Source organism: Staurois parvus, unplaced genomic scaffold (assembly GCF_062004578.1).
Source record: "Staurois parvus isolate SC_StPar_1 unplaced genomic scaffold, SC_StPar_1.0 ptg000104l, whole genome shotgun sequence".
Classification (NCBI taxonomy): domain Eukaryota; kingdom Metazoa; phylum Chordata; class Amphibia; order Anura; family Ranidae; genus Staurois; species Staurois parvus.
In genome coordinates, this window is record NW_028317900.1 from 10,682,104 (window position 1) to 11,232,384 (window position 550,281).

Genomic DNA, 550,281 nt, shown 5'->3' on the forward strand with positions numbered 1-550,281 from the left:
AGAGGAATTAAAATATCCCCTCCCTTGCCTCACGGACACCAGTGCAGCAAGAATGGTCTTGAGAAAACAGGACATCCAAGGCAAGGTACCCCTCTCAGGGGAAAGCCCTCCTAACCCCTACTAACCTCACTATCAAATGATGCACTATTCTTAACCCAGCTTCTCTTCTTCCTGTGTTGGAAGATGAGAAGGGGGGGGAGGACAGCAATGACAGTGCTGAATTTTGCAACACGACTAACAATACTAACACCTCTTCTGCTAACATGTCTTCTTTGTCCACTACTAACCTCTCTTCCAAAGGACACGACTGCATTTCTTTGGTGGAACTGGAGTCAGCGACGACACACCCCATATCATCCCGAGAGTAACGGTAAGGTTGAACGTCTTAACGGAATCCTTAAAAACAGGATCTCCAACATCATGGCCGATACCCAAAAACTTTGGCCTGAGTGTCTCCCCATTGCCCCCTATTCCATCCGGAATGCCCCTCGGCAACCACATGGGCTGTCACCCTACGAGGTGTTGTTTGGGGGACCTCCCAAAAACAGGGTTGTACTTTCCTCAACAGTTGTCATCTTTGCATTCACAGCTTACAAGTTATGTGCAATCTCTGCAACGGGAGCTGCAGAAGATACACCATCGGGTTCGCGAATCGCTCCCCGATCCAAATGCAATAACAGGTGTTCTTTCTATTGAGCCAGGTGATTGGGTCGTCCTAAAGAAACATCAAAGAACCAGACTCGAGCCACGGTTCACCGGACCATACCAAGTCCAGCTGATGACACCTACCTCACTCAAGCTCGAGGGACGAGACAACTGGGTGCACGCAAGCCACTGCAAGAAGCTTTTCAGCTACACCAGAGAATGAGGGGTGTCATTTTCCTTTTTCTTTTTGTTTGTATGTCATACATGTGTGTGAACGGAGGAAAAGACGGCAGATACCCCAACCTTTTATTTAAAATGCACCTGCGTTTAGCCAGAACCGCCAACAAAACCAACTGTTGGGTATGCTCTAAGCCCCCACCCAGTCATCACATGTCCGCAATGGCCGCTGTTCATGCCCTATATGACATCCGCGTCGGCATGAAAAAGCAAGGGACCCCTGGTCAGCCCCCACGTAGACATTTGTCGGTAGAACTTAATGACACATTTTTAGCAGGTAACATCAGTTTTAGCACCAATATTAGCTCTAGCTCCTGTAGGACCCTCGTCAGTCCATTATGGGTAACTGGACAGCTAGGCAGCCCTCAAGTGTGCTTTAACATCAGCTTTGGCACAGGTAACAAGTTTGTTGGGACTACCACCTGTGAGGGAGGTATAACTGTCAATCTGACTAACCAGACTTCCCTTCTGAGTAACCACACTGACCGACCAGACCACGTGTGTTGGAAGGACGGATGTGATGTGCAGACTGAGGGAGCAATCCCCCAGTCTGTGCAACTGTTGCTCAGTGCCAGAGGCCGAACGAGGAACTCTTCCTGCTCTGCTCTGACAGGTCCATACTATTTTCTGTGTGGTTCGGCAGCCTATAGAACATTTCCCCAGAACGCGAAAGGTTCGTGTGCCCTCATAAAGCTAGTCCCAGCATCCTATGTAGTGATGGATCATGAAGAGTTGATGGTCCACAAGAAGGTAAGGATGGCAGGGAGAGTTCACAGGGAGCTGTTCTCTGAGGGCGACCAGGCATTGGCTTGGTTCCCCTCATGGACAGGTTGGGGAATAGAACTTATGAAGCGCCTGAACAATTTTTCTGTCATCGTGGATAGTATGTTTAACAAGACCGTAGAGGCTGTCAGAGAAATTGCCCAAGAACAACGGCAGATGGGAATTTTAGTGCTTCAGGAGAAGATGGCCCTTGATTACCTTTTAGCTGCCAAAGGGGGGTTCTGTGAGTTCATCGGAGAGGATTGTTGTACTTGGATAGAAGACACCGATGACAAGGTCCAGGCCCATATGGACAAAGTTAGTGAACTACAGGGAAAAGCTAGAGCTATAGCTAGAGAGGGTTGGAATCCGTTCAAGGGTTTGGGAGGATTGGGAGATTTCCTGTTCTCCATCGGATCTTGGTTGAAGGAAGTGGGAGTGTATGTCCTGATGCTTCTCTTTTTCCTCTGCCTCTTATATGCCGCGGTGAGATGTTCCTGTTGCCTCATCGACCGTGTAAGCCAAGCTCGGGCAGACGACCACATCTCCATGCCCGCTCCTGGGATCCCACTCCAACCACTGATCGGAGGAAGACCTCACCAACCAACCACCTTCTCTACAGATTACGTCCTGGCTTCCCTCTAATTTATCTCTCTGAAGACCACATTCTCCAAGACCTTCAAGCAAGCTTCAAGCCTCATCATGGTTTGTGTCTGCGATTTGGAAAACTGTCTGGGTCGAGACCAACCTTGTGTGGCCCCGTCTGCAGGGGCAATTTGAGAATCTGTTGCTGGATCTCCCCAGACCACCGTGGGATCACAAACCTTATTCATACCACAAGTCTGTTAGTGGTTTTTGCAAGAGCCTTCCTGTAGTGAAGGTTCCAACGCTCTTGAGGATCATCGCTTCAATCAAGCCTGTTTGCGTCGAGTTTGCGTCGGGTCTTGTTGTTTCAGGTACCCCGTGGAGCTTTATTCTCAGGGACAACTACAGGAACTCTTTGAGGTTTTGAGACTACACCCATCAAGCTGAAGAAGATCAAGAAGGGACACGAGGAGAATATGATAAAACAGGAGGGAATGTCATGGAAATTTTGTATTGTTGGTCGAACTTTAAATGTGTCATATATTCGTGTTATTCATATGTCTCTCGTGTGGCTTAATTAAAGCTCTGAAGGCTGCAATTGGGCCATGCGCATGTACAATGTATGTATTACAGTACTCAGCTCGGTAATGGATGAGATGGCGGATCTGCGCTTATAGACCGGCGTGTATACCACCACGGCATTCGATGCGAATGCCGCTGGCAGTAGACCGCGGACCTGTATCCACATATCAGCAGCATAGTACCACATGGGCTTCATAACGCAAGGCGCCAAGCGGTGTGAACTCCGCGTGTAGGCTTATGCATATCTTACAACCCATTACTGACCTGAACTGTATCTTGGATGGATGTGTTTTAATAAAGATCGTATCGGGCCCATCCAGGTACAGACTGATATTTCTAGGGGATGCTTTTACAGAGAATGGACATACTGCTAGGAGCTGGGAAATATGACCTCAGATGGCTCATGGGGGGAAGGGGAGGAAGTCTGCTGACCTCAGAAGGCTCATGAGAGGAAGGGGAGGAAGTCTGCTGACCTCAGAAGGCTCATGGGGGAGGACCAGTGATAGATAATAGGAAAGGCTATGCTCCAATCGGAATGTACATCCTGTGTATAGGCACTCCCCATTGCATTGTTCGGTGGGAGGGGATTGACTTTATTCATGTGGGGGGCATGTGTGTATTTGTAATAAAACCAAAGGCTGAGTCTGAAACCGGCCCTTATGTGAATTGCAACACCATCCTGAGAGTGTCGTTTGATCATTCTAGGGTAACGGAGCTCCATCACCTACATCTCAACAGAAGCTAAAAGTAGTTGGATGGGCAGGATTTCGCGTAGTTTAGCTGCAGTCGTGGTAAGCGAGATTCGCACAGCTTTATGGGGGATTTCTGTGCATCCAACTGCGAGTACTCACGGTAAGGAGAAATTCGTTAAAGCGAATTTCCAAGACACAAAGTAGGTGGTACTAACAAGGAAGAGGTAGAAAAACATTTTGATGAATTAGGTTAACTGACAACAGGTTAGTAACATGACAGGCTATAAAAAGGGTATCTTAGAGAGTTAGCGTTTCTCAGAAGTAAAGATGAGTAGAAGTTCACCAATCTGTGAAAAGATGCATCTAAAAATTATCAGACGGGTTCAGAAAAATGTTCTGCAACATAAAACTACAAACATTTAAATATATCATCATCTACAGTACACAATATCATCAATAGATTCCAAAAGTTTGGAGAAATCTTTGTGGACAAGGGACAAGGCTAAAGTGATCTTCAAGGCCTGTGATGAACATCATTGTGTGGGCTCAGAAATAATTCCAAAAATCACTGTCTGTGAATACAGTTCACTATGCCATCCAAAAATGCACATTAACCTCCCTGGCAGTATGATTATTTCAGATTTTTGGTGCTGAAAGCGGTACCATTTTTTTGCATGGAAATATGTATTTTTTTTATTGTAGGCTGTAATTTTTAGGAAAAACTCACTGAAATCTGTCCGAACAAGAGTCTAGTAAACATCCCGGGTAGGATGAAATTTGAAACACAAAATCATAAATTATAATTTAATAAATAATCATAAAAATAATATAAAAATAATAAAAAATTTAATTCAATAATATAATCAAACCAAAAACACTGAAATGTGAAATAGAGCGCCAAGTTCGCACATTGCTGAGCTCAGTCGCAAAATCGTTTTCAGTTTCTGATGACGAATTTCCCCCACGAATCATTATCACTCAATTCTGTAAGTGGTTCTGATTTACTATCGCTGTTCTCTAGCTGATCTAAACCGCTTTTGACCTAAAGGGACACTTTTTGGACGCCATGGACATTTCTCAGTTTCCAGGCAGAAAGAACAGACAAAATGCAGGCAGGGCGCAGGACAAAGCACTAGGGACAATATGTATGTGAAATAGGTTGAAACAGCAATGTTTTACTGTGTAAAATGAAAAAAAAAAAAATGACATTTTTTAAAATTTTTAAATTTCCCGCCGCCGGCTGCGGCGGCGCCCGTACGTCCCGACGTCACAGGGACAGGACACAGAAGCCGGATGCCGGCATCGGCCGGAGGAGATGGCCGGGGACGCTGCAGGGGACACATCGTGGGAGCGCAGGGTAAGGTAAGTGAAGAACACATGCCGGAGCAGCGCCGCATGGTATTCCCGAGTGTAGCTCGGGGTTACCGCTTTTGGTACTGAAATGTTACCCCGAGCTACACTCAGGAATACCGCCAGGGAGGTTAAAGCTCTACCATGCAAAGAAGAAGCCATATCTAAACATGATCCATAAACGACGCCGTCTTCTCTGGGCCAAAGCTCATTTAAAATGGTCTGTTGCAAAGTGAAAAACTGTTCTGTGTTTAGACAAATTAAAATTTGACATTCTTTTTGGAAACCATGAGTGACACGTTCTCAAGTCTAAAGTGGAGAGGGATCCTCTGGCTTGCTATAAGAGCTCATTTCAACATCCTGCATCTCTGATGGCATGGGGGTGCATTAGTATATATGGAATGGGCAGCTTGCACATCTGGAAGAGCACCATCGATGCTGAAAGATATATCTGAGTTTTTGAGCAGCATATGCTCCCATCTGGATGACATTTTTTTCAGGGAAGACCTTGCATTATTCAGCAGGACAATGCTAAACAGCAAACTGCATCTCTTACAATAGCATGGCTTTGTAGTAGAAGAGACTGGGTGCTTAAATGGCCTGCCTGCAGTCCAGACCTTTCACCAATGAAAAATAATTGGCACATTGTGAAACGAAAAATACAACAATAAAGACCCTGGTGTTGAGCAGTAGAATCCTATATCAGGAAGGAATGGGACAACATTCCTCTCCCAAAACTCCAGCAACTGGTCTCCTCAGTCCCCAGACATTTACAGAATGTTGTTAAAAGAAGAGGGAGCTTCCCAACTTTTTTGAGATGTGTTTGCAGTCATCAATTTCAAAATGACCTTTTTTTCTTAAAATGGTGCATTTTCTCTGTTAAAACATTTGATACATTTTCTATTGTGAATGAAATACAGGTTTATAAAAATTGCAAACCATTGCATTGTGTTTTATGTAGATTTTACACAGTGTCCCAACTTGTTTGAAACTGAGGTTGTAAATAGTTACACAGACATATTATGATATATATACATGTCAAGAATTGCCTTTGTCATTGGCTGCAGATTACATTTCTAATAATTCCATTTCCTATCATCAGCTGCAAAATACAGCTGCCAGCCTAAATCAATCAATACACAGCTAGGCAGCACTATGAAAATGTCTCCTCTGGGCTTCATACCAGGTGAGATTATAGTCACATGAACAGTTCTTTCCAAGTGGCACGATCTCTAAAGTGCCTTATTTTTGTACGAAACGCTTTTGTGTTGATTTACAAAGTATGCTCTAACACATATTTGCTCGTTGCTCATGACAAGGTTATGTATATAATGCTACAGGTAATTCATTTGTGAAATTCTGGCCTGCCAATGAATGGTACCACAATAACAATAAAACTGTGATAAAAAGTGTAATGTTTATGTGGTGTAAGCAAATTTTGGGTTTCTGCCATTAAAGGGAAGTAAACAATAACAATGAGCATTGTAACATGCAGACTGCTGAAAGCTTTGGTATAAAAAACAGTGAAAATAAATGTTCCTAAAAGAAATGTGTAGCTTTCCAATGCTGAAAATACTAGGTGACTGGCTGTCATGCTTAACATTCGTCTTCGGTACTTTCTGACTCAATGTTGAAGCTAATTTATCAAAATGATGGCAGGACAACCAGCATTTTCAAATGAAAGTTGGCAATAGCATCCTATATATCTTGCCATTTCAACTGCAAAAAGAACTGTACAGATAAAGCAAAAAACACAGTCATCTCAGCCAAAAGGATAGAAATATATGAACTGTTAGAGGTCAATTTTCTTATTCTTTTCAAAATTGCTGTAAAATACGTTGAAATACTGTGCTCCCTTTAGCTTCTGGCTTGCAGATCTCTTCTGCTGAACTCGATAAGAGCACTTGATGAAGTGCAACACCAGTGACAATGGAATTAATTTCATAAATTGACAAATGATGCCTGTACATTCATGCCAATAACAGGTGCTACAAAATTAGATTCATATTTGTTCTAGAGCACAGTACACTATGGTGGGGGAATCCACTAACACTGGAGCATGCTTAATAACCAATCAACTTCTAACTTCAGCTTGTTCATTGAAGCTTTAACAATAAGCCTGAGTTCACACTGATGCAGTCCAGAATTTGCAGCGTTTTCTGTGCGAATTCCGTTCCAAATCAGAATTGCACCCTGTTCAAGCAAACCGCTGCGGGTGTGTATTATGTTAAGTATGTTGAGTATGTTAAGTTAACAAGACCCTGAAATCGGTCCAGTGCGATGTGCAGAATTAGATCATATAGGTGTGAATACCCATGCGATCCGATTCTAGTGCGGACCAAAAAAAGGATCCTGCACCTTTTTGGTGCGGGTGCGGTGCGAATAGAGACATACAAAATGTATGGCTCCAATCGCACCACACACAATTCGCATGTGATTTGCACAGGAATGCGGTGCGGTTCCTGTGCAAATCACATGCAATGTACCGCAGCACATATATGTGAACCTGGACTGAAACCTGGAAGCTGATTGGTGGTTATGCACAGCTGTACCATATTCTGTGTGCTCCAGTTTTAGTAAATCTCCTCCTACGTATTCAAGATCAAGGCAAGAAAAGCCCAAGGCTTCACCAAGCCACTTTTCTTTTTACAAAAAAATGCTTATGGAGCCTTCTCTAACGTTTTAACTGTAAGCGTAACTTAAACCACCTGGTGGCCTAAAATGACAGACAGCCTGGCAGCCAAAAATACATTATGTATGTATAATAAACAGTTCCAACCAACCCTTCTGTCTGCCAGTGCCACCTCATTGGGGCATCACCCTGCATTGTCTGTGCATTTCCACTGGTGGAATAGTAAATTGCATAAATGCTGTGTGCACAAAGTGGTGAAAAATGTACAAAGCTCCATTCATTGAAGCACAATTTCAGACACAGTGGGGGGGGATTTACTAAAACTGGAGCGTGCAAAATTTGGTGCAGCTCTGCATAGTTTTATTGCCAAAGCTTAACTGAACAAGTTGAATTTAGAAGCGGATTAGCTACCATGCACAGCTGCAACAGATTCTGAGTGCTCCAGGTTTAGCACAATATGTCAGCAGTAAGGGGAAAATGACTTGTATGGCAATGCAGCGTAATATATTTATGATCACATAAACTGAAAAAGCACTGTTCATCTCACCTGTACTGTGAAATATATTTTACGTCATTCCTGAAAGATACAATCATGTAAAAAAGATTGTTGTGCACAGTGACTCATACATAAGAATTCAATCATTTCATGTGAGCATATATGGGGTTATGCATTGATTAGACAGCTGGCTTTGCAGTTGCCCTAAGGGGTTAGAACATTTAATTTCAGTCTGGCTAACTGGTCCTAGACTAGACTAATGGGTGAAGGATGACAGTGTGAATACAATAGGGGGAATTCAATAAAGCCGCTGCAGTCTTTATGAATTCCAGGGTATATATATAACAACATAAAATCATAGGTTTTCAGACTCATAAAGCTTTCTAACTGTGCATGTTTTGTGGATTTCATTTTGAGAGTAAAGGTAGATGAAATAATCGTTCGGCCATGTAGACATACTTTATCTACTTTGGCTCCTTTTGGGGGATGTGAATAAAACACCAGCCTATATACATGTCTGACCATAGGTTTAGGAACCATATTTAATATGACATTTGATCCAACCATGTTCTGTCCTTGCTACATGTTTCCCTGTGTGCAGCTCGACATACATCTAAACCCTCCTATTCTACAATATGCCAGTCTTTGTCCCATTGCTAATTGAGTTAATTGAGTCACCCTTTGTTTCTGTCTGTTGGCTAGTCCTCCTGGAGGTTCCTATATGATGGGATTAGTCTTGTGCTAACTTGCCCTCGTTATCTAATCAGTGTGGGATGTTTATCCCAATGTGTAATATTTGTTTGTATTGTTCATGTGGAGACTGCCTCTATTTCTGAAGTGTATAAAAACCCGTATTTCTGTTTCATAAAGAGTTCCAGGTTGCACCTAAGCTAGTTTTTGAGTGCAATGCCCAGCTTGTTCCTTTGTTCCTTGTTCTCTGACGGAAGCAGTCAGGTGGGGTTTCAGGCGGTCCATAACATTACCCAAATGTGGGTGGTGGTAAAAGACTCCATTGAGATCTGGGGATGCTACCCTTCTGGTATGGCAATAGGGCTATTTCAGCAAAAGGGGAGCACCCAGCGTCCAAAAAAAGTCTCGCTTGATGGTTTGTTAAAATTCCTTTTTCTGGAAATACTACAGGACAGGACGTGGAAGGAAATCTCCCCAATGGGACACAGATAGCAAAAAAAAAAAAACCTGACAGGTGTTATAACCCTCTCCTACTCTATCCAAAATGAAAAATAAATTGCCTTTAGTGACATTTTAATATCTATTTAATAAGATTATTATTATTTCTTACACATAGTATGTATTAATTAATTCAGGCTAAATTATATGGATTCCAGTTCGAAGATCATAGGTAGGTATTATAAATGATCCAAGATGTAAAACATTACATAATATGTCACACTTAGAAAGTGATTAAAGGCAGACCTATCAAATATCTGTGTTTGAAAAACTTCAGCTACATGAACTATTAAAAAAATGTGACCATTCATATGATATCCGAGCCAATCAACTCCATTAGTAGATTAGTAAGGTATAAATGTTGTGTGTGTCCAATGAGTTTCTTCTGTAATTGGTCATTTAGCAACATAATGGGGTTTATTTACTAAAGCTGGAGAGTCCAAAATCAGACTCCCTTCTGCATAGAAACCAATCAGCTTCCAGGTTTCATTGCCAAAGCTCCATTGAACAAGCTGAGGTTAGAAGCTGATTGGTTTCTATGCAGAAGGGAGTCTGATTTTGGACTCTCCAGCTTTAGTAAATAAACCCCAATGTGTCAAAACCAAAATTACTGCACCATCCTGAAACTGATAAAGATCTCCTCATCTGAAGTGTCATAAATGTTGCAGTTAATGCTATTTTAAATCTAACGTGCCAAAAAATATGCATTATTGTAATGTTATTGTGTGTGTATCCTTTTCAAACTTTAGCTAAAATAATGGGAAATAAATTCTTCTCAAAGTAGATAAGAGTGTAGATAACAATGAGGATGCATTATTTACAAGAAAAGCATATGGACACAATTAAAACCATTGAATTATTTAGTTTCAGTTCTTTTTCAAAACAAAAACAAATCTCTCTTGCTACACATTTACAGTGTGTTCAGTCATTTCTAAATACCTGGTCAGTTGCGAGAACAGAAGTTGTGCAAAAGTTCAACTTTCAAACAGCCCAGCGGGAAGGCATCTCTCTGGGAGCACTTTCAGGATGTAGCAGCAAGCTCCAACATGCTATATCCTAATGGGAGGATTGCAGGAAGGGTGGCATTTCCCTATCCTGTCCCTACACATCCCTATTCACTTTACGTGACAGACGGGTGACCTGTCCCTACACTACCCATGTGCAAAATGGGCACTAAACCTGGGAGACAGGATCCTAAATGGGCTCTGCCCTACCAAAGATGGCCACCAGAGTCACATGGGGCGGCAGCATCCAACCGCATAGCTTCCTCAGTGACCACGAAACCATAGAGGAGCATTGTTTTTCTTGACTTCCTGTCCCTCTGCTATGCCGCTGTGGTTGAGCGCCACCTGCAGTGGAGAAAGCAGACTATACCTGCCTACATGCAGATTATGAAAGTCAGAGAAGAGTCAGCACTTGCATGCTTATGTCTATAGCTTCTATGAATGAAAAAGATCTATGAATAGAAGAGATGGACCTTTCATTCATCTGCCTGTCCTCCATTCATAGATCATTTGTTATTCATAGAAATTACAGTACAGCTTCTTTGAATGGAGGAGGTGAACAGAAAGGGTGGGCATAGTCAGCACTCTTGAGGAGTACATATACAGGCCCTTCAGCTCTTTTAACCACTGCTACACCAGAAGATTGAGGTCATGGTGGTGGGGGTGAGAGGTAAAATGTAGACTTATGCAGGAGTTAGCAGCACAAGGGACTTGTTGTGTTGAGAGCAAGTAATGTTCCTTGTGCTATTCCTTTTTTTATTTTGGACTAAACCTAGACTTTAAATAAGAATGAGAATAACTAGTATTACTAAGTGTCATAATATGGGGTTGATTTACAAAACCTGGAGAGTACAAAATCTAGTGCAGATCTGCATAGAAACCAATCAGCTTCCAGGTTTTTTGCCAAAGCTTAACTGAACAAGCTGATGTTAGAAGCTGATTGGCTACCATGCACAGCTGCACCAGATTTTGCACTCTCCATATTTAGGCTAGGTTCACAGCTATTCAGTTTGCGTCATTTCTGCATTGCGTATTTGCACCTACGTTTTGCCGCATTTTGCTTTTTTTTTTCATTTTTTTTTTCTTGTTGTTAGGCAGATTTAAAATGCATCAAAACACAACAAAAATGCAGCATTAACACACTACATTCTTTTCTGTAGCATTTCCATTGAAGTCTATAGAACCAAAATGCAACTTTTTTGCGTTCAAAAAACTCCCTGACCCTTTCCAAAAAAACACACCGGGTGAAATGCGGAGATGTGAACGCGTCCCATAGCAAATCATGTTAAAAGGACTGTAGTTTGTTTCTGTAAAACTCAAAACGCTGCGAAAAACGCTTAGGTGTGAACCTAGGGTTAGTAAATCGACACCTATATATCTTATAAATAAAGAAGCGTGATTGCTGAAGAGGAGGCACCTGGCAGCCCTGTCATCCTAGGCCCCATCCTAGGTTGGCTATGCAGAAATCTGGCCCTGATTATATGACTGTATGCAAACTGAGACATCTGTTTTCACTGAAATATAAGAAGCAAGTTATACAGCTAATGGCCCGTTCAAATCCACCTTTCCAGTTCATTACAAACTCAGTGCACAGCCCATTTATACCTATAAATTGATTGGAACTGACTTCAAAGGATCCGTATGATTCAGCTACGAACTGCCTTATATTTACAACTGCAAACCATCACCATTTGTTGATATTGTGTATATAGATATAAGGTTAACACTTAGACAGGCAGCTTTATGGGGGTAGGTGTGAATTTAATTATGTGTCAGTCCTTGCATGAATGTTATGAGATCGATAAGTGTTTTCATTGTGTGACAAGCTTGATGAATATGTAGTGGTGGGGGAGGACAGCTAAAGCCCTTCCAGTAGGACATGGAGGTGCAAGAGAAGCAATTAGCTGAAAGACAAACACGCGAGTCAATGGTTTAACAATATTCAAGTAGTTTTGGTCAGGATGTGTTAATTTGTGCTTTATTAAGTCGCTCATTTCTAAGGGCTCATTTATTAGTTAGATTTATTGGTGTCATGGGCATGCTTTTTTAGTGTTGTTTAAGTAATGTGGTATCTTCCCCCCTTCAATTAATAGGGTCTCTTTAGTTGAATACCATTGCAGTAATAATCGCAGACGTTTCATCTGCTGCAGAGGATTCATAAAGTCTTTTTTATGCATTTTATCACTTGAGATTTTATGTTCAGGGGCTCAGTCAGGTGAACCTTAAATTTTCCATTGCACCTGCATTATTGTGCAGTGTATTAAAATAAATGTAATGTTAAGAATTGGTGTGCGCTCTCAGTTTGTCACATTATAATGTGTTTTTAATACACGTCTCTATAAATACTTGGTAATTGTATATGTGAATTGGGGAAGCTATATTTGCTTATTACATAAACAGATGTTGGGGTTGATTTACTAAAACTGCAGCACTCAGAATCTGGTGCAGCTGTGCGTGGTAGCCAATCAGCTTCTAACTTCAGCTTTGACAAAAAACCTGGAAGCTGATTTGGTTTCTCTGCAGAGCTGCACCAGATTTTTCACCCTCCAGTTTTAGTAAATCAACCCCGTTGTCTCCTGGCTAGTAGTTCTGAACCATGATTGTGCTTTGCCCTCTCTCTCCAAATGTATTTCTGTCTCGTCAGAATGAATAAACTGAACATCCAGTCAAGAAGCTAGAGTTATTGGAAAATAATAATATGGTTACAGTTTTACCTCCCAAAAGATGTGTATTTTATATGAATAAAGAAGCATGATTGCTGAGGAGAAGGCAGCCCTGCCATCCAGAAGTCGTGGTTAAACAAATTGTCTACACTGCACAGAGAATATACAATCAGTACAAGTAATAACAATGATGAAAACATGGAACGGCAAGCATGTGTATATGTGAAAGTCCTAACAGAAATGACTTTTGAATTAACACAATAATACGTCAAATTTACTCAGATGTGATAAACTGTTCACACTTCATGGATGAATGATTTGATGAATGATGAATGATACTTGTTACCTAGATTTGCCCCATAAACTTACTAAATTGTTTATTTAATGGGGAACTTCAGTCCCCTCTTACTGATTCCTGCCACCATGGCGCAGGTGCAGATATGGTGAAGAGCTCTATCTGGCCTATGGGTCTAGGCAGAGTCCTTCATCACATCTGCGCACGCGCCAGTGGCGGACTGACCATTCGAGCACTAGGGCACTGCCCGAGGGCCCGGGATCAGTAGGGAGCCCCTGAAATGCCCCTGGTACCTTTTTATAGGCTTTTTTGGGTGTGCCTTGAGTGTGGGCAAGGACACAGGGGCCCCATGATCCCCTATTGCCCAGGGGCCCCATGAGTTGTTAATCCACCACTGGCACGTTTAATTGATTTCCTGTCCATGTGAAAAGAATGCATAGTCTGGAAATTTTTATGATAGCTGTCTTTGCACATGTGTGAAGCAAACCCACACATGTACAGATGGCCAGGCAGTGTGTGACATGCAAGAAGTGTCACTTGTATGAGAGCTCTGAGTCTCCTAGAGCCGCTGACCTCACATTTAAGATGGAGTGCCCAGCAACAGTCTCAGGGCTTTTGGATGTCTGCACATGGTACAAAAATATGCTTAGAATACGGTAAAATATGAACTTATGGAAAGAATGGTCTGGTGACAGGGTCTCTTTAAGCCACTACTAATATAATGAACCCAGAATAATAGAGATGACACAGAAAAGGATTTTCAAGATAACAACATAATCACAGACACTGAGATTTTCAAAATATAAAAAGACCCTTGGATTATCTGTAAGGGATGGCTCAGACCTTCCCATGCATATTCGCTGCAATACAGACAGCAGTAGTTTGCCAAATATGCAGGCATTAGAATTAAAGATATAACAAGCACACACTGTAATTTACATTGTCCCTTCTCTTTCTGTATGTGGATAATGGCACTTTCATTAAAAAAACCACCTAAGCACTCTTTTTCTAATTGATATACAGCTGTCACATGACCGAGATCTTTCCCAGCCTGCCTGCAGGGAAATGTAAAGAGGAGGAGCCTCTAGTCCTCTGCTGCTGGTCACATGTTCAAAAAAAAACAGCCTTTGGAATACAGAATAAGAATAAATAAATAATATCAATAAACGGTTTTAAATTGGCATACAAATATATATTTGAAATTAAATCTTTAATATTTTGTGGAAATAACATGGTGTGGGTGAATTTCTGCCAGTCACAGGCTGTGTCACACCCCTCCAGCCTGTGCCTTAGAATAAGAGGCAGGTGATTGCTTCAATAACATGTATTATCCCACTCCATTGTGTTTAGCTGGTTAGTGGGCATGGAGGAGGAGGGAGGGATTGGGCTGTCTTTTACCACTGTGTATATGCCCACATGTGTGACTCTGTAGTCACATAGGCTGCTCAGATGTGATAGGATGGAAACGCTCAGCTAAGAAACTCACTGAAAACTGAGCATGTGCAGAGTTGCCACCACAGCTGCAAAATCCGTAGCTGAACTGGGGACATGAACAGAAGGTGGAGATAGAGAACAGCAGGATGAACCAGGTTTTTTGCAGAATACAGATAACGAATCCCATAGTGACTGAATGAGTATGAACAGCATGTACTATAGCATTTATTGATAGTCTTTTATAATGTGGGTTTAGTTACGCTTTAAGCTACCAAACAAATGCTTAGAAATAGCGGTGCGGGAGCCATGAAAAGAATTAAAGTGGTTCTAATGTCAAAGCATTTTTTACCTTAATGCATTCATATTCTACCTGTCCTAGCCCCCTCCCCTAAACACTTACCTGGCTCCTCTCTCCTAACCAGCGATGTCTCAGCTGCAGCACCACTCTTCCACTTCCTGGCTCTCTAGAAAACACAGGCAGCAGTGGAAGCCATAGGCGTCTGCTGCTGTCAGTCAAACTCCTGAGGGGACAAGGGGGAAAGTGGTGCTCAGTGGGGGGGCAAGGGGGGCAGTGGTACTCTGTCAACAGATGAAGGGTTAATGCTGCTCAGTGAGGGGACAAAAGGAAGCACTATTGCTCAGTGGGTGAACAAGCAGAGCACTAGCATTAAGTGGGGGGAGAGGGGGGCACTAGTGCTCAGTGGGGGGAGAGGGGGGCACTGGTGCTCAGTGGGGGTGGGAACAAGGGGGGCTGTGGTGCTCAGTGAGGAGACAATGGGGGCAGTAATGCTCATGGGGAGACAAGGGGGGCATTGGTGCTTAATGGGGGACAAAACGGAGCACTGTTGCTCAGTGGGGTAACAAGGGGGACACTAGTGCTCAGTGGGGGGAACAGGGGCACTGGTGCTCAGTGGGGAGAAAAGGGGGGGCAGTGGTGCTCAGTGGGGAGATGAGGGGTACTTATTCTCAGTGGGGGACAAAACAGGGTACTGTTGCTCATTGGGGGAACAAGGGGTCACTAGTGCTCAGTGGGGGGAAGAGGGGGGCACTGGTGTTTAGTGGGGAGACAAGAGGGGCACTGGTGCTCAGTGAAGGGACAAGGGGAGCAGTGGTGCTCATTGGAAGACAATGGGGGCAGTGTTGCTCAGTGGGGATACAAGGAGGGCATTGGTGCTTAGTAGGGACCAAAGGAGGGCACTGTTCCTCAGTGGGGTAACAGGGGGGGGGCACTAGTGCTCAGTGTGGGGAGAGGGGGAACTGGTGCTCAGTTGGGAGACAAGGGGGGCACTGGTGCTCAGTGAAGAGACAAGGGGCCAATGGTGCTCAGTGGGGAGACAAGGGGGGCACTGGTGCTCAGCGGAGGAAATGAGGGGGCACTGTTGCTCATTGGGGGGAGATGGGGGACCTGGTACTCAGTGGGGGGACAAGGGGGCATTGGTGTTCAGTTGGGGGAAATGGGGGTACTGGAGCTTGGTGGGGACAGATTGGGAGCACTGCCAGTCATTGGGGGAAGGGGGCACTGGTGCTCAATACCTGACTGCTTGATACCATATAGAAACATGTAGAAGAATCATCCCCTCTCTGACTGTCCTTGTCTGCTGATCTTTCTCCAGACAGATTCAGTTACAGCTCAGACAATTACTGCTGCCATGGACAAGCCAGGCCCGGATTGGTCTGGAGAGATGCCTGGGATGCCAGTGCAGTGACAGCTCAGACAGCAGCAAAAGAAGACTTCCTCTACTCACTTATCTTCCTGGCTCTGACTGATGACTCTTCTAATACAGAGCCCAGCAGAAGAAGCCAGTGGTGGAAGTCTTCCTTTCCTGCTGGCATTTTGTTTACTTGGCTGAGCTATCAGTGCACTGGAATCCCCAGCATCTCTCCAGATGTGTTGCCACATGAATATGGATACCACTGTCTTTACTCCTGTCAATGGTGGTGTCCCTCTCAATGTGGGGCCCGGAGGACATGCTCCCCCTGCCCACCCCCACCTTCCCCCCCAGGTTTGGCCCTGGGTAAGTATAACATCTTTTTTAATTCAAAGATGGTTAACAACGCAGGTAACCACATGGCTTTTACAAAATTGGATACATTAAAGTATGTATAGCCAAAAGTTTTAGTTTTGGACAGTTAGGAAAAATTAGAACTCTCTTGCCTAACTCAGTCTCCCATTTGACTCCTTCACTTCCTGTCTGGTAAAAACATTGTTCAAGGAAGTAGAGATCTCTTACAGCAACACGGACAATAGTAAATATTATTTTAGTTGGGGAATACTAGAATCTCTGTCAGCCTTTTATTATTGCCTGTTTCCCTCTCTTCCTGTCTGGTAAAAGGTTGTCCCAGGTACATAAAGTGAGAGGAGCCTTGGATAGGAGTAAAACCTGAAGGGTTCTAACCTTACCTCATTCTATCTAAAAACTAAACAAAAAGTTTTCGATATAAAAACACATTAAGGCTATTCTCCATCAATGCAGAATGATATAACAGTGTACCATCCCCACATACTCATTTACATAGTTCAGGACTAAAGAGTTAGAGCTACTGGCTCAGAATGCAAAATTACTTGAAGCAGCTGTGGTGCACTCCTACGACTAGGATGATACCAGACGTGTCAACCTCAAGAGTTGCCAAGAGTCTGGAATTCCTGGCACTTTTTGTTTCAGATATGTCTGGAAACATGACTTATTTGAAAACTGTCTTATAAAATCACCCCAAACAAATATAAGGAAAGCAACAGAGCTGCTAGCAGGTGCAATAAGACCTCTGAATAGCAACCACTAACAAATGCCAGACAGCGCTGAACAGGTTATACAGCTCCACTAAGCAAAATAAAATAGAATTTAGTAAAGGCTCCAGCATGCATTCGATTATCATTTCATAAGCATCATGCAAACTGCTTTAATGAAACCATTTAAGATATGTTAACGCTACAATTAAATTGTAAGCTCTTTTAGAGTAACCATACGGGTTCTTGCACTTGGGTGGCTAAGCCCTTTCAATGTAAATGCTTGGGTCTTTCTCCTAGCTGAGAAGCCCATGTGTAGTGCACTCCTGTACTTGTGTTCATGATAGCATAGGTATATACCCCAACACCACAGCTTTCTTTTTTTTTTCATAAGCCCATAAGCTATACCCATGTTTACAATAGTACTGCAAGAGGCCCAAATGATAAGTACAATATCAACAGAAAACTAATACTGACAATATAGTATGTCAATTTGGCAAGCAGTGCAGAAGATAATTAGGTAGTGTAAGAATTAGGCCTTGTTCAAGGCTATGGAGCCACAGGTGCAAAACGTGGCTATGGCAGTTGCAGTGTGGTATGTCAATGTAATATATATATAAATATATACATATATATATACACAGTATCTCACAGAAGTGAATACACCCCTCACATTTTTGTAAATATTTTATTATATCTTTTCATGTGACAACACTGAAGAAATGACACTTTGCTACAATGTAAAGTAGCGAGTGTACAGCTTGTGTAACAGTGTAAATTTGCTGTCCCCTCAAAATAACTCAACACACAGCCATTAATGTCTAAACCGCTGGCAACAAAAGTGAGTACAGCCCTAAGTGAAAATATCCAAATTGGGCCCAAAGTGTCAATATTTTGTGTGGCCACCATTATTTTCCAGCACTGCCTTAACCTTCTTGGGCATGGAGTTTACCAGCTCTTCACAGGTTGCCACTGGAGTACTCTTCCACTCCTTCATGACGACATCACGGAGCTGGTGGATGTTAGAGACCTTGCGCTCCTCCACCTTCCATCTGAGGATGTCCAACAGATGCTCAATCTTTGTATAGATGCTCAATAGGGTTAGGTCTGGAGACATGCTTGGCCAGTCCATCACCTTTATCCTCAGCTTCTTCAGCAAGGCAGTCTTGGAGTTGTGTTTGGGGTCGTTATGTTGGAATACTGCCCTGTGGCCCAGTCTCCGAAGGGAGGATTGCTTCAGTATGCCACAGTACATGTTGGCATTCATGGTTCCCTCAATGAACTGTAGCTCCCCAGTGCCGGCAGCACTCATGCAGCCCCCGACCATGACACTCCCACCACCATGCTTGACTGTAGGCAAGACACACTTGTCTTTGTACTCCTCATCTGGTTGCCGCCACACACAGTTTACACATCTGAACCAAAAAAGTTTATCTTGGTCTCATCAGACCACAGGACATGGTTCCAGTAATCCATGTCCTTAGTCTGTTTGTCTTCAGCAAACTGTTTGCAGGCTTTCTTGTGCATAATCTTTAGAAGAGGCTGCTTTCTGGGTCAACAGCCATGCAGACCAATTGGATGCAGTGTACGGCGTATCATCTGAGCACTGACAGGTTGACCCCCCCACCCCTTCAACCTCTGCAGCAATGATGGCAGCACTCATACGTCTATTTCCCAAAGACAAACTCTGGATATGACGCTGAGCACATGCACTCAATTTCTATGGTCGACCATGGCGAGGCCTGTTCTGAGTGGAACCTGTCCTGTTAAACCACTGTGTGGTCTTGGCCACGGTGCTGCAGCTCAGTTTCAGGGTCTTGGCAATCTTCTTATAGCCTAGCCCATCTTCATATAGAGGAACAATTCTTTTTTTCAGATCCTCAGAGAGTTCTTTGCAGTGAGGTGCCATGTTGAACTTCCATTGACCAGTATGAGAGAGTGAGAGCGATAACACCAAATTTAACACACCAGCACCACATTCACACCTGAGACCTTGTAACACTAAATAGTCACATGACACCGGGGAGGGAAAATGGCTAATTGGGCCCAATTTGGACATTTTCACTTAGGGGTGTACTCACGGTTTAGACATTAATGGCTGTGTGTTGAGTTATTTTGAGGGGACAGCAAATGTACACTGTTATACAAGCTGTACACTCACTACTTTACATTGTAGCAAAGTGTCATTTCTTCTGTGTTGTCACATGAAAAGATATAATAAAATATTTACAAAAATGTGAGAGGTGTACTCACTTCTGTGAGATACTGTATATATATCAATAGATATTCACACACACACACACAGTATATACAGGTGAAACTCAAAAAATTAGAATATCGTTAAAAAGTTCATTTATTTCAGTAATGCAACTTAAAAGGTGAAACTAATATATGAGATAGACTCATTACATGCAAAGCAAGATAGTTCAAGCCGTGATTTGTCATAATTGTGATGATTATGGCTTACAGCTCATGAAAACCCCAAATCCACAATCTCAGAAAATTAGAATATTATGAAAAGGTGCAATATTCTAGGCTCAAAGTGTCCCACTCTAATTAGCTAATTAAGCCATAACACCAAAGGGTTCCTGAGCCTTTAAATAGTCTCTCAATCTGGTTCAGTAGGAATCACAATCATGGGAAAGACTGCGGACCTGACAGTTGTGCAGAAAACCATCATTGACACCCTCCATAAGGAGGGAAAACCTCAAAAGGTAATTGCAAAATAAGTTGGATGTTCCCAAAGTGCTGTATCAAAGCACATTAATAGAAAGTTATGTTGAAGGGAAAAGTGTGGAAGAAAAAGGTGCACAAGCAGCAGGGATGGCCGCAGCCTGGAGAGGATTGTCAGGAAAAGGCCATTCAAAAGCGTTGGGGACTTTCCCAAGGAGTGGACTGAGGCTGGGGTCAGTGCGTCAAGAGCCACCACACACAGACGGATCCTGGACATGGGCTTCAAATGTCGTAATCCTCTTGTCAAGCCGCTCCTAAACAACAAACAACGTCAGAAGCGTCTTACCTGGAAAAACAGACCTGGTCTGTTGCTCAATGGTTCAAAGACCTCTTTTCTGATGAGAGCAACTTTTGCATCTCATTTGGAAACAAAGGACCCAGAGTATGGAGGAAGAATGGAGAGGCACATACTGCAAGATGCTTGAAGTCCAGTGTGAAGTTTCCACAGTCTGTGTTGATTTGGGGAGCCATGTCATCTGCTGGTGTTGGTCCACTGTGCTTCATTAAGTCCAGGGTCAACGCAGCCGTCTACCAGGAGATTTTGGAGCACTTCATGCTTCCTTCCGCAGACGAGCTTTATGGGGATGCTGACTTCATTTTCCAGCAGGACTTGGCACCTGCCCACACTGCCAAAAGCACCAAAACCTAGTTCAATGACCGTGGGATTACTGTGCTTGATTGGCCAGCAAACTCGACTGACTTGAACCCCATAGAGAATCTATGGGGCATTGCCAAGAGAAAGATGAGAGACATGAGACCGAACAATGGAGGAGAGCTGAAGGGCACTATTGAAGCATCCTGGTCTTCCATAACACCTCATCAGTGCCACAGGCTGATAGCTTCCATGCCACGCCACATTGAGACAGTAATTGCTGCAAAAGGGGCCCAAACCAAGTACTGAGTACATATACATACTTATACTTTTCAGAGGTCCGATATTGTTCTATGTACAATCCTTGTTTTATTGATTGCATGTAATATTCTAATTTTCTGAGATGGTGGATTTGGGGTTTTCATGAGCTGTAAACCATAAACATCACAATTATGACAAATCATGGCTTGAACTATCTTGCTTTGCATGTAATGAGTCTATCTCATGTATTAGTTTCACCTTTTAAGTTGCATTACTGAAATAAATGAACTTTTGCACGATATTCAAATTTTTCGAGTTTCACCTGTACTGTATATCCCAGCTCTACACCACAATCCACCATGGATCACTTTCAGACCTTGTCATCCATGTAAAAGAAGCCTTAACATTGAACTTCGGGCCTATATAAAAAAACACAAATTAATGCGGCTCTGTAATCATTAATACATCTGTATTTTTTTTAAAACTGAAGTACCTGAATTTAATATGGATGTTCATGCATTTCCTATTCTCAGAGTGACAGAGAGATAAAATCATGTTTGATGCTTCTTCTTTTGCTGTCCAGTCTCATTGTTGCAGTGAGGAGGAGACCTGTAAGAGAATGTGAAACTGTAGCAGAGAAAGGTCCCCTCCCCTGTCACACAGGACTGTACTGTATGACAGAGCTGTGTAAATCTCAACATTGTATAAAGAGAAATACAAATCTCCCTCTTTGGTAAAACAATTCTCAAATATGTATTTCATCCGTGTATTTAGCTGTTTGGCTGGCTGTGGAAATCGTTCCATGAGATGGGAATTTTCAGCTGTACATGTAGCACCCTCCTAGGTAGGTACTAGGTTTAAATGGAAAGATTTAGCTTGTGTTTTGATAGGTATATTTATTTGTCACATTGTAGACAGAGTGGTTGTAATTGTCAGGTAAAAGCATAACTTGCACACTGTAATCAGTGTTGCTGCATTCTGCTAGTTACTGTAGGTCTACTCAGTATATTCAGCTGCTGCCAGCCTGATAGCTCCCTCTGCATCCAGAAAGCTTGAGAAGCTTCTGGATCAGAGGTGTGGAGCTATGCAGATGGTAGCATGAATATTGATACAGCTCTGGCCTATCCCAGAAAGGCAGCCTATAATAGCAAGCTTGGTAACTATATATATATATATATACAGTGTACACACTGAGTTCTGGGTCTTTTCCTATATAGGATTGGTCCAACCTGGAGAGGGCATTCTGCCCTCCCAGGCAATGCTGCTGCATCTACTGTTGTAGACCTCTGGTGGGCAACCCAAGGGCCTCAATGCTAAGACCAGATTTCAGGGGCTGTCTACTGAAGATCCGCTCTGGTATCATGGAGGAAGGAAACCAGATGTCCTTGGACCTTGTGAGTACAGACATCCCTGAAAGGATCTTAGAGACTTTGTGCTACTAAAACCCCTCTGGGGCTAGGGAGTCAGCTGCGGGTCTAGCTAAAGGGGACAGGGTTCCAAAGAGCTCTGTCCACTTACTCTCCTACCAGTGCTAAACTATTTTGCACCCTAGGCAAGACCAGCTACTTGTGCCCCCCCTCCCCCCCCAAAAAAAGAATAAAAATTTTTAAAACAGTAGAAAATATTAAATCATCAAAACACAAAACTGCTAAATTTCTTTTAATTTGCAAAAATAAGTACCATAAGATGCCGTCAGCACCAATAATAACCACTAGCCCTCCAGAAGATTTACCCCCCTTCATGTCTAGTGCTAGAATTACTGCCCTCGATCTGGCGTTCGCGGTGATACTTCACTTGCATGGTGCAGCCGCTGTTTACATACCGTCACGGGGTCAACGTTTTCCCGCGCAGTTGCATCACGGGTGCTTTTTTTTTCGGTATTTTGATTTTTTTTTATTATTTTTACACTGTCCCTTTTTTTTTTATTTTTAAATCACTTTTATTGCTATCACAGGGAATGTAAATATCCCTGCAATAGGCATTGACAGGTATTATTTTTTTTAGAAATCAGACTCTAGATCTCTCCTCTGCCCTTACATCATCTGATCTCACCAAGATCGGTGTAATCAGATACTTTCCCAATTTACAAATGGCGCTGTTTATATCCTGCGAAACTGAAGTGATGAAATGCTCGTAGCTTCTGATTTCTAAGACTATAGAGATGATTGAAGTCATTCTGGTCATCCTGCTAACACTGCACTTTTGGAGACACTATACAAAGGAGGCACTAGTATAGTTCTGTTTGTGATCATTATATTGATCTGTACAAATACTTTACTAGCAATGGCGGTGACCAGCGACCTATAGTGTGAGTGCGATAGTGTGCGGGCAATCTAACGCTAGCTGACCCTGGCTGTTATCTGATGTTGCTAGTGGCAGTAATACAGTGATCAGTGAAAATTTCTATATACTGGCACTGTACTAATGGCACTGGCCTGGTGATGGGGTGATCAAAGGGTTAACAGGGGCGATCAAAGGGTTAAATGTGTGTAAAATGTAGTGCTTTTACTTGGTGCCGTGTTCTATCTTCTCTCCATGGATGACTGGGGGGGGGGGGCAGCAGGGGGTGTAGGTGCATTCACACCCCAAAACAGGAAGCGATGCGAGATTACGTCACTTTGCCAAGAGCTGCTATTTGCCCGAAAAATGCAGGTAAGCGGTCGGCAAGTAAAAACATTTTTTTTAAAATTCTCAATATGGGATTATTTTAAAACATCTTTTAAATATTTATATCAAAATAGTACAATGTTACCATAGTTACATTGTACTACTATGGTGGTGGTGGGGGGGGGGGTGATCAGGGATTTTTAGTTTTTTGTTTTACACTTTGCTTTGCAGGAGAAATAAAGATCATTTCTCCTGCAATGCAAAGCTTGCTGTCATGAACCTAACACATTCATGAACTGTTATCAATGAGTTAGGTTTTTGACAGCTCAAGATAGTGATCTGATATTGGCTGGAGTTTGTCACATGGTACAGGGTGCTGTGAATGGCCCCATGTATCATTTGACAGCTGTGGGTCAATCACAGCTCACAAGGAAGAGAAGCAGAGCTGTTATGAATGAAATTGAATCATAACAGCTTTGCTTACATTGTGATCATGTGATCGCATAGCGATCGCATGATCACCCGGTCCCGTTCAATGGGATCTTCATTCTGCTGTGTCCGCCAGACACAGCAGTCGTGGAGGGGCAGTGCTGCGTGCTCGCTCGGGCATGCAGCACCCTCTTGTGTTAGTACAGCCAGAGCAACATACGGGGACGTCACTTTGCCTGTAGCTGCTCTACATTGCGGTAGGGCAGTCAGGAAATGGCTAAAGACAAAATCAGTGTCACGGATGGACTGTATCTGTGGCTGGCAGTGGCATGGTGACATTTGAAGCCAGTGGAGGATGATGGATCCACACTATGATAGATCCCAGGCTGGAATTCCCCAGGCAATGGGGGAGATAAAATTCTGTGACAGCAGACAGCTGAACTGAGCGATCCCACACAGTGACAGATCCGACAAAACACACCACCACCAACACTGGCACAGATCAGCAGGCCCAGCAGGCACTAGAAGAGCAGACTGTGGGATCGTGATGATGTCATCACTCACTGACACATTGCACATGTGATGGATGTCTGGCTGGTAGGCCGGGTCACACTCACACAGACATCAAAGTCAGACATTACCTTCCTCCATAGGTGCAGCTCCGCCTCCACTGATGAATGGGAAGAGAAGTGCTGGAACTCCACAGTGATCAGCAGCTGCCAGCCGGCTTGCAGTAAGGGACTGAGTCTGAGAGGAACACTGGAAGGAGTAGCAGCTCAGCTGCTGCACTGGCCCCAGACACCCGGCATCTTCCTCTGTCCTTTCTTCCTCCCTTTACTGCCCCTTCTCTCAGCTTAACCACTTGCCAACAGCGCTATAGCCAAATGACGGCTACAGCGTGGTTGTCCAGTTCTGGAAGGACCTCATATGATGTCATCTCAGAATGTGCCCCCAGCGACGCTCTCAGTGATTGTTGTGTCCTACGGACACAGCCTGTCATATGATGAGGTAAAAGGCCAATCACAGCGGCCTTTTATCACGTGATCAGCTGTGTCCAATGACACAGCAGATCACGTGATCAGCTGTGTCTAATGACACATCAGATCGCAATGTAAATACAGTTGCCGATTATCGGCAGCACTTTCCTCGTGCTGTCACAGCGTGAGGAAAGTACTGCCGATAACACTGTTCAACAGGTAAAAAGTTTTGGGCATAAAATTAGCTAATCTTACATAATTTTGGGGTGCTGAAAATGAAAATGACCCTAAAAAATGTTGATTGGCTCTAGTTTCCATGATATATTCACCCATCTAATGATGTAAGCAATTCAAAATTATGATGCAACTTCAGCTGCATATTGCGCAATTGATACTGGTGACCAATAGAAAATTGCATGTATACTGAGATGATGCAATATTAGCCTTTAATTGCATCACTTCACTGCATAAAAGCTGCAGTATCTGTAGCTGATTGTAGTTGGACAGCGTCTTTACATTTCGTTTTATGCTTATATAGGCTACTCAGTAATGCCTCGAACTTGTGTGAATAAAGCAGATAATTTCTGCTATATCTGCGGTGAAATAACTTTTATCTCACAAAAAAGGAGGATAACAGGAATGATTAAGAAAGCCTACAACTTGTATTTTGGCTGCAAGATAGGAGACCAGGACAAGAGCTGGGCACCACATATATGCTGCAATTCTTGTGGGACGGCACTGGAGCAATGGTTGAATGGAAAAAAGGCATCTATGCCTTTCGCTGTGCCAATGATTTGGAGAGAGCCAACAGATCATGTTAGTAATTGTTACTTTTGTATGGTGCCTCCAATTGTAAAAAGGCTAAATAAGAAGAAAAAGTTATCTGTGCACTATCTAAATATTCCATCGGCAATACGTCCAGTTCCTCATGGAGAGGGGCTACCAATTCCTAAAGCACCAGAATCCTTTGTGGTTGAGTCAAGTGAGGAAGAACCTGAAGCGTGTAGTCACGTGCAGTTGTAAGAGATAGCCCTTTCCTCGAATACAAGAGAAAAGCCAAGAGAAGCAAAACCGACACAAACTGAAGACAAAACGAGTGAGAATCCTAAGTATTAAAATGATTCAACTTAGCTGGCTATAATTATTATGGCTATAATTTTTATAATTATATGGCTATAATTTTTCTTGGTAATCCTATGCAATATATTATGCCATTTAGGCTTTGTTATGTAGTCAATATCACTTGCTTTATATTTGTGGAAAGACATCTATCTATATAATTATTGTGCATTATGTAGTCATTACGCCTATAGTAGAAAACTTTCTGTTTACAGAAAAACTAGAGCCAATTGACAAATTTCATTGTTATATTTGAACTCAGAATGTGAAATTCATTAAGAAATGGATCCTTTTGTTTCCAAAACTGGCAAAAATTAAAAATTTGTTGAACAGTGTAACCGGCAAATAACACAGAGGACATCTGCACTGATGATCACTGCCCTGATAATCAGTGCCCAGCAGTTGCACCCAACAGTGCCTCCTACCAGTGCCCAGCAGTGCCTCCCACCAGTGCCTATCAGTGCCCAACAGTGCCACCCATCAATGCCTAGCAGTGCCACCCATCAGTGCTGCTCAGCAGTTGCGCCCATCAGTGCTGCTAGTCAGTGCTGCCCTTCAGTGCCACCTATCAGTGCCCATCAGTGCCACCATCATTGCTGCACATTAGTGCAGCATCATCAGTGGCTCCTCAGCAATCAGCGCCTCCTCATCACCAGTGCCATCTCATCAGTGCAGCCTATCAGTGCTCATCAGTGCTGCCTATCCGTGCCACCTCTTCAGTGCTCATCAGTGCTGCCTATCAGTGCAGCCTCATCAACATAGAAAACTTTTTTATCAAAGTTGTTGCTCTTTTTTTGTTTACAGTGCAAATAATAAAACACCCAGTGGCAATTAAATACCACCAAAAGAAAACACTATGTGTGTGAAAAAAAGGATAAAAATTTCATATGGGTACAATGTTGCATGACAGCACAATTTCAGTGCAACAGCACTGAAAGCTGAAAGTTGGCCTGTGCACGAAGGGGGTAAAAATGCCCGGTAGGCAAGTGGTTAAGGATCATTCATGACATGGTGATGTAACACATAGAGAGAGTGCTGGCCTGAGCTGCGCCCAGGCGCCCCTAGGTGGCAGTGCACCCTAGCTGATCGCCTAGTTTGCCTAGTGGAATCTCTGGCCCTGCTCCTACTTAAAAGGACTATGCTCTAGTTTGCTACTACTACCTACTACCACTGTCATAAAGCTACTGCTTGTTTCAAGCACGGACTTCATCATAGCTTATCTGAAAGAGTACCTAAAGTCCTCAACTGTACATAGTTCTTGTTTTTGGAGTATCCCACCCAATTCCCTCAACCCTATCCAAGTTCTCAAAAAATAAAAACAGTCCTAGACTGGTCATTGAAGAAACATGTGAATGAGCCTATGTGCCTGGCTCTGGGGCAAAGCTTTTGGGGAAGACTTGGACAGTATTCCTGTGGCTCCTACAGGAGTAGTGCTACATACACAAAAAGGGAAAGGTGAATATACAGTATTGTGTAGAAGGATCATAAGTTTAAAGCCTAGTATCATTGTCCTTTGTCAGCCTATACATTTTCCCAGTTTATACACTCTTTTCCCATAGCAATGCATCCTTTTGCATCAACCAGCGCACAGCAGTGAAAAGTATGCGGGTCTTACTAGAAGTAGTTAGGGCTTCTCACTTTACAATGCAATGCTAGCCAATTTTTCATCTGTACTTGAGAGTTCAACTAAGACAGCCAGGGGCTGCCACAGAGGAGCTGTACATTGGCACCGACAGGAATGAAATGTATCTGGGACACTCCAGTCATGTCTGTGCCTGCAGCAACCTGTTGTATTGGATGTCTGTGAGAGGATCTTCATCATACCAGAAGGTAACATCTGCCAGTGTATGGTCAGCATATATGGAAACTGGCAGGATTTGACCCTTGCAGATCTTCAGAGCTCAAGAGTTATGCACCACATCTCTCATTTAGCAGTTCATTTCCCAATGTTTTCTTCTGTTATACGTTAGAATCACTTACCATTTACCATCTTCCATGCTATTAACTGGTAGTATTAAACCACCAGTGCATGTAAAGCATTGTGACTTCCTTTCAGAATGAGGAGCACAACTAATAATCCTCCCCACCATTGCCTCCAGTATAGCTCCTGAAGGTAGAATAAGAAGGAATTATCTAGTAAAGCACTACAAGGAACAATTTTGGTATGCAAAGCTCAAAAACACACAACTACCATCTGTATTTCAATTTTCTAAAGGCACATCAATATAAAATGTTTGCTGATTGTTTGCTAAAGATTACAGAATGTCAAATGTTGATCTGTGTGTAGCGCTACCCTTGCAGGGGTTGCTTGATAATGCTTGTCCCTGGTGGTTGCCCTAACCTTGCAAGCCTCCCGACACCTCTGTATTAGTTATTATTTGTTCAAGAGTAGACTACAAAAATATTGGGTTCAGGATATGCAACCCCAGTTAACACATAAAAATAGAACACTGATAAAATATGAATAACCAATTAGCAACGGTTAACAAATTATTCAGTCATGAGTAGTAAGCTTCAGCTACTAAACTGCAACACCAGCAGTTAGGAGGGGAAGAAAAGGTTTGTTGATTTATAAGCTCCCTCAAGGCCACCATCGCTGCAATGGTGGATGCACAGAATTATGTAAATGTATACTCCAACATAAATAGATATAAGTATCCTAATTTGAATAACAATGGGCTTACAAGGGGGGGGGGGGGGGTTCCCTTTAACTAGAGATTACAACTTGAGTCCTGTGATGTTTAAAGTTCCTGATATGGTGGTATCCATTGTCTCCTGCTAGCAATGGTGGGGGTCTGGCGGCCTATCAGCGCAGGGAGCAGAAATGTCTGTGTGAAGACCGAATAGTTACAGTCCCAATGCAGAGAAGCTGATGAGATCCCGGAGTGACGATCAGCATCACTGCTATGCTGAACTGATCTGCAGAGTCCCACATCAGTAAGTCAACAATCTGTCTCTGGAGGAGAATAGCAGTCCACCTCTGAATCCCCTGCCAAGAGAGCGAGCTAGTATCCTGCTGTAGAATATATCTGCTCTCCCAGCATCCTTTTGGTTCACCAGCTCTCTGGTAGTCATAGTTCATTCAGCACTCAGAAATACAGTATGTATTGGCTATAGGAGTACAGGTAAAAAGATTCTCTGCCGACAGAAGAACTCGATCCACTCTGCTAACAGGAGGTGATGTAGAAGTCCCAGTACTGGGCACTAGGAGGAAAAGGATTAAGCATAGTCACATCTGTAAATGTCCCTGAAAGGCATGATAATATAGCCGACACCTGGCTACATGTGTCTAATTTAAAGTATAGCAGTATTTTTACTTTTATCCTTAAAGTATTGTCTACCTTGCCTGCAGCAACTCCTCCAGGTCTGCCATTTACCTCTCCATGACCAATGGAGACCTTTGCTTTGGGGCCACTGGGAGCCACACAGCCACTCCAAAGAGAGGATCTTGACTTATCTGTGCATGCACAGTAGATTCTGCATTAATTTCAAAGACAGACCCTTAATTTCAAAGACAGACCCTTGATAGTTGAAGCCAACAACAATGGCCTACCCATAGAAATTAGTTGGAATGTACTAGCCATACTCAACCTCGCCATGGCCATGTAGCTCTCGGTGTCCCCACAGCAAAGCTCTCTTTGGCTCATATACAGGTAACTGGAAAACCTAGAGGGACTGCTGGGAGTGGGGGGACTACATTTTAATGTTAACTGTTTTAAAACAGACATGCCCAGAGTTTTGAAAGAAGAGAATAAGCAAAGGGCGTACATGAAAGGGTGGAAGGAAAACCTGGAAAGATAGCTGTTATGATATGAAATAAGAGTACACTTACCACATTGGAGGAGTAGACAGAGTGATGGGAGGGGCTGAAGAGAGATTAGTTGGTGGGGAGGAGTGAAGGGTTGTCACTTGCAAGCTGAAATTGTCAGTGGAACATCCCTCTCACCTTGGTTAATTGGGTTTGTAGGAGATTGGGTGCAGTTGGGGTCCTTGAGGGGGGTCTAAAATTTGGTATATTAGTAAAATAGTGGGACCCATCTCAGGTATAGAGTCCTCCGGTTGGTCTGGTTTAGTTTAGACTGACCGGGGAGGTAAGGTGGTAGGGGTCTGTGGTCAGTTAGGATAGTCCCTGAGGTGGTGTTTGGCGGCTTGGGATAGAACCTAGCTTAATGGTACTACGGACTCCAAAATTGGTGGGAGGAGGTGTCGTCAAGGATCTGCAACCGTTCTTGGAGCTGGATTGTTTATAACTGTGAATGTTTTTTTTGTTATTTATGGTTTTGGTTTAACCGCTTCCCGTCCACCCTATAGCAGATATATTGCTACAGGGCGGCACGGGTGCGCAAAATCACATATACAGTTAGGTCCATATATATTTGGCCACAGACACAATTTTAGATTTTTTCAAGGTATTTACCAAAATATATTAAAGCTATGGTTATATAATTGATATGGGATGAAAGTGCACACTCTCAGGTTTAATTTGAGGGTATGTACATCCAAATTGGAGGAAGGGTTTAGGAATTACAGCTCTTAAGAGTAGCCATCCCCCCTTTTTCAAGGGACCAAAAGTAATTGGACAATTAAATCAAAGGTCATTTCATGGCCAGGTGTGGGCTATTTCTTCATTGTTTCTTCATTAGTTAAGCAGGTAAAAGGTCTGGAGTTGATTCTAAGTGTGGTATGTGCATTTGGAATCTATTGAGGTGAATCTACATCATGCGTTCAAAGGAGTTGTCCATGCAAGGGAAACCGGCCACTGTAAGGCTTCAAATACTAAACAAATCCATCAGAGAGATAGCAGCAACATTAGGAGTGGCCACATCAACAATTTGGTACATTCTGATGAAAGAAGACCGCACCGGTGAGCGCAGCAACATAAAAAAGCATGGACGTCAACGGAAAACAACAGTGGTGGATGATCGCAGGATCCTCTCTGTGGTAAAGAAAAACCCATTCACAACATCCAGACAAGTGAAGGACACTCTCCAGGAGGTGGGCGTATCATTGTCAAAGTCTACAATCAAGAGAAGACTTCACAAGAGCAAATACAGAGGGTTCACCACAACATGCAAACCATTCATAAGCCTGAAGAATAGAAAAGCCAGATTAGACTTTGCCAAAAAACATCTAAAAAAGCCAGACCAGTTCTGGAAAAGCATTCTTTGGTCAGATGAAACTAAAATTAATCTGTACCAGAATGACGGGAAGAAAAGTGTGGAGAAGGCTTGGAAGAGCTCATGATCCAAAGCACACAACGTCATCTGTAAAACATGGTGGAGGCAGTGTGATGGCATGGGCATGCATGGCTTCCAGTGGCACTGGGTCATTGGTGTTTAATGGTGATGTGACAGAAGACAGAAGCAGCAGGATGAATTCCCAGGAGCTTTTGAAGGAAAATAAGTGGAATATTCTGCAATGGCTGAGTCAGTCACCTGATCTCAACCCAATTGAGCATGCATTTCACTTGCTGAAGGCAAAACTAAAGGCAAGATTTCCTGAATTTTTTTTTTTAAATTCTGTCTCTCAGAGTGGGAATGCACCTACAATGTGAATTTCAGACCCCTCCATAATTTCTAAGAGGGAGAACTTGCAAAATCGCAGGGTGTTCAAATACTTCTGTTCCTCACTGTATATGTGATTTTTGCACTTTCGGGTAGGGGGCACCTACCCGCACCGCGACTCACAGCCACAGTTCTCAATCACCGTGTCCGGATCGGTGATTACTCGCCAGGGCCCGGTGATTGCTGAGGATCTCCGATGAGGGGGAGAACTGTTAATTAATAAAACAGTCCTCCTCCCTGTCAGCTCAGGCACACTGCTTTGCATGGCTGTGCACAGCACAGCCATGCAAAGCAGTGTGCTTACAGTGAAGCACACAGACACAGCCCCATAGTAAAACACACCCAGCACACATCATCCCAGATGTTAACCCTTTCCTGCCCAGTGCCATTAGTACAGTGTGAGTGCTTTTTATTAGCACTGATCGCTGTACTGGTGTCACTGGGGATGTCAGTGATACAAAGTCCGTTCCCCCCAGTGTCAGAATGCCTTCTGCAGTCCCACTATAAGTCCCTGATCGCTGCCATTACTAGTAAAAATTTTAAAAAAAACACAATATATACCGCCATTTGTAAACGCTATAACTTTCACGTAAACCAATTAATTTACACGTATTGGGACTTTTTTTTAGCAAAGACATGTAGCAGAATACATTTTGAGTTTTAAAAATTTTTTACTGGACATGTTTAATAGCAAAAAGTAAAAAACATTGTTTTTTTCTCAAAATTGTCGGCCTTTTTTTTTTATAGCGCAAAAAATAAAAAATGCACAGGCGATGAAATACAACTGAAAGAAAGCTCAATTTGTGGGGAAAAAAGTACATAAATTTCATGACCGCGCAATTGTCAATTAAAATAACTCGTAATGCCAAAAAATGGCCTGATAAGGAAGGGGGTAAATCCTCAGGAGGGCAAGTGGATAATAAAAGGTTGATTTGGCCATTTATACCATTCGGGTTTTGGTGTCATTATTTAAGGAAAATATGCCCTAAATACGTCCTGATGTGAAACCTTTCACCTCCCTCAATTGACCAGTACTCCGCTCACCCTCCTAATATGCCACCTGTACTCCTCCTCTTCGTACTCCTCTCCTCCCTTCCCAAAATCTCCTCCCTCTACCCCCCTACTCCCCCAAAACAACTATACATCGGACCCTCACTACTTCCATCTCCCCACTACGGCTCTCACCACCTCCTCCTGATACTCCACTCTTCCACCTACCCACATGCCACCACTAACAGACCCACACGCTCTTGCACATCCTGCTCCCATGCCACCTTTCTCACCCTTCTTCTTCTCCTAACCGCCGGGGATATCTCCCCGAACCCTGGCCCCTCACTACCTCACTCACCCACTAGGCACTCTCCTAGTCCCACAAACTGCCGCAACCCCCTCAACCTTATACCTGTCCCCCTCCTCCCCGCATCCACCCCTCCACTCTCGGTTGCACTCCTGCACTCTGTTTGCAACAAGCTCACCGCTATCCATGACCTCTTTATCTCCCACTACCTCAACCTCCTAGCGGTCGCCGAAACCTGGATCCAGGCCACTGACTCCACCTCCCCTGCGGCACTCTCATATGGAGGTCTCGTCTGGTCCCATTCACCCAGACTGAGCGGTCGTAGAGGTGGTGGGGCTGGCATGCTCTTGTCACCGCTGAGCACCTTCCAGGTCCTTCCAAACCCCCCCTCTCTATCCTTCTCCTCCTTCGAGGCCCACTGCATCCGGCTCTTCTCTCCCACCCCTCTGAGGATTGCAGTAATCTATCGGCCTCCTGGACCCGTATCTCGCTTCCTCGATGATTTTTCCGCCTGGCTACCCTTCTTCCTCTCCTCTGAGCTACCCACCATCATCCTTGGAGACTTCGATATCGCCATCAACGTCAACAACCCGGCTACATCCCAACTCCTCCACTTAACCTCCTCTTTTGCACTCACACAGTGCACACAGTCCTCCACCCACACCGAAAGGAACACCCTGGACCTCGTTTTCTCTCATCTCTTCCCCCTCCACAACCTCACAAACACCCCTTTCCCTCTCTCTTACCACAACCTCATTACGTTCTCCGTCTCCCCCCACCTCCCCCCCCAAACGTCAAACCATCACCAGCCGCAACCTCCGCAACTTGAACCTGGCCCTTATCCACTCTGCAGCTGACCGTCTGTACGACAGTATCCTTCCACTGTCATGCCCTGACCTGGCCACTACTGCGTATAACGACTCGCTGTCAGCTGCCTTAGACTCCTTAGCACCCCTAACCACACGCAACATTGGACCCCAACCACTTCAACCCTGGCAGAACGACCACACTAAAAATCTTAAATGACGCAGTCGCGCGCTGGAGCGATTATGGCGCAAAACCAGATCACCTTGAGCGTTCTCACTCTACAAATCCGCCTTCCTCACCTACACCTCCTCCCTCCACATTGCCATAAAAGCCTACTTCGTAACCCTCATCAACACCCTCTCCACCTGTCCTCGTCGGCTCTTCTCCACTTTCAACTCCCTACTCTCTCCCCCCCCCCACCTCCACCAAGTACCTCACTCAACGCCCACGAGATTGCCAATCACTTCCAAAACAAAATCCGTAAGGACATCGCCAATGCTCAATCTACCTCCCCACCTAGCCTCTCTCCCACTCTAACCCCATCAACTCACCCCTCCTCTGACCTCGCAACCTCCCTGCTCCCCCCACACCTAACATCCCACACACTATAACCTCCCCAACACTCCATTCCTTCAGCCTTGCTACCACTGAGGAGGCCACTAAGGTCTTGTCAGAAGCCCACCTCACCACTTGCCCCCTTGACCCTTTCTCCACACAACTCCTCTGGTCACCCTCCTCCTCCATCCTACACTCCCTCACCCACATCTTCAATCTCTCCCTCTCTATTGGTGCATTCCCCTCCTCCCTAAACCACGCACACGTGACCCCCATACTCAAAAAACCCTCCCTGCACGCCACCGACCTGAACAACCTTAGACCCATCTCTCTACTGCCATTTACACCCAAGCTCCTTGAGTGCTTAGTCTACAATCGTCTAAGCTCCCACCTCACTGACAACAACCTCCTCGATCCACTACAGTCTGGCTTCTGTCCCCTACACTCCACCGAAACCACCCTACTCAAAATCACTAATGACCTGCTAACCGCCAAAGCTAATGGCCACTACTCAGTCCTCCTACTCCTTGACCTTTCCGTGGCCTTCAACACAGTTGACCACCCCCTCCTCCTTAATAAACTACACTCCCTTGGCATCAGAGACTCTGCTGTCTCCTGGCTCACCTCCTATCTATTCCAATGCTCCTTTAGCGTTACCTATAACGCTACCACCTCCCCCTCTCTCCCCCTCTCTGTTGGGGTCCCCCAAGGCTCTGTCCTCGGGCCCTTTCTCTTCTCCATCTACACCTCCTCCCTCGGCAAACTGATACACTCCCACGGCTTCAACTATCACCTCTACGCCGATGACGCAAATTTACCTCTCCACCCCTCACCCCTTCAGTCTCCGCCCGTATCACCCACCTACTGAACGACATATCAGACTGGATGTCGCTCCATTTCCTCAAATTGAACCTTTCCAAAACCGAGCTCCTAATTTTCCCCCCAGCCCGGGCCCCCCCCCCCCATCCTCTCCATCACAACCAACAACGCCACCATCAGTCCCACCATGCAAGCCAAAGTCCTAGGTGTCACTCTAGACTCAAACCTGCCCTTCCAACCCCATGTCCAATCGCTGGCAAACTCATGCAGGCTCCACCTCCGCAACATCTCCAAAATACGTACGTTCCTAACCCCAGATACTACTAAACAACTCGTTCACTCCCTTATTATCTCACGTCTGGACTACTGCAACTCCCTTCTCACCGGCCTACCGCAACACAGGCTATCCCCGCTTCAGTCTATCCTGAACTCAGCGGCCAGACTCATCCACCTTACCAACCGCTCCGCTTCTGCCACCCCCCTCTGTCATTCCCTCCACTGGCTTCCGATTGCCCAACGCATTAAATTCAAACTACTAACACAGACTTATAAAGCCATTAATAACGCTGCCCCAAACTACCTCACCGACCTGATACCCAAATACCACCCAACCCATACTTTTCGCTCCTCACAAGACCTCCTACTTTCTAGCTCCCTGGTCTCCTCCTCCCACGCCCGACTACAGGACTTCTCCAGGACTTCCCCCATCCTCTGGAAGTCACTACCCCAATCCATCAGACTGTCACCTACCCTCCTCACCTTTAGGCGCACCCTGAAAACCCATCTCTTCAGGGAAGCCTACCCCACCCTCACCTAACAACCGATCTCCTCCACTCCTCCCACCACTCCATCCCCCACAGCCACTTCCTCCTGTACCACTATCCCCTCCCTCCTAGATTGTAAGCTCGAAAGAGTAGGGCCCTCGAACCCCTCATGTATTGTTTTGTTACTGTATTGTCTCATGTAATGTCCCCCACTATAATGTACAGTGCTGAGCAAACCTTTTGGGGGTATATAAATACTGTATAATAATAATAATAAGGAAAAGAGGGGTGAAAATGGTGGGCAGTTTTGGTGGGCAGAGGTAACAGGTGAATCTGAACTACCCTAGTCATGTAGTAAAAGAATTTATTTGCACAAAGTAGTGGTATAGTTGAAAATACAGGACCAATTTTAATGTATTTGCCACATCATAAAATAACTGCTGACCATAAAAAAACAGACTAGAGATGTGCATGAAGAAAACGTGTTTTATTTCAGATTCATTTGTTAAGTTAATCATTTTGTTTCATCATATTCGTTATGTTAGAATTATTCTTTTTCAGAATTTGTTTTGTATATTAATTTTGTGTAATCATTGTTCCAAATCAATTTGTATTTTTGGAAGTTATTTCGGAAAATTTTATTAATTTGCTGTTTCCAGTGCAACTTCGCATTGTGACTTGCTTGTGACTTCGATGCAACTTTGATGCCTTGTGACTTGCTTGCAATTTCGATGTGACTTTGATGCGACTTGGATGTCCTGCAACTTGCTTGCGATTTCAATGCGACTTGCTTGCAACTTTCATGCTTTGCAACTTTGGCTTTGGCCAATCATAGCAATACAGAGTGTGACACAAATGATTGAACTTACAAAAATCCTCTGAAGTCACAAACGAATGAAAAAAATGAATATGAATGAATTTGATGTTTTCGCTATAATTTATTTTGCATTTCTTGTTTTACTTTGTTCTCTAAGGGTTTGCATCCAATTGAAATGTCAGAGGTGCACCAAGCACCAGAAGTCTAACTTCTAAACAAAGGAATTCCAAAAAAGACAAACCACAACTTTTACCAACATGAAGAGGAACATAAAATGAAGCTAGATGCCAACGAAAAAGATAAGTATGAACTCTGGAGTAACTTTCCATTAAGACACATGGGGGTTTATTTACTAAAGCTGGAGAGTCTAAAATCAGACTCCCTTCTGCATAGAAACCAATCAGCTTCCAGGTTTCATTGCCAAAGCTTCATTGAACAAGCTGAGGTTAGAAGCTGATTGGTTTCTATGCAGAAGGGAGTCTGATTTTGGACTCTCCAGCTTTAGTAAATAAACCCCATGATGTCAATATACACTTACTTACAGGCGTGCTTAAAAGTTTGCATACCCTGGCAGAAATCATTAAATTTTGGCATTGATATTGAAAAGATGAGTGATCGTCTCAAAAAACCTTAATGTAAGGATAGCAATCATATGAAGCCATTTATTGACACATAGTTGTTTGGCTCCTTTTTAAATCACAATGATAACAGAAATCACCCAAATGGCCCTGATGAAAAGCTTACATACCCTGGAATGTCTGGCTTGGTTCAGACACACAGAGACACGCACAGGTTAAAATGGCAAGTAAAGGTTAATTTCCCACATAAGTGGCTTTTTAAATTACATTTAGTGTATGTGTATAAATAGTCAATGAGTTTGTTAGCTCTCACATGGATGCACTGAGCAGGCTAGACACTGAGCCATGGGGAGCAGAAAAGAACTAATAAAAGATCCAAGTAACAAGGTAACTGAACTTTATAAAGATGGAAAATTATTTAAAAAGATATTCAAAGCCTTGAATATGCCAATCACTTTTTAAGAAGTGGAAAATTTGGGGATCTAATGATACCAAGCCAAGGTCAGGTAGACCAAGAAAGATTGCAGCCACAGCTGCCAGAAAGAATTGTTCAGGGTGCAAGGAAAACTCACAGGTAACTTCAGGAGAAATACAGGCTGCTCTGAAAATAGATGGTGTCGTTGTTTCAAGGAGCACAATACAACAACTTGGAAAAAAATGAGCTGCACAGTCAAGTTGCCAGAAAGAAGCCTTTACTGCACCAATGCCACAAAGAAGCCCAGTTACACTATGCACGACAACACCTTGATGTACCTCACAGCTTCTGGCACACCGTAATCTAGAGTGACGAGACCAAAATAGAGCTTTATGGTAATAACCATAAGCACTATGTTTGGAGAGGAATCAACAAGGTCTATAGTGAGAATACCACCCCAACTGTGAAGCATGGTGGTGGCTCACTGAAGTTTGGGGGAAGGGGGACAGTGAGCTCTAAAGGCACTGGGGATTTTGTGAATCAAGATGTTATCACAAAATACTAGAAGAGAATTTGCATTCTTCTGCACATGGGATGCTCTTTGACTTTCCAGCATGAAAATGACCCTAAGAACAAGGCCAAGTTGACTCTCCATTGGTTACAGCAGAAAAGGTGAAGGTTCTGCAGTGGCCATCACAGTCTCCTGACCTTAATATCTTTGAGCCACTCTGCAGAAATCTCAAATGAGCGGTTCATGCAAGACGACCAAAGACTTTGCATGATGTGGAGGCATTTTGCCGAGACTAATGGGCAGCTATACCACCTGCAAGCATTTGGGGCCTCATAGACAACTATTACAAAAGACTGCATGCTGTCACTGATACCAAAAAGGGCAATACACAGTATTAAGAACTAAGTGTATGTAGACATTTTAACGGGTCATTTCATTTGTTTATTTTTGTTACCATGTTTTATTTTATGATTGTGCCATACTGTTATGACCTACAGTTGAATATGAATCCCATAAGAAATAAAAGAAATGTGTTTTGCCTGCTCACTTATGTTTTCGTTAACCACTTCAAGTCCGGACACTTTCACCCCCTTCCTGTCCAGACCAATTTTCAGCTTTCAGCGCTATCACACTTTCAATGACAATTACGCGGTCATGCAACACTGTACCCATATGACTTTTTTAGCATTTTTTTGAGACAGATAAAACTTTATTTTTGTGGTATTTATTCACCACAGGGATTTTTATTTGTTTGCTCTATAAATGAAAAAGTCCAAACATTTGAAAAAAAAGTGTTTTTCTTATAAAATTTTGCAAATAAATAATCTTTCTTCATAAATCTTGGTCAAAATGAATTCATCTATCTTTTTAGTAAAAAAAACAATGTCCAAATTAGTTTATAACCAAAAATTATAATTTTTCAAAACATTTGTTTACATTTTTATTTTATTTGTTTATATTATTATTTATGGTTTTCTTTTTTTTTACATACCGTCACTCTAGCTGTACAGTGTCACCATAGTGATTTTTTTTCTTTTTTTACACTGATTGCTTTTACACCCATAAAGGCTGTAAAAGCAATAATTTCTCCTTCTCTCTGGCTGCATTTTTGCAGCCATTGAGAAATACTGTGAGAGCTGTGATTGGGCACAGCCTGTCACATGGTACAATGCTGTTGTGAATAGCCTTGTACCGTGTGACCTCTGTGATTATTCATAGATTTCACACGTAGTAAGCAATGATGTCAGGAAGTGACATCTTGTTTACTACTGTTCCTGTGATCAATGATTGGCCAATCAGTGATCACATGAATCGGGACCTCACACAGAGGTCCCATACAGCGATCGGTGTTCTCCTGACACAGCGGGCTCCGGATTGCAGTGCCGCGCGCTCCCAGGAAGCGCACACATTCAGTGAGTGTGGAGGCCGTTTATAAATGGCCATCCAATCCTGCACTGCTCCCGTCCGGCCATTTATGTACATGGGCTGGACGGGAAGTGGTTAAATATGGTACATACTGTATATTACCAATTCCCTAAGGGTATGCAAACTTTTGCACCCCACTGTATATAATAATACAATATATTAGCAATGTCTCATAGAACAAAAAGACACACAAAAAAGGGAGAACAAAAACTTAAAATGTAATTAAATAAATAAAATGAAATATAGAAGCAGCTAATCTTCTTTCATGAAGAGCTTAAGATCTAATTACAAGGCATTTTATGCAAGCTTTTGGAGTATAAGTCCACAAAAAAAAAAAAATCAAAAGAATGCATGCTGCAGGCAAGTTACACTGACAGCGCAGTCACCAGCTGAATATCAGTTTATGGGAAAAAACAAAGCAATATTAAAATATCGCTAGACATTTTTGAGCCCTAACTGGCATATTTTGAGTCAGTTGACTGTAAGTGTTAAAATGTGTAAAGAGCTAAGTTTTTTTAATAATCAATTGGAACCAATATCTTTATTGTCTGTATGACAGAAGGAAACTGAATTGTTTTATTAGTGGAGAACTGCAGTGTATTTTCAGTGAACACATATTTTATAACTAAATTTATGACTAACTTGAAAGAAATTATTTTTCGTCAATTTTTTTTTTCATGATTTCATTTATAGAAGGTGCTTCCCAGTATATAACAAAAAAAAAAAGCCAAGCAGCTTCTGCTTGCTTTCTGGCTAACTCTGTCTAACTAAATTGTCTTCCGGTATTATATGAGCCAGAAGTGGAGGGCTGAGTGTGTGTGAATTGTGACTCATTCAGCTGTATGCGTGTTATGAATAGCAGATAGAATTACAGCTTATTAATAGCAAAGTGGTAAATGACTGAGCAGAAACAACTTGAAACAACAAACCTCCAATATCCAACACTGAGCATTCATAGGGAATGGACTCCTGATTCCAATAATGAGTAAGTGTGAGGAAAGCACAATGCCTAGTACACACGATGAGAAAATCGCACACAAAAAAAATGAATTTGGAGCAATATTCTGATAATCTATTAATCTGATAAGTCAAAAATATTGTTTTTTTCTCAAAATTGTCGTTTTTTTTTTTAGCACAAAAAATAAAAAACGCACAGACGATCAAAAAAAGAGAGCTCAAATCGTGGGGAAAAAAGGACGTAAATTGTATTTGATTGCAGCGTTGCATGACTGCGCAGTTGTCAGTTAAAGTAATGCAGTGCCGAAAAATGGCCTGGTCAGGAAAGGGGGTAAATCCTCAGGAGGACAAGCGGTTAAAAAGAAAAAAAAATATTTTGAATTTGGTTCGTTTTTAGTCTTGAATATGATTAAGAAGTGATATACAAAAACACTATGCTGCCTTTTAGATAATTATTTTGTAAAGCCGGCCATAGATAGAGTGATTTGCTTTCCTGCAACCATGGGTCGCAGGAAAGAAAATTGCTCAATTCCCCCATCAACACAGTCACAGACATCCCTCCTGCTGAGCCATTGTATTCTCCTGGTGAGGGGGTGGAGGGAGCTATCCCTGCTGGGAGAACACAGTGATTACTGCTAGCTGCTATAATAGCTACTAGCAATAATTGCTTGTAAAATCCAACAGACTGGTTGTACCCAAGTTGATCGACTAATCAAGTTGGGTACATTCAGCCTGCCCATATATGGTTTGAATCTCGGCAAGTCCCTGCTGAACCGGCTGAGATTCGAACCATCTATGGCCAGCTTTAAGCCTAGTATACACAGGTTGAATGTTGGGCGACATAGGGTCAATAGGAACTAGACAACATTCGTTCCATGTCTAGGGCAGCTGGTCTGATAGAAGAAGTTGTTCTGCCAGCTTCTGTCGAGGGGCATGACTGGAAAAGGTCTGCCGATCAGCTCCCAATCAGCGCTCTCAGCCAATGGCCGAGAGCGCTGACCAGAGTGTTCAGGCAGGGTGCCAGAACACAATAGCACAGCAGGGTAGATCGCTGTACTAACATCAGGCAGGTCCCTGCTGAACTGGCTGAGATTCAAACCGTCTATGGCCAGCTTTAAGCCTAGTGCACACAGGTTGAATGTTGAGCGACATCAGCAGGTTCAATAAAAACTGGCCAACATTCGGCCCGTGTGTAGGGCAGCTGGTCTGATAGAAGAAGTTGTTCTGCCAGCTTCTGTCAAAGGGGCATGACTGGAAAAGGTCTGCCGATCAGCTCCCAATGGCCGAGAGCGCTGACCAGAGTGTTCTGGCAGGGTGCCAGAACACAGTAGCACAGCAGGGGAGATCGCTGTACTAACATCAGGCAGGTCCCTGCTAAACTGGCTGAGATTCGAACCATCTATGGCCAGCTTTAAGCCTAGTACACACAGGTTGAATGTTGAGCGTCATTGGCAGGTTGAATGTTGAGCGGCATCGGCTGGTTCAATAAAAAACGGCCAACATTCGGCCCGTGTGTAGGGCAGCTGGTCTGATAGAAGAAGTTGTTCTGCCAGCTTCTGTCGAAGGGGCATGACTGGAAAATGTCTGCCAATCAGCTCCCAATCGGCCAATGGCCGAGAGCGCTGACCAGAGTGTTCTGGCAGGGTGCCAGAACACAATAGCACAGCAGGGGAGATCGCTGTACTAACATCAGATAGTACAGCAGCTCCTCCTGAGCTGTCAGGTTTTTTTCACTCAGCCCACTTGGTTGAACAAAGAAAAAAACTTGTAGTGCATACTAGGCTTTCAGTCACAATTTTACATGCTAGCTATAATATCTTAGCCACTGTATTAAAGTGCTCAGATGATAAAAGGAGCTCAGCCCATGGAATTCAATCGATCAACTCCATCAAGTGTAATGTTTATGCCTAGAGAAAGGCAGGAGCACACACACCTCCAGCAGCAGCTTTTCTTGAGGAGACAATAGAGATTGAACAAAGTTCTCTAACCTGATTAAGGTCTGATAGCTCGCTTGGTTCTAAATCAAAAAGGTTTTTTTTTACCTTAACGCTTTCTCAGCTTTAAAATAAAAAAAACTCCCTACTGCTAGCTCTCCCCCCATCCCTAAACACCTACCTGACTCCTCTCACAGATTCAGTGCTGTCCTGGCTGCAGCCCCACTCTCCTCACTTCCTGGTCTTTCCAGGAAGTGCTGGTACCCCCTTATCACTGCACTTGCTGAGGGGGCACCTGGAGGAAGGAAAAGAAGACAGCGCAGGCAGGGGACTGCAGAAGAGAAGGTAAGGAACAGCTCTGTGCAATACCATTTCACAGAGCAGGTAAGTACACCATCTTTTCTATTTTAATTAAAAAAAATCACTTTAATCTGCTAAAAATATTTGAACCCAAGTTTGTGGGTATGATATTGATGTAATATTTGCTTGATCCAATCGAAAAAGGCTAGATAAGGTGACTGTCATATCATGATTATGGATAACTTAACATACAGTATACAGATCTTGAAGTGTACTTCCACTTTTGAAGCCACGTTGGGATAACACAGACTTTATATTTGTTACTTATTCTCCTTCACATAGTATAACTCTAAAGTGTTACTAAACCCACAGCAGTAAAATCAGTCTGTACATGCAGGAAAGCATGCTTGTTATACTCACTGTGGAACCTAAGGTGTTAATCCTCCACATTGTGTAAAAAGGCTGTTTTATCCTTTCTTCTCTACCCCTCCTCTTGTTGAAATGACCGACTGAATCTGTAGTCACATGCACATGCTCAGGTTGGTGTGTATGGCTAGAGAGGGTTTTTTTTCTTGCATGTGATCAGCACAGGGCCAATCAGCACTGTCCAGACAGAGGTCAGGGGTTTCACATCCTCCTAGAGCAGATAGAAAACTCCTCCTACAAGCTTTAACCAGTGCTCTTCTGAAGTCACAAGACTGCTCTAACTGCTGATGAGAAAAGGTATTTAGCAGTTTATATCTACTAAAATAATTGCATTTCCATGTTCTGTGTACTGTGGGGGACCAAAAGCAGTTTACCTTTTTTTAGCTGTCCTATTTTGGAAATTCCAGTATTGTAAATCCTACCAGTTCTATTTGTTTATGAAGGGACTGGGCAGCTGTGTTTGCCATAATTAACCCCGTCTATACTGTGCAGACATGTAGGCAGATAGAAACCAGGGTAAGTCTCCTTTAAAGTTTGCCCAGGAGGATTCTGAGTGCTCTTAAATGCTTTGGAGCAGAGCAGGACTTTCTGTGGGTGCCCTTTCTGGACACTTAGGACAAGGTGAAGCACAACTGTAGAGGTACTGAGAAAAAGGGGAACGGGATAGAAAGGACATGGTTCTTTCTTGGACCTTCAGGGAGAAGGAGGTCAGTAGAGGAAGCAGATTAATCCTATCCCACAACAGAGGCACAATCGTCTCTTAAGCTGGCCATAGATGGCTTGTATCTCAGATGGTCTAGTTGGGACTGGCCAAGATTCAAACCATCTATAGACAGGATGGTTGTAACCAATTCGATTGTTGTATGACTTGGGTACAACCAGCCTGTCAGATTTTTCATGTGAATATTGCCAGAGCTGCTAGCAATAATCACTATGTTCTCCTGGAGGGGATTGGTCTTCCTTGACCTCTCTCCCTGCCAGGAGAACACAACAACTCCATGGTAGGGTTTCCCACATCAACACAGTCAGAACAGAGCAAATTTCTTTCCTGCAACCTGAAAAATCGCATCATCTGGGCTGGGTTAACTCTGACATTGTTCAAAGATCGTTGCATTCAAGCACAATACCTTCTCCTCAGAATCATCTAAAAGGTAAGAAATTATTTTTATATATATATATATATATATATATATATATCATTATTATTTTTATTTTATTTTTAATTCTAATTTTTTTTTTTGGGGGGGGGGGGTAATTTTGGTATGCTGTGTGAAAGGGAAAACATACCAAACATATAGTAGGGTTGCAGTCAAATTTGACTTAAAAAATGTAGCAATAGGCTTTAAGATTCTCCTGACTTGCAATGGGCCCGATTTCCTATTCATAGTGAGCCCATGCTGATAGGCTTTCATTAACAGAGGAGCGGTAAAGCATAATTGCTCTGTTGCATTACTAGGAAGATGATAAAACCAGTGTATGTAATATGAACATATGACCACAACCATATACTGTAAAAGAAAGGGAAGATGCCTCTAAGTGCAGTAGATACAGTATATATTTATTAAGAAGACAAAAGTAAAAACACTCATGACAGAATGTGTACAACAAGCTCATCCATCCCACAAGACGTGCACCTAGTCTCCTGAACCACATACACCATTCAGCAACTTGTGGAGAAGGTAGGAAGCACCAGGAAGATGGTCACCGCACTCCGGGTCCCGGCTAAAACATAGGCTCCTGCTGCTGCCTATGTCTCCTGGGGGACCAGGATGAAAGGAGTATGGGGCTACAGCCAGGACTTCCCTGGATCAGTTAGAGGAGGTAGGTAAGTGTTCAGGCATGGGGGCAGAACTAGAAGTGGGGAGTTTTTTTTACCTTCAGCCCTCATACACACTTGATGTCCTAAACACATGTTTTACAGTTGTTTGGCTTTTTTTCTGCCCCTGATTGCCCCTCTATGTTAGCCTAGTCTTGCTTCTGCTTCTATGAAGTGCTACCTAAGTGTTCTCTAGGCTTTTCTCAGCTGTACTTTGTCCTTGGACTGGTAGGGCTTGAAAACACCACAGGAGGCCCACTTCACCAAGAGTTCCTTATACATCTCCTTATTTTCACATGTTCTCACCTTCCCTTCTCTCTCATTGCTGTTCCATCCAATCACCAACAGTATGATGAACAGGGACGGACTGACCATTTGGAAACTCGGGCACTGCCCGAGGGCCCAGGGTCAGTAGGGGGCCCCATGAGATGCCCCTGGTACCTTTTTCATAGGCTTTTTTGAGTTTGGGCAAGGACACAGGGGCCCCATGATCCCCTATTGCCTGGGGGCCCCATGAGTTGTCAGTCCACCCCTGATGATGAAGCTACACATCACAATTGTGAGCTTGCACTGGGCTGAGTGCCCTCTCCTCTTCCCAAAGCTGGGTGCCCAAGTAGCCAATGGCTAGGTGCTGGTGCTGTCATATGGGAGGAAGGAGCACTAAGTGCTGCTCCATTATATTTGAATATATTTTCTTTCTGCTGGAGGCAGAATGGAGTACTAAAGGAAGAAAGGGACAGGAAATTGTGCTGCTTGTGGAGCCAGCAGAAGCCTGTTGTGTTGCCTTGCCTGGACAAAGCACACGTTTGCATCACGCTTAATCATTTACAAGCATAAAGAGACTATACATTTCCTTTAAACCAACCCATGTCTCAAAATGAGATTATGGACAGGAAAGCAAATCATTTCCATATCTGTATGTATAATGTGAATGTGTTTTTCTGACAGTTTGCCTTTCATACGCATTTACTTAACACAGGCTGTAAATAATACATATGATTAGTGAATTAATAGGTTTTTACCTTGGAATGAAAACATTTTTTTTTTTGTGCACAATCATAGCAGAGTAAATCTAGGGGGCTTTGTATCACATATAGGAGCATCATCCAGCAATTACAGTCAGCTGCTACCCTGAGGCAAACAAGACAAGAGCTTAGAAGGGCAGAAGCTGCGGAATTAAACAGAAGTCAAGTAAGCTCCACGCCTCCTTAACTCTTTAATGCTGAAGAGGATAGCAAACCAATGCAGAGTCCTAATCTGGCAGTGGCAGAGTACATGTATCTGTGTTGGGGTCCGAGAATGAGGTTATAGACCACAACTGCACTAAATAGGGATAAATGTGGCTTTTCACTTTCAAGTGAAAGTCCAGGTAAAACATATTGGAGGGGGGGATTTACTAAAGCTGGAGCACTCAGACTCTGGCGTAGCTGTGCATGGTAGCCAATCAGCTTCTAACTTCAGCTTGTTCAAGTAAGCTTAAGGCTGGCCATACATTATACAATTTTCTTTAGAAAATCGCTTTAGATTTACCAAAAACCATATAATATGAGGTCAAACCTAAACAACACTTTCAATTGTATCCAATTATGCAGGCCCTTGTACTACATAGTTTAAGATAAATCTAAAGGAAATTGGACAGAAAATTGTATAGTGTATGGCCAGCGTAAGGCCTTAGGCTGGCCATACATTATACAATTATCTTGAGATTTTTGCTTTAGATTTACCAAAAACCATACAATAGGAGGTCAAACCTAACAACACTTTCAATTGTATCCAGTTAGGCAGGTCCTTGCGCTACATAGTTGAAGGTAAATCTAAAGGAAATTGGGCAGAAATTGGACAGAAAATTGTATGGCCAGCCTTGGGCTCCATGCACACTTTTAATAATGCTGGTAGTGGTAGCTGTGTAAAGTGACGTTAAAAACATGAGTTTTTCTGCATTTTTGCATTAGCGTTTAGCAGTGTTTTCTTGTGTTTGTAGTTTTTAGTGTTTTTGCATTATCTTTTAGCGGTGTTTTGCCGTTTTTTTGTATTTGCGTTTTTTACCCCCCTAATGTTTTTTTGTTCAAAAAAGGTCCAACAATGCCGGTTTGATGCATTTTACCATGTTTTGCCACGTTTTTCAGTGTTAGAGCATTTTTACAGCTAAAAAACTCCACTACAAACCCAGTAGTTCTGGGGGGTTTTTCCAGCCAAAAAATGCCCCTGGCAATAAACGCTGATTACATTTTATGTGTGCATGGACACATAGGAGGGAGTTTACTGGCTGTAGAAAATAACGCCAAAAGCCAAAAACAGCCGCTGTAAAAATGTCCAGTGTGCCTGAGGACTTAAGGCTAGGTTCACACCTATGCAGGTTGCTGTTGAGCCGTTTCTGCATTGCGTTTTGCATTGCGTTTTGTGTTTTTGATGCAGTTTTAGGTTTTTTTCTTGTTGCTAGGCAGATTTAAATTGCAGAACGAATCAAAAACACGCTAAAAACGCAATACATGGTTTTCTGCAGCGTTTCCATTGAAGTCTATAGAAACAAAAACGCAACTTTTTGCATTCAAAAAAGTCCCTGATCCTTTCCAAAAAATGCACTGGGTGAAAACGTGTCCCACAGGAAATCATGTTAAATGGACTGTACTGCATTTCTGCAAAACGCTGCAAAAAACGCTTAGGTGTAAACCTAGGGTTAAGAATAAGTTCACCTTTTGGAAAAAAATAATAAATGCACATATTTTGCAGGTAAACAAATGTGCATTTATTATTTTTGTCTGCAGGAGCCATGCTGGTGCCATGCAGATCTCCTTCAGATCAATATATCTGCTTGCCGGACATGACGTATCTTAAAAGGTAAATAACATCAGCTAGCGCTAGCTATGATAGCAGCAAATGCACAGAAAAAGGAACTAACAAATCCTCTCTAGAAAATCATAAACAAAAAACTGTAGTGCAGCGCATAAATGAGAATTCATCAGCAAATAACATAGACATGATCATGTAGACCGATAAAAAAGTCTTAGTGGTATCAATGTCACTTCAAATGGGTAGATAAAATTCCAGGGAGTAATTACATCTGGGAGTGGATAATTAGCCAGGAAGATGTAAGACATCCAGTTGTGTGCGAGAAAATAGCGAGAATGAAAACTCACCAGAAGCGCTAAAATTGGATGATGTAATCCGGCTTAAGGGACTCCCATCGGATGGAAATTGGTCTGGTCTAGAAGTTGTCCATCTCTGATCTCATGCACATTAAGGAAGGTGTCAATCAGAGGTCCCTCTTCGGGGTCTTTATTAGAGGTCTGGTCATGTAGTATATCCCATCCTCCAATTTGGATAAACCAGGATCCTGGGGGTTAAGTGCTCATAATGGAGCATGTAGCAAAAAGTACTGATCAAATGAAGATGAAGCACTATATCAATTAAGAGTAACCTGTGCCTGCAATGTTACTGACCAGTGTGATGGTTGTAATGGCCGCCGGACCTCTGTGATCCGGCGGCTTGGCGTCTCTGGGTAGTGGGGCTCCTCCTTAATGCGTTTCATATAATCATATGTCCTCAGAAGGGGTGATGCCTAATCCCTTAAGCTGCATTACATCATCCAATGCGCATTATTTTAGCGCTTCTGGTGAGTTTGCATTCTCGCTATTTTCTCTCACACCTCCGGATGTCTTACATCTTCCTGGCTAATTATCCACTCCCAGATGTAATTATTCCCTGGAATTTTATCTACTCATTTGAAGTGACATTTATACCACTAAGACTTTTTTATCGGTCTACATGATCATGTCTATTTTATTTGCTGATGAATTCTCATCTTTGCGCTGCACTACAGTTTTTTGTTTATGTTGTTTGTTTAGGAAGTGACGTATCGCTCGCGAGTAGCGAGGAGGATCAGGTGAGATGGTCGCTCCATATGATATACAGATACCCTTTACGGTTATTGTGAATATTTTGGCATGCTTTCATTTATTTTATTTGAGTACAATACTTTCTATCCAATAATTTTTTTTTAATGGATTCATGCTATGAGTTTCCTTTCACATCTTTCCCTGATTACAGAGTGTAATAGTTTGGAGGATGTCCCTCCATCATAGCAGTCTCTAATTGATGAAGGGCTTGTTGATTGATGATCTGTACTACGCTGACACTCACCATAAGCGCTAGGTTTGGGTGGGCCACGATCTCTGGTGAGTGCCACTGAATTGGGGGAGGTTTTACTCTGGAGCACGTGGTGATATTTGAGTGCATTTTATTGTTCTTCACGTGGTGATCTCGGTGGATCAATAATGACTTTGTACTTCATCACAATTTTCATTTTTTCAGTAGGTGGATTATGTCAAATTATTTAAATATTTGTGTATATTTATTGAAGTGTTATATTTTGGGTCATATTTTCACTTTGCTATTGTGTTTTATATATATTTTTTTGGTTCTGCTTTTATTTGTCATTATGTTGAGTAAATACATACAAAATATGCCAAGTGTACTTGCATATATACACACCTATATAACCCAAAACTGTCCATAGGCAATAATTCAAAAAACGTAACAGCGCATCAGTTTGGGGGTAAACCAAAAGTGAAGGGCCTAGATTTATACTTCTAACTTTGGTGTACTTGCCAATACCTAATATGCAGTGAACAATTGTCATTTACGCATGTGCGTGGCCTAAACACATTTACATTTTTATATGGTTGTGTTTGGCAATAGTAAGGGGTATGACCTTTACAGTTTTTAAATTTTGTCATTTTAATATTAACATTTTCTTAAACTTTTGCTTTTTTTTGTTTTGTTAAAATTTTACTTGATTGTTGTCACCCGGGAGTTGCAATAGCATTGGCCCAATGACAGGTCTTCTTAAAGGAGACATCAGGGGTCCATTAGACCCCAAACTTTTGCCCTGCAAAGAGCTGTGAGCTTGTTTTAACCCTTTCATTGACACATCATGTCATTGGCAGCAAAGAAGGTTAAACATGCATGTGGCATTCAGCCCACGCTAGCAAAGTTGCCTCCTTGCAATTAGCTCTTTTCAACATTTTTGCCATTTTGTTTTACTGCCTGTAAACAATTTGGTTTTGCACAAGTGGTCAAAAGTAAATTGAAATAGTAAAAGAAATGATAAGAAACAAGTTAGCAAAATGTTTGAAACCTAGAAGGAAAAAAAGCTGCTGAGAATTTCCAGCACACTATGTGATCTCTGCGTACCCATTGAGTAACGTACCATACTGGAAGAGAATTTGCTGGGCAAGATCTAAACTCAATAAATCAGCCACCGTAACAGACTATTACTGTATCTTTTTCCTCATCTGACAGAACTACCCATGTATAGCCAGCATATTTCTACCAATTAGTTACATTTTTAATGCTTTCTTTCTGCCTATGGCTTTCCTAAGCATATCCGTGTGAGCCATCCTTCTGTAACACAACCTGGACCCCTGTGCATTTGTTATGGATTAGTGATTGTAAGTCCGTGTGGCAAAATAGACCTCTACCTGCTATGTCATGTTGCAGACAAAATAGCAGCAAAGCCTTTGGGAACTTTTTGCTCAACAACATAATCTCCCCTAACAGGTACAGCACACAACTCTAGCTGAGAGTATATCTGTGAGTGCCTGGATATAGTTGTGTCAGCTACTGTTTGTATTGACCTCGTTTAACCACTTGCCGACCACCCTATAGCAGAAATACTGCTACAGGGTGGCAGCGGTGCATAAAAATCACATATATATACATGACTTTGCATTTCCAGGTGGGGCACCTGCACAAGCCACGTGCACGCCCTACCTACGCCGCCATTTGCAGTTGTAAATCACCGGGCCCCGACTGGTAATTACTCGCCGGCGCCCAGTGATTTCCAAGGATCTTCTACGGGGAGGAGGACTCTTTTGTTTACTAACAATCCTACTCCCTGTCAGCTCGGGCACACTGCTGTGGATGGCTGTGCACAGCACAGCCATCCACAGCAGTGTGATTACAGTGAATCACACACACCGCCCCCCAGTAAAACACTCCCAGAACACAGTTAACCCTTTGATCTCCCCTCATGTTAACCCCTCCCTGCCCAGTGCCATTAGTACAGTGTGCTTTTTTTTTTAGCACTGATCACTGTATTGGTGTCGCTGAAGATGTCAGTGACACCAAGTCAGTTCCCCCCCAGTGTCAGAATGTCTGCCGCAGTCCCGCTATAAGTGGCTGATCACAGCCATTACCAGTAAAAATAAAAAATAAAAATTCCAGTATATATACCGTGTTTTGTTAACGCTATAACTTTCACATAAACCAATTAATTTACACATATTGGGATTTTTTTAGCAAAGACATGTAGCAGAATACGTTTTGGCCTAAATTTATGATGAAATGTGATTTTTTAAAATTTCTTGCTGGATATGTTTAATGTCAAAAAGTCAAAAATATTATTCTTTTCTCAAAATTTTCGGTCTTTTTTTTTTATAGCGCAAAAAATTAAAAACGCACAGGTGATCAATTACCATTGAAAGAAAGTGAAATTTGTGGAGGAAAGAAAGGACGTAAATTTAATTTGGGTGCAGCATTGCATGACTGCGCAATTGTCAGTTAAAGTAACGCAGCACCGTAACGCAAAAAATGGCCTGGTCAGGAAGGGGGTAAATCCTCAGGAGGGCAAGTGGTTAAAAAGCAAAGGGAGGGCAGGGAAATGAAAAAGCCAATCACACTAATGCCTTGTTGGCAGTATTAGGCAAATTAGGATATACTGCAACCAGCAAGTGGATGAGATTCAGCTGTATTAGGGAGTATGTCCACAGGACGTCTTATTAATTCAAGACAGGAGGTAGGCTGGGTTCCCACATTATTGGGTCCAGAGACCAGGGCTACCTGGAGAGACATTTTGTAATGTGATGAAGGTGGGGCTTGAATGTGTGACCAAGGCAGAATATACATTAACCAATTTTCTCGTTCTTTTAACCAAGTGTTGAAGGAAAGAAAATTGCTTGATTTCCCCCATCAACACTGAAGCTGTGCTGCGGAGTTATTGTAGTGGGAAATTTCCCAGCCATCAAAATACAATGATCATTTATTTTGCCTATAGCTGGTAGATAAGAGCATGTCGCAAATTTTCGTTTTGTATTGTCACATTCGTTATGTTGAACTGATTAGTTTTCAGAATTAATTTTGTATCTTCAGCATTCATTTTATATATTCATTGGTCCGGGTGGATTTGAAAAATTTTGCAGTTCTTTTGAAAGATAAGCCTGAAGCAAAAAAAAAATAGGCGAAGGACTACATGACAAGGGAGACAGAGGATACAGGGCAAGATAGGGTTAAAGATACAGTTGGTCAAAAAAGGCAGTCACTTAACAGATTGGGTGTTGCAGAGGGTAGGTAGAGCTGCTGGGGGAGAGTTTGAGGAGGAGACCAAGAGCGTCAAATCCTTGGGAGCAGCGGACAAGTATTTATTATAGGTACTTATATAGCGCCGTCAATTTACGCAGCTCTTTACATATATATTGTACATTCACATCAGTTCCTAATCCTCAAGGAGCGTACAATCTAAGGTAGGAATCTTCCCTCCCTCCCTCCCGCCCTGTTGTTGTCCTTTGGCGGTTGGGGTCTTTCGAGGCGTTAACATTTTGGAGCAGTTATAGCAGTGACCCATCTAAGGTATGGCATCCTCTGTTGGATCCCAGTTAATGGGGTATTATCTGGGAAGTGGTAACAAGTTGGTATCTGCAGAAAAGTGGGTTTGACCCGGAGCTGGTGTTTTTCGGCTGGGGATTGTGAAGTAATAATGCAGATACACAACCTGATGTTGGTTCTCAAGTGCCTTCCAAGACCGGCAACCTGTATGTTATGGCAATTGGTTTATGTGTATGTTTTCCTGTTTTAAGGAATGTTATTTTGGTTTATGTGTTAATAAACGGCCAAATTGGCCAATTTTCTCCAAATTGGGTCTTTGGTCATTTCTTACTTAGTATAAGTTGGGAAGGGTAGCTATGGTGTGATGTAGAAGGACTTGGAGACATATGGGTTACCCTAGTCATGCTATATATTACTTTTTGGTTTCAATATTTCCGGTGGATTCGTTATTCATACATCAAAACTATTCAATCATTTCGGATGCAGCGGAATGAATAATGCAAAATTTGACAGCCCTGAATTTTTCAAACCTAAGAATTGCATTAAACTGTGGAACTGAACTTTCTGACTGTGACAATTAAACATTGAATTTAAATCACAAATTTTCTTGAATCTGAATGATCAAACCAATTCCAAAATTTAGTTTATTTCCCCGTTGGCCTGAACTACTATTCCATCATTTGACGTCATCCCAATGAAACAAATGCATTGGTTAATTTAGTTACTTTTTTTCGGGATTTGTTGACATTTGTTACTATGTCCATTTGGCAATTCGTATACATCTGAATCTCAAAAAATAAAATCTTCATCCGCAAATTGATTTGCAATGAAACGCACATGTCTAATAGCCACAGTGATAAAAACTAAAAAGACAACAGGCTGGTTTTACTGAAGTCAATAGATAGATCAACTTCAAGTGAAATTCTCGGATCAATCTAATGCCTGTCTGGTACTGATAGAAAGGACAGACCTTTTAGACTGTGAGTTTGTTTTATGGATGTTAATAGTATAACTGTGACTGGCATTGTTTTTTAGTACCTTTGGAAAGTTGTAACATTTTCAAAGTTCAATAAAGCTGTGACCTTGTCCTATTTCCAACTTAATCAGCTTCCATGTCTTTTTGGGGGACAAGGTATTGGTTTATTAGTTGGTTATAAATGAGCCTATGCTGCTCAGCAGTCATGCATTCTTACCCTTAAAAAAATACCTTCTATAGCTCTCAGCCTCTAAAAAATTCCTTTTCTTTTCTGCTATGATCTGATTTCTGGAGGATAAGAGAATGGATTAGTTTCACTTTAAACTATTGCAATAATCAAAAAGGTCGAGTATCTGGCTGCTCGTCCCTATATGAATGCATGTACCCAAAGAACCCCCAGTGGGACTTTAATGCAGCAATAGGATCATACACATATTGAAATAGACATTTGGTTAAAAAAGATTTTTATCAACTTTATTACATACACATTTCCATTGTAGTATTAAATACTTGATTTCTAAAAAGAATATTGCTCTGACAGTATTCTTACAAGAGAACTCTTAATACAAGAATATGAAGCCACACAGAAAAGAAAAAAAAAACCCTATGCGTTTCGATCATTCCACCTTCTAGATCTTCCTCAGGGAGGATGAGAGACAAAAGACTTTCTAGTAGATATATAAGCAATCATAAATGACAATACCAAAAAATAATTAAACAGATAATCAAAAAAATGTTTTCATCACATAACCAAATAATTTTTTACTTGCAAAAACATATATCAGAGCAAAAGAGAGGATGACTTCCAGGATGAGAGGCTGGACACCATGCATCATCCAAGAGTGGTCAGATGTAAGTCACCAGACAAGGACTGACAGAGGGGCACCAAAACATCCCCCCAATGGGACTAAAGATGGTATGAAAAACAAAATATATTACATTCCAAATAATCAGACCAAAGGGATATACCTAGTAAAAGAATATGCATTCAACAATAGTCCATAAAGGATATATCAAGAGATGAAACTGACCGTGTCTTGAGCTGGCCAATGTATGGAACAAATAGAATTTCCCTCGGTAATGGATGTAACAACTCAAGGAAATAGATTGGTAAATTTGAGATATTAATTCCTCCAAGGAATGGAAGTATGTCAAATCCCATGGAACAAAGACCGTGGCACAAAAGACTGTGAAAGATGCAAATATTATGCAGACAATTAATGGTAATAGGCTAGCCAATGGTAGTGTAAAAAAAACTATACATTAACAATATCATATGAAAGAAAGAATAGAAAAATATATCCCAATCACAAATTGATGGGGTATAAATAAATAATTTATTGTACTGCAACAAGAATTATTATCAATGCTGGTCAAAATAGAAAAGAAAAGCCACCTGATTATGAGATATATGATAATATACTCTGCAAGAAACAACAAAAATTGTTGCTCACCAAGTCTCCAAGGAAGCACAAAAAAAAAGGTGCTGTAGGGAACAAATCCACCAAATCCCTAATAGGCAAAAGAGATGGTGAGCCACCATTAGTATAAATTACATCCAAGTAATTGGCTATAGATAAGGCAAGTCAAACCATGCGGCCATGGAGAGATGTAACCAGTATATCAAAGTAGTAAACTGAGAATGAAATCAGAACAAGCCATATACTGTATGCATTACAGTAATCATCCATGGCAATTCTGTTAGTGTGGCTATGTTTGTTCTCCATGGTCCCACTGTAGTATGAACATAGGAACCCTGTCTGGCTCGCTCTTGAGATGGACTAGGGATGATGGGATTTGTAGTGTTCATAGAGCAGAGTACATGACTAACACGTGCTGCTCATTCCAAACAAAGTGAGCTGGAAAAGGAAATGTTCGGGAGCTAATGAAGGACAATACAAGGAGGAAGAAAAACAGAGGAAGAAATGTTTTAATAAAAAATAGATTGCAGGGCCATTAATTAGTGGATGTGTATGGATTATTTCTGGAGAATAAGAGAATTGATTAGTTTCATTTTAAACTATTGCAATTACCTCTTCAGAACTCTGAAGGTGAGGTCTGTGTACTTCACACATTTCAAATATAGTTGGGTTGGGGCAGACAAAAAAACATGTACCAAACTCAAATATACCGAATTAAAAAAAAAATATAAACTTGCTACAGATGGTTATCAGCTATTACCTTGTAAAATTTGTGAACCATTAACTTCAGTGCAATGTGTGACGCAAAATCTAAAAAATAGTGAAAACCTTTCTAGCGCTATTCACATACCATTATTAATCTGATGTTACCAGCTATTACCTTGTAAAACTCAAATTTCAACAAACCATAAATGTACTGTACGTTAGCTTTAAATGACAATATACAGTATATATGAATCAATGCAGTGTACATACACCAATTGCAAATCCACATCCATCAGTCCTTGTTATATAGTGCTCATGTTGTGTATAACTTCTCAACGTCCTAGTATAACCATTCCAAGTACATTGGATAAAGAGAAAACAGGTGGCGCACACACCTAGTGCATTATCCAAGGTTTATTGTAAAGAGTAAAAAATAATAAAAACATACTCACAACGAAGCATGTATCTAAAAAGCATAGAAAAATGACGATGGCCACAACAGCAGGCAAGGTGTCCTCACTGTCAGTGCGGTCAAATGGCTGACGCGTTTTGGGGATGAATCCCTTTCCTCTGAGCTAATGACCAGCCTCTGATGCAGATGTGTAATGGATGAAAAGTGGGAGCCTTGCTGGTGATGCCTATTCCAAGTACATTGCTTCAAATTAACAGTGCTCTTTCACCATGCCAAAAAGTGCTCTCCACCTCTCTATATAAACAGGTCTACAGCACTTTATTAAAGTGGTTGTAAACCCTTACATATACTCAGTGAAGTGACTGGCCTCAGGTTATACACAGAGAGGAAACAAATCCTCCAATAAAAGCTATACCTGTTTATCTGCAATCTTCTCTTCTCTACATTAATTTAAAGTGCTGAATTTTAAAGCTTGTCTGTGAGTTTCAAAAAAGGGGATGGAGAGCTGAAATGACATATTGCAGAGCTCAGTGAGAGGAGCTCTGAAAGCTGATTGGACGGAAGAGACATGCCACACCCCCTCCCCTCCACACAGCACACAGGAACAGAGCTGAGACTGATAATCTGCTGGAAGTCCCTCCCCTGTCACCATTTTTCTCTTGGTGTCAGGAAAACTTGGCAGAAGTGAGTCTAAAAGCTGAAGAAAGAAGCAGCAGACAGAAATGACACGTAGTGCTCTTAATTGAGACACGTACACAGTATAGAGGGATATGATTTGTTCATATTGAATGTCTGAGGTTTACAACCATTTTACACCTTTTACTTCCTCCAGTTTGGCTCCATATGGCGCCTTTTCCAGCTCTTCCCCACTCTGCCCCCAGATATATGAAAAGGAATATGAAAAGGAATGAAACCAATAACCCTGGGAAACATGAATGAAACTACATTGTTTACCACATAGCTGTAGTATGTCCTACCTTATTCATAGGTGATAAATATATATGTGCAAGAAATATGTGCTTCCCTGACACCATACATGACTTCAAAGAGCAGACTAAAGCCTCATTCACACAGGCATACTTAAACAGATACAGTATTAAAAGTTCAGCTTTTAAAATACAAAAAAATAAACGTCACACCTACTTACTCTGTACAGTGGTTTTGCACAGAGCAGCCCTGATCCTCCTCTTCTTGGGTCCCCACTAGCGCTTCTGGCTCCACCCCCTTGATCAGAGCCCCCAATAGCAAGCCGCTTGCTATAGGGGCACTGGTGTGTGCTTGCTCTCCAGCCCTGCTCTAGGCATCCATAAGACACATAGAGGCATGACTTGGCCATGCTCTCTCCTTATTGGATCACTGTCTGTGATTGACAGCAATGGGAGTCAGTCGTTCCCGCTGCTGTCTTAGCCAATGAAGAGAGGGAGCCCCGGAACAGCCGAGACTCTGGTGCACAACACTGGATCGAGAGGGGGCTCAGGTGACTATAAGGGAGAGGGGCTGTTGGGGGAAAAGCACACAGAAGTTTTTTTACCTTCATGTAAAGAAGGCATGAAGGTAAAAAAAACCTTCAGCCTTTACAATCCCTTTAAACACTCATGAGAGGGCTGTGTTTTCCCACATGGAGATGCACAGGTGTTCCATGTATCCCCCTACAGGCAGCCCAATGTATGTCAAGTGGGACACAGCGGCTGCATGAACACACACTCTCTGAGTTTGAGGCCACACACCCACATGGCTGCCAAATTGGGATCAGCAGCTGAGTGTGTGAAGCCCCTGTGTCCCACTTGACATGAATGGAACTGCCTGCAGGGGGATGCATGGAACAACTGTGCATCCCCATGTGGAAAAACGTAAGTGTACGCTCATGCGAGGTCCATGTTTGCCCACATGGGGATACACAGGTGTTCCATGCATCTCCATGCAGGCAGTCCCATTCATGTCAAGGTGGGATACAGGGGCAGCACAGACACAGCTGCTGCTCCCAATTTGGCAGCCCTTGTGTTCCACCTTGACATGAATGGGACTGCCTGCATGGAGATGCATGGAACACCTGTGTATCCCCATGTGGGCAAACATGGACCTTGCACGAGCATACGCTTAGGCTAGGTTCACATCTGTGCGGGTGGTGCCGCTGCGGATCCGCACAAAAATCCATGCAGCCGCACCACCCGCACAGAAGAATGCGGACCCGCGGGCAGGCCCCATACATTCTAATGTTGCTACTGATCCCTGCTATCTCTATGGACTGCAAAGCTCATTCTTCTGTTATAGAGAAAGGAGGGAGTCAGTGTTGCCAACCCCCTGCAGCACTTTTTACTGACAAAACTTGGAAAATTTACTGACAGAGCACTTTTTTTACTGACATCCTGAAAAATGACATTAAAAAGTAAGACAATCAATATTTAAACAATATAAACACAATGGGGAACCAGTGACAATACCCATAACAAGTTATTTGACTAGTTTACACTTACAAATGTAATGACAGCATGACAAATGGTCTGCCCATAATATTTACATTGATTTTTACAAACTGTCTATAAATTTACCGATTGGCAACAATGGAGGGAGTTGTTATATTGTCCTAGCACACTCTCTGTCCTAGGGTAACAATGCTTCTCAGTGTGGTTGTCACCCTAGGATAGGAAGTGAGTTAATGGAAGGATCACCAGGTTAAAATAAAGGGAAAAAGCATGAAAAAGAAACAAATGCAGCTTCCACATCTAAGGACAGCTTCCACCACTTTGCGCTTGGGTTTAGATATTCGTTAAGGGCTAGTTCACACTAGATGCAGTTCAGTACACTTTTTTTCTGCATCAAAAATGCATGCACAGTATTTTTCATGTATTCCAATGGCCCTGGTTCACACCAGTGCAGTCAGTTCCAGTCAGTGTCCGGTGCAAAAAAAAAAGTAGAGCATGGTGCATTTTTTCTGCACTGAAACATAGCAAACTGCACCAAAACTGAGTGTGGTGTGAACTGTAAGCAAAAACATATCCAGAATGCATTTTTGTAGTGTGAACTGGCCCTAAGAGTTTTGCATAAACTGGAAATCTAGAAAAGCACATAAAATATTGCCCATGTACTCTAAGGGGGTGATTTACTAAAATTTGAGTGTACAAAAATTGGTGCAGCTCTGCATAGAAACCAATCAGCTTCCAAGTTTTATTGACAAAGTTTAATTGAATGTTAGAAGCTGATTGGCTACCATCCACAGCTGCACCAGATGATTGCTCCAGTTTTAGTAAATCAACCCCTAAGTGTATGACTACACCTATTAGTTATAGTGGAGCGTCAAATAGGTGTCCAAGTATGATTGAACTCCCAAAGGCATCATCCCATAGTGGCTAAAATCAAACATTAAACAAAAGAAGCAGGACTAATTATGCTGTCAAGAGTAAATGCATAGAGGGAGTATATAGGTCCACTCTGGCCCATGTCCCCCTTTCCATTTATACCATCTTACATCCGCCTGATCTCATCCTGATTGTTTGCACATCGAGCGATTGTCCTGATCCGCCCATGGCATGGAATGGCCCCTGGTGGACCACAGGCATCATATTTAAAAACTAATCATTCTTGTGTGTTGCATGCTTGTTATCTGGACACTTTGGTGATATGCTCTGTCTTTGAGGAGGCTGGTATATATTTCATATTTTTGTACCCCTCCACAACGTTAGATATCTCCCTTTCCTTTCTAATTTCTAGACTTTAAGGTGTTACTAAACCCAGGACCCTGTATACACTATATCTGGCCTCCTACAGTACACAGAACATAGAAATGCAATTATTTTAGTAAATAGAAACTGCTAAACACCTTTTCTCATCACCGTTCTTGTGACTTCTGTCAGTGTCCGAACGAACACTGGTTAAAGCTTGTAGGAAGAGTTTTCATTCTTCCCTGACTGTCCTATGAGGCTGCATGACCCTCTGTCTGGACAGTGCTGATTGACCCTGTGCTGATCACATGCACCCCCCTGACCCCCCCCCCAAAAAAAAAGAAAAACCTGTCTAGCAATACACACCAAACTGAGCACATGCAGAGTGCCTCCTAGGGCTCTGTACTATCAGCAGATGGATTGGGGACTGTGGAAGACGGTGAGGATTAGAGGAGACAGGATCAAACAGCCTTTTTACACAATGTGGAGGATTTACCCCTTAGGTTCCATAATGAGTATAACAAGCATGTTTTACTGCATATACAGACTGATTTTACTGTTGTGGGTTTAGTAACATTTTAAAGCTCATGCTGTGAATGTCTAATACTTTATTACCTTTTTACAATTTTGGTACTTTTTTTCTTAGTTTTTCTTAGATATACCTTCAGCCCATTGCGACCTCCTTCAGTTACCACCATAGTGCATCCATTTTTGTTTCTTGGGTAAGACCTGGCTTCACCCTTAAAAATTTGGGATACTTTGAGATACTATCTTTAGGAGATTATTATATGGCACCTTTTGATTTGGGTTAATTCCAGCTTTTGGGTGCTCTGCAAGGTAAACTTATGGGCCAGTGGGCAGTTTTTGTTTTCCCCATGTTCGCCCGCCATATCCATACCATAGTAGGGGTAAGTGTTGGGATTTTGGAACCTTTTTTCTATTCATACACCTCCCTCTTTTTTTTTTTCTTTCCTGCTGTCATTGACAGTATTGCATAATTTATTATTTCCCTGTTGTATTGGTCTATGTTGGATTATTGCTTCTTCTTTTGCTGTTATAAGTTTATCTGCTTTGTTTATATTGCAGCACAAGTTTATTGTCTCTGGTCAAGCACATACAAGGCGACTGAGGTCCTGATGGACCAGAAACTTCCATGATACGCATAGACCACTCTCGTCATTGTGATTGTCTATTGTTATGCCTTTGTAACTATATCTGAAATTCTATTATGTTCTGTATCTGCCTTTTGGTGATTTTATGTATGAACTTTGTTAGATTTTCTATAATAAAAACTATTGTTTATAAAACTTTTTTTCCTCAATAAATTTACTCCCAAAGGCATAATTAAAGTCCCGCTTTGTTTGTTTCCCTTTTGTTTTAAGTGTAGCACTAACCTCAATGACAGTAGAATGGCTAAAATCAAAAAAGAACACGTGGGAAAAAAAAAGTTAGCACTTCCATTTTTAATAAGGCACCAACTTGAGGAAACCAATCATACAACAAAGTTGTCAAGACAGGCATTAGACACTAGAACACAATCCAGCACCTGGTTTGAGTGTCATTCCTCCCATGCTTCAAGCACTGTAACCAACTGAATTCAGCTCAGTTTACACTTGGACATCTAGCATTTGGTGGTATGCTATGTTAGGCAGGCCATAGATGATTCTTGTAGATGGATTAAACAAAAAAAATTACTTGGTTTCCCTTCCACACATTCTAAGTGGATAGGTGAATATGATAAAAAAAAATATTTCTAAAGCAGCGACTCTGACATCCACCAAACATTCACTCCTGGTGAATCTTTCAGGTGTGTGTAATTTAAATGCAAGTGATTGATTCACCACCAGTGAATATTTGGTGAAAGTCAGGCACTGTTTTATAAAAATACAAATTTTAAATTTAATAAATCATAGATGTTTATGTATACAATATATTGCCAAAAGTATTGGGACACCCTTCCAAATTATTGGATTGATCCATAGCCACAGGTGTATAAAATCAAGCTCCTGGCATGCAGACTGCTTCTACGAACATTTGTGAAGAAAGCTCAGTGATTTCAACAGTGGCACAGTGATAGGTTGCCACCTGTGCAATAAGTCCATCTGTGACATTTCTTTGCTACTAAATATTCCACAGTCAACTGTTAGCGGTAATATAACAGAGTGGAAGCAACTGGGAACAACAGCAACTCAGCCATGAAGTGGCAGACCAATGTAAAATGACAGAGCGGGGTCAGCACATGCTGAAGCGCACAGTGAGCAGAAGTCGCCAACTGTCTGCAGAGTCAATAGGTAAAGAGCTCTAAACTTCATGTGTTCTTCAGATTAGCACAACAATAGTGTGTAGAGAGCTTCATGGAATGGGTTTCCATGGCAGGGCAGCTGCATCCAAGTCTTACATCAGCAAGTGCAATGCAAAGAGTCAGATGTAGTGGCGTAAAGCACGCTATCAGTGGACTCTAGAGCAGTGAAGACGTGTTCTCTGGAGTGATGAATCACAATTCTCTGGTAATCCAATGGACGTGTCTGGGTTTGGCAGTTGCCAAGAGAACGGTACTTGCCTGACTGGTTTGTGCCAAATGTAAAGTTTGGTGGAGGGATTATAGTGTGGGGTTGTTTTTCAGGGTTGGGCTTGGCCCCTTAGTTCCAGTAAGGGGAACTCCTAAGGCGTCAGCATACCAAGACATTTTGTACAATTTCATGCTCCTAACTTTGTGGGAACAGTTTGGGGATGGCCCCTTCCTGTTCCAACATGACTGCACACCAGTATACAAAGCAAGGTCCATAAAGACATGAATGAGCAAGTTTGGGGTGGAGGAATTTGACTGGCCTGCACAGAGTCCTGACCTCAACTCTATAGAACACCTTAGGTAGGAATTAGAGCGGAGACTGCGACCCAGGCCTTCTCATCTGACATCAGTGCCTAACCTCACAAATGCATTTCTGGAAGAATGGTCAAACATTCCGATAGACACTCCTAAACCTTGTGGACAGCCTTCCCAGAAGAGTTGAAGCTGCTATAGCTGCAAATGGTGGGCAAACTCAATATTGAATACTACAGACTAAGACTGGGATGCCAATAAAGTTTATGTGCGTGTAAAGGCAGGCGTCCCAATACTTTTGGCAATACAGTGTGTGTGTGTGTCTGTATGTGTGTATATATATATATATATATATATATATCTCAGAGTGAAAGTAAGTTATAATGATTTAGTAGTGGTAAGCTGTTCATGCATGGGCAACATTTACTTATTTACTTAATGTATTTGTGTTGGCTGCTGGAGTGTGAATATTAAATAGTAGACATGTTAAAGTTTTAATTACAGATAGTATAATGTACGCCTTTCTATACAGGCATTAATTAAGTGAGAAGCAGACAGAGTTTCCTGATAATTTCCGCGATTCACAATTTCCTCCTCTATTGTCTGATGTTATGATTATTGTATTACAGTGGAGCATGCAGCCTGCTGTCACACTTCTGGACATATGTGCCAGAATGAATGAATACACACCCTCAGCTCCATACAACTTACCGCAAGCAGAGAAGAAGGAATCATTTCTGCTTCCAAATCTGCCCCCCTCTCCTATAAACTGTATAACCTGATTTCCCTCCTCCTGTCACTCGCTGACTGATATATTTTCAATTGGGCGTATAAAAAGCACACTTTGTGACATTTTCTGCACTGGAAAAGTGGAAATTAGAGAAGACACCATCAATTTACAGTTGTCTCAACTGGGTCAGACTTTATTAGACATTGGCAAAGGAAATAACATCAATAAAGTACGGAAAAACATCTTCAATCCTCCCTTTAAACAGGCTGCAAATAAAAGGGACAGCTTTGTTATACTGTTAACGTGGAGCGTCGTTCTCTTCCATTATTAATGTTATCTCGACTGGGAAGGAATTGTTGCTGTGTGTTAATATTTCACATTATATGATAACGTGTTTTGTAGTCAAGCTCTTTATACGAAGAACAGCTTGTAAAATTAAAGAACCCAAAGCAGGAGAAATGCTGTAAAAATGGTTCAGTGTGATACAAGCCTACATGTGACCCTTCCTCCACCTCGCAGACAACAAAACCCCTGGAGTGGGTGTCAGGATGACTTGTGCACAGTCTACCTGGTGGCATGGGAGAGTTCCAGCCTCCTGCTGCGTGCACGTCTCCATGGAAAGGCTGCTCGATCATACAACACCTAACAGACCTCGTATCAGCTGCTCGTTCCTGCAACGTTCGTAAGCTGCTGTCCATCAGGAAAAGTAATTAGTGGGTTTATTATGTATGGAAGCGGCAGCCTATCACCGAATCCTCACGTTGAATAGCTTCTGTAATGCACTTGTCTGTGCCTTCCGCCTGGTGCTGTCCACGCTGCTGCTGCTGCTGCTTTTCAGGGATTTGCCCATGTACACTCTGCACTTCCAAGAAAGAAAGGAAAAAAGAGGAAGCACATCATCTGTGCCTGAGAGCTACCTCCAGCGCCAGGGTAGGCAACCTTAAAGAATGTGGGAAAAGTTCAAGAAGAACTGTGCTCACCCCTCTGACAATGACATCAATCTTGTGACAAATGCATTTTCTCCTTATAACCAATTTCGTGCTAGAACTGCTGGCTCCACATTTTATCCACATTGACCGGCTATTTAGTTGGGAAGCCAGAAATAAGGAAAATCAGGGGAGGGAAGCAGCACATTCCAGGAGCATTATGTGTTTGATGAAATTTTAATGTGTCCTGAACGTGATAATGTGGGGTCAATGCTTATTCTTTTTATCATAATAAAACATACAGGTCTGGATTTTTCAATGGATTTAGGACTCTGCTAACAGCAGGAAAACCTTTTACACAGGATTCTTGACAGGCAACTCTGGAAGCAAAAAAAAAAAAGACAATTAACAAAACCCTAAACCAGGCAGAGAGAATGTGCAACTACAAGGAGTGGGATGCTGAGAAACAAGAAAGAGAGTGAATGTGCAGGAGCCATTGTGAGAACTCACCGCTTACCTGCGACATCGCTGCACCGGCTGTCAGGAACAAGACAAATGAACTGCAATCCGCATCCTTTAGGGTAAGTTGGATTTTCATACTTTGATGTGTTCGTTTTTGGAGAAGCCTGGGGCCGTGGAAACTGAAAATCTGCACTTACAACCAGAGCGTGCTTTCAAAGCAATGTACTATATATACGATGCTAACTTATTCAGCTCATTTAGACATGTGAATAGCTTCCAGCTTATTGGATTTACTAAACTGCACAAAGTAAGCACAGACTGTTCCCTAAACAATTGTGTCTCACTGAGACAGCAGCAGCATCTCCTCCTTACACACACAAAATCAAATTGTGTGATGTAATAAAAACTTGGAACGCAGACTCTGCTAGTGTTCTGTGCCTAGGACTTTATTACTACTTTTATGGGCTTTATGTATTAACTGATGTCTGCATAATCCTGACAACTAAAGAGATCTAACAACAACAAGAATTCTAGTATTTTCGTATTTTTAAGGCTACTTTCACACTGCTACATTGCAAAAACACGCTAAAAACACATATGCATTTTTGCTGCGTTTCCAGTGCATTTTTCACCTATGTGTCTCCAAAAATGCAACCATGGGTACATTTTTGATGCGTTTTTGCTGTGTTTTCCATTGTGGGCTCACACTTCTGCGGTACGGCATATCACGTGATTCACACAGGAACCACATGCGAATTCTGTGCATGTACGACTTCAGCTATACATGTTGTATGGCTCAAACTGCACCGCATCCACACCAAAAAGGTGCAGGACTCTTTTTTTTGTCCGCACTAGAATCGGATCACATGGGTATTCACACCTATGCGATCCGACTCTGCACATCGCACTAGGTTTTGCGAACTAATTTTGGGGTGTTGTTGACATAACATACACACCCACAGCAGTTCAAATGAATGGGGTGGAATAATGATGCGGTACGGCATATCGCATGGGATTCACACAGGAACCACATGCGAATTCTGTGCGGTACGATTTCAGCTATACATGTTGTATGGCTCAAACTGCACCGCATCCACACCAAAAAGGTGCAGGACCCTTTTTTTTGTCCGCACTACAATCGGATCGCATGAGTATTCACACCTATGCGATCCGACTCTGCACATCGCACCGCGTTTTGCGAACCGATTTTGGGGTGTTGTTGACATAACATACACACCCACAGCAGTTTGCATGAATGGGGTGGAATAATGATGCGGTACGGCATATCGCATGTGATTCACACAGGAACCGCATGCGAATTCTGTGCGGTACGATTTCAGCTATACATGTTGTATGGCTCAAATTGCACCGCATCCACACCAAAAAGGTGCAGGACCCTTTTTTTGTCCGCACTAGAATCGGATCGCATGGGTATTCACACCTATGCGATCCGATTCTGCACATCGCACCGCATTTTGCGAACCGATTTTGGGGTGTTGTTGACATAACATACACACCCACAGCGGTTCGCATGAACGGGGTGGAATTATGATGCGGTGTGGAATTCGCACAGAAACCGGTGCAAATTCCGCACCGTATCACTGTGAACCCATTTTTGGTGTTTTTTTTTTTTTACAGCACCAAAATTTCAGCAAGCAGGAGTTTGAAAAACACAATGGACCCGCAACTAACCAGTGTGAAAAGTTCCATAGGATTTAACAGTCATGTTTTTCTTCTGCTTTTTTTAACGCAGAAACAGAAGAAAAATAGATCAGTCTGAAAGCAGCCTAACAGATGAGGAAGAAAAACAGATCGGTGTGAAAGCAGCCTTACAAATGAGGAAGGGACATCGAATGTTGTGTAGCTTGTACCCAGCATTATTTGTTTGCCCATGGGGCTTTAAACAAGGCACATCACCAACATACAGATGAATTACATAATTACTGAATAGTCCAAGGGGCAAACAAATATTATAGGGTACCTGTTCAACAGGGATAATGGCACATCACTATGTGCATCAGATCTCAACAAAATTTGTCGTAGTGTATTGATAGCTTGTCCTAGAAAAAAAGAAGTGATGTTTGGAGGTTCAGGTGTAATGGATGAATACACAATGCATTTTGAAAAACTGGAGTTTTATGATGCACCATTCTAATGATGGAGCGTATAATTACCTTAAAATAAAATGAGTAAAACACTAAAACTTAGTGACATGCTCCCAGAGGAATGAGTTAAATGCAACGTCTTTCATTTAGAAGCAGGGGTAGCTGTGAGCTGGGGGAAGAACACAAGCAGCAGACAGAAAGCCGGTGAGCGGTGTGCTTTACTCAATCTGAAAGCCAGGTTTTATGCTTTTGGCGTGACAACCAGAGACTTTCCTTCCCCCATTTAAAATTTTAATGAAGATGTTAAAAGCATCCAAGCAGAGGCTGCCAGGTCTCGAGTGATGTCATTCATACAGATGTGTGACACTGCACCCAGGCAAAGCTTAGAATCTGACCCCAGTGGAACATCCCAGGGGAACATGCTTGTGACGTTACAATGATCCAAATGCCACAGAGCTCCGTGTGCAGCTACCGTGTGCATATCCTATGTGCACTTAAACATAAGGAATGAATCAAGTCCCCTCACAAGGGGCATTATAATAACATGAACATTGATTGTTTTGCTGCAGGATAACTAAACATACCCAATTTATTTATGGAAACATACCAGCACTCTATTGTCCTAGATAGATATCAGCAAGGGATTTATAATTGTTTTTAATGAATTTCACGTTAAATAAAATCTGCTTTTGAATGTATAAATGAAGGATGTAATTATGTAAAAATAGTTTTGCTGGGGTATGCAAAGATGTTCTTTGTTTAATATTGACAAATGCATTATGCCAATCAGATAAATAGGTGGAAGTGTTGTTACAATAACATCACAGATATTGATGTACACTAGGGTAAGGCTGGGAAAAGGAGGAGATGTCACTACTGACAGCTTGTAGGTAGTGCCACCACTGACACTTTTGGTGTGAGGAGGGATATGATGCTCTATTCTAATGGAAATCCCTGCTATTTCTGTCTAGAGGATCAAATAGGTCAATGGTTTTTAATATAGGTCAAAGTAGCCATCTGTGCTTGAGGTGTTAACAGGAGGACAATGAAGTTCTGATTTGAACACTGATTTTAAAGAAGGGGTCAAGTTTAGTATAAGGTGGAAATTCTAGGTACTTGTATTCAGCAATTAATTTGAAGGATCAGTACATGAGACCTGCACTATGCCCCGGAGGATTATACTACAATACCTTGTGGCACTTAAACTTTTTTTAGCTGGACTTTAATCATCATTGCAATCTTTCTGATTCTCCAAGAATAAGCTATCTGTATTATGAAGGGCTTCCAGGTATTCTAGCAGGTCTGGTTTCTGATGTGTATGAATGCAATTTTTGAGGTGAGGTCATTATATCAGACTGGCCCCACAAGCCTTTAAGGGTGGGTTGATGTTACACATTCAAATTCAAACTGGAGCATTTCTGTAAAATTATTTAATGCATTAAAAAACTATTAATTGCAATGAGATGATATAAATGTAATCTAGCACAGGAAATTCAGAACCCAGAGTACCTGGCTGTGTAATTATATTTTGGTTCAGAGACATATCCCTTTCATGGCTACAAACTATTTACACTTTAGCATTTGTAACACAATCAAGCATTAAAGGACAAACATCATAAATGTATGTACTGAACCTGCTGCTGTGGTGACTACAGGTTAATCATTTATCTGTCAATCTTCTCTGTCAGCATTGTAGGAGTTAATAAGCATCTTCTTGGAAAGTCATGGTAAAGTGTCTGAACTGCATGTTTTTCGCATGTCAAAAATAGATTTATTTTTCCTGCATTGCCTGTTTACCAGAAGAGCGATTCATTCTAACTCCTGATAACATGTTGGGAAATGAAATGCTTCCATCCTGATTAGCTATTTTTATGGTAGCAGATGGCTTGTTGAATGCTGCGAAGTCCACTTCTGGATTTCATAGCCATTTCCCTGCTTTATGGATAAATGTCTACCACAGAAAAGATTGAAGGTCATAAAAAGGAAGAGGTGAGACCCAGTGGTGATGATATCTGAAAACAGGAGCAAACATAGTGGTTTGGATTGTGGCATCCAGTCAAGGTTTTGTTCTCATACTGGTACAGCTACAACATGAGCAGGGGTGGACTGACCATTTGGAAACTCGGGCACTGCCCGAGGGCCCGGGGTCAGTAGGGGGCCCCGTGAGATGCCCCTGGTACCTTTTTCATTGGCTTTTTTGAGTTTGGGCAAGGACACAGGGGCCCCATGATCCCTATTGCTCGGAGGCCCCATGAGTTGTCAGTCCGCCCCTGAACATGAGTTCAGTTTTCATGTGCAAACACGCCATTCTTCCCTACCAAAATGCTACGTTAAAGCAGAACAAAAGTCCTGCTGTGACAAACTGCAAGGAGCTAGAATATTTTGTCAAACAAGACATGAGAAGTCTCTATTTCTTTTTCTATGTACTATACACTGCACAGTTTATATCCCAGCTTGTTCTTGGTAAGCCAAGAATAGAGCCGTGTATGGGTGGCCATGAGGCCCTTGTGCGCATGCATCTTCAGTTGTTGTCCAATTGCGGATGAGATCCACCATAGGACCAAGAAGAAGCAGCAGGGGTGGTGCAGACAGAGCAGGAATTAGCGGCTGAACCTGTCACCACTGGACGGTGAGGGTACCCTGATAAATAAGTGTGCCATTTTGTGCCCACAGGCCCTATGCAGAATTTAGCTCCGCCATAAGTCACTTTGGCCCTGGTTTTATGAAGATGTAATCAAGTGTCCTGCAGTGATGGCAACTTATGTGCTGAGCCTCCAAATATGGTTTAGGTACACAAGGATGCTTCTAGTGGCCTCCACATACCTCAGTCCACATTTTGGAGCAGTATGGCTCACTGATGCCCTCCTCAGATACATACATGAAATTAAGCTGTTTGGAAATTTCAATGTAAACTGATCCAGTGTCAGGGCATGGCTGCTGCTACAACCCATTTAATTCCACCAATACCAAAAACACATGAAAGCCTCTATGAAAAAGTGTTCAAAGTGACTCTGTGACCAGCTAGCAAGAATTAAAAAACATTCCTTTGAGAAGAAGACTTTTAATACTGAACCTGAAAACTCTTCAGCATTTGCACTTCCCTGTGTTTTAGATGCCTGGTCCCCCTCTGTGGATCCTTCTGTTGCAGTGATGCAGGGGTCTGCAGGAGGAACTGCAGAGTGCATGGGGAGGGGGGGGCTGGCATGCGACACACCTGGAAGTGTTTGATGCAGAAGATTCTCCACTATATGAAATTCGCTAAGTCTGTGACCCTGTCAGCTTCCTCCCACCCAACTTCCAAAAATGGAAAAATCAAAGGAGCCAGGCAGAAAATTGTTGGTCAAAAAGCAAACAGTGATAATCAGAAGCAGCCGCTATTCGGGTATTCTGACAAACGCCGGCTGCGGCACTGTTACAAACAACAGTAGACAGTTGATGTAGACAATAAAGAAAACGGCATGGCTCACAATCCATAGGCATCTTCCATTTGCTTTGCCAGATAGAAACAATCAGTATCCTAAATTAGTTATTACCCTGCTCTCATTACTATAGGCAGCAAGTTGAAGGGATCTTCTGTGTTAGCAGCCGTTTTATCAGACAGCATTTGTCTTAGTTCGTAAAGACGTAAGTACCTTAATAGCTTGCTAGAATTTTTGAGGAACAATTTCATTTAATTCTGCAGGGAGAGATAGCTCTGGTTTTAGCCAAGTCTAAACAGAATAAACGCAATCAAGAAGAAAACTGTCTATGTCATACAGCTCTATTACCCTTTAGTCAATAAAGGATTTATAAAAAATAAAAGTCTGCTTTTTACGTCTTACTACATTACAATACAATAAGACTGTGCAAAAGAATAAGATGTACTGGGATCATAACAAAGTGCTTCAGGTCCAATATGATTCACTTCCCAGGGGTACGCTGGAATCCTATAATATACATTGTACTGTCGTATCACACCAGGCTAAAGCAGTGACATCTGAAATCAGTTTTAACATTTATCCCCTAGAGGTGCTATTATTTGCAGTAGGTGTTCCACTGACATCTCTGTGCCTGGCTTTCTATCCTGGCATGCTGATGGCTTCACATTATGAGAACACGGACAAGAGCAAGTCACAAACACAGTTCATCTAAACTCTTCTATTGTCAAATGTAATTTTCCTTGTTTGTGGTGAAAGCTATTGATGTGTGTGAGGAAATTCAACTCAACAAGTCTACCAGCCATATAACCCCACCATTTAACAAGATGTCAGTGTAGTACCATTACCATGTATGGTTTCTACATAAAATAAAAAAACAATAATAAAGCTACTAGTGCTTTGATATTTTTGTCTGAATTTATTTAGAAAGTGCAGACAATATTTGTGTCACACTAACAGCTTGTTAAATAATGGAGTTAATGTCCAACTGTATCTTCTAGAAACAAAAAACCAAGGGTTCTGAAAATGATCACTTGTAAAGGCTGAAAGCACTAATAAAACCAAAACCAAAAATGTGATATATTGCAGCTTACTAATCATTAGACGTGATGGCTGCATCAGCTTTCTTTTTTAGGCTTTTATCCCTCTGTTGTCACCTGGTAATCTGGCCAGTACACATTCCCTGTATTAGGTGCCCCCACTCTGGATGAATGGGGCACCTTTTGGACAGCAACACCATCAGTCTTGGGGGAAGAGAGTGTTAAGTGTACTAGCAGATTTAAATACACTAACAAACTGAGACCAATCTCCAGATAATAATTTCTAAGCAGTTACAGCTAGTTTCTTTTTTTGGAATAAAGAATTTACATAAATAAATAAAAGCTGATCATTGTAAGCACTCCTGTTACTAATAAATGCTTTGTCTCAACCCTCTAACTGCTAAATCTGCAGGACAGCCTGTTCTGTTCAAAAATAAACAGAATTACTGGCCAGATCAATAAAAGTAAGTCTAAAAAAGAAAACTAATGCAGCCATCACATCTAAGAATTGGTAAGCTGCAATATAATAAATATTTGCTTTTAGGTTTACTCCCACTTTAATACTTTGATTCTGGAAGTAATATCCAGTCCTTTGGCCAAGCCTACAGGATTTTGTGTGAAATTTAAATCTAGCACTCTTGCTGCTGAAGTCCCACCCATGCGGATGTCAAAGTTAGATCTCCTCAATCAGCACTACTTATGCTCCCTGGCAGGTGGGTCAACTGAAGATAGACCTCTACTTTCACACAGAGCACAGTAGTCTCTGTAGCCTACGTCATGGCCACAAGACTTTGCAAAACCACTGGAAGTTACTTGCATTGTCCCAAAAGTAAGCCAATAATTTATTTCAGAGCCCTATGTTTAACTATTCATTGTTTCTGAAATATGCAGTTGGACATTAAAATGATTGGTATACAGTTAAAAGGGAGTTCTAGCTTTTATTGTATTGTTAATTAAAAAAGTGCCAGAACTGCCATATTGTATTTGTATTTTGTTAAAGCTGAACTCCAACTTTAACAAAACTCATGTCCCTCCCATGAGTTGTGTCTGGACAGTGAATGTAGAAAAAGTGCACCGGTGAGTTCTTCTCTCTGCCACTCCACTTTCTCCTCCTAACACCATGGTCCATTTGACATTATCACTGCAGTGAAACTGACTAGGTCCTTATGCTATTCCTTGCTCTCCCAGTCTGCTGTGCATTGCAAGAGGCCGATACCAAATTAGATTCTAGTACTTGCGCCACTTGTATGTAAAATTGCATTTTAATGAAGTATTAATGGACACAGAGCTGCAATAATTTGTGCATTCAATATCTGTCTCCAGTTCGATGTTAAGTAATAAAGCAATGACAAGATATAGGACTAGAAAATGGCTACTGTAGTCTGTAGACCTTAAATCAAGCCTACTTTAGTCTGGTGGTTACTGTCTCTCATGTTCTTCTTTGTCTGGAAGCATGAGATGTTTAGAAGCTATAAACGTTGCTGCTGGCTAGCACACTGATTTGTTAATGATCTGTGAGAGATCATTGAATGATCACTGAATGGTAACAAGTTTAGTAGCAATAGGGGTCAAATTTAATGATGCTCTGTATTAAGTCTGTCTCAAGCTACCTACCTACAACCAAGCAAGAAAAAGACAAACCTATGAATGTAATAAAAACTTGCAAATTTGATCTGCGAATACCCAGATGCTATGTGAGTCATTAATGAATCCCTAAAGAACCAAATGCTGTATTAACAGGTTTGTTAAGCACTATCTGACAGATTATTGCCACAGTATTATGCAACAGGTATAGAGAGAAAAGCCAGCAGCCTGTAGCAACCAATAATACATAAAAACTGTTTTGTTTTAATAAGATTTTGATGGGAGTTTTATGGCTCATTTTGGGGGTAAAGGTAGCATTAAATCTGCATTCTGAAGTACCTGTTATACATTACAGAAGCCTTTCTCAACCTTTTAAACTCAAAGGATCCCTTGAAATAATTTTCCTTTCTCTGGGAACCCCTGCTAATAATTATTATATCTACAGCTGTTGGCACATTAGCATGATGGTTATCAGGGAAAATGCTCCTTACATTTGTAGTCACTGGCGAGAATCCCACCTTTTATTATTATTATGTGCCATCAACTCAAGTCTGAGTTCTAGAGTCTTGATGAGTTCTAAAAAGAAGTCAGCTTTGGGCTATTCTGGTGAGATCCTCCAGTGTCATCCCCGCAACTGTAGTCAATGTGTCTAGCCACCTAGTAGTTGGTCTCCCTCTTTGCCTGGTTACTTCGATCTTCCCAACATTAATTCCTTCTCCAGTGGTCTCTCTCTTCTGACAGTGTGACCAAAATATGACAGTTACAACTTAATTTGAGCTTCTAGTGATCTCTTCCGAAATTGATCTTAGTTCTATGGGCTGTCCACGGCATACACAAAATTATTCTCCAGCAAAAAAAGATCAAATGAGTTAATCTTTTTATCATGTTTCCATTGAGTCCATCTTTCACAACTGTAATTAACAACTGAGAAAATGAATGCATGGACAAGTCTGATCTTTGTTTTCAGGAGGCTAAAAAAAATCACTAGTTGATAAAGGCTGAGCAACAGCCAACGTATTGGGCCAAACCCAACAGTTGGGGGTTCTTCAAGAAAGGTATGGTTGGTGCAACCATGGAGTCAAGGTTGGTTAGAAGAAGGGTGTAGGGTTTGCCACTGGGGATCTGAGATTTACACAGCTCTTCCACAAGGGACAGCCCTGTATAACGCGAACAGGAAACCAGTTTTTTATTTACATCGAACGGTAAATGGTCATTTGGAAGAATGTTCATTACATTTGTGGTCATTCGGAAGAACCCCTCCATTACAGATAGCTAAAGGATCATTGGTATCAGTGGTTACTTACAGCTCGGGAAACCCCTAGCAATCTCTGGAGGAAACATAGTGTTCCACAGAACCTTGGTTGAGAAAGGCTGCATTAAAGTGTAACTAAAGCCAAAGCATTTCTTTTTAGATTTGAGTGGAAAAGGATTGAAATCTTATCAGGTTTTTATTACTTTCTATGACAATGCTGGGAAAATTTACTCTTTCTATTTGTCCTTGTGTCCATTATCTCCAGGAAAGAAAGTGAAGGGAAATCCAACATTTTACAGCTTTTACCAAAGCTTCATATATTCGTTGGTCTTGGTGAATTTGAAAAATTTTGCATTTTTTTCTCAGAGATTGTTATATATTTTGAGTGGATTTGATCATGGATTTGATTATGTGATGTCATCTGAAAGAAATTAATTAATTTGTTTATAGCATTATAACTTTTTTGTTTTATTCATTAACACTCATTACTATGTCCATAAAGAGTTTAATATACTGTACATCCGAATCTCCAAAAATCAAATTATTCTCCGAAAATCGATTTGTTATGAAACGCACATGTCTGGAAAAGAAGTGAAATCTTACAATGTGGACACCTGTCCTATTGACTACTGTCAAGGGGATTTCTTCTCACTTTTTAAAGAGATTTCTGTTTACTTCACTCTAAAAAACCTCCACCCCGCAAAAAAAAGCTATAAAGGTATAGTAGAAAAAGCCTTTTAAGGTACTCAGTACTAGTGAAGTACACACTCTAGAATTATTCAATTACTTTTTAATATTACTATATATTATTTACAGATATTTAAAAAAAGTACTGTACACAGGACATGACTGGAGATTTCTTCAAATAATTTTTTTATTTTTTTTTTACAAACGTACTTATTGTAGAATGTCTGTGGGTTACGGAAAACTCTAATATTATTTATAATATTATATACAAGTGGAACGGCATTACAGGATCCAGGGAGAAGGATGGTTGCTCAGCAGCAGCGTTGTGGTTCTGAGTTTAATCTTTACCAGGTTACTCACTACTACACTACCTAGAGTTTGCAGCTATGAATATCTCTGTGTTTGTGTCGGTTTCCTGCAAGTGTTCTTGATTCCCATCTCAACCTAAAAAAACAAGGCATGCAATGAAAATATAAATCCTTTCCATTATGTTTTTAGATGTACATATAAAAGAGATTAGTTTTGTGTAAGTGAGCTTATTAGGGTATGTACGTGATTTAATCACTGTGCTTTTTTGTGCATTAACTAAACTTTATTAATATCAATAATATTAAATATTATTAAATATTAAATCAATACATATGCATATGCAGGGGTATATTAAATCAATACATATGCAGATTCCTCTTCCTGTGATGTTGTACTACTATGGTCAGCATGACTCTCACAATGCAAGTTTATAAGTTTATTTATCAAGGAAGGTAAGTGAGGAATATTAAAAAAAAAGCCCCCTCTAGTGAAGATTCTACAAATGTTAATATTTAATATAATAGAAAAAATATGGGAAAACAGAATTATAAATGTCATATAAAAAATGATTTAAGGTAAGCAGTACAATACTAAAATATGGTCAATCAAAAAACACTACAATGGGACTGTGCAATTGGCAGCCCAAGATACCTTTTGCAGAATACAAGTCATCAGTTCAATGTAGAGTGGCAGCTGGGTGCCAAGTGCTAAAATGCTCTCTTCGTTCCAGCACTGGCTGTCGAGTGGAGTGAGCTCCTGCTCAACAGGTTTAATATAGTTTTGACCAGATAGAGGAGGGAGGAATCCATGAGAGAGCATGTGTTTAGAGAATTAACTACTAAACATCAGTGTTGGTGTTTGCTATAATAGCAATGGATACTATAGAAGGGGACAGGGATGGTGAAGAAGGAGGGATGGGGTTTTTAATATACCTGCTACTCCCCAGTGAAAAGGGGGGGTTATTATTGTACCCATTAACACCAGTAAAGGGGGATGGGGATTATTATTGGGCCCACTAACATCAGTGAAGGGGCAAGGGGGGGGGTTAATATTGCTTGCTCTGTGCCAAAAAAAAAGCCAGTAGTCGAAGATGAAAAGTGGAGGCCAGCAACGGAGGCCCTATATTTCACTTTGTATATTTTTCCTTTAACCATTGAGCCAATGGGCCTCCTTAAATCCCATAGAGTCACAAAGTTTTTTGTTTTGTTTCAGCGATCTCATGGTTTGCCCCCCTATATCTTTTAGTGTTTGTTTACCTCAATGTATTATACTTCAGTTTTTCAGTACAGATACGGCTTTAATTTGATAGCAAATTTGGATACCTATATTTTTATTTCCTTGGGTTTTAGGAAAGTAAATACCGGTAGTAGAAAATGTAGACAAAAAATGTGATTTCCTGTAATGTTTTTCCCCCAAGCAGCATTTTCATAACTGCGTACCCCAAGATATTTACCACAGACTATGATCAACAAAGTTTGCTGAATAAAATGATCACATTGGTAAATTTTTTATGTAACAAAGCAGAATGGTAAAGCTCAAGGTAAAGGTTTGAGGTTTACATTTATTGTAGCTTAAATCCCCTTTCAGTGCTATATTAGGACACATGCGAGGAATATACGGTTTGCATAAATTATATTATTAGCCTAACAGTAAGATAAGTTTAGGTTGGGATGACAAGGGTAAAAATTAGCATGATGGTGACTTTCTCACAGATTTGTGATCTCTAAACATTTGAAAGGCAGTGCATTCACTTACGTGAGCATTTGATGATTGTGCAATAAGAGCAAATGTCGTCCAGATCATCTGGCATCATTATGTATGTGTGTGTGTATGTATATATATTATATATATATATATATATATATATATATATATATATATATATAATAGCAAGGGGTACTGGGGTGGTTGGAAGGTCTATTGATGATGGCTGCTGTGGGATCTATTGTACTGGAGGGGATTTATTTTTGCATGGTGGTCTTCTGCTGCTAGGGAGGTCTGTTGTTGCTTATGGGGATCTATAATTGCTGGGGGGGGTGTTTCTTGAAGGGATCTATTCTTAAGGGAGGGGTCTATTGTATCTGGCTGGAGAGTCTGTTGATGCTGACTGCTGAGAGATCTGTTGTTGCTGCTGAGGGTCTACTGTTGCTAGGATGGCATTTTGTTGCGGGGGTCCATTGTTGCTGGGGGGGGTCTATTGCTGCTGGCTGTGGGGGTCTATTTTACTGCTTTTCTTGTTATCATTCACAAATAGCAACTCAAAATAATACTCTGCTCTGTCTATTCTAAAAATAACAGTACTGTGAGGTGGGTAGGGGCGTAAAGAAGGGACGGTGCTTGGAGGTTGGTGAGGGGGCACAGACAAGAAGTGACTCAGCAGGGGGAGTTCCTGCACCTATTCTCTGAGAAAAAAAGCCTTTTATATATACATATGCACACACAATATTTATTTATTTATTTATTTTAACTTACACTTGTTTTCCATAGGGGGGTCTTTATCTAGTTAGTTGAGACTAGATCCAGACCCCCCATGCGTATATATATTTCTGCAAAGAATACATTGGACAGAGTTTCAGCAGCTCTTCTTTAGCCTCTGTACTAGGAGGAAATTTGTGACGTCTCTGCATTAGGGTCTATTCACACCATGTATGCTGGGCAGTGTTGCCATATGGATAGACAAGACAATTTGCCTTCTGTCCTATTCTCTTAGATCACACCAAAATACAGCATTGGTGTGAGCTGAAAAATGTAGGAAGAGCTGCTTTGTTTACACAGTGCGGCGTGTTGGTGACACACTGCACTGCAACACACTGCCATGCATAAAGTTGAATGAAATGTCCTTTTGTGACATTTCATTAAAGTTATAAGAAACAAAAAGGTAAACTGCCTGATTGCCCCCACCATGCACAGTGCATACCAGCAGCAGTGCATTATACAGAATATAATGTGTGCCCGCTAGTGTGAATGCCTTTTAAAAAGCATATTTAAAGCCATTATGTATGTGAAACAAATTCTGTGCAACAACTCTAATTTAATTATGTGATAAACACAAAAGTATGTACTGTATATGAATTTGTGCTCCACTAAGGTAAAAAAAAATCATAAACATAAGAATTAAGACATGCGATATAAACATGAAACATAAACTTCAAAACTCATGTGTGCAAAATAGTGAACAGTCCCCAAAAGATCAAATTCCAAGTCCCCTCTTGAAAATCTTTTGACGATGTGTTCCCGATGACGTCATTATGAATAAATGCATTGGGCGGAACTCAGCGATCTCTGGGTAGACTTCTGTGTTTGGAGCTGCAGAGACTGGCATATCCTGCACCTTTGTTATATGGCCTTTTAATGGCATTACTTCTGCCATAATTCTTGTATATACTAGCGGTTGCTCTTATACATCATGTGAGTGTATTTTATATAATAAAATCTCTACTTTGAGCATCATGTCTGTTTTTTGCTTCCATGAGAGCCTGACCTTGAAATGTTGGTCCTAAAGGCTGGTTTGCTGATCAATCTAAGTAGCTCCATTTTTGGTGATTCCTGATGGCTGAAGAAATTGGAGAGCGTTTTCCAGTGTCAGATCCAACCTTGAATGCATATGACCTTTGTAGTGGGGTCAGTTTTGGCGGTGAACATATACCCCTTGGGGGGGGGGGGTTAGTGGAGGTTATTCACTTACTGATTAACAAGATTTCCAAGAAAGGACTTTATTTTGCAATTTGAACATTTGGGGACTGTTCACTATTATGCACATATGAGTTTTGAGTTTGCATTTCAATTTATGTTTCATGTTTATACTGTGGTGATTCTTATGTTTATAATATTTTAAGATATCAGCACAATCTCACATAATAGATTTTTAAAGTCAATCACTGAAATTTTTGATAAGTATTAACTTGTTAAAATAATTTTCTAAAGGAATTTTCAATATTTTTAGAAGCACATCTTTCAAAAAATTTTATTTTTATTTATTTCAGGATCTTATATAGCACCGTCAACTTACGCAGCGCTTAACACATATATATTGTACATTCACATCAGTCCCTAACCCTCAAGGGGCGTACAATCTAAGGTCCCTAACATACATTCATACATACACATACTAGGGCAAATTTAGACAGGATCCAATTAACCTACCAGCATGTATTTGGAGTGTGGGAGGAAACCGGAGTACCCGGAGGAAACCCACGCAGGCACAGGGAGAATATGTAAACTCCAGGCAAGTGGTGCCGTGGCTGGGATTCGAACCAACGACCCTAGTACTGCCAGGCGGAGATAGCATACCTGGTGAACTTGTAATAAACAGGCACTTCCAGTTACAGGGTAACTATCTGTTCATGTCTCCTAATTGTATTACTGTGTTGTCATCCTGTCAGGTTTTCCAATGGAAACTATGGTACAAGTGATGCACATGGCAAAAGCATGTACCACTGTTACCTTTAGGAGAAATGCCATGTAGCCACCACTGGAGTGCATGTACAGTTAGACTTGGTTCACATCTGTGCGGGTGGTGACGTTGCGGATCCGCATGAAAATCTGTGCAGTCGCACCACCCGCACAGAAGAATGCGGACCCACGGTGCCATTAATTCTAAATCGCATTGGAAACTGCAACCGCACTGGGAACCGAGGTTCCCGTGCAGAGCTACTGTTTCTCAAGAAGTGCAGGGACTTCTTCCCTGCGTGTCCCGGAGCATGGGAGTCTATTCAAATGAATGGGTTCTTGTGCCCACGCAAAACGCGGCCCGCACAGCCGCATACATGTGTATGAGGGCTAAGTAGATAGGAAGGGGGAGACTTACTAAAACAGGAGCACTCAGAATCTGGTGCAGCTAAGCGTAGTAACCAATCAGCTTCTAACTTCAGCTTGTTCAATTTAGCTTTGACAACAAAACCTGGAAGCTGATTGGTTTCTATGCAGAGCTGCACCAGATTTTGCATCATGAAATTATTGGAAATAAACCCTGAAATGTCTACAAAGATGCTGCAGGAGATCAGCAGAGCTGATATGCAAAAGATAAAGAGACAAAAGGTGAAAAATATAATGTATTAAAAAAAAAAACAATTGTTTACATGTTTATGATATACTGTGCTTTCAGTTAGGGCTTGTGTACTATAAATACATGGATCTGTCTGTTTCGCATATTACTGACTAATATGAACTACTACCATTTCTAATTTTTAAGAAAAAAAATCATAAAATAAGCGCTAAATATTTGTTATAGGAAAGATTAAGAGGTTTAATATTTGAAATCTATTTTAAACTCTGTTGTCGGTAACACGATGTTGACCCAGGAGTGAATGATTAAATGTCATCCGAGGGATTGATAATGCAGTCCAAATATGGATATTTTTAATGTGCTGCAGTTTCACAAAACTAAAACAATATCTGCTTAAAAATGAAAAATGTATAATGTGCAATAGTACTGTAAATTGTTTGAAATGACGTACATGAGTACAACCCATGCTGCAATGCTAAACCTTTTGTTGCAAAAATAAACTGTAAAAAAATGATTCTTTACAGTTATGAGATTTTATTAGTTTTGTTAATAAGAACATCTTACCTAATTGAGCTCCATGCTATTTGATGATATTGGCACACTAGCCACCGGGGAAAAGATAATGCGTGACATTTAAAGAATGTTCCTCTCATAAAGAATGCAGATGATTTTATCTTTGCTCCATACTTCATGTTCTTGGTGATTTTATTAATTAAGAAGATGCAGGTCTTTTATTGCACAGCTGAGGAATGATTAGAGAGAATAGTCAGGTACTTTGAGACATTTCTTGGTGCTTTACACTGACCTCCCGCTTGATCAGGCCACCAAACATGATTATTACCCATACTCATCTGGTCTAGCAAATCTACAAGTGACTTATTTATATGACTTTCTAGGGACTGGCCATGGGTTTTTATAAGTTGCATACACAGTGCTCTCTGATCCAGCAGAGGGAGGCTGGGAGACCTTGTTTGAACTAAAAGAAGCACTAGCATGTCTCTAAAAAAGTGTGGGACTTTTATATTTAGTATTATTCACTTTTATGTTACAGGATGCTATTTATGATGATATTGTTTATTATATATGATCAATGATTAGAGTGGAAGCACTGCGCTTTAGGTTTCATCTTTATTTATGGAAGTTTTGCACTTTTAAGGGGCAGCTGCACATTTTTCCATATATACAGTTGTGTTCAAAATAATAGCAGTGTGTTGAAAAAAGTGAATAAAGCTCAAAATCCTTCTAATAGCTTTTATTTCCATACACCAATCAGAGATAAGGTACAGAAATGCTGGACAGTGAACAGTCAGAGATAAGGTACAGAGATGCAGGACAGTGAACAGTCAGAGATAAGGTACAGAGATGCAGGATAGTGCACAGTCAGAGATAAGGTACAGAGATGCAGGAAAGTGCACAGAGATAATGTACAGAGATGCAGGATAGTGCACAGTCAGAGATAAGGTACAGAGATTCAGGATAGTGCACAGTCAGAGATAAGGTACAGAGATGCAGGATAGTGCACAGTCAGAAATAAGGTACAGAGATGCAGGATAGTGCACAGTCAGAGATAAGGTACAGAGATGCAGGATAGTGCACAGTCAGAAATAAGGTACAGAGATGCAGGATAGTGCACAGTCAGAGATAAGGTACAGAGATGCAGGATAGTGCACAGTCAGAGATGCAGGACAGTGCACAGTCAGAGATAAGGTACAGAGATGCAGGACAGTGCACAGTCAGAGATAAGGTACAGAGATGCAGGACAGTGCACAGTCAGAGATAAGGTACAGAGATGCAGGATAGTGCACAGTCAGAGATGCAGGACAGTGCACAGTCAGAGATAAGGTGCAGAGATGCAGGATAGTGCACAGTCAGAGATAAGGTACAGAGATGCAGGATAGTGCACAGTCAGAGATAAGGTGCAGAGATGCAGGATAGTGCACAGTCAGAGATAAGGTGCAGAGATGCAGGATAGTGCACAGTCAGAGATAAGGTGCAGAGATGCAGGATAGTGCACAGTCAGAGATAAGGTGCAGAGATGCAGGATAGTGCACAGTCAGAGATAAGGTACAGAGATGCAGGATAGTGCACAGTCAGAGATAAGGTGCAGAGATGCAGGATAGTGCACAGTCAGAGATAAGGTGCAGAGATGCAGGATAGTGCACAGTCAGAGATAAGGTGCAGAGATGCAGGATAGTGCACAGTCAGAGATAAGGTACAGAGATGCAGGATAGTGCACAGTCAGAGATAAGGTACAGAGATGCAGGATAGTGCACAGTCAGAGATAAGGTACAGAGATGCAGGATAGTGCACAGTCAGAGATAAGGTACAGAGATGCAGGATAGTGTACAGTCAGAGATAAGGTACAGAGATGCAGGATAGTGTACAGTCAGAGATAAGGTACAGAGATGCAGGATAGTGCACAGTCAGAGATAAGGTACAGAGATGCAGGATAGTGCACAGAGATAAGGTACAGAGATGCAGGATAGTGCACAGTCAGAGATAAGGTGCAGAGATTCAGGATAGTGTACAGTCAGAGATAAGGTACAGAGATGCAGGATAGTGCACAGTCAGAGATAAGGTGCAGAGATTCAGGATAGTGTACAGTCAGAGATAAGGTACAGAGATGCAGGATAGTGCACAGTCAGAGATAAGGTACAGAGATGCAGGATAGTCAGAGACAAGGTAGGGTTATTCTTGTTTGCCTTGTGTAAATCATAAAATAATTAGAGGACAGAGACACTGCTATAACATATACTATAATATTTCCAACTCATATAAATTACTGGAAAATTATCTTGCAAGCAATCTCTAAGAACGTCAATATCAGATTAATGATAAAATATATGTTTAATTATCTCTTTGCCCTCATAAGTCTTTGCAGATAACGGGGTTTCCAAAAGATTGTTGCTGCCATATATGGTTCACAACTAAAAGATTAGAAACACTCCTTCAATCATTATGCAAATCTTCCAAAACCCATTATGCAAATCACATAACATAATGTCACTACCTCCGCTCCATTCATTCCTAATTACAATTTTTAAAGGATGATTAAATTCCTGAGATATCTAAAAATCCAGAGGTATGCTCGAAAGCTTCACGTCTGCCCAAACAGGTGCATAGATGAGAACAGGGATGTACAAGCACACTGATTAAAAGAGATACATTAATAAAATAAAGAGCCTAGTATCTGAACCAGTTATCATTAATTTGCTTACCAAAAGCAAACTTCACAATAACAACCAAGAAGCTCAGGAGTAATGCTATCATTCCCCCACAATGTAGTACAAAGTGTTTAATTGATACCACCAAGCTCCAGTTGACTGATTTGCTCTGTTCTCTTAATTACTGCCTAATCCACAGCATGGCTTTTAATAACTGGAAATCCTTCTAACTGGTGGGATGTGACCAGTGGCAGTTTTCCTACATCAGATCTCTACTGACAAAACATATGCAATGGCTTGCAAGGCAACAACAGTGGTTGTCCTGCCTTTGGCACTAATGGATGATGACACAGCTCTTTCACTTGATCACACTGGAAACACTGAATGACAGCTCTGACAGCATGGCAGAGCTGCCAGTTGCAAGCAGTAGTGGTACTCAAGTAGTTTATGAACCAGTGGAAAATCCCCTTTAACCAATTCATTCCCAAAGCCTTACGACCCAGAACATGTTTTCCTCTCTTTTCATAGATGTGTATTTTCCATACCCTTTAACCTTTAGGTTTTGTTGACTATCCTAATAATAAGAAATGAAAACCATGCAAATGTGTGCAGAATAAAATTTAAGCTGCAAGCACAAAAAGAGGATATCTTCTCCAATCAACAAATCAAACAACATGCGTTACACTAATATATATATATATATATATATATGAATAACATGCATAAATATCTCAAGAATATATAACTGACCAATAAAACAATAATTCATATATGTACAAATATAAAAAAGAACAATCTCATGCAAGTGAAAAGGTGCTCAATGATAAATAAGAAGACAGCACCAGAAAGGAAAAATGCTGTGCAAAAAATACTTCCAAAATATAACAGTCCCCTTTTGAAGTGTATAAAACAGTCCCCTTTAAATTGAGTGTTCCAGGATCCTACTTATACCTTCCATAAACACCAATGTGACCAAACACCACCATGAATATAGGATGGATGCTTACCAGATTCACTGACCCCTTAATCAGAGAGGTCAGCATACGCTTTGTTTAATAAACCCAGACCACATAAACTCAGATCGCTCCTCAGATGGTCCTGATCGCATATATATAAGTTCATGTGGAGATAAAGAAAGTGCCTCTCATAGAGCACATTCCTTAAAACACCATTTATTAGACAAGAAATGCACTTGCAAGCCTATAAAAAAGCATTGGCATTAAAATATAATCACCAAACAGCATAGAGCTGTACTTCTGATAAAATCTTACACGATGATGACATGAGGGAAGCTCCGCCCGACGCATTTCGTCACACCAGATGTCTTCCAGGGCTAGGACTATCCTATACATCTTTTTGGGTGCTTTAAAGGCTAAGTTAGCCTTTTCAGGCCAAATTTCACTTTTCATAATACATAGAAGCTTTTTGTAATGTTGTTTCTACCGAAGCCATCTCAGTGTGCTTATCTCTCACTTACCTCATCTATAGCAGCTTTGAAATTTCATCAGTTTATTTATGTGTTTGAAAAATGCTTTTTGCTTGTATCGCTTCCTGTAGATCATGGGACATCCGGGAAGCTTTGAAATCCCACCATGCACCATTGCTGCTTCTCAGAAAAAGGCGTGATAGGGTGTGTTCACTACTCTGGGCCACACCTCCCTTATTACCTTCCACCCACGTTTTGTACAAACTGATTGACATTAGCTATGTAGTGCAAGAGCCTGTCTGATCTGATACAAATTAGATTGTTCAGGTGTGTCCTCCTATTCTATAGTTCTGATAAATCTAAAGGAAATTGTATAGAGATTGTACTATCAAATTGTAAAGTGTATGCCCAGCTTTATAAAGTACATAGGAGTAAGTGGACGGAGACACTCAGCTTTCAGGCCCTGTTCACTTCTCTCTGTGGTGGGAGCTCACATTCCCACATGTCCCTTTTTTTTTTTTTTTTTTTTCGAGAGAGTTTTTTGGAGCTTTTTTGCTCATCGCATATAGGGCAGCCCATTCACTTGAATGGGCTGCCCTATGTGCAACAATTGCCCCAAAGAAGCTCCAGACCTTTTTTTTTTAGAGCAGAGCATGGTGCGTTTTTTACTGTGCTTTCTGGTGCATTTGCAGCATGTTTCTGAAACAAATAGCAAAGCATGCATTTTTTTGTGCAGTTTGGCATGCGTTCAGAAACGCACTGGTGTAAATGGAGCCTTGTTGTTTATATGTAAACAATTCAATTTCCCTTATGGGCTATTGCCCTTCATTGGAAATCACCAGTGGTTCCTTTGGCCTCTGTATTGCGAAGGGTGGATATGGTCATGCTCATGGAATGTATTCAGTACACTTTATTTGATAAGATGCATTTATTCAACAGAAAATGGGATGGTTGGAAGACACATGGACACTTATTGTTAGATTAAATGTCTATTGTACTTTGATTTGTTTTGGATTCTCTGTGAGTCATGCGATTGATCTGCCTATATTGCTGCCTACCTCTTTCATGTACTTTGTCTTTTATGCGATTTGTTTCTATATTACTGTAAATTGTCTATGTGCTTTTTTCTCACTGTTCTTTTTACCTTGTGTATGCTGTGCAGTTTTTAGAGTCTGCCCTTCAATAAAAATCGTTTGTAAACAACAAAAAACAATTCAATTTCACTTTCAGGTCACATTCACTCCTAGCATAGTGGGACTGTATGTTTTTTGGCTTGTGTTTCCCATGGCTCTCACAGGGCAGCCCATTTCTTTCAATGGGCTCTGCTACACGTGGAAAAGTAATTCATGGGACATTTTGACGTGTTGTGGGATTTCTTTTTTCACAAAGCAAAATGTGTGTTTGCTTATGTGTTTGGTATGTTCTTAACAATTAATGACTCCAAAACAGCAACTAGTTAAAGTGGAACTACAGGATCCCCCCAAAAATTGAGCTGCTTCTTCAATCTGGTTCGGGTGTAGGCGCCAGCATCTTCAGTAGGGGTAACCAGAAGTGAAGCCATGCGGCATCACTGCCACGCTTTGTGAATAGTCCTGCAGTCTTCTGGGACCTGTGAAGTGTCTCAGAATGCTGCAGGGGAAGGAGAGGGGGCCGAACTTCTGTCTCAGATTGCCGCGGCGCATCTGACTGGAAGTGGGAGCGGGTACCTGTCAAAACCAGATACCCCCCCCTCCCCCAAAAAAAGTGCCCAATGTGGCAGTGGAGGAGGGAAGAAGGCAAACAAGTGGAACTTCCCCCTTTGGAAGAAACTCCGCTTTAATTTTAGGTGTATAAAGGTGGCTATACATTCTAGAATCTGATTGCACAATCCTCCTTTAGATTTACCAAAATTATATAATAGGAGCACACACCTATCTATCTAATCACTCTGTATCTAATCAGGAAGGCCCTTGCACTACAGAGTTGATGGTAGATTAAAAGGAGATTGTACAATCAGATTCTATAGGGTATGGCAAGTTTAACAGAACCCAAGACGTACCTCTCCTGTTTTTAATATTACAGCTCTGATCCATAAGGCTTTTATTTGATCGCTCAGCTCCTGCACACTGCCAAATGAACAATCTATGCAAGATGAAGTTAAGGTGGGAAAAAAAATCAATCACTCTTGCTGTATTTAGTGGGAATGGTGTTCACTGATTGCATTAAAACTATGGTAGCCATCTCCTGATAGGAAAAGGCAGGTGGAGGGTGTGTGATAATGAGGTCAGCTGGTGAACTCCTTCTTGTGTCTTAGCAGAGGTCTGGCAGGGAAGTATTGAAGAAGTTTTTTTTATATAACAAGCACTGACACTGCCACAACAAGGGCCTTCATTGCAGGATCACTCGGTATTATTTTTAATGAAAACTGCAGATTTGAATAAATTTAAAATGATATTTGAAATTGCTTTAACATATTATAGTTGATTGTCTTTTTTATTGGTGGCAGAAGGGTATATATTTTTATATATTGTCTTTTTTATTGGTGGAAAAATGGTGTGTGTATATGTATGTGTGTATATGTATGTGTATATATATATATATATATATATATATAATGTTTGTGTGATATTTTTTAATGCTACTTTCATTCATTATTTGCCATTTAGCCATTTAGGAAGATATTTGGATTTACTTAATTTCACATAGTTGTTTTTGATACGCCACGTGTGTCCTGTGAAAGCAGCTTCCCTTTGACTGGTATTCCATTCACCTTTTTTCTTCAGTTTTTATTGTTGTCTGTGTCCCCATTAGGGAGATTCAGTCTCTCTATTGTTATTGTTTCTTCTTATCACTGAAAGTGTAAGGAAGAGAAATTCCCACATTTTAGGTTGACATTGAACAGTAATAGTAGGGAAATCCCCCCAATAGGACACAGATGGGGGAAAAAAAACATCGATTCTAACCCTCCATTACGCTTTCCAAAATGAAAAAGAAAGTTTTATCTTTAGTTACACTTTTAACCACTTGCCCTCCTGAGGATTTACCCCCCTTCCTGACCAGGCCATTGTTTGTGTTACAGCGCTGCGTTACTTTAACTGACAATTGCGCGGTCATGCAATGCTGCACCCAAATACAATTTTTGTCCTTTTTTTCCCATAAATAGAGCTTTCTTTTGGTGGTTTTTATTTTTTGTGCTATAAAAAAAAATACATTTTGAGAAAAAAAAACATGTCCTGTAAAAAAATTAAAATCAAATTTCGTCATAAATTTAGGCCAAAATGCATTCTGCTACATGTCTTTGCTAAAAAAAAATCCCAATACGTGTAAATTTAATTGGTTTACATGAAAGTTATAGCATTTACAAAAGGTGGTATATATACTGCGCTTTTTTTTACTTTTACTAGTGGTCAGCAATGTATAGTGGAACTGCGAGACTGCAGTGGACATTCCGACACTGGGGGGGGGGGAACTGACTTGGTGTCACTGACAGCTCCAGTGACACCAATACAGTGATCAGTACTAATAAAAAGCACTGACACTTTACTAATGGCACTGGGCAGGAAGAGGTTAACATTTGGGGCGATCAAAGGGTTAACTGCGTGCCATTTTACTAAGTGTGCTGTGTTTGTGCTTCACTGTTAAAGCAGTCTTGTGACTTCTATCAGTATCCAACAGAGCACTGGTTAAAGCTTGTAGGAGAAGTTTTCTTTCTGCTCTAGGAGGATGCAAAACCCCTGACTTCTGTCTGGACAGTGCTGATTGGCATTGTGCTGATCACATGCACTCTCCCAAGGAAAAAAAAAACATCTCTAGCAATATACACTAAACTGAGCATGAGCAGAGAGTCTCCACACAATATGTCTTATCAGGAAATAAGAGGGAGGCACTGGACAAAGGGGAGGATCAGAGAAGTCAGGATCAAACAGCATTTTTAAACAATGCAGAGGGTTAACCCCTTAGGTTCTACAATGAGTACAACAAGCATGCTTTGCATATACAGACTGATTTTACTGTAGTGGGTTTAGTAACACTTCAAGTAAAACAACTCCAATTATTGATTTTGTTTCTCCAAATTTAGGTTTCTATGCGTTACTATGGAGAGACTGATCCAAATAGGTAGAGAGTACTCCAAATTGGCTATTATATTTTTACATTCCTTAAATACCACATGCCTGGGCCACTACTTATTTAACACATTCATTTATTTATCTCCTTTAGTGAATTTACTTTAACGTCGTTTTATGAGGTATTTAACAAGCATTTTTGCGTTTTGAGGTAAATACTGCATAAGGTGATAGCGAATCCACTTTTTCAGCATCGTAAGCGATATTTAGGAAAAATGTGTCAGATCACCTAAACATGCAATGTGCTTTAGTGAATGGAGCCCACTGTATCACACAGTTCTGGGTATTATTATTATTATGGGAAAAAAACGAAATCAATAAGGAAAAGCACACTTATATAAAAACACAAAATGTGGTTATAAAATGCAAAAGAAACAAGCATAAACTAAACACAAATCATAATTCACACCATAAATGTGGTTGTGTATGATAAGCATGAAAGGAGTCTAAGATTTATATTTGTCTATAGCAAAATAGGGACTAGATTTAGAATATTAAAATATATTGCTTGCATTACTATGACATTCCAATTATCAGGTTTACAGATTTGAAAAAAAACAATTATTTTTTTCTTTAACAAGTCACTTTCCACCCTATTAGATGGTAACGAGCTAGAAGGTATTCCTACCATTTAATAGTCATACTTAACTCCTAAGAATAGTTATAATGTAATTAATCACATAATCCCTTTTGTGATTGTGGCACCAATTCACCAGCCACTCTACTAAAATATTTTGACAATAACGCCCCTTTCAGGTCCGATGAGGTCCTCCTGTCAGTTTTTCAGGTGGGCCTGATCAGATGTCCATTCACCTTATGAACAAGTGGCTGTAAACGGATGGTGTCTGTTTACACCCACCTGCCTCTGGGTTCAATCCGATCCACTAAAAAAAAAATAACAGAAGGGGATCCGTCCTCTTCATTTTCGGTGGGTCAGATCAGAGGGTAGTTGGATGTACACAGCCAGTGGGGTCCGTTTACTCCCAGTCACTCATAGAGCAGATTGGGCTCTGTCCATGTCTGCATAAACTGAGTGGACACAGATGTGTCATTCACTCGCTCTGCTCCGATCAGCAAGGGGTCTGTGAACGGATCCCCTACTGTTTGGGATGGAGTCCACCACATCTGTAAGGGGCCTAAGAGAGCAGGTTAACTTTTAATGTGATTGAGGTAACAAAGACTGAGAAATGTTCATCAGTAGACACCACATTTTTTATTATTATTATTACTACAGGTACTTATATAATGCCATCAATTTACGCAGCTCTTTACATATATATATTGTATATTCACATCAGTCCCTAACCCTCAAGTGTTATTACAGGTACTTATATAGCGCCATCAATTTACGCAGCTCTTTACATATATATATATTGTATATTCACATCAGTCCCTAACCCTCAAGTGTTATTACAGGTACTTATATAGCGCCATCAATTTATGCAGGGCTTTACATATATATTGTACATTCACATCTAAGGTCCCTAACTTACATTCATATATCCACTTACTAGGGCCAATTTAGACAGGATCAAATTAACCTACCAGCATGTCTTTGGAGTGTGGGAGGAAACCGGAGTACCCGGAGGAAACCCACGTAAGCACAGGGAGAACATGCAAACTCCAGGCAGTTGATGCCATGGTTGGGATTCAAACCAACGACCTTAGTACTGCCAGGTGGAAATGCTAACCATTTTCTCTCTGTCTATCTTCATATCTGCACAGGGTTGTACAGAGAAAGTAAACCAGTATGGTACATGTTAATCAAGAAAATTAATTCAGTTTAAAGAACCTTCACAGCATTAAGTAATGATAGTTCAAGGATTAATCAAATGAAGTATAACTTAGAAGATTATTATACTTCAATATTTACATTCTGTTTCAATGTTCATGTTACTGCTGTTATCCTTAGTGGTTACAGTTCCTTTAAGTTATAAGCAATAAAAAAGCAGAGCACATGACACACAATTTCCCTTGTCAATGCCAAAAGCTAGAAAAAAATCTCTCATTTATTTTCAAAATTAGGTTACAGCCCCCGAGTTACTGCATTAAGGAAAGAACGTAGGAAGAATTTAAAGATTGGCAGGTGATACTTATCTTTCATGAAGAAAGTCCTAGGATTACAGTGTTCTTTCAATAGGAATAATATGAATAGTAGTCTTTTAACTTGAGGTTAAAGTGTGATGTAAGCTGGGAAATCATTAGGCTGTTATAGCACCTTCTGATGTCTCTCTGTATTTAAGTATTTCCAGTTTAACCAACATAGACACATACAACTTGAAATTGGCTTACTCTCACTTGTTGCTTGCTCTTACCTCATTGTATTCACAGTATTAAAAAAAAAATCTTATCTCTGTAGCAGGACACAAATTCCTGATAGAAATTAAATTAATAACTGCTGTCATGTATTTAACCTTTTCGCTGCAAGAGACATTTTGTGCAGGTTTTTTTGCATGTTAAAATGCACATTTTAGGTCAGAAGATTAGTCAAACCCCCAAACAATATATATTTTATTAAAGCAGGGACCCTGGAAAATAAAATGGTGATAGTTCTATTTTTATATGTCATATGATATTAGCAAAACTGTGCAAATTTACAGTACAAAATACACTAAACTATTTTTAGTGTAAGCAAACACAAAATATAAGCATTTTTTTTTCTTTTTGGAAAATCTTAATGAGGTTGTGCCAAAGAAATAGACACTTAACATGTGAACCTTTAAAATTGCACTTGTCTGTAGAATGGTAACAAACTTCAGTACCCAAATCTTTGCAAAGATGACACGTTAAAGGCTTATCATGTTAGAGTTAACCATGAATAATGCCCCTAGAATTACTGCTCTCACTCCTTTTCATTCGTAGGCTCCCCCATGTTGTAAAGTTATGTACATATGTGTGAGTTTGTTGGGGACACTTACATTTCTTAATGTTTTTTTTTTCAACTGCTTGGGTGTACCTTTTTTTTTTTTAACTTAACTTTATTACCATCACATAGGGAATCCCCTATATTATAGCATATGTATACTGAAAAGAGAAAAAGGGGTAGACCCCTGATGTCTACCTTGCCCTCTACAAAAGCTAACAGAATACAGTATAGTTTCTTCCCAGGCCACAGCAGCCAGGGAAATTGACAGAAGAAACCAGAAGTGACAAAAACTTTACTTCCAGGTTCTTACTAGCTAGAGGAGATCAGCGAACAGATGTTCACATGTCTCCCTCCACTTTATCAGGCAATGCCCTCAGGTGAAATAGCAGAGCTGGGGAAATATGGGTCTCCCTCCACTTTATCAGGCAATGCCCTCAGGTGAAATAGCAGAGCTGGGGAAATATGGCAGAAGGGTGGTGTTGCAGGTTCCAGGGGTCAGTGGAAGCTGACAGTAATGTTGTCATGTTTGCATGCAATTAGTGTGTAAAATGTCCTGCTGCTACCGACATGCGTTATTGGATGGATGAAAATGAAAATCTGGAGCACCAGTTTTTGAGGAATACTATGGAATGAGATTTAAAGTCATATACAAGTTTTGATAGGGTAAGGGTATTTAATATAGTTGCTTAGAAGTGGACACTGAGTGGTTTAACACATTATTAGCACTGGGTTGATGTTTATTTTTCCTTATGTAATAGGGTAATGCACTATGTAGAGTTTTTTTTTTTTTTTTGAGGTACACATGGATATAAAGAATGCTTTCATGAAGGTGGATTGATTTAGGAGCACAAATTTATTGATTTGAAGATATCACAGACGCCGAGAGAGTGATACCCTAAAAATTATATTTGAAGTAGATGTAAACCATTTAAACCAAAGTTCACAAGTAGCATGTTACCTTAAACGCAAGTGCAAACACCATGTCTGTTTTCCTCCAACATTCCTCTTCGCTGTACAAGGTGCCTTCAAAAATAGATTTTGACTCGAAAGCGTCAGTGGTTTTTATTCCTGTCCTCCTTGAGCTATTGGCTGCTAAATAATTTTATTTCCCATTAGCAACTGGCATGAAAGAGGTAAGCAGAGGGTACTATGTTAATGTAGGTATTCCCAGCATGATGTCTTTTAGCCCAAATTTATACACAGAGCTGACCACACAATGCTTACCATTTCAGTGGAGCAGTGTCAGCACGTGGAGGGAAGCTAATGCCCTGTACACACGATAAGAAAATCATATGAAAAATTTTGCGGAACCACTGATCAAACGATTTTCTCTTCGTTGACGAGTAGGATGTTTTCACCGATAACGATATTGTGAACAAAAAAATCAGGTTGAACAACAGTGAAAAATGTTGTCTTTTGGCATACGAACGACCGATTTTCTATGCGGTGGTATGACGGTCGTACGAAAAAAATCTATCAAGCGCTATCACACATGAGCAGAACCAGAAGATGAGTCGGATGTTTATGTCCAAGGAGTCTTTGTAAACACGAATGAAAAATCCAAATGTTAAAAGTAGATTGGCCTAATGAGATAATGAAACCAGAATTCTGCAGATTATATTTTATGTATCACTATTTATGTATATAGATAATGTAATAAACTATTATATTCATTGCTGGTAATTGTTGTGTGTATTGCGCATTCTGTCTGGAAGGGCGTGGCTACAAGGTCACATGCACATTGCATCAGTTCCACTTGTATGGAAGACGTCAACACTACGTATTGCCCAGCAAACAATTTTTTTAGATTGGTTAATGTGGGCCACAATTTCAAGCAACGAACGAACACCCCTCAGTTGTCGGATGACCAATCAGTCGATTTTCTAAACTTAAGGGACAGCGGGGTTTATTTACTAAAGCTGGTTCACTTAGAATCTTATGCAAAGAAACCAATCAGCTTCCAGGTTTTATTGCTAAAAATTAATTGAACAAGCTGAGGTTAGAAGCTGATTGGCTACCTTGCACAGCCGCACCAGATTCTGAGTGAACCAGCTTTAGTAAATAAACCCCAGTCTGTAATCCTGGCAGAATCACCAGGTATCTTTTACTGCTGACAGCAGTGTGATAACATAATAACAGGGCACAATGAGCATGTGTGAGCAAGTGCTGATATATATAGAGTTCAGATTTTCACCTCATATACAGTAGGACCTACAAACACAGCATCAGCTTAAAGTTATGTTAACTCTCTTCTTGGGATTGATAACAAAAGAGATAAGGAGCTAAAATAATGACCTTTTCTGGAGAAAATGCTGCTCCAGACTTACTCCAGTGCTGGTCAAGTGACCAAAAGAGTAGGCATTTTAGCATATGATTAGGGTCAGACAATGTAAACCCAAACTTTCTGATGTCACAATCATGTCTTTACTGTATTGTATAAATGGTTTTGCAGACCCCCTGCTGATAGATATCTCTATACAAGGCAGTAAGTCATGATTTTTGCTAAAAAAAAAAAAGGCTAAAATAGTATTAACTGTAGCATGCGCCAGAGAGGACACAGTTTAAGTGACTGAATTGCTCTGAGTGGGGAACAGAACAGAAATAAAGACAATCTGATTTAACGAGCACACACAACATTTTCACATACTCATATGATTGCATACCAAAACATTAATTAACATTAACATTAAACAGTAAAGACAGTTGCTAAAACAAAGAGAATGAACCACTATGACAACCTCTATGACAGTGACATCCTGCAAAAGGTAACAGAAGTCCATGCAAGCAATTTAAAAGCTGTAAACGTTCATCACTGTTACTAATCTCTAGGAATGGAAATCCAACAAATCAGCACAGGGGAACACTGGACAAGTATAAAAACAGTAACAACCTACTGGGTGACATCTAAAGTTCTTTTAAGGCATCTTTTGAGCTTAAAGTGTAACTAAAGGCAAAATCTTTTTTTTGTTTTAGGTTTGGACAGAGTGAAGAGGGATTAGAACACCTGTTAGATTTTATTGCTGTCTGTGCCCCCATTAGAGACATTTATCCTCTTGTTTTGTATGGTTTACTGTTGTCATTGAAAGTAAAAGAAAATGGCAAATTTTAAATTGACATTACAACACTAAGAGAGTGGAAATATCAGAACCTGGATGATCTGCTGGTGGCACTGTGGTTCCCAAAGCTGAAGGACTCAATTTCAGTGGCCATCAGCAGGTGTCTCCCAGCAACCAGCAGATTCCAGTAATTCGCTGGGAAGGTATTTAATCCCCCTCTTGTTTTGCATAATTGCTTCAGTTTTTTGCTTTTTACCTGCTGGATGCAATCAGTGAGACTATCTAGATCCTTGCCTTATCCTGTAACTTGCATCTCCTATTCTGTTACCCTATCTCTGCTTCCTTTGTTCCCAGTCCCAGTATACATCGCACCATAGAACTGAAGAATGGAAAACAACCAAGAAAAAATACATATCAGAGTGATTACTTTGCTGTCCTGAAGGACTACTGAAAAAAGTGTTACTAGTGAGTCTTACTCTGGTAGCTTGCTATACTAGGAAGGAACAACAGCCTATAGGTTCTTTCTCCCAAAAGCCTTATCAAAAACAATAGAAAGTCTAAATGGTGGTGACTTATGATGGTAGAAAAGCTTTACCACATCACAGCACTGCATACTTGCTCTGGGGTGGCACCAGCTTTTCTCACCCAGAAGTAGCCAAAACACCTGCTGAATGGGCAGAAACAAAAACAGGTGAAACAGCCTGCATAATCTTTTAAGACTCCAAAATAGTCAATTTTATCCAAAGTGCAATAGAGCACCTGGAATCCTGCTCACTTTTGTCTTTACCAGAAAAAAAAATAAATAGGGAATTTGATTTCCTATAAGAACTACTGGTCTTGAGATATGCCAGTAAACAACGTCTTACATCTAGGGAGTGATTGGAGGCATGGCAAGACTGAACAAAGGATGGACGCTGCCAAACATTTGATGTTACCAATTGGATGATTAGTTGCTAGGAGGTGGGGCAGGATTCTAATATAAAGGGAGAACTATGATCCTGAAAGAGGGAATATGTTGTGGGGCGGGGTGTGATTGGGGGGGGGGACTGTATTGTGAAATGGGAACTGAGGACACTAATTTAAAGGGAGATCATGATATAATGAGATAAAGAGATGTAAAAGGGGGCTGTGACATAAAGGGTGGGGGCTGAAGAAACTGCTATAAAGGGTGGAACTGTGATGTTAGGGGGGGTGGACACGGGACACTGATATAAAGAAAAGTCGTGATGAAAAGGGGTAACTGTAATGTAAAGGGGGAAAATGAAAACATTGCTGTAATGGGGAAATGGGACTGAATAAAAAGGGGGTCTGTGATATGAAGGAGGCACTGAGGACAACTAAAGTAAAGGGGGAGTAAACTGTGATGTAAAGGATCTGAGTCATAGCACAAACATGAGAATTGGATGAAAAAGTAAGAAATATTTACTGGCTGAACCTCCATGATATTTAATTCAACACCCTGCTCTAGTCTGTCTTGTAGTTGTTCTTAAAAGGGAGTGATTAGAAGGAGATCATTCAAGTATTGTACAATCATGATGTAATGCAGAAGCAACAAATCCAGCACCTCCAAAATTTTGGAGTAGATTCTTGAAGCTGAGCATAGGCCAAATGGAAGGACTCTGCATTAGAAAGGCTTTAATCCTTCCTTTTTATATACTGATCAATGTAGAAAGGTCTATGAACTCTTACTGAATACAGTATGTAGGTAAATATCCCTTAAATCTAAGGGTGACATGAAGCAAACATTTTTCAGGCTTGTTCTCAAGTAAAAAACTGAGTTCATGCAACACTTCTTGTATCTTATGGAATTGTTCAGGGGACTTAGTGTCAGGATAAAGTGGATCATCCCCATTAGTTTACTTGCTACAAAAATATGAAGAATAAAACACTTGACCTTGTTCTACCCATGAGACTGGTAAGCTAACCTGCTGGTCCACTGACTCTCCTAGAAGAAGCAGAAGAGCGCTGGAGTTTTTTGGATCCCTTGGAAAGATGGTCATCCAGAAACTTGGAGAAGGTTTGTCAAACTCTGGCCTGTACTCCTGCTCCACCAGCCCCTGGATGAAGTGATTGGAGGAGACTTTCTCCCACTGTGCAAGATAACCTCCAGAACATCCTCTCACAGAGGTCAGCACATCACTGGGACTTGGAGAGCTGGTGAAGAGGGTTAAAGAGGACAACCCTTACCCTTTTGGCCCAACCAGTGTTTCTTAGGCTTGGTCTCATTGGTGCTATCCTATTCTTGTTAAAAAGGTTTCTTATTCTTATAGACCATATGGTCTCAGGTGGTTTCCAATTCTAGACTGAATAGAGGATCATCTGTAAAAGGAATACTGCAAATTAATAGCGTATAAGCATGTGATAGTCAGGAAATTGTCTTTCAAAGTGTGACCGTGCTGAAAACTGAAAAGTGGCTGGGACAGGAAAGAGGTGAAAGTGTCCAGTCTTGAGGCAATTAAGTACTTTACCGATGCACAATTGGTAGAGCAGTTTAGCTCACGTGCCTCCCACAGACCGCACATTTTCTTCCTTTAACTGGAACTCACACACTAGCCAGTTGTTGTATCCCTATTAATGGTCACATTAATTACAATAAACAAAGAATAGATCAGAGAATTGATTGTTTCAAACAGTCTTTCAACTGAAATTGATTGTTCAACAAAGAAAAGGTTGCTTTGGCTCTCTTCCACTAGATTTTCGGCTGGGGCCAACTGACAAAATCATCTAATTAATGTAATCAACCTATAAGAGAGTTTTCATGTATCAATCTTGTATATGATCAGTCATATCAGTACATTTGTATTTTACAAAAATGACTCAACATTTTCTTTAGAAGAAAAAATCTATCTTTGTATTATCTATTATACTTTATGCAATACATTTTTCCATTGTGTCAGATTAAATATATTACTTTTAAAAGTGGCATATGTATGAGGCATTGATGAACCCATAATATGACTTGTGAAGATAAGAGTGCTGTGGGTACAGAAACTTTACTGTATGAAAACGTAATTTGTGTAAGGAGGAAATAGTCTGTCAAGATTAGTACAGGAAGCTTTGGTAATTGTTACAAGAATGACCCGTTTTATGATTACAGATGGTGAGGTGTGACCATTTTTAATTATAATCCCATTTAAATTGTGCAAGGTGACTATACAAAAAAACAACATACAGTAAAAACGCACAAATATCACATTCTGAATGGCTAGCATAAATCGACTCTTCAGCATTTCATCTCTGAGCATAATGTCAGTTATCTGTTTATGGAAAATGATGCTGTAAAAAATGTCAATGTGTTTGCAGATGGATGTCTCATGTGTACGATTCACTAATATAGTCTTGAGATGTGTCAGTGCTGATGTGAAGGAAAAGCAATACGTCTTCTCATTGTATTAATAATAGTTGATTAAGAATAAAGCGATGATTATTCATGGTCAACCATCAAGAAAAACACAGAAAGCAACTTCGGGAAAGCAAAGCAATGTGTGTTACCATGGAGACCAGCAGTCATATTTCTCACCATGATCATCATGGGTAACGCAAGATCCCAATGAAACATTCATTTATATAAAAAAAATATATATATAAATTCCCCAATGTGAAATGATTTATTTCAACAGAATAAACAAAGCACCTTCTCCACAGATCGGCAGGCAATTAACCATTGATATTTAATTGAATATACAATATTTATTTTCAGGTATATATGTAAATGTTGGAAGGTAATGTAAATAAGAATTAACATCTTGAAAACATTGAACTAGCCACTAGATGGAGAACAATACCTTTACGTGAAAGAGGACCATGAAAATGGTGCAGAAATGCACTTTAAATATTTTTTTTATTTTTGCAGGTAAGCTTTAGAATGCTAAATTAACGCAGATAACAGATTCTATTTAGCTTGTGATAGGTACATATTTATATGATCAGTAAGAAAAGGAAACATGGAAAATATAATCTAATAACCTTCAAACTACTGAGCTCATCTGGAAAATTTGCAGATTTTTTTCCAGCAAAATTGTTTCTGCATCTCCTGCTATTCCTGCACCATTGCACATAACATATATGAATTTCATAGTTTAGTCTTTGGTGAGCTATGCATTAGTCTGTGCTCTCCATGGTGACGATTCTTCATTCTATAACCTACGACACATGAAATGTTTTCTATTATTTCCTTCTATTTAGTATCCTTGGTCTTTTGTACTTGGATTGAAGCTGCCTAGGGTATTATCTTCTTATGTGTAACTGTGCAAACCGTAACATTAATAATTGGTAAAACTATATGGACTTGTATCTTTTTTTCGACCTGACTAGTAACTATGTAATTGGCAAAACTGAGCTTCCTCACATGGTGTCTCATAAAGCTGTGAAAGGATTCTTAATTACTACACTTTAACACTGTAACTCATGGGTGCTCAACCTTTTCAGGAGCAAGGGCCACTTAAGCTATTTGGTAACCAGTCGCAAGCCACAATGAAATTAAATGGTTCAGAATTTTTTATTCTGAATAGCAGCCGCTGAGGGAGAGAAGGAGAAACTGGCTTACAGCGGTTGAAGGGGAAAAATGGAGAGGATCAGTTTTGGTATATGCCGCCCCTCCAATTGAAGTGTAAAATAGAATGTGAAAGGGAGGTCACACAGACCCCCTGAAACATGGGGTGGTGTCATTGTGACCCCTGATGCTACACCCCTGATGTCTCAACTATGGGGTTTTTAGGCCTAGTTCACACTACATGCATTTCAGTTGCGTTTTTTCTGCATCCAAAATGCACAGAAAGTAGGTTATATGGTTGTCATTGTCATAGTTCACATCAGTGCTTGCAGTTCCAGTGTGTTCCGGGTGCAGAAAAAAAAGTAGAACATGCTGCATTTTTCTTGCACAGAACTGTACTGGAACGTGGTAAAAAGTATCAAAAACGCACTGGAACACACCAAAAACGCACATGTCTCTAAATTGAAGAAAATGAGAGAGGAAAAAATGAACTGGAATGCATAAAAAATGCATTGGAATGCGTCAAAAATACATCAAAAACGTGGCAAAAATGCATCAAAAATGTGCATACAAAAACGCATCTGGACTGCATTTCTATAGTGTGAACCAACCCTTACTGCCGCCCAAACCACAAATGTAAAGGAGTCCTTTATGTCCTGAGCCCACTATAAGACTGCTTTCACATGGATGTGCTACAGTTTATCTGCACCACTGGTGCATCCTAGTGCACTTGCGGCTTTCCTGCGGGTTAGCTGCTCTTTGCCATAAATTTCTATTATATCTTGTGGGTGTGATGCACTTTCTGAAAGTGCACCAAAGCTCCTGAATTCAGTTTGAGGTGGAGGGCCACATCAGAGGGCTCCGAGGGCCACATGCAGCCCAGAGGCCAGAGGTTGAGCACTTCTGCTGTAACTCAAGCCCACTGTTTAGAGATTTGGGAAGTAAAGTACAAAGCATCAAATGTAATGAAAGCATAATCATTTGTTCTCTATGCTAGTCCTACTTGCCAGTATTTCTGGATACTAAGGCCTCATGCACACTGGAAGTTTTTTCTATCTCTCTTCAACGCCTTTCCTGACAGAGGTGTTTTAGCAGAAAAAATGCTTAACAAGCATTTAACACCTTTAGGCACATCAAGTGCTTGGACGTTAATCTATTTAATTGGTCAGTATAATCATTTATTCCGACCATTGTAACGAATTAACTCTCAAGTGCTAAACGCACCTAATGTTAATGTGCATTTAGACATGTTAACATGTGTTTACAGGCATTAAGTGTCTTTTCTGCCAAAACAATGCTGCTCCGGAATGGGATGGCAATACATTTTTATTCTGCCTCTAAACTCCTTTAAATGGCTATGAGAGCCTTGACACATAGGCTAACAAGCAGAGATGTTTAGAGGCAGGGGAATAAAACACCAGATGCCACTTACAACAGCGTCAAAAACATCCAGTGTGCATGATGCAGGGGCGGACTGACAACTTATGGGGCCCCCAGGCAATAGGGGATCATGGGGCCCCTGTGTCCTTGCCCAAACTCAAAAAAGCCTATGAAAAAGGTACCAGGGGTATCTCATGGGGCCCCCTACTGACCCCGGGCCCTCGGGCAGTGCCTGAGTTTCCAAATGGTCAGTCCGCCCCTGGCATGAAGCCTAAAATTTTGATGGGCTCATGCTACATTCAGTTTCTAGAAGGTGCTCAGTGATCAGTAAATTTTCCAACATTTAGGCCTCGTTTACACCGTACGTGCAAAAAAACTGATGGAAACATGCACAGATTTCACTTGCAGAGACATCAGTTTTCATGCACACTTCAATGACTTTTATACACGTTGCATATTTCTGTTACAGAAAAAAATCTGCACATGATACCAGTGTTGTGCTGTGAACAGGGCACATAGAGAACAATTCATTTTGTTGAGGATCTCTCTCCTGTCAGCATGGACATGCTGCTTTGTATCTCTCTGCACAGCAAAACAGCACACAGCACAAAATATAAAACATACACAGCACACAGTTAACCCTTTGATCTCCCAAGATGTTAACCCCTTCCTGCCCAGTGTCATTAGTACAGTGTCAGTGCTTTTTATTAGCACTGATCACTTTATTAGTGTCACTGGAGATGTCAGTGGCAGTTAGTCAGTTCCCACTCAGTATCAGAATGCCCGCCGCAGTCCCACAATAAGTTGCTGATCACCGCCATTACTAGTATGAAAAAAAAATTTAAATTCCAGTATATATACCGCCATTTATCAACGCTATAACTTTCACGTAAACCAATTAATATACACTTATTGGGATTTTTTTTTTAGCAAAGACGTAGCGAAATACATTTTGGCCTAAATGTATGAAGAAATTACATTTTTAAAATTTTTTATTGGATATGTTTTATAGGCATAATGTCAAAAATATTGTTTGTTTGTTTTTTTTCAAAATTGTCTGTCTTTTTTTGTTTATAGCGCAAAAAATAAAAACCGCATTGGTGATCAAATACCATCAAAATAAAACTATATTTGTGGGGAAAAATTACATTAATTTCATTTATGTACACCGTTGCATGACCGCACAATTGTCAGTTAAAGTAACACAGCACGGTATCGCAAAAAATGGCCTGTTCAGGAAGTGGGGGTAAATCCAAGTGGTTAAAGAGAGCTTATGAGAATACAAATATTGGAGCTGCCATTGCTGTGTATGAACTACCAAGGCCGTTACCTTTATCCATTGTTTACTCAGGAGTCTCTGGCCTGCCTAGAAACATGATCTTTTGAACAGGTCCCCAATGGCTGCTTCCTTATATCGATCTTGACCAGCTCCCTTTTATAAAACTCCGTGACTAGGAAGTAAATATTAGTAAGTCATTGGTATAGCTGAATATGAGATCTTATTTACTCCTAATTGGGCTCTCTATTACATAAACTGATCACACCCAAGCCAATGACCCTTCACAGCCTAAACCAGTGTTTCTCAACCTTTTTTCAGTCAAGGCACCCTTTAAAATGGTGGACAGTCCCGAGGCACCCTTTAAAATTATGGACAGTCTTGAGGCACCCCATTCTAAAATGGGGTGCCTCAAGACTGTCCATAATTTTAAAAGGGCACCCCATTCTAAAATGTGAGAAACTATTCTATTATTTTTATATAACGCAGCAACATCCACACATGTAGGACACCCAACATTAGAGGTGATTTATTCTTCCAAAGCAAATACACTTTTGCACACTGGTACTGAGTAGTATTCCAGTGTTTCTCTTCTCCCTCAGTTATTCTCCATCACTGAGAAAATGTAATCCCAGCACTGATGGAGAAGGGCAAGGGAGGGTCAAGCTAGGATGCTGTGCAGGCAACCGACTTCCTCCTTATCAACTGATGATGTCATTGGTTGTCAGAATGCCAGCGGCTAGAAGGTTGTAATGGTGCACAATGAAAACCTGTGGCTTTGTGTAACTAAAAGGCGGGCTTGTTCCACCCGTTAGCTTGTATACAGGTTTTGAGCATTTTTTAGAAATTTTGCCAAGGAACCCCTGAAGAAACCTCAAGGCACCCTGGTTGAGAAAAGCTGGCCTTAACTATGACTGTGGCAAAGTAATCGCTCTTTCCAATTCCCAAAATGAAGCACTGAAAAAGTGAAGGCATGTTGCACAATGTAATGTCATATGAATTACAAAGCCAGGAATTCAACATGCACTTTATGAGAGACACTTTGGGGTTTATTTACCAAAGCTGGAGAGCACAAAATCAGGCTCACTTCTGCATAGAAACCAATCAGCTTCCAGGTTTTATTGCCAAAGCTTAAAAGAGAAATATGGACTTTTTCCCCCCCATTTATACTTACCTAGGTGGATACTGCATCTGTCCCCTGCTGGCTCTTAGTGTGAGGACTCGGCGATCACATGACTGCTGATCGCTGATTTCTCACAGTGCTCTGGGCAGAGAGTGGTAACTGTCAGTCACCACTGTTTGCTCTGCCCCCCCAGCTCTCACTGGAGCGCTGGCTGTGGAGGGGGTGGGAGCAGCTGGCTCAGCCTCTCAGCAGATCACTCTGGGGTGGATCCTGACTTTAAGTTGGGATCTTTCTCCAGCCTGGACTGGCTGAGTGACATCAGCCAACAGGGTACTTAAGTCTGTCAGCTGAAAACAGAACGAACTGCACTCCTGTGATCCACAGGAGAAGTACAGTCAAAAGAGCTGCACCTCTCCATTAATCGAACAAGCTGAGGTTAGAAGCTGATTAGTTTCTATGTAGAAGTGAGCCTGACTTTGCACTCTTCAGCTTGAGTAAATAAACCCCATTGTCAGTAACATGTTGCTTGATGCAATGCAAGTATAGCCTCAATGGCCAGTCTATTATGGATACTTATTTATTCTTGAGTAGGATGATCAAGTGTTGCAGTAACATGCTACAATCAACTAGCCTTGGAAACTAGTACTTTTTCTACAATGATTCTTGAGCCCAAAGTGAACCACAGTGATTGGTCTAATTAAAGTGATTGTAAACCCTTACCTTGAGAAACAACCCATTCAGTTTAAAATCTAAATATGTGTTTCATCATATAAAATAGGGCATCGCCATCATCATCCTGTGCTTAAAGTGATTGTAAATGATCACCTTGTAAAACAATCCATTCAGTTTAAAATAGAAATGAAAAGCAAAACATGTGTTATATAAAACAACATTATAAATATCTTTTTTCCACTTTTTTATACCTGATCACATATCTTTTGTTTTCAGCTGCATAAGAGCTGGAGGAGAAACCACTTTACCCTGATCTTCCCAGGGAAAGGCTGTGCAGGGGGGGGGGGGGTTCATTGGAGGAGAGCATGCTGAGTTCCCAGCTCAGCTAGAGAACTGACCACGCTATGCTCTCATGCCTGATGTAGTCAGTTTTTAATAGGAAAGCAGAGGGACTAGTACATGGCACAACAGGCACATATCAGGAATATTCTTTAAAGTAATTTAATATCATATACATTCACCAGCCACTTTATTAGGTCCACCTTGCTAGTACTGGTTGTACCCCCTTTTGCCTTCAGAACTGCCTTAATTCTCTGTGGCATAGATTCAACAAGGTGTTGGAAACATTCCTCTGGGATTTTGGTCCATATTGACATGAGAGCATCATGCAGCTGCTGCAGATTTGTCGGCTGCACATCCATGATGCGAATCTCCTGTTCCACCACACCCAAAGGTGCTGTATTGGATTGAGATCTGGTGACTGTGGAGGCCATTGGAGTACAGTGAACTCATTGTCATGTTCAAGAAACCAGTTTTATATGATGTGAGCTTTGTGACATGATGCATTATCTTGCTGGAAGTAGCCATCAGAAGATAGGTGCGCTGTAGTCATAAAAGGATGGACATGGTCAGCAACATAACTCTGGTAGGCTGTGGCATTTAAACAATGCTCAATTCGCACTAAGGGACCCAAAGTTGGCCAAGAAAATATTACACCACCATCACCAGCCTGAACCGTTGATACAAGGTAGGATGGATCCATGCTTTTATGTTGTTTACACCAAATTCTGACCCTACCATCTGAATGTAGCAGCTGAAATCGAGACTCATCAGACCAGGCAACATTTTTCCAATCTTCTATTGTCCAATTTTGGTGATCTTGTGCAAATTGTAGCCTCCATTTCCTGTTCTTAGCTAACAGGAGTGGCACCTGGTGTGGTCTTTTGCTGCTGTAGCCCATCTGCTTCAAGGTTCGATGTTGTTGTGCTTTCGAGATGGTATTCTGCATACCTTGGTTGTATCGAGTGGTTATTTGAGTTACTTTTGCCTTTCTATCATCTCAAACTAGTCTGTCCATTGTCCCATGACCTCTGACATCAGCAAGGCATTTTCATCCACACAACTGCCACTCAATAGATATTTTCTCTTTTTTAGACCATTCTCTATAAACCATAGAGATGGTTGTGCGTGAAAATCCCAGTAGATCAGCAATTTTTAAAATACTCAGACCAACCCGTCTGGCATCAACAACCATGCCATGTTCAAAGTCACTTATATTCCCTTTCTTCTCCCATTCTGATGCTTGGTTTGAACTTCAGCAAGTCGTCTTCACCACATCTACATGTCTAAATGCACTGAGTTGCTACCACATGATTGGCTGATTAGTAATTTGTGTTGCCAAGCAATTGAATAGGTGTATCTAATAAAGTGGCCGGTGACTGTATAAAAATCTATTTCACCAAGATTCAAGTAGTGTATATTTTCAGAGTGATTGAGATAAGAATTCTGCTCCTGAAAATATATAGTCTCAAAAGATTTATTTCTTTAAGGCTTCTTTTACAGGTTAGATAATATAGAACATTTTAAGGCTAACGCCTATTAAGTACTGCTTGTTTGTTAGCTCACACCCATCCTGAGCAATAGATAATCACACTGCTTGATCAAAAGGGGCATAGAGTATGATCTTTCTAATATTCTGTCCCACATTCTGCTCTTTTTGATGTAATATATTAGCATAAACAAGTGCTTTAAAGTAATTGTAAACCCTTACATAAACCCAATGAAGAGACTGGTCTCAAGAGACACACAGAGATGAAAAAATTATCCTTCATAAGTTGTTCCTGTTTATCTGCAGTATTCTCTATTTCCTTTCAAAATCCATAATTAATAAAGCTTGTCTGAGCATTCTGAAAACAGGGGTCGGAGAGCTGAAATTACACACTGCAAAGCTCAGTGAAGAGAGCTGTGAGAACTGAGTGGAGGGAAGAAACACACCCCCCTCCACACAGCTCACAGGAACAGAGCTGAGGCTGTCAATCTGCTGGAGGTTCCTCCCCGTCACCATTTTTCTCTTGGTGTCAGGAAAACTTGTGAGAATGGATTCATGCTGATAGCAGAGGAACGAAGCAGCAGACAGAAATGACACTTACTGCTCCTAATTGAGACAAGAACACAGTATAGAGGAACACGCTTTGTTCATATTTCATGTCTGAGGTTGACAACCACTTTAAATTATCATATGTATGAATAGGAATTTTTAAGGCACATGAAATGGCACAGAATACCTGCTCATAATGTCTGTTTTTTCCAAGGTATTGCTGTAGTCCTGCTGACATTGAATGTAAAATGTTTTCCAGGTATTCACATTGTCACCTTCTGTAGTAAATGTTTTCAACATTATCCACTGTCTGCCAATTATTTTATTCTATTCTATGGAGTACTTGAAAAAAATGATGCAAACAGTGATAATATCGTTGAATAAGATCTCAAAAAGAATTGTGTTTATGCATAAGCATCTAAAATTGATCTGAGAAGTATAAACAGACTTATATTTCCAGATATATTTCTCCTGTGCCCATATGTACTACTGCAGAAAACCAGGCTAAATGGTCAGTGGACTCTCAGACAAGGTTTAAAATTCAGCACTTTGAATGGATGTAGAGAAGAGAAGACTGCAGATAGACAGGTACAACTTATGTTGGAGGATTTGTTTAATCTCTGTGTATAACCTAAAGCCAATCACTTCATTGGATATATGTAAGGGTTTACAACCACTTTAAGTAGTGTAATCTCTGAAATCAGTCAATGATAAAGGACAAGCAATAACAATATGCTTACTGGGGACTTGTTGGGTGTTGGGGTCAAAGATAAACTGTCTTAAGTCCCTTGCACATGGGTACTGTAAGGCAGCAAAAATCAGGTGGTGAAGACATGTTTTTATCTTTTTCCCTACAGCCTTATAGTAGAACAACTGCTACAAGGCAGCAGGGATGCTCAAAATCACATATATATAGATATGTGATTTTGCATTTCTGGGTAGGGAGCGGATGTGTGCGCCGCCCTACCCGCTCCGCTATTGGCGGCTGCAGCTGGAGATCCCTGCCGGCACCCGGCGATCGCTGAGAAACACTGACGGGAAAGGTCTGTATGTAAACAATACAGATCCCTCCCCTGTCAGTACCAGCATGTACCAGTATGCTGCTTTGTATTGCTCTGCATAGCATGCTTACACAGTAAAACACACACAGCACAGTTTGTAAAACAGCACACAGTTAACCCTTTGATCACCCCAGATGTTAAACCCGTCCTGCCCAGTGTAATTAGTACAGTGTCAGTGCTTTTTATTAACACTGATCACTGTAATAGTGTCACTGGGGCAGTTTGTCAGTTCCCCCCCAGTATCAGAATGCCCGCAGTCCAGCTATAAGTCGCTGATCGCCGCCATTGCCAGTATAAAAAAACAAATTCCAGTATATATACTGCCATTTGTAGACACTATAACTTTCATGTAAACCAATTCACTTACACATATTGGGATTTTTTTTTAGAAAAGACGTGTAGCAGAATACATTTTGGCCTAAATTTATGATAAAATTAGATTTTTTACATTTTTTACTGGATATGTTTTATAACAAAGTCAAAAATATTGTTTTTTTTTTTTCAAAATTGTCAGTCTTTTGTTGTCTTTATAGCACAAAAAAATAAAAACGCACAGGCGATCAAATACCACCGAAAGAATGCTCCATTTGTGGGGAAAAGGGACATAATTTAATTTGAGTGCAGCGTTGCACGACCGGGCAATTGTCAGTTAAAATAACACAGCGCTGTATCGCAAAAAATGGCCAGGTCAGGAAGGTGGGTAAATCCTCTGTAGGGCAAGCGGTTAACTTGCCTCAGCCATGAGTTAAAAACAGTCAATGGCCACCCCAAACACATGGCTGCAAAGATGTTCATGGGGAGACAAAAAAAATAATAATAGGGCATGTTCCATACAGGTGCAGTCCCTCTTTAAACAGGCATGTCGGAGGTAGCTTCTCGCCTCCTGATTGCCTTCTAACTGAAGACCAGCCATTGCTGACAAAGTGATTCACTGCGGTTTGCAAGTTAGTAGCTGTGCCCATGTATGCCAATGGCCTCAATCGTCTGGCATTTAGGGTGAACCTGTGCTTTTTTCATTTAGGGCAAAGCAACAGACTATTTTTTGTGCTGAGTGGCTATTTATAAGCACTAATGTCATGTAGGAATGAGAATTAGTCACATGCTCTCCCATACTTGGAAACACTGCATTATTTTCTTTGTGCCAAATATCAGAAGAGAAACTAAGGCAGCTCTTCTCTAACCCCCAATATCAAACCAGATCTTTTATAATTGGTCACTAATCAATAACTAAGGATTTTAAAGTAGCAGCATTGCTGAATAATAGAAGACCATATGTGTGACAAAAAAATGCATGCCTAACATCTCTGTTTGCTAAGCAGGTTGGCCTTCTTTTGCAAAAATAGGACCTTTGTGGTGAAAGCTGTCTGTAAAAAAAAAAAGAGCAAATCTAAAAGTAAATCATTACCTGTTGGCACCCTGAAGCTGAACATTTAATGACTATATGTTCTACACTATGTCTCTGTGTGCAGGTGCCAACTTGGTAGAGGTACTTCACTTACTCATCTCAGAGCTGGCCCAAACACAAGCCCCCCCACCAACACCTAACTAGTGATCTGATGACTGGTGATGACTGGTGGGTAATGATCAAAAAGCAGCAGGGGATGTGGAGGAAGCACAGACCCACAAAACATATGAAGCAGGTAGATCTTTGCATTGCAAGGTCACAAGGTACAATTTCCCCTCCAGCAAGGAGAAAAGTGAGTTGTACAGTAGTGATATACCAAATCTCACTTCAAATCTAATGACACTAGCAGTCAGAAGCTGCAGTGCCTTGGCACAATCACATGCTAGGAAGGGAAATGGTACCAATGGGAAATGGTAGATTTTTCAGGGTACCTGTTACTTGAGTATAGGTACTGTATATACTGTATACAGGTGAAACTCGAAAAATTAGAATATTGTGCAAAAGTTCATTTATTTCAGTAATGTAACTTAAAAGGTGCAACTAATATATGAGAGAGACTCATTACATGCAAAGCAAGATAGTTCAAGCCGTGATTTGTCATAATTGTGATGATTATGGATTACAGCTCATAAAAACCCCAAATCCACAATCTCAGAAAATTAGAATATTGTGAAAAGGTGCAATATTCTAGGCTTAAAGTGTCCCACTCTAATCAGCTAATTAAGCCATAACACCTGCAAAGGGTTCCTGAGCCTTTAAATGGTCTCTCAGTCTGGGAATCACAATCATGGGAAAGACTGATGACCTGACAGTTGTGCAGAAAACCATCATTGACACCCTCCATAAGGAGGGAAAGCCTCAAAAGGTAATTTCAAAAGAAGTTGGATGTTCCCAAAGTGCTGTATCAAAGCACATTAATAGAAAGTTATGTGGAAGGGAAAAGTGTGGAAGAAAAAGGTGCACAAGCAGCAGGGATGACCGCAGCCTGGAGAGGATTGTCAGGAAAAGGCCATTCAAAAGTGTTGGGGACTTTCACAAGGAGTGGACTGAGGCTGGAGTCAGTGCATCAAGAGCCACCACACACAGACGGATCCTGGACATGGGCTTCAAATGTTGTATTCATCTTGTCAAGCTGCTCCTGAACAACAAACATCAGAAGCGTCTTACCTGGGCTAAATAAAAACAGACCTGGCCTGTTGCTCAGTGGTCCAAAGTCCTCTCTTCTGATGAGAGCAACTTTTGCATCTCATTTGGAAACCAAGGACCCAGAGTATGGAGGAAGAATGGAGAGGCACACACTGCAAGATGCTTGAAGTCCAGTGTGAAGTTTCCACAGTCTGTGTTGATTTGGGGAGCCATGTCATCTGCTGGTGTTGGTCCACTGTGCTTCATTAAGTCCAGGGCCAACGCAGCCGTCTACCAGGAGATTTTGGAGCACTTCATGCTTCCTTCCGCAGACGAGCTTTATGGGGATGCTGACTTCATTTTCCAGCAGGACTTGGCACCTGCCCACACTGCCAAAAGCACCAAAACCTGGTTTAATGACCGTGGGATTACTGTGCTTGATTGGCCAGCAAACTCACCTGACCTGAACCCCATAGAGAATCTATAGGGCATTGCCAAAAGAAAGATGAGACATGACACCGAACAATGCAGAAGAGCTGAAGGCCGCTATTGAAGCATACTAGTCTTCCATAACACCTCAGCAGTGCCACAGGCTGATAGCTTCCATGCCATGCTGCATTGAGGCAGTAATTGCTGCAAAAGGGGCCCAAACCAAGTACTGAGTACATATGCATGCTTATACTTTTCAGAGGTCCGATATTGTTTTATGTACAATCCTTGTTTTATTGATTGCATGTAATATTCTAATTTTCTGAGATTGTGGATTTGGGGTTTTCATGAGCTGTAAGCCATAATCATCACAATTATGACAAATCACGGCTTGAACTATCTTGCTTTGCATGTAATGAGTCTCTCATATATTAGTTTCACCTTTTAAGTTGCATTACTGAAATAAATGAACTTTTGCACAATATTCAAATTTTTCTAGTTTCACCTGTGTGTATATATATGTTGCACCAGCAACATGGCTGTCTATGCAAGTAACCAGTTGGATCCAAAGAAAAAAATAAAATCATCAAATGAATAAATATGTAATGAAAATAGGTTACAGCATCGTAAATATACACAGTATACTACTACTGTAAGTGTATATTTACTGTGCTGTAACCCCTTTGCAATATATATATATAAAGTGAGGGAATGGGGTTGGAAAATATTGAGTTCTTACTTTCAAGCAATATTTTGACTGCTGAGAATCTTACAAAGAAAGGACAAGGCACCATATCAGAAAAAAAAAATCCTGTAAACTGTGAGGCGGGTAATCCCAAAGGATTGCTCAATTTTTCTTAAAAAAAAAAAAAAAAACTGATCATAGTTTTTCTGCCATGTAACTACCGCCCTGTAACACTGAGGAGTGACTCATATAAGCTACCAATTCTACTTTTTCTTGCAAAGTACAAACAGAGTGTGAAAATGGATTTCCAGTAGTTTTTGATGTAAATATGTTCTGACTCTGCAATCAGCACTTTCTGAATGCAGTTGGGACAGATTTGCATAGTGCATGATTCCATTAGCATAACTCTAAAAGTGATATAGAATTAAATGTAATAAGTTAGTTAGTAGTTGGTAAACTAATATGTTGTAGCTGAAGAAACCCTTGGAATACAGTTTATGACATCTAGGAAAAACATTTACATATGATACAATAAAGAAAAAAAGGAGTAATGGGAAGTTGCAAAGTGCTGTAACGCATGGCAGCCAATCAGATACCCCTTATTGTTGTCTGATTTAGATAAAATCGATTACTGGTTGTTAATTTAAGCTGAACTCTGCATATCCTTTTTTGCTCTTTAAAAGCCTTTTTTATGATATAAGAAGCATTTAGTTGTACAGAGTTTTTTTCTGGAATATCCCTTACCCCATTGTCCTCCTCAGTTACAAGATTTCAGGAATAAAAAAAAAAGCCATCCCCTAGAGACTGATTATTGAGTCAGATCGAGTGAACTGTTGCTGTGTGCCTGGCTTCCTTTGCACTGTGTGGGGAAAGAACTTGTTGATTACAGTGGCTCCTATGGGGGTAGCACTACATGTTGATCTCAAAATAGGCAAAAACATTCACACTGTTTTAAAAGTATGTAAAAATCGAAAAGGTAGCAAAAGGATCACCGAAAAATCTTCTCCTTGTTTATAAAGTTAGGTGTCCTGCAATATTTTCAAGATAAACATTCTTCTTTTCTGTAGGCCCTAAAGGGCTTTCCACTTCAATACAAAAGTTAATTGCTTTGTGAGAACTTTCAGTGTAGCAATATTCTGGCCTCACCCCCTCCTGCTTCCTGTTCATTTGCCAGGACCTACATCGGTAATGCAGGATTTTGCCTGCAGAACCCGGCACTTTGTTCACCCGTTCAGTTACGACTTTTCTGAAGGTGTAATATTTGAACAGATACATTCTATCCTCTAGAGAGACAACATAAACAGAAGCTGGGACAAGGGTTAGAAGAATACTTTTCACTCAGATTGGAAATCCATTTTCATTAAAATTTTTCATTAAAATTGTGTGAAATATTTGGTCGATTTGAATGTGAAAAGCAACATCTGTAACTTAAGATACAACATATGACAGTGGGGGTTATTTACTAAAGCTGGAGAGTGAAAAATCTGGTGCAACTCTGCACAGAAACCAATCAGCTTCAAGGTTTTATTGTCAAAGCTTAACCACTTGTCCTCTAGAGGATTTCCCTCCTTCCTGACCAGGCCATTTTTTTGCGGTACGGCACGTTACTTTAACAATTGTGCGGGCATGCAACGTTGTACGTAAATGAAATTTATGTCCTCTTTTTCCCTCTTTTTCTTTCGGTGGTATTTTATCACCTCTGTGTTTATCTTTTGCGCTATAAAACAAAAAAGACAAACAATTTTGGAAAAAAATAATAATATTTTTGACTTTTTGCTATAAAATATATCCAGTAAAAAAAATTAAAAATAAAATTTCTTCATAAATTTAGACCAAAATATATTCAGCTAAATCTCTTTGCTTAAAAAAAAATCCAAATACATGTAAATACATTGGTTTACGTGAAAGTTTTATAGCGTCTACAAATGGCCAGTGTATCTGCATCCCTCTAAGCTTTGCACACAGCCAGGCAATTTTATGTGGGTATTTTATTAGAGGATGTAACTTGGATGAGGTAATAGGGATTATGAGATGCCCAATTTAACTGAATCAATGCACGAGGACAACTTCCTTCCTATTTACAGAAACAGATTCCTTGAATGCAGTCAGTCTTTGCAGATCAGTAACAACTGCCCCTTACGGGCTAGAGACTCGCAGCTCCCCTTAAAGGTAGCTTAGCTTGTTGCAAACTACATGTAGAGATGTCTTCTCTCCCCTGTAGAACTGCTCCTAGCTCCACACAGCCTGCAGACACTTCCAGCTCTCCTGGCTGCTCTGAAGATCTGCCAGGACAAGGATAAAGGATTAAGCCCAGCGCTGTCCTTTGAAAGCTTGCTTCATGTGGCAGTCTCTCCCCTTGTAAATCCTGGAGTGTACTGATGTACTCGCTCTGTCTTCCTTGCTCCCACTGCTCCCAGGCCTGGATCCTGTTCATTCCATACTGCTGAATGGACCCTCCTGAGCCAGCCTAAGCCCATCCTTGAGAGCAGCCTCCCCTAGACCTAGGGGACCTCACCCAGGCCACCGACAGTCTCCTCAGCACTACATCTTCTCCCCGACTCCCCTGCCGGCCTGACTATCCCATATTTATTGGTTGGTCTCACCACTCTACCAGGGCCTCCAAACCTGAGAATGGTTAGATGGATTAGGTCTCCACCTTTTCCACCCACTGGCTTCTGGAAAGTTCTATGGTCCTATGGAACCAGGTGGAGGTGACAGAGTCCCAACCTGTTAAGCCATCCAGCTTGACTTGCAGTAACCTGAACTTAAACACAGACTCACGCAGTTACCATGAGTCATACACAATAGAATTACCTACACTACACTAGTAGCACACTAGAGGGTGCTATATTTAGTGTTCGCACTGCTTTACACAAGCTGAAGCCCATGTGAGCTAGGCCTTATATTCTAGCTTATCAGCCGTTTAACCGCTTACAGGAATCCCTTTTCCAAAATGGCGGCATGTGCACTTCCGGTTTGCGGCTTGACGTCATCGACGTACCCTACGCGTTACGTCACGTGACTTCCTCAGGATTTGCTGCCATTTTGAAAAAGGGATTCCTGTACATACTGTATAGTGAATTTTACCCTGTAGTGTCCCAGGTGGACACTTTTAAATGTGAGTTTATTTTGAGTATTTTAATAAAGTCCGTTTTACTTGGCAATATTACACTATATGAAGTATTTTTTCCTATGATTGTGGAATGTTCTGGAGAGTCTTAAAGTGCTGATGGTGGTGAAGATTTGTGTACCAGTATAAACTCCCGGGTTAAAGAGAACATAGTCTGACCTGGCATTTCGGCTCAAACCTGGAGGTGAACGCAACAATGTGTTGGAGATGGATGTACGCTAAGGTGAGACACAGGAGCATTGTACACGTGAATGAAGTAGTGTGATTACACTGATCCACTTAGAGTACAGCAGATTTTAAGGGACGGTTCGCCATTGTTTGGAGATTTATTTATGAGACACTTGTTGCTGGTGCATTTGGATCACGATATATAGGAGACATATCACACTAACACACGTGAAGATTTCTGAGATTTAAAGGGACAGTTCATTATCAAATATAATTTTTTTGGTTTCATTACTTATTTAGTATTTATATTCATTTCAGCACTCTTATGTGCAAGTCTATGGTCATTTATATATGTGTTAAGAAGACATTGGGTGTAGCACATATTTATTGTCACATACACAATTTTTGTTTTCACTATTCATTTATGCACTTTTGTATTATGAGCACCATTTGAGTTTATATTGCTGCACTGCTTTTTTCATTTGATTTATGGTTGACATGTGGGAACACATTATATGCTTGCTGCACAATTTGTTTTGTAGGAAGTTTATTGTGCTGAGGGTTTTTCTATACTAATTGTGTAAAGAGTTGTTAACAAGCTGAAAAGCTGATATTTTCAGTGTGTTCTGTAAACATTGTCATATTCAAGAGATGTTTAAATGCTGAGTTTCATGAAGATAGAAAAGAATGCTAATAACACCATGGGATTTCATAAAAGCCGGGTGAGCTAATGATTTCTTCCTTGTCAAATGGTACCACAGCAACTGTGAAATGCTCAGTCAAAGCAGTATCCCAATCTAATGCATCACGTGGTATCTGTGGTAACTTTGAAGTCATGTATATCTATTGTATATGTGTTGGTGCGGTAAGACATACACATATAACCAATACCACAAACTAGTGTTTCAGGCAGGGGCGGACTGAGCATTTTGAAACTCAGGCACCGCCGAGGGCCCTGGGTCAGTAGGGGGACCCATAAGATGCCCCTGGTACCTTTTTCATAGGCTTTTTTGAGTTTAGGCAAGGACACAGGGGCCCCATGATCCCCTATTGCCCAGGGGCCCAATGAGTTGTCAGTCCGCCCCTGGTTTCAGGATTAGCAATTGGAAATGGACACAAACTTTGCAGACAAGGTGTGTTTGGGGCCATTCACTCACACCTGCACAGCGGTCTAATTGGGTCAAATGGCCACTGCTTCCCAATAGACATGAATAGACTGCTTGCATGTAGCACCTGGAACCACAGAAACAAAGTGCTCCTTCACGGGACTATGGATGTCAGCACCTGTCTGAATGAAGCCTTATATGAAAAAGCGTAGTATTCTAGATATTTAGGCTCAGTTAGCATCTGTGCAGGTGGTGCCACTGTGGGACCCGCACAAATACTGGCAGCCGCAACCACCCTCACAGAGAAAAGCAGGATGCGCGGGCAGGTGTCATTAATCCTAATGGCATGCCACCCACACTGGAAATCTCAACTGTACTGGAAACCAAGGTTCTCATGTGGGCTGCGAATTTAAAAAATAGTGCAGTGACTTCTCTCCTGCGTGTCCAGGAGCACAACAGCCCATTCTAATGAATGGGCTCTCATGCCCATGCAAATCACCACCCACATGGCCATATAGGTGTGAACCTGGACTTATTGTTCTGGTTCACAAAGATGTATTAACTTTGAAACATAGTTTCATCACGCCGCCCAGAAGGACATGTCTGAGGTACAATTGACTGGTGTTACTGTGGTCTTACCCTTAAAGTCATATGTACCTATATATATATAATTAATTTGAAGGTGGTGCACTACTGGGGATTAGTGCACTAACATTGTGAGTGTATCATAGTGTTGATTTTAAAGCGATAAAACACTTTGTATAGTTTTTATTCCTTTAGAGCGGTATTAATGATGAAAGCTTGTTTGGGTAATTATACATCATTGGCAACAGCGGAGGAGGAATCTGGAGGAAAAACCTGGATACCTGGAGTGGCCAATAAGACCCCCTAAAGGGAAAGGGCACAGTGCCCTGTATTTGGTTTAACTTTTACGATGAACGGAGAGGGTGATTGGTGGTGGTATTCACTGAAGCGTGGTCACACTGGGGGGGATGTGAAATTTTTGCATGGATAGCCATGTAACTGTTTTGAAGCTATAAATGGTGTAATACATTTACAACATCACTGGCGTGGTGGAACCCTCTCACTGGCACACCTATAGCTTTTTGAAATATTTATTTGTTGTTTTTTATATTTGATATGAGTTTATATGTGTATTTAATGGCAGAGTATTTCTATATACTGTATATATCATGATTTTGTGAAATTTATAGCATTTGTCACATTTCTTTGAGGTATTGATGATTTATATTATATGAATGTCATGCAGCATTTTTTAATATATATATTAATTGTTTTGGTTTCCTGCTGCATCACTAAAAATGTAAGAGAACAGCAATGCATACTTGGTTATTCTGACTATACTTGATATGGAGCCATTGAAATGCCTCTTAAATTATTATGATCTAGTTACATTACCTGCCTTTATTTGTAATGGTCTCATCATAGGAATTGTGCCTCATGCAAAATGGCATGCAACATAATGAACATCCTTGCTAAACATGTACTGCAATACAACCAGTTACAAGATATGCTACATTGAGAATATACACTGCTCAAAAAAAATTAAAGGAACACTTTTTAATCAGAGCATAGCATGAAGTCACTGAAACTCCTGGGATATTGATCTAATAATTTAAGTAGCAGAGGAGGTTGTTAATCAGTTTCAACTGCTTTGGTGTTAATGAAATTAACAACAGGTGTACTAGATTGGTAACAATGAGACTACTCCCGAAACAGGAATGGTTTTACAGGTGGAGGCCACTGACATTGTTTTCCCTACTCATCTTTTCTGACTGTTTTTCACTAGTTTTGCATTTTGCTAGGGTCAATGTCACTACTGGTAGTATGAGGTGATACCTGGACCCTACAGAGGTTGCAGAGGCAGTCCAACTCCTCCAGGATGGCATATCAATACGTGCCATTGCCAGAAGGTTAGCTGTGTCTCCCAGCAGTCTGAAGACCATGGAAGAGATTCCAGGAGACAGGCAGTTACTCTGGGAGAGCTGAACAAGGCCGTAGAAGGTCCTTAACCCATCAGCAGGACTGGTATCTGCTCCTTTGTGCTAGGAGGAACAGGATGAGCACTGCCAGAGCCCTACAAAATGACCTCCAGCAGGTCGCTGGTGTGAATGTCTCTGACCAAACAATCAGAAACAGACTTCATGAGGGTGGCCTGAGGGCTCGACATCCTCTAGTGGGCTCTGTGCTCATTGCCTGGCACCAAAGAGCTTGATAGACATTTGCCATTGAATACCAGAATTGGCAGGTCCACTACTAGCACCCTGTGCCTTTCACAGATGAGAGCAGGTTCACCCTGAGCACATGTGACAGATATGAAAGGGTCTGGAGAAGCCATGGAGAATGTTATGCTGCCTGTAACATCGTTCAGCATGACCGTTGTTTTGGTGGTGTGTCAGTGATGGTCTGGGGAGGCATATTCATAGAGGGATGCACAGACCTCTACAGGCTAGACAATGACACCCTGACTGCCATTAGGTATCGGGATGAAAGCCTTAGACCCATTATCAAATCCTATGCTGGTGCAGTGGGTCCTGGATTCCTCCTGGTGCACAACAATGCCTGGCCTCATGTGGCAAGAGTATGCAGGCAGTTCCTGGAGGATGAAGGAATTGATACCACTGAATGAGCCCCCACGCCTAACCTAAATCCAATAGAACACCTCTGACATATCATGTTTCGGTCCATCCAACGCTGCCAGGTTGCACCTCAGACTGTCCAGGAGCTCAGTGATGCCCTGGTCCAGACCTGGGAGGAAATACCCCAGGACACCATCCGTCGTCTCATAAGGAGCATGGCCCAACATTGTCAGGCATGCATACAAGCATGTGGGGGCCATTTAAACTGCTGAGCACCATTTTGAGTTGCTGCAATGAAATTTCAGCAGAATGGACTAGCCTGCTACATAATTTTTTCACTTTGATTTTCAGGGTGTCTTTGAATTCATTCCTCTGTAGGTTGATAATTTTCATCAAACAGTGGGGCATCCTTACTTTCCTAACACATTACCCAGTCCATATCAGTATACATATCCAGCATGCGGTTTTTCTCCATTGAGATCTGATGTGTTTTCAAAGTGTTCTTTTAATTTTTGTGAGCAGTGTGTGTTTTTCCTTTACTTTGAGCTGACAAATAAACTTGTTTTTACAGAGGAACAGTAAAATAAAATTATTGTTTAACACTACTAAGGAAGATGCAAAGGCTGCATATGTAAGGAGTAAATATGCTTTACCCTATGAACACACATAATTTGGATTTTTATACTAACCATAAAATCCATTTCTTGAAATTCATTGAGGAACATAGGAATTCAGAGACTGCCAGGTTTTTCTGCCACTTACCAGAGAATTTGGACATTAGCAAACAAAAAAAGTTTGGCTAGCCCAGTATGACCTCTCCACTCAATACTTTAGTTGTGAAAACACAGTACCAAGAGCAGGATCAGACACATAGGAGTGTCCCACCTGAGTGTCCCTCAATGAACTCCAAGAAATGTTATGTTAAATACAAAAATATAGATTTTTTTGTAATTCATTAAGGGACACGGGAATTCAGTGACTGTTGGGGCAACCAAAAGAAATCCAACTTAGAGGTGGGCATAGTGGTCCTACACTAGATGGAAAATCCATTTGGACAGTTTGTCTGTTTTTTGTACAGTTAATGGGCAAAAAAATTAAAGGAAAAGGTTGGAAAATCTCTGCCAAACAGATGATAAATTGAAAGGTTGATGTATTTCTCTCCTGTTAAAAATCAAACTGTTTCTACTGCACATATGTGACAAAATGAATAAAAAACTGATTCATTTCCATTGAAAGATTTATTTTTCAAAAATTCGGTCTTTACATGATGGCAACATTGCTTGTTCTCACAACTGAGTGTTTGTTATTCGAAAATGAGTTTGAACGATTCTTCAACTAGTGTATGGCCAGCATAATAGGCCCACAAAAACCCGTTAGAGTTGGGAACTACCTGCAGCTCAAAGAGCTTCCAGAAAAACCTTATGCATGCAGCTGGCATCAGAAGAGGCCATCCATATGGTAAAACTAATGCTAGCCATATGCTAGTCAAAAAAATTGTTCAAAGCATTTTTGAAAAACGAACATATGTTCGTGAGAACAAGTGATATTGCTATCATGGAATGACGGATTTTTGAACAATAAATCGTTCCATGAACATAAACTAATCAGTTTTTCATTTTTCATATGTGCAGTGTGAACAGTTTAATTTTTAAGAAACATATTAACCTTTCATTTTTTTGTCCTTTTGGAAGACGTTTTCCAAACTTTTCCTTCAATTTTTTGCCTCAAAACGTCACTACCACTTTTCTATTTGTGCCCATTAACTGGACGAAAAACCAATGAACTGTCCAAATGACAGATTTTTGAACAATGTTTTGTCTAGTATATGAACATATGAGCATAAGACCAAGTGGCAGCCCTGCAAATCTTGGAAAAAAGTAACCTGTTGCCAAAAAGCCCATGCACTCACAAATCTAGTACAGTGCACCTTGATAAGGGTGGAAACTGATCCTTGAGACCATAAAGTTGATGATTATCTGTATGAGCCATCGAGAAATAATGGAACAAGTAGCTGATTCCCTTTTACAGGTACCATCAGGAATGACAAAGACAGTCAGTTTTTCTAATGGAAGCAGTGGCTCAGAGATAGACAAATACAGCACAAACTACCTTAGGAGAAAAGGTCTGTCTTAACAAATGGGTCCACCTGGGCACTGCATGAGGGGCCTATGATAATCTTGCATCAGGCTGTCACAGAAGATGTGACAGGAGGCCTAACAGGAGAGGCATTTGTGACCGGGAGGGCAGTTTGTGGAGAGAGAGGATAGTGTAAATAAGGAGTGGGAGCAGTGTGTACAGGGGAAAAGAGGGTCATTATATACAGGGGGGGGACAGTATGTACAGGGGAAAAGAGGGTCATTATATACGGGGGGGGACAGTGTGTACAGGGAAAAAGAGGGTCATTATATACGGGGGGGGTACAGTGTGTACAGAGGGAAAAGAGTCATTATATACGGGGGGGGCAGTGTGTACAGGGAAAAAGAGGGTCATTATATACGGGGGGGGCAGTGTGTACAGGGTAAAAGAGGGTCATTATATATTGGGGGAGGCAGTGTGTACAGGGGAAAAGAGGGTCATTATATACGGGGGGGGCAGTGTGTACAGGGAAAAAGAGGGTCATTATATACGGGGGGGGCAGTGTGTACAGGGTAAAAGAGGGTCATTATATATTGGGGGAGGCAGTGTGTACAGGGGAAAAGAGGGTCATTATATACGGGGGGACAGTGTGTACAGGGGAATAGAGGGTCATTATATATGGGGCGGGCAGTTTGTACAGGGGAAAAGAGGGTCATTTTATACGGGGGGACAGTGTGTACAGGGGAAAAGAGGGTCATTATATATGGGGGGGCAGTTTGTACAGGGGAAAAGAGGGTCATTGTACATGGGGGGGGGGGCGACAGTGTGTACAGGGGAAAAGAGGGTCATTATGTACGGGGGGGGACAGTGTGTACAGGGGAAAAGAGGGTCATTATATATGGGGGGGGGCAGTGTGTACAGAGGAAAAGAGGGTCATTATATATGGGGGGGGGGGGCAGTGTGTAAAGGGGATGAATTTAATTTGGTATAATTCCCTGGTTGTGTTTATTTGTTGTTTCTAATCAGACCAAGCCAATATTTATCAAAATGTATCCATACTCACTTGTTTGCCACAGCATGCTACGTGTACCACAGCTTGCCATTTCCCTGGTAGGGGCCCCAGTGCATTATTTTGCCCATGGGCCCATGATGCTGTGTCCCTTGTCCCTGTGTAAGACCAGACGGCTCTTTACAGGATAAGGACACCAGCTCAGACACTCACCTGGCAAAGATGAGGGCAACAAGAAACTGCCAGATCCACAGATCATGCAACCCACTTTTTACAGGGCTGCTGGCCATTTATCATTAACATTTATTTTGAGCCTCACAGGAGCCTATCAGGAGTTTTGGATAATCAGATGTACACCCTACCCAATCCTGCTCCTGAATTATACTGATGATGTCATTGTGGGGGCAGGTCTAGGAACAGGATGAGCAGCCCGGGGATAGCTTATACATCCCACTAATATGCTCGCCGCTTTTGCAGTAACAAAGTGCTCAGAAATGAGCGAAGTGAGCTAAATAGCTACAGAATGCCTATTGGAAGTACTAGATTGTTCATGACTGTCTGAAAATAAATATGCATGTCTATGAGTTTTAAAGCTGAACTCCAGGCAGATATAAAGGACCCACATTCATTAATTATTGTATTCATTATTACACCATTGAATGTATTTTTAAATCTAAGCAGATTAGGTACTTGGATTGGATTTGGTATCAGCATTTTGCAGTCCCTGTACAGCAAAGCTTAGACTGCAGGAGGGAGAATCAGCACTAGGAACCAGCTGTGCTGTAGTGCATGCAGCAAGCTCATTGGAGAAGAGAGCAAAATGACAAACATGGGCCTATCACTCTGTTTCTTCTCCTTTTACTGTCCATACACAGGATGAAAATTTTACTGAACTACAGAAGAGAAAACTCAGGTCACCTACCTTGCCAAACAGGGCTGTGTAATGTGGCAATGTTGTGTAAATCTTAGAAATGGAGTTAAAACCTCTCCATTATATACATTTCATTTGTGCATTGATCGGTTTGCTGGGCGTTTATCTTTCAGTACATTTACTGAAAGGACAGGTATACCTTAAGCCAAAGGTGTATATACATGAGTCGCAGCAGTCGCAATTGCGATCTGGCCCCATGCTCCAGGGGGCCTGTATGGCCCCCTGTACTCCTGAATAGGAAGAGCGGCATATGGAGGAACCATTCCACTCAATTTGGAATGGATCGGTTCCTCTACATGCTGCCCCGCCACCCATCCTATCCACCTCCTGCTGCCCCAGGCTCCTGTGTACTCCCCCACCCCCTCATCCCTGCACGGTTGCTGAATTACCCCTTTCCCTCTCCTGCTGGCTGCTGTGGGGGATCTGTCAGGATGGAGATCGGGGAAGACACATTTATCAGCCTCTTCCTTGTTTTAATGAATCTGTACTGATCACTGACCCCGTTCATTCATAACTGAAACATAGTAAACTGGGTTTACTATGCTTCAGTTTGTGAATGAATGGGAACTCTGTTGAGAGATATTTCTGTTCATTCATTCTGTTCTGCTGGGGCTGCAGAGATGGAGTTTGAGGGCTATTTACTTAATCTCATTTCTCTATCTCAATGGTGAAATATCAGAAGTCTATTTAGACCCCTGATATTTCACCAAAGCTCCCCAATGGGACACCTAAAAAAATAGTAAAAAATAACATGAAATAAAATTGTAAATATACAAATACAATGGTAAAAAAATAATATAAAAATAAATTAACAAAAATAAACAAAACTACTGACACCAATGGTGGAACTACCAGAGTAAAAGGTCACACTTGTGACCGGGCCCTGGAGTAACACCACTGTGGAGGGGGGAGGGGCCCTGCCAGGGGTCAAGGGGGCCATCTATGGTTTCTTGCACTGGTGCCCTGAAGGTTCTAGTTATGCCTCTGCCTTAACCTCTTGCCAACAACATAACACGTGTGTGCAGCAGCAAGGAGGGTGGACCTTAATGCCCACGCGCCACACATATGCTCCATGGTGGTTGAGGTTTCTGTGCTGACAGTGTATTGTCATTGACAACTTCTGGTCTGTAGTTCCAATCAGGAGCCAACAGGACAGACATGTAACCACATGATTAGAAAGTCTGTCCCCCCATCCCACCTTAAGATCCAGTTAAAGGGCCGCAGTAGGCAGGCAGGACGGGGAAAAGCTGATAAATAGGTGTTCTTGAACTTTTCCTTGTTTACATATTGTACATTAGATACACCAATCTCAAGTCTTTAATACAAAGTGGATCGAAAACATGCACACTTAAGGCATGGTTAACAATAAGGTTCTGTCTTTAAAAAAAAAATGATAAAAATAATTCTTAACTATAGAGTAACATGGTAGCATTTATTTTAACATAATTGAATCTACAACAAAGTGCTTGGCTTTCAGCTTCTGGCAGTGAAGGGAACAGAGATGAAAAAAAAAAGAAAACAAATGTCTTGTGGTTCTATCGCTGTCCACACGCACAGTCCAATGTTTGAGATAAGTTTGATTTAGCTCATTCTATGGCCCTGAGTAAAACCTCAGTCCTGGCTATATCTAGGCTTTCCTTGCCGAAGCCATTCTAGAAGATGCTGTTTCCAGCTGTGCCGTTGCAAAATGAGCTTTAATCTGTCATGAAAGGAAAGCGTTTGAAGAATGAGATCTTTGTACAAACCTATCCTTTGGTCAAAAAAAAAAAAAGAAAAAGAACAAAGCTATCGGCTTAATATTAAAATGTCATTCTTAGTATAAAGAAAGCAACTTCATCACTTTAATCTAAAAAGTATTTCCAGTAAATACTCACTTTGTGTTAATAATGTAAGCTTTAGGACCTGTTCATACCAAACCTTTTCAATGTGTTGAGGGGAATTGTAGCATGCTGTACAGGATACCATTTATTGTGCTGCGATGTACCGTGTGTATCAATACATGTATTGGGCATTACTGCAGTGTGATTGGGGTTCATGGGTTCTTTTCTGAAAGTAGGTTTTTGGTGATTTTTTTCATGTTTATTTTTTTGCTTCTTATAATGGTATTTTACACAATTTGTTTTTGTGTGGGATCTTTTCTAATATCAAGTTTTACAAGAATATTTTTTGTAGAGGGATAATTAAATGAATTTCTGCTTGTAAAATCACAGTTTTTGAATTTGTTATAATTACACACTAAATATTATGTTTTATTGATTCCATGTTGACCTTATGGCGTTATTTACTAAAACTGGAGAGTGCAAAATCGGGTGCAGCTACCGTATTTCGCGCTCCAAAAGATGCACCTGACCATAAGATGCACCTAGGTTTTAGAGGCGGAAAACAAGAAAAAAAATATTCTGAACCAATGGACTGCAGACATAGTACAGGAAATGACCAGAGTCTGCGAACACAGTACAGGAGATGACCAGAGACTGCGGACACAGTACAGGAGATGACCAGAGACTGTGGATGTACTACAGGGGATGACCAGAGACTGCGGACACAGTACAGGAGATGACCAGAGACTGCGGACACAGTACAGGAGATGACCAGAGACTGCGGACACAGTACAGGAGATGACCAGAGACTGCGGACGCAGTACAGGAGATGACCAGAGACTGCGGACACAGTACAGGAGATGACCAGAGACTGTGGATGTACTACAGGGGATGACCAGAGACTGCGGACACAGTACAGGAGATGACCAGAGACTGCGGACACAGTACAGGAGATGACCAGAGACTGCGGACACAGTACAGGAGATGACCAGAGACTGCGGACGCAGTACAGGAGATGACCAGAGACTGCGGACACAGTACAGGAGATGACCAGAGACTGTGGATGTACTACAGGGGATGACCAGAGACTGCGGACACAGTACAGGAGATGACCAGAGACTGCGGACACAGTACAGGAGATGACCAGAGACTGCGGACACAGTACAGGAGATGACCAGAGACTGCGGACACAGTACAGAAGATAAAAAACAAAAAGTGATGTAGCACTAAAACAAATAAATTATATAAATACTCTGTTAATAAGTCATATTAGGCACATAGTCAATGTAACACAGTGACACACTCATTAACATATAAAGGAAAAATAGTGCGTGATGGAACTAGATAAGTAAAATTAAAACACATGTGAGACCCCTGCACACAGTGCACATATCAAAAAAGTCCAGTGATCTGTATCACATTCCTTCCACTCATGCAGAATCAATGGACTGTGTGTGGACCCGCACACCCCGAAGGATCACTGGACTTTTTTGATATGTGCACTGTGTCTCACGTGTGTTTTAATTTTACTTATCTAGTTCCATCACGCACTATTTTTCCTTTATATGTTAATGAGTGTGTCACTGTGTTACATTGACTATGTGCCTAATATGACTTATTAACAGAGTATTTATATAATTTTTTTGTTTTAGCGCTACATCACTTTTTGTTTTTTACACTTTATCAGATCTGTAGGTATAGGATCAGATGTTAGCAGCTATATATGCTTATTTATTGATCATTTAACAAAAGAGCGCAAGTAGACTTTGCATATTAACAGTACAGGAGATGACCAGAGACTGTGGACACAGTACAGATAAAATACCAGGGACATAGTACAGATGACCAGAGACTGCAGACAGTACAGGGGATGACCAGAGACTGCGGACCTTTGGGGTGGGAGGGGGAGCGGGTACCTGAATTTGACAGGTACCCGCTGCCACTTCCGTGGAGTTGTTCTTCCCTCTTCTTCCCGCGCCGGCTTCTGTGACAGCCGGGTGCCCACTGCGCATGCGCACCTGTCATGTGTCCCAAAAGACACCGGACCATTCACAAAGTGCAGCGCTTCTCGCACATGCGCAGTGGGCACCCGGCTGTCACAGAAGCCAGCGCGGGAAGACTGTACAGCGCTGGAGCGAGGAACAGGTAAGGTCCTGCAGGAGAGAAGAGCTGAGCGGCTGCCCCGATATTCTGACATGGTGGCGGCAGAAATACCGGACCGGCTGCTTTATATTCGCTCCATAAGTCGCACTGACATTTCCCCCCTTTTTTGGGGGGAAAAAAGTGCGTCTTATGGAGCAAAAAATACGGTAATCAGCTTCTAACTTCATCTTGTTCAATTAAGATTTGACAATAAGGCCGGCCATACATGGGTCAAAATTCGACTGATTTTTCATCTGAAAATCGGACCTAAGAATAATCGGTTGATTTTCACTCTGTTAGTGGGTCAATGGCACCGGCCAATTTTTGTGGTTCCTCCCCTTTTCGGTGATCGGGCATGTTGGAAAATTCGTGAAAAACAACCAATTTTTGACTCAATGATGGCCAAATCGCACGATCGTTTTTCCGAAAAGAATATGCGCATGAGCCATGACCTGGAAGAAACAGAAGTTTTGCATGCTATATGGCGTGAACTTTATGACTTGGTTGGCCGATTTTCGAAATCAGTGATGGCACCATCGGATTACCGAGCGAACGACGCTTCCAATTTTTGGATGAAAAATCATTCAGAATTCGAACCATGTATGGCCTGCATTTGTCGTCATGCACACTGGATGTTTTGATAACGCTGGTAACGTTAGCTGTGTAAAGTCACATATAAAAAGTGAGTTGTTCAGCTTTTTTAACCTCCGTGGCGGTATTCCCAAGTGTAGCTCGGGGTAAAATCTCAGTACCAAGAGCGGTAACCCCAAGCTTACCATGCGGCGTTGCTCAGGGAGTCCCTGCAGCGCTTACCTTGTCATTCGCTCCCGCGATGTGTCCCCTGCAGCGTCCCCGGCCATCTCCTACGGCCGATGCCGGCATCCGGCTTCCGTGTTCCGGTCCCTGTGGCGCCGGGACGTACGGGTGCCGGAACCGGCAGCAAATTAAAAAATTTTAAAAGTCATTTTTTTGTAAACGAATATTACATAGTAAAACATTGCTGTTTCAAACCATTTCACATACATATTGTCCCTAGTGCTTTGTCCTGTGCCCTGCTTGCATTTTGACTGTTCTTTCTGCCTTGAAACTTAGAAAAGTCCATGGCGTCCAAAAAGTGTTCCTTTAGGTCAAAAGCGGTTTTAAACCAGCTAGAGAACAGCGATAGTAAATTAGAACCACTTGCAGAATTGAGTGATAATGATTCGTGGGGAAATTCGTCATCAGCCACTGAAAACGATTTTGCGACTTTGCTCAGCGATGTGCGAACTTGGCGCTATATTTCAAATTTCAGTGTTTTTGGTTTGATTATATTATTGAATTAAATTTATTATTATATTATTATTTTTTATGATTATTTATTAAAATATAATTTATGATTTCGTGTTTCAAGTTTTATCATACCCGGAATGTTTACTAGACTCTTGTTTGGACAGATTTCAGTGAGTTATTCCTAAAAATGACAGCCTACAATAAAAAAAATACATATTTCCATGCAAAATAATGGTACCGCTTTCAGCACCAAAAATCTGAAATAATCATACCGCTAGGGAGGTTAAGCGATTTTACATTAGCGTTTAGTGGTGTTTTCCCGTATCTGCGGTTTTTTACTTTTTTTAATTAAAAAAACCCTTTTTTTTGGTCAAATAAAGTCCAAAAAACACTGGTTTGCAATGTTTTACCGCGTTTTGCCGCGTTTTTCAGCGTTAGAGCATTTTTACAGCTAAAAAAACTCCTCTAGAAACCCACTAGTCCTGGGGTTTTTTGCCAGCCAAAAAATGCCCCTGCCAAAAAATGTTGATTACTGTCTATGTGTGCATGGACACATAGGATAACATGCTGGGGGGTTTACTAGCTGTAGGAAAAAAATGTCAACAGCCCCAAAACAAAGCTGTAAAAACGTCCAGTGTACATGAGGACTAAAACCTGGAAGCTGATTGGTTTCTATGCACAGCTGCACCAGATTTTTCACTCTCTAGTTTTAGTAAATCATCCCCTATGAATAACTGCATTTGTCGCACAGGTAGACTCCTACTGGAGCTTTCCCTGCCCTCAGCATCTTACACTGACCATACACAATATATATTATTAATACCATAGAAAAACAATTACCATAAAGTTATTTTATAAATTAGCAAAAATAAATATTTCCATAAAACATGCCCAAAAATGAATCTAAAACAAACTATTCCCCATCTAGAGCCAACAATGCAGTCCATCCTCTCTCTTCTCAGCTCCCCCTCAAATCTCGGCCCCCTCACTTCCCCTACACCTCCTATACCTGCCTGCAGCAGCTTTGATAGGAGTTCCCCATTATGTCCTATTAGCACAAGGAGAGATATTTGGCTGTTGCACCCTGTTTACATGCTCAGGTTTGTAGCTTTGTTGGTGGCATAAGGATTCAACCACATATCTCTAAACCATCCCCTAATGGGTATATCCACTTTTTGCTGGTCACACCCACTTCTTGCCATTTTTCATTGTCAAAATCAACAGTTGAAAGGAATGAAACAGTATACAGAAGGAGTTTTGCAAAATTTCACAAACTTATCTATGAGATTTAATATGTAGCTGCAATTTAAATATACTATATGACCCATAAACACACACATGACAACAAGGAGAGCTGATGTCTGTGTGACTGACTATATGATACTAGACATGTGTGATCTGTTTTGTTACAAATCAAAATTCAGATTAAATTTTCATTATTCGGAGATTCGGTTGTATCCGAATTTCTGAATCACAACAGTAATGAATTGCAATGAATCAGAAATGAATTATGACTAAATAAACTACCTGACTTCAAAATTGAATATGAATTTGAATTAGGAATATGAATTTGAAAATGCATATGAATTCAAATTGGAAACCTATTACGATAAATACAGTATGGTATAAAGGTGAAATAATATTTTTCCTACTTGGGCTGCTTTATAGAATAGAACAGAAAAGAATATAATAGAATAAATGAAAAAGGAAAAGAAAATGGATAAGAATAGAAGAGAAACAAAAAAAGAAAATAATAAAATAGAATAGAAAAGAAAATAATAGAATAGAATAAAAAATAAAAATAGAATAGAGCAGCGTAGCATAGAATAGAAAGAATAGAATAGAATGAATATAGCCGGCTGCCGAAATTCAAATTGATTTTAAAATAACGACTATTATTATTATACAGGATTTATACAGCACCAACAGTCTGCGCAGCGCTTTACAATATATAGAGAGACAGTACAGTTACAATACAATAAAAACAAGAGGATTAAGAGGGCCCTGCTCATAAGAGCTTACAATCTAATAGGGTGGGGCAAGTGGTTCAAAAGGTTATAACTGGGGGGATGAGCTGATGGAAGTGATAAATATTTTAATTAGAGGCGTGATAGCCTTCCTTGAAGATTTGTGTTTTCAGGGATTGCCTAAAGGCAGCCGGAGTAGGGGATAGCCAAACAGATTGAGGTAGAGAGTTCAAGAGGATGGGAGAGGCTCTGGCAAAGTCCTGGAGATGAGCATGGAAGGAGGAGACAAGGGAGCTTGAGAACAGGAGATCACGAGAGGAGCAGAGAGAACGGTTTTGGTGATATTTGGATTTAATTAGCTGGGCAATCAGGAGGCAGTGGAGGGATTGGCAGTGAGGGGTGGCAGATACTGAGCGGTTGGTAAGGTGGATGATTCTGGCAGCAGCATTCATGATAGACTGAAGAGGGAATAGCTCTTTCATTAGTTAAATTTTAGAGCTGTTATGGAGGTGAAGTCTTCAAGCTTTTTACAGCGATTGGATTTGGGGCCGAAAGGATAGGCCCAGAGTCCAGGATTACACCTAGTACTCTGACTTGAGGGAAGGGACTGATAGTTGGATTATCGATCTTGATGGAAAAGTTATGGAGGAGGGCACGAGCACGGGGGAATATTATAAGCTTGGTTTTAGAGAGAATTAGTTTAACCACTTCCAGTCCGGACCCTTTCACCCCCTTCCTGCCCAGGCCAATTTTCAGCTTTCACTGCTATCACACTTTGAATGACAATTGCGCGGTCATGCAACACTGCACCCATATGAATTGTTTTGAATTTTTTTGAGACAGATAAAGCTTTATTTTGGTGGTATTTATTCACTGCTGGGATTTTTTTTTTTTTTTGCTATGTAAGTGAAAAAGTTCAAGCATTTTGAAAAAAAGTGTTTTTCTTATAAAATTTTGCAAATAACTAGTATTTCATCATAAATCTTGGCCAAAATTCTGTTATCTTTTTAGTAAAAAAAAAAAAAAAAACCCAAATTAGTTTATAACCAAAATTATAATTTTTAAACATTTTTTTTACACTTTTTTTTTATTTATTATTTATTTATATTTAACATACTGTCACCCTAGCAGTACAGTGTCACCATAGTGACACTGTACTACTTGTGGGGGGTGATGAAGATTTTTTTTTTTTACACTGATTGCTTTTACATAAAGGCTGTAAAAGCAATCATTCCTCCTTCTCTCTAGCTGCATTCTTGCAGCCATTGAGAACTACTGAGTGAGCTGTGATTGGTCACAGCTTGTCACATGGTACAAGGCTGTTGTGAATAGCCTTGTACCATGTGACCTCTGTGATCATTTACAGATTTCACACGTAGTAAGCAATGTTGTCACAAATGACATCTTGCTTACTACTTTGCATGTGATCAATGATTGGCCAATCAGTGATCACATAATCGGGACCTCGCACAGAGGTTCCGTCCGATGATCGGTGTTCCACCGTGTCCAGAGATTGCGCACAAGCAGGGTGCGGGGAGGCCGTTTATAAACAGCCACCTGACCCTGCACTGCCACCGAACGGCCGTTTATATACAATGGTCGGACAGGAGGTGGTTAAGGATTAAATGTGTAGGGAGTGGGAAATGGAGAAAAAAAATGACTCTTCATATCCTTGTGGACACAGTTTTACTGGTACCACACCCCTAATGAGGATTATATTGAATAGGACCCTAATTTTACAAATTGTCATTCCATTTTTGTATAATTTGTGTTTATTGATATGGTTTGGTACCTCTAAAGCCCCACTAGTTTTTCTTGGTTAGGGTCTTATTCAATTCAGTTTATGGAAGTGGCACGACATCCATGCTGATATGTCAAATGAATCTGAATATATGAAATGAATTCTGAAAATGAATCATTCTAATATAATGAATATGACAAATCGAAATTATTCATTTAACAAAAGAATTTGAAATGAAACACATTTTTCCGTTGAGCACATCTCTATATGACACACGATTTCGCTCATAATGACAATCTAACCAACTAGGTTGTTGTCTCATTGTGGCCTGAGTGATTTCATCGCTAAAGTGCAGGATGTCCAGACTTCTCACCTTTTTACAAGAATGGCAAGCAACCATTTTACATTCTGAAATGGCAACTTCAGATATCTTCTTTAGAAACCAGTAACCACAAGCATGCAGAGTTCATACATTCTCTAGGATGTTCAGTTCGAGCCAGAAAGTCATCAGGACTCGTTCATGCTAGTTGTCTTCTGTATATGGTATTACATATGGTGCTTAGAATGGGTAAAAGGGAAACATACTTCGAGCTGACAGTCATTATACTATTGTTTTTTATAATTAATTTATAAAAATTACAAATCCCTAAAGTATGCACCCAAGCAGGAGAAAGCACAATTTACAGTACATTTTCCTGTAGAGGCACTCTCCAGAATCAATTGCCTTTGTATAAGTTAACATTGGTCTGACTGAACAGCTTGGTGTTAAAACAAAAAAAAGAGGTTTGTCAGAATGCAAGGGAGCTAATATAAAAGTAGTAGGTGACACTTACAGTAACTTGTTACATGGGCAGAGGACACAGAATTGACGTGAAAAGGTAAATTACACAGACCTACTTAGGAAACCTAGGAAAAAGAGTCTAAGTGACATAAATCTTATCTAATTAGGCACAACACTGCAAGAACTGAGAAGAGAACATCGTTTTTAAGATTTCATGTGAACATGTCCTATTAGGTCTTGCTCTCCTTTTGGTAAAGTACTTGCAAAGTGAATATAACACACATAGCGAATATTTGTCATAGATAGGATGTTGAATTAGTCACAGCAAGGATGCTTGTCTTGTGGTACATATAGGCCTAATAAAACATTCGTCTAATACAGCTGTTTACATTTATATAAAGCAATTTCTCTAAACCTGTGGCGTAACGCGTAAGGGGCGGAGCTGGTGTCACGGGACGTGTTCTCAGGAAGTAGGGCGGAAGCTTACACCACCAAACATGGACAGTAAGAAAAAGTATACTTCAATAATAAAGGGGACTGTCAAACTGAATTCTTACAGTATATGCAACTGCCTACTAAAAGCTGCAGCTTCCATCTGTCGTGGTGATTGTGAGGAGACTTGTATGCTGCACATCTGCAGTGCACTAGTTATTGTGCACATCACCATGAGAATGTATTTTGATTTTGTTTGTTAATATATTGGTTATTTTATAGAATGCGCTATGATGGGTTTTAAATGTTTTTGTTTCTGAGTAACGTCTTTGGAATTTGGTGGCTGTTAACCATAAACTGAGCGGAGAGTGTATACCCAAGAAAATATTGCCCTTAACAGGACAGGCGCAATGTGGCCTTTGTGGGACAAGAGATAAGGTGAGCTGTTTATGGTGGTGGTGTGAGGATCACGAGATGGCTATCACAGAAGATAATAGCAATGTGTGATTTTAGGACTTTCGGATTGATATTAAATACACTCTGAACTGTTTGTTTTAATTTTATTTTGGGACATTTTATTTTTATTTTCTCTGATTTATTCATTATCAGATTTGACTTAAGCTGAATTAAATAAGGATCATTTGTTTTTATTGCAGTATTGAATCATTTCATTAAGCTATTTGTCTGTAGGTGCAGGGGTATTGATATTTTTATAAAAAAAACTACTTGTCCAAGGGACTGAATTGGGGTCCCAATCTTCCCTAATGACAATCTACTTGTCCTGAAAAGAAATTATTTTAACCAAAACTGGTTTTAACATTGCGCTGTTTATCTCCTACTCACCTCCCTTTCTGTCTCCAGCACCGCACCCGGGGACTAGCAGGGAAGGGGGGACCTTACATGTGATCAGCACCAATTGGGTGCTTGTCAAGAAAGGGAAGTGTCAGGCTCTCTTAACCACTTCCCCACCACCCTATAGCAGAACTACTGCTACAGGGCGGCAGGGCTGTGCAAAATCACGTATATATACGTGATTTTGTATTTCTGGGTAGGGGGCATGCGTGCGCCGCCCAACCCATTCTGCCATTGGTGGCTACAGCTGTTGATCACCGGGTCCTGGCCGGAGATTCCCCGCTGCTACTCGGCAATTGCCAAGGAACATTGACAGGGGAGTGGTCTGTATGTATACAATACACACATCTCCCCTGTCAGCACCAGCATGCTGCTTTGTATGCTTACATAGTAAAACACACACAGCACAGTTTGTAAAACAGCACACAGTTAACCCTTTGATCGCCCAAGGTGTTAACCCCTTCCTGCCTAGTATCTTTAATACAGTGTCAGTGCTTTTTATTAGCACTGATCACTGTATTAGTGTCACTGGGGATGTCAGTGACAGTTAGTCAGTTTCCCCCTAGTATCAGAATGCCCGCCACAGTCCCGCTATAAGTCGCCGATCTCCACCATTACTAGTATTAAAAAAAAAAATTCCAGTATATACTGTATACCGCCATTTGTAAATGCTATAACTTTCACGTAAACCTATTAATTTACCCGTTTCGGATTTTTTTTAGCAAAGACAATTGATTTTTTAAATTTTTCTACTGGATATGTTTGATAGAAAAAAGTCAAAAATATTTTTCTTTTCCAAATTGTCGGGTTTTTTTTGTTTATAGCTCAGGACATTAAAACCGCACAGGCGGTCAAATACCACCAAAAGAAAGCTCCATTTGTGGGGAAAAAAGGACGTAAATTTCATTTGGGTGCAGTGTTGCATGACTGCGCAATTGTCAGTTAAAGTAATGCAGTGCTGCAAATAATGGCCTGGTCAGGAAGTGCATCTGCTGAGCAAGTAAATGAGGCACCAGCCCCAATGAGAAAAAAAAATGCAATAAAACCGCACTGCGTTTTAGGTGCCATTGTAATTAATGGCACCTGAACCTATTTTTTGTGATTGCAGTGCATTTTGAGAACTCAGGCAGAATCACAGCAATTCTGCCACAATCTCAAAATGCCCAGGTGTGAATGGAACCTAAGTCCTGGTTCAGACTGATGCAAATCTGATCAGGTGCGATCCGAAAGGCATACATTCGCATGGCATCTGAAAATACATTGTTTTCTATGAAGGACATTTACATCTATGCAGTGCGATTTTGAAAAGGTTTAAAAAAAGGTCCTGTGCAAGCTTGGAGTGTTGTGTTCCAAACTCGCACTGCATAGAGTATAGTGGTATTCTGAGATAACTGTTCACATAGGATGCGATTCATAGACGGTTTTGCCTAGAAGTGGCAGGAATGTAGTTTTGCATAGAGGTGGCTAGAAGGCTTGAATATAGAGAGGTCTCTCTCTGTGCAGGCAATATGAAGCGGTCTCTCTCTCCCTCTGAGGGCAATGTGGAGCAGTCTCTCTCTCTCTCTCTCTCTCTCTCTGATGGCACTGTGGAGTGGTCTCTCTCTCTGTGCAGGCAATGTGGAATGGTCTCTCTCTCTCTGCTTAGGCAATCAGTGGTCTCTCTCTCTCTGTGGGCAATGTGAAGGGGTCTCTCTCTCTCTGTGGGAAATGTGAAGCGGTCTCTGTGTGGGCAATGTGGAGCGGTCTCTCTCTCTGTTGGCAATGTGGAGTGGTCTCTCTCTCTGTGGGCAATGTGGAGCGGTCTCTCTCTCTGTAGGCAATGTGGAGCGGTCTCTCTCTCTATCTGTGTGGGCAATGTGGAGCGGTCTCTCTCTCTCTGTGTGGGCAATGTGGAGCAGTCTCTCTCTCTATCTGTGTGGGCAATGTGGAGCGGTCTCTCTCTCTCTGTGTGGGCAATGTGGAGCGGTCTCTCTCTCTCTCTGTGGGCAATGTGGAGCGGTCTTTCTATCTCTCTCTGTGTGGGCAATGTGGAGCGGTCTCTCTCTCTCTCTGTGTGGGCAATGTGGAGCAGTCTCTCTCTCTATCTGTGTGGGCAATGTGGAGCAGTCTCTCTCTCTCTCTCTCTCTCTCTCTCTTTGGGCAATGTGGAGCAGTCTCTCTCTCTATCTGTGTGGGCAATGTGGAGCGGTCTCTCTCTCTCTGTGTGGGCAATGTGGAGCGGTCTCTCTCTCTCTCTGTGGGCAATGTGGAGAGGTCTTTCTATCTCTCTCTGTGTGGGCAATGTGGAGTGGTCTCTCTCTCTCTGTGAGCAATGTGGAGTAGTCTCTCTCTCTGTGTGGGCAATGCGGAGTGGTCTCTCTCTCTGTGTGGGCAATGTGGAGCGGTCTCTCTCTCTCTGTGAGGGCAATGTGGAGCTGTCTCTCTCTCTCTGTGTGGGCAATGTGGAGCTGTCTCTCTCTCTGTGGGCAATGTGGAGCTGTCTCTCTCTCTGTGTGGGCAATGTGGAGAGGTCTCTCTCTCTGTGGGCAATGTGAAGCAGTCTCTCTCTCTCTCTATGAGCAATGTAGAGTAGTCTCTCTCTCTCTCTCTCTCTCTGGGCAATGTGGAGCTGTCTCTCTCTCTGTGTAGGCAATGTGGAGCGGTCTCTCTCTCTGTGTAGGCAATGTGGAGCAGCCTCTCTCTCTCTCTGCGGGCAATGTGGAGCGGTCTCTCTCTCTCTGTGGGCAATGTGGAGCTGTCTCTCTCTCTGTGGGCAATGTGGAGCGGTCTCTCTCTCTCTGTGTGGGCAATGTGGAGAGGTCTCTCTCTCTGTGGGCAATGTGAAGCAGTCTCTCTCTCTCTCTGTGAGCAATGTAGAGTAGTCTCTCTCTCTCTCTCTCTCTGGGCAATGTGGAGCTGTCTCTCTCTCTGTGTAGGCAATGTGGAGCGGTCTCTCTCTCTGTGTAGGCAATGTGGAGCAGCCTCTCTCTCTCTGCGGGCAATGTGGAGCGGTCTCTCTCTCTGTGTAGGCAATGTGGAGCGGTCTTTCTCTCTCTGTAGGCAATGTGGAGCGGTCTCTTTCTCTGTGTAGGCAATGTGGAGCGGTCTCTCTCTCTCTCTCTGTGGGCAATGTGGAGCGGTCTCTCTATCTCTGTAGGCAATGTGGAGCGGTCTCTCTCTCTGTGCAGGCAATGTGGAGCGGTCTCTCTCTCTGTGCGGGCAATGTGGAGCGGTCTCTCTCTCTGTGCGGGCAATGTGGAGCGGTCTCTCTCTGTGGGCAATGTGGAGCGGTCTCTCTGTGGGGGAGCAAAGCAGTTTCTCTCTCTCTCTGGGGACAGAAATTAAGGGTAACTCTCTCCTGTTGAACATAGGTGACAAAAAAAACTGGTGGATTATATAATAACCGCCCTTACTATACCAAAAATAAGAAATATGTTTTTTTTCCTTTTGGATCTACATTACATCACATTGCAAATAGCATATGGTACTTGTTTGTAGCCTAAATACTGAAATTTGCACTTAAAACTGTAATTTGGTAAATTTTTGAATGTCAGTATGTCAGTATAAACGTAGTGTCAGTAAAAATTTTGGGTGTCATGTAAATTTCACTTTGGTAGGATGGCAACACTGGCCATCAGTAATACTGAAATGGCACACATGGTAACTGTGAGACCATCCACTCACCTGTTCTCATGGCCACACTATGCAGGACACGAATACACTATGATCTGGCTGGGGCTGGGAGAAGCAGAGATTTTTCCAGTGGGGCCGATTGGCTAGTTTGACGGTAGTGCTGGCTGGGAGGAAGTAATTAGGGCAGAAGTGACACCTCCACCATCACTTCCTCTCAGCATCCTATGTAGCTATGCAGGAGGGAAGAGACCCAGAGGTCGAGGCCGCAGCGGGCTAATTAGCACCTAATTGGTGAGATAAGACCCTCACTACTATTCTTTTGTTTTATAATGTCTGGGATGAGGGCCGAGTCACTGCACCATGGGGCACTGGGTTGTACTTGCCTCCTGGTTCAAAAGTTGCCAGTCAGCCCCTGCATACAAGCAAATTTCAAATGGTCCATTAGGAAATGTATTTAGTGGATGTATCTGTTGCCACCACTCCACTTCATCCTTCAAATGAAAATTGGGGAAGCTGGACAGAACATTTGTCAGCTGAACAGCACTGGCAGCCAATCAGATGGAGACATTGTTCAGGTATTCTGACAGCTAGTGGAACAGCTTGAGAATTGTCAATGTACCTGAATTATCATGCTGAATAAAAGAAATCTATGGATGTATAGCCACTTAGATCCTTCAATAGCACTTTGAATAACGCCTAGCTAAGCACTCTCTGGGGGTGAAATAATCAGCCTGGATAGATTTCCCTGACTTATTACTAGTCCCCTCTTCCCCTCTCCCAATGTACTGTGTTTCTCAACCTTTTTTTCAGTCGAGGCACCCTATAAAATTCTGAACAATCTAAAGGCACCACACTCTAAAATGTAAAAGACTAAACACAGTTGTAGATAATGCAGCAACACCCACACATATAGGACACCCAAAGTTAGAGGTGATTTATTCTTCCCAAGTAAATACACCTTTGTACACTGGTACTGCGTAGCATTCCAGCATTTCTCTTCTCCCTCAATTTCTCTCCATTACTCAGCTTATGTGACCCCAGCACTGATGGAGAGGGACAGTGGAAGGCCAAACAAGGATGATGTGCAAGCCTCTGATGTCCTTCTTATCAACTGATGACATCATTGGTTGTTAAGACATCGGTGGCTGGAAGGCTGCAATGGTGCACAATGAAAACCTGTGGCTTTGTGTAATAAAAGGCAGGCTTGATCCAACCACGGGCTTTTATACAATTTTCGGGCAATTTTTAGACATTTTGCCAAGGCACCCCTGAAGAGATCTGAAAGCATCCTGGTTGAAAAAGGTGCTTCCCCTTTAATGTGCAGATCCTCCACACTGTGGCCGATTTCTGATGTCTGAAAGTACCTCTGACCTGACAACATTATTTAAGGAGTGTGCTTCTGCACGCACTTCTCCCATGATACCTTTTGAGCTCCTTAGCAAAAAAAGCCTAATTATTACAGCATCAATGATTTACCAAGATGATTTATCCAAGTCAGTTGCTTTTTCTCTTCCGTTAGGCTCAGGGTGCCAATCACCAGGGCAGGAGACAACAATTAACTAAAATATAACTAATGTAGGACTGAAAAGCATGATAACACCACAGGAATAATTACAACAAAGTGTGAATTGTTCTGGAAATTGATATTTATATACCAAGTTGTATTTCTAGCTGCATTTCTTTTGACATCCCTGCTTCAGTGGTTCCAGATTACCCAAGCATGCCAAGTTAAAGTGCACTTTTCAACAATTTAACAGGTTTGCATGAATATATTTCTGGCATTCCACAACATACAGTAGCTATATATACTTAATAAAAATAAAGCTGCATTGGTATTAAAAATGCAGTCCCTGAGCTTCTGTTAGGTGACTGTGATAAGTATGAGATGATGGCATACGTTTTCTGCAGGAAGAAGGAAATATTCTACAGTCTCTTCCCTAGAAATCAGACGCCAACAATTTAACAAGTGAAGAGAGGATGCAGCAGGGAAGATCTGTGTCAGGCATTTCTAAACACTGCAAAGAACTGCACAGGCACCAGAATTTACGGGATTATGGTGCATTGTGTTACAAACAATATTGTTGGTTCAATTTTGGTCTGCTGTAGTGAGTTGGGTTAACATAATGTAATTTAAGCTAGAATTTCATATTCCTGATATGTGTCTGCTGTACCATGTACTTGTATGAAAAAGTAACCTGTTCTCTTTGTATTGCTTCCTTTGTGTGAAATTGTTGGTGTTTCTGTCAGTCCCTCTGCTTTCCTATTAAAACTGACCACACTAGACATGAGAGCACAGCATAGTAAGTTCTTTTGGCTATGCCTGGGAACTCAGTGTGCTCTTCTCCAATGATCAGACTGGTGCTGACACACTCACCGAACAGCCTTTGACTGAGAAGTTCAACGTGCTGCTGTTTCTCCTCCCCCAGCTCTTATGCAGCTGAGAACAGTGGGAACATGATCATTTATAAAAAAGGGGAAAAAGGTGTTTCTAATTTTTTGTTTTATCTTTCACAAATGTTTTGCCTTTCTCTATTTTAAACTGAATGAATTTACTTTAAGTTAGCATGCATGTGTTAAATACACTGCACTGTACCAGTTAAGTATGGAACCACCCTAATGATTTTAGAGACCATTTTTGGGGACTTGCCAAAAAATGCTCCAGATATTCGCTGAAAACCAGTCCATTTTAAAAATGTCATAAATCCAATAGTGTTATACTCTAGAACTGTTGTAATATTGTGCCTGTAATGTTCAGTTTTTAGAGAAAACATTGAAGATCAATATTTCATAGGGTGCAACTATGACATGTTTGACATTGACATTAATCTGCCACTGATTATAAAGCATTTCAGGAAATTCTTTCAAATAAACATGATTTTACCAGACATGACCACATTCGACTAAAAAGAACCACTAATCCCTAGTGAATCATTGTTTATCTGTAGAACTTGGGAGGATGCATTAGGAGCTATATACCAACAGAGTGTAAATATAGGGGGAGATAACAGGAGATGGAAAGAGTCTGAAGTACAACCATGAAAAGGATTTCACTGACAAAAATGGCTCCAGTTCTAAGGAGTAAAAGGCCATATACAGTGGATTTAAAAAGTCTACACACCCCTGTTAAAATGGCAGGTTTCTGTGATGTAAAAAAATTAGACAAAAATAAATCATTTCAGAACATTTTCCAACTTTAACCTCTTTGCGCCGACCATACGCAAATATGCGGCCTCTCAAGGGCTGGGCCTTGATGCCAAGCGACAGCATATTTGCATACCATTTGTAAACCAACATGTGCTGAGAGCACGTGCCCTGCATGCTCCCAGCACATGTGTCGGCGTCCCACGGCAAGGTCCCGATCTCTCCTTGCAATCAGGAACTTGCCGATCAGGTGACTGCCGTGACAGCCAATCATGGTGGTCACATGACCCTAAACCCCACCCGCCTCCCCGCATCAGAAACCCCTTAAAAGTTCAGGAGGCGCCTGCATGAAGGGGTTAATGTGACCTATAAACTGTACAACTCAATTGAAAAACAAACTGAAATCATTTGGGGGGGAAGTAAACCTAAAAAACTAAAATAATGAGGTTGCATAAGTGTGCACAACCTCTTATAAATGTGGATGTAGCTGTGTTCATAATTAAGCAATCACATTCAAAATCATGTTAAATAGGAGTCAGTACACGCCTAAGACATTTAAAGTGCCTCTGATTAACCCCATATAAAGTTCAGCTGTTCTAGTAGGTCTTTAGATGACATTTTCTTAGTGGCATCCTACAGCAAAAGCCATGGTCCGCAGAGAGCTTCCAAAACATCAGAGGGATCTCATTGTTAAAAGGTATCAGTCTGGAGAAGTGTACAAAAGAATTTCCAAGGCATTAGATATATCATGGAACACAGTGAAGACAGTCATCATCAAGTGAAGAAAATATGGCGCTACATTGACATTACGAAGAACTGGACGTCCCTCCAAAATTAATGAAAAGATGAGAAGAAAACTGGTCTGGGAGGCTGCCAAGAGGCCTACAGCAACATTACAGGAGCTGCAGGAATATCTGGCAAGTACTGGCTGTGTGGTACATGTGACAACAATCTGCCTTATTCTTCATATAACTGGGCTATGGAGTAGAGTGGCAAGACGGAAGCCTTATCTTACAAAGAAAAACATCCAAGCCTGGCTAAATTTTGCAAAAACACATCTGAAGTCTCCCAAAAGCATGTGGGAAAATGTGTTATGGTCTGATGAAACCAAGGTTGAACTTTTTGGCCATAATTCCAAAAGATAGGTTTCACACAAAAACAACACTGCACATCATCAAAAGAACACCATACCCACAGTGAAGCATGGTGGTGGCAGCATCATGCTTTGGGGCTGTTTTTCTTCAGCTGGAACTGGGGCCTTAGTCAAGGTAGAGGGAATTAGGAACAGTTCAAAATACCAGTCAATATTGGCACACAACCTTCAGGCTTCTACTAGAAAGCTGAACATGAAGAGGAACTTCATCTTTCAGCATGACAACGACCCAAAGCATACATCCAAATCAAAGGAATGGCTACACCAGAAGAAGATTAAAGTTTTGGAATGGCCCAGCCTGAGCCCGGACCTGGATCCGATCAAAAATCTGTGGATTGATCTGAAGAGGGCTGTGCACAGGAGATGTCCTTGCAATCTGACAGATTTGGAGTGTAACCATATGCAACCATATTATTTTAGTTTTTTATTTTTACTTCCCTCCACCTAAAAGATTTCAGTTTGTTGTTGAACTGAGTTGTACAGTTTATCTGCTACTTTAAGGAGGAAAAAGTTCTGAAATGATTTACCTTTGTCTCATTTTTTTCGCACAGAAAAACCTGACATTTTAACAGGGGTGTGTAGACTTTTTATATCCACTGTAGTTGTTACTGACTTCAGTTTCATCAACTAACAATTGCTTTGCTTTATATTCGCTCTAGTTTATACATTACAGCCTCCATTTTCTCTGCTACACAGATCCCACCAACATATGTGATACCAACTCACCTTGCTTCTTCACTGCCTTTATAACTGCATCACTATTCAAACAGGAGTATGAAGTGCTAACTACTAGAATGCTTCACCGCCCCCCCCCCCCTCTTCCTCATCTGCTCAGTGTGATGAGCCAAGAATGGTCAGCCCTCACTTGGCTGACAAAATCTGTGAACCTCAGGGACCAACTGTTCTCTTGGCAAAATCTGAAGTCAAGAAAACATATCAGGTAAGATGCTCTTGCGGCGGCTTAATATAAACATGTAAAATCAAAGACCGTATCTATAACGGGTTTCTATTTCACACAACAGAATTTTCACCGTAAGAAATTAAAAGAAGAGAGCATTGACTATAAAACACGTAACAGGAAAATGATTAGACTACATTTAATGTGTTGCTTATATCCCTATTGTTTAACCTCCCTGGCGGTATGATTATTTCAGATTTTTGGTGCTGAAAGCGGTACCATTTTTTTGCATGGAAATATGTATTTTTTTTATTGTAGGCTGTAATTTTTAGGAAAAACTCACTGAAATCTGTCCGAACAAGAGTCTAGTAAACATCCCGGGTATGATAAAATTTGAAACACAAAATCATAAATTATAATTTAATAAATAATCATAAAAATAATATAAAAATAATAAAAAATTTAATTCAATAATATAATCAAACCAAAAACACTGAAATGTGAAATAGAGCGCCAAGTTTGCACATTGCTGAGCTCAGTCGCAAAATCGTTTTCAGTGTCTGATGACGAATTTCCCCCACGAATCATTATCACTCAATTCTGCAAGTGGTTCTGATTTACTATCGCTGTTCTCTAGCTGATCTAAACCGCTTTTGACCTAAAGGGACACTTTTTGGACGCCATGGACATTTCTCAGTTTCCAGGCAGAAAGAACAGACAAAATGCAGGCAGGGCGCAGGACAAAGCACTAGGGACAATATGTATGTGAAATTGGTTGAGACAGCAATGTTTTACTAGGTAAAATGTAAAAAAAAAAAAATGACATTTTTTAAAATTTTTAAATTTCCCGCCGCCGCCGGCTGCGGCGCCCGTACGTCCCGACGTCACAGGGACAGGACACAGAAGCCGGATGCCGGCATCGGCCGGAGGAGATGGCCGGGGACGCTGCAGGGGACACATCGTGGGAGCGCAGGGTAAGGTAAGTGAAGAACACTTGCCGGAGCAGTGCCTCAGGATAAGCCCGAGTGTAGCTCGGGGTTACCGCTTTTGGTACTGAAATGTTACCCCGAGCTACACTCGGGAATAGCGCCAGGGAGGTTAAAGTAAACTGGAAAAAAAAAACATTTAAATACGGGGTGTCCCAAAAAAAGGTTGATTATAAAGTGAGTATTTATTGCCATACAGTTCACTTTCAAATATTCAAATAAAATATATAAATGTACTTTTTTATACTTAGTGCTTGGTTCAACTAAGCGCCACAATTGCACTTAGTGGACACTTCAGAATCCACACATTGTGGAGGAACATCATGTTAATTTACCAGGAGTTATGGTTTGCTGTGGCTTGTATGCGCATGGAATAATTGGACCGTTCTTTTTTTGATGGTACTGTAAGTGCCCGTTCACATATATGCAGATTGGATGCAGTTTGAACCGCATCCAATCTGCATATCATGTGAAATAACTGCTTTCTATGGTGCCTATTCACATATGTCTAGTGCACTTCTGGTGTGGATTCAGTGCTGTTTAAAAGAGTACTTGATTGATTAGAGTAAATGATTTCTTGTACAATTTCTGAGCAGTGCGGTATGGTTCAGGTGTGAATTACAGGCTATTGACTTCTAAGGGAACTGTTTCTAAACCAGACATGTGAACAGTATAAGATCCTGAGCTGATTCTGTCCTGAACCTGATGTAAACCTGACCTGAACAGCTACTGTGTCAATTAGCTGGGAAACCTAAGCTTCCATCCATACCGCACATGTGTGAATGAGCACTAACTGGTGCCATTTTCTTGAATGTGCTGCTGGACACCATGACATGTATTCAAGAAGATGAGATGAGGATTTTTATTTCCAATAAGATGGGGCAATGAGAATTTGCTAAACAGATAGATTGGGCAAAGACTTTCAGTAGAATACCCTCCATGTCCACTGGACTTTTTCTCATAGGGTTTTCTAAAACATGAAGTTTATGTTACAAAACCGGCAAACGTTGATGAATTAAGAGTAGCCATTGAAAGAGAATGCCCCCAAATAGCAAACAAAATGATTCTCAGTGTTTGTGATTCTATCTCTTCACGTTATCAGCAATGCCTGGACCAGAATGGTCATCAATTTTAAGAACATAAAAAGTACATTTTTGTATTTTATTTTAAAATTTGAATGTGAACTGAATGGTAATAAATACTGACTTTATAATCGTTCAAATTGTGTATTTATTTTTTTGGTACACCCTATATTTTACATTGTTAATGAAACTTGTTTGAGAGGCTTAGTGTGGCAACACTTTTATGTTCTGGTTGTCATAGCCCTCTTAGAAACAGCTTAGTATATTAACACTGGTGTCTATGCACTACATCGAGACAGGTACATGAATTGAGTGCAAGTACCGACACTTTTGGTGCAGTGCCCTGACACCCTTTGTGGATTCCCACAAGTATGTCTCTTCTGTATTGAAAAACATGCTTGCTTCCAACTATTTTTTTTTCTATTAAGCTCTTTACGTTTCTTGCTTTGCCCACTTTTTACAGTTATTACAAATATGTCTCATTCTCCATCTGAACCTTTCTTTTATTTTATAGAGTGTGCAGCAAAAAGATGGATCACAGTGGTGACCTATGTTAGGAAGATCTCAAACCAACTCTTAAGGGACCATGCACACTAGGGGTAGAAAAAAATGTCAGAACCTCTGGCAGAAAAAAAAGCGGCAGAAAAAATGGTCATAGTGGCTTGTATTGCACAAGAGCAGGGTTTCTCAACCAGTGTACCTTAGGGTTCCTCCATAGGTTATTAGGTGTTCCTTGAGCACAGGCAATGTCTGCATCTCAGATACGTTCCCACTGACACCATTGATCTTTATAGCTATCTGTAAAGGAATAGATCTTCCCAATGTCCACAAGTGCAAGCAGCATTCTTCCCAATGACCATCTCACTAATGTGTAGATATAGTAATCTTTAGCAGGGGTTCCCTGAGACTAGAAAGTTATTTTAACCTCCCTGGCCATCTAACTAATCAATATTTTTGAATGTCAAAGTGGTTCATTGTTTTGCATAGAAACTTGTTGCTTTATATTGTAGGCCTGTAATTCTTAGGAATAACTCACTGAAATCTGTCCAAACAAGAGTCTAGTAAACATCCCGGGTATGATAAAGTTTGAAACATGATATCATAAATTATAATATATTAAATAATTATAAAATAATAATATAATAATACATTTAATTCAATAATGTAATCAAACCACTGAAACACTGAAATTTGAAATAGGGCGCCAACTTCACACATCACTGAGCTCAGTCGCAGAATCGTTTTCAGTGTCTGCCGAATTTCCCCACGAATCATTATCACTCAATTCTGCAAGTGATTCTAATTCACTATCGCTGTTCTCTAGCTGGTCTAAAACCACTTTTGACCTAAAGGGATGCTTTTTGGACGCCATGGACATTCTCTAGTTTCCAGGCAGAAAGAACGGTAAAAGTGCAGGCAGGGCACAGGACAAAGCACTAGGGACAAAACTGAGGTGAAATGGTTTGATACAGTAATGTAATCCTAACAGATTACAATGTATTGTGTGTATGTCATATTTTTACTTTTTTGAATCTCCCGCTGGTTCCACCCCCCTACATCCCGACGCTCGCAGGGAACAGAACCCGAAAGATGGATGCCGGCATTGGAGTACACAGCGGGAGGACATCGCAGGATCACAGGACAAGGTAAGGATCGGGGGATCGCAGGAGAAGCATTATAGAGTAATCCCAAGTGTGGCTCGGGGTTATCGCTTTTGGTACTGTAAATTAACCCCGAGTCACACTCGGGATTACCACTAGGAAGGTTAAGGGCTCCTCTGTGTTGAAAAGTTTAAGAAAAGCTGCACAAGAGTTTATGAGCATTTGCTTCTACAAGAATTTTTTTCGAACGTACACTTGAAAATGCAGAACACTCCTAAACACTGCATTTATGAGTATTAAACATTTTCTCTGCCTGAAAGCTCTCCTCAAAAATGCAATTATGAAGGCTTTTTTTCTGCCTCTAAACTCTTTTCTGAAAATATGCCTGAAAACTCCCTAATCTGCATAGTCACATAGGGGTTTATTTACTAAAGCTGGAGAGTACAAAGTCAGGCTCACGTCTGCATAGAAACCAATCAGCTTCTAACCTCAGCTTGTTCAGTTAAGCTTTGGCAATGAAACCTGGAAGCTGATTGGTTTCTCTGCAGAAGTGAGCCTGACTTTGTACTCTCCAGGTTTAGTAAATAAACCCCATAGGGTTGACTTACTAAAACTGGAGGGTGCAAAATCTGGTGCAGCTCTGCATGGAAACCAATCAGGTTTTCAGGTTTTATTGTCAAAGCTTAAATGAACAAGGTAAATTTAGAAGCTGATTGGCTACCATGCACAACTGCACCAGATTCTGAGTGCTCCAGTTTTAGTAAATCTCTCCAATAGGCTAACATAAAAATGCCCCTACAGGCTGAAGAAGAAAAAAAAAAGCAAAACGCCCGTATGAGCAGCATTTTTAAAGAGAAATAGTGTTGCTGGAAGATTAATACAACCAATGTCAATGACCTTTGCTATTCACTTGCCAACTCCTACGCTGTGCAATTATTATTAGAAATCTCTTGTATTGTTGGAGAAAAAGTGTCTATGACTGACCTTACTGAGTCCAGAGTGCCTAGATAAGGCCCTATGTGTTGCAGCAAGAGATTTAAGGGAGAGGACCTGAAGCAGGGCTCCACTTAACACGAATATCAAACGTCCTTTAATATGTTAAACACATATTTGGGGTTACATCAGTCAGCGTGTCCACAGGCTGAGATGAGAAAAAATGCCTATAGCTGTAAGAGCCGATCAAGACAATGAATACGAAGCCTATAGAGACCTTGACATCACCAGCTACCTACACTACAATAGCTGTTCTGTGTACATTTGTGACTATTTCTGCTACAATGCCAATCTCCTCTTCTATTAGTAACTGCTTCTCCTTCACCTAATAACCTAACGCTGGTTTCTTGGAGAGGATGTGAGATGGCAATAATTAATGGAGAAAGAACGCTGTAACATCCTCAAGGGCATGAGCCATGTAATAGTTTGCTGTATGGAGTAAGCGTTAAGAGGTTAGTAAATTCTAATATCAGAATATCAGACTTCACAAATAGATGTCACAATTCCTTATAACTGTCTGGAGTAATTCCCACAATCTTATTGCTATCACATTCTGATTCAAATGTTTCCTTTTCATTACTTTAAATGGTATATTATGATTACATCTCTTTTCCCAGTATACGCTGCTTGTTGGCGCTATACGAAACTCATTCTCTGTAAGCCTACTCAAAGAATAAAATGACTGATTGCTGCGGCTTTTAAACCTTTTCTTTGTTTTTTTCCCTGCGTTGTTTATAACTTCTAGATTTTCCTCTCCAAGCTGTTACCATATCAGAAAATTATATTCCTGCCCGACCACTAAACTGTACAATGCTATACATGTAGGAACAAACACAAGGACAAGCACTCGCTTCTTCTCTTTTCAAAAGAGACAAGATTCATTTTTCAGTTGTGGATTAAAGTACCAAGGTAAGAGGAGGACAGGATTAACAGAGAGGGGTCAAAAGCTTCAGGATTTGTTTTTCAGCTGCATACAGTCTTTAATGATTTATTCCATTAAAAAAATGTAGTTGGATTTAAACAGTAAGTTCCTTCCAAGGGTACATGCACATGGATGCAAAGGGGACCGCACAGGGTACAGCCCACCGCAAGCCTCCTGTCAAAATCAAACATAAGTTGAAATATGCAGCAGAGACACGCCAATACACACATCCGAGAAGTACTTGTGTACAGTAGACATGTGTAGAACGGAACAAATTTGTTTCATAGTTACATAGTTAGTCTGGCTGAAAAAAGACAAAAGTCCATCCAATTCAACCATAAAAAAAAAAGTTATAATTCTATACCCACAGTTGATCCAGAGGAAGGCAAAAAAAAACCCAGCAAAGGATCGATTCGTGAAGCTATTAATTTCATTTAGTTGCACTCATAACAAAATTAATTTCTCTTTGTTTATTTGTTTTTGACCAATTAGAATTTTTTCAATGGATTAAAAGAATTCAAATCAAGTTTGAATCAAGTTCAAATAAAAAAATATCGAATTGATCCAAATCCATTGTGAAGAACAGTTGGTTCTATTTTATTTGACATTCAAAATTTGAATTTTGGAAGACAGTTATATTATTTCTATTCTATTTTTTTCTTTTCTTTATTTTCTATTCTATTATATTCTATTCTTCTCTATTCTGTTCTTTTATTTTCTATTCTTTTTTATTCTGTTGTTTTACTCTTCTTTTCTATTCTATTCTGTTTTATTCTATTATATTCCTTTATTTTCTCTTCTATTTTATTCTATTCTTTTATTTTCTATTCTACTCTGTTCAGCTTTACTCCATTATATTCTGTTTTAGTCTATTCTGTTGGAAATTCTCATTTCAGAAGGTGGCTATATGCCTTTTTTTTCATTATTCTATTCTTTTATATTCTGTGCTATTCTTTTCTATTTCATTCTATCCTTTTATTTTCTATTCTATTCCTTTTGTTTTCTCTTCTATTTTATTCCATTCTTTTATTTTCTATTCTATTCAGCTCTGCTTTACTCTATTATATTCTGTTTTATTCTATTCTTTTTGAATTTCGAATTTCGGAAGGCGGCTATATTCTAACACTAATTTGTTTTCAAAATCTGTTTTGTTCATACGTCCTTTATACAAGTACCACTCATATTATTATTATTATTATTATACAGTATTTATAAAGCGCCAATAGTTCACTCAGCGCTGTACATTACAAAGGGGGACAGAACATGTGACAGAACAATACCAATATAATGCAAAACATGAGGGGATTGAGGGCCCTGCTCTTTCGAGTTTACAATCTAGGAGGGAGGGGATGGTGGCACAGGAGGAGAAAGCTGTGGGGGATGGAGTGGTAGGAAGAGTGGAGGAGGTCGGTCAAGTTAGCAGGGGGTAGGCTTCCCTGAAGAGATGGGTTTTCAGGGTGCGCCTAAAGGAGAGGAGAGTAGGTGATAATCTGATGGGTTGGGGAAGGGAGTTCCAGAGGATGGGTGACACCCTGGATACGCATACATACATAGATGCATACATCAGCTCATGTTCAGCCCCTGCAAATTTCAGCCTGTCATTGATATTGGCATCAGTGACTCTTGGACGCTCAGATTTACACTGTACTGCCTTCTTGGGCCATGCTTTCACTGGCATTAGAAACAAGCGTTTGAGGCACGTTTTGCCACTCCTTGAATACCTAGTAAAGCTGCCTGCAGTGGAAAATGTGGACAGCAACAGAGCTGTTCACATATGAAAAACATGTAGTGTTTGCATTGCAGTGCAGCAAAAATTAAGCTACATGCTGAGTCTGGGAGGAATTGAAGCTCATTAAATGTGCTTGTAGCATTTACACTGCGTTCACATTGCGTTCACGCTGTGCTTTTAAAGCACCTTAAATGCACACTAAACGCATCAAAAATGCCCGTTTACACTAAAGGCGCATTGGTTAACAATGCTGTTAGCAGTATTCTTAGCAAGTGTGCACTTCATCCTGTGGCTTTGTACATTTTGAATGCTTGAAGGAGCAATATGTGGTTTCAGCAGTAAAAATGTCAATTCCCATACCCTTCAAGGGTTTAATCTTACCAGAGCTGTGACCTGAAACACCCCCTAGCAACCCTAAGGCAGCCCATTTAGATTGCTCAGAGCAGGAATAGATTTAGCCTCATTTCATACATATGCCGTGCGGGAAACTTTGCGATCCCTGTGCATTTCCCGCACTGCATTGCAATCACACTGTGTTTGTGATCAGCTGCGAGTGTCAAGTTAACGACTCCCCACATGCACTGCAATTGGTACAAAACAACCATGCAATGCGGTTGCGGTGTGGCACCAAAAAGGTGTCTACACTTCTTTTGTGTCATGCAGTACAATTTGAGCTTATTCAAAATTAATGGGTTCAAATCGCAACGCACAGAATTGCATTGGAATTGCACAGTGCAGTTCCTGTAGGATTCACATGGGAGCTGCAGTGTGAACCCAGGCTTATGCTATGGTGCATGTTACATGCTTTGTAGTTCTGCTGTGACATTCCTTGTCAATAAAATTCCAACACTTTCACTATGCACCTGCATTGCAGCACAACACAACCAGGGCTGCTGTTAGAAACCATGGGGCCCCATACAGCCAACCTGACAGGGTCCCTCCTCCCCAAAAATACAGTCTACTAAGCTTTATTTATGAATAAACACAGTGAGTGATCGGTATCTATCACTCATTGTGTTCATTCAGGAAACAAGGGGCTGGTAAACATGTAATATATACTGGACTCTTCCCTCACTCTCCATCCTGAAGGATCCTATTATGTGCTTGCAGCTGCCAGTGAGGAAAAGAGGGAAGCTGGCAGCACTGTGGGGGTGGGGGCACACAGGGGGGCTACACAGCAGGTGGGAACGTATGGTGCACAAAAAGGTTGATGGGTGTATGGAGGGGAAATTACTGGAACCGATCCCCTACAAGGCTCTCTGCAGCAGCTGAAAGCCAGTAAGATGGGGAGGAGAAGAAGCCAGCTTTCAGCTGCTGCAAAGAGAGCCATACAGGGGATCATTTCCAGAAATTGCCCCCCCTCCACCGTTCCAACGATCGACCGTCCCTGCCCACATCCGATTCACCCAGCTGCCTGGGCCCCCCTGCTGGCCTGGGCCCCATACAGGTGGACTTGTGGTACCCCCTTATCCACAGCCATGAACACAACACACAGAAACACACTACTATGCATTGCAGGTTCACTGTGGTTCTATTCAAATGCTGCCTTAAAGTATATGTAAACTCTTACCTTGTAAAGCAACACATTCAGTTTAAAACATAAATAAAAGGCAAAACATTTATGTAGAGATATAAAAAAAAAAAGTTGTTTAAGGGCTAGTTCAAACTATATAAAAGCATTCCAGACGTGTTCTGGATGCGTTTTTGCATGTGCGTTTTGACGCGTTCCAGTGCGTTTTTTATGCATTCCAGTTAATTTTTTCCCTCTCTCTGTTTCTTCAATTTAAATAGGGACATGTGCATTCCCGCGTTTTTGGTGCGTTCCAGTGCATTTTTGATGCAGGAAAAATGCAGCCTATTCTACTTTTTTTCTGCAACTGGAATGCACTGGAACTGCAAGCACTGATGTGAACTATGACATTGACCACCATATAACCTACTTTCTGTGCGTTTTGGATGCAGAAAAAAAAGCAAATAAAAGGCATGTAGTGTGAACTGGCCCTAAGTGTATGTAAACCCATTGCTTTAGCCTATTTGTCATCATATCTCACTCTTGATAGACACTTTAGGCAGATCATTTTTTGTAAGTATTAAAATGCAAAAATTCTTACCTGGAGATCCTGCCAGCAACACCTGTTGCAAGCTGATAACACTAATCCACTGCGTCACAATCAACAGCATGCGGTCAGCCCATCATGTGCACTCCATCTGGCCATAGGGATGCCTATCATGTCTTTCTGGTAGTCCAATGGCCAACTGAAGGAAAGTGCATGGTAGGTTGACAACACGTATGCTAATTGCAAGGTACTTTGTGGCCTACGTCCATTATTTATAACCTGACGGCATGTTCCTTAAATTGCATGTACATACTTTTTTTTAGTCCTACAACAATCCTAGAGCCACTGAGTCAGGAGAAATCTGTATGCAATGGTGGGCTCCACCTCAGAAGGGTAAACTTAGCTTGGACTTTCAAGTCGGAAAAGTCATCATTTGCATAAAGTAAAACAAAATATTTATCAAGTTTATGTTCCTGCTTTTAGGTTATTCTGTCTAGTGGATTTTTATGTAAATTAAAATGTTTGGTATTTGTACTCTTCATTTCTATGATGTTGCAGTACTGCACTACTTATACCCTGTCTTTAGGAGCAATATTTCAGATGCACAAAAAATATTTATTATTCAATATGAGAAAAAAGGAAATGTGGTTCTTCAGAAAATTCTGTGGAATAATATTATGAAAGCCATACTTGGATACAATGGGTCAGCAGCAAACAGAGCCTGCACATAATGATATACTTGCTTTCTCTATTATGATTTTGTTACAAAGAAGACATTTTATTTCAGCAATTTTCCACAAGAATTATTGTTCCTAATTTTATAGATAGCAGAATTCTTGAGTAGGATTGTTATCTACATGAAAATCAATAAAAGAAGCTTTTTCGCAAATCACTGGAGATTTACACTAAGCCGATATTCTTTCCTAATAATTGACAGATCTGTTAATTTATACCAGTTAATTACCGCATTGAGTACCAGCTACCAAGCTTTATCATTGCAAAATCCATGTTACAACAATTTACACACCACCAGTGTTCAATCTTTTCAGCAGCGGCAGTTTCATAATAGTATTTAACACAACAATCCTAAAAGAATAAACAGAAATAGAATTTACAGCCAATTACAATAATCCCATGATGGGTATCCATTTACAAAAAAGAAACACCAATTATTTTAAAAGTATGTATAATATCTTTTTTGTTTATATCTGCTCTCTTTATTTAGTAATTTTAGGACTGAAAAAAATAAATGTGTATATATATATATATATAATATAACTTTTTTTTTTTACAGTGTTTTTATTTGGGTACATATGACATAAAGTGTATAATATCTCAGTACCTGAAATTACCAAGTTCTCCCTTTTTATCCACTTTTGATTAAATTACTATCCTACCCCATTCGATTCACACAATCACTGAATATTTCTTTAAATATTTTTAAATACCTTTTTTTTAATAAGTTCACTTAAAGTGTTTCTAAACCCACACAGTAAAATCAGTCTGTATATGAAGTAAAACATGCTTGTTATAGCCACTAAGGAAGTTAAAGGGTTAATCCTCTTCATTGTGTAAAAAAAGGATGTTTAATCCTGTCTTCTCTGATCCTCCCCTTCTTCCACTGTCCCCAACTCACCTCCCAATAGAACAGGGCCTTGGGGGCAATCTGCACATGCTCAGTTTGGTGTGTATTGCTTTTTTTTTTCTCGGGAGAGTGCATGTGATTAGCACAGGGCGAATCAGCACTGTCCAGACAGAGGGTCAGGGGTCCTGCAGTCTCATAGGATAGTGAGAGGAGAATGAAAACTCCTCCTACAAGCTTTAACCAGTGCTGTGCTGGACACTGATAGAAGTCACAAGACTGCTATAACTGCTGATGAGAAAGGGTATTTAGCAGTTTATATTTACTAAAATAATTGTATTTCCATGTTGTGTGTACTGTGGGAAACCAAATATAGTGAATGCAGGGTCCTGGGTTTAGTAACACTTTAAGCTTTTCTCGCATAGTCAGTAATTTTGTTAGTTGCTTAGTTTGATGTCAATTTTGTTTTTTTAAACTTGCATTTTATATACATGTAAACAAGGTTTTATTTTATTAATAAAAATGTCATAAGGGGTGCAGGATGATGCATGCTTGATACTGGTGTCACAGAGCATTATGCTTTTTCTAAAAGCAGGAGCTGTTTGTCTTGAGACTCTCTCAGCTTAAAAATTCATATGGACCTATCTAAACAGAGTACACAAGGAGGAGGGCAATTTAATTTCAGCTCCAAACCTTTCACATTTGTGTAAATCTGAACTTCAGCTTATTAGCTTTGCAAACAAATTTTTTCTCCCATTAGAACAATTGAGAATAAACATGCAAAATAGACTAAAGTCTTAACTGCTGGCTGAAAAATCAAAACGCAAATATAAATTATTTACAGTATGTTCAACACTGCATATTTACCTGACAAAAAAAGAAAAGTTAATTTTCGAAGTCCAGAAAGTGGTTACTAAAGAGAGAAAATATAGATAAAAACACTATACGTTCACTTTAAATCTGAAGTTTAGGTTTTTTGGGGGGGGGTGTATAGCACCAAACACATTAGTTATGCATAATGGTGTGTATCCCATTACCTGCTGGCTGCTGCTTCAGCTAATACTCATTTCTGCTGTACCTTTTTTTTTTTTTTCCTATTAACAATTTTTAGTGATTTTCACACATATATATATATACAAAGAACACGTTGAAAGAGAACAAAATAAAAAGAAGGATCACATCGATGGTAAAATCTGCATGGTTACAAACATAATAACATCACATAGCTACAGTGGGGAGGCTATCAGAACAGCACAGTTAGGGAAAGGTGGGAAGGGGAAAAATAATCCCATGGGTGCCACATTGCCTCAAACACAGCTGTCGAGCCGGAGTGCTGTGCCTCTTTACATACTGTATACCGTATACTGTCCTAAGTAACTGTCATCTGGCGCTGTGAGAGTTAACTGCAGTGGCTCCTACAGAGAAAATCTGTGCCGCCTGATCACCCCTTCTGCCCTCTCTACCATTCACAGAACTCATAATGCTACACTAGCACAATGCATTGTGTTCTGTAGATGGGTGGTGTAAGACTGTCTTTCGACTTCTCCACCACCCATTCGCAGAATGCAATGCATTGTGGAATTACAATAATATGAGTTCTTAGAGTGGCAAGGAGGACAAACAAGGGTGGGCTAATAATTAGTGTATAGAGCTGTATCCTGAAAAAAACCCTAAATTTCTGCTTTAAGTGAGTCGAACCATTAGACTAGCTCAGTTACACACAAGATGATTCAAAGGAGATTCAGGTAGTGCTGAAATGTCTTCAAAGAAAGCCCAGAATGCTTTGCAAGATAGGTAAAAAGGGATATAGTTTTCATTATATGTTTATTTGCAAATGTAATATCTACACTGCTCTTAAAAAATTAAAGGAACACTTTGAAAACACATCAAATCTCAATAAGGAAAAATCTCCTGCTGGCTATCTATACTGATATGGACTGGGTAATGTGTTAGGAATGTAAGGCTGCCCCATCGTTTGATGGAAATGAAAATTATCAACCTACAGAGGACTGAATTCAAAGACACCCTGAAAATCAAAGTGATAAAATGATGCAGCAGGCTAGTCCATTTTGCTGAAATTTCATTGCAGCAACTCAAAATGGTACTCAGTAGTTAGTATGTCCCCACGTGCTTATATGCATGCCTGACAATGACGGGGCATGCTCCTAATGAGACCACAGATGGTGTCCTGGGGTTATTCCTCCCAGATCTGGACCAGGGCATCACTGAGCTCCAGGACAGTCTGAGGTGCAACCTGGCGGCGTTGGATGGACCAAAACATGATATCCCAGAGGTGTTCTATTAGAATTAGGTCAGGCGAGCGTGGGAGCCATTCAATGGTATCAATTCCTTCATCCTCCAGGAACTGCCTGCATACTCTCGCCACATGAGGCTGGGCATTGTTGTCCACCAGGAGGAACCCAGGACCCACTGCACTAACATAGGTTCTGACAATGGGTCCAAGGATTTCATCCCAAAACCTAATAGCATTCCGGGTGCCATTGTCTAGCCTGTAGAGGTCTGTGCATCCCTCCATGGATATGCCTCCCCAGACCATCACTGACCAACCACCAAAACGGTCATGCTGAATGATGTTACAGGCAGCATAATGTTATCCACGGCTTCTCCAGACCCTTTCACATCTGTCATATGTACTCAGGGTGAACCTTCTCTCATCTGTGAAAAGCACAGGGCACCAGTGGCGGACCTGCCAATTCTAATGTTCAGTGGCAAATGCCAATCGAGCTCTATGGCGCCGGGCAGTGAGCATAGAGCTCACTAGAGGACATCGAGCCCTCAGGACTCCATCATGAAGTCTGTTTTTGATTGTTTAGTCAGAGACATTCACACCAGTGGCCTGCTGGAGGTCATTTTGTAGGACTCTAGCAGTGCTCATCCTGTTCCTCTTTGCACAAAGGAGCAGATACTGGTCCTACTTATGGGTTAAGGACCTTCTACGGCCCTGTCCAGCTCTCCTAGAGTAACTGCCTGTATCCTGGAAATGCTCTTGACACTGTGCTGAGAGACATAGCAAACCTGGCAATGGCATGTATTGATATGCCATCCTGGAGGAGTTGGACTGCCTGTGCAACCTCTTTAGGGTCCAGGTATCGCCTCATGCTACCAGTAGTGACACTGACCCTAGCCAAACGCAAAACTAGTGAAAAACAGTCAGAAAAGATGAGTAGGGTAAAAAAAGTCAGTGACCTCCACCTGTAAAAGCATTCCTGTTTTGGGGGTCGACTCATTGTTGCCTATCTAGTGGATAGGCAAAGCAGCTGAAACTGATTAACAACCCCCCTCTGCTACTTAATTGACCAGATCAATATTCCAGGAGTTCAATTGACTTGATGCTATACTCTGATTACAAAGTGTTCCGTTAATTTTTTGATCAGTGTATATTAAAAATCAGCATTATAAATAAATATTTAAAAAAATAGGAATCTGTAAAAGGAATCTAAAAGCATGAATTGGGACATTTTTGCTTCTATAGACCAAGTTACACAAATCCCACCAATGCCAGCCATTGACAGCTCGAAAATCGGCAGGTTTTTCAGCCGAAAAAAAAAATCTGCCAATTTTCACACTATTAGTGGGTTAATTGGTTGGCCATTTTTTGTTTTTTTTCGGTCATGTTGGAAAATTTGCAGCCGATTTTGACGATCGGCCGATTTTCCCGGCAATGATGGGCAAATCAGCCGATCGTTTTACTGATAAAAAATCTGCGCATGAGCCGTGACCTGCAAGGGACAGAAGTTATGGGGTGAACTTTCATTTTTTTTGAAAAATCGGCCGATGTTCGACCCGTCTATGGCCTGCATTAGCCTGGCCAGTTAAGTACAATAAGTACTAGTAAAGGCCTGCCCTGGGTGTTTAATTGGGCTAATAGTGCTAAATTTGTTTTGGTTGCTTTAACATTTTAAGATTTTAGAAAGAATAGATAAACAATCATATGGTATATAAATGTAAACATTTTAGGAGGTACTTTAAAAAAAAATGTAATCCCAGGGGGTACTTTGAAAATTTTTGTTGTATAAAAAAGGGGAACATAATAAAATAAAGCTGGAAGCACTATTTTAGTAAACTATCAGCAAATGTTGTCAAGGCCTGCAGCAAGGATATGACGGTAACCACTGTATCATTAATCTTTCACATGTTTCAGAGCATCTAACATACTGTTACACTGTTGAATTCTACCCACTGCTGAGTGTAATAATTACCAGATGGCAAAACATGGGATTAGAGACCTTAGTAAGTACCTGAGAAAAATGTGTTTTGTTGTTGTTGTTTTTTAAGCATAGCTTGTATCAGCCTATTAGATTGGAACATGCTGTTTGCAGAAAATAAATATGAAATGTTACAATAGATAATAACCTGCCTGGCTGCCATTATAAATATATTTTATCCAATACTTTGTGAAAGCTACATTGTTCTAAACCATATTTACTGTGTTTTATTCCTCAATGAAAGCATCTGACACATAAAGAAAAAGCAATTCAAAATTCTAGGCTATATCTGCTTAAAACGAATATTTCAGAAGACACTAACGGGTTAAAACCCTGTTGGCTGTTAATGTCTCTCAGGAGTTTTGGCAGCAAGATTACTTCACTGGGCTTCCCAGCTCCACTCATTTGCTGCAGTTTTATGACCCATTCACACTAGAACAATTTCTCCTAAGTCTGCTGTCACCAAGGCTTTCTTTCTCAGAAAATAGGTGCAGGAACTAAACCATGATCTCCCAAAACCCTTCTCCCCCAAACTGCATCAAATAGTGGGTGTGGTCAAATTTTACTAACAGTGAGAGGATCTTAAAGAGGCATTAAATACCAGGAGTGCATTACGACCAGAGTGCAGACTTCAGGGGGTTACACACAGAGTGCAAAGTTTAGGGGCATGCTACTTGCAGAGTTCGCTGTGCTATGTAGACAGTGTAGAGTACAGGGGTGTGCTGCATACAGAGTGTAGAGTACAGGGGTGCACTACACACAGAGTGCAGAGTTCAGGGGAGTGCTGCATACAGAGTGCAGAGTTCAGGGGTGCACTACACACAGAGTGCAGAGTTCAGGGGTGTGCTGCATACAGAGTGTAGAGTACAGGGGTGCACTACACACACACAGAGTTCAGGGGTGTGCTGCATACAGAGTGTAGAGTACAGGGGTGCACTACACACAGAGTACAGAGTTCAGGGGTGTGCTGCATACAGAGTGTAGAATACAGGGGTGCACTACACACAGAGTACAGAGTTCAGGGGTGTGCTGCATACAGAGTGTAGAATACAGGGGTGCACTACACACACACACAGAGTACAGAGTTCAGGGGTGTGCTGCATACAGAGTGCAGAGTTCAGGGGTGCACTACACACAGAGTACAGAGTTCAGGGGAGTGCTGCATACAGAATGCAGAGTTCAGGGGTGCACTACACACAGAGTACAGAGTTCAGGGGTGTGCTGCATACAGAGTGCAGAGTACAGGGGTGCACTACACACAGAGTACAGAGTTCAGGGGTGTGCTGCATACAGAGTGCAGAGTACAGGGGTGCACTACACACAGAGTACAGAGTTCAGGGGTGTGCTGCATACAGAGTGCAGACTACAGGGGTGCACTACACACAGAGTGCAGAGTTCAGGGGTGTGCTGCATACAGAGTGCAGACTACAGGGGTGCACTACACACAGAGTACAGAGTTCAGGGGTGTGCTGCATACAGAGTGCAGAGTTCAGGGGTGCACTACACACAGAGTGCAGAGTTCAGGGGTGTGCTGCATACAGAGTGTAGAGTACAGGGGTGCACTACACACAGAGTGCAGAGTTCAGGGGTGCACTACACACAGAGTACAGAGTTCAGGGGTGTGCTGCATACAGAGTGTAGAGTACAGGGGTGCACTACACACACACAGAGTACAGAGTTCAGGGGTGTGTTGCATATAGAGTGCAGAGTACAGGGGTGCACTACACACACAGAGTACAGAGTTCAGGGGTGTGCTGCATACAGAGTGCAGAGTTCAGGGGTGCACTACACACAGAGTGCAGAGTTCAGGGGTGTGCTGCATATAGAATGCAGAGTACAGGGGTGCACTACACACACAGAGTGCAGAGTTCAGGGGTGTGCTGCATACAGAGTGCAGAGTTCAGGGGTGCACTACACACAGAGTGCAGAGTTCAGGGGTGTGCTGCATACAGAGTGCAGAGTACAGGGGTGCACTACACACAGAGTACAGAGTTCAGGGGTGTGCTGCATACAGAGTGCAGAGTACAGGGGTGCACTACACACACAGAGTACAGAGTTCAGGGGTGTGCTGCATACAGAGTGCAGACTACAGGGGTGCACTACACACAGAGTACAGAGTTCAGGGGTGTGCTGCATACAGAGTGCAGAGTTCAGGGGTGCACTACACACAGAGTGCAGAGTTCAGGGGTGTGCTGCATACAGAGTGTAGAGTACAGGGGTGCACTACACACAGAGTGCAGAGTTCAGGGGTGCACTGCATACAGAGTGTAGAGTACAGGGGTGCACTACACACAGAGTGCAGAGTTCAGGGGTGCACTACACACAGAGTACAGAGTTCAGGGGTGTGCTGCATACAGAGTGCAGAGTACAGGGGTGCACTACACACAGAGTACAGAGTTCAGGGGTGTGCTGCATACAGAGTGCAGAGTACAGGGGTGCACTACACACACAGAGTACAGAGTTCAGGGGTGTGCTGCATACAGAGTGCAGACTACAGGGGTGCACTACACACAGAGTACAGAGTTCAGGGGTGTGCTGCATACAGAGTGCAGAGTTCAGGGGTGCACTACACACAGAGTGCAGAGTTCAGGGGTGTGCTGCATACAGAGTGTAGAGTACAGGGGTGCACTACACACAGAGTGCAGAGTTCAGGGGTGCACTACACACAGAGTACAGAGTTCAGGGGTGTGCTGCATACAGAGTGCAGAGTACAGGGGTGCACTACACACACAGAGTACAGAGTTCAGGGGTGCACTACACACAGAGTACAGAGTTCAGGGGTGCACTACACACAGAGTACAGAGTTCAGGGGTGTGCTGCATATAGAGTGCAGAGTACAGGGGTGCACTACACACACAGAGTACAGAGTTCAGGGGTGCACTACACACAGAGTACAGAGTTCAGGGGTGTGCTGCATATAGAGTGCAGAGTACAGGGGTGCACTACACACAGAGTACAGAGTTCAGGGGTGTGCTGCATACAGAGTGCAGAGTTCAGAGGTGCACTACACACAGAGTGCAGAGTTCAGGGGTGTGCTGCATACAGAGTGTAGAGTACAGGGGTGCACTACATACAGAGTACAGAGTTCAGGGGTGTGCTGCATACAGAGTGCAGAGTACAGGGGTGCACTACACACAGAGTACAGAGTTCAGGGGTGTGCTGCATACAGAGTGTAGAGTACAGGGGTGCACTACACACACACAGAGTACAGAGTTCAGGGGTGTGTTGCATATAGAGTGCAGAGTACAGGGGTGCACTACACACAGAGTACAGAGTTCAGGGGTGTGCTGCATACAGAGTGCAGAGTTCAGGGGTGCACTACACACAGAGTGCAGAGTTCAGGGGTGTGCTGCATACAGAGTGTAGAGTACAGGGGTGCACTACACACAGAGTACAGAGTTCAGGGGTGTGCTGCATATAGAATGCAGAGTACAGGGGTGCACTACACACACAGAGTGCAGAGTTCAGGGGTGTGCTGCATACAGAGTGCAGAGTTCAGGGGTGCACTACACACAGAGTGCAGAGTTCAGGGGTGTGCTGCATACAGAGTGTAGAGTACAGGGGTGCACTACACACAGAGTACAGAGTTCAGGGGTGTGCTGCATACAGAGTGCAGAGTACAGGGGTGCACTACACACAGAGTACAGAGTTCAGGGGTGTGCTGCATACAGAGTGCAGAGTACAGGGGTGCACTACACACACAGAGTACAGAGTTCAGGGGTGTGCTGCATACAGAGTGCAGACTACAGGGGTGCACTACACACAGAGTACAGAGTTCAGGGGTGTGCTGCATACAGAGTGCAGAGTTCAGGGGTGTGCTGCATACAGAGTGTAGAGTACAGGGGTGCACTACACACACACAGAGTACAGAGTTCAGGGGTGTGTTGCATATAGAGTGCAGAGTACAGGGGTGCACTACACACACAGAGTACAGAGTTCAGGGGTGTGCTGCATACAGAGTGCAGAGTTCAGGGGTGCACTACACACAGAGTGCAGAGTTCAGGGGTGTGCTGCATACAGAGTGTAGAGTACAGGGGTGCACTACACACAGAGTACAGAGTTCAGGGGTGTGCTGCATATAGAATGCAGAGTACAGGGGTGCACTACACACACAGAGTGCAGAGTTCAGGGGTGTGCTGCATACAGAGTGCAGAGTTCAGGGGTGCACTACACACAGAGTGCAGAGTTCAGGGGTGTGCTGCATACAGAGTGTAGAGTACAGGGGTGCACTACACACACAGAGTACAGAGTTCAGGGGTGTGCTGCATACAGAGTGCAGACTACAGGGGTGCACTACACACAGAGTACAGAGTTCAGGGGTGTGCTGCATACAGAGTGCAGAGTTCAGGGGTGCACTACACACAGAGTGCAGAGTTCAGGGGTGTGCTGCATACAGAGTGTAGAGTACAGGGGTGCACTACACACAGAGTGCAGAGTTCAGGGGTGCACTGCATACAGAGTGTAGAGTACAGGGGTGCACTACACACAGAGTGCAGAGTTCAGGGGTGCACTACACACAGAGTACAGAGTTCAGGGGTGTGCTGCATACAGAGTGCAGAGTACAGGGGTGCACTACACACAGAGTACAGAGTTCAGGGGTGTGCTGCATACAGAGTGCAGAGTACAGGGGTGCACTACACACACAGAGTACAGAGTTCAGGGGTGTGCTGCATACAGAGTGCAGACTACAGGGGTGCACTACACACAGAGTACAGAGTTCAGGGGTGTGCTGCATACAGAGTGCAGAGTTCAGGGGTGCACTACACACAGAGTGCAGAGTTCAGGGGTGTGCTGCATACAGAGTGTAGAGTACAGGGGTGCACTACACACAGAGTGCAGAGTTCAGGGGTGCACTACACACAGAGTACAGAGTTCAGGGGTGTGCTGCATACAGAGTGCAGAGTACAGGGGTGCACTACACACACAGAGTACAGAGTTCAGGGGTGCACTACACACAGAGTACAGAGTTCAGGGGTGCACTACACACAGAGTACAGAGTTCAGGGGTGTGCTGCATATAGAGTGCAGAGTACAGGGGTGCACTACACACACAGAGTACAGAGTTCAGGGGTGCACTACACACAGAGTACAGAGTTCAGGGGTGTGCTGCATATAGAGTGCAGAGTACAGGGGTGCACTACACACACAGAGTACAGAGTTCAGGGGTGTGCTGCATACAGAGTGCAGAGTTCAGAGGTGCACTACACACAGAGTGCAGAGTTCAGGGGTGTGCTGCATACAGAGTGTAGAGTACAGGGGTGCACTACATACAGAGTACAGAGTTCAGGGGTGTGCTGCATACAGAGTGCAGAGTACAGGGGTGCACTACACACAGAGTACAGAGTTCAGGGGTGTGCTGCATACAGAGTGTAGAGTACAGGGGTGCACTACACACACACAGAGTACAGAGTTCAGGGGTGTGTTGCATATAGAGTGCAGAGTACAGGGGTGCACTACACACACAGAGTACAGAGTTCAGGGGTGTGCTGCATACAGAGTGCAGAGTTCAGGGGTGCACTACACACAGAGTGCAGAGTTCAGGGGTGTGCTGCATACAGAGTGTAGAGTACAGGGGTGCACTACACACAGAGTACAGAGTTCAGGGGTGTGCTGCATATAGAATGCAGAGTACAGGGGTGCACTACACACACAGAGTGCAGAGTTCAGGGGTGTGCTGCATACAGAGTGCAGAGTTCAGGGGTGCACTACACACAGAGTGCAGAGTTCAGGGGTGTGCTGCATACAGAGTGTAGAGTACAGGGGTGCACTACACACACAGAGTACAGAGTTCAGGGGTGTGCTGCATACAGAGTGCAGACTACAGGGGTGCACTACACACAGAGTACAGAGTTCAGGGGTGTGCTGCATACAGAGTGCAGAGTTCAGGGGTGCACTACACACAGAGTGCAGAGTTCAGGGGTGTGCTGCATACAGAGTGTAGAGTACAGGGGTGCACTACACACAGAGTGCAGAGTTCAGGGGTGCACTGCATACAGAGTGTAGAGTACAGGGGTGCACTACACACAGAGTGCAGAGTTCAGGGGTGCACTACACACAGAGTACAGAGTTCAGGGGTGTGCTGCATACAGAGTGCAGAGTACAGGGGTGCACTACACACAGAGTACAGAGTTCAGGGGTGTGCTGCATACAGAGTGCAGAGTACAGGGGTGCACTACACACACAGAGTACAGAGTTCAGGGGTGTGCTGCATACAGAGTGCAGACTACAGGGGTGCACTACACACAGAGTACAGAGTTCAGGGGTGTGCTGCATACAGAGTGCAGAGTTCAGGGGTGCACTACACACAGAGTGCAGAGTTCAGGGGTGTGCTGCATACAGAGTGTAGAGTACAGGGGTGCACTACACACAGAGTGCAGAGTTCAGGGGTGCACTGCATACAGAGTGTAGAGTACAGGGGTGCACTACACACAGAGTGCAGAGTTCAGGGGTGCACTACACACAGAGTACAGAGTTCAGGGGTGTGCTGCATACAGAGTGCAGAGTACAGGGGTGCACTACACACAGAGTACAGAGTTCAGGGGTGTGCTGCATACAGAGTGCAGAGTATAGGGGTGCACTACACACACAGAGTACAGAGTTCAGGGGTGTGCTGCATACAGAGTGCAGACTACAGGGGTGCACTACACACAGAGTACAGAGTTCAGGGGTGTGCTGCATACAGAGTGCAGAGTTCAGGGGTGCACTACACACAGAGTGCAGAGTTCAGGGGTGTGCTGCATACAGAGTGTAGAGTACAGGGGTGCACTACACACAGAGTGCAGAGTTCAGGGGTGCACTACACACAGAGTACAGAGTTCAGGGGTGTGCTGCATACAGAGTTCAGAGTACAGAGGTGCACTACACACACAGAGTACAGAGTTCAGGGGTGCACTACACACAGAGTACAGAGTTCAGGGGTGCACTACACACAGAGTACAGAGTTCAGGGGTGTGCTGCATATAGAGTGCAGAGTACAGGGGTGCACTACACACACAGAGTACAGAGTTCAGGGGTGCACTACACACAGAGTACAGAGTTCAGGGGTGTGCTGCATATAGAGTGCAGAGTACAGGGGTGCACTACACACACAGAGTACAGAGTTCAGGGGTGTGCTGCATACAGAGTGCAGAGTTCAGAGGTGCACTACACACAGAGTGCAGAGTTCAGGGGTGTGCTGCATACAGAGTGTAGAGTACAGGGGTGTGCTGCATACAGAGTGCAGAGTACAGGGGTGCACTACACACAGAGTACAGAGTTCAGGGGTGTGCTGCATACAGAGTGCAGAGTACAGGGGTGCACTACACACAGAGTACAGAGTTCAGGGGTGTGCTGCATACAGAGTGCAGAGTACAGGGGTGCACTACACACACAGAGTACAGAGTTCAGGGGTGTGCTGCATACAGAGTGCAGACTACAGGGGTGCACTACACACAGAGTTCAGGGGTGTGCTGCATACAGAGTGCAGAGTTCAGGGGTGCACTACACACAGAGTGCAGAGTTCAGGGGTGCACTACACACAGAGTGCAGAGTTCAGGGGTGTGCTGCATACAGAGTGTAGAGTACAGGGGTGCACTACACACAGAGTGCAGAGTTCAGGGGTGCACTACACACAGAGTACAGAGTTCAGGGGTGTGCTGCATACAGAGTGTAGAGTACAGGGGTGCACTACACACACACAGAGTACAGAGTTCAGGGGTGTGCTGCATACACAGTGTAGAGTTCAGGGGTGCACTACACACAGAGTGCAGAGTTCAACCTTCTTCCACAGCTTACCTCTGCATCTTACATCTCACTTTCACCCCTCTTCAGCTCTGACCTCTGCATGCAACACCCCCCCCCCACCACCACCACCTTTAAACCTCCACCATCTTCCACATGTCATACTTTTGTTGCTGTATTAAGCTGAAGCAACCATCTGGCTCTAGTACACTGCAGGTGGCTCCACCTCTCTCACTTGCAGGGAGATCATCCAGTGGGGGTGTCAGCATCCGCAGTGCACCCCGGGCACCTGCATCTCCCTTGCTCCCCGTTCTGCACTCAGTGAGAGCCACTCAGATGATCAAATCTGTGGGAGCTGTAGAGAGACAAGCTGTCACTTGTAAACACAGAAGCCAGACTTGAAATCATTGAAATGATCTGAATCAGCATTAGACCTACATTTGAGACAAAGTGTTGTAAGCAAAAAAGGTTTTGGTGCAGAAAGGGTTTGAATCGCTGAACAATTACTTCAGGAAGGAATGGTGGACTGCCAACATTGGGAGCAGTGTGGAGATGCCTGAGGAGTGGAATGAGAGGCAATCTGAGATAGTGAAGGTCTTCAGTGTAGTACTTATTAAAGCAAGGTTTTTGATATCAGCTGGAATGTGTACCTATGAAAGCCTGGAAGAGTCGTGACCAGGTGCGGACTGACCATTTGGAAACTCAGGCACTGCCGAGGGCCCGGGGTCAGTTGGGGCCCCATGAGATGCCCCTAGTACCCTTTTCATAGGCTTTTTTGAATTTGGGCAAGGACACAGGGACCCCATGATCCCCTATTGCCTGGGGGCCCCATGAGTTGTCAGTCCGCCCCTGGTCGTGACACTTCTTATTCTAGGCTCACTCAACTTTAGGTAGTGTGTGTGTGCACCAATAAATTACTCTTAAGCGAGTAACCAACCTGCCTGACGGCAGTGTATAGGGCCAGGAAATAAACTCTTCCCTTGTGTTTCTATAAGCCAAGCAGGGCACATGATAACCTTGGTGTTTTATGTTCACACAAGAACACCCCCCCCCCAACCCCCTCTTCAGTTCGTGTTCAAACATTCGAACCTAATAAATGTTCGACTGTGGACTGCAAACTTAAATCAAGTCTATGGGACTCAAACTTGTAAATTGCCCATTTTGAAGGCTCATATGCAAGTTATTGGCCATAAAAGGGGAATGGGGACTCAGGTACTGCTCTGAGGAACATGAATTGGTGAAAAAAAAAATGTTAAAAAGTATCATATTTAAAGGGGCAGTAATTTTTCATTGCTTAAAAAAAAATGAAACATTCCTTTAAATATCATGCCTGGGGGGGGGGGGGTTCCCTTAAACTACCTGCAAAGTTGCACATCTGTACAATGTATAGAACCTACTGCAGCAGGATTGACATTTTTTTTTTATTGCATTTTTATTTTTTAAAAAACAGCATGGGGTCCCCCCAAGTCCATACCAGACCTTTTAGGTCTGGTAGGAAGGTTAGGAGGGACCCCACAGTAATTTTAAAAAATTGCGTAATGTTCCCCCTGAAAGCTATACCAGGCCCTTTAGGCCTGGTAGGACTTTTAAGGGAAACCCCACCCCCCAAAAATGGGTCCCCTCTAAATTCCTACCAGACCCTTGATCCAAGCACAGGCCTGGCAGACCAGGAAAGGTGGGAGACAAACAAGCCCCCCCGGCGGCTTACCAGGCCAGATGCCATCAGCATGGGGACGGTGTCCCCATGCCGATGGGGAGAAGGGCCTCTAGCTAACAACCCTTGCCCGGTTGTTGTGGGGGTCTGCGGGCAGGGGATTACATTAGCATCAAGGTACCCCTTTAAATAAGGGGGCACCATGATGCTGACCTTGTGAATGAGTAATGGGTACTTGTACCCCTACCCATTCACTAAAGGGTTAAATGTAACTATACAAGCTGACCTCAATACACTGTTTAATTGGGCAACTATGTGGCAAATGAGGTTTAATGTTGATAAATGCACTTGGGGGCCAAGAATATGCATGCATCACACATACTAGGGGGGTACAACTGGGGGAATCAATGGTGGAGAAGGATCTGGGAGTTCTGGTAGATCACAAGCTTAATAATGGCATGCAATGCCAAGCTGCGGTTTCTAAAGCGAGCAAAATCCTCTCTTGTATTAAAAGAGGTATAGACTCCAGAGAGAGAGATATCATATTACCCCGGTACAAATCATTAGTAAGACCTCATCTGGAATATGCAGTTCAGTTTTGGGCACCAATTCACAAAAATAACATTGGGGAACTGGAGAAAGTACAGAGAAGGGCAACCAAACCGATAAGAGGCATGAAGGAGCTCAGCTATGAGGAAAGATTAGAGGAACTGAATTTTTTCTCTCTTGAGAAGAGGAGATTAAGGGGGGATATGATCAACATGTATAAATACATCAGTGGTTCATATAGTGAACTCGGTGTAGAGTTATTCACCCTGAGGTCATCACAGAGGACAAGGGGGCACTCTTTACGTCTTGAGGAAAATAGATTTAATCTCCAAACACGGAAAGGTTTCTTCACAGTGAGAGCTGTGAAAATGTGGAATAGACTCCCTCAAGAGTTGGTTCTGACCAGCTCAGTGGATTGCTTTAAAAAAGGCCTGGATTCTTTCTTAGATACTCAGAATATAACTGGATACTAACATTTATAGGTAAAGTTGATCCAGGGAATATCTTTTTTCCTCTCAGGGGATCAGGAAGGAATTTATTTCCCTGCAGGAGCAAATTGTATCATGCTTTGCTGGGTTTTTTTGCCTTCCTCTGGATCAACTGTGGGTGTAGGACTAAAACTTTTTTTTTTTAATGGTTGAACTGGATGGAATTTTGTCTTTTTTTCAGCCAGGCTAACTATGTAACTAAACTGAGTAAAAAATAAAGAGACCAGTCTTTTGAAAAATCCCTTTATTAATTTAAAAAAACAACACTTTTTGACAAGTTCTTTATTAAAAAAATGATTCCATTGTTGTAATCTATTGTCAATCATGGCATTCAGCATTGTCACGACGATGCTGACTCGCTAAAATTAAAAAAAAAACAACACCCACCAACCCGTCCACACCTGCCGAGCAATCGTTGCAATCTGACAGGTCTGACAGTTGCTGGTCAGATGTAAACAATTGGGTGCAGCTAGCTGTGATGTCACCCCTAGCTCCACCCAATTGTGCTGTTATTGGCCAAAGCAGTGCATCTGACCTGTAGTCAGGTGCATTGCTTTGGCCAATCACAATGCACTGCGAGAGCGCAGTGAATTGTGGGGTGTGGTGGGCGAACAGTCCTTCGAATGCACTTACGGTTCACGTGTTCACAGAACACACAAACGGCTGATGTTCAAGTTGAACTTGCTTTCGACTCGAACATCAAGACCATCACTACTAGTATCTGCATTGGATGATTCCCCCTCTACTCCTGTTCTGTTGAAAACCCAAAACTTGGGTTTTTCTTTCACTTTAGGTTATATTGGTAAACATGACAAACAGAAAGGTTAAAGGCTAGGTTCACCTATGACAAAAAATAATAAATACACACGTTTTTTGCAAGAAAAAAATGCATGTTTATTATTTTTTTACTGGAACCTGCAAAGCATTGCATCCATGATCAGTGGGTATAAGCTGGAGAACTAAACTACCCAACCGCTTCTTTTGCCTGTCAAGGACCCCACATTTGAATTCCAAAGTCTTCTGTGGGTAGTGAGAATGTCTCACTATCCTTGCTTGATTTTTAATACATTTCAGGTTATGGAGAATTGGTGGAACATCCCAAGGTCAATGGGAACACTCAAAATGGGGGTGGGGTTTGGTAGAAGTATCCCACCATTAGAGCCTCCAAAGGGTATATGAAGCCAGATGACTTTTTCCTAACTTAAGAGTGCTGCACAATGGTTGTATACATGTACAGTTGTGACCAAAATTATTCAACCCCCACTGAAATTGAGTGTTTTGGCCAGTTTGACATTGCTTTTGATCATTCAGTCATCTTGCTTACATTTACATTAAAGAGGCACTTGTAGGTCAGACAAATATAACATAACAGTTATAATGAAATAACCACAAATGTCTTTTCTGTGCTCACAGCATTATCAGTTTTATTCAACCCCCAAGTGACATTCAATCTTAGTACTTAGTACAGCATCCTTTTACAGTTATAACAGCTTTTAAACGTGAAGCATAGCTTGACACAAGTGTCTTGCAGCGATCTACGGGTATCTTCGCCCATTCTTCATGGGCAAAGGCCTCCAGTTCAGTCACATTCTTAGGCTTGCGCACTGCAACTGCTTTCTTTAAGTCCCACCAGAGGTTCTCAATCGGATTTAAGTCTGGTGACTGCGATGGCCACTCCAAAATGTTCCAGCCTTTCCTCTGCAACCATGCTCTAGTGGACTTGGAGGTATGCTTGGGATCATTGTCCTGTTGAAAGGTCCAACGTCTCCCAAGCCTCAGGTGTGTGACGGACTGCATCACGTTTCCATCCAATATCTCCTGGTACTGAAGAGAATTCATGGTACCTTGCACACGCTGAAGCTTCCCTGTACCTGCAGAAGCAAAACAGCCCCAAAGCATGATTGACCCTCCACCATGCTTCACAGTAGGCAAGGTGTTCTTTTCATCATAGGCCTTGTTCTTCCTCCTCCAAACATAGCGTTGATCCATGGGCCCAAACAGTTCTAATTTTGTTTCATCAGTCCACAGAACACTATCCCACAACTTTTGTGGTTTGTCCACATGGCTTTTGGCATACTGCAGTCGACTCTTCTTATTCTTTGGAGACAGCAAGGGGGTACGCCTGGGAGTTCTGGCACGGAGGCCTTCATTACGCAGTGTGCGTCTTATTGTCTGGGCTGAAACTTCTGTACCCACATCTGACAAATCTTTTCTCAGTTCCTCAGCAGTCACACGGGGACTTCTCTCCACTCTACGCTTCAGGTAGCGCACAGCAGTCGAAGTCAGCATCTTCTTTCTGCCACGACCAGGTAGCGTTTCAACAGTGCCCTTTGCCTTGAATTTGCGAATGATGCTTCCTAAGGTGTCTCTTGGTATGTTTAACATCTTTGCAATCTTCTTATAGCCATTGCCCTTCCTGTGAAGAGAAATCACCTCTTCTCTTGTCTTCCTGGACCATTCTCTTGCCTTCACCATGTTTGTAACCACACCAGTAAATGTCTAGAAGGAGCTGAGTATCACAGTCATTTTAAAGCTGCCTAATTGGTGCTTATTATGCTTGATTGCTGCTCGGTGACATCCACAGGTGTTTTCAATACCTGATGGAAAGCACCTGTATGAACCTCTGTTCTTCAGAGTGGTAGTCTTTAAGGGGTTGAATAATTGTGGCAATGAAGAAACCACATAAGAACCATTTACTACTGTATTACATAAACAATTGATGTCATTTTAGTTGCATTTGGGTAGTTACAACGTCCTTGTAGGATTTGATTCTGAATACAATTCCAAATGTACACTATAGTCCCTAAACCCCTTTACAGCATTGGGGGTTGAATAATTTTGGTCACAACTGTAATCCTCTATCACTGAAAGTCTACCAGCAGTGATCTATCTATCCTTTTGCAATCACTAATTGTGTGAAATGTCTGCTATGCTCTTGGTAGACAGAAACCAAATCAAAGCTGGCTAGGCTTTGTCATAGGAATAGCATTTTTTTAATCATGGCAAGAAAGAAGTAAATGTTTTAAATGTTATTTGGTAATGTTAAATTGTTCAAAATTGATTTTTTTACAGTGTGTTGAATGAGGATGTATTATCCCTAATACTATGATGCTCAGGAAGAACTTTGTGAAGCAAATAAAAGTCATAAGTTTTTCTAAATATTGTCCTACAAACATTTTCCAGAACCCAAAATTAGTAAACACAGATGCAGACCATGGGACTGCTAATAGCCAATACAATACTATAGAATGCAAAAGTATTGTGGACAATTTTCAGAAAAGAGCAACCCAATGAATGACATGGAGTCACACAAATTCAGTGACCCAAATGAATGCTGTGTTTAAAGATAGGCTGAGACTGCTGACCCTGCTTCTGGCAAATGCTAGTCGCCTGGCTGTCACACTGATCCAATTACTTCAATACTCTGTGAGCTGTTGACCCAAAACAAGTATGCAGATGAATTATACAAACTTTTCAAGCTGTATGCTTGCCCTGGTCTATGACCCAAAAAAGCATTCAATTGAGAGAAAACTAGCACTTACAGAGGAAGATTGGCAATGAAAACCTACATTTATCTCTCAGTACAGGTTGTCTTTAAGTGCAAATATAAATAAAAGCTTGTAAAATATTGATTTCAACGTACTGCGACATAACTGCTGTTTTTAATTTACAGCAAAGCCAAAATAAATAAGAAATGATGCACACGGTGGAGAAAAAAAAACTCTCTAGTTTACGTCATAGTATTAACAGAAATGCTCACACCATGCAAAGGCATTATATCCAACCATTTCACAGTTTTAACATTCATTTTCAGCTTATTGAACATTCGCAGCAAAAATAATTATCCTAATGGCCATTCTGTTTCTATTAATAGTGGCTTGAATTAAAGTATAACTATATCTGGTGTTAATGCCTGACTGCAATTTGTAATACGGTCACTAATATAGTGGGCAATAAGGATGTCAGGGTGTGACTAACTGTCTTTATTTGGTCTCATTAAGACCTGTTCTCTCCAACATTATGCAATGCATGCAGCATTTATAGTATTTTGATGCACGTGTTCCTGTTCAACTAAAAGAGGTCCTTTGCGATAGCAAGGCAATCTGTGTTTTGAAGCATACCCAGTATGAATAAACTCTAAGGGTTCCTTTAGATATACGGTCATGTGAAAAAGTACATACATCCCCAGAAAATTATTCACTTTTTCAACATATTTAAACATGCAAACATTAAATCTTGCCTTAAAAGAAATAAGGTGGCAAATGACACATAAAAATGATATTATGTGTTTAATTCCATGATCTAAATGAATGAATATGCATGATTTGTCATATGGAAAAAGTAAGTACATCATCATTTACCACCACTTCTTCAAATTCATACAATTATTGTGTTTGATGATTAAAACCTCATTAGGGAGTATGCAGATGGAACATGTCTTACTTAAATCTCATATCTGGGGTCTGGTGTTCTCCTTGCTATTGACATGTGTAGTATCATCATGCCAAGAGCAATAGAACCCAAAGAAAGAAATTTACATATGCCTATGAGCTTGGTAAGGAATTTGAAAGATTACCAAATGATTTGAAATTAATCTTTCCACTGTAAGCAAAATAAACTGTAAATTGGGTAAATTTCAAATGATGAAGAATCCATAAATTTTATTGTAAGGTATTCAGGTAACTCTTGAAACAGTTGGGGTCAAATTGCATGTATCTACAATCAGGAAGCGTTTGTACCAATTCAACTTGTAAGGGAGTGTTTGATAGGAAAAAAACCTTTGCTGTCCAAAAACAACATTAGAGCAAGATTAATGTTTGCCAATGATCATAGAGGCAAGGACTAGGCCTTCAAACACTAGGCCTTCTGGAACAATGTGTCGAAGACTGAGTAATCAAAGATAGGAGTTGTTTGGTCACAGTAATTTCATGATTGCTCCAAACTGAAGACAATATTTCAGAAGAACCTCATAACTGTAAAGCATGAAGGGATGAGGTGGGGATCAGATAGTTTGGAACTGATTTGCTTCAGGTCCTGGGCAGCTTGCAGCCATCAAGTCAACTATACATTCTGCTTCATACCCAAATGCTCTTAAGGAGAATGTGAGATCTTCTGCCTATAGTTGAGGTTGAACAGGAAAATGGTATATGACACGATAATGATCCAAAGCACACAAAAAAAAAGCAATAGATGTTTATGGACTACCCTTGTTAAAGCCCTGAATTCATTTCCATTGAATTTTTTAGGAGGGTTTTAAAGTGGGCAATTCATGCAAGGATACCTACAAACATCTTACAACTGAAGTGATGTTGCATGCAGGAATGTTCAAAAATTTCACTAAGGTGATGTAAGAGAGTGGTGGTCGGTTATGCAAAATACCTACAAGAAGTAATTTCTGCTAAAAAGGGCAGTACCAGCTTTTGATGCCAAACTGTGCTCACTTGGGGTGCTTCTTTCTACAGTTCTCCTTTACATCTATTTATATTTTGGTTGAATAAATGATTGCAAATGCAACATTTTCTTGTTTTTTTAATTTACTCATATCACCTCTATCTGTAGGCATTATTTGAATAAAGATCTAATGCTCTGGCTGCTCAAATATGCTGAGTAGGTCAGCAATTTCCATGGGATGTTATTAACTTTTCATGACTTTATCAGCTGCTCTATGGTGCATTAACACACATTAAATAGGATCTTCACCCTAGAAAGAATAAACGACACGGAGCCTGAGTTCACATTTTTGCGGTGCGGCATATCGCATGTGATTCGTACAGGAACCACACCGCATTCCTGTGCAAATTGCATGCGAATTCTGTGCGGTGCGATTTAAGCCATACATTTTGTATGGCTCAAATCCCACCACATCCGCACCAAAAACCCTTTTTTTGGTCCGCACTAGAATCAGATCAAATGGGTATTCACACCTATACGATCCGATTCTGCATGATTTTATTAATGAGCAAAATTCATAAAAACATGAACACACATTCAATAACTACTTAAATCCAAAGATACCCAGCTGGTTAGTGCTTACGGCAGCTTTCATGCTGCATTTACCTGTGCATACTACAACATATGTTCATGGGCGAAGGGTTTTTGGATTTAAGTAGTTATTGGATGTGTGTTCATGTTTTTATGAATTTTGCTCATTAATAAAATCATTCATAATTTTTTGACCTACTACACTATGGGCACCATTTTTTGCTCCGTACCAAGCATTTAATTCCCCAGGACTCCAGGTGAACATCCCTAGGCCCAGAGGAGAGTGATCTATCACTGACTCCTACCGCAACTTACTTACTAAGGAGAATCCTAAGACGCCATCCCACTACCCAACCCCAGGGAAGAGTCTACACATTCCATGCGGCATCCTTCCCAGGATAAGAGGGAACCTCTGGTACACTTGATGAGGTTATTGCACATATAAATTGTGCATCTGGCGAGTGCGCAATTGTATTATTTTTTGCACATCACCGAATCATATGCCTATCGGGATTACTAGAGTCATCACTTAGAGTCACTATTTTGATTATATCTTTCCAACCATAACTTATATATTTTGGACACTTTATCTGGTGCCAACAAAAAACCAGCGCAAACAAAAACCTCCAAATATACAATATATGAGTGAACAAACAATAAATCAAATGTCCATGTAAATAAAAGTCCTTATTACCAGTGAAATGAATGTGTAAATTATTCAAAATATGCTTCCACCTTCCACCACATGATAAATAATATCAACCGCACTCACTAGATAAAGGTGAGTAATGAGCCTTATAGGATATAAGGGATCCTATACCCCCCCACAAAAAGATCAAATCTTCTTTTCCACCCTGAATGGATATATTGCTCACCTCCACCTTACTCCTCCATGAGCTCCTCCTGAGTGCAGGCTCCGATCACACGGTATAATATGACCCCTCCACACGTCTCTCCGGTCTGCTCTTCTCCCGTATGTCTACCGGACACCGGGGGGAAGGGAGGAAGAAACACAAACCAAACTTTATCTGGTGCACCTATAAAATATTATTTTTAGCTTTAGGTGGTCATATTCATATATTTAGCGCTGCACTTTTATTGTTATATCATTCAGAAGGTTTTACGGTTCCCTTTTAGTGCATTGGCTGCTTTTACTGTTCCCGTTTCTAGCGCTCGCTGAATTTCTACCTTTTATTAAAAAAATATATGTTCTTTAGAAAAGACGATACATGCCACATCAATAATTATGCTACCAAAATTAGTGTGAGCTGCAAATTGCCTCCAGCATTCTTCCTGTTTCTTCTTGCTGGGGGCTGCCATTTTTGAAAAAGTTACAACAAGCCTCAATGCAGAAAACAGACTTGTGCTGCACAGTAGTCCATCCATGGTGCAGTACAGATGTTTTGGGTGTGTACTGAATGAATGCACTGGGTTACCATTCGAACTATTCGAACCTTGTCCTGCAGTAATGCATGTATTGTTCTGGGGGTCAGCAAGATCTTGGGCTTGATGTAATGAAATGATGTATTGCTTTATTCAACTCCAAAAGCTTTTATACAGGAAACAAAGTCTATAACAACGAAAGCAAATTCAAAATGCTCCTTGTCAGGTTGAGAAGTCTCAATGATATAAACAAAAAGCTGCTTACATCAGCGAGGTAAAATCGAAGACAGCAGAGCGCATTTCAGAAAGACCAAACAGAGCCAACAGCAGAGGTTTCTGATCTGTGTCTCTAGACTCCCGCAGGTGCAATCATCAAGCAGTCCTTAGCAGAACTCTCCTCCTTTCTTATCAGTCCTCTGCTGCATTAACCCCCACTGAATATCAGAGTCCCACACCCTTCACGCAAAAAAGAGTGAATTTGTTTCTGCCATCTGGGATGCACTCCATTTAGCCAGTACATGCGTTAAAACAAGTGTTTTACCATCTGGCAGCTAAACACCTTTATGCAGATCTGAAACCAATATAAACGCATCTGTAACCACTTGAAGACCCATTAACATATGTATACATTATTGGCTTCAAGCAGTTGTACCGGGATGAGCATCCAGGCATCATCCAAGTTTTTTTTTTTTTTCAAACGGCTGGATTTTTTGTAAAATTGATTAGCCACTGGATGGTTTTGTAGGCGGAGGGAGGAGTCGTCCCCCACCGTCCGCTGGTGCCTCTCCGGGATCTCTGTCCCGCTGGAGATCCCATAACAGAAGCTTACCAGATTAACATAGGGTCATCAGAGGACCAGAAGGTTTCCAATGACCTCTATGACACAGGAAACCAGAAGCGATGAGTACTATTTTCCCTTCTGGTGTCCCAGATGTAAACAGTGCCATTTTTAAAATTAACTTTATTCTCTCCATAAATAGTACCTGTCACTGTCTATTGCTGTCACAAGGGATGTTTATATTCCTTGTGACAGCAATAAAAGTGATTTTTTTAAAAATTAAAGAAGCAGTGTAAAAAAAAATTAAATTAAATTAAAAACATTTTAAAGCACCCCTGTCCTCCTGTGCAAAGGCAAAGACGCGTTGGTCATGCACGTATATGTAAACTGCGATCGCACCACACATGTGAGGAGTGAGAGCAATAATTCTATGGAGATTTTTAAATACCGTAGTTTGGCACCATTCCACAAGCATGTGCAATTTTAAAGCATGACATGTTTGGTATCTATTTACTTGATGCAACATCATCTTTTATATTTTACCCAAAAATTGGGAATTTTATTGTGTTAGTGTACAATAAATTAATAAAAGTGTAATTTTTCCAAAATATTGCATTTGAAAAACCACTGCGCAAATACCGTGTGACATAAAACAAAATTGCAAAACACACCATATATAAAATGTGTGGGGGTTCTGAGTAATTTTCTAGCAAAAAATTACTGATCTTTAAAATGTAAACAAAAATTGTAAGAAAAGGCTGGGTCTTCAAGTGGGAAAAGGAACACACACGTTTTTACACTTCAGCTCCTGCAGTGCTATATAAATGCACTGTATGATAAAGTCACAACCTTTTTTACAGTTACAATTCTGCAAAGTCTCTACCTCGACACTGCTTCCAGCCTGTCCTTTGGGCTACAAGTAACCATCATTATGCTGTCCCCTGCTATAAAGCCACCCAATACATTCAGTATACACACTTTCAGCTGGCACGAGTCAAATCAATATGAAAATAAATTAGGGCAATTATATTTGCTGACTTGAATCATGATTTCATGACTTTCGAAGATTACCTACATGAACTAATCTTCATGAATCATTCTTTTCCTGGAGCTGTTTTTTTTTTTTTTTTTCATTTTAAACAAGGAAATCAGCAACATCAAAAAGTGCATTAACCAACAGCAACAAATTCAATTACCAATTACTACAGTGTACACCATTGCTGATCTTAGATTTGCAAAAGTATGTAAACGAATAGACTGATAATTGTAAAGCATTTCCAACCTGTATTTTTTATGTTTGCAGCCTCCATTATAGGTAAATGTTCCATTATCTTCATGACTTTTTGCTAGGCTTTTACTGTGTGTTACAGAAACCACAATTATAAATTTAGCAGCTGCTCTACAGATAAGGTTCTACAGGAAAGGTGGAAAGCAACAGAACATTATAACCCCAGGAAGTATACATGATAATTCATGTAGTTAACTTTCTAACTACAGGGAGATTTTTTTTGCCATAGTGATTTGTGCTTGAATTGAATGCGGGACTAGAATAATGAGATTGGCAGAAAAAAATTAAGCTGCAGGTTAAAATTTTGCTTTGGAAAACATGTTGTGATATAATGTTACACTATTAACTTTTGGAACTGTGCCTAAAATCTACAATTTACCTGTACCTGCACTTTTTATCATATAATTCCCAATTAAAAGCAGCAAAGCACTTTCCCATATATGACTGTGTCTAAGCATGTTCTGTTCTATCAGGATCAGAGGTACCTATTAGAAATTTGAAATTTGCCATTGGAAGCGTACCCTGGCCACCCCTGCCTCTGATTACTGTTTTTTATTAGATTGCTCTATTAGGCCAAGTCTAGAAACAGAAAGATCTGCCAAGTGATGTGTTGAATGATGTGGCGGCCTCATCACAACCACTCAGCACTATGGAAGAAGAGCTACAGATTGGCTAGTGTAGAAGAGATGGTCTGTTCCTGTACTGTCATGCATCAGGTATGCATAGCAGACATGTTCCAATTAATAGAAAACTGAGAGGAAGGTCTAATTGGTCACATTTAATGATTTCAAAAGGTCTTTGTTTTACAATTGCTATCCAACCTTACAATTACACTAAAGTCCTTCTTTAATGTAATCCTATCTCAAACCTATAGCATTGAAATAGCACATAAATTAAATTAAGATACTTAAAGTACATGTTCCCCTTTCAACAAAAATCACCCAACCCCCCCCCCAACCCTGATCAGCACACAGAGCTGGGCCCCGTCCACAAATGTCTGTAATGACCTCCTCTGATGACTCCAGCTGCCTACACAGCTTGCAGCCAAGATGGTAAAACTAGTACCAGGTTGTCCATGCCTGCACACTAGACCTGAATAGGAAGTACCCAAATAGTAAGAGCAGCATCCCATTTGAGTCCATGGAATGCAGCGGCAGGCAGCCTGTCACTAGCTTCTGTGTCATCAGAGGAGGTAAGTACGGACCTGCAGGGAGAGGGACCCAACTCTGTGTACTGAGGGGTGCTGGGTGACTTTCACATGTACTTTAAGCACAGGTTGCCTTCAGTGAAAACTGCATGCTTTAAAGATCAGCAGATATGACTCGGATTGCTCACTTTAATCCGACTGGTGGAGATAGATGTTTCCAGAACTGTGGTCTACGCGGGGACGTCTTACACATTTGGTGGTCGCGCCCGCGATTGACAGACTTCTGGTCTAGGGTTTTTGGTTTGTGTCAGGGCTCCAGGGTATGACCAGAGGTATGTGAACTGACGCAGGGAAACGCAGGCTTCAGATAAGTTATAAACAATATAATTTATTAAAGACTAACAATACAAACATAAACGCAGTGCAATACTAAAACATAACACAGTGCAAACTAACCAAACCAAACCACCCACAGATAACAATACATACAATGCAAGCGTCGTCAGGCAGGCCGGGTCAATAACAATCGGGAAGGTAGGTACAGGGGGTCAGGCAGAGAATGGTCAGGATCACAAGCCAGAGATAAAACAGGAGAAGTCAGCAGAGGTCCGGATCAGGCAGGGTCAGCAACAAATCAGAGACAGGAACAGGGATGCAGGAACAAGATACAGGGCCCAGGAAAAATACACACCAAGGCAGAGACTGCAGGTCTGGCCATCCCTTAAATACACCTGCATAATCAACTTCAGGTGTTTGGCTGGCTGCAGGGTTGAGTCTCTGATTGCTGGGAGCACCCGCTGGCCAGCCCTGGTACTGCAGCCCACAAGGCAGGTGAGTCCCACCATTACTGGCAAGTCCATTCCTGACAGTTTGCTACAAACACTATTCCACATTACAGTCCATAGGGATGCAAGGGTGGCCCTTCTGCACTACCCAATTTTGGGTCTGTCTAGATCTCAGCAGAAATTGGCATCATACCTATTTATTTGGTCCTACCTTCCAAGGGGGGAAGACCCGGATGAATGATATGTTGATCAATGTACAGATGTCTAGCATTCAGGGACGGACTGACCATTTGGAAATTCGGGCACTGCCCGAGGGCACGGGGTCAGTAGGGGGCCCCATGAGATGCCCCTGGTACCTTTTTCATAGGCTTTTTTGAGTTTGGGCAAGGACACAGGGGCCCCATGATCCCCTACTGCCCGGGGGCCCCATGAGTTGTCAGTCCGCCCCTGCTAGCATTCTTCATGATTCTCATCCGAGATTCCTTAAGGTTTGGAAACCTTGGATACGATATTCCTTGCCATCCCTACCCCTACTAGTTATGGCCTCTTGTAGTTGCTGCCTGTGCTAGCCCTGGATCCGTGATTCTCCTAGTCTCCCTTTCCTCTATGTTTTCTTTCTGATTTTTTTTTGGTCATTTTTATTTTCTTTTTCCTTTCTTCTAACCTTTTTTCTTTCCTCTTCTCTTTATAGTATTATGTTGGACTATTGCTGATAATATTTGGTTCGGCTTTTTGCCATCCTCCCTTGCTGTCATTGGACATTTTGTTATTTGGCTAATACAAGTCAGCAGGATGTATCTGTTTCTGTGTTACTGTTATGCTCGGCCCCTGCGTGGGCGTATATTGAGCTTGTTGTGTTCCTAAAACAAAACTTTCTTAATAAGAATATTGAAACAGAAAGATCAGCAGATATGGAAAGATACAGGTACAGTGAGACATATATCATACGGCTAGTGATTCAGAGTAGAGATTGTGTACATGTTTACTTACTTTATTATAGTCAAGAAAAAAGAATGCAATTTTTTACATTAATTAGTCAGATAATTGTGGAATCCTGCATCTGAACGCATTGTACTTTTTTGTCTCAAATCCAAGGTTTTCAGGCTCTCAGAGAGCTGAAACTAAGTGTTACCGCATCGGGTGACAACAACCCTAGGGACGCCCCTGCCTGCACTCTATTGACCTGCCTGTTACAGAATAGCTGCTGTGATATACACAATAATGTGCGATAATTAATATAAACCAAGATATATAGCGGTTTCATAAAAAGTGCACAATAGATGAAGTGCAAAACAATAAAAGTCCACATGTGATTCCTATAATTATGGTGCAAACCAACAAATGTCCACATGTGATTCCAAAATATAATAAATATGTACATATGCTTTTAGAGTATGTACATGTTTATTTTATTTTATATAAGCATGTTTTATGAGCGCTCTGTATAAGATCCTTTTCCAACTTTGTTTAATATCACCCATATAACCATATACAGGCCAATATTTCATTGATGGGTGGTTGGTAGCAATTTTGCTGCTTTCCGGATAGTGATGCAAGTAGTTGTACAAATAACTAGCAGCACATGAAAAAAATTTGGTATGTAAATGGTTAATCAATAGGGTATATAAAGATCACACTGAGAGCTTCCTGTCATGTCTCCTGATGACGTCAGCACGACTAAACATATGTCGAGGCGGGGCTACAGGAAGTTAAAATCTGGTGACCAGGAAGTGGTGAGATACGCATGTAGTGTGGAGCGTTCTGAGCGTTGCAGTGCCTCCTATCAGTGCCCATCAGTGCTGCCTATCCATGCTACCTCATCAGTGTCCATTAGTGCTGCCTATCAGTGCCCATCAGTGTAGCCTCATCAACGCACATCAGTGAAGGAGAAAAATTACCTGTTTGCAAAATTTTATAATAGAAACATAGAAAAACTTTTTTTTCACATTTTTTGCTCTTTTTTTTTAAAGTTCAAAAAATAAAACACCCAGTGGCGATTAAATACCACCAAAAGAAAGCTCTATTTTTGTGAAAAAATTATAAAAATTTCATATGGGTACAATGTTGCATGACCATGCAATTGTCATTCAAAGTGCGACAGCACTGAAAGCTGAAAACTGGCCTGGGCAGGAAGGGGGTATAAGTGCCCAGTAGGCAAGTGGTTAAAGATGAATTCCAGTTGTGGTACTTTTTACATTTGGACAGCTCGGTGCATTCTGATCACAGGAGGTCATCCACTCAGCCTGGGCACCATTGAGAGAATGCTCTGCATTTTCTGAATGAATGCAAAGCATTCTGTGATTGGACGAGGTATAGATGCAGGGCGATTACATATTTCAAATATTTTATCCCTTTATAAACCCTGCAAGTACAGAAAATATCTGTTGATCTGCAGACATGCACTAAAGTCCTGTTGTGGGTTGACAACACACAGCATTTTTGTTTGAGTGGTGTCAGCCCTCCCAGATGTGTTTTTCTAAACTACTCAGCCACTCCCCCTTTCAGATCTTTACAGCATTAAAGCAGAAATAAACCCCCCAATACTTTACAGCCAAGGAAGCTGCCATCTTAGCTTTTGTTTAATCCGCTGTTGCATTTGTGCCACACATGTGATCTGTTATGACACTAGCCATTGGATGGCTTGACAGTTTAGTTGAGATCATAAGCAACTGTGACAGTTACCATTCATGTCATGCCTTTAATTAAACTGTTTTGGGAAGCAGCTAAATCAATAGGTTTAATTCCACTTGAAGTCTAAACATTCTGTAGTCTAAAAAAGGGACTAAGAGGGCTGTTGGAGGTGTACAGAAAAATCTAACACTCCATCCAAAATCTCAGCAAAAATATAGTGAACAAAGCATGTTCCAACGCCATGAGTTCAGTATACTTTTGTTTACTATACTTTTGATGTGACGCCAATACAGTTGCAAGAAAAAGTATGTGAACCCCTTGGGATTACGTGGAGTTTTGCATGAATTGGGCATAAAATGTGCTCTGAACGTCATCTAAGTCACAACAATAGAAGAACACAGTCTGCTGAACATAATACTACACAAACATTAGATGTTGCCATGGTTTATTTGCACATAACATGTAAACATTCACAGTGCAGGGAGGAAAAAGTATGTGAGGCCCTAGCTTAATGACTTCTCCCAGAGCTAATTGGAGCCAGGAGTGAGCCAACCTTGACTCCAATCAGTGTGATGATATTGGATGTGTTGCTGACAGCTGTCCTGCCCTTAAAAAACACACACCTGTTTTGGGTTTACTGGTTTCAAGAAGCACTGTCTGATGTGAACCATGCCTCGCAGAAAAGAGCTCTCAGAAGACCTACGATCAAGAATTGTTGACTTGCATGAAGCTGGAAAGGGTTACAAAAGTATCTCCAAAAGTCTTGATGTTCATGTGTCCACGGTAAGACAGACTGTCTACAAATGGAGAAAGTTTAGCACTGTTGCTACTCTCCCTAGGCGTGGTCGTCCTGTAAAAATGACTGCAAGAGCACAGCGCAGAATGCTGCATGAGGTAAAGAAGAATCCCAGAGTGTCAGCTAAAGACCTACAGAAATCTCTGGCACATGCTAATATTTTTGTTGACACATCTACAATAAGGAAAACATTAAACAAGAATGGAGTACATGGGAGGACACCACGGAAGAAGCCATTGTTGTCCAAAAAGAATATTGCAGCACGTTTGAAGTTTGCAAAAGAGCACCTGGATGTTCCACAGCACTACTGGCAAAATATACTGTGGACAGATGAAACCAAGATTGAGTTGTTTGGGAAGAACACACAACACTATGTGTGGAGAAAAAAAGGCACAGCACACCAACATCAAAACCTCATCCCCACTGTAAAACATGGCGGAGGGAGCATCATGGTTTAGGGCTGCTTTGCTGCCTCAGGGCCTGGACGGATTGTTGTCATTGCTGGGAAAATGAATTCCAGAGTTTATCAAGACATTTTGCAGAAAAACGTACGACCATCTGTCCACCAACTGAAGCTCCGCAGAGGATGGGTGATGCAACAGGACAATGGCCCAAAACACACAAGTAATTCAACAAAACAATAGCTACAACAGCACAGAATACGCCTTCTGGAGTGGCCCAGTCACAGTCCTGACCTCAACCCGATTGAAATGCTGTGGCATGACCTTAAGAGAGCGATTCACACCAGACATCCCAAGAATATTGCTACACTGAAATCGTTTTGTGAAGAGGAGTGGTCCAAAATTACTCCAGATTGTTGTGCAGGTCTGATCTGCAACTACAGGAAATGTTTGGTTGAGGTTATTGCTGCCAAAGGAGGGTCAACCAGTTATTAAGTCCAAAGGTTCACATACTTTTTCCTCCCACTGTGAATGTTTACATGTTATGTGCAATTAAACCATGGCAACATCTAATGTTTGTGTAGTATTATGTTCAGCAGACTGTGTTCTTCTATTGTTGTGACTTAGATGACGTTCAGAGCACATTTTATGCCCAATTCATGCAAAACTCCACGTAATCCCAAGGGGTTCACATACTTTTTCTTGCAACTGTATATTGCTCAGGATTTGCATGGTTTGCTGGCCTTTTCTATTTTTTGAGCTATAAGAGTTTTCCTGTTAACCGTGTACTTCCAATCCAAAGTGGCGTACTGAGGGTCTGGTGCTGAATGGATTTGTAAAAAAACACAGGAGGGCGCAAACGCCTAGTGCATTATCACCACTTTATAAAATTCTCAAAAACATACAAACATGAGAAGATAAGAGCATATCAAGTCACGACTTCAGCACAGGTGATGTCCAAAACACTGTGGTTGGAATACTGACGCGTTTCAGAGGACAAGCCCCCTTCCTCAGAGCTGAATGGATTTATTTGCAGCTCTGAATTTCTGACACAATCAATCTTTCTTTTTTTTTTTTTTGCATTTATCAAACAGATATAGCAAAACAATGCCAATGGTATTAAACCGACTAAAAGGGAGAAGATAGGAGAAGTTTATTGTTAGGGTTTACATACACTTGGAGTTATTTTCGTACTAATTATATAGTAACTATATAGTAACTAATTTCTAACAAGCCAGATCTGTAATAAGTTTTAGTTGTGTATATAATTACTAGCGATTTATTTGTGGTACGTCTTTCATAAATGTTTCCTAAAACCTGTTATTTACCTTAACTGCTACTGTTCTTTACTGTAGATAACATTGTGACAGCACAATACAAAAATGACAAAGAGAAAGCTACTTTAAGGGAATGACATCTGCTACCCACTCACAATCACAGCTGCTGAGGTTCTTTATGCTAAGAATTTATGCGGCACATGCCTATTTGTCATCATTTATTATCTAAAGATACAATGGCGTACATTTCTTCAAAAATCCTTGAATAAATCTAAAGCAGTGGCAAAGCAGATATAGAGACATTTAGATAGGTGTCCATTTGCTGATTACAGATGCCTGAAAGCACCTGTCTGGGTAAATAACTGGAATCATAACACACAGATGCATTTGCTCATCATCAACTTACAGATAAAGGTACTATTTAATAAATAAATGTCTTAACAGTAATAGCTCCCAATTGGCAAGGCTGATAGCCATTGTTTCCTAGGGTGCTCTTATACCTAGCAGCTGATCTGACCAAGAAGCAGCACAATCGATTAGCAGGATTGTTCTCACATTGAGAAATTGTAATGAACAAATCAGAAAGAGCTTGGTGTACGAGTTGTTCAAAAAGCAACACTGAACTGTAGCATTTAGCTTATCAATGGAAAAGAACATTGATCAGCAGGCATTGTTTCTGTGCCATAAATGAGCAGATGTTAGGCACAAGTGTGCTGTCTTGATGCGCTTCAGGCAGCCTGTCAAACTCTGGCCTGGTTCACACCAGCGCAGTTTGCGTTTTCTAATTTTCTGCAGTGCTTTCTGCAGTGTGTTTTTTTCGCTTTTGTGCATGTGTTTTTGGTGCTTTTCTTATGCATTTCGTGTTTTTATACCTTTTTTTTTTTAGGCCAACCTGTTGCTGGGCAGATTAAAAATACAAAATGCATCAAAAACGCTTAACAAAATGCACTTTGTGTGTTTTCTTCAGCATTTCCATTGAAGTCTATTGAACCAAAAATGCAACGTTTTGTGTTAAAAAAAAAAAAGTCCCTGACCCTTTCCAAAAATGCAGTGGCTCAAAGACGCATAGATGTGAACGTGTCCTATAGGAAACCATGTTATATGGACTAGTGCGTTTCTGCAAAAAGCACAAAAAAATGCGTGGGTGTGAACCAGGCCTAAAAAAGAGGCTGACAGATGCTGCACCTGGACAGCACACCTAGCGGTACTTATGTTCAGCGCAGTTGATTCCTGGAATTCAAGAAGTCTCTTGTTCTGTACATTCATCCCAATACACATAGTTACATAGTTAGTCTGGCTGAAAAAGACAAAAGTCTATCCAGTTCATTCAAAATAAAAAGTTATAATCCTACACCCACAGTTGATCCAGAGGAAAGCAAAAAATACCCAGCAAAGCATGATGCAATTTGCTTCTGCAGGAGAAAAAATTCCTTCCTGATCCCCCGAGAGGCATTTGGATATTCCCTGGATCAACTTTACCTATAAATACACAGGTATATTCTGTGTATCTAAGAAAGAATCCAGGCCTTTTTTAAAGCATTCTACTGAGCTGGCCAGAACCAACTCTTGTGGGAGTCTATTCCACATTTTCACAGCTCTCACTGTAAAGAAACCTTTTGGTATTTGGAGATTAAATCTCTTTTTCTCCAGATGTAAAGTGTGCCCCCTTGTCCTCTGTGATGACCTCAGGGTGAATAATGCTACACCGAGTTCACTATATGAACCACTGATGTATTTATACATGTTGATTATATCCCCCTTATGTATTATACATGGTGATCATATCCCCCCTTATGTAATATACATGGAGATCATATCCCCCCTTAATCTCCTCTTCTCAAGAGAATAAATTCAGTTCCTCTAATCTTTCCTCATAGCTGAGCTCCTCCATGCCTCTTATCAGTTTGGTTGCCCTTCTCTGTACTTTCTCCAGTTCCCCGATGTTCTTTTTGTGAATTGGTGCCCAAAACTGAACTGCATATTCCAGATGAGGTCTTACTAATGATTTGTACTGGGGTAAATGATATCTCTCTCTCTGGAGTCTATACCTAAAGGTTGGTGCTGCTAGAGCGGGGCACCGTCCAGCCACAGCAGTTATCTGCTTCTCAGATTTTGGCAGACTGCCTGCAGTGGAGCTGGACAATGCACCTGTGCCATCTGCCCAGTGTGCATTGGGTCTAAGCTGTTTGAAATGGACTGAAAATCCAATGCTAGAGTTTTTGTTCCGATTTGTAAGGATCTTTTAAAAATTAATTTGTTCAGTTAAAATATAGCTGCAGATTAAGGATGGCTTTTTTAAAAGTGCTTTAATGTTTAAAAATACATAAATACTTTAATGTCCTTAGTCGAACAATGGTGCGCCTTAAACAACTATTAACCCACTCTAGAAGCCAACAAATTAATTTAAAAAAGTATAAAAATGCTATTAGAAATATTTTTGTTAGGTACACTCTGAATCTCGTTCCTTGAAAAAATATAGCCTGACCATTGAATAAAAGAGGAATTTCACCCAAAATGGTAAGTTCCATTGTCCCCCCGGCATATTTAGCGCCTGATTTTTTTTTGGGGGGGAAAGTGGGTACCTGGTTTTGACAGGTATCTGCTCCCACTTCCGCTTGGATCACCTGGACAATCTGACTGAAAGTTCTCATCCCCCCGCCTGCAGTCCTCTGGGACACATTACAGGTTCCAGAAGACTGCAGGACCATTCACAAGGCTTAGAATGGCTTGCCCATATGCAGTAGACAGCAGGCTGTGAAGCAAAAGGCATTCATGGCTGGCAACCCACAGTTAAGATGCTGGAGGCAGAGACCAAAGACAGGTGAAGAAGGCAGACCGGGTGAGGCCAGGATTCTGGTACAGGTAAGTTTCTGTTTACTAAAAGTCAGCAAACACAGTTTTTGTAGCTGCTGACTTTTAATTGTCACAGATGTCACTGAAAAACTGTTTTAAGAGAACTTGTCGTAAGAAAAAAAATAGGGTCTGCTACTTACTCATAACAGGAAAGCCAGATGCCCTTCTCTGCATATTCCAGATGGGGGGTGGTATTAAGGCAACTAGCATTTTCAGAAGGAACGTCCAACAATGGCTGCATCCAAGTCTATACTATTGCAATGCTGCGCCCTCTATGTTTCCTAGATGGGTTTATTTTATAGTTAGCCTTGGAGTGAGGTAGTGAGTTCACCTCAGAATAGGTTGGGAGGCTCTACAGGTCAGGGCTTTTGGAACCCTTCCACCCTTCTAGAAACAGGAGGAACTTTCTAAAGAGGGGAGGAAGCCTAGATCTGCATGTTTAAGGGAACTTGGCCAATCCCCAGGCAGGAGGCCAGGTAAGGCGATCAAGGACAACCCTTAAATGTGGCAGAGCCTGAGCAGCAGGGGAGTCAGGTGGAAGATGGACTGAGAGAGGGCTGGAGTGTGGAGCCTGGGAGGGGGCCCCAGGGAGAGATGCCAACCTAAAGGCAGGATGCTGGAACAAAGGACCTCCACTCCTCAAGGTTTTTAGGGAGGACATCCTGTGCAGTTGGCAAGGAGCCAGCCCAGTGAAAGGCCTGAAAGCAGCTACCAACCCACTGTGCTGAAAGGACAGAATAGTGTGAGTACTTCTACACCCCCCTGGGCCAGATAAAGGGAGGTCAGATGCAAGACCCCACTAGTTCTCATCCGGGATTACACATTTGCTAGATCTTGGAATCCCTAGCCCACGAATATTCTCAGTGCAGCCAGGTGACAAGGAAGGATTCATCTGTTGTCTGAAGAGGTAAATCAAGGGGATTTCAGTGCTCCTTAAAGAGACAGTGCTAAATTTTGCGGATCCACATTTTTGTACGGAATTGTTACTAAGAAGTTTGTCCTCAAGTTTGCAGTTCCTTGGGCATCCCATATACCTTTAGACCCCATCCAGGTTGTTAACCCCTTAATAAAAACAACTAAAAATTAGTTCAAGGACTGTATTACTGACTCAGAGTGTCCAAGTGTGAAAATTGCGTGTTGCCTGGCCGTGTAGAGCTTAGGGGGAAAAAACAACTCCAGCGGCCTTGGAGAGGGTAGTGCTAAAGAAAGTTTCTTTTAAAATACAACTGCACTTTGCTACAAAAGCACCCAAGCCATCCTACCTCGGACCAAAGCAGAACCTTTTCCCAACCACCCCCTGCCATTTCATGTATACCTCTCTATGGCAGTGACAGACTTCTACAGTGTTTATATCCTCTTTGCAGAGCTAGACAAAATGATATTTGGACCACCTGCGCTACCCAGAATACACTAATATCCTAAGGTTGGGAAGCTGATGTCTCCTAGCTATACACCTGGATAGAATGGCGAAGAAAGAGAAAAAGCACCATTTTTTCTTTTTCTCTTTCTTTTTCTCTCTCTTTCAGAGCTAGCCATGCGTGTGCTCTAACTCTTCATTGAAGTAAACAGAACCATTCTCCTAGCATCCCTGCTATAGACATACAGCTCAATTCAAGTCTATGGGGAGTTACTGCGTAGTCGTAGCTAGTGTCTGAAGAGATTTGTGCGACCAGTATATAAACACCACGGGAGGCTGATACCACCACAGCGAGGCAAATATGCACAAACGTGTGAATGTGAGGAAGGGGGGGGGGGAGATTGCAAATTAGATTAGTTTAGGGGCAAGGATTTTCTGAAGCAAAGGTGGGCCATCTATGACGTCCCATTCACCCAACACTGACTCACACTGAGATGCATTGTGTCTCTCTTTTCCTTCAGCTTCCAGTACTATACATACAACAGACAGGCACTGCAACAGAGCCTAACTAGTTCCAATTGCTAGTCCTCCAGTTACCTGTCAGGAATCTGATTTTACGACAAATGTGCGTACTTATATAAGTTGCATTACAGCGCATCACCATATTCGCATATATTGGCTATAAATTATGAGCACATTTATAAGGTTTAAATTTTGAATAGAATATAGAGGCATTGTTAAGGATCTTACAAAAGGATATTTTTAAACTGTGAATTTGTAAAGGCAGAAAGAAAAATTCCTGGCTGCAGCCTCATTAACAGAAAATCCTTCAAATCTGCCTTACATTTTTACTTACAAGTACAATCTACTTTGGCCATGGATTAATTTTCTCTTCTCATTTAGAGAGATTCTCTATTCCATTTTTTTTCATAGAAGTTCATCATTCTAAGCCTCGCCCGGCTGCTCTTCGGAAAGCATAAAATGCACTCAATAACGTGAAATACTAATTTCATGGAGCGAAACAAAACCAATGTAAACAAATATATATTTATGCTGTAATGCAAAGCAAGCCACCCGCTGATCATGATTTTAACTAAAGGACAAACCACACAAAATAGCATATTACAAGAAACCATGGTTCAAGAGTAAAACCTAACATACATTTAGGAAATTAAAACTGTCCATGGAATTGTTATCTGCTGGTCAAGGTACGCACATTAAATATACAGATTGACATGCACAGTAGTGCTAACAGTGATTCAGGAATTATCATACAAAGGACTGTTATATGCATGCTACAAAAAACTGGGATTAATGCAGCAGAATCATTTCCAGGTCATCTCAGGACAAACATTTCAGCTGAAAAAGGCAGTTTGTTTGACAAGTGCATAGTCTACCTACAGATATAATAAAATAGATAGTGAATAGATAAATACTATGAATTTCAATAAACTTGCCATTAAAAGCAGTTACTGTATCTAGTAAATTTTGCAGATATCATAGCTATTAAAATGTGTTTTATTACTTCTGTAAGTGCTGGAAAGCTATAATTCTCCTTCCTGCCATATAAAAATTATATTATTTTAAACTGGCTATACATTATACAATTTTCCTGATATTTTTGCTTTAGTTTTACCAAAAACCATATAATATGAGGTCAAACCTAAGCAACATTTTCAATTGTATCTAACTAGGCAGGCTCTTGCACTACATAGTGGAAGGTAAATCTAAAGGAAATTGGGCAGAAATTGGTTGGAAAACTGTAAGAAAATTGTATAGTGTATGGGCAGCCTTACTTACATTTTCCAAAAAAGAATTTATATGTCTAATAATAGTTTTAGACATATGTGCCGTGCCAGTTACAGAGATTTTTCCGTGCCAGTACAGAGATTTTTCCAGAATCCGGTGTGGTTTCATTCAGCGGTTCAGGTGCAATTCAGCTGCAAATTTTTAAAGTGTATGAGACTTGAAATCACACCTGAATTAGACTGAAAATCGTACCTGACTCTTTTTAAAAATGCACTGCTGTCGGCCTGCACATATGTGAACCGGCTCCATAGAAAGCTGGTTTGGTTCACATGTAATACAAATCAAATGCGGTTCAAAAGGCATCCAATTCGCATATATGTGAATCGGGGCTTACTAAAATCATCTGTTCTGCAAATCTTCTGTTTTTGAAAAACTGTATATGAATATATAATGTATTTTCTTTGCTAGAAGAAGTAAGGTACAGAACAGGGAAAATGCCATAAATGAATCACATTGAGGATTAGCTGTACTTTAGGAACTCTGTTAGAATAGAAGCACACAAGTAATTTTCTGTAGTGTGATTATGTAACTAAAATTGCTAGAAATTAACTGCTAAAAGGCCAAATAGTACACATTTGGAGCACATGGTTCCCTTTTCAGTGAGGTACACAGGCAGCATGTAGTAGCAATCAAGTGAACACAATTGGAGAATTGTGCAATCATCATAGATCTATTATTACTACATGTTACTGGTGTACCTCACTCCATAGGAAGCCATTTGGTCTACATTTTTAGTGGTCAACTGCCACTCCTAGTGATTAAGCACAAGTGATTTCAATAGTGCAATCATGCTACTAAAAATCCATTGTGTCCCTAGTCTGTTTCCGCCTATGCAGTCAGGAAGTAGATCAGCTCTGAGTCCTCCAAATGTAAAATGTCCCAAGACATGCTTGTTAGGGTTGGTAGAGGACCTTCAAGTCAACATGCTTACTAACAAATCATTGAAAATACTATGCAAAAAAAAATTCTAATTACCTGGAATAGATCCCTTCCTCCAACTGGAATCAACACTGTTCTCCCTTTGTTCCACCTTACACCACTTGGGGTTCCCATGAAAGCATTGACAGAATTTGGGGTACCCAGACTCTATCCCCTCTTACCACACTGCTGTTCTTTGTAGAACACAAATTTCTTTCTATTTTCTTCATGTATGCCAGGTGAACATATCAGCTGTGTGACGATTTCCACTATTTGAAATATATACTGTTAAGGTGGAACATTAGTCAGAAAATTAAGTCCTGTTAGATCACTCCACTGCTGACCACTTTGCAGGTATAGCTATATAAAGCATTAAAAATAAATGTCTGTACTGTTGAAAATAAAGTAATACGCTGTCTCAAACTGCTCTGCACATGCTCAGTTGCTCTCTATTTTTTGGCACTGTGCAGGGAATGTAAAGGCTAATCTACTGACAGCCTAAAGATTTACTGCTGCTTAGAGGCTCTGGACTTCAGCAAAATGGCAGCCCCAAGCAAGAAGAATCAGCAACAATGCTGGAGGCAATTTACAGCACGCACTAATTTTGGTAGCATAACTATTAACGTGGAATGTATGTTTCTTGCTAAAGAACATTATTTTTTATCACGTTGTTATGGATACATTTCCACTTTAATGGTATGTAGGGACCTGTGATTGTAACAGTTTATTATACAGAATTGTGTATTTTTTACATGCTTCTACAATAGACACCATTTCAAAAATCCCTTGGATACTGCTAGCCTAAGTAAATTCTAAAAGGTACAGCTACTACTCAACTACATACAATTATGAAATTGGCTTCTGCTATTGCATTTAGTCATGGAAAAATGTAAACCATTAGCAGATCTTTTAGCCTTTTGATAGCTATAATTGCAATAGTAGTAGGGGGGCCAATCAATATCTAATCATAATGCTATAGACACTGAATTTTCTCGCTGCCATAGATATTCTGCATAGCTAATACATATCTATAAACTCACTGACTAACTAGTGGCTAATAAAGCAACATAACTTCACTATACTTGGCATTTCGTATAATATACACAGTTGAAACTTGTCAGAAGTAAATTTCTTACATGTTTTTTTAAATGAATGTGTAAAACAAACCTCCAAAAGGTATTCTTCCCAGGATGATTTTATTAGCACAGTAATAAATCTAATTCATGCAGTTCTAGCACCACCAAGCTTTCTTCTGCTATAAAACGTGAAGAAGTAGCAGTATTGCTCCCTATGGAGCATTTATGTACCAACTAACCATGATCATTTCAATGCTTGTATATGCGTCAAGGAGGAAAAAAGACTGTCACACATAAGAATCTACACCAAGAAAAACAAACTAAAAGTACAGCCTGCTTGCGTTCTAAGGGCTTAAAAAAACATCACTTACACAGGCATTCAAAGTCTGTAAGCACACCATTGTGTTAGCCTATGTGGTCATTCACACATAGGTGTTCACAGGCATATTTGAAGAGCAGTGTTTACAGGCAGAAAAAAAACTCCCCAGTGGTGCGTTCTGAGAGGAGCTTTTGAGCAGAATTTTTAAAAGTATGCGCATGAGTAGAGTTCGAACATTTCTGGAAATTTTGAAGCCATGGGGAAAAAAGCATTTTTTTCCCTGTTTTTTTTATGGAAAGAATAAAAATTTTGGGAAAACTGGAAAAAAATTCAGTGTGGAGTAGTTTTACACGCTGAAAGTAATTTTGTTACACTGAAAGGTGAAATGCAGTGTACTGTATATAAACGTATTTTAAAATTGTATTTTTTATTAAAAATGGAATAATAAGGACTGTATATGTTAAGAACATTTCAACTATACATGAGAGCAGGTCACCACCCCCCTTTGCCTCTTAATAATTTAAAAGCTTCCTGCCAGTATGCATTTTTAGTTATTGACAATGACGATCTAGAAGCATATATTGCTTTATGAAGAGCTTGATCAATGTTCTCCAGATTTGCAGGTGTCATTTTATCTATAAATGAAGGTATTGTGTATTTTTGGGAGTCCGTGGTTTACGACACTTCCTTACTTGAAGAAACACTTTGTGATGATCCAGAAGCAGCAGAAATAGTGTTTGTGGAATGAGGACTCTGGAGGGAAAATCTACTCACACGTTCATACTGGTCCTCATCATTCCATTCCATAAAGTATATTTTAATGTCTTTAGGGCACCTCTGGCATGCGTGGATGGGTCTTGTCATCCTTGTAGCATTTGGAAAAGAATATTTCTTCTCACAATATTTGTAAATTGCAGCTTTGCTCTCAGCTGAAATTGCACTGTGGAAATGTTTCCAAACTCTAGATAGTGATCTTTACTGATAGGAGGAGAAGAAAAAAACTATTTCCTGAACAGACTATAGGAACCATTATGCTGTGATGGTGGAGAACATTAATAAGAATTATTTAAAGGTTATAAAGATAAACTAAATTGTCAGACAAATTTGCACTCTTACCTGTCAATGAAGACTTGAGAGGACAGAAACTACCAGCTACTGTATCAAGGGGCAAATTTACCACAAGGCAAACAAGGCATTTGCCTAGGGCAGCATTTTTCAGGGGGGCAGCACCGCCCCCTGGAAGAAGGTACACTTGGGGCATGGGGACCAGGTGGGAGTCGAGATAAGCTGCGGACTGTTTAATTGTGTATGCAGAGCCCGACTCTCGTTCCCAGGGATGTCTGGAGCTGTGAAGGTGAGTGACTTTCTCTCCGGGGGGGTGTGTTAGTGGAAGGCTCTTTCAGATGTGGGGGGAAGGGGTGTTGTTGGTCAACGTTAGGCTCTCACTGCAGGGGGGGTACAATTTACCTAAATACACCACTGACTGTATCCCAACAATCACCCAACTGTAGGAGGTACAAGATGGAGCCCACAAGCAAACTAAAGTGGAGCCTTTTCCCTGAAGTACCCCCTAGTGGCAGAAATGAATATTTCTCTTGTCTGAGAACTGCATTGAGAAGTACAGTGTTACTTTAATTGTATTCCAGGATTTGCTTGTCTTCAGCTGAGAGAACTTGCAATAATTTAAGACTTACATAAAGTCTCATAAATCTTTAATTAAAGTCTTCATGTTATATAGTTTGAATACCATGTCATAGATATATTATTTATCATTGTGAAAGAACATGTTCCACACTTTTCATTTTTTTTCCAATTTTTCCAGGAAAAAACAAAAAAACTGTACATTTTTCCATTTTTTTCCAGGCCTTCCCATCTCTATGCAAAAGTATGCACATAAATGTATTCCAATAAGAGTAAATTAATATTCTGGTCTGTAGAATACATTTGCTCTCAATACCATATATATATCAAGGGGCGTACGTATGCTAAATTAGATGCATTTTCTCTGCCAAGTTCTGCCAGAAAAAATTGATACACCCATGCACATGCGACCTAATAGTCCAGTGCCAGCACATGTATTTATGTTGCTTATGGAGACAAAAATAAGGCAAGGAAGAAAATCCAGAAGTATATTGAAATAAAATATTTAATTGCTTGTGTTATGTAAAATGGTGAGTTAACATTTTAGTGTATGTCTACCAAACACAAACAACGCATCCCCTTATCTGCAGTCAGCATAGCAGTTGCAGGGGACAATATCTGTATCAGATGTACCAAAAAGCAGATTTTTCTAAACACTGTACTCAGCCTTGGCAGAAAAAGCGTTGTGTTAGGCTTAACATCAGTGTGCTGCACTCCGAATCCTCTCACTCACTTTACAGTGTACAATAGACATTTAAACAACATCCAAATAGCGGACTGATAAAGACAGAGCTAGCTGACATCACATAACTCTTGGTACGATTCAAATGTCTGTTTCCAGCATTTATATTGTCGATAGAAGACTGCAGTAATTTTGTTACAAGAAATGTTAAGTGGCTTTAGTTAAGACAAACAAAATAGCCAGATAAATATAAACTATTGCATTTAGATATTTTATATCCCTAAGCCCCATACACACGATGAGAATATCGGATGAACGATCGCTTATTTTTTTTCGTCTGCTAGTCTCACATCAAAAGTGAAAAGGTTACTAAAGATACGAAAATTCTCCTACGAAAGAAAAGAATTTTGAAAGTGATTTCAAGTATTGTATTGTATTTGTATTGTATTTTCTGATGACTACTGTACTGATTATATGAAAATCGTACGATCTGGTATCGTATAAGAAATATTTTCATGCTTGTCCCTTTGGATATTGTTGCACGAATTGTCGTGATCGGCTCTCGAAAGCGATCTGATTATCGGACGATCGGTCCTCGTGTGAAAATTTTCGTACAATTTTCTTATAGTGTGTACGGTGCATGATATCCAAAAATCAAAACTTCAAAGTAATTTTCATGATTTCCAAGCTCATAAACAACTCATTAAAAAGTTCAATTTTTTTTACTTATGTAAAGGTTTATAATTATATTATATAGTAATATTTTGCCGTGTACAGAGCTCCATAGCTCAGGCTGATCGAAAGTGAATGTTGCATCACAGTGACTCATCCTTTATTGGATGGCTCCATCCTATGTTTCAATCAGCCAAAGTGTGACAAAATGCAGGCAGCTGTTGCTGTGCTGTGTCTTTCAATAACCCATAGTGTTCTGTTATGTTACACTAACAATTTACGCTAACCTGACTTGCCAGTTTTCAGCCATTGACACTTATAATGCACTCCATTATGAGCCCTGCCATGTTCCCACCTAGTGACTAAGGCATACTGATATGGTTTCCTTGTGCAAGGGAGAGCTAGCTGAAAATATAGCTGGATGCAATTTTTACCATGCCATCACTGTGTTTATGAAATATGTCACTGACTGTACGCTTTTGTTGAAAGTTTTGTATTTACATTTTCTTAATTTTTCTGCCATGTAGATTCTGAAAATTGGGGTTCAAAGTCCAAGGTATACCTCTTGTCAAAAACCTTTGGGGGTTTTCTAAACAGAGTCCTTATGGGATAGTTTTTGGGGTCCTGCCACTCCCAAGCCACTGTAAATTCAGTTTGGTACTAAAAAACCCCCAGACATGTCAGTTTTCAGCCATTGAAAGCCAGAATGCCAAGAATACCTAGTGATTAGGACATACCTATGTAGTGTTCTCATGTATAGGAGTAGTAGCAGGACATTTTTGCAGCGGGAATACAGGAGAACGCAGTTCTGGCACCTCCCGCACTGAATGTATGTAACGGAAGGGAGTGCTGGGGTGTGCTGGAGGGTCTATTTTCACTGGTGGAAATGTATTTTTGCATGGGGGGCTACTGTTGCTGGAGGAGGGGGGTCTTATGTTGCTGGATGGTCAGTTGTTGCTGGGAGGGATCTCCTGTTGAGGGAGGAGTCTATAGATGCTGGCTGATGGGAGATTTGTTTTTGCTGCTGGGGTGGATCTATTGTTGCTGTAATGGTATTTTGTTGTGGGGATCCATTGTTGCTGGGGATCTATTGTTTCTGGCTGCAGGGGTCCTACTGTATTTTACTGCTTTTTTGTTATCATTAAATCATTACATAAAAATTACTTAGCACCACAAAATGTTACTTGGTTCTGTATTCTCTAAAAAGAGGCGATACTGGGAGGTGGGTAGAGGGTAGAAGCAAGGAATGGTGCTCGGAGGTGGGTAGGGGGCGGAGAAAAGGGGTGACTAAAAAGGTGGGGAGTTCCGTCACCTGTTCCCTGAGAAACAAAGCCCTGAGTAGTAGTATAAAGTTTTTTTTAGAAAGCCTACTAATATACATAAGAAATTGTAAAAAAAGCAACTAGAATTTTTCAAACAAGAATAAACATACATTTTGGAAAACAGGAACTTTAGAAACACTAAAGTATTACAACATAAGCAATATATATAAAAACAACTTTTTATTAAATCCATTTTAAAAATGGAAAGAAAGATACATTTTACATAGCATTGTGCAGAAATGGCGATGGTTTGGCTGCATATCACCAAGAAGAGAAACCCCAACGTGTTTCAATTCATAGAATTTATACTTTGAATCTTCTTCAGGGGGAAACAGTAAAGTACAGTGTAAACATTCTCTAAAATTTATTATTCTTTAGTTTGTTCATGATTGGCAATCCTTGTTGGTTTTCCCAGAGTTGTTATAGTGCATCTGGCACATGTGGCCCCCGTACACAATGTAATTTGTGGAATGGGGGTCTCCTTTAGTCCCCTGTCTCCTCTGTGGGTTGAGTGCTTGTCATCTGTCTCATTTTCAGATGGAGACCTGTTGCTTGGCAACCTTGGTACACATATACGTGTCGGCTCGCAAGTGACGTTCCAGTGTTGCGAATTTGCCAGAAGTGACGTCACGATGGCCCGGATGTGTTGTTTTGTAAAGTTCTTGTTTTCCAAAATGTATGTATATTTAATATAACTGACCAGTACTATACAGTTCGAGGATTTTTCATTTATTTCCATTTTTTCCCTTTAATTTCAAGTAACACTACTAAAAAAACTATTAAAGTGGCTTTAAAGGCTTTTTTTTCTTCTTTATAATAATAAACACAATACTCACCTGCTCTGTGCAATGCTTTTGCACAGAGCAGCCCCAATCTTCCTCTTCTCGTGTTCCCTGCTGGTGCTTCTGCCCTAGGGGCACTCATGCATGCTTGCTCCTGAGCCACCTCTTTGCAGCTATGGGACACACAGAGCGTGGCTCAGTCCTGCTCCTCTGCTCCCTCTTTACTGGTTGTGATTGATAGGAGTAGGAGCCAATGGCTCCCACTGTTGTGTCTCAGCCAATGAGGACCTGGGAGAGCTGCAGCTCACGTGCACATCGCTGGATCCAGATCATGTTCAGTAGTGGGGGGGCTGCAGGGGAAACTGCACCCTAAAGGTTTTTTACCTTCATGCATAGAATACATGAAGGTAGAAAACATTTAGCCTTTAGAACCACTTTAATTAGACATGTTCAAAACATTTCAGAATATTTGTGGTATTTAATCTGTAAAAGAAAAAAACAACACAAAAGTAATGACATGGTTTTTCATTCCTTAAAATGTTAATCCTGAGGAAAAAAATCTCCCCCTCGTCAAGTTTCATGCATTGCAAGATTTGCAATCAATTTTTAGCAAACTTCTTGGCCCACTCCTGGTGCCAGTTATATTGCCACTCACTCCAAGATGCACACAGCTCCTACTTCTTGTGCTAAGTGGGGTGTCTTCCTGCTGTAATCATGTGATAAATGTCAGGGTTGTAATATGAGAAAAACAGACTGAAAATCAACAAACCATGACCAGGGGACTAAAGATAGCTTGATCCAGTCCCACTCAATCATTACCTACCCCGCTCCTTAAACCTAAGTAACCACACTGACAACAAAATGGAGTTAATGGCCCAAATGGCCTTTTATTACAACCATTAATAAAGAACATTTAAATAACAAAAACACAGTATAACATACTGTACGTTTTTCAAGGTGCCAGTAGGCATCAAGAAAACGAATGCTTGCATCCTGCTTAACTAGGTCTCCAGTCAAAACACCACCAACTCGGAGACACCACCGCAGACACCCCCACCAGAACAACTGGAAGCTGTACCTCACACAGGTTCCTACAAAGTGCCTTTCTTGTGCCGACAGTAACCAACGAGGACCTTGCACACCGCCGGTCATCCCCTAGCACCAACTGGAACAACCACCACCAAAACAAACCACAAAACAATGGGCGGGCAGGAAGGAAGTTTGCCTTGTGAAAACTCTCTTCAGACTGAAGACCCCCTGCCACACCCTGTCAGACCACCCCTTGTAGCTCCACCTGCTCCCTCCTTAAAACCATTTAGACTCCCCCCTTAGCTAATGGGACTCTCCTCTTCCAACCCCCTTTAGCCCCTGTAATTCCGGCCCTATGTTCAGGTCTTCTTTCTTTCTTTTACTCCGGGCCTTCCTATCACGTGAATGGGAAAGAATATTTCTCGGGGAATTCTGTACAGCAAAAATGAATATCACCACGCAAAGAAGTCATTGATGGTTTTTCCACTTCAGATCATACCTAGCTGAAAACTGAGAAAGAAGAAGAAAAACTATTTTTATTAATGCTAAAATACAAATGAGCTTTTGTAGCAACACCATATGTTATATATTTTTTTACAATAGTGGAGTTATGCTTAAAAATATTACAAGCTTCTGATTGACATTAATTATGATTTACTATATGGAGTTTATTGGGGAAAGTAGAAAATCCAGCTAAATTTAGGGGTATAATTAAGTTCAAAGAAAAATACAAATTCATGAAATAAATGGTTACAGTAGTTAAATAACGTCATCAAACTAACATATAGTTATAAGAAAGTATAGTAACAGAACATTTAGATGTGAAAATTATGAACGCATTTAAAGTATATAATACAGCTTATTAAAATAACCATTTTAAAGGTTATTTTAATAAGCTGTATTATATAAAGGCTGAAAATACGCATTTCCTTCACTGTAAGTAAGACATGTTTGTATTTTTGTATATCCCAGCCTTTAATATCACTTTAAACTGACCCCTTTATAACAGTTTCTAATTTTCATCATCTTCCACAGACTTTTTTCCAATTTTTTGCTGTTTTGCTGCTTCCAATTTCTGAATAACACACATGAATAAAGTCTGCAGAGCTGTTTAAAACAGAAGCAAAGACAAGGGAGTGCCATGTCCAATCATATCAAAACCTGCTGCTGTCCTAATATTATTAGAAGATTGGAAAAAGAAGTAAAAAGAACAGTTATTTTCAGAATGATTAGCTGGATTCCCTTATCCCAAAGCCTTTCTTTGAAGCATTAGCATCTGGATGATCTTCCTTCACACATTTCTAAAGAGGTCTCACTACACTTACACAAGAAAATTCTCCACAAATTAATTTAAATGCTATTTCAGGGGATAAGGATAATCCTAATTAACTTTTTGCCAGTTATTTGATTTCCGGCCTAACTGCCAACAATGCAGATCTGCCAGCATCACTCTTGTTTCTTTATCAGCATCTCTTCAGCTCTGCATTCAAGCACAAACACATTTCCTTATCTAGGACTTACCAAGCAATCCCACTAGCCGGTACAAGGCATAGGAAGATGGCTGCTATTTTCACAGTAATATCTCTCCCCATTTTAGACTGTCCATTATAACAAAAATCACTACTCCTTTCAAGTAGTGGTGTTTTAAAGCCATGGCTTCTAAGCCATAGTTATAGACAGAACACCATCAAAGAAAAAAAAAAAAGCAGAAACCCAAAAAGATAAGAGAGTACTACTCCACGGACAAATATCTCAAATCATTTTGCTATGCCTCTTTTTTTTTATAGATTTAAGGTCATTATTTAAAAGTGTGATGCTTACCCCTAATGCAGGTGGTCAGGCACTCTAGCTGGCTTCTGTGTTCACCTTTCTCATAAGGCAAGCAAGTCTACCAGTACTTAGTTGCCCTCAGGACTTATACACAGTGGTATAGTTCCTGGCTACCATGCTGAGGCAGGTACAAACTGAGCACAGTAAACAGGTACTTGCAGTTGACTGACAGGCAGAGTGCTTCAATGACAGTTCAGGTAAAAGGCAGGCAAGGTTAAGAGTAGTCAGGGTCCAATCCGTAGTCAAGAAGGGAGCTTGAGCATGTATTACACACGCTATCACAAGCATGAGACTGCAGACCTGGCTGGCTTAAATCAGGTGTGGTCTCCACCCAGGGACTGGCCACATCAATCACCTTGCAGATGGACAGACAGGGAGAATGTGTTACGTCCAAATCCAGGATGCTGGAATGAGATCAGCAGCTGTAATGGAGCAGGAGCACTAGATGCTCCTGACAAAAAGGAACTTGTCAATTTCATAATGAAGTAAAGATAAAGAGGAAATCCACTCACTCAATCAACATTGAATATTTAAAATTCTTATGCTGCTAACATTAGTAAAAAGATTGGAAAGTACAACATATAATAAACATTATTTACTTTTTTTTTTACATTTTTTCAGTTACTTCCTGGTGTCCAGAACTATGCTAATGATGTCATACTTCTCAGGATTCTTCAGGAGGGAAGGAGGAGTTTTCACAGTTAAGTACACCCTCCTGCCTGAATGCAGAAACTAAGGGCAGATGGATTCCAGGAAGTAAATGCTACATGAATCATCTGCCTTTACTGAAAATGGCCACCACCACAAAGTCTAGGGGATGTTTTTCAAAGCAATTTGTGGGTGAGTTTGCGCTGAATATTAAAAATAAATGAAATAGCATTTTTAGTTTGTGATGCTCAGAAACCATGTAGTTCTACTTTGACATGAAGTGTTTAACCACTTGCCCTCCAGAGGATTTACCCCCCCCCCTTCCTGACCAGGCCAGTTTTTGCGATACAGCGCTGTTATTTTTTAACTGACAATTGCGCGGTCATGCAACGCTGCACCCAAATGAAATTTACATCCTTTTTTTCCCAAAAATAGTGCTTTCTTTTGGTATTATATAATTACCTGTGCATTTTTTATTTTTGCACTATACTATAAACCAAAAAAAGACTGACAATTTTGAAAAAAAAACTATATTTTGACTTTTTACTATTAAACATGTCCAGTAAAAAAAAATCAAATTTCATCAGAAATTCAGGCCAAAATGTATTCTGCAACATGTCTTTGCTAAAAAAAAATCCCAATACGTGTAAATCAATTGGTTTACATGAAAATTATAGCGTTTACAAATGGTGGTAAATATACTGGAATTTTTTTTCTCACTAGTAAAGGCAGCAATCAGCTAATGCGGAGGGCATTCTGACACTGGGGGGAACTGACTTGGTACCACTGACATCCCCAGTGACACCAATACAGTGATCATTTATAATAAAAAGCAGTGACACCAATACAGTGATCAATGCTAATAAAAAGCACTGACACTGTACTAATGGCACTGGGCAGGAAGGGGTTAACATGTGGGGCGATCAAAGGGTTAACTGTGTGCTGTGTGCTGTTTTACTATGTGGGCTGTGTGTGTTTCACTGTAAGCACACTGCTTTGTATGGCTCTGCTATGCAGAGCCATACAAAGTAGTGTGCAGGAGCTGACAGGGGAGAGCAGTTAATGGTAGTAAGAAAGATGGGTGGCATGGCCTACTTTAGTATTACATCTGTTTATTAAAAGATAAGTGCAAATGTTAGTGAACTGGACTACTGGCTGCCCACCTGTGCTCAGCATGTTTGTACCAGTATATAAAAAAGTTAACCCCTTCCCGCCGGCGCCTCCCAGCCCTTTAGGGGACTTAAGATGCAGGCATTTTGGTCATGTGACTGCTGTTATTGGCGGTCACATGATCAGAAAGCTCCTGATTGCAAGTAGAGAGCGGGAGCTTTCTGTTACCAGCATGTAACTGTGTGGGGAGCACACAGGGCACTCTCTCGGCACAGAATTGTTTACATTTTGGTACGCATATATGTGAGTTCTCATCATTAAGGTCCACCCATCGTGAGGCTGCACGTATGCGTACAGCCAGCGGGAAGAGGATAAAGAGGAACTTCAATCAAAGATTAAAAATAAAAAAAACACCCACAACAGGCAAAAATATCATTTAGAATATTTAGGGACTTCATTTATAAAAAATATCTTGTGTTTTCATGTGAAAGTTTTATTAGTACAGCGCTCACCTGATATCTGACAGCAGCCATTTTAATTAGGGGCAGCTGAAGCAAGCTCCCGTTCTGCTCCGGGAAATGCAGTAGCTGTAACTCCATGATACGCTGCTAAATCATGTGCCTGTGCACTACGGACACAGCTCTCCTTCACATTTGCCACCCCCTCCTTCTCTGGGAAATCTCAGAAATCCTCTCGAAAATAAAAAAAAATGTCTAAAGACACTTAGGAGGAAGTTGCCTGGAACCAGGCAAAAATGGAATTTGGGATCAAAATAAGTTTGTTTTAATATCCAATTGTATTATATGAGGGGGAAAGAACTGTAATAGAAGGAAGTTTAACCCCTTGGCACCAGCGCCTCCCGACCCTTTAAGGGTTTCAGAAGCCAGGAGGTGGGGCGGGGTTTTAGGGTCATGTGACCGCCATTATTCACCATCACGGCAGTCACATGATCGAGAAAGGTCCCCATCGAAAGAGGAGATCGGGACCTTTCCATGAGTACCAGACATGTGTGCTGGGAGCGTGCAGGGCACGCGCTCTTAGCACATATGTTTTTCTTAATTGCACGTAAATGTGCGGCCGCTCGGTGTCAAGGCCTAGATGCCGGGAGGCTGCTCATTTGCGTGCGGCCAGCGCCAAGAGGTTAAAATAGACTGAAGATCAACTTTAAGTCCTCATGCACACCGAACGTTTTTACAGCGGCTGTTTTTTACTTTTGGCGTTTTTTTCTACAGCTGCTAAACCCCCCAGCATGTTATCCTACGTGTCCATGTACATATAGACTGTAATCAACGTTTTTTGGCTGGAAAAAAAACCCAGGACTAGTGGGTTTCTAGAGGAGTTTTTTAGCTGGAAAAATGCTCTAACACTGAAAAACGCGGTAAAACACGGTAAACCGCCGCAAACCAGCATTTTTTTATGTTATTTTCACCCCACAAATTTTTTTTTTTTTTGGTCGTGAAAAAACGTGGGAAAATGCTGCTAAACACGCCAAAAAGCCTCTAAACGCTAATGCAAAAATGCTAAAAAAAAGCTGAAAAACTCACGTTTTTAACGTGACTTTACACAGCTGACGTTACCAGCGTTATCAAAATGCCCTGTGTGCATGAGGACTGAAGCAGTACTAACCCCCCAAATTTTTTTTTAAATATTACAGCTTACTAATTCTGTGATGTGATGTGATAGCTGCATTCATTTTCTTTATTTAGGCTTTTTTCCTTTATTTTCACGTGGATCTGGCCAGCAAGTCTTATTTTTAAGCTTCCTTTAACAGACAAAAGTTACAGACTATCCACCTGACACTGACAGGTATGTGTAATAAATAGATAATAATAAATATTTGCATTATTTTCTCAAAAATAAACTAACCGGGTAGGTGGGTTTTAATGTGGATGTAATCCATTACTAGCACAGTGTGCAAACTTTTCCCTTTCATCTCTAGTAGCAAAATTTAATTACTTCAAGTCTTTATAGTCTTTCATGCCCTCAAAGAGTTAAGAATAGAGTTTGCAAAATTTAGCACAATTTAAACCATCTTCAAACAAGACTTCGGCTGCATGTCTGTATGAAATAAGCCATGAACAGGGCATTTGTCCTGGCATTAAACCCCATTATCTTAGAAGCCTCAGTTTGAATCCTGTTCTGTAGTCCGATACAGATGAAACAGCATGTTTTGTGAACTTTGCACATGGAATCTTCAATTAGTTGTGACTGACAGCTCCTAGAAGTGAGTTGAATGACAGCAATGGCTTGCGTCTATGTACAGAATCTTTGTTATCTTCCAGAATCGGCTTCCATTAGGCTGAACACAGATTCAGAGGCATTGGCAGAGCTGACACTGAAATTACAGATGTCTCTTAGGCCAAACACTGTGGTAAAATACTAAGCCCAGTGGACTAAAGATGCTTGCTGCTCCCGTGTTTTTTTTTTTTTTTTTGTAAAATTGAAAACCTATGTATCCTCTGGTCATGGTGTTCATTTAATGAAATAACTACTGTGCCCCTTAAGATCTTTTAAATCAAACTAAAGGGCTCTCTTTCATGGTATAGCTAGATATTTAAATGAGCTGCCTCATTATGATTTGGCCTATACTTCAGATACACTATGTATGAATATGTAGGACGCCAAATGACATTGACACATAAAAAGGAATGTTGTAGAGGGTGAGCGTAATATAAATGGATCCACTTTGAGAATTAGAATTATGGGAAAGATATCAAATATTTAACAGGGTGCATACACAACACAATTACATACAGTGGATATAAAAAGTCTACACATCCCTGTTAAAATGTCAGGTTTCTGTGATGTAAAAAAATGAGACAAAGATAAATAATTTCAGAACTTTTTCCACCTTTAATGTAACCTATAAACTGTACAACTCAAATGAACAACAAACTGAAATCTTTTAGATGGAGGGAAGTAAAAATAAAAAAACTAAAATAATATGGTTGCACAAGTGTGCACACCCTTAAACTAATACTTTGTTGAAGCACCTTTTCATTTGATTCCAGCATTCAGTCTTTTTGGGTATGAGTCTATCAGCATGGCACATCTTGACTTGGCAATATTTGCTCACTCTTCCTTGCAAAAACACTCCAAATCTGTCCGATTGTGAGGGCTCTCCTGTGAACAGCCCTCTTAAGATCACTCCACAGATTTTCGATTGGATTCAGATCTGAGCTCTAGCTGGGCCATTCCAAAACTTTAATCTTCTTCTGGTGAAGCCATTCCTTTGTTGATTTGGATGTATGCTTTGGGTCGTTGTCATGCTGAAAGATGAAGTTCCTCTTCATGTTCAGCTTTCTAGCAGTAACCTGAAGGTTTTGTGCCAATACTGACTGATATTTGGAACTGTTCATAATTCCCTCTACCTTGACTAAGACCCCAGTTCCAGCTGAAGAAAAACAGCCCCAAAGCATGATGCTGCCACCACCATGCTTCACTGTGGGTATGGTGTTCTTTTGGTGATTTGCAGTGTTGTTACCTGTGACCATAACACATTTTCCCACATACTTTTGGGAGACTTCAGCTGTGTTTTTGCAAAATTTAGCAGGGCTTGGATGTTTTTCTTCATAAGAAAAGACTTCCATCATGCCAGTCTACCCCATAGCCCAGACATATGAAGAATACGGGAGATTGTTGTCACATGTACCACACAGCCAGTACTTGCCAGATATTCCTGCAGCTCCTTTAATGTTTCTGTAGGCCTCTTGGCAGCCTTCCAGACCAGTTTTCTTCTTGTCTTTTCATCAATTTTGGTGGGCTGTCCAGTTCTTGGTAATGTTGCACCATATTTTCTCCACTTGATGATGACTGTCTTCACTGTGTTAAATGGTATATCTAATGCCTTGGAAATTTTTTGTACCCTTCTTCTGATACCTTTTAAAAAAGAGATCCTTCTGATGCTTTGGAAGCTCTCTGTGGATCATGGCTTTTGCTGTAGGATGTGTCTAAGAAAATATCAGGAAAGACCTACTAGAACAGTTGAAATTTATTTGGGGTTAATCAGAGGCACTTTAAATGATGGCAGGTGTGTACTGACTCCTCTGTAACGTGATTTTGAATGTGATTGCTTGATTCTGAACACAGCTACATCCCCAGTTAAAAGAGGGTGTGCACACTTATGAAACCACATTATTTTAGTTTTTCCTGTTTACCCCCAAGATTTCAGTTTGTTTTTCATTTGAGTTGTACAGTTTATAGGTCACATTAAAGGTGGAAAAAGTTCTGAAATTATTTATCTTTGTCTCTTTTTTTACATCACAGAAACCGGACATTTTAACAGGTGTGTGTAGACATTTTATATCCACTGTAAGTCACACTTCAGGGTCTTTTTAGAAACACATTACGAGGCTTAATTTTTGCAGTTACCAATGGCAGGGTCGTATTTACCATAAGGTAAATAAGGCGTTCGTCTTAGGAGGCATTTTTCAGGAGGGCGGCACATACCCCCCCCCCCCCAGGAAGAAGGACGTTAGTTGTCCTGTGTGCCCTGTGCTCTGCTTTCAGCCACCGAGACTCCGAGGGTCACCGGGGCTGGGCGGCAGGTGTAAGAGTGGAGTGAGGGTAGCTGAGGGAGCATCCGTGAGACTCCGGGAAGGGAGCAAGGATTCTGGAGAGCTGTGGTGGTGAGCCTCTCTCCTTCCCTCCTGGGGGTCGTCAGATTTTTTGTGTTGCCTAGGGCGGCACAAAACCTAATTACATCAGTGACCAATGCAATCAATGAATCATCGGTTCACCACTGACAGCCGACCACTAAGCTGATCTCTTATCCTGTAAATAAAAAGTACATTTCATGCATTCTAAAATGAACAGGTCACCTAGAGTGATTTGTAAACTAAATAATATCCATTGTTGTGAGATTATCGAAGGCATTCTTCCAAAGGGTAGACCAAGGGCATGAGTACACCAGGTACTTCTAAATGCTACAACAGTGCTTCTGCTTGCTTAATTAAGCCCTGAAGACCTCTGTGGAGGTCACACCTCAAACCAGGCAGCAGATCCATAAGATTCTGTATCTCTCGGGGGGCTAAACTCTCTCCACGCTCCCCATTATGGCTTAACCTCAGTTCCCACAATTTTTGGAGATCTGATCTGGCGAGCTTGGCCACCAAGGGAGGGTTAAAAGCCTCTGAGATATTTTGCAAAGTGGTAGACAAAATGATAGGACATTTGAGGACCTGGAGGAATGTTTTACTCTGCCTAATATCTGTCTGTTTAGATATTTACAACTTCGGCATGCTTTCCTGACCCAGTTTAGTTCATCCTGCCTGGAAACAGCCCTCTAAACTTGAAGTGTTGCTGTGTGATGCCTCTCTAGGAAAACCCCTATCCAGAATCTAGAAAGAGCTTTCTCCTGCCCCCCCTCTTCTTATAGTGTGATGCAGGGAGAAATGAGTTGGAGATGTCCTGGCTCTCCAGAGCTAGGATTGGGATAATATGTCATATTGCCTATTTAAATCATTCGTCTCTGCTAGAAAGCATCTTATCCAAGATTAGTTTCTGCATAAAATCCACCAATGCAAACTTGCAGGAATATATCTGTTACTCAAATAAATATTGGCGCTGCACGTCCTCACTCACTGGGAACAGTGGGACCACTAATATTATTCTAATCGAGGTTAGGTAGCTAAGTCTTACTGGGCTTGTGTAACCTTTATTATGTTTAATTTGTCTTTTTTTATGTTCCCTTCTTTGTACTATGACACCATTTAAAATGCGATAAAAATAATTTTTAAAACAGTAAACACTATTAAACCAAAAAGCAAACTTTTTTTAAATTGCAGTTTACCAATTCCTAGATGTGATGGCTGTATTAGTTCTTTTTGTTTAGGCTTTCTTTCCTTTTTTTTTTTAATCTGGTGATTCTGTCATTAAATCTGTTGTTTTTTAAACCACTTCCTGTCCGGCCCCTGTACATAAATGGCTGGACGGGAGCAGTGCAGGATTGGGTTGCCGTTCATAAACGGCACCCGCATTTTCAGCCTATGCGTGCTCCCTGGGACACAGTGGAACACCAATCGCTGTACAGGACCTCTATGTAAGGTCCTGATCATGTGATCACTGATTGGCCAATCAGTGATCACATGAATAGTAGTAAGCAAGATGTCACTTCTGACATCATTGCCTACTACGTGTGAAATCTGTGAATGATCGCAGAGACCACATGGTACAAGGCTATTCACAACAGCCTTGTACCATGCGACAAGCTGTGGCCAATCACAGCTCTCACAGTTTTTCTCAATAGCTGCAAGAATGCAGTCAGAGAGGAGAAATGATTGCTTTTACAGCCTTTATGGGTATAAAAGCAATCAGAGTAAAAATAAAAAAAAATTAAATCTTTATCACCCCCCCACAAGTAGTACAGTGTCACTATGGTGACACTGTACTGCTAGGGTGACAGTATGTTAACAAAAACATAAATAATAATATAAAAAAAAAAAATGTAAACAAAAATTTTGAAAAATTATAATTTTTTGATATAAACTAATTTGGGTTATTTTTTTTTACTAAAAAGATAGCTGAATACATTTTGGCCAGATTTATAAAGAAAGATTATTATTTATTTTTCTAAATTTTTGGACTTTTTAATTTATATAGCAAAACAAATAAAAATCCCAGTGGTGAATAAATACCACAAAAATAAAGTTTTATCTGTCTCAAAAAAATTCAAAAAAATTCATATGGGTACAGTGTTGCATGACCGCGCAATTGTCATTCAAAGTATGACAGCGCTGAAAGCTGAAAATTGGCCTATACAGGAAGGGGGTAAAAGTGTCTGGACTTGAAGTGGTTAAAAGAACAAGCTCTCCTGCAGGTGCAACAGTTAGAGAGTTGAGACATAATATTTATCACTGACAGTGGTGCCACCATTTTTATTTAGTTTAACAGCTTTTATTTATCTCAAACTTTTATCTCAAAAGGAAAAAACTGCTGTAACTGCTTAAACAGTGTAAGCTGGAGTTTGGCTTCAGTTTGTTAGTGTATCTAAATCTGCTAGTCCACTGGCGGCGTGACGTCACGGCGTGGTGTGGCTCCTCCTGAGGAGCCTTTAGGAGGAGCCACACCACGCCATGATGTCACGCCGCCAGAGCAACGTGGAGCTCCGGTGGCCATCTTACTCTATCAGATGGTTAGTCCTCATCGATCTCTGTCTGCAATCATTCTGTTATCTTACCTTGATGCATCACAATAAAGTATTTTAACACCTACTACACTATCTCTGTTGCCCCCCGGGGAAGTGCTTTAGCCCACAGACCGATTTCCTGGACAGATCATTGCTGCACAGTGAAGGTCTGCCCACCCAGAGGGATACCACCCACCAGGATTATAGGGGGACCCCTAAAGAAAGAGGGCCACCCACACCAGCTTTACACCACCTAACATTAGAGGGAGGACCACCCACTATCTGATGACATCTGGATTATTTTACACAAAGCGCTTTTAACATGCACATCCGGTGAGTGCGCATTACCTTCACCACTATTGCACGGATACCGGACCCTAGAGTCACCAGAGCACAAGAGTCACTTTATTTTGGATCACATTATCATTTGAACTTTTTATATATATATATTTATGTATGTATTTAGATTGGTTAAGGGATATTTATCCATACAAATTCATTATATATTTTATTTGTCTTTGCTCAATTTAGCGCTGCACTTTTTTATATATATTGATATTCTAGGGTGATATTGGTTACCTTTTTGTGCATAGCAGCTTTTATTTATTTATATCAAGGCGCTTATACTTATATTTTACACATATCTCTCTATAGTGACTAATTGAAGTCACGCCATGCCCGCACATAAACATGCTATGCATTCCTGTGCAATTCACATGCAGTGTGATTTCAGCCCATTCATTTTAAATGGGTTAAAATCACATTGCACTGCACCAAAAGTAGTGCATGCACTTCTTTTTAAAACGCACCATGCTAACCGGTGGAAGCAGGTGTGGGCAAACACACTATGTTTGTGAGCTGAATTTGGGGTGTTGTTAACTTTCTATTGACACCCGTTGCAGATCACAAATAGAGTGAATTTTGCATGCGGTGTGAATCGCACAGTATATTCATGTGCGATTCATATGAAAGCATGGTGTGAACAAGCCCTAAGTGTCATTTTTGTCTGCTACCTTGTTCTTTTGCTATCAGCATAAATCACTTCTGATACATTTTCAGACACCAAGAGAAAAATGATGACGGGGAGGGACCATCAGAAGATTGACAGCCTCAGCTCACTCTGTTCCTGTAAGCTGTGTGAAGGGGGTGTGTCTCTTCCCTCCAATCAGCTCTCAGAGTTCTCCTCACTGAGCTCTGCAGTGTGTAATTTCAGCTCTTGCCACCCCCCCCACCCTTTTTTTTTGAACTCTCAGACAAGCTGTATAAATTCAGCACTTTGAACAGATGTAGAGAAGAGGCGACAGCGGATAAACAGGTACAACTTACATAGGATAGTTTGTTTCTTCTCTGTGTATCACCTGAGGCCAGTCACTTCACTGGCATATGTAAGGGTTGACACACAATTTAATCCCCCCCCCCCCCGGTGCATTTTGTGTGCAGTTCAGTTCCATGCGCAGGCGGGAACTTACATGCACTTCCTTAACTGACATTTATAGGTAAAGTTGATCCAGGGAATATCCGATCGCCTCTCTGGGAATCAGGAAGGATTTTTTTCCCCTGCAGGAGCAAATTGGATCATGCTTTGCTGGGTTTTTTTTGCCTTCCTCTGGATCAACTGTGGGTATAGGATTATAACTTTGGTTTTTTTTTGTTTTTCTATGGTTGAACTGGATGGACTTTTGTCTTTATTCAGCCAGACTAACTATTTAACTGTGTAACTGCACATATGTGAACCTAGCCTTAAATCATAGCCAACAGTAACAATCATACTGAATAAACTATAGTTATTTGGATTTATCTAACTGCTTCCTAACCGCCCTATATGGCCAGAGAAAGGAAAACACCGTAACAATAATAAGATATGTCCACCTATACAATGACCAGAAAATGTCTTTTTTAGCCATACTCACCACTCATGAGATATGCCAATAACAAAAAAAAATTCTCTTTTCTAATGGAAAAATGAAGTTATTTGCAGGCTCTCTGTGTCCAAAATACTTGCTTGAAAATACAAACATCAGCTAGTCTGTTCGCTGTTTCCCTCTTCAAACACAACACTTCCTAAATAAAAGCTGAGCATGGCAATCCCTTGAGCTGTGTAAATGGGGAAAGTTCTTAATAAGCTGAGAGTGATTTTAAACTGTGTCTTGAGTTCCTAGCTGTTTGTGCTTGCCCCGCAGTACCGCAAGAGAACACTCTGCCATTCCCACTGCAGGCGACACGCTGCTCTTTTCATACATTCGCTTGGATGCATTTGCTGGCATATTACCAGATGTGTTTAACTCATGCTGCCCAGAAAGAAAAGCTTTAAAGGCCAGTTCACCTAAAAGTGACATTTCGCTGATAGGTGGAGTCACTCTCTGACTGGTATATCTCATTGGAACGCCAGTTGCGAGATTTTTCAGCTAAAGTGCTTGTTTGCTCCCAAATTGCAGTTCTATCCGTTATCAATTTTCCTACTGCATTCTCCAATAACATAAATTAAAATTGGCATTTAGTCACGAGCGGATCACTGTTGAGATCGTTGGAAACTTCCTTACAGGATTGGTGGAAACTTCCTTACAGCAGAGATCATATTATTTATTTATTTATTTCAGGTACTTATATAGCGCTGTCAATTTACACAGAGCTTTACATATATATTGTACATTCACATCAGTCCCTAACCCTCAAGGAGCGTACAATCTAAAGTCCCTAACTTACATCCATACATACACATACTAGGGGCAATTTAGACAGGAGCCAATTAACCTACCAGCAAGTTTTTGGAGTGTGAAAGGAAACCGGAGTACCCGGAGGAAACACATGCAGTCACAGGGAGAACATGCAAACTCCAGGCAGGTGGTGTCGGAGTTGGGATTCGAACCAGCAACCCTAGTACTGCCAGGCGGAAGTGCTAACCATTTATCCACTGTGCTGCCCGTATATGACCAACGGCCTAAGCTTTTAGTCATGTGATCTGCAATTAAGGTATTTCATCACACTATACCTCCTGAAAAAAACTGGGGTTGCCATCTCATCCCTTTAAAACTGAACACATATTAATTACACAGGTTCTGAGGCTACTTTAACCCAGGGGCGGACTGACCATTTGGAAACTCGGGCCCTGCCCGAGGGCCCGGGGTCAGTAGGGGGCCCCATGAGATGCCCCTGGTACCTTTTTCATAGGCTTTTTTGAGTTTGGGCAAGGACACAGGGGCCCCATGATCCCCTATTGCCCGGGGGGGCCCATGAGTTGTCAGTCCGCCCCTGCTTTAACCATTTGCCCTCCAGAGGATTAACTGACCAGGCCATTTTTTTTGCGATAAGCTGCTGCATTACAATTGCACGGTCATGCAATGCTGTACATAAATGAAATTTATGTCCTTTTTTTCCCACAAATATATATTCTTTTCAGTGGTATTTGATCACCTGTGTGTTTTTAATTTTTTGCGTTATAAACAAATAAATACTGACAGTTTTGAAAAAAATATATATTTTTTTACTTTTTGCTATAAAACATATCTAGTAAAAATAGAGAGATACACAGCAGCATGTCCTTGCTGGCAGGAGAGAGACTTGTCAGGAGAGAGACCTATCAGTGATAATCGGTGATTGCCGAGTGTCGGTGGGGAATCTCTGACCGGGACCCGGTGATCGACATCTGAAGCCACCAATGGCGGTGCAGGTAGGGTGGCGCGCCCATGCCACCCCTACCCGGAAATGCAAAACCACGTATATATAGTTTATCTTATATATTTTGTTCAGCCCTGTAGCAGTAGTTCTGCTATAGGGCAGTAGGGAAGCGGTTAATGCAGGTAAGACACTAAGTGAGTTTAACCACCTTAATCGGCCTCAGAACCTGTGTAATTAATATGTATTCGGTTTTAAAGGGATGAGATGGCAACCCTAACAAAAAACTCTCACCCTTCTTTTTTAACATGGGTCATATGACCAAATGGCATGGACTGGCATTTGCAGGCCTTCTATTTATCTTTACCGATTCCAGAAAAAAAAATACACAGTCGTATAGAATAAGTACATTTTCAGAGAAATTGAACTTCTCATGTTTTCCCCTTTAAGCTGACCTAACTGATCTCACCCTCCATCTTCAGAGATGCATACTACCTTGACACAACAGCCGCAGCCTATGGGTATGGGATTTATCCTGCGCTACAGGGTCTCTGTCTCTCAGTTACATTTGCACAGAAGCGCCCTTTTGAAGTCTATGAAAGGTAAAAATATTGGCGCTGGAGAGAAAGGAAAAACTTTAAAGTCCCATTAATTGTGGGGGAGTAGTCCGTATATACTCAGTACCATCATGAGGCAGCACCCTAAGCGTTAAGCTGGACTCTGTTGTGAAAGATGACCAGGATGGCGTCCTCATTTGAGACATATGCCTCTGACCCACTTGTATCTAGTGAGTTACCAATCGTTTTGTGCTAGTAAGTAATTGTTAAATACTGAACATGGTCTGGCACCCCTCTCTTCTTTTATCCTTTGAAGTCTATGGAGCCCGTTTCCCAGCAACTCCCAGCCAGAGATGGTGGTAGACATGCCCCATTGACTTCTGTGGCGGTTTACTGCATAGGAGCGGCCAGGAGACAAAGGACTTGCAGTGCAGAATTCATACAAACCCTGGAGGCTGGGTCTGTTGAATAAAGTTAAGTATGTACAGTGCTGTGAAAAACTATTTGCCCCTTTCTGTTCTTTTTTTTTTTTTTTTTTTTAATATTTGTTAAGATAATCTGAGTAAATTCAAAATGCAGTTTTTAAATGATGATTTCATTTATTAAGGGGTAAAAAACTGTCACTCTTTCGGTGCTCAATCGCACCAGATATATCCAGCTTGTTTACACTCCCTCTTCAGTAATGTTAGTGTTCTCGTATGTCCTCTCTGCTTGGTACAGCGAGCGTTGTGACGTCATCAAGCCCCTCCCCATTACTGGAGAGGGAGTGTAAACAGGCTGGAACTGAGCACCGAAAGAATATGAGTGACCTTTTTTTCATTTTATGCAATAAAAGTGTTTTTATCGATAAAGAACTATGTACTAGTTATTTTGATTTCCTATGCTGAGCGATGAAATCTGAAGGAGGAGCTGGTCTACAGTATATGTGATTTACCCAGGAGGGGAATAATACCTCAGGATACTTCTCAACTGAGTCCGCTTAAAGGGACACATGTGTTAGTTGACCAATATTAGATAATCAAATAAATCAAATGTGACAGTCTGGGCAAATGATCAGTAGAATCTAATTCGTGTGCTCCAATAAGTGTGGTAAGAATACACACTCACCAGAAGCATATTGTATATACGCATTAAGAGATTCTGTAGAGGTCCCCTTTATGAAGCTGGGTAGGATCCTAGTCCAGGTAAAACCTCCCTCAGAAAATGGTGGTGCTGTCAGGAGCTCACGGACAGGTACAGGTACAGGGTCCAGCTGGCCAGAGATCCCCTTAAGGGATGGGCAGGTGCAGATTCCTGGTTACAGGGACTCCCCTCTCTGGATGATAATGTAGTGGCTGGATCAAGTGGGCTCTATAAATAAAATACTCCAAAAAGGAGACCATAGAACATGCCCATAGTGTAGTAGGTAAATATAAATATTTATTGTAAAACAAATATTCAAAAGCCAAAATGAAACAGCATAGAAACAGGGATGTTATGGACTAACCATCCAGTATGTAAAATAACCGATGGGCCTCCACGTTGCGCCTGCGGCTTGACATCACGGCGTACTTGGCTCCCTCTAACGCGTTTCGTGCGCACGCACTTTCTTTGAGGAGTGAGTATTCTTCTGGTGAGTGCGCATTCTTACCACACTTATTGGAGCACACGAATTGGATTCTGCTGATCATTTGCACGGACTGTCACATTTGATTTATTTGATTATCTAATATTGGCATTAATATGGACATTAGTCATTAACCATTCCTAGCGCTGCACCTATTTATTTTATATGATTCTTTGAAGGTTTTAATTGGTTACCTTTGGTGTTTTAGCTGCTTATTGTAAGAGCGCTCACTTTTATTACCTATTTATTTTGTTATTTGACCAAGCATTACTTATGTGAGGTCAAAAGCTCCAGGTGAGAGCACATCGTGTGCATTGGTGGTGGTGCACAGTATTGAGAGAAGAGGTGAATGTATGGATTGAATATTTACGGAGTGATGTCTATTAATATGATTCTATGAAGAACAATATAAACAAGTGGGACTTTCTTGATCAAAGCAATATTTTTTGATGAAAGCAATATTTATTTATGTTTTTTGTGCAATTGTAGTGTACATAGAAAATTACACATAGTGTATGGGACATTTTTACACTATAGTTGGAAGCGTGGCATGTTTTCTAAATTATGTTTTTTTGAACACTAATATGAGTGTGTATGGTGTGAGCAGCTTTCAAATTGGGCACTTACAGGTGAAGAATTTATTAGTGGTTTTTTTATTCACAAGTTTTTTTCTTTCTTACTGCTGCGCAAGACTACCAGTTTTTTATGTTATACTTACCTGCTCTGTGCAAAGGTTTTGCACAGAGCAACCTAGATCCTATTCTTTTTGGGGCCCCTGCCGGTGATCCTGGCTCCTTTCCTCAGCCAAGTTCCCCCAATAGCAAGCTTCTTGCTATGGGGGCACTCAAGCAGGTTTGCTCGAGCTCCTGAGCCGTGCTCATGTGACTGAACATTTCCTATTCACACACAGAGCGTGGCTCAGCTCTATCCCCACATTCTCCTCATTTACTCCACTGGTTGTGATTGACAACAGTAGGAGCTAATGGCTTCCACTGCTGTGTGAGCCAATGAGGAGAGAGAAACCCTGGAGAGCTGCGGCTCTCATGCACATCACTGGATCGGGCTCAGGTAAGTATAAAGCGGGGGCTGAGGGGGGAACTGAATGTACCCAGAAAGTTTTTTACCATTATGCATAGAAAGCATGAAGGTAAAAACCTTCTGGCTTTAGAACTACTTTAACCAAACACAAATTTGTACAATCAAACTGAGCAAGCGCTAGAACTGCAGAAACAGGGGTCACTTTTAGTGAAAACCATTTGATATATGGTTAGTGGATCTAAAAGAATAGTCATCTTAAGTTTACATGCCAAGTTTGACTTTTCCTTCAAACGTTGCGCTTGGCTATGCCCATTCGCACAAGCCCCCCTATTGGTCCTACAAAGTGATGGGTGCTTTCGCTGACCAACAGAGAGGCAAAGGATGGCAAAGCTCAACTTTTACAATGAATTGTCATCAGCTGTTTGTGTATCTTGATCTTCGGACCATTTTGGCATGCATTTTCACCTAGGGTAACACCCGATTAAGGATTTTTCATACACAGGTGTGCTTATAAGTTTACATTCCCCTGGCAAAATTTGTAAGATGTAGACCATTCTTAAGCATGGGTGATCAGACCAAACACATCTTTCATTTTTTATGTAATTCCAACCAATTGGTAAAGCATCATAGCATAAAACAAATTGTTATATAGAACATAGTATTAAAAAAATTATAACCCTAAAGGAAAACAATAAAACAGATCTGGTTGAAATTCGCATACCTTTAGTTCCTAATTTTGTGTATTGCTCCCTTTTGCATCTACACACCCACACACAGTCTTTCATGATAGTTGCGAATGAGGACCTTTCTTTTCTCCTGGGGTAAAACTGCCCATTCTTCTTGGCCTCTAGATCCTGGAAACTCTGGTTGTCTACCATGAATTAAAGTGCTGCAAAAACTGTTAGTGCTTTATAAATCCTGAATAATAATAATAATAACAAACTGTTTGTTTGAGTCTCTTCAAATTAACTCAATTATGTTGAGCACTAACTCTTTAAAAGCTTTACTTTTTCTGTAGCAATCACTGAAGGGTCAACTCGACCTTATGTTTCAGTACATTGTTATGATGAGAATTCTGAATGCAACTTCCAGGCTGATCAATGCAAAATTTCCTCCCCTATTTTCTGATATTTTGCATTCATATTGACATTGGTTTTGATGGCAAATACCCTGTGGTGCTGTAGCTCACACAACCCCAAAACAGTAGAGATCCACCTCCATGCTTCTCTTCATAGGTAGAGATTGTATGCTTCTCTTTATAACTATCACTGGTTTATCTTTATTATTATTATTATACATGATATATTTTAGATAGTACCAACTGTCTGCACAGCACTTTACAAAATAAAAGGAGACACTACATTTTCAATGCAAGACAAGAGGGTTGGGAGGGTCCTGCTCTGAACAAAGCATTTATGGTTGTGATCATTATGTATAATCACTCCAGTTGATTTTGTTCTTTGTCTGCTGTTTGGCATATTGTGGCATTGGTGCAAACAAACACATTTTACAAATTCTGCTATGGGTAGTAAACTTATGAGTTCAACTCTTTTATCATTTGACCAGTACTGTGACAAACTTATTTAAACATGCATGTGCAATGTGACAACAGATAGCTACACTTAAAGCCTAAAGGCGGCCAGATCGATTGAATCAAAGCCAGTTCAGCAGGGACAGGCCAGGATTCGATCCATCTGTGAGCAGGCTCGTTGTACCCAAGTCGATCCATCGATTGACTTGGGTGTAACCAACATGTCAGATTTTCAGCATGTGATTATTGCCAGTGGCTATAGCTTCCGGTAGTGATGGCTTCCCGCACCCTTCCCCCCCACCACCACCACCACTACCGTGAGAACATAATAGCTCTGTGGGAGGGAGGAAACAAAGTTACATCATCTATGGCCTGTCTTAGACTTCAAAACATAGCCACCTACCAAAAGAGGATGACAGCTCAACACAAATTTGTGCCATTTAATTTTCTTTAAAACAATTAAAACTGACTGACAGTAATGCATTATTGAAGAGAAAATACAATATAATTAACTAGTAAGCACAGCATACATTTTCATTATGTGTTCATTTAAACATAGAGCTATAAATTATTTTCCCATGGATCTCAAATTGCTTTAATGATAGGAAAGCACATGCTATAATGAAATATATTTTAAACTTTCGAGTGCAACAGTGCCACTAGATTTTTTTTTTTTTTTTTAGAAAGTGCCGCTAGATTTTTTTTCAGAAAGCATTTATTTTTTTATTAGAGGTTTAGGTATACTGTCATCACAGAGACCCAAAAACAAAAAAAAGCACTGCAAGAACTCCCCCTTCAGTCCAAAGCACAGATCAGGTGCTGAGGTTCAAACAAGCCCATCCAGGCTAACAGACACAGATCGGAAAAAAGATGTTGGAAGCGCTGCACACCGGAAACCAGTCGCTATTTACAGAGGTAAAGATACTGATTCAGCCTGATCTTCTCCTGGCCTCCTTGCTATGCTCCTCTGACATGTTTCACCCCACCTATGGGGCTAAATCACAGAGATTGTTGTCTAGCGGGATAGCTGGGTTTTTATACATTATCAGCTGCATGAACAGATAGTGACACACAGACATACAAACAGAAATGGCTGGGCTGGAGCCGAAACAAGGCATGACACGAATGTTAAAGGGAAAGCTTAGCCTTAAACAAAAAATAAAAAATAATGCACTACAATTGAAAATATAAATTAAAATAGTAGGGATGATAAAGAGCTAAAATGCTGAGTAAATGTAGTGATGGAACAAATCTCATTAGTGACTGATTCATTGCCAGCCCAGCTAAAAGTTACACAAGAATGTAATAAATGGTTTTTGAAAAATAACTAATAGATCATGTTAACCCTGAAACCCTGGACCTAAAAGAGCAGACAATTTGTATTATTATTATGTAGCAAGTAAATGAATAATCCTCCCATGAATGCTATTACAACTCTGCAGCTAGAGGGAGCGCTAACGATTTGTAGTGTGATGTCAGGAAACTGACAACCAATAAGCTAACATTAAACTCACAATAAGCGAGTGAGCAACATGTGTTTTCTCTTCGCCTCTTGATACAAGTTAGTCACACTTGGTTTATGCTATCTTTGTTTGGTTTTGTGTTTGTTCTGACATTCGCTTTCTCTGTTTAGTATCCAATATGTTAGAAGTGGTAACTCTCCAACACAAATTGATGCAGTTTTCAATGTGGCCTGCGCTGCTACTACAAAGAAAGTAATTATCTGTATAACGTGATCCATTTCTGTTTGTCACATTAAATTCAGAATGAGCAAGTGAGCAACATGTGTTTTCTGTTCTCCTCTTGATACAGATACTGCACGCTGCATCTTTGTCATACTTTGTACTCAGGTTCCCAATAATCCTGTAACATTTACACCAAAAACTGATAAAGTCATGATAGAAAATGTTATAAAACAATGCATGATTATATAGTCACTATACACTAATTATACGCAATAATCAGTGGGATGAATAGAGAAATGTATGCATAACATTCCATGCAATGGTCAAAAGACAATAGTCCAAAACACATCCTAGGGAAAAAAAGGGGTGGGGGTAGAGAATGGGAAAAGAGGGGACATCGCTCATAGTAATGACTGATAATTGAGACCCTTAGGAATGTGAGTATTCAGTTTGAAAATGTAAAACACCTCCCTCTTACATAAAAGACAGTAATGGTCCCAACTCTAATTGGTCTATTGACCTTTTCAATAATCTGGACTTTAAAGGACTGTAAACTGGAGTTGTGTACTTGTACAAAGTGTTTGGCTATGTTTCTATCTTTTAGTAGTTTTAATATTGGAGATATGATCTCTTATTCTGTCATTATAACTTGCGCAGTGTGTGCACTTTTTGCCTATCCCAGAATCGCTGATCTTTGCCGTTACTGAGATAGGTGGAGACAGGGGCGGAATGACCATTTGGAAACTCGGGCACTGCCCGAGGGCCCAGGGTCAGTAGGGGGCCCCATGAGATGCCCCTGGTTCCTTTTTCATAGGCTTTTTTGAGTTTGGGCAAGGACACAGGGGCCCCATAATCCCCTATTGCCCGGAGGCCCCATGAGTTGTCAGTCCGCCCCTGGGTGGAGAGATAGCATACACTGCACATGCATGGCTCCAGGAAAGAAAGCATGCTCACTCCTGCAATGCTGGGAGCCAGCGCTGAAGAGTTTTGGTGCACTATCAGTCCATTCATTTGAAGGGTTTGCCTTAACATAATGTACGATAACCTACTGAAAAAATGTAAAAGGACCCCAATGGGAAAAATACATATATCTAGCAAAATAAGCCAATCACTTTTAGAGCGTAACTATACTTTTGTATAGTTATTCTTTGAGTTAGGCTAGGTTCACACTACTGTGATCCGATTTTAATTTGACAGCTAAATGTCCTACACTGTGTGCATCAACATAAACACACAGCCTAGGGAGGCAAGCTACTCCCCTGATCCCAACTCCTCAAAACTAAAAGATGGATAGCTGCTCAGTTGGTATGCTCCTCAGCAAAAGATTTAGAGAAGCTACACTAAAGGATTTGGAGCTGTGCTTGTGTACATATATGAACTACATAATGTCCTGGGGAATGTTTTCCTGGTTAATAAGAATGTATTTGTTCGAAAGTGAAGCATTTAATATTGTTTAATATTGTTTTAAGGTTTCCTGCACATGGGCAAATAAACCCCTACCTCCATGGAGAAAACCATGTTTATTTGCCTGAAGAATGAAAGGTTTTCTGTTCTGCCAGCTTGTCAAAATCAGTGAAAGCCTGAGAGATGTGACAGCTGTACAGATCTTCCTGCACATGCCAGTGTTGTTTTTTAGCCTCTAAACACTCCTCTTCAAATACACCTGTAAATGCCTATGTGTGCACGGCCACAGGGACTAGCACAGAGTGGATGAAAAAAAATGTCAAACGCCCTTAAAAGCTGTGTTTTTACATCCTGTATGTATGAGACCTAACTGTGTACTCTTAGGGCTGGTTCACACCATGAATCACATTGCACAGTGCATTCCTGTGCAATTTGTATGTGATTTGGGGGCAGTGCAATTTCAGCCCATTCATTTGAATGGTCTAAAATCATGCCGGACTGCACCAAAAGTAATGCATGCATCACTTAAAAAAAACATACAGCAACCAGATCGCATGGTTGTTGTTAAGTTAAAACTGACACTCATATGAAAAGAATAATATAAAAAAGGCGCAAAGCCCTGCCACTACCAGGATGGTCACCTGCACGCAGACCCAGTGCATTTTTCTGACCTGTGTTTGATGCACATTTCTTTACCTACAAGATCTATTTTAAAATCCAACTCCAACCAAAACTTTCATTTCTTTTTGGACAAAGCAAAGGAAAGTTAAGGGTGCATTTTCACCTGCAAATGCATCCGGACTAAATAGATGTGAGAGCCCCAGCGGGAGTTCCCTCAATTAGCTGCAGGAGGTAGCCCCATTGAAAGTAATGGGAGGCTACTGGCTCTTGCAGCTAATTGCTGCCACTTGCATCTAATCGCTCATGCAGTGATCACATGCGACTGACGACCCTGGATGCAGGCAGGGTTTTTACTGCTATCTGCCTGTTGGGTAGATGTAATCCTGTTCCTGGGTGGTTATTTGTATCTATGTGTATGGAGGGAGCCATGGTTGTCACCCTAGGCTACTCTTCTGATATGGACCCCAGACATGTCAATATCTCTTCATTTCAAATAAATGAGGGGCAGGGCAATTGGTATTTAACAGAAGATAGCTGGGAAGGAAGATATTCCTGGATGCAGATCACAGGAAGTGACAAGGACACTGAATTTCTGGTAAGATCAACAGGTACTTTCTATAGTTGCTGAATATGTCCTCAGATTGAAAAAAAGAAAACAAATGCAACCACCACATCAAAGAACTGTAACAATGTCCAATGTGACAGGACAACAGACTTTTTTGACTGTAAATTACCCTGAATGTGGGTGTCACGTACCTTGGTAGTGAGCCTGACGTGAAGAGGCAGACCTCTCTTACAACCCCGGCTTGGGAACCGCTGAGAGTGAGACAGCAGTCGCAGGAGCACGGTGGGGTAAGAGGGCCTAGGATCCGTCCGATGAAGTAGTTGGACTGGTGAGGAGCAGAGCAGGATGCGGATGCTCCGAGAGGCGAATAGCAGAGTCAGACGAGTTGGGTTTGGTAACAGATGAGGCAGAGCAGACCAGAGCAGCAGGCAGAAGGATAGTCGGGTCACAGGCCAGGTTCAGCAGCAGGAGGTCAAATGATCAGGAGCAGGCAGAAGAATAATCCAGAGACAAGCCAGGGGTCAGGGCAGGAGATGGTCAACGGTAGTCAGGAGCAGGCTGGGTTTGGCAACAGGAAACAATACAGAATCAGGAAGCACAGGCAGGGGAAATAAGTCCATACGGCAATTTGGATACTGCAGTGGCCAGTTTAAGTAAGCTGCTCAGCGCCGTCATTGGTGACAGGTGCGCACCCGTGCCGCGAATGTCGCCACGTGCCTCTGTCCTAGTGCCCGCACGCCTGTTCGCCTCCTCGGGATCCCGCGCATGCGCAGATTTGTGCACCGCGGCGATCCTCTCATTCCCTGACATTGGGCCAAAAAAATAACTCATTGTTGAGCTACCGACCTTTGCATTAGAGAATACCTTTTTCTCTTTTTTGAATCAATGTTATCAACAAGTCAGGGGCACCTCCATGAGAGTGCCATGGACACCAGCATACGCATGCCTTCACCTTGGGCAATGGGAGGAAGAAGAGGTGTACACCTCATCAATGCACAGTGGACATGTTAAGACGTGGCTAAGATACATTGACAATGTGTTTATGATTTGGAATGGGGACATACAGGAGTTACTTACGTTTATGTCACGTCTAAAATGCAATATTGTCAACAAATACATTTCAGAAAGAGACATCACCTTGAATGGCTAAAAATCTGTATACCTTTTGGCCAGTTTTTATGTATAAAGTGCAACTGCACAGACCCAAAGACATACAGAGAGGAAGGGAAAGAGCAAATGCCAGGTTTTGAGAATGAGGATACTCCCACAAGCCAATAAGATAGGCAAGGAGAAAAGCAGCAGAACGCAGTAGAAATACAGGGAAAAAAATAAGTATCAATGGATAAACAGGGCCCAGTACGATTAATTACTCAATATAAAGCTCGGTGGAATAAAGTGCGGAATGTTCTGCAGAGACACTGGGGTATATTGACAAATAATCCAGAACTGTCTAGGATAGTTGGCCCTGTACTGAAAATGATAGCCCGAAGGGCACGTAACTTAGGGGACATGCTAATACAATCAGAGTTTGTAAAAAATCCTTTACAAAACTGGTTGACAATGTATCCCCATTCTAAAGGTATGTGGAAAATACCAAATATGATCATATGTAGATCGCACAAATACTTTCTATGACAACTCAGGTAGGAATGAAAACCAAATTCGGGATTTAATTAATTGTAATTCAACAGGAGTAATTTATATGATGACCTGCTCATGTGATAAATTATACGTAGGTAAGACTAAACGCTCCCTTAAAATACTGATAGGGTAACATATGAAAAATATTAGGGAAAAAAAATCCTGAGAAACCTCTAACCAGACACTTTGCAGCCTGTCATGCCGTCAAGGTGTCAGGCATGAAAGTAAAGGGTATCTATGTTCTCAAATTACCCCCAAGATGTGGGGACTTTGATCACATATTGCAAAAATTGGATTTACAAGCTACAAACTTTAACTCCATTTGGACTGAATGTAGAAATTAACTTTCAAGTTTTTCGTGAGGCATAACAATGAAATCATAAGGGTGTAGTGCTGTTCCTCAAATGCAGAATTAGTGCAATCTACAGTGCTCAATGTGATAAGTACCATCTGCCGTGAAGGAGACGCTTCGTACTACACAACACCTTTTGCCCTCCTATGCCAGTGGTTATCTCAAATAAATTAATGTGAAATAATATATGCTGAAGTAAGGCTCCCTAGGAAGATCCCTCCATCCTACAAGCCACCTTCCTATTAAGATGGACCATGTGTATCACGCAGGAATTACAAATCTCCCCTGATCAATATTTGTGAAAAGAAGGATGGTTCTACAAGCCACCTTCCTCTAATGAAAAAGATGCAAAAAAATGCAAAAAATGTGGTGCCTATACAATATCTCCCCTCCAAAATGAACGTACCTAAGGGGTGGTACACCTTCCCCGTCAGACACCATACATAAATTCACCAAATGCATATAAACAATAAACAGTGCAATAAACTCTATACAATAAACATGGTAAATTGAAATCTGCAAGCCGCCTTCTTCTTAATGACGTCATGAAGATGAAACGCGTTGGATAGGGCTAACTTACGTCGCTTCTGGTTTCCGGGTTTTGGCTGTGGAACGCATGGCGTTCAGGTTTTAATCGCTTTTTACTTCTTGCTATTGTAAGTGTGTTTTTGGCACTTTCTATTTTAATATTAAAAGGTTTTACACTATAGAATCTTCCCTCTTTTCTTTAATGGTCCGGTATATGGAAGATTAGAGCTATCCTCTGGTACATTTCCTTCATGGTCTGGTATATGGAAAACCAGTGTGTTTGAAATCAAAGAGGCACACACAGCCCTTGTGCAGTGGATTGGAGAGCTACAAAACCATGTTACACCCACTAGGAACAGGGGTCTAACCTTGCGGTGAGTGCGGTGTCAAAGGGGGAGCACGTGTGGAAGCACAAGTTCTTTTATTATCACCCACAGCACACTGGAGCACAAGAAATGTGTTTAATGGACTATAATTTTTCCTGATTCAAAATATCTGATTTATGCACGAAAACTTTTATTTGCTTTATTTTTATGGTTATTCTATAGTGCTTACTGCATTAATGTCACCTATATTGTTCATTGTTCATTTATATTGGTGAGTTTAGGTATGGTATTTCTAGGGGGAGGTGCACTATAGTACCACGTCTGAGTACGTTCACTTTGGGGGGGGGAGTATTGTGTATGCACATCCTAGTTTTGTAAAGGAGGAAGGTGGCTTGTAGATTTCCATTTGCCATGTTTATTGTATAGAGTTTATTGCACTGTTTATTATTTATATGCATTCGGTGAATTTATGTATGGTGTCTCAGAGGGGAGGTGTATCATAGTACCACCCCTTAGGTACGGTCACTTTGGAGGGGAGATATTGTTTATGCAGCACATTTTTTGCATCTTTTGCATTAGAGGAAGGTGGCTTGTATATCCATCCTTCATTTCACACATGTTGGATCAGGGGAGGATTGTAATTCCTGCGTGATACACTTGGTCCATCTTAAGTAGGAAGGTGGCTTGTAGGATGAAGGGATATTCCTAGGGAACTTTACTTCAGCATATATTATTTTACATGAATTTATTTGAGATAACCACAGGCATAGGAAGGGAGAAGGTGTCATGTAGTACTCCTTCACAGCAGACGGTACTTATCACATTGAGCACTGTAGATTGCACTAATGCTACATTTCAGGAACAGAGCTACACCCTCATGTTTTCATTGATTCTACACATTCCAATTAGGGTGTGGTAGGTGTTAGCAGGAGTTCCATACCATTGTGCAGAACCAACTTCCATATTTTCACATAACTGACAAATGTTAATTCATATAGTTTTGTAGGAATCAGCCATCCTCAATAGGAACCGTCAAATTTGAATAAACCCCAGGTGCACAAGTGTCATGTATGTTCTTTATTGAAGACACACACTACGGTACTTATAAGCTATATAACCTTTATAAGTGGGGTGACTGTGTCTCCTTAATTAAGGGTTATTAGGATAGAGCTATGCATTACTATGCTGACAAATGGAAAGCAAATGTGACTATGTCCCTCTAATATGTAAATATTGGGCAGTCTCTGGGTGGTGACAACATAGTTATAAGGGACCACAAAAATACCACCTGACATCCAGACAAAGCTACGCTTCTTCCTAGCGAAACACATTGACGTCACACGCAACGTCACATGATGACATCTTACCACCAGGGAATACTAATGCTGATGGCACTTTAGTGGAACTCCTGAGGGGTAGAGAGAAGACTGTTGATGCTGCCTTATATGGACGATTACATATGTGTCAATTCATGTACAGGACTCTTTAAGTCTCTTATCCCCTAAAATACATCACTTCACATATGAACACTAGTTCCCAGATAAATAAGCTGCCTTTACTGGAGGAATGCTCAGTATCCAATTGATTTTTGGGACTGTTATGTTGATTTCCCTAAGAGCCATGCAACCTTAATGAAGCCTGGACTTACAGTGATGGTTTAAGATTGGTCTTTAACTGTTTCGTAGGCACAGTAGCAAATGGATGGCCATGTTAGATTCCCAGGGACTCATACATGGGAAATACCTAATTTAAGGATTCTTTATTTATATATGCGGAGTTTGCTGCAGTATAGGCCCATGCATGACCTCATTCAAGCGTCCAGACGTTTATATGTAATTGTTTGTTGTCATGTCTTTGATTGTCCATGGTGAAATGTTTTTGTTAACAAGGATTCAAAAGTCAGTTCATGTTTGGATTCCACGCTGGTGGTTTTTGAAAAAATAAATGTATTGAATTCTGGAAAATATTGGAACTTATTTTCTGTTTTTTGATTTACCAGTTCCCAAGTTTTGTCACCATAAGTAACCATTATGCCCACTTTCTGGGCTTCTTGTTGATTTTCCAAAGTTGTAAGGGTTACGGTGACATTGCCTAATTGAAGTGGAGGTGTACTGGTATATTAATATACTTTTTTGAATTAACCTCAAGTGCCTTTTTCTAACAGAACAACAGAGCCTACCATTTATCCCCCACTAGTCCGAAACACTACGTAAAGATAATGTATGCAGTGCTCTGAGATTATCTCATAGTATGCTAGCAGATTATATTGTAAGAAATACAAGAAAAAAGTGGTGATGTAAATAGAAGTTGCAGCACAATAACCTCTTATTTGACAATGGTCGTATTCTCCTGAAGTTTAAAATATGTTATGCATTGTTTACTATGACATGAGAAACTTCGATCAGGTCCCTATGCACAAAGAACATCAAAGAAGATCAATATTTTTAAAAATTAAAGTGTTACTAAACCCAGGACCCTGCATTCACTGTATCTGGTCCACAGTACACACAACATGGAAATGCAATAATTTTAGTAAATATAAACTGCCATATACCTTTTCTCATCAGCAGTTAGAGCAGACTTGTGACTTCAGCAGAGCACTGGTTAAAGCTTGTAGGAGGAGTTTTCTTTATGCTCTAGGAGTATGTGAAAGTCCTGACCCTCTGTCTGGACAGTGCTGATTGTCCCTGTGCTGATCACATGCACCCTCCCAAGGAAAACAAAAACCTCTAGCAATACACACCAAACTGAGCATGTGACTACGGATTCGGTCTGTATCAGGTGGTTATTCAACAAGAGGAGGGGCAGAGAAGAAAGCATCAAACACAATTCAGAAGATTAACCCCTTAGGTTCCACAGCGAGAATAACAAGCGTGCTTTACTGCATATACAGACTGATTTTACTCTTGTGGATGTAGTAACACTTTAACTCATTTTGTGGAGGGTGATAAAAGCAGCCCATGTGTAAAATTAGATATACCTTTGTAACTCCATTGTTATGATATAACTTGAGAATTCCTCTGTTAGGCAGGCCATACATGGTGTGATTTTCTTTCCTGCAACCACGGGTTGCAGGAAAGACAAGCTTTCGATTCTCCCAGGAGAACACAGTGATTACCACTTGTCCAATCACTGACTAGAACACATGCAGGAGCAAAATGTAAAGCAAGATACCAGAGAAAAACTTTTACAGTATAACCGAATACACAGTATGAGCATTACATGTGGTTTTGTATACATTTCCCCTATATATTATGTTAACAAAAAACATTTTCAAAAATATTTATGTTTCAGACCCCCAGGCACATTTTTTCAATTATAAGCTCTCTTGAGGGTTATTCCAGTGCCCGATCGCAACTTTGTTCTTCAAAATCACTACCTGTGTAGACACTGAATACTACAGCTATTGCTTTACTTCCAGTCTACTTAGCCTCTCATATAGGGAAGCACTACTGTCATTTAGCTGCCCCCCTCTTCCCTTGTACATTCACAGAACACTGTGCATGGCAGCTGTCATTTCTGCAGCAGGCTGACAATACACTGATAGCTGTAGTATCTGGCATCAACACAAATAGTGATTTTGAAGGACAACGACAATTGGGCACCAAGATAAGCTTCAGGAGAGATAACTGTTGTATGCATAACTTAACATTAAAAAAGTGCTTAGAGTTCAGCATTAAATATTTTAAATGCTAGCTGACATCTTATTAATTGTAAAGGGTACAGTCATTCTTCCTGGTTATAAGCTTTCTGTCATTTTTTAGAAAATCTCTGCCACTTCCACCTGTGTAGCATCCTGAAATTACTTTCCTTCTGGTATTCCACTAACAAAACTCTCACCTCTTCAATCCATCATGAAAAGTGATGCAAGACGTATTGGTCCCCTCACTATCCCTCCTCTCTTCTATTTCTACTCCTCCGCTGCACTTCTCTGACAACCATTTCAACCTGAAAATTAAATTCCTCTACTTCTTACCCTTTAAAATTGCGTACCTCGCTTCCTATCTACCCTAAAAATTGGTTACCAAATACATTTTCCTGTGTTCTTCAACCATTTCCATCTCTCTTACCTATCATATGTAGAGTTCCCCCACTTCCTGGAATGTAAGCCAATTTGGGTAAAGTCTTCTTCTCCTCCTGTGGCATATTTAGCACTTTATATTTATGAAAACACAGCTAAAATATAAGCTGGGGAAAGGTTCTGGGGAAATGCCATTAGCTTGGCATTCACTACCTGCTGGATGGAGAAGGTAAATATAAAAAAGAGTCCATATGTAAGGTTTCAAGTTTATTCAATTAAAATTCAGTATTTACTTAGCATAATAAAGAAAATAAAAAATTTAATATTTCCTTCAGTGTGATGGTCACTGCTATTATCAAGCACTGCTTTGTGCAAAGTCCCAGCCTGCTTTTCAGTTTTCAGTGTTCAGTGCCTTGTCAAAAGGGAATTTTTATTGTTATCAAGTTTATGCTGGTTGCTACACACAAACACGTCCAAGCAAATAGAATGTTTTGCCCATTAGTTTAATTGGTACTATAATTGCCACATGCCTTCAATCACAAATGTTTCCTTTTTTTAAAGAAAACACTACATAGCCTTCTAAAAAGTGTGGTGTGAAAATCCTAGCTTTTGAATGGGCAAATAGCAACAAGCGTTTCTTTAATATTTTATTTAAAAACATTTATAAAATGCAAAGCTAAACCAGCACCTGTTTCCGAACATTCGTATCTACATGAGTTCAGTTCCAATAACATATTATGCAAGAAGCATATGGAGACAATATAAAACTCAACCTGCTCACATTTAGACAGCTAAATGATTCACCCAAAGCAATTTCAGTATGTAAATCCAGATGAAAGCAGGGCTGTTCCATCGTTATTAAAACTCTCATGATGCAGAAAAAATGTGTCTTTCTGTTCCAGATAAATGAAGATCAATAATTGTCATGCTTTGGTCTGCTTGTTAAAACCTCATTAATTCTGTGTCCAGTAATCTGCCTGTCCTCCACAAATTCATTTAGTTTCTTATTAGAAACATAGTTATTGAATCTGCCTTTATATAAGAGAAGAGTAACTGGTGTCAAGATAAGCTTTAGAAGGCCATATGTTTATATATGGCCATAAAGCTGGTAATAAGCATCAATTTAATGTTCCAAAAATGATTGCCTACAAATGTGTATAGAGCAAGGGTCTCCAAATTTTATAAACAAAGGGCCAGATTACTGTCCCTCAGGCTTTAGGAGGGCTGAACTGTGCCCAGTGAGAGTAGAAAATACCCCAGTGTCAGTGAGAGTAGACAGTGTTTCAGGCTTGATGGTCAGTAGGAGGAAGAATAGTGTCCCATCAATTGTATTAGTGGGAGGAATAGTGCCTCATCATGGGTATTGGTGGGAGGAATAGTGCCCCATCATTGGTATCAGTGAGAATATTCCCCCGTCCTTAGTATTAGTGGAAGGAATAGTGCCCTATCGTGGGTATTAATGGCAAGAATAGTGTCCCATCATTGATATCAGTGGGCGGAATAGTGCCCCATCATGGGTATTAGTGGCAGGAATAGTGTCCCATCATTGGTATCAGTGGGAGGAATAGTGCCCCATCATGGGTATTAGTTGGAAGAATAGTGTCCCATGGTTGGTGTCAGTAGAAGGAATAGTGGCTCATATCAGTGGGAGTAACAGTGCCACAAGGGCTGGATAAATGCATGCAAAGGGCTGCATCCAGGCCATGGGTCACAGTTTGGAAATCACTGCTATACAGTAGAAGACATTTATACAACATGAAAATTTACATTGATATTAGATAAATTTAGTTTAATATGGTAAACATCGATCTTTCATTTGAAAGAATTTTGTGGAAAAACTTCATAAAACAGGCTTAGTCCCACTAATTGCAATAGTTTAAATGATTATTACAAAACCAATACTTACATTTTTAACTCTGCCAGTAAACATTTATCACCCTTCATACAGACAATTACACACAGAAAATTGTTTTTTTCCATTATGAAAAATTCAATCAAAATGTGTTGTTTTTTTTTTAAATAAAAAGGAAAATAGCCTTCCGAATTTGGAGCTAGTCCTGTGGAAAAAAAGTTGCTATTAGAGACCCAAAGGAAAAGAATAAATGTTTTTGTAAAATATTTAACTTTAACAGAGCTTAAAGCATAAATATTACCCACTACCTTATATTTACATATTCTAAAAAGACCTTTTTGATACCTACCTGTCTTGAATAAATTACTGCTCTGGGACAAAATGGCTAGACATCTCACCATATGAATAACTGTACTGTAATCCCGGAGCAGTGGTTTCTCCAAGACGGGTAAGAATTTAAGGCCCCTTTTCACACAAGCGGTCCAGTTGGTTCCGTCTGTCTGTTTTTCAGGTGGACCCAATTGGACCCTCCATTCTCCTCTATGGAGCAGCGGATGTAAACGGACTTGTGTCCGTTTACACCCACTTACCTCCTATCCGATCCAGCAAAAACTAATGGAGGGGAGCCGTTCCCTTCCATCTGAGCGGATCAGATCAGAAGGCTGTCAGGTGCAAACGGTCACCTAGTCTGTTTACACACCTAACTGCCCATAGGCTCTGCATAAGTGGAGTGGACACGGACCTGTCATCCGCCTTCTCTGCTCAGTAGTGGATCTGTCCACCAAAAGGAATCTGCCCCATGTGAAAGGGGCCTAAAGGGTTACTTCAGAACATTTATTATAGCAGGGTGATGTTGTTTTTAGGGTGGTGTTAAAGTGTGACCTTTAGGTCTGCTTCATTAAGATTCATTAATGATGTATTAATAGGATTGTCCAGTTGGTGCCATTTCAGCAGCACAGAATGTCAAGCACATTGTGATTTATAAAAGATAATGTGGGGCTTTATCCAAAGTCCAAATGACCCTTGTTTTCCAGATGCCTTGAGGAAACTACTGCATAACAGGTTTTAAACTATTATCAAAGAAAGTGATTGCATGCTAAAATGTTACTGAAAAAGGGTGAATAAAGAACAAATGTACCAAAACAACATGCAGATAGGAAATTCAGCTTGAACACATAAATCAGGCTTGTGATAAGTTAAGTGATTACTTAATTTTCATATGTAAAAAGGGTCTTATGATTGAAAAACAAATAACTACAACCAATAAGCAATCTGATTTTAAAGTATAAAAACTAGCATAATAAGTTTCCCCGTTTTTTCACCTGTGTACAGGTGTTACTTCAACATTTTTCTAAATCAGTAGGCTAGAGCCTTAGCTGCTCCTGGATAGGAACTGCAGTGACATTTAAAGACTGAAGCAGATAAAAGAAAAGAGCCTCTGGCTGAATGGGACAGCACTGACTTAATTCAAAGAAGCCAGCAGCAGAATGTGACTTTTAAATTGGAGTGTAACTGCAGGAAGCTAGTTGCAGTAAGTGACCGTAAAAAAATACAAAAATGTGAGACCTCAGGAAAACATTTTTTCTTTAAATGTACTACTCGTTAATCCTTTAGGCAGCCAAAATTATGAAACAAGAAATGCTTTACAAAGCAGTACATATTTGGAAAGTTTTACATAAACTACAGCTGTTACCCTTAACAACCAATCACAGAAATCCATGTGTGCTCCACTTTTTGTAAATCAGCCCCACTGCAACAGTAATCTCAGCACACAGCAATGTGATCATTAATTCTTGATTGCTACCCATTTCACTATTACCATACCCCTCAAGCTCTTTGGAAAGGTACAAACTATCATAAAATCCAACTTTTGTTATCACAGATTGTAGCCACTCCGCCTCCTCATTATTTCATTGTGTGTGGTGCATAATAAATGTATCTGTATTGTCTCTGAACCAGCTGATTTCTGGGAATGACTTGGGAAGAAGCAAAGAAGCTCAAAAGTGAATTATGACAACTAGTGTCATTAAAGGGCTGAAAATACAATTCTTCTGAATGTTCTCTATTGTGGAACACATAAAAGAAGAGTTTCTATTATAAAAAAATATATATATTTCGGTCTAGTATCACAGTAATTAAAAAAAATAATTTATTATTCAATAAAATATTTTTTTAATTCACATGCATTTATTTATATTTGTCTCCACATTTACATGCTTGGGCCACCAAGAAGGTACCCGCATCTGAACATTGAAGGTGGTAGTGGGCAGACATACTCATACTCAAATACCCCCACAGCTCCAGGCAGACATAGACAGGTGGTAGGATGGGACAACTGTTAGTGCAAACCTGACTTACACAGTGAAGCTAACTAGAAAATGCCTGTACATGCAAGGACCCAGGCTGTGTGAAGCTGTGGTAGCTGATATTTGTTACCCTTGTCCTTTGCATGAAGGCTGTTTGGCAAGCAGGTAGCAGTGTAATGGTAGTGGGCAATTTCTGGCCTGTAAATCTGAGCAAAAAATTTAGGCTGAAATAGAAGGTGAACATTGAATTTAAGCAGAAGAAGGTGGTGGCAGTGCACATGCTGTAAGATGCAGCATTTTAAAATATAACTGAAGGCTCCTGTATGATAGTCTAAACAGGTACCAATTCCAGTTACTATACAATGCACAAACCCCATAAAGTGAACACAAATGTATTTTCTTCCCTGACTGTTTTGCTTTGCATCTAGTAAGGTCACTACTAGAGATGAGCGAAGAAATGAAAAATTCGATTCGACTGATTCGGCGAATTCGTGGACAATATTCGATTCGAGTCGAATAAATTCGCTGTGAATTTAACTTAAAAAAGGGTGTTTCTAGGCTTCAGAGAGACTTAATATTAGTGCAGAACACTGTACCTTTAATTTAAATGCCCTTGGAGTCTGCTGGGGAAGAGAAATAATACTGTCTGTCAGTATGACATGCAGATGAGTGCCGTCGATCTTAGAATCACTGCACACTTCACTCCTTTGGCCAGTCACGGGGCCAAAACCAGTGTTTGGAGCCACAGTGTGGCGGTGGAGGCAGCAGCAATGGGAGGCCATACAGCAACCTATGACAAAATGGAAACCAGCAGGAGCGTGAGGAGACCTGAAAGTGGCACATGGCAGAGTGGGAGCAATGGGAGGCGGTACAGGGACCCAGGTCACACTGTGGGCCCAGCAGCAGCGTGACCAGGCGGTACGGGGGCCCATGGCCGATATGGGGCTTGGTGGCACCTATGGAAGGCCTGTAATCTGCCAGCAACCTATGACAAAATGGACAACCGCAGGAGTGTGAGGAGATTTCAAAGTGGCACATGGCAGAGTGGAAGCAATGGGAGGCCGTACAGGGACCCAGGTCACACTGTGGGACCAGCATCAGCGTGAACAGGCGGTACGGGGGCCCATGGCCGATTTGACCTCATTCATCCCATAGTCCTGCCGACTCACGAATAGCGTGGCCTCCTCAAAGGGCCTGAGCAAGCGCAGGTGTCACACATGAGCTGACAATGGCTGACATCTAAGTTACACAGGGAGTACCTTTATCCGCTTTTAACATCAGGAAATCTGTGATGGCCTTTAGCTGTTCGTAAAGGCGGTCTAACATATGTAGGGTTGAATTACACCTTGTTGCAACGTCACAGCATGAGGAATCGGTACGGGGGCCCATGGCAGATTACATGTCTGGCAGCAGCAATGGGAGGCCCGTAATCTGCCAGCACCCTATGTCAAAAAATTTAACACACCAGCAGTGTGAAGAGACCTGAAAGTGGCACATGGCAGCAGAGTGTGGCGATGGAGACAGCAGCAATGGGAGGCCGTACAGGGACCCATGACAGACTCTAGACTTGGCAGCAGCATGAGGAGGCGGTATATAGGGGCCCATGGCAGATTAGGGGCCTGGCAGCAGCTATGTGAGGCCCGTAATCTGCCTGCACCCTATGTCAAAAAATTTAACACACCAGCAGTGTGAAGAGACCTGAAAGTGGCACATGGCAGCAGAGTGTGGCGATGGAGACAGCAGCAATGGGAGGCCGTACAGGGACCCATGAGAGACTCTGGACTTGGCAGCAGCATGAGGAGGCGGTATATAGGGGCCCATGGCAGATTAGGGGCCTGGCAGCAGCTATGTGAGGCCCGTAATCTGCCTGCACCCTATGTCAAAAAATTAAACACACCAGCAGTGTGAAGAGACCTGAAAGTGGCACATGGCAGAGTGTGGCGATGGAGACAGCAGCAATGGGAGGCCGTACAGGGACCCATGAGAGACTCTAGACTTGGCAGCAGCATGAGGAGGCGGTATATAGGGGCCCATGGCAGATTAGGGGCCTGGCAGCAGCTATGTGATGCCCGTAATCTGCCTGCACCCTATGTCAAAAAATTTAACACACCAGCAGTGTGAAGAGACCTGAAAGTGGCACATGGCAGCAGAGTGTGGCGATGGAGACAGCAGCAATGGGAGGCCGTACAGGGACCCATGAGAGACTCTGGACTTGGCAGCAGCATGAGGAGGCGGTATATAGGGGCCCATGGCAGATTAGGGGCCTGGCAGCAGCTATGTGAGGCCCGTAATCTGCCTGCACCCTATGTCAAAAAATTTAACACACCAGCAGTGTGAAGAGACCTGAAAGTGGCACATGGCAGCAGAGTGTGGCGATGGAGACAGCAGCAATGGGAGGCCGTACAGGGACCCATGAGAGACTCTGGACTTGGCAGCAGCATGAGGAGGCGGTATATAGGGGCCCATGGCAGATTAGGGGCCTGGCAGCAGCTATGTGAGGCCAGTAATCTGCCTGCACCCTATGTCAAAAAATTAAACACACCAGCAGTGTGAAGAGACCTGAAAGTGGCACATGGCAGAGTGTGGCGATGGAGACAGCAGCAATGGGAGGCCGTACAGGGACCCATGACAGACTCTAGACTTGGCAGCAGCATGAGGAGGCGGTATATAGGGGCCCATGGCAGATTAGGGGCCTGGCAGCAGCTATGTGAGGCCCGTAATCTGCCTGCACCCTATGTCAAAAAATTTAACACACCAGCAGTGTGAAGAGACCTGAAAGTGGCACATGGCAGCAGAGTGTGGCGATGGAGACAGCAGCAATGGGAGGCCGTACAGGGACCCATGAGAGACTCTGGACTTGGCAGCAGCATGAGGAGGCGGTATATAGGGGCCCATGGCAGATTAGGGGCCTGGCAGCAGCTATGTGAGGCCCGTAATCTGCCTGCACCCTATGTCAAAAAATTTAACACACCAGCAGTGTGAAGAGACCTGAAAGTGGCACATGGCAGCAGAGTGTGGCGATGGAGACAGCAGCAATGGGAGGCCGTACAGGGACCCATGACAGACTCTAGACTTGGCAGCAGCATGAGGAGGCGGTATATAGGGGCCCATGGCAGATTAGGGGCCTGGCAGCAGCTATGTGAGGCCCGTAATCTGCCTGCACCCTATGTCAAAAAATTTAACACACCAGCAGTGTGAAGAGACCTGAAAGTGGCACATGGCAGCAGAGTGTGGCGATGGAGACAGCAGCAATGGGAGGCCGTACAGGGACCCATGAGAGACTCTGGACTTGGCAGCAGCATGAGGAGGCGGTATATAGGGGCCCATGGCAGATTAGGGGCCTGGCAGCAGCTATGTGAGGCCCGTAATCTGCCTGCACCCTATGTCAAAAAATTTAACACACCAGCAGTGTGAAGAGACCTGAAAGTGGCACATGGCAGCAGAGTGTGGCGATGGAGACAGCAGCAATGGGAGGCCGTACAGGGACCCATGACAGACTCTAGACTTGGCAGCAGCATGAGGAGGCGGTATATAGGGGCCCATGGCAGATTAGGGGCCTGGCAGCAGCTATGTGAGGCCCGTAATCTGCCTGCACCCTATGTCAAAAAATTTAACACACCAGCAGTGTGAAGAGACCTGAAAGTGGCACATGGCAGCAGAGTGTGGCGATGGAGACAGCAGCAATGGGAGGCCGTACAGGGACCCATGAGAGACTCTGGACTTGGCAGCAGCATGAGGAGGCGGTATATAGGGGCCCATGGCAGATTAGGGGCCTGGCAGCAGCTATGTGAGGCCCGTAATCTGCCTGCACCCTATGTCAAAAAATGTAACACACCAGCAGTGTGAAGAGACCTGAAAGTGGCACATGGCAGCAGAGTGTGGCGATGGAGACAGCAGCAATGGGAGGCCGTACAGGGACCCATGACAGACTCTAGACTTGGCAGCAGCATGAGGAGGCGGTATATAGGGGCCCATGGCAGATTAGGGGCCTGGCAGCAGCTATGTGAGGCCCGTAATCTGCCTGCACCCTATGTCAAAAAATTTAACACACCAGCAGTGTGAAGAGACCTGAAAGTGGCACATGGCAGCAGAGTGTGGCGATGGAGACAGCAGCAATGGGAGGCCGTACAGGGACCCATGAGAGACTCTAGACTTGGCAGCAGCATGAGGAGGCGGTATATAGGGGCCCATGGCAGATTAGGGGCCTGGCAGCAGCTATGTGAGGCCCGTAATCTGCCTGCACCCTATGTCAAAAAATGTAACACACCAGCAGTGTGAAGAGACCTGAAAGTGGCACATGGCAGCAGAGTGTGGCGATGGAGACAGCAGCAATGGGAGGCCGTACAGGGACCCATGACAGACTCTAGACTTGGCAGCAGCATGAGGAGGCGGTATATAGGGGCCCATGGCAGATTAGGGGCCTGGCAGCAGCTATGTGAGGCCCGTAATCTGCCTGCACCCTATGTCAAAAAATTAAACACACCAGCAGTGTGAAGAGACCTGAAAGTGGCACATGGCAGCAGAGTGTGGCGATGGAGACAGCAGCAATGGGAGGCCGTACAGGGACCCATGACAGACTCTAGACTTGGCAGCAGCATGAGGAGGCGGTATATAGGGGCCCATGGCAGATTAGGGGCCTGGCAGCAGCTATGTGAGGCCCGTAATCTGCCTGCACCCTATGTCAAAAAATTTAACACACCAGCAGTGTGAAGAGACCTGAAAGTGGCACATGGCAGCAGAGTGTGGCGATGGAGACAGCAGCAATGGGAGGCCGTACAGGGACCCATGACAGACTCTAGACTTGGCAGCAGCATGAGGAGGCGGTATATAGGGGCCCATGGCAGATTAGGGGCCTGGCAGCAGCTATGTGAGGCCCGTAATCTGCCTGCACCCTATGTCAAAAAATTTAACACACCAGCAGTGTGAAGAGACCTGAAAGTGGCACATGGCAGCAGAGTGTGGCGATGGAGACAGCAGCAATGGGAGGCCGTACAGGGACCCATGAGAGACTCTAGACTTGGCAGCAGCATGAGGAGGCGGTATATAGGGGCCCATGGCAGATTAGGGGCCTGGCAGCAGCTATGTGAGGCCCGTAATCTGCCTGCACCCTATGTCAAAAAATTTAACACACCAGCAGTGTGAAGAGACCTGAAAGTGGCACATGGCAGCAGAGTGTGGCGATGGAGACAGCAGCAATGGGAGGCCGTACAGGGACCCATGAGAGACTCTGGACTTGGCAGCAGCATGAGGAGGCGGTATATAGGGGCCCATGGCAGATTAGGGGCCTGGCAGCAGCTATGTGAGGCCCGTAATCTGCCTGCACCCTATGTCAAAAAATTTAACACACCAGCAGTGTGAAGAGACCTGAAAGTGGCACATGGCAGCAGAGTGTGGCGATGGAGACAGCAGCAATGGGAGGCCGTACAGGGACCCATGAGAGACTCTGGACTTGGCAGCAGCATGAGGAGGCGGTATATAGGGGCCCATGGCAGATTAGGGGCCTGGCAGCAGCTATGTGAGGCCCGTAATCTGCCTGCACCCTATGTCAAAAAATTTAACACACCAGCAGTGTGAAGAGACCTGAAAGTGGCACATGGCAGCAGAGTGTGGCGATGGAGACAGCAGCAATGGGAGGCCGTACAGGGACCCATGAGAGACTCTGGACTTGGCAGCAGCATGAGGAGGCGGTATATAGGGGCCCATGGCAGATTAGGGGCCTGGCAGCAGCTATGTGAGGCCCGTAATCTGCCTGCACCCTATGTCAAAAAATTAAACACACCAGCAGTGTGAAGAGACCTGAAAGTGGCACATGGCAGAGTGTGGCGATGGAGACAGCAGCAATGGGAGGCCGTACAGGGACCCATGACAGACTCTAGACTTGGCAGCAGCATGAGGAGGCGGTATATAGGGGCCCATGGCAGATTAGGGGCCTGGCAGCAGCTATGTGAGGCCCGTAATCTGCCTGCACCCTATGTCAAAAAATTTAACACACCAGCAGTGTGAAGAGACCTGAAAGTGGCACATGGCAGCAGAGTGTGGCGATGGAGACAGCAGCAATGGGAGGCCGTACAGGGACCCATGAGAGACTCTGGACTTGGCAGCAGCATGAGGAGGCGGTATATAGGGGCCCATGGCAGATTAGGGGCCTGGCAGCAGCTATGTGAGGCCCGTAATCTGCCTGCACCCTATGTCAAAAAATTTAACACACCAGCAGTGTGAAGAGACCTGAAAGTGGCACATGGCAGCAGAGTGTGGCGATGGAGACAGCAGCAATGGGAGGCCGTACAGGGACCCATGAGAGACTCTGGACTTGGCAGCAGCATGAGGAGGCGGTATATAGGGGCCCATGGCAGATTAGGGGCCTGGCAGCAGCTATGTGAGGCCCGTAATCTGCCTGCACCCTATGTCAAAAAATTTAACACACCAGCAGTGTGAAGAGACCTGAAAGTGGCACATGGCAGCAGAGTGTGGCGATGGAGACAGCAGCAATGGGAGGCCGTACAGGGACCCATGAGAGACTCTGGACTTGGCAGCAGCATGAGGAGGCGGTATATAGGGGCCCATGGCAGATTAGGGGCCTGGCAGCAGCTATGTGAGGCCCGTAATCTGCCTGCACCCTATGTCAAAAAATTTAACACACCAGCAGTGTGAAGAGACCTGAAAGTGGCACATGGCAGCAGAGTGTGGCGATGGAGACAGCAGCAATGGGAGGCCGTACAGGGACCCATGAGAGACTCTGGACTTGGCAGCAGCATGAGGAGGCGGTATATAGGGGCCCATGGCAGATTAGGGGCCTGGCAGCAGCTATGTGAGGCCCGTAATCTGCCTGCACCCTATGTCAAAAAATTTAACACACCAGCAGTGTGAAGAGACCTGAAAGTGGCACATGGCAGCAGAGTGTGGCGATGGAGACAGCAGCAATGGGAGGCCGTACAGGGACCCATGAGAGACTCTGGACTTGGCAGCAGCATGAGGAGGCGGTATATAGGGGCCCATGGCAGATTAGGGGCCTGGCAGCAGCTATGTGAGGCCCGTAATCTGCCTGCACCCTATGTCAAAAAATTAAACACACCAGCAGTGTGAAGAGACCTGAAAGTGGCACATGGCAGAGTGTGGCGATGGAGACAGCAGCAATGGGAGGCCGTACAGGGACCCATGACAGACTCTAGACTTGGCAGCAGCATGAGGAGGCGGTATATAGGGGCCCATGGCAGATTAGGGGCCTGGCAGCAGCTATGTGAGGCCCGTAATCTGCCTGCACCCTATGTCAAAAAATTTAACACACCAGCAGTGTGAAGAGACCTGAAAGTGGCACATGGCAGCAGAGTGTGGCGATGGAGACAGCAGCAATGGGAGGCCGTACAGGGACCCATGAGAGACTCTGGACTTGGCAGCAGCATGAGGAGGCGGTATATAGGGGCCCATGGCAGATTAGGGGCCTGGCAGCAGCTATGTGAGGCCCGTAATCTGCCTGCACCCTATGTCAAAAAATTTAACACACCAGCAGTGTGAAGAGACCTGAAAGTGGCACATGGCAGCAGAGTGTGGCGATGGAGACAGCAGCAATGGGAGGCCGTACAGGGACCCATGACAGACTCTAGACTTGGCAGCAGCATGAGGAGGCGGTATATAGGGGCCCATGGCAGATTAGGGGCCTGGCAGCAGCTATGTGAGGCCCGTAATCTGCCTGCACCCTATGTCAAAAAATTTAACACACCAGCAGTGTGAAGAGACCTGAAAGTGGCACATGGCAGCAGAGTGTGGCGATGGAGACAGCAGCAATGGGAGGCCGTACAGGGACCCATGAGAGACTCTGGACTTGGCAGCAGCATGAGGAGGCGGTATATAGGGGCCCATGGCAGATTAGGGGCCTGGCAGCAGCTATGTGAGGCCCGTAATCTGCCTGCACCCTATGTCAAAAAATTTAACACACCAGCAGTGTGAAGAGACCTGAAAGTGGCACATGGCAGCAGAGTGTGGCGATGGAGACAGCAGCAATGGGAGGCCGTACAGGGACCCATGACAGACTCTAGACTTGGCAGCAGCATGAGGAGGCGGTATATAGGGGCCCATGGCAGATTAGGGGCCTGGCAGCAGCTATGTGAGGCCCGTAATCTGCCTGCACCCTATGTCAAAAAATTTAACACACCAGCAGTGTGAAGAGACCTGAAAGTGGCACATGGCAGCAGAGTGTGGCGATGGAGACAGCAGCAATGGGAGGCCGTACAGGGACCCATGAGAGACTCTGGACTTGGCAGCAGCATGAGGAGGCGGTATATAGGGGCCCATGGCAGATTAGGGGCCTGGCAGCAGCTATGTGAGGCCCGTAATCTGCCTGCACCCTATGTCAAAAAATTAAACACACCAGCAGTGTGAAGAGACCTGAAAGTGGCACATGGCAGAGTGTGGCGATGGAGACAGCAGCAATGGGAGGCCGTACAGGGACCCATGACAGACTCTAGACTTGGCAGCAGCATGAGGAGGCGGTATATAGGGGCCCATGGCAGATTAGGGGCCTGGCAGCAGCTATGTGAGGCCCGTAATCTGCCTGCACCCTATGTCAAAAAATTAAACACACCAGCAGTGTGAAGAGACCTGAAAGTGGCACATGGCAGCAGAGTGTGGCGATGGAGACAGCAGCAATGGGAGGCCGTACAGGGACCCATGAGAGACTCTGGACCTAGCAGCAGCATGAGGAGGCGGTATATAGGGGCCTATGGCAGATTAGGGGCCTGGCAGCAGCTATAGGAGGCCCGTAATCTGCCAGCACCCTATGTCAAAAAATTAAACACACCAGCAGTGTGAGGAGACCTGAAAGTGGCACATGTTTGAGGCATGATTCATGGCGGATTTAGTCAGTTGTGTCAGGAACTGGTGGTTTGAAATCCAGACTAATCCACGCCTGATTCATTTTCACAAACGTGAGTCTCTCCACACTTTGGGTGGACAGTCGTGTCCTCCGCGGAGTTACAATACCTCCTGCCGCACTAAACACGCGCTCCGATGCCACGCTACTGGCCGGGCATGACAGCCTTTCAAGGGCAAATTCAGCTAGTTGGGGCCAAAGGTCAAGTTTCGTTGCCCAGTAGTCAAGGGGATTGTCTACCTCGGTTGGCAGGGTGCTGTCCAAGTAGGCCCAAGCCTGTTGTTTGAGCTCCTGCTCCAGGTCCACCTGATGCTGCTGCTGCTGCTGCGGCTGGTTAGTAGTTTCCTCACTGCGCTGGTGAAGAAAGCTACTCATCATCGACTGCAGACTGAGGCAGCCACTGCTGGTGGAGCTGCCACTGCTCCTACCACCCCACCCCTCCCCTGCTGCCATGCCAGCGGAACGCGAGCGCACAGGGCCCACAGTGTCTGAGGATGGACGTTGGCGCACAAAGGCAGAGACCAACTGACTACATAGGTGGTTTTTATAGTACGTAATTTTGGCCTCCCTCTCAGCAGGTGTGAAAAAGGCCACCATTTTGGACCGGTAGCGAGGGTCCAACAAGGTGGACAGCCAAAAGTCATCCCTCTGTCTGATGGTTATTATTCGGCTGTCGCTACGCAAGCAACCGAGCATGCTATGGGCCATTTGTGCCAAGGAATGCGAGGGACTCCCTGCCTCCATCTCCACAGCATACTGCCACGGTGCGTCTGGGTCCTCTGTCTCCTCCTCCTCCTCCTCTACCAGATGCTCCTGCTCCTCCACTCCTGTCCGCTGAGTGGAAAAACCACCCATTTCACTCAATAATTCCTGAGCACAAATGTCCTCCTCTACCTCCTCCTCTTCTTCCTGTCCTGCCCCCACAGGGGTCATGTGGCGTTGAGATCTGTGCGCCACGTCTACCGCACCCTGACCAGCCATTGTTAACAGCATTTGTTCCAGGACGTGCAACAGAGGAATGACGTCGTTCATCCCATAGTCCTGCCGACTCACGAATAGCGTGGCCTCCTCAAAGGGCCTGAGCAAGCGGCAGGTGTCACGCATGAGCTGCCAATGGCTGACATCTAAGTTACACAGGGGAGTACCTTTATCCGCTTGTAACATCAGGAAATCGGTGATGGCCTTTCGCTGCTCGTAAAGGCGGTCTAACATGTGTAGGGTTGAATTCCACCTTGTTGCAACGTCGCAGATCAGGCGATGCTGTGGAATTCCGTTCTGCCGCTGCAGCTCAATGAGGGTGTTCTTTGCGGTGTAGGAATGGCTGAAATGCATGCACAGTTTACGTGACATTTTAAGGATGTCTTGCAGTGGGATGGTGGATTTTAGGAACCGCTTGACAACCAGATTGAACACGTGAGCCATGCATGGCGCATGGCACAACCTTCCTTGACGCAGAGCAGACACCATGTTCTTTCCGTTGTCAGTCAACATGGTTCCGATTTTTAGTTTGCGCGGAGACAGCCATCTGTCGATTTCTCTGTTCATTACACTCAGCAGTTCCTCCCCTGTGTGACTACGTTCGCCAAGGCATACCAGGTGCAGCACAGCGTGACACCGTTGCGCCCTGCACATGTGATATGCCGGTCGGGTAATGGGACTTGGCACGGGGGTGGCGGCTGAGGACACGGCGGAAAAAGAGGTGGTAGAGGCGGACATGCTTGCTGGACCAAGGACGTGCAAACGTGGAGGCAAAAGCGTCGTGACCTGTCCAAGTTGCTGGTGCGGCTGTGCCGGCACCACGTTCACCCAGTGGGCCGTAAATGACATGTACTGTCCCTGACCGTAGTTACAGCTCCACACGTCGGCGCTGCCGTGCACTTTGGCAGAGACCGACATGCTCAAAGACTGGCCCACCATCTCTTCTACATGTGAATGCAGGGCTGGCACTGCCTTTTGGGCAAAGAAATGACGGCTTGGCACTCTCCACCGCGGCGCGGCACAAGCCATCATTTCTCGGAAAGGTGCTGAGTCCACCAGTTGGAAAGGGAGGGACTGCAGCACCAGCAACTTGGACAGGAGGACGTTCAGCTTTTGCACCGTCGGGTGCGTGCTCGCAAACTGTTGTCTCTTGGATACGGATTCCAAGAAAGACTGTTGACGGAATCCGAGAAGAGGAGTAGCAGGAGAAGGAGCATCTGAACGAGCGGAAGATGCCAACGAGCGACAACTCCCCTCAGCAGAGGTGTTGGAGCCTTGACTGGCTGATAGAGGGCGATTGACGACGTCGGGTGACGGAGCAAGTAACGGAGCGGGTGATGGAGCGGGGGCTGGGGCAGGCAGAACCGCCGTATGTTTATCACGGTTTTCCCAGGCCACCGAATGGTGACGCTGCATATGCTGACGCAACGCTGTAGTCCCAACATGGGCCCCCTGGCCACGCTTGCATTTCTGGCCACATAGTCGACATACGGCTACGTTTACTTCCTCGGGCGGCTTGAGGAAAAATTGCCACACCACCGAGTAGGAAACTTTGCCCCCGCTACTCTTCACTGGCTGACTGCTACTTCCTCCGTGCGCACCGGCACCACTACTGGCCGTGGTGGTAGGCTGCAGTGGAGCTGGTGCTCTACTCCGTGGACGTTTGGCTCCACTGACACTGATGCGACCCTGCTGCTGTCTCCTGGGCAACCCACCGACTGTTTTGCTCGCTGCCAAGCTGCCACCCTCTTCTCCTGATGATGCGGAAGAAATTGCCTGATGACGACGAGGCTGCCAAGTGCGATCAACCTCCTCATCATCAAGTAGGGTCTCCGCCTCACTACTAGCCCCCTCGGCTGCGTCTGGGTCAGGAGACAGACCTGTCTCTAGACCGGCTACCGAGCCACTCTCCTCGCCAGTACTTGTTCGCTTGGCTGCTGAAAAGGCCGATGTCTCCCCCCGTTCCTGACCGCCCTCTGTTAGCTCTTCCTCACTGTACAGTGGGGCTGAGCCCACAGCATGCGATACTTCGCTTGGTGAGGGAACAGCAAAGGACAGGGGCAGGTAGAGGACACGTGATTTCAGTGGGCTTGGTCCCGGGCCATGCCAACTAACGGTTGTGTCTGACGTACCCACCGACCGTTGGCTGTAGGTGTCAGAGGTGACCTGGGAAGAGGAAGACGACCGAGCCAACCAATCAATGACGGCAGGGTTGTCGGTGGAGACACGACCGCTGGATGACACCGGGAGCACTGGCCTCTGGCTGCGAATACTGCTGCCTCGACCCCTTCCTCTGCTGCCACGTCTGCTCGCTCCTAAAACATTGCCTCCTCTGCCACTCCTCTGCATGTTGTCTGACATACTATTTAATTCAACGATTAGGTGTCCCTGAGTAACAATTCTCTGGCACTCAGTAACAATTCTGTCTGTCCCTGAGTATGAATTCTGTGGCCCTGAGTAACAATTCTGTGTCTGTGCGAGTAACAATTCTGTGTCTGTGCGAGTAACAATTCTGTGTCTGTGCAAGTAACAATTTTGTGTCTGTGCGAGTAACAATTCTCTGGCACTCAGTAACAATTCTGTCTGTCCCTGAGTAACAATTCTCTGGCACTCAGTAACAATTCTGTCTGTCCCTGAGTAACAATTCTCTGGCACTCAGTAACAATTCTGTCTGTCCCTGAGTATGAATTCTGTGGCCCTGAGTAACAATTCTGTGTCTGTGCGAGTAACAATTCTGTGTCTGTGCAAGTAACAATTTTGTGTCTGTGCGAGTAACAATTCTCTGGCACTCAGTAACAATTCTGTCTGTCCCTGAGTAACAATTCTCTGGCACTCAGTAACAATTCTGTCTGTCCCTAAGTAACAATTCTCTGGCACTCAGTAACAATTCTGTCTGTCCCTGAGTATGAATTCTGTGGCCCTGAGTAACAATTCTGTGTCTGTGCGAGTAACAATTCTGTGTCTGTGCAAGTAACAATTTTGTGTCTGTGCGAGTAACAATTCTCTGGCACTCAGTAACAATTCTGTCTGTCCCTGAGTAACAATTCTCTGGCACTCAGTAACAATTCTGTCTGTCCCTGAGTAACAATTCTCTGGCACTCAGTAACAATTCTGTCTGTCCCTGAGTATGAATTCTGTGGCCCTGAGTAACAATTCTGTGTCTGTGCGAGTAACAATTCTGTGTCTGTGCAAGTAACAATTTTGTGTCTGTGCGAGTAACAATTCTCTGGCACTCAGTAACAATTCTGTCTGTCCCTGAGTAACAATTCTCTGGCACTCAGTAACAATTCTGTCTGTCCCTGAGTAACAATTCTCTGGCACTCAGTAACAATTCTGTCTGTCCCTGAGTATGAATTCTGTGGCCCTGAGTAACAATTCTGTGTCTGTGCGAGTAACAATTCTGTGTCTGTGCAAGTAACAATTTTGTGTCTGTGCGAGTAACAATTCTCTGGCACTCAGTAACAATTCTGTCTGTCCCTGAGTAACAATTCTCTGGCACTCAGTAACAATTCTGTCTGTCCCTGAGTAACAATTCTCTGGCACTCAGTAACAATTCTGTCTGTCCCTGAGTATGAATTCTGTGGCCCTGAGTAACAATTCTGTGTCTGTGCGAGTAACAATTCTGTGTCTGTGCAAGTAACAATTTTGTGTCTGTGCGAGTAACAATTCTCTGGCACTCAGTAACAATTCTGTCTGTCCCTGAGTAACAATTCTCTGGCACTCAGTAACAATTCTGTCTGTCCCTAAGTAACAATTCTCTGGCACTCAGTAACAATTCTGTCTGTCCCTGAGTATGAATTCTGTGGCCCTGAGTAACAATTCTGTGTCTGTGCGAGTAACAATTCTGTGTCTGTGCAAGTAACAATTTTGTGTCTGTGCGAGTAACAATTCTCTGGCACTCAGTAACAATTCTGTCTGTCCCTGAGTAACAATTCTCTGGCACTCAGTAACAATTCTGTCTGTCCCTGAGTAACAATTCTCTGGCACTCAGTAACAATTCTGTCTGTCCCTGAGTATGAATTCTGTGGCCCTGAGTAACAATTCTGTGTCTGTGCGAGTAACAATTCTGTGTCTGTGCAAGTAACAATTTTGTGTCTGTGCGAGTAACAATTCTCTGGCACTCAGTAACAATTCTGTCTGTCCCTGAGTAACAATTCTCTGGCACTCAGTAACAATTCTGTCTGTCCCTAAGTAACAATTCTCTGGCACTCAGTAACAATTCTGTCTGTCCCTGAGTATGAATTCTGTGGCCCTGAGTAACAATTCTGTGTCTGTGCGAGTAACAATTCTGTGTCTGTGCAAGTAACAATTTTGTGTCTGTGCGAGTAACAATTCTCTGGCACTCAGTAACAATTCTGTCTGTCCCTGAGTAACAATTCTCTGGCACTCAGTAACAATTCTGTCTGTCCCTGAGTAACAATTCTCTGGCACTCAGTAACAATTCTGTCTGTCCCTGAGTATGAATTCTGTGGCCCTGAGTAACAATTCTGTGTCTGTGCGAGTAACAATTCTGTGTCTGTGCAAGTAACAATTTTGTGTCTGTGCGAGTAACAATTCTCTGGCACTCAGTAACAATTCTGTCTGTCCCTGAGTAACAATTCTCTGGCACTCAGTAACAATTCTGTCTGTCCCTGAGTAACAATTCTCTGGCACTCAGTAACAATTCTGTCTGTCCCTGAGTATGAATTCTGTGGCCCTGAGTAACAATTCTGTGTCTGTGCGAGTAACAATTCTGTGTCTGTGCAAGTAACAATTTTGTGTCTGTGCGAGTAACAATTCTCTGGCACTCAGTAACAATTCTGTCTGTCCCTGAGTAACAATTCTCTGGCACTCAGTAACAATTCTGTCTGTCCCTGAGTATGAATTCTGTGGCCCTGAGTAACAATTCTGTGTCTGTGCGAGTAACAATTCTGTGTCTGTGCAAGTAACAATTTTGTGTCTGTGCGAGTAACAATTCTCTGGCACTCAGTAACAATTCTGTCTGTCCCTGAGTAACAATTCTCTGGCACTCAGTAACAATTCTGTCTGTCCCTGAGTAACAATTCTCTGGCACTCAGTAACAATTCTGTCTGTCCCTGAGTAACAATTCTCTGGCACTCAGTAACAATTCTGTCTGTCCCTGAGTAACAATTCTCTGGCACTCAGTAACAATTCTGTCTGTCCCTGAGTAACAATTCTCTGGCACTCAGTAACAATTCTGTCTGTCCCTGAGTATGAATTCTGTGGCCCTGAGTAACAATTCTGTGTCTGTGCGAGTAACAATTCTGTGTCTGTGCAAGTAACAATTTTGTGTCTGTGCGAGTAACAATTCTCTGGCACTCAGTAACAATTCTGTCTGTCCCTGAGTAACAATTCTCTGGCACTCAGTAACAATTCTGTCTGTCCCTGAGTAACAATTCTCTGGCACTCAGTAACAATTCTGTCTGTCCCTGAGTATGAATTCTGTGGCCCTGAGTAACAATTCTGTGTCTGTGCGAGTAACAATTCTGTGTCTGTGCAAGTAACAATTTTGTGTCTGTGCGAGTAACAATTCTCTGGCACTCAGTAACAATTCTGTCTGTCCCTGAGTAACAATTCTCTGGCACTCAGTAACAATTCTGTCTGTCCCTAAGTAACAATTCTCTGGCACTCAGTAACAATTCTGTCTGTCCCTGAGTATGAATTCTGTGGCCCTGAGTAACAATTCTGTGTCTGTGCGAGTAACAATTCTGTGTCTGTGCAAGTAACAATTTTGTGTCTGTGCGAGTAACAATTCTCTGGCACTCAGTAACAATTCTGTCTGTCCCTGAGTAACAATTCTCTGGCACTCAGTAACAATTCTGTCTGTCCCTGAGTAACAATTCTCTGGCACTCAGTAACAATTCTGTCTGTCCCTGAGTATGAATTCTGTGGCCCTGAGTAACAATTCTGTGTCTGTGCGAGTAACAATTCTGTGTCTGTGCAAGTAACAATTTTGTGTCTGTGCGAGTAACAATTCTCTGGCACTCAGTAACAATTCTGTCTGTCCCTGAGTAACAATTCTCTGGCACTCAGTAACAATTCTGTCTGTCCCTGAGTAACAATTCTCTGGCACTCAGTAACAATTCTGTCTGTCCCTGAGTAACAATTCTCTGGCACTCAGTAACAATTCTGTCTGTCCCTGAGTAACAATTCTCTGGCACTCAGTAACAATTCTGTCTGTCCCTGAGTAACAATTCTCTGGCACTCAGTAACAATTCTGTCTGTCCCTGAGTAACAATTCTGTCTGTCCCTGAGTATGAATTCTGTGGCCCTGAGTAAGAATTCTCTGGCACTCAGTAACAATTCTGTCTGTCCCTGAGTAACAATTCTCTGGCACTCAGTAACAATTCTGTCTGTCCCTGAGTAAAAATTCTGTGGCCCTAATAACGTTTCTGTGGCCCTAAGTAACAATTCTCTGGCACTGAGTGAAAATTCTGTCTGTCCCTGAGTATGAATTCTGTGGCCCTAACTAGCGTTTCTTTGTCCCTAAATAACGATTCTGTGGCCCTCATTAACAAGTCTGTGTCCCTGAGTAATGGTTCTCTGTCCCTAAGTAACTTCTCTCTGTCCCCAATTCTCGTTTCTGTGGCCCTAACTCTGTCCCTGTCCCTAGTACAGAGCGGTCTGCCTCTGTTCAATGACTGCAGGCAAATGAAGATTTCCAAAATGGCCGCTATATATACCTCGACCATTACACAGTGCTGGCTGGCTGGCTGCTGATTGGCTGATGCGATCACATGTCGTTGAGGAATGCATTATGGGGCAGCGCGCCTTGTCTGCGCGCCTTCCCCGACATCCCCGCTCCGTCGCCGCACATGTCAGCCGCCATTTTCGGAAAAATTTCGATTCGCGCGTCCGAATTAGGCTGTTTTTCGGATTCGGCACGAATCAAAATTTTTCCGATATTCGACTCGAATTCCACTTCGGATACTTCGATTCGCTCATCTCTAGTCACTACGATAAAGCATGAAAGCTTAGAAAATTCTGTAGTGTATTAATATGCTTTACTAAATGAAAATTATGTACCTATAAACTATTACAATTATAGGAATACAATACAAGGCTGATATATATACCTATAACAAGCCAATTGCTACCTACTTCCTAGAAAATAAGCAGGAACTATGGTCTGTATAAAATAGAAATATGCTGTAAGTTACTTAGCTCAGGCTATAGCAGCTTCTCGCTTTCCATATGCAACATGGACCAAAGGCTTACTCTACAAGTGGTTGCTGGAAATCAGGCGAAAGCATCAGTAGATAAAGTTACTTCTGGCACAAACCTTCCTTAGTGTTAAGTCATTATAGTGTCCTCCAAACAACTGTTTCTTTGCCTTCCAACACAACGGTGCCTTTGTTCCTGAGTATATGGTCAAGTCTTGCCCTTCCCCCCTATTTTCTGTACATCATTTCCTGTCCTGTGCTTCAAAAACCAGACCAACTAGTTAATTTGCATATCAATGGGGAGGCCTAGCTTCCAAAAACAACACATGTTACTAAAATTTATTAATATATATGCTATGAAAAACATGAAATAGCCATAGCAACACGGTGACAGTGCCAAATTTTCCTTAATTTGTCCCTCAAAAGCCCAGCTCCTAAATAATGTAGATCACAGTAGGAGGGTTTCGGTAAAAGAGGCTGAGCCTTTAGTCCAGAATGCAGTGGGCAGGACTTGGTGTGACCAGGTGTTGATTCACAAGCTACAGGCTCATAGGTAAGCCAGGCGTTTGGTACCCGGAGTGGAGAGAATGCACATGGAGACCAAGGAATGCAGGAAAGTGGATTAACATGAAAGTTATGACAAAGTGGTAATAGGATCTGTGTAGCATGGCTGAGCACAGCAGTACTTTACAGAAGGTCTTGCATGCACAGGAACAGCTTACAATGCCTGGCAACATGTGATGAATGAGATGGCAGGAAAGTGGTCTGGCAACAAGGCACCTAAAGATGGGAATAGCTCCTGGCTGGTGACAGAGGTGTGCAGTCCCTACTATTTCCCTCCTCCACTGGAACCTTTCCGTACATTAGACATGCTGTCCCTAACCGGCGGGTTCCTGTCCCTGACCTAAACCACTTCACAAAATGCTAGCCAACTGCAGTGGGATAGTGCTATTTATAGGCACTGCCCACACTAAAGATGGCCACCAAGATCATCCAGGGAAGCAGCATCCAATCAGACAGCTGCTCCCTGATTATATCTATGGAGCAGGGGCAGACTGACCATTTGGAAACTCGGGCACCGCCGGAGGTCCCGGGGTCAGTAGGGGGGCCCATGACATGCCCCTGGTACCTTTTTCATAGGCTTTTTTGAGTTTGGGCAAGGACACAGGGGCCCTATGATCCCCTATTGCCCGGGGGGCCCCATGAGTTGTCAGTCCACCCCTGCTATGGAGGTTTAAGAGGAACAAGAGTGCCCCCTGTCCTCTGCTCTCTCTGTATGGCAGCAACTATAACAGCGCCACCTGTACAGGGAGGCTGCACTTCACCTGGCTACAAGCTTGAGAATCAGTAGTACCAATGCTGATAACCTTGTCCCCTTTTTCCCACTAAATTGTGAACAGGTATAGCTAGAGAGTGGCAATACTGCTCTAAATTCAGGAGCAGTGCAGAATCATTGCTTCCACATCACGAGAAGCCTCAATAGGTGGACTTCACTGGCAGGCTCAATAGGTATTTGTGGGACTTTCCATGGGGAACTAAATGAGAAAACTGTAAACGCAGATGCACTTATAATTAGGTACTGCAGCACATAATTTTTCATGAGAGGCCCCATTTTTTATTTGAAAACAATAGTAAAAGTTTATATTTGAATTATGTCCCTCAAAGGGCAGCCTGCTGATGACGGTGCAACTATCTTTGGGCCCATTCTTTGACTGGAGTTTGACAAGATTGTTCCAACTGTTTTTGCGGTCAGCATGTAAATGTAGAAATGTATGTAACAATAAAAGTATGTGAAATAAAAAAGAATCTTTAACAGGTTAAACATAAAAACGAATCCTCAACACCTTTAGAGCTGCTCAACACATACAGTATGTGTAGTGGCAAAAGAGCAGGCTTTACCGCTCATATACACCACTGGGCAGCCAATGTTTCTGTTCTTTGAGCATGCTGTCAGCACAAAGATAGCTCTCTGTCTGACAGAAGATCCGTAACCAAAGGGACCAGTTTCTGATCATGTGACCACTGTGACAGCACATGTTAAAGCTTGTAGGAGGAGTTTTCATTCTGCTCTAGGAAGATGCAGGACCCCTGACCTCCATCTGGACAGTGCTAATTGGCCCTGTGCTGAACACATGCACTCTTCCAAGAAAAAAAAAAAAACCTCTCTAGCAATACACACCAAACTGAGCATGTGCAGAGTGACTCCACAAGATATGTCTTATCAGGAGATAAGAGGAGGACACTGGAAGAAGGGGAGGATAAGTAAAGTCAGGATCAAACAGCGTTTTTCCACAATGCAGAGGATTAACCCCTTAGGTTCCACAGTGAGTATAACAGGCATGCTTTAGTGCATTTACAGACCAATTTTACTGTTGTGGGTTTAGTAACACTTTAAAGTCCATTTTATCTGTCAGCAAACAGAAACAACAGGCTTGGTCTTCAAATTCAGCTCAAGCAAGTCATTGCAGCCTCTCAATAGTACCATACACAGTCTATATACAGTTGTGTTCAAAATAATAGCAGTCAAACATCACTAACCTGATCAATCACTGTTTTTGGTAGAAATGATATTTCTACATGGAAAATAAATTACTAGCAGGTGTAGTAGAGTAATAGAAATCCAACAGACCCAACAGTCATGACATGCATGCTGCTGATTCTGTGTAATTGAATCACTAATTGAAAGGGGCATGTTCAAAATAATAGCAGTGTGGAGTTCTATTAGTGAGGTCATTCATTCTTTGAAAAGCAGGTGGCAATTATTGCCCTTATTTAAGGAAGGAAGGCAGCAAATGTTGTACATGCTGGTTACAGTGCATTTCTCTCTGAAATTCTGAGCAAAACACTGAATTCAAGCCACAGTACACTGTGAAGACAGTGACGCATAGTTGCGCAAGCATCATGATATAGGGATGTTTCTCATACAACGGTGTTGGGCCTATTTATCACATACCAGGGATCATGGATCAGTTTGAATACATCAGAATACTTGAAGAGGTCATGCTGCCTTATGCTGAAGAGGAAATGCCCTTGAAATGGGTGTTCCAACAAGACAACGACCCCAAACACACCAGTAAACGTGCAACATCTTGGTTCAAGACCAACAAGATTGACGTTATGGAGTGGCCAGCCCAATCCCCAGATCTTAATCCAATAGAAAACTTGTGGGGTGACATCAAAAATGCAGTTTCTGAGGCAAAACCAAGAAATAGAGAAGAACTGTGGAATGTAGTCCAATCATCCTGGGCTGGAATACCTGTTCACAGGTGCCAGAAGTTGGTTGACTCCATGCAACACAGATGTACAGCAGTTCTCAGAAACAGTGCTTATACAACTAAATATTCATTAAGTGATTCAAAGGAAAGCAAAATCTTCAAACATTTTTCAGTCTATATAGTGAATGTTTGAGTTTGTAAAGAAGAATACAAACACTGCTATTTTTTTGAACAGTCTAATATTCACTTTTCTTCAATTTTTTTTAGAGGAACAACACAAATTTGATCTTTTTTTCTTCATGTTTTGATTTGGAATAGAATATGTAGTGTTCCCAATGCATTTGTATGGAAATCAAAGCTATTAGAAGGATTTTGAGCTTTATTCACTTTTTTCAACATACTGCTATTATTTTGAACACAACTGTTCATTTTATCCAAGTGTGCTTGGCTTCAGCACACACAGTATTCAAAGTCCCACTAAAAGGCAGGCTCAGTAAGCAGGTAAATCTCAGATAATCGAGTCTTTCCAGGCTGCATTCAGATCTCCTATAGCCAACAAATCCAAAAACAATCACACTCTTTGCTCAGACTATTAAAGGCTGAAGGGGAAGTACCTACCCTGTATAATAAATCCCCTCTCGACCCTGCCCCAGGCCCACGCTCCACAAAACTGACATATTCAGAAAGTGAAAATCACTGATGCAGATCTCTGTAAACAAAACGAAACACTGATTGTCTTTTCAAAAAGCAATAATCTGAGCTATAGACCTGAAAACTAATTTGAAACCTTTAAAGGCAAACAAACTGTTTCTGAGATAATTAGACCAGAGAAACCAAACAACCTTATAAAAACACACACACACATCCATATTAAATTGCCACGTGTTTCCATAGATGATAAAATAAATCAGCAGTGTCTAACAGGCACATAATTTAAGGCCTAACTTTTGGGCACCGCTAAAAGGATAAAATGTATCCACTCATCAGAATATGAAGGCTATATTGCTCCATTTTCTATGGAAAAATATGCCACAGTAATACTTCAATCCACAGTCCGATAGTATTTCTCCCATCCAGTTGTGGTTGCAATGAGGAGTCCCCTAAACCTAGACTTTTTGTCACTATATATAGTATACACAATCTTTTTGTTTTACAAATAAACCTTGATGCAAGACAAAGGATTCCCAGAACACTATGGGTCAGCCAAAGAAACATCAAAGCAGAGCAAAGTCACTGCTATTGAGGCACTGAACTGTGTAAACAACAGACTCTTTAATCAAAAGAGCAATCTTTAAATATGAATGGAACCCAAAGCTCTAATTTTTGTTTTTAAAAATAAAATATATTTAATTTTACCATATTAAAGAAAAGGCTAAATATCTTTTTTGATGTATTTCATTGGTCCTGAATATAATAAAGATATTAAATACAAAGTCTACATTTAGCTTGTAGACTGAAAATCTTCTGGCCAAACAGAAGCTGAATTTTAATTTCCTAAAAGGAAATGTTACACCATATCTCAAAATAAGTAACCAATTAACAATGCAAACAAACTATTGTGGCTTGATGTTGTTTTAATGACTAAGAGCACACTCTTGGCTGGCTGTTATGTCATAAAAACTAAATCCAAGTACAAGACATCAATTGTCCAAAAAACATCCAGTGTTCTCTGTAATTACAAAGACATTTCGGCACAGCATTGCTTTAACAAACAGAAATTGTTATATCAATGCAACATTTAGTAGCTATGCCAATGTATTAGGCAGCTTTACTTTTTGTCTTTATTGTTTTTTCTTTTTGATTTCTAAAATATTAATACATTTGAAGGATACTTACATTTAGGAGGCCACCAACAAAGCACATCCATAATCTATTAGCCTTGCCTTCCCTTAAACAGTATGCCATGCCATGCTGGCCACAGTTGGACAATACCATAAACATGTAGTGTTGGATCCCTTTTCAGATCATTTTCAATAATAGGTTTTGTGACTTTTGTTATTTAATTTGAACATGTGCTGTAGAGAAAGAAAGCAAATTAGGAGAGATGTTAAATAGCGGACACCCTAAAATATCTGTTCCTACCTCTTGTAGTGTCAATTTCTACCCAGGTTCACCCTGAAGTTCTTAAAATTTCTATGCAAATGTATATTTCTAATAGTCAGTATATGCATAAAGCTAGGTGTCCTCTCCCTCCACCCACACACCAATCACATTGCTGCACTTGGGCCTGGTGTGGACTGAGCACTACACTGTGGGAGTCCGTGTTAAAGTAAGTCCTGGATATGCCTGTTTTTTAAGGGGGTCCTGAGGCAAACTGGGGTGACAAGTGGCACTTAAAGGGTAGGACAGTGAAGTCAATTTACATTTTTATAACCAACATATCTGAACCTGAATATCAAATTTTGAATTTTTCATTTCATAAAGCTCAAAGAAAACTCTACTTTAAAAAAAAATATGTAGCATATACAGTATAATTTTTGCATAGGCCATTATATAACTTAATATTAATAAAAATTACATTTACGTTTTTGAAACCTTTTATTTGTATTATTGGTATTGGTAGCATGTGTTTCTAGACTGAACATTGTACATATGTATGGATAGATTCCATGTTTTATTCAGATAATTTCCCATAAGCTGAAGTCACATTTTGAATAAACATACTTATTAGAAATGTGTATGTCGAACAACATTGTTTCATTTTGGTTTTATTCATTGAGTAAATCATTTTGTTTTGCCATATTTGTTTAGTACCCTCCTAGGGATAGATAGATAGATAGATAGATAGATAGATAGATGAATAGAGATAGAATTAGTTATGTTTTTGAAATACATTTAGTTTCACTCTGTAGTCAGAGTGGCTGTAATTATGTGTTAGGTAAAAGCATAGTTAGCTCACTGTGCTTGGTGAGATCTGTGCTCAGCTGCTGCTAGTCTGCCTATAGCTTCCTCTGTATCCAGGAAACTGTAGTAGTTTCAGGATGATAGGTGTGGAGTTGCAGATGACAGCATGAATATTGATACAGCCTCAGCCTATCCCAGAGAGACTGGCCCTGATGGCATGCTGGGTAACTGTATATATTCAATGGGGCTCTGGTTTCTTTCCTGTCCAGGACTGATCCATCCTGGGAGAGGGTATGCTGCCTTTCCAGGCAGCTACTACCATGTGGCTTCAGGTGGGCGACCTGAGAACCTGAATGCTGAGACCTGAGTTCTGCTTTGCTGACTGAGGGGCCATCTACTGAAGATCTGGTCTGGAAATCATGGAGGAAGGCATCTAGCTGCTCTTTGGCCTTGTGAGTTCAGACATCCCTAAATGATCTTAGTTGCTGTATGCTGTTTAACCCCCTCTGGTGTTAGGAAGACAGCTGTGAGTCTAGCAAAAGGACCACTGACTGGTGTTCCAAAGAATTTGTCCATCTATCTGGGGCTTTAAAGAAGTTACTACTATGACTTTCTACTACTGCGTTGAAGCTGAAGTCCACTTTTTTTATTCAAGCACGGACTCTGACATAGCGTGCCCTTAAGATTAGATAAAGTCCTCAAGTCTATATAGTTCCTATTTTTGAAGTATCCCTCTCATCTCCCTCATCCCTATCCAAGTTCTCCAAAAATAAAAACAACACCCCTAGATTTTTTATTGGAGGAACATGTGAATGAGCCTATGTGCCTGGCTGCAGGGCAAAGTAACTCGGGAACAGGGGCGGACTGACCATTTGGAAACTCGGGCACTGCCCGAGGGCCCGGGGTCAGTAGGGGGCCCTATGAGATGCTTCTGGTACCTTTTTCATAGGCTTTTTTGGGTTTGGGCAAGGACACAGGGGCCCCATATTCCCCCATTGCCTGTATGCCCCATGAGTTGTCAGTCTTTTCCTGCTGGGGAGGACCTGGACAGTATTTCTGTAGCTCTATGGGAATAGCACTACATTCGTTATGATACAATTATTTGTTTCTGAAAAATTCTTTATCTCAGGAAAGTATACATTCGTTGTTTCCAATCGATTTGTATTTTCAGAAGTTCTGGGGTTTTTTTTTTTTTTTTTGGAAGATTGGGTATATTCGTTTTAACGTAATTGATTAATACGTATTAATTTGTTATGTTATTAAGTTGAACTCATTTCTCTATTCCCAACTGACATTGTTTGTTGGACTGCGAATATACAAATTAAACGAATGGTCTCTCAAGTTCAACCCCAATGCAAAGAATCCTATTAGAATGTTCACGCTATGCTCACTAGAATAAAACCAAATGAATTTGAATCAATTCAGATCATTCCTTATGTTGTTAGGTTTTTTCAGGTGTCTCAAACAATAACAAAAGGCCAAAGCTATTGCATCATGTCATCTGAATGAAACAAATAAATATAAATGAATTTATTGTTCTCGTTAGAATGTATTTCAAATTTATTGAAACTCATCACTATTGTGATTCGGAGATTCGGACATATCTGAATCTCCAAATAATGCAAATTTAGTTTGAATTTCAATTCACAGTGAAACAAACCACACATGTCTGGTACTTATTCTTTCATGGGCACTCACTGCATGCATAGCTACATGTATTGGCTACATGTATTGGACAGTATTGCCACCATTACATTATGGTAATTATAGTGTATTATCATACTCTTTAGATAAACACCACAGCGAAAAATCTATGCAAATGGTTACAGCTCTTCTCTGTTTGTTTTTTTATGTTGGTACTTATACAAGTCTGGATATAGGAATTGGTAGGTTCTAAATAACCTGGAACCTTTAGACTGCAGGCCAGTAATCTGGCAGTGCCATCAAGAAAAGCAGTACATTCTGGAAACATTATAGCTTTAGGATGCAATGTTCAGAGAATTGATTGTTCCTACTATAATACTTCTGTTGTTACCCAAACAGGGCTAACCACAAATCCTTTGGAGAGAACATTGGGCAGAACACAAAAGTAGATAAACTTTATTTAAAAGCACACGTTTATTGAAGTGATTATTTCTTGGCACTAGAAGGTCTACTGAACTGGAATTAGGTGGCCAATATGCTTCAGTAATTATCCACAATATTGCTTAAACTGCCAGAACAAACAGGTGTTTCTGTTTTAAGCCAATATCAGTAAAATAGATTATAAACCAACAGAGTAGCTAAGAATAGAAGTAACCCAGGTCATCTACATGTAGTTGGAAACCATTTGCAATGTGTTTTTGCTGTTTGCAGTGCGTTTTTAAGTATTATTTATTTATTATGGCGTTTACATGAATTTGTGGTGCATTCTAGTACATTTTTGTGCAAAAAATTGCAACACGTCATACTTTGTTTTAAAGCGGAGTTCCACTCGACTTATCAAAAAATAAAAGTCAGCAGCTACAAAAACTGTAGCTGCTGACTTTTAAAAAACAGCCACTTACCTGTCCCTCGGTCTCGTGTATTCCAGGAGGCCGGCATCTTCAGTGTGGGCACCTGGCTGTGAGAGGGAGGGAGGACACCTTCCGTTATCGCTCACCTAGGCCAGTGGTGGGCAACCTTTTTTTTCAACTGAGCCAAATCTCGCCAAAACCACGATTGAAATTTTATTTTGAGAGCCACATTTTTAAAACTGAAAATACATAGGATGGTACACTGTTTTTAGTTTCAATAAGTTTTTATAGTAATTCATCCCCCATAGTAATTCATCCCCCATATAGTAATTCATCCCCCATAGTAATTCATCCCCCATATAGTAATTAATCCCCCATATAGCAATTCATCCCCCATATAGTAATTCATCCCCCATAGTAATTCATCCCCCATATAGTAATTAATCCCCCATATAGTAATTCATCCCCCATAGTAATTCATCCCCCATATAGTAATTCATCCTCCATAGTAATTCATCCCCCATAGTAATTCATCCCCCAAAGTAATTCATCCCCCATATAGTAATTCATCCCCCATAGTAATTCATCCCCCATATAGTAATTCATCCCCCATATAGTAATTCATCCCCCATATAGTAATTCATCCCCCATAGTAATTCATCCCCCCTATAGTAATTCATCCCCCCTATAGTAATTCATCCCCCATATAGTAATTCATCCCCCATATAGTAATTCATCCCCCCTATAGTAATTCATCCCCCATATTAATTCATCCCTCATATAGTAGTAGTAAGTAAGTAGCAAGTAGTAAGCCAAGTCCCCCCTGTGTCAATTCACTTACCTTTGCTCCGCGCGTTCCTCTCGCCGTGTTCCCGCGCCGTTCCGGTCTTCAGGGCGGACTGTGAGAGGAGCCTAGCTCCTCTCATATTCGTCACGCTGCCCCGCCTACACACATCCTGACAGCCAATCACTGGCTATCAGGATGTGAGTGGCAGAGACTGGCCAATCATTGCATTTGAGCGCGCTGCCCTGGCTGTTTTTTTTTTGGATCACGCTGCAGAGTCCCTGCCGCCCGAGAGGAGGGAGGGGAGCGGGCGCCCGGCACACAAGAGCCGCATTAAAGCGTGTAAAGAGCCGCATGTAGCTCGCGAGCCGCGGCTTGCCGACCACTGACCTAGGCGATCGGACCAGAAGTGGGAGTGGGTACCTGTCAAATTCGGGTACCCGCTCACCCCCCGCTCCCCAAAGGTGCCAATCCTTAATGGGGAGCGGGGGAGCAGTCCTTAAAGCGGAACTTCCCCTTTTGGGTGGAGCTCCACTTTAAGTACAGGAAAGTGTCACAATGGTGTAAACTAGGCTCATTGAAATACATTCATTTTTATGGCATATGCCATATGCTGTGTTTAAAAGCACATTAAACTGCTTCTGATGTAAATAAGCCAACAATCTAAAGTATTTCTATAATATGTAAATTGTTTTTAAACCTTTAGACATTAAATAAAAACTAAGCATATCCTTGCATAGTGTGTACTTGTCTCAATTAAGAGCACTAATCGTCACTTCTCTCTGCTGTTTTGTTCCTTTGCTATCAGCATGAATCACTTCTGATAAGTTTTCCTGACACCAAGAGAAAAAAGGTGACAAAGGAGGGATCTCTAGCTGACTGACAGCTTCGGCTCTGTTCCTGTGTGCTGTGTGAAGGGGGGTGGGTCCCTTCCCTCCAATCAGCTGTCAGGACTCTCCTCACTGAGCTCTGTAGTGTGTAGCCTGTAGCTCTCCATGACCTGTTTTATGAAAGCTCAGACAAAATTTATAAATTCTGGACATCTGGAATGGATGTAGAGGAGAGAATACTGAAGATAGACAGGTACAACCTATGCAGGAGGATTAGTTTTGTCTCTGTGTATCATCTGAGGCCAACCATTTCATTGAACATATGTAAAGGTTTACAATCACTTTAATCATAATATACATACATATCTTTCATGCAATGTAGAAAATGTTTGCTCAAGTAGTTGGAGAAACTCAGTTCTTGGACTGGACACACAATACATTCTGAGAGCAAATCAAGTTCTAAATGTACCCTTTGTAAGTGAACAATGTCTACTATGGATAACTTCCTAGCTAGCATTTGGAACACTCTGCTTCTCTTCTTGTTCTCCAGAATGAAGCGAAATAAAACACTACCCTTCAGAATGTAAAATCAACTTTTACTACTTCCAGTCCCTTACCTTAAAAGGCTAAGATACAGGGATACTCCGAGCACAAACTCTAATAACACATCTGTAAACTCTTAATGCCTTATTCAATAAACAGGGCCAATTGTATGAGCAGGAAAGTATGGCAACTAATCAGTATTTATCACATACTTGTTGGATGTCAGCACAGCAAATTAGGATTGATTGCTGTGGATACTCCAATTAAGAAACAGCAATTTGATCCTTGCACTCTTTATTAAAAATGGTTACACCACTAGACTGTGTATCATTTTTCACAAAATCTTTTATTTTCTGTTGAGTGGAGCTTCTTACTTCTTTTATCAGATTTCAGATGTTATTGCACCATAAACTATATGTTCCCCTTACTTTTCATAAATCACACAAATTTAAGATGGGAAGTAGATAAAAGATGCACCTAGACAAATTTGGTAATGGAACTTCTGAGGTAAAATTATATTGTACTTCACAATATCATTCAACAATTGTTGAAGAGTCTCTTCTCCCTAATGAAGTGGTGGGCTAACATCTCCAGCTTTTTCTAATGGCTGATGGAGTTGATATTCATTGGTGCTGCCAGAGAAAAAACATTGCACCAAACGAATGGCAGAACGAAAAGCAAAACACTAGAAATTTGGTTCCGTAAGGCTTACATGGATTATAAAGATATTGATGCTCATTAATCTGTCATTTTACCTAGATTCTTGATCTACAAACTGTTCACCAGCTTGCTTTGAATCTACATTTTCACCTTCTTTTATAGCTGAACCAAATAGTGCTCTCTTTTTACTCACTTCCTTTTCTCAGTTTATAGACTTGACTTACAGTGGTTCTAAAAGCTTAAAGTGTTACTAAACCCACAACATGAAATACAGTGTGTATTGCTAGAAAGGTTTTTTTTTCTTGGGAGAGTGCATGTGATCAGCACAGGGCCAATCAGTGCTGTCCAGACAGAGTTCAGGGGTCCTGCATCCTCCTAAAGCAAAATGAAAACTCCTACAAGCTTTATCCAGTGCTCTGCTGGAAACTGATAGAAGTCACAACTGCTGATGAGAAAAGGTATTTAGCAGTTTATCTTTACTAAAATAATTGTACTTCCATGTTCTGTGCACTGTGAGAGACCAGATATAGTGAATGTAGGGTCCTGGGTTTAGTAACACTTTAAGATTTTTTACCTTCATGCATTCTATGTATGAAGGTAAAAAACCGTCTGTGCAGATTCCCCCTCAGCACCCCCTAATACATTCCAATCTCGATCCAGCAACACGCATGAGAGCCGAGACTCTTGGCTTTCCAACTTCTTCTTGACTTAGATACAGCAACAGGAGCCATTGGTTCCTGCAGCTGTCAATCATAGCCAGAGAGAAGAGGGGGCAGGGCTGAGCTGAATTCTGTGTATTTTACAGACAGATTTGTACGGCACAGGAACGCGCACGCGCGGGTGACCCCAGAGTAAAGAGCTTGCTATGGGGGCATTGAGTATGGTGGAGGAGCCAGGATCGCCAAGAGTGCGGTGGACCTGATAAGAGGAGGATTTTTGTTATTAAAAAAAAATAGGAACCTTTAGTATCACTTTAATCGAGTGAGAAAAATATTGATCACCAACTCCTTATGTAACTTAGATCACCTTTCGAAATATTAAATACCAAATACATTGGCATCTTAGTGTCTTAAAGTGTAAGTGCATTCTGTATACCTGAATTTGAACTGATAATAAAGAACACAATTGGCGCAGTAAAAGACTTCTTTCTGGTAACTCGACAATACAGCTCATTTTTGTTCAAGTATTGTCGTATTGACATCCTTTAAAACAACCACACTGTCTATTTCAAGAGCAGTCTGTATTTCTCCCGAGTTTACCTGTGGGTTATTCTTTGTATAACAATTCTTCTGGCAGTTGTGGTTGCAATCTGACCTTGGCTTGGTAACAAGAGATTCCTGAACTTTTTACTTCTTAACAGGTGATAGAACAGTACCGACGGGCATATTCAAGGCTTTGGATATCTATTTATATCCTTTTCCATCTTTATAAAGTTCCATTACCTTGTTATTTGGGTATTTTGATGGTTCATTTCTGCTCCCCATGGCTCAGTATCTAGCCGGCTTAGTTAAACACAGACACCAATTGCAATTTAAAAAGATACAGATGTAGGAAATTAACCTTTAGTTGCCATTTTAACCTGTGTGTCACCTTGTGCATCTGTACCAAGGCCAAACATTCCAGGGTATGTAAACTTTTGATCAGGGCCATTTGGGTGATTTCCATTATTATTATGATTTAAAAAGGAGCCAAACAGCTACTTGACAATAAATAGCTTTATATGATCACTATCCTTAAATAAAAGACAGTTTTTTGGCACAATCAGTTATTTTCTCAATACCAATGCCAAAATTTCACAATTTCTGCCAGGGTATGCAAACTTTTGAGCACAACTGTATATATTTCATCTGTGTATCTAGCAGTTTATCTGGAGTTCAAAGGTAAAAACAAACTAGAAAAAAAAAAAACAATTCTCCATATTCTGCATCAATAATATATGGATAATGTTATATCTCAGATCAAGTGTTATGAGCTAGAGGGATTATGGACTTTCTGAGCTGTCTGCTTGATTGGTGGAGATGTGAGCCCTAAAAAGGGTCAAGGCACAGAGTCTAAGGAGTCACCTGGTATTCACCAGCACACCAGTGATGGGCTTTGCTGTGGGACAGCTCCCAAGTTGCGGCCTTCGGACGCACCTGTGCAGATGGCAGTTGACCAGGCAAAGAATCAGGAAGAAAGGAAGTACCAAAATTGATAAGCAATCTCTGAAATAGGACTAGTCAAAGGTCAAGGCAGGCAGCAGATAAGTGTAGTCAAGGACAGGGCCAAGGTTGATAACCAAATGCCCTGGCAGGGAAACCTGGGGACACTGGAACTCAGGGACAGTGGATATGAAGACACTAGGGGACACAGAGATTACTGGAGGTACAGAGTGCAGTGGTTATTGGAGATGGTGGAGAGACAGGAATGTAGAGATAGAAATGGGAGGACCAGGTTTCTAGGATCACAGGATTGAGAGTCTCTTGTAAAACTGGGGTAAGAGTAACACAGGAGTAGGGGAATAACAGAGTCATTAGAGGCACTGATATACAGAGATCAATGTAGGCACTGAGGTCACGGGAACTAGGAACTGGACTCTGAGTAGAGTCGCTCAGACTAAGAAATCAGGGTCAGTCAGTAGTCATGGGCACTCTGAAACACTGGAACAGGGGCCTACAACTAGGAACACAGCCTGTTGTTCAGACATCTAATGGTAGCCTGAGCACAGTTTAAATAAAGTGGTAGATTAGGAGACTGGACAGGAAGTGGCCATGAAGCAAACTAGATTCATGAGCAGGTGTGTTGTGGCAATAGCTATAGTTTCCAGTCCTGTGCTGCAAGAAGGCAAGACCAGACCAAATGTTTGATAAACTACGAGTGACAAAACAGCCCTGTATGTTTGTGTAATAGGTTTGCTGCAAGTACCAGATCAGCTACGTAACTGATCTGTGACTGGCATAACTTTTTTTTTCTTTGGTATAGTTTTTTCCACTGTATACTGTAGCTCACCACATAGCTCCTGCTTGCCTTGCATATACACCAAGGTGAAAACAGAGCTACCATTTTTCACATGCTTTGGGTCCCACACTTGGTTTTTTGTGGCTGATCACTCTAATTGTCACAGTAGAACATTTGCGTCACACCACATATCGCGGCACGTAGCCACAAAACAGGTTATATGGCATTTAATAAAATCAACATTTTATGGAATAGATGGCTTCCTGAAATTCATCTCCTTCTTCTATTGAAGCGCCATTGCTAGCTGATGGGCGTTTTTTGTTTTTTTTTTTACCACAGGTGACAAGATGGCATGTCTGTGACATGGGTAGCTAATTACAGAACAGGAAAAAGATGCTTTGCATGGGCATGGAAGCAAGTGCAGAGACAATGCAGAGAAACCTTCCTATAGATACTGTTGTCACCCTGTTCCAGGAACAGGATTAAAATTTTAGAATCACCAGGCATTTTATTAGCAATGAAAAGCAGTTGAGGAAAAATGGTCAGCCATTTTTAATCATTTATGACTTGGGTTATAAAACACTTTGATGTTATGATGGAATGCTAAATTTACTCTGTAATCATTTACTACAAGTGCATTTTGCAAGCACAGAAGAAGACCCAGGGATTTTAAAAAAAACATGTCAACAGCACAGATTTTTCACTGAAGATCACTTGGTAATGGTATCAGGAACATAAAAAGAGTTTCTTTACATTGTTTTAATCTGCTCAACACTGTGCTCTTGGCTCACAAGTGACTGTAGACACATTTGAGGCACTGACCAAACATTTCAGAACTTCAAAAAAGATACATGTCAGAGGAATGGAGAGAAAGGTCATTCCCTGAGGATCCCAACATCAGGAAAGCTTTCCTTCACAGTGCCCACAAGATACAATAAAAAGGGGAACATTTCAAAAGCCTGCCTTTAACGGTTAAATTTATAATGGTAGCTAAAAGCAAATGGTCTGGTATTTCAAGCAGTAGAAATATCAATCACAAGAGAGGGGGCTTACTGGCTGTTACAGAAACTGTATATGAAAGCTAAGTAATATTTACTAAAGACAAAGGAAGCCCAAAAGAAAATTCATATAAGAAGATGGAACCAGTAAAGACAAATGCCGTGTCATCCATTCAAAATCAAATATCCTGTTGAGCTGGTTGACATGGCATAACAGAAAACATCATTTTATAGTTCCCTGCGGGGAATACACTGCTGTAAACCTGCTGATTATGAAAGGTAACGCTGACTCATGAATTGGGGGGACTTTGGACTGCTTGATAGGAAATTTCAGTAGATTAGGACTGGATGCACAGTTCAGTCTTAAGGTACACTATATTGCCCAAAGTATTGGGACGCCTGCCTTTACATGCACATTAACTTTAATGGCATCCCAGTCTTAGTCTGTAGGGTTCAATATTGTGTCCACCCTTTGCAGCTATAACAGCTTCAGCTCTTCTGGGAAGGCTGTCCACAAGGTTTAGGAGTGTCTATGGGAAGGTTTGACCATTCTTCCAGAAGTGCATTTGTGAGGTCAGGCACCGATGTCGAACAAGAAGGCCTGGCTCGCAGTGTCTGCTCTAATTCATCCCGAAGGTGTTCTATTGGGTTGAGGTCAGGACTCTGTGCACGCCAGTCAAGTTCCTCCACCCCAAACTCGCTCATCCATGTCTTTATGGACATTGCTTTGTGGACTGGTGCGCAATCATGTTGGAACAGGAGGGAGTCATCCCCAAACGGTTCCCAAAAAGTTGGGAGCATGAAATTGTCCAAATGTCTTGGTATGCTGAGACCTTAAGAGTTCCCTTCACTGGAACTAAGGGGCCAAGTCCATCCCTGAAAAACAACCCCACACCATAATCCCCCCTCCACCAAACTTTACACTTGGCACAATGCAGTCAGGCAAGTACCGTTCTCCTGGCAACTGCCAAACCCAGACACATTCATTGGATTGCCAGAGAAGCGTGATTTTTAATTCCAAAGAACACATCTCCACTGCTCTAGAGTCCAGTGGCGCCGTGCGTTACCCCAATGTATCCAACGCTTTCCATTGCACTTGGTGATGTAAGGCTTGGATGCAGCTGCTTGGCCATGGAAACCCATTTCATAAAGTTTTCTACCCACTGCTGTGCTAGTCTAAAGGCCACATGAAGTTTGGAGGTCTTTAGTTATTGACTCTGCAGACAGTTAGCGACTTCTGTGCTCTGAGCGCTTCAGTACGCGTTGACCCCGCTCTGTCATTTTATGCAGCCTACCACTTTGTCGCTAAGTTTCTGTTGTTCCCAGTTGCTTCCACTTTGCTGTAATACCACTAACAGTTGACTGTGGAATATTTAGTAGCAAGGAAATTTCATGGATGGACTTATTGCACAGGTAGCAACTTATCACAGTACCACACTTGAATTCACTGAGCTCCTGAGAGCGACCCATTCTTTAACACATGTTTGTAGAAGAAGTCTGCATGCCTAGGTGCTTGATTTTATACACCTGTGGCCATGGAGGATATTGGAACACCTGAATCCAATGAGTTGGAGGGCTGGCCCAATACTTTTGCCATAGTGTATATGTACCTGTCATTTATCTTTTTCTTGATCTCTCATGAAATATGGCTTTCCCGGAGTAACAATTCTGTATGACTATAACTTTGTTGTAGACTATGTTTTCTGTGTGTGCACCATACTGTTTTTTGTGAAAACAGCATATTTGTAATACTATGGAAGTAGTTTTGTCTTTTTTTTTTTCACAGCTTCAATGTTTTTAGACTTGTCGAGTATTTCAGGTTAAAGAGGAGTGTCAGGACAAGTCTGAAGGACAGCATAGTTAGAGAACTGACCATGGTGTGTTTTCATTAATAGGAAAGCAGAGGGACTGGCACATCAGGGATTTCGCACAAAGGGAGCAATGCAAAGAGAACAGAATACTTTTTTCATACAAGTACATGGTACAGCAGGCGCAGATCAGGAATATGAAATGTTGGGTTTACATATTCTTTAATAAGATCTTGAAAATAATTCTACAGTCTGACTCATCCTCTTAGCTTGTTTACTGGATGAAGCAAATTAAAGACTCTGGTAATCATTGCACTCTGCTGGAGACATGTATGTTGTCTGAAACGATTTCCCTTGGAAACCAGTACCTTTCAAATCTAGACTTCACTTTATTATTAATGATGTGAGAGTTTTTCTGATTAAGATGAGGTTTCTGTAAATTTTGAAAAGCAATCCACGATGAGCAAGAATGACTGTACATTGAAATCAGTTACATCTATAGATAGCTTGTGTAAAATAAGTTCATAGATCTCATATGACAACAAATGCTTTGTTTTCTTGAGTCTTTGAGATTTCCAACATTTGTTCGATATTCTAGATGTAGCAATCCAACTGATTATGATTCGTTATAGAGAGGCTTAAAAAGACATGAGAATTTTCATTGTTTTTGCATCACTAATATATACTGCAATCAGCAATGATATACTGCCTCCCATAACAGCAATAAGCTATCAGTAACTTAACATAATAGAAAGCTGACTGTTAATTTATTGTTGTGGATCAATTTATCCAACTCATATACACATAGGTTTAAAGACTGTCATGTCAGCAAATGTGGGTGCTAAAACTCATGTTACCTCCTTATTAGGGCCAGGACGAGGCGGGGGCAGAAGGGGCATCTGTCCCGGGTGCTAGCTGTATGTGCGGGGGGCACGCTGTGAGCTCCTCTCAATCTGCCTCTCATTGACAGGAGTGACTGCAGTGTCACTCCTATCAGCGGGAATTTTTCCTATCCAGGGTGCAGTGGTAGCCTGTACCACCACCTCCAGCCCTAACCCTCCCCCCCATCGTCAGCTGTTCTAAACATAGAAGCGACTTCCTGTGCCAATTCTGTGTTTATATATGACACAGCAAGCCTCACATGACAGCACCTCCTTAGTTCAGGAGGAGCAGCTGCCAGGAGGCTAGAAATGGAGCGCTCTGCAGTAGCGCTGTACTGGACAACCGTGCCCCCACTGGGCAGCAGATTCCCATCTTCACCCTCAATCCAGGTTGACCTTGTCCCAGCACTGCTCCTTAGTCAAGCATCTGAGCTGAGAAAAAACAATACCACAAAATATTTGCTAATAAATGTATTGTCTTTGAACATAACTTTCTAGATTGATGGTCACTTTTTTTTATCACTCTACACCAACATCTTCTGTTCACTATACATGTTAATGGTAAGGACTTAAAACCAACCTTTCAAATATAAATACCACCCAGAGATGCTTACCTTATCATCCCACCCTGAAAAAATGTAAATGTGAATTTCTATGACAAAGACGTTTCTTCCAATGCTTGTTCAACTGTGTTCAAGTCTATGAAATTTAATTAATCATAAGATATTGCCACTCGCTGTTTCTCTGAGATGATGCAGCTTCAGACTGACTGCATTAGTGATACTGTAGAGCCACTTTAACCTGCTTTCTATATGTCCTTTCACCTTCACTCTTTCCGGTATCAGGAGTCAGCTTCCAGTAAATCCTGCCTTTGTATCATGTATCCTCAGTTTCAGTACTGGCTTCTATTTCACACAGTATTACATTAACTGGTACTGTTGTAGTACAAGGGACTCTCAAATGTTTTTCAAACAAGACAGCTCAATAGTGCTGATTTCACCTGAGAGTTCAAATCACTCAATACATTGTTGACAAGGACTTTTAGACTAAATATGTGGTTATGCTATGGTTTATTGTAATATATAATGATTTACAGATATAATTTCTATGAAACGTCTGTAACACCCTGCTACAAAGAGGTGCAGGATGTTAAAACCAACACAAGATGGCAGTGTCCTGCAGAACAGTGGCATTCACACTCTGTAGAGCAGCCCCATAGAACTTGTATGCTGAATCGCAGGACTTTGCTAAGGAACAGTGTAGTAAAGAACTACATTACCCAGAGGAGCTGGTGTGTGGGCGGAGGCATATATATATATATGAATGCCCAGGAGATGAGACAGGGAGTGAGAGGGGAGAGATCTGGACAGGAGGAGTGCATTGACTGCGGCAGGACTGGACCAGGCTGTAGAAAGAAAGGAGGCAAGGAGAGTCTCTGACCTTGTCGCATCATGGAGAAAGGCTAATCTGCTAGCAGGTGACCCGACGGAACACTGCAGCCCTGAAGAAGGAGAAGGCAATTCCCCCGAAACACATTGCCTCTACTAGTATACATTTATCTTCAATAAACAAATATAAAAATCATCAAGTAAAACATTTTTATGGACATCGGGTGCTCCTCTCCAATCACTCAAGTGTTCCCTGCTGTAATGCCCCCATTGGCATTATCAGTAAGGTAGCAGCCCTATACCCAAACAGAGTTTATCACCTAACACCTACAACTGGGATATAACCCATTGGAAGCAATTCCCTCTATACCCTCCACACAGTAATCTGCTAATAGTCAGCCTTCAGTGGCACAGGTCCAGCGTTGTCTTCCATCCAAACTTGATGGATGTAGTCTATAAGAGTCCAGAGTTTACCCCGCCTTGCTCTCCAAGGTACCTACAGGAAGTATGACTTGAAATAGTAACAATTGAGGAATTATATCTCCTACACTATTTATTTATTACAGGTACTTATATAGCGCTGTCAATTTACGCAGTGCTTTACATATATATTGTACATTCACATCAGTCCCTAACCCTCAAGGGGTGTACAATCTACGGTCCCTAACTCACATTCATACATACACATATTAGGGCCAATTTAGACAGGAGCCAGTTAACCTACCAGCATGTCTTTGGAGTGTAGGAGGAAACCGGAGGACATGGAGGAAACCCACGCAGGCACAGGGAGAACATGCAAACTCCAGGCAGGAGGTGCTGTGGCTGGGATTTGAACCAACGACCCTAGTACTGCCAGGCAGAAGTGCTAACCATTTAGCCACTGTGCTGCCCCATGTACCCCAATTACTTTCTTAAGCCATGTTTCTGCTAACACTGAGTGAGGGAACATGGAAGATATTGGGAGGGTCTAGCTAGGACTGAACTAGCTAGAACTAACAAGGAGAGGAGGACAGAAGGAAACACCAAATCACTTAAGTAAACAATTTGTAGTGGCCTAAAACCACCACTAGATGATGGAATACATCAAACAATAGTAACATGATATAGTTCAATATAAAAACAGAAAACTACAAATAGGTGTGTAAGAACAGGTACATTAATACTTGCTGGAATAACTTTTCCATGTTGCCTAATAAAAAAGCAGTAATTTGGTATATTATAAATATAAAGGCTTTATGTAGATATATCTTTAAATACACTTTGTAGCAAGCAAGTGTATGGCCTGAATTTGATTTGGAATTAGCCAATTACACACCCTGTACAACACAGCTCAAATGTAGGGAGGGAAAAGCAGCAACAATATCCAATACGTTGTGCTGCAGTGCTCATAAGGAATGTGCTGATAGAAAGAGAGAGCAGAGTCACAGAGAGATCAGCTCATCAGTCTGCTGCTTTTCTTTTCACTGTCCAGTCACAGGCTAGGGGAGGGACCAGACTTATAGGTGTTACACTATAATGATTCATGTACAGTGGGGCAAAAAAGTATTTAGACAGCCACCAATTGTACAAGTTCTCCCACTTATAAACATGAGAGAGGCCTGTAATTGGCATCATAGGTAGACCTCAACTATGAGAGACAAAATGAGAAAAAAAATCCATACAATCACATTGGCTGATTTGGAAAGAATTTATTTGCAAATTATGGTGGAAAATAAGTATTTGGTCAATATCAAAAGTTCATCTCAATACTTTGTTATATATCCTTTGTTGGCAATGACAGAGGTCAAACGTTTCCTGTAAGTCTTCACAAGGTTGGCACACACTGTTGCTGGTATGTTGACCCATTCCTCCATGCAGATCTCCTCTAGAGCAGTGATGTTTTGGGGCTGTCACTGGGCAACACAGACTTTCAACTCCCTCTGAAGGTTTTATATGGGGTTGAGATCTGGAGACTGGCTAGGCCACTCCAGGAACTTGAAATGCTTCTTACGAAGCCACTCCTTCGTTGCCCGGGCGGTATGTTTGAGATCATTGTCATGTTGGAAGACCCAGCCACATTTCATCTTCAATGCCCTTGCTGATGGAAGGAGGTTTGCACTCAAAATCTCACGATACATGGCCTCATTCATTCTGTCCTGTACATGGATCAGTCGTCCTGGTCCCTTTTCGGAGAAACAGCCCCAAAGCATGACGTTGCCACCCCCATGCTTCACAGTAGGTATGGTGTTCTTTGGATGCAACTCAGCATTCTCTCTCCTCCAAACACGACGAGTTGTGTTTCTACCAAACAGTTCTATTTTGGTTTCATCTGACCATATGACATTCTCCCAATCCTCTTCTGAATCATCCAAATGCTCTCTAGCAAACTTCAGATGGGCCCAGACATGTACTGGCTTAAGCAGGGGGACACGTCTGGCACTGCAGGATCTGAGTCCCTGATGGCGTAGTGTGTTACTGATGGTAGCCTTTGTTATGTTGGTCCCAGCTCTCTGCAGGTCATTCACTAGGTCCCCCCGTGTGGTCCTGGGATTTTGCTCACCGTTCTTGTGATCATTTTGACCCCACGGGGTGAGATCTTGCGTGGAGCCCCAGATCGAGGGAGATTATCAGTGGTCTTGTATGTCTTCCATTTTCTAATTATTGCTCCCACAGTTGATTTGTTCACACCAAGCTGCTTGCCTATTGCAGATTCAGTCTTCCCAGCCTGGTGCAGGTCTACAATTTTGTTTCTGGTGTCCTTCGACAGCTCTTTGCTCTTCACCATAGTGGAGTTTGGAGTGTGACTGTTTGAGGTTGTGGACAGGTGTCTTTTATACTGATAACAAGTTCAAACAGGTTCCATTGATACAGGTAATGAGTGCAGGACAGAGGAGCCTCTTAAAGAAGAAGGTACAGGTCTGTGAGAGCCAGAAATCTTGCTTGTTTGTAGGTGACCAAATACTTATTTTCCACCATAATTTGCAAATAAATTCTTTCCAAATCAGCCAATGTGATTGTCTGGATTTTTTTTCTCATTTTGTCTCTCATAGTTGAGGTCTACCTATGATACCAATTACAGGCCTCTCATCTTTGTAAGTGGGAGAACTTGCACAATTGGTGGCTGACTAAATACTTTTTTGCCCCACTGTACATGACTCAAAATCAATCAAACACAGCAAACGTTCAGAGATATGCTTGCATTTTAGGTCAATTTGAGTTGCTTCTGCTTTCAACATTCTTTACATTTAAGCAGTGTTAAACCCAAAACCAAAATGTAACATACTGCAGCTGAGCTTACCAGTCATTACATCTAGTGGTTGCATTAGTTTTCTTTTTTTAGGCCTTTTCCCTCTGCTTTCACCTGGTTATCTGGCCAGAAACATACCCCCAATAATAGAGTGCCTTGACTTTGGTTGAAGGAGCAACAGAAACACCTTTGGTCATTAGCATTGTCATTCTAGGGAGAGGGTAGTGTTAGATGTACCAGCAGATTTAGATATACTAACAAGCTGAAGCCAAAGTCCAGCTCACACTTTATAAGCAGTTACTGCAACAGTTTTTTTTTCCTTCTGGGATAAAGATTTTACATAAATAAATAAAATCTGATCATAGTAAGGACCTCTGTGATTGGTACATGGTTTGTCTCAACCCTCTAACTGCTAATGTGCAGGACAGCTTGTTCTGTTGAAAAATAACTGACTTACTGGCCAGATCACCAAGTGAAAACAAAAGAAATGACACCTAAAAAAAGAAAACAAACGCAGCCATCACATTTAGGAACTGGTAAGCTGCAATAAATGTTTCCTTTTGGGTTTAATACTGCTTTAACCCATTAACGAAAAAATCAGTTTATAAGTTGAAGAATGAGATACATTACCTTTACCAAAAGGTAACAAAGCAAGAGAAAATACACACTGTGTGGGGATATTGCTCCATAAGGTACAGTTCAAAAATCAAATATTGTGTTCACAAATTCTTTACAAATGTATGTATACAGACTACCTTACAAATATTGGTATCATCCTACCCCCATAATATCTCTTAACAACTTCTCAATGGCCTTATGGGAAGCACAGAGAAACAAACCTCTACAAGGAATCTTGCCAATGGAGTTGACAAGGATCAAAAGCTAATTCAAGTCACTGTTGTCCGTTTACACAAATTCAACAACAACCTGTATCCACACCTTCTGCACAAGATGGCATGCTTGCCATTCAAGGCGCATCCCTTTTTGCGAATGACATACTCATGCTCTCCCTCCTTTGTATGGTTGTGTGTTACTGCTCTCTCTTTATGCAAGTCTATGCACTGCCTGACCAAGAACAATAAACTTCCAGTGTGGCCGATACCTAATCTCAGAAGGTGTAAAAGGCTAAGTTCACTTTTTAAAAATAAATAAATAAATAAATGTGCACATTTTGTAAGTAAAAATTTTGAATTTATTATTTTTTTCTCAGGAGCCTTCAGAGCATTTCACCCATTATCAGTGGATCCCGGGTGCAATGTCAGGTGGCTGCATTCACTTCCTACAGCTCTGTGCCTATACATATGTACAGGTTGTTAGTATTAAAACTGCAGGAAGAGTGAATGAACTATGGGGGCCAGGGGCGGACTGACCATTTGGAAACTCGGGCACTGCCCGAGGGCCCCGGGGTCAGTAGGGGGCCCCATGAGATGCCCCTGGTACCTTTTTCATAGGCTTTTTTGAGTTTAGGCAAGGACACAGGGGCCCCATGATCCCCTATTGCCCGGAGGCCCCATGAGTTGTCAGTCCGTCCCTGATGGGGGCACTCATCACTGGAAGGAGTTGGAAAGAGTTAAGCAAATATTAAATTGTCTTAATAGGTGTATGTCAGTCTGGAGGAGTGGGAGTTCCTAGGCAGACTGCATATGCTTGCAGGCCACCCTCGGTAACACTCACACAAGTTGCTGAGTTTGCAAGACTCAAAAATCTAAAATACTGTAAATTAAAGGGACAGACCAGGGAGGAAAGGGCTAGATTATCCTGGATTCCCTGCAGCCAAGAAACAAGGCAAGTGTGGATGTTCTGCAGCTTCTATAGCACACTAAGAGAAACTCACAGTGTACAGTGCAATCAGAATAAGCAATTTCAGCTAATTGACACAGTAGTTGTTCAGTGGTTCAGGTCTGGTTTATATCAGGTTCAGGTCAGGATTTTATCCTGTTCACAGCTGATGACATGCGCAGTTTAGAAACAGTTTACCAGAGAAGTCAATAACCTGTAATCTGCACCTGAACCGGACCACACTGCTCAGAAATCATACAGGGCTCTTTTTGAATCTGCACTGAATCCGTACTGCCAGACATACACTATATTGCCAAAAGTATTGGGACGCCTGCCTTTACACGCACAAGAACTTTAGTGGCATCCCAGTCTTAGTCCGTAGGGTTCAATATTGAGTTGTCCCACCCTTCGCAGCTATAACAGCTTCAACTCTTCTGGGAAGGCTGTCCACAAGGTTTAGGAGTGTGTCTATGGGAATGTTTGACCATTCTTCCAGAAGCGCACTGGTGTTGGATGAGAAGGCCTGGCTCACAGTCTCCGCTCTAATTCGTCCTAAAGGTATTCTATCGGGTTGAGGTCAGGACTCTGTGCAGGCCAGTCAAGTTCCTCCACCCCAAACTCATTCCTCCATATCTTTATGGACCTTGCTTTGTGGACTGGTGCGCAGTCATGTTGGAACAGGAAGGGGTCATCCCCAAACTTTTTCCACAAAGTTGGAAGCACGAAATTGTCCAAAATGTCACTGGAACTAAGGTGCCAAGCCCAACCCCTGAAAAACAACCCCACACCATAATCCCCCGTCCACCAAACTTTACACTTGGCACAATGCAGTCAGGCAAGTACCGTTCTCCTGGCAACCACCAAACCCAGACACAGATTGCCAGACTGAGAAGCGTGATTTGTCACTCCAGAGAACTTGTCTCCACTGCTCCAATGTCGGCGTGCTTTACACCTCTGCATCTGATGCTTTCCAACGCACTTGGTGATGTCAGGCTTGGATGCAGCTGCTCGGCCATGGAAACCCATTCCATGAAGCTCTCTATGCACTGTTGTGCTAATCTGAAGGCCACATGAAGTTTGGAGGTCTTTAGCTATTGACTCTGTAGACAGTTGGCAACTTCTGCACACTGTGCGCTTCAACATGCACTGACCCCGCTCTGTCATTTTACATGGCCTACCACTTTGTGGCTGAGTTGCTGTTTTTCCCAGTTGCTTCCACTTTGTTATAATACCAACAGTTGACAATTAAATATTTAGTAGCAAGGAAATTTCACGGATGGACTTATTGCACAGGTGGCAACCTATCAAGGTTCCATGCTTGAATTCCTTGAGCTCCTGAAAGTATGCATTCACACTGTAGTAAAACATGAAAGTATGAAAAAATGTACTATTTTGAGAACATTCATAAAATTCACCAAAAAACATTTGATGTGCTTGTGGTGACATTCATTGTTAATGGAACGCCAAATGCGCCAAGAAAGACGTATGGGTCTGCCTGCAAAAAAAGGCACAACAGCATTAAAACATGGCTAGAAAAAAAATTTCAAAGCTGAGAAAGATACATGAGCATCTTTGTTGCGATTTATCATTTGTAGAGAAGTTCACTGAAATGATTGGGCTGTTGAATGCACAATTGTAGTACTAGATATACTGGTAGCCTCAAAATAGAAAGAATATCCAAGGCTGAATTTTGTAGTATGTAATCCTCTACTGGTCATACATTTCCACAACACAGATACAAGACGTTCTTATAAGATTCACACACACCTATACATATACATAGACACATTTAGTTATGCTTTCTATAAACCTTGTATCCAAAGCTGCTGGTGCTAAAGAATGGAACTATATGCTTCATGCATTAAGAACACCAGTAAATAAATAAGCATGTGCTGTGTTTCTATATGCAGTAAAGGAAGGGCCACGAAGTAAAAAGGTCCTTCCTGTTTTTCAAGGTGAATAATATGCTACCAATGCATGCTAGCACAGTCAGGAAACCCTTAATACAGCTGTATTATTTACAACTCACAGAGTGATGGTTTCTAAATTATTAACGCTGCCTTCCACCTGATTCTTTGGGCAATTCTAGATCATCTTATTGCAATACATTCCCGTCTCTCCCCTACAAGGTCATTTGCTTAGAACACTCAGTGGATGTAAATAAAACAGCATTGTTACTAGGCGCTCCATTTAACCACAATTCTGTGTAGCAGTCACAAATAAAAGGAGCAGGACCATGAATAAAACTGAGCTCCAGCTGCTTTCTGAAAGAAAAGATTAAAGACCTGGATTTTGTTTTGTATATAAAATGAACACAATACATTGGAAAACTTTATTCTTCACAAATAGATAAGCAATTAGTTACATATGTAGCACCCTCTTCGGTAGGTGCTAGGGTTAGATAGATGGGATTAGTTGTGTCTTTGAGAGGTAAATTTAGTTGTCACTCTGTAGTCAGAATGGTTGTAATTATTTGTTAGGTAAAAGCATAGTTAGCTCACTGCAGTGGATGAGCTGTGATCGTTTAGTTAGGTCTGTTCTGTGTGCTCAAATGCTGCTAGTCTGCCTATAGCTTCCTCTGTATCCAGGAAACTTGAGAAGTTTCTGGATGATAGATGGCATGAATATTGATACAGCCCTGGCCTATTCCATTGAGACTGGCTCTGGTGGCATGCTGGGTAACTGTATATATTTAGTGAGCACACAGAGCTCTGGGCAACCTGACAGCCTGAATGCTGAGACCTGGATTATGCTATGCTGATTGATGGGGCTGTCTACTGAAGATCTGGTCTGGTGTCATGGAGGAAGGCATCCAGCTGCTCTTGGACCTTGTGAGTACAGACATCCCTAAAAGATCTTAATGACTGTGTGCTGTTTAAACCCCCCATTGGCGCTAGGGAGTCAACTGCGGGTCTAGTAAAGGGAATACCAGTTGATGTTCTGAAGAGCTTTGTCCATGTGTCCTACTTCTTAAATGGACACTGCTCTGGAGCTCTATGGAAGTTACTACTACTACTATGGCCTTAAGCTGAAGTCCACTGTTTGATTCAAGCAAGGACTCCAACATAGCTTATCTTGAAGATTAGATAAAATTCCAAAGTGTATATAGTTCCTGTTTATGGAGTATCCCACTCATCAACCCTATCCAAGTTCTCCAAAAATAAAAAAACAACAAAAATAACACCCTTAGGCTACTTCACACTAACTTTGTCAGCAGGCGTCAGACAGGCATTTGGGAAGTGTTTTTAACGCTTCTCAAACGCCTATGAAAATTCTGCACATGGCAGCACACAGTGTTCACACGGAAGCATTAGCGTCATGGCAAAACTGATGCCTCATGTCGAGTCAGAAGGAGTTGAAGCCTCCCATTCAAGTCTATGGTGCCGCTCCGCAAATGCCTGGCAGGTGTTTGCGGTGCAGTTGCGAGGCGTTAATACCATTTAACTTCATTATAGGAGTTTGTGGTGCGGTTTTAATGCTTGGCAAACGCCTATTAACCACCTCAAAACTGCACATAGGGCATTTTGGGAGCGTTTGGGGAGTGTTTGAGGGGCATTAAAAACGCTTCCCAAACGCCTAACGCCTGTCAAATGCTATAGGGGTGTTTGGCATGAGTTAGAAATAAAGTAAAGTGTGATCAAGCCCATGAATGAAGTGTCCAACAACAAATCCTTCTTGGTTGAGTCCTGCAGAGAGACCTACTTGGCAAAGGTCTGGCTTGCAAACCTTGAACAGCACATTAAGATGATCAAACTGCACAAATAAAAGTAGGTTAAGAATGCAAAAAATAATGCATTAGTAATTCAGGTTCAATGTATTGCATACAGGGTCTGACTAAATTGCACCTTTCATTTGCTATTGGAAAATCAGAATTGTGCATATTGCGGCGGAATGATACAGGTATATAAAAGGTGACATATCTTTAGCACACTTCACAACTGGGAATACAAATGATAATGGAATAATAATAGTACCAGACATTTTGTCAGTGATAAACAGTGGCAAGAAACAAGTGTGATTGCATTATTCAAAACAATTCCCATTTGTTTCCTTGGTTGCTACCTCACATCTGTTGTCTGTCTAATTACTATACAGATGAGAATATGTAAAGAGCTGTACCTATGTTCACCACTACCCAGGGATCTAGCTTCTGGCTATGGTGACTTACCAGACAATGTTTCCACTGTCTAACAATTAATAGGGTAAGACAAATGAAAAGTAAATAAGCTACTATAGCCACAGAATGAATGAACCTCACAAATTCAAAAAGGTTTATCTGACAACAGTGTATTATTATTACATCGAGTTTATATAGCACCAAAGGGTTTACTCAGCGCTGTACAATAGAATACAATAGTGTAGCATGAATTACTCATAAAGGAATATAACCATGTAGAATAACCCATAGATAGGTACTGTGTGTCAGCACCTACCATCAAACTGTTAGCACTCTTGTACACTTTCAAAAGGTTTAATTGTTGTAACTAGATATTAGTGTAGTAATTTTGGATTACACTATATTGGCAAAAGTATTGGGATGCCTGCCTTTACACACACATGAACTTTAATGGTATCTTAGTCTGTAGGGTTCAATAAAGCAGCTATAGTTCAGCTTTGCAGCTATAACAGGTTCAACTCTTCTGAGAAGGCTATCCACAAGGTTTAAGAATGTGTCTATGGGAATGTTTGACCAGAAGCGCATTTGTGAGGTCAGGCACTGATGTCGGGTGAGAAGGCCTGGTTCGCAGTCTCCGCTCTAATTCATCTCAAAGGTGTTGTATCGGGTTGAGGGCAGGACTCTGTGCAGGCCAGTCAAGTTCCTCCACCCCAAACTCACTCATTCATGTCTTTATGGACCTTGCTTTGTGCACTGGTGCACAGTCATGTTGCAACAGGAAGGAGCCATCCCCAAACTGTTCCCACAAAGTTGGGAGCATGAAATGGTCCAAAATGTCTTGGTATGCTGACACCTTAAGAGTTCCCTTCACTGGAACTAAGGGGCCAAGCCCAACCCCTGAAAAACAACTCCACACCCTAATCCACCCATCCACCAAACATTAAACGTGGCACAATGCAGTCAGGCAAGTACCATTCTTCTAGCAACCACCAAACCCAGACACGTCCATCAGATTGCCAGACAGAGAGGCGTGATTCGTCACTCCAAAGAACACATCTCCACTACTCTAGAGTCCAGTGGCGGCGAGCTTTACACCACTATATCCGATGCTTTGCATTGCACTTGGTGATGTAAGGCTTGGATGCAGCTGCTCAGTCATGGAAATCCATTCCATGAAGCTCTCTACACACTGTTGTTGTGCTAATAGGCCACATAAAGTTTGGAGGTCTTTAGCTATTGACTCTGCAGACAGTTGGTGAATTCTATGCACTGTGTGCTTCAGCATGCGCTGACCCCACTGTCATTTTTTGTCTGTCACTTTCACAAAAATTAGTAGAAGCAGTCTGCATTCCTAGGGGCTTGATTTTATACACCTGTGGCCATGGAGGTCATTAGAACACCTAATTCCAATGATTTGAAGGGGTGTCCCAATACTTTTGGCAATATAGTGTATCTTCTAATGATGGGCTCACATGATGTGGCTGCAGCTTGTAGTGTCACGGCTGATTGATTTTCCAATGTCCATATATTGCTGTACCTAGCTTGACCCTGTCCACCAAGGGGTTAGAACAACTTCCTCTTCCAGGCCACACATCATCAAATGCATGCCTCATCATCCCCTCTGTGTTGCATCACAAATGGGGGAGTGCTAATGTAATGAAACACATAGTTTCCCAGTGTCTGTGAATGCTCTGCCTGTCTGTGTCTGTGTTAGATCTAAATACTGTCTAGTTCTCACCTGGACTAGTGCTAGACTGAGAGACCCAGAGACTGTGGGATGTGTAGATTCTTCACAGGAAGTGTTAGTTCCTAGACTACAGACAGAGGTCACCTATGCAGAGCTATGTCAAATGCTTCATATTGCAACATGAACTGAAACTTTTAATGCAGAAATGTGAAGATTTACTCTACTATAGCCTGCTAGAGGGACTGGTGGTAGGGTTCTTCTGGGCTTTGCTAGGCACTGTGGGTGGGGTTACGCGCTCTGTACATCGGGTACTTTTTCTGTGTCATGCTCATCAATGCCCCAGGACAAGGTAGGGACCAATTTCAGGGAAAGTCAACGTTAAGGCAGTCTTCCAACTTAGAGAAGGACCATACACTTTATACATTAGCCAGATTCCAGCTAGCCTCCTGGTCCCATGTCAATGCATCCTTTACTGTAACTGAGGGACATGCTGGGCCTATGCCTACTTCACCCATTCAGTGTACCTTTGCCACATAGCATGGACCTCATGTGCACTTTATTCCTCTTGCTTTCCCATACCTGGTGGTCAGGTCGAGGGGCCTCCATGATGCTGAGCTGTTCCTGTTGCTATGGGAGATGGATCACTAGGGAGGGAGCTCAAAGCAGCAACCCCCTCACTACTGGAGTATGCCTCACCTAGCACAAGTACTATGCTTCACAATGAGCTGCGTATCGATTCTCATTACTCTTGGCAATTGCTTTTCTTCTGAACCATGTTAACTTTTGAAGAGACTGACTTTATACCCCAAGGTGCTTAACTGACCCGCACTCTAAATGTCTATGTGTAATGTGTTGGTTACTTTCAAACACCCCTTTAGGATAACTTCAGACCAGAAAAACAATGGTTCAAAAGGCTTTACTGATAAAACTCAGCATAACAGTCCAACAGTGGCAAGTCCAAAGTGGCAGTGGTCCATGGTGATGGTGTCCCGGCGAGTTAGTGTCTTCAGCGCAGACCACAAGTCCCAACCAGCCCTTACATGGTGGCTTTACTGTGGTTCCCCAGGCAGAGCTCAGCAGAAGACTTCCAGGATATTCTCTTGAGACCCACTCGAGGTTTTCAGAATCTAAACCCCTATCCCTTTTATGACAACAAAGGACATTTAGGTAGGACCCAGAAAAGCCCATAAACTAAGCCCAGGAATGGTGGCAAAAACATCATCCCCTTCCCTTGGCTGGGGCAGCCAAAATTAAGTACCTGCAGTAAGCAACCTGCCTGCAAGCCTGTGCATACAAGGCAACAAATGACACCACAAAACAACATGATCTATCCACATCTTATGCAAGAACAAAAGTCAAAGTGCAGGTAGGAATGTTAACCATGCCTTTAAGCATGTGAAGCAGAATAAAAAACTGCTGGTTTGGTCTTCCAGCCTTAAAGTGGTTGTAAAGATATTAATCTCTAGTAAAGTATTACATCAGTAGGAGACAAAAAGATGTTTGCTGCGGATATTTCCCAAAATTGCAGGGTATAGCATTAAACAACGTCAGAAAGATATGCAGTGAAATGACCATGACAATGGATGTGACTGCAGGACCCACAGGCCCTAAATAGACCTATGATGCCAGGAGCAAGAGGGGGAAGAAGAGACTTCTTGTCAGTCAGCTCCTTCTAAGCCCTGATTCCATAGGCAAAGAAAAAAATAAAGCACAATTTATGAAACCTCGGTAAGAGTTCCCCTTTACAATAAACAGTTTCTACATTAATGGGAAAAAAGGGGCAGCCGGTAACAGACTCTGTAGACTGAATCCTTTGAGTGGAGCAGTCTTTTAGGTAAGGGTGTCCTTAGTCTTCAACTAGCTATGATGGGGCCCAAAGATATTACTGTGTAATGGCAACCAGCAAAGTTAATAGGATAGAAAAGGTATTTCAAAGCAGAAAGCCTTTAAGTGGAATAAGAAGGGGGTAACGGCATCTCCATGCAGTGTCTATTACTGTGTTAAGGAGAGTGTTGGGCTTGCACCCGCTCACCAATCCCCTGGGAGGTGACACAACCGAAATCTGCTGTGGAGGCTCAAGCTCCTGGCAGAGTAGAGTGGCACCAGATTGCCTCCTGCAACCAATCAGGTCAGTAGATAGCGATGCCTAAAGTGACTAGCAACGACCGACCCGGATGATATTGCAGTCCCTGGATCGTTGAGGGTCACCCTGTTGCATTGGGTGATGCTGGACGGCTGAGCAGGTTCACTGTGCTGAACGATAGTGAGCCACAGCCTGGTCCTCAAGGGGAGAGAGACACATTCCCCTCTGTCCAGCTCCAAGTCTCTGCTCCAAGAGCTCCAGCGCAGCTGCTGCAGGAGAATATATCTGCCTCAGCAGAATGCCCTTCATTTTTTCCTTTGTTCTAGTCGGTGTAGTCCAGACAATGCTGAAGAATACAGTGTGACTAGGCTGTGGGACTACAAGTCCCAACATCCTGTTTCTCAGACACACTTCCCACTCTGCTAGCAGGAAATGATGTGATTACTCTGTGCTGAACACTAGAGGAAGAAAAAGGATCTCAGTCTATGCTGCGGATGTCCCTGAATTTCAGAATGACCCAGGCTGGACCTGGCTGCAATTGCCGTTCTTGAACAAAATCTTAGAAATGGGCAATAGGTAAATGGCTCTACCAAAATGTTTGTTTGTTTTTTTGTTTTTTTTTCAAAATTTATAGCCCATCTTCATGTTTTGCATCCTCCCATCAAACCTCTGGATGTTCCATTGCACCCTTTGAAAAAATACATACGCAGCTATTTTCTATACTTGTTTGCCAAAGACATTGTAGCTGGACAGTTCTTTCCTCTTCTCCCCCTGGCAACTTCTGCACTGAGCAGAGCCCATGTAGCGATGGTATTTAGCGCAGTAATTCTGTGATTTCAGGTGAAGAGGAAATGGGTTGAAAGAAACTCGCTGTTATTCAACCTAGAAGATTGATGACATCTATTGATGTAGCAGAGTTTCTGTGGAGGCAGCTCTGGAAGCTCTGGATTGAGGCGGGTATTATATTTTTTATATTAGGTGCAGGGCAAAAGAATTTAAAATTTGTAATAAAAAAATAGACCCCTGCCTCAAAGTCTTTCTTGCCTAAAGCCATTGGTGGATTGCTTGAGAATTTAAAGTATCACTAAACACACATCATTAAACACGATCAATAAATGTTGTATTACATGCTATTCATACTGAGCCACTATGGGATTAGTTTTCTGTGTTCTGCAAAAAACTTGGTTTATCCTCTGTCTCCCCCCCTTTATGTCCATGTCCCCAGTGCAGCCAGAGATTTTGCAGAGCAATGTTGGCAGCTACTGCACATGCTTAGTTTTCACTGAGTTTCTATGCTGAGCATTCCTCCCTATCATGTCTGAGCAGTCCATGTGACTATATAGTCACACATTTGAGCCTATAAACAGTAGAAAATGACAACCCGAGTAAAGTCTTCCCTCCTTCTCCATGCCCACTAACCAGCTAAAGACAATGGTGGTGGGATATTACATCTTGATTGATGGAGTCTTCACTTCCTGTTATTCTAAGACACAGGCTGGAGGGGCATGACACAGCCGTTGACTGGCAGAAAGCTGTCCACACCATCGAAAATAATAAAGATTTTTTTTCAGAAATGTATTCGTACGATGATTTTAAATAGTTTGTTACTATTATTTATTTTTACTTTGTACCCCAAAGGTTGTATTTAATTTTTTTTTATTTTGAACATGTGACCAGTAGCAGAGGACTAGAAGCTCCTCCTGCCATTGTTTCCCTGCAGACAGACTGGGAAAGAGCTGGGTCATGTGACAGTTGTACAGTTGTGTTCAAAATAATAGCAGTGTGTTGAAAAAAGTGAATAAAGCTCAAAATCCTTCTAATAGCTTTTATTTCCATACACACACATGCATTGGGAAAACTACACATTCTATTCCAAATCAAAACATGAAGAGAAATATATCAAATTTGTGTTGTTCCTCTAAAAAAAATTGAAGAAAAGTGAATATTGGACTGTTTAAACAAATAGCAGTGTTTGTATTCTTATTTACAAACTCAAACATTCACTATATAAACTGAAAAATGTTTGAAGATTTTGCTTTCCTTTGAATCACTTAATGAATATTTAGTTGTATAAGCACTGTTTCTGAGAACTGCTGTACTTCTGTGTTGCATGGAGTCAACCAACTTCTGGCCCCTGTGAACAGGTATTCCAGCCCAGGATGATTGGACTACATTCCACAGTTCTTCTCTATTTCTTGGTTTTGCCTCAGAAACTGCATTTTTGATGTCACCCCACAAGTTTTCTATTGGATTAAGATCCGGGGATTGGGCTGGCCACTCCATAACGTCAATCTTTTTGGTCTGGAACCAAGATTTTGCACGTTTACTGGTGTGTTTGGGGTCGTTGTCTTGTTGGAACACTCATTTCACGGGCATTTCCTCTTCAGCATAAGGCAGCATGACCTCTTCAAGTATTCTGATGTATTCAAACTGATCCATGATCCCTGGTATGCGATAAATAGGCCCAACACCGTAGTATGAGAAACATCCCCATATCATGATGCTTGCACAACCATGCTTCACTGTCTTCAGTGTACTGTGGCTTGAATTCAGTGTTTGGGGGTCGTCTGACAAACTGTCTCCGGCCACTAGACCCAAAAAGAACAATCTTACTTTCATCAGTCCACAAAATGTTGCGCCATTTCTCTTTAGGCCAGTCAATGTGCTCTTTGGCAAATTGTAACCTCTTCAGCACGTCTTTTTTTCAACAGTGGGACTTTGCGGGGGCTTCTTGCAGATAGCTTGGCTTCACATAGGCGTCTTCTAATTGTAACAGTACTCACAGGGAACTTTACACCTTCTTTGATCTTCCTGGAGCTGATTGTTGGCTGAGTCCTTGCCATTTTGGCTATTCTTCTATCCATTCGAATGGTAGTTTTTCGCTTTCTTCCACGTCTTTCAGGTTTTGGCTGCCATTTTAAAGCATTTGCGATCATTTTAGTTGACCAGTCTATCATTTTCTGCACTTCTTTATATGTTTTCCCCTCTCCAATCAACTTTTTAATCAAGGTACGCTGTTCTTCTGAACAATGTCTGGAACAACCCATTTTCCTCAGAATTTCAGAGAGAAATGCACTGTAACCAGCATGTACAACATTTTCTGCCTTCCTTCCTTAACCTCCTTAGTGGTATTCCCGAGTGTAGCTCGTGGTAAAATTTACCAAAAGCGGTAACCCCGAGCTACACTCAGGCTTACCATGCGGCGTTGCTCAGGGAGTCCCTGCAGCACTTACCTTGTCCTTTGCTCCCACGATGTGTCCCCTGCAGTGGCCGATGCCGGCATCCGGCTTCGGTGTTCCGGTCCCTGTGACGTTGGGATGTACGGGCACTGGAACCGGCGGCAAATTTGAAATTTTTTAAAAATGTCCTTTTTTTTAAAATGACTATTACATAGTAAAACATTGCTGTTTCAATGCATTTCACATACATTTTGTCCCTACTGCTTTGTCCTGTGCCCTGCCTGCATTTTGACTGTTCTTTCTGCCTGGAAACTTAGAAAAGTCCATGGTGTTCAAAAAGCGTCCCTTTACGTCAAAAGCGGTTTTAGACCAGCTAGAGAACAGCGATAGTAAATCAGAACCACTTGCAGAATTGAGTGATAATGATTCGTGGGGAAATTCGTCATCAGACCCTGAAAACGATTTTGCGACTTTACTCAGCAATGTGCGAATTTGCCTCTGTATTTCAAATTTCAGTGGTTTTGGTTTGATTATATTATTGAATTAAATTTTTTATTATTATATTATTATTTTTTATGATTATTTATTGAATTATAATTTATGATTTCGTGTTTCAAATTTTATCCTACCCGGGATGTTTATTAGACTCTTGTTCGGACAGATTTCAGTGAGTTATTCCTAAAAATTACAGCCTACAATAAAAAACTACATATTTCCATGCAAAAAAATGGTACCGCTTTCAGCACAAAAAATCAGAAATAATCAGACCACCGAGGAGGTTTTTCAAAGAATGAATGACCTCACTAATAGAACTCCACACTGCTATTATTTTGAACATGCCCCTTTCATTTAGTGATTCAATGACACAGAATCAGCAGCATGCATGTCATGACTGTTGGGTCTGTTGGATTTCTATTACTCTACTACACCTGCTAGTAAATTATTTGCCATGTAGAAATATCATTTCTACTAAAAACAGTGATTGATCAGGTTAGTGATGTCTGACTGCTATTATTTTGAACACAATTGTATATCGATTAGGAAAAAGGTACTTAGATGTTTTATTTTATTTAAATAATTACAGTGCCATTATCCACAAACAGAAAGAGAAGTGATAACATAAATTAAACAGCGTGTGTTTAGTATCACTTTTATCTAGTAATTCCTGAATGATCTTGCCTATCAATGAGTAAAAGAAAATCATCACAATTTCTTCCTCTTGCCAGTTTTTCTCCGATCTTCTCTAGGGTATATTGAGGTAAGCCTGTAGCTGCAATTTCCAGATGCAGCTCTTCCCTCTCCGCAGGTTTATCTGTATAGATGAATGGAGCTTTTAAGACTAATGTACATGGACATCTAAGATCAGTTAAGATCATTATGTGATTTGCTTACAAGTCAATGTGAATAACAAAGCAAACTATTTTTCCCTAGAAATGCAGAGCACACATGTATTTATTGATTGAAATCAGATTCCTTAGTCTTGTAATGGATTTGCTTTCTTAAGAGGCCTCTGCTTCTTCTGCTCACTGATGGCTGGATGCAATGACAGAAACAAAATTCATTAGCTCTTATGAAAACACACTACCAAGCAAGAACATAGACAGAGCTATCATAAAAAATCAAGAAACAGCTGTCTTCTTGTGACAGCAATGGCCATTCAGACTTAATGATGCCTTGAACTCACTAATACACTGGGAATGTGCGTACTGCCCCCCTGGGGCCAAATAATTAAGCTCAAATTGAATTTTAATTTTATATCATTAGCCTCTGATTTTTTAAGGCAATCATCACATCATCTCCAGAATATTTTTTTCTGTCACAAGCAATGCAGTCTCTAAATAGTCTCAGTTTCAGAAATAAGATTTGCAAGCCTCACAGGCTCATGTATAGTCCTCGCACTGTTTATAGGCTTTACTTAAAACTAGTGCACACAAAGTTGTACAGTTTATGTACACCAAAATATGACGCAGTAAGATGTAATGCACATATTGTATCACAAAGGGTACACTCTCAATGGGAAGAAAAGGTATACTTTTGTTAATTTGTCCGTTTTTTGATTGTGACAGGTACAACAGTAAGGGTTCATTCACAGCAGGTGCATTGGGCGACTATTCCAGCACAGCCCCACTTTACCTCTACCACGAGACCAGGCAAAATGTGTCATCTCTGGTATGGCCGGATCACATCACTGGGTTACAGTACTGCATACAGTACTTTCTTCCAGAGCAGTTTACTGCATGGCGGCCAATAGAAGTCTGAAATCTCACTGTATGCCATTTCAATAAAGATTGAGTGCAATGTGCTGAGATTGGCACATCAACACTATGCTTCTCTGGCCGGAGTGCACCACACACCAGTCGCAGCATTACAATGCAGCGGCTGGTGTGAATAAGCCCTAAGGGCTGTGAAACAACTGAAAACACAGGAGCAGGTCTAGCTAACTTTATAGCTTGCTTTTTGTGAATTTTGTGCAACAACTACATCAGTGTTCAGTAGAGATGTATTATTCAACCAGCAGATGGCAGTGTTTATAATGTAGCTGCATCTATGGTATATGTCTTTTCTCTGAAAAAAGTTTCCTTGTTGCAGTGAAGCAGAAATGCCCATGTGTACTTGCACTGTCTGTTCTGTAAGGCTATATACAGAATTTCTAACAGTTTTAAAAATAGGGTGAATGTGTTGCTAAATACAAAAAATACAACAGCTCACACAGATGTAATATATGCTCCATACTATTGCCAGTACCACTGTATACTAGAATATTCTAGTCCATAAACACAAAAAATGTTCTGCTGCATACAGCTGCATAAAAAAATAGGACATAGTTGCTTCCAAGGCTGTAATTTTGGCCATACAGTATTTTATAATGTACAAATCCATACGTTTGTGCTAATGTTTACTTACGTACAATGTCCAGAATTGGCCACTGCCACTGCTCCCTGCCATTCATAAATGACTACCTGAGGTCATTCTGCCCATGTGCCACTGCCTCTGTGACTCATTCAGACTTTGTGTAATCAGTAGTGCAGGCAATTCTGAGTATACATTAGGGGAATTTATCAAATCTGGAGCAGTTATACAGTTACAGCGATCAGCATTTATCTTCAACTTGTACTGTTAAGCTTTGAAAATGAAATAAAGAAGCTCAATAAATATACACTATATTGCCAAAAGTATAGGACACCCCTCCAAATCATTGGATTCAGGTGTTCCAATCACCTCCATGGCCACAGGTGTATAAAATCAAACACCTAGGCATGCAGACTGCTTCTACAAACATTTGTAAAAGAATGGGTCGCTCTCAGGAGCTCAGTGAATTCAAGCGTGGTACCGTGATAGGTTGCTACCTGAGCAATAAGTCCATCTGTGAAATTTCCTTGCTACTAAATATTCCACAGTCAACTGTTAATGGTATTATAACAAAGTGGAAGCAACTGGGAACAACAGCAACTCAGCCATGAAGTGGTAGGCCACGTAAAATGACAGAGCAAGGTTGGCGCATGCTGAAGCGCACAGTGCACAGAAGTTGCCAAGTAGTCAATAGCTAAAGTCCTCCAAACTTCATGTGGCCTTCAGATTAGCACAACAACAGTGCGTAGAGGGCTTCATGGAATGGGTTTCTATGGCCGAGCAGCTGCTTCCAAGCCTTACATCACCAAGTGCAATGCAAAGCATCAGATGCAGTGGTGTAAAGCATGCTGACATTGGAGCAGTGGAAACGTGTTCTCTGGAGTGACGCATCACGCTTCTCTGTCTGGCAATCTGTGTCTGGGTTTGGTTGTTGCCAGGAGAATAGTACTTGCCTGACTGCATTGTGCCAAGTGTAAAGTTTGGTGGACGGGGGATTATGGTGTGGGGTTGTTTTTCAGGGGTTGGGCTTGGCACCTTAGTTCCAGTGAAGGGAACTCTTAAAGAGTCAGCATACCAAGACTTTTTGAATAATTTCATGCTTCCAACTTTGAGGAAAAAGTTTGGGGATGGCCCCTTCGACTCTGCACTACGACTCTGCACCAGTGCACAAAGCAAGGTCCATAAAGGCATGGAGGAATGAGTTTGGGGTGGAGGAACTTGACTGGCCTGCACAGAGTCCTGACCTCAACCTGATAGAACACCTTTGGGATGAATTAGAGCGGACACTGCGAGCTAAGACTTCTTGTCCAACATCAGTACCCGACCTAACAAATGCGCTTCTGGAAGAATGGCCAAACATTCCTATAGACACACTCCTAAACCTTGTGGACAGCCTTCCCAGAAGAATTGAAGCTGTTATAGCTGCAAAGGGTGGGCCAACTCAATATTGAACCCTACGGACCAAGACTGGGATGCCATTAAAGTTCATGTGCGTGTAAAGGCAGGCTCAATACGTTTGACAATACAGTGTATCTGATTTCACAGGATAAGGGGAAAAATGCCTAGTAGGATTAGAAAAAGGTAGGAAGAAGGGATGGGAGAAAAATGAATGTAGCCCAGAACAGGATATTGTGGAGTGTTAGTCTGGGGCTGGGTTAAGAAAGAGTTAATTTTGGAGTGCAGATAGTTCCCCTATTGCCCTGTTTACTACAGGTAACATCACCTTTTAGGAAAAAAATAATGTGTGCATGATTTTGCAGAAAAAAATATGTATTTAATATTTTCACAGGTGATCAGTGGATCACAGGTGCAGTGTCAGGTTTTCCGCACACTCTCCCTCCAGCTTTTTGCTCGCACCTCTGTACAGGCTTTCAATTAGAAAGCTGGAGGAAGGCTGAATGAACTACAAGTGTGTTAATCAACGCAATTATTGTCCATTGAGAACTACAAGTCCGTCTGCCACAGTGGCAAACAAGACATATAGTCTATTCATTCACAGATCTCTGTGAATGAAGGACACAGCTGTGTATGCAGGGTTACTATTGAGTGGAGGATCAGCAAAGCTGGGGGTTACTACTAAACAGGGGATCAGCAGAACTGGGGGTTACTACAGGGTGGTGCATCAGAAGAGCTGGGGTTACCACTGAGCGGGGGATCTGCTGAACAAGGGTACTAATAAGCTGGAGCTGGGTATCTGCTGAACTGGGGTACTCCTGAGCTGGGGTTCTACTGGGCACCTTTAAACCGAATAGAAAACCAACACACATGGACATTTGCTAAGCTTCATTAAAGCTTCAAAAAAGCAGTACCAAAGCATCAAAAACCACATAAAAAAAGTGTATTGAAGTAGTAGGCACTTTAATGTGTGTTAAAGGATAAGTTCACCTTTCATAACATGTTCAGTGTTACACCCATATTCAGGGTGTAACATGTTATAAAATGATCAGCCCTGTTCTGACAGCTAGCGGGGGATCTTTTATTCCTCTAGCTGTCCAAAAATGTTTAAAAATGTGGTCTCAGGGGGATTCACCCGTCCAGCCGCATCACTCATTCACAGTGTTCAAGTCTCTTGTAGTTCTCAGTGAATGCACTGTTGAGCGTTGTGGTAGTTCATTGATTCTTCCTGTCAGTAAGTATCAGTTTGCTCATACGAGGTACAGATACATTGACAGGTCTGCAGGGGACAAAAAAATGTGCAATTATTTTTTTGTTGAAAGGTGAAAGAAGTAAGTGTAAATGAGCCCTTACTCAAGAAGAGCTTGTTAGCGAGTTCACACCAACCTAGAAATGCATTTTCAGGGCTTGTTGGCTCACTTTTATTGAAAAACAAAAGCAATTTTTTTATTATTTTTTACCCTGGCTGGGCAAGTTATTTTCAAAGGGGTTGGAGAATCGAAAAAAGGTAAGCACCGAAAAATAAAGTAGTTGCTCATTCAAAAAAGATGCTCTGATCCACTTCAAAAGCTGGGATCCCATCCAGGGAAGCTATTAAACTGAATGAAGACTAAAGTGTCAACATTGACCATCACTGAAATTCATGTTCATTTAGGCATAACACAGCAATGCAAACATTTTAGAGAGCACTTGTGTGTACTGAACTAGAAGGAATTCACACACAGGACTGTTCCCATTTGATGGTCGTGTTTACAAAACTTCGAAGTAATAACTGCACTGCTTTAAAAATAAGTAAAATGCAAAACACAAGCTGAAAAAACCCTTAAATCTTAACTCAAGCCATTTTGCTGCTTTCATTAGGAACTCCAGCTAGGTATTAACCCCCCTGGCGGTATTCCCGAGTGTAGTTCGGGGTAAAGTTTCAGTACCAAAATGTCAAGGTCCTACCTTTCCTCAGAGTTGGTGCTGCTCCATGTGCAAGCATCCATCTTAGGTTTCTGCAAAGCATGGTGGGAGCCTTTTATGCTTTCAGGCCTCTGCGGTCCCTCCTCCAGAGGGGTGTGGTTGATCACATTTTAGCCTGTTGTCTGCACTTGCTCTTTGCATTTGTGTCCTGTATGATTGTGTTGCAGCAAGCTCTGGTTCTACTCTCGTTGTTCTCCTGGAAACCGACTCGGCTTTGACTAAGACTATTCTCTGCCTTATCCCTTTATCTGACCTCCCGTTGCTGAACCCGGCTCGTGACCTGTGTATTCTTGCCTACCGTCTTGTACTGTCTGTCCCGCTGTTATCGACCCGGCCTGCCCGACTACACTATCGTTTCCCATCTGGTTCCCACCAGCTATACACCACTGGCGGTGGCCATTACCGCAGCTGGGGTTACTCGGGGGCCGCAATCTGGTCCCTGGCTGCGTCAAGTCCTCCCTTACCATCAGGGGCCCTGGTGAAAGGCAGCCTGGGGCTTAGACTCCGCGCCCTGAGGGACTCCGGTCTGTGGGTGGTGGCTGTCGTCAGTCGGTGCGTGACCCTACCATTAGGCCTGCCCGTCCATTCCACCGTTCCTGCCCTGACACAAAAGCGGTAATCCCGAGATACACTAGGGTTTACCATGCGGCGCTGCTCAGGGATATGTTTTTCTCTTACCTTGTCCTGCGCTCCTGCAATGTCTCTCCTGCAGTGTTCTCTGTAACGTCCTCCGGCGGATGCCGGCATCTGTCTTCTGGGTTCCATTCCCTGCGACGTCAGGACGTACGGGGGACAGAGCGGCGGGAAATTTGAAAATGACAAAAAGTGACATTCACTAAATACACTAAAATCACATAGTAAAACATTGCTGTATCAAACCATTTCACATACATTTTGTCCCGAGTGCTTTGTCCTGTGCCCTGCCTGCATTTTTACTGCTCTTTCTGCCTGGAAACTGAGAACTGTCCATGGCGTCCAAAAAAGTGTCCCTTTAGGTCAAAAGCGGTTTTAGACCAACTAGAGAACAGTGATAGTAAATTCAAACTAATTGCAGAATTGAGTGATATTGATTTGTAGGGAAATTCGTCATCAGACACTGAAAACGATTTTGCGACTTTGCTCAGTGATGTGCGAACTTGGCGCTATATTTCAAATGTAAGTGTTTTTGGTTTGATTATATTATTGAATTAAATTTATTATTATTATATTATTATTTTTTATGACTATTTATTAAATTATAATTTATGATTTTGTGTTTCAAATTTTATCATACCCGGGATGTTTACTAGACTCTTGTTCGGACAGATTTCAGTGTGTTATTCCTAAAAATGACAGGCCTACAATTAAAAAAATACATATTTCTATGCGAAAAAATGTACTGCTTTGAGCACAGAAATATGGACATAATCAGACCGCTAGGGAGGTTAATTAAAAGCATTTATCACATGGCAAGGTGTTTCCCAAAGTGTTATTGTTGAAACCTTTATTACCGATACAAGAAAAGACACTGTTTTCCCTGGGCACATTATAATGACAAAATGGAAAGAGAGAAGAAAATGAACTACAATAGAGACAGTGCTTGAATGGTTTCTAAAAAGACAACTGTCAATTCATCTGACAGCCGGGAAGCATTTAGCTTTGTTAAAGCTCTAGTGTAGAGGGAAAGGAAGGAGGATCATATAAAGACGACACAAATACCTTCTTAAGGGAACAGGTCTTAAAATTCACTGTGAGTGAAGCACAAGAGGAAAGGGGAGTAATTCCAGGTTTGAGAAATAAAGCCTTGGATAATAACAATAATAATCTTAGTACAGATTATCAAACTAGTTTGAAAGCTTTACCTTATCTTGCTGTTAAACAGAAACAGTCTCTTCTAAAATTGGGTTCACAAACAGAAGGATTATTCGAGAAATTGAAGGATTCGAAGGACTTGACTTAACAATACTGGTGTCTGTGCTCAGCTCACTGCTTGACATGGTTATCTTGACAATACAAGGCCCATTTTCTTGATGGCACACATAGCAAGGCTTTCACACTCTCCAACACAGGTCAAGCCTGTCCTGTCACAAAATTCCAACCAAAATCAAACACAGAAGTGTAAATGGGAATGACACACACCGGCTTCGGGGAAGCGAGAGCCAAACTAACCCCATAAGACACCGTAAAAGAATCCCGAAGCAGAAGGATGATTCCACATCATCTATATTTAGTATTTAATGCAGCTGATGGCAACTGAAAGAGACAGCAGATTTCATGCCATTTTCCTGAAACAAGAGTATCAATGGCAGCTTCTTGCTGCATAGATTCAGCCTGGAAACAGACAAATGGCTATAAACAGAATAAAAGGATTTTACCCCTCTTAGTTACTGAAAATAAAGCCAAATACCCAAAGAAAATAAGCTTTGAGTCATTTAACTGACCCATTTTAAACAAGCAAGGAAAAAAATGGAGTCTGTACTGCTTACTTTTGAAAATGCAGCTTGGCTATGTCATGCTGATCCATAGGCACAGCACAGCACAGCACAGCATTAAAGCAGTAGTAAATCGCAAGAAACAAAAGAAAAAAAAAGTCCCTTGTAAGGTAATGTCATAATGTGCTAGTATGCATGCACATATATGTAAAACTTACCTTAAGCCCGGGTTCACACTTTTGCGGTGCATCATATGGCATGTGATTCACACAGGAACTGCACCGCATTCCTGTGAAAATCACATGCTAATTCTGTGCGGTGCGATATGAGCCATTTTGTATGGCTCAAATTGCACCGCATCCGCACCAAAAAGGTGCAGGACCCTTTTTTGGGTCCACACTAGAATCAGATCACATAGGAATTCACACCCATGCACATCGCACCGCATTTTGCGTACCAATTTTGGGGTGTTGTTAACTTAACATACACACCTGCAGCGGTTCGCATGAACGGGGTGCGATTGTGATGTGGTGTGAAATTTGCACAAATTCCGCACCACATCAGTGTGAACCCAGGCTCAAATGCAACCTTCCAGTGGTGCACTGTCACTACTGCAGAGGTTTCCATCTTCACCTGGTCTTTCTTTGGGGTTCGTGATCTCTGGCTGAGTGCGGGAGTCCTGTCACACAGCTCTGAAGGAACAGCATGGGTATGCCGTTCCTTCAGAGTGCATGCACTGGCTATAGGATAGAGAGAATATCTACTAAACGGTGCACATTTAGGAGAATTCATTTTATTATAAGCTTACCTGTAGGTAAAATGGAAAAAAATTAGTTTACTACCACTTTAATATTCACTTATTATACTTGACCAGAGAAATTCAGGAGGTAAGGGGGATAGAAGGAGTCCCTGCTTTGCCTCAGTTATGTTTGGATGTAAATTTCATCTTGGGCTACTGAGATCTGTAAACCACAGGATTTTTACAACACACTGTAAGGCGATGAAGGAAACATGTGAGGAGGGGCCTAGGGCTTTACCTGCTGACACAAATGAAGAACACAAATTATGATTACCTTATATTTCACATTTATGTGACTAAACCACAAAATGAAACTGTAATTTTTTAATCTTGGACAATGGAAATAAAATTAGAAAAAAATATGTACAAAGCCACCACACATTACTTTGAATGTAGTTTGTGTGATAGTGATCATATTATATGTTGGTGTGAGATAAAATCACTGACAGCCAGTTAAAAGTAAAGGGAAGTTTCCAAGTTACTATTTTTTAGTTACTAATCAAGTATGTGACCTAAAAATCTATAGCATTGTTAATATTGTAATTATTGTACTTTTGCCTGTCCTAGAAGTTGTATTTTAGGGGTGATTCATACTACCTTCAAGGTAAAGTGTAGCATTTTACTGTGCAGGAGGTGTCTGTTCTGGCCAGGGTTGGAGCCTATTAACCACTTGACCTCCAGAGGATTTACCCCCCTTAATGACCAGGCCTCTTTTTGCTACTCGGCGCTGCACTAATTCAACTGATAATTGCGCGGTCATGCAATGCTGCACCCAAATGAAATTTACGTCCTTTTTTTCACACAAACAGAGCTTTCTTTTGGTGGTATTTGATCACCTGTGCGCTTTTTATTTTTCACGCTATAAACAAAAAAAGGCCAAAAATTTTGAAGAAAAACGATATTTTTTACTTTCAGCTATAAAAAATATATAGTAAACTCAAAACTAGTTATAAATTTAGGACAAAATGTATTCTGCTCCATGTTTTTGGTAAAAAAAATCCCAATAAGTGTATATTGATTGCTTTGTGTGAAAGTTATAGCGTCTACAAACTATGGTATAGATACTGCAATTTACGCCATTTTTTTGCTATACATCGCTGCGCTAGTTTAACGGACAATTGCGCGGTCATGCAATACGGTACATAAATGAAATTTACATCCTTTTTTTCCCCACAAATTGAGCTTTCTTTTCGGTGGTATTTGATCGCCTGTGCAGTAAAAAAAAAATGTAAAAATCAAATTTAGTCATAAATTTCTGCCAAAATGCATTCTGCGACATGTCTTTGCTAAAAAAAAAACCAATACGTGTAAATTGATTGGTTTACGTGAAAGTTTTAGCGTTTACAAATGGTGGGAAAGATACTGGGATTGTTAGTTTTTTTTTTATACTAATAATGGCGGCGATCAGTGACTTATGGCGGCGATCAGTGACTTATGGCGGCGATCAGCGACTTATGGCGGGACTGCGGCGGACATTCTGACATTGGTGGGTACTGACTTGGGGTCACTGACATCCCCAGTGACACCAATACAGTGATCAGTGCAAAAAAAACCCACTGACACTGTACTAATGGCACTGGGGAGGAAGGGGTTAAGTTTATTTTTCAGGGAAAGGGTTAACTGTGTGAGGGGAGTGTTTTACTAGGGGGCGGGGGTGTGTACTGCAGGGAACACCGCTGATCGGGAGAGAGAAACTCTTCTGTCCTGATCAGCGTGTCCTGGAGCTGTCAGGGAACTGACAGAAAGCACAGCTACTGCAGCTGTGCTCTCTGTCAGCAGTTACCGCCGATCGCTGGGACATAGCTGGTAAAGACCGGCTGTGACCCGGAGACTGACATCCGCGGCTGTGATCAGCGGGACAGGTAGGGCGGCGACACGCCTCACGTGCGCCCCCTACCTGTTTTAAAAACACACGTTTTAAAATGTGGTTTTGCCCAGTCGTGCCGCCCTGCCGCCGTATTTCTACAGTAGCTGGGCGGCATGTGGTTAAAGTACAGAACATTGTTTACTTTTTTAACTTTATTGAAGTGTCACAGTGTGACATTTCAGTAAATTCTATGCATTGCAGCTGAGATATGGCACATAGAACCACAGAAAAGAATCAGAACTGTGGGTGAGCAGCGGTGCAGGATGGAAAAATGCAGGTGCTGCAGATTTCCATACTACACTTAGCCCTGGTTCAGACTAGTGCAGTACAGGAAATGCTGCAAACCCTGTGCGTTTCCCATACCGCACTGCAAAAGCATTGTGTTTTGCGATCTGCGGTGGGCCTCAATTCAAAGTTCACAAAAACCCCAAATCGCAAAAGCAGTGCGCTTGCCTGCACTGGATTGCATGGTACAAAACAACCATGTGATCTGGTGCCAGTGCATTCCCAGAAACGCTGTACACACCTTTTTATGTGGATGCAGTGTGATTTGAGCCATTCAAAATGAATGTCTCACACCGCACAGAACCACATGTAGTAGTGCAATTCACATGAGATCCATGGTGTCAACCTAGGCTTAAAGTGGTTGTAAACCCTTACATATACCTAGTGAAGTGACTGGCCTCAGAAGATGCACAGAGATAAAAATCCTCCTACATAAGTTTTACCTGTTGCCCTACAGTCTGTCTCCTACATTCATTAAAAGTGCAGAATTTACACAGGATCTCTCAGCTCTGAAAAACAGGAGGCAGGGAGCTGATGTTACTTTAATGGGGAGAGCTCTGAGAGCTGATTGGAGGGAAGGGGCACCCCCCCTTCACACAGCACACAGGAACAGAGCTAAGACTGTCAATCACAGGTTGTGCCCTCCCTGTCACCTTTTTTCTCTTGGTGTCAGGAAAACACATCAGAAATTATACATGCTTATAGCAGAGGAACAAGGCAGCAGACAGAAATGACACTTAGTGCGTTGGATTGAGACAAGTACATTTTATAGAGGAATATGCTTTGTTCATATTTCATGTCTGAGGTGTACAACCACTTTAAGTGTTCATTTAAGTGTGAATAGGGCACATAGAAAACAATTGTGAACAATCCCCAAATGTTCAACTAAAGGAAAGTCAAAATAAACGTTTTTACTTATACACAATATATATTTCAGAATTCCTAATATTATATATGCAGTATGTTTTTCTTTTTTTAATTCAACAGATTAAATCATATAAATAATAACATAAAATCAGAACTGGCCACTAAATAAGAAATCTGTGAGCAGATCCTCTGTAATATGTAAATGTCCAGCGTTATGGTGGTGTTCAAAGCAGTGTGCCAATGCTACTGAAAATCTGTGCTGGGCAGTAAACAGAGCTTCATTATCCCTCAAGGTACAGCATGATGCTATCCAAAGATATTTGAAGCTATTTGAGCTATTTCCGATATAACATCCCACTGACACATTGTTTTCTTGCAGTTGTTCTGCCAAACCACAGTATATTGTTACTTTTTTACTTTTTTGTAGCTATCAAGGGATTAACTAGTTCCTCAAAATAACAGAAGAATATTTCTTCTAAAATCTGCACGTTTCCCTCGAGCGTATGGCAAGCAATCAGGTAAATGCCAGCCTCTACCCACGCACTGTCAGAAATGAACACAACAATTCATCCAGGGTTCAAAAATCAATATTTAAGGGCACGAGATAAACCACTTATTTTACGCCAAACATTAAAGTAAGCCAAAAAAGGACATATATGGAAAAATGTATAAAGCACATATATGGCCAAACATTTTCAGATCTATAAAGGTCTAAACTCCAACCTGCAGAGTTGAGTAGCAACTTGTAATCTGCCCCACGCTGCAACCCTTTAGTTTCTGTCTGTTTCTGTGGCTTCATAGCAATCCCAGTTGGAAAGTATCTTTCTCTTGGAGAATTCTGGAGACTGCTCATCATTCACTCCCTGGACCTTACCAGCATCATCCACATCTTCTGAAATGAAGAATACGTTTCCAGCTTTGTACATCCAATGTAACTTTTATTTTCTGGAAAGGTGAAAGATACAACAAAACAAACAAAAAAAAGCAGGTATGTTCAGTAATCATACTACAGAGCATCCAATGGGATTTTTGGAAAATATGGGGAAAAAAATGTAATGTTATTTAACATGTAACTCCACTTTTGTTTAGAAAAAAACATTCCCTTCTGGGTGATCTATGTACATTGCAGGGATTTTAACAATTGTTGTTACAGATTCCTACCTATTGTTCCTGTGGAGAAAAAAGTTGTTTGTTTTTTTATGTCTTTTGGATTCTGATTCTGAGTGGGAGTTACTTTTTCATTACTGATCAACTGAAGCACTTTCAGGGATCTAATAAGGAAAGCTGCAAGGTCTGAATCCCTTCCCTTTGGGAGCATTTCACCAAAACTGACATACAGTATTTATTGCAGGGGATGCCTAAAATCTGACATATATCTAAGTGGAAACTTCTGGGAAAATCAGTGAGCCAATCACACAAGCCGGAATTGACATTTCTGGGGGAGTTCCTTACACCAAATGTGTATAGCCTGCCTCCAGGTAGGGTTGCCACCTCATCCCTTTAAAACTGAACACATATTAATTATACAGGTTCTGGGGCGGATTAAGGTGGTAATTAAACTCACTTAGTGCCTGATCTGCATTAAATTAGCCTCAGAACCTATGTAATGAATATGTGTTCGGTTTTAAAGGGATGAGGTGGCAACCCTGCCTCCAGGTTGCATTACCCCTTCTTTACATATCCGTGTTCCTGTGGTCCATGTTTTGCATGGGCACGAGAGCCCATTCATTTGAATGGACTCCCATGCCCTGGGACACGCAGGGAAGAAGTCTTTGCACTTCTTCTGAAAACACAGCCCACATGGGAACCTCAGTTCCCAGTACGGTTGCGATTTACAGTTATTGGAATTAATGGCACCCGCCCGCAGGTCCACATTCCTCTGTGCAGGTGGTGCTGCTGCATGGATTTTTGTGGGGATCCGCAGTGGCACCACCCACACATGAACCTAACCTTAAAGTTTACAGAAAATTACAGTGCTCCATGTTGAATAGGAAAGGTCATTTTTAAAAATATTAAAGTGTTACTAAACCCAGGACCCTGCATTCTCTCTATCTGGTCTCCCACAGTACACAGAACATGGAAATGCAATTATTTTAGTAAATATAAACTGCTAAATACCTGTTCTGATCAGCAGTATATAGTAATCTTGTGACTTCTATCAGTGTCCAGCAGAGCACTGGTTACAGCTTGTAGGAGGAGTTTTCTTTCTGCTCTAGGAGGATCTAGAACCCCTGACCTCTGTCTGAACAGTGCTGATTGGCCCTGCACTGATCACATGCACTTTCCCAAGAAAAAAAAAACTTATCTAGCAATACACACCAAACTCAGCATGTGCAGAGTGTCTCCACACCAGGGGTGGACTGACCATTTGGGAACTAGGGCACTGCCCAAGGGCCCGGGGTCAGTAGGGGGCCCCATGAGATGCCCCTGGTACCTTTCATAGGCTTTTTTGGGTGTGGTTTGAGTGTGGGCGAGGACACAGGGGCCCCATGATCCCCTATTGCCTGGGGGCCCCATGAGTTGTCAGTCCGCCCCTGCTCCACACGATATGTTTTATCAGAAGATAGGAGGAGGACACTAGAAGAAGGGGAGGATCAGAGAAGTAAGGAACAAACAGCCTTTTACACAAAGCAGAGGATTAACCCCTTAGGTTCCAGAGTGACTATAACAAGCATGCTTTACTACATATACAGACTATTTTACTGTTGTGGGTTTAGTAACACTTTACATGTAAAAAAGATCCTAGCAGGTAATTAGCCACCAGATTGCTTTTGTGGGTGGTAGAGGGGAGTCCCCCCCTCCACCTTTCTGGGCTCTCCCATTCCATCAGCTTACCATAGAAATGACTGAGGACCTGAACTTCCCTGATCATCTCAATGGTATAAGAAACCAGAAGCGAAGACTATTTTGAAAGGATGTAAACAAGCCATTACTGGCTTGTGAAAGCATCTGATCAAATTGATCTAGCAGACCCCAGATCTTTCCATAAAGAGAACCTGTCACTGCTCCACCAATCCTATGGATATTGTTCATCCCATGTGATAGCAATAAAAGTTATAAAAAAAATTGAAGTCACAGTACAATATAATAATAATTTGTTTTTTAAATTAAAAACGCCCCTATCCCACTGTGCTCACATGCAAACATCAATTCCACTTGCATACGTAAACAGGGTCCACACCACACATGTGAGGTATTGCCGCAAACGTCAGAGTGAGAGCAATAATTCTAGCACCAGACCTCCTGTGTAACTCTAAACCAGTAGCCTGTAAAGGCTTTTAAAGCTTCATCTGTAGATATTTTTAAGTACTGTAGTTTGTCACTATGTGTGCTCCATTTTAAAGCATGACAAGTTAGGTATCTATTTACTCAGCATAACATCATCTTTTATTTTAACCAAATAATTGGGTATTGTATTGTGTTTTTGTGCATTAAATTCATTAAAGTGTATTTTTTCACAAAAAAATTGCATTTGAAACACTGCTGCTCAAATACTGTGTGACATAAAAAATTGCAAAACCCACCATTTTATTCTCTAGGGCCTCTGTGAAAAATATATAATGTTTGATGGTTCTAAGTACTTTTCTAGCAAACAAATGCTGATTTTTTTTTTACATGTAGAAGAGAAGTGTCAGAATAGGCTTGGGCTGAAGTGGTTAAGTATATAAGCAGTAACAAATCAGACCAAACTTATTATCTGAGGTCATCTACTAAGGCATGCAACGATTACCTATCGGATAATTAGTCAGTCTATGGATAGCTTACAATGATTCACTCTTCCAGACAAATTGTTTTCTGGATGTTCCAATGGGGCTAATACAAATGTAACCTACATTCAGTAAAAATACAAACAGTTTGAGAAGATATTATCTTAGTGCATGACTTCACATCGACCGTCAACTACTACACATGTTTTATAAAATATTTTTCTTAATAAATGTGGTACATTTTAAAACAGAAGCTCAGTTCCTCGGAGGCCAGAAATGTCATATTTTTAGTATTTTTTTATACCAAGTTTTAGATCTTTTAGTATGAAATCTGTTTGATTTAGACTCCTTGCCTCTGAATGTTCTCCATGAACTGAAATTGGTGGTGCTTTTCTAACCTAACAAATATCACATTTTGTCTTGTACTTACAATGGTTTGAGAGACATGATTGGAATACAAAGATTGCTGTTGCTTATCTCCTAAAATGCTAGTTTCTTGCCCGTTCCTGACAGCAATACTTTCTTAGCTTTTAGCCCTCATGCACACTTAAACTCCCAGCATGTTACCCTATGCAAGCTTGCACACATAGGCTGTAATCAATATTTTTTGGCAGGGACATTTTTTGGCAGGAAAAAACCCCCAAAACTAGTGGGGTTCTAGAGGAGTTTTTTAGCTGTAAAAATGCTAAAAACACTGAAAAATGTGGAAAAACGCCACAGACCGGCATTTGTGGCTAATCGCGGCAAAACGCTGCCAAATGCTAATGTAAAAATGCTAAAAAAAAGCGTTATCAAAACGTCAAGTGTGCATGAGGGCTTAAACAAGCATGCAGCCAGTGAAATCAAAGTGAATTTAGAATATGGATGTGAATACTCATTTAGGGTTAGTAACTCAAGGAGTTCTGAAGCAAGCTGAACTGCAGGAGAGTCATGCAAACAGCATTTTCAGTAGTTGAGGGCGATAATGACAGCATGCAGTTTGCTGTCATAACAAGCTTTATTTAGAGCTAATTATAAGATGAAAGCTACTAAGGGGATCAAGGAGATCTGACACAACCAGTGTTTCTGTTTGTTGTCAGTTGGTGATTCCATTAGTGGAATCAGTGATAGGAAATTGGCTAAAAGATTAGTTAGAGGCTAGGGTGTGTGGATCATTTTCTATATTACATGAAGAGTAATTCAGCTTTACTTCATTGTTTGCTGTAATGCACACTTAAACTGTCCATATACATTTTGGTTAATAAAATCACTATTTTCCCACTGATATCAAGAAAATTATGAGAGCAAGAGATCTCAGATGACTCTTTCCTTAAAGTGTTACTAAACCCACAACAGTAAAATCAGTCTGTATATGCAGTAAAGCATGTTTGTTATACTCACTGTGGAACCTAAGGGGTTAATCCTCTGCATTGTTTAAAAAGGATGTTTAATCCTGTCTTCTCTGATCCTCCCCTTCTTCCACTGTCCCCAACTCATCTCCCAATAGAACAGGGCCTTGGGGGCAATCTGCACATGCTCAGTTTGGTGTGTATTGCTAGAGTTTTTTTTTTGTCTCGGGAGAGTGCATGTGATTAGCACAGGCCCAATCAGCACTGTCCAGACAGGGTCAGGGGTCCTGCAGTCTCATAGGATAGTGAGAGGAGAATGAAAACTCATCCTACAAGCTTTAACCAGTGCTGTGCTGGACACTGATAGAAGTCACAAGACTGCTATAACTGCTGATGAGAAAGGGTATGTAGCAGTTTATATTTACTAAAATAATTACATTTTCATGTTTGATCCTGACTTCTCTGAGCCTCCCCTTCTTCTACTGTCCCCAATCCATCTTCTGATAGAACAGAGCCTTGGGGGCAAGCTGCACATGCTCAGTTTAGTGTGTATTGCTAGTAGGTTTTTTTTTTTCTTGGGAAAGTGCATGTGATCAGCACAGGGCCTCAGCTCTGTCCAGATGGTGGGTCAGGGGGCCTACAACCTCATAGGACAATCAGGGGAGAATGAAAACTCCTCCTACAAGCTTTAACCAGTGCTCTGCTGAACACAGAGAAGTCACAAAACTGCTCTGACTGCTGATAAGAAAGGTATTTAGCAGTTTATATTTACTAAAACAATTGCATTTTCATGTTCTATGTACTGTGGGAGACCAGATAGAGAGAATGCAGGGTTCACTCCTGGGTTTAGTAACACTTTAATGCTGAACTCCAGACAATACATCTAAGGTAGCTGTTTTACTTGCTAAAGGATTTGTATTTCTGTCCATACAGTCCCAAAATTTACCCAGCCCTGCTACCCTGCTCAGCCCTGTCTGAGACCTGATTTTTCTCTGTTGCAGTTTAGTAACACTTATAGGTCTTGTCCCACCCCCTGTCTGTAACTGAACAGAAGAAGCTAACTGATGAGCTAAAAAGGACCCCCCCAGCTCTATAAACCTGGCAGTAATGTATAGGGGGAATAAACAAGTATACTTACCTGTGTCCTTGTGAGTTTTTGTTGATTTTCACTTATTTCCATGCTCCCTCTGTGCTTTCTGGGTCCCCGTTTCTTCGCCACCACTTTGAAAACTTTACTTCGTACTGCACCTGCTCGAGTTGAAGCACATAACGTCATGCACCTTATCGCGCTCTGCATCTGTTGCGCTAGAAAAACCCTCCTATCATGCGCTTCCATTTGCCCATGCGCAGTATGACAACACTGCGAGATCCCGTGAGATGCAATTTTGAGTGGAGTGTACAGTATATTAAGGCCTCTTGCGCACAGGGCAGCAGAACCCCTGGCAGGAAAAAGATGCTTAAAAAATGCAGTAAAGTCTGTGTATTGTACACTTATTTAGGTGTGTCTAGAATTTGTATTCTATTGGCCAGAATATTAATTTATTCCTGCCATTTGAATGCATTAATACTCAAAAGCTAGACACACCTAAACGCATATAGTGGCTGTTAATCTCAGACACAAAATATGAACAAAGCATATCCCTCTATATTATGTACTTGTCTCAATTAAAAGTGTCATTTTTGTCTGCTACTTCATTTCTCTGCTCCTCCATAAGTCCCTTCTGACAAGTTTTCATCAGACTCGCTCTGTGATTGCTGTGTCCTTTGGACACAGCTGTTGACAGATTGCGGTAAAAGGCCAATCGCAGCAGCCCTTTACCGTGTGATAACCTGTATACAATCATAGCTGGTCACATGTAAACAGACTTGCCGGTTATCAGCAGTCCTTTCCTCACACGATGTCTCTGTGTGAGGAAAGGAGAGCCAATAACCAGCAAGGCTGACAGTACATTGTTTACACTGATATTTAGAGCACTGATCATCATTGGAATGGTTACCAGTACAGTCCCATTAGTACCAATCAATGCCCATCAGTGCATATCAATGCAGCTTATCATTGCCCATCAGTGCAGCTTATCAGTGCTCATCAGTGGCACCCATCAGTGCAGCCTCATCAGTGCCCATCAGTGCAGTCTATCAGTACCCATTAGTGCAGCCTCATCAGCGCCCATTAGTGCAGCCTCATCAGCACTCATCAGTGCAGCCTCATCAGCACCCATTAGTGCAGCCTCATCAGCACTCATCAGTGCAGCTTCATCAGCGCCCATTAGAGCAGCCTCATCAGCGCCCTTCAATGCAGCTTCATCAGCGCCCATTAGTGCACCCTCATCAGCACTCATCAGTGCAGCTTCATCAGCGCCCATTAGAGCAGCCTCATCAGTGCCCTTCAATGCAGCTTCATCAGCGTCCATTAGTGCAGCCTCATCAGCGTCCATTAGTGCAGCCTCATCAGTGCCCATCAGTGCAGCTTCATCAGCGCCCATTAGTGCAGCCTCATCAGCACCCATCAGTGAAGCTTCATCAGCGCAGGGCATATCAATAAAGAAGAAAAATTACTTATTTGCAAAATTTTATAACAGAAGCTAAGAAAAACATATTTGTTTTCAAAATTTTAGGTGATGCCTATCAGTACCCATCAGTGCCTCCTATCAGTGCTGCCTATCAGTACCCATCAGTGCAGTTTCATCAGTGCCCATCAGTGCAGCCTCATCAGTACCCATCAGTGCAGATTAATCAGTGTCCATCAGTGCAGCCTCATCAGTGCCCATCAGTGCAGCCTATCAGTGCAGCCTCATGAGCGCCCATCAGTGAAGGAGAAAAATTACTTATTTGGAAAATTTTATAACAAACTTTTCAGTCTTTTTTCGTTTGTTAAGCAAAAAGAAAAAAAAAGAAACCCAGTGGTGATTAAATACCACCAAAAGAAAGCTCTATCTGTCTCAAACAAAATTATAAACATTTTGTTTGGGTACAGTGTTGCATGACTGCGCAATTATCAGTCAAAGTACAAAAGCACTGAAAGCTAAAAACTGGCCTTGGCAGGAAGGGGGTGAAAGTGCCCGGTATTGAAGTGGTTAAAACTCCTGCACCTTGAAGATTTTACTGAAGTGAATGTTTGGTGGATAGCAGATTGACTGCTTTGTAAATAAGTCCCTCAATATCCCTCCAATACTTGCTTCCACTGTCACAGTTCCTTCAATCAGTCGCACAATTTCACAACTACTGCATTTTTGTATTCAGTCGACAAAAGAAAATGATCTGCTCTTGACGTATTCTTGTCTTTTCATATAGGCGCACACCTTTTATATGGGACAGGTCAATAAATAGGATGCACAGCATGGGCGCTCTGAAAAAAAAAAGTAGCTTGTGATACAGGATACAAACCTACAGTGACAAAATCTTCGAGAACAAATCCTGCTTTGGAAACCTAGACGGGTGGCTTCTTTATTTAGTGACATTGAATGAGTTATACAGCCAGCTGCTTCAGCACAAAGCCCTGCAGGTTGCAGCGGTGCTACCAGTATTAAAAACTTCAATGTCATGAAAGCCACAAAGCTTGAAGAATGAAATCTGCATCCACACGGAGACAGTTCCTGGAGAAAAAAAATGGCAAATAGCTCTCTGGGGCCCTCTTAAGGAACAGCTCTCCTAATGACTGTAATTGCTGAATTACATTCATATCAAGAAAGTTTTTATTGCAGATGAAAAAAAAATTGAGAGTCAGGTTGGAAGCCACTTTACAATTAGTCCCTAGCAGGGTGCCTATTTCAAGTGTTGTCATTAATGACACTAAATTCACATTGTAGTAAAACAGCACAAACACGCACTGACTCCACCATACAATACAGTCAAGTACAGTACATGATATATGGGGCACAATTAAAGCGAAACTACACTGAATCTGAGCACCACAAACCAAAATTGCTATTTTTGTATTAAATGAAAACCCACCCATGGCTCCATGATTTATTTTATTTATTTCAGTTACTTATATAGCACTGCTTTACATATATATTGTAATCACATCAGTCCCTTCCCTCAAGTGGCATACAATCTAAGGTCCCTAACTTACATTCATGCACATACTAGGACCAATTTAGAGAGGATCTAATTAACCTACCAGCATGTCTTTGGAGTGTGGAAGGAAACTGAAGTACCCAGAGGAAACCCACACAGGCACAGAGAGAACATGCTAACTCCAGGCAGGTGGTGCAAGGGTTGGTATTCGAACCAACGACCACAGTACTGCCAGGTGTAAGTGCGAACCATTTAGCCACTGTGCTGAGAAATCACTTTGAAAAAAAAAACCTAGCATTTCTGGCCATGGCCATCGTGAGTAAGGGCAGATAACTGATGTAACATTTACTTCCTGGAATCCATCTGCTCTTAGCTCAGGCATGCAGGCAGGAGGGTGTCCTGGGATGTATGACATCATTTGCCTAGGGATGTAAACCAGGAAGAAACTGAAGAAATGTAAAAAAAAAAAAAGTTTAAAACAAGTAAATATAATATACTTTCTTATCTATTTACTAATGGTAGCAGTATAAGGACTAAAAATAGTCAATTTGATTGAGAGAGTGAAGTTCCACTTTAAACAGGCAGACAGAACTGTTACATTTGGGATCTTTAAACAAAACAAATGATAGTAATGTAATATAGATTAAAAGTCTTGTAATGCAGTCCCATAGAGAGGATTTGGTTATGTTATCCTAAATGGGATCTTCCGAAGATCAAGCATCATTTTTATGGTACTCTATGGTATTTCATAAAGTATCTATGACATCACATGGTATTTCCTGTGTTACATACTGAAACCTTGGCATGTGGATCTTGTTCTGTGAGAATTCACAAATAACAAGAACTTTTGATCATTTGTTTTATCACGTTATATGCAAAGGCCAGTGAAGTAAATGCTTATGATTGCTTTAACCACTTGAGCTCTGGAAATTTGACTTCCTTCATGACCAGGACATTGTTTGCTATTTAGCACTGTGTTACTTTAACCGGCAATTGTGCGTGTGACAGACCCAACCGTAGGGCCCACTCAGATGCCAGGGCCCATGGTCAGTATGCAAGGGGCTAGCCTGCAGTCTCCTCCAAAAGAAGCCCCTGTCCCGGTTGGGTCTGTCACAGTGCAGTGGTCATGCAATACTGTACCCAAATGAAATTTATATAATTTCTTCACACAAATAGAGCTTTCTCCTGGTGGTATTTTTTCACCGCTGTTATATATATATATATATATATATATATATTCTGTTATAAACATATCCAATAAAATTTTGTAGAAAAATTTTAAGAAATTTAATTTCTTTATAAATGTATTTATTCTGCTGCATGTTTTTGGTAAAAAGAAAATCCCAATAAGTGTATAATAATTGGTTTGTGCAAACGTTGATGCTATACTGTAATGGCAGTGATCAGTGACTTATAGTGTGACTGTGATAGAGTGGTGGGCAATCTGGCACTAACAAACACTATCTGGGAGGTCACTAACTGACACTGACATTGCTAGTGACAATAATACAGTGATCAGTGATAATACCGTACATTGTACACTGTACTAATGACCCTGGCTGGGAAGGTGTTGACATCTAGGGGCAATTGAGGGGGTAACTGTGTGCCTAAAAAATGTGTAATGTGTGCTGCTTTTACTTTATTATCTGGCTGCTTTTTCTCCCTGCTTTGGAGGGAGAACAAACAGGCAGATTGTTGTTCCCTGTATTTTTGTAAACACAGACGTCTGTGTGTGATTGGCCATATCCGATCAGCTGATTTCAGCCAAAATCATTGGCTGAAATCAGCTGCCAAATTCATGCTGTGTCCAAGAAGAAAAGTCTTGACATACGTGGCCCGGCCTAGAGCTGCCACCCGCTCACAGTACAACTGCTGCAACCTGTCAGGCATTTACTGCACACGATAAAATGGTTCTTGCCTATATTCCTTGTAATTTTCCAGTCTAGAAAACAATGCACTGTAAGTGTCACTAAAAGACATATACAGTGCTGAGAAAAAGTATTTGCCCCCTTCCCGTTTTCTTTTTTTTTTTTTTTTGCATATTTGTCACACTTAACTAATTTAGATCATCAAACAAATTTTAAAATTACACAAAGATAACCTGAGTAAATGCAAAATGCAGTGATTTTATTTATTAAGGGAAAAATGCTATCCAAACCTATCTGTACTATTAAAATTTGTTTGATGATTTGAATCGTTTAAGTGCGACAAATATGCAAAAAAAAAAAAAAATCAGGAAGGGGGCAAATAGTCTTTCACACCACTGAATTCAAGTATGTGGTCCTAACCTTCAATTGCTCTTAGCCTCCTCCAAAACTCCCCCTTTTCTTGCTGTGATCTGACTTACTATTAGAGGGTGGCTGTGTTCATTCTCCATTGTCTTACTCTATGTAGGAATGTAGCTGTCCTCTCTTGCTCACTCCAGAGATGGACTTTAGACTATGGGATTTGTAGTGTACACAGAGCAATGCACTTTTGATTTTAAACAAACAGAAATGAGAGGGAAAAGGATAGGTTCAGGGGCTTACAGAGGATGTTACAAGAAAGCAGAAAAACACATTTAATGAAAATAGATTACAGGGCCATTAAAGTGTTACCAAACCCAGGACCCTGCATTCACTATATCTGGTCTCCCACAAAGTACATGGAAATGCAGTTATCTTAGTAAATATAAACTGCTAAATACTTTTTCTCATAAGCAGTTAGAGCAGTTTGGTGCAGGGGCAGACTGACCATTTGGAAACTCGGGCACCGCCCAAGGGCCCAGGGTCAGTAGGGGGCCCCATGAGATGCCCCTGGTACCTTTTTCATAGGCTTTTTTGAGTTTGGGCAAGGACACAGGGGCCCCATGATCCCCTATTGCCCGGGGGCCCCATGAGTTGTCAGTCTGCCCCTGGTCTGGTGATTCTATCATGTCCAGCTGAGTACTGGTTAAAGCTTGTAGGAGGAGTCTTCATTCTGCTCTGACTGTCCTATGAGGCTGCATAGCCCCTGGCCCTCTGTCTGGACAGTGCTGATTGGCCCTATACTGATCACATGCACCCTCCCAAAGAAAAAAAAACTCTCTAGCAATACACACTAAACTGAGCATGTGTAGAGTGACTCCTAGAGCTCTGTACTATCAGCAGATGGATGGGGAACTCTAGAAGGGGAGGATCAGAGAAGACAGGATCAAACAGCCTTTTTACACAATGGAGAGGGTTAACCCCATAGGTTAGTATAACATAGTGCGTATAACAAGCATGCTTTGCTGCATATACAGACTGATTTTTCTGATGTGGGTTTAGTAACACTTTAAGTAGTGGATGTGCATAAATTATATTTGAAAAATAAAGATATTGTTTAGTGTCATTTTAATGTGCATTTCTGAGCACAAAATGATAAGACCTTTATCCTCATAATAGGGGTCAAGAACAGACAGTAAAAAGCAGTGACAAATGATCGGACAAGTGCTTACAGATCACAGTGTTTTTACAGCAGTGGTGTATGACAACAACAGATGATGTTCCCAGAAAACTGATTTAACTGCTTGCCTGCCTCCTTATAGTAGACCTACTGCTACAGGGCGGCAGGGCTGCGCAAAATCATATATATGTGCGTGATCTGCATTTCCAGGTAGATGGCGCGTGCGCACGTGCACCGCCCTACCCGTTTTGCCATTGGCGGCTACGGCTGTCAATCACTGGGTCACAGCTGGAGATTTCCCGCCGGCAACCAACAATCGCCGAGTAAAACTGACAGGGGAAAGACCTGTGTGTAAACAACACAGGTCTCTCTCCTGCCAGCAAGGAAATTCTGCTGTGTATTTCTCTGCACAGAAGAGTAATACACAGCAGCATGTTTCCCAAGTAAAGCACACACACATCACACAATGTAAAACACACACGGCACACAGTGAACCCTTTGATCGCCCCAGATGTTAACCCCTTCCTGCACAGTGTCATTAGTACAGTGTCAGTGCTTTTTTTTAGCACTGATCACTATATTAATGTCATTGGGAATGTCAGTGGCAGTTAATCAGTTCCCACCCAGTGTCAAAATGCCTACCGCAGTCCCACTGTAAGTCGCTGATTGTAGTACTAGTATTTTCAAAACAAATTCCAGTATATATACCGCCATTTGTGCACACTATGACTTTCACATAAACCAATTAATTTACACGTATTGGGATTTTTTTTAGCAAAGACATGTAGCAGAATACATTTTAGCCTAAATTTATGAAGAAATAAATTTTTTTTATTTTTTTTACTGGACGTGTTTTATAGCAAAAAGTCAAAAATATTGTTTTTCAAAATTGTCAGTCTTTTATTGTTTATAGTGCAAAAAAAATAAAAAAAACACAGAGGTGATCAAATACCACAGAAAGAAAGCTCTATTTGTGGGGAAAAAAAGGATATATATTTTATTTATGTACAGCATTGCATGACCACGCAATTGTCGGTTAAAATAACGCAGCGTCATATCGCAAAACAAAAGCCTGGTCAGGAAGGGGGGTAAATCCTTTGAAGGGCAAGTGGTTAAATGAAACATTGTCAATAGTATAGAATATATACAGTACACCTGATAAGGACAGCAACAAGGGCAAAAAGCAAAGCATACCATGACAATTCTAGACCCCATTTCTAAACATCGGACAACAGTGACATCTAGTGACCAGGATCAGGAGATCCAAGGATAACCAGTGACATGAGCCCGTATTTATCCTGTATTTATTACCAGTAACAGTAAATGCAATTAGTTATAACCAATTGTAAAGGATTTTCTACATCACTTCCCAAGTTCTGGTCCTTAAGACCCACTAATAATCCATGCTTTTGTTATACTTCCAAGAAGTGATGAAATATTTAAGACAGAATAGTAAATCACACTATTTTTAAGTGCCTTCCCAAAAGTCATACAGCAATTTCAGATGGAACCTGGAGGAATGAGTTTAATGAAGACTAAAGTGGCAAGATCCCCCTGCCATAGTTCCTGATTCTCATTCACCTTGGGGTGATAGGTGTTCCTACACCCCCTGTTAGGCTAACTTTACATATAAGGCTGGCAATCCATGGTGGATCACTTTTCAGAGGCGTTTGACAGGCAGTAAGGAGGCAATATATCACCTCTTCACTGCCTCTTTTAACCCTGATAATGTTGCACCATCACTCCTGCAACAGCCATCATTACATGTGGTTGCAGGGCAGTTGCAGCACATCCCCAGTCACTTAAATAGGTTGCGTTCCATGGTGGCGGTGCCTGCCGTGGCATATGCCCATCCCTGTCTTGCTGCTTTTGGAGCTTAAAGGAGGCGGAAAAATAAGATGGTTGAACTTAAGCTGCAAAGGCAACCTGACAAGGGCATATACATGCAGCTGCAAAAATATTCTCCCCTGTCGTGCTCAGCCGGAAGTACCATTATGGAACACAACCCATTTAAGTGAATGGGGCTATGCTGCAACTGGGGGTTGTCTTTGCAGCTTAAGGGGGCAGCTCAACTACCTCATTTTAGGGCTCCCAACCGCAAGTGTAAATGAGCCCTTACGCTCTTCTTAATATAAAATACACTTCTCTTTGGCCTCAGACATATTTCTCTGGGTTCAGACATATTTCTCTGGGTTTAGACATATTTCAATAGTAGAGGCTAATAATGCAAGAGAAACAATTCTTTAGTCACACCTTTATATTATCTTGTTCAAAAGAAGTGACCAACTAAATAATGGATTAAGGGTGCACAACCCCAGTTAACACATAAAAGAAGAATACTGGTACAATAGAAACAATCAATTAGCAACGATTAACAGATTATATAGTCATAGGAAGTAAGCTTCAGATATTTAATTGTAACACTGGCAGTAAGAGGGGAAAATAAGACTTGTTGACCTATCAACTCCTTCTAGGGCCCCCGGATGCTACAAGGGGTACGCAGAGAATTACGTAAATTTTTATTCTGGCATATATTTAGGTAGTTACCATAGTTTGATTACCAATGGCCTTAGAAAGGAAAAAGTTCCTTTAATTAGAGATTGCAGTTTGAGTCCTGTGATGTTAAAATTTCCTGGAATAGTGGTATCTGCTGTCTGCTGCTAGCAATGGTGGGGTCCATAAACATTGCAAGTTCACACATCTGTGTCTGCTCAGTTTCTGTAGAGTGGACAGAGCCCAACTATAGAGGACAGATACTCTTTAGGTTTTTTTTTTAGCAGACCGAATTGGACCTGAAGGTAGGAAAGTGTAAATGGACACAGGTCCCTTTATACATGCCTGTCTGTAGAAATGCTTAGACCCTTTGATTAGGACCACCTGAAAATCTGACAGGCAGACCTGCTCAGATTACCTGTGTGAAAGGAAACCTAACACTTTCATTTTGCTAACTTTGTAGCAGCTACAAATCTCGCTTTTTATTTTCTCTGATGATTTGTAGTAGCTACAACATTGCTGCTGCAGTTGGCTCCATCATTTCTTTCTCTGCCTCTTCAAAACTCTGGTTTAATATGATCATCAACAGCTGCACAGGGTAACATGAGTAACAACTGAAGCTGGCGGTGCTGTAGTTTGCATCTTATGTAGCAAAAAAACAAAAAACAAACAGATTAGCTACATACTGTATCCACGGAATCTCTGCAACACAGACTACAATTCAAATTTTCTTAGTACACCAAAAACACAAAGGGAGAGCCCACGCTATAGCTGCTACAAGTCACTACTGCAAAATCACATGTACAACACGGCCCAAAAACTATGCCTTGATGACCAATAAAACACAGCAATTGTAACTAAAATAGGTTATATTGTAATTTAATATTATTAACATTTACTTTTCCTTTTCAATCTGCAGCGCTGTCAATTTCTCTTAAATGCAATATGACAACCTTGCGGCCTTCTGTATAACACGCCCCAAGAAATGTCATTTCTTGCTTGTGTGATTGACTTACTGATTTACCCAGAAGTCTGTATTAAGATACAAGTCAGATTTTGGGCATCTCCTGCAACAAAAATGTAATTTGTGGTGAGGTACTCCCAAAAAGAAAATCACATCTTAAGGGATGCAGACCCTTCCATTTTGCTCATTAGAGCCCAGTAAGTGCAGCAGCTGATTGATAATTCTGAAATCGCTCCATTCACGTTTATTTTGCACATGGACACAGACCAAAAAAACTGCTATTTCTTTGTAATTATAAAAGGTAGGAATTTCCAACAACATTTGCTAAAATCCTTGCATGGTACATTGATCACCCAGAGGGGGATGTTTTTTCTCAACTAAAGTGGAGTTACTCTTTAACCACATGCCTGGCACTCTTACCCCCTTCCTGCCCAGGCCAATTTTTAGCTTTCAGCGCTGTCACACTTTGAATGAATAGTCATGCAACACTGTACACAAACAAAATTTTTATCTTTTTTTGAGACAGATAGAGCTTTCTATTGGTGGTATTTAATCACCTCTGGGTTTTTTATTTTTTGCTAAACAATCTAAAAAAGATTGAGAATTTTGAAAAAAAAATGTTTTTTCTTAGTTTCTGTTATACAATTTTGTAAATAAGTAATTTTTCTCCTTCATTGATGTGCACTAATGAGGCTGCAGTGATGGGCACTGATATGCTGCTCTGATGGGCACTGATAAGGGCACTGATGAGGAGGCACTGATAGGTGGCACTGATTGGCATTGACAGGCATCACTGATGAGCACTGAAAGGCAGCACTCATATATAGCACTGATAGGTGGCAATGATAGGTAACATTGACTGGCAGTGACAGGTGGCATTGATTGGAACTGTTAGGCGGCACTGATGGACACTGAAAGGTGGCACTGATGAACACTGATAGGTGGCACTGACTGGTACTGACTGGCACTAATAGGCGGCACTGACTGGCACTGATAGTAGGCACTGAAAGGCATCTCTGATGGGAACTGATATGAGGCATTGATGTGCACTGACGGACACTGGTATGTGGCATTGATGGGCACTGACAGGTGGTACTGATGGGGCTACACTGATAATCAGTGCACTGATGATCAGTGCCCTGATGATCAGTGTAGATGTCCCCTCTGAGGAATTCCCCTTTCCGGCTGTCCTCTCCTCACACACTGTCAGCTTGAGGACAGGACTGCTGATAACTGCCATTTCCTATTTACATGCGATCAGCTGTGATTGGACACAGCTGATCACATGATAGGGCCTACGTCATCGGCTCTTTAGTGTGATCGGTGATGCACTGTATCCCAGGAACGCAGCACACCACCAATCACTGTGCGCCACTGGGGGCACGCATGCGCAGCTAGAGTGGGAGGATGTCATATGACTTCCTCCCAGAATGAGAGAACCGCCACCCGTCGGTCATTTCCTTATATAGCGGGCGGGAGGCAGTTAAAGTGTCAGTAAACCCAAAAACAAATTTTTCCTCATTGACCTCCTGGCTGATCTATGAATGGAGAGAGTGAACCTGTCAGTAATCTGTCTGTTCTCCATTCAAAGATCATGTTCCATTCATAAAACCGTCATGAATGGAGGAGGAGGACGGAAAGGGTGGACATGGTTGGGCATGCTTGATGAATGCATATGACAAGTCCCTTCATTCTTTTAATCTCTGCCACACCAGAAAATCACGGTGGCAGCTGGGGGACATTGGAGGAGGAAGATTATACATAAACCAGGAGAGTAGCACAAGGGATACATCATACTGATGGTAAAACATGTCCTGGTGATTATTTTTTAACTAAATCTAGGCTTTAAAAGGAGTTCTATGGTCACATCATACACTTTCATTTTTTAACATCAGCATTCAATACACACAATATCAACACAAACAATAGTTATTTTTGACAATCCAATATAATCTTTGAAGTTGTGAGTTCTGGCTGTCTGCTGCTCATCTCTTTCCACAGCTTCCTGAATTCCCAGCATGCTTTGCAGCTTCTCTTCTGCTGTTTACTTTCAGTTTCTAAAAACTACATATCCCATGGTGTCCCCGCACCCACATGGATGTCACATTGGGGCACAGCCGTTTCCCCATAGACATCTATAGGACTGCCGGCACAGGGCTGCACGCAAAACCTGTTTATCCCATTTCGGAAAACTATTCACCAATGTGAATTGGGCCTAACTGAAGTAGGCTACAAATAATTGAAATTAAATGTGGAAATTAACCACTTGCTGACTGCCTACCCTCGTTTTACTGCTTATGGGCAGCTCGCAGAGGCAGAATCAAGTACCTGTACTTGTATACCTCCAAATCTCATCCCTTCTTCAGCCCATGAAGCCCGTAATTGATAGGCAAAAAGAAGTTTATTTTCAAATGTAACTAGCATAAATATCAGCATTGTTTTCTACTTGGTTTCAGAACAGCTCTCAGACTGGAATAAAATGAGCCACATTTAGAGGCAGTTGGGCTCTGCTTCAGTGCACATGTACCGGCAGGGAACATGCTTCATTTTTTGAATTAGCTTGTTTGTAGAAATCTAAAAGAAGTCTCTTTAATTAAACCCTTTCATAGGGTGGAACCCACCAGGGTTTACTGAAACACTGAATTCACGTGATCTGCGGCTGCACTCTCTTTTGTGGCAGGAATATAACAAGGGGCTGAAAAGAGCCCTTCAATATGGTCAGTGGGTCGCGAACAGGGCAAGTGCTCTGCAGGCCTCTCTAATGCCCCAATAAAACACCATCTGAACCAAATCAGTGTATCTTGGTCTCATCAAACCACAGAACATGGCTCCACTAATCCATATCCTTAGTCTGCTTGTCTTCAGCAAACTGTTTGCAGGCTTTCTTGTGCATCATCTTTAGAAGAGGCTTCCTTCTGGGACGACAGCCATGCAGACCAATTTGATGCAGTGTGCAGTGTATGGTCTGAGCACTGACAGACTGACCCCCCACCCCTTCAACCTCTGCAGCAATGCTGGCAGCACTCATACGTCTATTTCCCAAAGACAACCTCTGGATATGACGCTGATCACGTGCACTCAACTTCTTTGGTCGACCATGGCGAGGCCTGTTCTGAGTGGAACCCGTCCTGTTAAACTGCTGTATGGTCTTGGCCACTGTGCTGCAGCTCACTTTCAGGGTCTTGGCAATCTTATAGCCTAGGCCATCTTTATGTAGAGCTACAATTCTTTTTTCAGATCCTCAGAGAGTTATTTGCCATGAGGTGCCATGTTGAACTTCTAGTGACCAGTATGAGAGAGTGATAGCGATAACCAAATTTAACACACCTGCTCCCCATTCACACCTGAGACCTTGTAACACTAATGAGTCACATGACACTGGGGAGGGAAAATGGCTAATTGGGCTCAATTTGGACATTTTCACTTAGGGGTGTACTAACTTTTGTTGCCAGCGGTTTAGACATTAATGGCTGTGTGTTGAGTTATTTTGAGGGGAAGGCAAATTTCCACTGTTATACAAGCTGTACACTCACTACTTTACATTGTAGCAAAGTGTCATTTCTTCAGTGTTGTCACATGAAAAGATAGAATAAAATATTTACAAAAATGTGAGGGGTGTATTCACTTCTGTGAGATACTGTATATTGTAGAATACTGCACAAGTTGTTTTGTGGAATAAATTATAATGTTTCAGAAATTTAATTATTTTTGGGCCTCGACTTAATGACCAAGGACAAATGTGGGTCCTGAGGTTCCACAGGTTGAGAAGCACTGGGTTAAATCATACCCTTAACACTTACAGAAATATTTCACCATCACAGAAGCAATAAATTGCATTTTTACTGCAGGGTTATAATGTTACCCTGTCAAGGTGTAGTCTGGCCTCCCTGCAAGGGTGATGCTGTGTAGCGTCCTCTGTACTAGGGAGTAGAGGACCAAAGGGAACCCATGTTCCTCTGAGGCGTCTGTGGGTGTCATTGGGGAGCATCTGTCTAATTGTTAATTACTGCCCTAGAGGACCCTGCAGTCATCTTTACTGCGGGCAACCCTAATAGATAGCACTGCCCCCCTTTGGTTGGCGTACACTTTGTGAGTGATTATGTCAATGACCGATCCCCCGCTGGTTACAGACAGATCGTTTAACATAAGGGCAGGGTCCTGCGGAGGAGGAACAGACTAGGGACTGATACTGTTCATTAGGCATTAGCTCTGCCTTATTCAGGTACCCTGTTGCAGTCTGTCTTCCAGCCCCTTCTTTGTGGGATGCTGTCAGGTGTCGATCTAGTACACAGATATCTTCTGTATGGCTCTATGTAAGTGCTTCAGCCTGGTGTGGTTGGGAATGCAACCTTTGTTATACTCCCTTAGTCATGTTAATATTCTTTGCAGCAACATCTGGTCTCCTTGTGAGTTCTCTCCCCCAGTGGGCATTAATCACTGAGCCCTATTCACATACTGATTCCTAAACAACCCTAATGCATAGCTCCCAACTGTCCCTCATTTATAGGGGCTGACCCTTTATGTGCCCAATCCCTTGGTCCCTCATTCCTCCTCAGTTGTCCCTCTTTTCAGTCTGACCTTATAAACAAATGCATTAACTTTTTTTTATCCAGCCTCTATACTAGTACACTTATTAGATCCCTTACAGATGGGGATGTCTAGTTGCTGTGAGTCCCTCCCAGCATTCGGCATCCAGCCCTGATACTGGCAGCCTGTCAAAGTCTATGTCAAGGTCTATGTCAAGCTGCAGCTAGATTGGGCTGAACACAGGCTTCTGTATTCTGGTCCCTGTGACCCTAAATGCATAGGACCCTGAGGGAGGGACACACATCAGTTACATGACCCAATTTTTAAAGGGATTTACTTTTAAAAGACAGTATAAGGTTTGGGCAGTATGCACCCAGGGATGAATGGGATGCAGAACACAGATGTCTTGCATTATGAGCATTGGTCTCTGGGAACATACTGCCGTAAATTTTTATACCATTTGGTGAATCATCCAGACACAGCTGCTTCCCACATGGAAGAAAAATATATTTTAAATATATTTTCAAAATATTCTTCCCAAATATATATACAGTTGTGTTCAAAATAATAGCAGTGTGTTGAAAAAAGTGAATAAAGCTCAAAATCCTTCTAATAGCTTTTATTTCCATACACACAAATGCATTTCGAACACTACACATTCTATTCCAAATCAAAACATGAAGAAAAGTATATCAAATTTGTGCTGTTCCTCTAAAAAAAATGAAGAAAAGTGATTAGACTGTTCAAAAAAATAGCAGTGTTTGTATTCTTATTTACAAACTCAAACATTCACTATATAAACTGAAAAATGTTTGAAGATTTTGCTTTCCTTTGAATCACTTAATGAATATTTAGTTGTATAAGCACTGTTTCTGAGAACTGCTGTACATCTGTGTTGCATGGAGTCAACCAACTTCTGGCCATGTGAACAGGTATTCCAGCCCAGGATGATTGGACTACATTCCACAGTTCTTCTCTATTTCTTGGTTTTGCCTCAGAAACTGCATTTTTGATGTCACCCCACAAGTTTTCTATTGGATTAAGATCCGGGGATTGGGCTGGCCACTCTATAACGTCAATCTTGTTGGTCTGGAACCAAGATGTTGCACGTTTACTGGTGTGTTTGGGGTCGTTGTCTTGTTGGAACACCCATTTCAAGGGCATTTCCTCTTCAGCATAAGGCAGCATGACCTCTTCAAGTATTCTGATGTATTCAAACTGATCCATGTATGAGAAACATCCCCATATCATGATGCTTGCGCAACCATGCTTCACTGTCTTCACAGTGTACTGTGGCTTGAATTCAGTGTTTGGGGGTCGTCTGACAAACTGTCTCCAGCCACTAGACCCAAAAAGAACAACCTTACTTTCATCAGTCCACAAAATGTTGCGCCATTTCTCTTTAGGCCAGTCAATGTGCTCTTTGGCAAATTGTAACCTCTTCAGCACATGTCTTTTTTTCAACAGTGGGACTTTGCGGGGGCTTCTTGCAGATAGCTTGGCTTCACATAGGCGTCTTCTAATTGTAACAGTACTCACAGGTAACTTTACACCTTCTTTGATCTTCCTGGAGCTGATTGTTGGCTGAGTCCTTGCCATTTTGGCTATTCTTCTGTCCATTCGAATAGTAGTTTTTTGCTTTCTTCCACGTCTTTCAGGTTTTGGTTGCCATTTTAAAGCATTTGCGATCATTTTAGCTGAGCAGCCTATCATTTTCTGCACTTCTTTATATGTTTCCCCTCTCCAATCAACTTTTTAATCAAGGTACGCTGTTCTTCTGAACAATGTCTGGAACGACCCATTTTCCTCAGAATTTCAGAGAGAAATGCACTGTAACCAGCATGTACAGCATTTGCTGCCTTCCTTCCTTATATAAGGGCAATAATTGCCACCTGTTTTTCAAAGAATGAATGACCTCACTAATAGAACTCCACTCTGCTATTATTTTGAACATGCCCCTTTCAATTAGTGATTCAATTACACAGAATCAGCAGCATGCATGTCATGACTGTTGGGTCTGTTGGATTTCTATTACTCTACTACACCTGCTAGTAAATTATTTGCCATGTAGAAATATCATTTCTACCATAAACAGTGATTGATCAGGTTAGTGATGTCTGACTGCTATTATTTTGAACACAACTGTATATATATATATATATATGTATATACTGCATGTTGAAATATATTACGCAAAATATTTCAAATGTTTTTAAAAATATAATTTTTTTAAATATATTCTTCAGCTTTTTTTTAACATATACAAAAGTAATTTTAACATATATTTGTAAATGCATTCCAAAAATGTAGATTGAATGTATTTTTAAAGACATACAGTATACTTGAGAATGTATTTTTAAAAATATTTTTCATATATTTTATAATAAAAATTCATTTCAACATAGAGTATATATATATATATACCCCGTGAAGCAGGGCCCTGCCATCTTTATCATCTTTATCTCACTAAGGATACCAACAGTGATTCTTTCATGAATGACTCTGCATCTTTACATATGGGCATGTCCACTGTGGATCTGTACATGTTCACCACTCACTCATGCCCTACATAGGGGCTGCATTGGTATCATCCTATGATCCTGTTACTATAGGAGCATCCATACCCCCATTTATATTTTCAATTTTTTCACCCACATTGCCTTGATTGGGTTATGGGTAATCTCATTAGTATATGGTGCTTGTTATCAGCAATTATTGCATAGCGCTGTACAGTATTATACCTGATGGTACAATTTTTTTACACACCCCCTGCTGGTGGTGTAACCAATGTGTTGGTGCTGCAAATGTATTAGACAGGTTTCTGTCATTGCTTATGCAGCACATTAATATTAAGACCGGTCTTGATGTTGTTTTTATGTGATTTTAGGTCTTTGCGTATTATCTCATACTGAGGTTATGGTGAACTAGGGTATTTACCCTATTGTCAATAATTATTGTGTAATAAAGCATCATTTTTGGGAATTATTCTGAGTATCGCATTCTGTCCATGATGTAACCACTTTTCTGTGAATCTCTTTTTCACAACCCCTCTTTTTTGTATGCATATTTTTTGGTTACTGGACAGAAACCATATATTGGGTGATACAGCATATTTATGAACCTCTACCCTCTCTTATTCTTTGGGCAATATGCACCCAGGGATGAATGGGATGCAGAACACAGATGTCTTGCATTATGGGCATTGGTCTCTGGGAACATACTGCCGTAAATTTTAATATCATTTGGTGAACCATCCAGACACAGCTGCTTCCCACATGGAAGAAAGATATATTTTAAATATATATACATACTGCATGTTGAAATATATTACACAATATATTTCAAATGTTTTTAAAAATATATATTTTTTAAATATATTCTTCAGATTTTTTTAACATATACAAAAGTAATTTTAACATATATTTGTACATATATTTGTAAATGCATTCCAAAAATGTAGATTGAAATGTATTTTTAAAGACATACAGTATATTTGAGAATGTATTTTTAAAAATATTTTTTCATATATTTTGTAATAAAAATGCATTTCAACATAGAGTATAAATATATATATATATATATATATATATATATATATATATATATATATATATATATTTATACTCTATATGTTAAAAAAAATTCTTTCTTTATTTATTTATTGAAATATATTTTGAAATATATTGAATACGGCCAAAATTGTAGTATTTCAAATATATGTCAATATATTTGGGAAGAATATTTTTTAAATATATTTCAAATATATTTTTCTTCCATGTGGGCTATGCTCTCCACTAGACCTTTGCAGGCTGTGGCAGCATGGCTGGATGGCACACCTGTGCCTTGCGCCTGCAGAAAAATGCCAGAATCTCATACACAGGGCTAAATGCCCCATGTGTATGGAACCTAAAGAAAAAGTAGAACTTGTAGGTCTAACTAATTATTTTTAGTTTGTTAATTCTTCATACCCCACATAAAGGGGGTGTGTGCTTTGCCTACATACTTTTTGCTAAAAATATGTATTTTTGTAAAAAAAAAAAAAAAAAAGGGAACTATACTCTGTATGAGGCAAGTCTAAGTAGCTTTTGTATCTAACCGTGACTAAGCAGAGATAATGGGTGGTTATTTGGTAATAGCTAGGGTACATTCTTTAACTGTAATATGTACTTTTACAGGGGAAGAGGGAGGCCATAAGTACTTATTGACCACTTACTTTGTAATTTAGTGTAATATAGAGCCATATATGATGGAAACAACAGGTGGTGCGTATTCAGCTGTTGGAGATGTTACTTTGAACTATGACTCACACACCTTATAATATAGCAAATCCTCATTCACAGCTATCTCCAATGTAAATAAGGTAATTTTTCATGACACCAGACAACGCATCATCCTTGGTCAGCACGTTATCTTTGCGTTAAGTTGGTATTCCATTTTGTATGGATCATTTACCATTTACTGTCACACGATAACAGTTTACTTTGCTTTTTCTGCTTGCTTTCTCTGTAAATGATGCATAATTAATAGACGGAGCATGGAAGGAAATTATTCCTATAACTCCCAGGGTTTGAGTAAAAAGCACATATTGTGAATATGGTGACATCTAAAATGAACATGAACCTTTATATGTAGAAGATAATACTAAAGGTCAACAGTAAAAACCTATAGTAATATATTACAAAGATAAGGGTCAAAATAATGTCACAGGAAGCAGCTAATGTATTGTATGATGTTTCTCTATAGGATGTACTGAACTTGATGTTTATAGCTGCAGTTTCCTGTCAGCCACTTTTTTTTAATCCAATCTCTCATTATGGCATTGAAATAAGGTGCCAATGAAACCAAGCAACTGTTACAATGACGTGCTAATGTAGTCATCTTTGAACCAAGTATGGATTTTAGCTAAGACTTTTTCAGGTTCTGCAAAGTATTAAGATACCCAAAATCCAGTGTGTTGGTCAGCCATTCTCAAGCTTTTTAACTCGGAGAGACATTAAAATATTCTTCTGAGGTATTTTGACTTGGGTGCTGTGAGTACTGAGGTGTTGTGACTAGAGGCACAGTGAGTGCTGAGGTATTGTGAATAGTGTTCTGTGAGTACTGAGGTATTATGACCGAGGCACAGTAAATATTGAGGTATTGTGACCGGGGCTCTATGCGTACCTAGGACGCTAAGGGCTGTGCGGTCAGTGAGAGGGATCAGGAAGAGAGGACACTGAGAGCAGTGTGAGCCAGACCAAGCGGAGAGGACGCCAGGGGCTTTATGGCCAGTGAACAGGAATAGAATGAGAGAGCACCAGGGGTGTGTTTAGTGAGCAAGAGGAGAGGACAGCAAGGGTTGTGTGACCAGGGAGTGAGAGGACAGGACATCAGGGGCTATGTGATCAGTGGGTGGGAGTAGAAGGAGAGCATGCTGCGGACTGAGCAATCTATGTGCAGGAGCGGGAAGAGAGGACACCGAGGTCCATGTCATCAGTGAGCGGGATTAAGAAAAGAGGACAACAGACCCAGTGAGATCAGTGTGAGGAAGGAGAGAACGCTGGGGGCATTGTGATCAGATAACAGGTTTGGGAAGGAGAGGACATTGAGGGCTGTGTGACAAGTGAGCAGGAAGAGAAGCCACCAAGGGATGTGTGCGGTGAGCAGGAGCAAGAAGAGAGGATGCCACAGGGGGTGTGATCAGTGGACAGAAGATCCCAAACAAGAAAAAGCTGGTGCTCAGAATAAAATATAGATAAACTATCAATAACCCATATAATTCATATACCCGTTATGTTAGTGAGTAACATGTCCAATTGGAATGGTGATATGACTTGGTGCACATCCTGCTCCATGTATAAATTCCTCAAACAACCGTTCGCGGGGGAATACTGCTGCGCCAAATGTAAGCAAGCTGTTTCCTTAGAAACTGATATACTAAATCTAAGAAAGCAGCTGGCAACACTGAGAAGTATCATAAACCTGAATAGAGTTTGGACCATACCCAGGGCCAACATAGAGGGGTGAGGTAAGATGGAGGTGCAGGCGTTAGAGAAGAGTACATGGGTGACGGTTAGATGTGGTAAAGGGAAAAGCATTAGGGAGGCCAGCATTAGCTGACACACCCCAGTAAACACACCTGGTTGTGTGATGTTGGGAATATCAGTCAAGGAGTGACATTGCTGGAGCAGAGTGACTCCCCTAGCTGCTAGAGGAAAAACTCTTATAGTGAGGATGGGGAAAGGTTACAGGAAAGGATAGACAGATACTGATGATAGGGGGCTCAATTATTAATAGGACAGATAGAGCAATTTGTTACAAAGACCGTGAGTGCCTAACACTTGTTAACTGGTGCTCCTGTTCAGCACATCACATTGTTCCGGTTCAGCACATCGCAGATCGGATGGACAGACTGTTGGTGGGGTTGGGGAGGACCCAGCTGTCATGGTGCATTTTGGTACCAATGACAAAATTAGAGGAAGATGAAGCATCCTAAAAAATTATTTCAGGGACTTAGTGGATATATTAAAGAAAAGGACCTCCAAGGTGGTATTTTCAGAAATACTGTCTGTACCTCGAGCTATACCAGAGAGACAACAGGAGCTTAGGGAATTGAACAAATGGCTCAGGAACTGGTGTAGGAAGGAGGGTTTTGGGTTCCTGGAGAACTGGGCAGAAGTTTCAGTTGTTAGCGGCTCTATAGTAGGGACGGACTGCACCTAAATGACAAAAAGTTAGAAGAATTTTTAAACTAGGCAAAGGGGGAGGGGGGCACAGAGGAAGTTATTCCAGGCAGTGAGCACAGATCAGAGGTTATTACAGTGGTCAATCTTGGTAGGGTAACTAAAATACACAAAATCAATGTGCATAGGCTGGCAGAATCCTATTGCAACCCAAGGTGAATACACACAAGGTGAAAAGACCATGCGCCCATACAAAACTAAAAGGCATGTTCACAAATGCTAGAAATTTGGAGAATTAAATAGAAGAACTGAAACTACTGATACATGACCAGGATTTTGACATTGTGGGAATATCAGAAACCTGATCACATGACTGGCCTGCGACTGTCCAGGGTTATTCCCTGTATCAAAGGGATAGGGGAGGGGTGTGCATGTATGCAAAGAGTGATTTGTTAGTAAACACATAAGATGACATAACTAATAGGGCAAGGGAGGAGATGAAATCCTCTTGGCCGGAGCTTCAAAGGGAAGAATCAACAGGGAAATTAACTGTGTATGCTATAGGCCCCCTAACCTGAAGCATGAAGATGAGACCAGTGAGGCAGGAAGATGGTATTAGAGGAGAGTATAAAGAATCTCCAAAACATTTATAAATGTATTAATTGTAAAAAGGAAAAGTGAGAGCATATAGGCACCAAAAAGGATAGTCAAGGGAAGTTAGTTATGAGTGACAAGTAGAATGCAGCTGTGTTAAATACATTCTTCTCCTCAGTTTTTACTAAGGAAAGGGAGGGGTATAATAAGCAAGACTGTATTGTTAGTAACACAATACAGAATGTACCCTTGTGACTAACAGAAGCCAGTATTCAAAACAGACTGGAAAAACTTAATGTGAATAACCAAGACCAGATGGCCGAGAGTCCTCAAAGAACTTAGCCATGTTATTGCTAGACCATTATTCCTAATCTTAAACCTAAAGGACAGCTTACTGACCAGAATGGTATCAGCTGATTATTCAAAAAAGTGCCAAGATATTTACATGGAAATTACAGGCTGGGCAGCCTAACATCAATAGTATGTAAATGAATGGAGGGAATGATAAGGAACTACAGTATATTCAAGAATTTGTTGATAAAAATGGTATCATTAATAGTTAGCAGTGTGGATTTTGGAAGGATCATTGTGCCAAACCAACCTATTGACATTCTATGAGGAATTGAGCTGTAATCTGGATAGAGGAAGGCCTGTGGATATTGTGCATCTTGATTTTGCCAAGGCATATGATACATTCCCCCCTTTAATTTACAAGCTACGGTCAGTTAGCATTGATGACAGTGTATCTACCTGGATAGAAAACTGGTTACAGAGGTGCATCCAGAGGGTGGTGATAAATAGCGTATATTCAGAATGATCTGTAGTTGTGAGCAGGGTGCTCTAGGGTTCTGTCCTGGGACAAATTCTTTTGAACCTGTTCATAAATGGTATATAGGTGGGTATAAATAGTTCAGTCGGTGTTTGCTGATGATACAAAGTTAGGCAGGGTAATAACTTCACAACAAGTTATAGCAGGTTTACAAGGAGACCTCAATTACATCTACATGGCAAATGAGGTTTAATATTGATAAATATAATGTGATACATTAGGGAGCTAAAAATACAAATGCAAATTACTGGATAGGGGGAGAACCTCTGGGGGAATCAAGGATGGAAAAGGATCTAGGGATCCTAGTAGTTCACAGGCTCAGCCACAGCATGCAATGCCAAGCTGCAGAAAGCAAGGCTGGCGAACTTGCATTAAAAAGTGTATCTATACAAGTGATACAACTATAATTCTACCACTTTACAAAAGTCTGGTCGGCCACATCTTGAGTATGCCATCCAGTTCTGGTCACCAGTTCTCAGGAAGGATGTGCTGGGACCAGAGAGAGTCCAGAGAAGAGCACCAAAGCTAATAAGAGGGCTGGAGGACCTCAGTTATGAGAACCAACTACAAACGTTAAACTTATTCACCCTGGAGAAGAGATGCTTAAGAGGGGATATAATCACAATATGCAAATAACTCAGTGGTTATTCTAGTATAGGGAGGAAACTATTCAGTTTCAGGAGCTTAAGAAGACACATGGACACTCAATGAAATTGGATGAGAAGTGGTTTAACCTTAAGCTGCGTAAAGGGTTCTTTATTATTAGTGAGGTAAGGATGTGGAACTCCCTTCCACTATCAGTGTTGTCAGCGAGGAGTGTTGACAATTTCCAAAAACTTTCAGATGAGCATCTTAGCGAACATAACATACAAGGATATGGGAAATGGTAGAGGCATAGATACACACACACACTAGACTGGAATCTTTATTCAACCTTACCAACTACGTAACTATGTAAGATACCCAAAATCAAGTCTATAGGTCAGCCTTTTTCAACTTATTTAACATGGGGGAACCCTTGAAAAATCTTTCTCGGCACAGGGAACCATTGCTAACAAGCGGGGTGGACCGACCAACTCATGGGGCCCCCGGGCAATAGGGGATCATGGGGCCCCTGTGTCCTTGCCCAAACTCAAAAAAGCCTATGAAAAAGGTACCAGGGGCATCTCATGGGGCCCCCTACTGACCCCAGGCCCTCGGGCAGTGCCTGAGTTTCCAAATGGGCAGTCCGCCCCTGCTAACAAGTATTATATCTACAGCTCACAATATAATTGTAAGATTGTTACCGGGAATCAAGCTCCTTAGATTTGGGGTCATTGGGAAGAATCCCCCCTTATAGATCATTAAAAACATAATTGTCAGTGTTTACACATCTAAGAGGCAGGAGTTGCTCATTGCTCAAGGAACCCCTAGAAACCTCTGGAGTGGAACTCTGGTAGAGAAAGGTTGGTGCAGGTGTATTGTATTCAAGCCAAGTGTATGTGTCACTCACTCTGGGGGAGTGATGCTGGACTGAAAATTTTTAGTCGCATGGAATAGTATTAATGATTTTGTGTACTATGTACATGACTGAATGTATCACTCTTTATATTAATAAAATACATTCCATTTTAGTAATGATGCAGCCATTTACTATTCATCTAGCAATTTATATATGTACAGAATGTTTGTGTGTAGAAAGCGGAGGGGGAAGAGTTAGGGAATAAAAAGTGAAAAAGGAGAAGAGTTTTGAATACTAAATGTGTAATTAGATGATGTTAATCTTCTGTTGATGCTTTTGTTACTGCAGTTTTAAATGCTAAATCTATGTTGAATGTGTTGTAGCTTAATTAGTTGCCAAGTTTATCTTCACATACAAAGTTTATTTGCTTCCTGCCCCAATAAAGCTTGACTCCAGACATATGGCTTGTACGTGTTTAGTAATATATTCTCTAACATAGCAAAGAGAGTTAGGGAAAGAAAAATATGCAAGACACATGACTAGGGTAGAATAGATGTTCCCAAATTGACAATAACTGCTAGGCCATATCCCTCAAATTCCGACCTCCACATAAATAAAGGAGACCACACCAAAAGTTTGGAGTCAAAAAATATCCATAGCAGCCTTTTGTTAACCAATGAAAATTAAACAATAGCATTTGTTAAAACAGAAACAGAACAGAGCTTGCTGGTCTTTGAAGGCACCAAAACACATCCTATTATATTACTGTGGAAAGCCTTGACTATACTAGGCCCCCAGCCACAACACACTGGCTTGGAGACAAACCTCACTTTCCGCAGTGACCTCAATTTACATATTCCTGGTTAAACCATAGATAACTAGAATGTACACAAGGACACCATACCACTGATGGGCCCTGAACCATTCACTTAGCCCTACATTTTTTTACCACTTCCAAAGACCGACAACCACCTGGCTGCAATGACAACCACAGTACAAAAGAACCAAAGAAAACACAAAGAAGGGGGGTACAAAGGTTCTTCTTCATCCACTGCACTGCACTGCACTGCACCAGAAACTCGTGGCTCACAACCATCTCCTAAATTCTCTGAGACCCCACTCAACATATCCCTACCCTCCAATCGGCTTGTCTCAGCAGCTAAGCATAACAAGAGCAGTACTCTGAAACTGATATGGTCTTCAGGAAAATATATTAGAGATCTCATCAGTATTGATATTTGTGTGATTGTGCTGCACACGGGGTGTCTATATTTTCAAGAACTAAAACAAGGAAATTCAAAAAGAGCATCATAGATATGTCTGTTTCTTGGTAGTGCAAAAAATGTTGGAACATGCAACAGATTTATGTACATGTTCAAATTATGTATTTGGATCTGTTAAAACTCTGACCGAACTGTTGCATGCAGCAGTTGTACAACCTCAGAAGAAAGAGTCCACACAATTAACACCAACTAAGGAAAGGTCTTACTATATCATTTATCCAGTTCTTGACATACTGTAGCTAGTAGTAGTTAGTTACATTCAACTTGACTTGTTCTGTAACATTTAAGATGTGTCATAGTAGCTTATTCAAGCCTTTTCTTCAGTTCCAATGAGTGTCAGGAAGATAATACAGTATTTATATCCAAGTGTCTTAGGACACCTTAAACCAGAACTCTAAAACTATGGCTTCCGACAGCATCTACACTGCCAGTAATGTGCTATAAATGCTTTGAAGTGTTTATCTTTGTTTATCAAGCATCAGTTTACGTGGTAGTAGAAAATTGAGGCCAGTTTCTTTTGTGTGAGGATCTTATACGGTGTAGCAAGAAAAATGAAAAAAAGATGTACTATATTAGCCAGGAATAAAAACTGAGATAGAGAATGCAAGGGAAAGCGTCTCTGTCTTCTCATCTTCTCTGTGTGTTCATACAGTGTCATATATTTGAGTGAAGATTTGCTTTTAAAAAGTAGTCAGTTATGTGTTGTTACCATACATCAAAAAAAAAGCTCATAATATTTTCTAAGGTCATTCGAAGCATACAGTATATGGGCATAGAAGTCATCTTTAGTAGATTAGCCACTTTTCCCTAGCTGTGAGTAGGTTTTCAGTAAAGAGTTAGGGCTCTTGTACTCTGCCAGAATTAGAGGATTATGTTATAGGATGTAAATGAGGGTGAAAATGAAAAATGCAGCTCGCAGAGACGCATATATGTGAACCTAACCTAATGAAGTTAAGCTCATATGTGCCAACACAGTGTGTGTAATGAGGGGAATGAAGCGCAACTAAATAATAGTGTTTTATGTGCTTGTGCAACAACAATGTATAGACAGAAGAGAAGTCAGTTCGGAAAGGGAGGTGGTCAGTGAAGGAGGGATCTGGACTGAAGGGTGGGCTCCTATTCTAGGGCTGCTGAGGTACAGAACTTTCCTAGGGACAGGAGCATGACCATGGCAGAGGCAAGGCTTTGCATGTGTATGATTTTCCCTTTTCAAACCTATGGGTTGGGGCAAGAGATGTGTGCTGTTCTAAAGAACTAGTGGAGGATTTTTAGTGTTTCACACTGTTAATCTGAAAATACTCTGTATTCTGATGCCAGTACAGGTAAGAATAGACTAATGTCACTGGCTGAAGAGGACGAAGTGCTATCAGGTATGGGGCCTGGCTGGGTGATTTAAAGTGGTTGCAAACCTCAGTCATGAAATATGAACAAAGTATATCCTTCTATAGTGTGTACTTTTCTCAATCCAGAGAACTGAGTCTCATTTATCTATGCTGCTTTTTCCTCTGTTATCTGTATGAGTCACTTTTGACAAGTTTTCCTGACACCAACAGAAAAAAAGAGACAGGGGAGGGATCTCCAGCAGACTGACAGCCTAAGCTCAGTTCCTGTGTGCTGTGTAGAGGGAGGTGTGTCTCTTCCTTCCAATCAGCTTTCAGAGCTCTCCTTACTGAGCTCTGCAGCCTGTAACTTCATATCTCCACTCCCTTTTTCTGAACTCTCAGACAAGCTGTATAAATTCTGCACTTTGAGTGGAAACCCATTCAGTTTTAAATAGAAATGCAAGGCAAAACATGTGTGTATAGATATTAAAAAAAAATTATAAATACCTTGTTTTCCTCTTTTTTTAGAAGAGATAACATTCCTTCTGTTCTCAGCTGCATAAGAGTTAGGGAAGGAGAAACAGTAGTACACTGATCTTCCCAATGAAAAATAAAAGTCTGTGCAGGGGGGGGAAGACAAATCTGATCATTGGAGGAGAGCAGGCTAAGTTTTCAGCACAGCTAGAGAACTGACCACACTGTGCTCTCATGCCTAGCGTGGTCAGTTTTTGATAGGAACGCAGAGGGACTGGCAGGAACACCATAGACCTCACACAAAGGACACTTTTTCATACAAGTACATGGTACAGCAGGCACCTACCAGGAATATGAAATGTTGGTTTTACATATTCTTTAACTGTGATGAACAATTGTGTTAGTTAAAAACTTGTGTCAGAAACTCCTGATCTGCTGAAACTACAGCGCACAGCATAAATTAGTACACCACTTTTGAAAAATATGATTTTAATCAATATCTCAATGAACATAAGAACAATTTGCAATATTTTGACAAAACTGAGTTTTATAGAACATTTCTTTAGCTCATTACATGAAAGTAAAGTTATTATAACTTAGATTACAAAATCTTCAGTTTTACTCAAATTAGTTGATGCAAAAATGAATACACCCCATAACAAAAACTACTACATCTAGTATTTTATATGACCTCCATGATTTGTAAGAACAGCACCAAGTCTCCTAGGCATGGAATGAACACGTTGGCGACTTTTTGCAATTTCTATCTTTTTCCATTCTTCAAGAACGACCTCTTTTAGAGCCTGGATGCTGGTTGAAGAGTGATGCTCAACTTGTCTCTTCAGAATTCCTCATAGGTGTTTGACATTCTTGGCCACTGAATCACTTTCACCCTGTTCTTCTTCAAAAATGTGACAGTGGCCTTAGATGTGTGTTTTGGACCATTGTCATGTTGGAACAGTGCACGACAGCCAAGGGCACAGAGTGAGGGTAGCAGCTTCTCTTTCTATATAGAGCAGTACATCTGTGAATTCATGATACCATCAATGAAGTTCAGCTCCCTGACACTCATGCAACCCCACAGAAGGACACTGCCACCACCATGATTCAATGTAGGCACCATGCATTTGCCTTTACACTCTTCACCTTTGTGACACCATACAGTTTTGAAGCCATCAGGTCCAAAAACATTTATCTTTTTTTTTTTTTTTTATAATTTAAATATTTATTCACTTTTCATCTAAAAAACAATACACATTTCCATAATTTGAAAATATAATATTACAATTTCTCATAAAACATTGGTTTCGTATCATTTTCATTTTCTCCCCATAGCTCCCTTAACCCATTACCCGCCCACCTCCCACCCCACTACTATATACCCCTGACATCTGACTGATTGGCTTGTATCTCATATTCTCTGGATACCTAGGTTTGAGAACCGAAGAGAAAGACTAAGAAAGAAAGAGATGCTAATTACTATATTCTCTCCCTTTTCCTAATCCTTTCCCCTCCTCTTTTCTCTTCCTTTCTTCTTATCCTCTCTTTCCCTTTTCTTTATGCTTACTTACTCAGTACCTTTCTTTACCTTTACTTTGAACTCCTCCCATTTCTCCCATTTCACATGATACATCACCATCCTATCTTCCTGTAGATAATAGAGTTTCTCCAATCTAGCAATCTGATCTACTCTATTCATCCAATCTTCTTCACTCGGTGCCTCAACCTTACGCCAAAACCTAGGAATCAGACTTTTTGCTGCATTTAGGTAGCCCAGTATGCCCAGTTCTTTATATTTATTTCCAGATATCATTGAGTTATGGAAAAGACAGATTTCAGGATCCAATCCTATCTCCATTCCAGTGAGAATTTTGATTTGGTTTGTAACTTTTTCCCAATATATGTGTATTTTTGGACATTCCCACCAAATGTGATACATCGTGCCCAACCCTCCACATCCTCGCCAACACCAGGGTTGCTTCTCCTCACTCATCTTGTGCTCTATCACCGGTGTGACATACCACCTTGTCAAACATTTAAAATTCATTTCCACTTCACGCATACTAATATTTTCATGTACCATTCTATATATTTTCCTCTGTGTGTGCTCTTCCCACTCCACTCCTAAATCCTTTTCCCATTTTTCTATATACTTTAATTTAAACTTACTATCTAAATCCGTGAGAGCTTTATATGCTTTGGCAGTGCTGTGTTTCCCATCACCTCTATCTTCTAAGTATTTCTCGAATTCATTCCATTCTTTCCTAGTTCTAAGGGGCTTCGTTAATTTCTCCACAAATTGTTTTAATTGATTATATCTCCATTTATCTATCCCAGTGAAAATCTTTCCCTCTTCCTTTTTCAAATCCTCCAGTGTTCTTAAGTTTACCCCCTCCATTACATCTCTCAACTGAGCGTCTTCCTTCATAATCCATCTACCTGAGATTTCCTCTTTACCTGGGGGAAAAAAATCGGAATTTCTTAGTGACATTAATAATGAATTAAAATCCCATTTCCTCTGTTTGTGCATTTTATCCCATTCTCTTATTACAATCCTCGTGTATACACTCGTGCTCTCCTCTAATTCTCTAAATTGTGGTGGCACCCATACGCTCCTACCCAAATCCTTTCTACTAAGTGTATTTTCTATTGTGACCCAATGTTTACTCTTTGAGTTGTGTGTCCAGTCAAAAATTCTCGCTAGGATGGCTGCCCTGTGGTATCTTTTGAAATCCGGGACTCCCAACCCTCCTTTTTCTTTATTTCTGCTTAGCACTTCATATGATATCCTAGGTTTTTTATTTTTCCATATATATTTAGTAACCATTCGCTTGATTGTCCTAAAATACACCTCTGGAAGATTAATGGGAATCATCTGGAATTTATACAGTATCTTAGGGAGAATTACCATTTTTATCAGATTAATACGGCCCAGCCAGGAGGGATTTCCTCCACCCATTTTCCTCAATTCCTCTCTGATTTCATTTAACGTTGGGATATAATTAGCTTTATAGAGATTCTTCTGTGAGGGAGTGAGTTTTACTCCCAGGTACTTTATTTCTCTATTTTTCCATATAAAGGGAAACTCTCTCTGTATATTTTCTTTTTCACTTTTTGGAAGATTTATATTTAATATCTCTGTTTTGCTCGGGTTGATTTTTAAATTTGACATTTCCCCATATTTCTTCAGTGTTTTCATTAAGTTAGGAAGTGTTATCCTTGGGTTTCCAACATAGAATAATAAATCGTCCGCAAATGCGGCTGTCTTATGTTCTATCTTTCCAACATTTATTCCCTTTATATCTATATTTTTCCTAATTGTTGATAACAGGGGTTCCAGTGATAAAACAAACAACAGTGGGGACAGTGGGCATCCCTGTCTGGTTCCATTTGACATTGAAAAGGTCTCTGATCTCTCTCCGTTTACCATTACCATCGCAGACGGTCCTTCATACAATCTTCCAATCCACTTTCTCATCCTACTACCCAATCCCAGGACCTCCAGTGTATCCATCATAAAACTCCAGTTAACCCTATCGAACGCCTTCTCCGCATCTATCGAGAGCAGCACTACTGGATTTTTTTCCATTTTACTCTTCTGTATAAGCATCAGGGACCTCAACCCATTATCTCAACCCTCTCTTCCTCTAACAAAGCCCACCTGGTCTCCATGAATCCAATCTGGCATCAGATCCCTTAACCTATTCGCCAATACTTTTGCATACAGCTTCGTATCTACGTTCAATAGCGATATCGGTCTATAACTTGCACAATGGGTGATATCTTTACCTTCCTTATGTATTAAGACCACCTGTGCCAGAAGGGATTCCTCTCTTATTTCCATCTCTCCCCCCAACGCCTCCATGTATCTCTTTAATTTGGGTAGCAGTAAATCACTGTATTTTTTATAATACCTCACAGTATATCCATCTGGGCCTGGGCTTTTTCCCGTCTTAAAGCTTTTTAATGCTATTTTTAGTTCTTCCTGCGTGATTTCGGATTCTAAGGAGTTTAATAGTTCTTCACTCAATTTTGGTAATCCTGCATTTCTTAAATAATCCCTTCTTTTATCAATATTTGTCATTTTATCTTTATTTATAACATCCTTAGGGGCAATATTATATAATTTACTGTAGTAATTTTTAAATACCTTTGCAATATCTTTAGTTGAATGGACTAACTCTCCCTTGGAGTTTTTTATTTTATCTATATAATTCCTATTCTTCTTTCTCCTCAAGGCTCTCATCAGATATTTTCCTGGTCTGTCTCCCCATCTATATCTTTCACCAATGATCTTATTAAAAGTTCTCATTTTTTCTTCCTCCATTACTTTCTCTAGTTCTTCTCTCTTTTTTATCACTCTTTGCTCTATCTCTTTCCTTATGTTATTTTTATGTAGGAGTTCCATCTCAGCTATTTCCTTCAAAAGCCCACTGATCTTCTCGCGTCTTTCCCTTTTTTTCTTTGCCCCAATCGCAATAAGGATTCCTCTTACATATGCTTTATGTGCCTCCCACACTGTAGCTAGTGATACATCCTCTGTTTCATTTTCCTCAAAGAACCTCTCTATCTCCTCCCTGATCTTCCGGTCAGTATCTAGATCTGTGAGGAGTGTCTCATTCAACCTCCATGATAAGCCACCTGACCTTTTCCCTCCCCATTTTAATTCCATTACTACAGGTGCATGGTCCGAGATAGTTTTTGCTTCTATTTCTGCTTTAACCAAATCCTCAACAAGTCGATGGTCCACCAAAATATAGTCCAATCTAGAGTATGTCCTATGTACACTAGAGAAGAAAGTGTAATCTCTCTCTCTCATGTGGACAATTCTCCAGCTATCCACCAGTTGGCACTCTTTCATCACCCTTTTCAATGATCCCATGGACCTATTTCCCCCTCTCTGTACTCCAGATGTTGTATCTATTTGTGGATCCATACATATATTAAAGTCACCCGCCACTATTAGATATCCCTTTCCAAAATCCATCAATCTTCTCATAACCCCTTTCAAAAACATCTCTGGCTTCCTATTAGGGCAATATATGTTAACAAGCGTACATTCTATGTCATGTAATTTACCCTTCAAAAACAAATACCTCCCCTCCGGGTCTGTCTTTCTCTCTTCCAGTTCAAACCTGATGTTTTTTGCAAATCCTATAGCTACTCCCTTAGCTCTCTTATCTGGGGAATCTGCATAATACCATGTCGGGTGTTGTCTAGAGTATAACTTAATATTTTTTTTTAACTCTAGATGTGTTTCCTGCAAAAAACAACTGAGGCCTCTCTATGTTGTAGTTCTCTATATAGTCGAAATCTTTTACCTGGGCAATTTAAGCCATTTACATTATGGGTTACGAAGCGTATTTCCTCCATATTTTATTTACCTTCTTCCTATTTTACCATTTCCTTTCCTCTTTCCCTTCCCTATACCTCTTCTCTCGTACCAGATGTCAGTTTTAAAACTCCCTATCCCCAGTCCCCCCCCTCTTCTCTCCCTCCCCTTCTCCCCCCCCTCCATCCCCCCCACCTTCCTCCCCCCCCCTCCCCTCCAACACCACGAACCCCTCCCCCCTTCCCCCTCCCCCCTAATAGGCTTTTTATTTGCCTATAAATCATCTGTGGAAAGAGTCCCACTTTTGATTCCTATCTGGGGGCTCAGCTCCGTCCATGTGCCGCTCACCTTCCCCCCCTCCTCCCCGTTGTCCCTCTATCTATTTGCTCTCTGTTTTCTCTTCTAACTAGCTGCCATTCTTCTTTTCCCAACATAAATAACTCTCTCTCCTCCTCTTCCCATCCCGGTATCTCTATTCTCTGCAGTTCAAATTTATTACAAAAGTCTTTCATATCTTCAGAGGATCGCAAAAAAGCTGTGACTCCATCTTTCCATCCAATTAAGCATGCTGATCGACCCCATCTATATTGCACATTCTGTTTCTTCAACAGTTCCAATAATGGTTTCAACGATCTCTTTCTTCTCAATGTCTCAGCTGCTATGTCTGCAAAAATTTAAATATTTTTCCCTCCATAATTGATATTCGTTCTTCCTTTAATCTTCCTCCATATCTCGTCCTTATCTCTATAATTATGGAACCGAACGATTATATCTCTTGATTTTTCTGGGCCTTTTTCTTGTTGAAGCTTTCCTATCCTGTACACACCGTCTAATTTATACATTTCCGCACCAGATCTGTCCATTATGGCATTCAAGATTTTTCCTGTGATCTCCTTTAGATCTTCCCCCTGTTGCAGCTCTGGGACTCCTCTTATTCTAATGTTATTTCTCCTGTCCCTATTTTCTTGATCCTCCATCATATAAAGCAGTCTTTTTTGTTCCTTCCGAGTATCTATTATCAGTTTTTCTAATTTTGGGATAATTTGGGTATGGGATTTAACTGTTTCCTCCGTTTCTTCCACTCTAGATAACAACTGTCCCATTTCTTTCCGAATTATCCCCATCTCTTGCTTTATAGATTTTTCTAAATTTCCAAACATCTCCGCCATTTCCTTTTTATTTGGTATTTGCAGTTCTTTTTCAGTTTCTCCCAACTCCATACTTTCCAGTGTTTGTTGGCTATTGTTAGCTGGTCCCAGGGAAGATCTTAAGCTATTGTCTAAGCTTATTTCCAGTTCACTTCTATCACTTATTTCCTGGATTTTTACTGGAGTTAGTTTCCCCTGCGACGTGTATTTTTTTATTGTTCCAGTTTGGGAGTTCTTAGGCATATTTCCTTTACTATTTTTCCCTTTCATGTCGCATATAGGATTATTAGAGCTTTTTCAAGATTCTGGGGTATATACTTAAAACTGTCACTGCTTTCTTCAGACCCTCTCTGGGAATTCCCTTCTTATTCTTTATGTTGGATGTCAGTTGGTCAGTAGCACAGCTTGAAAAACTAACACTTGGGGGAGACCCACAGCTCTCACTCACCCTCCTGGAGTAGCTTCCGAGTTGCAGTCCTGGGATGCCCTTTCTCCTGCTGCCTTGTCCTCCTCTTCCAGGGAATTCCCTTGGGTCTCTTTGTCCTCCTCTGCATATACCCCGAGATATCCCTGGAGACAGCTCTGCTGTGAATGTCGGCTCTTCCCCTGCCTCCTAAGACGCCGGCCGGTCTCTTTCTCTCCCAGCTGTACACCTCGGCAGCCCACGTGGTATCGCCACTCCTCCTTGTCTCCCGGCAACCTCACACTCTCTCACCAGGATCACCGCATGCAGAGTTCATAGGGGAAGGACACGCTCCTTCTCTACTCTCCGGTCAACAGCCGCATCACCGCCGGGATCTCCCCTCTCCTCAGGTCAGTCTCCAGCCGCCCTCCGACTCAGCTAGTCAGTCTCTCGGGACAAATTAGGGAGGATAGGTGGGGGAGGCTATCGGAGAGTTCCTATACTCCGCTCTCCTGTGCCGCCATGTTCGGGCTCCACCCCCCCCAAAAACATTTATCTTGGTCTCATCACTCCAGAGAACAGAGTCCCAGTAGTCGTCTTCTTTTTCAGCATGGGCCCTGGCAAATGCTAGTCGGCTTTTTTGTGCATGGGCTTTAGGAGAGGCTTCCTTCAAGGATGACATTTATGAATGCCTGTCCTCTGCAGTGTATGCCATATTGTGTCGTGGGAAGCAATCACCCCAGTTTAGCTTTCTGCTTCTTTAGCTAACTGCAGTGAATTTGCATGGTTATTGTCTTCAACATTTCTCATCAGAAGACGCTCCTGCCGAGGTGTTAACTTCTGTGGACAGCCTGGACGTCTTTGTGAGATGGTTGCAGTTTCATCTTTGTTAAATTTTTGTATCACTTTTGCTATGGTATTCTGACTGATAAGTAAAGCTTTGCTGATCTTCTTTCAGCCTTCACCTTTTTTGTGTAAATAAATTATTTTCTTTCTCAGGCCTTGTGACATTTCTCTTCCATGTGGTGCCATTGCTGGCAGCATGAAATAGGAAGGGGTTTCCTTAGTTACGTAACACTCTTTTATGATCAACTATCTGCTGGACACCTGTTTAATGAATAATTAGATTCACCTGTCGTTGAATTCTTGTTAATTAGGATTTTGTTGTCTAAAATGTAGCTTTGCTCCTAAGACTTTCAATGAGGTCTATTCATTTTTGCAACATAGTCTTGAATTAATTTGTTAGGAAAAATAATTTTTTTGTGTGTGCAAATTAACAAAACTTGTTTGCAATCAATGGCCCGCATTTGTGGGAGTATTTTGTAGTATAGGGACCCATAGAAAATGTTGATTCTGAACAAGTCTTGGTGACTTCCGAATGTGCTTTTATATTACATATTATATTACATATATTGTTGTTTAAAATAGCTGTTGAAGGAGTTTTGGACCCAGAGAGAAGTGTGATCTGATGCAACTGCTAGTCTTGAGAGGCAGCTCTCTAACAAACAGAGTACCTCTATGGGTTCTTGGAACGATCTAACAAAAGTCAGAGAGAGCTACAAGTTTATAAATGATCCGGTAAAAATATATCAATCTTGATAACAAATCAGTAGGTAGAGCCAATGTGCTTTGGGAGCTCACAAATCCCCTTTCACCAGGGCTTGTGTTGGTAGTTATAGGAGGAAATACTGGTCAATAGGAACAAAGATTGTGGATTAAAATGACAGTGTGGGCACCAGACTAATATTAATCAGTCACAAGTTGGCTGTACCTTCTGACTGAGTTATTGTGCCTACAAACTATGGGATATATTACTGGAATTTTTATTTATTTATTTTTTATACTACTAATGGCAGTGATCAGTGACTAATGATGGGACTGTGATGGTGTGGCAGGCAACCTGATACTAACCGATGTTGGGGGGAACTGACTAACTGTCAATGATATCACCAGTGACATTAATACAGTGATCAGTGATAATATTATACACTGTCACTATACTAATGACACTGGCTGGGAAGGGGTTAATACCTAAGGCGATCAAGGGGTTAAATGTATGCCTAACTATGTACAATGTGTATAAAGTCTGCTACTTTTACTAACAGAGCTCTAAGTATCTCATCCCTGCTTTGCAGGCTAACAAACACAGGGATCGGTCTCTTTATATAGAGATCTGTGCTGATTGTCAACACAGAGCTCTGTGTTATGATTGAACACAGCCGATCAGCAGGTCCTGGCTGTGAATCATTGGCTTGCTGACAGGTTCCTGCTGTGTACAATCACAGCGGGTGCCAGCTGGGGAGTGCTTGTGTGCATGCCCAAAACCCAGAAGTAGGCAGCAAAATACGGGTACATCGCTTTGCCTACATTGACCACTTGTCCGCAGTACATTGCTGGTGGGCGAGTGGTAAGTGGTTACAGTGCTAGCTAAAATATTACAGAATCAATGTAAATATATATTTTGTATACATGTCCTGTTCTTTATCTAATTTAACAAATTCATAATGCTAATATCACTGTTTTATTTTTTTATATTTTCAGATCCTGCTTAACTGGTCATTGGTGTCGACATCTTTAGGATAAGGAGGACTATGGATTCAAATTCCACCTCTTTGAACCCCACTAATGGGACAAATCATCTAAAAGCTCACAGCCTGTGGGAGGTTATCACAATTGCCACAGTCAGTGCCGTAGTTAGTCTCATCACAATTGTGGGCAATATTCTTGTTATGGTGTCATTTAAGGTAAACAGTCAGCTGAAGACTGTAAACAACTATTACCTTCTAAGCTTGGCTTGTGCGGACCTCATCATTGGCATATTCTCAATGAATCTGTACACATCCTACATTTTGATAGGCCACTGGTCCCTGGGCAGCCTGGCATGCGATCTGTGGCTTGCTTTGGATTATGTAGCAAGTAACGCATCAGTGATGAACCTGTTGGTCATTAGTTTTGACAGGTATTTTTCTATAACAAGACCATTAACTTACAGAGCAAAGCGTACACCTAAGAGAGCTGGGATCATGATTGGACTGGCCTGGTTAATTTCTTTCATCTTGTGGGCCCCAGCTATCCTCTGTTGGCAGTATTTTGTAGGAGAACGCACAGTGCCCCCAGAGGAATGTCAAATACAGTTCCTTTACGAACCAATAATTACCTTTGGCACGGCCATTGCTGCCTTTTACATTCCAGTGTCGGTGATGACCATTCTATACTGCCGCATCTATAAGGAGACAGAAAAGCGAACCAAAGATCTGGCTGAGCTGCAGGGTTCTGAGTCAGTTGCAGATTTTGAAATGATGAGGCCACAAGGGGCTCTCCTTAAATCCTGTTTTAGCTGCAAGCAGCAGACTCTCACCAAAAGAGAGCGGTGTCAAGCTTCTTGGTCATCTTCCAGTCGTAGTACATCTGCCACTGTCAAGCTCTCCCACAGTCCAAATATTTCCAATGAGTGGGTGAAGGAAGATCAGCTGACTACTTGCAGCAGCTACCCCTCCTCGGATGATGAGGACAAACAAGCTAAGGAAGGTGTCTTCCAGGGTGCCTACAAGAACCAAACTGCAGCTCAGAAAGAAGAGGAAACCAAACATATTCTCACAAAAGAGCAAGCAACACTTAATGAATATGATAGTGAAAGATTCTTTTTAACCCCAAATAAAGCTCATGCACAGAAAAGTCAAAAGTGTGTTTCTTATAAGTTTAGAATTGTTGTGAATGACGATGGCTCTCAGGAAGTGAATAATGGGTGCAGAAAAGTAAAAATCACTCCTTGCTCCTCCATGTCTAAAGCACACTCTTTGCGAAGCATGGACCCCAGCTTTAGCAATCATATTACGAAGCGCAAAAGGATGGTTCTTATTAAGGAACGCAAAGCAGCTCAGACACTAAGTGCTATTCTCCTAGCTTTTATCATTACTTGGACTCCTTACAACATCATGGTTCTGGTGTCTACCTTTTGTTCTGACTGTATCCCCTCCACTCTTTGGCACCTGGGTTATTGGTTGTGTTATGTTAATAGCACAGTTAACCCAATTTGCTATGCCCTGTGCAACAAAACCTTCCGCAAGACTTTCAAAATGTTGTTGCTTTGCCGCTGGAAGAAAAAAAGTGTGGAAGATAAACTATATTGGTATGGGCAGCATCCACCCAGCCACAACAAGCTGCCATGAATGAGTTTAAATCAAGAAAGTATTATGGCAAGAATATTGGCCATAGTGTTGTGAAGACCACAGTGGGCATGGTGACTACTAATACAGCTCAGTTCCAAATCCTGGAGCTACCTTTTCCCCTTTTTATTAACTGTTGACCTTACAGCTGTGTTTGGCCAGTGCTGTGTATGTGTTCGTGGTGTACAATAAAAAAAAAAGAAAAAAATTACACCCGAACAAAGAATTACTGTTTAGCCAAAGCAGGCCCAGAGGTCTTTTAATGCCTTTTGATATAACCCGGTCATAAAAGCTGCTGCATGCTATTGGCTTTATGAAAACTCATCACCGTGAATATATACGTGCACCAGAAAATGAACTGAGCTTTTTTGAAGTAAAGCTCCAGCCTTTTATAGTTAGAATGCCTATGAACTGTTATCATGTTACTGTGCAAACAGTGGGAATCCAGTTGTTGTGAGTGCTATACATGATATGCTGCTTTTGTTATAATTACTTATGAATATTTGATGTTATATAGTCTCAGCCAGTTCTAGATGACTCACCTGAGTCACTGAGATTTGTTCTTGTAAAAATTAATAAAAATTATATATATATATATATATATATATATATATATATATATATATATATATCCTTTGAAAATTGGTGTTGAAAAGTTTTAAGGACTAAAGTGTCCTTAAATTGTAATAGCAACAGAAAAAATAATTGCAAGAAACAAAACATAAAATGTTACTGTTTTCTCGTATGGTGAGAAGTGACAAATTGTACCTGTCATGTAATACTCCCGTAAAGTTGTTTTACTGTTCTCTGTTTATGTTTACATGTATTTTGCCCATCTATTGATTTTAGATCTTCTAGGTCATGCTAAGATTTTGGATTAATGTGATTGATCTTAAAATTAATTTTTGATCCAAGAACTTAAGATCTTATAGGAAACACATTAGTCCATTGTCATGCCCATTACTGAAGATTATTAAACTGCTTCTTAAATAGACTCATTCGGGTGTTAAATAAAAAATGTAAAACATTAGTGATGCCACTACTAGTCAGGCTGCTTTAACTATGGAATTTAAGGTTGATGGCTTTTGTGCAACAAAGTGACCATAAAGCACTGTCTTCATGTTAAATTTTGTGGTCCAGAAGCTGTTGATGAAAAGCTAGTTGTAGTTCAGTAGGCCAAGTGCTACTGCTGTAATTTCTGTCTGGTAACATCTACTTTGATTAAAAATATAATCAGAAGAAACCTAACTTAAAGACTTTTCATACCTTGTTTTAACGCATCACTTGGCATTTGCATCTTCATTATTTCTTGTTTGTATTTTCTTGCATCAGTGTGCTTGAGTATAATTCTAGGTTAAACACACATCAAAATATGAATTGAACAAATACACACTATAGGTATGTGATAAAGAAAGTGTTTACCAAATCATATAGCAGGTTTGCTTTAGGTATAATAAGTGCCCAGCTTGAATATAATGGATTCATCCTTACAGTGAGTGGCATAGCTAGCTCATATGGCACCCAGGGCTGGTCATTTTTTTGTACCCCCCCTTCCCCCCAAAAAATGGTATGTGGTAATACAGCAGGGCACTTTGTGCTCTGCAACAAAACTGTGGGTGTTGTCAGATTTCTTTACTAGTCCAGGGCCTTCATGCTCCCCCTCTCCTTGTCCAGGACCTCTAGATACCCATTGTCCTAGTCCAGGGCCTCCTGGCACCCCCTTTTCTAGTCTGAGACCTCAGACACTCCCTCATCTAGTCCAGAGTCTCCTTTGTTCCCCCCAGTCCAGGACCTTTGCCACACCAACCCACTTTTCCTAGTTCAATGCCTCCTCTGCACCTGCCAAGTTCAGGGCTTCCTCTGCACCCCCCTCCAAGTCCAGGGCCTCCTCTGCAGCCCCCCCCCCCCAAGTTCAGGGCCCCCTCTGCACCCCCCTCCAAATCCAAGGCCTCATCTGCAGCATCCTCAAGTTCAGGGCCTCCTTTGCATCCTAACTCCTAATCCAGGGTCTTTTCCACACCAACCCCCTCACTTTTCTAGTCCAGGGCCTCCTCTGCAACCCTCCCCCCCTGTAGTCCAGGGCCTCCTCTGCACCCCCCAGACCAGGACCTCCTCTGCACCCCAACTCCTAATCCAGGGCCTCCTCTGCACCCCCCTCATCCAGTTCCTTCTCTGTACCCCCCCCCCACCTTCCTAGTCCAGGGCCTTCTGCACACAAACTCCCTCTCCTAATAAATTCCTTTCAGTTTGAGGCAGGCTCTCCCATGAACATTTTTACTGCAGTCTGGGCTATCTCACTCAGAAAAGGCATGGGCTGTTTTGGCACTGAACAGGACTAGGTGGGAGCCTCACAGTGCTGAATCACTCCGCTCCTCCTGATTCTGGGGGTGCCACCTCCGCCTGCACTGGGTACAGCTGCTCCAAGTACCACCGCCGCCCGATCAAGTCCAAAGGACAAGTTGAGCCTGCTGTAAAAACCGGAGTACACGTAGGAGGGAGACTGCACAGTGCACCAGCGCTGAGTCACTCCGTCCGCCCGCCCCATAGAAAAGCACCCCTGAGTGACGCTTCAGCTATTATTACTATGTTGCTAAGCAACAATAGCTGAAATGTCACTGAGGAATGCTTTTGTATGGGGCAGGCAGGTGGAGTGTTTCAGCGCTGGTGCGCTGTGTGGTCTCCCTCCTACTTGTTTCTCCAGTATTTGAAGTGGGTGCCACTTGTCCTTTAGACTTGATCGGGTGGAGGTGACACTTAGACCAGGTATCCAGTGTGGGTGCCCCCCCCCCCAGCGGAGGTGCCCCTCTTAATGCACCACCCAAGGCAACTGCCCCCCCCTCCCTGCTTACAATTACCCTGTACCCAGACTATTCACACTAAAGTATTTACATATTCTCAAAAGCAGTAAAAGCATTTAAAACTATCCATCATTCACGTTTGTAGCTACAGGGATTGTGAAAAAATGTAATTTCAAAGTTCACAACAGAAATACTGAAATCTTAACCTTTATTATTTTGTATTGCAGCAGAATCTATGCAGTTTACCAGCCATCTAACGTAATCTGAGAAGATGTTTTTAAAGCTGAACTCCAAGAAAGTTGAAATGCTCCTTTGTAGTGGGGCTGCATCCTCACTGCAAGGGTTGACCACTTGCTTAGGTCCAGGGGGCATAGAAAAGTAGATTTTCTTACCTAATCCTCTGCACTGCAAGATCTTGGCAGCCTCTTCTCTCCTATACTTCAGAAACCAAGGGCCTTAACATCTTCAAGACTGATGCAAGGTCTACGGTCCTCTATTGGACATTAGGATGCCTAAGGACAGTCCGCTGCAGAACATAGGGGAGTGTGTCTGCCGGGAGAGTGGAGAATTAGGTAGATAAAAGTAATGTTATTCTCCCCTAGACTAAATGAGCAGTTAATCCTTGCACTAGAGCAGTGCCTTCAGAATTTTCAGATTTCTTGTAGTTGGGCTATAAGCTGTTTGAAGCTAATTAAAACCCTAATTTATAGTCTTTCTTGTGATGTGAGAGACTTTTTGAGCATGTATTACTTCACAGTACATGCACTTACAGAGGTCAGAGTTGGCTTCTTTAAAGCTCTTCTACTGCTTGTTAGGTATATGTAAATACTTTTATGCTGATAGTCTAGGCACAAGTTTAAAAGCAAGAAAATATGTAGTCTGACATTGCTGACCTCTAGATAAAAATGCTTATTGCTTGGCTGCTATGCTAAGACTCTAGCTTGATTATGATTGGTGACCTGGATACCAATGCAGAGGAGGACTTAATTTTGACTTGCTCCATGCTTGTTACCAGTCAGTCACTGAGACTATACTATAGGTAGAGACAAGCAGGCAACTAGCATTTTAGTAGTGACCTTCTTTATATTTCCCATATGTCAAGTCTCTATGTGCTGAACACGACCAGCCAAGGATTATCCACAGAACCACATAGGAATCCACATTATCCACATAGGTAAATGCCAAGGACCTGAAACTCTTTACCCACCAAGATAAGGGTTAAATAGATTAAAATGTATAGTGTCATTAATTCTATTTGTGAATTATCAGCCATGGGTTGTGGGTTTTCCAATGTCACGTCACAATCCACACCCTGAATTATGTATGTGCTATAAAAGATGTCATGGTTAATATACTATCATAAGGAATTCAATGCTAAATAAGCCCTACCAGAATACAAATTTGGGTGACGCCATTGCTAACTTGTATTGTAAAGATATGAGCCCTGGATCTGTCATCCTTATCCTTGCTTTAGTATGTAGTGAGTCAGTGACCTGAAACAAGAATTTACATATCAGGTTTTTTGGACATTTGCTCTGCACGAGTTTGTTTTGGACTAGTGATTTACTAAATAGCAGAAAGAACAGTTCAAGAGGTGATGGGATTTCAATGCTTTGTCAAAAAATCAAATGCAAAGAAGGTTTTAAATAAGCCACCGCTGAGCACAAAGAATAATTTCAATCCAAAGGGAAAGTGTAAACCAGACCAGAGATCACCATTTTTCCAGGCCCTGATGACGGGGGGAATGGTGCAGCCCTTGAAACGTATAGGCTGTTTTACTTTATTGGCATGTGAACAATTAAAAGCATTTAAAGTATGTCTTCATTAAACAGCGGAGAAAGGATACAGATGAAAACCTCAGAGCCTGTACCTACAAATTAGAAATGGCAGTTCCCAAAATTTTATGCTGACAGGTAGGTTGTTTGTTAAAGCAAGCCTATGAATTGCCCCTGTAGAGCAAAGCAACATGCGTACTTTAAATCTCAGCTTTCTAGCAGCACATACTTACCTCTACTTTGTTCCCCTGTTGACCCATTCAGATAGCAGAAGTAAGGAAAATACTTGGTACTTCCAGGTATAGAGGAACATGTGACTTGCTTTATGTGACAGCACTGGGCCAGTCACCAAGCACCGTGCTGTTACAATAAAAGAGGCTATTGTTCTGTGTGAGCTATGATAGGACATCTGCTCCCGTTCTTAGCAGCCAAATAGAGCAACACAGCAGCAAAGAAAATATGTCTATTTGCTTCGGGGGGGGGGAGAGTGTTTAAGGTTAAACTGTTGGATTACCCAGCAGTCGCAAAGCACAAGTTCACTTTAGAAGATTTGAAAAAATATGTTCTCAAAGTTCTGATATGGAACTTCTTAATTCTTATCCTACTAACCTATGCTAGTTCCAGTACCAGTCCCAAAAACTCATATGACTTCTAGTTTTCATTCAATAGGCTCAATTTTATATATACACAATAATAAATGTATTTTTATGTTTCCAATTTGGTGAGAGGATTCTGTTTGTCAATACATGCCATTCTCACAAAGGTTATGGTGTCTGTGTCTTTTCATTTGTGGTCTTGTTCTGTATGTTGATAGCATCATTATGCCTTGTCTTCCTCAGACTTGTCTGCCTTTATACAGACCTTTACAATGAATAAATGTAATGTTGTATAGAGCCATTTTCAGCATTGAAGCTCAGTCCCTGGCTCCACAAAACGCCTTTTGCTGAACTTGTAACCAGTACATTACTTTTGACTATGAAAAGGCTATAAAGCTGAGATTTAGTTCAAACAGGTTTTTCTCTACAGCTTTAGTTACAATACTTACCTGTAATGAAGTACATCCCACTATGTGCAGGCTACTGGATTCTGTAGTAGTCTTCACTGCAAGGCTGCCCTGTCCTCTTCCTGCTGCTGAACTTCAGAAACTGTGGGGCTAAAGATGATCCAACAGGGACACCCTCCCTCATGCCCTCCTCCATTGAGAAAAGCTTTTTCAATTATTACACTGCCTTTAACAGGATCAGTGAATGGGGAGAGTCTGATCAGTCACAGGATTCCCCTCAAACCCCAATCACAGATCATGTTATGAGTTCTCAATGGAGAAGGCATGTCCCCATTGGATCATCTTTTTTCTTTGTATGTAGAGCTTCCACCCACAGCGGCCACTGGATTTGCCCACATTCTTTCCTATTCAGTGCAGAAGTATCCAGGCACACAGCAAACAGTTCACTCACTCACAATCTAGGGGATGTCTTTTTGAGGTTTGTTGCTGTAGAACATGAACAGAAGGAAAGCAATGGGGAATGGATACTTCAAAATGCTTGAGTACAAATGCAGACTAAGGACACTTCTTTCTGAAGTAGCAGTACAGTCATTTAACTCACAGCTGAAGTCTATGAGCAAGGGAGGGTTTAGCACCGTTTAAAGCAGAACAGAGCAATCTAAAACCCTTGCAGCTGAGAACCATGGATGAACTTGAGCAAGTTCAGGGCTAACGAGAACAGTCACTATCCACAGATGGGGAACATGGAAACTGCAGTTTTGTAATCAACTCACAGACCCGAGAGAGAGAGAGAGAGAGATCCAGAATTAAAGGGTTCTGTCCATAGCACCGAGTAGCCCAGCAGCCAGTTCTGGATGGCTCCAGGGGCAAGCAGCCCCCTGAAGTATCAACAGTCCATCCTCAGGCAGGTAGGACCAACCACCAACTAACTCCTTTGCTAAGGCTTCAGCCTACTTACCCATTTCTCTGACCACCTACTGGGCACACCTCCCCAGGAATTGTTCAGAGGGTAGTAAACATTCAAGCTGAGGATTTGTACCTTCCTGCCCCAAGATCTGGAAGTTCCTCTATAGAACTAGGGGGAAACATTCAGTCCCACAGCTTGCAGAACCACAGCAGACCAAAGCAGGACACTCAACTCTTCTGACTACAGAGTGAGACAAAAACTAAATTAGCAATGTAACAGGGAGGGTGCTACATTTATAGTGCAAGTCAATGGTAGAGAGTAACCATCGGATCATATTTAGTACAGCTAAGCCCGGAAACCTGAAGCTATTAAACCCCTCAGTGCTGGAAGTTCACCAGCAGGAAGAGAACAGGGCAGCCCTGCCGTAAATATTTCATAATATGTTCATAAACCAGCAGCCTGCACATTGTGGGACATACTGTACTACATTACAGGTAGGTACTGTAACTAAAGCTGCATGAAAATCAATGTTTTTATTTTCTAAACTTCAGCTTTACCAATTTCCCCCATCCATAAATCTGCTGCCATGTCTGCCATGATCGTTGTCTGACAACCAGTTAGAAAAAACATAGCACAACACTGCAAGATGGTCTTCACTATTTATTTCATCTTCCTTTCTAAAATGAAGACTCCTGCCAAAACATTTTCATTTGAGTGGGGGATAAGGTCAGTACTTTTTTTCAAGTTTCTATTGCTATACAATCCTACTTCCTGCCCCATTAACACATCGTCACCCTCTGACACCCAGGGACCCCAGGGATAGGAAGTATGAAGAAATATTACCAGTGGAGACAGGGAAGCAATAAAAACTTGACATAGACTAATTGGACAGATAATTGATGATAATGATAACAATGATGACAATACAGCACTGTAACAGATTACAGTAGGTAACAGCTATATATTCTCTTTAGGCCTCATTCACACAGGACATTAAAAAAAACTCTCCTAGAAGCCTTCCTCCTGCAGATAAAATGCCTGACGCGTAAAAGTATCTAACGCTTTTAGACGCATTTACAAGCATCAAGCACTTGTGTGTTAATTCATTTAATTGGCCAGAATAATAATTTATTATGGCCATTGAAATTAATTAACGCTCAATCACTAAATGCACCTAGCGTTAACAAGCATTTAGGCGCGTTTTCTGTCAAAACGCTGCTGCAACTGGCGCATTGGCCCTGGGTTTTTTTTTTCCTGCCTGTAAACGCTCCTTCTACTAAAAGTTCCTAAACGTCTATGTGTGCATGGACACATAGGATAACATGGAGGCCCATTCACAAGGAGAAAAAAAAATGCCGTCTCAAAAAGTGGCTGCAAATACGCCGTGTGTGCATGAGGCCTAAAGAGACTCTATCAATAACCTAAGAAATGTAAAAGCACAGAAAATCAAGTATTTTAAATGCTTACTTGCAGTGTTTTCCTTTCAATGTATTTTTTTTTACTTTAATTCATTGCAACATGCCTTTAACACTGAAGTCTAGAGGGAATGCTCTTTATTGCATAATTACATTGGTTCAACTTGGACCAATGTAGGTATGCATAGCATCTGAGGGACTGCTATGTAAGGTGACAATTGCTTTAGTAGTTGCCACTACTACAGTGATCACCACAATCTCCTGAGTCCTTTGTCAGTGACATCCTTTCTGCATACAGACAACATGGGATCATTCGCTCACCATGCCCGTCATTCAAAAAATGAATTTTATATTTTAAGGACTATAAAACAAACCAGTGAGCTGGCAATCTAAAACATATGTACCCCAAGGAACCGCTGGTTAAACTGATGCTTTTCCCCCTCAAGTTAGTGCACACAAAGCCATGACCGCAACATTTTCCTCACTCTTCCACTGGCTTGAGGGAACAGTTTAGGGGTGTCTTTTTAGGGGTTTTATTAGAACAATGAACTTGGATGGGGAGAAGGGAGCATGGAATACCCCAAAACTGACTAAACTGAGCACGTTGAGGACTCCTTCATCTTGCTGAACTGCACAAATGTGTCCCACAGAATCTCTAATCCTGACAAGTGACTATGAATTTTCTCAAATGTCTAAACACTGCATACAGTCACGAACTTCAAGCACTGGGGTCATTTACTCAAACAGCCACAGGATCATTGGTTGCCTCCTTCTGATATCCACCGGGCACTCTCCAGTGAGGGAAATATGGACACCACCATGGGACAGCTGGACATCTTTTCCCCAACTTCCTCCTGGTACTCTCCAGTGGGCTTCTCCAGACCCATTCAGATTCCAGGACTAGACTTTGTGAATAGGCTCTCCAGCTAAAGGCTCAGCTGGGATCTCGATGTCTTCCAGATAGCACCTCCAGTAATCCTGCCAGAGTGGCAGAGCCCCTGCACAAGTGTTTCCTTCAGCAGGACTGGACCCAGGAACTTTGCTGCTCCTGTTTCAGGCCCCAGACTATTATTGAGCTCTCTCACCATCTACTGGGCACATCTCCCCAGGGATTGGCTAGAATCACATAAATATTCAGGCTGCTTACTCTGTTCTCCCTCCCACTATAATCCTAGAATAAAGGTGGAAGCAATCAAAGCAGCAGCCTGTGAGACAACTGAGCAGTGATCAACCCCTTCTCCAGTGATAACAGAGGATCTAACTAAATGTACCTAACAATCTACACTACTCTAGGAGGGTGCTACACCTATATGCAAATCCACCAAAGAGCTATAAAGATATAATTGCAGCCCTATTACTACCACAAGAATCTAAGAACAGTTATCCAAAAATTATAATACAAGTCCCATAAATCAAATTATTATTTATTACAGGTACTTATCTAGCGCCGTCAATTTACGCAGCGCTTTACGTATATATATTGTACATTAACATCAGTCCCTAACCCTCAAGGGGTGTACACCCTAATCTAAATCAAATCATAAGAGTCCCAAATTATATAATTTGTGAAAATATAGTTCTTGCAAAACACCAGTGTGCTTCAATAATCCAGTGAAGACACATCACCTATAAGTGTCAAGCTTACCAGACAGAATACCTCACACATAGAGGTACTGTATACCACACTTAGTATAATCTTTTAGAGCTGTGACAGAGAAAACTCCCTTCTCCCTGTTGACAAGTGCTCAGTGAAGGAACAGTTTTCTGTACTGGAACAATCAGCTGATGGGTGGCTCTCCCACACATAAACTTGAAGATCACGGCTCTGATACCTCATGTCTGTACATTAAAGCAAGGAACCCCAAGTTGAACTTTTCTGGCACTTGGAGCACTGACACAGCTTGTCCCCTACTTAACTTATCATGTGTTGATGAAGATCTGTTTAGCTGTAAATTTCCACAGTAGGCATTAAATGATCAATTCAGTCATTCAGCTGTACCTTGTGTTTTCACCTGCATAAGATGTCCATTGATCATGTAGTTTCATGGATTCATTTATTACCCTGCACACAGCCTATAGTAGAGTAAATCATTATGATGAGTCAAGTAGGGACAAGCCATATCAGTGCTCCAAGTGTCAGAAAAGTTTTGGGGTGCCTTGCTTTGATGTGGGGAGCTAAGTTATCGGAGTAATGATCACCAGGTGTATGTATGGGAGAACCTCTATGTGCACTGCTGGGCATTGAACACAACTTTTGGGAAGAGAGATTTGGTAGATACCTTAAAGCTATGCATACTATAGCATGACCCTCTCTAAGATCAAAATGAGCTATAACTTGAAAGGGGCTTGGCAGCTCCACAGCACCAGAATTAAATCAGAATAATCCTTTACAGTACCCTTTCCTGCATCTTTGGGCTCAGCTGAAGAATTGAAGAGGGAACCTCTTATCAACCCTACTGAAAAACCTCTGCAGATTATTGTATATAATGACAATATTCTCCGTTACTCCTCTGGATGTTTTTTTTTAGCAGTGGCGATATTCTGTCAGATTTTTTTTTTGACTCCCACAAAATGATATAAAATTCATTAGGGTATACAGGTGAAACTCGAAAAATTAGAATATCGTGCAAAAGTTCATTTATTTCAGTAATGCAACTTAAAAGGTGAAACGAATATATGAGATAGACTCATTACATGCAAAGCAAGATAGTTCAAGCCGTGATTTGTCATAATTGTGATGATTATGGCTTACAGCTCATGAAAACCCCAAATCCACAATCTCAGAAAATTAGAATATTACATGCAATCAATAAAACAAGGATTGTACATAGAACAATATCAGACCTCTGAAAAGTATAAGCATGCATATGTACTCAGTACTTGGTTTGGGCCCCTTTTGCAGCAATTACTGCCTCAATGAGGCATGGCATGGAAGCTATCAGCCTGTGGCACTGCTGAGGTGTTATGGAAGACCAGGATGCTTCAATAGCGGCCTTCATCTCTTCTGCATTGTTCGGTCTCATGTCTCTCATCTTTCTCTTGGCAATGCCCCATAGATTCTCTATGGGGTTCAGGTCAGGCGAGTTTGCTGGCCAATCAAGCACAGTAATCCCACGGTCATTGAACCAGGTTTTGGTGCTTTTGGCAGTGTGGGCAGGTGCCAAGTCCTGCTGGAAAATGAAGTCAGCATCCCCATAAAGCTCGTCTGCGGAAGGAAGCATGAAGTGCTCCAAAATCTCCTGGTAGACGGCTGCGTTGACCCTGGACTTAATGAAGCACAGTGGACCAACACCAACAGATGTAATGGCTCCCCAAATCAACACAGACTGTGGAAACCTCACACTGGACTTCAAGCATCTTGCAGTGTGTGCCTCTCCATTCTTCCTCCATACTCTGGGTCCTTGGTTTCCAAATGAGATGCAAAAGTTGCTCTCATCAGAAAAGAGGACTTTGGACCACTAAGCAAAAGACCAGGTCTGTTTTTCTTTAGCCCAGGTAAGACGCTTCTGACGTTGTTTGTTGTTCAGGAGCGGCTTGACAAAAGGAATTCGACATTTGAAGCCCATGTCCAGGATCCGTCTGTGTATGGTGGCTCTTGATGCACTGACTCCAGCCTCAGTCCACTCCTTGTGAAAGTCCTCAACACTTTTGAATGGCCTTTTCCTGACAATCCTCTCCAGGCTGCGGTCATCCCTGCTGCTTGTGCACCTTTTCTTCCACACTTTTCCCTTCCACATAACTTTCTATTAATCTGCTTTGATACAGCACTTTGGGAACATCCAACTTCTTTTGCAATTACCTTTTGAGGCTTTCCCTCCTTATGGAGGGTGTCAATGGTGGTTTTCTGCACAACTGTCAGGTCAGCAGTCCTTCCCATGATTTTGATTCCTACTGAACCAGACTGAGAGACCATTTAAAGGCTCAGGAACCCTTTGCAGGTGTTATGGCTTAATTAGCTTTTTAGAGTGGGACACTTTGAGCCTAGAATATTGCACCTTTTCACAATATCCTAATTTTCTGAGATTGTGGATTTGGGGTTTTCATGTGCTGTAAGCCATAATCATCACAATTATGACAAATCACGGCTTGAACTATCTTGTTTTGCATGTAATGAGTCTATCACATATATTAGTTTCACCTTTTAAGTTGCATTACTGAAATAAATGAACTTTTGCACAATATTCCAATTTTTTGAGTTTCACCTGTAGTGTTGCATGACTGACTAATAGTATATCAAACTATCAGCACTGAAAAATGAAAAATGGCCTGGTAATGTAGGGGTATATACAGGTGGGTACTTAAGTGGTTAAAGTGCATTTCCATTTAAATTTGATAAACTCCTACTCAGGGGCGGACTGACAACTCATGGGGCCCCCGGGCAATAGGAGATCATGGGGCCCCCTGTGTCCCTGCCCACTCAAGCCACACCCACACAAAGCCCCACCTACATATTACACTGCCCGCAAAACATGTGTTTGTCACAGAATTTCTCTACAGTATGTTCAAAATAAATGTTTATTACAGAAAATAAAGAAAAAAACATTAAAGAGAGCGAAACAAGGGTACATTTCAAAATGAAGGTTTTAATGAATTTTTCCTATTCCTTCCATTGACACCAATGATAGAGCACTATTCCTTCCACTGACACCAATGATAGGGCACTATTCCTCCCACTGACACCAATGATGTGGCACTATTCTTCCCACTGACACCAATGATTGGACATTATTCCTTTCACTGACATGAATGATAAGGCACTATTCCTCCCACTGATACCAATGATGGGGCATTATTCCTCCCACTGATACCAACGATGGGGCGCTATTCCTCCCAATGACACCAAAGGTGGGATGCTATTCCTCCCCCTAATACTAAAGATGCATGGTTTACTCCCACTGCTGCCAGGACAATTTCTGATCCCAAAGACCACAGTCTAGCCCCCAAAAACCTGAAGGACAGTAAACTGGCCCTTTGATCTAAATTTGGGATCTCAAACCTTCTAAACAAAGCATATTCATGTGTTAGAATGGCCCAGTCCAGACCGAAATCCACTGGAGAATCTGTGGCCAGACCTGAAAATTGCTGTTCACAGGCTCTCTCCATCCAATAACAGAGCTTGAGTGATTCTGCAAAGAAGAATGGGCAGAAATGTCCCTCTAGATGTACAAAGCTGGGAGAGACGTCCCCAAAAAAGACTTGCAGATGGAATTGCAGCCAAAGGGAGTCCTACAAAATACTGACTCCGGGGGGCCGAATACAAATGCCACCACACTTGACAGATTTATTGGTCACAAATGTTGGAACCATTTCTCATTTTCCTTCCACTTCACAATTATGTGCTACTTTGTGTTGGTCTATCACATCCAATCCAATAAATACATTGTAACATGATAACATGGGGGACATTTCAGGGGGGGAATACATTGTAACATGAAAACATGGGGGACATTTCAGGGGGGGAATACATTGTAACATGACAACATGGGGGACATTTCAGGGGGGGAATACATTGTAACTTTACAACATGGAGAACATGTTAGTCGTGAAGAAGACTTTTTTAAGCCACTGTATATATCACTGATATCTGTACACTGAGTGCTATTCCTTATATATAACACTGATATCTGTACATTGGGTGCCACTCAGTGTACAGATATCACTGTTTTATATAGGGAATATAGAATAGAAGACTACTATTAACCCCTTGCCTACTGGGCACTTATACCCCCTTCCTGCCCAGGCCAATTTTCAGCTTTCAGCACTGTCACACTTTGAATGACAATTGCGCAGTCATGCAACGCTGTCCCTGTATGAAATTTTTATAATTTTTTTGAGACAGATTTTTTCGGTGGTATTTCCCCTCGGGGTTTTCATTTTTTGCTAAACTATCCCAAAAACAACTGAAAAGTTTGAAAAAAAATATTTTTTTTCTTAGTTTCTGTTATAAAATTTTGTAAATGAGTAATTATTCTCCTTCACTGATGTGCGCTAATGAGGTTGCAGTGATGGGCACTGATAAGGCGGCACTGATGGGCATTGATAGGCAGCACTGATGGGCACTGATGAGGACGCACTGGTAGGTGGCACTGATGGGCATTGACAGACATCACTGATAGACACTGAAAGACAGTACTCATATATGGCACTGATAGGCAGCACTGACTGGCACTTCTAGGTGGCACTGACGGGCACTGATAGGCGGCATTGATTGGCAGCACTCATAGGCAGCACTGACTAGCACTGATAGGCAGCTCAGATGGGCACTGATATATGGCATTTATGTACACTGGTAGGCACTAATATGTGGCATTGATTGGCACTGATAGGCGGCACTGATTGGCAGCACTCATAGGTGACACTGACTAGCACTGATAGGCAGCTCAGATGGGCACTGATATGTGGCATTTATGTGCACTGGTAGGCACTGATATGTGGCATTGATTGGCACTGATATGTGACATTGATTAGAAATGATATGTGGCATTGATTAGCAATGATATGTGGCATTGATGTGCATTGATTGGCACTGACAGGTGGCATTGATGGACACTGACAGGTGACATTAATGGACACTGACAGGTGGCACTGATGGGGCTACACTGATCATCAGGGCACTGATCAGTGCCCTGATGATCAGTGTAGATGTCCCCTCTGAGTAATGCTGATTACCGGCTCTCCTCTCCTCACCAGCTGTCAGCATGACATGACATGTCAGATGTTCTAGCTCTTTTCCACTCTAATGAAAAAAACAACTAAAAATGTCTTGGCTGGAGTTCATTCACATTATTACACGAGAGAGCCCATTATGTGACAGTCCGGGACTATTAACAAAGACAAAAGATCTTAGAACAGGATGACTGTTTATCACTTACACAGGTTCAGTGATGATGAGCTGTCTGTTAAGATCACCAGCAATTCACTTCCTCACCTTGCTATAAATCAACAGCAATCTGTGTAAATAATAAGTATTTTTGAAGGATGTGATCAGTTCATATGTGTGGAACGTAGTATTTGTAAGTGTTTAATTCACTTGCATGTTTTGTCCTAACTTCCTAATTAAGGGCATATTCAGAATCTTGTCACTATGCATGGAGAGTGGTAGTTTTAATAAAAGTAAAGCTGAAGATTCTTATATTTCCCCATGTGTCCATGCTCGAGCCTGGTAATAGGTTGTAAGTACTGCTTTATGAGATCTAGAAGGAGGGCAGGACATGCGGAAGTACAAAGAGACACCATCAACTATTTGCCAACAATCTGTGGTGTTACTTTTCAGAAAACTACCATGTTACAGGTTGTGTTAAAACACAGTTGTACTCGAATACACAATCCCTGGAATTCATAAAGAACATTGTAGACACTCATAAGAAATCTGTCTCCTGTCCATGCAACAAATATCACAATTTGTGACAGATTTGTGTAACTATCAGAAAGGCGTTTATGAATCTCTTGTAGGTTTGTCTCAGACAACATTTTTTCTCAATGTTAACACATGCTGCACAATTTTGTTTTAATTAATTCTATTTTATTGAGTTTTTAAAAAATAACATAGGTTCAATGGTTCAATGCAAAACTACAAAGTCCATCTACAAAAGGCAGGGAAAGAAACAAATAATTGTACTCCTCACCTGCATATAGTTGTTTTAGACAGGGTTGAGTCCTCATGCACACGGGACGTTTTTACAGCGGCTGTTTTTGGCTTTTGATGTTTTTTTCTACAGCTAGTAAACCTCCCAGCATGTTATTTGTCCATGCACACATAGACTGTAATCAACGTGTTTTTTCGCAGGGACGTTTTTGGCTGGCAAGAAACCCAGGACTAGTGGGTTTCTAGAGGAGCTTTGTAGCTGTAAAAACACTCTAACGCTGAAAAACACGGCAAAACATGGTAAAGCGTGGTAAAACGCCACAAACCGGCGTTTTTGGACTTTTTTTTACCAAAAAAATTTATTTTTGGTACTAAAAAATGCAAACGCAGTAAAACGCGGCAAAACACTGCTAAACGCTAATGCAAAAAAGCTGAAAAACTCAGCTTTTAATGTGACTTTACACAGCTAACGTTACCAGCGTTATCAAAACACCCAGTGTGCATGGAGCCTTATTGTTGTGGAAGAAAAATTTTCCTAAACGTGCACATGAGGAATTATCACAAAAACATTCTTAGTGTAAAGCAAATCCTAAAAATGTATTAGCCTCAATGGGTGTGGTCTATAAAGACTTTAGTAAACATTCAAGAAAACTGAGTAATACTAATAACTGCATATGCAACTAGTCCTTATCTACCAAAATGTCAATCAAACAGACTGGCTAGCTCTGCCTGATACATGCTGGCAGCTAGCTAACGTATCTCAGGTATTTTCAGTAGGACATTTTGTGTAGAAGAGTACAAGATGGGGTTCTCATCCCTCCAAACTCATCTGCTGTACATACTGCTTGCTGTCATATCCTCCAAACTCAACTCCTGCACATACTGCTTCCTGTTAAAGCCTCCACATTCCTCTCCTGCACATACGTGGACTTTTATGTGCACCAACGCTCTTACAGGGCCCCAATGCTGGCCGGCAAAAGTACATCTCAAAGGACTGCCCCTGCCGTAATAGATATGCTGAAAGCCCCCTTTGTTCCCCTGCCCCCTCTGATACATCCTCCTCTTCTTTTGGACAGTGTATAGCCAGTGAGTCTAGGACTAGCATCACCACCATAAATGTACTCTCTCTGACAGTATAGTTCCAACACTTGGTAGATTAAACTTTACTACTGCTCAATGGTGCACTTGAGGTAGCCTTGCTACTGTTTATGCTGATCTGGATGTCTACTGTTAATCACTTTGTATGCTAAATTTTGTTGCTACCACTGATAATCCATTTCATGCTTGCCTAGCTATAAGCCATAAACCATATAGGGTGACAATATATTAAGTATGCCCTTTCTACCTAGTTTGGTGCATGTTTTCTTTGGTATATCACTACTATTGGATAATAAGTATTACTTTCAGTGATTTCCTGCGATGTTGTTTGTTTGTACCCTGAACCTGATGTGCCAGAGGGGCTAAGGTTCTTGAGAAGGATGAGGCAAAGAACAGAGGACTTCAATTATATATCATATATTTTTGATCTACTAGCGGTCAATGTGTAATTCTACTGCTAGTGGTCTAATACTTTACTTTTACCTTTACTGTCATTCTCAAGGTTTAACCAGACATAGAGCAGTGTTATATATCACAAAGATGAAGCATTGCTCCTGATTACAGAAACCCAGGGTCACTTTGACACTAAGTCAAAACTAAGTCAAAACACATACAATATTCTCTATTCATACACCGTGTACAGAATTTGGTGGTGATTGGTTTCTTTTTCTGCATTGTAATAGCATAAAGCTGAAATTTTGTGACATTTTTTTTAACAGCCTGAGGGATGCTACGTACCAGCAGTGAAGTGTGTCCTGTGTAGCTGGTGGTTTCTGATTACAGTATAAATCCTCAGTCCTCTGCTCCTGGATACCCCTACAGTGGTGATCTTTGGGTGCTAAAAGGGTTAATATCAGCAGCTGCACCTGTGACAGGTACTCGTCAAAAGTGGCAACTATGCTCACCCTTTCTGCCCCTGTGTTCCAATCATAGGACCTGTTTAATATGTTCCCACAATCTATTCTGTATTCTGATCTGGAGGATGGATTGGTAAATGAAAGGTATATCCTCCTCAATAAGACAAAGCTTTGCATTGTTAGGGGGATGGGGGGGGGGGGGGTTATCCGGTGGCATTTAATTTGCTCTGTTCATAAAATATTACCTTTAATCCTGCAAATAACAGGCTTTCTGTCCTTGTGTGGCTGCACCAATATTCCATCTTATCTCCTCCATTTATGGAGGCTGCAATGGATACCATCCAGCCTGAGCATCACATGTGTTTGTCTTTGTTTGTCTCCATTACATTGGGGATAACTGGATTAGTGGAATATACAAATAAGAAAACTTTGTGTATACTTCTAGGTCAGCTAACCAAAAGTGAAAAAGGCGCTTCATCATTTCTGGCATAATCAATGCGTACTTTCCATACTTGCTAATAATGTTTTAGCCTGAACAAAAAGGAAAACTAATGCTGACATTGCAACTGTGTTTTTGGCATGTGTGTGTGTGTGTGTGTGGTGTGCGTGTGTGTGTGTGTTTATCTACAAATAACAGGCACATGTATCAGTGCCACTAGGCTGAAAAATAACTTTTATTATTCTTGTTAAAAATGTACCAACTTACTCACAAGGAGCACTAAGACTTGAAAAGGCTGTGAACATCCCAAGTTTGCTTGTATTTGAGTTAAAGGCTCTTTATCCAATGGTCATGATATGTATGTATCTGCACATAGTGCCCTCTGGGCTAAATTAATAATATTACAGACATATACAAGGGTTATACAATTGTGCCCCATTCTTACTATAAAAAAAGGCTTCAGCTATAAACTATGGATAAAGTGGCTACTAAAGATCTTTTCTATTCTTCCTAAGGCCCAACATGCTAAGTAGCACTCTGTGCTTATCATCCCTATGAGACCAAAGGAGCCCATAAGCAGTATGGGTAAACATTTTTGACAAATGCACACCATGTGTTGACTCACTAAAACATTTTTTTTTTATTATTTTTGGCACTCCTGACAAAGCTCTTTCTTAAGAGCGAAAAACATGCTGGGTCTTTTTCTTTTGTGTTATAGGGAGTGTCACTGATTCCAATATCACTCTCAGGAAGTGGGCTCCTATGGTCTTGTAGGGCTGATAAGCACAGAGTGCAACTTTGCAGAGGCTGGAACAGTTGGCATGCGGGGCTTTAGGGAGAATAGACAAGCCTTTCAGTAATCACGGTATCCATGGTTTAGAGCTGAAGCTATTTTTCAGTAAAATTTGGGCACAATTGTGTAGCCCCTGTAAATGCCTGTAATATTGTTAAAGCAGCCCAGAAGGCATAATGTGCAGATACTGTATATACCTATCTTGACCATTAGATAAAGAGCCCTTTATCCCAGATACAAGCATTCTTGGGATGTTGAGAGTCTTTTGGGGTCTCAGTGCCCCCTTGTGCTTAAGAGCACATATACAGTCTGTAGGACAGGTGGGTGACACTCTCTCCATGTTCCCCTACTCGTTGGGCGCTAAGTGTTGGTCACATTATAACACAGGAATTACACTTTACAAAATGAAGGCAGACATTTGAATGACAGTACAATTCAGAAAGAGGGACAGGCCTGCCCTGGGGTGAGTTCATCTGGGCTAAGCTAGGCCCCTGTTATGGGTCACTCTCGGCAAATGGTGTACCTTTACTTAAACAGATGATTAAACTTTAATTAACTCTGTTGACATAGATATACACCACCACTTCACTGGCTGCATTTAGGAGGGGCACACACAGCCTATGCCCCCTCCATCTGTCCAGTGCATCTCCACTGCCCCACTTTGAATAGCAGAATGGAACCCTGCTGTGCACCTAGCGCAGGTTCCATGCATGCACTCACTTAACTCCTGATATCCTGTACCTCTGCATGGAATAGGGGCCTCTGCAGTGCTGGTCTGCTCCAGTTGGTATGGGAGATGGACCACTACTGGAAGGAGTGTTGACAACATCTCCCTTGATGTGAGAAGCTATTCCATCCAACACAGGTACAAGCTTGCAACAAGCTGTAAGGCTGACTGTTAGCTTCCGTTACCCTTGGTAACCACTTGCTGTCTTCATACTCCAATGTGCCTAGTGATCAAACACTGTAGACTATGTGCGCCAGTTAATTGAATACACTCTTTTAGTAAGTTAAGACCAGACAAAAGGTAAGGTTTGAAAGCTTTACTGGAAATATTTCAACAGTTACATAGTACATAGAAGCACCTCCTTCCCTACATCCTTAAACCCTTTCCCAGGCTTGTGTGCTGCCCCAGCATACCTGCAATGGCAAAATCGATGTGTGGCAGTGCCCATTCTTGTACAATCCATCAGCTGGCATCTTCGGGGTGTAATACAGTTTCCAACAGTCCCCCTACATGGCTGGAGGCTCCTGTTCAACGACCCTGGGCACGGACTCCAGCAACGGCAACACAAGATCCCAATAGTGACAGCACCAACATCACAGTGACATCACAGCACCAGTGGGCTGGACCCAAAAATCCTGCCGAGGTAAAAACTCAGGAAAGGAGTTAATCCTGACCCTTTCGTCCTGGGCAGCACCTATCTAAGCTAAATTGCAGCAAGTACATTTTGTACAAGTACAAATTTTGTATGGTACATTTTTAACCAGAATAATAAAAGTTATGTTTTAGCCTGGTGGCATTAATGTATAAGAATGCGCAGCCCCGTTCTTTGTAGTTATAAAATTTTTCCACATATAGGCAGAGAAGTATAAATTCATTGTCTATATCAGGCTTTGTAAACTGATTCATATATATATGCGTGTATATATTTCCATATATATATATGTACACGTATATTATATATCTCCATCTCAATCTGTAATACTGTATACTTTACATAACAGGAAATAGCATTCATTTATACAGCACTTCAATTTCTTTTCATCCACAGTAGGCTGTAGTGCACCAGTCCATACCACTCCATTAAATTGGTAACCTGGAAAGCTTTTGCCTACCTGTATGTGATGCCAGGGAGCTTTTCCCATACACACATACTGCAACCTCCTGCTGCTTCCCTCATTCATGAAGTCTGATGTATAATTTTTTTAGTACTGAAAAAATTCTTAAAGTCAACAATCGTGTCTGATTGGGAATTCTGACTTTGGTGACACAGCTTGCAAGTTACAAAGCACATGCTCAGCAATTACAAAGAGGGGAAGTCCAGATGTTCACCTCTAGTGTGTAATTATGCTGTGGATGTGCACATTATAGCAAAAGTACCTGGGGAATCTCAAAAAGTTCAATTCTGCTTAAAATGCTAATCAGAAAAAAGATACAAGCAGAAGCACAACAGGCCACATTTGAAGGAAATCTTTGCAAAGCTTAGGAGGCAAGTTGCTCAACTCTAACAGCCTAGATGGGGTTAAGCAGGAGATTTTTACCAATGGAATTCACCTGAACCACAGTCAAAGCCACATTTATGAAATGTATTAAGTTAAGCTAAAGTTAAGGTATGGCACTTTTTACCTGTGGGATCCCTGTGAAAGCTGGAAATCAATGTAGTAGGCACTTCCGGTCCCATGCTGAGTGGTTGCCCTTCTGCTCAGTGAACACAGGAGGTAGCTCACAGGCATTATTCAAAGAACACTTTGCAATTTCTCAATGAATACAAAGTGTTCTTTGATTGAATGAGGTTAAGATTGTGGCATCGCTGCTCCACCCCTCCACCTCATCCAATCAGAGAATGCTTTGCATTATTTGAGAAAATGCAAAGTGTTCTCTGAATGGTGCCCAAGCTGAGCAAGTGACCTCCTGTCTTCACAATCCGCCTGAGCAGCCAGTCGGCATGGCAAGCTAGTGGAGATCCCTGCAGTAGCAGTTCCTACCATAGTGATTTCCAGCTTCCACAGGGATACCAAAGGTATGACACATACATACTTACATTGCTCGAAACTGGACTAACGTAATTATGGAAAAATTTCCAGACCTAAGCGTCAGCCTTTAACTATTTTGTGACAAGAAACACTGTTTTAAAGACATTTATGATTTTTATTTGGTGCACGGTTTTAGTCAATATCCTGTTTTTTGGTATAAGATGATGAATGAACAGAAAAGTGGAAAAAAAATCAATGTACACCAAACAGCTTATTATATTTTAAAAGAAGACATATAATTGATGTATTTTTTTATATTCTATGTATCACTTTAAAGGCCACTGCCTGTCGACTGCATCTGTCAAAGTGCCAACATTGGTGATTCAGCTATCCTCCTTCAGCATGCTTGTAAACAAAGGCACGTAATCATTTTGATTGCTTACTAAAGTGATTACATGCTAGGGAATATACATATATATATATATATATATATATATATATATATATATATATATATAGCGCTACCATCGTGCGGACCACTGTAAGACATGGGCTCCCACAGGTTGCCCTGACCTTGCAAGCCACCCGACACCTCTGACACCCTGGGTTCAGACGTAATGCACACAGGAAACAATTGCACAGACATTTGAATGCAGTAATGCAATGGAGTATTTACTGATAATTATTCAGTCAGAAAACAGTAAGTAACGTTTATGCAAATACCTCTTTAGGCAATCACCACCTTGTTGAAACTCTGGAACTGTGAACTTGGCAGACATGAACAAAATAAAACAAACAGGGTTTCGAGTATGCTCAGTAGGGGGCCATTGACTTCACCTAAGAAGAAGGAAAAGAAAGACCTTATGGTGTCGGCCTGCTCCCTTAGAATCCTGATGCCACAGGTCCTGAAAACAGCACACTCTGTATATTGAATGTATAAGCTATGCATTGAACAGTTCTAAACAGAGCCCACCTTTAACAAAGGTACAGAGGTAAGTACAGAGTCCTGGGCTTGAGGCATATCAAGGGAAGTCTTGGTGAAAAGCATGTCCTGGGTCTTCATCTAGCTCAATAGGGTCCCGAAGAATTGCTGTAACTTGCAATAATAGATATTTTATGTAGATGATTCCATGTAAAGATCACAAACTTGTAAGCAGGTGTGAGGTATAAAAAGGTGTCTGCATGCAGTGTCCCTTAGTGAAGAGTGTACACAGTGTGGGTTTCTGCCTACTCACCAATCCTGATGATATCGTGGCTCAAGGGATCCGGGGTGTCCTGGAAAGCTCCTGCAGAAACTGCGCTTGGCTTAGCACCTGGTGACACTGGGATTCCGCTGTAACTGAGATGGAGACAATGCTCAGATCTTGGCTCAGTCACTTCTTCCAACAGGAAACTTTAGATGGGTGCTCTGGTGGACAGTCTGTAGGTCACACGCCAAAGACTACCTACACCGTCCGGAACGCCTGCTAAGCTCTCCACAGCAGCCAGGTCCCTGCTTGCAGCTTCAGCCCATAGTCCCAAGAGGAAGAGCATTCTGTGGAGTCCAATTTATATATCCTCTCCCAGCATTCACCTCTCCTTCTCCAGCTGGCTGGAACCTGTAGTTTCCAGCTGCATCGAACCTACAGTTCCCAGCTGCATCTGCTCTCTGTGGGATCCTCCTCTCTCTCGGTGCCACTAAACACAATGTCACTATTACAGCTGGACACTAGAGGGGAAAAGTTCATCTTATTTTGATCTAGCGACCGATGTACACATTACTTAGTTCAATGTTATCCCACTAGAGTGCATGCATGAGAAACTTTCAGAACCCTCTGAGAGGGGCCCCAAGGATTCAACTGGTAAAACTAGCACAAAACTGAGGACTAGCAGAGTGGGGTAGAGTTATAGGGAAGGCACCCAGGGGGCGTGTCCTCTAAAGCTTTGTCAGTGTTCAATCACTTGAACTGCCTGTGTCCTGTACAGTTAGGATAAACAAATTCCTAACACTAACCTAAAAAATGTTTCTCAGCTGTTAGAAACTGAATGAAAGCCAACTTTTGACAAACATACTCCACAAGGTGGTTGGGGGACAGTTTAGGAATTAGTAAGGACAAAAAAATTGTTGATTTTTAAAGTGGAATTAAACCTTTCAAACATTTTTAAAATGGGAGCTTTTAATCATATTGTGCTTGTATGCACAGCATATTACCTGGAAAGAGATCCCATCCAGAGCAGTGCTGTCACCAGCATTGCAATCTTCTCACGGTCTCCCCAGTCTCCAGGAAGCTACTTTATGGGCTCAAAAAGACTGGACAGGTATGTACTCAAAGCACATCCCTACCTTTGGCTTCCTCACATCTGAATGCTGGTATGTCAGCGATGAAAGTGTTCTATATACCGAAGCTCCCTATACACCTGCAGTTAACTGCAGATAAATTAAGCAAAAAGGAGCTGGATAAATGATGATTGGAACTATTGCACAAATACAGGTGTCCTGCCTGATATCTGAAGCCTGATTCCACTCCAACACCATTGGGTGCCTGTTGGCACCAATGGGTGTTAAGCAGATCTCTGCTTTCGGAGACTACGTTCATAGCAGCAACAGGGATAAACCAACAAATAGAAAAGACACAACCCTAACTTCCATGTTGTGTACTTCTGATGTGCAGCTAGTTAAGCAATTTAACTAGTATAAAACAGAAAATACACAAGATAAACCTCACTGTTGTGTATATTTAATATGCAGGTAGATAAAGCAACATAACAATTACAGTACCTTGAAAAAGTATTCATACCCCTTGAAATGTTCTACATTTTGTCATGTTACAACCAAAGACATAAATGTATTGTATTGGGATTTTAGGTGATAGGCTAGTGGAAGGAAAATGTTAAATGGCTTTCAACAATTTTTACAATTAAATATCTGAAAAGTGTGCCATGCATTTATATTCAACTCCCTTTACTCTGATACCCCTAACTAAAGTTTAGTGGAACCAACTGCCTTCAGAAGTCACCTAATTAATAAATAGAGTCCACCTGTGTGTAATTTAATCTCAGTATAAACACTCACTGAAGCCCACGAGGTTTGTTAGAGAACATTAGTGAACAAACAGCATTATGAAGGCCATGGAACACATCAGATAGGTCAGGGATAAAGTTGTGGATACGTTTAAATCAGAGTTAGGTTATAAAAAAATATCCCAAGCTTTAAACATCTCATGGAGCAGTTGTGCCATACTCTTTCATGCGAAAGAGTATGGCACAACTGCAAACCTACCAAGACATGGCCATCCACCTAAACTGACAGGCCAGGCAAGGACAGCATTAATCAGAGAAGCAGCCAAGAGGCCCATGTTAACTCTGGAGGAGCTGCAGAGATCCACAGCTCAGGTGGGAGAATCTGTCCAGAGAACAACTATGAGTCATATACTCCACAAATCGGGCCTGTATGGAAGAGTGGCAAGAAGAAAACCATGTGGAAATCACAGTAAACATGTGGAAGAAAGTGCTCTGGTCAGATGAGACCAAAATTTAACTTAAAGCAAAACGCTATGTATGGAGGAAAACTAACACTGCACATCACCCTGAACACACCATCCCCACTGTGAAACATGGTGGTGGCAGCATGTGAGGATGCTTTTCTTCAGCAGGGACAGGGAAGCTGGTCAGAGTTGATGGGAAGATGGATGGAGCCAAATACAGGGCAATCTTAGAAAAAAACCTGTTAGAGTCTGCAAAAGACTTGAGGCTGGGGCGGAGGTTCACCTTCCAGCAGGCAACGACCCTAAACACAGCCAGAGCTACAATGGAATGGTTTAGATCAAAACATATTCATAAGTTAGAATGACCCAGTCAAAGTCCAGACCTAAATCCAATTGAGAATCTGTGGCAAATTGCTGTTCACAGATGCGCTCCATCCAATCTGAGAGAGCTTGAGCTATTTTGCAAAGAAGAATGTGCAAAAATTTCACTCTCTAGATGTGCAAAGCTGGTAGAGACATCCCCAAAAAGACTTGCAGCTGTAATTGGAGCAAAAGGTGGTTCTACAAAGTATTGACTCCGAGGGGCTGAATACAAATGCACGCCACACTTTTCAGATATTTATTTGTAAAAAATGTTGAAAACTATTTATAATTTTCCTTCCACTTCACAATTATGTGCCACTTTGTGTTTCTCTATCACATAAAATGCCAATAAAATACATTTTCCTTTTTGGTTGTAACATGACAAAATGTGGAAAATTTCAAGGAGTACAAATACATTTTCAAGGCACTGTACGGATCCAAAAGACACAAACATAGCATTCCATGCTTTGCATTTCTGCTATGCAGTAAGATAACACAATGGATAAACAGAAAGAAACACACGCATAACCCTTGGTGTTGTGTATTTTTGAAGTGCAGCTAGATAAATCAATCTATCAAATATCAAACAGAAAGGACACAAACTTTGACATGCATTTCTGCTGTGTAGCAAGGAAAAGCAATGTAACCAATATGACCAGCAAGAACACCAATAACATTTATTGTTGTGTATTTCGGCTGTGCGGCTAGATAAAGCAATATAACAAATGCAGTATAAACAGAAGAGGCACATGACAATCACTGTTGTGTATGTTTAATGTGCAGTAAAATAAAGCAATATATCATAAACAGAAAGACACAGACTTCAATGTTGTGCATTTCTGACATGCAGCTAGATAAAGCAATGTATCATAAACAGAAAGACACAGACTTCAATGTTGTGTATTGCTGATATGTGGCAAGATAAAGTACTATAGCACATGAAAAATAGAAAAGACACAAACAATCTTCAATGTTGTGCATTTCTAACATGCAGCTAGATAAAGCAATGTATCAATATAAAGCAGAAAAAAACAAAAACAAACTTCAATGCTGTGTATTTCTGATGCACCACCAGCTAAAGTAATAACACATATAAACAGAAAAGACACAAACTTCAATGTTGTGTATTTCTGATGCACTGCCAGCTAGAGTAATATAACATATAAAGAGAAAAGACAAACTTCAATGTTGTGTATTTCTGATGCACTGCCAGCTAAAGTAATATAGCACATACAGTGAGGAAAATAATTATTTGATCCCCTGCAGATTTTGTACATTTGCCCACTTACAAAGAAATGAAGGGTCTATAATTGTTATCATAGGTGTATTTTAAATGATAGAGACAGAAAATAAACCAAAAATCCAGAAAGAACACAAGATACAAATGTTATAAATTGAGTTGCAGTTCAGTGAGTAAAATAAGTATTTGATCCCCTACCAACCAACAATAATTATGGCTCCCACAGACTGGCTATGCGCTCATGTGGTATACAGATTAGTCCTGTCAATTTAAGAAGGTGATCCTAGTGACAACTCATTATGTGTATAGAAGACATCTGTCCACAGAATCTCTTTCTTGCGCACCACCATGGGCAAGACCAAAGGGCTGTCAAAGGACATCTGGAACAAGATTGTAGACCTGCACAAGGCTGGAATGGGCTACAAGACCATCAGAAAGAAGCTTGGTGAGGAGACAACTATTGGAGTGATTTTTTGCAAATGGAAGAAATACAAAATAACCATCAATCGTCCTCGATCTGGAGCTCCATGCAAAATTTCACCTCATTGGCTAAGGATGATCATGAAAAAATGAGGGATCAGCCCAGAACTACACAGGAGGATCTTGTGAATGATCTCACGGCAGCTGGGACCACAACAAACCATTGGTAACACAGTACAAAGTCATGGATTGAAATCCTGCAATGCTCAAAAGGTCCCCCTCCTCAAGAATGCACATGTACAGGCCGTCTGAAGTTTGCCAATGAACATCTAAATGATTCAGAGAAGGATTGGGAGAAAGTGCTGTGGTCAGATGAGACCAAAATTAAACTCTTTAGCATTAACTTGACTCGTCATGTTTGGAGGAAGAAAAATGCTGACTATGACCTTAAGAACACCATCTCTACAGCCAAGCATGGAGGTGAAATCATTATGCTTTGGGGCTTTTTCTCTGCTAAAGGTACAGGTCAACTTTGCCGCATTGAGGGGCCAATGGACAGGGCCATGTGTTGTAAAATATTGGATGAGAAACTTCTTCCCTCAACCAGAACACTGAAGATGGGTCGTGGATGGGTCTTCCAGCATGACAATGACCCAAAGCATACTGCCAAGGCAACAAAGGAGTGGCTCAAGAAGAAGCACATTAAGGTTAAGGAGTGGCCTAGCTAGTCTTCAGACCTTAATCCTATAGAAAATTTATGGAGGGGGCTGTAACTTCAAGCTGCCAAGCAACAGCCAAGAAACCTTAAGGATTTAGAGAAGATCTGCAAAAAAGAGTGGACCAAAATCCCTCCTGAGATGTGTGCAAACCTGGTAACCAACTACAAGAAACTTCTTACTTCTGTGCTTGCCAACAAGGGTTTCTCCACCAAGTACCAAGTCATGTTTTGCTTGAGGATCAAATACATATTTTACTCACTGAACTGCAACTCAATTTATAACATTTGTATCATGTTTTTTTCTGGATTTTTGTCTGTCTCTATCATTTCTTTGTAAGTGGACAAAAACGTATAAAATCTGCAGGGGATCAAATAATTATTTTCCCCACTGTATAAACAGAAAAGACACAAACTTCAATGTTGTGCATTTATGACATGCAGCTAGATAAAGCATAACATTTCCTGCTGTGCATTTCTGAAGTGTAGAAAAATACTATAACAAAACGAACAGAAAAACACAAATATAAACCTCAAGGTTATGTATTACTGAAGTACAACTGGGTAAATCATGGACAAATGCTGCAGATACAAAGTCACAGTCATGGTGTATTTGTCACAAAACAATAGTGCAGCGCTAAGATAAATTAAAATGGATGTGCAATACAATAATGCAATGCAAATATATCAAACTCTTATGTGTCACCACAAATTGAAAAAAATAAAACAAAGGAATCCAAATGTGAAGAAAAAAAACTGTGAATTCAGTGGGTCTTTGATCATGAGAGAAATGACAGATGTGGATACCAAAAGCCACCAAACTTCCTAATAAACCACACAGCACCTCAGTGTACAACAGAGGGAGGCTTACCAGAATCATATAGTTACATAGTTAGTCTGGCTGAAAAAAGACAAAAGTCCGTCCAGTTCAACTATGAAAAAAAAAAAAAGAAGTATAATCCTATACCCACAGTTCATCCAGAGGAATGCAAAAAATCCAGCAAAGCATGATTTAATTTGCTCCTCCAGGGAAAAAAAATCCTACATGATCCCCCAAGAGGCAATCAGATATTCCCTGGATCAACTTTACCTATAAATGTTAGTAACCCGTTTCATGCAATTTCCCAGTCTTTAAAATCTTGGGACAATCTTGCCATCTCATTCCTGGACTAATGTCCTAAAAATGACCATATTGCCCAAACTTCTGTATCTGTTTGAGACGCTTCTTCTTCCTATCCCCATGTCCAGGTTTTGCTCCCTTCAAAAATCCTTCCTCCAATTCATCTGGCATGGTAGAGCTCACCGAATTGCCCAAACTGTCCTTCTCTCTCGTCGATCTAGGGGAGGCTTGGGGACCCCAGACATTGTGTTGTATTACTTTGCTACCCACCTTCCTGCCCTTGTCTCGTGGTCCTCTCAGGGCCCCTCTAATAAATGGGCCAAGATCGAATGGCTACAATTATGTCCAATATATCCTTGTTCCCTACTCTGGTCTCAGTCCAATGTTGAAAGCACCTCTCACAGACACCTCCTACTTGGGCCCATGCATTTCACGATCTCTATGTGGTGGTGGTGTAGGGTTAAAATTGCTCTGTTTTTTCAGTGTTTTCCCCTAACCAATGTCATATTCAATCCCAGTCTCCCAGATGGTTTGGATTTGGCTCGTGTAAATTCATGGGTTGAGGCCAATTTATTTCAGTTGCGTCTCCTCCAAAGCTCCATCATTAACTCTTGAGAAACCTACCTTCTTTGAACGCATCTGTATTCAAGGTCCGCATCAGCGGGGCATAATTTCCTCTACTTATAAGCTCCTTCAAGATGCCCGCCCCCTTTCTATTGATACACACCTTTATATGCGCAAATGGGCCCAGATCCTCCAATGTGATATTCAAATTGGAAAAAGGGTTTAGGAATTACAGCTCTTACGAATAGCCATCCCCCTTTTTCAAAGGACCAAAAGTAATTAGACAATTTAATCAAAAGCTGTTTAATGGCCAGGTGTGGGCTACTCCTTTGTTATTTCTTAATCAATTAAGCAGGTAAAAGGTCTGGAGCTGATTCTAAGTGTGGTATTTACATTTGGAATCTACTGCTGTGAACCTACATCATGTGTTCTAAGGAACTGTCCAGGCAAGTGAAACAGACCATTGTAAACAGTGGCGGACTGACCATTCAAGCACTCAGGCACTGCCCGAGGGCCCAGGGCCAGTAGGGGGCCCCATAAGATGGCCCTAGTACCTTTCATAGGCTTTTTTTGGTGTGGTTTGAGTGTGAGCGAGGAAACAGGGGCCCCATGATCCCCTATTGCCCGGGGGCCCCATGAGTTCTCAGTCCACCCCTGATTGTAAGGCTTCAAAAAGAAAGTGGCCAAATCAACAGTTTGGTACATTCTGAGAAAAGAAGAACGCACCGGTGAGCTCAGCAACATAAAAAGGCATGGACGTCCATGGAAGACAACAATGGTGGATGATTGCAGGATCCTCTCTATGGTAAAGAAAAACCCATTCACAACATCCAGACAAGTGAAGGACACTCTCCAGGAGGTGGGTGTATCATTGTCAAAGTCTACAATCAAGAGAAGACTTCACGAGAGCAAATACAGAGGGTTCACCACAAGGTGCAAACCATTCATAAGCCTAAAGAATAGAAAAGCCAGATTAGACTTCGCCAAAAAACATCTGAAAAACCCAGACCAGTTCTGGAAAAGCATTCTTTGGACGTATGAAACAAAATTTAATCTGTACCAGAATGACGGGAAGAAAAAAGTGCGCAGAAGACTTGGAACAGCTCATGATTCAAAACACACAACGTCATCTGTAAAACATGGTGGAGGCAGTGTGGTGGCATGGGCTTGCATGGCTTCCAGTGGCACTGGGTCATTAGTGTTTATTGATGATGTGACAGAAGACAGAAGCAGCCGGATGAATTCTGCAGTGTTTAGAGATACTGTATACTGTCAGCCCAGATTCAGCCAAATGCAGCAAAGTTGATTGGACGGCATTTCACAGTACAGATGGTCCATGATCCAAAACACATTGCAAAAGCAACCCAGGAGCTTTTGAAGGAAAAGAAGTGGAATATTCTGAAATGGCCGAGTCAATTACCTGATCTCAACCCAATTCAGCATGCATTTCACTGGCAAAACTAAAGGCAGAAAGACCCACAAAGAACAACTTAAGACAGCTGCAGTTAGAGCCTGGCAAAGCATCAGAAGGAAACCCAGTCTTTGGCAATGTCCATAGGTTCCAGACTTCAGGCAGTCATTGCCAGTAAATGATTCTCAACAAAATATTAAAAATTAACATTTTATTTATGATCATATTCATATTTGTCCAATTACTTTTGGTCTCTTGAAAAAGGGGGGATGGCTACTCTTAAAAGCTGTAATTCCTAAACCCCTCCTCCAATTTAGATGTACCCTCAAATTAGTGTGCACTTTCAACCCGTATCCATTATATAACTATAGCTTGAATATGTTTTGGTAAATACCTAAAAAAAAAAAACTAAAATTGTGCCTGTGTCCAAATATATATGGACCTAACTGTAAATAGCCTGTAAAAAGACTTTCCCAGGGGGGTTAGTTGTCTAGCAGGCCTCAGCTCTTCACTAAATTCACCACTCTCAATTTACCACAGTAGGGCTTAGAGGCTGGCCACTTTATGTTGTAATAACCACAGCATCTACTGAAGTAAGAGGAAGCTGTGGAAGATGGTTTAGCCAAAGTTTCTGGGCTATTTGTCTCCACGTCCATAGGGAAAAGGATAGTAGCACCCAGGGGGGACTGACAACTCATGGGGCCCCCAGGCAATAGGGGATCATGGGGCCCCTGTATCCTTGCCCAAACTCAAAAAAGCCTATGCAAAAGGTACCAGGGGCATCTCATGGGGCCCCCTACTGACCCCGGGCCCTCGGGCAGTGCCCGAGTTTCCAAATGGTCAGTCTGCCCCTGGTAGCACCCTGCTTTAAGGAAAAGGGGTTCTAGCTCAATGCCCAGAAACCACCACGCTGTTTCTAGGGATTCTGCCTTTAAGCTCCCAAGGCAAGGGGAAGTGGGTACTTCAGCCTGTTGTCCTCTGCCTTTTTCCACAGCCACAGGGCTTGCTTTTCCAGCCTCAGGGTCCACATGAGAGGAGGATAGCGGCCTAATTCACCCCTATTAATTTAATACAGTAGGGTTTATTGTGAGGCTGGCAACTTTAAAAAGGAAAGGGGTTCCTACCCCAATGCCCAGAGACCATCTGGCTGTTATTAGGGATACTGCTATTACGCTCCCAAGGCAAAGGGAAGTACGCACTGCCTGTTGAATTTACCTTTGACACAGGGCCCGCTTTTCCATCCTCAGGGTCACAAGAGGAAAATAGCGGCCCATCTCACCTCTCCAAGTTAATATCCTTCATGGAAGGCTGCCAGGCTAGGCTGTGTGTCCCACACTCTTCCTGCAGCACACACACATAATTCTCCAGGAATCCAAACTTTCTCAAAAGAAAGGAAGGGAAGGACATGGCCACAAAATTCAGGGGTTGTTAGCAAACAGCCTCTCTCTCTCTCACACTCGCTGCTGTACAACCAGGGCGACCTATGAGAAACACTTGGCCTGCAAGCTGCTTCAGCCCTCCCTAGCATCCTTGAACCTGCCTCACATGGGTACTATCTGACCCTCTCCAGTGTTTTGGTCAGTGAAAACAACGAACAGACTGTGTAGGGAACACTGTGTAGGGAAACACAATTAATACTGAGGGACAAGGGGAAGGGTGGGGACTAACTGCTGTCAATTGATTATGTTAGCTCATCTTTCAGCTGTGCCATCCTGGAAGGGTTGCGTGACATGCGTAATGCTCATTCAACATGTGAGCACTGAAAGCTGAAAATCGGCCTGGGCAGGAAGGCTGTAAAAGTGGTATTGAAGTAGTTAAAGCATTAAGGCCAAACAGTCAGAATACTTCCAGGAGTGTAGAGAGGTGTGGGGAACTGGAATTTTAAAGCAGTACGTTTTTTTTTTTTATTAGTCTGCTTTTTTAGGTACAGGGGCAGCCTTTTGCTTGAATGGGGACCAAGCATGCAAGAATGTACCATAATGAATTTGATTTTAATATCAGACTTCATAACTTTGTATTAGATATCCATACCCATTTACATTTGATATCCTATAATGCTTGCATAAGAAATAATATGGTATACACATTAAAATTAGTTTTGTTTTTATAGCCCTAATGATAAGGGGACCCTTTGAACCCCCAAAACACATTAGATTTTGTATTATACAAGAGTCTGAATAAAACTGAAACTGGACTTTATAAACTCAACATTTTCCCAGATAACTAAAAAAAAATTCTGATTTTAGGGTCACCTTTAGCTTACGCCTAAGAGAAGAACTGCAAAGAAAAAAAAAAAAGTAACTGATCTGTTTCTATGAGGCAATTACAAATGTTATATTGAATATTTTATTGACATGCAATAATTGGATCTTGAGACATTTGATTCTCCATACAGATGGAAAATGCAAGTACCAAGTTCAGTAATGAATCCATGCATTCAAAACAAATCTATGCAAAGGACTAGTGGGCATGGCATGCTGGAGCATAGAAACGTCACATCACCGGCATGAGAGGGAGGAGTGGTGTCCTTAATAGGTTCAGCCTTCAAACTCCTTCTTGAGTGTGGATGCCGCTCCAACCGCCTGTGGAATCCTAGAGTAAGATGGCCTCAGCCATAACTCTGGCCACGCCCTCTGATGCATTTTACTCCACCCACTGGCACTTGATCACAGAGGAGCCCTCTGTGATCAAGCCATCAGTGGGTGGGGTGAAACACATCCACACTCATGCAGGAGTTTGAAGACAAAATCTATGCAAAGGACAGCCTAGAAAGGGGCGCTGTAGATGTCAAATTCCATTCACCTGCAAGTACATACTGTGCTCAACCCGTAATAAGCTCAGGAATGTTCAGAACAGGATTCAAATCCATGTATACAAACCAGTCTGTTGCTAGGTATTCCCCATGGCTGCATGGATGCTTTGTTATAATGCCCTGGCAACAGATGATTGACATTTATTTTTATAGGTACTTATATAACGCCATCAATTTACACAGCACTTTACATATATATTGTACATTCACATCAGTCCCTAACCCTCAAGAGGTGTACAATCTAAGGTCCCTAACTTACATTCATGCATACACATATTAGGGCCGTGTTAGACAGGAGCCAGTTCACCAACCAGCATGTCTTTGGAGTGTGGAAGGAAACCAAAGTACCCAGAGGAAACCCACGCAGGTACAGGGAGAACATGCAAACTTCAGGCAGGTGGTGCTGTGGTTGGGATTCAAACCAACAACCCTAGTACTGCCAGGCGGAAGTGCTAACCATTTAGCCACTGTGCTGCCCACCTGGAAAGATGACAGCTTCCTGAAAGGTCCATGCTCACATACAAGTTCAAATCCTAGTCTAAACACACCCAAATTCATCATGTTCCCATCCTGTGAGCATGTATGTAACACATCCCTTAGCCCTGAAAGAAACACTCTTTCCAAGGATTTTTTTTTTTTTTTTTAAGTTTTAATGAAGCTTGGCATTTTCTATTTGTTTTAAAGGGGCACAGCAGAACCCCAGCTCAGTGGTGCCCATTCAGCAGATCGCCAGCTCATTAGTACCCTCGTTCAGCAGATCCCCCACTCAGTAGTAACTCCCAGGTCTGCTGAACTCCCCCTCTCTCTGGTCCCCACTCATCTCCTGCTATAGCTTTCCAGGGTTGCACACAATGTGTGCCATTGACTAGCTGCTCTGCTCCAGTCCAGACCCTGCTCAACGTCCGGCTGCTGCACACCAGCTGTGACATCTACACCAGAAGCTCCCAGATTATTTGCTTGTTAGTGTCCCAGTACATGCTAGGATACCTCATACCTGCAAAACCACCAAGGGAAGCAGCATGTCCAATGCTATATTTTTTAAGAAAGTGTGAACAAGCCCTGGAAGAATATGCAAACCCTACAATTCATATTTCTGATGTGTCTGCAAATGTACATGTCCACAAAAAAAAAAGGGAATTATATATTTATTGTACTTAGTGGTTTCAGAAGCATGTTTTGCCATTCATTTCTATTTTAAACTGAATTAGTTTTATAAGGGTTTACATATACTTTAACCACAGAACTGGGCTCCCACCCCCCTGGAGATGCATATATACATACTTATGTTTGTGGTGGGAGCATGGGCTGTCACCAGAATGCCCAGGTCCCATACTAACAATCTGGACTCTGGGTCACTGTAATGTTGGCTACACAGTGACCAATCTTTCCCTCATGCAAGGAGAATGTAGGAGTAGGAAAGAGGTGTTGTTTTTTTTTTTTTTTAAGTAGTATCAGTGTGTTTGAGGTAGGTTAAAAAGTAAAATGCACACTATTGGTTCTTAGTCTTACAAGGAGAGCTAGTTGCGTCACTTCCAGTTTATTGAAGTCTAGCCATGGCATATGGCAGAGTTCCAGAAGACACAGCCTCTTACAGTGCCATTGCTTCATTATGCTGAAACTACAATACTTTTGTTTTTAAACAATAAATAAAATCACACTACAGAAGCAAAAAAAAAAATTCATATGGTACAGTGTTGCATGACCGTGCAATTGTCATTCAAAGTATGATAGCACTGAAAGTTGACATGGACAGGAAGGGGGTAAAAGTGTCCAGACTGGAATTGGTTAAATGTCACATTACAGGATCCGAGTGGAGGTGGTATGAAAAATTCCATTCCAAAACGGAAGAGAACATTGGAGTGAAGGATTTTTCACCCACATAACATTGGAATACTAAGCACTGTAAAGGCTTCACCCCAAGCACATTATGACCTGCTTAGCACAAGATGAGTCACTGGATTGAGCACTTCGATAAGTTCACCAAGCCTTACTAAATTCACCAACAACTGTATATTGATGTGGAAAGGGCATTGTAGTCCAAAAATTACAATTCATTTTACAGTGTTGGTTTGGACGGATCCATGGTATAATCCACCTAGATACACTCAGTAGTTGCCATGATGATACACATGGCTTTACGAACACAAACACTGCAAAATTGTGTGTTAAGATTTGTTTTACTCTTAAATCACTAAAGGCGTTAAACTTACCCACACATCTTTTACAAATACCAACATGGCTTAGTATATCAAATGTGTAAAAAAAAAAAAAAAAAAAAAAAAAAAACACAAAAGCTTTAACTAGAGTTACTCTCGTATGCTTGGCTGGACAAGGTAACATGTGAGGTAGATTACCAGCAACGTCCAAAAAGCGAGTCTTCTGCACAAATGTTGTGAAAAACAAAGCATGTCCAGTTTGTGGAAAATGTTGGAACTATACCCATCGTGGGTTACATGCAAATATTAGCCCTGACACCGATCTCCAAAAACCATGTTAACTCTCCTGGAGCACTCAATGAGATTTTTATCTGTATAAAAAGACTGCATTGTTCTAGAACATGCCTCTCTCCTGAATGTGTGGAACACTCTAATTTTTGGTTTCATGAAAGAAACCTTGTGACAGGGTCACTAGAACTGCTGAACTCACTTGTGCAGCTCTTTGGATGTACTTAGTAAATCCAAACAGTGAACCTTTGATGACTGCATCTCATTTTGCCTTTTGTTCTGCTTGCAATTAGCCAGCTCCTGGCTTGAAAGTGGAAATTGTCACAACAGCTCCATAGTCCAATCACTTTCAGAGTTGGCGCTGGTGTCCATGGTTCCCAGGCTCTCACTGAGAGTCCAAGACCACAAAACACTGGCTAGGGGAGGGAGAGCGATACCAAGGCAAATCCATGCCTTGCTCTTGCATGTAAAAAACAAAACCCAGCGTGATAATGATTTAGTCACTTCTGGTTTCAGATCCACCATTTCCGGGCTGGATCAGCCAGGGGACACATCTAACCAAGCTGGTCTATTTGTGGTTAGATTCAGCGAAAATCAGGGGAGATATCAATGTCTATTAGACACCTAGGGGTTTATTTTACTAAATCTAGAGAGCAAAAAAAGTCAGGCTCACCTCTGCATAGCAACCAATCAGCTTCCAGGTTTTGCCAAAGCTTAATTGAACAAGCTAACATTAGAAGCACATTAGTTTCTATGCAACAGTGAGCCTGGATTTTTTACTCTCCACCTTTAGTAAATGAACCCCCCCCCCCCATAAAAAAAAAAAAAAAATTACCTGCCCAATGCAATCATAAGTGGGTTTATTAACCCCTTGTGGAAGCAAGTAAAGTTTTAAAATATACAATAAAAAATGTATTAAAAAAATACTAATCAGTTGTCCCACACATGCGCAAATGCATGCCCAGGGTGCGAACGCATATGTAACCCATGGTTGCACCACATGTGACATGATGCCACGAACATCAGTACAAGAACACCATTTCTAGCACAAGAGCTCCTAGTTAACTCTAAACAGATGAGCTGTAAAGGCTGTTAAAGTGTCCTCTTTGGTGATTTTTGGGCACCATAGTTCACTCCACCCCGATATCATGGGCACACAATTTTAGGACATGGCACATTTGGTATCCATTTACTCAATGCAACCTCCTCTTTTACCAAAAATTGGTTATTTTATTGTGCATTTGCACTAAAATAAAAATTTTCCTGAATTTGCATTGGTTACAAAAATATCATGTGACATAAAAATTTGCAGCCATCACCTTTATATTTTTTCTGAAAGCGGAGGCCCTGTAGAATATAGTTCTGCCATTTTCCACTTCTCTCAGAAGTGATACCTGGCTGTATACCAACCTTTCTACCACATCGCAGGACCTCAATATGAAGGAAGGCAAGGACTGCCTTTGTTCTGCATACTTTGTCAAGTCAGTGACCAGAGGGTAAGAACAACCAAAGCCAACTGTTATCAGTCAGCTTGGACTGCCTGCAGGTTCAACAAGCTCGGAAGGTATTCTAGTAGTTCTAGATGTACAAAAGAGGATTCTAAGAGGTGTGTGTGTGTGTGTGTTTTGAAGGGAGGGCAGATGTGAAGGGGGCAAAAATCACATTGTGTTGAAAGGGTGATGTGAAAGGGGTGAAAGGTAGCAGTGCTGCTGTCCCTGATATGAAGGGGAGGGTAAGTGCTGGTGGGGATATGTGATGTGAAGGAAGGCAGTGCTGTTCGAGGGAAGATGCAAAAAAAGGGGAGCAAGAACTGTCAGTGAGAGAAATGTAAAGTGGAGGCAAGTGCTGTGGTAGGGGGAGGTCTGAAGGGGCAGTGCTGTAAAAAAGAGGAGACAAGTGCGGTGGGGGGGGGGGGGGGGGGGGGGTGGTTTGGGTGTGGGAAGCGAGGCAGTGGACACTAAATGTGAAAGGGGAAATTAATGCAAAAAGTGACAAAAATGCAAATAAAAAATTAATAAATATTATTATTATTGAGGGGGTCAAGACACTGCACAAACATGGGATGCACAAAACGTGCGATTCAGACCTCTGCTGAAGAAAAATTTACTAAAAAAAAAAAAATCAGACCTCCATACATTTTAAGTCAATACCCCTGGCACAGGTTATACTACTTGAAAGAAAATACAAAGACAAGGGTCAATATTAAACAATTTATGCTTTTTAAATGATATTTAAAGATATAAAGATCAGGCGAATAAAACAAAGGCTGTAATTTATAATTTATACAAGTATAACCCCCATTCGCTGGAGTCACATACATGATACAAAAGTGGAAGTCTTTAGGACAAAAACCAGGTTGTCATGGGGTAGGGAAAACAACAACAACATGAAAATGTCAGGCACTGACAAAACACAAGTGTCAATTTTTTCTGCCAACGTTTGGCTCTGTGCATGAACCTTCTAGTTGATATTTATAAACAGGACCATGCTACTGGCTAGTACACGGGCTAAGTTTTGTATCACTTACAGAAGCCCATGCACAAAATGAAACGCTGAGCTGCTTGATAGAGAACCAGTGTTTGACTTACATTAAGAAGCTGCCAGAGCTACATATACATATCAGGCTGCACTCACTAGAACTGTTCAGTCCTCCCAATGTTAGCAGCCGGCCTAGTGTGCTGGTTTACTTTGCCACGTACCGTGCTGAGCATGTCTTTACAAAAATCTTTCCGGTCATATGCTTTGCACCGTTTAGCAAGACCAGTCAACAAACACTAAAAACAGTAACTGGGGAGGCAATGCACTTGCGTTGAGTGCAGGCTGATGCATTTACAGTTCAGGCATCTTTTTAACCATCTACAAAGTAGATTTCTATACAGCAAGTCAGCACAACACTTCAATTACAGCAGATAGCAGCAGGCTGGAAAAAAATTCACACCTTTTTGGACAAACAAAAAGCTGCACTGAGAACACAAAGCTGAATCTCAGTGACAAATGGTAAAACACTTATTTGTCGCTTTTAAAGGCCAAACTGATAATTGTTAATAAATATTTTAAATTAGCAAGTTTTAAAAAAATAACTTAAGCTTAACCCCACAAAACTGGGATAGGTTACCCAACTAGGCATTGGCACTCTGGAATTTCAGCACTGCAATTATTAAATGAACAAAGCCATTCATAAAAAAAAAAAAAAAAAAAAAAAAAAAAAAAAAGTAAAAATGTTTGTGCTGAACAGTAAAGAGCACCAATGGTTGCCAGCTCCTAGTGTATAAACCGTTCTAGTAAAAAGGTTCAGTTATAGCAGTCTTAGCAGCCCTTCAGATAACAGTCTTGTCAGGACTTCTATCTGTTCTAGGCCAGCTTGATGGGCAAGTCTTCACCATATTTCCTAATCAGTTTGCTGTGGTTATGGTCAACAGACCACTGCTGGGGAAGAAATTTGGGTTGCATAGTGTCCAGGAAGTGCTGGCGCCAGCGTTTTTCAAGCTCCATTAAAGATTTGAGTCCTCCTGTTGCAAAGCATTGCACCACTTTTAATCCATGCGGGATATAAGTTTCGTTACAGATTCTGCCAGAAAAAAAAAAAAAAAAAAAAAAAAAATATAAAAGATTAGTTGCTCACCACGCCTTTGCTAGTTAACAGAAAAAAGAGACACCATCAATTTCACTATGTCAATTATTTAACACTAGCTGCTGCCTGTCTCTTAAAAGCAGAACTCCAGCAGACACACAACGTTTTTGCCCAATTTCCTACCTTCACTGAATACATGTCATCCACCTTCTGGATCACTCAGTAGTTGCTCTGAAATCGTCTATTCATTTTCAAATTAAGTCTCATTGGTTTCCTGTTTTGTAAGACCAGTGGCTGCTATGCCTCCAATTGCCCTAACCACTGGTCTTGACACATCACTGCTTCCTGGAGAATGTACTACAGAAAGGAGGTAATTCAGTCCCACTTGCAGTGGTGGGCAGACTGGGATTCTCAGACTCAACCATGTACAGGCCTAGAGTACCCACTCATTCACTAAAATGCCCTATGGTGGATGGGAACTGTAGTTTCCTTTTACAGGAGAGTAAAGAGATGATATGGTGTAATCCCTGCTGTTACACCGCCTCTTTGGCAGAGCAGATACTGTTATTTTTTGAATTCGAGATGGTCATGGGGGAGGGGCAACCACCCCACACACCGCCTAAATGGTAAGGATTTTCATAACTGGTTTGGGGAAGGGTAACCAATTGGTGATATTGCACCTATCCTCGAGTTCTTCTTTACATTACAGAGCCGGAGCACAGATCTGATAAAACCCTTTGATGGTAAAGTCCAATACCTACAATGACACACACACACACACACAACTCAAGCTGGCAATGTGCCGATTGAATTGATTCCTGATGAACACATCTGGAAGCCAAAAAATATTGGCCTGAACAAGGAAAATCTATGCATGCATGGCTAGCATTACTGTCTGAATGACCCATTGTTTTAGATCTACATTTGTTACCAGCATGCCATTGCAGGTAAGGAACCATAATAAAAATTTAGTTTTTGCAAATCAGAATGTACAAATATACAGACCTGCTTTTGTGTAACATGTGAATTTCACACAAGCCCTCCCGCAAACATTTCCTGTATGTCACCTGCCCTTACCTAGTCTCCAAATTTGCAGTTTCTTTAAGAGTTTCTTCAGTGACCTCCTCTATACAATAAAATCCTTTGATCTCCGCTAAAAGCTCCTTTTTGCGGTGTTCTGGCAGCCTGGAAGCGTTGAGTAAGGCTCTTGCCGCTGAACGCACTTGCCTTCTTGTGGTATCTTCTAGCATGCGAACCCCTTCCTCACAACCTATAGGAGCACAGAATTCCACTGCCAGTTGTTGTTTCAAGTTACTATCATAGTAGTTGGACACTGCATGACAAGCTGTGCACAGAAGCAACACATCATGAGAGTTGTGGTCCTTCATCTGAATTGGGAAGTGACGTCTGTATTCATGCGGTACAATGTTCTTCCTGCACAGAGCAATATGGCATAATTAATATTCAAAAAATGGACTGGTCTGATACTGGCTAGGCGAAGATTAAAATGCAATGTATAATACGGTCATGCTAAAGTGGCAAAACCTTAATATTTTACGCAGTGTGGCCATAGCCATAAGGCAACCTAGTGCATGCTGGGAGGGGTAGGAATCATTCTGATGTCCATAGCAACAAGCATTCATTACGGTCAATATATTACTGGGTATAACAATCGAATGACCACCACAGACATCACACCTCAACATTTAAAAAAAAAAAAAAAAAAAAAAAAAAAAAAAAGGAGGTGCTGGTTTACAATGAGAAACACACGCACGCACACACGCGATCTTCAGGGTACAGAGTTTTTATCCTCTGTTCTGCAAAGACCAGAAAATGCCCGCAAACACCCCTTCACTGTGAAGTGGACTGGAGACCTGGACAACCAAGACTAATTCTGGATGTAGCTGTCTGGAAGGAATGAATGTTGACTGCCTCAAAGGCAAGGGACCCGACTCATTGGTAGAGACTCATCTAAATGGGCAGAATTGTACTTTCTGCCTGTCACCTTTTCAATGCAAGCATCAAAAAGACTCACCAAAGCATTTGCCCTCAAAATGGCATCCTTTCCAATGTTGTCTTGCAGGTTGGTTCAGCAGACAAAACACTTTAGCCAGAGGATTCTCTGAATTAGCACAGACAGAATTACAACATACAATCTCATTCTATCCCCGCCATAGTAAAAGCCTGTTGGAAATAGGTCTCTTGGAGCAATCTCTTGGGTTCCTAGGCAGTTGACTGTGTTAAACCCCAAAACAGTCTTTGCAACCCCAATTGGTTAGGCAATCAGTCCAGATAGGAATAGTAAGCCTTGAGCAGGTCCTAAGACAGGGAACCAGAAAGTAGGCAAGTCCTCAACCAGAACAGCCAGTTTTATTGAGACATACCTTGGAACACCCCATTTGTGTGAGAATTCCTCATCAGTGTGATATTGCTCTGCAAAAGCACAGGAGAAAGCAAGCTTTTTCCAGGCATTTCCAATCTTCATACAAGACATCCTTGACTAAGGAATGAACAGGAAATTCATGCAAAGGCTGTTCCCAGATCCCTCAAAATCTTAAAACACGTGCAGATCTCCTCTATTAGGCAACAAAATAGTATTTTTTTTTTTTTTTTTTAGGCAACACTGTAGCACAAGTGCCTTCTTCTACAGATTAATCATCTGAGTCAGAAGTGTCTGCCATGGTTACACTTACACACAATAAATCTACAGTAGATTAGTAGAACCAATACCATACACGTGCAGATCAATTCTACTTCTGTGGCCAAGAAACCTTTCTGCATGTTGCCTACACAGAACCTATTCCCTGCGGTCCGGTACCAACACAAAGTCCTGGCATACACCTTCATGGTCTGGCACATGGAAGATCAGCGATTCTTATATTGGAGGGGCTATCTAGTGCATACGTAGCAGAGTGGAGAGTTAACCAGTGTATGGGACCCACTGGAAATAGGGGCGGGGGTATAACTTTATGGTGAGTGCCGTGGAAAAGGAAGGGCGGAAAGCATGTGTGGAAGTGCCAATCCTGTTAATCACTCACAGCGCACTAAAGCATAAGATGTGTTTTATGGACTATATATATATATATATATATATATATATATATATATATATATATATATATATATATATATATATATATATATATGCGCACATGCTTTTGAAATTGACCTATGCATGGACTATTTACTTGCTTAAAATTTTCATTGTATATATTTGTATCCAATATTCCTAAATAGGGGAGGTGTATTATAGCACTATATATTTTAACATGATTTAGTTGCACCATATTTTGCAAGACATTCTATACTTTGGGGGAGGTGTACTGTAGCACCCAATTCAAATAGTTATTTACCACTTCACATCTTTGACAGGAGGGAGGAATTTTATTTCCATCCACTCACTCTGGAATCAGCTGAGGAGATCCTTGTTATCTGATGTTTTTCTGCCATACCCACACTTCACAAGAGGGCGCTCTGTAGGACGCTAGGACTCCCAAGGATCATTGCATTCATTTCCTCAGTTCTAGGAAGGAGGAAGGTATCGTGTAGTACGTGAATGTTTCTTGGTGTTTCAGGGATCTTAACCCAGCATATAGGAATACACTCCCATTGAGGGGAGTACAATACCTTTAGGATAAGAGCTAAACCTTAATTTGCAGTATTGACAAAACCGTAGTACCTCAAAATGTGACCACTCACTAGTAACATGACCAGTCTAAACATCACTCTTGTATTAGTAATAATGAACACCTCAAGTATATATACACACTGTACAATCACATCCCTACAAAGGCTTCTCGCTCACCTGATATAAGACTCCCTTTTGCCACATACAACACAAAGATTCTCCTTCACTGTCAAATAATAGTCCACATTAGATTCTGGACGACCAGAAGGCTCAAAGCGCAGCCTCACTACAAATGGGTCAATGCTTATCAAATCTAGAAGGAAGAAAAAAAAAAAAAAAAATATATATATAATAAATAAATAATATAGAGTTAATAAAATACCAGGATAACCTTAGGCTGCCACTGCCAACCTTCTAAAAGCCAGTTACCAGTTTTTCAAACCAATCCATGTGTCAGTTTTTACAGTCATTAACCCAAGCAAGTCCACAATGGCACTCTACATATGTCACTCACTATAAGTTCTCTACAAAACAACAAAACACAAAGCCAGAACTCACCACCAATGCCTTTATCCAAATACCACTGGGCTTTTTTCCTGTCACAAGTACAGAGAGGCTGTCCATCTGGAGCATGCAGAAAACAGTTGTCGTACAATGGGGATTTCCTGTAAAAAAAAAAAAAAAAAAAAAAAAAAAAAATTTACTAGGCGTTTGATATTTTGACTAGCTTTGGCTGCACATTCAAGGGATTGGGGGAAGGCCCAAAACAAAAACACCCACACCACCCTTCAGGAAATATTGGGATATTTTAAGGCTGGATAAACATCTGATCCAAATACTACCAGAACGACCCCACTTTATCCCTTATCATAGGTGCCCTTTTATGGGTAAAGTGGTGAAAACGTGGTAGATCCACCAACACAAGAAATAATTTGAGGGTAAAGGATTTTACCTGTGTAGGAGATGTTTTGCATGCACAAAGACTAAAGGGGAAAAAGTCAAGAGAAACCCCCCCCCCCCCCCCCCCACACACACACACACACAAAACATTACAAAAAGGGATATACCCAGTGTTTCATAACATTGCTCTTTGTTTCATAAGGATCCAACTGCCCTACAATTTGGAGGATAGTTGGAGACACTGGAGAGGCAGTAATAAAAGGTGAAAGTACTTAGTCAGTGAATCGAGGTGTGTGTTTGCTCTGGTTCCAAAACCGGAATGAATAATGAATTTGATATTAACTGCTTCATTTCTGATTAAAAAAAGGGTCATTGTGATCACTCTTGACCTTGATAGACTTAGGATGTCCTCATAGTCCACCTGAATAGGGGTCTTTATATAGTTTTCTACCATTACATACACATTTTTATGTTATTTAAATTCATTTTCTCCTGAAAGTGTGAGGATCCTTTTTATATTTTGTATGTATTTGTTTTAGCTACATATCCAGCATTAATTAGAAGGATCCGATTAGGTATATATGTTCTAGTAAAAGTCTAAAAGTAAAGGGAGCACTCTTAAAAGTAGCAGCTAAAACACCAAAGGTAACCAAATTAAAAAAAAAAAAAAAAAACAAAAAAAAAAAAAACCACACACCTTTTAAGTAGTATATCAAATAAAATAGGTGCAGCGCTTAAAACAATGAAAACACTATTAAAATGTCCATAGATAAGTAAAGTGCCAGCAAACTTAGATCAAAGTGTATAGGGACTAGCAAAAACCAACTGATGGTGCTCCAAAGTTATAGTAGAATTATGCACTCAGATGCGTAACGTAAATACGCATTGTATAAAGTTATATGTAGAGGTCCCCTTAAGGTACTGGAAACAATCCCCCTCTGGGAATGCTCCTCCCTCTAGGTATGGTGGAGTTATCAGGAATACTGGATCCAGATGCCCAGAGATCCCTTAAAAAGGATGGACGGGTGAGGTCAGCTTTAGGGAACTCCCTCTCTGGATGCTGATGGATGGCTGTACGTTAGGTAGTCGGTCCCCTCGGATGACGATTATATTACTCCATTACCCCCATTCACTTCCTGGAGCCCTGCAATCTTTAGCTCTATAGTGAAACTGATCTTCATGGAACTGCTAGTTTAGCTCTGAAGAGATGTTGGCAGTTCTCATCCCCGGACAGCTCCAGATTGCTGTTCAACTTCTGCTTCTTGGCCGGCCAAGAAGCAGAAGCTAAGCGACAAGAACAGCACTATGGACTAGCATTAACTGACTGGTGGTTAATGCAGAGACAAAAACACTTCCACCTCTAACGTTAGAGACAGTCACCCGACCTCATCCCTGAGGAAGTCATGTGACGCAACACATCAGGAGGATGGAGCCGGGTGACGTCACTTCCAGTCGTGGCAGAGACCAGTCTATAGTGCTGGAACAGATGAGCTTGCATGTATTTTGCAAAATGTGTCATATTACTACACTATGGGCAGTCCCTTCTGATTTTTTTCTTCTACTGAGCATGTATTGTGCGCAACAGCATGTTAGATGTATTACCAAGAACATCTAAAAGTAATCGTGGGAGGAATTCCTGAGTGGAGAGACAGGAGATAGCCCGTTAGAAACCAGTTTTCTATAGAGTTTGGCCTATATGATAAGGGTCTTATTAGAAGGTGAGCATCCATTTCATATGGATATGGGGTGGAGCACAGTGTTCACTCTGCATCGCAGTGGAGGAGTTTTTTGGAAAAGGACTGTTGCACCATTTTTGAGAAAGTTTGCTATCCTAATTTGGAGTGGACACCATCACACTTGTTTATTATTGGCACCAGTACAGCAGAGGATGCACATATTCGTGTGTACACTTATGCATGTTATTTGATGTGATTATTTTGTATTGCAATTTTACAGCATTAAGTACCTCACTGAGTATCCCACTCCCAGAGGCTTTTTCTTATTTCTCCGAGGATCTCGGCCTTGGGAATTTTGACTAGATTGTTCAATTAAGACTTCTCTCTTCTGCCTTGGTCCTCCATTAACATCTCCATTTGACATGCCTTTCCCTTTAAATGGAACATCAATGAGACCCTGGCATTTACTCAGCAAAGAAGCCCAGGCAGGGTAAGAGTTCCGAGAAAAAAAGCCAAGCAGCTGCAGGAATAGGGCTACAGACACCTGGGCATCTCTGGCAGCATAGAAAACCTAGATGGGAGGAAAAAAAAAAAAAAAATAAAAAAAAAAAAAATAAAAAAAATAAAAAAACTTGCAGGAAGTGACCTTTAGTGAAAATCCCTGATGTAAACAAACACCACCCCATTAAGATTTAAACCAGACAAGACAGATGTAGAATGCAGACTGTTGTACCTTTTTTTATAAAGCGGTCTTTGTCCAATTGGTCAGTAAACAGTAAAAACAGGCTGTCCAAGTGGTTTTAAAGCCTTAGGGTTTTTACCTTCATGTATCCCTTGTGACAGCATAGGCCATGACAGGTCCTCTTTATGGACATAGATCCGCCTAATCAGCTGCTAACGGCCAGGTAAACAGAGCCGGAAGTGACAAAATCCTCGTCGCTCCTGGTTTTTTTTTTTTTTTTTTTAGGGGTCACAGAGAGGGAGGAACGATAGCAGTTCCTCTGTGCAGCCATCACCACTGATCGCAGCTCTCCAAGATCAGAGAAGAGTGCCTGGGCAAGGAAGCAGTGGGAGGAGGGGCCCTCTAGCAGAAGTGATCAAGTGGCTGTTCAGCCATTCAAATCACTTCTGCCTAAAAGCTCAAAATCGCCAGCTGAACATTCTGATACTTTGATGATTCCTGTAGCTGAACACATCATTCCAGTATAACCACTGCAAGCTGAGGACATTCTATTACAGCCTACAGTCAAGTGGCCAAGCTGCAACATAGATGGACCGACATAATTTCGATGAAGATTTTACCACCCTCCCCTTCATGACCAGGCCATATTTTGCTATTCAGCACTGTGCTACTTTAATTAGCAGTTGCTCAGTCACACAACACTGGACTCAAATTAAGTTATCATTTTCTTCACACAATTACAGCTCTTTTGGTGGTATTTAATCAACAATTTTTATTTTTTGCATATAAAAAAAAAAAAAAAAAAAAAAAAAAAAAAAAAACACAGGACACAATGTTTTCTTCTTTTTTTTTTTTTTTTTTTAAGAAACTTTGCCATTTTTAAGTTCACTGTTATAAGGAATAGTTTTAACGGTCATGAGTGGGTGGTCCAAACACAGCATCACAACAGTAATAAAGCAGTCATGCCATTCAGGAAAGTTACACCTGTTGGCCGTTTACCAGGAAGGGTGGGGGGAGGAGTACAAGTTCTGAACTGCCTAGAAAACATACATTTGCCATGAGCAGTGAAGTATTTAATCATACTGTCTAGACTGGATGTTCCTGATTGAGCACAAAATTAATGCAATTTGCATAATTCAAAATAAGTTTGTGAACTCAGCATATGACACACCTGATCCTGTGTGAATTCATCTGCATCCCAGTTACTGCATCGAAGTTGAAAAGACTTGTCCAAAGAGTAGCATAAAATAGTCTCAGACAGAGATTTAAGGCTTAGGCTATTCTGGAAAATGTCTCTCCTGCACAGGGAAGGAAAAAAAAAAAAAAAAAAAAAGTGTAACAATTCAAATTAAAGTGGATAAATAAAAATATACACCCAACCTCCAGGCAAACAAAGAAATATTACCTGCATATAGGAGCAAGTTTATATAGTTGTCAAGTACCAAGCATTTTACAACCTTGCCAGAATACATCCATTTTTGCAGCAAAATGTAGATAATGCGATTGTCTTTTTTGCAACCATAGGTTACAGAAAACACATGCACACAGGTTTTACTCAAGTCAAGCGATGCAACAATGTAACCAGCCTAGCCATAGCTAAATCTTGGTCAGTGCCTACTGAAACAGCCAAAATGCTTTCCATCTATAGCCATCTATATCCAAGAACAAATACTTACTGCATTTTACCAGTCCTTAGGTTAGCCATACGTGTGTAGGATCTTTTTCAGCTGTGCAGATAGAAGGAATCTGAACTGCCAACTGCTGTACTCAAGCAGCCACAACACCTGCAGTTGTCTGAATACATGAACAGTGATGAGAGCATGCAATCACTGTTTGGCTGACTGTTCAACCTGAATCAGCTGCAGGAATACTGGTGGACTCCTATAGACTTGTATCAGTTTCAAAAAAGATCAGCAACTGCAGTATAGGTAGCTGCAGACTTAAAAAGAAATATCACCTAGGTGTGAAATTGTAAGAATTGCCAAAATTGCTCATCTTAAGAGTCCTGCAATAATCCAAAGCAACTTTTTCCAGCTCTGACATGTGAGATGGGATATTTTGGGGCTTTGACCTATGAAAACTGAATTCAGGTCCAACAGGTGAATGAAATGCCTCTAAACCACAACATACTACTGTGCAGATGGGAGAAATGGGTCAACCTAAGCCATGATACGAGCCCAAACAAAAACCCAGGAGGTCACATGCCACACAGACTTCAGAGAATGTATGCCAAAAAGTTACCAAACAAGAAACCAACTACCTGACCAGTTATGTGATTTAATTTAGTGCCTGTCTGAGCTGCAGCTTTCCTGATAGAATCCATTCTTGCAGTGGTTTCTTCATTAGGGAAAAGCCATTTTAGCTTCAGCCGGCAAGCACCTGGGAACCCCAAGGACACAAGGCTGACTTTCAATGCAGGCTTTCCCCAAACAGAACGAAAAGTCCAAACGCTGCCCTCCGTAACAGTTCAGGAAGTTTTATTGCCATCTGTTACTGTACAAACCTGAGAATAGCAATTTTAACCACTTGCCCCAGAGGATTATCCCCCACCTGACTAGGCCATTTGTGTTACGGCGCTGCGTTACTTTGACAATTGCGTGGTCATGCAACACTGCACCCAAATGAAATTTACATCTTTTTTCCCCCACAAACAGAGCTTTCTTTCGGTAGTATTTGATCACCACACATACACAATACCTTCAACAACCTGAAATCCTTACCTCTGTCTCATTGCCAAGTAGCGGATATCAACTATTCCTTTCACCGACAGGCTATAATCGCTCATTAGTTTGGATGCATCTTCCCTACAACCTACTCCAACCTTCAGCACGTCACAGTCAGCCAGAAGTGTGAGGAGAGTCTTTGGAATGGTGCTGCCAGCACTGATCAATCGGGGCAAGCGAACCAGGACACAAAAGCCACTGTGGGAAGCCATCTGTAGAAGGGAGATGGGATTTGTTCTCCCATCTACAGACACCTGCAAAAAAAAAAAAAAAAAAAAAAAAAAAAAAAAAAAAACACAAACATTAAAGACGTTCTACTGTTCATTCACAGAACAATCTCCCTCTGATTTAATATTACAATGGGTTTTTTTTATTCCTGTGATCAGAGGAGAACATTTCCGCACTGATACATTGTATACTTTTAACTCACTGGCCAGTGCAGATTTTCCCTCATTGTTATTTTTTACATTGACGCAACTTTGAGGCATTTATCCTCAAATTTTAACAAATACATGATAAATTCAAAGTAAAATATTGAATGGGAGGTAAATAACTTATTTCAAGCAATACTTCTGAAAAATGGGTCACATGACTTTCATATCACATGCAAAATCCTTTATTGAATTGACCCCAGAGTGTCTTCTTGATTTGACAAGGTTAAGCTGCCACCTACAGGTGACTGGATACAAAAAAAAAAAAAAAAAAAAAACACCCCACACACTCCCCCTCCCCCGAGTTTTGACCAAAACATAGTCAACCTATAGTTATATAAAATGGATATGGGCTGAAAGTGCACATTCAGGTTTAAGGAATTACGGCTCCTATGAGTAGCCACCCCCCCCCTTTTTTTTTTCAAACGCCGTTTCATGGCCAGGTGTACGTTACTCCGCTATTTGTTAATCAATTAAGCAGGTAAAAGGTCTGGAGTTGATTCTAAGTGTTGTATTTGCATTTGGAATCTATTGCTGTGAACCTAAATCACGTGTTCAAAAGGAGCGGTCCATGCAAGTGAAACAGGCCATTGTAAGGGAAAAAAAAAAAAAAAAAAACCCACACTAAACAAATCCAGAGAAATAGCAACATTAGGAGTGGCCAAATCAACAGTTTGGTATATTAAGGAAAGAACGCACTGGTGAGCTCAGCAACATAAAAAGGCACGGACGTCCACAGAAGACAACAGTGGTGGATGATCGCAGGATCCTCTCCATGGTAAAGAAAAACCCATTCACAACATCCAGACAAGTGAAGGACACTCTCCAGGAGGTGGGTGTATCATTGTCAAAGTCTACAACCAAAAGAAGACTGCAGGAAAGAAAATACAGAGGGTTCACCACAACATACAAATCATTCATAAGCCTGAATATAAAAGCCAGACTGCCCAAAAAAAAAAAAAAAAAAAAAGCCAGACCAGTTCTGGAAAAGCATTCTTTGGACACATGAAATGAAGATTAATCTGTACCAGAATAACAGGAAGAAAAGTGTGGAGAAGGCTTGGAACAGCTCATGAGCCAAAGCACACACTGTCATCTGTAAAACATTGTGGGGGCAGTGTGATGGCATGGCTTCCAGTGGCACTGGCGCTGTGTTTAGAGACATACCATCAGCTCAGACTCAAAATGCAGCAAAGTTGATTGTAAAGCGCTTCACAGTACAGATGGACAATGATCCAAAACACACTTCAAAAGCAACCCAGGAGCATTTGAAGGAAAAGTGGAATATTCTGCAATGAAATGAATCAGAATTCTCAACAAAATATTAAAATTGAATATTTTATTTAGAATTATATTCATTTGTCCAATTACATTTGAGCCCCTGAAAATGGAGGGACTGTATAAAAATGGCTCCAAGTCCTAAAATTTTGTACTGGATATTTATGTTCAGCCCCTTGAATTAAAGCTGAAAGTCTGCACTTCATATTCATTTGGATTATTTTGTTTTAATTTATTCTGGTGGCATACAGAGCCAAAAATATTACAATTGTGCCTGTGTCCAACTATATGACACTTTCTGCCAGATTAGGGGGGGGGGAATGGGGGACACCCTTCACACATGGTCCATCATGTGATGACCAGGTACAGGAGTCCATAGCAAAAGCAGGGTTGAGTGAGGCCAGAGCACTGACCACAGAACATGGTTTGCAATAGCATTCTGAATTTTAGGGTACCCGGGCACTCTGCAGGCAGCAGAATATGCCTGCTATTCAAGGTTAATAAGGTTCTACAACTTTCCAACAGGCTCACAGGCAAAATTGTATATGGTCATTTATCAACCCATTACAGTGAACAGACATACCCACTCACAATCCATGCCAAGTACCGGGAATACATCAAGATCCTTCTTTAGCAGTGGCCAAACAGCTTCCCATTCTTTAGCTGCAGATACTATCTGGATTTCTGCCTGTAGGATCTTCTCTACTGCAGAAGTGCTAGAGACCTCTACTTCTGAAGGCTTCTGAAGACTATCTGAGCTTGAGGTCTCATGGCTCAGCACAGCACAAGAGTCTTTGACATCTCCAACACAACACTGTTGTCTCCGGCGATTGAGAAGCTTCCAAAGAACGAGACAGCCTACTGTAGTACCCACCAGGGATGCAACGCCAAGAGTTAAACCGGTGTGTCTGGGCATTCTGACAATTCCTGCTTGAGCAGTGGGGGAATAAAAAAAATAAATAAATAAAAAAGCAAACACTTTAGACAAACTTTTTTTTTCTAAAGGTTATGTACATAGAACCATTCAGCTCAGGAGTGCAAGACAAAGTATCCCATTTGATGCCCACCATTACTGTCTGGTCTATACATTATCAAAATCACTAAAAAAAGACTTTTCACCAGAACTTTAATGCAAGATGTCCAAAAGCCCAAGTCCACCTTTAACACCAATGTTTAATGTGCATCACGTAACATTGTTGCAAGCTGACTGACAGGGTGCAGGGGTCTGTGTAGCAGCTGTCACTTTCACATGGCTGTGTGGAGCTCTGCCCACATAACCGTATCATTCATTCACATAGATCAGTGAATGAACTAAAAGTCCCAACTTCAACAGACAGACTTGAATGGAACACAAGTGCAGTAATTACTACACAGTCTATTGGCACTTGCTCCTGCTCAGTAAACTGAGCAATTGTACCTCTGTATGGACAGGAAGATGAAGAGTCTGCAGGAGACTGGCATTGCACTTGTGATCCACTGATTGCAGCTGCAATGCTTCCAGGCATTTGCAGCCACTGATCAGATGCTGGTTTTCTGGCATGCCACAGCAACAGAAGCCAGCTGTTTGGCTGGCTTCTGTCAGACAGGTGGGTGCACAAACGGTCCGAATGTCAGCCAGCTTTTATTGAATTGGCTGATATTCAACCCGTGTGAACGAAGCTTAAAACAGAGGAGCAAGAATGTGCTAAAAGAATTGACAACCCCACGAGTACCACTCAGGATCACATGGCTGCTGTGGCCTATGGGAGGTACCTAGGTTAAAACATCTTTCCTCTAAACTACCTAGAATCCAAAAACAAACAAAAATATATAAGATGAGTGAGCTTACTTCGATAAGATTTCAGATATACCAATAGAAAAAAGGAAAAAAATACTAACTAAATACACTCTCCACCCCCCCCCCCCCTTCAAAATTATACATTTAAAAATTTTAACATAAATTCCCAGAACTGTTGGTCATTCAAAAGATGTTTGAAATTTTAAAAAGGATAAGTTAACCTTTACACAAAAAAGAAATGCACTTTTTTGGCAACTAAAATGTGCATTATTTTTAGTTTAGGCGCCTGTAAAGCATTGCACCAGCAATCAGCCATGCAGGTCTTCTGCAGACTGTCAATGTATGTGCTTGCTCTTGCTCTTGTGCTTGCTCTTGCATCCTGTATGAGAAAGCCAAATACTTCCGGCCCATAGTCCATTCATTTAGAGAACTGTGAATGAAGTTGCTGTGTGGGCTCTCTCCCTCCTCACTGGCTCAGACACAGCAGCAAGAGCCATTTGCTGTCAGTCACAGCAGCGAGGAGGGAGAGGGGGCCTATGCCGTACTCTTGTGTGTCTTATGCACCATACAGAGCCAGCTTGGGACATGTGTGTGCCCATAGCAAGCATCTAGATACGATGGCACGTGGTGGTGGGGGGAGCCAGGAGGGCTGGCGGGAACCTGAGAAGAGGAAGATCGGGGCTGATCTGTGCAAAGTAGGCACCAAAAAACCCCACACAATCTTTTACAATTATTTTAGGCCCCTTCTACACAGGGCAGACTTCAATGGGAGTCCACTTTCTCAGTGGGGCAACCTTTCCTCTGATCAGGCGGATAGCTGGTCCATACCCACTCCACTTACGCTGAGCAGACATGGCACAGCCTACTCTCCTCTACTGACCGTTGGATGTAAATGGACCGCATGTCTGTATACACGCAACTGCCACCGATTCCCTACGGAGGGGAAACGGATCCCTGCCTGCTTAAACAGTAGGCAGGTGTACACAGACATGTTCATGGATGACAACGGAGAGTCCAGTCAGGGCCCCTTGTGTGAAAGGGGCCTTATATCTATTTTAAGAACACTGGAAGAATGTTTGTTCCTCTAATCATTAATGGGTCAAACTGATGCATGTTTTTTCACTGAAGTGATGAGAAAATTAGAATGCACAGGACAAAAAAAAAAACCTCAAAAATGTACACATTTCTAACAGTGAATGTGGTTTTCATTCAGTAAAGTCCATTCTAAAATCAAATAAAATCTTGATTTTCAAAGATTTTAATGTACTGAGAATTTTCAGCTGAAATTCTACTAGTGTATGCTCAGCTTTAAACAGGCAATGGTGGGTTAGGCCTCATTCACAGAGTGTACCAAATAATACAACCATGGCAGGCCAGGTTTACTAGCACAAGGTTGTATAGGTGTTCCATACAGGGTATGCCATTGAGGTCTATGGGGACACACCAGCACAGACAACTGCTGCTCCTAATAGAACATCACTGTGGGAGGGAGGGTAGTCACTCCCTGAACTCACACTGTCTACATGCTGGCAGATCATGAGTAGCACCCTTGTGCATCCACCAACCACTGCATCTCCATATATCATCACTGTGGGTAAGGGGGGTCCACTCCCTGAACTCACACTGTCTGCATCCACATATAACATCACTGTGGGTAGGGGGATCTACTCCCTGAACTCACACAATCTGCATGCTGGCAGATCAGGAGTAGCACCCTTGTACATCCACCAACCACTGCTCCCAATATAACATTACTGTGGGTGGGGTCACTCCCTGAACTCACACTGTCTACATGCTGGAAGGTCAGTAGTAGCGCCCATGTATATCCACCAACCACTGCTCCCAATATAACATTACTGTGGGAGGGGGGAGGGGGTCACTCCCTGAACCCACACGGTCTACATGCTGGCAGGTCAGTAGTAGCGCCCATGCACATCCACCAACCACTGCTCCCAATATAACATTACTGTGGGGGGGTCACTCCCTGAACTCACACTGTCTACATGCTGGCAGGTCAGTAGTAGCGCCCATGTATATCCACCAACCACTGCTCCCAATATAACATTACTGTGGGAGGGGGGAGGGGGTCACTCCCTGAACCCACACGGTCTACATGCTGGCAGGTCAGTAGTAGCGCCCATGCATATCCACCAACCACTGCTCCCAATATAACATTACTGTGGGGGGGTCACTCCCTGAATCCACACTGTCTACATGCTGGCAGGTCAGTAGTAGCGCCCATGCACATCCACCAACCACTGCTCCCAACAGAGATGAATGGGAGTGCCAGTATGGGACGCCTGAGCATCCCTTCATGGACACAGCCCAGACCCTCGACAGACTTGGCCGATAGGTGAAGCACATGTCTCTCAGGACACAGCATACCTGACCAGGGCTGGCCCTATGGAGTCACGTGTAGTCCGAGGAAAATGCAGGAGCCTAGAACAGAAGACTTGGGATATTGCACATAAAACAAATGCTGCCGATACAGCAGTGCTGGAGAACACACAGGACACGGCTCATCCCTAACAAACCTGCAATAACGAACGATACCAGAGGAGTAACAACAAAGGGACACCAGCCACCCGGAAGCGCCCTGTAGGAAGATGACCGGACTCACACCACCATAGACAACAAACGTTCCCACCGCTCGTTTAAATCCCCTATGCCCCCCGAGGCCGCCCCCCTCACCCGACGCCCACCCAGGGGAGAGGCCCCTCCCCTACGTCCACACGCGCCGCTTGCTGCGCTCCAGCCTGGAACGCAAACACTGAGTGTCAAGACGGCACACGCAGGCGTCGGGGGGTATAAAAGAACGTATAGTCTGTATGGTAGTTTGAGCCCGGTGACCTTCCTGGAGAGAACACAAGCCGTACCGCCCTCCACTAAGTCGCCGATGCACGCCGCCTCTTCTACACGGAAGTCACCACGCTCTCGGGTCTTCTCTATTGGACGGTTATAGTATGCATGAAGCTCTGTAGCCCGTAAAATTGGTATCCCTGCAGCTACGGCGCATGTGCCGGATCATTTTCACAGGCTAAAGTTCTTCATGCTTAACCCTGACGTGTCCGGCCTTGCAGTCACCTCCTCCAGCACTGTGTGGGGAATAATTGCTGCTCTGTCCTCACACGCCATAGGTTAGTCCATAAACGTGGTCGTCCAATAGCAGAGAGGCGTGAGCTTGTGTCACCTCCCACCTTTAGAACTTGAGAAGGTCTCAGTTGTGTCTGTGTGACACGTTGCTTTAGTTGGCGTGTTTTTTTGCTGCCTGCCAGAATAGCGAAGTCCATGGCATCTCCACGCGCAATAAACTCGCCAAAGTAGATCAAAAATCTTGTCACAGAGCCAAGCGCGTTTTGTACTCGGGGTTATTCCAGGTCTTTCACGCAGGAACGTGAAACAAAATACAGGCGTGCTGCCCGTGTCTTGAGTGCCGTTATAGTTAGGTTCACATCTATGTTACCGCGTGGGTCGCGTAGAGTTGACACCTCATCCCTTTAAAACCGAACACATTACACCGGTTCTGAGGCTAATTTAATGCAGGTAAGACGCTAAGGCCGGCCATACATGGGTCGAAAATTGGACCTAAGAATAATCGGCCAATTTTCACTCTGTTAGTGGGTCAATGTTACAAACAATCTTCCTTTCAGCTCGAGCACACTGCTCAGGATGGCCGCCAGCTTTCCTGATGGCCGTGTGCGGCGTGACGTCACTATGGTAGGCTCCTTTCTGATGCGTTTCGTGCACCAGCACGTTATCAAAGGGATAACATGCTGGTGCACTCTAGAGTACTGCTACTCTAATAAAGAAATACTACACTATTAGCACCTATTTGTCTCTGGCTCATATTGTTCGAGCCCCTAAGGTGGAGATATCCCCCAAACTCTGATGCTTCTGTCCTGGTGGTCCGATACCTATGTGGAGCTGTCCCTGTGGTATTCCTGGTAGGATGGTCTGATGACAACGGTGAGCTGTCCCTAGGAGCTGAGTGTGCCCTGTGAGGGAGTGGAGTTATCCTGTGTGCCTGATGACCCCACAGCCCCTGCCCAGACCCTGATGACCATTGTTAGATACTTTTATATATGCGCATATCTTGTGCGATTCTGGTGAGTGCACTCATATTACCAGCCCTCACCATTTATGATCACCAGCACGGAGTATTGATCACCCAACTTTATGGACTTGATTTGCGTTTTTATACTTATGATGCATTATAGTCACTTTGTATATTGATTTTATATTCATCCATTAATTACGTCATTAAGAGATGACTCATCACCTTATCACGTTATAAGCGCTGTAATGGCGCTCACTTTTCATCATTCATTCATTTTTATCATTCATTATTATCGGTTCTTATATTGAGAGCGCTGCATTTATATTATATTGTATGATTTGGAGGTCTTGAGGTTTGCCTTTAATGCTAGCTGCTCTATATTTTTGCGCTCGCCTATATTTTTGGTTTTACTCATTTTATTGCAACAGAGTGTGTTACAATGCATGGAAATGTGTTGTGACGCACTCCCATACATAGAGTTGAATGAATGTAAATAAAGAAACAATATCAAGCACTGCCTTGTTTGTGCACAATACATACCAATGCACGCAGACTTTGTGCACCATAATCTGCACCCACTAATGTGCATGGGCCATTAGTGTGTTGGCACACTGCAATGTACCAAAACATATAAAGTGTATTACTGCTATATTTGTATAGCACATGTGGCCTTTTGGCTAAGATCAAGTATAGTATATTTTCGTATCAGTGTCCAGTAGGGGTGATCCAACCGTCATACTTGCCTTTTGATGAGAATGGCTGGCTGTATAGTACACTTGCTGGAATGATGGGGGCTTGGAAGGCTAGCACCAGCTGGAACAGAAACTGAGGTGCCCCATAGGCTTTTGGGGCCTGGGAGTAATTCCTCCAGGAAAACTGTAGGGGCCCAGTTTCTCCTGGTTTGAATGGGTCTACCTTGTCTGGCCAGGGGCCGGGAAGGCGGAAAGTCTGCAGTGTCTGTGCCCCTTGGGAGTGGTCGCCCCAGGGGTGCTCTTAGTAACACTTAGGTGTGGGACCCCAACCTATGAACCGGCAGATGGTCACAGCTCCAAACACTTTATCTGCACTGCACCTTTTAGGCCTTTTGCCTAGGTCTGGGGAAACGTTTGATACCAGGCCTCAGGGTCTAGCCAATGCACTATTGCACTATTCCACTATTTGTTTTCCAAAAGTTTATTCCTTTTTCATAAGAAATTACAAATCAGTACAGAGAAGATATACATCTATTCTCTCCCCCTCCATCCCATACAAACTGCAGCCCTTTCGGGCCGGAACAGGTAATGCACAAAACACAATGTTTCAATAAGAAAAATACATCTCTGTTGATGGTAACCAAAGGGGTCCCTTAGGGACCTGTAGATGGAAGATGTTCAAATCCAGGGAAGGGAAAGAGGAGGCGAGTTAAAACAGAAAGGGAAGAGTGAAAATAGAGATAGGGGAAGTAAAGGAAAGGAAGAAACAAAGGACACTTGTTGAAGGGTCTCACCAACAGTCGGGTGCGGGGAGCAAGACAGTTTATGTTTATCGACATCCCATGTCAAGTATCCTCCATCCAAGGTTCCCAGGTTTTTTCAGAATATACCATCCTGTTTTGAAGAATAGCAGTCAAATGTTCGTTGACCATTATCCAGGTCACCTCAGCCTTCAGAAGATCAAGGGGGATCGCCAAGAGCATGCAATAGATATCCTGGCAGCAGTAAATATAAATGCGATCAGGTGTTTCACATGTCTGGGTACCCCCTCCACTGGCTTCCCCAGGAGAGCCTGGAGCGGTGATTTGGTAAGATTGACCTGAGTCAGTGAGTATATAAAGTTTTATGTGTGAATCCAAAATCGCTTGACTTTGCTACACGTCCACCATATACTATTCCACTATTTATTTTTCCTCCACTGTTTTGTCACTTTTCACTTATATGTGGTTTTTTTTCCCACTGGATGGAGGGTGTGGGTCCTCAGGCCTGCCCTGACATCTAGGAGGAGGATGTGTGGCCCTTCCTCCCCTGATAATTGGGGAGGTCTCTCTTCGGGAGAGCCCCTCGACCTAGTACTCGGTGGTTGGCTTCGGCTGGCCCCGAGGAGAGGGGTCTGCCAGGCCTTTTAGCTAGGCAGACCATGTTGGAAACCTTGACCCTGTCAGGAGCCTTGCACCCCGGTGGTTTCAGGTTAGAAGTCCTACCCCTTCGGGATGGACAAAGCACACCCCTAAGTGCACTTTTTTGTGTGGTGTTTTGGCACTTGCAGGGTTTTTGTTCACTTGCTGGGTTTTAGTTTTTTTACACCATCACGGACTTAAAAAAAAAAGTGTGTGTGTGTATCAAAGATTTTTGTGTACATCTGTGAGTAGCAGCATGTACAAATCAATGACTGTCTGGCAGACACTGTGGCTATATGCTTGTAACCACATATATGAGCAGTTGCATGTGTATGGGGATGTGTGGCCCAGTTTGCATCTAGTTACATGCATGCACATCTAGTGCAGTTACATGCATACAGCAGCCCGTCATTTGTACAAGCTGCTGTCTGTGAGTGTATACAAATATTTGTGACTCGATGGGTGCAGAAATACTGCGCATCTGAATGAGATCTCAGGGATCATTCACAAGGGCACTATGGTGTGTAAAGCATTAATGAGTGTTTATTTTATCTGGCTGCACCTGGAGCTGCTTACAGGCAGCCTTTGTTTACTCTATGGGGATGCATACCTCCCAACTGTCCCTGATTTCAAGGGACTGTCCCTGATTTGGAACAAAGTCCCTCTGTCCCTCTTTCCTTCTCATTTGTCTCTCATTTTGGCAAGCTCTTTACCAGGATCCAAGCATTTGTACAATACCTGGGTTTCCATTTACCTTATTTTTTCATAGTTCAAGGCACTACACAGGGCTGCTTGTTTTTCTCGCCTCCTATTCTCTTTGGCAATGGAGCCCTTGGTGATGGCCATTAAATTGTAATGTAAACGTACTGGAGTTAGCAGGATATAACTAAAAATGTATCTATTTGCAGATGGGGTTATAATTAGAGATGAGCGAATCGAACCAGGTGAAGTGGAATTCGTTTCGAATTTCAGGAAAAATTTTTCCCGATTTTTCCCGATCAGCCGGCAAAAGTGTCCCTGCAGAGAGCTCCGCTATTTCTGACAGTTCTCTGACAGTTCCTTCACATGTACAGCGGTTGAAACATTGTATCTATTTGTTTCCATTTAGGATACAGATGTTTTTATTCGGAAATAAATAGATACAATGTTTCAACCGCTGTCAACCGCTGGAACTGTCAGAAATAGCGGAGCTCTCTGCAGATACACTTTTTGCTGTACTGGAATACTTCTTCTTTTCATTCTTCTTTTCATTCTTCTCATTCTTCTTTTCATTCTTCTTCTCATTCTTCTTTTCATTCTTCTCATTCTTCTTTTCTTCTTCATGAGAAGAAGAATGAAAAGAAGAATGAAAAGAAGAATGAAAAGAAGAAGAATGAAAAGAAGAATGAAAAGAAGAAGAAGAATCTTTTCATTCTTCTCATTCTTCTTTTCATTCTTCTTTTCATTCTTCTTTTCATTCTTCTTCTTCTTCTTTTCATTCTTCTTCTTCTTCTTTTCATTCTTCTTCTTTTCATTCTTCTTCTTTTCATTCTTCTTCTTTTCATTCTTCTCATTCTTCTTTTCATTCTTCTTCTTCTTTTTATTCTTCTTCTTCTTTTCATTCTTCTTTTCATTCTTCTTCTTTTCATTCTTCTTCTTCTTTTCATTCTTCTTTTCTTCTTCATGAGAAGAAGAATGAGAAGAAGAATGAAAAGAAGAAGAATGAAAAGAAGAATGAGAAGAAGAATGAAAAGAAGAATGAAAAGAAGAAGAAGAATGAAAAGAAGAATGAAAAGAAGAAGAAGAATCTTTTCATTCTTCTCATTCTTCTTTTCATTCTTCTTCTTCTTTTCATTCTTCTTCTTCTTTTCATTCTTCTTTTCATTCTTCTTCTTCTTCTTTTCATCTTCTTCTTTTCATTCTTCTTCTTCTTCTTTTCATTCTTCTTCTTCTTCTTCTTCTTCTTCTTCTTTTCATTCTTCTTCTTCTTTTCATTCTTCTTTTCATTCTTTTCATTCTTTTCATTCTTCTTTTCATTCTTCTCATTCTTCTTCTCATTCTTCTTCTCATTCTTCTTTTCATTCTTCTTCTTCTTTTCATTCTTCTTTTCATTCTTCTCATTCTTCTTTTCTTCTTCATGAAAAGAAGAATGAAAAGAAGAATGAAAAGAAGAATGAGAAGAAGAATGAGAAGAATGAAAAGAAGAATGAGAAGAATGAAAAGAAGAATGAAAAGAAGAAGAGGAATGAAAAGAAGAAGAAGAATGAATGAAAAGAAGAATGAGAAGAATGAAAAGAAGAATGAGAAGAATGAAAAGAAGAATGAAAAGAAGAATGAAAAGAAGAATGAGAAGAAGAATGAAAAGAAGAAGAATGAAAAGATGAAGAAGAATGAAAAGAAGAAGAAGAAGAATCTTTTCATTCTTCTCATTCTTCTTTTCATTCTTCTTCTTCTTTTCATTCTTCTTTTCATCCTACTTCTTCTTCTTCTTCATCCTCATCCTCTTCTTCTGAGGATGAGGATGAAGAAGAAGAAGAAGAAGTAGGATGAAAATAAGAAGAATTCCAAGCCGGCAAAACGTGTATCTGCAGAGCTCCTCTATTCTGCAGATACACTTAGAGGAGCTCTGCAGATACACTTTTTGCCGGTTTGGAATTCTTCTTATTTTCATCCTACTTCTTCTTCTTCTTCTTCATCCTCATCCTCGGAAGAAGAAGAAGAGGATGAGGATGAAGAAGAAGAAGTAGGATGAAAATAAGAAGAATTCCAAGCCGGCAAAAAGTGTATCTGCAGAGCTCCTCTATTTCTGACAGTTCTCTGACATGCCGGTCTGAATGTCCCTTAAATACACCAGTATAATTAGTTCCAGGTGTTTGACTGGCTGCAAGGTTGAGTCTCTGATTGCTGGGAGCACCCGCTGGCCAGCCCTGGTACTGCAGCTCATAAGGCAGTTGAGTCCCACTATTGCTGGCCAGTCCATTCCTGACAGTACCCCCCCCTCAAGGAGCGGCCTCAGGACGCCCCAAACAGTCCTAGCTGGGAAAAATGTTCCACCGCCCGGGTCTGGTAACTGGTGGGATATCAAAGACTGGCAAACCGGGCAGGACTCCGGGCAGCGGCACACCGGGCAGAGGTACATCGGGCTGGACACCGGGCAGAGGCACATCAGGCTGGACTCCGGGCAGAGGCACATCGGGCTGGACTCCGGGCAGAGGCACATCGGGCTGGACTCCGGGCAGAGGCACTCCGGGCAGCGGCACACCGGGCAGAGGCACTCCGGGCAGAGACACATCGGGCTGGACTCCGGGCAGAGGCACATCGGGCTGGACTCCGGGCAGAGGCACATCGGGCTGGACTCCGGGCAGAGGCACATCGGATTACCAGGGAAGCAGCAGGCACCGGGCGGAGCAGCAGGCACCGGGCCACCGGGCGGAGCAGCAGGCACCGGGCCACCAGGCGGAACAGCAGGCACCGGGCCACCAGGCGGAGCAGCAGGCAGCGGGCCACCGGGCAGAGCAGCAGGCACCGGGCCCCCAGGCGGAGCAGCAGGTACCGGGCCCCCCGGCGGGGCGACAGGCACCGGGCCCCCAAGCGGAGCGGCGGGCGCCGGGCCCCCAGGAGGGGCGACAGGCATCGGGCCCCCAGGCGGGGAGACAGGCATCAGGCCCCCAAGCGGAGCGGCGGGCACCAGGCCCCCAGGAGGGGCGACAGGCATCGGGCCCCCAGGCGGGGCGACGGGCATCGGGCCCCCAAGCGGAGCGGCGGGCGCCGGGCCCCCAGGAGGGGCGACAGGCATCGGGCCCCCAGGAGGGGCGACAGGCATCGGGCCCCCAGGCGGGGCGACAGGCATTGGGCCCCCAGGCGGAGCGGCGGGCGCCGGACCCCCAGGCGGAGCGACAGGTCTCGGGCCCCCAGGCGGAGCGGCGGGTGCCAGACCCCCAGGCGGAGCGACAGGTCTCAGGCCCCCAGGCGGAGCGACAGGTCTCAGGCCCCCAGGCGGAGCAGCAGGCGCCGGACCCCCAGGCGGAACGACAGGTCTCGGGCCCCCAGGCGGAGCGGCGGGCGCCGGACCCCCAGGCGGAACGACAGGTCTCGGGCCCCCAGGCGGAGCGGCGGGCGCCGGACCCCCAGGCGGAGCGACAGGTCTCGGGCCCCCAGGCGGAGTGGTGGGTGCCGGACCCCCAGGCAGAGCGACAGGTCTCAGGCCCCCAGGCGGAGCGACAGGTCTCAGGCCCCCAGGCGGAGCGACAGGTCTCAGGCCCCCAGGCGGAGCGGCGGGCGCCGGACCCCCAGGCGGAGCGACAGGTCTCGGGCCCCCAGGCGGAGCGGCGGGCACCGAGTCACCAGGCATGACAGTGGGCTCCGAGTCAACTGGCAAGACTGCGGGCACCGAGTCAATTGGCAAGACTGCGGGCACCGAGCCAACTGGCGGAACAGCGGGCTTCGAGTCGTCTGGCAAGACTGCGGGCACCGAGTCGTCTGGCAAGACTGCGGGCACCGAGTCGTCTGGCAAGACTGCGGGCACCGAGTCGTCTGGCAAGACTGCGGGCACCGAGTCGTCTGGCAAGACTGCGGGCACCGAGTCGTCTGGCAAGACTGCGGGCACCGAGTCGTCTGGCAAGTCTGCGGGCACCGAGTCAACTGGCGGAACAGCGGGCATCGAGTCAACTGGCGGAACAGCGGGCATCGAGTCAACTGGCGGAGCAGCGGGCTTCGAGTCGTCTGGCAAGACTGCGGGCACCGAGTCGTCTGGCAAGACTGCGGGCACCGAGTCGTCTGGCAAGACTGCGGGCACCGAGTCGTCTGGCGGAATAGCGGGCATCGAGTCAACTGGCGGAACAGCGGGCACCGAGTCGTCTGGCAAGACTGCGGGCACCGAATCACCAGGCACGACAGTGGACTCTGACTCAATTGGCACGACAGCGGGCACCGGGTCACCAGGCATTGGATCGTCTGGCTCGACAGCGGGCATCGGGTCACCAGGTATGACAGCGGGCACTGGGTCACCAGGCATCAGGTCATTTAGCTCGCCAGCGGGCACCGCGTCATCTGGCAAGGCAGTGGGCACCGAGTCACCAGGCACGACAGCGGGCTCTGAGTCAACTGGCATGACAGTGGGCACCGGGTCATCAGGTACCGGATTGTCTGGCTCGACAGCGGGCATCGGGTCACCAGGCCTAATAGGATCGTCAGGCTGGATCAGTTCATCATGCTGGGTAGAGGCATCAGGCTGAATGCAGGCATCAGGCTGAGTAGAGGCATCAGGCTGAGTAGAGGCATCAGGCTGAAGAGAGGCATCAGGCTGAGTACAGGCATCAGGCTGCGTACAGGCATCAGGCTGAACCACGGAAGGCAGGTTCTCAGACGGCAGGTTCACCGGTTTGGATACTGGCAGGATGGTACTGGTTGGAAAGAATTTTCGCTTTTTTCTGGTTTTAACTACTGGAGCACTGCAAGTAAACGCAGGTCTGCAAATGAATGGAGCAGCTGGAGACAGAGAAGAGCTGGAGGATGGAACAGGGGAGGGAACAGTTGCTACAGAGGGCTTTTTTACAGGGTTAAAGGCAGGATAGGTGCAGCGAGTGGGAACAGGGTACTGACATGCGGTAGATAGCAGGGCAGGAGGAGCTGTTGGGAATGCAGGAATAGAGCTTTGAGGAAATAGATTAGAAGCAGGACTGGGTTTTTGTAGGCTGACTGAGGCTGGGTGCAACAAATCTGTCCATGTCTGCAGTATGGGTTGAACAAAGCTGAGCTTACACAAAGCCTGTCTGACTAAAGACTGCACTGCGTTTATACAATCTCTTAGTGTCTGTGGTGAACATGCAGCATAATGCTCCAAGAAGCAATCCACATCATCCTCTAATAACCACACCAGGGACTCTACCTGGTCGGCACTAAATGGCGGCAAAAATTCATCCCTGCATTCGGGGGTACCAGATGAAACCAACTCCGCACAAACCTGAATCAATGGCTGCACCTCAGAGAATTCTGTGCCCTGATCTACTAGAACATGAGCGAGCCGTATACATTCTAGCAGTTCATCCCGGGGATACTCCTTCAGAGTTTGATAAGCATACTCTCTGTCATCAAACACTAGCAGATATAAATACACAACCTCATCAAGATCCATCCTTCCCATCAACTGTCTTGGAAATTCGCTTTAACGAATTTCTCCTTACCGTGAGTACTCGCAGTTGGATGCGCAGAAATCCCCCATAAAGCTGTGCGAATCTCGCTTACCACGACTGCAGCTAAACTACACGATTCCTGCCCATCCAAATACTTTGATTCTGTTGAAATGTAGGTGATTGGAGCTCCGTTACCCTAGAATGATCACACGACACTCTAAGGCTGGTTGCAATCCACATAAGGGCCGGCTTCAGGCTCAGCTCTCTGTTTTATTAAAAATACACACATGCCCCCCACATGAATAAAGTCAATCCCCTCCCACCGAACAATGCAATGGGGAGTACCTATACAGAGGATGTACATTCCAATTGGAGCATAGCCTTTGCTATTATCTATCACTGGTCCTCCCCCATGAGTCTTCTGAGGTCAGCAGACTTCCTCCCCTTCCCCCCTATGAGCCATCTGAGGTCATATTTCCTGTCCTACTAGCTTCTATTGGTATGTAAATTCTCTGCACAAGCATCTCCTAAAAATATCAGTCTGTACCTGGATGGGCCCGATACGATCTTTATTAAAACACATCCATCCAAGATACAGTTCAGATTAGTAATGGGTTGTAAGATATGCATAAGCCTACACGTGGAGTTCACACCGCTTGCGCATTGCGTTATGAAGCCCACGTGGTACCATGCTGCTGATATGTGGATACAGGCCCACGGTCTACTGACAGCAGCATTCGCATGGAATGCCGTGGTGGTATACACGCCGGTCTATAAGCGCAGATCTGCCATCTCATCCATTACCAAGCTGAGTACTGTAATACATACCTTGTACATGTGCATGGCCCAATTGCAGCCTTCAGAGCTTTAATTAAGCCACACGAGAGACATAAGAATAACACGAATATATGACACATTTAAAGTTCGACCAACAATACAAAATTTCCATGACATTCCCTCCTGTTTTATCATATTCTCCTCGTGTCCCTTCTTGATCTTCTTCAGCTTGATGGGTGTAGTCTCAAACTTCAAAGAGTTCCTGTAGTTGTCCCTGAGAATAAAGCTCCACGGGGTACCTGAAACAACAAGACCCGACGCAGACTCGACGCAAACAGGCTTGATTGAAGCGATGATCCTCAAGAGCGTTGGAACCTTCACTACAGGAAGGCTCTTGCAAAAACCACAAACAGACTTGTGGTATGAATAAAGCTTGTGATCCCACGGTGGTCTGGGGAGATCCAGCAATAGATTCTCAAATTGCCCCTGCAGACGGGGCCACACAAGGCTGGTCTCGACCCAGACAGTTTTCCAAATCGCAGACACAAACCATGATGAGGCTTGAAGCTTGCTTGAAGGTCTTGGAGAATGTGGTCTTCAGAGAGATAAATTAGAGGGAAGCCAGGACATAATCTGTAGAGAAGGTGGATGGTTGGTGAGGTCTTCCTCCGATCAGTGGTTGGAGTGGGATCCCAGGAGCGGGCATGGAGATGTGGTCGTCTGCCCGAGCTTGGTTTACACGGTCGATGAGGCAACAGGAACATCTCACCGCGGCATATAAAAGGCAGATGAAAAAGAGAAGCATCAGGATATACACTCCCACTTCCTTCAACCAAGATCCGATGGAGAACAGGAAATCCCCCAATCCTCCCAAACCCTTGAACGGATTCCAACCCTCACTAGCTATAGCTCTAGCTTTTCCCTGTAGTTCACTAACTTTGTCCATATGGGCCTGGACCTTGTCATCGGTGTCTTCTATCCAAGTACAACAATCCTCTCCGATGAACTCACAGAACCTCCCTTTGGCGGCTAAAAGATAATCAAGGGCCATCTTCTCCTGAAGCACTAAAATTCCCATCTGCCGTTGTTCTTGGGCAATTTCTCTGACAGCCTCTACGGTTTCGTTAAACATACTATCCACGATGACAGAAAAATTGTTCAGGCGCTTCATAAGTTCTATTCCCCATCCTGTCCATGAGGGGAACCAAGCCCATGCTTGGTCGCCCTCAGAGAACAGCTCCCTGCGAACTCTCCCTGCCATCCTTACCTTCTTGTGGACCATCAACTCTTCATGATCCATCACTACATAGGATGCGGGGACTAGCTTTATGAGGGCACATGAACCTTTCGCGTTCTGGGGAAATGTTCTATAGGCTGCCGAACCACACAGAAAATAGTATGGACCTGTCAGAGCAGAACAGGAGGAGTTCCTCGTTCGGCCTCTGGCACTGAGCAACAGTTGCACAGACTGGGGGATTGCTCCCTCAGTCTGCACATCACATCCGTCCTTCCAACACACGTGGTCTGGTCGGTCAGTGTGGTTACTCAGAAGGGAAGTCTGGTTAGTCAGATTGACAGTTATACCTCCCTCGCAGGTGGTAGTCCCAACAAACTTGTTACCTGTGCCAAAGCTGATGTTAAAGCACACCTGAGGGCTGCCTAGCTGTCCAGTTACCCATAATGGACTGGTGAGGGTCCTACAGGAGCTAGAGCTAATATTGGTGCTGAAACTGATGTTACCTGCTAAAAATGTGTCATTAAGTTCTACCGACAAATGTCTACGTGGGGGCTGACCAGGGGTCCTTTGCTTTTTCATGCCGACGCGGATGTCATATAGGGCATGAACAGCGGCCATTGCGGACATGTGATGACTGGGTGGGGGCTTTGAGCATACCCAACAGTTGGTTTTGTTGGCGGTTCTGGCTAAACGCAGGTGCATTTTAAATAAAAGGTTGGGGTATCTGCCGTCTTTTCCTCCGTTCACACACATGTAAGACATACAAACAAAAAGAAAAAGGAAAATGACACCCCTCATTCTCTGGTGTGGCTGAAAAGCTTCTTGCAGTGGCTTGCGTGCACCCAGTTGTCTCGTCCCTCGAGTTTGAGTGAGGTAGGTGTCGTCAGCTGGACTTGGTATGGTCCGGTGAACCGTGGCTCGAGTCCGGTTCTTTGATGTTTCTTTAGGACGACCCAATCACCTGGCTCAATAGAAAGAACACCTGTTATTGTATTTGGATCGGGGAGCGATTCGCGAACCCGATGGTGTATCTTCTGCAGCTCCCGTTGCAGAGATTGCACATAACCTGTAAGCTGTGAATGCAAAGACGACAACTGTTGAGGAAAGTACAACCCTGTTTTGGGAGGTCCCCCAAACAACACCTCGTAGGGTGACAGCCCATGTGGTTGCCGAGGGGCATTCCGGATGGAATAGGGGGCAATGGGGAGACACTCAGGCCAAGGTTTTTGGGTATCGGAAGACGTTCAACCTTACCGCTACTCTCGGGGTGATATGGGGTGTGTTGCCGCTGACTCCAGTTCCACCAAAGAAATGCAGTCGTGTCCTTTGGAAGAGAGGTTAATAGTGGACAAAGAAGACATGTTAGCAGAAGAGGTATTAGTATTGTTAGTCGTGTTGCAAAATTCAGCACTGTCATTGCTGTCCTCCCCCCCTTCTCATCTTCCGACACAGGAAGAAGAGAAGCTGGGTTAAGAATAGTGCATCGTTTGATAGTGAGGTTAGTAGGGGTTAGGAGGGCTTTCCCCTGAGAGGGGTACCTTGCCTTGGATGTCCTGTTTTCGCAGGACCGTTCTTGCTGCACTGGTGTCGGTGAGGCAAGGGAGGGGATATTTTAATTCCTCTAGAAAAAGATGGATCTGGGCCGACACCGATTTGCCAACTTCCTATGAGGATTCATAGGAGTTACTTACCATGGTGGTCATAGGGGCGGAGGACTCATCAGGAATGAACTGCCACCGACCTTTAGGTAATTGGGGACAGCTCCTCCTCATGTGCCCCGTTTGGTGGCACTGGAAGCACCTGGGTGGGGGCCTATCCTTCCTGTGACCCAGATCCCTTGGTTTTTCGTGTGGGGTCTGGGACATAAGAACTTTGGCCTTGTCTTGTTTTCTTCTATCCATTTCCCTCTCTATTGCCGCAAGAGTGGAAAGGATAGCAGGGATAGACATCTCATTATATTCGGGTCGGGCCAGAACCAGCCTTTCCCGAATTTTAATATTGATGCCTTCCAAAAATTTGGCCCGCAACAGAATGTGCGTCGCGGTCACCTTTACCCCTTCAGTTGGAGCATCAGGTCCAACTTCCAGATCCGCATCCAGTGCCGTCTGCTTGAGACGGCGCCAGAAGCAGGCGCTTTCCTCATTAGGACCCTGGGTGAGCTTCATCATGTCCGTAGAAGAGGTAGCACCATACATTTCTGGAAGCTTTGCCTTTAGCTGTGTACAGAACTCTTTGCCCCCTGAAGTCATCTCCTCATGCGTGGTTATAGAGCACCCTGCAATCACTGTACTGGCCACTTCCATGCCCACCTTTGCCCGTAGGATCTGTGCACAATCTGACCCGCTCATACCATAGCTGAACTGGTTTTGTCCAAACATTCGAGCAAATCCTCTCGGATTGACTCGATAGTCCGGGAGCTCAGCCAGAATAGTGCGGATCTCTGCCGGGGTGAAGGGGACATGCCAAACTACCCGTTCCCCCTAAAGTCCGTTCCCCCCGTGCATTGGGAGGACCTTCAAATTGCTGCACCCTGACTGGATAGGCCTCGGTCCGGGAAGAGTGCAAGGGCTGACCCAGCTTCATCGGTGGGCTTAGATTAACCACCTCGCTTACTGCACCTTCAGGTTTGAGGTCCCTCAGATCAGGGTATAGCTGGGGGGCAGGGGTCTGATCAGTGGTTCGTAGCGCTTTGATGCAATCCGCCCTGTTTCTTAACCGGGTGTCTATTCCCCTTGATTCACAGATAGCCTGCAAATCGGTTGTTGAGAAGGCTTCGTAGTTGGAAACAGAAGGAGCTGGGGTGAAGCAGGGAGAAGGGAGAGGTAGAGGCAGAGGCTGAGGCATAGATACAGAAGACACAGAAGGTACATCAAAAGTGACGTCACTAACAGAAGAGACAGGTGCAGTTATACTTATCTCAGCCACTGTTGGTTGTTGGGGAACCCCAGCAGACCCTGATCCTGCCTGCCTTAGTAGAGTCAGCCCTGAAAGAGCTTCCTCCACCTCTGACACCGGATCCTCCTGTTTTATTCCCTCTGGAGGCCAGGTATACATCACCTGGTTCTTCCGGACAGACACCAGTTTATGTATGCCCTGCTTCCCTAATTGGATTGACCTGTGAAGCCATAGCTGTGCGATCTCTAGTTCTGACGCCTGCATCCGTGGTTCAAATTCAGAGATGAATTTTTCCCACCTCCATGCGTCAAATGTACCTTCCCGGGGAATTTCCCATCTGGTACCCTTCGACCATTTATTCCACCTTTTGAGGGGTTCTGTAGACTTCCCCCCCAAACTCACCTTCATCAGTTGTGCAGCTGTCCTTACCCTGAAGAGGGCTGGTTCCCCCTCTCTCTTCATGGACTGACTACTGCCCATCGTGACTAGTCACTGGTATATATCCCGCGTCCGGGTACCTGTTTACCCCCTGGAGCACTCGGTGGGATCCTACCGAGAGGCCTGATTCCACCACTTTCCCAGCACAGCGTAATTTATGTGATACTTATCGATCACCCGAAGCGCATCAAGTGGCGGTCAGACTGAGAGCACACCTCCCACTCCCACAGCGCAATTTATGCGATCCTGACCACCCGAAGTGTTTGTGGTGACCAGGATTTCCCTGGACCGCCCACTCACACAGCGTAATTTATGTGGCTCTCATCACCCACTGTGTTTGGCAGGCCACACCGCACAATGATGAAAGTGGCTTTTCTCTCCCTGCACACAGTAGCTAACACAAGTCAAAACAAAAAGAGGGGTTCTTGGATGTTACTTAGGGGTCACTGGTTGGGCAGAAACCTACTAACTGACCTTTAGGAAATTTGTGTAAAGAAAAAAACTTTCCTAATACACACAGAAAAAAAAAAAACCCTTTTCAACCTGAAAAACTGTTAAAAAGGACAAAGTGGATCCTTATGAAAAACACGGGACGTTTCACAGTAAAACAATTACACAGAGGTAAACCGAAAAACTGCGGCAAAAGTAACCTTGTTGCTGACGCAAAAATCACTCATACCAACACCGCTAAACGATCTGCGCTACACACGCAATCTTCAGTGCAACCACCTAGAACCGTTTACACAAAAAGTCTGCTGGACGTGAAACACGCGACACAGCAGCTTAAAACAAACCCGCTTTACAATAAGGAACTACTTTTAACAGGAAAAACACAAGAAAAACATAATCACTATACAAGAAATCTATGTGCAAAAACCCAGACTTCACCGCGCTCACTAAATGTGGAACACGTGAAGGGAAAACTCGCTTAACACACTTTAAATTGGCTGGCAATACGCAAATTTAAAGCTAAAAGCAAACAAATGAAACTGTAAAAAATTTGGATTAAAAACACAATATGGGTCAAATGCATATAGAAAACTGCATACACATTGCATAGAGATTACTGCACATATGGTAGTCAACAAAATGGCCACCAACAGGGAAAGCACATGGTAGCCAACAAAATGGCCACCAACAGGGAAAGCACATGGTCATTACTAGAATGACCCCCCACAGGGAAGCACATGGTAACACTAGAATGGCCCCCCACAGGGAAGCACACGGCAGACTCTAGCCTCAAAATTGCCTCTTACATAAAACAGACGTTTGGACAGAACATACACTGGACAATTACACAACAATATGAAGCACACATACAACACAATTTGGCACGACCACAGAACAGACATAAAACACCAACATATCACACTAACATGCACATGTAACAGAAAGGACCCCCTGCTGCATGCTTGCTGGGAGCGGTAGTACCACAAAACATTGTACAGACTACATAACACAGATCTTACAACAGTTAACAATTAACCTAAGCCTTTCAGCACTGTAATAATTACCTCACGTGGAGGGGGGTAAAGCAATCACCACAGTACCTACAACCCGCAAATACTTACCTAACACTATGCAACAACTTTTACCCACTAAAACATATACCCGTTTAATTTTTGGTTGGAAGATTTTTAAACTTGACCAAATCCAGCCAACCAAACCCACCCCTCTGCTGCTCTCCGCAGAGACAAACCCTTGTCTTTCACCCACAAATCAAGAGTTTAGGACAAAAAACGAGGTCCTTGTTAAGCGGTATTTCTTGTTAGCTAACAGAGAGCGAAATCAGCCACACGAACACGCAAAAAGCGATCCTCTTAATGGCAGAGAGACCTGAAATGTGCCGGCATACTTTTTGCTAGTTCATGATAGTTCATTCCCCCCCCCGTTCTTGGTTAGCTACGCAAGAATACGCGTTAGTATCCACCAGGCTCGCCAAACTGTCTTGGAAATTCGCTTTAACGAATTTCTCCTTACCGTGAGTACTCGCAGTTGGATGCGCAGAAATCCCCCATAAAGCTGTGCGAATCTCGCTTACCACGACTGCAGCTAAACTACACGATTCCTGCCCATCCAAATACTTTGATTCTGTTGAAATGTAGGTGATTGGAGCTCCGTTACCCTAGAATGATCACACGACACTCTAAGGCTGGTTGCAATCCACATAAGGGCCGGCTTCAGGCTCAGCTCTCTGTTTTATTAAAAATACACACATGCCCCCCACATGAATAAAGTCAATCCCCTCCCACCGAACAATGCAATGGGGAGTACCTATACAGAGGATGTACATTCCAATTGGAGCATAGCCTTTGCTATTATCTATCACTGGTCCTCCCCCATGAGTCTTCTGAGGTCAGCAGACTTCCTCCCCTTCCCCCCTATGAGCCATCTGAGGTCATATTTCCTGTCCTACTAGCTTCTATTGGTATGTAAATTCTCTGCACAAGCATCTCCTAAAAATATCAGTCTGTACCTGGATGGGCCCGATACGATCTTTATTAAAACACATCCATCCAAGATACAGTTCAGATTAATAATGGGTTGTAAGATATGCATAAGCCTACACGTGGAGTTCACACCGCTTGCGCATTGCGTTATGAAGCCCACGTGGTACCATGCTGCTGATATGTGGATACAGGCCCACGGTCTACTGACAGCAGCATTCGCATGGAATGCCGTGGTGGTATACACGCCGGTCTATAAGCGCAGATCTGCCATCTCATCCATTACCAAGCTGAGTACTGTAATACATACATTGTACATGTGCATGGCCCAATTGCAGCCTTCAGAGCTTTAATTAAGCCACACGAGAGACATATGAATAACACGAATATATGACACATTTAAAGTTCGACCAACAATACAAAATTTCCATGACACAACAAGACAAGATGGCTTCCCTGTGCAGCCACTTCTGGTCAGGATAGGCCTTGGTGTAATGTCAGGGCTCCCGGGTGTGACCAGAGGTGTGTGACTGACGCAGGGAAACGCAGACTTCAGATATGTTATAAACAATGTAATTTATTAACACTAACAATACAAACATAAACGCAGTGCAATACTAAAACATAACACAGTGCAAACAAACCAACCAACCACCCACAGATAACAGTACATACAATGCAAGCGTCGTCAGGCAGGCCGGGTCAATATCAATCGGGCAGGTAGGTACGGGGGGAGCAGCGGAGAATGGTCGGGGTCACAGGCCAGGTTCAGCAGGTAGCGGGCAGCGTGGTACAGAGGGTCAGGCAGAGGAGAATGGTCAGACAAGCCAGGGATCAGGAGCAGGAGAATGGTCAGACAAGCCAGGGATCAGAGCAGGGTCAGCAGAGAATCAGACAGGAACAGGAAACAGGGCCCAGGAGAAACACAACACCAAGGCAGAGTCTGCAGGTCTGAATGTCCCTTAAATACACCAGTATAATTAGTTCCAGGTGTTTGACTGGCTGCAAGGTTGAGTCTCTGATTGCTGGGAGCACCCGCTGGCCAGCCCTGGTACTGCAGCTCATAAGGCAGTTGAGTCCCACTATTGCTGGCCAGTCCATTCCTGACACAGGCTCTACTAAACCATGAACTGAATAACCAGTTTCATCTACTGACATTTCTTTCCTAGGATTTCTGGTTGGCTTTCAAGGCAGTTTCATTTTCCCAGTTTTCACTCCAAAATATTACCATGCATTATCCAGTTGTCAGGGGATGATCTGGTCTCTGGAGCAGTGTTGGATTGTCCTATTGGAAGGTCATCAAATCCAAATAAATTGTATGCAACTACCATGGCGGTGTCCATCATTCATCAGGAAGAAAATCCATTAGTCTCGCTGCAACAAGTGAGGTAGATTGGAGTCTTGGGCAGAATAATCCAGTGTGGTCTGCCATATACATTCCAGATGTAAACAACTGGCAGCCGGATTTCTTCAATTAACAATGCCTGGAAGTGGTCCCTATACCTGAAGGTGTTCAAGACCTTTGTTGCAGGTGAGGTACATCAGATGTTGGCCTTCCAGCCTTCAGGTTCAGTAACAAACTGGACAGGTTTGTCTCCGGGTGCTAGGATCCTCCAGAGGAATCAGTGAAAACTTTGGTGACTCCATGGGATTGGTATTCCTTGATCTATTCCTTTATTCCTCTAAAACTTCTTCTTCTGCTTTTCAAGATAGAGATACAGGGTGTTCCAGTGATCCTTATTGCGCTGGTCTGGCCCAGGTGGATGTGGTTTGACAACCTGGTTCAACTTGTGGAAGGCATTCTGTGTAGTGATCACTAGGTCAGTTCCTCAGGACTTCTGTTCTAAGCACTGGTTCTATATCGTTTGGTGGAATCCAGAGGCATAACTAGAACCTTTAGAGCCCCGTGCAAGAAATCATAAATGCCCCCCCCGGCCCCTTCTCACTGATCCGATGGGCCCTTTACTCCTGTTGTGGGACCCTTTATTATGGTCCTGCAGCGGGCCCCCTTCCTGCCATCTTGGGGTCCCCCCGCAGTGGCAGAATGACAAGGCTCGGTTGCAAGTGAGCCATATGTGACTCTGATAGTTCTGCCACTGGTGTCAGTAGTGTTTTTATTTTTGCTTTTTGGGGGTTTTTTTCCACTTTATTTTTTACAATTGTATTGATTATTTTTTAATTTTTTTTAGGACCCCCATTGGGGGGCCTTTGGTGAAATATCAGGGGTCTAAACAGACCTCTGTTGTTTCACCTTTGAGGCACAGAAAGGAGATTGAGGACACCTCAATCTCCATCTCTGCTGCCTCAGCAGCACAGAACGAATGAACAGGATTAGATCTGTATAGAGATTCCCGTTCATAAACGGAAACATAGTAAACACATTGGCTTGTAAACACATATACCTCAGCTATGAATGAATAAAAACCAACAAAGTGTTTAACATGGTGGGATTTTTCAGGCACAACAAAATTGTTCTGTTAAGACATACAGTTTGTTAATACAAAATCACTTTAAAATATATTATTGTCATCAAATTTAGTGTCTAAAACCACATTTACATATTCAAACTTGCATTATATCTCAAATATAAAACAAATTGTATATTCAGTTCTTACAATTGTATCTGTACATTTGGACGGAATATAACACGTGTTAACAGTACGTTTTTACAACCAAAGACATTCATCTCTAGCTCCTGATGAAGTCGATAAAATCCAAGAAACGCGTCGAGCTTCAGAGAAACTGAAAATATAATTTGTATTATATTTGAGATGTAAATGCTTTGTTGGTTTAAATCAGATAGGGATGTGACACATTTTGGGCCATTCACACTGAGTTTATGAATTAATAAAAAAGCAAAAAACAGAGTCAGTGATCAGTACCGATCACTGACTCTATTAATTAAGACAAGGAAGGGCCGGTAAATGACAAATTTACTGGCCCCTTCCCCACTCCATCCTGACGGTATCCCCTGCAGCAGCCAGCAGGAGGTGGGGGGCAGGGGAGCACACAGGGGCCCAGGGCAGTAGGACACGGATAGGTTGGTGGTAGGGGGCGGCAGTTAGAGGAACCAATGCCCTCCATTTCACTCCTGCAGCCGCTGAATGTCTGCAGGAGGGAGAGAAGGAGAAGCAGGCATTCAGCGGCTGATTGGAAGGATCAGTTCCTCTACATTCCGCCGCCCCTCCTATCCAGATATACAGGGGAACTGCACAGGTCCCCTGGAGCATGGGACCGGGTGACAATTGCAACCCCTGTGACCCTTGTATGTACGCTTCTGGTGGAATCTTAGAGTTTCTACCTTATGAGATCTCATGGGATGACTCATCTTTCCTGCAGCTGGATCTGGACCTGTGTGTCAACATTTTCATCAACAAGCTTCAGGCTCTTTAGTTGAAGAAACATTTTTTTTTTCCTTTAGAAACATGTCATTGTGAAGATGAACCCTGGATTTCTGTTTAAAGTGGTATTAAACCCAAATCCAAAAATGTAATGGCTACATTAGTTTTCTTTTTTTAGAATTTATTCCCTCTGTTTTTCACCTGATGTTCTGGCCAGTAACACACCTCCTATATTAGCGTGCCTCCACTCTGGATGAATGAGCACAGGATGTACAGCAGAGAACAACATTGTCAGTCTGGGAGGAGCGGAGTGTTAAATGCAGCAGCAGATATAAATACACTAACAAAGTAAAGTCACACTCCAGCTAACACTTTGTAATCAATTACAGCATACAGTTTTTTTTTTTTAGGATAAAGGTTTTACCTGAATAAATAAAAGTTGGTCAAAAGTACCCCTAGTAGTGGTAAATGGTTTGTCTCATTCCTGTAAACCTGTTCCATTTAAAAATAATAGACTTACTGACCAGACCACCAGGTGAAAACAAAACAAAAGAAAGCCTAAAAAAGACAACGAATGCAGTCATCACATCTAAGAATTGGTAAGCTGCAAAACAATAAATGTTTGCTTTTGGGTTTCATACTGCTTTAAGGTTCCTTCCATGTTCCATATAATGTAGGATATTGTTTTGCCAACCTTCTGTAACAGACCTTCTAAAAATAAGGCGAAGGATTTCAGCTTACTGGATGTTAGATGTCTGTTGGCCTACTTGGATGCTACCAGCCACTTCTGAGTTTCAGATGCCTTGTTTGTTTTATTTGTGAGCAGCCACAAAAACAGGCATCCAAATCAACGTTGGTACCCCCCTTCCCCCAATCTGGTAAGTTCTTGGTTATCAACCCAGGTTGTCCTGGAAGATGACTGGGGAAATCCAGAACTAGACTTATCAGTAACCTCATTTCCCTAGTCCTCCAGGACAGCCAATATTCTGCCCTGTGTTGTTTAGCTCTTGTGTTTTGTATTTTAGTTCTGTTCCTTTTGTCAGACTAGAGGACCTGGAGGGCCTCCTTTTAACTTTTAACCCAGCAATATGTTTTCTGACCTGGTGGGAGGAGCTCCATATCTCATATGCTATCATGGAAGACTACTGGATATACAATAGTTGTGTGTAAGTCTAACTCCAGATTTTGTACCTACCGTAAAATCCTTTTCTTAGAGTCCATTGAGGGATGCAGGTCCCTGTGTTTTTCATGCTCTTGGTACTTTTCTATAAAACTGAGACATGAATGTTGTGGATGGGGTTATCCTGTGCTGGTCAAAGGCTTTTTTGTTACTAGTGTCCAATTTTGTACGGTCTACTGTAGGCAACAGTATAACTTGACAGTCCAAGAATTCCTGTGTCCCTCAGTGGACCCCAGGAAAGTGATTTTAGGGAAAAGTACATGAATCCTATTTTGATGTTTCATACAAAAATTACAAAGTAGAAAAAGCTATGCATCAAGACGTACGTGGAGAATGTTAGCTGTTAGAAAAGATTACAAAATGTTAAAATGTTTGGAAGACAAAAAGCAGGTGCAGTGACTTAAACTACACATTTTGTATATTAAATTTGTCTCTTTCATCTACAATACATTCAAAGGATTTCAAAGTCAAGGTTTCAGAAATGGCTGTGGCCTATTTCATTGTAAACTGCCAAGAAGGACTTTCAAGTGTATAAAATTTGATGAGCAGTAAGTAATGTGACTTTTGTATTGATTTGTCAGTGGTATAGCAGTGTTCGCAGTCAAGGCAGTCATTGTCAGTAGTCACAATATTTTGTTAGACTGTATTGGACAACAGTTTATCAAATGCCAACTTTTGGTACAAAATGCACTAAAGTTCATATTATTGCACACAAATGCAATATATGACACATTTCTTTTGTAAAATATAAATTGAGATTGTGCCGCATAAATATATACTGTCATGTCAATCCTTAAAATTGCAGATGACTGTGAAACAGCTACAAACTTTGGTAACCAAGTGCTTCTATAGGTGACACTTTACGTTTACAGACCATCAGTTTTTAGAGGTAATCAAGAATAGTGGCCCTACATTTATTGCTCTCACTATAGCATGAGCATGTACATCAAGAGATTCATTTTTTCTTTTTTGGGGGGGGGGTTTAGAGCTCTTTTAGTGAAGAATAAAGGATAAAGGCAATACGTTTATTGCTGTCATATAGGGGATGAAACCTGGGGTGCATATCAGTGTTCGGCACTTCTAGGGATCCATGGTAGTATGGTCACACTCAAATTTCCATGTTGACGCATATCCAGGATAAGAACTAAGGGTCTGGTATTGGTATTAATGTTGAAGTTATATGGTTATTTTTTTGGCTTACCAATTTCTGTACACCCGTGCAAAGGGCTTTCCTTACCTCTACAGGATTCATAGGTGTTCCTTGCAGCCCCGTGCAGGCAGGCTGTTCAAATCGGTGACAAGCACTTGGCTGAACCGACCTCCAAGCAGGGGCGGACTGACCATTCGAGCACTCGGGAACTGCCCGAGGGCCCGGGGTCAGTAGGGGGCCCCATGAAATGCCCCTGGTACCTTTTTTATAGGCTTTGTTGAGTGTGGGCAAGGACACAGGGGCCCCATGATCCCCTATTGCCTGGGGGCCCTATGATTTGTCAGTCCGCCCCTGCCTCCAAGTATATGCCCGAACAGTTTCTTCTGTGTGACCTTCTACTTTCTGCCTCTATAATCACTTTTCTTTAATCTCCTAGATTTTTCCTATGCTGTTCTCCTCTCCAAATCTTTATATATTCAGAATTCTTTTCTTTCTGGCATCAGACATATAAACCTCTAAATCTTATTTATACATAATCCTTTTTTCTATGGCATCAGACAAAGAAACCTCCAAATCTTCCACAAATTTAAAATGTATTTCTTTAGGCAAGTTTATAATCTGCCTTCCTTTCACCTTACCTTTGATGAAGCAGTATGAAACAACATCAGGGTTTATAATATAGGCTTTTATTAGGAGGCAATGAAAAAAATTTTTTTACCTTCCTGACAGGCTTATTTCCATACAGCCAGAGCCATTTATTCAAACAATTGGTAATGACCTGTTTTAGTATGTGAAAAACCTGAATAACTCCTGATGCAAAGCCAGGTCAAGCTTTAACATGTTATTGTAAATTTGAAAAGTTATTTTAATTGTTTTTAAATCTGATGCCCTCGTCAAAACAATATCTGTTGATCCTGTCATAAAGGTCCTCATTCAGGCACTTCCAGTTATAGACAATGGGTGAGGGCCTGGACTTGAACCTGTGGATCTCTACTGTGTCTGGCAGTAACTTTTCTCACTGAGCTATCTGGGATGCTGGACTGCACTCTGCCTGATCTATTGGACAACCCTACCTTGTTTTCTGCTGAACCTTGAACTCCTTGCTCCTCCTGTGAACTTCCTGATTTAAGCCATGTCTCTGCACTTCCTGTTTATCAGATTATTGTGCCTTCTCCAGCCAGTATCTCGCTCTTGTCTGTCCTGCTGCCGTCCATACCTTCGCTACCGACCTTTGGCTTGTTCCTTGACTATGATTCTGCCTCATCCCAACTTGCTACCACTTGTTACCGACCCTTGTCTTGTTTACTGACTACGCTTTTGCTAGATTCCTACGTGCCATATCTGTTACTGGACCCCGGCTTGCTCACTTCCTGGAGGGATGATCCTGAGAACTGTGACCTGGTACTAACACCCAGCAAAACCCAACTCCACCATCAGGAGCTCCGGTGAATACCGGTTAGTGCTTAGACCCCGCACCTAAGGTGAGCCTGCGTCATCTCCCAGGGTGACCTGCTTGTTTACCTATCCTGTTGGTTGGTCTGCTGCTATAGCTACTGGTCTCTGAGCCTGACCTCTGACTGTGACAGAATAATCTGGCCTAAATATAGAGGCCACTATAGCAAATTCCATGGCTCCTTTCAGACATTAAATTTCAGAGCTGCAAGAGTTTGGTGTTACCTACCAAGAAAAATTTTCCAAACTGCTAAGTGTAGTAAGGGGCAACAGGAAGAAAGCCATGCTCGGTGGAGACAATTGCTGTACTTATGGTCCCGCGATGTTGCTAATACATGTATGCCTCTGCCACTTAAGTTCAGTGGAGACCGCCGCCATTACAGAGGTTTCCTTAACCAATGCTGCATTTATTTCCAGATGCAACCTGCTGCATCTAATTCTGAGAAACAGACGGTATTGTGTGATTGAGGAAGCCCTAGCTTGGGCCTCTCCTTATATAGAACAAGACAGCGCAACTTTGAACAATTTCAAGACTTTTGTGACTGCAATAAACCAGGTCTTTGATGATCCCAACCGCTGCGCTACTGCTGAAATAAAGCTGCATAGTTTGCGGCAGGGTAGACACTCTGTTGCTGAGTATACAGCTGAATTCCGATGATGGATCCCAGATACCACCTGGAACCCAGCAGCACAAAAGAGTCCGTTCCACCAAGAGCTCTCTGGACAGGTGAAGGATGAGCTCGCCAGAGTAGAGACTCCTAATGATCTCGAGGCTTTCATCCAATTATGCATTCGCATTGACCAGAGACTTACAGAAAGGAGAGATTGGGAATGTTTGGAAGTAATGGTGGCATGCGTTTCTCTGCTAATTAGTTCATTCAGAAGGATCTAAAAATTTCTCCAGATTCTAACACACCTGAACCTATCCAGATAGATGCTATTAAGAAATCCATTTCTACTCAAGAGAAAGAGAGAAGACGTTTAGAGAAGTTTAAAGAACAATTGCTGCGACTGATGTTATAGTGCCTGAACAAATAAACGAACCAGTCTATCTCCCCATTGATCCATGAAGAAAATAAAGTTGGTTCTATACAGTCTAATTTTGTCGTCCATATCAAACTTTTCACTGAGGGACGTGAAATTCCATGTTCTGCTATGCTGGACTCTGGGGCAGGGGGGTGGGGACTTTATGGACATAGAGTTTGCCCACAACAATAATATTCTCAGAAGAACCAAATCTTCCCCTATTGATATGGAGACGGTTGATGGTTCACCTTTATCATCTGGACTGGTTACTAATGAAACGGTTCCTCTGGTACTCCAATTTGAGGCTGACCATTATGAGACCATCAGCTATTAGCTGATTACATCACTTTAAGTGATTAAGTCCCAATCTGTAGGTAGGCCCCTTCCATCTGCCCTCCTCCCAGGCTTCTGCACTGAGCTCACATCTTCCACCCAAACTCTCCTGCTGCTGAGCAGGCTCTCTCACACTTAAATGCTGCCCTGGCTCCATGCAAAGCCTCCTGCTTGGTGATTGGCCAGAGTCTTCTAAGTATGCAGGCCCGCCCCTCCTCACCCTGCCCACTGCTTCTAGAATCTGCTCCAAGTTTCTAAATGAAGGGGGGGGGGGTATCAGGAAACTGACTTACAGAGCCCTCAGCCCTGACCTAAAATTTGATCCCTCTAACTTAATCCCAGGCTGCTACTCAGCCCTTATAACTAAAAAATAATTACCAGCTAACTAGGAGTGTGCTACAGGAATATAGAATCATCACATAAAATTACTCACTTGTTTTTCCCTATCTCTATGGCAGATGATAAATGCCTCAGTACTGTTCTCATCTGGCTGTCCAATACAACACCACTTGGGTTAAGATTTGGCTGTATAAGTGTGCACCTGGGGAAGATGAGGACCACTTTTAATGCAAGAAGCATATTTTTACGCCACCTGGGATTTCCCAATTTGGTGGACAGCTTCCAAAAGTCCAGGCTCATCCTTCTTGAAATTGGCTGCACATTCACTGCTTTTTCTTGTAGGACAAGTCTCTCACTAATCAGCACTGTATTCTGTTGCAGTCGAAGGTGGGCAACTGTTTCTTTGGCCTTACTTCCTTTTGAGTGCAAGCTTTTTTTAGGGTCCATGCACGCTGGGCTTAAAAAATGCTGCTTCTACAGGAGTTTTGCCTGTAGAAGCAGCTCAGTGTTATCCTGTGTCTATGCACATTAGGATGTTTAGAGGCATATTTTATGGACAGCATTTTAGAGGCAGGAAAAAAACCCTTCTGGATTGCATTTTTGAGAGATGTTTTCAACAGAAAAAATGCTAAATGCCCGTAAACATGCTTAAAGGTGTGTACAGCAACGCTCTATATAAGAAAATGGATGACCGGAGTGCATCTTCCATTCTTAGAACGAACTATATGATCATTTTTTTTCTGCCAAGGGAACTGGAAATTTTTTTAGGCCCAGTGTGCATGGATCCTCAAGGTGAATCTCTGCTTTGACCAGATAAATAAAGGAAAAAGACCCCCTATAGGACTTTGGACTTTGAAAGCATAAATATATACCAAAAAAAGTTTTAATTGCATGATAGTTTCTATATGATCCAACGCATTTCGGAGTGACTTCACTCATTCAGGAAAAAAGAAGAACTCTGCATATGGGTGAAGTCACTCTGAAACGCGTTGAATAATATAGAAACTATCTCTATAATCATATGTATGGATGGTGATTTTACAATATTTTTATTGGCTAGTCAAACAGTCATACTGGGTATCCTTGTCATGCAATTAATACTTTGATGGTGATGCTGTACTATGACTTTGGATGATGCATTGTATGGTATGTCTACATGTTAAAATAATTTTTGACACAATAAAAAGCTTGTACTTTTTATAAAACTTTTTTTGGTATATATTTATGTCTTCGAAGTCCCAAGTCCTATAGGGGGGTCTTTTCCCTTTTATTTATCTTGTAATTCTGGGGATGTTGAATACTGATCAGGAAACCCCTTTTCTTCTCTTTTTTTTTCTCTGCTTTGACCATGATCTTCTTTATATAGACCTCCACACATGCAAATACTTTTTACTTCATCCTCTGGGACCAACAGGAAAGGTCTGTTCAAGCTAGAAGTCAGTGGAGCTGGATCTTACACAGTGCTATGGACTCCCCATAAGAGAACAGTAATTGGTTCAATTCTGGTACATGGAGTGGCATTTCCTTTAATTCCAGCAACTAAAGAGCAGTGCCAAAAGAAAGGTGAGTGTTTGCTGCTAGGAATGAGGACAATAAATCTAACCTGGTGCTTTAACATGAAGCAAGGCACTGGTTTGCTTTAAACATGGCTCTTATTCTGCTTATATCTTTTTTTAAACTATTATGCACTTTAAGGATTTAACAATTTTCTTCTATATTACCATCATAAGCTGATGTTGTGATCTGGAAAGATCTTTAGATAAGTTAGAGAGAAGTTTACAGCAACTAGACAACAATGCAGTGAAGCATTATGGAACAGTGCACACTATTTGATGCAAACACAAGTTTAATCATTCAATGTTGATCATGTTTATTGCAGTGTACAGCAAACACAGCATGTAACAACTACCCAATGTGCATATTATAAGATGATTTCCAATGTCAGCCAGGTTATTTATAAACCATTAGGATAAGTGTCAGATAAATATAAAAAAAACATTGTTACAAGCATGCACTTAAAGACCAGCCAGTTTCTACATTATTTAAATGTAATAATCCATGACCTGATACTTTGCTCTATTCCCTAATAAGTCACAGTGATAAAGAGCAGTTTAGTAGTATACAGGAGCAATTCGCATGCAGCGTACCTCTCTTTCTGATAGACAAACTGAGCAATGGTCATTTCGTGCCAGCACTCTTATGTTACTCTTTATACAAAAATAAAAGTCAAGAGTTAAAAAAGTTTCACAGCTCATCCAGTTCATAAAAATGGGCCACCCTGGAAGTTATACATCAACACATTTATGGCAAAAGGGTTTTAAATTACAAACAAATACTATTGCTGGTGCAAAATGGAATGACATTAGACAGAACATGTAACAGATAAGTGCACTAAAGGCATCAGCTCAGGAAGAGTCCCATCTCACATTGCAAAGCTCTACTGGCTATAAGACATCTGGAAAAATGGCAGTTTCATCATTGGCAGTCATACATCAAGTCATTTTGAAAAATACTAGGAACAATGTTAATAAAGAACAACTTACAAAGCCAAGCAGGAAATACATTTAAAGAAGAACTCCAGTATAAACAAATGTAATTCTAATGGACAGTTTGGAACTCCAACACTGGGATGATTAGAGCTCCAGTTGGCTAATATATTTACCAATGCTCTAGGAATATCACCCATATTAATGTGTCTGCATATTAGCAACTGGTGGACAGAATAATTTGTCTGTTCACACCTACTTTAAAGTGGAATGATGGGCAAAATATAAAAAGACATATATGATGCAGACTACCAGTAGCATTAACACAGCAGTCCCCACTGCAAAAGTTGTTTTATCTGGTGATCCTGCCATTAACCACTCCAAGTCCGGACACTTTCACCCCCTTCAAGTCCAGGCTAATTTTCAGCTTTCAGCCCTGTCACACTTTGAATGACAATTGCGTGGTCATGCAACACTGTACCCAAATGACGTTTTTAGCATTTTTTTAAGACAGATAAAACTTTCTTTTGATGGTATTTATTCACCACTGGGATTTTTTTTTTTGCTATATAAATGAAAAAAGACCAAAAGGTTTGAAAAAAAGTGTTTTTCTTATAAAATTTGCAAATAAATAATCTTTCGTCATAAATCTTGGCCAAAATTTATTCAGCTATCTTTTTGGTAAAAAAATAACCCAAATCAGTTAATAAAAAAATAATTATAATTTTTCCAACTTTTTTTTACTTTTTTATTTTATTTTTTTTTTGTAATATTATTTATGTAATTTTTTTTTTACATACCATCACCCTAGCAGTACAGTGTCACCATAGTGACACTTTACTACTTGTGGGGGAGGGTGGGGTGATGAAGTTTTTTTTTTGTACACTGATTGCTTTTACACCCATAAAGGCCGTAAAATCAATCATTTTTCCTTCTCTCTGGCTGCATTACTGCAGCCATTCAGAAATACTGTGCGAGCTGTAATTGGTCATGGTATGAGGATGTTGTGAATAGCCTTGTACCATGTGACCTCTGTGATCATTCACAGATTTCACAAGTAGTAAACAATGAGGTCAGGAAGTGACATCTTGTTTACTACTGTTCATTTGATCACTGATTGGCTAATCACTGATCACATGAATTGGGACCTCACACAGCGGTCCGGTACAGCAATCTGTGTTCCGCTGTGTCCGGTGGATACAGCGGGCACGGATCACAGCGCTGCACGCTCCCAGGGAGGGCACACAGGCAATGAATGCGGAGGGACGTTTAGAAATGTCCCCCCGCATCGACAATGCTCCTATCTGGCCGTTTATCGGCATGGGCCAGACGGGAAGAGGTTAAGTCAGTTGTTCAACTTTCTTTAAGGCCTCTTTCACGCCATATGTGCATAAAAACTGATGGAGAAGCCAAGCAGATTTCACTTGCAGAGACACAAGTTTGTGTCAGTGTTTGTGCGCATTTCAGTGAGTTTTTATGTACGTTGACAGTTTTTACTGCACAGATAGACAGCAGACCCTGTGTCATCAATTTCTCTTCTACCCAGTTCACATCACAATATTGATTTCACATCAGTTTTTTATGGTGCAGAAAACTGCATATACATTGCAGATTGAAGACTGACACCTCTGCACACTGGTGTGAACGAGGCATAACAGACCGAGCTGTTCAGCAAATGTGGCAGTTAAATGCATAGATGCAGTGGAGCATTGAACATACCCACCCTAAGAGAGGAGGTGTGTAACTGGCCAGATCACCAGGTGAAAACAAAGCAAAAAAGCATAAGGCCTCATTCACACCATACGTGCAGAACAAATTATGGAAACTGACATGCAGATTTCACTTGCAGTCACATTAGTTTACATGTGCGCTTTAATGCATTTTATACAGGTTGCAGGTTCCTGCGTAGAAATGTTATATTTAATATATATATTATACTAGTGTTGTGGTGAGAACAGGGCACATAAAGAACAATTGATTTTGTTGTGCTCTTGCAGATTGCATTCAGAAAAACTGACGTCTGCACCATGGTGTGAATGAGTCCTTAAAAATGAAACTTACTGCAGCCGTCGCATCTGGTAAACTGCAAAATGCAGGGCTGCTAAGCTGCCATGTATGACATTTTTGTTCTTGGGTTTGGCTTCAGTTCTTTGGGCATGTTGTGCCACTTCCTACCCCATTCTTGGCATTTTTGGACATGCTGAATAAAAAGACCCCTAATTTATGGAATTCTTCAACATGTGAATGCCTGTTAGAGGCATGGGGTGCCATAAACAGAAGTTTTTTTCTTTTTTTTTTTCAGAACGTTTTGTTATTATATGATATCAGTTTGAATGTATACACTGCTTATAGAGGTTCTTTAACCACTTCCCGACCGGCCGTTGTATATAAACGGCCGGACGTTGGCACTGCAGGGTCGGGTGGCCGTCTATAAACGGCCTCCCCGCACCCTGCTTGTGCGCGCTCCCTGGGAGCACGCAGCACCGCGATCCGGTGCCCGCTGTGTCCTCCGGACACAGTGAAACACCGATCGTCGGACGAGACCTCTGTACGAGGTCCCGATCATGTGATCACTGATTGGCCAATCAGTGATCGCATGCAAAGTAGTAAGCAAGATGTCACTTCTGACATCATTGCTTACTATGTGTGAAATCTGTGAATGATCACAGAGGTCACATGGTACAAGGCTATTCACAACAGCCTTGTACCATGTGACAAGCTGTGACCAATCACAGCTCACACAGTATTTCTCAATGAGTGCAGGAATGCACACAGAGAGAAAGAGAAATGATTGCTTTTACATCCTATATGGGTGTAAAAGCAATCAGTGTAAAAAAAAAAAATCTTTATCACCCCTCACAAGTAGTACAGTGTCACCATGGTGACACTGTACTGCTAGGGTGACAGTATGTAAAAAAAAAATAAAAAATAATAATATAAAAAAATAAAATAAAAATGTAAAAAAAAATGTTTAAAAATTATAATTTTTGCTTATAAACTAATTTGGATTTTTTTTTTTACTAAAAAGATAATGGAATAAATTTTGGCTAAGATTTATGATGAAATAGTATTTATTTGCAAAATTTTATTAAAAAAACACTTTTTTAAAAAATTTTTGGACATTTCATTTACATAGCAAAAAAAATACAAATCCCAGTGGTGAATAAATACCACCAAAATAAAGCTTTATCTATCTAAAAAAAATGGTAAAAAATTCATTTGGGTACAGTGTTGCATGACCGCGCAATTGTCATTCAAAGTGTGAGCGCTAAAAGCTGAAAATTGCCCTGGTCAGGAAGGGGGTAAAAGTGTCCGGTCTGGAAGTGGTTAAACAGTTAAAGCGGAACTAAAACCTCCTATCTTTTTCAGACAAGGAAGCTGCCATCTTGGCCTCTGTTTGGTCTGCAGCTGCCATGGTGCTGCACATGTAATCTGTTATGCAGGGGTGGACTGACCATTTGGAAACTCGGGCACTGACCGAGGGCCCGGGTCAGTAGGGGGCCCCATGAGATGCCCCTGGTACCTTTTTCATAGGCTTTTTTGAGTTTGGGCAAGGACACAGGGGCCCCATGATCCCCTATTGCCCTGGGGCCCCATGAATTGTCAGTCTGCCCCTGCTGTTATGACACCAGTCATTTGATGGTTTGACAGTTTGGTTGAGAGCACAAGCAATTGTGACAGCATCCCCTGCATGCCAGGAATGTAGCTGTTTTTTGAAACTGTTAAACCGATGGGTTTAGTTCCACTTTAAAATATAAGCCCCCGGTCACATTGGGTGCGACTTTGCATGTGATTTGCATGCCCTGTGACTTGCAAATCTTATGCCAAGTTGCACCCTATTGTCCGCTATTAGAGCGGTCATATTGGTGTGGTTCTGACTTGGTTGGAGTCACACTGATTTCTAAAGTAGTACATTTTGTTCCTATTTGCATAGATATCTGTGTCAGATGTCTTGCAAATCGCAATGAAACCCAATTTTGAAATCGTGCAACTTCACTGTAAGTCACACAATTTCAAAATCGGCTTTGATGTGACTGAGGGGTAACTAAGGGTAAAACTGTTTTTGGAGAGGGATTAGGGTTTTTTATTGCTGTCTGTGCCTCCATCAAGGAGATTCACCCTCTTTATTTGTCCTGTTTACCATCATCATTGAAAGTGAAACTGAAAAAATGTTTTGGGGTTGTTCCCAGAAAAGTAATAGAGTGGAAACCTTCCAATAGGGAAACTAGTGCTGGGTGACCTTGGGTCCCCAAAGAATTCCCTTCCTTTGTAGGGTTTTCCTCTCACTCCCTGTTTGGCTTTGGGATAGGAAATGAAGGGAAATCTCTGCAATGGGACACAGATAGCGGAAAAAACTAACAGGGGTCTATCCAAAATGGAAAAAAAAAGTTTTGCCTATAGTTCTACAAAGGGGTCACGTTCGCTTAAGTATATTAATTTTCAGAGTGCAAACCAAATGCATAGTAACCCATAACAACTGATCAGAAATCACCCTTTGACAGTTACTGCTGGACATATTCAATTTTTGTTTCAGATTATATCTGTCAGATCAGGACTCACCAGCTATGTGGTGTTAGGCTCCTCCTAAATGTAGCTCCTTAGACTACATAGTTGTACATATAGTAGATCTTACCTTTCTGACAGATCTAATCTGAAATAAAATCTGTCTTTGTTTGTGTGTGCATGTGCGTGCACGTGTTTGTGCGGTCGCCAGCATTGTTAGTGCTGGCAGATAAATGTCAACAGATTTGTGATTGGTTGTCATGGTTTCTGCACTTTAGTGGCTGTTTTCAAAAATGAGTAGGAAATGTTCAAATGTTAAAAGAAATAACACCCATACGGACAGTTTATATTTCTTATTTCATTTCCCCAGAAAATAGAAGATTAATCCTGATTGGTGACTATGGACACTGTTCAATTTTTTTCCTTTGGCAGGGTTTATAATCATTATCTGTCAACTCCAAGGGTTGACAAGTCTCATTGAATTGAAATTTTATTAAAAACAGGTAATTATGTTCACATCATTATGTTATGTTGTATGGTCATTCCTGGTCTTTTTAAACTCTATAGACTTGTTATGCATTGTTACATTTATGACTGTTATCATATCCAAACTTGTAAAACTCGATTACATTTGAAACCAGAGTGGATTACATGGAGATTTGTGCATGCTTATGTCTGTGCCTGTACACTTATGTGGCATTTCAATAAAACTTTTTGAACAAGAATTGATATTGTGAGAGGTCAGCTTGTTCTTTAGGTTGTTAAATTAACTAGGTCACTAAAATCAAATCTTACATATTTCCCTTTCTTGCTTCCCATGCTGCCAACACTACTGTAATGAAAAGAAGTCACTGCTCTTGCAATGTATTCTCCCCAGACACAGGTCCTTATGGAGGTACAAACCATGGACAGTGGCCCGGCATACAGTTTATACAGATATTCTACACCAAACATGAATAAGTGAGAACAGTACTGTACAATTAGTACAGGATGAACCAAGGAACACACGGACTGAATCCCTCTAGCAGCAGATGTGAAAGATTAGTTCTGTTGTGTCCTGTGTAGGGCCTTTTAGTGAGATACTTAGTGCCTTTTGTGAGTGTGGAGGTTGGAGAAGGGGTGTCAGTGTGTTTGGGATGGTTATGAAAGAAAGAGGGGTGTTGGGTAAGTCGATGGAAGCCTGGCTGGACTCGAGAAGGTTCAGAGCAGCTTGGCATAAGGAGAACGTTCTGTACGCACACAGAATGTGTGAGAAATGCTTCCTTCGCCTCTTTGCTTCCACTTCTAGAAGGCGAGTGCAGAGGGCCTGGAGCACCCAGTCTTCTGTGTAAAAAACTCCGTAGAGCCCCAGCCCTGCCTTGCCTGGTGCAGGTCTATGCACAGGTTTGAGATGAGGCTCTCTACCCTGCACAGGGAACTCACAGCAAGCAAGTGTAGTGCATTTGGTGACTCAACACAGTTGTTCATAAGGAACCCCTTAGAGAAGAGCGTCTGACTTAGATACTTCTGTATGTGGTTTCAGTTTTCACCTGTTCCCCTTGTGCATACAGTTGTTTTCTTGCAACCAAAGAATACAATGGGGAAAATTAAAAGGGTAGAATGATGACAGTGTAGGGCCTGAAAAGTGGTGAGGGGGCAATAAAGAGTGGTGAGTGAAGGGATAGCTTGGCCAGAGTGGTGAGAGCTGGGGCTGAGAGCAGGGATGGGGGACAGGCTGATGAGGAAAAAGTGGTGAGAGTGGGGATTGTGCGGCAAAGTGGTGATAGAGGGGGGTAGAGTTGAGTGGTTAGAGTGGGAGAGCTGTAATAAAGGGGGCCCAGGGGAGGTGGGAATGGTAGAGTGGTGAGAATGGGAGGTTTGGCAGAGTGGTAAGATTGGAGGGGGCTTTAGAGTGGTGAAGGGGACAGGGAAGAATGAGGAGAGCAAGAGTAGGTGAGTGGGCATGTGGTGGAGCGGTGGGGGAGTTTTGAAAGTAGGGAGGTTCACCAGAGTGGTGAAGGGGGTGATGGCAGTGCAGTGGGAGTGGATATTTAATTTGGCACACAGTGGGGGAGATTTACTACAACTGGAGCACACACAATCTGGTGCAGCTGTGCATAGTAACCAATCAGCTTCTAGGTTTTTATTGTCAAAGCTTAATTGAACAAGCTAAAGGTAGAAGTTGATTAATTACTATGCACAGTTGCACCAGATTCTGTGTGCTTCAGTTTTAGTAAATCTCCCCCTGGGTGGTGGACTTTGAGTTTAACACATCTGCTCTAGAAATGAGGACATACTTCAATACAGATGGTACATTTCTCCACAAATATTGCTTAAAATTCTGCTAAAGGTGTGACCACATTATTGTAGTCAGTATTTTAACATCTGCTGAAATTTTCAATAATAAAATACAACAAAACTTCCAGAATTTGAGTGAGTAGTTTAAAACACCTCTTTATGGAATTTGTGTATGCAAAGTGTACCATATAAAATAGTTTTATTCAGTAGTGCAGCATGGTGGGAAATTTGACGAGCACTGTTCCCACCAGTTGCTGCTGCAAAAATTTATCACTGCAAGTTCAAACTTACATATACAATATTTGAATCACGCTTGCTGACTTAAAGCTTCAGAAAAAGGTAACATGGAACTGTATGACAGATGCATAGGGGTGAATCAATTACAGCAATCTTTCCTGCTGACAAAGCTGCCGAACCTAAATGGTTAGCCTAATCAAAACTTTTTGTTAGATATTGGGGTTAAACCACAAAATGATTTCATACATCTCTTGGAGTCTGCGGTGGCTATGAACTCAAGTTGTTTGGTCTGTACATGTGCCACAATTATTATGTATTTAATTTATTGTTTCTGATCACAATCTCATCACCTCTCTGATCACAAACTCATCACCTTCACAGTCTCCTCATCTTCAAACCCCTATCCCTCCAAGCAGCAAACAATTACCCGCAGAAACCTTCACAACTTGAACCCTGCTCCTTTCCACTCTTCAACTGACTAACTCTATGACAGAATCACTCCCCTGTGCTGCCCTTACCTGGCCACTGCTGTCTATAACAGTTCACTTTCATCCGCATTAGACTCGCTTGCTCCTCTAACAACACGAAGCATCAGGCCCCGACTGTTACAACCTTGGCAGACTGACCACACCAGAAATCTTAAACGACATAGTCGTGCACTGGAGCGATTGTGGCGTAAAACCAAATCCCAGCAAGCATTCACCCGATATAAATCTGCTTTCTTAACATACAATTCTGCCCTTCATGCTGCCAAACAAGCCTACTTTGTCACTCTTATTAATACCTTCTCATCCAGTCCTCGTCGTCTCTTCTCTACTTTTAACTCTCTACTTTCTCCACCTACACCTCCACCCAGTACCTCACTCACTGCTCACGAGATTGCAAATCATTTCAAAAACAAGATTGACGCAATTCGTAGGGGCATCGGCACTGCACAGATATCCATCCCACTTAGCATACCTTATACTAAACCTCCCTCAACAATTTCCTCTTTTGACCTTGCGACTACCGAAGAGGCCACTAAGGTTTTCTCAGAAGCCCGTCTCACTACCTGCCCCCTGGATCCTGTCCCCTCACAGCTATTATAGTCACCCTCTTCTTCCATCCTATGCTCCCTCACTCACATCTTCAATCTTTCCCTCTCTACTGGTGCCTTCCCCTCCCCTCTAAAGCATGCGCACATCACTCCCATACTTAAAAAGCCCTCCCTAGACCCCACAAACCTGAACAACTTAAGACCCATCTCCCTGCTGCCATTTACCTCTAAACTCCTAGAATGCTTAGTCTACAATCGCCTGAGCTCCCATCTCACCGACAACAACCTTCTCGACCCTTTACAGTCTGGCTTTCGCTCTCTACACTCCATTGAAACTGCCCTACTAAAACTCTATAATGATCTACTAACTGCTAAAACCAATGGTCACTACTCTGTACTCTTACTACTTGACCTCTCTGCGGCTTTTGATTTGGCTGAACATCCCCTCCTCCTCAAAAAACTCCACTCTCTTGGCCTCAGAGACTCTGCTCTCTCCTGGTTCTCCTCCTACAAATCGCAGCGCTCCTTCAGTGTTACCTATAACGCTGCCTCCTCCTCTTCACTCCCTCTTCCTGTAGGGGTCCCTCAAGGTTCTGTCCTTGGACCCCTTCTCTTCTCCATCTACACCTCCTCCCTTGGTCATTTGATAAACTCCCGCGGTTTTAAGTACCATCTCTATGCTGATGACACACAAATCTATCTTTCTACTCCTCACCTCACCCCTTCAGTCTCCACTCGCATTACTAACCTACTAAGTGACATATGGGCATGGATGTCACTCCACTTCCTCAAACTCAATCTTTCCATAACTGAGCTCTTAGTATTCCCTCCAGGCCGTGCCCCCTCCCCTGACTTCTCCATCAAGATCAATAACACAATCATCAGTCCCTCCCCTCATGCCAGGGTACTAGGTGTACTTCTAGACTCCCATCTGTCCTTTCAGCCCCAAATCCAATCACTGTCCAAATCTTGTAGACTTCACCTCCGCAACATCTCCAAGATACACCCGTTTCTAACCTTGGAAACCACTAAGCAACTTATTCACTCCCTTGACTATTGTAATTCCCTCCTCATTGGCCTACCTCATCGCAGGCTATCCCCTCTTCAGTCTATCATGAATGCTGCTGCCAGACTCATCCACCTTACTAACCGTTCTGTATCTGCCATCCCTCTCTGCCAATCCCTACACTGGCTTCCCATTGCCCAACGGATAAAATTCAAAACACTAACAATAACGTATAAAGCCATTTATAACTCTGCCCCAAATTACATGAACGATCATGTCTCTAAATATCACCCAAACCGCACTCTCCGCTCCTTGCAAGACCTGCTGCTTTCTAGCTCCCTTGTCTCCTCCTCCTATGCTCATCTCCAGGACTTCTCCAGAGCTTCCCCCATCCTCTGAAACTCTCTACCCCAATTTATCAGACTATCGTCTACTCTGCTCACTTTTAGGCAATCTCTGAAAACCTATCTCTTCAGGGAAGCCTATCCTGCTCTCAGCTAATACTGGAATCTTCTACTCTTCCAACCAGTCCATCCCCCACAGTTACTACCTTTTGTACCACTAGCCCCTCCCTCCTAGATTGTAAGCTCCAAGGAGCAGGGCCCTCAAATCCCTTTTGTAACGAACTGTATTGTTACTGTCTCCTGTTATATTGTAAAGCGCTGAGCAAACAGTTGGCACTATATAAATCCTGTATAATAATAATAATTGTTTTATTATAGATGATACAGAGAGGGAGTGGAAGCACCCCAGAATGTCAGGAACACCCAAAATGACAACACAGAGTCAGAAACTATGGGAGGGAATTTTTCTTTTGGAAGTCTCCAAGAGAAGTGATGTAAGAAGTCTTTGGAAAATTCAGCCCACCGATCTCCAAACAGAAAAATTACATTTGGGTGGAATGACCCTTTAACTTGCCATGCTACCTGGCTACTAGAGAGTGCATCCTGGAAACTTTACATACAAGATCCAAAGCTATACTTTAAAAGCAGACCCTAAGTGATTGAAAATCTAACAGAGAAAATATTGATACAGTCTGTTAGGATACGTCATGGACATACAAGATGAGCAATTATAACTTAAAAATATCTGCAAAAAGAACTTTCTGTGAGGCCAGTCAGTTTGTTACATCATATTTCCATGCAGACTGGCAAATGAGAAGGACCGCTTTCTATTGGTAATAAAGGTAATTCGACAGACACTTTTTTAAAAATCACGCAATCTATAGTTATTTTGGATTTGTCATTACTGACGTTTTCCTAGGAAAGTGAACTATGGTACCCTAATATCATTTTGACACCGCAGATCTTGGCCTCCGTTGGAAATAAGCAATAACTCACACACCTTAAAGTCAAACTTTGGACAAAAAAAAATACATATAAATACTCTCACAGCAGATTTGTTTTTCTAAATCTTCCTTGTAACAAGTTTTATTGCCTGATTCATTACATTTATACTTGCTGTATAGTTGACAGTGGTGTTTGTTCTGCATTCAGCATTGTTACCCTGCAGAACAGGTAGTCCTAGATGCACTTAAGTGACAAACAAATTAAAGCCCAACTCAAACAAATACATTTTAAGCAGTTTAAGCAAGGTTTTTTTTTTTTAGAAAAAGGTTTAAACCATATGAGTAAAAGAAAGCCACTCTGGCAGTGTTAAAAGTTTTTTTATACAACCTCTTTTTCTGGACAGCTTCACTTGTTCAAGGATGTGAACACATATTGGATCTACTGGCAGGATCAACAGGTAATAAAACTGTGGGAGAGATGCACTAAAATTGTAGTGTGCAAAAAAAAAAAAAAGCTTCCGGGTTTTTATTGTCAAAGCTTTTGAATTGAACAAGCTGAAGTTAGAAGCTGATTGACTACCATGGAGAGCTGCACCAGGTTTTGCACTCTTCAGTTTTAGTAAATCAACCTCTACGGGTTATGGAGGAAGGCTCACAAAAACAAAACCTGCAGTATTAAGGCTATCGATGAACTGCATCATATATGTATTTTTTTATTTTGCCCATTGTTCTACTGTAAAGATGGTTGCTGATCCAGAGGCCCTAAGGGCACTTCTCACAGGTTCCAAAGGAGTATATACATAGCAATTTAAACACTTTTTAAATAATAAATCATATACAGTATAATAAAGTATTTAATCATTTAAAACAACTCATTGTCTGGATATTCATACAACATCAGGCTTATTCAGCAAGGCAAAGTCCAGTAAGTCACAGCAACCAGTCAGAAACCGTCTTTTACCAATGTGACTGAACTGATTTCTGCTTAGTTGCTAGGGGTAAACAGATTTTTCAAACCATTACAGTACTTTGCACATTCTTGATTCTGGTTGATTATTGAATTATTACCCAGTATCTGTAAACCGCATACATTTATTGGTAATAACTCAGAGTGATTCAAGTTATTGATGTTAACTTGAAATGAAGTGACATACATAAAGGGGTACTTTGATGAGGTTACATAAACCAAAGCAAGAAACACTGCATTGAAGAAAATCCGGTTTAACTAAGAATTTGAATATTGAGTCCAAACCTTAATTGTACACACTTTTACTTATGAAAATGTTATATGTGCCCCATTCTTAGCTGTGCCGATTTCTGTCTGACATTTCAGCTTGTTATGGAGAGTCTCTTCAAATCTGACAGTTTCTGCTGATCTTAGACACCACACTCTCACGAGCTGGGTAAATCTACTGTATGTCACATCAGGAGATCTCTGATCTTCTTATACAAGGAAAGCGTTAGACTCAGACAGTTAAAGCTGAAGTTCAGTTGAAAAAAAATATTTTTAGTTCTGCAGTTTTATTGATCTAACTTGCCTTTGATGATGTGTCTCCCATGTTATGCAGGCAGCTGGATCCTGAAGGGTGGAGGGTATCAAGAAATATTACTATTGAATTCAGTCCGGAGACCCAAAGCTATTAACCCTCTGCATGCGGGAAGTTCAGAGACAGGAAAGGGACAGGGCATCCCTGCAGAGAGAATTTCTCCAGCAGCCTGTACGATGTGGGTCACAATTCATTACAGGTAAGGTAGGTCAGCAAAGCTGTAGGGCTAAATATTTTTAGCTATATTTCAGCTTTAATGTTTAGCTAATATAGGGGACCAATAACAAATGTTAGGTTTGTGCAATCAGTTTTAAAGTGGTATGCTTTTTAAATGCCCCACTCCCTTCCTCCATGGTAAAACACTTAAGCTGGCCATAGACAGAGCTATTTTCTGTCCTGCAACCAGAAATCGCTCGACTCCCCCATCAACACTGACTCCGTTCCTGCTGGGAGAACACAGTATTTACTGCTAGCAGCTATAATAGCCGAAAGCAATATTCACATGTAAAATCTGACAGGCTGGTTGCATCCAAGTTGATCAATCAATCAACTAGGGTACATTCGGCCTGCCCATACATAGTTCGAATCTCGGCCGGTCCCTGCTGAATTGGCCTACATTCGATTTGAATTGGTCTTTACTAAAACTGTAAAAATGACACCTGTAGGGAAAATAAGTTAGATATTATACCCCCCTTATATCTGGCTTATTTGGTGCAGTGAATATTATCATGCTGTCAGCAAGATCCGAGGAAGTGAGAAAACTTCTTGTGAGAAAACCCTGAAGTACCCTGTTTGGAGCATCTTCTTCTCAGTGGCATTTGGCCTACTCAACATTCGTGAAATGTCACTGGTAGAAGGATGATGTTACCTTTTGTCTAGGTACCGCAGACAGAAGCTGGAGGAAAAGTGAGTATATTTTCTTACATTTTTCCCATCAGGTGTTTTTTTTTACTTTTATTCAGTGTTTTACCATGAGGGGCACATTCGAAAAGCAGACCTAGCATTTTAGGCGCTACTTGAAAACTGAAAATCCAGATTATTGCCTAAGCCCAATCATAGTTGGCTCTATATAAGGTATGGTTTATGTTTATTGGTTCATGGGAGGTATAGGTAAACTTTTAAACATTTCTACATTTATTTCAGTTGTACTCAGACAAATACTGGCAATGACAGGAATTAAAAACATCATTATTACATCATGATAGCTGTAGTCACATTCCAAAGTGTCACCTATCAAATGAAAGTGAACCTGAGGCCCTGTGTGTTTGAACAGGGCACGTACCGGTGAAGTACTGCCATTGTTGTTGTATGCTGTCAAGTGTTGGAAATGGAAGGGAAATAGGTTGTCTGTAAAACTTTAACTGAGAGATCGGTGCCTTTTGCCAGCACCAAAAAGGATGAAGTTATCTTTTCTGGTTTGTCAAATAATATCACAGCTGCACAGAGCGCACACAGGAAAAAAAAACTTCCAGTGCATGCACAATGTCCATTGCAATAAGGAACACTTTGTGCATCTCCTTCCTGTTGTGTACAGTATTTGGCATATATAACAAGATGGAGCGCAGATTTGCAGGAGGAGCATTAGGCTAAGCTAAGAGTCTACTTTAGGAATAATACAAACTTTATTATTTCTGCTTAATTTACGCTCAGTTTTACATTTGGGCTGCTTTGTTTGGATAAGTTCTTCAGGGGTATTTCCAAGAGGAGGTAAAAGCCGCTTTTTGCTGTTCCGTTTATCAGACATCCATTGTGGAGGCAATTCAAAGGGTCCAAACCCAAACTGCACGGAATACTTTTCATTAAGGATTTCTGCTTCTCCAGGCATTACAGGGGCCACTTGTGCTGCTGATTCAGCACCCTGTGGGATTAGCTTTTGTACCAGAGTATGTTCCACCTCAGTGCTGCTACTGGGCATACTTTCCTTTAGTTTGTAGCTTCTGGAAGCCTCTGATTTGATCTCATTATCATCATCTTCTTCCACAGACCTGAATATCTGTTGCTGTCCAATATGAAACATCTCTAGAAGCTGGCTCCCTGACCGTACACTGGGCTCCAAATTCACCTCCGCTACCGATCCCAGGTTCACCACATTCCTCCTGCTGTATCGCCGATGAAGTTGAACTATGGTGCCCACCACACACTTACGCACAGATTTGTTGACAGTCAAGAAGAGTAAGGGGTTTGTGACAAGAGATACCTTAGGCAACCAGATGGCAGTAAGTATGAGAATGTCTGAGATATGAGAAACATTGAGCACAGTGCGATAAACAATCAGTGTCACATATGGAACGCTGCAAAGGATGAAAACCAGGACCATGGACAGCAGCATTGAATGCAGTTCAGCCTCCTTTTGGGAAACATAGGGAATAGATATTGAGTTCTGTGGGGTCCTTAGGGCTGCTATGATCACCTTCTTCTTCTGGCTGGCACTTAGTGCTCTGCGAATGAGTAGCATAAATAGGAAAACCACAGCAACTGGTACTAGAACAGTGGTAACGTTGTACACCAGGACATATACCAAGTGACCCAAAGAGTAGCCCCATGATTGGGAGCAGGTAGACATGGCATAGATGTCAGTCACGTTAGTCACAGCGAAAACAGGGACACTGGCTACAACTGCATGTGTCCAAATGTAGATCAACAAGTCTCTAGCCTTGGCATCTGATATCTTCCTCTCTAGAGGGTACAATACAGAGTAATACCTGTGGTAACAAAAACATTGCATATATTAAAAAAAGCACAGTCTTCTAGCAATACTATAACATGCAGTAATAGAGATAATACTTGCATTAAAAACCTAGATAAAATGATATAATATCTTGTATTCAATTACATACTAATTATTATACTGAACTATCTTTGTCCTTATCATACATATGTGCAAGTACTGATTACTGGTTTTATCTTTATATCTCTGACCTAAAACTGTTTTTGGAAAGAGTGCAAAGGGCATTAAATATATGATCAAGTTTACTCACTGCAGTAATGTTTTGAAAATTATTTCAATGAGGGTGCAAAACTAATGAGAGCTTTCAGAGATTTTGTTTGGTTAACACCAATAATTATTACTATTTATGTTCACTAAATGAAAAAATAAGTTCTGAGAGGCACACCTGCAAGGGCAGAGGTAGCTGGACAAGTGATCTGCAGCTGGGTAAGCGGTCCTCTGCTGTCAGAACCAGAGTGAAAGCAGCCAGACTCAAGCACAGGGCCATTGATAGGGCAGTACTGCAAGTACTCTGGTACCCAGCCCAGGCCCCGCCTGCTCAACAGGGAGGTCCAGACAGTTTTATTGTTTATTTATGGATAAATGAATTAAATGAACCACCATGATGCCACCTCTCCTACTAGGCTCCCCAGGACTTAAAATTAATTTCTCTGGACTCCAGCAGTTCAACAGAAAGTCCCAGGAGGCTGGAACAGAGGAGGGACTTTTTTTATTTTCATCACACAGGCAGATGAGGCCAGCTTCGGAAGTCCCAGTGCTCAAGTTACAGCTGGTTGCCCACAACCTTTCCTTTGTGGAGTGATTCTAACTGCTGTGCTTCCTCAATGAGGGCTGAGGTGGGTAAGGCTGTAGCCAGTGGTGAATGAGAGGTGGCTGAGGGCACAGCTCAAGGATCCCATTGGCATATGTACAGGCTGTCATGAGCTTGTCTATCTACTCTATGGAAGGTACAGTCCTCAGTAAACAGTAGAGCCAGTCCAGAACAAATACCAGCACCAAACAGCTCTGTGACATCATGATAATGAGGATGATCATAAGCACAGTGATAATTACAAAAAACCTCCTGCGCTCACAAGGACTCCTACCCTATAACCATAAGCTGCTGACACTAAGCTTATACCCAAAATAAGTGAATAAACAGTGCAAAAATTATGAGTGCAGCGCTAATTAGTATCTAATAGAACCGTAATACAATATATACTCAATCCCCCCAAAAAATCCAAGATACTCAATGCATATACAGTGTCATGCATGTATTCCCTCATGGGGAATATCTCGTGCAAAAACATGAAAATAAAGTAATATATACTATAATAACATATATACTAATAATAAACAGTGCCACACAAAAAGTGCACAAAGGAATGAACGATAGTTCAAATACAAGAAAAGTCCAAAGTAAATAATAATAATACTGATGATGCTGTGCTTAATGATGAACTTCACACTCCACTCTTCATGCAAAATTATGTGCAGTGTACGTGGGTGTACACCCATAGCATGTGGTAGGAGGCTGGAAGATTCATCGTTTTGTGAGTGGAAATCTACTTTTTATACCTATTACCAATAAAATTACTGGTTGCACTATGGAGGGTCTCTGCTTGTGTCTTACTATGACCCTGGGAGGAGCTGGCTGCTAAACTGGTGGACGCTGGAGGAGGAAGATATTTTCTAGAAAGTGATCCATACTGATAGGATCGTGTGATCCTGAAAGCGTGCTGGCCCCTTGGGGTCTAAGGAAGGAGGTGAGGGGGCATTTTGGCTGTTAAGGATTGTCACGTGTGAATCACGTACACTGCACATAATTTTGCATGAAGAGTGGAGTGTGAAGTTCATCATTAAGCACAGCATCATCAGTATTATTATTATTTACTTTGGACTTTTCTTGTATTTGAACTATCGTTCATTCCTTTGTGCACTTTTTGTGTGGCACTGTTTATTATTAGTATATATGTTATTATAGTATATATTACTTTATTTTCACGTTTTTGCACGAGATATTCCCCATGAGGGAATACATGCATGACACTGTATATGTATTGAGTATCTTGGATTTTTTTGGGGGATTGAGTATATATTGTATTACGGTTCTATTAGATACTAATTAGCGCTGCACTCATAATTTTTGCATAAGCACAGTGAAGTGCTATTTTACACTTGCGTTCAGGCAGCATTAAAAAGGCAAGTCTGAGCCACATTTTAAAAGCACCTCCAAATATTTAACACTTATCTATTCTAGGGAGTGTAATGTAGAGGAATACTGTTTTTCATCCTTGACCCCCCCGCCCCCCATCCCTGGCAGCTGAGGGTTTCCTTATTATTTAAACTCTTGAAATGTGAGCTGGCCCTCTATATCATATTATACAATTCAGGACCAGGTGTGGCCACTGGTCCTGCATTATTTGGAATGATGTCAGTGAATGGGAGTGATTTATTGAGACTGGTCTTCATGCCAGAACCAGCATAGAAAGACTGTGAAACAAAGGAAAGGCTAAGTAATTCTTTTGTTACATGCTCCCTAAATTCAGCAAGCATTGGACCCTTAATGGGTACCCACATGGATATTTTATAGTTGACAAGAATTCATCTTAGCCATAAAGACTAGAGGAAGCTTGATGTTTGACTCCCTTACAACAGTGAAGCGGGCACAAAAAAACTGGAGCAATGAAAATTAGCATGAAATTGTAGTTGCGACCTAAAAGGTTTCACCTCTTACTTCATTGAAATGTTAAAGTACATGTAAATTCAGTCATTAAAATCTTTTATATTAACAAGGTAATGGGATTTCAAAAATAGTTTTTAATCTTTTCTAATCTCCAGCTTTCATTATTATCATACCTGGAAATCCTGTGATAAATGTGACTTCCTGATAAGGCACTTCCTGTTGTAGGGTGACAGCACACTATCACTGTCTCCCAGTTGCTCTTCCCATGTTGTCACTCCATTGCATATGCTTCTAGTAAAGACTGAAGGTGAACATGTGGATGCTCCATGCACAAGCAAGTTCTGCACTTGTAACCGTTAGGAAGGCCATCCTAAACAATGGCATATACTGTAACTGCTGCTACAGCAAATGCAAGTAGACAGAAAGTGGCTACAGTGAGGCTTCAGACGCAAAAGAGGATGCTAAAAGGTCAAAACAGAATGTAAGGGGTCTTAAAGAGGTTTGCTCCTCTTTTCTGGAATTTTACAGCAACATTCTCTGATTGGCGAAAAATTATCCTCCACTAAAGAGACAGTGCATAGGACAGTGGGAGTAGGGGTTCATGTGTTGCTGCAGAGAAAGAAGCAGGATCTTGTCTGTGGGGAAAAAAGAGGATTCAAGCCCACCATTTGAGAGAGCAATGGTGTTCCTCTGACCTAGGGGAGCATGGCTCCATAGGTTGTGTTACCCTATGAACAGCCTTTCCCAGCCAGGGTTCCATGGAACTTTAGGGTTCCTCCAGACGTCACCAGGGGTTTCTTTGTAGCCAATTGACTTTACATGTGGTGGTTCTAGGTCCAAAGCCATTTGACAGAGCCAGTAATATCCCCAATAATCTTTAATTTGTCTGTAAAAGGTGGCATTCTGACTACCACTGTAAGAGTGGCATTCTTGCCATTGGCCTCAAATTAAATAATTGAGCAGGGGATCCCCAAGACCTCAAAATTATTTTGAGGGTTCATCTGGATTTAAAAGGTTGAGAAAGGCTGGCTAAGATTTTTCAGACAGGGAGAGGGGGAAAGAGGCTATAACCAGCTCCAGGATGAGACCAAGTACTGCTGAACAAAAGAGGGTTCCCCTGACTGCCATACTATGATACTGACTATGAGCACTACTAAATTGTTGATGCACATCCAAGTTACAGTTAAAATCATTGTCCACCTTTTGCACTGAAGCTCACAGAGCATTGCAACAGTGATTGATCAGTTCCTAGGACAGAGACTGAGAAAAATCCCTCTAATAGAGCCCCAGAGATATAACAAGTATATAGCAAGTATAACCCAACAATTCCCCACTCTATCCAAAACTTAAAATAAAGTTTGGGCTAGAAATATAATCTAGGCCCATGACGGGTATCGGACAAATGGCTGACATCAGTAGTTGAGGTGTTTTTTGTCAAAGGCAATTATCATACCTTTTGAATTTTCAAATTGTATTTGTTTAATGGAACAAATCATGAAAAGAAATAATAAAGAAGTTCAGAAAAATTTCCTCCCTGAAGCATGTTGCTTGGAGAAATAGAACATTCATGTTCTTGGATTTTGCCAGTTTTGTTATGCCGGCTTTCATGTGGGGAGAGCTAAACCTCTTACATTGAGAGACGTAAGGCATGAAGAGGCCATATTTCATCTGTGATTAAAGAGCATAGAATCCATTCTGAAAGTTTGAAGATAATTCCTGACATATAATGTTGATTTACTCTAAGAAATAATTCACTTGGCTACGTAAAGGAAAAGGTGATGCTGTGGTCACTGCAAACAAGCACAGCTTCAAGTTAAAAAGATTCTGTTTTTTTTCAATTTCCTTGCATATGATTTGGGGTAATTAAAGTGAACACAGCTTTAGCTTTCTACTCAGCTTAGTACATGTGAACACAGCTTTAGCTTTTTTCTCAGCTAAGTAAATATTTATATTGTTAGTAGTAGGTATTCCTTTACTGAATTCTCCTAATATTTCTGCTTCTATTCCAAATCTATGATGTTAAATGGTGATGTGGTTAAAAACCAACTCCAGCTTTTGAAACAACCCACCCCTGCCCTCACCTCCCCCTTCACTGACTCCCTCTACACGTTTAAAAAAAATAACTATTCAAACCTTAAAGCAGAACTGCATTGCATCTAAGCACCACAAACCAAAAATGCTATTTAATTAATTTTTATTATTCAAAACAAACCCCCATCCATCCTTGTCTCTAGTCTCATCTTGAGTAAGGGCAAATGATTAATGTGTCATTTACTTCCTGGAATCCATCTGCCCTTATCTCAGGCATAGGCTGAGCTGAGAACCCTCCCTTTTCTCCTGAAAACTCCTGGGATGTATGACATCATTTGCCTTGGCATGGGAACCAGGAAGTAACTGAAGAAATGTAAGAAAAAAGTTTAAAACAAGTAAATATCATATACCTTTCTATCTATTTACTAATGCTAGCAACATAAGGATTACAAATAGCCCATGATGATTGAGAGAGTGAAGTTACACTTTAAAGCTGAATTCCAGGTATGATTTTTTTTACCATAGTTACATTGGTCAAGTTTGTATCAGGGCAAGTGTGCATGTTTCATTCCTGGCCGCCACTACTACAGTGATCCTCGCTGTATTCTGGGTCCCATTCTGATCAAAAATGTAGGGTGGCAGGGATGTTAAAAGGTAAAAACACACACATGATTATAAAAAAGAATGACTTTATTAAACATGTATTAAGCTAAAAACACATTGAAAACACAGGCTCATAATTAAGATGTGAACAATAACCAAAAGCTCAAAGTTGAACATATGATATAATACAGAGCCCCTTATTTTAGCATAGGCTGGAGAATTGATTATAGTCCAGATAGTGTAGTTCCAAGGTCCACATGTAAGGATAAAGTCTCCCATATGATTGGCAATACCTCCCTTGGATATCTATTGGAGTCACCTGGCCCTACCTGTCAGCCCTTGCTTACTGTTGGCTTGATTGATCACATGCATATCACATAATATGTGATTTTAAGAACTTCTCACAGGCTTTATCCTTACATGTGATCCTTGACCATACTCCTGAGTGTTGTTCCTGGGACTATCCCTGAAGAAGAGCTTCAGTCTCAAAACGCATTGGTCATTGGAACTACACTATCTGGACTATACTCAGTCCCCAGCCTAAATTATATTAAGTGGTTCTGTATGACATCATATGGTCAACTGGCTCTTTTTGAGCTTTTGGTTATTGTTCACCTCTTAATTATGAACCTATGTTTTTAGCTTAATACATGTTTAGTAATTTAGTTCTTTTTTATAATCGTGTGTGTTTTTGCCCTTTAACATTCATGCCACCCTAAATCTTTGGATCTTTATTTCCTCTGGGATGGGCATTGAACGATCTCCAGTCACATTATTTCACATTTGGATCCCATACTGAGCGGCTGCCATGCTCTGCTGCATAGTGAACGCTTAGGTGCCATTCATCAAATGACTTGCATTTTCTCTCAATGAATACAAAGTGTTCTCTGATTGGACAAGGTGGAAATTGTGATGTCGTCCAATCAGGGAAAGCTTTGCATTCATTGAGGGAAATGAAAGGTATTCCCTGATTGGCACCCATCCCCTTGTGTTCACTGTGCAGCAGGGCAGCCGCTCGACACAGGACCCAGAAGAAAGAGAGAATCACTGTCCTAAAAACAATTACTGAAGTGAATCTCTGCTTCCATGAGGATCAGCCAGGTTAAGGGCATGCATACTTGCTCTGGTCCAAGGTGGACCAATGTAACTATGCAAAAAAACAAATATCCAGGAACTCAGCTTAAAATCCAGGTTGTCTCCAGCCAGCCACGTTAGATCAAAGGTCTCTGTTCTTGTACTGTGCCTATTGTGGGGGCACAGAATGGTGTTCATGTAAGCCTAATGGAGAGCCATTCTGCGCAGCTGTACTGTGAGCCCAGTATGCCTACAAGGACCTGGGCTCACAAGAAGGGGGTTAGATGATGTTGGACTTCTTTCAACCTGTAACAGGAAAGGAGTTTGACTACAGAATGGGAGTCTGTGGGGGAGTCTGTGTCAGTCCTATGCATCAGAGTGAAGGTAAGTATTGCATTGAGAGCTGCATTTTTTTTTTGCTATGCTGGGCAGCTTATTTAAATAAAATTATGGAGCTGGGTTAAAAAAATGGTCATAAACTGTTTATGTTAAAACAAATATGAAATACGCTGTCTTTACCTGTCCAAGGCGATGGCAGCAAAACTAAGGATGGTCACGGAGCAGAAGACTTTGTGCAGGAATTTGATAGTCTTGCAGAAAAGCAGGGTGTAAATCCACCAACAGCATTGAGGGTTGGCACTGAGCACAATATCAAAAGGCACACACACCAAACTGGCACAGATGCCAGAGCAAGCAAGGTTCTTCATAAACCTATTTGTTACAGATTTGAGTACGGTGGTCCTACAGGTTGACCAAAGGACAATAAAGTTCCCTGAAAACAGAAAAAAAAAAGATTACTATGATGAAATAAAAATATGTTGCATATGTGAGAAAACAAGGACCAACTCTGCTCCAAACAGAAATATCAGATTTGGATATGCATTGGTTGCGTAATTCACCTACTTGTTTCTCTCCCTCTGATGGCTGGATGCCATGGTTATTTGTTTACTCTACATCTTGTAGAATACAGAGGTGAGCAGGACACCATTTTTTTGGTTTAGTACTGCTTGTGGCGCTCTGGATCCTTGAGAGAGATAAGCTAAAATTTGACCTAGCTTGCCAGCAGCCATGAGATCTGAGTTTTGGGTAGATTTAGTTCATGTGGACTGGCAAAAAGAGGTATTGCTAAAATCAATGTTTTGCACATTAAAGCCTAAGTGTAGTCAAAACATTAAAAAATGGGCATAAGGGAGAGTACTTACAGGCAATGCAAAGTGTCCCTTGTGCTACTGGCTGCATCTTTAGTTGAAATGTGAAGTCCTCTGATCTCCCCCAGACACCTGTAGCCATAATATGAGCGCTAGGCCTGTCACAGGCACTTGTCAGAGTGCTGACTATGCCTGCTCTTTCTGCTTCTTCTCCTCCATTCGTATAAGCTGTACCATAGCTTCTATAAATGAAAATCACTCTATAAATATAGGATGGGTGAATGAAATACAGGTCCACCTCTACCATTCATAAATTGCTTTTCAATAATGAAAGCTATAGTACAGTAGTAGGTTTATACAAGTGCCAGTGACAGGTCCCTTGGCTTGTATTAACCACCGCAAAAGTGAACAATTACAGCTGTGGGGGTGGAGGTCAGAAGACTTCAGATTTTAGCTAAGACCTGCAGCCAGTAAACTTCAATTAGTGTGTATATGCAATTAAAGTTGGCAGCACATGTTAAATCTGATTGTACAATCTTCTTTTAGCTAGCTAAACAATTTACAGTTTGATTATACAATATCTGAACACTGCCTCCTTTATATTTACGAAAACTCTGTAGTGAAGGACCTACCTAAACAGTCCATCCAGCTTGTATCCAATTAGGCAGGTGCTTGTACCACATAATTGAAGACAGTACAACAACCACATCTGAGAGTGCCTGCTTGGTTAGATATAAATGAAATGTATTCCTTAGGTTGCCATCATACTATATAGTTGTTGGCAAAAAGGTAATCACATATGGTTTCAGTGTTCAGTGCACCAATATAGTTTGGGTACGGTTGTGATGTGCTGTCTGCTCCATATTGATATCTTGGAACATATTCAAGACAGTCGTATTTGATAGATATGGTTGTTGAGTGTGTCATAGAATTGAGCTTAATATAACGTGAAGAGAACAAGCAATAAAACAAAATAAAAAAAGAGTGTGGAGGACTTAACCTAACTTTAAAAATCTGGGTTATATACATGTGTATTCGGGTTAAAATGAGCTAGATAGGTTCTGCCCAGGATGGAAGGGCTTCTTGGGTTCAACCCACTTCTACTGTGGATATTAAAAGGGACAGTGGGCCAAGTCCAAGAGCCTTCTCTTGCCTTCTTCTCAGTTCCCCCCAGGAGGAATTCAAAAGACCTAGGGCTGCTTCATCTGTAGTGTTCTGTGAGGGATCCAGCCAGTGAGAAGACCAGAGGATGTGAGAGCCATCCAACTGGGGGTTCACCCCGAAGATTCCAGCCACTGGAGGATTCCACTATTGGACCATGCTTTACATGGACTCTACCTGTACAGGTACGCAAGGGCAACACGTAGGCATGTTGACTGTTTTATTGAAGATCTGCTGGACTACCTTATCTGCTTTGGACTCTTTTGTAATGTTGCACTTTAGGTTAAGTAAAGAATTAAGCTTTGCCTTCTGCCTGGTCTGAAGTTCTTGAAAGTAGTGCACTGCAAATCACACACTTAGTCTACAGCTTGGGTCACTGTCACATGGGGTATGAAGAGTCAGCACATTAAAAGTCACCTTAATGCAAGTTATTCACGTGGTTGCCATGAGCAAGGTACAGTCAGCAAGCAGCCTGTTGTAAACGTGTACCTGTTATAGGTGGAATTGCTTTTAGCTGTGAGGGAGATGTTGTCGGCACTCCCTACACCGCATTTCAGATCCCGTAGCGACCAGAATGAAACTGAACTGCAGAGGTATGGAAGTTCAAGAGTTGGAGTCAAGTGCACATTTGGAGCCCACTCTATGTGCATGGTGGGGCTCCATGCTGCTACTGGGACCGGTAATAGGAAACACTGGACAGGTGGCTGTAGTCAGTGTTTGGCACAGCCCGCTAAATACAAGCTACAGTGGGAAGATGTACATATACACGGGGACCTGAGAGTAACTAGAGAATGGTTGTTATGCAAGTGTACATGGTATATGTTCATCTCTAAGAGTAGAGGCCTGCCTTGGGGTTGAGTATTCCCTATCAGCAACCTCAGTCTTGTCCCAAGATATTGATTAAATGGTACTAAAGCAAAGGTACCACATGTGTAGGAGAGTGACCCTGTCTCAGATGCCTAGCATAGCCCGGAAGAACCCACATTGAGGGTAGTTCTCTTATGTGACCCAGATTTGGCGCCCAATGAGTTAATTGAGAAACTTGACCTGACCCCCCTCTACACATATACAAGTGTAATCACTATGCTGCCTATTTTCCTTACTGTTCTGGCACTGTTGAACTGATAGTTATCTAATCAGATTTCAATAGTATTTGCAGGCTAAGGAGTTTATTTACGAAAGGCAAATAGGCTGTGCACTTTTCAATGGAAGTAGCACAATTCAAGGAATTTTTTCCTAGAGCTTAGTGAATTTAGTGAGATTTAACTTTGCAAAGAATACCCATTCATGTGCCAGATAACAGAAACAGCATTTTTGATTGCACATGATTGGATGGTGGAAGTCAATAGAGCTTTGCCTCATTTTCAAAGGTCTGTGGAAAATTCCCTTGCATTGTGCTACTTTCCTTGAAAAGTAAACAGCCTATTTGCCTTTAGCAAATCACGCACTAAGTGTACATTGTTGTGGTTAAGAACCCAGACTGTTCAGTGGGTGCTTTAGAATACTTTTTGTGCAGTCTCCTTTTCTGAACACCCAAATGAGTCCAGCTTGAAAGATAATTAAATATACACTCAAATGAAACAAAGGTTTCGATTATAAACTAACTCAAGGGACATACCCTGCCAGACAAAGGCTCCAATTTACATTATAGCATTCATATTCTGAACCTGTACACCTCTGTAGCTAAATCCCTATAGTAAGTATGAACATCTGTGGATTGAGCCTAGATCTGAACCTGTGAAAAGTGTGTGAGTTCTTATTTTTCCTGGATCCAGTATCTTGTTTCTGTGTCCAAGTCCATTGAAGCTTCACTGACACATCTTGAAGTATGTAAAACAAGTTGCACAGATTCATGTGAGAAGAATTCATTTAAGAGCTTGGAGTCTCTTCAAGTCCAAAGAACAAAGTATTTTCGATTAAATGTAAGTTAGACTGGAACTGTAGTTCCTTTTGCCAAAATGTGCATGGATGCCCATAGAGGGCTGTTAGCCCTTCCTCCAGTATTAGTTAATCTGAGCTGTCCCATGATGTACCTTGATGCTCTGTCTGCAGCCACCATCTTCTCCCAGTCTTCTTCCAGGTTCCCAATGCTCCCCTCAGTGATTGGGTGGCCTTTGTGATATAACTCCTGCACATGTGTACAAGAGCTACATTTTCTGAGCACCTGGAAGGGTTCTTTGCATCTTACAGATGGTGGGCGCAGTGGGAGTACACTGCAATGCACATGCACTTGTACATGATTAAAGAGTTTATTGTTTAAATCAGAGCAGACTTGGTGGGTTTGTTGTACAGAACAACCCTTTCACTGGTCTCCTAGCATTTTTTTCACAAAAGTTTTGTTTAAAATAAACTTTCTCACTTTAGCACAGCTGCAATATTTTTGGGTAGCCATTTGCAGATTGCAATTTTTGTCTGGATTAGCTGTTTAACAGCGTTGCAGATGCAGAGCAGTCACCGGCATATAGACAGCAGAAGACCCACTCAGAACCGATACTGTCATAGCAATGTACTCACTTAAAAATGTAATTTTCATTATCTAATCTAGGCAGCAGCACATCTTTTTTTGAAAGCAACATTTCTTATTTGATATCACTGAAGGGTACAGGATCTACTTTCTGATGGTACATTAGCTGTTTGCAATGTTATGTGGACATTTTTCCCTTTTGAATTAAAATACATGTAAAATGCAGTAGACTGGCACATACTTTTTAAAGCTTTTGAAAGCAAACCTGTACTCTTGTAGTATGAGGGCAAGACCTGGTTCTCCTCGCAGATTCTTGCTACCAGCTTGGTGGCCATCAGAGTCTATCTGGTGGTGGGTGGCCCAAGGAGTAGCAGAACCACTTTGCTCACTTAACCCACTGCTTCACTTGTAGTACTTACTTTTAATAGCCATATACTCAGATAACAGATCATGGGTTATATCACTACCTTCCCTCAGAACAATCTGCACAGTCCATAGGATGTTTCGTGTGATTTACCTATACATTCACAGAGACTTAGTGGTGCCTATGGCATCCAAAGTGAAAACCCTCGCTCCTCCTTCTGACCAAGCCAGGGAAGTAATTCTCAACACTCTAACTTTCCCACAGAGGGTCAGGGGACAGACACCAGCTACTCCATCCCTTGCTAGTAGCAGACCCCACAAGGGTGCACACCCTTAATGCTGAATAGTTCACTTACTCTTCATCCCAGCTCCACACACAAATACAAAATGTCCTGTCAGATACTGCTTTTTGCTTTAACCTACTTGCATAAAGAATTATGTACAAAGTCAAAATAATTGGCAATAATTGGCAAAAAATCACTCAGCAACATTCACTGACGTGTTTGAAGGTTTGGGAGCAGGGGGCAAAAACAGGGTCCTTAAACATCACCCCTCATCAAAAGGGAATAAGTAAGGGGTAATAATAACAAAAAAAAGTCCCACAATGTAAGTTCATCATCAATCATATCATCCAGCAATGTACAGTTGCAAGAAAAAGTATGTGAACCCCTTGGGATTACGTGGAGTTTTGCATGAATTTGGCATAAAATGTGCTGTGAACGTCATCTAAGTCACAACAATAGAATAACACAGTCTGCCAAACATAATACTACACAAAAATTAGATGTTGCCATGGTTTAACTGCACATAACATGCAAACATTCACAGTGCAGGGAGGAAAAAGTATGTGAGGCCCTAGTTTAATGACTTCTCCCAGAGCTAATTGGAGCCAGGAGTGAGCCAACCTTGACTCCAATCACTGTGATGATATTGGATGTGTTGCTGACAGCTGTCCTGCCCTTAAAAAACACACACCTGTTTTGGGTTTACTGGTTTCAAGAAGCACTGTCTGATGTGAACCATGCCTCGCAGAAAAGAGCTCTCAGAAGACCTACGATCAAGAATTGATGACTTGCATGAAGCTGGAAAGGGTTACAAAAGTATCTCCAAAAGCCTTGATGTTCATGTGTCCATGGTAAGATAGACTGTCTACAAATGGAGAAAGTTTAGCACTGTTGCTACTCTCCCTAGGCGTGGTCATCCTGTAAAAATGACTGCAAGAGCACAGCGCAGAATGCTGCATGAGGTAAAGAAGAATCCCAGAGAGTCAGCTAAAGACCTACAGAAATCTCTGGCACATGCTATCATTTTTGTTGACACATCTACAATAAGGAAAACATTAAACAAGAATGGAGTACATGGGAGGACACCACGGAGGAAGCCATTGCTGTCCAAAAAGAATATTGCAGCACGTTTGAAGTTTGCAAAAGAGCACCTGGATGTTCCACAGCACTACTGGCAAAATATACTGTGGACAGATGAAACCAAGATTGAGTTGTTTGGGAAGAACACACAACACTATGTGTGAAGAAAAAAAGGCACAGCACACCAACATCAAAACCTCATCCCCACTGTAAAACATGGCGGAGGGAGCATCATGGTTTGGGGCTGCTTTGCTGCCTCAGGGCCTGGACGGATTGTTGTCATTGATGGGAAAATGAATTCCAGAGTTTATCAAGACATTTTGCAGGAAAACGTACGACCATCTGTCCGCCAACTGAAGCTCCGCAGAGGATGGGAGATGCAACAGGACAATGACCCAAAGCATACAAGTAATTCAACAAAACAATGGCTGCAACAGCACAGAATACACCTTCTGGAGTGGCCCAGTCAGAGTCCTGACCTCAACCCGATTGAATTGCTGTGGCATGACCTTAAGAGAGTGATTCACACCAGACATCCCAAGAATATTGCTACACTGAAACAGTTTTGTGAAGAGGAGTGGTCCAAAATGACTTCAGATCGTTGTGCAGGTCTGATCTGCAACTACAGGAAATGTTTGGATGAGGTTATTGCTGCCAAAGGAGGGTCAACCAGTTATTAAGTCCAAAGGTTCACATACTTTTTCCTCCCTGCACTGTGAATGTTTACATGTTCTGTGCAATTAAACCATGGCAACATCTAATGTTTGTGTAGTATTATGTTCAGCAGACTGTGTTCTTCTATTGTTGTGACTTAGATGACGTTCAGAGCACATTTTATGCCCAATTCATGCAAAACTCCACGTAATCCCAAGGGGTTCACATATTTTTTCTTGCAACTGTAGATCCACATCAACACGATAAATGATGCCCGTAGAATGAAATCAATCCTGCTGACTGCCAACACGATCTGCTCCCATCTCATGTCAATATTTGGTCAATGATGTCACCCGGTAGACCCTGTCTCTTTGTTTCCTTCCAGCGGCAGGGCCCCAAGAGATGTTATTTGGAATGAAAAGACAACAAGAGTGAATCGTGCCAGAAGATTTATTTCTTTCAGTGGGTGTTGTTCATCATGGTTTTGCATTGCTAGTTGACGTGATTGTCAATAGATTTACATCTTTTTATGATTGATCTATCATCTATTTTTTTCTTCTCAGTGTCAGGGTGTTTTATTATTATTTTTTCTTTTTGTATAAATATCATGTACCCCTTGCTTATTGACATAGTGAGGCAATTTAAATGGCATTTTGAATCGTTTTTAAATGTTACTATAGTAGGTTGTATATGTAGTACAGATGCATCTTTCATAGGCAGGTTCAGGAGGAAGGAATTTTGCATTTTTATTGTTTCACTTAAAGGGTTATTAAAATCCCTGCTCCTCACCTAATGGAACTAATGGAATGTTAAAATACTTTTTTTTAACTTTGGTGCAAGTTCCCCAGGGAAGTGCCCCAGCTCCCCATGGCATTTGTTTAACAATACCTTGCGTATTAGTTTATAAAATGGCCATTATTGTGTTTTTTTAACATTTGGGCCCCTGTTGACTTCAATGGGATTAGGATTGATCACCCGAACTTTAGTAAAGTTTGGCAAACCTGGCCTGAGCCAAACCCAGATATGTTTGGCTGATCCCTACTTTGAAATAAATCAAAACAAAATATGTTCAATGTCTCATAGCTCATTTTCTTTCTACAGTAGCTACAGTCTTCGTAAGAAAGCTTGTCCCTTGCTAACTGCAGAGTAGGTTCATGCTCTCTGTAAGAAGCAGTGGTCACTCTGCAGTGGTCTGACATTCCCCCTACCCAATCAGCAGGGAGTTCATGCTCCTTGCTGACTGTAACTTCCAGTAAGTTGTGGGAGGAGATAGCCAGCAGACATGCAGCACTCATTTTTTTAAGTAATTGAATATTGGATTGTCAAAAATAACTTGTTAGTAATGTTATCACAATGCTGATTTTATAAATTAAAAGTATTTCCTGTTACAACAGAACTCCTTTAATTTATAGCATGATGGTATTGGTCTGCCAGCTTGCGTTTTATGACGTGCACCAAACTTTTAGTGCAAATCTAAGACAATGTTCAGCTGGGATCATTTTACATTTTTTTCTTCTCCTCTCCTTTCTGCATTGCTGTATATCACTGGCTATGTAGTGCAGGGGGGGCCTGCCTGATTGCATAAAAACTGAAAGCCTTATATTATATGGTTTTGGTAAATCTAATGGAAAATTGTACAAGAAAATTGTATAATGTATGGCCAACCTTAATGTGATTTGATGCAGCTGTTGCAACACTGCACTGAACCTCTAATGTCATCAGTTTGCATGGGAAATGTGCCAATATTTGCACCTCAAAACTAACAAATTTCCCTTTGGTAATTCATCTCATTTTGTTTTGATAAACTTGAAATGTACAGTTTATGGGTAATTTTAACAGAATGTTAGATTGAACTTTGTAAAAGTGTATAAATTGATTATTTAATTATTTAATTAATTAATTAATGAAAGAAAGAAAAATTAAGCATGATAACCCAGGTAATATTTTCGGAGAGACACTGTACAAATTAGTTTCAAGTGTACATTTTATTTCTTTTTCTTTGGTAAGCAATGATGTAACGGTAGCTATATGGAATATTACATAAATGTTCTAGAATAAATACCTATGTAAGACAAAGATATATCAAATAAACCAAGATATCTCAAAGTAACATTAGACATGGCAGTTCAAATAATCAAAATGACCATGCTGTTATTTTTGCAGCTTTTAGGACCTGGCTTTGGTCCCTGAAAGTCCAACAACTTAACAAAGAAAGCTCCTTCCATTTCATGCTGTCAGCAATGGCACCACATGGAAGAGAAATGTCAGAAGGCCTGAGAAAGAAAATAATTTCTTTACACAAGAAAGGAGAAGACTACAAGAAGATCAGCAAAGTTTTACTTATCATTCAGAATACTGTTGCAACAGTGATACAAAAATGTATCAAAGATGGAACTGCCACCATCTCACAGAGAAATCCAGGCCAGTCCAGGATCGTCTTCTGATGAAAACGGTTGAAGAAAATCACCATGCAAATTCACTGCAAATTCACAGCAGTTAGCTAAGGAAGTAGAAAGCCAAACTGTGATGATTGTTTCCTCTGACACAATACGGCATACACTGCATGGCCTGCATGGGTGTCGTACATGAAGGAAGCCTCTCCTAAAGCCCATGCACAAAAAAGCCCACCTAGAATTTGCTAGGGCCCATGCTGAAAAAGAAGACTACTGGGAGTGATGAGACCAAGATATTTTTGGAACTGATGACTGATGGCTTCAAAATTGTATCGCGTCACAAATATGAGGAGTACAATGAAAAATGCATGGTGCCTACAGTGAAACATGGTGGTGGTAGTGTCCTTCTGTGGACATGAGTGCTGCTGGTGTCGGGGAGCTGCATTTCATTGATGGTAGCATGAATTCACAGATGCACTGCTCTATATTCAAAGAGAAGATGTTACCATCACTCCGTGCCCTTGGTCATCGTGCACTTTTCCAACATGACAATGATCTAAAACACACATCTAAGGCCACTGTTGCATTTCTGAACTAGAACACATTGAAAGTGATTTAGTGGCCAAGTATGTCTCCTGATCTGAACCTAATCGAACACCTATGGGGAAGTTGAGCTTGACTCTCCATCCAGCACCCAGGCTGTAAAAGAGGTCATTCTTGAAGAATGAAAAAAAATAGATGTTGCAATATGTCGCCAACTTGTTCATTCCATGCCTAGAAGACTTGGTGCTGTCCTTAGATATCATGGAGGTCATACAAAATACTAGATGGAGTAGTTTTTGTTGTGCGGTGTATTCATTTTTGCATCAACTAATTTGAGTAAAACTGAAGATTTTGTAATCTAAGTTATATTATTACCCTTACTTTCATGTAATGAGCTAAACAAATGTTCTATAACACTCAGTTTTGTCAAAATTTTGGAAATTGTTCTTGTGTTCATTGAGAGATTGATTAAAATCTTACTTTTCAAAAGGGGTGTACTCATTTATGCTGAGAACTGTATATATGTATATGTATATATTTATTAATTAATAATCTATTTTATAATTATTTTATAACAATCCTTTAGATTGTAAGCTCCATGAGCAGGGCCGTCCTATTTCTTCTGTATTGAACTGTATTGTAATTGTACTGTCTCTCTTTATATTGTAAAGTGCTGCGCAAATTGTTGGCACTATATAAATCCTGTATAATAATATTAATAACTAAATTTTAATACAGAGTGCATTCAGAAATCCCAATACTAGCTGCATAACTGATTAATCTAGAAGGCTCACTCGTTGGCATCCCTCTTGCTCAACTGTATATTACAACAGAAAAAGTTTTTTAGCCTATAGAATGTAGCTATTTTGCACGGAGATTGCTACTTTTTGCAAGTAAAAAGTATTAAATAAGCATATGTCATGCCCCTGGATATATGGATGGACTTGGTCCAAATGGACTCAAGCGTTGCGAATGATTTCTGGAAGATACAGTCTTATTTCTTTCTCAATTGATTGTACAAGCTTGTTCTCTAGGCTTAAAATGTATAAATTAAACCAAGAAATCCTTTCCTGTTGCTTCTGTTCTTTCATTTCTTTTAATACAAGTCAGTATAATACTATGCAGTGATTATGAAGTCTTGAGACATAACCTCTTCTTCTTTGTACTCTTGATTAGTTACACTATCTACAAGCTCACGGCTGGTAGAACTGAAGAGACCATTGCACAGGATGAATAACATCTCAGTACTAAATAAAGTCTATTCCTAAGCCCATAACTGTATTAGATGAAGCTCTCATTTTGATGACAGCTGTTATTTCAATGATACTTCAACTGAAACTGCTGGAATAAAATAAAAGCCTCATCCGTCCTCCCTAACGTATGGCCCAGTCTAATCTTGAGTTGCAATAAACTACTCCTTGTATGTGCAACACTATGATTTTTTTTACCTATTTGATGTTCATCTTTTACGATCTGCACAGGTTTTTGGATTAAAGATATATATGAAGACTTTGTACCAGTTTTAGTAAATTTCCCCCATAGTGTGCACTGTGTCTAACTTCAGTAGAATACAGTACATGAGGTGAATGAAGGTTAACCACATCCCTGCAGCCCTATAGCAGATATACTGCTACAGGGCAGCAGGGGTGTGCAAAATCATGTATATATACATGATTTTGTATTTCCGGGTAGGGGGCACGTGCGAACCGCAAGCGCGCCCTACTCGCACCACCATTCACGGTCGCGGCTGTCAATCACCGGGTTCCGGTCAGTAATTAACTGCTGGTGCCCGGTGCTTACCGAGTAACTCCGACCGGGAAGAGGGCTGCTTTGTTTACTAACAGTCCTCCTCCCTGTCGGCTCAGGCACACTGCTCTGGATGGCCCCTTCCTACTCAGTGTCATTAGTACAGTGTCAGTGCTTTTTTTTAGCACTGATCACTGTATTTGTATAGTATATAGTATACAACATATATACCGCCATTTGTAAACGCTATAACTTTCATGTTAACCAATTAATTTACACGTATTGGGATTTGTTTTTAGCAAATACATGTAGCAGAATACATTTTGGCCTAAATTTATGACGAAATTTGATTTTTTTAATTTTTTACTGGACATGTTTAATAGCAAAAAGTCAGAAATACTGTTTTTTTTCTCAAATTTGTCAGACTTTTTTTTTTATATCGCAAAAAATAAAAAAGCACAGGTGATCAAATACCACCAAAAGAAAGCTCAATTTGTGGGAAAAAAGTATGTAAATTTAATTTGGGTGCAGTGTTGCATGACCGCGAAAGTATCAGTTAAAGTAACGCAGCGCTGTAACGCAAAAAATGGCCTGGTCAGGTAGGGGGGTAAATCCTTAGGAGGGCAAGTGGTTAAAGCATGAAGAAAAAGGTTGGGGCTAAGTATGAAGAGCCTCCCCTATCTACAAAGTAAGGTAAGTACAAAATTATTTAAAGACAAACAAACAACAATGCATATGTACAGTTGTGTTCAAAATAATAGCAGTGTGTTGAAAAAAGTGAATAAAGCTCAAAATCCTTCTAATAGCTTTTATTTCCATACACACACATGCATTGGGAACAATACACATTCTATTCCAAATCAAAACATGAAGAAAAATAGATCAAATTTGTGTTGTTCCTCTAAAAAAATTGAAGAAAAGTGAATATTAGACTGTTAAAAAAAAATAACAGTGTTTATATTCTTCTTTATAAACTCAAACATTCACTATATAAATTGAAAAATGTTTGAAGATTTTGCTTTCCTTTGAATCACTTAATGAATATTTAGTTGTATAAGCACTGTTTCTGAGAACTGCTGTACATCTGTGTTGCATGGAGTCAACCAACTAGACCCAAAAAGAACAATCTTACTTTCGTCAGTCCACAAAATGTTGCACCATTTCTCTTTAGGCCAGTCAATGTGCTCTTTGGCAAATTGTAACCTCTTCAGCACATGTCTTTTTTTCAACAGTGGGACTTTGCGGGGGCTTCTTGCAGATAGCTTGGCTTCACATAGGCGTCTTCTAATTGTAACAGTACTCACAGGTAACTTTAGACCTTCTTTGATCTTCCTGGAGCTGATTGTTGGCTGAGTCCTTGCCATTTTGGCTATTCTTCTATCCATTCGAATGGTAGTTTTTTGCTTTCTTCCACGTCTTTCAGGTTTTGGTTGCCATTTTAAAGCATTTGCGATCATTTTAGCTGAGCAGCCTATCATTTTCTGCACTTCTTTATATGTTTTCCCCTCTCCAATCAACTTTTTAATCAAGGTACGCTGTTCTTCTGAACAATGTCTGGAACGACCCATTTTCCTCAGAATTTTAGAGAGAAATGCACTGTAACCAGCATGTACAGCATTTGCTGCCTTCCTTCCTTAAATAAGGGCAATAATTGCCACCTGTTTCTCAAAAAATGAATGACCTCACTAATAGAACTCCACACTGCTATTATTTTGAACATGCCCCTTTCAATTAGTGATTCAATTACACAGAATCAGCAGCATGCATGTCATGACTGTTGGGTCTGTTGGATTTCTATTACTCTACTACACCTGCTAGTAAATTATTTGCCATGTAGAAATATCATTTCTACCAAAAACAGTGATTGATCAGGTTAGTGATGTCTGACTGCTATTATTTTGAACACAACTGTAACATGATTATGGGGGAACTGCAGGACAGTGCAACATCATTGTCACGCCTTCACAAGCAGCTGCATTAGGTGACTTAACTAGGCTGAACAATTGTGGAATTTTGCAGGATCAAGTGTAGGGTTACTTTAATAAAGTAGAGACCCAGTATGGGATAAACCACCCACTCAAGGCTGAAGGGTTTATGGGCGGATATCATCATAGTGGGATACCGGGAATTATGCATGGCTATGTATTGTTCAGGAGAGAGCTCTTAAAAAAAGTTAAAAAAAAAATGTAACAAATAAACTGGGCCAGATTTGGTTTACCAAACAGGCCAGCAAAGCAGGAACTACTTATATAATAAACAACAATGACAGTGCCACGCTTTCCTTGCAATATGAATATACACCTATCAAATGTGACCTCAAATTCTCAGCAAAATCAAAAAAATATACATAAACTCCAAAATATGACAAATAATAAGTCCCAATTGTTTGATAAGTCCTTCTCAATCTTTCTTCTTATAATCAACATATGGCTACTTATATAACTCCGTGTCTTCTTGATAGTAACATGTGGACCTCTAGCACCAACACATCAGATGTGTCCTCACCTGGAGCTTTTGACCTCACATAGAAGCTTGGTCAACAAATGCTTGCATCCCTTAAAATGGACATAGGATTATGATATCGCTTGAATCTGAGTCTTCCTTCACTGATGTACAACCTCCTTCTTACACCTCCTCCTCCTCTGCTCAGCATGCATGTACCAAAAATATATAGGCAAACAATAGTGCTTTATCCTCAAAGCAGAGTTCCAGTCATTTTTGTGTTTATTAAAAATCAGCAGCTACAAGATCTGTAACTGCTGACTTTTATAAAACACACACTTACCTGTCCCAGGGTCCAGTGATGTTCTCACCTGCGCGCCGTCCCTTCTATGCATTTTCTCTCCCTGGGCGCTGGCATCACAACTGTGGGCACCAGGCTATGACAGCTTCTGGCTTCACAGCCGGGTGCCCACTGCGCATGCACAAGTCGCGCTGAGCATTCTCATTGGTCCGGCAGTCTTCTGAGACCTGTGAAGGTTCCCAGGAGACTGCGGGAGAAAGGAAGGGGCTGAACCCCCTTTGACACTACAATTTAAACCGGAAGTGGGAGCGGGTACCTGTCAAAAACAGGTATCCGCTCCCCCCCAAAAGGTACCAAATATGGCAGTGGACGAGGGGAGGAGGTAAACAAGTGGAGCTTCCACTTTTGAGTGGAGCTCTGCTTTAAAATCACTCATTTATTAAATATTAAAAATTAGCAACTCACATGGTACGGGTTCTCAATCGCACCAAATATCATATGTAGCCAACACTGTATGAACATGTGGATCTCCCTTCATTCTCACACTAACGATCCAGCATCCCAGCCGGTCAGCTGACCGCGAGCGCCGTGACATCACCAAGTCTTCCCTAAAATCTGGAGCTGTCCACCACAGTATTTATTTTTAGCCACTAGATTTCCTTAGTATTCTGTTATTTAACCATTTACCTACCGTGCACTTTTACTCCCTTCCTGCCCAGGCCAATTTTCAGCTTTCAGCGCTGTCGCACTTTGAATGACAATTGCGCGGTCATACAACACTGTGTCCAAACAACATTTTTATCATTTTTTAAGACAGATAGAGTTTTCTTTTGGTGGTATTTAATCACCTAAATCATTTTTCTCCTTCACTGATGTGCGTTAATGAGGCTGCAGTGATGGGCACTGATGGGCACTAATAGGCGGCAATGATGGGCATTGACAGGCATCATTGGTGGGCATTAACAAGTATCACTGATGGGCACTGAAAGGCAGCACTCATATGGCACTGATAGGCAGCACTGATGGGCACTGATAGGTGGCACTGACTGGCACTGCTAGGTGGCACTGTTTGGAACTGCTAGGCAGCACTGATGGGCACTGGTAGGCGGCACTAATAGGAGGCACTGACTGACTCTGATAGGCAGCACTGAAAGGCAGCTTTGATGTGCACTGATATGTGGCATTGATGGGCACTGGTATGTGGCATTGATGGGCACTGACAAGTGGCACTGATGGGTCTACACTGATCATCAGGGCACTGTTAATCAGTGCCCTGATGATCAGTGTACATGTCCCCTCTGAGAAATGCTGCTTACCTGCTCTCCTCTCTTCACACGCTGTTAGCGTGACGAGGGGACTGCCGATAACCAGCATTTCCTATTTACATGCGATCAGCTGTGATTGGACACAGCTGATAACATGATGGAGCCTACATCATCAGCTCTTTACTACAATCAGTGATCCGCTGTGTCCCAGGGACACCATTGATCGCCACGTCGTGTACCACCGGGGGCACGCATACGTACCTAGAGTGGGAGGACGTCATATGACTTCCTCCGAGAACGAGAGAGCCGCTGCCCTCCCGTCATTTCTTTATATAGTGGGCGGGAGGCAGTTAATGTCTGCTGTTGGAAATACAAAGCTACTTTTTAGTTATATAACTGTTAGGGTAAAAAGCAAGTTTTTGTTTAACTCAAAGTCGCTTGCTGCAGGGGAGACTTATGGGTGAAAAAAAGACACTCTCTACAGGGTGTTGATCAATAAAGAGCAGCACTGTCATTGTTTATGGTTTGAGCACATTTATATGAGTATGTGTAGGTGTGGGCAGCTTGTCTTTTAATTTTCTTTTATGTTTAAACATTAGAGCTGCTCGTGGGACTTTATTTTAATATTTGAGGAACTATTTATTTACTGTATATACACTGGTCACATGTCAGCCAGAGTCACTGCGGATCTCGACCCGGAAGATCAATCCTACTTTTTCTAATAATGACATTGCCATTCACGATAGGGGATCTCTGGGGAAATATGGGCATTCAGGATGTGCCAGCCGTAGCCACACTCAAAGATAGAGTTATTTATATCCATTAATACTTGAGGGTGAATTATTCAGTAGTTGATGCAGTATGTCAGCATTTCTCTACCTTTTTTCAGACACAGCATCCTTGAAAATTGTACAAAATCTTAAGGCATCCCATTTCCAGTGTAAGATGTTAAAAATGTAAATGTTAGTTATCAGTGGGAACCCTTAGTCTGGGGTAAGGCACACAACCACCTTGATGAAATTAACTTCACATCAGAAATACCCCTTTCACATCAAAAGTTCCCCCATCACATCAGAGGTCCTCCTTTCCATCCAGAGCCCCCCATCACCTCAGTGGTCCCCCATCATGCGAGAGCCCCTCCTTTACATCAGAAACCCTCCACCCATCATGTTAGAGTTCCCCATTTCATCAGAGCCCCCCCTTTCACTTCAGAGGCCTCCATTACATCAAATTCCCTCTTATCCTTCAGGGACCTTCCCCCCATACATGAGAGGCATCCATCACATCAGATTAGTCCCTGTATATCAAAGGCCCCTTTTACTTGAGTCCCCCAATCACATCTGAGTTTCCCCTATACATCATAGGCCCCTATATTTGAGTCCCCTTTATTACATCATAGTCTTCCCATCACCTGATAGCCAATAACCACAGAGCCCCCCATTACATCAGAAGTCCCCCCATCACATCCAGAGCCCCCTATTCACACAGTTGCCCCACCCCAGAGCCCCCCAGCTAACACAGTCTCCTATTTACATCAGATCCCTACCTTTTGGCTTCAGAGGGAGGTGGAGGATGTCTAGAGGAGGCAGACTTCCATCTTCCCCTGAATTCTGAGGGGGGGGGGGCTGCATGTTGCCTGCCCTGGATCATGGAGAGGGCAATCTGGGCATCATCACCATAAAAACAAATGATGCCATGCATCCTGACCCTAGCACGTCATTGATGGTGGCTGGCCCATGCGCACCATGGCAACTCATGATGCTGATCCAAGGAAAACTGGGTCCCATGCGCACGGCACCCCAGGGGAACCCAACAGCATCCTTGGTTGAGAATAACTTCAGTATTCATGTTCATATTAGTTGTTCATTTGTTTTCTGAGCAGTGAAAAATGAATCAATCTGAAATAAATCTGTCATCATAGAAATATTTAGCTGATTACGTCTTATGGAAGATACCTGCTGCCTGGCTGTCACTTGTTCTCTGGGTTGCGCTACTTAGTAAAACACTGACCTTCAGCATGTATGCAGATTGGGAGTGTTTCCTTCACCTTCTGCTAATTTGTTGGGATCAGTGACTTCATAAGTATTGTAGCTGGAGAATGGTCATGACAGCCAGGCAAACATAATCTCCTATATGCCTAACCTCTAAAGATGTTGGGAATAACAGCAGATGTATTTTTATTATGATTAAAATTGAAAATATTCTCCATCACCAATACAGGGAGCTCTAATGTTAATCTAAGCAGTTAAACAAACAAGCAAGCAAATACAAGAAGGCAAAAAAGAATGTAATCTTTTGCATTGATAACTTGGGACTTTGAGATGTAAAAAAGTGGTGTTGTCTTAGTAACCAATGTAATGTTTCTTCTATTTTCCATCCTACATTGCACTAAAACCTCAATTACCAAAGACAAGTTTACATTGTTTTCATACATGAGCCCCATTACTGCTTGACGCATGGGCTGGTAGCACGGTTATGTGAACCATCCACAAAATAAAAAGCTGTTTTAAATATCCAGCAATTAGTATACACTACAACATGAAACAACCAAAAGATTAACGATTTACACACACAGATTCTAATTGAATAAATGACTTGAGAACCTTCACACAATGCACATTTTGTGACTATACACTCCTGTAGCACCCCCCTAGTTGCACTAGGTGGTGCTAGATCCCTAAAGGTTAGACAGGAGCTGAAATGTAGCTCAGGTGAGATAGCCAGAGGGGTCAAATTCTGGTCAGGACTAAGTGACTCTGAAGGCCAGCCCCTCTGGAATTTCCCTCTGCTCTGAGACTTTCAGAGGAGGGCCTTGGAGGCAGTGGGTGAATCTGAGGAGTGATTGGCTGCATCCTTGGGAGACCTCAGCCAATCCCCAACAGGTGGCTTGGCAAGTGTCTGGACTCCCTTAAGAGGTGTTAAAGTCTGCCCAGTAAAAGGAGTTGAAGAGTGGTGGTGGGAGAGGAGTGGGGAGCAGGAAGATGTGAGGCTGAGGAAGAAGGCTGCCAGGAGGCCTAGTGGGATGGGGCCTGCCTGCGAGCCAGGAGCTGGAAAGGAGGAAACCTCAAGACTCACTGGTCCCCTGAGAGAGGACCAGCCCAGCTGATAGGCCTTGTAACAGCAGCCATTCCACAAGCTGTACAGGAGAGGATCTGAGTGAGCCCACCTACGCCCCCTGGGCAGATAAGGGAAGGTGGGTGACCGGATTATCCCTTTGCTAGTGACTGTGCACCTTATTTAAGGGCACCAGAGCCAGATCCCCTGCTAAGGAAGAAAACCTTCAAATTGTTGGTTGAAGAGGATTTCATTGAGTCTGGGGTGGTACAACTGAAGCTGCTGGCTAACACTCCAACAGAGACTGTGTGTCAGAGAGAAGCTGTGAATAGTTCAGGAAGTTGTCCTCAGATTTCAGTTTCTTTGGGCACCCTATACACCCCTTACCATATCCAAGTTTAATTCCTTCAATAAAACAACCAAACCAATGCTCTAGGCCTGATTTCTGTCTGTGGATGAAATCGGTGTGGAAAATGCTAATTGACTGGCTGTGCAGGACTATAGGGGGACCCAAATTCAACCCCTAAGGGGGTAGTACTATATGTGGGGGCTCGTATTCCGGAATTTGCCTGTATGTCTTTATGTTGCTCCCCAGGTGGCTCCTAGTAAAGACTGTGCCTTGTACGGGTTGCTGAATCTCTGTGAAATGTTTGCTATACCTGCGGTCCTGCCTGCCATCGCCTGGAGAAACCGGGACGGCTTTTCAGTGCACGACTGTCCTTTGGCTGCTCCCTATTCTTACTGTGGACATGCAACCCAGCTATTCAGTGATGGCTGGAAACCAATGTTCAGCACTAGCCAGCAAACAGTGCCCTGCCATCAGGATACAGCCATTACCAAGATTGAAGGTTGGCTCAAGTTAGCACACCAGGGGTGAGAAAAGTCCCAGCACAGCAGTCTGGCCGGCGCCAGGAGTTCACGAGGAGGGGCGTGGCCACACCTATCAGCACGCCCAAAGTCACGCCCTGACACTTGTATTTAAAACCACCCATTGTGTGAAAAAAAGTGCAAATTGGAAGTTTTGATAGAGATGAGTTCAAAGAATACCCAGCACCATCTCTAGTTGCAAACTCTTTTAAAGTATAAGTTCACCTTTTCAGAAAACAATGAAAAGATGAACTATCAATATATATAAAAAAAATCTAGAAAAGGGTAAAAATGGGACTTTGAAGAAATTTTAGGATGTATGTTTGAACTAACATGGTACACCCTCCCCACCCCCCTCATGGTCCTTGCTTTACTTACCTTTATGGATGATGAGTTGTCAGTGCTCATGCAGCTGGTGCAAGTGATTTGCAGATATCTAAGTCCCCTTTCTTCTCCCTCTTCTTTCTGCAGGGCTTCCAGGACAGATCACAGTGATTCTAATTGGTTAGTGCTGGCACAGAGCATCACTGATCTGTCCCAGAAACCCTGTAGAAAGAAGGGAGAGAAGAGTGGGGATTTCAAATCTTGGGCTGCTACACCGGCTGTATAAGCACTGACAGCTCATCACCAACAGAGGTAAGTACAGAGGGGACTGGGGGTTGGGGAGGGTGTAGGATGTTTGTTCACCTTTTCATTTTTTCTAAAACGTTGAACAGTTGTTCTCTATGTGCCCTGTTCACACTATACAAGTGCTGTGGTGTGTGTCGCATAAAAATGCAGCATGTCATCCCTTTCGTGCAATACAATGCACAAAAACACATTACAACGTGCATCAGTGTGGTGCAACTTGCTATTGTTCATCAAATCAAATTATTAAACAACGAAATGCATTGCAACAATGCACTGCACATGTATAACGCACACCAGCATGTGCATTATATGCCTCATAATGCACACTCTTGGGCCTCATTCACACTGGTACTGTGAAACCTGTGTTTATGGCTTTTACAGGATATACCAGGACTCCTGGGCAGGTAAATACAGGCCTCTGCATGGGTGTAATGATCGGTGTGCTTAGATAAATGAAAGGGCAGCATTGTAAACCCATAATTGAATAGTATATAGGAATTGCTTGATAGGAGGGGAGAGCAGAGAGTTGACCTCATTAGTGTGTCACTCATTCTTCACTACCAAATGGTCTTTGACCACACTGAATAGTTTTAAGTGCAGAATAGAAAAGAGCGGACAGACCTGGCTGTGCTGTCTGACAGGGATGACTGCATTGGAAAAATGGCTGAATTTTTTTTTCTTTTTGACAGATAAGCTAACTGGTATGTTTTCAGCTGTGAATGTATCTGCCTAGCAATATCACAAATACCCTTTCTCTATTGACCTGTGAACTTTTTCAGACTGGGTAATTTGCAGGAGCAATAATGTCTGTGCCGAGCTTGTCAATCAGTGTGTAGCAAACCAGCCACATATGTGTTCCCCTCAGTGATGATGAATGCTGGCACACAGTACATATTCCATTTCAGTGAGAAATCCTATTTTTGGCAGATGATCAATATGTTTTATTATAAAACCTTTTTTTTATCAGTCAATGCGTATAACAAAATAAATTCCAAAATAAAATTAATCCTCTGTGTCCAACTTCAATAATCCCAGAAATCCAGATCAGGTGAGTACCTCGAAAAAATATAACTAAAATAGTGTATTACCTCAATAAAATTGGGTATATACTTTAACAACCAATAAGTATATACTTATAACAAATACGTGCAAAAACAAAAAGAGAATCAAAACGTGAGTAACACATGAATCGTGAGATCACTCTGTGTACACATATAAATAAAAATAAATAAATGTGACAAACAGTGTACACTCAAAAACCAAAAAAAATATATAAATAAATCAACTCAAATCAAAATGAAATAAATAAATAAATGGATAAAAATGTGAACACTCCGTGAACACTTCTATAGGGCAAAAATGCATACAATTAACCTCATAGAGTAATATCAAGCCTTAACAGAGAACACTCAGGTGCTGTAGTCACGTTTCAGATTCTTAATCCAGAGTGCTGTGAATGGGGTTCCAATCCTTAAGGAAAGCCCTTATGACTCCATCATCCTCATGTAAATAGAGAGAAAGGCTCATGTAGCAAAGTATAGTGGGTAATAAATATTTAATAGTAATGCTTGCATTAGGGATAGTATTAAATAGCAATATGTTCCCATGACTCAGCCTGAGCAGCTTCCTGGAACGTTATTCATGCCTTTTCCAACAGTCAAAATGGCAGCTGAGCCACTTCCGGTTTGCGCAATTACGTCAGACGTCACATTTACTGACGCGTTTCGTCACTTCCGGACTTCTTCTGAAGGGATCCCTGTTTGATACTATCCCTAATGTAAGCATTACTATTAAATATTTATTACCCACTATACTTTGCTACATGAGCCTTTCTCTCTATTTACATGAAGATGATGGAGTCATAAGGGCTTTCCTTAAGGATTGGAACCCCATTCACAGCACTCTGGAGTAAGAATCTGAAAAGTGACTACAGCACCTGAGTGTTCTCTGTTAAGGCTTGATATTACTCTATGAGGGTAATTGTATGCATTTTTGCCCTATAGAAGTGTTCACAGAGTATTCACCTTTTTATCCATTTATTATTTGTTTTATTTATTTATTTATTTCATTTTGATTTGACTTGATTTTTTTAAAAAAAAAATTGGTTTTTGAGTGTACACTGTTTGTCATATTTATTTATTTTTATTTATTAGTGTACACAGAGTGATCTCACGATTCACGTGTAACTCATGGTTTGAATCTGGTTTTGTTTTTGCACATATTTGTTATAAGTATATACTTACTGGTTGTTAAAGTATCTTCCCAATTTTATTGAGGTAATACACTATTTTAGTTTTATTTTTTCGAGGTACTCACCTGATCTGGATTTATGGGAATATTGAAGTTGGACACAGAGGATTCATTTTATTTTGGACTTTATTTTGTTATATGCATTGACTGATAAAAAAAAGGTTTTATAATATTATTTACTTTCAAGGGTGAAAGTGTGACTGTTTTGGGATTATTTGAGTTTTACACAAGTTTGGTTCATATATTTTGTGCATTATCTATAATCTGGAATGCCGAATACTGATTAATTTATAGATGATCAATATGACATAAAATATAACTAAAGGCAAAACTATTTTAGTTTTTGATAGAGTGGAGAGGGATTAGAGCTCCTTTGAGGTTTTTGTTGTTGTCTGTGTCCCTGTTGGGGACATTCTCCCCCTCGTTTTGTCCTGTTTACTGTTATCACAGAGATTGAAAGAAAATCCTAACTTCTCTGTTGTCTATAAAACAGGAACAATGGGGACACTAGTTCTGGTGACAACCAAGGATTCCCTCACTTTGGAGGGATTTCCTCCCACTTTCTGTTTTGGCAATGAGAGAGGAAGTGAAAGGAAATTTCTCTAAGGAGACACAGATGGCAAAAAAACTGAAAAGGGATATCAAGGGATATAACCCTGCCCTACTCTTTTCAAAATGAAAAAATGAAAAGATGTTGCCTTCAGTTTTACTATAAAAGAGTAAAAAGGTAAAGAAATATATTTGATGTTTTTTTATCTTACATAGAGGCTTTAAACTTTTTACTGTCAGGTCTTGCCAACTGTTAAAAGTGATCCAGCGGCTGTGCAGGCGACCAATCGCTTTCAAACCCCCTGGTAAAGGCCCCACCACCACACACACGCCCCCACCATGTATCCTAGGCTCCACATGCCCATCAGTGTGCCCAGGACTGGCATGGCTGGTGCTGCCGGGTAGAGGGGAGAGAGCAAACATCCATCCCCTCTCCTCCTCTTTTTGTTCCCCGAGTCACTTCTAATGCAGTCCAATCTGCACTATGTTAGATTCACCAGAGCACAGTTGAGGCACAAGGACCCCTGGTGTCTCATTAAAGAAAACTTGTCACCAAAAAAATCATCATATAGTGGACTTTTTGTCCTCTATGTGATTTAACCATTTGCCGCCCGCCCTATGGACGAATGGCGGCCGGCAAATGTCATCAGCGTTCCGGGTGGTCGCCATATCCTCCCGCACATGTGCAGATCGTGCTCCTGCAGAGCTGCGCAGCGGCGCGATCTGTCACCGGCCGTGTACCTCGGACACGGCCGATGACAGATCTGAGTACCGACCCTGTTGCCAGTACCATGTGACCTGCTGTGACCAATCACAGCAGGTCACATGACAGTTGTATACAATGGATGGCTTAATTCATGCCATCCATTGTATACTAGTGTCTAGCTGTGAATGGTCACAGCTAATCACATGCACATGTCATGTGATTAGCTGTGGCCAAATCACAGCTAAGCACAAAAAAAAAAAAAAACACTGAATGAATCGATGTCATTCAGGTGAATGCTTGCTTATAGCAAAGTAATTCTTTGCCTTAAGCAAATTGTGTAAAAAAAATACTGATCACTTCCCCAAAGTAGTACAATGTTACTATGGTAACATTGTACTACTTTGGTCATAGTGAAATATGAAAAGAAAATCTTAAAAAAAAGAAAAAAAAAAGAAAAAATAATAAAATTTTTTTTTTTCATTCTGTCACCAGTCAGTGTCCCTGTTCACCGCCATGCCAGTTATATGATGATGCTGTACTGCACTGGTGACAGTATGTAAAAAAAAAATAGTGAAACAAATTTTTTTAATTTTTTCATTTTCCGAAAAATTATGACAAAAAAAAATAAAACTTCAAAAAACTCGCCATGCCTCTTATGAAGTACGTCGGACTGTCTACTTTGCAAAAAGGGGTCATTTGGGGGATATCTGTGCTGTTCTGACATTCTTGGACCTCAAGAAATTAGAATGGCCGTCAGTACTTCAGGATTGATCAATATTCAGATCTATACCATAGTTTGTGAATTCTATAACTTTCCTACAAACTAAATAATACATCCTAATTTGGGTTATTTTCACCAAAGACATGGAGCAGAATACATCTCGGCCTAAATTTATGAAGAACAATTATTTATTTGTAAACTTTTATAACAGAAACAAAGAAAAACGTGTTTTTTTCAAAATTTTTGGTCATTTTTGTTAATTTAGCAAAAAAATAAAAACCCCAGCGGCGATTAAATACCACCAAAAGAAAGCTCTAGTTGTGTGAAGAAAATGATAAAATTTTAGTTTGGGTACAATGTTGTATGACCGCGCAATTGTCATTCAAAGTGTGAGAGCGCTGAAAACTGGCTGGGGCAGGAAGGTGTAAAATTGCCCGGTATTGAATTGGTTAAATAGTAAAGAGTAAAAAAAAATTAAACTGTAAAAAAATTGTATCCAAGAACCCCCCCCCCCATACACACATGTACAAATGTAAATGCATACATCGGGGCAGCTATGCACAAAACCGCCGACTGCAAAGCACATGTTACTTATCATAACGCAAGTCGGAGCTCCTGAGTAACTCTAAACTGCTTTCTCCTCCTATTTTTTAAAGTGTTACCATTTCATGGGCACACACAATTTTAAGGTTTGAAATGTTGGGTATCTACTTACTTGGCGCAACCTCCTCTTTTATATTCTAGCCAAAAAATAGGCAATTTATTGGGTATGTGTGCCCTAAAATCAATTTTGGTATATATTTTGCTGACATTTTACATTTCCTAGACCAGTGATGGCGAACCTTTTTGAGCCTGAGTGCCCAAACTGCGACACAAAACCAACTTATTTATTTCAAAGTGCCAACACTGCTGAGTACTGAGGTTTTAGTTTAGAAAAAACAACTCATACAGTTCTCCGAACTAATTCACATCTTTTGTCTTAAAAGGAAAACACAATAGCAGAGCTTTCAATGATGCAGACAGTTTTTTATTGAAAAAAAAAATCAAAATTTCTACATGTGCATGTATTTTTCCAAATGACTTTGTCCAGGCCTCTTGGAAAGATCTTCCACTATCTGTTTTCAGTTTTGCTTTTTTTGCTGTGCTCATTTTTTTGGTGTTCAACACTTGGAGTCTAGAAAAACACTAAAATAACAAAAATGATTTACTAACCCCACCCATATAAGATCTGTCTGTAAATGTTCTCAGAATATGGCTATATACAAGTCTGTACGAGAGCAACTTACATTTTTATAGGCAGATATAGGCATTGCCATAGTTTAACGTCCTGTGGAACAACAAGACGCGCTGTGCCTGGGTAAGAAATCCTCATGGATACCGCTGTGCCGCAGGTGACACCGCTCTGCTGGGTCTGGAAGACAGCTGTATGTGTGAAGGATCCAGAAGAGAGAACTGGAATGCTCAGGAGCTAGGTGTCAGGCGCGATGACGTCACTGGACGAGCTTCGACTCGGTTCGAGTGCGTGCATTGGCGATAGCTGCCGGGTTGTAAAATATATCTGTAAATGTTCTCAAAATATGGCTATATACAAGTCTGTACGAGACAAACTTACATTTTTGTAGACAGATATAGGCATTGCCATAGTCCAACGTCCTGTGGAACAACAAGACGCTCTATGCCTGGGTAAGATATCCTCATGGATACCGCTGTGCCACAGGTGACACCGCTCTACTGGGTCTGGAAGCCAGCTGTGTGTGTGAAGGATCCAGAAGAGAGGGCTGAGACACACAGGAGCCAGGTGTCAGGCGCGATGATGTCACTGGACAAGCTGCTACTCAGTTCGAGCCTGTGCTTTGATGATGGCTGCCGGGGGGTGTAAGATATATCTGTAAATGTTCTCAAAATATGGCTATATACAAGTCTGTATGAGAGCAACTTACATTTTTGTAGACAGATATAGGCATTACCATAGTCCAACGTCCTGCGGAAGAACACGACGTGCTGTGCCTGGGTAAGAAATCCTCATGGATACTTGTGGTGCCACAGGTGACACTGCTCTGCTGGGTCTGGAAGCCAGCTGCATGTGTGAAGGATCCAGAAGAGAGGGCTGAAACGCTCAGGAGCCAGGTGCGATGATGTCACTGGACAAGCTGAAACTTGGTTCGAGCGTGCACATTGGCGATGGCTGCCGGGGGGGTAGCGATCCGCTCGAGTGCACACAGAGAGGGCTCTGCATGCCAGCTGTGGCACATATGCCATAGGTTCGCCATCGCTGTCCTAGACCTTTGCACTATTTGGAACCTCCGCTATTTTATTCTCTAGGGTCTCCAGATTTAGAATATATATCATCTTTTGGGGATTTATGCAATCTTCAGGGCTAAAATGATTTTTGAAACGTGAGCAAAAAATGCAACACCTCTGGCAGCAAAAGGGTTAAACTTTACACTGCAGAACATAATTATTGCATAAAAAAAAAAAAAAATAGAAGAACTGGTTGTCGTCGCAGTGCATGAGATGTGGAGATTTTCTGTAATAAATCATAATAAATAAATAATATTTCCACTTCCTTTCTGTTTTCCCTGTGATCATCCATTAATACTGAGCCGATTCTAAATATAACCTGCCAGCTTTGTCTAATTATTGTGTATTCCGGCAGCTAAATATAAATTCTCGCTCTCGCCTGGCGCTCCTTTCCCCTGAGTCTGTCACTCTCGCTGGCTCGGTTGCTGTGGTAACCCGGCCTTCTCACACAGCCCCCTCTTCTATGTATAGTTGGGAAGCATTTTTCCTTTAGTGCATCTTGTAGCAATCACACTCCTGAACCCCATTGAGCAGTATATCTGAGTCATACGCACACAGAACGATTCCGCAGCCACAATGTCCCGCTGGTTGTGACACACTCAACATGGCCTCTTATGTAACCTTGTGTTGTCTCACAGCAGCTGTCCGTGAACAAATGACTTGTGTGGATCCCGCAGCAATGTCGGAATAGTGCATCTATAGAGGGGTGCATGGGTGACTTACCTGAGGGTACTTCATTTTGGAAAAAGAGGCTCCTTATGGTTTTACCCCCAACTTTGACCACACTTCTGGGAGTGGCAGAGATCTGATTACAAGAGCAAGGGAACGAGAATTCTGGAAATGTTCATAAACTCAATAATGATCTGTAGGCAAAATTATTATTATTATTATTATACAGGATTTATATAGCGCCAACGGTTTGCTCAGCGCTTTACATTATAGTGGGAGACAATACAGTAACAATACAGTTCAATACAAGAGGGATTTGAGGGCCCTGATCCTTGGAGCTTACAATCTAGGAGGGACTGGTGAATGGTACAGTAGGTAGTAACTGTGGGGGATGGAGTGGTTGGAAGAGTAGAGGATTCCAGAATTAGCAGAGGGCAGGATAGGCTTCCCTGAAGAGAGAGGATTTCAGTGATCGCCTAAAGGCAAGTAGAGTAGATAAGAGTCTGATAGATTTTGGTAGGGAGTTCCAGAGGATGGGTGACGCCCTGGAGAAGTCTTGGAGACGAGCATGGGAGGAGGAGATAAGGGAGCTAGAGAGTAGGATGTCTTGCGAGGAGCGGAGTGTACGGTTTGGGTGATGAGATTGGTTATGTAAATTGGGGCAGTGTTGTGGATGGCTTTATATGTCATTGTTAGTGTTTTGAATTTTATCCGTTGGGCAACTGGGAGCCAGTGGAGGGATTGGCAGAGAGGGGTGGCAGATACAGAACGGTTCGTGAGGTGGATGAGTCTGGCAGCGGCGTTCATGAAAATATAGAGTACCTCAATAGTGTCAGCATGCTGACGTGGTAGTCTGCGTTCTGCCAGAAGACATGTCATTATTACACTTCCTTTACCAGGCCAAGATGTCCAGGAAAAGTGATATTTACAGGGGCTGAGATAAACCAACACTGCAGGAGTGCTTACAATAGTCAGTATTTATTCATATGGTTTAAAGCAGTAGTCTCCAAACTGCGGCCCACGGGCCAGATGTAGCCCTTTGCTGCCCTATGGACACTATTCCTCACATTGACATCAACAATAGGGTATTATTACTCCCACTGACACCAATGATGGAGCATAAATTCTTCTGCTGACACCAATGATGGGGCATACATTCTTCTGATGACACCAAGGATGGAACATACATTCTTCTGCTGACACCAATGATGGGTCTAATCCTCCCACTAACACCAATGATGGAAAATAGATTCTTCTGATAACATCAATAATGGGGTATTATTCCTCCCACTGACACCAATGATGGAGCATACATTCTTCTGATGACACCAATGATGGGTCTAATCCTCCCACTATCACCAATGATGGAAAATAGATTCTTCTGATAACATCAATAATGGGGTATTATTCCTCCCACTGACACCAATGATGGAGCATACATTCTTCTGATGACACCAATGATGGGTCTAATCCTCCCACTAACACCAATGATGGAAAATAGATTCTTCTGATAACATCAATAATGGGGTATTATTCCTCCCACTGACACCAAGGATGGAGCATACATTCTTCTGCTGACACCAATGATGGGTCTAATCCTCCCACTATCACCAATGATGGAAAATAGATTCTTCTGATAACATCAATGATGGGGTATTATTCCTCTCACTGACACCAATGATGGAGCATACATTCTTCTGATGACACCAATGATGGGTCTAATCCTCCCACTAACACCAATGATGGAAAATAAATTCTTCTGATGACACCAATGATGGGGAATTATTCCTCCCACTGACACCAATGATGGAGCATACATTCTTCTGCTGACACCAATGATGGGACTAATCCTCCCACTAACACCAATGATGGAAAATAGATTCTTCTGATGACACCAATAATGGGGAATTATACCTCCAGAACTCAAGAATTCCAGAACCAGACCGGATGTGAGGGGAAAACACAGGGAAACAGAAAACCACAAAAAAGCTAACATGCTCCAGAATTTTCCTTCTCAACTGGAAAAAAATTTTTTTTCCCTACACAGACAGCCACTAAGCCTAATTTTGACAGCACCTGGTGTGCTCGGCCTAGGGTTGGCACCTCATCCCTTTAATCATGAACCCATATTATTTTCACAGGGTCTGAGGCCAATTTAATGCAGATAAAACACTAGGTGAGTTACCACCTTAACTAGTTTCTAACCGTGCTATAGCCGAAGGACTGCTGCAGCGCAGTTGTGTAATTCTGGGATGACGTCAATGGACGTCATTCCAAAACACACTCCCCTGCGCGCCCCCAGCGGCGCGCACCCAGTGCAACCGTGATACAGTAAACGGCCAATCACGGCGCCCTTTTACCACGTGATTAGATGTGTCCAATGACACAGAAGATCACCCGGTAAATACAGTTGCCAGTTATCAGCTGCACTTTCCTCACACTGTCACAGCATGACAGTTAACACAGTAAAAGCAAAACACTGATGGAAAATGAAAATAACCAAATGGCAACAGTTAACAGATTATACAGTCATAAATGGAACATTGTAACTATGTAACTGCAACACCAGTATATATATATATATATATATATATATATATATATATATATATATACTCTGGCATAAATGGGTATAGACACCTAGACACCCTAATTTGAATAACAATGGCCTAGATGCGAAGTGGTCCCTTTAACTAGAAGTAGCAACTTGAGTCCTTAGATGTTTACAGTTCCTAATGTGATATTAGCCATTGTCTTCTGCTAGCAATGATGGGGCCCATATACAGTAGTGAGTAATGGAAATTGTAGATAGCAGGCTGTTGTAAATGCTCAAAACAAAGATCTCTTGGTACTGAAGTGTAAAGGTGTCTGCATGCAAAGCCTCTAGAGTGTTGTCAGAAAGAGTTTGGGCATCCGCTCGCTCACCAATCCCATGGATAGCACGGCCTCCTAGGAACAAGGTTCTTGTACAGGCTTCTTGGCTGTTTGCTAAAAAAAAGTGCAGAGTTACCACATGACAGCCTGTCAGTGCAGCAAGCAGAGATTACTGGCTGAAGACTGGATAGTGACAGTCCTGATGCAGAGAAACCGATGGGATCCCAGTGTGGCCGTCGGCGTCACCACTGTGCTGAACTGATATGCAGAATCCTGCAGCAGTAGAGAACAATCTATCTCTGGAGGAGAACAGCAGTCTCCCTATTCTCAGCTCTGAATCCTGGGCCAAGAGAGCTAGGCAGTCTTCTCATGTAGAATATATAACTTTCCCTGCGTCCCTCTGTATTCAGTTCTCACTGGTGGTTGTAGTTCAATCAGCAGTCAGGAACACAGCATGTACTGGCTGTAGAACTACAAATCCCAGGATCCTCATCTGTACAAGAGCCGTATCTACTCTGCAAACAGGAAGTGATGTAGCAGTCTCAGGGGAAAAAGATTCATTGTAACCCCCTTTGTAAGTGTCCCTAGATGGCATAATTATATTGCTAGCAACTGGCTACAGATGTACATTGATCATGCAGCTTTACAGTAGTTAAATGGGGTCATTTGCTGCCTTGCACACACAGCCAGGGCCGGAGCTAGACTATTTTGCGCCCCAGGCAAGACCAGCTACTTGCGCCCCCCCAAAAAAAAAATAAATAAATGAAGAAAAATTTTAAAAACAGTAGAAAATATTAAATCAACAAAACATGAAACTGTTAAATTCCTTTTAATTTTCAAAAATAAGTGCCATAAGATGCCACCAGCACCAATATTAACCACTTCCCGACTGGCCGTTGCATATAAACGGCCGTACGGTGGCACTGCAGGGTCGGGTGGCCATTTATAAATGGCCTCCCCGCACTCTGCTTGTGCGCGCTCCCTGGGAGCGCGCAGCACCGCGATCCGGTGCCCGCTGTGTCCTCCGGACACAGTGAAACACTGATCGTCGGACGGGACCTCTGTACGAGGTCCCGATCATGTGATCACTGATTGGCCAATCAGTGATCACATGCAAAGTAGTAAGCAAGATGTCACTTGTGACATCATTGCTTACTACGTGTGAAATCTGTGAATGATCACAGAGGTCACATGGTACAAGGCTATTCACAACAGCCTTGTACCATGTGACAAGCTGTGACCAATCACATCTCACTCAGTACTTCTCAATGAGTGCAAGAATGCAGACAGAGAGAAAGAGAAATGATTGCTTTTACATCCTATATGGGTGTAAAAGCAATCAGTGTACAAAAAAAAAAAATCCTCATCACCCCCCACAAGTAGTACAGTGTCACCATGGTGACACTGTACTGCTAGGGTGACAATATGTAAAAAAAATTAAATAAATAAAAAATAATAATATAAAAAAAAAATAAAAACGTAAAAAAAAATGTTTAAAAATTATAATTTTTGGTTATAAACTAATTTGGATTTTTTTTTTTTTTACTAAAAAGATAACGGAATGAATTTTGGCCAAGATTTATGATGGAATATTATTTATTTGCAAAATTTTATTAAAAAAACACTTTTTTTCAAAATTTTGGGACTTTTCCATTTACATAGCAAAAAAAATAAAAATCCCCGCGGTGAATAAATACCACCAAAATAAAGCTTTATCTGTCTCAAAAAAATGGTAAAAAATTCATTTGGGTACAGTGTTGCATGACCACGCAATTGTCATTTAAAGTGTGATAGTGCTGAAAGCTGAAAATTGCCCTGGTCAGGAAGGGGGTAAAAGTGTCCGGTCTGGAAGTGGTTAAAGACAAAATCAGTGTCACGGACGGACTGTGACTGGCAGTGGCAGGGTGACAGTTGCAGTGAGTGGAAGATGATAGATCCACACTCTGACGGACTGAGAGAGTATGGGAGACTGAGAAAGAGACTGGGAGAGCCGGAACAACTAGAGACCGGGAGAGACGGAACAACTAGGGCCTTGGAGAGCCGGGACAACTAGAACCTGGGAGACTGGGAGAGCCGGAACAACTAGAGACTGGGAGAGCCAGAACAACTAGAGACTGGGAGAGCCGGGACAACTAGAACCTGGGAGAGCCGGAACAACTAGAGACTGGGAGAGCCGGAACAACTAGAGTTTGGGAGACTGGGAGAGTCGGGACAACTAGAACCTGGGAGACTGGGAGATCCGGGACAACTAGAGTCTGGGAGACTGGGAGAGCCGGGACAACTAGAGTCTGGGAGACTGGGAGAACCGTGACAACTAGAATCTGGGAGACTGGGAGAGCCGGAACAACTAGAACCTGGGAGACTGGGAGAGCCGGAACATCTAGACACTGGGAGCGCCGCAACAACTAGAGACTGGGAGAGCCGGAACAACTAGAGTTTGGGAGAGCCGGAACAACTAGAGTCTGGGAGAGCCGGAACAACTAGAGTTTGGGAGACTGGGAGAGTCGGGACAACTAGAACATGGGAGACTGGGAGAGCCGGGACAACTAGGCCCTGATTCACTATTGGGCGTGGGCGCATATTTATGGGCTTAAGCCCAATTTTCATGGGCGTCCGTCATTTTTTACCCTGCAACCTAATTCACTATTGAGCAGAGCCCATAAGCAGATGCCCAATCTAATTCACAAAAGGACACACGCCCGAAATCAGACTCACAAAACAGACTTGCTAAGAAGCAAGTCTAAAACCATGAAAAATCACTGCAGAGACATGTTCACTTAGAAATTTGCTTTGCCAAATATCAGGACTTCACTTTAAACAATATCTGCTATTTCCAAAAAAATTAAAAATGTGTTAAAAATCGTTTTTTTCAAGGAAATCGACACAGTAAAAATCTAGAAGCCCGTGCAGTGTCTTTGGCAGATACAACTGAGCATGTGCAGAACACATTTTAGACTTCTGCCATGGGCGTTTGCTTTTTAGCCACTGACTAATAGTGAATCTGATTGTGGATTCCTCTGAGAGCCGGCACTCGCTCGCGTCTATTGTGTTTAATAAACAGCACTCGGCATATCTTCATGTAATCTAATTAGATTTCCTTAGTTCTAGTGATTCTATTTTTGTTTCTTATCCTTTATAATTATTTCTGTAATGATTTTACTTATTTCAAAGGTCTAGATAATATATATTTTGACAGCTGAATGTAAAAATAAAGGTCCACAATAAAAAAAAAAAAAAAAAAAACAGCGTGGGTCCCCCCTCTCATCCATACCAAGCCCTTCAGGTCTGGTATGGATATTAAGGGGGAACTCCACGCTGAAATTTAAAAAAAAAAACAGCGTGGGTCCCCCTCAATATCCATACCAGACCCTTATCCGAGCATGCAGCCCGGCAGGTCAGGAAAGGGGGGGGACGAGCGAGCGCCCCCCCCCCTCCTGAACCATACCAGGCCACATGCCCTCAACATGGGGGGGTGCTTTGAGGCAGGGGGGCTCCCCCCCCCAAAGCACCTTGTCCCCATGTTGATGAGGACAAGGGCCTCTTCCCCACAACCCTGGCCGGTGGTTGTGGGGGTCTGCGGGCGGGGGGCTTATCAGAATCTGGAAGCCCCCTTTAACAAGGGGGCCCCCAGATCCCGGCCCCCCCCCTACGTGAACGAGTCTGCGGTACATGGTCCCGCAGACTCCTTCACAAAAAAACTAAGTGTGGTGTAAAAAAAACACAGTACAGGGTCTTTGACAAGTCCTTTATTAAAACAATGTCCCCCGAAGTAGATCCAACGTCAATCACGGCGGCGGCAGGGACCCGAAAAAAGAAAAAAAAAAAAAGGTTCCGCTCCCGTCGGAGGCTTCCAGCCATGTGAAGAAGAGGCTAGCTGACAGTTCTTATATAGGTATGGGGCGGGGCCAGCCGGGCACATCATCCCCGCCCCTTACCTATTTGAGAAATGTCACCCTGTCTCTCCGCTGAGGCTAACTAGCTGAATGCAGGAGACAGTCTGACATTTCTTATATAGCTATGGGGCGGGGCCAGCCGGGGACATCATCCGAGTGACCCGCCCCATGTCACATGCTTGCTGTTCCCGGCTGGCCCCGCCCCATAGCTATATAAGAAATGTCAGACTGTCTCCTGCATTCAGCTAGTTAGCCTCAGCGGAGAGACAGGGTGACATTTCTCAAATAGGTAAGGGGCGGGGATGATGTGCCCGGCTGGCCCCGCCCCATACCTATATAAGAACTGTCAGCTAGCCTCTTCTTCACAAGGCTGGGAGCCTCCGACGGGAGCGGAACCTTTTTTTTTTTTCTTTTTTCGGGTCCCTGCCGCCGCCGCCGTGATTGACGTTGGATCTACTTCGGGGGACATTGTTTTAATAAAGGACTTGTCAAAGACCCTGTACTGTGTTTTTTTTACACCACACTTAGTTTTTTTGTGAAGGAGTCTGCGGGACCATGTACCGCAGACTCGTTCACGTGGGGGGGGGGCGGGATCTGGGGGCCCCCTTGTTAAAGGGGGCTTCCAGATTCTGATAAGCCCCCCGCCCGCAGACCCCCACAACCACCGGCCAGGGTTGTGGGGAAGAGGCCCTTGTCCTCATCAACATGGGGACAAGGTGCTTTGGGGGGGGGAGCCCCCCCTGTCTCAAAGCACCCCCCCATGTTGAGGGCATGTGGCCTGGTATGGTTCAGGAGGGGGGGGGGGCGCTCGCTCGTCCCCCCCCTTTCCTGACCTGCCGGGCTGCATGCTCGGATAAGGGTCTGGTATGGATATTGAGGGGGACCCACGCTGTTTTTTTTTTTAAATTTCAGCGTGGAGTTCCCCCTTAATACCCATACCAGACCTGAAGGGCTTGGTATGGATGAGAGGGGGGACCCACGCTGTTTTTTTTATTATTTATTTAATTCACGGAAATAATTTAAAATTCAGCTGTCAGTGGGAAACCCCGATGACAGCTGAAACATTCCTTCTGTCCCTGCAGAGAGCTCCGCTATTATATTTGACATTAAAAAGTATAGAGACTGCAACATTGTATCCATTTGTATCCATTCCGGATATAGATGTTTTTATTCGGATACAAATAGATACAATGTTGCAACCTTTATACTTTTTAATGTCAAATATAATAGCGCAGCTCTCTGCAGGGACAGAAGTAATTACTTCGCTATTATATTTGCAGGCCGTAGATGGGGCGAAAATCGAACAATTTTTTTGCCATTGGTGGTAACGTCGGCCCATTGAACAACCGATTTTTTTTTTTTTAAAACGGTCAGTTTTCGCCCCATCTAAGGCCTGCATTTTTCTTTTTCTTATTCTTTTTTTTTATTCTTTTTCTTGCAGGTCATGGCTCATGTGCAGATTATTTATCTGTTAAAAGATCAGCCAATTTGCCGATCATTGCAGCTAAAATCGGCCGATCTGCAAAATCGGCCAATTTTTATCCAAATTTACCAATTAAAAAAAGTTGCAAAATCCCCAAAAATGGCTGACCAATTAACCCACTAACGGGCTGAAAATCAGCCGATTTTTTTTGCGGACGATTTTAGACCCATGTAAAGCAGGCCATAGATAGGTCTAAAATCGGCCGATTTTTCTGCCGAAAAGAAAATCGAACGATTTTCGGGCCGTTAGTGGGTTAATTGGTCAGCTGTTTTTCGGGATTTTGGCACATTTTTTTTATCAGTAAATTTGGAACAAAAAATTTTCAACTTTACTGGTAAACAAAATATGCTAAAATCCCAAAAAATGGCCGACCAATTATCCCAATAACGGAAGAGGCCCTTGTCCCCATTAACATGGGGACAAGGTGCTTTGGGGGGGAGCCCCCCTTCCCCAAAGCACCCCCCCATGTTGAGGGCAGGTGGCCTGGTATAGTTCAGGAGGGGGGGCGCTCGCCCCCCCTTTCCTGACCTGCCGGGCTGCATGCTCGGATAAGGGTCTGGTATGGATTTTGGGGGGATCCCCAAGCTGTTTTTTTTTATTTCAGCGTAGAGTTCCCCCTTAATATCCATACCAGATCCGAAGGGCTTGGTATGGATGGGAAGGGGGACCCCACGCTTTTTTTTTTTTTTTTTACATTCAGCTGTCAGTGGGGAACCCCGCTGACAGTTGAAACATTAACACATGGCTGTCGCTCCTACAATCCCGCATGAGTTATGTTATCAACTCATGCAGCATTTTAGTAGCGAAAAGCAATGCAGCGCTCATATTTCAGCTGTCGGCGGAGTTCCCCACTGACAGTTGATGTAAAAGTATTGCAGGGAATTATAAACAATTTGTAAAAAACCCGGCGTGGGGTCCCCCCTCCCATCCATACTAAGCCCTTCGGGTCTCGTATGGATGTTAAGGGGTAACTCCACGCTGAAATTAAATAAAAAACAGCATGGGGTACCCCCCAAAATCCATAACAGATACTTATCTGAGCATGCAGCCCAGCAGGTCAGGAAAGGGGGGGGGGACAAGCGAGCGCCTCCCCCCCTCCTGAACCATACCAGGCCACATGCCCATACCAAATTATTCAAACATTTGTAAACAGACCAATTAACTGAAATGGTTTGGCATTTGTATCCCAAATATGACGTTCCCTGAGGCATTGGTAAACCGAGGTACGCCTGTATTAGTATTGCAATCCTTTGTATTGGGATACATAGAACCATCATACATGTGAATTGGCAACATAGCACAACATTTGTGTCACATTGGAGATATCTGGTAGTTACACTGAACTTGCCCAGGGACCTAGGATTGATTCACAGCGCAGAAATACAGGCTGGATTAGCAATGTAGCTCCGTGGATTAGTGGTTAGCACTACTACCTCACAACTCTAGAGTTGTCGGTTTGAATCCCAACCACGGCAAGGAAGTAGTATGATCTCCGTGTGTGGCTGTCTTCAAATAGATGTTCTGGCAACATCTTTGCTTTCTGTCTAAGTGATCCCTAAAATGTGAATTAGAATGAGGCCTTGTCTGTTGAAACACCTTCAAAGCTGCACCTTATGTGAATGTCATACAATGGGGTAAGATAAGAGCCTGGAGCACTAATAGATTTGATAATGATGGTTTACACTCAACCCACTTTTGTGAAGGATTTGGCAAGCAAAGAGCTGACAGAGAGAGAGAAGAGCGAGCCAGTGAGATGAAGAAGAGTGAGCGAGAAAAACATACTGAAGAGTGATAAAGAGAGACATACAGAAGAGTGAGCGAGAGAGAAGAGCGAGCCAGTGAGACAAAGAAGAGTGAGCGAGAGAGAAAAGACTTGGTTGGTGAATCCACACATCAAACTTGTCACAAATACTGGTATGGATTTTTCCACCAAATGCAAAGCAGACCGCACGCCTTCAAAGATTTATTTCCTTTGTTAATTTTCCTGCTTCGTTCACACTATATGCAATTGAAAATTACTGTTTAAGTTGCCAATTTTACTGTGTTTTCTAGAGAATTACTAACTAGTTGTGTTTTCAATTGTGTGTAGCATTGCGATTTCTATTTGAGTCTAGATGTTAAATTGCTAATAAATGGCCAAAATCTTCAAATACCTTTGAACTCTCACTGCAACAAATGGCGTACGTTAATACACTCACATTCACATTCATTATATCCAATATCAGGTACCATGTCAATTCACAAATCGCACCTGAAATTGCACACCCTGGATGCGACTTGTCATGCGATTGGCATGGCCAGCAACTTGCCCTTTGCATGGCAAATTGCACACAATGTTACTGGGGGCTAACACCACTGTCACATCTAATCCGATGCGGCAATTGCCCAACTTACAGTGAAGTTGCACGAGTTCACAATCCAATTGGATGTGAACAGAGCCTACAGTGGCCAATAGGGTGCGACTTGGTCTACGATTTGCAAGTCGCCTGTAATGCCAATTGCATGGCAATCGCAAACAATGTTACTGGGGGCTACCCGGTCACATTAAAGCAGATTTTTAAGTGGTGTTATTGACACCACAGTCACATCATGTGACTTGCATAGAAGTTGCATGATTTCAAAGTTAGGGTACATGGTGATTTCAACTGCAATTTGCAAGACAATCAACACCGATCTCTCAGCAAATTGCATGAAAAGTAGTGTATTCATTACTCTATTATTACTTGCGGCTCCAACCAAGTTTGAACCACAACAATATGAACGCTCCAATAGCGTGCACATTGAGTGGGACTTGGCATGTGATTTGCACAACATGCAAGTTGTAAATCGTCTGCAAAGTCGCACCCTATTGTCTGCTATTAGAGTGACCACATGGGTGCGTTTCAAACACTGATTTCTATAGTAGTACATGTACTACTTTAGTGGCAATTTGCATAGAGATCTGTGTCAGATGTCTTGAAAATTGCATTAAAATGGTCAACTTTACTGTAAGTCGCAGGATTTGTAAATCAGCTTTGCCCAGAGTGTAATGTTTGGTGATGTTTGATTTCTGGAGTGTTTTGCCAATTGATGGGAAATTCACCATACTAGTCAAATCGATTTGTCATTTTCAGTATTGCATACAAGATGTGGTCATGTGACTGTCTTAACTCATGCGAGAATCTGGAGGGAATTGTGACCATAGTAGCAATAACGGTTCCAATTGGGGTTCCCTTTCACATCCCTGCTCAATGTTCTGTTGTATGCTGCACACGTACATTTCACTGTATATTTCTTTCTGATTTGTGGGGCCTGTATACCAAGGGTTAATGCAGGTAGGAAGCGGATTCATCAGGTGAAAACACTTTCACTGACCAAATTAAGGTCAGTGGTGGGTTAGGCTTCATTGGGTGTGGGGCCTTGTTTGGCGTGCTCCAAATGCACCCTAGCTTATATAAAGATGTGCAGTAGGGAGTGATTTGGCCTGTTACTAGGCCGGGTGGTTTGTGACTAAGTCCTTGCATGGTGTGGTTTGGGGGAAGAAGAGATTTTGTGCTGAATTGCCCCAGACACCACTCAGGCTGTGTTTGGAAGTGGGCTGGAAATGTTTGCATATTTTTGGCCTTGTAAAGTGTGTTATTGCACAATGATTGTGTTTTTTCTCTTTGCATTGAAAGCCTCACACATGTCAATCGTTTTGTTTAAAATCTGCCCTTGTTTTAATTTTGCTTGCTTATTTAGACTCCAATGCATTTTTCTGACAAACCTGCTGACAAATGTATGTGTAGGGGATTTGTAGAGGTGGGAGGGGATTTGTAGAGGTGGGAGGGTTTTTTTTCACATGCTTTGTTTTCTTGATATTTTGATCTGAAGACTTTTTTTTGTGAATGGATCTTCATACTAAGTGATTGTGTAAGTAAACCTTATGTGCATGAAAATGTTACTTGATTCATCTTCCCCTTTGTTTCCTGCTATAACCTGAGCACACACAGTTCACTAGAAGTATCTTTAGATTGTAAGCTCTTATGAGCAGGAGTGTTTTATTTTTGCCACATCAATCCTATTTTTGTGACTCACCAAGATATTGACTGTACCTACTTGTTCCTGCTGACCAAATAAATGACGATATATTTGATCAATAAATATTTGACCGATGTTTTTGTGTTTATTTTATGTTCAATATATGAACAACCTTAATAGTTACTTTGTATACTTATATAATCTGCTCAAATGATCTTGTAAGAGCGTGAATATGCAAGTGGGTGCAAACTGGCTTTTTCAAAACCAAAAAAAAAAACCCACTTGCACCACAATATTGTTATGTACTAATGAATATGTCACATTCACTGTGCAGCCAGCTACAGGTTTTCTACAATTCGATTTACAGTAATAAAATAGTCCACACTTTGTTGATTTTTGGCCTTTGGCAACAAATATTAGCCAAGGTTAAAAAAAACAAATCAATAAGAAACACACATTTGCGAAAGCTATCATAGCCGCACATAAAAATGCGCGATTGCAAACAAATAAGCACCAAACAGGTGTCCGCATGGCGCATGAACGGCTATCCTGGAAGTCCGTCATCACGTGCGCGCGCACCCGGAAGTGGTTGTGGGGAGTGTAAGTGGATGACAAGTGGTTGGAGGTTTTGTGTTGGTTGAAAATTTTGATAACTTTATTGGCATTTGGACATGGCGAGAGCACAGTTCTCAACTGAGGAGATGATCCTTATATGTAAAGTAAGTGTGGCCATTGCAAATATGTTTATAACATGTGAGGGACAGGTAATTGCAATTTTGTGAGTGGGGCCTAGCAGAATCTCACTTGGTGCACATGCTACTTATCTGCACATTAGCTCCTGGGTATTGATGGGTCAATGATATTAACCACTTGCCTACTGGGTACTCCTACCCCCTTCCTGTCCTGGCCAATTTTCATCTTTCTGCACTGTTACCCTTTGAATGACAATTGTGCGGTCATGCCACATTGTACCCATCTTAAATTTATATCAGTTTTTTTCAGACAAATAGAGCTTTCTTTGGGTGGTATTGACTTGCTGCTGTGAGTTTTACTTTTTGCTCGATAAACCACAAAATAGCTCATAATGAATAAAAGTCTGTTTATATTATAACATTTGGTAAACTGGTAATTTAGCAACACTGATGTGCGTTGATGAGGCAGCACTGGTGGGTGGCACTGCTGGCCACAGGTGGGCGGAACTGTTGGGTGGCACTGGTGGGCACTGATCATCGGGGCCGACCCCTGCTTTGATAACTGCTGGTTCTCGGCAGTACTTTCCACACATTCTGATAGCGTGATGAAAGTGCAGCCAAGACCCGGCAAATGCATTTCCCGGTGATCAGCGTGTCATTGGACATGGCTGATCACATGGTAAAAAGCCGCTGTGATTGGCCTTTACCACATCACGTGATCAGCTGTGTCCTTAAGACACAGCAATCACGGAGAGCGCGTTCTGCCAGGATGTCATATGACACCCTCCCAGAGCTGCCTGGATGCAGTGTAGCGTTATTCGGCTATCTGCGGTCGCCCAATAGGTAACCAGCTAGGCCTTCATGGCTAATCTTTGAATATCTGGACATGTATACTGCGTATAATGCATTACATTCTACAATGTGTTGGTGTACATGGTATTACAGTGTGCAATGCGTTGCTGGATTCTGCATGACAGTGGACAGCGTATCACAGTGTGCAATGCGTAGCTCCAGCCTGCATGACAGTGTACAGTGCATTACAGTCTACAATGTGTGGGTGTACACGGTATTACATTGTACAGTGTATTACAGTCTACAATGTGTGGGTGTACACGGTATTACAGTGTGCAATGCGTTGCTCCATCCTGCATGACAGTGTACAGTGCATTACAGTCTACAATGTGTGGGTGTACACGGTATCACAGTGTGCAATGCGTAGCTCTATCCTGCATGACAGTGTACAGTGCATTACAGTCTACAATGTGTGGGTGTACACGGTATTACAGTGTATTACAGTGTGCAATGCGTTGTACACTGCAGTGTGCACTAAAGCATTTTATACTCATGCACTGTACACACTAAAGCATTTTACACTCATGCACTGTACACACTAACGCATTTGACATTTTTAGTGTGCAATGCGTTAGTGTGCAATGCCTTGGACAGTACAATACATGTGCATACCCTGAAAAAGGGTCCTGCACATTTTTGGCCCGGATGCGGTGCAATTTGAGGTGTGCAAAATGTTTGTCTCTAATTGCAACGCACATAAATTGCATGTGATTTGCCCAGGAGTGCGGTGTTAGACCACAATGCATGTATGTGAAGCCAGAATAAAAGGATGTGGATTTTGTCTACTTTTACTTGCGTATGTTAACATTATGTAAGTGCATTTTTCTTCTGTTTAACATGCTATAGAAATGCAACATGCATTTGGATGGAGTGTTTTTGTATGTGCATTTTGGAAGTATTCTAAACACACATTGACCCTAGGGCCACACCATATCTTATGCAGGCCATAGATGGGTCGAAAATTGGCCGATTTTTCGGCCGAAAATAAAATCGGCCGATTTTCGGATCGTTAGTGGGCTATTTGTTCGGCCGTTTTTCGGTATTTTGGCAGATTTTTTTTCGGTAAAGTTGGAAAAAAAAACGGCCGAATTTGCCGATCGGCCGATTTTCGCGGCAATGATGGGCAAATTGGCCGATTTTTTACTGATAAAAAATCTGCACATGAGCAGTGACCTGCAAGAGGAAGACAAAAAGAAGAAAAAGAAGAAGAGGATGAAGAAGAGGATGATGATGAAGAAGAGGATGATGATGATGAAGAAGAGGATGATGATGATGAAGATGATGAAGAAGAGGATGAAGAAGAAGAGGATGATGATGATGAAGAAGAAGAAGAAGAGGATGATGATGATGAAGAAGAAGAGGATGATGATGATGATGATGAAGAAGAAGAGGATGATGATGATGAAGAAGAGGATGATGATGAAGAGGATGATGAAGAAGATGATGATGATGATGATGATGAAGAAGAAGAGGATGATGATGAAGAAGAAGAAGAGGATGATGATGATGAAGAAGAAGAAGAGGATGATGAAGAAGAAGAAGAAGAAGAGGATGATGATGATGATGAAGAGGATGATGATGAAGAAGAAGAGGATGATGATGAAGAGGAGGATGATGATGAAGAATAAGAAGATGATGAAGAAGAGGATGATGATGAAGAGGATGATGATGATGAAGAAGAAGATGATGAAGAAGAGGATGATGATGAAGAGGATGATGAAGAGGATGATGATGAAGAAGAAGAAGAAGAAGAAGATGAAGAAGAAGAAGATGATGATGAAGAAGAAGAAGAAGAGGATGATGATGAAGAAGAAGAGGATGATGATGATCAAGATGATGAAGAAGAAGAGGATGAAGATGATGAAGAAGAAGAGGATGAAGAAGAAGAGGATGATGATGAAGAAGAAGAAGAGGATGATGATGAAGAAGAAGAAGAGGATGATGATGATGAAGAAGAAGAGGATGATGATGAAGAAGAAGAAGAGGATGATGATGAAGAAGAAGAAGAAGGATGAAAAATGAGAGGAATTCCAGTATGGCAAAAAGTGTCCCTGCAGAGAGCTCCGCTATTTCTTTGACAGTTCCTTGACATTTACAGCGGTTGCAACATTGTATCTATTTGTTTCCAAATAAAAACATCTGTATCCTAAATGGATACAAATAGATACATTGTTGCAACCGCTGTAAATGTCAAGGAACTGTCAAAGAAATAGCGGAGCTCTCTGCAGAGACACTTTTTGCCGGCTGTAGACGGGATGAAAATCGGCCGATTTTTTTTTTTACCATTGCTGGTAACGTCGGCCGCTTGAACAACCAATTTTTAATTTTTTAAAAGAAAAATCGGCCGTTTTTCTCCCCGTCTATGGCCTGGATAAGCATTAGTGTGCCTGGGGGAGGGGGGGACCTTTGGCCTTTCCAAACACAGTAGATGCTCCAAGAATGTTTCCTTGAACTCTTGAAATGGTTAAAAAGGAAAGACCCTCTAGATAGCCTGCACTGAGAATTGACTGTCATGATGACGTGTCAATGATTATTTGCTCTAATTTTTCAGGAGTGGTACTGCTTGCGGTTGAAGCTGGTAGAAATCCACCTTCACGTCCTCCACTCACCTTCACTCGTGGCCAGTGGATATTTTGTGGCCCCAGGCAAGAACTGGCATCGAGGACCTGCATAATGACCCTGGCATGCCAGAGGTGGTTTGGAAGCAGCACAGCAATTTGACCATCCTTTTCCTCTATGTTGGTTTTAGGGTGCAGAATTGCTTCTCGTTTGTGAACGGACTGTCGCCGGATATCAGAGTCCCCATATTTTCAAGATATGTTTTAGCCATGTTGGCTTATTTTTATGTTATTTTCCAAGTGTGTCGCACCTAACCGCACAGTAGTGTGGTGCCATGCGTATTTGTGGCTGTGAATGGGGCTGTTTTTAATAGATGTGTGTAGGTGCAACAACGTTTTCATCATGGTACCTGCGCACATCTACATAGGGCATTGCATTTCTTTGCTGTGCTGGAAAATGTGTGTTCTTGCATGCGTTTCTGCACCACCAATGGTGTGAACAAGTCCTAAGGGCTGGTTCACACTATAGAAACAGTCTAGATGTGTTCCTGATGGGTTTTTTTCATGCCCTTTTGGCATGCATGTTTAGTGTGTTCCAGTACATTTTGAATGCGTTTTGGACATGTTTACATTGCATTTTTATATCCCTTCCACTTATTTTTTTCTATTTTCTTTGTATTCAATGTAGTTAGGGACTTGTGCGTTTTAGTACATTCAAGGACGTTTCAATGTGTTCCAGTACAGTTCTGTGCAGAAACAATGCAGCGTGGTCAACTTTGTTTACAGCACCTGCAATGCACTGAAAATGCAAGCGCTGATGTGAACTATGACATTGACAACCATATAACCTTCTTTCTGTGCGTTTGTGATGCTGAAAAAGCAACTGAAACACATGTAGTGTGAACTGGCCCTAAAGTTTATTAGAGGTCAGGGAACAGGACTGACCAGGAATTGTGAATTCAATCAGACTAGTGGTGAGATACAATCAGCAATTGTATAATAATGTGAGATCTGAGCTGTAGCTGATAGAAAATGAGACACATTCACTTGATCAGTAAATAGATAGTTAAAGAGTGGGGCGGTGATCCATAGATTTGCATATGGGACAGGTGATGACGGGGTGGGGGAGGGGGTCAAGTTGTATAAGGAGACAGATTTAAAAGAGAAAAATGTTACAATGAAATATACACGGCATGAAACTTGCACATTTCCTAATTGGCAGAAGAGTACATTCATCCACTTTCTAGTCATTAGGCAAAATCATAATTGTTTGATCAATATTCCTGACACAACCCAGAAAATTAATCTCCATTTTTTAGGATGTAGCCATGACTGGGATTAGAACCCATGACCCAAGTGCTGTAAGTTCTGAGCTCTAACCACTAAACCACTGTGGGAGACACAGTTTGAGCTATAATGTAGAATAGTTCCATTGTTTGAAAATGATAGAGCGAGCGCTGGTCAAATGATATAGACTAGTAAAATGGTATTACACAAGATAAATATAACCACGAACAGTAGTGCATGAACTCGTGAAAGGTCATCCACCCCTGTGACAGTGTACTACACTATTGAGCACCTTTCTGGCTCCTGTGGCTGAGCTAATTCCTCCCCAGGACCATTTGGGCACCCACCCTGATGGATGGATGGATGGATGGATGGAGCTGGATGACTAACCCATAACTGCCAGCATACCGCTGCACCCCCAGATGTGTGATGTGTATAACCCATGCACATTAATACTTTTGTTCTGGTTAGTGTAGACCAGTCCCAAGGGTGGTTTACCTTTCACAAGTTCATGCACTACTGTCCGTCACGGAGAGACCACACGTGCCATTCATAGGCACTCTCTGAGTTGGTACTCTCACACGAAGGACATTCCATTATTCAGGAATGATTCTATGAACTTATTTTAGCACCATTTACAATATTACATCATTGTTGCAATTCTTTGCACTTTTTGGTTTTTACATGCGTTCATTATTGATCACATGCATTTATAGCGCTGCACTTGTCTTTACCATGGAATAGTTACGTGATTAAAGAGAATGAAGATATATAATTATATTAGGAAATTAGAAGTATATAAATTATTTGAGATATAAGTGTGTAAATGTTTAATATTTGAGTACAGAATGTATGACATTCATTAGTAAATGCATTAGTTTCCTGATCATTTTGGAGACACAGCAAGAAAAGAAATAGAAGAAAATAGAAAATTCTAATACAGGTGTATTTATTACATTCTACGAATTCTTTTGCCATCATGAAAACGCCAATGTTAATAAAGCCCGCGCTTGTGCGCCATCTAGCGAACATATCCGGTATTGCACCTAAAAATGTGCCAGTGATAGCAAAGTAGTCAATAGACGCTCGTCAATGAGCTTGCTAGACGCTGGTCAGACGACTGATTGATTGACCGGAGTCTGCCTGAATGGTCAGTCTCTGCTATTACACTCACATCTTAGTGAATCAGGGCCCTAGAGTCTGGGAGACGGGGAGAGCTGGGACAACTAGAGTCTGGGAGACTGGGAGAGCCGGCACAACTAGAACCTGGGAGACCGGGAGAGGCGGGACAACTGGAGACTGGGAGACCGGGAGAGGCAGGACAACTGTTGACTGGGAGAGCCGGAACAACTAGAGACTGGGAGAGCCAGAACAACTAGAGTCTGGGAGAGCCGGGACAACTAGAGCCAGGGGGACTGCAGGAATCTCTAAGTCTCAGAGAAGTGAGAGAACCCAGGGTGTCAGAAGAACCCCTTCCAGAGGCCAAGAGTGTGCCTGTGCAGCAAGGTGCTGTAAGTACAGCTGAGTGAACCAAGAGAGCTAGAAGAACTAAGAAGGTCTGAAAGACCAGTGACAAGAGTAGTGGTGCTTGTTTTGCCTTGTGAAGCTGAAATCCCTGCGTGGGCAACTTTATAAAGACTTTACTTTTTGTTTAAAGAAAAATGGGCTGACACGCCTTTAAAATACAGTTTGGACTGGCATGGACTTCCCTAAACTATTTGCTTCACTAACAGACAAGCATGCTGTTTCCACTATATGAACTCTAATAGCTTCAGCTACATACAGTAAACAGTGCTGTGTTCTCCCATCCTACTTCCAGAACAAAATCAATCTGGGATGAGCTCTGCTCAACTTTTCACAGGAAACTTGGTACTCTATGAATACAAGACTTCCTCTGAGGTCATCCACCTGCCTCTCTGTCTCAGCCAATCAGCTTAAGCTTTGTATTCATTCATAGTATACAAAGCTCCCAGTGAATTTCTGAGCAGAATTGGTCCCATACAAATTATATACAGTAAATGTACAGTATACTCGGAGTTAGGCTTTAAACATGACTGTGGAGAGTTCAGGACTACTGGCTCAGAGAAGGAAAGAGAAATGCACTCAGAAAGATCCAGCATTGCTGAGAAAGTGCCGATTCACACCGGAATCAGAACCTCAGACGCATGAGCTCTTTTTCACTTCAGCAAACCATTGTCCCTGAAAGCGTTCCCGTGCCCCATCGCTACCTCAGAAGTACACTGCCCTGGAAATGCTTATGTTCCCTATCTTAAAGTGAAACCGCACCCTTTGTTAGAACTGTTTCCCAAAACAGTTACATTCAAATGCATGATGTCTGCTCTGTTATCACTTGTGGGGAAAATCCATATCCTCATGCAGGATATCAGTGATTGCTCTCAATGCCTCAGGGGTCCCAATCCTAAACCCTCTGGGGAGCTCTCAGGCAGGTGGTGTGCTTCTCAGAGAGGAGGAGGTCCAAAACCCATTGATCCTTTGAACAGCAGAGGCACCCTTTGTCGTGTGATAGGATTGTGGTCTGTCTAAGAATGGTCCGGAGTCATTGTGTATGACATGCTTCGTGGCTCACATTCACCATTTCAACAGAGTGTGCTTGAGTCAATCTATATAAGGGAGTTGATTTCAACGAGTAGGTGATGAAGCCATATCTGGTAACACGCAGATTCATTTACTGAAACAAAAGGGTCCATCTAGTTATTTCAATTAGCCATGTTAATATGTTGTCTATAAGTCTGAATGAAGACTTGGCTATATTCTAACATGTTAAGAAGAAATTGTAACAGTCGTTATTTACCAGTAAGGCCCTGTACTTGAAAGCCTTCAAACTGATGCAGTCAGCAGGCTGTATAAGAGACACTTCCCTGATATTACCCCTTCCACCTAAAAATACTGGAGAACCCCAATGAAATGCTGTGGCCTAAAAGTATGAAGAAAGATTAATTGCAAAGCTATATAACAGTAACTAAAGGAAGTTTTTTTCAAAATGTTTCCCTATTACATAAAAAAACAGTGGTGACTAAATACCACCAAAAGAAAGCTTTATCTGCCTAAAAATAATGATATAAAATTCATTAGGTGCAGAGTTGCATGCGCACGTAATTGTCAGTCAAAGTATCACAGTGCTGAAGACTGAAAATGGGTTGGAAGTTTAACATGCTGGTCTTCAAGTGGTTGAACAAACTAGCAGTGCAAAGGACACTTAGCAGATACCCTGTCAGAGGAAAAGACGAGGAAGCCCGGGCAAATGCGCCAATGTGCAATATGGCCACGCCAATTTGCGCAAAGAAGTGAGCATGTGAATAGGCGGGCGACACGTAATAAAGCATTCCTGTGCACGAAAACACACCAGCACATGCAGGGTTGGCTTTATAAAGACTGCAGCTCTGCTCAGTGATTTCTGGATTATCGTCAGCCCCTCCGGTTCCTGTGTTCCTGAGTTTCCTGCTGATTACCCATTACCGACCCGGCTTGATCCTGACCTTGTTCCTGTCTGCTGCTCTGTGTATGATCCTGGCTTGCTCCTGACCTTGTTCCTGTCTGCTGCTCTGTGTATGACCCTGGCTTGATCCTGACCTTGTTCCTGACTGCTGCTCTTTGTATGACCCTGGCTTGATCCTGACCTTGTTCCTGACTGCTGCTCTTTGTATGACCCTGGCTTGATCCTGACCTTGCTCCTATCTGCTGTTCCATATTGATCCTGGCGCTGGCTACTGACTACTCTACCCATCCTCCGGGATCCATGTGTTCTCTAAAGAAATGCATCCTGCAACTAGAGCACCCATGGGTTCCATCTCATTAGGCATTTCCAAGCAGCAACACCACTGGCAACCCGTGCTTCTTTAGGCACTGCACCTCCTGTTCCCACCTCCAGGGGCGCACTGCACTTACCCATAAGGGGAGCCCTCTCTCTATTGCAGCCTCCGGTCAGGAATGTGACATACCCCTTTGTGAAGGGCGAAGGACAGCGGTACCTGGCTTCCTGGAGCATACAAGTTGAGGAGGGGTTCCAGACTCTTTTTCATCAACCTTGTAGGAGTCTCTCCTGTTGTTTTCTGACCATGTGACCTGCCATTGTTAGAGTACACTAATCAGTGGCTGCAACCGCTGATTGCAAACGTTTTCCACCATTTCCTTTTAACAGGAATTGATCAAATTATTGACTTCTGTCAAACTGGGACAGTCACACACTGATAGGAATTTGGCTGATCCCTACTAAACTAGCAGAATTTTGTTCAGTGTGTTGCCTGCTTTAGTAGTAGTCGGTCATCATCAGAATACCCTGCAAGTTATGATGCCTGGGAGCCCTAGTGGCCTCCAGTTTTTTTGCTGAAAACTAGCATCAGGTAGCAGCTTCTGAAAGTTCCCTATCAGGGGGGGGTCTCAGAAATGGATGGACTGCCATGCAGTGACAGTGGGAGAAGCAGGAGGTTAGAAAGTAGTGAAATCCAAGCCAACATTAAGGCATTTCTAGCTAGCAGAGAGCAGTTAGATAGTAGCATGGTCTTGGTAGGCGGCAAGGAAAGGGTAATCAAACAGTCCGGGTCTGCAACACGTAGGTAGTAGACAAAAGAGTAATCAGGTTCAAGCAGAAAGCAGAGTAGTCAGGCAGTCCAGGTTGGGAACAGATAGGCAATAGACAGGGCAGAAGCCGAGAGAGCAGTCAGGCACTCTGGGTCAGCAATAATTAGGCAATATCAGGCTTCACTACTATAGCTCTCTGATAGCTGTCCAGCAGACATGACACTGACCTGTTCAAAGACTATTGCTCCAGATCAGTTCCAGCATCATTAGTGTGTGCTGAGGCATGTCGGAAAACCAGAACTGAATTTACATCAGAACTTACTATGGCTCTGTATTTTCAGACTAAAAGAGCTCTCACCCTTTTATGAAAAATACAAAAATGCACTTTGTGCATTATTATCTGGAGTCTGGACTTTTTTTTTTTTTACTTTTTGAGACACTAGTTGGCTGGAAACGTATCTAGGGTTTTTCTGTATTTCTAGAACAATGGCTACTAAAACTAACCTTGAAGTGTAAGTATCTGTCTGTTGGGAGTTATTATCTTTTCAACTACTGGTTAATATTTTTAAACTGGAATTTCTGCACGTGACCTCATAGGGTATACTTTGATACAGCACAAAGAGTTATACCATTGTAGCTCTAGTCTCTGATATGTGCTGCTGACAGGTGAATTTGTGAAGAGCTCTTGTAGTCACATAATTATGGAGTTATCTTGCTACTGCACATATCAAGCATACAAACTGCAATGGGTAGAATCAGCTTCCATCACCACTGTTCCCTCATAGGAGCCACCAGCGCAGTCCTCCCCATTGTTTACCAACCGCTGCTCCCTTATATACAGTGACCAGCCCAGTCCTCCTCCCTATTTAGTCACCACTGCCATCCCATATACAGCTACCATTCCAGTTCTCATTATTTCGTTACCACTACCCCCCTATACACAGCTATTAGCCCAGTCCCCCTCACCATTCAATCAACAGTGTCCCTTCATAAGAGCCACCAGCTTAGTCTCCTTGACCGTTTACTTACCTTTACCCTCAATATAAAGCCAACTGCAAATTTCCTCTAATCACTTACCTACCACTGCCCCTTCATATAAGTCATCAGTGAAATACCCCTAATTTCCCTACACTACCCCCTCATAAAAGCCACCAGCTGAGACCCCTCATTATCTACCTACCATTGCCCTCTCATATAAGCTACCAGCCAAGTCACCCTCATTATTTATCTACCACTGCCACCTCATACAGCCACCAACCCAATGCCCCTCAATTATTACCTACCACTGCACCCTCATATACAGCCACCAGCTCAGCCCTCCTCATCATTTACCAACCATTGCCCCCTCATATAAGCCACCAGCCAGGTCCCCCTCATTATTTACCTACCTCTATCCCTCTATATACAGCTATTGGCCCAGTTCCTTTCATTATTCAATCAGTAGTACCCCTTCATGAGCCACCAGCTGAGTCTCCCTATTTATTTACTAACCTTTGCCCCCAATATACAGCCGATTTCTAATTTCCCCAAATCACTTACCTACCACTGCCCCCTCATATAAGCCATCAGCCAAGTACCCCTTATTATTTACCTACCACCAGCCCCTCATAAATGCCATCAGCTGCAGTATGTCCCCATCATTATTTATTTACCATTGTCCCCTCATGTAAGTACCAGCCGAGTCCTCCTCATTATTTACCTACCAGTGGCACCTCATACAGCCACCAGCTCAGACCCCTCATTTTTACCTACAACTGCACACTCTTATACAGCCACCAGCCTCCCCTCCCCCACCACTATTTACATACCATTGTCCCCTATATAAACCACCAGCCATGTCCCCCCCCCCCCATTATTTACCTACCACTGCCACCTCATAAAGCCACCAGACCAGCCCTCCTTATTTTTTACCCACCACTGCGCCCTAATAGCCATAAGCCCAGACCTCCTCATTACTTATCCACAACTGCCCTCTCATATGAGCTACCAGTTAGTCCCCTGTCACTGTTTATTCACAACTGCCCCCTCATATACAGCCAGCCACCATGTGTGATCCTGCAACACATGTGCATTGCTTTGCAAAATGAATGGCGCCATAGCGAAGTGATGCATGTAACTTACTTTGCTGCACATTGCAACACAAAAACAACAGTCTATGTAGGGCCCTATTTTTAATAGTTGTTGCATAAAGTTCAGGTTGCTCAGTGAAAATAAAACATGACACAAAAAAAAATATATTTTTAATATGTAATTCTTGCTCAGCTGCGTGAACTGGAAACCACATTATACCATATAGAAGAATGCAACATTAAAGTTGAATTCCAGGTATGAATTTTATTGCATGGTCATATTGGTCCAGAATAGACAAATATAAGTATGCATATGAAATACTTGTTGGATCCCTATGGAAGCTGGAGATCACTGTAGTAGTTGCTGCTACTACTGTGATCGCAGCCATCTTCTGGGTTCCATGCCGAACGGCTGCTCTGCTGCATAGAAAGGGGGTCACTTACTCTGCATCAATGCCATTCACAGAATATGTTGCTTTTCTCTCAATGGATACAAAGTGCACATTTTATCCATATTTTGGGCAATAAAATTTTAACTGGCCCATAATATCCAAATGATTCAAGAGCATACATATCATGGCACTCAATTTTTCTTCATCGGTTCACAAAGTCATGTATTGAATATTGCAAAGTAACTGACTCACAGATGCAGTATAAATCCAATCAATGATCAAATTATTGTGTGCAAGCATAACGAACATGAATCTAATGCCTGATATTATGATCTACATTGCCAGTTTCACACAATAGCCAGAGCTACTTCTATAGTTAATCACTGGGCTCCGCAAATCGGCAGATCTTCAGATGAATTGGACATATTAAAGGATAAGTTCACCTTTTAGACAAAAATAATAAATGCACATTTTTTTGCAGGTAAAAAAATGTGCATTTATTATTTTGGTCTGCAGGAGCCTGGAAAGCATTGCACCAGCGATCAGTAGATCGTTGATGCCATACAGGTCTCCTGCAGACCTGTCAGAATATCTGCTTGCCGTACAGGATGTATGAGCAAGCAGATATTCTAACAGGAAGCTGCAATGAACTACCATGACGTTCATTGAAAACTACAAGCCTACAGCCGTTTCTCCCCATACTATCTGTAAGAAGGAGGGGGGGGGGCAATGGGCAGCGGTTGCGGCTATGGGAACATGTTGCATGTTCCACCCTAAAAACGAGTGGAACATGTAACATGTTCCCAAGGGTGAACTTTAAGTACTTTTTGTGTAGTGGTATGCTATTTTGTCAAAATGCTCCCTTTTTCTGGAATCTGCAATCAAACAGTACCCTAGAACCTGGATAATAGAATATGCAGATGTTATATTTCTTAAGGTGACAGGGTACAGTTGATCACAGGAATAGCAGGTAAAATAAGGAAAAATAATTTTGTTACACAAAGATGTAGATATGTTTGGGAAGATCTTCCTATGCCTTCAAATTTGTTTGAGTAATGTATTCCACAGCAGATATAAGTCAACTGGTCACTACCACTGCCACTATCATATGTCATATCATTACCACCTTCGATGTTTTGACATTTTTGGTTGAGGACACTGGCGTTACTTGTATCCACAACCAAAACCCTCATTTTTGCTGGCATATTGAGTACTGCCAATTGCGTTTTTGAAATTTAAAACAAACCAGTGTTTATAAAACAGGTAAAGTGTACTTTATGGCCAAAATCATGTGGGAACTCAAACTATTGAGTTCATGTGCACAAACCAGATCCATAGAGGAATGGTTTGACAAGCTTGGTGCGGAGAAACTTGAGTGGCCAGCACAGAGCCATGGCCTTAAAGTATATGTAAATGCATTTTTTTTTTAGTTTTGGACAGAGTGGAGAGGGGTTAGAACACCTATTAGTAAAGAAAAAAAAAACCAGCAATGACAGTCAATGCTGGCAAGTGAAGGAGCTGTCTGTATACACTGCCCCCCCCCCACTGTATACACTGCCTCTCCTGTCCCTCTCCTTGACATGCTGCCCCCCCCCCCCCCCAAAGTGGACCTGGCACTTATATGTTATCACATAAGTGAAAAAAATAAACACTTAAAAAGACATGTACAAGATTTTAAAAAAAAATAAATAAAAAAAATGAGCCTCCCCATCCCCACATACACAGCCGTACATACAAAAAAGCATGAGTTGAGACCCCTATGTAAAAAATGGCAATTGTGCTACACATGTTACATATCACTGTGCACACCAGAGAACAATAATTTCAGCACCAGAGCTCATGGGTAACGCTAAACTAATGACCTGTAGGAGCTTTTAAAGCATCACCTATGGAAAATATAGGGTACTGACATTTTTTTTGCTGTTTCATCAGTGCACACCATTTTAAAACTTGACAGGTTAGGTATCTATTTACTCAGTTCAACTTTATATTTTACCAAACAATTGGGTAAATTTTTGGGTTTGTGTGCCCTACAATTAACTTGTGTGTTTTTTACTGAAATTTTGCATTTTATAAACCGTTGCGCTAATCTCATGTGACATAAAAAAATAGAACTACCACAGATTTATTCTCTAGGGCAGTGGTTCTAAACCTTCCTAATGCCGTGACCCTTTAATACAGTTCCTCATGTTGTGGTGACCCCCAACCATAAAATTATTTACCCAGTAATTATAATTCATGAAGTGTCGTTTTACCTCCAATACGGCTGCTTTCAACACAGTAGCTGCTTTTAACAGAGTAGCTGCTTTCAACACAGCAGCTGCTTTCTACACAGTAGCTGCTCTTTACACATCGGAAATATGTGTTTTCTGATGGTCTTAGGGGACCCCTGTGAAAGGGATGTTCGACCCCCAAAGGGGTCGCGACCCACAGGTTGAGAACCACTGCTCTAGGGTGTTTGTTTTCAGAAAATATATAATGTTTGGGAGTTTAAAATAATATTTAGGCCTAAAGTTATTTTTTATTCATGTAAAACAAAAGTTTTGAAAAAAGCTGAAAAAATGGTTGCAGGACTCAAGTGGTTAAGGGCAACAGTGGATGTAAGAAAAAAACTGATGTAAAAACTGATGCAAACTGATGTAAAGTTATCTGTTTTTTCTTTAAAAAAAAACTTGACTGAACTGATGTTGCAGATGGAACACCTGTGTGAAAGAACTCCAAGTCTGATGACCTGGGGGACCCCAAAGGATTCCCTTAATTTGCAGGGATTTCCTCTCACTTCCTGTTTGGCTATGGAACAGGAAATGAAGGGATATCAACCCAATGGGACACAGATGGCAAAAAAAATATGACATGGGTTATATTCCTTCTTTATGCAATCCAAAATGAAAAAAAAAATTTTTTGCCTATAGTTCTACTAGTGCATTTCCACTTTTGAGGCTAAATTGGAATAACATCTGCTTTATATTTGTTACATATTCCAATTCATATAACATACATGTAAAAAATAATTAAAGTTGTTTCTTACCTTTTTATTTGCTGAGAAATCTTATTTAGCTCTCTTTCTATGCAATGTTAAGGAGAGGGCGGGGGGAGTAATGTTTGCCATTTCTGACATAGCCCTGTCTGTACTGTGTTGGCAGATCTCCATTATTAGTTGTAAACTAAATGTGCAGGACTAAAGCCAGCCATTCATGGGTCAAAATTCAGCAGGTTCAGCAGGGACCAGTCAAATTTCAATATATGTATGGACAGGGAGATTGTACAGAAGTCAATATACCAATCGAACTCTGTACAACCAAACTGCCCTGTCAGTTTTTCCCCACTTGATCAGTGTTGCCAGTTATAGCCGGGAGTGCTGATCTCCTCACTGTCAGATTAAAAAGCTCAGCGGTGAGGATTCCCCCATCCACATCCAAGGTGTGGATAGGGGAATCGAGTCATTTATTTTCTATTCAAGCCGCAGGTTGAACGAAAAAAAAAAGGTTCATCTATATGATGCCTAACACACAAACCCTTGTCAGCACTGCAGTGCCAGCATTGTCCATGGAGCCTAGTGTAAACTCCAGATTACAGAGTATTAGATATAGGGGTGAGTGGATCTGGTATAAGTTGTATTTCTCAAAGGACTCAGGGGAAGCCTGTCTGGAGGGTCCAGCATGCAACATTAGCTGCTCAGTGTGCCCCCTTACACTTGTGGTCCGTATGCCCTCTTATACTGGTGGATATTGCTTAGTGTGCCCCTTTTACACTGGTGGTCAGGGCTTAGTATGCCCCTTTACTCTGGTGGTCAGTGCATACTGTTACTATAGTGGCCAGTGCCTAGTGTGCCTCTTGCATTGATGGTCAATACTCAGTGTGCCTCCTTATATTGGTACATTGGAGGTCAGTGTACCCCCCTACACTGGAGATCTGCCCAGTTATACTCTTCGGATCATGGGTGAGGTTCACCTGAAGTATGCTTTTAGACCTTCCTCCAGGAATTTAAGGGATTTTCGTCTCTTCAGCCACATCTTTGTGAGTCCTGGCTAGTCGGTACTGACATAGGGCATCTGCCACCTTGTTGCTCATTCTAGGGTGATTCACACTTTGCCAGATGGATAGTCTAACATTGTCCAGAGTGCCAAGATAAGTTGTTTATTGATGTGCCAGTGGAAGTTATTCTCAAACTTGACTTTTGTCAGGTGCTTAACTATGTATGTAGTGTCTGTCCATAACAGGGGCAACAGCTCCAGATTTAAGGATCTGTAGGTTTCTGGGTTCTTCTCAGTTGCATGCAGCCAGCATAGGAGCTCCATGAGAGTAATAAAACGGTCTCTGATCAGTCCACCTTGGTGATTGGGATCTGTCAATACCCTCTAATGAGTTCTGAATGTGGGCACAAAATTGGCCTTTACTAGGCAGCCAGAGATTCCTAAATCCGTGGAAGAGAATAGGCATCCCTCATATTAACAGCATTTAGAAAATATAGTCCATACAAATGCAGAAAGTTCCGACCTTCCTCATCAAGATGTTTGAAGCCACATATGGGCTCTTACTCTCTTTGATCACCTCTACTTGCATCATCTGTGCTTGACTTCCTTGTAAAGGATGCGTCAATAATTCTCCCAGAAGTATCTTTCCTGAGCTTTATTCATGCTCAATCCCACTACAGCCCAAGTCATGCCTTCTTGTGAGAAAACTTCTGGCCACTTATCCAACTGATACCTTACTGCTGCTGAGTGGGTGTCAGTTCCTCAGTGGGTGAGGTTCCACATGAACAGAGTATGCCCTATGCCACCTAAGTCCTCACCTGACCCAGGGTGGTTGGGGAATTAATGCAGCAGTAAACTTGCCAGGAATAAGAGGGTCATTACTGCAGGAAGGTTGCCTGCTTCCTTCTGGAACAGGGCTATCTTAATGCATGGGCACCCCTGGGCACTTCCCAGCAGACCCAAGTGCTTGGGGACCCCATGATAATTTTGCATTACATCATAATTTCCAACTTTCCTGGATTTGCTGGGACAGCCACTCTTTTTACTAAACTGTCCCGGGATGGCCGGTATTAGTCTTTGACTTATAGCGCATTTTCGTATTGTTTAAAATTGATTTTAATAAAAGTACTAATAAATATAGGTTTATTTCTATCAACTATTTATACTTTAATTCTTGAGAGTAGGTGTGTAAATTGTGGCAGGCTGGTAGAGGCCCCAGTACATTATTTTGTCCAGGGGCCCATGATACTATTAGGAAGGCCCTGCTCTGGAATAGTGCTAAAGGTCATTGCTGTCACACCACTTCCATCACCAATGTCTGACATGGCCCATCCTGTTCTTAGATGCCAAATGTAACAGAATAGGTAATTGGCTGAATGATCATACATGGAGTAGCTGTAACTTGTAGTTTACTAAACAGGAAATCTATACTGGCCGAGGGTGAGTTTCCCTATGCACCATCTGCCCTGATTGATTTGAATATATACCTATGATACGCATGCCTTGCTGGTCATCCACTTTTATGGTTTTCTAATCTAACAGAGATTCTATTGGAACCGCTTTCATTTTCGCATAGTATTTAATCAAATTAGTCTTATGATATCCACATCTCATAAATCTGTCAAACAATTTTTGACTCTCCATTTGGAATGCCCCTTCCGTTGAGCAATTTCTCTTTGCTCTCATACATTGGCCAATGGGAACTCCTCTTTTCAAGGCTGCTGGATGTGAACTTCCCCAATGTAACAGGCTATTCGTGGAGGTCGGTTTATGATAGATTGTGGTATTAATATTGCCTCCTTCACCCCTTTTAGTCTCCAAATCCAAAAAATGTATGCTAACATATTTAATTTCACTCTTGAAGTACATCCCAATATTGTTTTGATTTAAGGTGGCTACAAATTCCATGAACAGATCCTTATGACCCTGCCATAATATGAACACATCATCATTGAATCTTGCCCACATAAGAATGTGTGACGTAAAACATTCTAGTTCTTCTAGAAAAACCACAGTACACTCCCACCATCCAAAAAGAGATTTGCATACGTAGATGAGCACAATGAACCCATCATAATTCCTCTGCACTGTCTATATACTTTACCATCAAATAGGAAAAACATGTGTTCCAATACAAACTGCAAAAGTTGGAGAGTGAATGTAGTATGGTTCTCAAATAGTTTGCCTCTGGTTTCCAGAAAGGATTTACAAGCTTTTAGGCCCAAGTCATGACTGATATTACTACATAAAGCCTCCACATCTAGACTAGCTAACCACATATCATCTTCCATTGTGATATCTATTAGTCTGTTTACAAAGTCTCGTGTATCTTCGAAATATGAAGGTAAATTATATACAAATGGACGCATGATATAATCTAGATATTTGCTTGCTCCTTCTGTAAGATTGTTATTGGCCGAGATAATAGGACGGCCAGGAGGTTTTTCTTTATGTTTGCTTTAACAGAGATTTAATATTCAAGCTGATAGGCTGATAATCAAACTACAGTGCCTCTTTGTATGCCGGCACTCCATCTAAAATGGTATGATATTTGATTTGGTCTGGTGTTATTAACCGTTTGGATGTAAGGTAAATACTTGCAATGGTATCCAGTTATATTGGTGTGCACAGTACATTCCACTCCAATAGGCATTAATTACAGCTGAGCATACATTTTGTATATATTTGAATAAAGGTTATAGTTTAGATTCATCAGTTGACCAGATGGTGCATAGGGAAATGCACCCTCATCCAGTATAGATTTGTTATTTGCCAAAAATGATGATTTACAATTAGGGCTTAGTTCATTAGTTACTAAACTGAAGCAATAAGCAAAACAGGTTCAAGATGGCAAAGAACATGCATGCACTGTATAAAAATGAAAAACCGGTTCAGAATGTCAAAGAACATGAACACTTCACAGCAGTGTCTCTGTGACTCAATCAGGGTAACATGTGGCTGCATAGCATAGTTTATATAAGTCTCTGTAACAACAAAGAGTCTAGCTGAAAATCTGCTTCAGAAAACCAGATCAAAACACAAAAAGCTACAGGCAGTTTATCCTCATAAACAGCATCCTCCATAGTAAAGGCCAGGGTAGCTCTGGTAACAGGTGAACAGTTAGTGGGATCCAAGGCCCAAGGACAAAGGGCTAACCCACTGGAATTGAGTACTCTGATAGCAATTGGTCTTCCAGAAGATCTGTTAGGATCTGGGCTTGTTGCTTGCACCTTGTTCTGGCTGTGAAAAGATTTTCACCTTTTTGCCGATCATGTGCCCAGCTACCTCTGCCTTTTCAAGTGTGGTCTCCCTGAACTACCAAGGGAGGGTAAGTGTGGAATCTATTTTCCCTGGGCATGTCTAGGATCCCAGAGAGTTATGGGAAATGGAGCTAACAGGACCTGGGCTCATATTTGTGCATAATTTTTTGCTAAATAAACAAAAAAAAAAACCCCAAAACATTGAAAAAAACACATTTTTCTTTGTTTCTGTTATAAAATTTAGCAAATAAATAACCTTTCTTCATAAATTTAGGTCAAAATGAATTCTGCTACATTTCATTAGTGAAAATAACCCAAATTAGTGTATATTATTTAGTAAAGTTATACAGTCCACAAATCGATCCAACAATATACTGAAGGCCAATCTCATTTCTTGAGGCCTGAAAACACCAGGATAGTACAAATACCCCTGAAATGACCCATTTTTTTTATAAATAAACCATCCATGGTATTTAGTAAGAGGCATAGAGAGTTTTTTGACGTTGTACTTTTTTGTTACAATTTTTTTGGAAAATGAAGAAATTTTTTTAAAAATTCACAATTTTTTTTTTTTACATATTGTCACCAGTCCAGTACAGCATTATTATATAACTGGTGTGGCAGTGACCAAGGACACTGGCTGGTGACAGTATGTAAAAAAAAATACAGTAAATCCTCAACTTACGAACATTCGAGTTGCGAACTTTCAAAGATACGAACAACCTCTAAGTTGCAAACTTTTAAACATGCGAACATGCATTTACATGCCAAATCATGAAAGTAGCTCACGTGTCTGCCTGACATTGTCAGCTGCGTGCACCCTCTGCCACAAGCAACTGTTGTGCTGTGTACTTTACTGTATAATACAATGGTGTACAGTAATACAGTGTTGATTTCAAGCCTAGAAAGTGTGGAAGCAAGCATAAAAGCAGCGGTCTTGTCTGGTCACTCAATTCCAGCCCCAGTATGTCAGCTGTTGTACTGTACTACTTTACCTTTCAAGTTACTGTAGGATTAAACATCATTTCTTTTCAATATTTCTTCTTGTATTTTGTATGCATTATTTGTGTGAAAAGTATTATAAACCTTACTTTGTTGGACTTGCAAAGAAATTGGACTTACGAACAAACTCTCAGAACGGAACTCGTTCATAAGTAGGGACTTACTGTAATAATAATTAAAATGTAATTTTTTTCTATTCTTTTTTATTACATTTTTTTCCTGTTTTTTTTACTAATTTTTTCAACACACTGTGACCAGAGCAATACAATGTTACCATAGTAACATTGAACCATTCTGGGCAAGTGATCAGGATTATTTTTTTACACATTATGATTGCTAATACCAATGTATTTCATTGATATTTGCAATCATTGTTACTGAATGAACCTGATTCATTCAGACTTTTGTTGTGATTAGCTGTGATTGGGCAACGTTCATGACATGATACAGATTGGCTGTGATTGGCCCTGTCTGTACCATGTGACTGCTTTGACCAATCACAGCAACAACACAATTATATACAATGGATGGCATGAAAGGAAGCCATTCATTGTATACAATTGTCATGTGATCTGATGTGATTGGTCACAGTGGTCACGGGCCGGTGTAGTGATCTGTCATCAGCTATGTCCTGTGGACACAACCAGTGACAGATTGCGCCGCTGCGTGGCCCTTTCTGACAGGACATCATATGACACCCACTCAGAAGGAGGAGTATCTCATCCGGCCTAAAGCAGAAGGTGTTAAGCACCACTACTTACCTGAGTATTGTTGCTGACCATGTCCATCCCTTTATGACTACAGTGTACCCATCTTCTGATGGCTACTTCCAGCAGGATAATGCATCATGTCACAATGCTCAAATTATCTCAAACTGGTTTCTTGACATGACAATGAGTTCCCTGTACTCCAATGGCCTCCACAGTCATCAGATCTCAATCCAAAAGAGCACCTTTGTGTGCGGTGGAACAGGAGATTCGCATCATGGATGTGCAGTCGACACATCTGCAGCAACTGAATGATAATCTCATGTCAATATGGACCAAAATCTCAGGGAAATGTTTCCAACACTTTGTTGAATCTATGCCACAAAGAATTAAAGAATAAGTTCACCTTTCATAACATGTTACACCCATATTCAGGGTGTAACAAGTTGCGATTAACTGGCCCCCGCTCCTGCCTGATCCCCGCTTTGACATCTCTTCCCCCCCCGGTAGCTGTCACAGCACTCTGTGAATAAGAGACTACAAGTCTAGCGGCTGTCAGCTTGTAGTCCTCAATGAACTACCATTGCACTGTGGAGTACCATGATAGTTCATTGATTCTTCCTGTCAGTATATCTGCTTGCGTTTAAATCCTGTACGAGCAAGCAGATATTCTGACAGATCTGCAGGGGACCTGCATGGCACCAGGGATCTGCTCTTCGCTGGTGCAATGCTTTACAGGCTCCTGCAGACAAAAATAGTAAATGCACATTTTTTTTATCTGCAAAAAAATGTGCATTTATTACTTTTTACTAAAAGGTGAACTTATTCTTTAACCTCCCTGGCGGTCTGATTATGTCAATATTTTTGAATGTCAAAGCGGTACATTGTTTTGCATGAAAATTTGCCATTTTATATTGTAGGCCTGTAAATCTTAGGAATAACTCACTTAAATCTGTTCATACAAGAGTCTAGTAAACATCCCGGGTATGATAAAATTTGAAACACAAAATCATAAATTCTAATATAATAAATAATTATAAATAACTCCCTGAAGTATTATTAGGCCCAGAAATTTTCAAATGTCATCTTTAGTCACTGGTTCCCACTTTCTGCTTCTTGGAAACTTCCTATGCAGAGTAGACAATTGTTGCTCTTGGTACCGGTTGTCTCAGTAACTATTTTTTCAATAACCTCATCGGTCAGAAATAATTGCAAGTATGCTAACGGGTTGTCTTTTTCAACGTTTACTTTCATAACAGATGCTCCAGTAAATGGGAATCTTGGGGGGCACTGCCTGACCCATACTACAGTCAATAGAGCACCAAGCTTGCACATCACTGAGCTCAGTCGCAGAATCGTCGCTGTCGTCACTTTCAGTATCTGATGATGAATTTCCCCACGAATCATTATCGCTCAATTCTGCAAGTGATTCTAATTCGCTGTTTTCTAGCTGGTATAAAACCGCTTTTGACCTAAAGGGACACTTTTTGGATGCCATGGTCGTTCTCAAGTTTCCAGGCAGATAGAATGGTAAAAGTGCCGGCAGGGCACAGGACAAAGGACTCGGGACAAAACTGAGGTGAAATGGTTTGATACAGTAATGTAATCCTAACAGATTACAATGTATTGTGTGTATGTCATGTTTTGTTTACCTTCTTGAATCTCCTGCTGGTTCAGCTCCTCTGCATCGTGGCGCTCGCAGGCAAGGGAACCCAGAAGAGAGATGCCGGCATCGGCCAGAGGACACAGCGGGAGGACATCGGGGGATCGCAGGAACAAGGTAAATTACACTACAGTGTAATCCCAAGTGTGGCTCGGGGTTACTGCTTTTTGTACTGAAAATTAACCCCAAGCCACATTCGGGATTAAGGCCAGGGAGGTTAAGGCAGTTCTGAAAACAAAAGGGGGTCCAACCTGGTACTAGCAAGGTGTACCTAAATATGTGTCAACTCTGTGTTTGCCGGCCCAAGGGAGATCTCCTCAGGCACACATAAGCCCCAGAAAAAAAGGGAGGATCTGAAATGTAAACCATAAGGTCAGAGCATTAACCAAGCATCCCTGGAAACTATATTTTTGAACTACTGGCAGGAAGTTCGGAAACATAACGGTGAGGACAAAACAATTCAAAAAAAGTTTCAAGAGCTATCAAGGCCGTAAATGGTAATTTTGAATAATATTATTTAGCTCCAAATGACTTGGCTGTCAGGGCTCCCAGGTATGACCAGAGGTGTGTGACTGAAGCAGGGAAACGCAGACCTCAGATATGTTATAAACAATATAATTTATTAACACTAACAGTACAAACATAAACGCAGTGCAATACTAAAACGTAATACGGTGCAAACAAACCAAACCAAACCACCCACAGATAACAGTACATACAAGCAAGCGTCGTCAGGCAGGCCGGGTCAATATCAATTGGGCAGGTAGGTACAGGGGGAGCAAGCGGAGAATGGTCGGGGTCACAGGCCAGGTTCAGCAGGTAGCAAGCAGCATAGTACAGAGGGTCAGGCAGAGGGATGGTCCGGGTCACAAGCCAGGGATCAGAACAGGTAGCAAGCAGCGTAGTACAGAGGGTCAGACAGAGGGATGGTCAGGGTCACAAGCCAGGATCAGAGCAGGAGAAGTCAGCAAAGGAACAGAAACAGGATGCAGGACAGATACAGGGCCTAGGACAAACACAACACCAAGGCCGAGTCTGCAAGTCTGGCCATCCCTTAAATACACCAGTATCATCAGTTCCAGGTGTTAGCTGGCTGAAAGGTTGAGTCTCTGATTGCTGGGAGCACCCGCTGGCCAGCCCTGGTACTGCAGATCAAAAGGCAGGTGAGTCCCACCATTGCTGGCCAGTCCATTCCTAACAGTACCCCCCCCTCAAGGAGCGGCCTCAGGACGCTCCAAACAGTCCTAGCTGGGCAAAATGTTCCACCGCCCGGGTCTGGCAACTGGCGGGAAATCAAAGACTGGCACACCGGGCAGGACTCCGGGCAGCGGCACACCGGGCTGGACTCCGGGCAGCGGCACATCGAGCAGAGGCACACCGGGCAGAGGCACACCGGGCAGAGGCACATCGGGCAGGACTCCGGGCAGAGGCACATCGGGCAGAGGCACATCGGGCAGGACTCCGGGCAGAGGCACATCGGGCAGGACTCCGGGCAGAGGCACACCGGGCAGAGGCATATCGGGCAGGACTCCGGGCAGAGGCACATCGGGCAGGACTCCGGGCAGAGGCACATCGGGCAGGACTCCGGGCAGAGGCACATCGGGCAGGACTCCGGGCAGAGGCACATCGGGCAGGACTCCGGGCAGAGGCACATCGGATTACCAGGCGAAGCAGCAGGCAGCGGGCCACCAGGCGGAGCAGCAGGCACCGGGACCCCGGGCGGATCAGCAGGCACCGGGCCCCCGGGCGGGGCTACAGGCACCGGGCCCCCGGGCGGAGCGGCAGGCACCGGGCCCCCGGGCGGGGCGACAGGCACCGGGCCCCCGGGCGGGGCGACAGCAATCGGGCCCCCGGGCGGAGCAGCAGGCACCGGGCCCCCGGGCGGGGCGACAGGCACCGGGCCCCCGGGCGGGGCGACAGGCACCGGGCCCCCGGGCGGGGCGACAGGCACCGGGCCCCCGGGCGGGGCGACAGCCACCGGGCCCCCGGGCGGGGCGACAGCCACCGGGCCCCCGGGCGGAGCAGCAGGCACCGGGCCCCCGGGCGGAGCAGCAGGCACCGGGCCCCCGGGCGGGGCGACAGGCACCGGGCCCCCAGGCGGGGCGACAGGCACCGGGCCCCCAGGAGGGGCGACAGGCACCGGGCCCCCAGGAGGGGCGACAGGCATCGGGCCCCCAGGAGGGGCGACGGGCATCGGGCCCCCAGGCGGGGCGACGGGCATCGTGCCCCCAGGCGGGGCGACAGGCATCGTGCCCCCAGGCGGAGCGGCGGGCGCCGGACCTCCAGATGGAGCGACAGGTCTCGGGCCCTCAGGCGGAGCGGCGGGCGCCGGACCCCCAGGTGGAGCGACAGGTCCCGGGCCCTCAGGCGGAGCGGCAGGCACCAGACCCCCAGGCGGAGCGACAGGTCTCGGGCCCTCAGGCGGAGCGGCGGGCGCCGGACCCCCAGGAGGAGCGACAGGTCTCGGGCCCTCAGGCGGAGCGGCGGGCGCCGGACCCCCAGGTGGAGCGACAGGCCTCGGGCCCTCAGGCGGAGCGGCAGGCGCCGGACCCCCAGGCGGAGCGACAGGTCTCGGGCCCTCAGGCGGAGCGGCGGGCGCCGGACCCCCAGGAGGAGCGGCGGGTCTCGGGCCCTCAGGCGGAGCGGCGGGCGCCGGACCCCCAGATGGAGCGACAGGTCTCGGGCCCTCAGGCGGAACGGCGGGCACCGGACCCCCAGGTGGAGCGACAGGTCTCGGGCCCTCAGGCGGAGCGGCAGGCGCCGGACCCCCAGGCGGAGCGACAGGTCTCGGGCCCTCAGGCGGAGCGGCGGGCGCCGGACCCCCAGGAGGAGCGACAGGTCTCGGGCCCTCAGGCGGAGCGGCGGGCGCCGGACCCCCAGGAGGAGCGACAGGTCTCGGGCCCTCAGGCGGAGCGGCGGGCGCCGGACCCCCAGATGGAGCGACAGGTCTCGGGCCCTCAGGCGGAGCGGCGGGCGCCGGACCCCCAGGTGGAGCGGCGGGCGCTGGACCCCCAAGCGGAGCAACAGGTCTCGGGCCCCCAGGCGGAGCGGTGGGCACCGAGACACCAGGCACGACAGTGGGCTCCGAGTCAACTGGTATGACTGCAGGCACTGGGTCAGACATTGGATGGTCTGGCTGGACAGCGGGCATCGGGTCACCAGGCATCAGGTCATTTGGCTCGACAGCGGGCACCGCGTCATCTGGCAAGGCAGTGGGCTCCGAGTCAACTGGTATGACCGCGGGCACTGGGTCAGACATTGGATCGTCTGACCGGACAGCGGGCATCGGGTCACCAGGCATCAAGTCATTTGGCTCGACAGCGAGCACCGCGTCATCTGGCAAGGCAGTGGGCTCCGAGTCAACTGGTATGACCGCGGGCACTGGGTCAGACATTGGATCGTCTGACTGGACAGCGGGCATCGGGTCACCTGGCATCAGGTCATTTGGCTCGACAGCGGGCACCGCGTCATCTGGCAAGGCAGTGGTCTCCGAGTCAACAGGCACGACAGTGGGCACCGGGTCATCAGGTACCGGATTGTCTGGCTCGACAGCGGGCATCGGGTCATCAGGTATGACAGCGGACACTAGGTCACCAGGCATCAGGTCATTTGGCTTGCCAGCGGGCACCACGTCATCTGGCAAGGCAGTGGGCACCGAGTCACCAGGTACGACAGCGGGCTCTGAGTTAATTGGCACGACAGCGGGCACCGGATCAGGTACCGGATCATCTGGATCAACAGCGGGCATCGAGTCAACTGGCCTAATAGGATCGTCAGGCTGGATCAGTTCATCATGCCGAGTAGAGGCTTCAGGCCGAGTAGAGGCATCAGGCCGAGTAGAGGCATCAGGCCGAGTAGAGGCATCAGGCCGAGTAGAGGCTTCAGGCTGAGGAGAGGCTTCAGGACGCGTAGAGGCTTCAGGCCGAGTAGAGGCATCAGGCCGAGTAGAGGCATCAGGCCGAGTACAGGCATCAGGCCGAGTAGAGGCATCAGGCCGAGTAGAGGCTTCAGGCCGAGTAGAGGCTTCAGGCTGCGTACAGGCATCAGTCTGAACCACGGAAGGCAGGCTCACCGGTTTGGATACTGGCAGGATGGTATTGGTTGGAAAGAATTTTCGCTTTTTTCTGGTTTTAACTACTGGAGCACTGCAAGTAAACGCAGGTCTGCAAACGAATGGAGCAGCTGGAGACAGAGAAGAACTGGAGGATGGAACAGGAGAGGGAGCAGTTGCTACAGAGGGCTTTTTTACAGGGTTAAAGGCAGGATAGGTGCAGCGAGTGGGAACAGGGTACTGACATGCGGTAGATAGCCAAGTATACTGGGCTGTAACTGGAGGAGCTGGTGGGAATACAGGAGTAGAGTTAGAAGCAGGACTGGGTCTTTGTAAGCTGACTGAGGCTGGGTGCAACAAATCTGTCCATGTCTGCAGTAGGGGTTGAACAAAGCTGAGCTTACACAAAGTCTGTCTGGTCAATGACTGCACTGCGTTTATACAATCTCTCAGTGTCTGTGGTGAACATGTGGAATAACGCTCCAGAAAGTAACCCACATCATCCTCTAATAACCACACCAGGGACTCTACCTGGTCTGCACTAAATGGTGGCAAAAATTCATCCCTGCATTCGGGGGAACCAGATGAAACCAACTCTGCACAAACCTCAATCAATGGCTGCACCTCAGAGAACACTGTGCCCTGATCTACTAGAACATGAGCGAGCCGTATACATTCTAGCAATTCATCCCGGGTATACTCCTTCAGAGTTTGATAAGCATACTCCCTGTCATCAAACACTAGCAGATATAAATACTCAACCTCCTCAAGATCCATCCTTCCCATCAACAAGCCAAGATGGCTTCCCTGTGCAGCCACTTCTGGTCAGGATTGGCCTTGGTGTAATGTCAGGGCTCCCAGGTATGACCAGAGGTGTGTGACTGAAGCAGGGAAACGCAGACCTCAGATATGTTATAAACAATATAATTTATTAACACTAACAGTACAAACATAAACGCAGTGCAATACTAAAACGTAATACGGTGCAAACAAACCAAACCAAACCACCCACAGATAACAGTACATACAAGCAAGCGTCGTCAGGCAGGCCGGGTCAATATCAATTGGGCAGGTAGGTACAGGGGGAGCAAGCGGAGAATGGTCGGGGTCACAGGCCAGGTTCAGCAGGTAGCAAGCAGCATAGTACAGAGGGTCAGGCAGAGGGATGGTCCGGGTCACAAGCCAGGGATCAGAACAGGTAGCAAGCAGCGTAGTACAGAGGGTCAGACAGAGGGATGGTCAGGGTCACAAGCCAGGATCAGAGCAGGAGAAGTCAGCAAAGGAACAGAAACAGGATGCAGGACAGATACAGGGCCTAGGACAAACACAACACCAAGGCCGAGTCTGCAAGTCTGGCCATCCCTTAAATACACCAGTATCATCAGTTCCAGGTGTTAGCTGGCTGAAAGGTTGAGTCTCTGATTGCTGGGAGCACCCGCTGGCCAGCCCTGGTACTGCAGATCAAAAGGCAGGTGAGTCCCACCATTGCTGGCCAGTCCATTCCTAACAGGCTTGTTGTTCTGGTAGGTGTTCTTTTTAGGTTTTTATATGGGGGGGGGGGTGTAATGTCCACATGTGTGTATGTTGAGGATGTTATATGTTTTATATATGTGTGGAGTTTTGTATAGAATTTAATTGTAATTTGCGTTGCAATGACAATAAAGTATTTATCTATTATCTATCTTATTATAATGAAATGGACTGTTCACACAGCCAAGGTGTAATCATAGGTAAAGGTCTGGCCATGATAGTATACTCAGCAAGACTGTCACTACAGCAATATAAATGTATATCAAAGCTTGAAAAAGCCGCTCACCCGCTTGCCAAATGCGAGGAGAAATTCCTCTGTGGCGAGCAGCGAGCACAGATGAAGCATGGAGTGACTGCACCTGCACTCCAAGCCTCATTGTGAAGCCGAGTTCCGGTTTACAACTTCCGGTTTCCGGCTTCTGCGACACCACCACTGAGGGGACAGGTGCAGGAGAGGTCCGCTCTCCTCTGCTGAGAGGAGTCACCCTCTTCACTGCCACAAGGGACTCGGAGGGACTAGGAGTAAGCACTATATACAACATGTCATATCACTATAATGGAGTACAGGGGAGCTTGGATATACATTACTCATTAATGTATATCCCAGCTCCCCTGAACTCCATTATAGTGATATGACAAGAAGACAGTAATGTATATCCCAGCTCCCCTGTACTCCATTATAGTGATATGACATGTATACAGTAATGATCACACAGACAAGATATCATTGTATATATATATATATATATATATATATATATATATACAGTATATGAACCTTTGTATGTTAGATATTGCTTATTCATTTTTCCATTTTTCTTTCTCCTAGAATACATTTTATATAAATTCACAACTGTTCATCCTCTTCATTAACTATTTGGGTTCTGAATAAGTGGGAGTACTTGTGAAATGCGTAGACCTATCTTTGAGGATACACAACTCACTCAGGAAATATGATTTTGTATATACAGTTTTTAAATTTTTTGTATGTAGCCAATAAAATAAATACCCCTAGGATTATATAGCCAGAAGGTTTGCTGTGTCTCCCATCACAGTCTCAAGAGCATGGAAGAGATTCCAGGAGACAGACAGTTACTCTAGGAGAGCTGGACAGTGCCATAGAAAGTCCTTAACCCATCTGCAGGACTGGTATCTGCTCCTTTGTGCACGGAGGAACAGGATGAGCACTGCCAGAGCCCTACAAAATGACCTCCTGCAGGCCACTGGTGTGAATGTCTCTGACCAAACAATCAGAAACAGACTTCATTAAGGTGGCCTTGAGGGCCTGACATCTTCACTGCATGGCACCATAGAGCTCGATTGGTATTTGCCATTGAACACCAGAATTGGCAGGTCCGCCACTGACACCCTGTGCTTTTCACAGATGAGAGAAGGTTCACCCTGAGCATATGTGACAGACTCGAAAGGGTCAGGAGATGCCATGGAGAATGTTATGCTGCCTGTAACATCGTTCAGCATGACTGTTTTGGCGGTGGGTCAGTGATAGTCTGGGGAGGCATATCCATAGAGGGACGCACCGACCTCTACAGGCTAGGCAATGGCACCTTGACTGTCATTAGGTATCGGGATGAAATGCTTGGACCCATTGTCAGACCCTACGCTGGTGCAGTGGGTCCTGGTTTCGTCCTGATGCACGACAATGCCCGGCCTCATGTGGCGAGACTATGCAGGCAGTTCCGGAGGTAGAAGGAATTGATACCATTGACTGGCCCCACACTCACCTGATCTAAATCCAATAGAACACCTCTGGGATATCATGCTTTGCTCCACCAGGTTGCACCGCAGACTGTCCAGGAGCTCATTGATGCCCTGGTCCAGATCTGGGAGGAAATACCCTAGGACACCATCAGGTCATCTCTTTAGGAGCATGCCCCGACATTGTCAGGCATGCATACAAGCACATGGGGGCCATACAAACAACTGAATACTATTTTGAGTTGCTGCAATGAAATTTCAGCAAAATGGACTAGCCTGCTGCATCCTTTTATCACTTTGTTTTTCGGGGTGTCTTTGAATTCAGTCCTCTGTAGATTGATAATTTTCATTTCCATCAAACGATGGGGCATCCTTACATTCCTAACATATTAACATATCACCCAGTCCATATCAGTATTAATATCTAGCATGATATTTTTCCCCATTGAGAACTGATGTGTTTTCAAAGTGTTCCTTTAATTGTTTTGAGCAGTGTGTATGTATATATATATATATATATATATATTTAGTTTATGTTGGTTTACTTGTGAACACCAGATGTATATCTAAAGTCCCACTTAAACTGTCTACTACAAATTTTCTAAATATGAGATACCCTGGTAACTTAATTTTGTATTTGGTATACACATCACCCTGTTTACCATATACTCTTATGGACTATTCAAACTGATAATTCAATACAAAAAGTCCACTTATTAGTGACCATGCTCAGTTCCAAAACAATAACACACAATAGTTTCAGAAAAAGGTGCTCCAAGGTGTTGCTCGTCCAAGAAAGACAGACCACATAGATTTCACACCACACTCACCAAAAGGTTTTGACTCCTTTTATTAGTAAGAGAGTCCAACCAGTATATGTAAACAGCTCCACAGTATCACAGCTTCAGTGTATCCCATAGAACTTCCACCAGCTCTTTTAATAGATACATGGTCTCTCCTATAGCCAGTTTAAAGTATGTCCTCCATATATATGCATGAGGAAGAAGAGGAATCCCACATAGTGAAAAATAATGTTTTTATTGTTAAAGAAAAAGTGTGTTGGACTTACATGATTAAAAGCATGCATTTGCCTTGTAAAAAACTGAAAGCACCTTCCTGTGGTACATCTCTCAGTTTTCAAATTACGCAACCTCTCCCAATGGTTTTCCCTAATGCTCCTTCACATAACAGAACAAATTAAAGTATAACTAAAGGCAAAACTTTTTTTTTTTTAGTTTTGGCTAGAGTGGAGAGGGATTAGAACACTTGTCAAGTTTTTATTGTGTTATCCCCAAAGCAGTAATAGAGAGAATATCTTCCAATAGGGACACTAGTTCTGGTGACCCTGGTGACAACCAGGGATTCCCTCACTTTGGAGGGATTTCCATTCAGTTCCTGTTTCGACTATGGGACAGAAGTGCACATAAATCTCCCCAATGGGATGCAGATGGAAAACAAAAACTGTCAGCGGTTATAACCCTTCCTTACTCTTTCCAAAAAGAAAAAAAAAGTTCTGCCTTTAGTTCTACTTTAACTGATAGACACCTATCCAGTAACGTCGTATTTGGGGACAGTTTCACTAGATATGTAGGCATGTGCCAACCACATTGCAACTCTGATGCATTCTGAGCAAATCTGGCTATTCTTTGGGGCACTATGTACCAGCGTAAAAGTACCCTATAATTAGCCTCAATAGGGGTTTATTGGTTTGCATAGTATCTGCATTTAATAAAATAGTTTAGCAAAAAATTAGGCTGCAGTTCCTTAAAGTAAATCTTTCCTTTGCCAATGTTTACCTCCTTAAGATAGACTTACTGGTCGGATCACCAGGTAAAAATACTGATAAAAAGCATTAAAACAGAAAACGAATGCCGCCCCCACATCTCAGGATTGGTAAAATGAAATATATTACATTTTTCTTTTTGAGTTTAGATGCGCTTTCATGTAATTAAAACACAAAACCCTTACATTTCACAGGACGGTACAAAGGAACAGTACCATATGAGGTAACATGGGGACAACAGGACATCAAATCAAAACCAGTGTGGCAAGAGCAATGTGTGGCATGAGATGACTTTGCTTTATAGTAGATGACCCAAAGTTGAACTCATGGCCGCTCTAGTAGAATCCTAATTGTATAACAGCACCATGAAACTTCACCTTAAAAATGCATGGCCATGTTATTTTAGAGAATTATTAAGACAAAAAGACTGCAGCACAGTTGTATCAAAATGGTAGTGTTTCAACACATATTTCCATTGACTGCAGTGAATCCAGTTCCAGAAATAATCTGCATTACTTTGTTACTGCAGTGGCTAATGTGAGCACTTCTAGCAGGAGTTGGATGGTGTATGAAACCTAGTGGCACCAGTAAACAGTGTAGGATTCATCTCAGAGATCTTTCCGCCTGCTGGATAGTCATACAGCTAATGACTGAACTGTTGGGATTTTCAAGGAAACACAGAATACTTCAATTGCTACATATGTGCTAAGTATGATATTACAACTGTTTAAAAGCAAAATTAGTGTGATCTGAGGTTGATTGGAGAAAAGGTGTATCTCATATCTGATCATCAGATCTGCCTATCCATAGTGAGGGCATTCAATGAGAAATGGAGGAGATATAGGATATATAGGATACTAGATGTACAATGGCTGATAATGCATAAAAACATGGCATCGAGTACCATACACATAAGAGTGGGATCCTGAACTTACCCAGTAGAGAACCAATGAATATAATAACTTGAACGCTGGTGGTGAAATGTCTGTAGCTCAGCCCATCACTGTTGCTGCTGCTGCGGTTGCTCCACAGGACTTGAGAATGAGACACGTTCCTAATTTCCAGTGCCCCAGCCTGATAGAAGCCAATCTCACTCTTGTTTCTGAAGATCAGGCTGCCATTATAACCCATGGCGGTTCTTCTGCCACCTACTGCATGTGTTGCACTGTCAGGGCTGCTCTCAGCATCATGGCTCTGAAGCCCACAGCTCGGTACGCTCCCTGGCTTTGTGCGCCCATCTCAGAATAATTACCTGACTAGTCCGGATAGCAAGCATTTTTTTTTCCCTTCACCCGGTTTTACTCTGGCTCTTCATACGGCAGGAAGAACACAAGCCTCTCTCTCTGCTTTTCACCCCCAGCAAACATCTCCAAAACAAGATCATGTCAGATGCCGGTAAAAAAGGAGGGGGGGAAAAAGAGCTGACCCTGAATCTCATCGCTCCTTTTTTCCCTTTCTGTGAATCTCCAGCACAGGCTCCCTCTCTTTTCTTGTTACCGTCACTGAAACTGATTGGGAAAGAGAACCAAAAGCGTAATCAGTCTCACAGCCTGATGCTGGGGAACAAAAGAAGAAAAGCCTTGACATGAAATGTCTCCCTCACCTAGTCTAGCAATGCAATGATTGCAGAGGAAAGAACACACAGCGTAGGCTCATTAGCGGCTGAGAGACTCGGTCTACAGGCTGCCTTCATCTACACCCAGTTCACAATGAAGGCTCATCCATTTCAGACTTTTTAGATTTCTTCTGCAATAAAGAAGCAATCCCAACATGCCTTGGGAATACTAGAAATCAATGGAGAATGATGATAAAACAGTTCCAGGCTTGCTTTCCCACCAACTGTCACATTATTCTTAAATACAGATCAGTTCTATTTCATTGAATTTCATTGCAGTTCTGTCTAGGCCTAGAGATTGGCATCTATCCTGGGCACAAATGTGGGGCTTGGGGGATTCATGACATATCCATAATCAGATATAGGAAATATTGCCAAACATGCAAATTATACAATGCACACTGCTTCATGTTCTCCACACAAATTCAGATCCTTATGTGTGTGATATTGACTACACATGGAGCAAAGGTACAGGATCAGGAATCGGAGAAAAAAATATGTATGAAATGTACACACTTTCAATGTCATTATACCTACAGATATTGTTTTTTCACTTAGGAAGAACAAAGGTTTATGAAACAGACTCAGTTCGCCAAGCTAAGGGTGGCCATACACATTACAATATCATTGTACAATCTTCTTTAAGTTTACCAAAACTAGTTAATATATGAACAGACCTCAACAGTGCCATTTAAGCAAGTCGTAGTTTATACAATTTTCTTTCCATTCAGCATGAGTGGAGGAAAAGAAAATTGCTTGATTACCACATCAACACAGTGTTGATGGGGCTTCCCTCCCGCAGTGCTACTGTGTTCTGCAGCTGGGAGCCTTCCCTGCCACCAGAACGCAATGATCACTGCTAGTGGCTATAGCTGTCGGCAGTGATTGCATGCAAACAATCAGATTGACTGAATTTATTGAAGTTGATTGATCGATTTCAGTAAAGCCAGCCTGCCCATAAATGTATTGAATTTCTGCTGGTCCCTAACAGCCGAGATTCAATCCATCTATGACCGGCTTTAGTGTGTAACCATTTGCAGGCGCTTATATCACATAGTTGGTGGTAGGGCCAATGGTGTCCATTATTGCTTCGATAAATTATTGAATTCTTGATCTAAAGTCAACAACAAATTTGACTGATATGCCACAAACAGGGAAGTGAATTATGAATAATAGCTAACATATGATTATACCTTACAACTGGAAGGTATCAATCTCATCTCTGTTTCCATTATGTAATCTCATAATTTGATCTATCAATATACGATCGTATTCATGAATTTCTCAGTGCTGCCAAATGATGCAAAACATAAATTTTTCATCCAGGCTGATTGACTATTCGATAGTCCAATCACACATTGCCCAGATAAAAAAAAAATCAACGTGTGTATGTAGCCATCATAATCTGAGTAATATAAATTTGTAGCTGCTGATATGTTACTTGTCATATAATGTATATGAACACTCTAGTTAACAGGTTTTGTTGTAGCACTGCTGGATTTTTCTATATACATATTTAATTTCATATATGGTGTATTCAGTATTTTATATATGTATTCAGTGTAATTCCCACTCGTGCATGATATACGGTATGTAGATATGAATATATATCTTAAAGGGTTCAGTCCACATTTGCCCTTTCCACCTTTCAATCCCAAATGCCTGATATTTTCAGACATATTTAGTACTGAATGTGGGTTAACAACAAACCAATTGTGGTGTATTGTTGGACATTTTCTGCTTTAAGCAATGGGGAACCTTCGACAAGCATTAGGCGAACCTGGATTGAAGTGTGGGCGGAAGAATGTTTGGATCATCTCTTAAGTGAGTGAATGGTCAGTATCGATAGCCCTTGATGACAACCTTTGTAGGATGAAATGTATTCAGCGGAGCTTTGTGTACTGGCATTACATGCTGTCGACTTGATCAGAATGACAGCATCTTATGAGAGATAGACGAGTTTGCTGATCAACTTTTATTGAGCAAGTATGGCCACACACTGATTGAAATTCAGATGGTCCCTCCCAAACTGGACAAATATGGATCAGTGTATGGCCAGCTTAGTTGCATCTGGTTGGGTGTAGTCATTGTTCGGCTGACAATTTTTCCACTTATCCTTCCTTGAATGAAAAATTTACTTTTATCTAGCTGCATGGTGCTGATAGGCCATCCATGGCATGAATTTCTTCCAACTCATGTGCTTTCTTACATCTACCTGCCAGTGGAAACCATTTCCAGCAATCGCTCTACTGTGCAGTGATTCCCAATAGAGTTGAGTGGAATCATACTCCTAGCATCTCTAGTGTAGGAGTATGGTCCACTTCAAATCTTTGGAGACTCATGACGCAGGGAAGTCAATGCTAGGGAACATTCTGGGCCAGAGGAGGGTAAACATAGGAGAAGGACATCACTTCCAGACAAAAGTAAGTGAGCACCTGAGTAGGAGGGTACCTGGGTTGGTTTAGCTTAGGGGGATAGGAAGAGTTGGCTGGTGGGTTTTTGTATAAAATGAGTTTGTTCTTTAATTAAACAGCTGCATACCTGTTGTCAGATCAATATCCTGCTCTGTCTCTTAACACTTGCAGAAGCTTAGGGAACACTGGATTTGTAGATTTCAATAAATAATCAATATTCTTAAACAAAAAGCTCCTTTTTAGTTTTGAAACTCATTTCTTTTCACAGTAACAGTCCATCAATTGACACAAAAGTAGTATTAAATCTTAAGTTCAACACCGGGATCTCCACACTTTCTAAACAAAGGGCCAGTTCACTATCCTTTAGACTTTAGGAGGGCCAAGCTGTGGCCAGTGGGAGAAGAAAATGCCCCAGCATCATCATGTAAACATTGCTTTAGGCTTTGTGGTTAGTGGGTGTAGAAAAAACAAAAAACATAACACCTGTGATCAGTAGGATAAGGAGAAATAGTGTCCCCTTGTTAGTGTCAGTGGGAATAATAGATCCCCATCATTAGTGTCAGTGGAAAAGACAGTACCCATCATTAATTTTGCTTGCAGGAATAGTGCTCTATTGTTGTTATCAGTGAAATGAATAAGGCCCAATCATTGGTGTCAGTAAGAGGAACAGTGAGTCATTGTTGGCATCAGTGAAATTATTAGTGCACCATCATTGGTGTTATTAAGGAAAATAGTGAAAGGAATAGTGCCCCATCATTGGTATCAATCAGAGGAATAGTGTTCCATCATTTATATCAGTGAGAGGAATTATGCCCCAATTTTGGTCTCGATGGAAGGAATAGTGCACCATCATTGATGCCAATGGGAGGAATAATGCCCCATTATTGGTCTCAGTGGTAGGAATAGTGTTCCATTGTTGATATCAGTGGGAGGAACAGTGTTCCACCATTATATCAGTTGGAAGAAATATGCTCCATCATTGGTGTCAGTTGAGGGAATAGTGCTCCATCATTGGTATCAGTGGAAGAAATAGTACCCCATGGACCAGAAAAAATGCAAGCAAATTGTTGAATGCGGCCTGTGGGCTGAAGTTTGGAGATCACTGGCTTAACACAATGAGCACAATAAATTAACATCTCTCAGTAAACTATTTGTTAAAATTCTTGTCCCAGTACTTGTAGTTTACAATGTTTAAAGCTGCTGGCTCCTGTTCTCTCAGTACTGCTTCTCTGAACTTCCAGTCTTCACAGGAAAGTGTTAACAGTGGACAGTGTCAGTCAGTTTTTAGCTTAGGGAATGGAGAGGGAAGGAAGCAGGTGAGAGCCTTGACACAACTCTAGGCCCTGCATGCAAAGGTGTCTCCATAGGATGCTGCAAGAGAAAGGAACCATACTAAAACAGGAACCCTGGGGCAGCAGTCATGGCACAATCTTAAACTAGAACATAAGGAAGCAGCTCAGATCTCTGTGACCAAGACCCGGTGCGTGAAGTGAAACATGTCAGTGGGCGTGGCCGGAACAGAGGCTGAGGAAAACACTGAAATTCGTTATTGATTCCATGAGGTCGGTCTGAACAGAATCCATTCTCCTAATGTACTCACACTTTTGGATTGGTGCCAGGACGCCAGCTTTTTGAAGTACTAGCGGGGCTATTCCACATGGTTTGACCTTGAGCTGTGCTGCAAGTTTCTCACATCACTAGAACATAAGGAAAGTTTAAAAGATAAAGAAGCTGCATTCTCAGTACCTAATTAAATCAGCTGTGAAAAAGCCTAAATAACTGAGCATTTAATATCACTTTAACAGGGGTATTGGGTTATGACTGATGCAGTCAGGGGCGGACTGACCATTTGGAAACTCGGGCACTGCCCGAGGGCCCGGGGTCAGTAGGGAGCCCCATGAGATGCCCCTGGTACCTTTTTCATAGGCTTTTTTGAGTTTGGGCAAGGACACAGGGGCCCCATGATCCCCTATTGCCCGGGGGCCCCATGAGTTGTCAGTCCGCCCCTGGATGCAGTTATTATAATATTATTCTCTACTTTAGTACTGAGCTTTAATTTTTCTATGAGTCTATATAATAAAAGAATCTGTATATTAGTCATCAGGTCATAAGTTAGTGACTGTTGCTGTGTGCGCTCTTGTATTTGCTTCAAAACATCATTAAGAATAGACTGCTTGTCTGTACTGGTTTTTGCTATAGTAATTCTGTAGTGCAGCAAAATTTTCTGTCCTGCACATTAATAGCTTGTTGTAAAACCTGACTTTGCTCTGCATATACACTATGTTGCCAAAAGTATTGGGACATTATGATTATTATTATACAGGACTTATATAGCGCCGACAGTTTGCTCTGTGTCAGGAATGGACTCACCATTAGTGGTGGAACTCATCTGCCGTGTGGGCTGCAGTACCAGGGCTGGCCAGCGGGTGCTCTCAGCAACCAGAAGCTCACTCCTGCAGTCAGCCATCACCTGAGGCTGATTGCAGGAGGTGTATTTAAGGAATGGCCAGACCTGCAGTCAGTGCCTTGGTGTATGTTTCCCATTAGCCCCTGTACCTGCATCCTGTCTGCTTCCTTCCTGATTCTGCTTTGATCCTGACTCTGAATGAACTCCACCTGTCCTGACCACGGCTATTCCTGACCACTCTCCAGCCTGCTCCTTTGGTACCTTGTCTGCCTGATTGTTCCTGACCCGGCCCGTCTGACTATGCTCTGCCTGCTCTTTTGTGTCTTGTCTGCCCGATGGTTCCTGACCCGGCCTGCCTGACCACTCCACCTCACCAGCCCTGACTGCTCTTGTCTGTGTACGTTCTGTTATCAGTTGGAGGTTTGGTTTTGTTATACTGTGCATTTTATATTTGTGTATACCTTTAATAAATTATATTGTTACACCATACTTGAGCCTGCGTTTCCCTGTGTCAGTTCACACATCTCTGGTCTTACCGGGAGCCCTGACACTCTGTGCTTTACATTATGGAGGGAGACAGTAAAGTAACAATACAGTTCAATACAAGAGGGATTAGAGGGCCCTGCTCCTTGGAGCTTACAATCTAGGAGGGAGGGGATAGTGGTACAAGAGGTAATTAGCTGTGGGGGATGGAGTGGTAGGAAGAGTAGAGGATTCCAGTATTAGCTGGGGTCGGGGTAGGCTTCCCTGTAGAGATGGGTTTTCAGAGTGTGCCTAAAAGTGAGCAGTGTAGGTGATAGCCTGATAGATTGGGGTAGGGAGTTCCAGAGGATGGGTGAAGCCCTTGAGAAATCCTGGAGACGAGCATGGGAGGAGGAGACAAGGGAGCTAGAGAGTAGGAGGTCTTGCGAGGAGCGGAGAGTACAGTTTGGGTGGTATTTAGAGACAAGGTCGGTGATGTAATTAGGGGCAGTGTTATGAGCGGCTTTATACGTCAGTGTTAGTGTTTTGAATTTTATCTGTTGGGCAATTGGAAGCCAGTGGAGGGATTGGCAGAGAGGGGTGGCAGATACAGAGCAGTTAGTAAGGTGAATGAGTCTGGCAGCAGCATTCATGATGGACTGGAGTGGGGATAGCCTGCGATGCGGTAGGCCAGTGAGGAGGGACTCACAGTAGTCAAGGCGTGATATAATAAGGGAGTGAATGAGTTGCTTAGTGGTTTTCGAGGTTAGGAACAGTCGTATCTTGGAGATGTTGCGGAGGTGAAGTCTACATGAGTTTGTCAGCTATTGGACCTGGGGCTCAAAGGACAGATTGGAGTCTAGGATTACACCTAGTACCCTGGCGTGAGAGGTGGGACTGATGATAGTGTTGTTGATCCTGATGGAGAAGTTGGGGGGGGGGGCACGGGCTGGGGGGAATACTAGGAGCTCAGTTTTGGAAAGGTTGAGTTTGAGGAAGTGCAGTGACATCTAGTCCGATATGTCACTAAGTAGGTTGGTAATGCGATTGGAGACTGAGGGGGTGAGGTGAGGGGTAGAGAGATAGACTTGTGTGTCATCGGCACAGAGATGGTAGCTGAAGCCGTGGGAGTTTATCAATTGGTCAAGGGAGGAGGTGTAGATGGAGAAGAGGAGGGGTCCAAGGACAGAACCTTGAGGGACCCCAACTGAGAGAGGGAGTGAAGGGGAGGTGGCAGCGTAATAGGTAACACTGAAGGAGCGCTGCGATAGATAGGAGGAGAACCAGGAGATAGAGGAGTCTCTAAGGCCAAGAGAGTGCAGTTTTTTGAGGAGGAGTGGGTGGTCAACCGTGTCAAAAGCCGCAGAGAGGTCAAGTAGTAGGAGTATAGTATAGTGGCCATTGGTTTTGGCGGTTAGTAGGTCATTGGTGAGTTTGAGTAGGGCAGTTTCGGTGGAGTGTAGGGGGCGGAAGCAGAACTGTAAAGGGTCGAGAAAGTTGCTGTCGGTGAAATGGGAGCTCAGGCGATTGTAGACTAAGCGTTATAGGAGTTTAGAGGTAAATGGCAGTAGGGAGATGGGTCTTAGGTTGTTCAGGTCGGTGGGGTCCAGGGAGGGTTTCTTAAGTATGGGAGTGATGTGCGTGTGCTTTAGAGGGGAGGGGAAGGTACCGGTGGAGAGGGAAAGATTGAAGATGTGAGTGAGGGAGCATAGGATGGAAGAGGAGGGGACCACAGGAGTTGTGAGGGGACAGGGTCCAGGGGGCAGGTGATGAGGCGGGCTTCGGAGAAAATCTTAGTGACCTCTTTGGTGGTAGTGAGGTCAAGGGAGCAAAGTGTTGAGAGGGTTATTGTGTGAGGAGTGCTAAGTGGGGTGGGTGTCTGAGCAGTGGCGAAGTCCCTACGAATTGCGTCAATCTTGTTTTTGAAGTGGTTAGCAATCTCATGGGCGGTAAGTGAGGTACTGGGTGGAGGTGGAGGCAGAGAAAGTAGAGAGTTAAAAGTGGAGAAGAGCCGGCGAGGACTGGAGGAGAAGGTATTAATGAGGGTAATAAAGTAGGCTTGTTTTGGCAGCATGAAGGGAGGAAGTGTACGTTAAGAAGGCAGATTTATAGCGGGCTGAACGCTTGTTGGGATTTGGTTTTACGCCATAGTCGCTCCAGCGCATCCCTCCAAATCATTCTATTCAGGTATTGCAATCACGTCCATGGCAAGAGGTGTATAAAATCAAGCACCTAGGCATGCAGACTGCTTCTACAAACATTTGTGAAAGAATGGGTCGCTCTCAGGAGCTCAGTGAATCCAAGCGTGGTACCGTGATAGGTTGCCACCTGTATAATGAGTCCATCCGTGAAATTTCCTTGCTACTAAATATTCCACAGTCAACTGTCAGTGATATTATAACAAAGTGGAAGCAACTGGGAACAACTCAGCCACAAAGTGAAAGGCCACATAAAATGATAGAGCGGGATCAGTGCATACTGAAGCGCACAGTGCGCAGAAGTCACCAACTGTCTGCAGAGTCAATAGCTAAAGACCTCCAAACTTCATTTGGCCTTCAGATTAGCACAACAACAGTGCGTAGAGAGCTTCATGGAATGGGTTTCCATGGCTTGCATCCAAGTCTTACATCACCAAGTGCAATGCAAAGCATCGGATGCAGTGGCGTAAAGCTCGCCACCACTGGACTCTAGAGCAGTGGAGACATGTTCTCTGGAGTGACAAATCGCACTTCTCTGTCTGGCAATCCGATGGACATGTCTGGGTTTGGCGGTTGCCAGGAAAATGGTACTTGCCTGACTGCATTGTGCCAAGTGTAAAGTTTGGTGGAGGGGGATTATGGTGTGGGGTTGTCTTTCAGGGGTTGGGCTTGGCCCCTTAGTTCCATTGAAAGGAACCATTAAGGCGTCAGCATACCAAGACATTTTTGGACAATTTCATGCTCCCAACGTTGTGGGAACAGTTTGGGGATGGCCCCTTCCTGTTCCAACATGACTGTGCACCAATGGACAAAGTAAAGTCCATAAAGACATAGATGAGTGAGTTTGGGGTGGAGGAACTTGACTGGCTAAAGGATAAAACACCTTTGTAATGAATTAGAGTGGAGACTGCAAGCCAGGCCTTCTCATCCAACATCAGTGCCTGACCTCACAAATGCACTTCTGGAAGAATGGTCAAACATTCCCATAGACACACTCCTAAACCTTGTGAACAGCCTTCCCAGAAGATTTAAAGCTGTTATAGATGCAATGGGTGGGCCAACTCAATATTGAACCCTACGGACTAAGATTGAGATGCCATTAACGTTCACGTGTGTGTAAAGGCAGGCGTCCCAATACTTTTGGCAATATATAGTGCCTTGGAAAAGTATTTATACCCCTTGAAATTTTCTACATTTTGTCATGTTACAATCAAAAATGTAAATATGTTTTATTGAGATTTTATGTGATAGACCAACACAAAGTGGCACATAATTGTAATGTGGAAGGAAAATGATAAATGGTTTTCAATATTTTTTTAAATAAATATGTGAAAAGTGTGGCATGCAATTGTTTTCAGCCACACTGAGTCAAAACTTTGTAGAACCACTATTAGCTGCCATTCTTTTTGGGGATGTCTCTACCAGTTTTGTACATTTAAAGAGTGAAATGTTTGCCCATTCTGGATGGAGAGCATCTGTGAACAGTAATTTTCAAGTCCGGGCACAGATACTAAATTGGATTTAGGTCTGGACTTTGCCTGGGCCATTCTAACACATGAATATGCTTTGATCTAAACCATTCCATTGTAGCTCTGGCTGTATGTTTATGGTCGTTGTCCTGCTGGAAGGTGAACCTCCGCCCCAGTCTCGAATCTTTTGCAGACTAAGATTGCCCTGTAGTTGCCTCCATCCATCTTCCCATCAACTCTGACCAGCTTCCCTGTCCCTGCTGAAGAAAAGCACAACATGATGCTGCCACCACCATGTTTTACGGTGGGGATGGTGTGTTCAGGGTAATGTGCAGTGTTAGTTTCCCGTCACATAGCGTTTTGCTTTTAGGCCAGAAAGTTCAATTTTGGTCTCATCTGACCAGAGCACCTTCTTTCACATGTTTTTTGTGCCCCTCACATGGCTTCTCACAAACTGCAAATGGGACTTCTTATGGCTTTCTTTCAACAATGGCTTTCTTCTTGCCACTTACATAAAGGGCAGATTTGTGGAGTGCACAACTAATAGTTGTCCTGTGGATAGATTCTCCCACCTGAGCTATAGATCTCTGCATTTACCATGGACCTCTTGGCTGCTACTCTGATTAATACTCTCCTTTCCCAGCCTGTCAGTTTAGGTGGACATCCTCTTGGTAGGTTTGCAGGTGTGCCATACGCTTTCCATTTTTGGATGATGGATTGAACAGTGCTCCATGGGATGTTCAAAGCTTTGGATATTTTTTTTATAACCTAACCCTGCTTTAAACTTCTCCACAACTTTATCCCCGACCTGTCTGGTGTGTTCCTTGGCCTTTATGATACTGTTTGTTCACTACTATTCTCTAACAAACCTCTGAGGGCTTCACAGAACAGCTGTATTTATATTGAGATTAAATTACACACAGGAGGACTCATTTTACTAATTAGGTGACTTCTGAAGGCAATTGGTTCCACTAGATTTTAATTAGGGGTATCAGAGTAAAGGGGGCTGAATACAAATGCATGCAACACTTTTCAGATATTTATTTGTAAAAAATTATGAAAACCATTTACCATTTCCCTTCCACTTCACAATTATGTGCACCTTTGTTTTGGTCTATCACATAAAATCCCAATAAAATACATTTACGTTTTTGGTTGTAACATGACAAAATGTGGAACATTTCAAGGGGTATGAATACTTTTTCAAGGCATTGTAGTGTATTTGTGCATACTGACCTGTGCAGTGGTGGTCTGCCTGTTTTAGTATGGAGTACATTTGACTTTAGTAGATCATTTACAAAAGGACACGGCCTGATGAGTGATCGGGCATGTTGGAAATTTTTTTAAAAACTAAACAAATTTCTAATCAATGATGGGAGACTAGTGTGAGAAATATCAAAAAAGAAATGAGCATGAGCTGTGACCTGGTAAGAAAAGAAGATTCGCAGCCACGAAAATTCATTTCTGTAGCAACATTAGGTGAACTTGATGGCTTGGTTGGTTGATCCTGATATGCTTTGGTGTGAACTGGGCCTAAAGTGACAAGCCAGCCTTAAGCAGCGGAGACGTTTTCAGACATAGCACTGTGCGTGTATTGAAGAGGGAGCCAGTAATGGATGGGATGGCATAGCATGTGATTCTGATTGTAGTCTGAGATATACAGCATAAAAAGCAATGTTGGAGACCAACTGAATTCCCTGCCCTCAACTCTACCGAACATTGTTTGTCTTGTCAAATTGCACATCCAGGCATAGCAAGCAGAATATTGCAAAACTCTACACTTTCCTTTGTAAGGGTTAATTTCAGTCAAGATGCCGTCTAACCTGGGGTGCTTACCACCAGGACTAATGTACCCCGGAATAAGATCTGAATACACCAAGGTATTGCAGTTCGTATCCAAAGGTTTATTCACTATGTTCAAACTTATGTGCAAGCAGATGGGCAGGCATATTATGGCCTGTAACCAATACAAATAATACACATTTATCAAGAGTATACATTTTTAGAATATTCATGAGTCATGCATAAACCACCTGAAAGGAAACTAGTCATTTATAGGTAAAGTTGATCCAGGGAATATCCGATTGCCTCTCGGGGGATCAGGAAGGAATGTTTTCCCTGCAGGAGCAAATTGGATCATGCTTTGCTGGGTTTTTTTGCCTTCCTCTGGATCAACTGTGGGTATAGGATTATAATTTTTTTTTTAATGGTTGAACTGGATGGACTTTTGAGTAACTCTATCAGTGTTCATTTCATTAGGCCTGGTTCTCACCTATATATGTTGCGATTGATGCGTTTCTCCAGGGCATTTTGCATTTTTGACATGTTTAACATTTTTTTTTTGCCAATAGGAAAGTATTGAGTGAGACTTTGATGTGACTTTGAGTAGAGAGAGTGTAAAGTCACATCAAAGTGGTGCAGGAACCTTTTGAAAGTTGCTGCAGCTTTGAAAAAGTTCCTGTGCTATTTTGATGTGACTTTTATGTGACTTGAGTGCCAGAGAGTGTATAGTCGCATTAAAGTTGCATCAAAGTCATTATTTAATACTTTCCTATTGGCCAAAAAAAAAGCAAAAAATTGTTGTGACTTTGAAAATGTTCCTGCACCACTTTGATACATCATCACCCAGTCTTAATTCTGGGTTCGCGGGCTGGGGCCACTTGAATGGCTGAGCTGCGATGATGTCATTCCCACACATGCGTGCCAGAGTACTTGACAAGGCACAGAGCACTGATGGAACGGCACAGCCCAGAGTGCATGCGTCGGTGATGTCACTGGCTGCCAAACAAGCGGATATCTCCTAGATTGTAAGCTCGAAAGAGCAGGGCCCTCAATCCCCTCATGTTTTGCATTGTATTGGTATTCTTCTGTCACATGTTCTGTCCCCCTTTGTAATGTACAGCGCTGAGCGAACTATTGGCGCTTTATAAATACTGTATAATAATAATAATAATAATAATAAAATAATACACGGTGCATGTTTATATTGATTTAACCAGCAGTTAGGCTTTATTTTAAGCTTACCTGCAGGTAAAAATTAAAATACGGAGATTACTACCACTTTAAAGGACTCTGTGCCTCTCTGTCACTGGGAAAGAAATGAATCTTATAGTCTGGGAATGACTTAGACTAAACATTGCAATGTCTAATAAATGTCACTAGAGCCTACACATCACCTCATAGTACAGACCTCCTTGTGACAAGACATTGGGGGGGGGGTCAAGCAGTGTAATTGATGCGGTTGAGGAGAGGTGGATGTTGCTACAGAGACGATGAAAAACAATCTCACTCCATAATACGCGTGGTGGGGCTGTGTGATCTGACAAGTCAGTTGTGCGTGTAGCAGAACACATATCTGGGATACTTAGTAGAAGATGATTGGTGACATTTTACCAGAAAGAAGCAATTGCCATTCCTATTCACCTACAGTATGTTCTTGGTTATACAATGTTTGATTGAAAATTGTAATTCAGTCTAATTTTCCATAAATATATACATTAATGTAAAAAGTGCAGCCTATGGGAATTGGTTGACTTTTTCAACATATTTGGAAAGTCAAATGTTAGATCTTAAGTCAAATAGTGCCTTCAGATAAAGATTATATATAGAGATGGGCCGAAGACCCCCCTGTTCGGTAGAATGTTCAATCCTAACGAAAATTTGACTGCAAACTTCGAACAGAGACAGTTCACTAAGCGGTATCTTACAGCATCTGAGTATGTGGTAAGATACCGCACATCTACTAAAATACCGCATGAGTTATATTATTAAATCATGCTGTATTTTAGTAGTGAAGACAGATGAATGTAAAAAGAATTGCCAGCATTGCCCAGCAATTAAAACAATGTTTTTAAAAACGACGTTTGTTCCCCTCCTATTCATACCATGTCCTTCGGGACTAATATGGATTTTGAGGGAAACCCCCATGCCAAAATTTAAAAAAATTGCATGCCCCCCCCAAAAAATCCATACCAAATCCTTATCCAAGTATGCAGCCCGGCAGGTCAGGAAAGGGGAGGGACGAGCGAGCGCCCCCCCCCCCGAACCATACCAGGCCATATACCCTCAACATGGGGGGACAAGGGCCTCTTCCCCACAACCATGGCCAGTGGTTGTGGGGGTCTGTGGGCGGGGGGCTTATTGGAATCTGGAAGCCCCCTTTAACAAAGGGGCCCTCAGATCCCATCACCACCAACGACCCGTAAAAAAACTAAAAAAAAAATAAGATGCTGGCTTCCATCATCTGACAGCTGCGCCAGGATGACAGTCCTTAATGTGAGGGCTGATCAAAGGGTTAACTGTGTGTTGGGAGTGTTTTACTAGGGGGAGGGGGGGGTGCTGCACTGTAAGCACACTGATCGGGATGGCTGAGCAGTGTGCCCGAGCTGACAGTGAGGAAGACTGTTTGTAAACAAAACAGTCTTCCTCCCTGTCGGTGATTTCGGTAATCACCAGGCGCCGGCGGGTAATCACCGGCCAGGACCCGGTAATTGACATCCACGGCCGCAAATGGCGGCGCTTGTAGGACACGTGTGTGGCTCGCGCATGCCCCCTACCCGTTAATGCAAATTCACCTATATATACGGATTTGGGCTGAAAGTGCACACTCTCAAGTTTAATTTGAAGGTATATACCGTATTTTTCACTCAATAAGCCCCACCTGACCATAAGACGCATCTAGGTTTTAGAGGAGAAAAACAAGAAAAAATATATTCTGAACCAATGGACTGCAGACATAGTACAGGAAATGACCAGAGACTGCGAACATAGTACAGGAGATGACCAGAGACTGCGGACACAGTACAGGAGATGACCAGAGACTGCGGACACAGTACAGGAGATGACCAGAGACTGCGGACACAGTACAAGAGATGGACCAGAGACTGTGGGCACAGCACAGGAGATGACCAGAGACTGCAGACATAGTACAGGAGATGATGACCAGAGACTGCGGACACAGTACAGGGGATGACCAGAGACTGCGGACACAGTACAGGGGATGACCAGGGACTGAGGACAGTACAGGAGATGACCAGAGACTGCGGACAGTACAGGAGATGACCAGAGACTGCGGACAGTACAGGGGATGACCAGAGACTGCGAACAGTATGTCATAGAAATATGCAGCGCTCATAAATCAGATCTCATATGTCAAAGAAACCTGATCACATATCATGAAACTGAATTAGTTAGAATTCAATATAACGGAATTCATAATAAAATGTACATTAAATATAAAGCATGTTAAACTCGTGACTTCTGTGGTGCATCCAGGGTTGGAAAACCAGAGGAAAGTTCGTGACTCTTGTGTTGAAAAAGCTGAATAATAGCTTGCACTAACCAGATGTCTCAGCACATGGAGCATGGAGTAATTAAGACCTACTCCTGGTACTCTGAAAGGAAGCCACTGGAGGGGATGATGTCATCTGATCTCTCGCCACTAGATGTCATGTTCCCAGGACAGCAGGACGATGATTCCAGAAATATACATCAGCCAATAGGAAGATGAATCCAGCAAGCCAGCCAGCAACACACAGGAGACCAAGAGGAACCAGGCACCTTCAAAAAGCCCGGGCTCCCTCCAAAAAAGAGAGCCACAGGCCAGAAGCTTGGATAGTGTAGTATTGTATTTATTCAGTAGTAATTTCAAATGATAAAAATCACACTTACAAATAAAGGTCACAGGAACATGGGGCAGCTAAATGGTATGTCCAGACAGTGTGGGGGCACCTCCCTAACGCGTTTCGTGTCACACACACGTTTTCAAAGCCAGAGACTGCGAACAGTACAGGGGATGACCAGAGACTGCGAACAGTACAGGGGATGACCAGAGACTGCGAACAGTACAGGGGATGATCAAGAGACTGCGGACAGTACAGGGGATGATCAAGAGACTGCGGACAGTACAGGGGATGACCAGAGACTGCAAACAGTACAGGGGATGACCAGAGACTGCTAACAGTACAGGGGATGATCAAGAGACTGCGGACAGTACAGGGGATGATCAAGAGACTGCGGACAGTACAGGAGATGACCAGAGACTGCGGACAGCACAGGGGATGACCAGAGACTGCGGACAGCACAGGGGATGACCAGAGACTGCGGACAGCACAGGAGATGGCCAGAGACTGCAGACAGTACAGGAGATGACCAGAGACTGCAGACAGTACAGGGGATGACCAGAGACTGCTGACAGTACAGGGGATAATCAAGAGACTGCAGACAGTACAGGAGATGACCAGAGACTACAGACAGTACAGGGGATGACCAGAGACTGCAGACCTTTAGGGAGGGAGGGGGAGCGGGTACCTGAATTTTACAGGTACCCGCTCCCACTTCCGCGGAGTTGTCCTCCCTTTAGTGTGGGCACCCGGCTGTGACAGCCAGGTGCCCACTGCGCATGCGCGAGAAGAGCTGCACTTTGTGAATAGCCCGGCGTCTTCTAGGACCTGTCATGTGTCCCAGAAGACGCCAGATCATTCACAAATACCGGCCAGCCCGGTATTCTGACATGGTGGTGGCGGCGGCGGAAATACCGGACCGGCCGCTTTATATTCGCTCCATAAGACACACTGACATTTTCCCCCCTTTTTTGGGGGGAAAAAAGTGCGTCTTATGAAGCGAAAAATATGGTACATCCAAACTGGAGGAAGAGTTTAGGAAATACAAGAGTAAGAGTAGCCATCCCTCCTTTTTCAAGGGAGCAAAAGTAAGACAATTGAATCAAAAGCTGTTTCATGGCCAGGTGTGGGCTACTCGCTCGTTATTTCTTCATCAATTAAGCAGGTAAAAGGTCTGGAGTTGATTCTAAGTGTGGTATGTGCATTTGGAATCTATTGCTGTGAACCTACACCATGTGTTTAAAGGAGCTGTCCATGCAAGTGAAACAGGCCATTGTAAGGTTTCAAAAACTAAACAAATCCATCAGAGAGATAGCAGTAACATTAGGAATGGCCACATCACCAGTTTGGTACATTCTGAGGAAATAAGAACGCACTGGTGAGCTCAGCAACATAAAGAGGCATGGACGTCCACAGAAGACAATAGTGGTGGATGATCACAGGATCCTCTCTGTGGTAAAGAAAAACCCATTCACAACATCCAGACAAGTGAAGGACACTCTGCAGGAGGTAGGCATATCATTGTCAAAGTCTACAATCAAGAGAAGACTTCACGAGAGCAAATACAGAGGGTTCACCACAAAGTGCAGACCATTCATAAGCCCGAAGAATAGAAAAGCCAGATTGGACTTTATCCAAAAAACATCTAAAAAAGCCAGACCAGTTCTGGAAAAGCATTCTTTGGATGGATGAAACTAAGATTAATCTGTACCAGAATGACGGGAAGAAAAGTGTGAAGAAGGTTTGGAACAGCTCATGACAGCTAGTGGTAAATACTGGCTGTGTTATTTTTTTTCCTTCTCCTTTATTTTCACCTGGAAATGCTACAAAAACAGACTTCCTGTCCCTTTGTGTCTATACGCTATGGAAGGAACCATAGTTGTCACACAGATTGGACATCAGTTTTAGCTCACAGGAAATTGACGACACTGCATTTCTGAAAAGATCAACTGATATTTTCTGTACTTGCTAAAACGTTCTTTCCTTGAAATAAGGAGACTAATGCAGACACCACATTTAAGGACTGTTTAACTGTAATATATTGCATTTTTATTTTGGGGTTTACACTGCAGCTTGGTATACATGTTTAGATTTTCCTTGTTCAGCCCCACAGACTGAATGAGAAAAATCAATCACCTCCCCCATTCATGCTAAACAATGTGAATGGAGGAATCTCCCCTACTGCCTATTGTTTTCAGACAGCCACAGCACCCACGATTGTCTGAATATCCAGAGAGAATCTTCATCTGATAGGATGAAGCCACTGTTTGGCTGACAATTTTCCACTGCTCCTTTGATTTTTCAGCTGTTTTTTTTAGGAGCCAGGTGAGCCAAGCTAACGGGGCCCCCCCACAGCCTGAACTGTGGCCAATCGGGCAGCACAGTAGCTAAATGGTTAGCACTTCTGTCTGGCAGTATTAGGGTTGTTGGTTCAAATCCCAGCCATGGCACCACCTGCCTGGAGTTTGCATGTTCTCCCTGTGCCTGCATGGGTTTCCTCCGGGTACTCTGGTTTCCTCCCACCCTCCAAAGACATGCTGGTAGGTTAATTGGATCCTGTCCAAATTGGCCCTAATATGTGTATGTATGAATGTGAGTTAGGGACCTTAGATTGTACACCCCTTGTGGGTTAGGGACTGATGTGAATGTACACTATATATGTAAAGCGCTGCGTAAATTGACGGCGCTATATATGACCTGAAATAAATAAATAAATTCAAGCCATGAATTTTAAGCTACTAGCAAGCACAAAATGATTTGTGCTAGGTATATCAATATCCACTAGGTGTCACTTTTGGTCTTTTTTAAAGTTTACTTGGCAAAGCTTTGGTGGAATTGTTTTTGCTTCCTTTCAGTCAGTCTTATCATGAGCTTGCTGGTCATCCTGTCTTGGTCTCCATAACACTTGTTCCATAGAGCCAGCAGTCATAATTAACGTCATTATTTTTAATATTGTTGTCATTATTATCATACTGATCATAATGTAGGCAGCACAGTGGCTAAATGGTTAGCACTTCTGCCTGGCAGTATTAGGGTTGTTGGTTCAAATCCCAACCACAGCACCACCTGCCTGGAGCTTGCATGTTCTCCCTGTGCCTGCATAGGTTTCCTCCAGGTACTCTGGTTTCCTCCCACACTTCAAAGACATGAGGGTTAGGGACTGATGTGAATGTGCAATATATATGTAAAGCACTGCATAAATTGATGGTGCTATATAAGTACCTGTAATAAATAAACAGTCTATGATTAACAAAAGGAAAAGTTCTCCCTAAAGAGGCAATATAACTGTAGAAGAAATGAGGGTCTATTACCTCACCTTTGCTATTCCTTCTATCTGTGTGCCCCAAAATTGCTCCAAGAATAGCAATGGTATTATCTGATGAAGGGGTTCAATAATCACTTAGATCAGGGGCTTCCAAACTTTCTCAACAAAGGGCAAGTTTATTGTCCTTCAGACTTTACAGGGGCTGGATTGTTGCCAGCGGGAGTGAAAAATTTCCTGGCATCAGTGGAAGTAAACCACCACATTAGGGGGAGACATAATGCCCCATCATTGGTACTTCTTTACTACCATATTTTTTTAAACTCTGTGTATGGTGAAGACTTGTGAACCTATGGGTAACACAAGCAGACATTTCCCTTAACAAACATCTTCCCCCTGCTCCTAAGTGTGCACTAGTTTCCCTCTCACTGAAACACACAGCAATGTGTGTTACCGTGTATTTGGATGGATGCTCTTTAATAGATTTCAGTGGGACCACACGGTGAAACATACAAATGTATGCTGTAACACAGCCTATCATTGTCTGTTCATTTTCCTAACTTTGTGAATACATGGCAATTTCCCAGCTTGAACAAGCTTTTCCAAAATTGCAATGATACCCAGAGAATCTGAATCAAGCTATGTAAGGGCATGCATGATAGGCTTTTGTTTACCCAATGGGTTTTACATCAACATACAAGTCAATAAGATTGAAAAATCTACTTAAAGCAGATTATATGCATCTATCAGTGACTTCTGAATGATCTGAGAAGGGCCTCAAACTGATAACATCCACACAAGCCCAAAGCCTGTCAACACAGGGACCATACCTCCCAACTTTTTGCATGTACACTTTTTGAGGAATACCTATTAGCAAAAGTATGTAGGCATAGAACACCCCCCCCCCCCCCCCGGTCACACACCCCTTAAAGGAGAATTATACAAAAAAAATGATTAGTTAAACCCACAAGTGCTTTTTTAACTATTACTATTACTTTATACTGTTTTTTTTAATTTACTAATGCAGAAATTTAGAAACTGGATGAAAGGTTTAGCATTGTGAAACCCTTTTTGAAAGATAAATAGTGCATTTTATATGCAAGTGTATGGACCAGACCAAAATGAGGAACAAATGAGGAGGAAAGAGGGACAGAGGGACTTTGTTCCAATTCAGGGACAGTCCCTTGAAATCCAGGACAGTTGGGAGCTATGCCTATGAGCACTGCCGACACTCTACAGAGAGATCAAAATTTACCCTTGTACAGCTTTGCTTGGCTTATCTGTTTCATAAAGTAAGCTCATAAGAGCAGGGCCCTCGATCCCCTCATGTTTTGCATTGTATTGGTATTGTTCTGTCACATGTTCTGTCCCCCTTTGTAATGTACAGCGCTGAGCGAACTATTGGCGCTTTATAAATACTGTATAATAATAATAATAATAAAGCAGTCTGTAACCTCTTGCCAAACACGTAATGTAAACTGTGTGTGCAGCAGCAAGGAGGGTGTGCTTTAACACTGGCACACCTCACATATGCATCCATGGTGGCTAAGGATTCTGTGCTGAGAATGCACCATTCCAGCATAGTGATCAAGATGTCACAGACAACTCCTGGTCTCTAGTTATGATCAGGATTTAGCAGGATGGGCTCTCGATCATGTGACAACTGTAACTGCTCCTCTGGTGTACAGATCCTGTTAAAGGACCGTCCGGAGTGGCGGAACATGGCGGTTGATTTTTTATATTTTTTTATAATCTTGATTAAAGACTTTCCTGTAGTCATCACAGACACCATACCACTCAACACACTATTACTTTTTTGCCCTTATAATACACAGAAAAAATGTTCCCTTTTTTATAAGAATATTGAAAAAAGAAACCTTTCTAAATATATCTGCCATGCAAGAAATAATGTTGAATTTAAAGCTGAACTCCAGGCAGATAGAAAAGATGCAATTTAATAACGTATAGATGGATACAGATCTGCTTTAAATTGTAGTTCTACCCCTGGAGGAGCTGCTTGCTGGTTTGGGTTCCTTGTTCTTTGCTTTGACTCTGTGGGCCACCTTGGCCTCTCTGTTACACTAGGTTAAGCAGTTAGATTTTGCTCCATTGTTGACAGCACAGAGATGTATACCTTGTACCCAAATATAACTCAGTACCAGAAAGTAGACACCTGACCAGTAAGTGAAAAAAGAACTTAATAAATTGTTACAGCACTGGTGCCCAACCTGTGGCCCTTTGGTATATGATTTGCTGTGCTCAGACATCAGCAGTCTGTAGTGGGAACATTGATTAGAATAATAGCATTGATCTCTACTAGCCTCATATAACATGTTCCCAGTTTCATACTGTTTTCTGAAGCATATCCCCAGCCAACAATGTAGCATGTCCACAATCTCTAAGCATCATTTCTTCCATTAGGTCTGCAGTTTCTGACAGTCCTCTCAAGCATTACATGTACTGAACATTATGTACAGTCCTTTGGTGATGTCAGGCATTTGAGGACCTCTTTAGCTTCTCAGTTGACAACCACTGTGTTACAAATTGAGGTATATATCACCAGTGTCAGAAATGAGTTAATGGAATCACAATGTGCTAGATAACAGGACCACTAACGTTTAGCAAGTTGGTGTGGAGTTCTAGGTAGCAGGAGTAACCTATACCTGGTAACCTACAAATCGGCACAAAGTAAAGGCATTAATGACAATAACTACAATGGTGAACAATGCGGTTATGATTTTTCCTGCAACCCGTATACTATGCTGTTAGTCTGCACTGTAGAATTAGCTATGCTGAGACCCAGGCCTTAATGTAAAAGTCTCCACTTACTTGTGACAGCAAACACAGTCCTAATAGAGCAACTATCTAATCAGACAGTCCTAGTTCTTTGGATAATGGTAGGGCCCAGTCTTTATGGTGGTGCACATAAATACAGTCTGCATGCAGTAGTATAGACTACTAGTTAAATATCCAGTATCTATGTGCTCTGTCCGTACAAGCAGGAACAACGTCTATGGCAGCAGTGCCCACTCACCAGTCCCATTGGTATGTCAGCAATGGTCCCAGTGTTCAGATGTTCTTTAGATCTGCCTATAATGGCTCCAGTCCTCAGCCCACATATATACAGCACTCCAGTCTCTCTGCAGCAAATGACTGTGTCCCACCAAAAGCTCAGTCCTCAGCCTCTATGGACTCCAATCCTCTCTCTCTCTGGACCCCAGCACACAGGACTCCGAGCTTGTCAGGTGGACACACACGCAGAAAGGCAGGTGTGCTCACTCTGGTCTCTGTGCAGTAAAAGAAAGAGAGCTCCTGGGTCTTCAGCCTAGGAAATACAGCCTTTCTTCCCTCCTCACACTGTCTCCTTGTGGGTGACATAGTTCAATGATCCATAGGCTTCCATGGAATGGCTGCCATTTAGGACTTCAACTCCCACAGTCCAATGCGGCAGAATACAAATCTATGGAGATCCTTTGCCTTGTCTGCTCCCCATGCTGGCAAGAGGCAGACAGTGTTGCTGGATCCCTCACGTCAGTTTAATGAGAGCATAGAGAGCAGCTGCAGCACTGTGTTCTAACTTGCTCTCTATCTAGTCAAGCATCTGGCTACACAATGTATTTTTGTAAATGCAAACAGTGTAAGTACCTCACTTTGACTTGGTACTACAGCATTCTGTACAGCAGAGCTCATAGAGGAGAAGGGATAAGCAGCACAAAGAGTCTATCAGGTGTGTTGCAGTGCAAAGAGCATGCTGATAGGGGAGAGAGCAGAGAGTTAACTCATCAGTGTTCGGATTCTCTTTTTACTGTCCATTCCGTATGGCAGGGATGAGACCTTTATGTTTTACTTAAGAAGGTCTCCAGCCCTGCAAGACAAGGCTGTGCAGTGTAGCAGAGCTGTGCAAATCTCAGGACTGAATGAACATAAATTCAAACCCTTAACAGGTAAAACAGCTCCCACATATGCATTTTATCAATGTATTTTAGCCATTTAACCACCTTCCGCCCGCCCTATAGTACAATGACGGGCGCAAGGTGGTTCTCTCGTTCTGATAGGACGTCATATGTCGTCCTACCATTCTCACTGCGCATGCGCGGCTCAGGGAGCGCGCAGCGAGGCGATCACCGGTGCGCTGTGTCCCTCGGACACAGCGGATCACGGAAAGAGCTGAAGATGTCGGCTCGGTCATGTGATCAGCCGTGTCCAATCACAGCCAATCACATGTAAACATGGAAATGCCAGTTATCGGCATTTCTCTCCTCTCCAGCTGTCACGCTGACAGCTCGAGAGGAGAGGAGAGCTGGTAATCAGCTTTCCACGGAGGGGACATGTACACTGATCATCAGGGAACTGATGATCAGTGTGGCCCCAGAAGTGCCACCTGTCAGTGCTCATCAGTGCCACGTGCCAGTGCCACATCAATGCCACATATCAGTACATACCAGTGCACATCAATGCCACATATTATTATTATTATTATTATTATACAGTATTTATAAAGCGCCAATAGTTCGCTCAGCGCTGTACATTACAAAGGGAGACAGAACATGTGACAGAACAATACCAATACAATGCAAAACATGAGGGGATCAAGGGCCCTGCTCTTTCGAGCTTACAATCTAGGAGGGAGGGGGTGGTGGCACAGGAGGAGATAGCTGTGGGGGATGGAGTGGTAGGAAGAGTGGAGGAGGTCGGCAAGTTAGCAGGGGGTGGGGTAGGCTTCCCTGAAGAGATGGGTTTTCAGGGTGCGCCTAAAGGAGAGGAGAGTAGGTGATAATCTGATGGGTTGGGGCAGGGAGTTCCAGAGGATGGGTGACACCCTGGAGAAGTCCTGGAGGCGGGCATGGGAGGAGGAGACCAGGGAACTAGAGAGAAGGAGGTCTTGTGAGGAGCGGAGTGTGCGTGCTGGGCGGTACTTGGATATTAGGTCAGTGATGTAGTTCGGGGCAGTATGGTGGACAGCTTTGTACGTCAGCGTTAGGATTTTGAATTTGATCCGTTGCGCAATCGGAAGCCAGTGGAGGGATTGGCAGAGGGGGGTGGCGGAGACAGAGCGGTTGGAAAGGTGAATGAGTCTGGCAGCCGTGTTCAGGATGGACTGAAGAGGGGATAGCCAGCGGCGAGGCAGGCCAGTGAGGAGGGAGTTGCAGTAGTCGAGTCGTGATATGATGAGGGAGTGGATGAGCTGTTTAGTGGTTTCTGGGGTTAGGAACGTGCGGATTTTGGCGATGTTGCGGAGGTGGAGTCTGCACGAGTTTGTTAAAGATTGGACTTGGGGCTGGAAGGATAGGTTGGAGTCCAGAATGACACCCAGTACTCTGGCCTGCAGGGCGGGTTTGATGGTAGCGTTGTTGGATGTGACGGAGAAATCAATGGGGGGTGGTGTCCGGGCTGGGGGGAAGACAAGAAACTCGGTTTTGGAGAGGTTCAATTTAAGGAAGTGGAGCGACATCCAGTCTGATATGTCGCTCAGTAGGTGTGTGATTCGGGCTGAGACCAAGGGGGTGAGGTGGGGGGTTGAGAGATAGATTTGTGTGTCGTCGGCATAGAGGTGGTAGTTGAAGCCGTGAGAGTGTATGAGTTGGCCAAGGGAGGAGGTATAGATGGAGAAGAGAAGGGGCCCGAGGACAGAGCCTTGAGGGACCCCAACAGAGAGGGGGAGTGAGGGGGAGGTGGTAGCATTATAGGTAACGCTGAAAGAGCGTTGTGACAGGTAGGATGAGATCCAGGAGAGAGCAGAATCTCTGAGGCCGAGGGAGTGTAGTTTTTTGAGGAGGAGGGGGTGGTCGACTGTGTCGAAGGCCGCAGAGAGGTCAAGGAGTAGGAGCACTGAATAGTGTCCATTAGCTTTGGCGGTTAGCAGGTCGTTGGAGAGTTTGAGTAAGGCAGTTTCGGTGGAGTGTAGGGGACGGAAGCCGGACTGTAGGGGATCGAGGAGGTTGTTGTCGTTGAGGTGAGAGCATAGGCGGGTGTAGACTAGGCGCTCGAGGAGTTTAGATGTAAATGGGAGCAGGGAGATGGGTCTGAGGTTGTTCGGGTCATTGGGGTCCAGGGAGGGCTTTTTAAGTATGGGGGTGATGTGTGCATGTTTCAGAGGGGAGGGGAAAGTGCCTGAGGAGAGGGAGAGATTGAAGATGTGGGTGAGGGAGCGTAGGATGGAGGAGGAGGAAGGTCGTAGGAGTTGTGAGGGGATAGGGTCGAGGGGGCAGGTGGTGAGGCGGGCATCAGAGAGGGTCTTGGAGACTTCCTCGATGGTAGTAAGGTCAAGGGTGTGGAGTGTTGGGGGAGCTTCAGTATGAGGAATGTAGGGTGGGGTGGAAGAGGAGGTCAGAGCAGTGGTGGGGCCGTGGGAGAGGGGTGATGAGGGGGTAGCTGAGTGAGGGTGAAGGGGGTTGGAGAGAGTTTGAGCAGCGACGAAGTCCCTGCGGGTTATGTCGAGGGGGAGGGGGGATAAGGGGGTAGCTGTGTGAGAGGGGACAGGTTGAGAGGGCGTGTGAGTTGCGGCAATGTCCTTGCGAATTGTGTCAATTTTGTTTTTGAAGTGATTGGCAATCTCAAGGGCAGTGAGTGAGGTGCTGGGTGGAGGTGGGGGTGGAGAGAGTAGAGAGTTGAAGGCAGAGAAGAGTCGGCGAGGATTGGAGGAGAGGGCCTTGATGAGGGTCAAGAAGTAGGCCTGTTTGGCAGCATGGAGGGAGGAGGTGTAGGTGCGGAAGGCAGATTTGTAGCGGGTGAAGGCTTGTTTGGATTTGGTTTTGCGCCATAGTCGCTCCAGGGCACGACTTTGTCGTTTGAGGGTTTTGGTGTGATCAGTCTGCCAGGGCTGGAGCGGTCGGGGTCTGGTGTTGCGTGTGGTTAAAGGCGCTAGTGAGTCAAGGGCTGTTGAGAGCGCATTGTTGTAGGCGGTCAAAGCCAAGTCGGGGCAGGACAGGGGGAGGATGCGGTCGTGGAGTTGATCAGCTGCAGAGTGGAGGGAGGCAGGGTTAAGGTTGCGGAGGTTACGGCTAGTAGTAGTGTGACATTTGGAGGGGTAGGCGTTGGAGGACGAGGAGATAGAGAAGGTGATCAGGTTGTGGTCAGAGAGAGGGAAGGGGGTGTTAGTGAGGTTGTGGGGAGCACATCGGTTGGAGAAGACAAGATCAAGGATATTTCCGTCGGAGTGGGTGGTGGATTGTATGCACTGTGCAAGTGCAAAGGAGGAGGTTAGGTGGAGGAGACGGGCTGTGTCCGGGTTGTCGAGGTTGACAGGGATGTTAAAATCCCCAAGAATTATGGTGGGTAGCTCAGAAGAGAGGAAGAAGGGTAGCCAGGAGGAGAAGTCATCCAGGAAGCGGGGTATGGATCCAGGAGGCCGGTATATCACAGCAATCTTCAGGGGGGTTGGGGAGAATAGTCGGACGCAGTGGGCCTCGAAGGAGGAGAAGGATAGGGAGGGGGGGTTTGGGAGGACTCGGAAGGTGCTCTGCGGTGACAGGAGCAGACCAACCCCACCACCTTTACGACCGTTAGGCCTGGGTGAGTGGGTCCAGGTGAGACCTCCATAGGAGAGTGCAGCAGGGGAGGTAGAGTCAGTGGGCTGGATCCAGGTTTCCGTGATCGCCAGGAGGTTGAGGGAGCGGGAAACAAAGAGGTCGTGGATGGCGGTAAGCTTGTTGCACACCGAACGGGCGTTCATATCAGTGCCCATCTGAGCTGCCTTTCAATGTCACCCATCAGTGCCACCTATCAGTGCCAGTGTCGCCTATCAGTGACAGTCAGTGCCGCCTATCAGTGCCATATATCAGTGTCATGCATCAGTGCTGCCTTTCAGTGCCCATCAGTGATGCCTGTCAATGCCCATCAGTGCAACCTACTGATGCCTCCTCATCAGTGCCACCTAAAAGTGTCCATCAGTGCATCCTATCAGTGCCCATCACTGCAGCCTCATTAGCGTACATCAGTGAAGGAGAAAAATCACTTATTTACAAAATTGTACAGTCATGGCCGAAATTGTTGGCACCCTTGATATTTTTCCTGAAAATCAAGTATTTCACACAAAAAAGGTATTGCATTAACACATGTTTTGCTATACACATGTTTATTCCCTTTGTATGTATTGGAACAAATATAAAACAGAGGCAGAAAAGCAAATATGACATAATGTCACACAAAACCCCAAAAATGGGCTGGACAAAAGTATTGGCACCCTTAACTTAATATTTGGTTGCACACCCTTTGGAAAACATAACTGAAATCAGTCGCTTCCTATAACCATCAATAAGCTTCTGACACCTCTCACCCGGAATTTTGGACCACTCTTCCTTTGCAAACAGCTCCAGGTCTCTCTTATTGGAAGGACACCTTTTCCCAACAGCAATTTTAAGATCTCTCCACAGGTGTTCAATGGGATTTAGATCTGGGCTCATTGCTGGCCACTTCAGAACTCTCCAGCGCTTCTTTGCCATCCATTTCTGAGTGCTTTTTGACGTATGTTTGGGGTCATTGTCCTGCTGGAAGACCCAGGATCTTGGACGCAAACCCAGCTTTCTGACACTGGGCCCTACAGTGCGACCCAAAATCCTTTGGTAATCCTCAGATTTCATGATGCCTTGCACACAGTCAAGGCACCCAGTGCCAGAGGCAGCAAAACAACCCCAAAACATCATTGAACCTCCACCATATTTTACCGTAGGTACTGTGTTTTGTTCTTTGTAGGCCTCATTCCGTTTTCGGTAAACAGTAGAATGATGTGCTTTACCGAAAAGCTCTATCTTGGTCTCATCTGTCCACAAGACGTTTTCCCAGAAGGCTTTTGGCTTACTCAAGTACATTTTGGCAAACTGTAGTCTTGCTTTTTTATGTCTCTGTGTCAGCAGTGGGGTCCTCCTGGGTCTCCTGCCATAGCGTTTCATTTCATTTAAATGTCGACGGATAGTTCGCGCTGACACTGATGCTCCCTGAGCCTGCAGGACAGCTTGAATGTCTTTGGAACATGTTTGGGGCTGCTTATCCACCATCCGGACTATTCTGCGTTGCAATCTTTCATCAATTTTCCTCATCCGTCCACGACCAGGGAGATTAGCTACAGTGCCATGGGTTGCAAACTTCTTGATAATGTTGCGCACTGTGGACAAAGGCAAATCTAGTTCTCTGGAGATGGACTTGTAACCTTGAGATTGTTGATATTTTGCCACAATTTTGGTTCTCAGGTCCTCAGACAGTTCTCGTCTCCTCTTTCTGTTGTCCATGCTTAGTGTGGCACAGACAGACACACAATGCAAAGGTTAAGTGAACGTCTCTCCTTTTTATCTGCTTTCAGGTGTGATTTCTATATTGCCCACACCTGTTACTTGCCCCAGGTGAGTTTACAGGAGCATCACATGCTTGTAACATTCTTATTTATCCGCAGTTGTGAAAGGGTGCCAATACTTTTGTCCAGCCCATTTTTGGAGGTTTGTGTGACATTATGTCGAATTTGCTTTCTTTCCTCCCTTTTTTTGTTTTGTCCCAATACACACAAAGGGAATAAACATGTGTATAGCAAAACATGTGTTAATGCAATACGTTTCGTGAGAAATACATGATTTCCTGGAGAAATATCAAGGGTGCCAACAATTTCGGCCATGACTGTATAACAAAAACTAAGAAAAAACTATTTTTTTTCAAACTTTTCAGTGGTTTTTGGTTTAAGAAATTTGATGCCTTTTGGAGATTTTTCCATCTTTCCTTGGCTTCTTTATGCACATTAATACAAATTTTTAGCTGGGGTGCCCAAACTTTCGATCCCCACTATATATAAACTCAAAATTCCTGGCTTGACTTGAACGCCCCTTGTATTAACGCGTATGATGGGATCGCTTTAAAGATTCAGAAAATAAATGTCCATTTATTACACAATTAACTGTACTTCCTACACAAGGAAGTGAGCTGAAAACCCTTCTCTGCACCCACTGTTCGAAAGGAAACCATAACACCTTATGTTGCTTGCTGATGCAAACTTTTGGTCATACCATATTAGACCACAACATGATAGTACTGTCTGGTTATGAGACAGAAAAATACTGAAGCTCAAAAGTAAAAAAGGGCAACTTTTTTGGTCATTATGGTGCAATAGATGGCAAAAAAGGCATAATCAGCATCTCACCTATAACTTGTTTTGTCAAGCTCTGTCTGTCTATGTACATCACTAACTTGTATTTGATAGTTAAAGTAGAAAACCAGGAATGGTCTGTTTTTTAACCCCTTCACAATCAGGCCAATTTTGACATTTCTCACTTACACATAAAAATCAGCTTTTTTTTTTATAAAAATGACTTAGAACCCCAAAATATTATATAGTTCTTAATCACTTTCAGACCGGACACTTTTACCCCCTTCCTGACCAGGGCAATTTTCAGCTTTCAGCACTATCACACTTTGAATGACAATTGCGCGGTCATTCAACACTGTACCCAAATGAATTTTTTACCATTTTTTTGAGACAGATAAAGCTTTATTTTGGTGGTATTTATTCACCGCTGGGATTTTTTTTTTTTGCTATGTAAATTAAAAAGTCCAAAAAGTTTGAAAATAGTGTTTTTTTTAAATAAAATTTTGCAAATAAATAATATTTAATCATAAATCTTGGCAAAAATTTATTCCGTTATCTTTTTAGTAAAAAAAAAAATCCAAATTAGTTTATAACCCAAAATTTAAATTTTTAAACATTTTTTTTTTACATTTTTATTTTATTTTTTTATATTATTTTTTATTTATTTATTTTTACATACTGTCACTCTAGCAGTACAATGTCACCACGGTGACACTGTACTACTTGTGGGGGGAGATGATTTTTTATTTTTTTTTTACACTGATGGCTTTTACACCCATATAGGATGTAAAAGCAATCATTTCTCTTTCTCTCTGTCTGCATTCTTGCAGTCATTGAGAACTACTGAGTGAGCTGTGATTGATCACAGCCTGTCACATGGTACAAGACTGTTGTGAATAGCCTTGTACCATGTGACCTCTGTGATCATTCACAGATTTCACACGTAGTAAGCAGTGATGTCACAAGTGACATCTTGCTTACTACTTTGCATGTGATCGCTGATTGGCCAATCAGCGATCACATGATCAGGACCTCATATAGAGGTCCCGTCCGACGATCGGTGTTCCACTGTGTCCGGAGGACACAGCAGGCACTGGATTGCGATGTTGTGCTCTCCCAGGGAGCGTGCACAAGCAAGGTGCGGGGAGGCTGTTTATAAACGGCCACCCGACCCTGCACTGCCACCGTCCGGCCGTTTATATACAACGGCCAGCCGGGAAGTGGTTAAGATAATAAAATGGTAATTATTGCAATTTTTTTTACATTATATTGGAGCAGCCATATTTAAAACACAAACACAATATAATACCCATTTTTAATTAAAAGAAATGTAAAAGAATGTTATGCCCAGCAAATAGATACCAAACATGTCATGCTTTAAAATTGCGTGTGTCTGTGGAATGGCGACAAACTACGGTACATTAAAGTATTCACACGTGATGCTTTAAAAGCATTTGCATGTTACCAGATTAGAGTTAAACAGGAGGCCTGTGGCTAGAATTATTCCCCTCGTCCGATGTTCACAATGATATGTTTGTTGTGATCACCATTTACATATGTTTCCGCAACCTACGCGTGTATTCACATTTGCGCCTGAGCATGGGGACATGTTACATTTTAATTATTTGTTTTTTAACTGTCTCTTTAATTGTTTTTCTATTGAACTTTATTGCTATCAGACGGGATGAACAACATTGCTTGTGATATCATGGGCCGTAACAGGTCCTCTTTGTGGAGAGATCTGGAATCTGTTAGACCCCAGATCTCTCCTCTGCTATCCAAAGCAGATGATCAGAGATCGGTTTGATCGGCTGCCTTACTAGCAGGTAACAGCTAGTAAAAAAAACAGCCAAAACCTGAAGTAATGGAATCCTTGTTCCTTTTGGTTTCAAACACTATAGAGACCATCAGAAAAAGTTCCTGCTTCGGGCACCCTGGCGGCACTTAAGAGCTATGAAAATGCAGTGCAACACCCCCATTCCCCCAGCTGCTGGTAAAAGTGATTGAGCGGCTGTTTAGCCACTCAGCCCATTCTCACCAAAAAGGGCATTTGCTGGAGCATAAGAATATCTGTGTGAGGACTGCAACCATTATCCTGATATCAACACCAACATCTCCTGAGGACGCTTATATACGTATATCAATTGGGAAGTGGTAAAACTTACATCCTGTGTTCCTGTCTGACTTGTTGCAGACCCTGCCTGATCCTGACCTCTGCTGACTTCTCCCGTTTGATCCCTGGCTTGTGACCCTGACCATTCTCTGCCTGACCCTCTGCACCGCGCTGCCCGTGAGTTACTGAACCCAGCTTGTGACCCCGACCACTCTCCCGCCTGTTCCTGGTACTCCAGTTGCCCGTTTGCTACTGACCCGGCCTGCCTGACGACTCTTGCATTGTATGTATTGTTATCTGTAGGTGGTTTGGTTTGTTTGCACTGTGTTTATGTTCAGTTTTGCACTGCGTTTTGT

The 550,281-nt window shown here is 42.2% G+C and overlaps 3 protein-coding genes and 1 long non-coding RNA gene across 6 annotated transcripts; 1 reads left to right on the plus strand and 3 right to left on the minus strand.

Annotated features, from left to right (window-relative positions):
* Nucleotides 1–63,764: 63,764 nt before the first annotated feature.
* Nucleotides 63,765–342,690, plus strand: CHRM5 (cholinergic receptor muscarinic 5). The gene is made up of 2 exons (XM_089671319.1): nucleotides 63,765–64,826; nucleotides 339,818–342,690. The coding sequence occupies exon 2, from the start codon at nucleotides 339,868–339,870 to the stop codon at nucleotides 341,443–341,445; it is 1,578 nt and encodes a 525-aa protein (XP_089527445.1). The 5' UTR covers nucleotides 63,765–64,826; nucleotides 339,818–339,867; the 3' UTR covers nucleotides 341,446–342,690.
* A 36,868-nt stretch (nucleotides 342,691–379,558) lies between these two features.
* Nucleotides 379,559–397,127, minus strand: EXD2 (exonuclease 3'-5' domain containing 2). Of its 3 annotated transcripts, none has more exons than XM_089671321.1 (9): nucleotides 396,905–397,127; nucleotides 392,835–393,178; nucleotides 390,540–390,796; nucleotides 388,991–389,117; nucleotides 387,428–387,708; nucleotides 385,120–385,226; nucleotides 384,739–384,874; nucleotides 382,011–382,367; nucleotides 379,559–380,930 (listed from the first exon to the last, which is right to left on the minus strand). In XM_089671321.1, the coding sequence occupies exons 2-9, from the start codon at nucleotides 393,165–393,167 to the stop codon at nucleotides 380,714–380,716; spliced, it is 1,815 nt and encodes a 604-aa protein (XP_089527447.1). In that variant the 5' UTR covers nucleotides 393,168–393,178; nucleotides 396,905–397,127; the 3' UTR covers nucleotides 379,559–380,713. The 3 variants fall into 3 exon arrangements, with proteins under 3 accessions (XP_089527447.1, XP_089527446.1, XP_089527449.1); XM_089671320.1 differs by lacking the exon at nucleotides 396,905–397,127 and adding an exon at nucleotides 396,563–396,683; XM_089671323.1 differs by lacking the exons at nucleotides 392,835–393,178; nucleotides 396,905–397,127 and adding an exon at nucleotides 391,673–391,845.
* A 35,223-nt stretch (nucleotides 397,128–432,350) lies between these two features.
* GPR176 (G protein-coupled receptor 176) lies at nucleotides 432,351–519,973 on the minus strand. The gene is made up of 3 exons (XM_089671324.1): nucleotides 519,234–519,973; nucleotides 446,903–447,155; nucleotides 432,351–439,984 (listed from the first exon to the last, which is right to left on the minus strand). Exons 1-3 carry the CDS (start codon nucleotides 519,427–519,429, stop codon nucleotides 438,874–438,876), a joined length of 1,560 nt encoding a protein of 519 aa, XP_089527450.1. The 5' UTR covers nucleotides 519,430–519,973; the 3' UTR covers nucleotides 432,351–438,873.
* Nucleotides 472,016–473,932, minus strand: LOC149467696 (uncharacterized). Its single transcript, XR_016311902.1, has 2 exons — nucleotides 472,291–473,932; nucleotides 472,016–472,189 (listed from the first exon to the last, which is right to left on the minus strand). It is a non-coding gene; the product is annotated as an uncharacterized LOC149467696 (long non-coding RNA).
* Nucleotides 519,974–550,281: the final 30,308 nt, after the last annotated feature.

Coding starts and splice junctions, on each gene's coding strand:
- CHRM5 (XM_089671319.1), top strand. CDS start 339,868: ATGGATTCAAATTCCACCTCTTTGAACCCCACTAATGGGACAAATCAT.
- EXD2 (XM_089671321.1), bottom strand. CDS start 393,167: ATGCCCAGACACACCGGTTTAACTCTTGGCGTTGCATCCCTGGTGGGT. Junction 389,118..390,539: donor TACTTGGCAATGAGACAGAG/GTAAGGATTTCA, acceptor TTCCCTGTGCAG/GAGAGACATTTTCCAGAATA. Junction 380,931..382,010: donor ACTGCAAATTTGGAGACTAG/GTAAGGGCAGGT, acceptor TTTTTCTGGCAG/AATCTGTAACGAAACTTATA.
- GPR176 (XM_089671324.1), bottom strand. CDS start 519,429: ATGGGTTATAATGGCAGCCTGATCTTCAGAAACAAGAGTGAGATTGGC. Junction 447,156..519,233: donor ATTCATTGGTTCTCTACTGG/GTAAGTTCAGGA, acceptor TTCTGTTTTCAG/GGAACTTTATTGTCCTTTGG. Junction 439,985..446,902: donor GCTGCCATCGCCTTGGACAG/GTAAAGACAGCG, acceptor TTGTTACCACAG/GTATTACTCTGTATTGTACC.